Source organism: Mesocricetus auratus, unplaced genomic scaffold (assembly GCF_017639785.1).
Source record: "Mesocricetus auratus isolate SY011 unplaced genomic scaffold, BCM_Maur_2.0 Super-Scaffold_4256, whole genome shotgun sequence".
NCBI lineage: Eukaryota > Metazoa > Chordata > Mammalia > Rodentia > Cricetidae > Mesocricetus > Mesocricetus auratus.
The window spans coordinates 43,244,325-43,821,040 of record NW_024429182.1 but is presented as its reverse complement, the minus strand read 5'-3'; the positions used below and the strand labels follow the sequence as shown (position 1 = coordinate 43,821,040).

General features: G+C 39.9%; 4 protein-coding genes and 2 pseudogenes across 8 annotated transcripts in view; 3 read left to right on the top strand and 3 right to left on the bottom strand.

The window, feature by feature from the left end:
* The window catches only part of Gnaq (G protein subunit alpha q), a 248,661-nt gene extending 75,729 nt beyond the window's left edge, over positions 1–172,932 (top strand). The window contains exons 2-7 of the mRNA XM_005063781.4: positions 11,990–12,174; positions 109,396–109,550; positions 126,556–126,684; positions 129,575–129,704; positions 161,686–161,839; positions 167,609–172,932. Of these exons, the coding sequence (XP_005063838.1) occupies positions 11,990–12,174; positions 109,396–109,550; positions 126,556–126,684; positions 129,575–129,704; positions 161,686–161,839; positions 167,609–167,799 (944 nt within the window). The 3' untranslated portion in view covers positions 167,800–172,932. The remainder of the gene's footprint in view (positions 1–11,989; positions 12,175–109,395; positions 109,551–126,555; positions 126,685–129,574; positions 129,705–161,685; positions 161,840–167,608) is intronic.
* A 16,553-nt stretch (positions 172,933–189,485) lies between these two features.
* LOC101836070 (60S ribosomal protein L23a-like) lies at positions 189,486–189,830 on the top strand. Its single transcript, XM_040741978.1, has one exon. It carries the CDS (start codon positions 189,486–189,488, stop codon positions 189,828–189,830), a length of 345 nt encoding a protein of 114 aa, XP_040597912.1.
* Positions 189,831–200,451: 10,621 nt separating this feature from the next.
* Positions 200,452–201,531, bottom strand: LOC101835809 (annotated as a pseudogene).
* A 19,067-nt stretch (positions 201,532–220,598) lies between these two features.
* On the top strand, positions 220,599–384,611 carry LOC101825095 (guanine nucleotide-binding protein subunit alpha-14). Of its 2 annotated transcripts, none has more exons than XM_021225494.2 (7): positions 220,599–221,784; positions 319,463–319,647; positions 365,334–365,488; positions 368,078–368,206; positions 370,248–370,377; positions 373,076–373,229; positions 380,219–384,611. In XM_021225494.2, the coding sequence occupies exons 1-7, from the start codon at positions 221,661–221,663 to the stop codon at positions 380,221–380,223; spliced, it is 882 nt and encodes a 293-aa protein (XP_021081153.1). In that variant the 5' UTR covers positions 220,599–221,660; the 3' UTR covers positions 380,224–384,611. The 2 variants fall into 2 exon arrangements, with proteins under 2 accessions (XP_021081153.1, XP_021081147.1); XM_021225488.2 differs by lacking the exon at positions 380,219–384,611 and adding an exon at positions 374,472–375,895 and having other exon boundaries at positions 220,609–221,784.
* On the bottom strand, positions 380,536–551,110 carry Vps13a (vacuolar protein sorting 13 homolog A). 4 transcript variants are annotated; one of them, XM_040746689.1, is made up of 72 exons: positions 550,841–551,110; positions 543,147–543,190; positions 541,966–542,008; positions 539,926–540,021; positions 539,577–539,678; positions 535,942–536,051; positions 533,624–533,683; positions 531,717–531,776; positions 530,929–531,009; positions 530,211–530,268; positions 525,116–525,243; positions 524,825–524,931; positions 523,618–523,789; positions 521,698–521,760; positions 521,116–521,245; positions 519,911–520,005; positions 519,454–519,596; positions 515,332–515,518; positions 515,133–515,247; positions 510,468–510,604; positions 509,664–509,796; positions 508,375–508,492; positions 505,143–505,281; positions 498,383–498,467; positions 497,173–497,327; positions 496,671–496,827; positions 485,529–485,608; positions 483,942–484,001; positions 483,570–483,723; positions 482,697–482,813; positions 482,511–482,614; positions 475,945–476,112; positions 472,015–472,319; positions 470,560–470,707; positions 467,681–467,837; positions 463,875–464,002; positions 463,086–463,255; positions 462,446–462,660; positions 461,193–461,425; positions 457,569–457,661; positions 456,632–456,988; positions 454,533–454,634; positions 452,607–452,765; positions 452,213–452,468; positions 447,535–447,695; positions 446,113–446,216; positions 439,756–440,038; positions 436,752–437,147; positions 436,230–436,334; positions 435,812–435,958; positions 432,092–432,220; positions 431,040–431,173; positions 424,355–424,484; positions 421,628–421,860; positions 420,860–421,013; positions 419,979–420,125; positions 419,453–419,534; positions 418,284–418,353; positions 416,948–417,053; positions 409,839–409,952; positions 408,360–408,505; positions 406,767–406,848; positions 405,521–405,634; positions 404,708–404,783; positions 404,463–404,626; positions 404,131–404,176; positions 403,915–404,038; positions 401,978–402,089; positions 386,962–387,047; positions 384,895–385,018; positions 384,613–384,687; positions 380,536–381,748 (listed from the first exon to the last, which is right to left on the bottom strand). In XM_040746689.1, the coding sequence occupies exons 1-72, from the start codon at positions 550,938–550,940 to the stop codon at positions 381,698–381,700; spliced, it is 9,519 nt and encodes a 3,172-aa protein (XP_040602623.1). In that variant the 5' UTR covers positions 550,941–551,110; the 3' UTR covers positions 380,536–381,697. The 4 variants fall into 4 exon arrangements, with proteins under 4 accessions (XP_040602623.1, XP_040602648.1, XP_040602637.1 ...); XM_040746703.1 differs by lacking the exons at positions 380,536–381,748; positions 384,613–384,687; positions 384,895–385,018; positions 386,962–387,047 and adding an exon at positions 398,827–401,795; XM_040746695.1 differs by lacking the exons at positions 380,536–381,748; positions 384,613–384,687; positions 384,895–385,018; positions 386,962–387,047 and adding an exon at positions 398,827–399,412.
* LOC121140760 lies at positions 525,252–530,197 on the bottom strand (annotated as a pseudogene).
* Positions 551,111–576,716: the final 25,606 nt, after the last annotated feature.

The following is a 576,716-nucleotide window of genomic DNA, read 5'->3' as shown; positions in this document are numbered from 1 at the left end:
TGTTTTATCAGGTCCTGCTTAAAAATTTTCACTTTTACTAATCTCAAAAGGCATGTGGACAATGTTTATCAATAACTGTTGCACAGGAGTGGATTTAACAATTCTGTTTTTCCATAACAAATTCTATTTTCCAAATCCCTCTGTAACATTATCCCTACTAGGCAGTCTTGGAACACTTGGAGTATTTTAATACCATTTGAAATCATTGGTGTCCAAACAAATGAACAAAACATGCCATACTCTTCAATCTGAGCTCCTGTCTATCTATTGAAATATCCCAGATCATTGACTTTTCCCTCTTGCACCTTAATAATTCTCCTGTCTTAAAAGATAATTATTTTTATAGACTCAAAGTGACTCATATTTCTGTTGGACATGGTAACCTTGAAAGACTACTATAGCTTTCAGTTCCTTTGAGTTGATAATTTGAGTGTATATTAATTAATTGGATGACATTTTCCTATGAGAAAATCATAACTAGTGGTTTCTAAGGTTGTGAAACAATTTACAGACAAGGGAAATAATAAAATCTGAAGCCAGTGAGAACCTTTAGTGTTCTTCAGGCCCATTTGCTCTCTGTCATCTTCCAGAAACCATGTGGGTGATTGTTAGGGGCTCAGGGCTAGGAGAGTACTGCTCAGGTTGAGGCTGTCTATGCTACGTGATTGCTGTGGCTGAGCTGATGAATGTGAACATGGGAATTGGCATGTCAGGTCCATCTTGGGCTTGTCCCTTGCTGCAGATATGTTGCTTGCTTTAGGAAGGCCACGTGATCTGCCCTTAGCAAGTGTTCACTGAGGGCTACACATAGCTTCCTGGAGCACATCTCACCATTTCCCTCCCACTTCCTTTTTAAAGGGATACATTTATGTGTGACCTAAAAATCTGGATCGAATGCATTCATGCTTTTTATTTTATGAAAAGAAATCAATGCTAAATTCTGTGGGTGAATATTTAGTCTGAAGAATTTTCTTAAAATGTAGTTATTATTTTGACTTGTTATTTTCATGGTCCCTTCCTGCATTCCAAATAACATTAGTGAAGTGCTTGTTTTTTCTAAAGAAGTGGGTTCATAGCAGTGTTATCACATTATAAATAAATGTGTGTATGAAACTTAGAGATTAGAATAATTTTTTTAGCTAAGGATATTTATCTCTTAGGAAATAAAATAGTAACCCTGGCTTTCCAATCACTCTGACTCATCCATTAACAGAAGGAGCTCAGTCACGGCCATGTTCTTGCCTTTGAGCATATGGGACATAAACCACATCCTCTAGGTTGTGGGTATTTTCCACATCAATGCTGCAGACATTATAGTATAGGTAAGGGTTTTCCTTGGAATGAGTATATACTTCCGGATGAATGCACTCTCTCCACTGACCATGAGCTTCTCTACACTTTATCCATCTAGCAGTCCAGGTTTCTCCCACTTTGAATCCTTGTAATCCACATCCTATCCATCTTTAATCTAGAATGTTACACATCCATCCTCCTGCTATCTGGGTCTAAATTCCCATTGTTCTTTGCTTGGACCACTGGAATACCCTACTAACTTGGTCTTACCACCCAAGAGCAGAATGTGTCCTTTACCTTTTAAGACTCTCAAGCTGTGTAGTCTGCTTACATTTTGTGTGTGTGTGTGTGTGTGTGTGTGCGCGCGTGCGTGCGTGCACATTTTAAAGTTTTTTTGAACTTGCTTCCTGATCTGTAACAGTCTATGTTCCTTGAGCCCTGCCTCTGCCACCCAGATCTCTCGCCTTGCAAGCCTCCTGCCTCCTCACCCTATCTGTCTTGGCCACATTGGCCCTCTTGCTTTCCTTTTAACCTTACAGCTAAGTTCCTCCCCACACTGATTTCACCTTAACCACTCCACAGGCTGGAATGGTATTTCCTAATAACGTTGTGGTGGGATCTTGGGTATTCAGACGTTAGTGTTAGTGTATCTTTTTAGAAAGTGGTTCCCTGGAGCAACACTTTTTTTTTTTTGTTTGTTTTTTTTTTGTTTTAAAGACAGAGTTTTAGAATTCACTGTATAAACCAGACTGGCCTTGAACTCACAGAGATCTGTCTGCCTGCCTCTGTTCCTGAGTGCTGGGATTAAAGACATGTGCTATCATGTCCAGACTGCTATCATGCAGTTTCATCACTTTTAATTGTTAAATTCATAGTACCCATCACTATCTATATTTTATTCTTCATATGCCACCATATATCATGTGCACATTTGCTGTCCTCTGGGCCCAGTGTGGCCCTTTAAGCAGCAGCTGTGATTGCCTTTGTGGGACCTGCTCAGGAGTGGGGTGATGAGCTTTCTGTCATAGAGGTGGGAAGGGCTTTTTTTTTTTAAAGATTTATTTATTAAATATGTACACAGCGTTCTGTTTGCATGTATCCCTGCAGGCCAGAAGAGGGCACCAGATCTCATTACAGATGGTTGTGAGCCATCATGTGATTGCTGGGAATTGAACTCAGGACCTATGGAAGAACAGCCAGCTCTTAACATCTGAGCCATCTCTCCAGCCTGGGAAGGGCATCTTTAGTGATGTAGTGGCTCAGAAGTTGCCCATGCTCTTTTTTCTTATCCATGCTTTCATAAATAACCGCAATTAAACTCATTGGCTCACCAAGGTATATTTGAGTAGGATAGTTTCCTTGGTCTGTTGCAGGTGTCCTGTCTGGGGAGAATAGATATCTGTTTGTCTCTCAAGAAGAACATTCATACAAGATCTCTTTGTATAGTCGTGCTGGCGTTGAACTCACAGTCCCTTTCCTTCAACTTCTGGAGTATTGGGATTATAGGAGTGTATTGCTACATCTGACTCCTAATGTTCTCTTTGTTAAGGCAACAAGTGCCTTGTATCCCAGAAGTCTGAAGGAATATCATGTACAAACACAATAAAATGTTGAAGGCATGGTTTGAGCTGCACATGTCTAAGCATGGTGTTAATATTAAGATTCTGCAGGTCATTACCTCAGTATTTGGAGACTAGAGAATTGTGTCAGGGCTAAGACTAGGGTGAGGTGAGGAAAGTGCTTGCAGGATAAAAATTGTAAACGTCCTCTCTTGCATTTATAGCACTATGTAGTCTTGTGTTGACTTGTTCAATTTGCATCCTTTTGGACAGTTTTGACTTTTAAAATAACATTTATCAGAGTTGGTGTTTCATTTTTGTTTTCTTGTTTTTTTGTACTTTACTCAGGCTTGTATTAGCCTTTTCTAATTTTTCTACTTGATTTTACATTGTAATTTTATGTAGTATATATTGATTTTTACATATCAAATACTTTTAGCATGGATTGACTAATTGAAAGCTGACAGTAGTTTCTTTCCTTATCTGGGATTTCTCTTTCTGCAGTTTGGTTATCTGAGGCCTAAAAATACTAAGTGGGAAACTCCAGAAATGAATACTTTTTATTTTGTTATATATTGCTCAAAGTTGCAGGATGTAGTCTCACACCTCTACCTGTGTGATGTTAATCATACCTTTGTCCCATATATCCACACAGTATATGCTGTCATGTTATTAATTACTTAGTAGTAGCTCAGTTATCTGATTGACTGGTAAAATCAATGTTGGTGTTCAGGTAACCTTATTTAATTTAGTAATGCTTCTTAGTAGTGATAATTGCAGTTCACATATGCCAAATGGAAGCTTCAAAGTGCTTCTTTTAAGTGAAAATTCTCATAAGAAAAGTATTGTATGTTGAAGTTACTGGGATTTATAGTAAGAATGCATCTCTCATGCTGGTTTTGCTGTCACCCTTCAGAGTGTGAGTTTATGGCCACAGTCTGTGATAAATGCCAACACAGGAAGCAAAAGTCATCTACTGGTGAACATAGCAAAAAGACAAAATACATATTGGAACTTAATAACTGCAGTTGCAGACATTGTGGAGGGTTGGGCTGTACTCTAGAGAGGACTATATTGTATGCATGAGAACACAGGCTTCCACAAAGTATGAACTTACCCATAGCCAGAGATCTGTTAATAGGAGGAACTAGAGTAGTTAAGGGATGCATAGTATATACCATGTCCTAGATTGGTTAACAATACATAATATATACCATGTCCTAGAGTGATAAACGATACATAGAATATACCATGTCCTAGGGTAGTTAAAGGATGCATAGTATATACCATTTCATAGTGGTTAGCAATACATAGTATATACCATGTTGGTACATATAGATTTATAAAGCTGCGAAGAGATTAGAAATGTTAACAATCTGGATATTTTTTTTTTCCTGCAGTCCTTTCTTTGGAATCCATCATTATATAAATGTGCAGTCTGTAGAAGTCAGTGATGGAAGTGTCATTAGCTAAGTTTACCAGGAAGGAAATAAAGGATGAATTGGCCTTGATGCTATCAGAAGACTCAGTATGGTTCATATATTCAGTTTATTTTCTTTTGAGACATAATCTCATATATCCCAGGCTAACTTCAAAATTGTTGTGTAGTTGAGGATAACCTTGATTTTCTGATCCTTCTAACTCTGCTTCCCAAATTCTGGGATTACAGGTGTGGGTTACCACCCTTGTTTTATGTGGATCAAATCCAGGCCTTCCTGCATGTTAGCCGAACTCCTTAGCAACTGAACACATCTACAGCCTCCAGCCCACGTGTTTAACTGCTCAACATTTTTGAACAGATAAGGAGATGTGCAGCAATCCTGTATTCAGGTTGGACACCTCACTCTGGTTAGAAGTAATTTTGTGCCAATGTGGCTTTATGATGTAGACTGGATTTTGTGAAAAATCATTGAGGTATGAAATGAAATACACTACACATCACACATTAATATAAAGAGAGAAAGTATAAAGTGTAAGTCTTTTATAAAGTATAGAATAACATATATGTTTGAGTCTTTTAATAACACAAATGAAAGAAGTCAGAAGAAAATAGATGAGTAAACTCAATAAATGAGAAATTTATACACCAATTTTTAAATCAATAAATAAAAAGATGGCAAATTAGGGAAATGCTTGTACCCAAACACTAATTTCACCTTAAAAACAAAACTGTCCAATGAAACAACAGAGAAAGCAATTCTTTGAATAATATTTTAAGTAGAGAGAAGTTCAGAGAAGCAATACAGACAAGAAATGTTTAGAACATATTTCTTATTAGTGAGTATATAAACTAAAATAAAATTTACTTTTTGTCTCTTAAATTTTCGGTATCTAAAAATTTAATGTGAAGGTGGATCAGGAGGTGGAGTAGAGCTGTTGGAACCCAGCACTGTCCCAGAGGTTGTACTTGGGCGAGTATCTGCGCTGTCCCTCTGTGGAAGTAGAGTTGGCCATAGCTCTTTTCGGCTATTCCTTATACAAGTCAAGGAGTTGGAAACACTCAGAATGCCTTATTCCAGGGGAATTGGTAGGTACTGTGCATCCTTATTGTAGCCTTTCAGACAGTCATTAATAATTTCCAAAAAATGTAATTAGGGTCATAGAATACTTATCACAGATGACAAATAGAAGCAATATGGCATTGTTCAAGAACAGAAAAAAAAAGTCATTTACCTAGAAAAAGAATCTGGAAAGAAATATTTAAAATGTTCTAATTTTAGAAGTATTTTCTAGGATGAATAGTAACTTTAGTAAGTAGGGAGATAGTTCAGTGGATATGGGTATAAGGTCAGGAGCCTTTCACAGAGAGGAGGCTGTGGTAGGTTCTAGTCTTATTCCTGATTAACTGTCAACTAGAAGATTCCTTGAATGAGTCATTTCCTCCTTTGTAAAACCAGTGAGTTCTGGGCTTGAAAGTTTCCCTCAAGTATACCTATGGGGGTTTCTAGGGAAGGAAGGTGGGAAGGTGAGCAAATGGGTGTAGAGGACTTCCCATAAAGCTTTACTACGAAGATGCTTTCTGTTTCCAAACTATAACTAATTTTTTATTTAAAAAAATTAGATAGTGCTCATCCACTATTTAAAAGTATACACATTCAGGGCTTTTAGTGTATTTAGACAGTCATGTAACACATCAATGTTAGTTTTATTGTTTGTTTTTGTTTCTTTGAGACAGAGTCTTGCTGTGTAGCCCTGGCTGGTGTAGAACTCATTCTGTAGAATATGTCATTCTTGAATATGGATGTTCTTCTATTCTTTGCTTCCCAAGTGTTGGGATTACAGACATCTGTAGCTATGCCTGGCTTTTGATGTTCATTATGTTAATGCACAGATGCTTACCATGGGCACACTCAGACTGATGGGGTGGGTGGATCTCTGAGTTCAAGGCTAGCCTGGTCTGCAAAGTGAGTTTCAAGACAGCTAGGACAACACAGAGAAACCCTGCCTCAATAAACAAAAACAACAAAAACATAAAACAACCTTCCCCCCCACAAAACCCCAAACCAAAAAAAAAAAAACAAAAAGAAAGCAAGAACAATGGGCCTTGGAGATAGCCCAGTTAATGAAGTGTTTACCTTCAGACATGAGGATCTCAGTCTGATCTCCAGCCCATGTGTGCTTGTGTCAGCGTTGGTTCTTTGAACGTAGATCCCTGGAGCTGGCTGGCCATCCATTCAACTACTTGGCAAGTTCCAGTCTAAGAGACTTACTCCCAAAAAATCATAAATGATTTCTGAGGAACACTGTCTGATGCTGCTCATGGGCCTACACATGTCTCTCTCTTTGTTTCTCTCTCTGTCTCTCTGTCACTCACTCTGAGGACATTCATATACTCTGACGAGCCTTACAGTAACTATCAGATAACTTTTCCATGAGTCTTTAACTATTTTGGGAGAGTAGGGAGAAATAATCTCCAAAATATTCCATTAAATAGCTGATTTTTCAATGCACTCTGCCTGCCTACTTTTTGAAAACAACTGAATTAGCTATTACTAAACTTAGTGGTCCATTTAGTTTCTACTCATAAATGGTGAGACTAAATTTAGTTATTTTTTTCTGCTGTCTTTTAAAAACTGTCTAGTATTTTCTACTGGACTCCACTGGTCGTAAGTGGTTACACACACCAGCCCTTGCCTTGAAGGACAGTTGTGTGAAGAGTGGCTTTGTCAGAGCTGCCCAGGTTCAAATGCAGGTTCCCTGTATGAATGGAGCAAACACTGAAGGCAGAATGTGCATTTCCAAGTAGTTTGCCTGGAGTGTGGACAACACACGGATTGCATTTGGCTCAGAGTTTGACCACATTTATCTCACTGGTTTTCATTAATTCTTCCCAGGTTGTGGGTGGGTAATGTGCTCCTTGTTAGAAATTAATCCTTGAAGTATGTGGCTCTACTTTATCCAAGTTTAAATGGAAGTAGCTCAAGTTCGACTTGTTGGGCCTGAGATTCCATGCTTTATATTCCTGGCTTAACCCAGTGAACCTGAAACAATTCACTTGGCTTGTAACTCAGCTTCAGGAGCCTTGCATTTTGTTTTTCTCTGTTTACCTGGGAGCTGGCCAATCAGGAGGGTGGGATCGGGACATTTGTCCTGAGCCTTTATATTCATTCTGGGGCTTCAGATGTAGACTTCACAATCTCTAAATACAGTCAAGGAATGGCCTGGCAGGATGGAATGAATGTATTCACTGTACAGTCTTCAGTACTACAGTTTTCCTGACTGTATTTTGGCATTTTTATCTATAGAATCTAAAGCCCCTTAGAAGTGGTGTGGATGGTCTTCAGCCTAGGTGTCTCCTCCAGCTTTTCTCTGAGGGAGGAGGATGAATAATAGGTGGAGTGTTAGGATTCCTGGTAATGTCAGAGTTTGTTTTGCTGGATCCCTTGTGTGTAGATGGGCACCAAGTTCTTAAGAACAGGCACAGTAGTAGCTGCATTTTCAAGCATTGAGAGATGCTTGTGGGTGTGTGATTGTCCATTGACTGCTCTTTTACAAGAGAGTAATATAAGAAGTTAGTCTGAGTGTGATTACCTCAACAAAAATGCTAATTAGAGAGAGCAAACCACTAAATCTATGATTGCATTTCAGTAATAAATGCTAATTCATGACCCTTAAGATAATACATGATTAGATTTGAAAGTCATTTTTGACAGAGCCATTTGCATATCACATCATGCAAATTGGCAGAATAATTAGCATAAGTGTATGAATGCTTCCTGTGAATTGGATAAAAAAAAGAATTGTGGCAGACTCTGTAGGTTTTGGTTATGTTGAAAAGATCTTGATAAAACCCCGAACTGTGAATATTGACTGTAGGAGATGTGTGGTGTATGTGTGTGTGTGTGTGTGTGTGTGTGTGTGTGTGTGTGTGTGTGTGTGTGTGTGATGGTATCAGCTTACTAGGTCATGTACTTGATTGTAGGGTGTTAAATATGTATTTAATGTTTGTTCTGATGGCGAGTGATGCTGAGTGAAATAGGGAATACTCTGTGTTCTTTATCCAGATTCAGGGAGTAGAGAAGAAAAAGCATAGTGTTCTTTGTAGCCACTTATAGATGAATTGGCCTTTTAATAGATAGCATGGTTCTTACTTCTGAGTATGTCAAGGAGATAGTATAAGAAATGCAGACTTATGTTCCTGAATATACAAGCAATGTTTATAGTGACATTTTCTAGCCATGTTCATAGTGTTAACTTGGGTCTCACATCCTCCTGTATGTTGACTCACTTGTTAAATATTATTAAATGCTTTGATTGATGGGAGATGTTCAGTGTAGCAAAAAATAGCAGGTCAGTAGGATGATGATTCAAACATCCATATCATCGGCTTTTGACAGGACAGAACATAGCATGTCTCAAGAGTGCTTGGTAAAGTATAAAGGATGTGTACAAATTTATTTGTTTTGTTTACAAAAGAGGTGCCAGAAAGTACAAATCACTGTGTCCTCTGTGTGTGTGTGTGTGTGTGTGTGTGTGTGTGTGTGTGAGAGAGAGAGAGAGAGACAGACAGACAGAGAGAGACAGAGACACAGAGAGAAGATGAATGTTAGGGGGGTTCTGTGTACAGATGCACACAATCTGTCTAATAGGTTTAATTAATTACTATGTTTCTTAGTGCTGAGGGGAGACTCAAGCCTGCAATTCTGGTTTGAGCTTTTTCACATTTTACCTGGGTGACCACTGTTTCTTCATCATAGTTGGCCTGCAGAAGAGTGTTTTGAGATTGAGGTACTGAAAATGTACTTGACAAACCAGAGAGCAACTCAAAGAAAACCTTCTAGAGCAATTTCTGTCCATCATTTAATTGTCTTCTGTTTTCCTTTAGGTATGTAGTCAGTTCTGGCCAGAGACATTTGACACTTCCACTCAGTAGCTGAGGAGCGATTTATAAAAGTGTGGGCCAGATGTAGGTAGGAAGGACTGGTAACAGACAAAAACTCAAGACAGGAAAGCCATATGGAGGGACTACTCAGCAGTAGCTTGTGGTCTCCTGAAGGGGACATTGCACATTTGAGTTGCTACTGTAGGAATATGACTCCTGCTTTCTCACTGCTGTCTCTGTCTTGTTTTGGCTAAGCTGTAAGTGTAAGTCAAAGACCAGGATGAAACCTGTGCCTGGCAGCTCTCGGGGTAGTACCCAGTAATATGGGAGGGAGAAAGGAACCCTGGTTCTCTTTCTGGCAATAGGAAATCATGATCATGATCATCAATATTAATTATATTAAACAAACATAAACTTATAATACAATTATATTAGTATTAGTTGTATTAAATTATCAATGTAATTAATAATTATTATTATAATCATTTTTAAGGGCTCCAGGAATATTCAAAGAGATGACAAGTGCTGACTGCTCTTACCTAAAATGATCTAAAGAAACACAACAAGCCAGTGTAGCTCATATTTCATGCATTATTTATCTTTTTATTTAAGGGATGATTATGTAAAGATTTTTCAGATGATCAAGAGGAAAGGGCCCTACTTCCTGACTTGCTTTGCTTTTTTTCTTTTCCATTAACCTGACAAATCAAGATCTCTTGGGGCTGGAGAGATGGTTCGGTGGTGGATTAAGAACACCTGCTGCCCTTGCAGAGAACCCAAGTTCAGTTTCCAGCACCCATGTAAGATGGTTCACAACTGTCTATAATTTCAGGTCCACATGACCTGGCTCCCTGATCTGGCCTCCTTGGGCATCTAGATTCATGGGTACATGTTCACCCACAGACACAAACCCATCCCCCCAAAATAACATTAAAAATTAAAATCTTTGGCCCTGAACAGATGACTCAGTAGTTAGGAGCTCTTCGCTCTTGATGCTTTTACAGAGAATCTGAGTTCAACTCCCAGAAAACATCTGGAGGCCTCTGGCCTCCTTAAGCACCCCCCCTCACATGTATATAAACACACTCACACACATGTACACGCTTTTTTTTTTTAAAGAAAAATCTCTGCCATTTTTGTAGTATAAAGGACAGAGGCGTATGATGGTCACGTCCACAGTCTGCCTTCAAGAACAAGTTCTTGGATGGGGATAGTAATAAAAAGCAAAAATCTTACTTTTTTCTTTCATCTTTTTAATTGCTTAAGAAAGTAATGGTACTAGTTTCTATAAATTGTTGATTAATAATGATTACTAATTTATGGCTGCATTCCCACTGGAGATAAACATTTTCAGATATTTGGTATTTGTAGTGGGCATTATAGAATATTCATTATAATTTTTGAATTAACACTACTAAAATGTGAACTAGCTTTCACATTTCAGTGTTAAATTTATATTTCAAGGTGTTCTATATCAGCCCATTGAAAGTCATAGGGCAGACTGAGGAGATGGCTCAGCGTATAAAGCCTGAGCTACACAAGTGTGAAGGTTGGAGTTTAGATCCCTACGCCTTGTAAATGTGAACTCATAATTCCAAGGCTCCAAAGATGAGAAGGATCCTTAGAATAGGCTGGGTAGCTATGTTAGTGGGTTCAATTGCAAGAATCTTGCCTCAATGAGGCAGAGTGATCAGACAATTCCTGACATTCACCTTTGGCCTGAACACGTACATGTTTGTGCATGGTCCCACACATATGAAATAAATAAGTAAACAAGCTACCTAAGAACACTGGGTCCAGAAGCACCTTCCCCTGGAATGTCTGAGGGTTCTGTATTGCCTGAGACTTCGGTAAAAAAATTTAGTATTTATTTGAATTTTCATGATCGTTTATGAAGATAGTATTAAAGTCTATAAACATTAGAAAAGCAGACTGGAATGAGGGTGGATTTGCAGTTCTTGTTCTTAGTCTCCTTCCCTCCCTCCCTCCCTCCCTCCCTCCCTCCCTCCCTCCCTCCCTCCCTCCCTCCCTCCCTCCCTCCCTCTTCTTTCTGGAAGAAAGGCTGTCACTTCTCATTCTGTTCTTTCATATTAAAATATCGAGAGAGAGAGAGAGAGAGAGAGAGAGAGAGAGAGAGAGAGAGAGAGAGAGAGAGAGAGAGAGAGAGAGAGAGAGAGAGAGTGTTTAATGTTCTTTACATTGCTGAGGAGTGAAAAAGGACATGACAAAAGGCATTTGTGTTCAGAAATGTGACATTTTTAGACTGAAGATGTTGAAGAGAAGAAAAACATTTACTAACAGTAATTTGTTGTTTCTCATGAGTGACAGGCCCTGGAAATAAACACTGTGGATACTGTTGTCCAGAGCATAACCTGTGTTTTGGTCTACCAGGAATCTGTTGTCTAGTTTGCCCCAGTTCCAGACTAGAGAAAAACATCTTAGGTTTTAGGTCTTCTCTTGTTTGTTTCTGAAAGGTATCAGTATTGCTGTTTCCAGAGTGCCAGATACATATTCAGATATACTCAGGGAGAGGACTTTGTCAAATTTCAGTTCTTTTCCTGTGATGCATTTGCACTTATTTCTCAGAGGTGTAGGGTTACAAATGGTGTTTGGTAGATTTATGCTCAGGTGTTTCCTAAAATGTGAATAGTTTTTGAGCTCATTTGCCTTTGAAATGCATCGTCATTGAAAGTGTCCTCTGCAGATAGCATTTTGACTTTGTATGGCTGCTTCTCTCAGCAGGTCTTTTGGGGTCTGTGAAATCTAGGCAGGTATCTAGTTGTGGTCTAATGTGCTGCTGCCATTTCCATTCCAGGGACAGGAGAGAGTGGCAAGAGTACCTTCATCAAGCAGATGAGGATAATCCATGGGTCCGGATACTCTGATGAAGACAAGAGGGGCTTTACCAAACTGGTGTATCAGAACATCTTCACAGCCATGCAGGCCATGATCAGAGCTATGGACACTCTCAAGATTCCGTACAAATATGAACATAATAAGGTAAGGGAACTCATTGGGACATTTGTCAAAGTGGTTCATGAATGGTGTCTTAGCACTTCTAGAATGGACAGTAGGTGTTAGAAAAGCACTCATTCCCCTATCCTTCCTTCCTGTGCCCTTCCATCTCTTCTCATCTCCTATTCTCTCCTCCTTTCCCTCTATGCCTCCCCTCTGTGTATGCATGGGTGCCCAAGTGCTTCCTTGTGGAAGCCAGAGGTCCATGTTTGAGTGTCTTCCTCTATAACTCTCCACATTATTGTATATGTTATAAAGCAAAAGATAACCTAACCAACTATCTGGTCTGTTTGATACTTTAGGAAATTGTTCACAGTTGCAAAATTGGTTCTAGCTTTTGGAATGTTACAGCACTATTGGAATTTCCTTTGATATTGCCTAAGTGTTACTTCATTGAATGGGAAGTTTTCCTGGCTATGGAAGAAGCTGTGGACCAGATGGCATAGCACTATGTGTCTTTTTATAAGCCATATTCTATTCTAAGGATTCCAAACTCAGGAAGCAGCTTGTAATAAATTACAGTAAGTTGTACACTTTTATCAAACCAAGATTAATTTTTTCTTGAGTATAGGTACCCATTATCTTGTCTTTGGGAGTTCTTTCCTAAACAAGCTTGTTTATATATTGGTGAGCTAATTCTAACGACCCTAAGTTGAACCAACACATGTTTTAGGATTTCTTTTGAATACACAGTGATCTAGATTTGTTCATTTATAAATACCATCTTGTCCTTTCTCTGAACACAAGCATTCATAGCTAATGATAAAGAAGATTGTCATTAGTAAAACCTGCTTATGCAAAGTGTTCAATCATGAGATTACTTCATTATTTAATTCTTTCTAAAAGAATGGATTTCCATCATCTTACACAGATATGCTCTTTTGATTACATTCTCTGGCTTGGCCCAGAATTTGGTTGTTAATAAAAAGGAAGCAGCCCTTTGAGTTGGCATGGTTAGGGACTTGTCTATAGTTACACTTGGAGAAGAAGGTCTGGATTTGGTGGTTGGTGTTGTTCATGTGTTCCTATTGTAGTTGTTTCATATGTGCATGAATTATCTCCTCAGTCAGATTGCAGGGTACCTTGCAGGAAGCAAACATGCTCTTTGGTTATATTTTCTCCTATAACATGTCAGAAACAAAGCTGAGGTTTTTGCTCATTAAGTAGAGCACTACAGGCAGGGGATCCTGGTGTCCCTTTGCAGCTGATTTGTGATGTCTGTGAACTGTCAAGTCAGGGTATCAGAAAGTGTAAAAGTATTTATAGTCTCTCTCTCTCTGCAAGAGAAAAGCACCCAATTTGGTGTGGTCACATGATATGAGGTTTGAGGACTCACCTTGTGCTACAGTTCCATCTGTCCCTTTGTTCTATATTTTGAGCATCCCTGATCTGAAAAATCTAAGATCCCAAATGTTATGATGCCATTGTGGAGGGCAAAGGATACATAGTTTGCAGGAATCATCTCTTTTGTCAATATATAAGGCAAGTGCCTTTACTTGCTGAGCCTTCTTGCTGGCCCCTCATGTAAATCAGTAAAATTACTTTAAAAAAATCTGTGTAAAATTTCCACCATTCTATGTACATACCATGAAAAAGAAATGACTTTGTTTAGATATAAGTCCCATCTGACAGATACTTGTGTATATTCATATGTTACCAAATCAAAAACGTCTGAATTCCAAAATGTTTCTGGTGTAAGCATTTCTCTTACATTGTTTCTAAGTTTAGTATTGGAAGTTCTGATGACCAGGCTCATTCCATAACTATCTACTTATAGTTCCCTTTGCTGGAGTACCTGAGGACTTTGTTATTATGGTATCTGTCTTACCTTTTCATTTTGAGTGGAGGGGTACTAAGATGACCAGAACTACAGTGTATAAGAATAAGGAAGGATGTGTCCCAGGAAGGTAACTTCCTAGGCGTGGGGTTGGAGGTGGGTGATTCAGTGAGTGAAACATTTGCCTTGTGCCTAAGAACAAGGAAGACATGTCCCAGGAAGGTAGCTCCATAGGGTTGGGGGGATGATTCAGTCAGTAAAACTCGTACCTTGCAATCATGAGGGTCTGAGTTCTCGCCTCAGACTCTAGGAGAAAATACTGAGGCATGGTTACACAGGCATGCAATTCCAGCATTGGAGAGGCAAAGACCAGGAGGGTCTCTAAGGCTCATAGCCAGCCAGCCAGCTTAATTGGCAAACTTCTGCTTTATGAGAGACCCTAAAAATGGTAGCAAGTTTGTTCTCTGGTCTTCACACTTTTGCATTTATCTAATTGATCAGTAAAAATTGAGGAGTCAGATATGGGTAACAACCTGACTGATCAGAGAAGTGACAATGGAGAAGCATCCAGTGACCTCTCATCTTTCTCCTTTCTGATCCAAAAGGGCCTTCGAATCTTTCTAAGCCGCTCTCTACCACTTTCTGTGTCTCTCTATGTGTTCTGGGTCTTCCAAAATCTCTATGGCTTATTCTGATCAGCCAGTTGCTAACTCTGCCCCTTGATCCAAGGTTAAACCTTATTGGCAGTCTCAGGAGTGTCAGAGTTCAATTAAAATATCCCACAACACATGCATACCCACACCCAGTCATACACATTTGTCAATAAAGGAGAATGCCACATTAAACTCATTTAAATTATTCTGAAATTTTTGTATTTACTTTAACTCTCAAGATCGTCAAAGCTATTTTCTGAGAAAAAGTAGCCAAAATTCTGAAGACTGTATCACCACTGTATTCCTGTCTTTGATCAACTGAATAAGAAATTGTTACTTTGAAAAATTATAAACAAATAAAACTAAAACCAACAACACAAGGGCATTTTCTTAGTTCACAGAATGATCATGGACTGATTGCACTGTAGGGATTTCCACCTATATAAACAGAACTATTAGTTCCACCTATAAACAGAACTAACAGACATATGTTTTGATCTGTCTCTGTGAAAAGTCAGTTGAGCCAAAGAATTGCAGGTTGCAGAAGCAGGATGTAGGAAGAAAACTTCTGAGGTTGTGAGCTCACAGCAGGCCTGAGAAGCTGAACGACTGGGCTTGGGAGAGGTGAAAGTCTGCCAATTTCAGTCTTTCATTACTCACTTCAGACTCAGATTCCTGGGAAAAGGATTGCATTGGCCTAGCTTGGATTCTTTGCTAGTTCTTTAGACAGAGGAAGGAAGTCTGGTCAATGTGACTGACAGTCCCTGGGGGACATCTTAGTACTGCCAGTGGAAGAAGGAGAATGATTCTGGCTCAGCTCACAAGTCTCTATTGCAAAAGTGCACTATCAATTTATAACATGAAATGACATGTGAATTCTTTGTAGATGCAAGTCCTCTGAGTTTACTTAGCATTTTCCCTAAAATACAATTTCTTATACTGAACTTACTCAGGGTTACAAGATCGGAAGGGGATCCAAGAGATTGGTGACTCAGTAACAGCTGTATACTGTGACAAGTATATACCCGCATTTGACTCTAAGCAATCTTGAGATTTTCATAGTTGAGAAGAAATCTTAGTTTCTTTATAGTTGGGCCTAAATATTCTTATATGTGAATATAAGTGGGATTGGAAAGATAAGTAAAAAGAAAGGCGATAATGGGTACCTTCGGCAGGCTTTGCCAGGGTATGCCACTAATAGACAAACACATGGACTGGTCAGTTTGAAATCCGTTCTAGCACTTGCCCTCATGCTGGTCTCACTGCTTTAAAGCTGACAGGAGGCAGCTGTGATTAGAACTCTCGTGGCAGTGTGAAGCACCCACTTTTCTTGAACTTTGACCATTCTTGGAAAAAATAGAAAAAAAAAGACAAACTAACAGATTTTGTTTAGAAGAGTCTCTATTTTCTTTCTATGCAAATCTCATAAATTACTCAAGTAAATAAATAAAAAAATATTGTTTACATTCGTGCAGGGGATTTTAGTATTCAAAGTTCAGAATAAGACAGAAATTTGGGGTAAGTATTGTTGGTATCTTGCTAATGAAAGTCTTTGAGAATTTTATGGTTTCTTTAAAACAGAAAAATAATAAAATAGAGGAACTTTTCATGACCAATTTTATCATTCAGTCAATTTTTTTCTGGGTTTATTGATCACTTTTTCCCAAATCTCCAGGACTCTCTGGGGAATGGAATCTCCAGGACTCTCTGGGGGAATGGAGTCGATACTGAATCTCTAGTGACTTTCAGTTACTCTATTTTAGTTTAGTTTATTTGCATGTGTAGGTTTGTATGTCTCTGAGTGTAGGTGTACATGTGCGTGTGCGCGAGCACCTGCCCTAGGATTTGCAGAGGCCCAAAAAGGCATTGTATCCTCAGATATAGTTAAAAGCATTTGCAGAGTAGAATGCCTGGCTTGTTATGTGGTTGCTGGGAACTGATCACTGGTCTTCATGAGTGGGTAACAAATGCTCTTAACAACCCTTGTTATCAGTTTTTAAAACCCCTTTCTATAATCTGTATTCTTTTTCTTCTTTTTAAGAATGTGTTTATTTATTGTATGGAAGCATAAGCTTACGGTGGTGTATGTGTGTAGTCAGAGAAGCAAAGACTGCTTCTCTCCTTCTACCATGTGAATTCCCGTCCTCAAACTCAGATCATAAAGCTTGGTGGCAGGTGTCGTTTGTTACCTGCTGATCTATCTAACTGGCTCCTTTGTTTTCTTTTAATATATTGAAAGTAGTTAAAGGGTTTTTGGCTTTGTTCTGTGCTCCTTCCTTCCACCCCCTAATTTTGTTTTTAAACTGGTTAGGCTTCCTAGGCAGAACACAAATGTTTTTGTAGCTTATTCTCTGTATAACAACAGCATCCTTTTTCCTGAGGCCTCTGCATGTTTGCTGTGCAGCTTGTGTTAATGTAAGACTGAGTACAAGGTCCTATATTTTCCCCAGATTAATAACGTGGCATTTAAAAAAATCAATTACATCAGTTCTGAAGGTTGATGGAACTTGCTTTGTGCCTTCGTTAGTATTCGTGGGGCCATGTTCCTTGTCCTTTTCAGCATTTCATTTAAAAAGAATAGAAGCTGGGCTCAGTGCAGTGGGGATCATTTTCCCTGTTCAGCAGTGTTTTTCGGTGTGAAATTTCCTCTGCAGCAACCAAATTAGCTGATGTGTTAGCAGAATCCTTTCCTGCTTCCTGTCTCGGGTGTCCGCAGCACTTGCATTGAACAGGTTCTTCTGGATTTTCTTTCTTCATTGTGTGATCTCTAGCTTTTGTAGAAGGCCTTTCTCAGTATGGGAGCTTTGGTTAAGTTGGAAGGTAGTAAAACTTCTTTATCACTTGTTAACTATTATGTTTGATCTGTTTTTTAGACGTTTTATTTATTGTGATACAGTTTGTTTCTGTGAATGGGCAAAAGGCCCCTAGATGTTTAGTTTGGTTTGATTTGGCTTTTGGTTTTTGAGATAAGGTATAGTACTTGCTTTCCTTTTGCTGTGATAAAACACTGTGACTAAAGCACTTTATAGAGGGAAGAGTTAATTTGGGCTTATGATTCTTGATCATTGGTTCTCAACCTTCCTAACATGTGACCCTGTAATAGAGTTCCTCGTGTTGTACTGACTCCCAATTATAAAACTATTTTCATTACTACTTCACAACTGTAATTTTGCTACTTTTATGAATCGTAATGTAAATACCTGATATGAAAGGATATCTGATATGCTACCCCCAAAGGGGTTGCAACCCACAGGTTGAGAACTGCTACTTTAAAAGGATGAGTAACCATCACTGTCATGGCAGGGAAATGTGGCTGCAAATAGGTAGGCACTGTGCCAGATCAGAAGTGGAGAGCTCACATCTCTAACTACAAAAAGGAAGCAGAGAGCAAACTCAAAATGACAAGTTATTAAGTTCTCAAAGCCCTTCCCAAACATGTCACTAACCTGGGGACCATGTATGAAAATGACAGAGCCTTGGCGTTGCTGTTATTCAAACTGTCATAGAAGCCTTAAACCTGTGGTAACCCTCACGCCACAGCCTCCTTAATGCTGGGTGTGAACTATTGCAGGCAGCAGAAAAACCTTAGATATTTGTGTGCACATACTCAAGCCCACCAGCTCATGTGTACACTCTTTATTCATGTGGGAATATATATGTGCATACATTCGGGCCTAATTGGTTTGTGTATACACTATTTATTCATGTAGGAAAGAAGCTGAGGACAGACCAGAATTCTCCCTGTATTGCATATAAGCAATGACTGTCTTTAGATAATGTTTCCTTATCATGTTATTTGGGACTTAGCTGCATTGTGGCTCTTCTCAGTGTCCACATTGTCTACATCCATATCTCAGGTCAACTTGAGCTAATCTATGTTGTTTAAAATAGTATGGCCAGGGACTCAGTGGTTAAGAGCATTTATTGCTCTTATAGAAGACATAGGTTCATTTTCCAGTACCCACATGGTGGCTAGCAACCATCCTTAATTCCATGACTAGAGGATATTCTCTTGTGACCTCCACGGGCACCAGACACATGCATACATACAGGCAAAACACTAACACACAAAATAAATACATCTGAAACAAAATTTTAAAAATTGGTATGACCATAAGAGCATTAACACATAGAGAATAAACTTTAAATAAAACCTAGCATAGCATTTGGCACAGAATTTAACTATGCTCGATGAATGGATGGATGAATGCATGAATGAACAAATGAATGAATGAACGAACATTTGTTTACCATGGTAAGTTTTGATGCACTACTGCCTGGCATGCTATTTAAGAATAGTTAGTGGAGTCAAGCACAACTTCACTGGACACTGACTACAAAGCATCTTTGAATTCCAGTTTTTTTTTAATTGATGTAATAGTGGCGATTATAATTCCTACTTAACAATATATTATAAGAATGTCATTGTATGGTCTATGAAATAGCTGAATATGCTGCCCGTTAAGAGGAATGATCTTTCATTTAGCCATTCGGCTCCTATATACTAAATGTCCCATCTGTTCATCAACAGAAACTTACCAGACTACTTTTAAAAAGAAAACAGGCATGTTATTGAAATATCTAGACACATGAGAAAATTCTACTTAGCAGTTTCTCTCCAAACTGCTGACTGACCTGAGCAGGGTAGCGTGACTCCTGACAAGAGCCTTTGCAATGAGAAATGTCCTTCAGAATGGTGTACACTGATGGACCTGTTGCCTCAGCTGTCCCCAGCCCAGGACCTGGGCCCCAGTGTCGTAGCATCTCTGCTCACTGAGGATATGAAGCTCTTGGTGGCTCTGGTGTTCACAGGTGGTGGCTCCACATAAGCCACAGTGTTACCTCTCTCCTTCTGACCATGGAGCCACAGCTAGTAAGTATGGGGAAGATGAGGAAGAGAATGATCAGAAAGTACTGAGACTCTGGAGATCCTCCATGGAGGGCCTCACCCTTCCTGGGGATCAGAGTAGAGATTGGGTGGGGGACTGGGGGGCCTCGTGGGGAGGTTGAGGGAGGAGGGGAGGGAGAAGGAGCTGGGATTGACATGTGAAACAAGCTTGTTTCTAACTTAAATAATAAAAAAAAAAGGAAGGGGGAAAAAAAAAGAAAGTACTGAGAAACTGAAATTATTGTAAAAGGTAGATTCTTCTGGTCAGGCTCCTAACTGCTCTTGGTTCTGGGGGCTCAGTCATTGCAGAAACTGTCTACACCCAGATAACACAGTCAGGGAAAATTTGCAGTGTTTGCAGGCAACCATTATTTCTGTTCTTCCTGTGGAACAAAGTCCCAGGCCATTCATGTCCAATTTACCTCCAAAACCATAGAAAGCTATATCAGGCTGCAGAACCATCCGTGCTCTGAGAACAGACTGGATCATGGCCTTTCAGCAATGTCCCTGCCTACAGTCAGGATACTTGTAATGCACACAGTGACAGCTGACCATCACCGACATGACTGTCAAGGTTTCACACTGCGGTCATATTGCTATGGAATAGAATATGGACTTGAAGCACATTGTGCTGAAAGCCCCTCCCTCACCCTATGATTACCAGAGACAGTTCCATACACAGCAGGCCAGTGGAATCTCCTCCATTTGCTTTTTAAAGGCCATTCTCCTGCTGCTTGCCCAGGATGTATATTGCTAGATGAGATTGACAGTGTTTCCCCAGCCACCTCCTTATTTGGAATGTGTCTTCCCTTTACTCTTTTTGGTAGATGGAAGACATGCTACATTGTTGGCGACAACCTTGGAAACTGTTAATGTATCTGTAATTTGGGTAACCACTATGCATTGAAGGTGAAGTTTGTGAACCATGTACTTGATAAATGAATGATCGATTCTCGGACTGTGATGATAATGTAGGAGTCAGGCAAGAACATCCAGGGGGACAGTTTCTGTTGACATCAGCTGTACCTACCTGGGCGTCTTTTGGGTGCCACACAGTTGTTGCCTATAAGGAAAGTCTGTTTTAGCAGCTCATTCAGGACACCATGGTCACAGTGCCATCAACAGGGTTGCAGGGCCCCTGCTGGTGGGGCTGCCTTCCACATCCTGTTGTATTGTTGCCATCTGTATCAGACTGGATTGTATCATAGAAGGTTCAGCCATGGAAGCCAGGATGAGAAAGCCTGGAAATGAAGTGCAAGGCTTTGACCAGTGAAATTGTGGGCCTGTGCTCTAGGCCGAAAGGGAATTGTCAAAGCTGGACTTATAGTGTAGGTGAAGGGGCTGGGGTCAGGTCACCTGCAGAGGTGGGACAGCAGTAGACAGCAGGCTGAAACACTAGGAACAAAAACCTCATATCAGAAAAACAGCAGGAGCTGGTTATCAAGATCCAGGCATCCAGGACCCTGTCCTCCGCAGGCTGAGCCCAGAGTGTCCACCCACACACACTCTGCAGTGATGAGGTGACTAGTGGACGATAGTAGCTATTATTAGCAAAAGGCCTCTTAGTAGGAGAAGCCAACACCCTACCATAGGCAACCTAAGAAGCATGTTCCTTATTTCTTAGTGTTTCCCTTTAAAAAAATTGCACAAAAGACTAAACATTTGTGTTTTGAACAAAGGCATTTTCAGCAGTTGAATGTTTTTTTTTCTTCTCTTTCTGACACTTGGAGTATTTTTTTTTCCAGTTAGTTAGCCCTCCTTTATGCCCTTCTAATGACTAACATTTGGTTATTTTATTATTGTATGCATGTTTACACTAATAACTAAATGAAAATAGAGGAGGGAGTATGTTAAAAAAAAAAAAAAGCCTGCTCTTTGGTAGTCCCAGCACTTGGCAGGCAGAGACAGGCAGACCTCTGAGTTCCAGCATAGCCTGGTCTGCTTAGCAAGTTCCAAGACAGCTACACACAAAAAAAAACCCTGTTTTGAAAAACAAAGCAAAATAAAAAAAATAATGTGTTGATGCTAACACATTATGGGTTTCGAAAGTATTCATTTATATGACTATGGATCTCAGCAAAGAAGCATGCTGTAGATATGACACTATGCTATGGGTTGATAGTTGTTTACCTGCTTTTTCTCTTTCTCATCTTTTGCTTTTCTCCCTTTTTAAACATATGTATCCCTTGGACTTGAAATCTTCTTGTTTTGTTGTTAGTCCTGGGATGCTATGATGCTATGGATGCTTTCTTTCTTCAGGGAAATAAAGAATACTCATTATTCTTGTAAAGGACCTGTGTTCTATTCCCAGTGCTGCTTACACAGTGGTTCAGCTGTCTATAACTTCAACCCCAGGGAATCCGATACCTTCCTCCAGTACCAGACATGCATGTAGTACGCATACATACATGTAGGCAAAATACTCATACACAAACAAAAATGTAATAAAATCTAAAATAAAAATCTAGTCATCATTAATATTGACTCATACATTGTAAACCTGTTCTTGAACAAATTTCTTACTTTTCTGTTTTTTAAAGTTGGCAAGAAGACATTGTGCTTTTTTTTTTTTTTAAGCAGTCTTCTCTTTCTTGTATGAATGAAGGGTGATTTAGAGATGTGGAATTACCTGAAGTGACCTGAAAACTAGATGTAGGCTCCATCATCAGCAACAACAATGATTTCTTGTAAGCAGCAGCCTGGCCTCTGGTTGGACCCAGTTTGTAGCTTGTAGATGAAAGACTCCTAAAGGGCCAGCGGATGTAGATGCTGCTGAAATCAAGTACGCGGACATTCCCTGGTAGTCAGGGTAGTTTGTCATCCTGACTTCAGGGTGTTTACAAGTAAGGAAGGTCAGCTAAAGCAATCAGAAAGAGGGAAGGAAGTGAGACAGCCTTCCAAGCATGTCTGGACCCAGTCCAGCCCTAGGCTTTTCCCCTAATGCACTCAAAAGTGCAAGGTAGATAGTACTCTAATTTTGCACATGAAAAATGTCTAAAATCTATACCCCAAGTCACTGAATGTATAAGTTATAAAGCATGATTTGACAACTGGAATCGAATTTTATAATGCTTAAAATGGCAGCTCAAATGCCTTTGGCATCCGGATGCTCACATGTGACTTCCTTGTGAGAGAAAGTGGATTACCTGCAATTCCCACAGTGGTCTTCCACCAGCTAGATCCTGCAACTATTGAACTGCCTTGCAGGTGGAGGCGAGATGCAGGGTTTACAGCGTCTGACTCATAGTTGGGTTCAGTGGATGTCATAAGATGAATGAAATACGATTCAGTCATGTGATGCTATGGTTGCTGTGTCACCACCCATCTGACTTCACCTATATTCCTTTTGTTCATCTGTGGAGGCAACCATGCAACGAAATTAGTTAATTCTCCACAGACCAGGCAGAGTTTTCTCTGCATGGGAGTGTGTGTGTATGTATATATGTGTGTGTGTGTATATATATATATATATATATATATATATATATATATATATATATATATTTTACACTAGGTAAGTTCTCTTTCTGTATCCTTCTTTCTGCCATTCTTCATTGGTAAATGGAATGTTAGACCTGGCAATGTTGGATGTCCTGTATTTATTCTGACAATTTCTCATGAGCAGATCTGGTGAGGATTCAGGGAAAACATTGGAGCTCTGGTTGCAGTTTTGGGTCACTTGCTGCTGGGCTTGTTGTAAACCAAAAATGACACTCTAAATAACTTAGTCACAAACCAGCAGTCAACTGAAAAGCTTATGTGGCAGAAAACCTTTTTTGGTATGACTTACAAGATACACACTTTACTATATGAAATTTAGAAACCCATTTATTTTTATCTGGTCTAGATGTTTTTCTTTTCTTCAAAAAGGAAATACGTTAGTTTTTATAACACCACAGCAAGTTGCTCATTACAAAAACAAAGTTCTGACAACACGGAAAAACAAGAAGAAAGTATGAGGGAGACACTGTCAGCTTTATGGCAGATACACACCTGACCATAAGAGAACAAACACTGCATCATTCTGCAGTTTACCTTGGAGCATCCATAAAGATTTGCTCATCATAACCCTAAGCACTTCTGATTGTGAGTTTTGTTAGAACATTAACAATTGTGAACTTTTGTCATTTCCGCTGCCCAGGTCTTTAGTTACTGAAAGCCAAGTTATTTCTGGCTTCCTAGTCAAGTATCTAGTCCCCCTAAAATATTCTAGTAATGTCTTCCTGTAGTTGAGAATTGGCTGCAGCTTGATCTGACCTGACTTATTAGAAGGCTTATTTATCCAAAGTGTTATGGAAGGTCGAAACGTAATCTCTCTTGTATCTTTGTTAAGGGCATCAATATTTGCTTTCCATTTGATTTTAGCAGGATTCTGTGTTTGATTTTAACTTTTCCCATTCATCTTGGTATAACATGGATCATAGGTGTGAGGAAGCAGGGGCAGGTTTCTCAGTGATCTCCTAGATACCACAGAACATGGAAACTGCATGAGGACAGTTTACTTTTAGACAGTATCTCCGTTCCACTTTTAAGTAAGTAACATAAAGCACATTCACTTAGGCTTTAATGATTAAGTTGGACAAGAAAAGCTATTGTAAGAAGTTACTTTGCTTTGCATCCTGCTAACCTCCAGCCTCTTTGGGCATGTGTCAGTTGCTTACCTGTAAACCAGGTATAGAGAACCTGCCACTTTAGGCCTAGAGGAAGGGAAGGTAACTGTTACCTCAGAGTCTTACTGTATGGGGTTGCTTGTCTCTGCTAGGAGCTTCCTGTAAGTATCCATTTCATTGTTCATTGCTTCCTGCTTCTGCCTTCTGCCTTTTGTAAGAGGACGCAGGCTGTGCATGATGAAATAATACTCGGATGTGCAGTGGATGTGGGGTCTGTTATGCAGGTTGCTTGTTCTATGGCACAGGATTTCACTGACTTTCCAGGCTGCTTGAACTGTTTGCAGCCTGAGTTCTGGGGCTGTGTTACATGGAGTTGCACTCCTGCGCTCTTCAATCTTTGTCTTTTTGTCTAGTCTGCTTCTCATCTGAATTTCCTGACCTGCCACTCAGAGTTGACGTGTGTCTCTGATATCTCTGAATTCATAATTCGTGCTTCCTTCCAGCTCTTGTTCTGATTAACTGAGATTCTTCAGACCACATTTCTATCTACAGATCACGATGTTTGCCTGGAGACTGGTAATGCTGAATTTTCTCCTTCTTTTGGGAGGTGTGGGCCACAGAGCAAAGTTAAAGCATGTGGCTGTGGTAGTGGAATGAAAGAAGTCTGTGAAGTAAGTTAGCCAAGCTAACCTGGACCGTGGTTAAGGAAGTGGGCTGGCTAATTGGGAAGCATTCGTATACCCTCTAAGGCCAACAGGGAGAAGCCTGAGTGAAGATTTTCAGTCTGCATTCAGGTTCAACCCCCCTCCCCCAATATTCATTGCTCAGTGCTCACATTTTACATTTTGTAAACCATTTTTTGACATCTGTGATTAGAATTTATCATTGGTAACATTTTTGTGAGTGGTTAATTTATTAAATCCATTTTAGCAATTTATTATTTTAGCATTTGTGCTTTCCTATTGAAAATATTTTACTTGATGTGTTATGTCAGCAAACGTATCTCATCTTCTTAATGTCAGGGCCTATTAAAGAATTGCTGTCAATTATGCACAGCAAAGTTGTCATCACTACATAAGCCATCAGTAAGGTTACAACTACTGTAAAGAGAACATTGGTATTTATATTTACAGCATTTACACTTGTTGAACCTTAGACATACATGCCAAGAATGAAGAAGCAACAATATTTTTTCACTTGTAGTATATTTGGAAACGAATTATGATAATGGCAAGTAGAAAATAACCAACACCCTAGAAGATAAACTTTTCAAGGCTAAAGAAGTAGGTTAGGTAGTTATGTCCTTGCTCTGCAGGAATGAGGACAAGAGTTCAGCCTCCAGGACCCACTTAAAAAACCTGAGGCCAGGGCCTGGAGAGATGGCTCAGAGGTTAAGAGCACCGGCTGCTCTTTGAGAGGTCCTTAGTTCAGTTCCCAGCAACTGCATGGTGGCTTATAACCATCTGTAATGAGATCTGGTGCCCTCCTCTGGCATGCAGGCATACATGCAGGCAGAACACTGTACATAATAAATACATCTTAAAAAAAAAAAAGAAAAAAGAAATAAACCTGAGACCAGGGTTACTGTTGTTTGTAATCCCAGTGACTGGAAGGTAAAGGCAGTGGATGGATCTCTGGAGCTCACTCATTATACACTTAGCCTGCTTGGCAAACTTCATGCCAAAGAAGAAGATACTCTCTCAAAAATAAGATGGATGGCTCCAGAGAAACAACATCTGTAATTGACCAGGCCTCTATATGTACCCACACAGACACACGCCCACATGTATACACAATAAATAAGTGACAAGTATCTTTTCAGGGATTTTTGGTGGCCTAGGCATAATGGCTTGAATGAACTAGAGAGACTATCTACTGCTGAGTAGCCTCCTTGCTCCAGAGGTCAGTGTTCTTTCGTTTGTTTAAATTTTGTTGAAATGTGTACAGAAGTTTTTAAACTTTTTCCCCATTCAGTGAACTTATAATGCACTTAATGCTAAATGCTACATGTTTTTATCCCCCATTTACTATTAAATAAAACATGAGAAAACCTACATTACTTAATGTAGCCTGATTGTGCCATCCTCCACTCCCTGATTCATATGTTGAAGTCCTGACTCCCAGGGTGGTTATATAGGGAAGTGATTACACCATGAAGGTGATAGAATCCTTATGAATGGTGTTAGTGCCCTGGTAAAATAGATCCAAAGGAGATTGTCCACCATGTGAGGCCAGATTCATGAGAAGTTACTTTTTACAACCAGAAAGCAGGTCCTCACCATACAATAGATCTGTAGCTTTTTGAATTTGTACTTCGCAGGCCCCAGCGCTCTAAGTGTTCCCAGTTTTTGCTGTTTTATTTTAGCAGTCTCAGTGGATGGATAGTAACTAGACTGAAACTGAAGAATTGAGTGTGTGGTTTTAAGCCAGGATTTCATAAGCAGCCACAGCAGGGATGAGTCTGCCAGTAGTCAGGTTCCAGTGGAAGAAAGGCAGTCTTCTCATACATTTGCAAGGTTTGGAGGACACTACAGCAGTCCTTCCTACTGGAGGTCAAGGCAAGACCAGCTGTGTGTGTTGCGCACACTGATCCTGTGATGGGGGAGTGTTTGAACAGCTGAATGGCACTGGAGGGAGGAGAGGAGCAAAGACAGGCCAGTTCTCTGGAAGTTGAAAAATTTGGGAGACAGAAGCCAATAAGGTGGGGCAGATTTATGGAGGGAGTTGTGAAAAACAGTCAAAAAGTCAGATCCAGCCTTCCATGGTGGGTCATAATTTCCATGGGGCCTTTGGTCAGGAGAGAGAGGTGGTGGGCGTCTGTGTTCCTGGAGGTGGTGCAGGGTAAGACAGATGGTGCTGTATGGAACTGGGAAGTGCACTGGGAGGCAGCAAGGAGGAGCCCAGTCTGGACAGGAGCCACATCAAGGAGAGAGGCAGGGTGGAGGAGAAGCAGTAGCTTGAGGGGGAAGCCAGGAACAGGATTACCATAAGCTTACTTTGATTTGCATATTTGAATTTTTTCATTTGGAGTCCAAAATGCATTTGTTAGTCAGTGGTAATTTTCTGCTAAAGAGGAAAACTTTAACACTGTCAAAGAAAATGTAAAAATAATAGTGTTCTGGAGAAGCAGGACACCAGGTACATGTTTTGCATAGTAGCACGTGCCTATCAACCCAGCACTCCCAATACTGTAGAATTAGAAACTGAGTTCAAAGCTGGTCTCGGCCTCAGCAAAAATGGTTCAAGGTAGAGAAGGCAGCTTTCAACAGATAGCTCCCATCAGTCTTATCTGAAGTGGTAGGCAGGATCTGCCAAGAAAGAGAGGGGTGAGTATAAGGGTCGGGAGAGTTGGAAAATGGAGGGTCAACTTCATGTGAGACAGTAATTAGGATTTAGAGACAGGGTAGGAAACTGAGACGAAGCAGAATCATTGAGCAGGGCATGCTACTAGGATCTGGCCACAGGTAGATCTTAATTAGCTAATTTCCAGGGTAGTCATACCCCATCCCTATCCCAGTTTCTCACAATAACAGAAAATATAGGTTTAACATGCATAATTAAAAATCCAGGTAGACCCTAGCTCTCATTTTAACAATATAGTTCTATTGCAGTAAGATACCATACTGGCCCGGTATGTGCCATCATATTGTTTTTTGACCTTGATGTTTGTACATACAATTTATTCACAGGGTAGAGTAAATTGTAAACCACCACAGTCCATTAACCATGAACACTTCACAGACTTAAGGATCACAGTCTGATTTAGTAAAGAATTAAGCTTGGCTTCAAGGAGTCTGCTGGCCTGGTGAAAGGGTAGACCCTGAAGTGGGCAGTGTGGCAGTACACAGCTGTAATCACTAGAAAGTCTACCCTAGAGATCTTATTCTGTGAAAATGAGATGTCACTCCTTATTTTTTTGCCCAAGTTAGCAGTACTGTGTGCTGCTCTGGGCACATACTCCATGCTTATTGTGTATTTATTTAGTAGATGTGTGGCAGAGCTCACTGAAGTGCGGAGGTGCCATCAGGCACAGTATTCTTTCGATGTTGTATTTCAAGACAGGGTTTCTTTGTATAACAGCTCTGGCTGTCTTGGAACTTGCTTTGTAGACCAGGTTGGTCTCAAACTCAGCTGAGATCTTCCTGCCTCTGCCTCCCAACTGCTGGGATTAAAAGCATGCACCACCCCACTGCCCAGCCAGCACGATGGGCTTTGGGCCTCTCTTTCTGCCAGAAGCCTTGCATGTTTCACTCACATCTCCATTCACTCATGAATGGATTCCGTAGGATCCTTTCTTTCTAATTATTCCATTTTATGATTATGCACGGTAGCGTGGTTCTTTAAATAATGCTCATGTTTCTCTCTTTCTCCAATACAGAGAGGTGGGGGGCGAGAGGGAAAGACTAGTAGTACATAGTTTGATTTAGCATTATTTGTAATAGTGAAAATTTGGAAGTTAACCAAATCAATAAGAAAGTAGTTCAAATATAATATAGGTACTCAGGATTTCTGTACAGTTGAAATAAACAGTGAAGTGGAATGATAAACTTGTCTGCTATACTTGCACAATGCGTGAACATTATGCATAATATAATCCATTTTTAAGAAATGAAAGAAATTCAGTATGCTCACCTGCAATATTAGTGAATGTAAAAATATAGCACACTCAGCAGTAAACTTTAGCTTGCATTTGAGACATGGAACCAACAACTTGTTTGTGTCCCTGGAGCTTTGAATGAGGATGGCCCCATAGACTCCTATATTTGAGTGTCCAGCCTCTGGTTGGTGGGATGTTTTAGCAGGATTAGGAGGTGTGGCCTTGTTGGAGGAGGTGTATCATTACAGGTTTCAAAAGCCCATACCAAGGGCCAGTGTCTCTCTGCCTGCCTGCAGATGAGAATGTAAAGTGCTCAGGTATTTTCTCCAGTGCCATGCATGTTGTCACCCTCCATGCTGTGTTGATGATGGACGAACCTCTGAAACTGTAAGCAAGCCTCCGAATAAATGCTTTCAGAGCTGCCTTGGTCATGGTATCTCTTCATAGCAGTAGAACTGTGACTAAGATGTGTTATTTATTTATTTTTGATGTGGCTTCTTTGTGCTGTAAACTTAATTCTTGGTCCTGTTTACTCACCTGTTTATCCATTCCATTACTGCATGTCTATGTGCCAAGCAGTGTATTTATGCAACCAAGAACTTAGCTACTCTTAAGTTGCTAAGCTGCCAGTTAGGGATCCAGGTAAATACATGGTAATTTATATTATAGTGTGGTGAATGATAGCAGGAAAAGTAGAACACACCCAGGTAGTTGATAGGATGGAAGGACAGGGACAAGGAGGCTCCCTAGGACTTGCTTTTGCTAAAGATGCTGTTTAGTAAGTGCTTCCTGTTTACAAAGTTCTTGACTGATTGAAGTACCGTCCCTGTCCCCAAGGAACCCATAAGCCACGTGAAAAGCAAGTGCTTTTTAGTAGCATTAAATAATAGCAATGCACAGTGTGTGAGGCAAGGAATACAGGTTGGCAAGATGGTAGGTGGCCTGGATTGTTCTGTGAGGGAGCTATAGGCTTTGAAGAGTGGTTGTGTTTTATTGCTTATTTGGTTGTTGCAGCTTGTAAATGAAGAGCATGTGATAATGCTGAACATTCTTGACTGTCCTTGTGGTGCATTTTCTTTGTCTAAATGAAGGATCTTTTGCATTGCTCTTCTTTTTCAGAGGAAGTCTTTTAAATTGTTCATTTTTATGTTATTAGTGATAGTAGTTTCTAAAATAAAATAATGGGTTTGAGTAAATAACCAGGCCCCAGAAATGTGGGGCAACGGAGGTCCTGGTTCCTCCAGTGTCAGAGAGTGAATCAGCATGCTAGGCTTTTGCAGTGGCTGCTCAGGTTCCCAGAGGCCTTACTGCACTCACTGTGCAGTATTTAAGCTCATCAATGCAAACTAGAGTGTAAACAGGAAATTGTCCAAATGAGAATCTCAGGGGCATACCCGCAAGGTATGCCTGGGTCATTTCAAGGTTCATCAACCCTTGGCCCAGCACCTACTAGCAAGTGTAATGAGGGTAGAGTAGGCATTTGTGTTCTACCAACAGTTGTTCAGCACAGGTTCTTGCTGCTGTGGTTCTAACACTGGAGATGGCCAACTCTTTAACATTCTTGTCTACAGACATGATAGCCCTTGCAAGTCACCTCCCTCCCTGACCTCCCTAGGCTATGCCCTGCTGCAGGAAGGGTTCATGTTGCTAAGACATTGTTACTACAAACATGAAGTGGAACTTCATTATAAATAATTAAAACTCTCTGACAAAGAAAATGAACTGAATACAGTCTGTGATCCAGTAAACTGATTTCTCCCTGCCTCACAGTGGTCTGTTAGCCTGGTAATTCCCCAGACTCCATAATTAACAATGGGCAGCTCTGTTCTGGAGAGAATTACCAAGGTTTGGCCTGGGTGCCTCTGCTGTGATGGGGTGCAAGGGGTTTGGCTGGGTTCCTAGCAATCTCTCAAAGAAGACTTCAGTTGCTTCCCCTTGTAATTAAGTATCATTGTAATAACAGATGTATTTAGTCCTTGGTAACACAGATGACTTCTGAAGACAGTACAGCCTCCCTGTCATGCATCCTATGTTTCATCTTTGAAGACAAAACAGAAAACTATAAAAGACTTACTTTGAGAGTAAAAGTTATCAGATGCTCACTGCCTTCTGGTGATATAGTAATGAATAACTGGGGGCATGATGTGAGTGAATATGGTGTGCATTGGCTGAGCTCATTTCCTCACTGGGTTAATGATGTGGTAGAAGGGATGAGTTAGAGAAGGCTGTTTTAGTCTAAAACCCAGAAAAGATGAGAGTATGTGCTTCCTTTTTTTGGATCTTTATTTGAACAAAAGCCAAGTTTTAAAAGAAATAGATAACCATTAGATAATCAGTGGAGTTGAAAAACAATCCAGGTGTAATGCCAAGAAATTATGCTTACTTTTGTTAAGCTTGATAATCACATTGTGGGTGTATAGGAAAGTACCCAGAAACTGTAGAGATGCATATTGAAGCATTTAGGGTAAAAGGCAGACAAGTAGCATTTTAGTCAAAAGAGATAGAAGAGCAGAAGACTGAAGGAGTCAGAACATTCTGGTGAAGTCTCTGAAAGACAAAATATCTCATGTATTCTTTTATAACTCGATTCATGTAAACAGTGCATCCTGATTGTTAGAACCTCCAGCCCCACCTCCCAGCTCCCCAGGAGCCCTCACCATTCCCCACCCTATTTATGGCCTTTCCTTAAAAGGCTGATAACTCACTGAGTCTGATTAGTGCTCCTTGTTAGAGTACTCAGTCTGAAGTTTGATGATTGCCAGAATTTATTGGGAGCTTGTTTCCTTATTCTCCAAACTTTATGTGTTTGAGATTTTTGCATAGTCAATGTTTTAAAACAATCAAATTCTTTAGAAGGAAACGGGTTTTAATTTAAGTAATTTACAAGTATTTTAACTGAGACCTTTGATTATAAATTTCTTCTTTTAAAAATGGTGATATTAGATTAACTCCATAAACTCCATCCCCCCCTCCCCCAGACGATTGATGCATAAAGTCTGAGCAGTGTTCCTCCTGCCAGTCATGAATGCTCTACTTCAGGAGCCTGCCCTTTGCTATCTGCCCAGTCCTCTTAGCTCTGTCATTGGTATCGGGGAAGAAGAGAGGAGGTTATCAAGCTCCTCCAGTACCTGTACCTCCTACAGGCCAAAGAACATTCCTATAGAGTGTGGTCACTTTAATGTTCAATTCTGTATAAAACAGTATGTTATTTGTGTGGTGGTTCTAGTCACCAGAACTGACTACCATGAGTTTCAGCAAATCCACTTTATATTCTGCATGATATGTCCTCATTTTGTTAGAGGGGAATGATGAGAATAAATTGCTAGCTGGCATTGAAGATTAAATGAAAGAATATTTACAAAACAGTTACGATTGCTTTTGTGCAGAGTGTAAGTGTTTGTTGCTCCCCCTCCAGTTGTATGTTACTTTACTTAAAAAACAAAACTCATTAGAGTTGGGGTTTCCACTCAGTTGTACAGTGTAATCCTATGATAAGTGCAGAGCCTTAGCTTTGATTCCAAACCAAACCAAAAATTCCCCATTACACTGAGGTGTGGATGGCATTCTTCTTAATTTTGTTATATAAATGAACAAATCTGGAAAAGAACAGCAGGTGCTATTATTAGTCTAATTCCCCCTGTCTTAATACAGATTTAGATTTATCCATAATTATCCTGTAAGATTCCTGTTAGAAGTACTGCCTCTTCCCACTTGGGTTGTGCTTTGTTGGGGCTTGCTTTTTTTCTTTTTTTTTTGAAACAGGATGGCCTCGAATTCATGGTAAGCCTCCTGCCTCAGTCTCTTGAGTGCTATGATTATAGGCGTGAACCATTATGGGTATCTTCTATTTGTTTTTAAATTATTTAAGCTTTAGTTTTATTTTGTATGTATAACAAACACTCTTCCCTGTGTTAACATGGAGAATGGCATCACATTATAGAAGGACTTAGGAGCTTAGAAACTAGACAAACTTGGACTGGAATTGATGTTCATTTGCCATGTTTAGGTCACTTCTTTAGGCTACCATTCCCCTAAGCTTAGATCTCATTGCTACCTCTGAAGGACTGTTGTGAAGATCAGAAAAATGAGGAAACTGTGACTCGGCCCTTGGTATGTTTCTGGGTGCTGATAGTTTACCACTGGACCCTAAGGAAGGAGAAGAAAGGGAAGGTTTTATACCTGGGCCCTTGCCAGGAGAGCAGATAACACTGCAGTGGTTCTGCTTGCCTTGAATTTGAATAACTAAGTACTTAAATATTCACTTGATGTTTGTGCTTCAGGTACTTGTAGTACTTACTTGTTTGTCTCTTACCCTCATAACCTACTTTTTCTGTGTCCTACTTGGAGTAGACTGAGATCTCTAAGCCCTTGTAGATTATTTACAAAGTGGGGATTTTACCTTCAAATAATTACTGGATAGAATAGTAAAACCCTTTGACATTTCAATGGTGTGTGCTTAGTATACAGCATTTGTAGTGAGAGATCCTACCAGACGTGAGCGTGTGGGATTTGGTCTGGGGTCCGGGACAGGCTTGCTCTCTCTCTTGATTCCTGTCGGGTCACGGAGAGCAACTGGGTGTGGATCCTCCGTGCTGAAACGTGTGGGTTATTGGTTTCTCATGTAAGTGACTTCTCCCCAAATAAAATTAACCTATATCTATCCTATTCCTGTGTATCTTAACCTGTACATCCACAAGCATTCAAATATGCACACATTCCATATATTACTCCTTAATTTTACTACTCTTAAGGAAGTGTAGTTCCTTAACAAAACAGAGTAAAAACTTCCCCCACGTCTCCTTTATAATTAGCTGGTTTCTAAAAGGGATCATTTAGTCTTATTTGTGCCCTGTGAATGAAGCATTAGACTAGCAAAAATGAGTAGCATATGTTTGATTTTTTTTTTCCTATATCAGTAAATGCCACTGAGTGTAACCCAGGTCACGTTGGCATTCAGTAATGCTCTTCAGTTGCTCATGACTCTTGTTTAAACAAAAACTAGTAAGTTTCCACTGACAAAGGACTTTACATCTCTGAAGTCTACTATAAGCTAGAATATCATACTGCTGTGAGCTTCACGTGCAGACATTGACACTGACTTAGACACACTGTCATAAATGTAATATAAGCCAGCACTGAATCTGTGAGATGGTACTTCCTTCTCCCTACTTGTACATAGACAGAGCTGGGACCTTTGGTAATGGTTTTCCATTGCACTTTGCAGGTGGAGATGCTTGATAAAGTGCTGAAGAAGGGCAGATGAGAAGGTTACTGACATAAGACTAGAAAGCCTGTCTGTGACCCTGACATATGGACAGGGGCCTTGAATGGGGCAGATCAAGACTCTATAGAGAGCCCAGTGAATAGGCTCAGTGGATAGAGGTTCTTGCTGTGTAAGCCTGACAATGAGTTCATTTTTCTAGAACCTACATAAAGGGAGAAGGAGAAAAATGACTCTACAAAATGTTTTCTGCCTCCAAACATAACTGTGACTTGCATGTGCAAAAAAAATTAAGATAATTTGCCACACAAGACACTTTAGACAGCAAAACAGAGCATTTCTGGGTATAGAATCTTAGCTTCTAAAAACTGGCAGGATTTGGTGAAATTTGTAGCTGGAGTCTTACTTCTGATGGAGTTTTATGCCCAGGGCAATGGACTCATTTCAGAGCGCTTGTTTAGAAGTATCTGTTCATTACACAGTTTAAAATGTGTTTCAAAGTGGGCAGGGTGTGTGCTGAGCGCTAAAAGGAAGGACATTTGGAAATGTTTTGGCTCTATGAATTAGACCTTACCGAACCTAGAGTACTGTCATAGCTTCCAGCCTCAGTCAGGTCCTGCAAGTACAGAGGAAGGAAATGTCTCTTTCTATACTTGGCCAGATCTGGCATCTAAAGACTGTTCTATGAAGTTGGGGGTGTTGATGGCGGCACACAGGTGGCTTTCATAAAATACATTCTATTCACACCTGGATGAGCAATGGCGCTGTACCACGAAAGCTTGCAAAATAAACAATACATTTTCTCTCAAGTGAATAAATTGTGACACTGTAAGATTATATCAGAATAACCATTTCCCAGACTTCTCTGCCTTCCTCTACAGTCTGTACTGGGTGGGAAAGAATCCAGTGAATATATAGGGAAACTAAGCCCACAGAGAAAAGTTAAGGACTGCTGCTACAAAATGTACCAGGGGATAGACAGAACTAGAGATCCGAGGAAATGTATGAGAAGTATAAACAGCAAAATGCTTGCTGCAAAGGGACCAAAATAGAGAAAACTAAAACTGCTGATTATTGTTGATATGTTGACTTAAATCTGCATTTTTTATCTTTGGCTATTATGTATTAGTGAATTAGAAAGCTAAACTCTGAAACAAGGACAATATAACAAAAGTTTTTGAATTAAAAGCATTCTATCTTGTTTTTTTTGGGGGGGTTCAAGACAGGGTTTTTCTGTATTGTTTTGGAGGCAGTCCTGGAACTCGCTCTATGGAGCAGGCTGGCCTCGAACTCACAGAGATCCTCCTGCCTCTGCCTCCGGAGTGCTGGGATTAAAGGTGTACGCCACCAACACCCGGCTTATCTATCTTGTTTTTTTGTAAGTTCATTTTCTTTATAATTCTTAACATATAAAATAATGGGCTTATTATTGCATTTTTGTTTTGTTTTTGTGTTTTGAGACAGGGTTTCTCTGTGTAGCTTTGGAGACTGTCCTGGAAGTAACTCTTGTAGACCATACTGATCTTGAACACAGAGAGATCCGCCTGCCTCTTCCTCCCTAGTGCTGGGATTAAAGGCGTGTGCCACCACTGCCCAGCCCTTATTCTTATATTTTTATGAATAATATTTTGTACTTTGCTCTTTTGCTCCTTCTGTTACCTTTTCCTTCTCCTACCTTCTTGCTGATACTTTTATACCATATACTCAGCCTTCTGCTCTTTGGGGTGTATGTGTGCACGTGTGTTACTACATTTTCCTTTTGTACATTCCATCATCTGTGTTTTTTTTTTTTAATTATGAAGCTGTTGGCCGTTTGCATGGTTTCTTAAAGGCTAGCTCTGATTTAATTATTAACCCATATATTTCTATAAGGACTTATCTTTCTGAGGACAGCATCCTGGCCCGTCCTTTCTTCCCAGGGATAACATGGTGACCACACTCTTTACTACCTTTCCCAGAATCCTCCTAGACTTCTAGTCCCACTTATCTTGCTTCCCTATTGGCCAACAGTGCTTTATTTACACATACACAGAAGGACTTCTCCCATCGGTTTGTTTTTATGTATCTTCTTTGAAGTCCAGGTTTATTATTTTTTTTACTTCTTTTTTTTTTTTAATTTTAAATAGCTTGTTTTACATGTCAATCCCAGTTCCCTCTCCCTCCCCTCCTCCCGCACCTCCTCATCCCCCCTATCCTCCCACCCTTCCGCATAGGGGATATCTAGAGTCTATCATTTCATTCATTCAAGAGTCCAGGCAGAGAGAGAGCAACCCTCTTTGTGTTATGGACACATAATGTCTGTTAGTATTTGAGGGATAAACACTGATCCACTGCTCAGGACCCCATAGGTAGCCCAGGCCTCCACATTGTCTCTCACATTCAGGGGGTCTGGATCGGTCCCATGCTGGCCTCCCAGCTGTCGGTCTGGGGTCCAAGAGCTCTCCCCTGTTCAGATCAGCTGTCTCTGCTGGTTTTGCCAGCCCATTCTTTGCCAATTTGCTCATCGCTCCTCTCTCTCTGTCGCTGGGTTCCTTGGGTTCTGTTTAGTATTTAACTGTGGGTGTTTGCCTCTGCTTCCATCAGTCAGTGGATGAAGGCTCCAGGATGGTTATAGACATCAAGTTCACTATCAGGAATAGGCATTCGAGGTGGTCTCTACACTATTGCTTAGCTTGCCAATTGGTGTCATCTGTTTAGATCACTAGAGGTCACAATGGTGCCTGATCTGTCTTCTAACCTATGATTCCCTCTTCCCCCTATCCTACCCCCCCAGTCGACCTTCCTGTTCCTCCACGTCCTACTCTCTCTTCCACTTCTCCCCCTCTCTATTTCCCAGGTCCCCCTCTCCCCCACCCCTCGCCGTGTTCCCCATCTGTTCAGAGGATCTTGCCTCATTTCTCTTCTCTTGGGTACCATGTATATCTTTTAGGTTCTTTCCTGTTTCCCAGACTCGCTGACTCTCTGTCAGTGGAAGTACAGACTGATCCATGTTTAAAATCCATATATGAGTGAGTACTTACCATGTTTGCCTTTTTGTGACTGGGTTACCTCAGGATGGTTTCCTCCAGTGCTATCCATTTACCTGTGAGTTTCAAGATTCCATTGTTTTTTTTTTTTTCTGCTGAGTAATACTCCATTGTGTAAATGTACCACATTTTCTCTATCTACTGTTCAGTTGAGGGGCATCTAGGTTGCTTCCAGGTTCTGGCTATTACAAATAATGCTGCTATGAACATAGTGGCGCAGATGCCCTTGTTGTATGAATTTGCCTCCTTTGGATATATGCCTAAGAGTGGAATTGCTGGGTCTTGTGGTAGATTGATTCCCATTTTCCTGAGGAATCTCCATACTGCTTTCCAAAGTGGCTGTACGAGTTGGCACTCCCACCAGCAGTAGAGGAGTGTTCCCCTCTCTCCACATACTCTCCAGCATAAATTGTCTTCGGTGTTTTTGATTTTAGCCATTCTGACAGGAGTAAGATGGTATCTCAGAGTTTTTTTGATTTGCATTTCCCTGATGGCTAAGGATGTTGAGCACTTAAGTGTCTCTTGGCCGTTTTAGCCTCCTCTATTGAGAATTCTCTGTTTAGTTCTGTCCCCACCTTTTGATTGGATCCTTTGGTGTTTTGGAGACTTGCTTCCTGAGTTCTTTGTAAATTTTGGAGATTAGCCCTCTGTCAGATGTGGGGTTAGTGAATATCTTTTCCCATTCTATGGATTGCCTTTTTGTCTTGTTGACTGTGTCCTTTGCCTTACAGAAGCTTTTTAGTTTCATGAGGTCCCATTTGTTAATTGTCGATCTCAGTGTTTGTGCCACTGGTGTTATGTTCAGGAAGTGGTCTCCTGTACCAACTCATTGAAGAGTATCTCCCACTTTCTCTTCTAAAAGTTTCAGTGTGGCTGGATTTATGTTGACATCTTTGATCCATTTGGACTTAAGTTTTGTACAAGGCGATAAACATGGATCTATCTTCAGTCTTCTGCATACCAGTACCCAGTTATGCCAGCACCATTTGTTGAGGATGCTTTCTTTTTTCCATTGTATAGTTTTAGCTACTTTGTCAAAAATCAAGTGTTCATTGGTGTGTGGGTTAAAATCAGGGTTTTCAATTCGGTTCCATTGGTCTACCTGCCTATTTTTGTGCCAATACCAAGCTGTTTTCAGGACTATAGCTCTATAATAGAGCTTGAAATCAGGTATGGTGATGCCTCCTGAAGTTCCTTTATTGTATAGGGTTGTTTTGGCTATCCTGGGCCTTTTGTTTTTCCACATAAAGTTGATTAATGTTCTTTCCAGGTCTGTGAAGAATTGTGCTGGAATTTTGATAGGGATCACATTGAATCTGTAGACTGCTTTTGGCAAGATTGACATTTTTATTATGTTGATCCTACCAATCCAAGAGCATGGGAGATCTTTCCATTTTCTGGTATCCTCTTTGATTTCTTTCTTTAAAGACTCAAAGTTCTTGATATACACAGGTCTTTCACTTCCTTGGTTAACATTATCCCCAGATATTTGATGCTGTTTATGTTCATCATCTGTTAATAGGCTTACAGTTGATTCCAAACATGGATGGTGTGCAGGTGTCTCTGGTGTTCTGATTTAAAGACCTTCATGAATATACCCAGAAGTGATGTAGCTGGGCCATATGGTAGTTCTAAACTCATTCTTTTGAGAGCTGTCCATACTGGTTCTGTAGTAGTGGGACCAGTTTACACTCCCATCAGCAATGAGTAAGGGCCCTGTTTCTCCACATCCTAACCAGCATTTACTGTATCTGTTCCCTTGATGAGAGATATTCTGACTGGTGTGACATGTACTCTCAATGTGACTTTAATTTGCATTTCTTTGGTGACTATGATGTTGAATATTTTTTTCAAGTATTAACTGACTGTTTTTCAGCTGAGAAGTCTGTTCAATTCATTTACCCATTTATTGATTAGATGATTTCATTTTCTGGTGTTTGATTTTGGAGTTCTTTATAGATTCTAGATATTAATCCCTGTTGATGTGTAAAGGGCAAAGCTTTTCTTTCATATCATAAGGTGTCTCTTCACTCTGCTGATAGTTTCTTTAGGTTTACAAAAGCCTTTTAATTTAATTCATTCCCATTTGTAGCTCTTGAAATGCTTTTCCTGTGATTTTAGAGCCTTTATTCAGCCTTTGCCTATGTCTGTATTTTGCAGCATTTCCTCCTCTTTTCCTCTACAACCTGGAGAGTTAAAGTCTTGTATCCATTTTGAACTGATTTTTTTTTTTTGTACAGAGTGAAGGATGTGCTCTATTTGTGGATATATAGTTTTCCAAGCACTATTGGTTTTAGCTGTGTAGGTCTATGATTTTGTCCTCTGATTTATTCCATTGATCTGTGGGTCTGTTGGGTTCCAAAAGCATGCTGTTTTTGCCCTGTAGTCTGTTGAGATCAGGTCTTTTGATGACCCCAGCTGTGCTCCTCTGTAAGGATTGCTTTGGTTTAAGGAGATCTATTGTGCTTCTATGTGAATTTTAAGATTTCTTTCTCCTTCTTTGAAGACTGTTATTGGAATTTTGGTAGAGATAATGTTGACTGCAGTTCACTTAAGTAAAATGGTCATTTTTCACAATAAAGATTCTTCTAATCCATGAACATCCTCCATCGTCTTCTGTCTCGTACAACTTTCTTTTCTTTTCATTGTAGTCATCTAATATTCTTGTTACAGTAAACAAAAATAGCAACAAATATCTGAGGATAAGGTTAACAAAAGAAGTGAAAGACCTGTATATCAAGAACTTTGAGTCTCTAAAGAAAGAAATCAAATAGGATACCAGAAAACTGAAAACTGAAAGACCCATGCTTTTTGATTGGTAGGATCAGCATAATATAAATGGCAATCTTACCAAAATCAATCTACAGATTCAATACAATCCCTAACTAAATTCCGGCACAATTCTCCACAGACCTTGAAAGAATAATAATCCACTTTATGTGGAAAAACAAAAGAACCAGGATAGCCAAAACTACCCTATACAATAAAGGAACTTCAGGAGGCATCAACATACCTGACTTCAAGGTCTGTTACAGAGCTATAGTCCTGAAAAGAGCTTGTTATTGGCATACAAATAGACAGGTGGACCAATGGAATCAAATTGAAAACCATGATTTTAACCCACACACCTACAACCACTCTATTTTTGACAAAGAAGCTAAAATTATACAATGGAAAAAAGAAAACATTGTCAACAAATGGAAATAATTCCATCTTTGTCCCTCAAAAGAAATATGTAATGGTTTCATAAAAGAGTGGTAGTTAGTCCCTTGGGATGCATGATGTGTAGTACACTGACTTTGTACACAGGTGCAAATGGTCCCTTTAAGAGACCAGCCACACCAACTCCCACTCTCTTTCTCTCACTGCTCCTCTAAAGAGGAAGACAGGACTTTGCTCTCTCTCTCTCTCTCTCTCTCTCTCTCTCTCTCTCTCTCTCTCTCTCTCTCTCTCTCTCTCTCTCTCTCTCTCTCTCTCTCTCTCTCTCCCCCCCTTCATTTTTTGAGACAGGGTTTTTCTGTATTGCTTTGGAGGCTTTCCTGGCACTTGTTCTGTAGACCAGAGTGGCCTTGAACTCACTCACAGAGATCCACATGTCTTTGCCTGCCAGGTCTAGAATTAAAGACATGAGGCACCAACGCGGGATTGGATTTTTATCCCTTTTTTTCTTCTCCTTGATAAGTTTCTTATTGGTATTTAGGAAGCTGTAGACTTTTCATCCTTTTAGCTTGCTGAAAGTGTTCATTATTTTAAGAATTTTCTAGTGGTGTTATTAAGACTTTAGAAAAAATATTTTTTCTTTTATGCATGTTTTTGCCTACATATACCTATGTGCACAACATGTATGTCTAGTGTCTATGAAAGCCAAAAGGAAGGTATCAGCTCCTCTAGAACTGGAACTATGGATAGTTGTGAGCCTCCATATTGGAGCTGGGAACTGAACCCTTGTCTTCTTTAAGAGCAGCAAGTGATCATAATGACTGATAGTTTAACTTCTTTCCCATTTATATCTTGTAAATCCTTTTCATGCCTTATCACTCTAGCTACTAGAACTTCAAACACTATATTTGACTAAGAACAGAGACAGTAGACATGCTTTTCCTGTTCTCTAGAGGTAATGCTTTCATTCTTGTTACATTTAGTATTTAGTGTAATGTTGACTATCGATTCGTTGAATATAGCCGTGTGTTCGTATACCCCTTCTATTCCTAGTTTGTTCAGTATAAAGGAATGTTGAACTTTGTTAACGGCCTTTTTGTTTGCTGGTAATGATCAGGTGATTTCTGTTGTCTGTTTAGATGCTGAATTACATTTATTGACTTGTGTATGTAGTTCTATTGTGTCCTTATCTGGTTTTGATATGTGGTATGTGGTAATTAATGTTGACTCCATAAGATGAGTTTGGTTGCATTTCTCTTCTGTAGAACAGTTTGAGAAAACATTTGTAGATTTCTTTTAAAGTTCTTGCAGATAGAACTCTCCAGGAATCTGGTTGGTCCTGGTCTTTTCTTTGTTTAAAGACTGTTTACTACTGGTACAGCCTCATTGGGCATTGCACATATCCTCTTGATTAAGCTGTGGTATGTCCTGTGTCTCTAGGATTTGATCCATTTCTTCTAAACTTTCTAGCTTTTTGGAATGTTGTTGACCCTATGAATAGTTACATCAGTATCTATTGAAATGTCTTCCTTTTATCTCTAGTTATATTCACCTGGGTCTTCTAGTTTGGTTTAGGATTTATTAATACTGACTATTTCATAAAGAAATCAATTATTCATTTTGTTGATTTTTAAAAAAACGATGTTCAAGTCTTTATCAGTTATTGCACTGATTTTTAATTATTATGTCTGTCTACTGATTTGGGTTTGTTTTTGTTTTTGTTAGACCTTGAACTACCTCATTATTTAAAATCTGAGGTTTTTTTTTGTTTTTTGTTTTTTTTTATGAGACAGGGTTTCTTTGTATTGTTTTGGAGGCTTTCAGTCCAGCCTGGCCTCGAACTCACAGAGATCCGCCTGCCTCTGCCTCCCGAGTGCTGGGATTAAAGGCGTGCGCCACCACCGCCCTGCCTAAAATCTGAGTTTTTTGTAGTAAGCATTCTTAGCTATGATCTTTCCTTTGAGAAATGCCTTTTCCTATGTCTCAAAGGTTCTAATAAACTGTGCTATCATTTTCATTTGATTCTAGGAATTTTGTAATGGATTTCTATAATTCCTACTATTGACTAATTTTGATCTGAAGTCTGCTGTATCATTTATCTGAAAGCCCAGGACCATGATTTCTGGAGAATCTACAAGACCAAATATACTGGCTTATTTTCAGCTTCTTCTGCTTGTTAGACATCTAGTCTTTAATTATTAGTATGAGTGTTTTTACCATAGAGATAGGTTTTTATTTTTAGACACCACCACAGATAGTTTAAGTTTTATGTTTTGCTAGAACCACCAAATCTGCATCTTTTAGTTAGACTATTAACAATTATGGGAAGGAGGAATTATGCTAATTCTTGTAGTTGTGTTGGTTGTTTTTATGACAATTAAACTATTGTTTTTCCTTTTTTCTTTTTAAAATTTTACATTCATTGTTGTTTTGCCTGCATGTATGTCTGTGTGAGGGTGTCAGAAGTCCTGGAACGGGAGTTAGCAGACAGATGTGAGCTGCCATGTGGGTGCTGGGAATTGAACCCTGGTCTTCTGGAAGAGCAGCCAGTGCTCTTAACCACTGAGCCATCTCTCTATCCCTTGGTCTTCCTTTTTGTTTTAGTTTTTCCTTCTGTAATCTTGTTAGCTGTTTACTGTTTTGCTTTGTTGGACACAGTACATTCTTCCTAGCTCTCCCTTGTTCATATATATTCTTTGTGATCTCCTAGTCTTTCTGTATCCTTTGTGTCTAGGATTTACATATCTTATGCAGTGCTGATAGTTGAATGCATAATTTGCTTTAGTCTGTGCTTGTCTTTGAATGTGTTCATCAGTTTTCAACAGCCACTTTTTTGGACAGAGCAGTATTTGGTGTAGTTTTCAGAGAGGGCAATAGATCCTTCTTTGCTTTGTTCTTTTGAGGGCTTTTATTATGTGGTCTCTTGTTATTTTGCTATCACTTTTGCAATATGAGCTGGTGCTTTCTCTCTTTTTTTTCTTTGTTTTATACTTTTGACATCTTCAGTATTAGGCATTGTGGAAAAGGTCTTTTCTTCTCTGGTCATAGCTTTTGACTCAAATGCCTCCTATGCTTAAATGTCAATTTCTTTCCTAGATTTTACAAGTTTTCTGCTGTAATATTATTGAACAAATTTAGTTTTAGGGTGTGTGTTTTAATCTCAGATGCTTCTTGGGTTTGATTTCTTAACCATTTCCCAGAGATCTTGAATATTTGTTTTGTTTGTTTATTAATCCACCCACCCATCCATCCATTTATTTATTTGTTTATTTTTATTGATGCTTGAATGTAGTGTCTCCTCATCTTCCACCACTGATGTTCTTTCTTCTGTTTGGTTAAGTGTATTGGTAATACTTTCCACTGAGGTTTTCATTATTGAGTTTATAATTCCCAACATTTGTTTAGTTTTTCCTGTTGTTGGGCTTCTATTGTTTCAAATGTCAGTTTCCTTGCTGAAGTAATTGCAGAATTAGAGATGCACAGGGTAAATTAGTGAAAGCCATAATGAATGTTAAAGAAATGAAGTAGATATGATTTTTATGTAGAGTAGATATTTTTTAAAAAAGATTTTATTAATTTATCATCATATAGTGTTCTGTCTGCATGTCTGCCTGCAGGCCAGTAGAGGGCACCAGATCTCATTACAGATGGTTGTGAGCCACCATGTGAGTGCTGGGAATTGAACTCAGGATCTCTGGGAGAGTAGTTAATGCTCTTAACCTCTGAGCCGTCTCTCCAGCCCATAGTAGATATTTTTAAAAAGAGAGAGAGAAAATATTTCCCTATAATGAAAAAAGAAAACGGTATAAGCAGGATCAGATAAATGAAAGAAGGGTATGAAAAATAAAAACTTAAAAGCTTTCTTTTCTTAAAAAGAACATAATAGTATAGCCAAAAGGAAAATATACAAAAATGATAAAACAAACCTTTATTTTAATATAACTTACATATTTATCTATCTATCTATCATCTATCTTCTATCTCTGTCTACCTATATACCATCTATTGATAGGGTCTTACTGTATAGTTTCAACTGTCTTGAAAATTGTTGGTAAACCATGCTGGACTGAATGCTGTGTGATTCCCAAATGTTGAGATCAAGGCATGTGCTACCACACCTGACAATAGCAGTGGTGATTCCTCCTCCAACTTAAAACATAAAATTAAGATACTTCTGGATGAAACTATGTGCGTGCATGCATGTGTGCGAGCATGCGTTCATTTTGTACTTTTCTTCTGGTCTTCACTACTCTTATGAGTTGTCAGTTTTCCTTCTGGTCTTCACTACTCTTATGAGTTGTCTGTTTTGGAATAGTCTTTATTGTCCTGACTCTTGTTCTTCAACACATCACATTGAAGCAACTTCTAATCCATCTGTGAAAGCATTCTTTTATCATCTCACCAGATCTCTCGACAGGATTCATGCAAGAAGATGCAACCCTCGAACACTGAATGAATATTCTTATTCTCTACTCTCTTCTTGGGCAGTTTTTATTAGGTTTCAATCACAAGGCAGTATATGTTAATGCCTTTATTTCCAACTCTTCTATTTCTTTTCCTTCCCTGGTTTCATAATTAAATATAATAATTTCGGAAAGGGTTGGTTTTAAAGGCTCTTATAGGCACAGCTTACTAATTCTGGGGGTTTAGGTAAATCCATAAATGTCTTCAATTAAGGACCCCTTTTCTTAGAAATTAGACAGGAACAGTATGGAGAATTGTGTGAGTAAAACATTGTGCTTAATCAAATAACCCATGCAAAGATGCGGATAAGTAGGCATATACTTCTTTCCCAGAGCTCACATTCTTTTCAGCATGTATCTGTGTGCAGAATAGACTAAACAATACTTATCCTAAATTTAGAATACTCTCATTTCTTTCAAGGTAGTCAGGGCCCCAAACATGGGATAATTTCAAATAATTATTTTTTGTTTGTTTTAATTGCAGAGATTCATTTTGTACTGGGGGGGGTGAAGGGGGTGACATGGAATACACTTTTGAATGTTTTTGCTTTTGCAGTTAACCACTTTCTTTCTTGACTTCACCCCCCCCCCCGTCACTCAGTAGTTGAGCAGAGCTATCCATGCCATACTGTCATATTTAAATACCTATTCAGTTAGCCATCAGAACCATGGCATCATCACACATGAAGTTCATGGAAGGCTTCTGTATCACCATGATGAGTCTTTAACCTTTTCTGTAGATATGTGTATGTTAGTTGTTAAGCTACAGACAACATTCAGGTTATAATTATCAGATGATAGGATTGTGAATATTTTAATAATCAGTTTTTCTTGTTTACCTGATCCCTTTGTTTTCAGCCAGTAAAATCAATTTTAAAAAAAGAGTATAGGAACTTCTGGGTAGCGATTCATGCTTGTGCTTTCTGAGGGAAGTGGCCAGAGTGTAGATCAGCCAATCAGATGCTTTTTGCCTTTTTTTTTTTTTTGAAAAGCATAGCCACCACTAAAAATTTCCAACTTTTAGTAAAGTTAAGTAAAAAGGTTTTTTTTTGATGCCTCTTCAGCTTTATTTTACAAATAAGAAAACGGTGTTGCCATTCTTTTTAAATGTTGAAAATATTATTTTGGGCACCTTGGTAGGCTACCAAATTCCATCAAAACTAAACTTTAAAGGGTAAGATTTTTATGTTCTTTGAATGCCAGCATTTGTTGAATTTATTTTCACCATCAGACTTACAGCTTCTTTCCTCCTTACCCTGAGGGATTTGTACTCTGGCAGCACCATATGACAAATACAAGATGTTAGGTATACCAGGACAGAAGTGTCAAAGCCTTCAGTTTGAGATTTAACTTTCTAGTTCCCAAGTTGTGATCCTATACCTAGCCATATTGTTGGAGGTAAGAGTTCCCCATCCCCTCTGCCGCCCACTTCAGTCAGTTCTGCCTTCAAGAGATAGGGAAGTCCCATGGCCAGCATCTTTATTAGAGTTGTGTCGTATGTTAAGTAGCAAGCCAGGTATTTTATGTACAAAAAGTCCTATTATGAAATACTACTCTAGCAGTTTTGTAGATAAAGAAGTCAAGGCTCATATGGTTAATAAATTTACTCAAGAAGCAGCACTGGTGAATGATGGAGAGAGATTTTAATCAATATCTTCCCATTTTAAAGCTTTCATTCTGTTTGCTGCTGAGATGGTGGCATCTGAAAGCTTAGTTGCAGAAATAGGAGTGGGGGTTGGTGGGAGTGGGACAGTCTTTCCTACAGCTGTTGTGATTCTAGTCTACAGCTGTGCTTCTGGATCAGAGGTTACATGCAAGATGTCAAGACAGGACAGTAATGAAAGTCGTTGCCAGATGTGTTTCTTGATCAGATGAGGAATATGCTGTGTAGTATGTGTCCTGCCAGTTCCACTTTGATGACATGGAGCTAAATTAGATGGGTCCAGTGTTTTGAAATTGCAATAAAGCAGTGGTTTTCAAATTATCTTTCCTGGACTAACTAGCTGAGAAACCCTTAGGAGTTTGTTACAGATTTTACGTATCCACCCAGACCTATCGAGTACACTGGGGAGTGGCTCTGGAGTCCACATACCTTTCAGGAAGTGATTGGATACAGACTCTAGTTAGAGAACTGCTGTCCTAAGGAATGGGAACTCTCTCCCCTAGACATGGTGCTAGGTGTAGGACAAGACCTTGGTAAGTAAAAGCCACATCTTTCACTAGTGAATGTAGCATCTTGCTCTTATAACAAACGCCCCAGTTGTCTACCTGCCCTTGCTTTTGAACCTGCTTTGCTTTAGTGTGGCGCCAGAGTACAAAGCCTTCAGAGGATCCAAGTGCAAGATATTTGGGTAGAAAAGTTCATTGAATTCCTCAAATTTAGAAAACTTTCCTCCTGGAAAGAGTTGATGTGGTTTTGTGGTTTGTTTTTGTTTTTTCTTTTCTTTCTTTTTCTCTAAGCAGCATGGAGTACAAATCAACTGTAATGTTTTGCCCTAAAAAAAAAAAAATCTAGAACCAGAGATAGGAGAATAAATTGCAACCAGTGTTATGAGGCAGTAGGTATTTTTGGCTTTAGTTTTGAGAGATCTTCATACTCATCATCCTATAAGAACTAAATTTCAGCACCAGTTCCAAACAACAGAACAGTCTTCCTCTTCAAAAGCAATCTTTCTGAACCAGGGCCTCTGCTAGGAATTTCTGACTTAATCTCTCTCTCTCCATCCCCCTCCCTCTCCCCTCTCCCTCTCCTTCTCCCCTACATGTTTTCTCTGTGTAGCCCTGGCTGTCCTGGAACTCACTCTGTAGACCAAGCTAGCCTCGAACTCAGAGGTCCACCTGCTCTGCATCAGGAGTGTTGGGAATAAACGTGTGCTCCACCACTACCCAGCTCTGACCTGTTTCTTAACTTCCAGTGCTGTTGAGGTAGTGGTATTTTCCTAGAAAATGAGGATGTTCAGGAGACACTGACAGAAATCATGACTGGGGTGAGTGGGAAGAGATCAGAATCTCAACAACAGCTCCTCCTCCTTTGAAAAGGATGTGATTCTGTAGAGCAATCTTCCTTGAAGGCTGCAGTTCTAGGCTAGTTACAGCCTCAGTTTGGGGAGGTGGCAGGGGCAACATATTCTGCAGGCAGCTCTGTTCTTTGCATCCAGGAAGAAAGAAATCATATTCTTAAATTCTTATTCCCACAAGGACAGCATTCATTATTTTCTCTCATTCTGTTCCCCATCGGAAGTAAACCCCCAGAGCTTCCTAGTCCTAGAGAATTTGGGCAAAATAGCCAGCAGACTTAGGAGAGGTAGCTGATACAGAACAGTCCACAGGCAGCTAGCTGTAAGGCAGATTGGATGTGAAAAAGGCTTCACACCCCGCAGGACTTGCCAGAAACCAGTGCTAAAGGAGTCATCTACACAACTTAGCAGAGCGAATGTTTTTATCCTTCCACTTTCACGTAGAGAGTATCTGTGAAGCTATAAGGATGCCATCTGATGATGCTCTTGAACTCCCTGGCTGCAGTGGCAGCTCATCTAGCGCAAGCCACTCATTCAGAGGTGTCTGTAGACTGCAGTCCACGTCTTCTCATGAGCACATTGCTAGGCCAAAGAGATCTTTTCACTTAGAGCCATTTTCTGATAACCAAAATTTTAAGGAGAATCTAAGAACCTTTGACACGGCAGGGAACTAGAAGATAAGAATCTCTGACACCCTGTGAACCAGAGGATAAGAACTTCTAACATCACAAGCAACTAGAGGATAAGAACCTCTGACATCACAGGGAACTAGACAATCTAAGAACCTCTGACATCACAGGGAACTAGAAGATAAGAACCTCTGACATCACAGGGAACTAGAGGATAAGAACTTCTGACATCACAGGGAACTAGAGGATAAGAACTTCTGACATCACAGGGAACTAGAGGATAAGAACCTCTGACATCACAGGGAACTAGACAATCTAAGAACCTCTGGCAGTTTCAGAGAACTTTGTAATTTTCAGATTATCACTCGGGTATTATTCAGATTCTACTTTGAACATCTTATCTCATTGCTCTTAACCACAGTATTTTCATTTATAATGCTAATCACTTTGGTAGCTACTTTGATGTAATAAAATTTTTTTTGAAACACGATTTCTCTGTATAGCCTTGTCTATCATAGAACTCATTCTGTAGACCAGGATGGCCTTGAACTGACAGACAGACCTGCTTGTGCCTCCCATGTACTGGGATTAAAGGTGTGTGCTGCCATCACCTGGCTTGATGTAATAATTTTGTAGGAGGATAGACAGAGGACAGAAACTGAACAAGTTCGAATAAGAGTTAATGGAGAAAGGAAATGTAGTAACCATTCTTTTCGTGGTCCACAAGTTGTCCAGGGACTGAGTGCAGAAGCAGGAATATTAAAACAGATCATAACCAGTAGTGTGGTAGTTCCAACTACTCAGAAGGCTGAGGGAGGAGAATCACTTGAGCTGAAGGAGTATGACAGTCAGGACAAGATACCCCTCCAAAAAAGTACATACACACTAAACCTTGACCATAAAGGCTTCTTTTTTTCAACCTGAGAAACAACTACTCTTCTGCTGCATACCTTGAAAAGCACTGTGCCCAGTCCTTTGTTTCTGTGTTCCAGGCAGTGAGAATGCCCAGCAAGTGAGGGGCCCACATCTTTGATTGTGGCTAAAATTATCCTGAGACATCTGATGATGTTCCTGGACCAATGACAGAGGCTTGGCTAGTTGGGGAATAATTGTGGGAACAATGGGGGTAAAGGCTACATGATTTATAGTAAGAGATGGGTGGGGATAGTAATTGTATTTGATATAACAGAATTCTGATGGCAAAGATATGTCCCTCCTTATATTTTGGCTACCTTAAAAAAAGATACTTAAAAAAAAGTAATTTATTTCACTAATTATTCCTGTTATCTTGTGAAATAGTTTCTTGGGTTTGTATGGCCTGAACTGAAATGTTTGCCTTCTTTATTTATGAACTCATTGGCTCATTTGTTTTTTCTCAGGTATGAAGAATACATCTGATACATGCACACACCAAGAGCAATAGTAGACTTATTGGTGTGGAAATTGTTAAGTGTTGGGTAATTTCACTCTGAGTCTCTATCATATTCCTGGCATCTCATATACAAAGACACTTTAAACGTTGTACTTTTTGTATTATCAAGGTTAATTTTGAAATACAGACAAACATAAAGGAAGGAAAATTTCCATCAAGTGTCACCTTCTGATAGGCTCATCACAGTGTGAAGTACCACACTGGTTCTGTCTCTGTCTCTGTCTCACCCCAAGTTTGATCTCACAACATCATTTTCATGAACATCAGTGTGAAACAATTTGTCATGCCATCTGGCTGCATCCCCTATCTCTGTGGGCCTCGTCATGGTCTGGCAGCTTGTCTAGGTGGCCCAGCCTGTTGACATTTTGATGACTTCTGGTGTCTTAACAGTATGATGAATGCTTCAGTGACATGCTTGAAAACCTGGTTTCCTCATGTGAGTACAGCTTTTACTTTAAATAAGTTCCTTAGAAGTATTATTTGTTGGGTCAAAACTTTGACCATGGAAGCCTCCTGAGGCCTGGGGACTGCATGTAGGGGGACCTATTCCGATGGACCAGGTCATCCAGAGTCTGCTGACATCACAGTGCTAGTCCCACTTCTACCATGGGAAGAGGAGAGCCATCGGAGTATTGGACCTGCTTGCATCCACCAGAAGAGAACCTTGAACCTGTACCCACCAGGAGAGGGAGAGACCCCAGTGGATACCACTGAAGAAGGGATGGGAAGATGACAGTAAAAGAACACATTCAAAACCAGAAAGATCAATATGATGTGCCACCAGATTCCAGAGACTCCACACCAACAAGACCTGAACATCTAAACAGAGATGAAGCAGAAGAGAACCACCCTAAATACAACTTTACGAAGATAATAGAGACCCTTAAAGAGGAAATGAGAAAATTCCTTAAAGAAATGGAAGAAAGAATAAACAAACTCAAGAAATGGAGGAAAAGAGGAACCAAAAATTGCAAGAAATAAACAAATCTCTTAAGGAAAACAAGGAAAGCTAAGAAAAAACAACCAAACAAGTGATAGAAACAATTCAAACAGTGCAAAGCTTGAAAGCAAATAGAGATAAAAAACAAAACATAGTCTGAGGGAATGCTGAGTAAATGATATCAGGAACTACAGATGCAAGCATAAAACCAACAGAATACAAGAGATAGAAGAGAGAATCTCAGGCCTTGAAGATAGACTAGGACAAGTAGATTCATCGGACGAAAGAAAATCTTAAGTTCAACAAATCCCTAACACAAAATATCCAGGAGATATGGAACACCGTGAAAAGAGCAAACCTAAGTATAATAGGTATGGAAGAAGGTGAAGAAACCTAACTGAAAGGTGCAGAAAACACATTCAATAAAATCATAGAAGAAAACTTTCCCAACCTAAAGAAAAACATGCCAATGAAAGTACAAGAAGCCCGCAGAACACCAAATAAAGTGAATCACAAAAAAGTCCCCTCACCACAAAAATAATCAAAAGAACAAACATACTAAATAAAGAAAGAATATTAAGAGCAGCAAAGGAAAAAGGCCAAGTAACTTATAAAGTCAAACCTATCAGAATTACATGTGACTTTTCCATGGAAACTATGAAAATCAGAAGGTCCTTGTGGGGACACCAGACCTTGAGCAGAAACCCACTGGGAACAGGCATCTGTGTAATGTTTACTGAAAACAATTCAGTGCTTTAAAGCTCTTGATAGGGCTCAGATAAGGGCTAGCTCACTGAGATACCATGACTTTCACACCCCCTAAGGCTAGATGCCTCTTCCTGTCCCCGTCCCCTGCGGTGTTCCCAGATTCTGTATCAAATTACACTTCAAACTAAAAACAATGAAATGAGATGAAGGGCATTTCATATTCACAGGAAAAATCCATCAGGAATAAGTCTCAATTCTGAACATCTATGCCTCAAATCCAAAGGCACCCATGTTCATAAAAGAAACATTACTAAAACTCAAAGCACACATAAGACCTCACAGAGTTATAGTAGGAGACATTAACACTCCACTCTCACCACTAGACAGGACCACTCATTAGACAGAAACTTGACAAAGAAACAAAGGAATTAAAAGAAGTTATGACCCAATTGTGGTTAACAGACATTTGTATAGAACTTTCTATCCAAACACAACAGAATATACATTCTTCTCAGCATCACATGGAAACTTATCTAAAATTGACCACATACTAGGCAACACAGCAAACCTCAAAAGACACAAAAAAATTAGCTTAACCCCCTGTATCCTATCGGGTCACCATGGTTTAAAGTTAGAATTGAACAACAACACAAATTGCAGAAACCCTGCAAACTAATTGAAATTGAACAATGTGCAATTCGTGGGTCAAGGAAGAAATAGAAAGAAATTAAAGACTTCCTCGAATTCAATGAAAATGAAAACACAACATACCCAAACTTATGGGACACTTTGAAAGTAGTACTTAGAGGAAAAGTTCATAGCACTAAGTGCCCACATGAAGAAACTGGAGAATAGTCACACTAGAGAATTAACAGCGCAACGGAAAGCTCTATAACAAAAAGAAGCAAACTCACCCAGGAGCTGTAGATACTAGGAAATAATCAAATTGAGGGCTGATATCAATAAAATTGAAACAAAGAAATCAACACAGAGAATCAATGCAACATAGAGCCTTATAACACATAATGAAATAGAAGCAGCCACCAAAAGTCTCCCAACCAAAAAATCCCAGGGCCAGTTGGTTTCAGTGCAGAATTCTAACAGAAACTCAAAGAACAGCTAATATCAACACTCCTCAGAGTGTTCCACACAATAGAAGCTGAAGGGTTATTGCCAAACTCTTTTTAAGAAGCTACAATTACCGTGGTATCCAAGCCACACAATGTCACAACTAAGAGAACTACAGACCAATATCGCTTATGAACATTGTTGCAAACATAGTTAGTAAAACACTGGCAAATCGAATTCAAGAACACATCAGAAAAATCATCCACCATGATCAAGCAGCCTTCATCCCAGGGATGCAGGGAACATATGAAAATCCATTAATATAATCCACCATATAAACAAAGTGCAAAAGAAAAACCACATGATCATCTTACTAGATGCTGAAAAAGCCTTTGACAAAATCCAACACCCCTTCAGATAAAGGTCTTGGAGAAATCAGGGATAACAGGAACGTACCTAAACATAATAAAAGCAATATACAACAAACCAACAGCCAAAATCAACCTAAATGGAAAGAAACACAATGTGATTCAGGAAAAAGACAAGGCTGTCCACTCTATCCATATCTCTTCAGTATTGTATTTGACGTTCTAGCTAGAGCAATAAGACAACAAAAGGAGATCAAGGGGGATACAAATTGGAAAGGAAGAAGTCAATTTGCAGATGATATGATAGTTAACATAAATGACCCAAAAAAACTCTACGAGAGAACTCCTACTGCTGATAAACACCTTCAGCAAAGTGGTAGAATACAAGATTAACTTAAAAAAAAAAAAACAGTAGCCCTACTATATACAGATGATAAATGGGCTAAGAAAAAAAATCAGAGTAACATCACCCTTTACAGTAGCCACAAACAACATAAAATATCTTGGAGTAACGCTAACCAAACAAGTGAAGACATGTCTACCAAGAACTTTGAGTCTTTAAAGAAAGCAATTAAATAGGATCTCAGAAAATGGAAAGATCTCCCATGCTCTTTGATAGGTAGGATCAACATAGTAAAAATGGCAGTCTTGCCAAAAGCTATCTATAGATTCAATGCAATCCCCATTAAATATTGGCACAATTCTTACAGATCTTGAAAGAACAGTAGTCAACTTCTTATGGAAAATCAAAATACCCAGGATAGCCCAAACAGCCCTGTACAATAAAGGAACTTCTGGAGGCATCACCATCTCTGACTTCAAATCTCTACTATAGAGCTATAGTAATAAAAACAGCTTGGTATTGGCACAAAACCTTATAGGTAGACCAGTGGAATCAAATTGAAAACCCTGATACTAACCCACACATCTACGAGCACCTGGTTTTTTTTCTTTTAAAAAGAAGCTAAAATTATACAATGGAAAAAAAGAAACCATCTTCAGCAAATGGTGCTGGCACAACTGGATGCTGGTGGTTAGAAGTCTACAGATAGATCCGTATCTATTGCCATGCATAAAACTTAAGTCAAAATGGATCAAAGACCTCAATAAAAATCCAGTCACACTGAACCTCTTAGTAGAGAAACTAGGAAGTACCTTTGAACGAATTGGTACAGGAGACAGCTTGTACACCAGTAGTACAGAAACCGTGATCGACAATTAATACATGGGACCTCCTGAAACTGAGAAGCTTTTGTAAGGTAAAGGGCACAGTCAACAAGACAAAATGGAAGCCTACAGAATGGGAAAAGATCTTCACCAACCCCACATCTGACAGAGGGCTGATTTCCCAAATATACAATGAACTCAAGAAGCTAGTCACCAAAACAATCCAATTAGAAAGTCAGGTACAGAGCTAGACAGAGAATTCTCAATAGAGGAATCCAAAATGGCTGAAAGACACTTACGAAAGTGCTCAACATCCTTAGCCATCAGGTAAGTGCAAATAAAAACAACTCTCAGATACCCTTCTGCATCTATCAGAATGGCTAAAATCAAAAACACCAATGATTGTTTATGCTGGAGAGGATGTGGAGTGGAGAAAGGGGAACACTCCTCCACTGCTGGTGGGAGTGCAATCTTTTACAGCCACTTGGGAAATCAGTATGGCAGTTCCTCAGGAAAATGGGAATCAGTTTACCTCAAGATTCAGCAATTCCACTGGATATTCATACAACAAGGACATCTGGTCAACTGTGTTCATAGCAGCATTATTTGTAATGTTTAGAACCTGGAAGCAACCTAGATGCCCCCCAACTGAAGAATGGATAAAGAAAATGTGAAACATTTACACAATGTAGTATTACTCAGCTTTAAAAAAAAATGGAATCTTGAAATTTGCGGGCAACAGGATGGACCTGGAAGAAACCATCCTGAGTGAGGTAACTCAGTGACAGAAATTCAAAGATAGTATGCACTCACTTATATATGAATATTAGACATAGAGCAAAGAATTGCCAGCCTACAATCCACACTGCTAGAGAAGCTAGGAAACAAGGAGGACCCTAAGAGGGACATACATGGTCCACTGGAGAAGGGGAACGGGACATGATCTCCTGAGAAATTGGGTGGGGGGAGACAGGAGAAAGAGAAGGGGAGAAGAGTAGGGGGAGGAGGACATGAGGGAACAGGAAGATTGAATCAGGGGAAGAATAGAGGAGAGCAAGAAAAGAGATAATTTAATAGAGGAAGCCATTATAGGTTTAAAGAGAAAACTGGCAGTAGGGAAATGTCCAGAGAGCTGCAAGGTTGACCCCAACTAAGAATCTAAGCAATAGAGGAGAGGCTCTTTTAAATGCCCTTCCAGTATAATGAGATTGATGACTACCTTATATGCCATCATGGAGCCTTTATCCAGTAGCCGATGGAAACAGAAGTAGAGACCCGCAGATAGGCACTGAGCTGAATTCCTGGAATCCAGTTAGAGAGGGAGCAGTGATGAGCAAAGGCGTCAAGACCATGCTGGTGAAACCCACAGAAACAGCTGACCTGAAGAGGGGGATCTCATGGACCTCATACTGACAATTAAGAAACCAGCATAGAATGGAACCAGCTCCCCTCCACATGTATGTCAATTAGGAGTCCTGGGCAGTCTATTTGGCCCCTGGTAATACCTAATATACCTAGTGTTATGAATGGATATTGGGAGCCCATTCCCCATAGAGGCATACTCTCCCAGCATAGACACACGTTGGAGGGCCTATGCCCTGCCCCAAATGATGTGACAGACTTTGATGGTTCTCCATGGAAGGCCTCATCCTTTCTATGGAGCAGAAAAGGGATGGGTTGGAGGTCAATCGGGGACATGGGTGAATGAGAGTGAGTGGTAACTGGGATTGATATATAAAATAAGATTGTAATTTAAATAAAAAAAAAGGAAAAACAGAAAATCTTTGACTATACTGCCTCTCAGTATGTGTTCGTCCTCTAGGTTTCTGGTTCCATTGTAAGAAAGAGAAAGGAACCTCAAATTGACTCACTTCTCAGTAAGATCTTTTAATGATGTGTGGTTTGAAGTGTAAAACTTGGGAATAAAACCACAATACTGCTTAAGAGAATTCTTGGTAACTGGTTCAGTCAGCAGTAGTTTTGACAGCAGTTGTTGTGACAGCATGAGTTCATTCTACACCTTTGATTACTGTCCCAAAACTCAGTGAATAGAATAATCAGGCAATACCCAGACCATGATTGAGAGTGTCAGCCATGAGTTTAAACAAAAATATTAGTATACAGAGGCTGTTCATGTAGTCACCCAGGAGTCCTTTATCCCCCACTCATGCCAGCGAACAGACCAGAGAGCAGTTCTATCCATTGTTTTATTTCTGTGTAGGTGTGTATGAACAAATGAAGGGAAGGCTCAGCTAATAATAATAACAATAATTTTCATAGTGTCTTAGAAAAAGATCTGTGCTGTGGGAACATAATAAAAGTATAAAAGGTATGAGATGTTCTAGATAGGAATCGAAAGAATATCTTAGTTTCAGTGATGTGCTAAGATTTGGGCCAACACCTCCAGGAGACAGTAGTAAAACAGGGTACCAACCCCTGACAAGCCTTGCCAGACGTTCTAGAGAAGGAACCTTGAAGCAGAGATGCACTGTCGTTCTGTGTTAAGAGAAGCTTTTTCTTTTGCTAGCCGCTTTGGTTTATTCCCCCGCCAGTCGCCTGGGCTCTGCCGCGCCAGCCTGGTTCTAGATCCGCATGAGTCCCAAATAAACACACAGGAGGCTATATTAATTATGAAGCTGTTGGCCTTGTTTGTCTCTTACTGGCTAGCTCTGCCTTAAGTAATTACCCCATAATTGTTAATCTAAGTATGTTTCTTACCGGAGAATAGTTCCCGGCGTCCTACCCCCATGGCGTCACATGTTGACTCTCTTGTGTTTTCCCTTCCCAGAATCCTCCTCGACTCCTAGTCCCTCCTATCTAGGTTTTCTATTGGCCAGACAGTACTTTATTGACGAATGCACAGGCAAATAACAGGACTTCCCCAACATCTCCTCTTTTCTGTTTAAACAAAAGAAAGGTCTTAATTTTAACATAGTCAAATTATATATGACAGAACAGTTATCAAGTAAGAACATAGTTACAATATCTTAGCAAGATTTAAAGAAAATATCATCCATCCCATCCTTGTGAGTCCAAAGTCCTATATGTAGCTTATCTTTTATCATAACTAAGGAAAACGATAATTATAACTATCTGTCTTCAACTCCATCAAAGACCACAGAAGGATAATATATAAACACTAGGATTGACAGAGACATCTTACTACCTGGACAGTCACCCGAAGTTCCTCTGTAACGTTGGGGCATCCATCTTCAGCCCATAGGCCACAATGTGTCTGGAACACTTCTCAGCAAAGCAGGAAATTTCAAACTGTCCATCTGCGTTGGCAGTCTGTCAGTCATTTTTCTTTGTCCTGCAGAAAGTCTCGTAGACTCTTCATCAAGCAGGAACCCTGTAAGACTGAGTTCAGTAGTCACTTTCCTGTGGGTCCTGCATGTCCAGATGATACAACAACAGTCAAACAATCTAGGCAAGAGCAGTTTCTTGCCCAAATGGCTAATCTTGCCATGTTGAAAGCAAACTTTATAACGAGTTTCTTCGATGCCCATCTTCCTCTCAGACATAATTGGTGCTGCCAGGAGCAGACATTTCTCATTGTCAAGACAAACCCTAAAACATTTTAAATGCCATTTTTCTGAAGGTCTTTGAGAGGGTTGAAGACTATCTATCTGTGTCAAATACATTTCTATATATCTAGAAAACCTAACTTACCTAACTATAAATTCTGACTATTATAAGTAACTATCTATTGTCTGTATTTAATTATGCATTACATTTTAAAAGAACAGTATAAGTACAATACTTAGTCAAGAGGAGAAATATACTTATCACAAAATTGACCTTGATTTTGTCTCAATAAATGAAAAACAATACCCATACCATAATTCCCCTTTTTACCATTAAAAAAGATTGGCTGTGATCACTAGCCAACTATAAATAATCCCATTTAAATGAAAACAAAGATTTATAAACAAGATGGGAATTGGGACGTCGCTCATTCCAAACTGCTTCCTGCTGGAAGGGGGCGCTGTTTATACCATGGGGATCATGACAAAACTCAGAAACCTGTGTAAGTCCGTATTTTTGGGGTCTGTAAAGCTGTATTATCTTAGCTGTCTCAGTCGTTGGAACACCTGGTCCACTGCTTCCGGGGGTCTTGGTTCGTGAAACCACAGAAGCCTGGAAGGAATTCTCGGCTTTTCATTTTCTGTAGAAACATAAGCAAATTCTCCTTTTCCAAGTAACATATCCTTATACTTAAATTTTTAGGTCAAGGCATTTTCAAAAGATATAAGTTGTATTAATTTAGCAGCATTTATAAGCAAGTGTACTTTAGTAGCAGTTCCTTCCTGAGCAAGCAAAAAACTGAAAAACACAATAGCGTACAGTATCCAGACTCTCTGTGTATTTTCCATCTTTATGTGGCTTATTTATTTATCTATTATTACTTTATTTATTTTACTTTTATTTATTTTTCTTTGAGACAGGATTTCTCTTTGGAAATCCGCCTGCCTCTGCCTCTGGAGTAAATCTTACCAGCGTGCGCCACCACAACGCCGGCTTTTGTATTTATTTACCACTTTGTCGTTTCAGTTTCTCTCTCAATCTCACATATATTTATAAACACACTGTAAACCTTTAGAAGTTTTTCTTTATCCAAGTCTGACTTTACTGTAAATCTTTATGTTTTTCTGGCCACGTGTCTTATCTGTAAAACCGCGGCTGTTTTAAACTGCCGTTTCAAGATGGCAGGCGTAAGCGTGATTTCAGCTTACCGCCTCAGTCCATGCTGACCTCCAGCAAAAGCTGCCACTTCCAGCTGTACGTACACACTTTTCAATCGGTAGCAGAGTCTCTTAAAACAACCTTGCTGTTTTTTTTTTTTTCTTATTATGCTGAGTCAGGAAGACTCCGGTAAACGAGCCACGTGAATCTCAGCTTGTCGATAGCAAAACAGAGCACACCTGAGAAAAATGCTGCTATGAAAAATCTGTGCTTCTCTCCATTCTTCTGTTTCTAAAATTCCTTTAAAGCTTTTGTTATTTTGCGTGGAAATTCATGATCCCACTCCTGATCACCATTTTGTTAAGAGAAGCTTTTTCTTTTGCTAGCCGCTTTGGTTTATCCCCCGCCAGTCGCCTGGGCTCTGCCGCGCCAGCCTGGTTCTAGATCCGCATGAGTCCTAAATAAACACACAGGAGGCTATATTAATTATGAAGCTGTTGGCCTTGTTTGTCTCTTACTGGCTAGCTCTGCCTTAAGTAATTACCCCATAATTGTTAATCTAAGTATGTTTCTTACCGGAGAATAGTTCCCGGCGTCCTACCCCCATGGCGTCACATGTTGACTCTCTTGTGTTTTCCCTTCCCAGAATCCTCCTCGACTCCTAGTCCCTCCTATCTAGGTTTCCTATTGGCCAGACAGTACTTTATTGACGAATGCACAGGCAAATAACAGGACTTCCCCAACAGTTCTGGACTTCAAGAGACTTTCCTAACCCCAGGCACAAGCCTCAACTGTGTTCAGCCCCATTTCTTACCTTATTTACCTTTTTGGAAGTGATCTCCAGTCTCTCATGCAGGGCTAGGACTTTGGAAGCACATCCTTTTCGTGTAATGAAAAATGCATAGCATTCCTTATACATGCTTAAGTTTGAGAATAAATGAACAGAAAGAGAATTGGTCCCAGCAGGAGCTGGGACAAAATGCTTGAACAAATGCCATGCTCCAACACCCCCCCTGAATAAAATGTGGGGTTCCTGTTGAGTTTAGTAAAGTAGGCTTTCCAAAATGAACAGTCCATTGAAACATTAACCTTATTAGTGGCGACTCAACTGTATTTGAGAAGACACAAATTCTGTAGGAGGTCAGTGAAACTCTAAAAATCACGTATCTTTAGCTGCAGAAGGGTTAGCCAGGACATCTCTCTGAACTCTAATCTGTTATCCTGTTCTAAGTCGAGGGCAGACCCAGGCAGTTCAGAGACTTGTTAACCCACCTGGTTTGAGCTGCTGTGGCATTACCTAGAGCAAAGTGACTGCAGTTCCTGAAGCTCTGCTGGGTTTTCTCTCTCAGGGACACTTTGTGTCATCCAAGGCTTAAGTGATGAATGCATTTCAAATTGTCCTTAATTCTATCACCTTTCTTTGAAGCAATCATTGATTTTCTACATTTTAATGTTACGCAGCCATAGTTAAACATTGGATGAGTTACTTTACTGGAAGGAAAAGGTAATGCATACTTCATAAGGCTCAGATGGGTGCTCAAAGTGCACCTGACTGGAAATTCCGACATAAGCCACAAAGCAGAACCCATACGAGTTAGATGAGAATTTTCAGTCTGTTCGGGTGTTGTGCAGACTCAACTCAACTTTATGCCAAGTTACATTCTGTTGTATCTTTCTATGAGTCCATTGTTTTAAATTTAAAAAGGCATTATGTATGATTTGTAAATTATTTTAGTCCTCTTTAAAAATATGTTGAAGACATTGAGCTGTTTGTCATAAAGAGCATTTATTGAAGCTGGACTTTGCCCATTTAGAAGATCTGAACAGATGTTGCTCCCATGTCCAGTAACAATAACCCAGCATTCGCCAAGAACAATTTCAGGATGACTTGATGCAGAAGAAGGGAACATGTTTTAGAATTAGGATTAAAGCTGTAAGTCTTCCCCAGGCGTGTCTGGGACTTTTCAGATGTTCTTAGTTTGCTGTCATTTTTCACACTCACTGTTTTCTTCATCATTACTGAAAGTCTTTCTCAAATTTCCTATAACCCTTTTAATTAAAGTGTCTGTGTCTCAAACTTTAAGACCTGAAAAGACCTGTAAAGTTTGTAATTAAGAAATTATTGTGTGTGTAGAGTGCGTTTGTGGGTATCAGTGCCACAGCATTGTGAGCGGGTCAGAGGACAACTTAGTCAGGGTCCATAGTAAGCACCTCTATTTGCTAAGTTTTGTTATCAGCCCAGTTACTTTTTAAACATAGCACTTCTAACAGAGTGCTGAAGTTATCCTCAGAATCAGACTTAACCTGCTTCTGTCCTCATGGGTATACAGGCTGCTAGAAAGAAAGATGAGGGGATTAAAAGTGGGATGTACAGGTAAATATGGAAGACGGAAGGCTAGAAATTAAGATTTGGTAGAGAATGAACTATAAATGCATTGGCCGTACACTGGAAGCAATAGACTTTAGGGTGTTAAATAACCATAATAACAAAGAAAAATGGGCATTGTAGATAAGGCTTTAATGTTTTGTTGTTGTTTGTTGGCACTATTTTCCCTATTTAGCTCAGGTTAGTCTAGAACTCACCATATAGACTAGGCTGGACTCAGACTTGTGGTGATCTCCCTGCCTCTGACTGGGATTATAGGTATGTACCACCACACCCTACTGAGGTTATGTTATTTGTAGTGAGATTTAATTAAACCCATTTTTTTTACCTTCCTCTCATTAATACGGAGTAGATTATTTCTGTTAAGTAAGTCCAATAAGAGATCAGAATAACCAATCATACTCTTACTATGTTGTTGGTTTAAATAAAGAACAGAGTCATAATAATTATGTGAAAATTACTAAAGTGTTAAATTTTTATCACCCCTCCTAAAATGCCAACTTTATTTGGGGACAAAAGCAAACATAGATTACCCATTTATCCTTTTCCTACTTGTCCAGTCCCCTAACTAAGAAGTACTCAGCAGTCCCAGTAAATGTGAATACATTAGCTGGCCAGCTAACAGTTGTACCACCATTTCAAGTATCCTTTCACAAGGACCTGATGGACTTTCCCTCCTTTCCCCCTATGTAGGATACCAACACAGCCGTTCTGAAACCACTGTGCATGGTATCTGTGCTACTAATTTTGTGAGAACCCGTAATAACAACCATAGCACTATCAGGCTCTGCACTATACAGCAAGGACTGTAAGATACTTGTACAAGAGCACGGGTATGCTGTGCTCTTTAGAGAGCCAGTCAGTGCATCAGGCACAAGAAGTCTGAGAGCTGTTTGTAGGAAGATTTGCTGAAGATTGCAGCTACCTACTCGCTTATGGGACTTGCCCCTTGTTTGGAATGTCAGGTCAGTGTTGATTATTGCCCATCTTATCTGCTTCCAAGTATGAGATATTAGCTTGAATGTAAAAAATTACTCTAGTTGAAAGGGTTTGATACATTTAATGTATTGTGAAAAAATTCTATTTTAGTTGATTTTTTTCTTTCCCTCAGTTACTCTGAGTGGAGAATTTTGACCTTTTAAGGTTCTGTTTTGTGGTTAAGAAGTAGTGAAAGTCAGGTAGAGAGTGCTGTAATAGTCACTGCTTTCCGTAGTTTTTAATTGCTTTCTTAGAGACAGGAGTTAAAGCCAGCTCACTGATTTATGACTGAATGACCTGGGGCAAGCCCCACTTCTTCAGTGAAGTTGAAATACTAATAATACTTACCTTATAGGGTTATTGGAGAACTCTGAAGAGATAAGGATCAAGCAAGAGTTAATAGCCAGTACTTAGCATTAAGGCTCACATTCAGCAAAGCCCATCAGAAACATTGGCTGTAAACCAGTGTTCAGGGGCGTGGGTTCAATGCAGTCCTAGAGAGGAGACATGGTATATTTGTTTAGCCATCATTTTAGAATTATAACAGCTATGATGGTTATGATAGACCTCTTTTATTGGCTCAGGTGAAATTCTGAGCACATGATTTTGTTAGTGTTTTACAACTGTGAAAAAGGAAGTGTGTTGTCATTCTGTGAGAGGGATTCAGCTCCTTGTCTAAATTTCCTAGTATGTGGGTATACCTAGTTCAAGGACATTGGCTGAGGCTTCTCAGGTCAATCTTGTCACTTCCTGTAGGGGAAGGAGCTCTGCACACTGCCTGCTGTCCTGCTCCTGAGAGGAGACCAGGCACTTCTTCCTAAGGAACTCAAAGGCCCCAACCGGCCTACCAGGTCTTCATGTCAATTTCCTTAATATTTCAAGGACAAAAGAAAAAAAAGCTGTAGTTACTGTTTTATGTTTATTGGTAGACTTAAAGGTCAAATATTTGGTTTATATTCCCAGCCACACCTTCTAAAGTCTTAAAATCATAAAACAGTGATCCCTGTAAGCAGTCAGTGAAGGTGGCAGAAGTTTGCACCACTGGTGTGTGGTTAACTGGGTGCTGCTTAGTGTGTAGGCCTCTGTGTTCTCTCTTCCCCTCTGAAGAATAGCAACAGTGATGGACTGGCTCTCCCTTTGCTTTGGCTCATCAACCCTGCACTCAGCAAGGCTTTACTCCTTGAGTAGTTTTACCACGGGCAAGATTGAGCGGTGCCCTTCACGGTGAGGCTTCTCTGACTTTCCTGATTTGGGGGGTGGGGGATGGGGCTGGTTTATGAGCACGGTTTCTAAAGCTCTTTCTTTGCATCACACTTGGTTTTGATCTGTAAGAGTGGACATTTTCCAAGATATTTCCCCATTCTCAAGCTCCATGGAGGTCATATTTGAGAGAAGCTAAAGTAACTAGCAGACAAGTCAATGAACTTGTTTGTGGTGCCCACCCAGGATCTCAGCCTAATCATTTGTCGACATGGTGGCTTCTGCCAAAGGTTGTGGAAACAGTGGACTCAGTGGCCTGTGACTGAGCCTAGTGAATAGTTAGATTTGTGTGTGTGTGTGTGTGTGTGTGTGTGTGTGTGTGTGTGTCCAGACTCAAAAGTTTGACTTAGCATAGCCAATTTCCCATTGATTAAAGAGGCTTTGCTGTGCAGAAGATATCATTTCTGGTGGCATCTAATGGTGTGCAGACCATTTGTATATTTAAGAATGCGAAGAAGTTACTCCTGGAGCAGCAGGAAAGTCATCCCATCGCTCCAGCTTGAGGAGACAATTCAGTTTTTAGTTACTTCACTGGGTCAGATAATCACATGGAACCAACTATGTTGCCCTCCTTGCTTCTGTGGGACTGTTCCATTTTCTAATGAAGTTATTTTAAAGTTTAGATGTATTGCTTAATGCCCCCCCCCCCAGTGTCTGAAGAAGTATAATTCATGTTCACGGAACTTCTAAGGATAAAGGGATGTTTCCCAGAGGATCTGTGTACACCAGCTGAAATAACCAGTTCTTTTTTCTTAACTCAAATAAATATTTATTTGTTTATTGCATGAACATGTTGGCTGCATATGTGTATGGGGGTCACATATGTGAAATATCCAAGGAGGCTAGAAGAGGATATCAGATCCCCCTGGAACTAGAGTTACAGAATATTCATGAGCCCCTGTGTGGGTGCTGGGAATTGAACCTGTGTCTTTTGGAAGAGAAGCCAGTGTTCTTAACCACTGAGATATCGCTCCTGCTCAGTCCCTTTAATACGTGTGGCACCTAATTTTAACCTCACACATCCAGACTAGTAGGATAAAGAGGCATATATAGAGAAAAGGTAGAAACTAGGAGAATATCATGGTGTCTGTGCCATGTCTCTAATCCAAAACAGCAGCAGGTAGTAGATTGCAGAGAAAAAAATGGACATAGAAGAAAGACTCATTTTCTTCTTATTATTTTTACCCTGTTTGTCTGCTTGCCTGAGGCCAGTCAGAGATTGATAACGGTGTGAAGTGCAGTGTGACTGTTTTCTGTCTTTGAGAAAAACACATGACAGATGCCATTAGGTATATTCATGATAACCACTGCAGTCTTGAACTGTGGGCATAGATGCAACAGATGTTAGTTTATGTCTGTAGTTTATTTGGTGCCTAGTCATAGCTCTGCTCTTACATCTCTGGCTTTCTCTTGGCATCAGGCCCAGAAGCAGCCTTGTGGCTGATAGCCACTGTCATTCTGTACAAGTCACTTGTTCCCCTGCTCCCTCCTCCCAGCCTCCACCCATCCTTATTCTCAGGAACCTGAAATGCTCCTAAACTTATTCCTAAACTCTTATTTGCACTAAAGAGCTTTGAGATTATATTACAACATTACTTTCATTTGGGTGAAGTTTTTAACTCCTAGGGCCACTATAAGTAAATATAAAATGAATATGCATTTCTGCTATTAGCTCTGTTAGGAAATACATGATATTTATTTCTCTTAGGGGTAAAGCCAGTCTTCAAAAAGGATAATAGGTACAATAAGGTTTCTTCCCTTCCAGGAACCCATTTGCCCTTGAGGTATCAGCTGCTATCCCTTGTCTATAAAAACAGGTAGATAGTTCGTACTGAAATTGTTCCTGTCCTTCAACTGGCTAGCCTAAGTGGGGCTTGTAACATTTTCTAGATTAAACTGGCGGGAAGAATACCCTGCTCTGTTGTACTTTCCAATACATGCTGTCTTCCCTGGGGGCAGATTCTGCTACCTGGTCCCTCCCTCCAGGATCTTTATGTCTTTTTGACCTGGAATTTTCCAGTTCTTCCATCTGCAGACTCTAACTTAGACTCTCTGTTCTTTTCATGTTAGTCCTTGTACCCTTTCTTTTATTCCTGAAGTCCCTCTCACATGAGTCCATGTATTGTATCTCTCCAGAGGCTGATTACTTTTTAATGTAATTCAAAACCATGACAGTCTTTTAAAAATGGTCCTCTACTTTTTTGACTTATTTTATATGCATGTGTTTTTGCAGCATGTATATGTGTTGTGTGCACCATATGAGTGTCTAATACCAGTAGAGAGCAGAAGGAGGTGTTAGATCCCCTAGACCTGGAGTAACCGATGGTTGTAAGTCACCATGTGGGTGTTGGGAATCAAACCTGGCTTCTACAACAGTAATGAGTGCTTTAAACCCTGAGCTACCCCTCCAGCTCCCATAACAGTCTTTTAAAGCATGATCTTGGCCTTTGCCTCTATTTCTGTGGGCTTTGGTGGAACAGTGGATAATTAGATAATCTCTGTCAATCAAACACATTTTGGTTAAGAACTAAATGTGTCAAAATATATTAAAATGTGCCCGTAAGCTATAACCTCATAATAAATTATGTGTTTGCATTATGAGTTTCTTAAAATGAAGAACAGTTTCTTCTATGGTAGAGCTGTATCATATGCACATTTAACATATGGTGGATTCCATTTATACACATGATGTTCCCTCTGAAGAGGCTAAGCCTTGGCTTGTGTTCCTTCAGGGAAGGGAAGCTGCAGCTGACATGCTGACGTGAGACAAACAGAACACTTAGTTTTGGCTCTTCAGCTTCTCAGAACTTAGATCCTAGTAGGCTAATAGTAATTTGAAGGTGATTTAGGGCTTTTTATAGATAATGTTGACCATGTGTACTTTTCGAGTGCCTAATTTAAAAACAGAACCCCAGTCTGTTTGCTTTCTATGTTATGAAGTTAGAGCTACTCAGCTTGTCCCTGAGTGGGTGCTTAAGAAGTGTTAATCTGTAATAGAGAAGGATGTTAAAGGCTAACAAATATAACACTATTTGGTACTCAGAAAAATTTGGACATTAGCGTTACCTATTATGTGATTTGAATAAATGACTAAAACACTTTCCTTATTAGTCCTGGAATAAAATAAAGCACTAAACTCAGTGTACATGAGATCATTTGGGGCATAGGCAATGTTTTGTGCAAGGTTCCAGTTGCTCTCTTGCATATGGCCATTTATGGAAATTCACATACACCCTGGGGGAAAGCTCAGAACTGGTTAGGTTGAAAGGAAAAAAAAGCAACCAAAACTCAAGTTATTCTATAGAAGAATCATTTTCTCTATAGCAATTGGTCTCTGAGTTTAAAGAATCATTAGTTTCATATTTGGCCATAGTAGTGAAGTTGTAAAGTTCTGCCTGAGTGCACAGCATCAAAACAAGTACATTTATAGCAAACTTAACTGACATGTCCTTCTGATACTGGACTTGAACTTCAGAGTGTAGTATCCCACAGTTACTGAGTGAATGAGAAGCATCATTTGAATACTTTGCCTAAGAAGATAATTAAAAGGGATAATTAATACCTGTAGCTATTGAAGACCCCTCTGGGATTCATCATAAAATATTCTAACCCCACCCCCAACAAAACATAAACCCCATTGGTAGTTTTCAGAAGTTGAGAAGAAGTAAGTTAGTCTAGCTGTTGGAAATAGCTTTTAAGAAAAAATCAAGTCTTTGGTGTGTGTGTGTGCATCACAGGGCACATGCAGAATACAATGTATGGTTCTTTCTAGCGTATGGGTTCTGGAGATGGAGGCTTGGTGGCAAATGCCTTTACATACTGAGCCACATAATTGCCCTGCCCCCAGTCTACATTTAACCATGTCATTATAGAGATGGTTATGTTCATCGCTGATACACAAGTATAATCCATGCTGAATATCCTATATCTGGAATGCTGCTTGGGAACCAAAAGTATTTTGGACTTGGGGGTTTTGTTTTTTGATTTGTTTTCCACCCCCAGATTCTGAAATGTTTGTGTATATATGCGTTGTATTAGAGATGAGGCCCAACTCTAAATAGAAATTCATTTATGTTTGTATCTTAAACATACACTCTGAAGATGCTTTAATTAAAAAAAAATGTTCATGTAAAAGTTTCATGTTGTGGTATTTCCCCTGTGATGATGTGTGTGCATGCTGGAAGCTTGCAGATTCTGAGCATTTCAGATTTCAAGTTTTAGGATTTTGACTGTACAACTTGTGCTGATAGTGAATAATGGTTATGAGTTCACAAGAGGTCTGAGTTGGGTAAATAACATAATGTCATTAAGGGATACCTTAAAACAATATTACAAAAAATGGAATTCTTGTTAACTAGTGTTTAGTTCTTCAGCTATTCTTTTTAAATTACAGCATATGTTACAAGTAGAGCTACAACCAAAATTGAACATGTTCTTAACATAATTTATTGGAGAAATAATATGCTGTCAATAAAATGTCCCCATATCTCCTGTACACAGTGACATGTTAGGAGAGATGTTTATGCTGTGTGGCTGCCCATACCGCCAACCCATGGCACATTTCTGCCACTGTTTCCATGTCTATGGTTATGCTGTGTGCCCACCCATACCATCAACCTGTGGCTCATTTCCCCACTCTTTCCCATGTGTATGGCATTAGTTTCCTGTTCCTTGATAACTAATTTTGGTTTCTGTAACTAGATTGATTTTTTTTCTATTCTTGGATTCCATAGGAATGGAATTTTACTGTATGTGTCATTTATGTTTAATATACTACATTAACATCATTTCTAGGGTTTTTACAAATGCTCACGCATCTAAGTAAACCCCCCAACACACACGCACACGCACACACACAGAGGCACATTTTGGTTGTCTCTTAGTTTTCTATTTATGGTATACCACACTTTACTCATTCAGCTTTTGGAGGACATTTGAATTCATTTAGGTTTATTTTTTTATTGGCATACGTTAATTGTATAAACCAATGGGTTTCATCATGACATTTTTATTGTAATATTTGACAGTGTTTCTCTCCAGGGGAACATTCACAGGGTGCAAGTATGCTAACACCTAGAAAAAACATAGAACACATCTCTGACCTTGCATATATGAAGCAAACGTATTTGTCAATATCACACAATTTGATTATCCATTTTTATTTTGCTCTTAAATACTCTCATACTAGCAAGATACGTTAAAAACTCATTGAAAATAACTATATTAAGGAAATATATTTATTTAGTTTGTCTACTTAAGTTTTGATTATAGGTGATTCAAAGACAAAGTACAAGACAAAGTAGAAAGTGGCCAAATTAAGGAGTGTTTTGTAGGTGACGTTCTAAAATTTGGATGTTTCCTAGAAGCACTTAAAAGCTCTTATAAATGTTTTTTTAACTAGGGCATTGGTGTTCTTCAGTAGTATTTAAAGGAGCTAGGGAGGTGGTTCAGTCACTACAGTGCCTGCTGAATAAGCATGATATCCTGAGTTTGGATCCCTAGCACTCATATAAGAGCTGAGTATGGTGACACACACTTGTAACCCTAGCACTGATAGTCATTTCAAACAGTAAGTGAGCTCCAGTTTAGGAAGAGACCCTGCCTCCAAGGGGAAAAAAAGGATGTAGAGCAGTAGAGAAAGATAACCTAATACTGACCTTTAGTTTCCAGACATGCACATGTACATGGATACACACACATAAAGACAGTATTAGTGCACACACATACAAAATAGAATGGAATCTAAGCCTTAATTCCTGCCTTAGTTTTTGCATTTATATATAGCAAGTATGATCACTTACCAGTTGACTAAATTACCCCATGAAACAGTGATCCAAAATTCTCTATGAACTGATGGCACCCATTTAATCTTGTTGACCAAATGACTGTGCTCCTACATGCCCCTTTGTGAGAATTTTCCTATCTCTGAAAGACTGAGATAAATCCAGGAAACTGTGGCATATTAATTGTTCCCTTTGTCCTCGTGTTAGCTTCTTAAGGGCTCAGGGATTGGGACTAGCTTTTCCTACTATGAGCAAAAATGGCTTCACATTGACGAGTAGGAAACATTAATTTCTGAATTCATTTAATCAGGTTTGTCCTACAAATTATGTAACTGAATTTCCTCCCCAGAATGTCAGTTGTTTGTGATTTTTTTCCATTTGAAACAATAGAGTGAATAATTGCTCATACATTATTTAGGAACCATATTTATTTACATTAAGAACTAAAACAGTGACAATAGGGGGACAGTAGAAATTGTTCAGTATATACCTTTTTAAGGTTATATTTTAGACAAAATGTTGAACAATTTAATATCAGTTTCTTCCTAAGCTCATATCCATTTTCACCTCAAGATAATGTTTAATTTCTATTATAAGAACTAATCAGTTTATGTGTTTATACTCTTCTTTAAATGCATTATTATATGCAACTCTCAAATTGTTGATGATTGTGTTGTTTTGTTTATCACTTATGACTGGTAAATACAACTAATAGTTTATTTACTTAGTCATGATTAGTATAGAATGCTGAGATATAACAAATGGCCATTTTGGCTATAATTACCTGACTTTTTTTGTGTCTTTATTTAATCAATGACTGACTTTATTACCTTCATGGTAAATAATTAGTATGAGGCAGAATTCTTCAAATATGATTGCTACCTGCTTCTCTGAAATACAAGAATCAAATACAAGTGTGTCTGTATCGAACCTTGTATACACTTGTGAGATTGCAGCTTGAGCAGGTTTGGTCAGTTCTTTATGCCCCCATGTTCTGCATTGTCTAATTTGACTGTAACAAATATGTACAGCAGTGTGTGTGTGTGTGTGTGTGCACCCGCGCGCGTGTGTGTTAGGGTTTCTGTTGCTGTTAAGAGACACCATGACCATAGCAGTTCTTATAAAGAAAAACATTTAATTGAGGTGGTGGCTTACAGTTCAGAGATTCAGTCCATTACTATCATGGTGAGGAGCATGGCCGTGTGCATGCAGATATGGTGTTGTCTCCATCTTGATCAGAAGCCAACAGGAAGTGAACTGACACACTGGGTAGTACCTTGACCATACATGAGATCTCAAAGCCTGCCTCCACAGTGACACACTTTCTCCACAAGAGCACACCTACCTCCAGCAAGGCCACACCTCCTAATAATGCCACTCCTGATCAGATTTTGTAATGAGATTATGGAGGCCAGTTACATTTAAACTATCACATTTGTGTGTGTTCTTAATCACTTAACAATTTACATAATATTTAAATAGTATTGAGCTATAATTCATAAGATGATTTAAAGCACACAAAAAGATATATACAGGTTTTATGCAAATACTATATCATTTAATACAGAAGACACCTAAGAGTTAGACATTTGTGAAGTTTAATATTTAAAGGGGAACAAGTTCTAGAATCAGTGTCTTCCACATATGGAGGGAGGACTGCATGTTAGTCTCAAATCAGTAGATTGAAATCCCCCCCCCACTCCTGTAACCGTGCCCTTTCTAAGAGCGTGAAATTCAAATGTAAACCGCGCCCTTCCTAAGAGCTCGAAATTCAAAAGCTGTGACATCACCAAGATGAGTACCCTATCGGCTGTGCTCTCGCCTTCTACCTTATTTGTGTATCAGGCCTGCTGGACCTGATTGAGAGCAGCTCTTGCAAGGTCCACAGGACTTCATATGCAAATAAAGCCCGCTTCTACCTCCCCAAACCCCATATAAGCTGTACTAAATCCAGCCCGGTATGCTCAGCCTCCCGAAGTGCTGCAACATCAGCAAGCGCCTGTGTGAGCAATAAAGAACCCTCTTGCTGTTGCATCCAGTGGCTCTGTCTTGATTTTTGGGCGAGGGTCTCCTGCCGGGAAGATTCCCTTCGGGGTCTTTCAAGATTCTACAGGTTTGAGCTGTGTGTATTAATCACTATTTTATTCTTAGCACCTGAAATGGTATCTGGCCCAGAGTAGATTTCATTAACTCAACCTTGCCCAACCCTGTGTGACCATTTTGAAGCACTTTCTGATTCTGTATTATTTTATACTTGTAGTACATAAGATTTGGAGGATTGTTGAAGTTCATCTGACTTCCCCTTCAATAGGTAGAAAGAGTTGAGATCTGAAAGGGTGTGGCTTGTTAAGGAACACAAAGCTGGTTGCTGGCAGGGCTAGGCATCTTGTTCCCACAGCTCCCCTGCAGTTGCCTATAGTCCACTCTAGTCTTAACAGTTCATGTGTTATGTGGTTTGTCATGTTACTTTTAACATATGTAGCTTTGGTTGCTGGGTAGTTAGAACATCTAATTGGGTTGTTCTAGAAGGAGAAGATTGACATATAATGAGGCTAGAAAGTTCTTGAAGTTTCACACTGCAGGTCATGTGATGAAAACCTTTCTAAGTTCAGTGATTTTACAAAAACATGTATGTGAGGATGAGAGAAATGGTCTTTTATTTAATGCTACCATGACTTATGCACAGCTTCTTGGAAGGGCATTTTGAGAAGTTATGTACTTGAGCATTGTTTCTTTGAACTGTCCACTGACCTGGCTGTGTAAAGGTCTTCTCAGAGTCCCTATTCTGACTCTTGATTAGCAGCCCCAGTGACTTTGAGGTAGGGAAAGGAGTTAAAAGAAGTGCATTACCAGGTTGCTGACAAATTTAGTTCCATTTGCAGCTTTGAGTAAAAAAGGAGTTTTCTCTTACTTAAAAAAAAAAAAGCTAAATAATAAGGGGTTGGAGTGGTGGCTCCAGATATGTGATTCTGAATTCCAGCTAGAGTACTCCACACTCAAAATGCCTCCCATAGTAGTGTTTATTTATGAAAGGGCTGCTTTTAAAAAGGTATTTTGCCCGGAGGACCCAGGAAGATGATTTGGCCAGGTGGTAGCAACAGGTTCTGTTTTCTCCCTTCTCCCTGCAAGGGGACCAGTAGCAGAGCTGAAAACAAGTGTAATCTTTGCCATTGCTATAAACAGAGTAATTACAAACCCAGGCCTTTAAAGGTACCCAGGACCTCTGTAGTTATAAGTCTGATCTGGGTTAGACTGGTCAGCCTACAGTGTCAGCAGGACTGCATTCCTCTGCAGGCTGTGCTGGAAAATCAGGTTTATTGATCCCAACATTTGATCCCTTCCTTCATGTTCACAGGTGGTAATAGGGGTCAGGAGTCACGTCTTCACATTGTGTCACTCCAGTCTCTTCTGCCTCTCTTTTCAACTGTAAGAACCTTCATGGTTACCTTAAGGCCACCCAGCTGATTCAGGATTATTTCCCAGTTTTAAGCCCACTTTCCTTTGCCATATAAAGTAACAGTTTCACAGGTTCTGTGAGCTTGGCTATCTTTGAGGGGCCATTGCTTTGCCAACCACAGTAAGAGATAAATATTCTGTTGCCTTAAGCAGAGTCACATTATCAACTTGGGTGATCTAGAGTGGAAGGAGCCAGAGAAATACAATCATCTTTCTGTATTCAAAGGGGGTATATTCTAAGAATTCTGTTGGATACCAGAAACTAGGATACCATTGCGCCCTGAGTAGACTCTTCTTTTCCATGTGCCTGGTGAACTAGAGTTAATGTGGGCAGTGGGGGTGCATATCTTTAATCCCAGCACTCTAGAGGCAGAAAGGTGGATCTCTGAGTTACAGGACAGCCAGGGCTACACAGGGAAGCCCAGTCTCAAACTACAACACTCCCTTCACCTCCCCCCTACACTCACACACACCCTGTGGATTATTTCAGAACAATGTGCAGTTAAAACTTGTGAGTTGTTTATTTCTGTAATGTTTTAATGTGTTGGACTACGGTTATTAACTGTAACTGACACCGCAGAAAGTGAAACTGCAGCAAAGGGGCACAAGGCTAAATGTTTGTCGCTGTCCTGTAGCCAAACAGACAAGAGTCAGAACACAAGGGGACACTGTTGATGCTTCTTCCTTACAGGTTAGGAGTGGGCTGAGGGAGGAGAGGGGACCAGCAAGAGCATGCTGCAGTTGTCACCCGGGAAGAGACTGTGTCAGTCTGTGTTGTTTGGAAATGGGGTCCTCTGGCCTTAGTCTTCAGAGTGCTGCTATAAACAGAGTAACTACAAACGCAGGGTTTTAAAGCTACACAGGACCCCACCACACCACCTCCATTCTGAATCTTTACTCTCTGAAAACCACAGAACTCAATAGTTCCTATGTGTCAGTATTGGTGGGGTGTTCATAACAGAGTCCAAAGGTGAGGCAGGAGAAGCCATATCTTGTTTTACATTTTAACCTGCATCATTCTCCTTTTTGTATTTAGTAAAGCATTTCCTAAATGATTCTCCCTTTGTTAGCTAAATGCTGCTTGATAGGAAAACATTTGTGTTTTTTCACATAGACACTTTTGTTACCTGAAGTTTTCCTACTGTCTACATGTTTCTCTCCTCAGCCTTCTTGACCACTTTACTTGATGAGGTTTCCAGAGGTATCTTCAGGCAGTGCCATGTCTTCTGTTGACATACATCCAGAAACATTGCAGCACAGGTTCCTTGATGGGGACCTTAGTGGGGTTGCCTTAGCTTCTTGCCTCACCACTTACCCTGGCTATATAACCCAACCCATATTGCCTGCAGATGGTCCTGGACTATGCTACTGTAAAATACTGGTCCTGTGCTAGGGGAGTATTGATAGAAAGTCTTGATTTTCTGTTGAATGGGCAAGGCTAGGAAGTGCACTTCCTTTGAAAAATAGTGTATACTTTACTATTCTGTAATTCCTGATATATGTTATGCATGTTTTTACATTTATTTAGTTTTTTGCTGCTCAAGAAGTTAATGTTTCTAATAATATACTTCTCTACTAAATTCAGAACAGAATATTACAATTTTACTTGCTCACAAATGGTGTGCTGAGGCCAGTGCAAGCTTTCTTCTTTTAAGGTCTCTAATAGCTGAAAAGCAGGTTTGTGGGATCATTCTTTATCTTGCTTAGACTTTTCATTTTCTCTGACTGGTACTAGCTGAAAGTCACATTTAAAACTTTACACTTCTATGGAATAGGTACTGCTGTACAGATTACCCACATACAAAGGGACACCAAATGGAGCTGTTTTTGTGGAGCTGGTAGTCTTCTATATTTTCGTCTGTGCATAGCAGGTCTAGGAGTTTGCATCCTTATGTTTGTTTAAAGGTCACCATTGCGTCTTTACTTCAAAGAAAAGATTCAGATTACAATTGGGGCTGAATTTTTTAAAACCTGTTTTCAGGCTTTCTAAGATTGATAGGTTCCTGTTACGGCCACACAGATAAATGTATCAAAGCAGGCTGCTGACTTAATGAAGGTAATCAATATATCATTATATCATTCTGCCTTCTGTGAGGAAATCAGAATGAAGACACATCGTGGAACTTCATGGAGAAGTAATTTTAAGCATTCTATAAGTATGCATGTTCATTAGCTTCCAACTTGCAGGTTTATTTTGTTATTTATCAGCAATGTGTATGATCATGCTGTAATGGCAAGAAAGGGACACTTGCAGTCAAAGGGAATTGTTTAGAGCCTTCAGGAAGGAATTGGTATCGCATAGTAGAGTGTGGAGACTGGTAGGACTTTGCCACTGTGGTAGTTGTTTACGATAAATGAAAAACAAACAAAAATCTTGGTGTGGACGCTTATAGCTGATTTCTGGAACCAACAGAAAATACAGAGAACGAAAGACAGTAGCAGAAGTGGAGAAATCAGAGGGAAGAGTTAGCTGCCTTGAGTTGCTGACTGGGCCATACAAAACAGATTGAGTAGCTCCGAGGAGGGAGTGGGCTAGAGGAGGCAATATTAGCTGCAGCTGAGAGAAAGGTCAAGGTGTGAAAGAAGAGATACACGGTCCTGAGGGATGACTGCCAATAGGGGCTCACAAAAGGAGAGAAAGCAGCCACGGGGAGCGAGGAGGCACAGCTGGAGTGGCTGGGAGAACAAGGCAGCGCTCCTAGAAGTGACTCATGTATCAGATATGACAGAGGAGGTGAATACTCACGAAGGTGCCCAGGAGGACCTGTGGCCACCCAAGAGTGGCATCAGCAGTGTGCTAAGCCAAGGTTGGTGGTAGAGAAAGCATGATGTGTCATCATGGTGTCCCCCACCTCCCTCTTCTAGGGAAAGGAGGCTAGTGACAGTCACCCAATGGCTGAAGGCCCCTTCATTAACTTTCTACTCTGGACATAAAGCAGTGTTCCTCAGCAAGGTCGTGCTGTGTATTGTATTGAAATCCATAGCATGTATCTCTGGGTTACATGGTCCTAAGTTCTGTTTCTGGGTCCAGAATCCCAGTGTTGAAAGGAAAAACAACCCATACCTCTGCTCAGTCTGGTGCTTGGGCCAAATCTGAAAACCATCCTCCCTGAGGTCCATTCCAGTCCCCATACCTGCCTGCCAGGGTTGATGTGAGCAGAGAGCTCAGCTGCCAAGTGCCTGAAGGGTGAACCGAAAGCAGGTTTGTACTGAATATGCAGTAACTTCCTCCTTCCTACTTTCTCCCATTCATGGGCTCTTTGTAAATCAGGGCCTAGGACAAACAGAGCTGACAGCTCTGTTTAAAAAAACTTTGGGGGAATTTGTACAGAAATAAGAAGCCTAATGCTATGTGAAACATGTAACCTCATTTCAAAACTTGGGTACAAAAACCTTCATTGCCTTCATAGTCTGCTCTACCTGTAAATTGTTTTTTCATTCACCTAAAAAGAAGAGAAGAAAGTGGCTTTTTAAGATTTTAAAGGACTTTCTTTTCATTATTAACATTCAGGGCAGGGATTTAGATGGCAGCCTATGCACTTGCTGTCCGTCGATCCTCTTTCCCTTCCCTGTCCTTTTAGACTGGACTTCAGTCTGGCCAATATGCATGACCTGGATCCTTGCAGGTAACAGAGATCTAGATGAGAATTATACTGTTTTATATTTTAACTGTCTACTGTCAGCTTCACAAAGCCAAGAGGTAGGGTCAAACTGCACATTATCTGTTAATATTGAGTTTCTCAACAAAACATCCCATATTTGGTAAATAAGGGAGCCTGAGGTAGCAGAATGCTGATGCCAATGTCATGAAAACTGTCCAGCGAATTCCATGTTTGTTTGTTTTATGGTGAGTTCTAATGACCCTGAATGGCCTCCCCCCTGTCTTACCCAGTGGGCACTGGACCAGCAGCTTTCCTGCCGGGTTAGCATTATTCCTTGAGGTGATATAAAAATACATCTTGTATTGCTGCTGGAAAGCCATGGATGCTTCTGTTCATTTTTAATGATTGTTGTTTGTTCATTGTAAAACTGAGTTTTCGAATTAAAAATCATTCATTGGTCTTTAGGGTCTATTTCTTTTGATTGATTTGTCTTATGTAGTTGCTTTCACTTTATGTGGTTCTAGCTTTTTTCCCTTTCCTCTTGTGATTCTTTTTATTCTTCCTAACATTCCAATGTGTTTTTAGGTAAACTTCTTGTTGGAATACCACCTGACCATTCTTGTGATAGCAAACGGTGGTTTCTTTACACCGGAAGCAGGGCACTGTTATTTTCACATATCACTGAAGTCACTTCTGAGACAGAAAAATAGTGCCCGTTTACCAGAAAGACTTGGAGGAGAAGTGTTCAATGAGATTGTGGGGAATTTCTATTACACTAGACATTTCTGTGCAGCACAAAGCGAATACTAGATATGTGATTACATTCTCTTAGTAGCAAAGCATTGTCTCATGTACCACATCTGTGACTTATACTGTCTGTGCCCAGGCCCTGTACATGGTACTAGCCACATTACTCCAGCAGAGTTTCAATAGTGTGATTGATTGTACTGAAAGGAGTGTCTTGCCTTAGCTTCATCTCCTAATAAGTAGGGCATTCCAGGGCTGAGGAAGTGGACATTTTCCCAGCTTGCTCGTTTGTTCTGTCTTCAGGGGCTACTTAAAAGAAAAAAGTAAGCATGAACAAATGGAACCTGAAGTGCTTAATAAGATACTGCACAAGCATGCACAGCACTGCTTCTTCATCTGTGTTCTATTTAGTGTGATCCTTTCATTTCTTTTTAACATCATGCATGGAAATACTTTTTTGAGACAGGGTTTTTCTGTGTAGCCCTGGCTGTCCTAGAACTCACTCTGTAGATTCTGCCTCATAAATGCTGGGATTAAAGGCATGTGACATCATACCTGGGTCATTTCTGAAAGTTTAATGTGTTTCAAAAAAGGATGTGGTTGACCTTTAGTTTTTATGAAGTAGGCTAGACTTTAGAGATAACTCAGTAAAGTGCTGGCCACATTTTATCCCCACATAAAAGCCCGCTGTTGTGGTATATACATGCAATCCCAGGGCTGGGGATGAAGAGATAGGTGGATCCCCTGGGTTTGCTGTCATAAATCTTTTTTTTTTCCTATAATAATAGCTGTAGGAATCTATACTCACCTTTTTGTATATCAGTGGTTTCTTATTATGCCAACAGGTGTAGCACACACTGTCCTCTTGCCTGAAGGCATTCCAAAGTTCATTTAGGTGGTTTATGTAATAATGGAAAGATTCTTGGAAATAGGACAGAGAGGATATAAGGTAATTGCTTTTTTCTTTTTCTTTTGGAGTAATTTTGAAAAGTTCTAAATTAAAACTTAATGAACTAATGAACACATAGGACTCACAATTGTTTCGTATTATATCTAGCTCGTCTGTGACTCTGACTAGGAGTTGTATATGTCATACTTTATTTTTCATCTTATTGTTGATGAAAAATTTCTCAGGGCGTGCACGGCATCAAGGATTACTATGATGCTGTTGGTCTGTTGGTATTCTCAGGAGGACTGTGTTGTTCTTAATGAAGAGAATGACTTCCTTGATTTGCTCTCATGGTAAGTGGTTTTGGAAATAAAATCATACAAACATCAAAGTCAGAATCTGAACATTCACTGAGATGTGTGGTCATAGCAGTGCCACATATCATTAGGCAGGCTGCCAGTGACAGCATATCATCAGGCATGGTAGCCATTTGCCTTTTGCTAGGTAGGTCCTATCAGTATTAACTAAAAGTCCCTTGAGATAACAGTTTAATAGCAGAATTAATATTCCCCATTTTCTAATATGTAAGAACCACATAGTGTAAGACCTTAATCAGGCAGCATGATCTGGAAAGGGAAATGGTAGGAACCACCTTTTAACTCTGGCTATAGTAATAGCCAGTGTTAGTCCATCAGGCTGGAATGCGAGGCACCCCTGTGCTGCAGGTCTGGCGTTCTGAGTCTGGGCAAGCAAAACAGATGGTATGTGTATCCTGGTTGACCTCCCACTGCAGCTCTGCTCAGTCCCCTTCTCTTGCTTTGGCTGCAGCCCTTGTACCTGACAACTCTGAGTTCAGGAGAATAAGGGACTATGGGAGCGCTGCTCAGGAGCAGATTAAAGCTGTCCATGTTACCTCACTTCTTGGATACAGGCAGGCCAGCCCTGTTCCCATGTTTGGTCACATTTCATATTCTCTTTCAAAATGCTATCTCCTGCTTCTTTGTCAGTAGTCAATCCTCATTTCAGACATCTACAATGAGATCTTGTTTTCTGTATTTCATTGACTGCAACACTTGCTCTGTTGCCTTAAGTACTCAGTTGGTAGGAACAGGAATCTTTTTCCCCCCGAAACTGATCTGGGAGAGAAGGAACTTCCCTTGGAACAGTCCACTGAAGCAGAGATTCTGGCTCCATTGGTGTTGAAGTGCATGTTACATCAGGCTGCACAGCGCAGCAAGGGAGCTGGGAGAAAGCTACACTGTAGAGCAACTAGAAGCAAACCAAACGAAGAAAGCACACTTCCCCACTATGCAGCTCTTAGCATCTGTCATCACTACTAGGATGGCACAGGTGGGCCCAAGCAGAGACTTAGTAGAGTACAGATATACAATAAAGTACAACAATAGAAATATGGTCTTATTTCTTTGATGTCATTCACCTGTAACACTTAATTTGAGTCCAGCTCCCCTCTCCTTCCCTTTTCCTTCCCTTCCTGCTCTCTTGAGTAGTCCAGGCTGGCCTTGAGTTGTCTTCCTGTTTTGATTCTACTTGTTTTCTAGAGATCTACAGCTGTGGCTTCTCTGACACACATAGCCAAAATACTGAGAAATGACACACATCAGACTTAGCTCTAACATTTTAAATTCCATGGTAGGGGAAGGAGGCATGTCTTACATGGTGAGCAACCTGAAAACCTGGCACTCGCAATTTTCTCTTTGGATTTGAGGCCAAGTCATATACATTAACTGATTCTCCTTCCATGTTGTAGAAATGTTTGATAAAATAGATATGTAAGTATGAATAGATAAACATTTGAGAAAGAGAATGTGAAGTTACATGCACCAGGGAAAGTCTAGGCCAAGATGACATGGTCTATTTCTCTCCTGTTTAAACATTTATTATGTATGAGGTGTTAAGCACTTGAGTAGGGTCTGGGGAAGGGAAAGACAAAAGTAGTGGTCCTTGTTCCAGTGAAGTTGTGAACACTACATGAGGTAGCTGTGGAACTAGAGATGCTCAGAGTGCTGAGGGAGGGAAGAGAAATGAATGTTGTCTCTGAGAAGGACTTGGGGAGACGTGGTACTTCCAAGGAAAAGAAGCCATTGAGTTGGGGCTTGAAGAACAAGTGGCTGGTTTTACAGGCTTGCAAGATGAAGAGATTCTTGGAGAAAGAAAGCATGGTTTGAGTAGTCTTACTCAGTATGGAGAACTAAAAGGGAGATTAAACCCAGAAAAGGGTGGAGTGAGTTTTGAGCAGGTCAAGAAGTTCCTGTCATAAATATTATCTTGTGAATTGCGTAGCTATGGGGGGCCTTTCATAGACAGTGATTGGATATCTGTTCAGTGGAAATCATCCTGTGGTAGTACAGAGAATGGATTTGAAAGATTTTCTTAATATAAGATGATGAATGTAGACTATTGCTGTCATCCACATAGAAAGAAGTCTGGGTGAAAGCAGTGGTTGAGAAGACAGGAGGGAAACAATAAGGCAAAGGCAAGAAGGTAATGGGAGAATGGTTCCTAGTTAGGGTACAGAGAGGAACTAAGACTGGCTAGCTGGCAGAGAGGATGCCATAAACAAGGCACAAAACAGCATTACAACATGGGGGAGTCATACATGACTGTGGAGACAGAAGGTGTCCATATTGATGAGAATGTGTAACAGACCTTGGGGATACCCGCTGGAGCTCATGTGAAAAAGCCACTAGGAAGGTTAGTATTTAAGTATTTGAGAACAAGGAAAAGGGGGTATTAGAAACCATGGAAGAGCAGTTTAAAGAAGGCAGTAAGAACAGCTCATCCAGTCTGTTGATTGGGTCACCTCTGCCAACCTTTGTCTTGTGGAGTTGTGATAGAGAGAGAGGGTAAATTCAAACAGGGTGGTAGTTTAAGGACCAGATGTAGGTTGACAAGACAGTGCATATGACGGTTGTTTAGGAAAGAATACAGACTCCAGCCCACCACAATATTAAGGCTTTATTTGTAGCTTGATAGAAATGAAACACTGCAGAGTGCATCTAGTCTTCGATAGACATATTCGTAAAGCAGTTTTAGAGTGTTTGTTTTGAGATTCATATTTTATTTCACTGTCCCTGCAGTGAGATATTAGTTTTCTTTCTGGAAAAAACTTGGGAGCCATCAGTCATCCCCTCCTGCAGTAAAGTGGTGTCCTTGGCTGTCAGCTAGAGTGAGGGAGGTGCTGTCCTGTGACTCATGTGTTCTCATTCACATTGCGTTGAGCAGTGCACTTGGTACTTGTGCCTAATAAAGCACACTGGAGATGTCACTGAGCTTGAATTTTCATCAATGGGGCTGGATTCCTGTCACCACACATTTCTCTTCATGCCACACTTGGAGACACTTCTCAATGAAACATTTGTGCTTTCTTCTTTTATTACTCATGGGGGAGCTCTCTTCTCTATCATCAGTGCGTTTTACTGTTGATCATCTCATTTCATGCTGGCTCATGCATATTCCTGCATTCTTTTTCCCAGTTGAAGGTCTTGGAAGGTCTTTCCACTCAGACTGTGTACAGACTGTGTTAAGGGAGGCCCAAAGCCATTCATAGTGCAGTCTGCGATGCAGTCACTGGCTCTGCAGAGAGGCTGCGGTCACAGCCTCAGAAGGGCAAAGGATTGGCACTACATAGGCTGTTCCTTGTCCCCCACTAATTAATTGTCACCCTAGAAGGCAATGAGACCAGTTGTTCCGGTACTGCCCTGGCCACAGTGACTCTGGAAGAGGTACAGAGCTGCCAGCTTTTCTGCAGTTGGCTAGGAATCTGTATCCCATCAGTCTGTCTGTCAGGAGAAGCAAGCCAATTTGGGGTTTGAAATACTGCCTCGGAGATGCCAGCACTCAGCTGCCTATTAAGCTAGTTGCACTCTAAGCCTGGGTCAAATGGTTCAGTGAACCATGAGAGTGGTTTAGATTCAGACACATGAAAGTGTGTACAACTTGCTTGGAAAGTTGACCTCTTAGCTTGTCCTTGACATTCATAATCTTTATCCTTCATCTTCGGCTTACACAAACAAGAAGGAAGTGTTACTATGTGAAGGCATTGCAGAAAACACTGAGAGCACATCAGAGAAAGAATTGTGATCAGGCTTTTTTGGCAGTGGCATTACAATGGCTGTAAGGAGACAGGCAGGCAAATGGGATGTTCTCATTGTTAAAGACTGAGAGCGTGAACTACAAAATCCATTGATTTGTCAGCGTCCTCCATGACTAGTTCTCAAATCCTGGGCATCAAACACAACCCACTTTTGCCCCCATACAATGATGTGGCTTGAAGAGAGAGACAACATAAACCTCTTAGTTCAGGACTGCTGTTAGTAGCACATGGACTACGTTTGTGCAGGTGAAGAGGCATCTTAAGCCCCCAGGCCGGCAAATTCTACCTCTTCCCTGCCTGAGCCTCTTACAGAGCCTGATGCCCAGAAAGCTGACACTCTCCCAGGTCCCAGGGTGAACTCCAGTATACATGTACTTTTGTACAGCCACAGATTACATAGCCATTCAAGCTTTTGTCTCAAGAGTGAACTAGTTAGTTTACAGGTGCTGACAACTAGTTGAACAATCCTTCCATGTCCCCTCCCCCCAACTACTTCTTAAAAATCTTGGCATTTCCCAAGATTTTTATAAGTTGATGATTAAAGAACTAATTGTAAGTGCCCTGCCTTAACAGTGTTATTAAGGAACTCCATTTTCCCCCTAATCATTTGTTTCTCATTGCAGATTTCATTGCCCACCCTTCCTTTTAGATATCTGTTGTAACAGATCCTAAAGCCACACTCTGCCCACAGGACACAGTCTGTAAAGGAGTCATTTCCTCCTGTCTCCTCCAGGCCATTCCCATCTTGTTTTTCATGGCACTGGCAACAGGAAGGCACATTGAATAGCTGCGCTGAAAAGGCACTTTGTTGTTTATTTTATTACTGTGGGTTTGTCTCTGCCTAATAATTAGTGTTTCCGGCTTTCTGCATTTATTTGCCAAAATATTTGCAGGGCTTTCATGAACAAATAAGGGAGTTTCTAGACAAAACTGACCACTGCCTTTCAGGCTGAGCAAATGCCTGACCGCCTAAGGCTTTTAGGATGGATGTACTCAGAGAAATATTATCCTAGTAAGGCAAAAAGCTCGTAAATCACCAGCCTGGTTCTGTTGGTATCAGGAAGGCTGAAGCATTGCAGCATCATTTCAAGGTAGCATAGGTCATTGTTGAGGGGTGGAGAGGCCACAGATTATACTGGCAAGAGTCAAGTCCAATCCTGTCTGAATTCCATCACCGAACTGTGGTTGAGGGTTAGATGAAAGACCATACTCGTAATTCTAAAACATCATGAAAATGTTATTATATTAACTAGACTGTAATTAATGTGAGGCTTAACCAAGGGAAAAATTCGTCCATTTAGGTTGAAAGGCACATGTACTTTATTTATTTTTGCTCCAGCTTTACCTCATGAAAGTAGAAAGCAAGGTGCTAAACCCTTTTACTCTCCTCCTGCTCTCTCCTTGCCCTACATTGCTTTACTGGCCACATCATTGCTTGGTACTTTCAAAGCTCTTCTCTGCCCAACCCTCTTTGGACCCTTTGCACACCCATAGCTTCTCATTCCTTCAGGGTGTAGATTTGCTCCTGCATGTGCACACTCACCTCTCAGCCTTTCTTAGAAAGTTTGTTCTTCTGCCTGGGTAAAACTAGTCCAAATCAGGCTTAAAGAAGTGATGAACTTGCAGCAGACTGGAGGTTGTGTGTGCCTGGGCAGATGGCAGCTGTCACTGGCCCTATCAGCTTTCTTACCTTGTGGGTAGTGATTTGCCCAGTGTTTCCTGATTTTTTTTTCAGGAAAAAAAAACCACAAGATAGAAATTTTAATAAGAAGAAATATTCCTCATTCAGTGTTAGAAGGATTTCATTATTTTTGAAATAATATTCAGGGAATAAAGTATTGCCAAAAGGCATTTGGTGGCAAGTAGCTGTTTCATGCTCTTCTCCAGATAGTGGTTCAGTTCTGATGTGTGGTTATTTCCCAAAGGAGGGCACACATGCATGCTGTGCTCCACTGAGCAGTGCTCCGCTGATGTTGAGTGCTCCTGTGCTCTATCCTGCTCCACTCTTTAATGTCACTAAACCATGCCTCCCTCTATCTGTTCTAACAGAGATCTTCCTCTAGTCACACAACACACTTTTTAGCTAACAATGACATTTTACTTATCTAAACCAGCCTAGAACTTTTCTGCCCATCAGAATACTTGTGCCAGGCTCACTCTTGATTTCAAGTCACTTATTCCTTGTAAAATCATGCAGTAAGTATCTTGGTTCTTTTATTGTTTCTGGATGAGTTGGTCCTTCTGGTCCATAGCAGATGACCATGAAGCTGTGCAAGAGAAATGGATCTAAGCCATACAATTATACAGTAGACTTGAAAATTTGTCCTTTCTCATCATGTTGAGGGTTCATATGAGGAAAGTAGGTTTTAAAGACACAGAGGAATTCATAGGCTTTTAAATATCTTCTCTGTGTTTTTTACCACCTTAGCTTGCATTTCTTCTTGATGTCAAATGGATGTAGGAAATTTCACTGTTCTATCTCAAGTTTACAGTGAAGAAACTCACCTGGGAGTTTTGTTTTAAAACAGGAAATCCTAGCACCAGCTTAAGTTCAGTAGTTGCTTCTGACACATGCCGCTGACTGTCTACAAGCTAACCAGCCATTTCCAGTGGAAGGGGAAATACAATGCCATTTCAGATATTTTGACAAGTAATAGAACCAAGAACTCTTAAAAAAAAAAAGATAATAGTTGTCTGAAGGTCTGAAGATCTGTAGTTCATTGAGACATAATTTCAACCAGTCTCAGCCTTGAAACACTAAAAATAATTTTGCTAGAAAAGCACTTTATAGCTCAGAAATACATACTTAAGCAGTTTGTTTAATACTTGTGTTTTTATTGGTAATATTAAAAAGTAAACTTAAAACTTCTAATTTTATACCCAAAAGTAAATATTTAACAGTATTTAAAAGTATGTCCAGTCTCACAGAAATAATATGGTATATTGATATTCTATTAGAATACCTTCTATTTCTAATTTCTTCCCACTGTTTGTGGGTTTCTAAATACTAGGAATCTGTCTCTCACATAGCATCTGTAATCTGCTTTTTTGATGTTAACACATATACTAGAAAGAATGATAAAAGATCTGTCATTTTTATCCCCACTTTTGGTTTTAATGCTCCAGTGTGGGTGGGGTGGGGAGTCTCTTTATTGTGTCTTTCAGTTTGCTTTAGCCTTGTTTTCTTGCTCAGCTGTGAGGCCATCGTTTTAGAGGAACAGCCTTGGCTACTTTGCATTATTCTTTGCCAGATATAGGCCTAAGGGAGCCATCAGTGTACATGACATTCTTAGGGACAGGCCACTACACTAACTTGCAGGCGGTGGCTTTTGGAGCATATTCCAAGAGTGACTTAGTACTAGTAGTATTTGACAGAATGGTAAGGTATGGCCAGTGCAGAATTTTTTTTTTAATTTATGGAGTTGTCCTGGTGTGATAATTTGATTCTGTTACCTAGGATCAATGTAACCTTATCCGTAAACATCAGTGTGGCACTGAAACAAGACATGAAATCACTTTCCCTCTAGGAGGGAGAGAGGGAGTATAAGTAGCAGTTGTCTGGGGAAATGGTGGGAGGGCGGCTAAGCTGTTCCAGAACTGACAGGAGACTATGGAAACTGGGCTTGGTGTGATAAAGAAACACCCAACGATCCCATTACCACAGTCATCTAGTCCCTCAGGTATCGGGTCTGAGGTGAAGCTGTGAATGAAAAGCTTTGGGTGTTAGGTGGCTTAAGTCTGGTGACTAAGCCATTGCACAACTCTATTCATAAAGCTTGTCCATAAATGGCTGTTCAGTTTGTGGCCCGGAAGTCCATCTGTACCACAGTGTGGTCATCGTACACCCAGTGTAATGTGAGGTCCTCATAGACTGCCTTCAACTTCCCCTTGAAAACCAGCGTCAAGGTAAATGGCTTTGACATCACAGAGCAGATGCACCAGATGGCTACAGGCCAAAGGTCCATCTCTGTCCCACTCTGCTCAGCTCAACAGCTGAATCTTCTCTAACAGGATTTAGAGTCGATGTTTTCCATTAACAGCTCGGTTACTTGGTAATCTCTTGCATGGACCTCCATGTTGGGAATAAGTACCATTTAAATGGCCTTGAAATCAAGGTGAAACTAAGCTGTGTTAGCGCCAGTAACTCTCAACTTAGCATTACAGTGATTTGGACTGAGTCTCCAAAGCTTCCTGTCTGCCCTCTCACCTGATGCTCTGTCGGTTCCTTAGAGCACCATTCCCCAAATACCTGCAGCTCTTACTCCCTTTCCTGCTTCAAGAGGGAAAAAGATCTCATGTCTTGTTTAAGGATAGAGTTATATTGATCTTGGGCAATGGATTGAACATTAGTAAAACCCAATTTTTTCTTTCTTTTTTATTATTTATTTTTAAATTTAAATTGGAAACAAGGTTGCTTCACAAGTCAGTTCCAGGTCCTCTCCCTTCCCCTCCCCTCCTCCTGTGCCCTCCCCCAACCCCCCCCCCATATCCCCTCATTTCCCCAGGGAGGGTGAGGCCCTCCTTGGGGGTGTCCATAGTCTGTCATTTCATCCAGGGCAGGACCTAGACCCTCCCCCAAGAGTTCAGGGTGAAAGTGCATCTCACATTGTTGGATGGGAGTCCAAAGTCCATTTGTATACCCGGGATAAATACTGATCTACTGCCCTAGGCTCAATAGATTACCTAGGCCTCCTCACTGAAACTCCAATTTTTAACATTCTATTATTAAAATTCCAATAACATATAAAAGAAAATATAATTATATCACACATACTTTAAGTGTGCTTTTTATTTGCACATTTCTTTCAGATATGTGTAGTAAAAGCGTATTCAGACATTTCAGGAACTGTTAGTTGATCCATTCAGTAGGAGTGGAGGGCTAGGATTGGAAAGAGTGGGGACAAAGGTCTTTATGAAGCACCTGCTAATGAATTGTACTTCCCCTGGAGTTCTGGAAATCTATGGAAGGTGCAGATACTCATGATAGCATCGCAAAGATGCATGTATTCATCCGAGCATCCTAGGATTCCAAAAGCCAGCTGATCTCGGGTCCATGTGTCCAGAGGTCTGCAGTGCTGGAGAAGAGCTGTCCTGCCCAAACTGAAAATTCTGAGACCCAGAGCCTCAGAAAGCACGCCGTTACATGTGGTGACTTCTGTTTCTTAACTCTGTGGTTTCTCCAGGAAGTCCTCAACAAAGCAGCCTTCAGATACAACCATCAGAAATCCAAATTAGTACATCTCTTCTCTATGAAAGAAGGTTGGTTTCTATCCTCAAATATCAGCAGGGTTTCTTTCTGCGCTCCACTCAGAATTACATCTAAACTGATTTCATGAAAACTGGATTCATTCTCTTATCCCAGGAATGTTTTTGTTTTTTATCCTGTTCTCTTGTGTGGGGATTGGTTCAGATAGGGAAAAGGAGCTTACTGGTGGGTCCATCCAGCTTTCCTCACTGTTGGAGTCACAAGTGTGGGCTGCAAGTCCTTTCCCTCACCAAGAAGTGTGCTGTCTTCCTAAAAACAGCTGTGGTTAGAACTGAGAAGAGCTGGGGTGCTGGGGGTGTTAAACCTCTCCAGCAGAGTTTCAGCTTATTATAATGCTGAGAGCACCCCTTAGGGGAGTGTGATAAATAAATCCTCCAGACCACAAACGATTGCTGCATTACACCTGCAGATAGCGGAGAAGGACATTAATAACTTAGCATTTTAGGCAGAGCTTTCTGGTAACTGGACAAGCCATGGCTTTGGCAATAGAGGGCACTACCAACTTGAAAACAGGCTGGGTAGCTTTGCCTCACAAAAAAACAAAACAAAACAAAAAAAAAAACACTAGCATTCCTGCCAGAAATTTAATAATGACTCAGTTTCCCTTTGTGTGTTAAGGATAGCACAGGCCAAAGTGTTTCATACAATAAAAGTTGTAACATGTGTCAGAAGACATGCCAAACTGCCTTTTTAAAAGAATGCACAATTTATATATTATTTATTCACTTATTTGTTGATATGCTTAATTTCTAAAAATACTAACTTACCAATGGTACAACCTTTATAGGTCCACAGCAAAGAAGTTTAATGATATTGTAGAACCCGAGTCTACGGTGCAACTGAGTTGGAGGCAAAGAGCGAGAAAAAGGAGCATTAGAATAAAACATAATGCCTCCTCCAAGAAATATACCTGAGAGGAATATTTATACCAAATTGCAGTTATTTTGCCACGTTTTGTGTGTGAAAATTGCAGAATGATGATTGCTCTGTTGCCAATCACTTTTGTGTGACCATGCTGTTTTAAATATGTACTGAGAGCTATGGCCTTGCTTCCATTTCCCCTAGCAGGGAATATTAGTGCAGAATCTGACTCCACTGTGAGATGCTGGGTAATTTTTTATTTGAATGCTTCCAGCGTCCGTTTTCAAGGCCATCCTATTATAACAGAGCAGTAAAGGTTCTCTAAGGTGTGCACTGTGTGTAGAGTTGTAGTTCCCCCCTCCCCCAATTTATTTGTCTTTTAAACCCTAGCATATCAACTCCCACAGGGGCAAAAAATATTACTTAACATGTGTGCATGAGTGCCTGTGTGTGTGTTTTATAACATGAATGCAGGAGGCATATTGGCTGGGCCTGTGTATAGTGGGCCTAGCCACTGACAGAAGGAAACCTGTGCTCCCTCCCCAGAGCAATTCATGCTACTGTGCTCACTGTCAAGTCTGCTCCATACCCTGCTTTCCTCTTGTTGTCTCTGATGCTCTTCATAAAGGGAGAGGAAGAATATAAGTTATGACCTAGAGCTGAAAGACAAAGAAGGTTTCCCTGCCAACTCTAAGGCCAGCCCAAATAACATCTGCCCTAAAGCCTAGGACATTTCCTGACTTAGACTGTCAAGTCACTAGTGGACAGCTGTTAGATAAACGTTGAAACAGCACCTTGCATTACATATAACTCAGGTAGCCTGGAATGCACTAACCCAGGCTACCCTAAGAGTCACAGCAGTTTCCCTAACACCCTCCTATGTACAGTGAGCTATCACCCCCCAGCTTCAGGTATTTGTTTTACAGTATGCCATTCATACATGCAACCATATTAATATAAATATATTATCTGTACCAAATACATATTCAAGAATGAAAATAGTCAATAGCTTGCACCTGACTGTCTACTTACATGCTTTTTTTTTTAAAGAAAGCAATTCTGTATCTAGAAATACTATTCCTTCACATCACTACAGCCTGTCTTTTAAAGTCATTTTTCAGCCAACAAATTTCTGAGTGCATTATACATCCAGAATGGCTCAGGGATAAATGTAACATTTTTAAAAATGCAACGTAGATCATTTGAGCATTTGCAAAGAAAAATGTCCACATTCCCAGACAGGAAAAATGAATTAAAGATGACTCTCTGAGTCATTTGGAAAGGTTATACTCTTCAGTTGCTGGAGAAGAAAATAAAAGGCAAAGTTTGAACCTAGTCTTCTCAGAAATCTGCAGTGTTGAAACATGGGACTGCCACTATAGCTTGACACAGGCGTACTGTGGACGTTGGGAGGCATTTGGGGTTAGGTACTGATAGTGCTTATGTCTTTTTCAGCTATCTTACCAGAAAGTTAGCAAAACAGTTAGGTTTTTAACCATTTTAGAGCAAGGAAGATTTGTTTTATTTTTTTTGTTGTTTTGAGTTAAAGCATAACTTGGTAGTCTAGGCTGGCCCTACATCTCACTCTGTAGCTAAGGCTGGCCCCAAACTATGCACATGCATCTGTCTGCCAGGTATTTGGATTATAGTCATTCACTTCTGTACCCAGCAGTAGTTATTTTTAAATAGTGCTACACCCAAGTCTATGCAGTCCTTTCCCACAAGTGAGTATGCCAGCACTGTGTCTCTCTACCCCTTGGGTCTCTGCAGTTCATGAAACTTGGCTCAAGTTATAGCAGAAGAAAAGAGGCTCTAGGCTGGGCAGACACGAGTCTCTTGTGTGGCTGCATCACAGAGCAGCAGGCAGTGGGAAGAGAAATGTGACCTCTTTTGGGAAAACCTTTTCAGGTTTAGTATCTGTAATCCAGAAACCTAAAATCTAAATGTTCTGAGATATGAAAGTTTCTGGGCATTAACATATGACACATGTAGAAATTTTCATGTCATAAAGCTTTTTTATAAGATATATTTATTTTGTTTTACTAATTTTTAGTTAACATAAAAATAATGGATTTAATAATGAATGACATTTTCCTTTGCTCACACCCCTTTCACTCCAGTCCCTCCCTTCTTGCCCCCCACTCCAACAGCTCCCTTCTGCTCTCGTGCTTTATATAATCACATTTAAATTTAGATTCTTCATGTGAGAAAAACATGGCAATATTTTGTATTTCTTCTTCAAATTGCCCTGTTTTTCCCCTTTAGGCCCATAATAGTTCCCTTCTGTTTTCATGTTCATAGGTACATACGTCTTTAAATGTAGATACCATGATGGCATGGGCAATTTGTCTTTCTCAGTCTGGCTCATGCTGTATAACATGATGATCTCTAGTTCCATCTATATTTCTCAGGCCATAAAATTAAAATTTGTTATAAAGTTGCCTTCTGCCTGTGAGTATGTAATACATATGAAGAATAGATTGAAGTAAAGAATTTATTTTTCTTTTTTTGAGACAGAATCTCACTCTGTAATTTTGGCTGTCCTGGAATTCCCCATGTGGACCTGGCTGACCTCAATCTCACAGAGATCCTCCTGCCTCTGCCTTTTCAGTGCTGGGATTAAAGACATGTGCTACCATACCAGGATGAAACAAAGAATCTTGAATCAAAGTTAGCTTGGGAATCAGCCCTGCAATTAAAACTATCAAAGTCTCTGTCCTCTCTCTTACATGCTTAGCCCAGGACTTTGTGTACTTGGTAGCTTATGCCCTCTGGGTAAAGTTGAGTAATGTCATGATTTACAAAGAACAGAAATTATTATGTTAACTAATGTAATTAGAATCTTCAGTGTGTCCCAAAGCCTGTGTGTGAAAGACTTAGCCCCTAAAGTAACAGTGGAAGGCTGTAGGACCTCTAGGAGATGGGACAAAGGGGACTGTGGGATTTCTGACCTTTCCTCTGCCTTCTTTTGCTGTCCAACAATGGTCCCTGGAATCTATTGCCCTACCATCTATCTGCCACTGCCAAGATGTCTTATTCTGTAGGCCCACAGCCAACAGAAGTTTGCTGTAGTAAACAGAATCTCACTGATACCACAGCCCTTGCGTGGTAATAAAGGATTATGTGAAATAAAGCACTATATTACTATAAAATAATCAGTCAAGCCTGGCTTCTTTGTATGATTAACACACAGCTCAAAAGGAGCTATTATTATTTGTGAGTTGCTGTGGAAGCTAGTGAAATACTGCTGATCATCACAGGTCTTTCAAGAAAAAAGTGGATGGCCCCAGAACTAGAAATGAAGACTCTGGAGTAGCAGAGGAGTACAAAGGAGCAATGTGCAGCCCATGTGCATCTTGGGAGAAGAAAGGAGCAGTATGCCTCTTTTAGCCCATATGCATCTTGGGAAAGGGAGCACTGCAATTTTTATTTTTAAGTTTTTAGATTAGCATTAGCATATAGAGTAGTGGTTTTTACTCTGCATTTTCATACATATGTTCACTCTCCCACTACCCTCCCAACTGCCTGTTTCTCTCTGCCTGGTTCCTGTTCTCCCCCTGGTGTATCCCTGATTTTGCTGTCTTATCACAGGCATTCCATTACCCTCTGTTTCCTTTTATCTTAAGATTATTTCCTCTTGTGATCCCTTTTCTGTTTTCATGACTATAAGTACATATGATAATGTTTATATATTAATATATTTTACATATGTATTGTTATATGATATAGTGATATGTGCTTTTAAAGCTACTTCTGCATAGGAGAGAAAGTGGGGCTTTGCCTTTCTGTATCTGGCTTGTTTTGCTGAAGGTAATTTCCAGTTGCATCCATTTTCCTGAAAATACCGTAATTTCCCTTTTTTGATGGACGTGTAAAACTTCATTATGTACATGTACCACATATTCTTTAGTCAACCATCTGTTGACTGATGTCTAAGTTGGTTCTATTTCTTAGCTGCTGTGACCAGAGCAGCAGTAGACATGGGCATGTGAGTGTCTCTGTAATGTGTGGATTTATAGTCCTTCAGGTATATATACCCAGGATACTGTAACTGGGTCATATATGAGTTCTCTTTTCAGTTCATAGAGGAACCTTTATACTGGCTTCCAGTATGCTCTCGATACTGTTTTTCACTGAAAATTTTCCATTAAGTTTCAGCTGTATCCTAGTAAAATGTTGGGGATCTACTTTTAATATGCACTCTTATTGATTTTAAATTATACAAGTAATGCAGCTCTGTAGATTATTCAGAAAATGCTAGTAAAGATCAAGTTAGAAGAGTTGGGGATGGTGGTTTACAGCTGTTACCCCATTATCCCAGAAGCTGAGGCAGGGGGATTCTCGAGTTCTTGGTCAGCAAGATCTTGCCCCAAATAGCATTTATATAATGATACAGGTGATGGATTTCCTCCTGTTCTGTTCTTTTCCTTTTTGATTAAAATGGCTTTCACTATTTGGAATCACACTTTTGCTGAGTTTGGGAGGAATTTTTTAGCTTATGCATATGGATTTTAAAATTAAAAAATGGTATTATTTTAAAACTTGCATTTTTGTTCCAATGTTTTGCTTTTAGCCTCTATTCATGCCATTAATTATGTGGAAATTCAAAATTTTCAGGATAGTGATTTTACTTATGGGGGTGCGGTTAATGATACCTTTAAAAAAATCAGTAATTATTAAACAATTTTTGGAAGCCTACTCAGAATCCTGACCCTGAGAAACAGCTGTCATCACCATTTAGTGACCATCACTCCATATAAACAGCAGGGAAAATGATACTTGCCTTTGCTCAATGTAAGTATCATATTATCTCCCCTTAGGAGTAATGAGAAATAGTTAAGGAGGTACTAAAGAAAAGGCCCTGTGTTCTTGATGTCTACTTTTTCCACAAGTGCTTAATTCTTAAAATGCTCTCCTACAACTAAGATTATTATAGAAAGTATTGCTTTGAGATCATAATCCTTTAAGTTTATACATTTTAATTTGCAACTCATCTACTTACTGACATGAAAAATAGGATATTAGAAAACTTTTGTGAGTTTACTGTCTTTTATCTGTGTGATGGTAGTATTTTTATAATCAGAAAGAATATTAATAATGTACTCTAGGAACATAATTTCTGCAATTTAAGATTTCATTCTATAGATAAGCAATTTACAACTAGTTCAAACAGATAAAGTAGTAGCTTATATAACCTAAATCTAAATGTGTGCTAATGTTTAATAGGTACCAGATTTTTCAGTAGCTCTTTTCTGAATCTGACTGAAGATGGGGTGCCTTACAGCTTTGTTTTTTATTGTTGGGGTATGGTGGCTGGGTATCTTCCCTCCAATTACTAACTTTGCACTTCTGAACTAAAAAGAAATGTAGGGAATTGAGAACCAACTAGGGGAGCCCTGTTGAGAGCTGAAGTGCCCCAGGGAGAGAGAGAGCTTCTTACTATCCCTTAACAGAAGTCTAGCTAAGATATAGTATTTTATAATGTCAAGCAAGAACAGCAAACATCAGACAGTAAATCATTAAGCATCCTGTAGGACAGAAAATTCTGCTCAGAGCAGCCATGTCTCTGAGCTGGTTCTGTTGGTGCCTTCTGCAGGCCTCGGTTTAGTCTGGACACAACCTGTGTGTGAGGACAAACTTGGCAGTGCACCCAACTGCCTTGTGTGCACTGTGTCTGGCCAGCAGCCAGGCTCTCAGTTCCTGCTTTCCTTGTGCAGGATGCAAACCAAAACTGCCAGGTAGTCTCACCCAATTTCCTTCTCTGGGGGCACCAGGGATTTGAAGGTTTAATTGACATGTAAATAGCTTCCAAGATTTGTATGTATTTGTGCTTTAGGGACACCTTCTTTGATCTGTTTTCCAGGTTACTTCCTTTTGTTATATTTATAATGGTATTCTGTTGTTGTTTAAAATGGCCTCTCTTTTATGTAATAGATACTGGCCTTATTTCTTTATTCTTTTTTAACTCAGAAATTATCCTTTCTGCCTCAGCCTGCTGAGTTCTGAGATTGCAGAAATGTACTGTCATGCAGCGTGCATGTGCGTGCTTGTGGTGTGTGTGTGTGTGTGTGTGTGTGTGTGTGTGTGTGTGTGCTGTCTGTCTGTCTGTCTGTCTGTCTGTCTGTCTCATTGCATTTTAAATAATTGCATCTGAGTTTCTCCTGATCTGCCACACATTGTGTGTCACAGTACTGTGCTTAGGTACATATGGAATAGGATCAATTGTGCTTTTTTTCCAAACAGTCTTAGTTTACATACCAATCGCAGTTCCCTCTCCCTCCTGTCTCCCATTCCCCCCACCTTCCCCCCATCCTACCTCCAGTCCACTCCTCCTCAGGGACGATCATCAAAGGCTTGTCACATCATTTGGGGCAGGGCCTAGGTCCTCCCCTGTGGATCTAGGCTGAGTGAGTATCCTTCTATATATAGGGAATGGGTAGGATCAAGTGTTTTACACATAGCATTGAATAGATGAGAGTAGAAACAACAGAAGAAAACTGGTCTCTATACAGTCAATACTTAGATAAAGAAGAACCACTAACAATCCAAGTATTGTCCTTTGAAGAGCCCTGGCTCCTTTCAGTGTTCTTTTGAATACACATTTTAAAGATATCTGAATCTGAATACGTGCTTTAATGTTAACTTTACCTACCTGTTTCTCACCCATTGTAGTTTATTCCAGATTAGCACATACTCAGACTTCAAGCATCTCTTGGATGTACCATGCCTACCAACTTCTCCCTAACCGTTACAGCAGCACCATAGGGTAGTATGCGTAGCCCTGCAAAGCTGGGTAGCTAGTTTGTGTTGTGACTTTGAAAGCGCTTCACTTTGTGAGTAATTTAAGCAAGAGCTTTGTGCCTAGACATATGGGTTTAAAGAATAATAATATATAATATGCTGGTCTGTGAGGCTTAGCCTCAGTTTATACTCTTTATTATAATCAGCAAGCAGGAAACAAAATCACCAGTAAAATGAGTGAGTCAAACAGGTGTATGAGAAGAATCTGGTAGAGAATGTTAGGAGCCATGGGAATTTGGCCTTTAAATTTTTGGATTTTAATTCACAATTTTGTGTTCCACTTTTAAAAAATGGCAAAGCGTTAGAGGAAATCATCCACCCAAGGGTAGGGGAGTGAAGAACTGTAAATGCTACTCATAGTATAGGATGAGTTTAAGTATCTCCAGAGGCTGGCTTTGACCTACATGTACTCTATCCTCAGTTACCCTGAGCAGAGGCGCTGAACACTGGAGAGCACATGATGCCAAGACAGTGGAGAATTCTTAGGCTGGATAATGCATTCTGAGAGATGAGCTGGTGAGGGCAATTACATACAACTAGTTTAAGTCACATGATGCCCTGACAGTGCTATAGCACTGGTATAGGAAGCTACAGCAAAGGTATAGGTAAAGATTTGAATGTGCATCACCTGCAACTCATCTGTTTCTTTGAAGGTTTGCCTTTGAGAGTTGGACTTCCCAAGACAGGAACTATCTCTGCCATCAAATGCCACTGTCTGTACCAATTTCCACTGTCACACAAGCATTTTCACAGTTCTTTGAAAATCAAAGTGTTAGGGAGATTCCAGCAAAAAAAATCATAGTAACCATAGACTGAGAACCGGTAATTCTCACATACTGTGAGTGGGTGCCTTATGGTGCCTAGAACGTTGTCTAGTAGTTTTCCACTGTGCTATTTTTAACTCGGGCTTTTTATAATACAGTGACACCAATTAATATTTTTTCCACTTCCTGGTGGCTGGCAATCATAGATATCATATTGGGAAACATTATCAAAGACACAAACACATGTGATGATTCTATGTTCCATTAATGCAAATGGATCATGCTAATGCATACCACTGCAAGAGTACAGAGATTGTACTGGACTGTGGACTTGAATTAATAGTGTCTGTTGAGTAGTTTCTGTGATCGAGAGAGAGAGAGAAATTTTATGTGAAATATCTTCCTTTGTTCTTTGAATCATTGAAATGTCTACTTGACTCCTAAAGTAGACATTTGTGTTTTATTTTGCATACAAATCTACATTAGAGTTCTAGAAACTCTTCATAACTCTGAAACAGAACTCCCAATTTTTCCTTACCTGCTCCTTACAGACCACTACCTCATCTTTTAACTACCATAAGCATTGAAATGTCTACTTGACTCCTAAAGTAGACATTTGTGTTTTATTTTGCATACAAATCTACATTAGAGTTCTAGAAACTCTTCATAACTCTGAAACAGAACTCCCAATTTTTCCTTACCTGCTCCTTACAGACCACTACCTCATCTTTTAACTACCATAAGCAGAACAGTTTCTTCTCCCAGTTGATTTTTGTCTTTAGAGTGGCATGCTGTCAAGTCTCCAGGCTGCCTGGGTAGACTGCTAACTAGTAATAGTCCAAACTTTTTAAAATCATGTAAACATTCATACTTATTAAAAGTATGTTTGCTAATTTTCAGTCTTTGTGATATGAAATATGTTAATTATGAATGTGTGACATGCATGTACTCAGATTTGTTTGCCAGAGGTTGATGTGCTGAGTGTCCTTCAGTTGCTCTCTATTTTTTTTTTCTGAGGTAGGGACTCTTGCTGAATAGAAGGACAAAGATTCATCTAGTCCAGCTATCCACCATACCCTGTTTCCACCACCCAGTCCCTGGATTTACAGGCAAGCCAATCCCTACTCCCACCCCTGCCCCATCTTAAAGTTTTGTCTGTGTGCATGTACATATATTTGGAGGGAGGATGAGATGAACCTAGACTCCCCAAGTAGGCCAAGCTAGCCAGTGCCTGAGTCCACCTTCCCTGCCCCGGAGTTGACACCAACACTCACAAAAAAAATTTTTTTAATGACTTCTGGGGATTGACTCAGGTCTTCTGTTAACAAGGTAAGCACTGTATTGACTGAACTATTCTCCTAGCCTGGATTCACTTTTATTAATTCTTATGACAGTAATTGTATAGCCTGGTTTGATATTCAACTTAAGGTAATACTTTAGCATAAATAAAAGATCATTACCAGAGCTGCTTATCTGAGAGGAGCAGGAAAGACAGAACCATACCAGTTGGCTCTGGCTACTAAATACTATTAGTCACTTTTTATTCTGTCACCAGTTGTGCACTGGACTTTACAAATAATAGATAATATGTTTGAAGATCATTATTTTTGTGTATGTGTCTCTTGTGTGTGTCTGTACACCATGTGCATGTCTGGTGCCTGAGAAGGACAGAAGAAGGCACCAGATCCCCTGGATGGAATAACAGATAACTGTGAGCTCCCTGGGCTCTCTGGAAGAGTGGACAGTGTTCTTAGCCAGCTGAGCTACCTCTCCAGCCCCAGCACAGGTTTAACTGAAGCGTGTGATAAGCTCTGTTTATGTTGAGCAGCCATTCCTTCAACTCATTGTTCATGGTGCACATGCAAGTTAGAACTTGGTCAAAGCATTTACTGTCCACAGTTTTTATAATTGACTTGGTTTTTCCCCCTAGTATACTTTCCTACAGTTTTAACAGAAAAATCACATCACAGTGGAAACATTCAGTTACCTTTCAAACAGCTCTTTGGACTTCATTTGGCTTGAAGGGGTTAAACATCTGCCTTTACAAAACTCAGCCATATAGGCTGCTTCTCATCACCTTGTCTCAGCACATAGCTACAGAGAGGCCTGTGGATTTAGAACACATGCCTGCATTTGAAAGATAGTGTCTACCATCTTTAAGTTATTTCATTCTAAAAGTGGTTTGCAGCACATAACAAAGAAGCTTGTTGGCTCACAATATTTTTGTGATAATTTTCCTTCCTGTTATTAGCTGATATCCAGAGTCATGGTGTTAGGCAGTAAAATCTGTACATCACCTAACTGGGGAAACTCAACTACTGTTTTTCCCACTGTGTCCTGGCTAGCACCATGACTGTCAAACATCTAAGGGTGCCATTGATGTTCCACACGCTAAGTAGGACAAATTTTAATATTTTCTCATTTGCAGATTAAACACACAGTTTTGTTTTTTGTATTTTTTTTCTTAAAGTGCTTTTCCTTGATCAGCATGGATCTAGTTATTGACCTCCTACCAAGGTCTAAGTATAGACCACAAGGAGAGTTTTATAATACCATGTCATAGAGCTGGGCATGTTGGTGGATACCTTCAATCCCAGCACTTGGGAAGCAGAGTTAGGCAGTGGCCAGTCTGATCTATGTTGTAAACTCTAGGGTAGCTAAAGCTATATAGTTAGACACTATATCAAACAAACAAACAAACAAAAAATTTCAGAGCATGTCAGAACATAATCGAGACTCTCCAAGAATGTGATGTCTCTGATGTTTGCTCTGATGCTTTGCTGGTTATCAGCATCCACACGATCACTGGCCATTGTGAACTGCAAAGTGGCATTCAGTGGCCATGGCCTGAAGCCCAGTTGATTGCCGTTCTTGTGGGCTTGAAGAGCCTACCAGCACTGGATTTCACCCCTTGGACTTCAGGGAGACACCTGCCCTTCCTACTGTTTCTGCCTCATTCTGTTGGACTCTTAAGTTGCTGTGCAGTTTCAGCTGTGTTGAGAGGGCTTCAAATTCTAGGTATTTATTTGCAAGATAGGGGGAGATTTCTCTGAAATGAAGATAGTAGTTAGATGTGTTCTTGGCCTTTATTCTTTTATCAGTTGACCTTATGTGTGTCTTCAATGCCTGTGCATGCAATTGGTTAGCATTTTACCCTGGCTTATGCTTTCATGCATAGTCATAGGAACAGAGCATCACAGCCACTACTGAACTCAATTAACAATTTATAAAAGTCAACTAATAGCACGGAAAGATTGCTAGACTACCTCCAGATGTCACCTGCAGATTAACAGGGTCCCCATTTCTGGGTCAGGACTATTTCCTTCTGTTGAGCACTGGCCACTGTATCATCTTATGTTCAGTATTGTTAGATCACATTTCTGGCAAATAGATGAGAAAGGAAGACACCCCAATTCTGTTTTAAAGTATTTTTTAAAATCTAACACTAACATTGTGCTTGAATACAGGAAGTGTTAAACAGTCCATGACCTAAGGTATTTTACAGCATGGTTAAAATCTGTACCGACAGACATGAATGATGAGATAGCAGGATGTTTCTTAATGTAACTGAATATATTGACATTTTCCCTTCATTAAAAAGTTATCTCTATACAATCATCTATCCTACATCTTATGTTCATGAATGGGAAATTAAAGGGAAGAATGTTTTCATAGAATGGAAATTAACCTAGGTAAATGGTTGGGAATTTCTATTTTTATATATGCAGTTTTAAATCTCATACTCACCTAATAATGTTCTCTCTTTACTCCATGTTCTTTTTTTTTTTCTTCTGAGTCTTCTGTCTTAGGTTAAAAGAAATTTATTCCATTCTCTGCTATTTTTCTAAAACAGACTCTCTCCCTCTCTCTCCCCCCTCTCTCCATATATGCATATATATATGTATAGAAAATATATATATATATGAAATATATACTTTATACTTTCTATACCATGCTGATGGTGTAGGAAGGTTCGTATTTCCTGCCACCAAGTCAAAGGAATTTGGAATATTTAAAATGTATGTAAATTGTGCCCATAGGAACTGAAGAGGGAGAGAACCAGTCCTATGTATTGTTCTTTACAGACTGTACTCATAGATACAGAGGTGGGGTTGGGGAAAGGTTATCAAGTCCTGCTGAGATAGTTTCATGTAGCTTCCTTGCAGTGAGGGTGAAAATGTCACCAGAAATCCATGGTAGTAAGACAACACAGTAGAAAGGAAATGGGAGCTACATTGCCCTGTAAATTTTTCAAAAGTTAAAAAATACAGCTGGGAAGACATGAAGTGTGCATGGCATTAGATCAGTTTGAATCTCGTGAAGATAGATCTCATTATTGTACTTCATGCCCAGGACTATATCGCCAGCACTTTAGTTCCCATGGAAGCTCCTAGAATTAAAGGAGAAAAGCACATGTGGAGATGTGTGTGTCACCTGCCAAAGACGACACAGGCATCTGTCTGGGGTCTTCAATAAAGTTTTGACTCGGTTGGAGGCTTTGTGTTCTTTTGAAAATATGAATGCTAGCTACCACTGAGCCTTGGACTTTTTTGTAGAGAAGAAAAACACCTTTTTTTTTTTTTTGTCACTATAAGTCAAGAAGCTTCAGTTAAAAACGTAAATCTAGCTAAAGTAATCACCAGGGGCACTGTAATTACCTTATGTAACTTCAAATGAAAATTGAACATAATGACAGACACACATGAACGCATACCAAAAGAAACAGAAATTACCCCCTGACGGGAGTCAGGCCCAAGATTCTGGAGAGTGCACCAGCTTCCTTATCACACAAAGAAGACAAAAATTATACCAGCCTTGCAGGGGAGTTGGGCACTTGGATGGTGGTTTAGCAAGTAACCTGAAACTGGTTAGCTTGTGAACAACATAGTTATGTTGTTATTTTAACTATTATTATTATGCATGAGATATATGTCACCTCTACAAGCAGTCATGTCTCCTTCCATTATTCTTGACTTAGCATAATATACAAACTGCCCCTGGTCCCCTTGTAATGTGAAGTGTTGCTGGGTCTTAGAATCTGGTTTTGTCATTGTTGTTTTGTGGTTTGGGGGATGTTCATATAAAACCTTTGAATTTTAGATGATGATTTAAAAATCGTAGCCCAAGTATTTGTGCAGGCTTGGTCTCCCTTCTAGGTTTCCTGCCCCCTTCCCCAGCCCAAGTCTTTCATGTGTAGGTTGATAAGTCCCAGTTTGCTGCTGTACAGATACTTACGGTTCCTACCTGTTGTCTGATGTTCAATGCATTTAGCATCTGTTCTAGTTCTTCATTTTTAGTGAAGTGTCCATAAAACTTGCTTGCAGGTTTTCCTAGTAGATGGATGTTCCATGGTTCTGTGATACCTAATATCCTAGGGTCTCCTCTGAGCCTTTATAGACATAGATTCATGTGGGAGCCTTTAGGAGTCTCCTTACTAGGAGTCCAGTTCTGCTTCACACTGCCTTGCTTCAGCAGTTTTTTGGAACCTTGGCACAGGCATCTATAACTCTCTCATTCCTGCAGCTTGCATGTCTGCAAAGCAAAAGCCAATTCAATAACTGCCAAATTCCAATGCTGGCTATAGTCAGGACCCTTGGGCCACATCTCCACTGTATTCTGTGTGCCTTTCTGACTGACACTGGGAAAACACTTGCCTAGTTTTTCCAGCATCTTCTGTCTTCTTAGGTATTCTCCTTTCCAGATGAATTTGCATTGCAAGACCCTGGATAAAGGGGTGTCTTGTCCTCAGAGAACCTTCCTATTGCCCCAGTGCCAAGTCCAAGCTTAACAAATTCAGTCACTTTTTGAAACATTAACCACAACATTAGCTAACTACATTCACACTCCTTCTTCCCCAAACTGCACATTTCCCCCTTGTTTCATTTCTTTCTCAGTGTAAATCTGCCTAAATGCAGTAACCAGTTACCTTATAGACCTTGTTACCCTCTGAAACCACCTTACTGGGCTTTTAATGTCTATATCTCTATCAGCATTCAGGTCTTCCACCCTCCCATCAGAATGATCCATTAAACTCTACTTGGAATATTCTAGGGCCTCTCTGGTATACTTAGTTCCAAATTCTTGCACATTTTCCTACAAACAAATGCAATAAGAACCATGTGATCAAGTAGTCAAAGAAATGGGAGGATTTGGCTTTGGCCTACTGTCTGATCCCCAATCCATGTGTTCTCCAAATAATTTTGATGAGATATAGGACAGAGTTTCTTTCAAAATGATGTGAGACACTCTTAAAGGTGGGACTGGGCAGTGACCATAGGTGCCACTGCAGAGAAAATCACTCTCACACCTTGAGAGTGGTCAGTGGCCAGAGAGACTTACTGTGCTAATCCCCATGTTCAAGCAGACTTTATAAATTTTTTCCTAGTCTCTGGAACAGACAGATTTCCTGGGAGGCACTTTCCTGTCCAACTAGTAGATAAGATTTATTTTTAACTCTTAAGGAACGGTACAATAGTGTGTCCTGTTCTTAGCCAGAAAACCTCTGGTGAGATAGTAATCGTTTGATGTTTTGAGCAGTTCAGGATGCTGTGTTGTTCATCAAGGTTAAATAAATGTTCTTTCCTTAGTAGATCTTAACACAGCCTTGTTGCCTCATCCTCTCCCCTTTCATTTGATGTCTCAAGAAGTGACATTTATTAATTCATTCAAACTGACTATGAAGATTAGCCATTATAGATTTTTTAAAAGCTTGTAATTTTTAAGAAATGACTTGATTTGAAATGTTTCTCCAGGTGTACATTTTTAAAAATCATACCAATGTAATAAAGCTATTCTCTGATCCATCAATGAATAAATCTTTCAAATAGTGTAACATTGAAATGTCACAGTATAAACCTTAAGTTATCATATTCTCTGTAGAAGTGCATAGTAACTTTCAACAGTTGACTCTTAACTAAACTTTTTGAAATTTGGATTCTTAGAGTGACAAGTTGTGTAACGCATTGACTTTAAAAAAAAAAACATGCTTAGTTTGTAAAGTGGGAATTTTCCTGTTTGCTGCTCAGATTCATTGCTCTTCTGTGTAGGGCACTTTGTTTCTCTTCATGTGTTTACTAATGAAAGTTTCTTGTTCTTTCTCACAATGAGTAGTAGGAGTAGTGTGTTTTAAGCTGACAAAAATTTTCTTTGCCCATATCTGAGAGGGTGAATTTTTCACTTACAATTCTTCCAGCAGTTTAACCGAAACGCTCAGTGGCCATATTTCACATGGAACGTTATAGAAATATTCTAGCCTCTCTCCAGGGCCCTGGAATGCTTGGCGTGAGGTGGGGGTTCAGTAGGGTTTTATTGTTTGTTTCTGTTTTTGTTTTGTTTTAATAGGGGAGGTTTTGTTCAGGAGAGTACTCTTTGTTTATCTGTTATTTCTTTCTATTGTCTAGCAAAATAATATCCCAATCCAATAACAATGAACTTAACTGGCTAATAAGATTTTAGGAGCACAGACATTACAACGACTAAAGTGATTAGTTTTTTTTTTCTTTCCCTGAACCTAATATCAGGAAGTGAACCACATGTCATATATGATCTTGAAATGACAAAGGTGCTGCTCCTGAAGCAACATTGACCTCTGTTCCAAAATAGAGGGTTGTTCATTTGTGTAAAAGTGTTTCACTTTGTTGTTAGGGGTTTGTCATTAGTCCCTGTTTGTTTTCAAAGTGTGATCCACTAAACAGTCCTAGAAACAAACTGAAGAGAAAGGATTTCTGTGGTCAAACAAAGTTGAGACGTCTCCAGTATCTCCAAGCCTTAGCTGAATTTGCAAAAGCATTACTTCAGTGGAATTTTGAAGTTTTACATGACACACTGTGTTCAGCTTCCTATAATCATAAGTAGCACTCTCCTCATTTCAGAACATACTTGTCAGATTGTTGTTAAGATTCAAGTCATTAGTGTTCCACAAATATTCTTTTTTTTTTTTTTCGAGACAGGGTTTCTCTGTATTGTTTTGGAGACTATCGGTCCAGCCCAGCCTCGAACTCACAGAGATCCGCCTGCCTCTGCCTCCCGAGTGCTGGGATTAAAGGCGTGCACCACCACCGCCCGGCCACAAATATTCTTTGAAAGCAACTATGTAGCCACAGTCTAATTATTTTGAACCTTAATGTACATATCTTTAAGAGTTTCCCTTTCTATTTTCTTTATTGCTGTGGCTTTGTAGAGTTCACAATGCATGTACCATAGCATGAATGTAGTGTTCACAATGCATGTACCGTAGCATGACATTCCTTCATGACCAGAAAGGTAATAAGAGCACAGGGTTGTCAGCTCGAAGTTGAGATTTTCTCTCCTGTAATCTTGTAGTTGCATCAGACAGTGTGCTCTTGGAAACCACCCATGTGTCCATTATTCAGTGCTGTAGCCAGCATCTGACCTTCTGTGTCTTCAGTACTGATATGATAATGATACAGCCAAACACAAAACAGGAAAGGATAAGCAAAGAACTGAACAGAAGAAGCTCATGGAAAAGGAGCCTGGTAGGGTGGGAAAAGTAAAAGAATATTTAAAGTGGTACAAGTAGTCTTTCTTCCACTTACAAAGCTGTCTACTGTATGGTAGATAAACAGGTACAGGCTACAGAGCAGCAAAGTCGATAGGAAGATGGTTGTCCCTGAAAGACAGCATACCCGATAGTCATTGATTGCTTTGACAAGTACCAAAATTAATATTAAAAATGAAAGTCTAATGTTAGAAAAGACATTTAACAATGTATCAATATGTTGCAAATAGAGCAGTATGTGGCTGCTATGGCTGCTTGTCTGATATTTTCTTGTCGGAACATTTTATATAACATATAACAGAAATTCTCCACTCTACACCAGTCCTTAGTGCATTTAATGACATGTGAGAGGCAAATATTTATTGAAAGAAGTAATTATTAATAATAGTTTTAAGTCCCTTAAGATCTCATAACCATGCTAACACTTGTAGCAGGCATCTTACTAACACCTCTTTTTTTTTTTTTTTTGATAGTTCAATAGCAAATTGTTCCCATTGTAGATGACAGCACTAGACTTGAGGAAGTTTGAGTGACCTACAAATACAGCACAGGCTGTATTTGATGATCTCAGGTGGTTGGTGACTCATGTTCTTTATTCTTCTACTGTTGATCCCTGAACTTTTTTCAGAGATACTCCATAGTCTCCATCTAATACCAAGGTTAAGAAGGACATGGTTGCTGCAGGAGGATTTGACACAGGGGTCTGTAATCTCCAGTGGGGACTTCAAGGGCCTTGTCATAGTATTCAACTGAGTCAATAGGAATCAGAAGCTTGGAGAGGTGGTTCTGTGTGGATGAGTCATTCATGGCATGACCCTAGCCAGCAGTGGCTCAGTGTGACTTTGCCTTTTTTGTCATTGTCTGGGCAATACTCATAAAAAGATGCAGTGGCATTTGTGTATGCTGCACACCCAAGAAGGTCAGCTGTACAACTGTGGTGTCAGAATGCAAAGCTAGATATTTATAAGTGAGCTTCCAGAATTGTTTTCAGCTGAGTCAAATGAGACTTGAGTGTCTTGTCTGACATCACAGGGGCTCATATATATACATGCATGTGCCTTGGTTCATAGTGTTGGTCTTACATTTCCTTTCCAAATGGAGATGGGTTTGTAGCATAAGCTGTCATGGTACTCTGCTTCCTTGTGCAGAAAAACCAAACCAACCAAAAAGTCACTTGGATATTTTTTGTCTTGCAGTTTTGTTCTGTGTTGTTTAGGATTCATGCCAGAGGACATAAGTAACAAGGGGATAAAATGAAGGACAGTGGGGGCCTCAGTTGAGAATTGAGGACTGATTGATTGAGGTTTCTGCTATTTGTGATTCAAAATACCTGCTCATAGTGGGTGCCCCTTCATACAAAGCTCAATATTTGTGTTTAAAGGCTCTTAGCAAATGCAAAAGTTACCTCTTGATTTTCTACTTCTGGGGTGTAGAAAATAGAATAGCCTGAAGTTCTCTTAAGCGATCAACAAATGGTTCCAGCATTGACTGTGAGACTTTTTTTTTTAATCTGAACCCTTGCCTTTATTGGGCAGAGTAAGACCTACTGTGGTCAGTCTTCAGCTCCACTTTCCTTCTGCAGACACAACCAGAGAAATGTCAACACAGAAGATTTACCTGAATTACATTGGTACATCTTGTGGTTTCTATGTGGTCTTCTCTAGAATTCTGCCGGGGGTACTGAAAGTAGCCAACTGCTTCTCATAGTGCCCTTCTCAAACTTGCACCAGCTGGCAAAGAATCTGAAAGCCCGAATCCATCCATAAACATTTCCACACAGTGTGCTAACTCTGTCTTCAAATGAGAGAGATTGGAGTTTACATTTTGTATACAGTATTAATGAACTTACTTTGATTTTGTGTTTGAAATAAAAAAGCCAATTCTAATATTATTATATCATTTATAAGAGACTTCTTTCCTTCTCATAATATCCTTTTAGAATTAGTAAAAAAATTTAGCATCATTACTTAGAATTTTTTTTACTACTTTTTCACATTTGACATTGGGCAAATAGAATAAAGGTTCTAATTTATCTTCCTACTCTAACATATTAAAATATTTCTTTTTAAAAATTTTATTCTTTTTATTTATTTAAATTAGAAACAAGCTTGTTTTACATATCAATCCCAGTTCCCTCTCCCACCCCTTCTCCCTTGTACCCCATCAACTCCCTATCCCATCCCCTTTCTGCCCCCCAGGAAGGGTAAGGCCTTCCATGGGGGGATCTTCATAGTCTTGCATATCATTTGGAGCAGGGCCTAGACTCCCCTTCCCCGTGTGTCTAGGCTGTGAGAGTATCCCTCTATGTGCAGTGGACTCCCCAAGTCTGTTCGTGTACTAAGGATGAATAATGATTCACTACCAGAGGCCCCATAGATTAACCAGACCTCCAAACTAGAAATCATTTTTTAAAAGAGTAATGATTGAATTTACAATGGGACATTTATATTAACAATTTTTAATTCTATGTGTATTTTGTAAAATGCCATTATACTTTTAAATAACTTAGAGAATTTAGTTGCAAACTTCTACATAAATGCGATTTATATTTGATTATATTTGAATCATTTTCCAAAGCAGCAAGGATAGAATTCTGAGCTTGGGAGGTAATAAATGTGTCTTAGAAATTCTATTCTACATGAAGGCAGCATGATGATTGGTGTGTGTTTGGAGGTGATGTTCTTTTGTAGATATTGCAGTGACTTCTGAGTTGTGGATTCACAATGGTGACAAATCTCAGGGCTTTACAGATAGAGGGTTGTTTGAGTGAATCTGTTTTTGCACTTGAAAGAAGGAAACATCTTTTTATCCATTGACCTTTTGCTCACATTCCTCCTCAGATACCACATGTTTCATCTTCTCCATCGAGTAATAGCCTCTCTTCTCTTTGATGCCTCTTTGGCCTCTCACTCAGTCCATGTTGCATTTCCTTGCTCAACTTCATTTGGTTGTTGATTAAAATAGTAAATACTTGGTTTTTTTTGAAAGCTGTGTTCAAAGGGGGACAGTGTTTGGGTTGCGCAGATTTCTCAACAGTTGAAAGCACTTGCAGAGGACCCACACAGTGGCTCCCAGCTGCCTGTAACTCCAGTGCCAGGGGATTCAACACCCTCTTTAGCCTCTGTGAGCAAAAGGCATGCATGTGATACAATTGACATACATGCGGCCAAAACACCCATGCACATAATATAAAATAAATATAATATATCTTTTAAAAAGGGACAGTATCGTAATCCCTTAATGTTTATGTATTATGGTATATTTACAGTCGTCCTGCTCTTGTAGAGAGGAGATCTCTGTTGACTTGATTCAATTGTCTCGCCTTACAGACAAGGAAAACTAATTTTAAAAAGGCAAAAGTAGTTTCTGCCACAGGTAGAAGTGGTTGTGTGGCTAAAGTCAGAACCAGAAGTTAGCTCTTTGGTTTGTAGCAGTTTATTTCCACTCTTCTTTCAGCCTTGTGCTCATCCTTTGGGCAAGTGTTCATTGAGATTCTACTAAGTGTCAGCACCCTAGCAAACTGTGATTCTACAAAGCTGAGCCTGTCTTTGAACTTTTCTATTATGGGGAAAAGATGCTAACACTCCTATACTAACTATACTACACTATAATTCTGAGAAAGTGGGTAAAGATGGAAGATTGCCTTGAAACTGTGGCTTGTAGGTACTCACGTTGTATTTATATACTTTTAAATGCATTTAAAAATTTACTGTATGTTCATTCTGTGTTGAACCCCACATAAATAAGAACTTTATGGTCATAGCTCCTTCCATCACTGCGTAATCTAGAAGTAAGGTAAGACATAATGACAAAAAATGAAAATGTTGGGCGGTGGGGGCACATGCCTTTAATCCCAGCACTCTGGAGGCAGAGGCAGTGGATCTCTGTGAGCTTGAGGCCAGCCTGGTCTACAGCGCGAGTGTCAGGATAAGCTCCAAAGGTACACAGAGAGATCCTGTCTCGAAAAAAACAAAGCAGCATGTAGCACAGTGTCGAAGGTCCAGGATCATAGTACACAGAAATCACTTTTTTTTTTTTTTGGCCATCTTATAAATGATGACATATGGCACAGCCCCTGAGCAGAAGCTCTTTTTAAAAGGTTTAGAAATGAATAAGAAAGGCTTTCTAGATAGAAAGATGGGCCTCAGAAAGAACTATGATGAGATAGGCTCCACCTGTGGTAGGATTCAGGCGTGGGAATCCACACAAACAAGGGTGCTGGCAGTTAACAAGACAGATTGCCTAAACTGGGCTGATACAAGCAGTGAAACTTCAGGGATCTCTTTCCACAGTTGAAAGACACACTGACTGAGCACGACTCTTCAGTGACTAGATCAATTTTCTTCATCAGAGCAAAACTAACAAAGGGGATTTTGGTCTCAAATATATTGAGCTTCCTAAAACCTTAAGTAAAAATTAGTAATTATTATTGAAAAGAGGCCCTTCCTGCTTGAAGACTGAGATCCAGATGGACCACAACGTGGATTGCATTTACTAACATTGTTTATTATTAATACTAGATGAAAGGAATAATTGACCATGATATAATCATGATTACCATTCACTAACTTTTTGATTTTAATACAAAATCAGAATTGTTTAACTATCAGCCATCTGCCTCCAATTACAAAATTAATTATTATATTAGTGTGTTTGTATAGTTGGTATGTATATCTAATTTGCATATAGTCATATTTGGTGAAGGCTAATTTGATTAGTGTTATTAAACAATAGTGTTTTCTGACTACTTTGAAAATATCTTTGGGTTTTTCTTGCTAAGTATGCTGTAATGAAAATAGCAAAGCTCATTTGATTGCTAAAACATGCAATGGGTTCCTCAACTTGATAATAAAGAGATGGCAGATACAAAAATTTTGGAACATGAGGTATGTCATACTGGAAGAAAAATTATTGGAATTAAATCATTAAACTGTTCTCTTGGTGGTGGTATGGCCCATCTGAGAGTGAGCTGCAAGGACCACTTGTAGTTGAGGACTCCGAGCTTCTGTTGATGGAGATCCTCAGGGGTTGAGGATGAGTGTGTGTTATAACAAGTTGCCAGCTGCTTAGGGGGTTGTGATAACCAGTTAGCACACTGGCCTCTACAGCAGGGCATCCCTGCTGTCATGGTGAAAGAGTTTTGCACCTATTCCTTCTAATAACTTTAGCTTCGGATTTCCTCTAGAGAGGATGATTTGGGACTAGGTTCTCACTAAGAAAAACAAAAAATGAAGACACGTTATTATGAGCCATTTTGAAAACCAGTTTATTAAGATATTGCTTGGATTGTATATAATATAAAGTGTGAATCAAAGATTTGCTAAAGCAATGTTCAGAGTATTCAGACAGTTGCCTTTTTTCCCTCTAAACAGGCTCATGCACAATTAGTCCGAGAGGTTGATGTGGAGAAGGTGTCTGCTTTTGAGAATCCATATGTAGATGCAATAAAGAGCTTGTGGAATGATCCTGGAATCCAGGAGTGCTATGACAGACGACGAGAGTATCAGTTATCCGACTCTACCAAATAGTGAGTATCTGCACTGCAGGCCCTGAGAAACTGTTTGCTGTTCTGTGATATTTGTAACAATGTAGTCTGTGCTGTGCATATGGTAATAAAACCTAGATGATATATAATATCTAAGTGTCAAACTCGTAAGTGTAGGTTCAGTCATAAGGTACTGAGGTCATATGGTTGAGAATATTTCTGGTTTTTGGAGACAAATCTCATGTAGCCCGGGTTGTCTTTGAACTCCTAGTTTATCTTCAACTGTGGAGTACTGTGATTACAGGAATATATCACTATGCCAATTATGTATCTTAAGGCTCAGACTTAGGACTTCACTCCTGGTCAGCAAGTATTCTACAATCTAAGCTACAGCCACAGTTCCAATAATATTTCTTTCACTGTGTTTTACTTAAAACAAAAGGAAGTATTTCTTTCACTGTGCTTTACTTAAAAACAAAAGTGATCTGATTTTCATCACCCTGTTTTCTTCCTCAAATTGCTAGCCAGTGATCCACAAATCTATGCACCATTATGTCTTGGTTAGCTTTTTTTTTTTCAACTTGATACAAGCACGGGAACTTCAACTGAGAAAATGCCTCCATTAATTTGGCCTGTAGGTAAGTCTGTGAGGCATTTTCTTAATTAATGACTGATGTGGGAGGGCCTGTCCCCTGGATGGTGGTCCTGGGTGCTATAAGAAAGCAGGGTAAGCAAGCCTCAGAGAGCAAGCCATTAAGCAGTATTCCTCCATGGCCTTGCTTCACTTCCTGCCCCCAATTCCTTGCCCTACTTATATTTCTTTCATTTAGTGAGGAACTGTTACCTGGATGTATAAGATGAATTAAATCCTTTCCTTCCCAAGTTGCATTTGACCATGGTCTTTATTACAGCAATAGACAAACGAAGACATATTGCAACTTGAAACCTTGCAACATTTTTTTTATAAAAATTCTGTTCTTAGCATTGGGCATGGATTAGAAATTGCAAATAAAAATGTGTTTGATCATGACTTCCCAAAACATAAGACTCCCTAATTTCTAATTCTCAGAACCTTATCTGCTTTCAAAGAACAATTATTGATAGAGCTTAAATTTTACATGCATTCCTGAATTACTGTGTGAGCTATCAGTCAGTCTCATGTGTCCTGGGAAAGATTTGCATCCAACACAGATCTGTTAATCTATGTCTTCAGATGTACATAACAGAATGAAGTTCAGCATGGGATTAATATATAATAATTGTAGCTATCGATCTAGATAGCTAAGATCTGAAAAATAAAGTTGATTGTTGGTTTTTAGTTCTCTAGTTAGATTTCTGTCTACATTAATTAGGTAAATCTACCATTCCCCTTCTTAGTTTGGTTCCGGTTAGACACAAGAAAGGATGGGAAACAATCCACAGCCTTGAGCCAGTCCCTGTTATAAGTGAACCAGTGGCTAAGAGTAAGCATCAGAGCAAAATGAGGGGACCCGACTGGCTGATTGATTCCCTCAGGACTGCTTAGAAGGCCCAGGGATTATGCATTCTTTTTACAGTGAAGTTACATTTTTGCCTAAGATAAATTATGGTTCAAATCATAGAAATGTGCCTGAATGAAGTACTTTCGTATCATCTGGTAGTTTAAATCATGTCATTCTGGACTGACAGCAGCATTCCATCTATCCTGTTTAACATGCACTCCAGTGTGTGCAGTCATCTGGCATGTGCTGTTACTGTCTGTCCTTCCCTCCTGACCCTCCTTGCATGTCACCATCCGGGTTCTGGACCCTTCCACCTACCCTACTCCCCCCACCCCCCCATTCCCTTTGCGTAAGTTTATGTGAGTACATAGATAGAAAACCTGCGTTTGTCTCTTGTCTATTCCAAATTCTGCCTCCTCTACCTTTGACCAGCTGTCTTTTACTTCCTGCCTCCTCTGTCCTTCTGTTTCCTTTGCCATTTCAAATTTCATCCGTCTCCCTGTGTCGCTGCTGTGTTTACCCACCCTCCCCTGTTCCTGTTCATTATGTTTCATCCTCCTGTCGTTTGCCCCTCCTCCCTCATTGTGATTCTCGGCTTCTCCCTTAACTCCCTTCTGCCTTTCATTTTGCTAACAAGATCCTGTTTCTAAGTAATGCTCCATGACTCTTCCCTTCCCTCTTCTCTCCCCTCCCTCCCTCCCTCCCTCCCTCCCTCTCTCCCTCCCTCCCTCCCTCCCTCCCTCCCTCCCTCCCTCCCTCCCTCCCTCCCTCCCTCCCTTTTCTAGTACTGAAGATTGAACCTAGAACCTTCTGGATATGCAGCAAGCACTCTACCACTAAGCCCAAGCCAACCTCTGTTTATGCTTATTTTATATATTATCTCTTCCCTTTTCTACTCTTCTATTCTTTACTCATTATCTATAATTATGATTCTGTCTATAGAGAGGCCTTGCTATCAGGGAGTCAAAACTCCAATATCTGATTCTTATGTATCCACCAAGGTCATGGCTATACATGAAGAACCTAGTTTGTCCCCTGCTCAGGGGTAGACCACTGAAATTTTTCTTTTGCATGGAACTGTTGACTGAACATAGATATTCTCTTGAGACAGCCTCTGTCATCTCTCATGACATTCTGCCAGTGAGATTTGTGGATTTTGAGATGTGTACTCATTACTTAATGGTGAATTTTGCATATTACTGTAATGTGTTGTAGGCCGAGTGTTGTAGGCTGAGTGTTGTACTGAGCATTTTCTCCACCTCAGAAAGCCACTACCTTAGAATTCTGCCAGCATAAACCAAGTCCAGCACAGGAATGTACCTGCTGGTTGGACAGAGCTGATAGTGATGTGGGGGCCCTGGCACAAGCTGATTTAAGTCCCCAACTGATTGATCTTTATGTGTTCCTACTTTTCTATACTGGGGTTGGGGATAAGTTGATTTCCTAAATTGCATTTATGTGAGTGCATATACCTACTTATATTAGATGATTCTTTTTGCTGAAATAATACAAAAATTATAACATCTTATATACTCTTAGACATTTCATTATGTGTATCTTTGTAAGAAAAAGGCATTTTGCTATATAATTAATAATGGTGCATAAATTATACCTAACGCCAATAATAAGTTTATGTTTAGATTCCTCGGGTTCTTCTAAAATATCATTTAGGTGGGTTAATTTTGGGAATAACATTGCATCTATCTCGTAGCTGTGTCTCCTAAGACTCTTCTACCCTACCTGTTTTACATTTCACAAGCATTCTGAGTGTCCTGGGTTTCCTGATTGATTCTTTGTACAATTTTGCTTGCTTCTTTCTCATTAGGGTTTGTTATACACCAGAAGTTAAGGCTTAGATTCAAGGTGAGCAGTGGGACTACAGTGCTGTTAGAGTGATGTTAGCTTTTCACTGAACCCTTTTATATTAATTTATACCCCTTGCTGATAACTAACCCCAGTAGGATCTGTAATATGATCATAGTGGTAGTAGTAATAGTTGTTATTGTTGTTGAGGCAGGCTCTGGTGGGCCTGGAACTTCCTGTGTAGATCAGGCTGGCCTCTAGCTCATAGAGATCTTCCTGCATCTGCCCCTTGGGATTAAAGTCATCTGCTACCATGCCCAGCCTACTTACTTCGTGTGTTACTTGCTCTGGGTTGACCTTCTTCTCTGAGGTATATTTTCTACTTAACTGGTGCTTTTGGTTACCATGAAATGTATTTCCTACTGTAAAGCTGCGTGTCCTAATCTTTTATGTAAAATCAGTAATTTGCTGCATGTACTCAATAAGATGGCAACAGTCATTTATCACCCAAACCAGGATATCTTGAGAAGGAATGAGTAGCTGCTATACTGAGAAAGCAAATTTAGACTGTTGTCTTAAGGGTAGGTAGGCATGTGGCTGCCAGCAGCTAAATGAAGCCTAAGGAGGTTAGTTGGTTTCCTACCTTTCTATTTCTGTGGAAGTCTCTTTTTAAGGAGAGCACAACCAAGTGACTTCCTTTTGGGTGTTGTAGGATTATTGCTAGACAGTGTCAGAGCAGCTGGGTGACCTGTGTGTTCTGGACGCTTTACCATTTTTTTAAGTCAATTAGTCCTCCCAACAGAGATAACCACATTTCCCTGTATCCTCTTCTTTGGTGTATGTTTTTGCTGAATCTCTCCTTCTCCTTCAAATAGGTCTTTGCTTTTGTCTTTGTATTGGCAGTTCTTCTATTAAAAGTTTGTCAATCTCAGATTTCTAGCTATCTGAGAATCAAGATCTGTCAGAAACATTTGCTTAGCTGCGACTTAATCCCCCCAACCCCCTACCCCAGAATCCTGCTGGTTGTGAAACTTCATGCAAGCCTCTTGCCAAGAATACTGGAAGCAGAGGCCAAGCATGACTCTTCTTTTTTCCTATCTGGTAAACTCATGTTCACCCTTGAAGACTTAATTAGGAGTCATCCTTTCTGAATGCCTGACCCAGCCACTGGTCTTAGCATTTTGTACATATTTCAGAATACTCACCTCTATTTTCAGTACCTTACAGTGACTGCTTCAGTTTGACCATCACAACTGATTGCTCCATGAAAGTACAGATGGGTAATTCTTATTTTCAATGACGTTAATGCAATACACTTTTTGTTTTGGCAGTTACTGATGGACTTGGAAATTTAAACACTGAAGACATATAAGCCTTTTTTCCTTATTGCTTTTAAAGGTCTGAGATCTCAAAGGTTCTGATCAGAACAACATTAACTACTGTTTACTAGACACTTAGTCCTTCATACTCTGTGCCTAGTCATTTCATGTATTATTCCATCCAATACCCAAAGCCTCAAACAGTGAAATTAGAGGTATTTCTTATCGGCTCCTTATAAAGGAAAAACTGAGGTCTCAGGAAGACCAAGAAACTGGCTCAGGGTCACACTGTAATAAATGGGAGGAACTGGAGTTGAAATCAGATTTGCTTGTTCCAGAGCCTAAGCATTTAGCCACTATGAAATGCAGCTTCACAGGGGGTAGATGGAAAAATGGATAGAAGATATATAGGTATTTGACAGTTGTTAGATAGACATATGTATGTTTCATACTCTACTAGATAAATATCTTTGATTGGGTATTTTATAAATCACTTGATGTGATACATATTATAGATTTTTATTGGTGATGCCTCCCAAGTTGTTTTACAAATAAGGTTAAGAGGGAATAAATGGACCAACCTTATGAGAGAAAAAACACAGGGAATTTTGGTCATTATCATTAAAACTTAATTGTGCTTTACCAACTAAGCATCTGTTGTTTCTGCTAACACAGACTAAGTCTAAGTCACAGATAATTCATAAATATTTGTATAAATGTTAGTGTACAGTTTGGGGGGGGTTGTTGTTGTTAATTTGTTTTGTTTTTTTGTGTGTTGAGACAGGGTTTCTCTGTGTAGCCCTGGTTGTCCCCGAACTCATTGTGTAGACCAAGCCAGCCTCAAGCTCAGAGATCTGCCTTTCTCTGCCTCTGAGTGCTGGAATTGAAGTTCTGCACCACCATGCTTTGCTTAGTTTACGCTCTTACCCCTCCCCCATACTTCATCTTCTATTCCACCATCACTTTTTACAGGCGCTGATTAAGGACACTATAAAACTGATTTATACCTACTTGTTGTGTAATCAGTTATGCCTCATCAGACAAATAGCCATGAGAGAAATAAGAGATCAAGAAATTTCAGGAAATGGATAAACACTTTGGATAAGCTTACAAGTGGTCTTAATTTGGTGCATTCTTCAATTCTATAGAATGAACCAGTTAAAAAGCACTCTAAGATTCTGAAGAATTTTATAGATTATTTTACTAGCTTTTTCATTATTAATTAAAAAAAAAAACCCTGAAGGCTCTGAGTATCTTTGGAAAAAGAACACAATAAGCAGATGGCTGTAGGTTTTCTTTTCTTTTTTTTTCTGGGGTTCACCACCTGCTTTAATAGACTGAGACATCAGGTCAAATGAGTTCACTGCCTACAGTATCAGAAATTTCCTGACACTAGCCATAGAACACAAATTTCAGTCACATTGAACTATAGTGAAAAAAGTTCTCATGCTGCAATCTTAGGCTGAAGACTACCATATCTGGGTTTGCCTTAATCTTACTTTACTTAGAGTCCCCTCCAGGGAAGTCAGACAACTTTCAAAGTTTCCATGTAGTCTACAGCAGTAAATACATTAAGCAGTTGAACCTTTGGCACACATCCGCACTAGAATTTACTTTGGTTATGACCCTAAATTGATATATCTTATATTATTACATTGATTTTAAAATGCAAACGGAATTCAGAATTAGGACATCCTGTCTATCTGACTTAGAACTAAATTCTTAAGAAGGAGTCCCTTGCTAAGAAGTTACTGCGTAATAATTTGAACCGTCATACCTCTGGGGAGTGGTGTGACTCTTCTGGCCATCCCCACCTCCCACTCCCCAGGAAAGGAAAAAGCAAAGTATGAGAAGGTTTTTGGCAGTTGTCCAACTGTAGTTGTAGTTTCCTCTGTCGCCCATTACTTCTGAAACTTGAAGTATTGAGTTAAGCCTCAGTCTCTCCAGGTATAGTCAGTGGTGTTTAATGCTTCAGTCAATTTCTAATTTTTGAGTATTTTTTATTCCATTACACTAGGCTGCCTTTACTGAGAAATGTTAGCCTATGCAGTCAAACAAAGTTTAGTGCCCTCAAATTAACGTGTGTGTGTGTGTGTGTGTGTGTGTGTGTTTTCAAGCTTTGTGAACCATATAGTCATTGTCTCACTGCTAGATACAGGTGCAACTGTAGATAATGGAAAAATTTGTGTGAGAGTAAATTCTTATAGCTGCTGAGTTCAGAAGGAAACACTGATTGTGAATACATTTGTTCTTTCTTAAAGAGTAATGATAACAAGGCCTGAGAGATAGCTCCACCAGTAAAGTACTTACATCACAAGTATGAGAACCTGTGTTTGAGCCTCAAACCATGTAAACAGCACCCATGCAGGGTAGGTTACCCTGGTAATCTCCATATTGGTTGACTAGAGACAGGTGGGTCTCCATGGCTCACTGATCAGGCAGCCTAGCCTAATCAGGAGCTCCAGGCCAAAGAGAGACCCAGTGTCAAAAACAAGATGGGGTTGACAAGATGATTCAACTGATGAAGGTACTTGGCACCAAGACCTTAGATCCATCTGGGCGTTCAACATGGTGAAAGGAAAGAACTGAATCCTGAAGTTGTCCTCTGATCTCCACGCGAACTCCATGTGCACAAACACACATATGCATAAATGAATGGATGAATAAGTAAAATGTAAAAATGTCAGTTGAAAATAAATTAGCAAGGTGAATGGTATCTTGTGAACATGCCTATCTTAGTTTCTTCTGTTGCTATGATCAAATAACCATACAAAAAGCAACTGGGGGGTGGAAATGATTCCGTTTGCAATTCTAGGTTAAAGTCCATCATAGCAGGGGAGTCACACTGTAAGGAGCTTGAAGCTGCTGGTCAAATCATGTACACAGTCAATAACAGAGAGAGAATAAATAAATGCAAGCCTGCTGCTCAGCTAGATTTCTCTACTTCTGTGTAGTCCACGGTCCAGACCCAGGGAATGGCACCTCTCCCTTTTGGACTGGGTCTTCCCACATAATTAAGGCAATCTAGACTCTTCCACAGACATTCCCACAAGCTATCCTGATCTAGACGATTCTTAAATCCAGATTCTCTCCCCCACGTGATTCAAGTGTGCGTCAAGGTGACCAAACCATCATAACACCCAGTTGACTTCTGGCCTCTGAATGAAAGAAAGCATATGTGTCACTACTGCTAACATAGGTATCATTTTTTCCACTTGAGTGACATGCTTGTACATCTTTTTACCTTTTCCAGGAGTGAAAGAAATACCACCAACAAATAAAACCTCTGTGTTGCCTGATGATTTTCAGTCTTTTTCATTTTCAGAGCACATGAAGCCTGTAGGGGTGAAATAAAACTCATATACTTAGTCTCTAGCCTTTGGAGAGCAATAGGGAAGAAACTAGTCTTGGGTCCTCCTTATGGTAAATTGGTCTCCTAAAGAATAGTAGGTGAGGAGATAGGTTGAACTGTGCAGAGTACCTACCTGCTTGCTTTAGTTAATTCTTAAATAGTTGCATCTCCTCATTGTCTCCTCCACAGACTTTACTCGGAACGATGCTGTTCTTAGCTAAAATCTTAGTGTTGTCACTGTACAATGGGGATGACTGCAGGAAAATTCAGCCTGCTTTCTATTTTTATAAAGTTTCATTGGAGCTCAGCTATACATATTCATATATTAATGTCTGTAGCCTCTTTGGCACCCAGTGGCAGGGTCAGTTCATTAAAATAGTGACCATATGGATCATAAAGCCTGAAATGTGCACTAGAGAGATGGCTCAGTGGTTAAGAACACTGCTTCTTCCAGAAGTTCTGAGTTCAATTCCCAACAACCACATGGTGGCTCACAACCATCTGTAATGAGATCTGGTGCCCTCTTCTGGCCTGCAGGGATATATGCAGACAGAACATAGTATACATTATAAATAAATAAATCTGTTTTTAAAAAGGCCCAAAATGCTCACGCATAGTGTGAAATTCCTCCTTTAGAACAGTGAATGTTGATAGACAGCTAGCACAATGCTACTATCATTTGGATGGAATCCTGCTGAAGGCTGGTATTCTGAATTAACTCCAAAGTAAGTTCTAGAGAGTTGGACTTTTGTTCTTCCGCTTCCTCCAGAAACATTGCATGGTACCATGAGGCCTGATGAGAAGTGAGTCACAGAGCTCTGGGTTGAATACCACACCCCCACCCCGGCAGTGCCTGTACTAGCCACACAGATCATCTAGTACTAAAGATGATATAAATTGGCCAGAAAAGTTCAGTAGTTTCTTTGGCCTTTGAGGGGAGAACTGTCTTCTGCCCCATCTTTGTGTCTGATGCTTGACTCAAGATGGCTAAGAATTATTAATATTCAGTAGGAAAGATAGGGTTTTGTAAGGGACCAGATAAAACATGCCCCTGACTAGTGACAGCTCTTCCTCCAGCCACAGATGAGCCCAGGAGCCCTGCTGTCTTTAAGGGACCCTCTGAGTCTTTGAGCCTCCTTCCTTTTTGGCCCACTGCAGTCTTTGGACCTGACTGGCTGACCCTGACACTCTTAGTAATCATCACTGTATCCTTTCCATGTAAAACAGTAAGTTGAAAGGCTGGTGATCTTGCTCAATGGCTAACAACTCTCTACAGAGGTTCAGTTCCTCATACAGTGACTCACAATCATATGTAACTCCAGTTCCATTACCTTCTTTGGCCTCTACAAATATGTGGTGCTCATGTGGTGCAAAGCAGTTCTACACATAAATGAATAATAGGTTGAATATTGTCTTATGGTATGTTAAGTCAAATTAGGATGACTCATCAATCTCCAGACATGAGCATGGTATTGGTATATCAGGGTCTGGTGCTATAGGACACTTCCCTAAGTTAAAATAATATGGCCTTAGGAAACTTGCTTCTGTTTATAGATAACTATGATCAGTGGAACTTCTCATAGGTCCATATGTCCACATTGTCAGGGGTTATTTGTAACACAACTGTGTTCATTCCTAGAGTACCATCTCCTTCAGGAGGGGTTTTGGCTCGTCTATCTTTTGGTTCATTCCCACTGTTGAAGGTACTGTCTAGTTTGCTGTGGTCTTTCATTAAAAGGTACTAGTTGAGAATCTAAGAAAATCTGTGCCATTTCTGATTTCTTCCCTTTTTTTTTCCCCTCTTCTGCCTATAGCATCCCCCACCTTTTTTTTTTTTTTGCACATTATTCTCTAGTGACTGAAGTTCATAATCATCTATCCTTCCTTATTGCGTTCTTAGTTGGCAGCTTACAATTTGGTACTTAATTGTTTCTTAATTGATTCATCTGTACTATTTTGCTTCCCAGATAGTCTGACATCCCTAAGGGAAAGAAATATATTTTAACATATTTTCATACCATTTCCTTGTGTCAACCCCCTTCCATCAAACACATACTGATTTAGAGTTTAGCATAATAGATTCTCATTAACCAGGTATTTGTTTGCTGAATTAAGCACTGTCATTGCACAGCAAGACAGATTAAGAAGCAGCTTCTAATATTTCTCAATATGTTTCAGAATTGTGTCAGAATTAATCAACACCTTTGAAAACTATCGTACAAGAAAGTAAATTGGAAAACCCCAATAGGCAAATTTGAGAAGGACCTCTTTATTGCCTCTATCTGTCTCTATTTCTTTAGATTTTTGTTGTTTCCTTTTGTTTCATATTTAAGAGACAGTCTCTTTGTGTTGCACAGATGCCTCAAGTTCCCTGGCACAAACAACCCTGCTTAGCATCCTGAGTAGTGAGGGCTGTGGGCATGCAGTATTGCACCTGCTTGTGTTTATGTCTAATTACAAGCTTGATCTGTTTGTTTGTGCAATATATAGTTGTGAACTATTGCTGGTGGCCTAGCCCTGTCTGTAACACTGGAGTCTGCTTGCACACACAGTTGTTTGGTCTGTTGACTGTTTGTTGGGAGTCTCCTTTTGATAACCATTTAGAACAGACATCTGATTATAAAATTAAGATGTCAAATCTCTTTTCTATGTGCAGTACTGAGTTCTTTTTAGGATACTCCGGGTATTTGTTAAGAAAAAGAACTCTTCATGAATTGTCTTAGTTCTTTGGTCAGAGAAAGAGCACCTTATCCGTTCAGTATCTCTTCGTTGCAGAGATACTCTTCCCTTGATAAGTTCTCAAGAACCTGGGTCATAATCCTGCAGCTACCATTCTCAGTGTTTGCTTTTTTGGGATTTCCTATGAAAAGTGAACAACTTCATGAACAAAACTACCTGTAATAAATGCTACCTGCCACTGAACACTAATCATGAGGAATGTTAATTTTCCTTCTGCCCAGTACTCTTCTGAGATGGACACAATTTTGTAATGAGTAATCCCATGTAGCTAACAAACTGAGCCAGATTCCTGTCCAAATTCAGATCAGAAGAGGAAGGGACTTTCTTGGGGCCTGTCCCCCAAACCTTACTTGTCTCAGTGTAGTAGTTTTACAGAACCGTCACTGATTTATTTTGTAAAGGTCCCTCTAGCATTGTTTTGGTGGGTTTTTTTGTTGTTGGTTTTGTTTTAAAATCTTTCCTTCTGGAATTTTGTGTTCATACACCTTCGCTGCTTTGACAGTGTCAACCAGGCAGGAAAGAGCTCTTGGCATGATCTAGCTTTCTACTCCCAAGACACTGATCCTCTCACAATGAGGTCTTGTTAATTTTTTTAATGAAGGCGACCTAGTTTTTGTAACCTTCTTTTTAATAATTAAAAATATGAAACTTTCCCAGAATCATTTTTCTGTGCCACAGTTCCAATTTCATATCAAACTTGAACTGCAGCCTTGCCATGAAGACATTTAATTGCAGTTAAAAATCCCACAGTTCCAAACATGTACCCAAAAGCATACTGTTAATACCCCCAAGAGGCTGTTTTATCTTGTTGTGTTTAGCTGGGTTTGCCCCACACCCTAGAAACTTCTTTTCATACTTAATACCCACAGATCATTTTTTCTTTATGCTGTAATTGCTAGAGTTTATATGACTCTAACTTTTAATTTAAAAAAATTAATGTCAACTATCCTAATATATTTTATTCATAATTGCCAAATCTTATTCTTAGTTGCTTTCATTTAAAGGGGGGAGGGGCACTAGAGTTTTCTTGTTTGAAGTTACCCTTCTGGTCTCTAATTTTGAAAAGATCTTTAGCTCAAATCTGTTATTGACAGACTAGTGTTAATATTAGTGATCAGTTAGAATCATGTCCCAAACAGGAAAAAAAAACATCAGATTTAATTTGATTTGGTCTTATTATTTTAGTGAAGTTTCAGCTTGACTCTTTACTTTTAATAATTCAAAGCAATGATGTATCTCCTTTTTTCCAAACTTCATTTGGAATGATCCTGAAGTTAATTGTGAAAAGGATACAGCGGTCAGTAAACAAACTGTGGGGTGTGGTTTACTTCATTCTTTTGTGTACTCAAACATAGGACAGGAAGATGTTTGTGGATTATCACTTGAAATCTTGTACTGCATTTCCAGATGCTGAATCCAGATAAATTCCGGGGTTCGTCCTGGGTGTTGGCAAGCTCCTTGCATAGCCCATGAATCATATGCAAGCATTTTCATGTCCTTAGCTTCTACCAGTGCTACAAGTCCAATGTGATGCTAATCTCTAGGAGACTTTGTGTTTTGCTGTGGCAAAGGAACTGCTGTCTCTTTCTTTGTTTCCTCACTTTTTAGTGAAAACCAACAAAATTGTGTTCTGTTAAAGAGCTTATATCAAAAATGTCTGTTGAGAGGTTCAACCTTGTCAATTTCCACTGGATTAGATGGAATTCCAAAGCCCAGAAGCTGCACACTGATGAGTGTGCTCATGCCAATTATGTCATTCTGTGGCCAGGACTTAAGAGCAGGAAGCTTGTCTCCTAAATGAAGTTAAACCAGTGGTGCCTTTCCTTGCTCTGTTGTATTTAAATTTGTCAGAGGCATTTTAATTCAGAATTTAGCTTTTACATAATGCAGGCCAGCTATCTCCCAGAAATATAATTGCATAAAGATGGGTAGCTAGCCACCCCCTGGCTCCTATGCTTGTTCCTCAGGAGTGTAACTTGCCTAGCCACTGCAGCATTTCCAATAAAACAGTTTTAATTTGGGTGGCACACTGAGCATCTGTTATGTGTGGCCCGGAGCTCCCAGCCAAGTGTTGGTAATACAACCACAGACAAAGATAGTTATGAACCCTGACCACTGAATTTGAAAGTATGTGAAAGAAGACTGAATATTTTTAATCTACAGTATCAAACTCTTCAGTGTCTCAATGTAGCAGAAAGTCACTGAAGGCCTATAAAGGATGGGAGTAAGGGGTGCTTAAAGAGCCAAACTTGCTTTTTTTTAAACATTCTTAGAAGTGACTTATCTCCTATAATTAAGTTCCATGTATACCATGACTTCTTCCTGTGCCTCACATCAGGAAGGAGCTTCTACCATCTACCTTTTACACTTGCATTGCCTTGGCAATGTACCTGTGCCATCACCATAGCAACACTCCGAGAATGACCTCAGCAGCCACTCAGAATTAGTCTTACAAAACATATTATAGCTATAATTAACTCTCAGAATTTACTCTGCAATATAAATTTGTTCAGGCCCTGGTGTTTCTTTTTTAAAGGTTAAATGAGTGGAATAAAACAGCATGAACTCACCCCACCTCCCATTTTCCATTAGTTTTTACTGAGAATATGAAATGTTTCAATGGAAAATACAGAAACTAGAGATTACTTTATTACATCCTCTCCATGTGACAGGCATAAATGAAGAGGACATACTACACTAGGGTACCACTTTTAGGGGTACAAAGTAATATGAAGCCAGTATGAAATGTAAAAAAAATTTTTTGTGAGTTTTTCCTCTGAGCCCTGCTTGTCAAGCCATAGTGGGGCAGATGAATTGGGGCTTTGGAGGCACAAGCTGTTCACGTTGGCCTTTCTGGGCAGTGAGAGATGCAGTTCTCACTGCTATTGTTTTCTGCTTGCAAATTTTGTCTTCAGTATTGTACCTTCAGAGTCACTTAGTAGAAAATTAATTATATAGACAGATTATGCGTCTTTGATTTGGTTGGTGAGTTTGGTTGGTGCTGACAGAGGCCAGAAGAGGGAATTGTTTCCCTGGAACTGAAGTAGAACTGGTTGTAAGTTACTGTGTTTTTTGTCACTGCTTTGCTTGGGGGTGTGTCTGGTATGATTTGCTTTGGGTATAGGTGGTGTGTGTATACTGCAACTAGCAGAGATGGATAGTGTTCGAGCCTTTTCCTTTTGCTAAAACTAAAGTGAGGTTAGCCCTTTCCTGCACTGTTCATCTGAGGCCAAGCAAGACTGCCCAGCAAGACCATCACTTTTAACTTAATCAGAAATGTATGAGTTTTTTTTAATCTACTTATTTTGTGTATGAGTGTTTTGTCTGCATGTATGTCTGTGCACTACATGTATGCCTAGTGCTGACAGAGGCCAGAAGAGGGAATTGGTTCCCTGGAACTGAAGTAGAACTGGTTGTAAGTTACTGTGTGGGTTCTGAGAATTGAACCCAGTCCTCTGGAAGAGCAACCAGTACTCTTAACCACCAAGTCAGGTCTTTAGTCTGAATGAAATGTTTTTGTTGTTGTTGCTGTTGTTTTGATTTTTTGAGACAGGGTTTCCCTGTGTAGCTGTGGAGCCTGTCCTGGCACTCACTGTGTAGCCCAGGCTGGCCTCAAACTTCAGAGATCTGCCTGCCTCTGCTTCCCGAGTAGTTCTGGGATTAAAGGCGTGCGCCACTACTGCCCAGCTTTGAATGAAATGTTTTAAAAGACTATTTCCTTGACATGGTGTTGGCAATACTAAGAACAGAACCTGCAAGCAGCAAATACTCAGTGTAAGTAGTAGTTACTCTACAAGAGCTGTAAGAAGGATAAAGAGGGAAGAGAACCCTCATAGTGTGAAAGTGTGGAGACAACTCAGTAGTACCCAGTGTCACAGAAAAGTGCCACTGATAGTTCTATAGGGTAACTGCTGAACCTACCCTGGCTCCATGTCATACACAGTTGTAGGGAGCTCAGTGCCCCCTTCGTGATTGGAGAGATGCTATCAATGTTCCTATGGTTCGGTCTGACAGAAAAATCCCCAGTCCATGCACTGATTCTTTGAATTATCCCTGGTAAACATAGCCTTGTGCTTGGAAACAGTGCGAGCTGGGAACAGTGTTAGGTGCTCTTGTAAGGTTCATCTTTAGGAAGCAAAACCACAATTTCCTTTTACCTCTAGACTACCTCAGCACCATGTACATGGGAATTAACAGCCCTCTGTCCTGACATGTGAGAGTGATATAACTGTAGTGGCAGCATATTTCTTAGTTTCTTTTTCATCTTGCCACTGTAAATGCAGAGTTCCTTGATTTCTCTAAAACTTCTGAGTTCTTGTATATAAATAATGGTCACATAGATTTTTGAATATATGCTTAATTTTTAAATCAAGGCTCTGATAAGTTACAAAGTTGAGTTTGTACAGAGTAGCCTGTTTTGTATCTGGTATGAGCTACTTTATCTGTAGAGGAGATACAGTCAATCCACAGAACATGGGCTTTGTCATCCCATCCAGTGACCAGGCTATGCCCAGATTCGCTCAAATACAGTTTTACACTTGTATTCTCCCAGCAGTCCCCTTTTGTCCTCTAGCCAGGTTTATAGTAATTGAAGGCATGAAGGAGTTCTCACTAGTCAGCAGAGAGCCCATTGCTGGCTGCAAATGTGTTCATTTTTCTGGAATAAGGCCTGAGTATGAATAACTGCTTTGCTGTAGGAATTCTAGCCTGCTGTTGCCTTAAAGGACTGTTCACTTCCAACAAGGCAGCCGTTTTACTTCTGTTTTAAAGTCAGAATCTTCTGTTATGAGTCTGTAGATCTTACAGGCTGAGAACACCATTTTCTTCTTACATTCAGTGTCAGTAGTAAGAATTAAATGCTAGCAGCTTTAATGCTCAAACTAAATCTCTTTATTGGAAACCCATCCATCCAACAAAGAGTGACTAAATAGTATTTTCTTGGTACTAAAGTAGAAATAAAGATGTGTGGAGATAGAACAGTTTTCTCTCAGGTGTTTCTGTCCGCCGAGTGAGTGTTGTGATGACTGAGTTGTATGTAACCCATGAATACCCAGCATTTAAACGCAGTGTGTCTTATCTGTGTGCATTGCGGAGCAGAGATATTCCAGTCTTACTAGCCCTGCCACCATTGTTCTACCTCCTGCTCACAAGTCAGCACCTTTGTGTAGACACTTTGTAACCAAGTGATTTGAAACCATTTTTGTGCTTCATCATTTCCAGGGCAGAGGAGAGTATGTATAGTTCCTCTTTGAAATCATAAGCAGTCATTTCCACCTGGCCTCTGTCAAATTGTGTCATTCGTGACATTACAACTTAAGTCCTACACTTCAAGAGAGTGGAAAGTGAATAGAATGGGTGTTGGGAATGGCAGAACCATGCTGATAGTGAATTTGTACTTGCCAGGGGTTAGAATTAGCAATGATAATACAATACGTCAGTTATTTTCTTTATGCCAAGTGGAAAGTTGTACACCCTGATTGTGGTGGTGGTTACACAGATATCTATATGTGGTGAACACACAAACTCATACGCATGGATATGTACGAATACCCATAACTAAGGCCTGTGGTTTTATAAATAATACCATGAGTTTTCTAATTTTGCTAAAACATCAGATTCTTGGGTTTTTAAAAATATAATATAGATACATAAGGTTTTGTCATTAAGGGAAAGTCCATTGAAGAAATTCTCTGTGATAATTTGATAAATTTCTTTGAGTACAAAGTTATTTTTTTTAATGTTTGATTTCCCCCGCAAGGAATTGTATAGGTATAATGGCCAGATACGTTTAAAGTTGGTGTAGGTGGCTCTAAAGAAGGTCTGGTCTCAGACATCATCATCATCATTATAACTTAAAATCTCACGGATTTGCATAAGTAACAAATGACTTGGGCTTTGGACATAATTAAAGACATGGTATGCCGCTGTCTGCCTGCTCTCAGGGGAATGAACAAGCTTCCTCCAAGGGGGTGGGGGAATGATGTTCTGCCAACAAAGGAGAAGATAAGTCCTGACCTTATACTCAGCTTTGTTATATTGTTGTTTGTGCAAATTCACTTTGTATAAATAGTTGAAAACTTTATGTAGCTCCTGATTTGCCAGCCAAGCCTGCTAAACAAATAGAGGGTAGGAGACTAACTTACTTTGGTGCGCGTTCCCTATGATGAGAAAATGGGAATATGGTGAGTAGGCAGCAGTGGGTGGAGAGCCTTCCTCTGAGCAATGGAAGGTTGACCATATCTGTTTCCTAGATTGTCACTTTCTGATTTCTTTTTCTATGACTCGTTTTGTTTTTTCCCTTCCATGAGTTTGGAGTGATGATAACTGACATTCTCATGTCTTCCCTCTTCTAGCTATCTGAATGACTTGGATCGTGTAGCCGACCCTTCCTATCTGCCTACACAACAAGATGTGCTTAGAGTTCGAGTCCCCACCACAGGGATCATCGAATACCCCTTTGACTTACAAAGTGTCATTTTCAGGTAATAACTGAGTTCTTTAACACCTACATACATAGAGTTTAATGCCTGCAGCTTTGTGGGGATTGTCATCATTTGGATATACAGCTGAAATAATGTATCAGTGAAAGAGGAAACAAAAGAAAGATATTCATTCTGGCCAAATAACAAGGCAGTTAATCTTAGTTGCTGGTGGTAGAACGCAGTTACTTGAACATTGGTCTTCACTATATGTACATATGTATACACACACACACTGAGGATACTGAATATATTTTTAGAAATTTTGCAAGATATATAATCTTATCAGTAATAACAACTATATTTTTTCAGAAACTTTTTGTTTTTGAGATAGGGTCTCGCTCTGTAGCCCAGACTAGCCTTGAAGTCACAGCAATTCCCCTGTCTCAGCCTCCCAGTTGCTGGGATTTTAGACAGGAACCAGCACCAGCATTCCTGCCATTGAAGACTTCCATATTGATATTTTCCCCATGTGTTTTGGTACCAAATTAGAATTTCTCTGTAGCATTAACAAAATCATGCTGTTTTATTTTATACAATAAAATGCTTGAGAGTTTCAAATTTCATGCTTTTAACTTAATATAATTAACTTAATATAAATTGAAATGGCAAAGAATGGAAGTTTATTATTTCCCTGTTCACTGTTGTTGTTTGTCTTAATGCTTCAACTGGGACTTTTTTTAAGATAAGAAAAACAATACTACTATCTTTTCACTTTACTGTTTCACGATCACTTGGTTGTACTTTTTGTTGGAGTACAAACCACTTAGAGCTTTAAGAAAAGGAGCCTGTATGTATGTCTTTGACTTGAGTGTTGAGCTGGACCTCAAGGGGTCCTACTCACTTAGGATGGGCCTGTGTTGAGGCCGTGAAGCCGCCTTCATGTAGCTCCCCCTGTAGCATGTCTCTGCTGTGGGACTGAGTTTGATGTGTGTTAGTCTGTTTGTTGCCAAAGCACCAATTTTTGCTTTATTTATTTATTCATTCATTTATCTATTTTGTTGTTGTTATTATTGTTGTTGTCATTATTATTATTTTACTCTATTCATTCTTTGCACCTGCAGTGTAATCTTGCCACAATATACTGCTCAGAAGTACGTGGCTGTGAATAGGTAGCATCTTGAAAATACTTGTGAACCTCTTTTTTTAATCTGTAATTGGTACATTAAGATGACCACCAAGTTCCTGGGGCTAGCATTCTGTATTACATATTTTGAGTTTATAACATCTGGATACTGAAATTTACTTAAGCCATATTAGAGAAAATTTTCAAAAAACATGCAGTACTTCTTGTAGATTTTCACATCTAGGTTGCTTTGCAATTTCAAAAATTGGTTAGGATTCCATCTCATTCTTGACACATTTTGTGCGCTAGTGTTGAAGGATACTTTTTGCTACTATGATGAAAGTAATGAATGACTTCAGGGTCTGATTTCCTGTCATCCTCAGATGCATAGAATTGGTTCTCTGCAGTAGGACTTCCTTGAATAGGAGTTCTGTGTAAATGAGTTGCATATTTTCACATAGTGGCGCTGGGGCAGAGCTAGCATTTTAATATTTTTAACACCTAAAAGTTCCACTTTTGACGTCCAAAGCTCACAGGTCTCATGGACCCATGCTTTCCCCCTTTTATCTCACCCCACTGCCTTTGTAGTCTTTTAGAAATGGTAGTGTGAATGATGCTTGATTTCTGGGCTGGGGAGATGGCTCATTCAATAAGGCACATTGCTTGTGGGTCTCCATGATCCACATAAAAATCCAGGTGTGGTAACACATGCCTGTTGACCCAAGGTCTGGAGAGTAGAAGGTTCAAAGACAGAAAGGCCCCTGGGGCTCTTTGGCCATCTAGTGTAGCCAGTTGATGAGCCAGGTTCAGTAAGAGACCCTATGTCTCTCAAGGAGGAAAGGAGCAGAGGAAGCCTCTTAATCGGCATCCTTGTCCTCCACACAAACATGCAGACATGAGCACGCATGCATACACCCCTAAAAGCACATTCAAAGAAACGGAAGTTCTTCCAGTCCTTCCTTTGGACTTAGTATGAGAATCAGGAACATGCCAAGAGCAGGCACTGTGTTCTGTAGATTCTTACAGAGCACTGTTCTTCTCATACCGAACCTTCGCATTTTCTGAGACTTCTTTCCTGAATGTTGTGTGTATCAGTCAAGATGAAGCCAGCAATTTGGAGGAGCTGATTTGGTGTCAGGCATTGCTAGAATGCACAAACACATACTTCCACTCCATTCTTGGTGGCCATGCTGGTGTCTGAGGATAACCAAGTGCAGAGTGAATGTGTTAAAAACAGACCCAGGAAATAGTTCAAATGATGGTCCAAATGATGATATGGTTGGACCTGTCCTAAATTATTGCCAATACTGAAAGAAAAGATCCCAAATTCTTATCCTACAGAAGGAAGTATAGGCAGGATCATGTTTACATTTAGTACCCTCCTTTTATGGGAACTATATGGCATTTTGTATTCTTTAATGTATCAATGGTCATTCCTGGCATCCTCAAGTAAAACCTGAGGGTCTTCACTCTGACATCTAGGAAATGAAAGTGAAATTTATTATTTGCTATTTGGGCTTAACATAAAAACATCCTGTGTTTGCCTTTGCAGTGTATAATTTAATAAAATACTATTTTGCTTGGCACAAATAGGAAGTTTTACATAGTTACAATTTTCATGCATATCTACTAATTTCCTAGTGATTTATTACCTACCATGCCATGTTTCTGTCAGGTAACAGACAATTAATAGATAGTCGATAAGCATTAACTGACCTGAATGCCATTGTCTTTCAAGTATTGAATTTTCCTTAGATTGTAAGTAGTATTATATTGATAATCTTAAATTTTTCTTTATTATTAATATGAATATTGTTAACTTTGCAGAATGGTTGACGTAGGGGGCCAAAGATCAGAGAGAAGAAAATGGATACACTGCTTTGAAAATGTCACCTCGATCATGTTTCTAGTAGCGCTTAGTGAATACGATCAAGTTCTTGTGGAGTCAGACAATGAGGTAAGTGCTCTTTGGACAGATAGCAATTTATCATTTTAGTACCTGATAGGAATAAGTGGCAAGAAGTGGGATGTAGAATAAATGCATTGAAGTCATTACTTTTACCACTATTTCAGGACCTTTTTTTTTTCAGTTTACATTTTTAGTTCTTATTACATTAGTGTATTTATTTTGTGTGTACACATATATAACAGTGCACATGTGAATCATAGGACAACCTGTGGGGGTGGGTTCTGGGGATGGAACTCAGGTTCTCAGGCTTGGCTCCAAGCACCTCTACCCGCTGAGCTATCTTACCTATCTATATGCTTCAACTACTCATAAATAACTCTGTAAAACCAACGTACAATACACTGTCCAGAATGCAAGCAGGTCCGTGTGCCTGATTGATGCTTTTAACACTGTGCAGAGGTTCTGAAAATGAAAATATCATGGAGAGCCCTAGGCTAATCACAAGCTCATTCCATAGCCTTCCTTGCAGGATAGAACTGGAAGTACTGACTGAGTCACCCTGTTTTGTTCTGCTTTCATTTTGTCTAAAAACGTTGTTGGTTTGATGGGTGGGCATACAAAACCTTCACTTGACAGATGTGACTAACTCTGTAACTGGGTTCAAAATCAGTTCCATTGTGAAGCCACGTAGTGTCCTGGTGACACGGACCCTCTGCTGCTAGTGTGTTATTTGGGCTGTTGTGTAACATAGTCTCTACTAAGCAGGGAGCTGTTGAGGAGCTGTTCATCACACGCCAGTCTGGAGAGCTGGTTCTGTTTCAGGCTCTCCTCTCTGCTGCAGGGAAAGTCAACAGGTGGAGACATGGATTTTGAGAGTAGGGAGGATTGATGAGTCAGAGTTGACTGTGGAAGATAATTAAGGGTGTAGGAAACAGCCTGTGAGCTAAAGTTCACAGTATGTGTGTCTGAATGGAGATGTGATTAATACTTCTGCCAGAGCTTGCAGGTGGAGAGACCAGTGACATTAAGTAAAGGTAGAAAACAAAGAAGGAACTGAGAAATCCCCAGCAGTTGGGTAAACTGAGGTCTAGTATGTCAAAATTTACTTTGAACACACACTTCTTTTTTAGGTATGTAAGAGTTTCTGGCTTCTTGACCTTTTTAAGATAGCTTAGTTTTTACAAGTCTTAATATTCTCATTACAGTTCATACCCAGCATGCAGAGGTTTGCATCAGCCAATGAGCAGGGCCTGTCAGTCAGCCACTAACCCGTGATCTGAAATGTGCCTACAAGCACAGTAAAATACATAATTTTCAGTTATCAAAATGTCAGCTGGCCATTGCCTTTGAAATGTTTACTATTGTATCTCTCCAGTTCTTTTTCTTAATCTGTACCCATTTGTTATTCCATAATTCTTGGAGACTATAGTTTTTACTTTAGACATATTGTAACCTGCCTATGGGTTCATTGCTATGTTGTGGGTACCAGGATATCCAAACAGTTAGAAAAAAAAATTTTTAATCAGAATAAGGCACATGAACCAAAGACAATGAGACTTTTGCTGTGTAGATCCTCATTTCTTATATTCAGTTTGCTACCCACTAAAATAAATTTTACATATGTCACCTACACAGAAAATGGAAGAAATACATATAATTTCATTCCTCTGTTTACATACTAGCAAGAGTAAAGTGTCTACCAATACACATTTTATGCCCATTAAATATGTTGTGTCTACAAAGAAGTACATGTTATGATTTAATGGCAATCAATTTAGCACTTTTAAATTAGCAAAATAACAAGGAAATCAGTTCTCTAAATAATTTGTCAGCTAAGTAGCACAACAGCCAGGTTCTTTGTTTATCTGATCATTACAGATTCCACCCCATGTTACAATAGAAATCTGATCTGTTGGTTGTTTGGTTACTATAAAAGTATATTAGTTCAGTAACATTTTTTATCAGACATCTTTTAATTTCTACCAGTAATTTGTAACACAAATTAATAAAAGACCCAGAGACTGATATTGGGGTTCAAGCTTCAAGCTGAAGATCAGAAAAGCAAAGCACTGGCCACTGGCTCTCACCTCTGGCTCAGGCTAAAAGGGCTGATCCATTCAGGAGCTCTTCACCAAACCTCTTCAATGTGGCTGGAGAATGAATGCCTCTCTGAGATCTTATATACTTCCCTAATGTTGGGATTAAAGGTGTGAACTCTAATTCTCCTTTTAACTAATTCACTCTTGTGTAGATCTAGGTAGCCTTGGACTCAGAAAGATCAGTTTAACCTGAGTCATAGGATTAAAGGTGTGTACCACCACCTCCTAGCTTCTGGCTGCTGGGATTAAAAGTGTGTGCCTGACTTCTATGGCCTGTGGCTGATTTTGCTTTCTGAATCCTTAGGCAAACTTTAATAAATTGTAAACAATACCTCAAATCCCCTTTTTTGTCTAATACATGAAGAAGGCTACAACTAACATATAGCTGGCTGCTTTGCTTTTCTGATACTCAGCTTAAAGCTTGAACCCTAATATCAGTCTCTGGGGCTTTTATTTTTCGTGTTACAGTAATTTGTCATTCAGTATGTAGATTTCATTATAAAAGCATGGCCCAGTTCCTTTGGTTCATAAGGTGATGTATTATACCACAGATTAAAATAATAAAGCTGTGTCCTAGTTTGCTTTGTATTGCTGTGACAAACACCATAACCAACAGCATCTTGGGAAAGAAAGAGTTTATTTCATGTTACAGTGTTTTGTCCATCATGAAGGAAGTTGAGGCAGGATGGTGGAGGTGGGAACTGAAACAGAGACCCTGGAGATGTGCTGCTTACTGGCTTGTTCTCTGCGGTTTGCTCAGCTTGCTCTCTTGCACCACTGAAAACCACCAGCCTAGGGGCAGCATCTCCCACGGTGGACTGTGTCCTCCTACAGCGGTCACTAATCAAGAAAATGATGAAAGCATTTTCTCAGTTGAAATGCCCTTTTCCCAGATGACCAGAGCTTGTGTCAAGTTGACAAAATGTAGCCTGCACAAGTTGTTTCCCCTTTAGAACTCAGTTGTGTGAGGTAAGTCACACCCACTCTGGAGCTTTTTCTCGGGCCTTCATCAAGCCTGATGGGGCATTGGAGCTGATCCTCAAGCAATAACAAGAAAATGCTAGCCATAACTAGTGTCCCTAATTAACACACAGTCCCAGAAACATGTGCTCGTATTGGAGTGATCTATTTTATTTTCAGTTGTAGTAACATGCAAAAGTCATTGTTTCCAGCTTCTTAAATCATTAAGGTAGTTCAGAGCTACAGAATTCTAGTTTCTGAAACTTCTTGGTTTTGGTGAGACAAAGCAAGAATAAACTCCCAACAGTTTGGTTTTGGTTTTAAAGTGTGATGTTCATAGCTTTAATTCAAAGCAGACTCGACTGTCCCTCCCTTGGTTTATATATGTGAGAGGAATCTAGGAGTGAATCCTAATGGCTTTTCTTTTTGTCCCATGGAACTGTGGAAAATGCACTGTAGACTACAAGCAATGTAGCTAAGACATATTGTAGAGGCTCAGAAGCTTAATTTGTTCAGTAAAGTAAACGAAGACTCAGTTCAAGCCCCCAGAACCCATGTAAAAAGGTGGGCATGGTAGCACATGCGTTTAATCCCAATTTTGGGAAGGTGGATACAGGCACATCCCTGGGGCTAGCCGAGACTGTTTGGAAAGGTCCAGGCCCGTGAGAGGACCTATTCTCTCTCCACCCCCCCCCCCAAAATGTAGTTAGCACCTAAGGAATGACACCTAGCCTCCAAATGCACAAGTACACAGAGATACAGGGACACAACAGAAAAATTTTCCAGATTATTCCCTTTTGCTTGTATTTTAGTTATTTGCAAACATTGTGTATTAGTCTCCACAATTTTACACAGATCTGCTTTTGTCTGTGCAGATTCTCAGCTTTCCTATTGTTTGAAGGATGGCTTTCTCCTTTGTCTCCAAATAAGGAAATAAGCATTAACTAGACAAACCAAGGATGTAGTGCTGCACTGATTTCTCACTTCTCTTTTTCTCGTATTTTCCCAGCGTGTAGCCAACTAGCCTGCTGTAATCCTTTCATGGACACATTATGTCAGAGCTCCTAAAAGCCCAGAACAGGAAGATAGCCAGTGTGTCTCACCGTGTGTTCTAATTCGGCTTTCGGTCTTTATTTTCCTAGTTTTTTGGTCCATGGCTGAGCATTCACACCAAGGTGCCTTCTCCTCCACATTTCTTCTTAATGTGTACATCTAACTGGTTGGTCATGATGAAATATTTTATGTGGTTTTGTTTTGTTTTTAGTATCAAGGTACTCCCCCTACACCCAACCCAGGTCTTCCTTTGATCAAATTGGATGTCCCACCATTGGTTCTCATAGACATCTGTCTTGCCAGCTGAGTCTGGAATTGAGAGCTGATAAGTAAATACACTAGAGACTTTTAATACAGTTGTATTCATATCTCTTTAAAGCCTGCTAAGCTGTTATCGCCCTGACCAATACAACTTCTCTGAGTTTGCAACACAGAGAAGGAGCAAACTCATTGCTAAGAGCATGGAAACAAAGTGAAAATTTCTCCTTTCAGAATATTGAAATACTTCTCCTGGACCTTGAGTCCTTATTATATTCAGAGACAATAGTGGACAAACACAAGACTTTCCCTGACAGTTCAAAATGTCTTTATGTCCATTGGATCTTAGACTCTTACACAGTCTAGGATGCATTTGGTTTGACTATACTTCTATATGTGTATGGTCTGCATGCGGTTAGCCCTCAAAGTTTGAAACCCAAGTCTGAATATACAATTTTTTTTTCTGCTCTGAAAATTCTGAGTAGGCGTTTGACACTTAGCTTTGTGAGAAATATTGACTAAATACTGACTACAGAAAAGAAAAACATCCTAATTTTAGAGGGAAGACCTATAGGAAACTTAGAAGTATTAAAAGTATGAGTTTAGGTGGATGTAGCTGGTCTCTGATCACAAATTGGATTGGTTTTAAACCCTTTTATTGTTTCTCAATCAGATCATATGCTTGACTCATTTAACGTGATTCATGGCCTGGTTAACCAGGACATTCCTGAAAGATGCTTCACTTCTCTATTGTGTATCTCATTCTCCACCCCTTCAATCTCTCAGCTTTTCTGTTTCCTCTTTTTCCATCTCAGTTCCTTGCTTCTCTCTTTTTTTCAGGCAGAACCCAGGGTTAGCATCCTTCCACTGAGCAGCACCACCACCCATTAGAAAGTCATTTCCGACCACCATTTATATGTCCTTGAACCAGAGGCCCAGACTTATGCTAATAAGACTATTAAACATAAGCCTGTCTGTCATTTCTCCACTCTTTATAAAGGAAGGGGAAAAATAACATCTTAATATTTCCATGGTGCTGGGGATGTACCTACTAGTTGAGCATTTCCCTGATTCAGGTATGGCTGTGGCTTGAAGCTCTACCAGCAAGAGAAAAAAATACTAAAAGATATGCAGCCTATTTTTGTGATCTTGTTTATTCAGGAAAGTTCTTTCATTTCCGCATTGCCAGGGTCATTTCATAAGTCACAGAATTTTAGTGTGAGGGCTTTTTCCTCTGTAAGTACCTATTTTTTTTCCTGTGCTCTTTTTTTGTTTGAATGTTTTTTGGGAGGATGTGAGGTGTAATTTTTATTTTTGGTTCCAATTAGGTACGGCTTTTTTTTTCTCTTTCATTATCTGAAATTTAAATATAATGTGATAGGTATAGTTACTAGGACCAAGCATGGTCTTTATCCCACTTGTATTTTGTGCTTTTATATATGACATTAATTTGAGGAAATTTTTCACTCATTAATATTTCTCTTACATTATTTCTTCAAATATTTCTTCTATCCCTTTTTTCTTACCTCTCTAGTATTCCTCTTACATGTATATTATAACTTGTTATTTACATAAGGTGATATGGTTACTTATATAAACTATTGTCATATCACATAAAGACATTTTATCAATGAAAACTCAACACACAACAACATTTCAATAGTATTGTTAATGGAGCTGAAAAATTCTTGGCACCTAGTATTTTTCAGTGTTTAGATATACAAATAGTTGCTGTCCATGGTCTATGCTGTCCATGCTGGGTTTATAGTCTCAGAGCTGTGCTGTAATAGCATGGGTATGTAGTAAACTGTACCATCTGGGTTCATGTAGGTACGTAGTGATGTTCACACAACACAGAAATTACCTACCAAGACAATTCTCAAACTGCATCTCTCCAGTAAGTAACATAACTGTATCACTCTTTGTCTGCATGGAAGACTAGAGCTGCTTGAAACTGATTTTTTTCATCCTCCATCCTAGACTGATTAGGCTCTGATAAAGCCCCAATAGTTTTGAGTTCTGATGATTTATTTCTCAAGGACACCTGAGGTATTTCATAATTTTTCCCTGTCATCTCCTAAGCAGAAAGATTCTTAGCCCTGTTTGCAGATGTTTATTAGATAGAATTGATATACATGATCTGTATTATGTACAAAACCAACTGAAGATTTAATTGAATTTGTTAGGTGGTGCATGTCTTTCAGGTGGCTCTCTGAATTCAAGGCCAGCCTAGTCTACAAAACACGTCTAAGAGAGCCAAGACTGTTACACAAAGAAACCCTGTCTTGAAAAAAGCCAAAAGATAGATAGATAGATAGATAGATAGATAGATAGATAGATAGATAGATAGATAGATATGGAGATTGGAGAGATGGTTCAGCAGTTAAGAGCACTGACTGCTTTCTAGAAGATGGGGTTCAATTCCAATCACCCATGGAGGCTCCTAACTATGGTTGTCTGTAACTCTAATCTCGGGATCCAGTGCCTTCTTTCCAAGGACACTGTACATATGTGGTCCACAGACAGATGCAGCTATACAATATATAAATAAATGAATAAACAAATAAAATGATGCAAACTTCAAAGCCCATCCCCAGAGACACACTTCCTCCAGCAAGGCTGTCATAATCCTTCCAAACAATTCCACTCCTTGGTGACAAAGTATTCTAATATATGAGCCTATGGGGGTCATTCTTATTCAAGCCACCACAGCCTGCAAGTGTTTTTCAAAATGTAGGTCTTAACACATTGAGAGAGTTGGAACCCCTTTGGGGATTGTGAGTTCTACGTGTTGAATCATGAACAGTATCTGTAAGATACTGCAACCAAGTCTTAAGTACCAGAGAATATTATACTCAGAAGAATTACTGTTTTATGAAACTTCTGTTTCTACTTTGGGATAGGAGGATAGATTGGTTGGTTGGTTAAGACAGGATCTCGTGCAGCTTAGGCTAACCTCAAATTCACATGTAGACAAGGATGTCCTTGAGTGAATTCCCAATCGCTCCTCTACCTCCCAAGGACCAAGAATGTAGGCATACACCACCCTGCAAGTTCCATTGTATAGTGTGTGTTTTGGGGGGATGGTGCACAAGGGTCAGAGGGAAGGGGTTTGCTTGTTGCTCAGACTGTTCTCTGTCCTCTGTTTCAGTTCAAGTAATGGGAGAAAGAGGGAACACGTGACCTTGTGCAGTTATATCATTCTCTGTTCAGCTTAGTTTTATGTGATGCTCCTTTATTTTGCTTTCTCTAAAATTGTATTAATCATGTTCCTCCTGATTAATATACAATACATTAATAATGCTGTAGTTTGCAACTGGCTTCTCCTATAGTACTGGGCTGGTATGCCCAATGAGAACATTTGGAAATTGCCATTGAGTTCTGACTGGTAGCTTAATATACACTCCATTTCCGCCATCTCCTCGCTGCCTCCACAACATCCCTTAAATAGCTTGCTGGCAAAAGGCAGCATAGAATCTAAGCACTTCCAACAGAATGCCCATCTGTGTCTCCTTTACCTCTCACCATAGTGCTGCCCATTGAGCTGGGATGATGGTTTCAATGCCCACCCCAAACACAGCTTAGAAGGTATGAAGAGCTCGATTTGAGATGGCCTGTTTTATCTGTTTTATCTGTTTTGTGATAATTGCCAGTACTCAGTAAGAGTCTTTTTGCAGAGACACAAATATGAGTAACCCTTTTCCTTTATTCAGTTTGAATTCATTGTTCAGGAAAGTGGCCAGAGGCCCCCATGCTGTTTCCCACAGGGGGTGGGTGGGGGTGGAGGGTGTTGCTCAAGGCCTTGCTTTAGACTTGTCAGACTAAAAGAAAAAACGGTCGGAGCCTCTGGCTAAGAGACACATGGGTTAGAGTTTCAGAAGCCAGTTTATACTGAAGTCAGGACGCTCCCAGAGGGAGCGAAGCAGATGAAACAGGGCCAAACGAAGAAGGAGCTTTTCTGCCCAGGGCTTGTTGTGAACCCAAGACAAGCTGCCGGTTTTGCAGAACTTGACTGATTCCTGTCTCAGCTTTGCTTGGGATTGTATTATTTGGACCATCTTGCACTGGGCAAGTGACACCGCTCCCTGGCCTTCCACAAACCCTTAAGGTGTTGGGCACATAGTGAGTGAGCTACTGTGTAACTGGATAAAAATCATTCTTTTCGCTGGTAGCCATTATATGAGTCCCTGTTATTAGATTCTGTGTCTTCATTCAACCAATGAACACCTTCTTAAAGAGTTAGAGCTAAGTTCTAAAGCTTGTTTATAAATTCACACAGAAACTTTAAGCCCTCAGGTTAATTTTAAGTTCTTAATACTCAGACTATATGTCAGTTTCTAAAGCTACCATGGAATGTCTTAACGTTTGCTGGGACTGCTCAGTTTCCTTCTGTAGTGTACGTGTTTATGAGCAAAAGCTGGTACTTTGTTGTCATGTTATTACCCAGACACACTGTCCCCACTAGACAGGACCTTGTCTGCCTATCTTTTATTCTGACAGGAATAGTTCTTCCTGGAGCTATTAGACCCTGTATTGTCTTTCAATGACTCTGTCAGTAGGGTAGGGTCAGGCACCTTTTCTGGGATTCCCTCCTGGAACATACATACCCCACAAGTGCTGAGTGGAGTTAGCTGTCCGAGTTCTCTCTCCCCAGTACCTGCCCTCCACTCCCACCCTTTCCAGCATCTTTGTCAGGTACATTGCTGAACTGTTCATTCCAGGTGCTGGTCCAGCAGAACTCAAGGAGCAGAAGGTTGGTTCCTCCCTGGAGCTTGGGTCCCGGACACACATGGCTGGTATTTTCATTGCAGTTGCTACAAGCAAAAAATTCACTGAAGGGTTACCATCCAGTCAGAAATTCCATTCAGAATTTCCCTAGACTAATTAAGAATGTTTTGCAAAAAGTGTTTATGATGCCAGTACCATAAGTTTTTCACGTGGACTAGTCTGAGACGAGCTGTTCACTAAAGATATAGGCCTCAAGGTGATCATTTGGCTTAAGGCTGTCAAAGCGGTTTAAAAGGGCACTGAAGCAGAAACCATGGAACAAGTTCCTTGGAATGGCTTCTTCTGAAAACATTAGTCAGAGTAAAGGTTTAAGGGCCATCAGCTTTAACTGGTGGCTGTGCTACAGAGAAACTACATTTCTGAAGCAGCTTCTGGCAGGAGAGGAAAGCCTCTGGCACTGTCTGCAGGTCCCAGTCCCAGTGTGGGTTCTGCAGCCTATTGCTGAGTAGCAGGCTAAGGGGAGACTCTCCTGGCATTGACTTGCATGTGGCATGAGGAGGTTCCAGGGCTTCCTGTCTGTTGAGCATTTGCCATGGTCTAGGCAAATGCTCTAGCATCTCTATGGATCTCCCACCATGGGACTGCTTCACAGTAGAGGATTTGAGCCTTGTAGATCCTTAGGACTTTTCCTTAATTATTCTGTGTTCTTTTTTTCATTTACAGAAAAAATGCCTCAAATTCTAAAAGGTCAGTTGTAAGTGAAAAGTTTCTGCACCCAGATAAGCCTCTCCACCAGTGCAGCAATCCAAATCAGACCAAATAAAACCAAATTAGAAAAAGCTCAGAGTTAATGGATACAATGCTCTCAAATGGCCTTACAGTCCCCCAGAGAGGAGACAGGAAGGAGAGACTTGTCTTCTGGGGGACAGTTTAAGTACTCTGTGGGAGTGGTCTCGAGCATCTCTGGAGGAGGGGTCATCATTTAATGGGCCTTCTGAGATGCAGCAGGGTTTGGAGAGAGATAGGGGAGGGGGCTTGGGTGAAACCTCCACCATAACATCCCAGACTCTTTGGGTGTATGGATGCCAGGGGCTGGGGTGGAGCTTCCACCGTAACAGTAAGTAGTAGTTACTTCATGAATGGAAGACTCCAGCTCAGCTGCCATTTACCGTTTGGGCCTGTGTATTCAGCTATTTTTAATTAAGTAGATATTTTTGTTGCTGTTGAGTTGTATAAATCTACCTTATGTTCTAGATATTAATCCTGAATAGATATTTAATTTACAAATACTTGTCACATTTCAAAGATAATAGCAGTTTTTTAAGTCACTATTTTTACAGGTCAGCAGTTAATAGACTTAATAGCCCTCAGTCACACCAAAAAGATTTTCATATGAAGTGAGAGAAAATGAACAAGTCATTTGACTTTGGATTTTGCTTCTTTTTTTTTTTATAAATAGTCACTTCTATAAAGGAAATTTTATTATGCGGCCATTATTTAGGTTACCCAAATGTCCACTAGGTGGTGCTATAACTATACATCAAATGTTTTCATAAAGCTGAAGGTAAATTCCCAAGTTGTTCCAATTTAAAAAACAAAAACCAAAAATTGATTCAAACAGATAAGCCATTATTTTAATTTGGACAAAGTTGCCACATCTGCGGAATACTTGACGTAGAAATTGTGCCTAAGGTTGTGAGCGGCTGTGTTTCCATCTTCCCACTGCTGATAGCGTCCGGTTCAGGGCTTGTTTTCCCATCTGGCACCCATTCTCACTCCCCACACTGCCTCTTCTGACTGTTAACTAGCCTCTGAGAGAGTCTGCAGTGCACGAGTCCCTGTTGATGTAGCTTTGTCTTCTGAGAAACTAAGCTGCTCGTGTATGCAGGGTACCTACTGTATGGCTGTTTTGAGAGATCCTCAGATACAGATTACTAAACAAATTTCTAGTAATTTTCACATTAATCTTTGTGAAAACACTAAATTTCTGACTTGTTACATTTATCTTTGGATGAAGGGAGACACATTAGATACAGACTTTTGCCTGAAAGATTGAAACCCGCTTACTCAGCCTTTCTTGTTTCAGAGCATCCTTTTCCCCTTTTTTGATCATAACATAGATGGAAACTGACATTATTGCTCATGGCATGAGATGAAATTGACATACCAAGTCACATTTTTAGAAACCTTGCAATGTTCACTGGTATGTCAACATTAAACATTTCCAATAATCTATAAGCCTTCAACAACAAAAATAAAAGTGGCTAACAAAAATGCAGTTGTTTTATGGTGACACGTTGCAGACATCTGTGAAATACTTGTGTAGGCCTCCTGAAGCAGCTTGCCCTTCTAGTCATGTACTGACTGCTACCCAGTTCTCACCCAGCTCCCTAAGTCAGCTGCTGCTGTGTTTCCAGAGTCCTTCAGTTTACTCGGTTCTCTTCCGCTTTTATTTGCTTTGTAATGCATTTAAATGGCATCTCTTCACATTTGGTCTGACCTAGTAATCTCTTGCCAAATTTAGAGCTACCTTCCTAGAAAGTGTGTCAGTTGGCACAGTCACAAATGGTAAGGCCACTGTCGTACAAAAGAGGAGCTGGGGAATAGGCAACAGTAGATTCATGAATGTGCTGTCATCATGGTACATGATAGTTAAAAAGACAAAGGCAGGCCAGAGCTCCCCTTGCCTTTCCTGAGCTCCCAAACTTACCATGCACATTGCAATCAGTTGTGCTGGTCGTGTTCAGCCAGTGCTTCTGACACTCACTCACTCACTCACTCACTCACCCACCCACTCACCACTCACCTTTCCGTCAGTTTTTCTCATAGCAAGAAAGTGCTTGTATTCTAGTTTGGCCGTTGCATGGGTTATCCCAGAACTAAGGGCGTGGTTTCCTGGGATGTGTGTTGACAAAGTCAGCTTCTTGTGGACTACTAGCTCTGCCACATGATGTGGTCTGTCGTAAGAAGAGTGGCCATGCCAGCCACAGATGTTAATAATGGCAAGGGGACAGAGCTAGGCTTGAGATTTTAAATGTTTGGCATAGAAGTAGAAATTCTAAAGTCGTCTAAAGGAGAAAACAAAAGTTAAAGCCTTGTTTCTTGTGAAGATAGATCCTCACCTATTAAAAGAGGAGGTTACATGCGTCCAGTGTGATTGCTGTAGTCCTTAGGAGTCATAACTCTTGGGTTCCATTTCACAGGACTGGTGTTATGGCAAGTCTTTGTTTTCCCAAAATCTAACCAACTCAGGCTGGTTCCTGAGTTCTCAGGTATGAGCTCAGCCTTTACACCCTACACTTTAACCTGGTCGGTGAAGAAGCAGAGCAGTTAGTTAGCAAGCAACCAGCAGAGAAAGGTCAGCGGTGGATAGCCGTGAGAAGCCCCTGGTGGGAATGGAGGGAGGCTTGGATACGCTCCTTGGGAAGAAGAATAAAAATGAATCAGAGAATCAGAAAGGAGTTCAGAACCGTGGAGAGACAGTGAGACCATCATTCCCTCCCCTTCCTGAGCAACATTTTCCTTAGAAAATGTATTACTCGGGGAAGAAAGCTCAGTTGCTGTAACCATAATTCCCAAAATAGAGTTCCTTCAAGAGCTGGGGACTAGCTTCTCTTTTAAGGAAGCACTGGGACTCACCATCACTTCCCTGAATCCTGCTCCCCATTGCCTAGGCCACGGCTGCATACAGCTCACCCTCCATTGTTAGAAAACCACCAGCTGATCAGAAGCATCTTCATTTTCCAAATGAAGTCTGGCTGCATCCATGATAGTGGCCCCTTTTAGTTGTCCTTTTCTTTCTCTGGTTTGAGCCATTTGCTATTGTCTATGGGTCTCCATCCATTGAAGATTCAGGAAAAGCTCCAGATTTTGCTTTCACGAGAAAAGTTTCCCTTCACTCTGACATAAAAATCTTAAGAAGACAGCAGTTTTAAAGGTAAAATCATGACAGGAGTTTTTAGTCATTTTTCTTTGTTTTGTTTTTTAATTTTATTGCTTCAAATTAGGAAATTGTAGTTCCATTCGGTAAGTCTGCAAAGTAGTCTAAAATTGTTAAGTATTCCATTGTCTGAGCTTTCTAATAACTCAGGTACACTGATAGTTCAGGAATGTCTTTAGAGCCTCCTGTCATTGACACTATACAACTTAAATGTGTCCGTGTATGTGTGTGTTGGAGAAGAGGGCAGCAACTCTGACTACACAGAAAAACAAGCATGTGCCTGAGCAGTGTGACTTCAAGAACAGGTACTTGCAACCACTCTTTTATTTATAAAAATCCTCAGTAAAAGCAACTAAATCTTCCCCTAGATGAATGCAAATAGAGAAATTTGCCAAGATTTAAAATCTCTTTTAATTTAAAGTCAAAATTCAAAATTCAGTGAGTTTATACAAGTACTTCAGAACTACAAGGTCTAACAAGAGACAACAGGTCTAACACGGTGAGAAATTGTATTATTGTCTTGGCTTCACGAAAACCTCTTGTGAGTTTGGGAGCAGATCTGCTTTGGCCTCTGTAGGCTGCACATGGGTTTGCTGTAAACAGCTTAGATCTAGAAATGCTGAACCTTCAGCCAACTCCACTCCTGAGTGCTTGAGTGGGAGCAGGAATCCCTGTTCAGATGAATAGGCAAACCCGCTTGGTCTGGCAGGTGCATTTATTTAGCAAATATCTCCTGAGTACCTCTATTTCCTGTGCATATAGGAATGAGCTCTTTAGTGGTTAGAGACCCTGAAACAGGGCCTCACCTGAATCTCCTCAAAGCTTTGTCTTTCCTTTTAATTGTAAATTTGAATGCTTTTGTCCTTTTTTAATCAGGAACTTTAGCTGTACTCTCACCCAGAGACCTCTCTACCATATTCTGGTTTGTTGGCTGCTTGACAGTCAGCTCCACAAGGAAATACCTATCAAACTGATTGACTTACAAATGATACAGAGAGTTTGGATTCAAATTTCTAGTGAGGTCTGCCTTCCTTCTTTGTGTATTCTGGGACTTCAGGGAAGGCATCTGCACACTCTCTTAGTAGGCAGGTGTGTCTCAGCCTGGACACATCTGCAGCCATCTTTTTCAGGACACCAGTTCCTCCTTTCACATTAGTTTGTGCATTTCCCTCGGTAGGGCACAGTTTCTGATAGAGTGAATATAATTTTACCTGGGTGGTTTGGTTTTCGGTTGGTTGCTTGCTTTGTTGGTGGGTGGGTTTCTTTTGAAGCTCCTGTTTCTTGCTGCACTGTTTAGTTGTCTTGGCAAAAGCCATCAACTTGAAATTACAGGAAGTAAAAGGTCTTGTTTATTGCAGAGAAAGAAAAGCTGTTGTCTGGTACTGCTTGTGTCCACAGGGGGGCAGCATAGCTTTGCAGGCTGCCTCAGCTCAACCATCCCCAAATGCCCTCCACCTCCATTATAAATTTTTGACTGTCCCAGCTAACCACTTATTCAGATCTTTTCTTCACAGTGTTTTTTGAATCAAACTCAGCTATCTCAATGCTGTTGCTTACAAGGGGTTCATAGCATCTACTTGTTCATTTTACTAGTTACATGCCAGATACATGTTGAGTTTTCATACAGGATTTCTTAAGTCCTCACATCTTCAAGTAGGAAAGCCACACAGCCCATTTTATCTTAGTTATTTTTTAAACAGATTTTTTTCATATGATATATTCTGAAATTGGTTTCCCTTCCTACAGTTTCTCCCAGATCCTCCCCCTCTACCTGACTCCACTTCTCTCTCTCTCTCTCTCTCTCTCTCTCTCTCTCTCTCTCTCTCTCTCTCTCTCTCTCTCTCTCTCTCATTAAAAAAACAACAACAGGTATCAGAGGTAATAATAAACAAGCCAGGGTAATACTAAACAAGCAAGTAGACAAAAAAGCCAAAGAAAAAGTACATGAAACACATAGATACAGAAACACACACAAAAAAATCCCATAAGAACCCAAACATCAAAGCCATAACTCATAAGCAAAAGGCCTCTAAGGTTAAAACAACAAACAAAAAAACAAAACAAAAAACCCAGGCAAAGCATTATGAGGCAGAAAACCTACAAAATACCATTGAGTGTACCATCTACTACTAGACTTGGGGCCTGCCCGTAAGTGTGGTTTGTACACCCAATAACATTCCATCAGAGAAAACGAATTTTTCCTTTGCCATTGGTTATGAATTGAAAATAACTTCTGGGTTAGTGTGGGCTTGTATCTCAAAGTTGGGACTTAGATCTTTGCTGGCCCTGTGCATGCTACCACAGTCCCTGTAAGTTCATATATGCATCAGTCCTGCTGTGGATTGAAGGCCTCGTTTCCTTGGTGTCCTCCATCCCCTCTTGCTCTTGCAATCTCTCTACCTCCTCTCCCACACACTTCCCTGATCTCTGTGGGAGAGATTTGATGACAGCATCCCATTTAGGACTGAGTGTTGAAGGTCTCTCCCTCTGCACATTGTCCAGTTGTGGTCTCTGTATTTGTTCCTATCCACTGCAGAGAGTGCTTCTCTGATGATGGCTAAGCACTGGTCTATTGATATAACAGATTGCCATTACTCTTCTACTGCTGAGATCCAACACCGTGACCAAGACAACTTATAGAAGAATGGATGTATTTGGTTTACAATTTCAGAAATTGAAGTGTTAATGGTGGAGAGGTGTGGCAGCAGACTGGAGACATGTTGGCTAGAGCACTCACAAGCATGTGATAGGGAGACACTGGGACACAACTCCTTCAACAAAGCTACCTCCTAACCCTTCCCAAGCAGTTCCATCAACTGGGGAACAAGTATTCTAATATATACACCTACTGAGCCATTCTCATCCAAATCACCACACCAATCTAGGACATTTCTACTCTTTTGATATTATTGGCAGAGAAAATATGACACTAGCGTACATCATGGACTGAACCACAAAGAGAACCAGGAAGTCTTCCCGAATTAAGTGTTAGCAGAAGTTTGGGGAAAGTGGGCTATCACTGACCCCCTGCTGGCTAATACTTAAGATACCACTGGCTCCTTCAGTCACCGTTGATCACTAAGCAAGACTCCATCATTTGTATATGGGAGTTGCTCTTAAAACCATTAAAGGAACATGCTAAATGAGAAGAACTTGCAAAGCCAAAGCACCTTGAGGGCTCCACTCAGGCCAGTGCTGAGTCACTCACTACTGCTGAGTCACACTGTGCAGATGAGAGCTAACCATGTCCACTTCCATGCTGCAGTAACTCCCTGCTTATTTAGATACATGTCCTTTTCATTCTTCTGGAATGTGCATTCTCTCAACAACAACAAAACAGTTTACCCCACCCCAAGGCTGATGTTTGGGTGTTAGGAGAGAACTAACTTAACACTCTGAAAAACTCTGCAGAGGTTAATAGGCGATTTCAGAGGAGGGATGGGTTATTTTCCAGTTTGATGACTGGGAAGGCATCTAGAGAGGTGAAGATAATGACAATAAAAGAAATTCAGTCATTCTCTGATAGAATAAGGGTGATGCTGTCTTGGAAATGACCTTGACTGACTTACAGTGTCTTTATCTAAAAATGGTAGCTTGAAAATAACTACTGACAACAGGGTTGTATTATAATCACAAAACCCTCCTTACACTTAATTTTTTATTATTAGAACTCTTCCATTTACCAGTTAGTAAAGCTGCATTTGGCAGGTTAGTTTGTTTTGTTGACTTTTTTAAGCCTACAGAACTACCCTATATTCCCAGGTTGTCTAAGTACTATCGAGGCCCAATCCTCATTAGATTAGATGAGATCTGGAATTCAGGGTGGTATAGCTGTAGACTGGTTTGTTGGTTTTTATATTTTATATTTTAAAGGCTTAGGTATCCAGTTCATAATTCAGATAATCTTAAAACAAGTACAAGAGTTGGTATAATTAAGGTTGTTAGGAATCTTTTAAAATGGATAGAAGAGAAAGATTGCCAGATTATTTTTATTTTTCTTGTTTTGCTAGGAATTGAATGTAAAGCACTGTAATAAATATTTGGTTTTCTGCTGTGGGCTTGCTACATAGCCTAGATTGACCTTGAACACAGTTTAAGCCTCTGCCTTTTAAGTATGAGGAATGAAGTTACACCCCACAATGTCTGACATAAAGTCAGTTCAGTGGGGCTTGCTAAATAAGTCTTTCAATACAGAAGGTTGCATTTAATATCTGTGGAGAACAAAATGAAATTTAGTAGAATTGAGTGCATGACATATTTCATAGACAATTATTGTTTTTGTGAAACTACTTTCATCTGTGTACCTGTATGTTTCTGTCAATCTGGGCTGATATAAAGACTATTTTTTATTGTTATAGTAGTTTAGAAAACACTTTTTAAAAAAAGAAAGAAAAAAAACACTGCTTTAGGGAAACGCCAATGTATATATGTTTTCTTTGTATACAGTACAGTTAGACCAATAGCTATTGACCTGGAAGCCCTGAGCTTGTAACAAGAGAAAAATACTAGCATTTGTCATGACTTTTATCTCAGTACATTCAGCCTTCATGAGCAAGGTCCTTATCCACATTCACCCAGCACAGTTGGAAAATATTTAATAATAAAAAGAGGTCTTCACATGCAGGCTTGTTCTTGCTACTGTTCCTTCAGTGGCTATTCACATAGCATTTATATTGTATTAACTGATACAGTTCCCCGGGGGTTATTTAAAATATATGATGTACAAGTTAGATGAAAACTACTGTACCATTTTCTATAGTTTCAAGCATCCACAGATCTTTATACCTTCCTGGAAGACCTACACAATGAAAAAAGCCTTTTTACTTCAGAAGTGCTCCATTACTGAGAAAGGGAGTTTGTAGCCAGGAATCCCCGGGGTGAAATGTCTCATCCTCACTGGCCCACTCTTGTCACCCTCTATAGATGTTTAATGGAAGCAGTTATGCCTCACATTTACTGTAGAGCATGCTTTAGGAATAAGACTCTCCAAAGGTCTCCCCCTTAAAAGCTAACTGGAGGAGTGAACATAATAATTACTGTCTTCATTTCCCAGAACAGTGGTGAATCTATTGACACATCCAAGGTCATTTTAGGAAAGCCTAAGCCATTGACTGTTTTCATTGCCTGGGATTTAGATTGTCAACTTTAGAAAAAGATGCTACTTCAGTTGCAATGAGATTTAAGTGAACAAGTAAATACTGGTGTATTACATTTTTTTAAAAAAGCTGAAGATATTGACTCTTACTAGTATGTCTGTCACCAGGTTGTCTTTCATCTTATAGGGAAGTGGGATGGGACAAGGAAACTGGAACAGAGACAGAAAAGACTTAGCTGGCTAACAGCCAGGCTCTCTTAAGCATCTCTCACTACACTGCATGATCCTGCTCCATCTAAGCTTGAGGCATCTTTACTAGCATTGCATATTTTATGCGTTGCTCTTGCCAGGCTTGGGGACTCGACAGGGGCAGCAAAGGAATGAAATAAAGACAGACAGACGCACAGGTGATCTGGGCTCTTGGCTGGAGAAGCCACAAACCCCAGAAGCTCATCATGTTTATCACATATAGTAGAACAAGAAGGCAGGGTTATTCTATACAGCTTAACAAGGAGGCAGGTTTAGCTAATCTAGGTAGGAGCATGCTGGGCAGGGCCTGGAAGGGGTAGTCTTCCAGCCTGGGGAAGAAAGCTATGGTGGTCGCTTTCTGCATGCACTATCAACATACCCAATTGGACCAGAAGTTACCATCACTCTGAGCTGCCTGAGGAAGACTTTGACATTTTTATTGAGCTGAAGCATGCCTCTGTCAACACACGTTCATACAGAACTTCACTTGCTCTCTACATTTTGAATAATGACATTTTCTTAATTCCTTAAGGACTGGTATTGTCACCATGGCTAAGTAGGGGAGAGAAAAGAACACTGACTTTGAAACCATGTAATTTCAAAGCTGAGGTTCCACTCTACAAGCTATCATCCTGAGTCCTCACTTCACTGTCAACCTTAAAATTCATTCGGCCCCTTTCCTGTCTTGAGTTCCTAACTTGGATCCTTTATTGTCTTCCTTTTTGATTTAATGTTTTTATTTTGGTCTGTCATGTCCTCCTGAAGTTTCCTGAGTAAAGGTTCAAAGGACCTTTGCAAGCATTGTAATCCGTCTATATAACTGTATGCATAGTCTGCCCTCGAGCATAATTGATATTTTGGTTAGATACAGCATTTTCAGGTATGAAACATTATGAAAGTATTTTTCTCCTGTTGGCCAGTGTTTGCTTTCAGGACTCACAGTTCTTCTGCTCATTATGTTGCTTGTTCTCTGTTGAAGGTTTTATAATGTTATTAACCTGATGATTCTGACTCTTAAAGGGTGACCTTTTGTGGCCCAGACCTCCTCCCACCACTGCCACTCCCCCAAGTGCCACTTACCTGGTAAATACCTGAGCCAAAACAACTAGAGCGGGCTGGGGGGGGGGGCTCTGCCTCAGTGACAACTTGTGCAAGGCCCTGGATGCAATTAGTATCACAGTGCAGGAGCATATGATCAATCTCCTGCCCTTCCTCCTACCCCTCCCCCCCCCACCCGTCCCTCCAGGTTTCAGTGCAATTCAGCATAAAGATTTAATTATAAGGCATTTTCATTTAATATTTCTTTGGACATTTCTCTGTATTTTTCTTTATCATTTTGCTCTATTATAGAAATGCTGTAGTTTCACATCTGTACTTGTAAGTTAAATATTCCTCCACCCATTTATATTGTCTGGATAACTTACCAGTTACTTCATCCCATTGCAGTTGGGAGTGCTGGTACCCAAAAAGAGGCCAGAAGAGGGTGTTGAATCCCCTGGAGCTAGAGTTACAGGAAGTTGTGAGTTGCCAGTTATGAATTATGGGAACCAAACTCCCAGACCTCTGCAAAAACATCAAGTGCTCTTAAATGCTGAGCCATTTCCCCAGCCCTAGCCCCAGGGATTTTAAATCTCAAAGGCTTTTTAGTGATATAAACCATGCAACTTACTGGTTCCCTGTAATGGTACTTCATATAATCAGAGATTGTTTTCTGGTTTTGTTTTTTTGGGTTTTTTTCTGTTGTTGTTGTTGGGTTTTTTGGTGGTGGTGGTGGTGGTGGTGGTGGTGGTGGTGGTGGTGGTGGTGGTGTGTGTGTGTGTGTGTGTGTGTGCGCGCGCGCTGTAATGTTGATTGTAGTCAAGGCCTTGCACAAGCTACCACTGGCCTAGCTGCCCCCACCCCAACCCCCTCTCTGATCTTTTGCTCAGATATTTCCTTGGTAAATCACTGGTGTTTACTTGTATACTCATGTTTTCTTTCAAAGCTTTTTTTGATGTTAATTGATCATTCTATTCTCTCCCTATGCCCTCCATTCCAGGACTAGAGGAACTTGTTTTGTGAAAATTTTCTGTTTCTGTTGGCTGAATCTCTAGGTCCTTATTTGCATTGCACTATCTCAGATCTCTTAGCTCTTGACTCTTAGCTTCAAAAAGATCTGTACTCCTTTGGATCACCCAGAGCACAGGTGTTTATGCCAAGTAAAGCATTAATAGTCTAGATTTGTTTGGGGTTTCTTGTTGTTATTTTGTTTTGATTTTTTTTCCTGACTGCCCAATTTAATAATAAGGTCCTTTTTCACATGTTTTAGAGAACATTTTATTTAAAACCTTGAAAAATTCAGTAAATTCTTCTCATGATAAAAAGTAAAAGAGCAACTCTGAAGAAAAACATTTCAATTTTAAAAGTCAACACTTTGGCCTGACAGTGGTGGCACATGCCTTTAGTCCTAGCACTCAGGAAGCAGAGGCAAGTGGATCTCAGTAAGTTCAAGGCCAGCCTGGTCTACAAAATAAGTTTCAGGACAGGTAGGACTATTACACAGAGAAGCCCTGTCCTGAAACCACCCCTCCCCCCAAAAGATTAACACTTTGTAATACATTTTTAGCATTTTGTGAGCATACTTAGTTTTTTTGTTTGTTTTAGTTTGGTTTGGTTTTGATCTAAGGGTACTTAGTTTCTCATAATGTTTGTGTTACCTTCCCCAGCTTTCATAGTAATTACTGTCATGAGGACATTATATATTGTCCTGGAGTTTAAAGAAAAATAATGTGCACTGCTTCTCAAAGGTTGTTAATACAGAACTTAGTGGAACACTGGAGAGGTTCAGATAATACTGTTTTAAACCAAGACTGCATGTGAATGAAATTAAAGACACTGACTTTTTAAACAGAAGTAATCATGGTGGTTAGTGATGCCGCCAGAACTTTGCACTGTCAAAATAACAGTACTGACAGAGTAAGGACAGAGGAAAGCACTGTTCAGTGGGTACCAAGGCTAAGTGGCTTGAGTTGTAATATTGTTCCCCTTGACCCCTTCATTCTGTTGACCAATGGTACAGCAAAATAGGGAAGTTGAATGGGGACAGGGTGAATCCATGAGTGGGTTATTATTAGTCTGTGTTATTAACTGACACAGTTGTAGAGTTACCTTGTGTGTGCATGTGCACGCAGGAATGGTAGGAACACTGGAATTACAGATAGATACAACCATGCCCAGCTTTATATAGGCTCTGGGAATCTGAACTCAGGTCTTCACATGCACATGACAGGCACTTTTCCCACAGTGTCATCTCCCAGTCTGTGTAAACTGTTTTTAAAGCAACTTCAGGAAGCGTGAAAAATATGTCTTCATCTTACACAAGGACTATTTCACAATAGTGTTACTAATTTTAATGCCACATGAGTGGGTTATAACATCTAGAAAGGTTTTTTACATGTGTGCAATCCCTAAATAAACAGAATGCTCTGAGATTAAAAATTGAAAAGGATTTATAACTCTTTTAAAGAAAGTAGATGCCTTTTTCCTTCAAAGAAAAAGAAAAGTAGGGCCAGGCAATGGTGGCACATGCCTTTTATCCCAGCACTCAGGAGGCAGAGGCAGGAGGATCTGAGTTCAAGGCCAGCCTGGACTACAGGGCATTTTCCATGATAGGCTCCAAAACTACACAGAGAAACCCTGTGTCCAAAACAAGAAAAAAAGAAAGAAAAAAGAAAAAAAATAGAAACTCTATGGTAGATTAAGAAGTAGAAGACAATAAAGTTAAACCTCAAAGATTTTATGGCATGTATAAGAGGGGTTTTATTTCATCCTTTTTTTCTATATGCATGTCCTTTGTTGTACATTATAAGTCTCCTAAGCATGAATTCTTAGTAAATAATCCCAACTCAATATTACTTGTGATTCAGAGGATTTTCTTGCTAAGTATGTTTCTCTCTTATCACATTTGTTTATTTACCGTGTGGGGGGTGGGGCAAGTGTATAGAGGTCAGAGAACAACTTGCAGGAAACTTGCAGGAGTCATTTTTCTCCTTCTATGTCATGGTAGAGTTAGTAGGATGCTCACTGCCCACTGAGCCATTTCTCTAGCTTTAGATATATTTCTTAACTTATTCTTTTATCAGCCTCCTCACTTGGAAAATTAGTGTGAAAGAGAGATGTTCACAGTTCAGAACACTGGTTGCTCTAGTGGAGGACACAGTTCAGTTCCCAGCACCTGCATAATAGTTTACAGCTGTCTATAACTCTACTTCCAAAGGCTCTAACACTGGCTTCCCCAGGCACTACATTCATGTGGCGCACAGACATAGACACGGGCAAAACAGCTATATACAAAAATGAAAATAAACAAACCTTTAAAACAAATTCCATGCTTTTGTGCATATAACAAGAGTTAGTGGTCTGTGGACCCCCAGGACAAATCTAGCCCCATCTCTAACTGTATAGGTCCTACTCTATCAAGTCATTATTGTACAGGAATACAGCCTTAGGAATATGACATGCTAAACTCAGTTAAGAGGACTTTTATTAAGTATATTTTATGTATTCTTTTGAAAAACTTTAAGCCAATGGGTTTTTACCTCCTTCCTTGTTGGTGTTCTTGTTTGATGTATTTATCTGCTGCCCCTACCTTTCAGTACCAAACTTACTCTCATTTTGTATTTTATTTATCACTTTTTACTTGCTGTCTATTCCTCTGTAGAAATTATAATCATGTTCCTGCAGTCTGCAGAGAGTAAAAGAAAGAACAAGAGAGCCAGAGTGAATGAAAAGAACTTCAGCAGGCAATAATGAATGAACCAGGCCCAGTGCTCCCCAAATGAACAGCTCAGAGGATGCTGCAAAAGCATGTGGGGTTCAAATGCCTGCTTATAAAGCCAGATGTACAACTCCTGTCAGCCAGATGTCCAGCATCTTTCTGCAATCCCAGCACTCCCCGGGAGATGGGAGATAAAGACGAGAGAGCCCTCTAGGCAAGGACTGACTACCCTAGAGTTGTCCTCTGACTTCCACATGTACGCCCACATTCACACACAGGACTGTACAAAGATGCTACCCATATAAATTCTTAAGATTTATCTCTGGACACACGGCAAGTCAAATTTCTACCCTACTGATATCACCTGCCCTGTTAGCCAAAGAACAAGCCAACCACGTTTCTGAACCATGATGACATATCTGTAAAAGCATTTTGTGACATTAAAACAAACACTGTACTAAATTACTTCCAGCTATTTCACCTTTATTTTCCCAAACTTGACTGTCCTAGGGCAGTAAACCATTAATGTAAAAATTGTGTACGGCTCAGCCTGAAGTTCTGATATTTCTGTGATTGGTCATTCATGACCCTTTCAAGGTATTCAGAGTTTCTGATTCAAGCCAGTTCTCTGTAATCCTTTGTCTACATATTCTTGAAGCCTGTTTCTAACTCCCCTATCCAAAGTCTCAAACAGCTTGGCCAAATTACCTCTCATCACCCACAGAGTCAAGAAGAAAAACAAAGCAAGGAAGCTGGTACTTAAGCCCACTTTGCTCCTTGTCAGCAAGGGTAACAGTGTGAAGTCTTTCAGTCTGCTGTGGCTATGTACCCAAGCTAGTTTACCAAAAGGAAACTGAGCTGGCTTTGAGGGTGGTCGATTGGAAAACAAAGTTTTTCAATAAAGTGGGACTGCTTCCTAGTTAGGCCTAGCAGTGCTGAGGTGAGGTGCTTTAATCTTATTTTAAGACTTCTCTAAATAACTTAACATGTAATGTGCAAAGTGACAAACTAATAGGAAAACTTAAGATGACTCCAGCATATGAGAATGGAAACAGAATACAAAAAGAGCAAACATCACAGAACTAAGAGCACTGCAGGTAGGCCAGTCTTCTAGAGCTGTAAGTCTGGCTGTTGCTCAGAGGAAATCAGGAATGCAGTAGCTGTTGTATTTTCACTGAGCATGTCATCTACTCTGACATTTCACACACGCTGTGTTTTGACTGGAAAGGACAGGGAAGGGATGGATGGAAGTCCTCCTAGAGGGAGCATTGAGACACTTGTTCCCACGTGCCTGGGTCATATAAGCTGGTTTTACCTCTTGCAGAAAGCAAGTCAATAGTCAATAGTCGCTGCTTTCAGTTGATTTCCTGATTGTTGTTCAGCACAGTTCCAGTGGGGTAGGCTATCTGCAGAGGATGCCACACTAACTTGGATACCCTGGTGGCAGAAGCATGGAGAACTCATTTTGTCTCCCTCCTGCTCAAGGAAAAGAAGAATCACTCAGCTTTCCAGGCACCTGTGTTTTTATCCTCGTTGTTTGTTTTGAGTTCATTTCAGTCTGGTTCTAGCTACATATAGCAAAGAGGTTTGGACTTAAGCAAGTGAGATATTTTTCAGGCAGATCATCTAGGATTGAATGGCAGCAAATACTTTCCAGCAAGATCAGTCTGGTTTCTTGGCACAGCCAGTACTAATGAGTCCACTGTGCTCCAAGATTAGAGTCCACCTCTTCAAGTAATCACACTGTATAGAGAGGTTCACGGTTGTTCCCTTGGTTCTTTGATGACTGGTTCAGGGCAGCATCCTTAGACACTTAGTGGTTGCTGAAGTATTTTATATGAATGGAGACCTAAAGAATTTCTGATAGGTTGGAACAATGAATAAGGTGTTGTTCTGACTAAACTCTGGAGGTCTGTCCTTATCTTTGTGGTGTGAAATGTATGACTTCTCATATTAGCACCCTAGAAACAGAATCTGTGGCTGTCAACTCAGAGGCTTAAAATATGGAACACTCTGGTCATCATTAGACGTAGACTCTAAGAAGCACCCAGTCCTGACTGGGGATACAGACTGCTGGATATGTAATAGAGCCAAAAAGTTACACTGGTGAGACAGTACACAGGATTTAGTTTTGAAGCATGACCAAAGAGTGTTGTAAAGGTCGTGCGGGACAGTTGTTTGGGTTATGAAACACAATTACACCTGAGAGAAAGGAAGGGCTTTTCCAGCAAAACTGTCCTAAGGTGGGGGCACAGAGCAGCTGATGATGGAAAATAGGATAGGAAGGAAGGTCAGTGAACTGACAAGTCAATGATATGTGGACATGGGATGTCAAAGATCGGAAGCCTCTCCAGTAGAGAGTGTTAGGAGAAACGAGGAATTTCGTGTAGACATTAATGCTGGGCTGTGGTGGAGCACACCTTTAATCCCAGCACTTGAAAAGCAGAGACAGGTGGATCTCTGTGAGTTCAAGACCAGCCTGGTCTACAAAGGGAGTTCTAGGACTGTTACCCAGAGAAGCCCTGTCTAGAAACACCCCCCAAAAAAATAGGCTTTAGCTCACTGATATGTCAGCTTTAAAAAGGTAGGATATGTGATTGCTAAATTGAAAGACCAATGTGTTGTAAATTACATTTTGAAAGGAGGCTGTGACTGAACTGGAATGCCAGAAAATTGTAAATGGGAGGTGGTCTGAGTTCCAGGTCTGCACATATACACCACAGAAAGTTGCAGAGTTTTTTCAGTTTCTTCTTTTGTATCCTGCTCTCCTTTGTCTCTCCTTGACCTGGCTGTCCCTCCCAAGCCCTTCCTCTCCCTTCCTCCCCCTGCTTTTCTCCTGCAATATACTGACATACCACATGTCGCAGGGCCCCATCTGTGACCTCATCTCTGCCTAAAGCCTTAGACCTTGAGGTAATAGGCAAATGTCTTTTGTCCCTTTGCCTCTCTACACATCCTGGGTGGCAGAATGTGCTGGCACGTATACAAAGCTATCATAATATGAAAACTTTTTGGAGCCATCTTTAAGCCTGGAGCACACACCTAATTTGATCTCAAATAGTTGCTTGCAGAGATTTGCAAAGACTAGGGAAATCATTGAGGAAACAGTATGTATCCACCGGGGTTTGGTGTCCTGGCCTTCCTACCCCTCTTGTCTGATTTGGGTAGCAGAAGGGAGGGGTGGCTAAGGAACCTAATTATTTCTTGTCCTAACTTCTTAACTGGTGTAATGTGTGTCTGTTGTCTTATTGGTTTTGTCTGGGTTTGGATTTGAGCATTTTTTGACATTTTTGAAGATACCCACTTTAACATGTGGAGGATTTCAGAAGCATCCTTTCTCTGCCTGTGGTAAGAGAAAGTAGTAAGAGGTCTGGGTGGCATTGCAGTTTTTAACAGTTGAGTGTGCTACCATATGTCAGGACCTCTTGGTGAGGCCAATTGTTTGCTTTAAAGATCTGGCTGAAAAGGAGCCAGTGAAATCTTTCCACTTGCTAGACTTGCACATAGTCATCTACACATGATCCCAAATGCAGGCACACTCTGCTTGTCTGTCTGACCTTGTTCATTTAGAAGGCCATGATGTTCTTTTCTAATGGAAAGTGTGGGAAACAGAATCACATCCATCTGTCTGCTTCTGGCATCAGGAGGTGGCACTGTGGACCACTTACCCTCCATGATTCCCAGATAGTGCAGGGCATCACTGTAGACCACTTACCCTCCATGATTCCCAGATAGTGCAGGGCATCACTGTAGACCACTTACCCTCCATGATTTCCAGATAGTGCAGGGCATCACTGTATCCTAGAAAGCTTCAATAGGTTTCTTGGGGATCTGTCCGTCCTCCAGCAGTAGACCTTAGCTGTAAACACCTCACAGATGACTGTCAGCCCTCGGGAATGAGGGGATCTGATTTTCTATGTGTTTGTTTCTTCAGCATCTAGTTTTGTATTTACAAGCATGATTCTGGTACTTATGTGAACTATATAGTTTGGTATGATTTATTGAGCTACTAAAATGGACAGAGTATGAGGGAGGCAGTCAGGTGACCTATGCCACAGCCTTGGCCTGACTGGCGCAGCTAGGGAATGAAGGAAAGACAAACACCAGACACAGAAAAGCTGGGTTCCCAGAGTCAGTAATGTGCACTCTCAGGTGGAGAAGCTGCAACACCCAGAAGATCTGTTTAAGATACACAGGTAACAGGGTGGTGGGTTATTGCGAGCAGCTGAACAAGGAGGCTGCTTCATCTAATCTTCATAGGAGCAGTCTTAGGGCCACAAACATCCAGGAGAAAGCTAAGATGGGCATTTTCTCCATACACTGTCAACATTCTCGTACAGACCCATCCCTCTGAGCATCACCTAGTGAAGGCTTTGCCATTGCCATAGGAATGAGGCACTGGAGTCCCTGACATAGTGATGCTCATGTCAACACACATTCACTCAGGAATGTACTCTCTTCCTACAGATATGTATCAGGTAAATAAAGAGTTAAGGATCTTTTTGTCAACTTGTTATTCGTTTTGTGTGTTTTGTTTAAAAACTCCGGGGCTGGAGAGATGATTCAGTCATTAAAGGCCAGGCTCACAACCAAAAATATAAAAACAATTCTCTGTGAAAGAACATGTGTGTATTAGTGACAAACAATGAGATGAAAAGGCTACTGAATGAGTTGTGCAAACCTTTATTTTAATGTTGCATGGACAGAGAGAAGCACCAATTTGTTGAAGAGGAATAGGAAGATATAGCTTTTGCCTGTGAGCAGCAGAACCATAAAGTGAACTGACATTAGATACCGTCCTGGTAGGCCCTCCAGATTCCAATCTGCAGAAAACCAGCTTCTAAGTGGAGTCTAGGGCCCTGTGAACATGCCCTGACCTTTTCCTGGGTGAGAAGGATGTTTGCACCCAAGCCGAAAGGAAGTCTATTTGGAGTGCTGCACCTAAGTGGTCCCACCCCAGTGTCGGAGACAGGCAGACTGCAGTCACAATGGTTACTTTTGGATCCTTGGAAAATTGTGTGTGCTTCATTGAACCTAGCATGCTTGCACCATTCCTTGCCCCTGGTACACAATGCAAATAAGGAGAAAATGTGTCCGGTACCCGGTACCCAAAACAGAGGATTTTCTTATTTAGTGCACTGCTTCCAGAATTCCGGAGCCCCGGGGAATGATTTCAGAGTTTGTGTTTCCCTTGCTTTTGCTCTTTGCAGTTTCTCATTCTGTCAAGCATCAACACAAAACTACTTTCCCTCTTGATCTCTGCCTCGCTCATACCCTTCCTTCTTGTGTGACCCGTCTCCCATGTGGACAGGAGTCCTGCATTGGTGTAGCCACCATCTTCAGTTCCAGGCAGGGGCTATGTCACAAGCACAGGTGCCTTGTGGGAGGGGAGAGGGAGTAAGACCCAGAGGCCCAGAGGAGGATGTGGGATGTAAGAAAGGCCACTTGACCTGGGCCTGAGGGATTAGGATTTGGGTCAAGAAAGGACAGTCGCAGCTGTGTGCTGGCAGTGACATAGAATCTCTTTATGGAGGAGAGCATTTGAAGAGGGGCTCACAGTGATAGTGTGTATGTGCATCAGGCTGTCAAGCTGTGATGCCAGGCTAGGACTAGTAGGTGTGTTAGCCTGTGGCTACCATTACAGTTGTGTGTTAGGTGTTAGATTGCATTACAAAGTAGTGCAATTATAGATATGATAAGGGGTGAGAACTCTCCTTGTGACTTTAACAACCATAGGAAGGAGATTTCTGGCCACACTATCCTGCTGCAGTGTGAATAAAGGCCTCCAGCTGAGTACTATAATGTAGGCTAGGAAAACCATGTCTATGTGGTGGCTTCATAGAATCTCTATACCTCTGGTTAAGCACGTGGTCTTTCTCTGCGACCCCAAAAGTAAGAAAGGCCAGGCAGACTCCCACCCTAGCAAGCACCTTCCATCTTTTCTGCCCCATTCCAGCTTTCAAAGCTACATGGCTCGGTTCAGAGGAACACACAAGGAAGACTCCTGGGCTAGGTGGAGGCCTGTTCATCCAGTTAATGCAGAATAATGAAACCTGAACTGGATCCTAAGAAAAGAGGACTGTGAGGGTATGCCACCCCACAGGCTGCTTTGTCTTCAGAGTGAACAAAAACTCAGTATTTTCATCATTGATCTTACACCCCTCATACATTGCTTTTTGTTTTTCTCCTTGAACTTTCCTGCCCTTACAAACTACAGAAAGCAAGAACTACATGCCTCCTGGGACATGCTGTTCCCTCCGAGGTTGGGTTCCTGAGCAGAATCAATTATTCCTCATGCTCTGCACTTGTTCTGCGTTGTGAGTGAGGCTGTGAAAATCAAAGGCAGTGCACTTAGGATTTAGCTCTGCTACAATACAGAGCATTTGCTCCTGGGAATGGGGCATATAGGGATTTTCCTTGAGGAGTGAAATCCTGAAATAAACCCCTTACCTCTTGGGAGAGGGAAAGGAGAGCTAGCACTGTTAGAATGTTACTGGGGAACACATGCAGTGATCGTGTATTACAGCTCTTTTTGTAAAGGTGAGCTGGCCTAGTGCTCCTTCCCCTGTTGCCAAGGGACAGCCTCCCAGTATTCAAGGCCCAATCAGTCGCAGATGGCACCCCTTGTGTGCTTCAGCAGGACGGGTTCCTGAGCAGGCTCTGCTGTCAGTGTGGCCTAAGAGCAGTAGACCTGAGTAGAGTTACTACTCTAAGCAGGTCATCTCAGGGGCCCAGTGCTGGCCAGGCCCAGGAGAACTTGTCCTAGCAGCCCTCCTGGTGGCTTGCTATGGGACTGTCTCCATAGACCCACTGGAACCTGGGGACTCAGCTCACACTTGAGGGAGACATCTGGTGCTCCCTTTGTCAGCCCAGGGTCTAGCTGCCTGCCTTCAAGGGATGCAGAGCAGGAAACACCCAGTACAGACTCTTCCATGGGAGCCCAGCAGTCCCCCCTGGACAAGTGAGTCTTTCTGATGAATGGGCTTACCCATACTCACGAAGGGCTATATTCACCCTTTAGATGGTGCTCCTTTAAAAGCCACAGGACAGCTTGTTGGAACTTCTCCACAGGCAATCTCTTCACCCAGGGCATTACTCCCTCCTCATCCCACTCTAGTTCTCGGGGCCACTTTTCTCTAGTCTTGAAAACTTCAGTCCATAAAATCTGAGGTTTCGGCCAAGTCCTAGTATCTCAGAGAATATAAACTCCAGGTATTAAAATTTAAGGCAGGCACATTGGCACATGCCTACCAATCCCGGCACTCAGGGAGCTGAAGCCAGAAGATCCTGAGTTTGAGTCCAACCTGTACTAAACAGCAAGACTGAAAAAAGAAGGGAAGGAAGGAGGGAGGGAGAAGGAAAGAAAGACAGAAAAGAAAAGAAAGGATTTACACTGCTGTGTTAACCAGTAAAAGACATGTAGATAATAAAATGTGTTAAACGGCATGTGGGTCATTTATGTGAAAGAGAAATGTATGCAATGAAATGAATGCTTGCTTGAGCCGTAAAGTATTGCTTCATCGATGCGTATATAGAATTGCTTAATTGCGTGGGTATGATGTATAGTCCTTCAATCCCAGCACCATTGAGGCAGAGGCAGGTGGATCTCTAAGTTTGAAGCCAGCCTGGTCTACTTAATTTCCAGACCAGCCAGGGCTGTATAATAGACCCTTTCTCAAAAAAAGAAAAAAAGAAGAAGCCTAAATAAATTAACCATTTAAATTACTTATTGGGGGGCTACTGAGGTGGCTCAGAGGATTAAGGGTGCTTGCCGCCAACCTTTCCACCACACAGTGTAAAGTGTTGTCCCTGACCTCTAACGTGAGCTGTGCGATGGCATGTGGACACGTGTGCACACACACACTAGTGTAAGAGCAGAAGCTGGTTGAGAAAGAAGCTGTAGGGCTCTGCACTGTTTTGCTGATGTGTATGAGGGGTGACTTGACTCCATTAGCATTTTTGTTTATGCAAATATGCTGGCTTAATTTCTTCAGAAACCATTAGGGTTTCTGGTGCCAAACTAAGCTTGAAAGTATTGCCCTGGGTAAACACACAAGTGCTGAGGAAGAAATACTATATTTTTTTGCCAGGCAGGGTGATAACACACCTTTAAATCCAACATTGTGGAAGCAGAAACAGGTAGATCTTTGTGAGTTCAAGGCAGTACAGTCTACATAGTTCCAGGCTAGCCAGGGCTGCAGGTGAGAGCATGTCTTTAAAAAAATAAAAAGGATAGGTTTTTATCTCTGAGCTGTTACTTTGTTTTATACATAATTGTGTACATGGAGAAAGAGTGCACCAAAAAACAGTGATGACCCCAGCTGTGTATGTGTGCATGTACATTGTTGTGGTGGGACTCTAGATATGTCTAGGGACAACTGAGTAAGTAACTTTGATTTGAGTGTATGTACATTGTTGTAGTGGGACTCTAGATATACTTAGGGACAACTAAGTTACTTTGATTTGGATGCTTAAAGCATAGTGAAACTCCAAGTAAATATAGTTTAGAAAATACAAAGTGAAGTCTGGCATTTGTGCTTAACTCATATCTTAGGTATTTGATTATGAATGGCCATTTTTGGTGGAAATTTTTTTGCAGTATGTCACATACAGCCTTGTCATCTAGGCTCTGATTAGTTTCTTTTCAAACCTAAGAAGTTATTTCAGCAGTTATTTTTATTACTAATCTTTTCTGCTTGTCGACCTGAGAGTTGGCTTAATGAAAACAGTCGATCTGTGCCATGAATCATTTGCATATAAATCCTGACAAGTCCAACTCAGGCTTTAAAAGTCGGAAGCACACAGAAGATGGGTTGGACTTAAATCAGCCAGTTGACCAGTTATATCATCAGTAATTCACTCTTTGTTTTTCTGATTTTCTTTTTCCCCAGAACCGAATGGAGGAGAGCAAAGCACTCTTTAGAACAATTATCACATATCCCTGGTTCCAGAACTCCTCTGTTATTCTGTTCTTAAACAAGAAAGATCTTCTAGAGGAGAAAATTATGTATTCCCACCTAGTCGACTACTTCCCAGAATATGATGGTAAGTGGGCACCTTCTGCCAGCCTCACAGCTGAGAAGAATTGTGCTGTTAATACTAGTGCAGTGCCCAGAGCCATGAGCCTATGGGGGTTAGAGACAGCATGGTGCAGTACTTGGAGCCCTGGGGACCATAGAGGCTAGAAGCAGCATGGTGCAGTGCCTGGAACCTTGAGCCTGTGGGACCTAGAGGCAGCATGGCTCAGTGCCCAGAGCCACAGGGTCCATGATGGCAGGCATGATAGAATACAAATTACTGTTCCCTGACTTTTAATGATATAAAACAATTTATCCTTAATGTTAAAAGTTATGGGGAAAGCAACAAGTTCTCAGTTGTTTCAAAATAACCATCTCAGAGACTAAAAAAATTTGCTAGCTTTTTCTGTTAGCTACTGCAATTTCCAGTTTCCCTCCCATTTATTTTGTAACCCACCCCTGCCTCTTTCTGGTAAGGACCTCACCTCTGAAGTTGGTATACTGTATTAATTGATTTCTGTTGTTGGTAATGAGCAAGGAACTTAGAGAAGGTACAGTCAGTCCGTCATGAGGGGAGGCATGATGGCCAGAGGGGAGGAAAGGAGAGTACATCTTTAAAACGCACACCAAAGCAGAAAGAATCAGATGTGAAGCAAGGCTTAACGCTCAAAGCCCTCCCCCAGTGTCTTTCTTCCTACAGCAAACCACATCTATTAAACGTGTCAATACAGCACTACCAACTGGGGACCACGGGCTGAAATATCCCAGTCTATGAAGGACATTCTCGTTCAAATCCTAGTCTAGGCCCTCCCTATTTCTAGGATTGTGTTTCGAGTCCCTTGATTTTTCTGATTCTTCAAGCCATAGCTATGAGATCTGTTTTATAGGCCAGTGGAAAACAAATGGGTGACATTAATGTTGTACTTGAATATCCAGGCAGCATTTAATTTGGGAGAATTTCACTAGCAAAAGTCGTAGGATTGATGGCCGAGTGAGGTATTGGAGAGGGATGTCCCCCCTCCTTAGTGACGGATATTAAGTTAAGCACCCTTGCTGGAGCACTTAGGGTCTGCAGGGCTCTCCTGCACTTGGCCTTGCAGTTTCTACCATTAACAAGTAGATCTACCAGGGATACTGTATAGTTCTCAATGACAGGACATCACCATCCTGAGGAAAATGTGTTGACTAATTGGGTCCACATCTAGCCTCCCAGCCCTCCCAAGCAGGGCCACAGTGTTCTATAAAGCTTAAACCTGCAGTAGACAGACCAAACCAAAGGCTGCCATCTGTTGTTATGCAGAAATCATTGCAGCTCACACATTTATCTAGGACTATGTTCTCCCCATCACATCAGAAGTGAGTGGTGTGGACAGACATTAAATGATCTGCAAAGCCTAAAAGTCTTAGTCTTAGACTGTGGCCCTTTACAGAGCCAACCAAGCCATAGTCCAGACAGTACAAACTGAGTATCTCCAAGTGCTGCCCATCACTGACTGTTACCTTAAACAAATTTAACTCTGCTTAGTTTCTTCCTCCATTGATAAGGACTGATGGACTCATGGGTAAGTGACTTGGCATAATACCTAACACAGAGGAGGGCCATATCCCAAAGTACTTAGAGGATGAAAGTAATGACTACTACAAAAAGAATTAACAAAGGAGATCTAAGGCTTCTGCACCATAGTGATTTTGTCCCTCCAAAAGCTCCCTAAGAGATGTGAATCCTTGGAGATTAAAGATCCCTTTGGCTTCATAGCTTTCTATGAAGGTTTAGGTACCTTTTTGCTCTGTGTGTATTAGGTGTAGTGCTGGCTTAAGGAAGGGAAATGTGGCATGCTCAACAGCTGAAGTTTGCATCTCAGATGCATATGTATGACTGGGTACACAGCCAGCTGCTTTGAGACAGGGACGTTTTTGTTAGCAGCATGTTCATATCTCTCAAAGTACATTTTCCTGTTTGCCTGACTATTTTAATAGAACAAAAACTACTTAACCCAAACAACTTTTTCTTTTTGCTCCTTCTATTTTCTTACTAACCCAGAAGCAAATAGTAAATGCCTGAAATTGCCTCAGTGTTCCTGAGGAAGCTGTGGAATGAAATGACTTTATATGGTATACCTGCTACCCCTCAATAGCAGGCCACTCCTGTAAGCACATGGTCTGAGAACAGGAGCAAGAAATACTTTCTGAGACATAAACGTAACTACTTGCTCATACACTCAGATGGCAGGCTTAATTCCTCTGCAGAGTTGGTGAGAGCCAGTGGACAGTGAGGAAAAAAATGACTACACCATACACAGCAGTGGCTCTATGGGCCCCCTGTTGTCCTGCTTGGCTGCAAACAGATGGCAATGTGCAGCCTCAGAGTAGAGGTTCCCTGAGCCCAACTGCTCAACTACAGCCATGTGGTGGCTGGCCACACTGCAGTTCCAGGTTTTCTCAGGTAGGTTCTTGCGGGACTGCCACTTTCTGCAGTATTGTCCTGAGTCCTCATCATTCCAAGCAATTTCCTCCCGAGAGGAATTTACTATAAATGCTTTGGAATTTGAAGGTGATTTTTAACTGTTGTCCTTCTGTAATGGACATATAATATCCAAAGGAAATACGGCCACAGCTAAGTTTAAAAGGCACTGGTTTGTTCTCAGGACAACAAAGTTGTTTCATGAGATCCAAAGCCCTTGGAAGATGAGCTAAGACTGGAAAAACTCTTGAGCACACAAACAGTGATGTTTTAGTAATACACTTATTTAGATACTATCAGTTTCACAGCTGTAGATGTCTTCCTTCAAGGTCTTAATCAGATGAATGCTATCTCTGTGTTTCTCTTCAGGAAGAGAAATGACTGTTTCCACATGGACTGCAGAATTGTTCCTAGAGACTGTTATTCTGTGCCTGCTGTGATGGCTATACCCATTTCTTTGTAATCCTCTATGCTCGAATAACAGAGTTTATGCTTAAACCATAGCACACTGTGAGTGTACTTCAGTGACCTTAAATCTATTTCTGGTATTCTATATAGAATAAGCAGAACAAAAGGAAGTTGGGATCTTTTCCTTCCCAAACAGAGTAAGAATAATAGCTAGGAAAATGGCAGCCTTTTCACACCCTGCCTGTCTCTTAGTCTCTGTTTTAAATATTTGATATTGCTGTGGAACCAGTAAGTTCACAGTACATTGCTAAGGACAGAACCATGTTTCACATATGTACCATCTAAATAATGGCACATTTTTATTTTTCATGTTGGCAGCCTTAGTCACAAAAACCTCAAAACCCCTTGTTACTATTTGTACAAATGAGAGGACTCTGCTTCATAGCTATTTCTTGCAGCTCCTGGCAGTGTGGGATGTAGGTATGAGCCAAATCTGTAATGGAAATTATTTGAAAGTTTTCAGGTATCTGCCTAAGACTCAGACTATGGTCCTTAGAATTGATGGTTAGGCCTCAGCAGTAGAACAAACCCACATTGTCAATCCTGGGAGGTCTTGCCCAGGAGAAAAGAAGTGACCCTTCCTTTTACTGGTGTAAACATGCAGCATGGAGAGAAGCAGACATGCAGTGGCATGGTGCACAGGGTACCTGCTCAGCACCTGAAAGGTGATGGTGTTTTGATGTCAGTACTTTAGAAGCTTTCCACTCACACTTGCCAGAATCTGTCTAAGTATTAAACTGATATATGATGTGATTGATCCTGCACACAATTAGAAATGGTCCAGTTTTTAAATGTGATAGAATGTACAGAAAATTTAAATTAGAATTTAAACATGTAATCATGACATAATTTACATTATGAAACTCTACAGCCATTGCCAATGGATCTGCCACTCCAGCTAAGCAATAACACCCCATTGCCTGACCCCCCACTTCTCATGCCATCCCTTTACTCTAATTTTCTGTCTCTGTCGCCTATAGATAAGTCAAGTCACACAGTATTTGTCTATGTCCAGCATGTTGATTTCAGAATGTATTTTAAAAGTTTATGCGTGTTATACCATCTTTCAGGACTTCATTAACCACCTTTGGCTTACCAAAATGAGTTCAGTCACTTCTGTTTGCTGTTTGCTAATGGTACTGTACATTCACCTATGAAATGCCCTCCTTTCAGTTCATTTAGAGTGTGTCCACCTGTTACATGAATTGAATTGCTAGGTTATATGGGAATCACTGAACTATTTTCTGTAGTGGCTGTACCATTTTGTCTGCCTACCAATGGTAGACAGGGGTGCAGACTTAACCTGTTGTCAAAGGTTATTTTACCCCTTTTAAAATAATATCCAGGCTAGTAGATGGAAGACTGCCTCATGATTTCACTTGGCATTCCCTGAGTATCAGAGTTAAGCATCCTATGTGCTCATTGGTTATTTGTTACCTTCTTTTGCAAAACTATCGGTTCAAGTCTTTTGACCAGTTTTAATCAGGCTGTATACTTTCTTGTTGATATATATGAGAGCTTTATATATTCTAGGTGCTAAATCCTTATCAGATATATGAATTGTACATGTTTTTCATTTGATAATGCACTTTGATAACAAAAGCTGTTTTTTAAAATTAGAGTGTAGTTTTTTTTCTTTTACTGCTTCAGTGTTAGGAAATAATCAACTACAAATCATTATACAAGTATGCTGGTAATTTTTTTTTGTCAGCCTAACATGTGCTAGGGGCATCTTGAAAAAAAGCCTTAATTGAGAAAATTCCATCAGATTGACCTGTAAGCAAGTTCAAAGGACTTTTGTTTGTTTGTTTGTTTGTTTTGATTAATGATTGATCTAGAGATGATGCTGTCTCAGGCAGGTAGTCCTGGGATGTGTAGGAAAGTAGACTGGGCTGGGTGGTGGTGGCGCACACCTATAGTCCCAGTACTCAGAAGCATAGGCAGGCGATCTCTGTGAGTTCAAGGCCAGCCTGGTCTACAGAGCGAGTTCCAGGACAATCTCCAAAGCTACAGAGAAATCCTGTCTGGAAGAAGAAGAAGAAAGACAGGGAGGGAGGGAGGGAGGGAGGGAGGGAGGGAGGGAGGGAGGGAGGGAGGGAGGGAGGGAGGGAGGGAGGGAGGGTAAAGAAAAGAAAGAAAGCAGTCTGAGCGAGCCATGAGGAATAGGCTGGTAAATAGCACTTCCTCCATGACCTCTGCTTCAGTCTGCCTCCATTCCTGCCCAGGCCTTTATTCATAAGCTGAAATAAACCCTTTCCTCCCCAGATTATTATGGTCTTGGTGTTTATCACCACAGTAGAAAGCAAGGACAGAGAGTGGTGTAGTTTCATTTTTGTTGTATAATAAAATACCCTAACAGAAAGCAACTTAGGGGAGAAAAGGGGTGTGTGACTTGTAAGTCCCAGGTTACAGTCCATCTTTGGGGACAATCAAAGCAGGAGCTCAAGCAAGTAGTCATACTGCACCCATAGGCAAGAACAAAGAGAATAAATGCATCCTTGCTTGTTCCATGTAGCTTTCTCTTGTTGTGTAGTTCGGGACCCCATGCTGACCTGATCTAGACAATCCCTCAACTCAGATCCCTTGTGAGGAGATTCTAGACTATGACAACTTGACATTTAACACTACCCACCACAAGTTTCTAATTTATCTAAATAAAACTCTCAGGGGGCAATGGATGAGGCATGAGAAACACTGTGTAAGCATAAGAGTGCAAACCAGTGCATATCATCTCACAGTGAACTTAGCATAGATCTGGAAAACAGATCAGTCTTCATTGGGCATGACACAATATGTGCTGATTGAACAGATGAACAGACGTGTAGTGGATCACATAACAAACTTTCCTTCTCCTCTCTTGGCAAACAGGACCCCAGAGAGATGCCCAGGCAGCTCGAGAATTCATCCTGAAGATGTTCGTGGACCTGAACCCTGACAGTGACAAAATTATCTACTCCCACTTCACATGCGCCACAGACACCGAGAACATCCGCTTTGTCTTTGCTGCCGTCAAGGACACCATCCTACAGCTGAACCTGAAGGAGTACAATCTGGTCTAACTGCCTCCCAGAAACCATTCTTCCCTTCCCTGTGGGCTGTTGAAGATAACCAAGAAGGACTGTATTTCTGTGGAAAACAATTTGCATAATACTAATTTATTGCCGTCCTGGACTCTGTGAGTGTGTCCACAGAGCTGTAGTAAATATTATGATTATGATTTTATTTAAACTATTCAGAGGAAACAGAATGCTGAAGTACAGTCCCAGCTCATTTCCTCTCAGTCTTTCTCTCTCTCTCTCTCTCTCTCTCTCTCTCTCTCTCTCTCTCTCTCTCTCTCTCTCCAAACCTTGTGACTCAATGTACTTTAAATTTTCAGTTATTCACTCACAATATAAAAGCACTCGTGCCATTTTGTTCTCTCCCTCCCTCCCTCCCTCCCTCCCTCCCTCCCTCCCTCTCTCTCCATTCCTTTCCTTCTCCCTCATCCCCTTTCCTATTGACCAAAACACAGCTGATTTTTCTTCTTCCTGCTCCATACCTCCCTGCTGATTTTTTTTTCTCTCATATTACAATGGCCTTTACCCTAGTTCCATTCTTGGTCAAGTTTCTTTCTCGAGTGATGCAGTCAGGACAGTGTCATTCGATTGAAGTCGTCTTACATTAGCTTCATTTAACAGTGGTTATGCTGAAGGCGTGTATTACTACTATGATTTTAAATGTATCTCTGGATGCACATCACATCTAGTATTTCTTTTTCAATACATACATATATGTGTAATATATATATATATATATATATATTGTCTTGTCTCACTTGGACTAGGACAGTGGGTGCCCATTGATGATTAAGAGTCATATATTTTGGATGCAGACCTCCAGCCATAGCTGGGTTGGTCAGAGGATGCCTGGAAGTCAGAGTGTGTGGGTACAGGCTGTAAAGGGGTCCTTACTTCTACAATCCGTGTGCCATGTCCTTCCTCTCTTCTTGCTCCCTTTTATTTCTCTTTAGGTTCTTTACCCTCTGTAAACCACAGATGCCAAATGATATGCCAACAGACACTACATTCCCCAGCAGCTGCTGCCAGAGCCCTCTTGTAGCTTCTTCATTTTCTGTTTGTTTCCAGTTTTCTTTCCCTCCTGCCCACTTTGTGTTTGGGCCATAATTTTAAGATAATTTTTGCTATGGGTATGTGTTGCCAAAGCCAGATTTTTATAAGACAAAATAAATTAATTTAAACAGTAAAAGCCAGTGTCTCAAAATGTAAGCATTAAGACAGCACAGTGAGATGAGAGCGGGGTGTGCACCGGAAGCATGCATTGCCAAACAGTTGCTAACTGAACTGCTGCTCATGGTCCGTTCTTTCCTTTGCCCTTTAAGGTCAGTGCCAGTGTCCAGATGAGCAGTATAGAAAATACCCTTTGTGGTCTGTAGTGAGATCTGCTCATATCTCTCTACTGGCACCAGTGTTATTAGCTCTTTATGTTCTTTCAGTTTGAGTGAGTCTGCCAAGAACACTGGTTGATAGCATTATCCTATAACCTTTGATTTGAAAAAAAAAAAAAAGTGAGCTTGTTTTACCACTTTCGGGTTCTTCTTGAACTGGTCACTTGAACTTAAGGAAGATTTGTGGATTTACCCAAAAGTCACCACTCAGTGTTCTGTCAAGCATATATTTATGCAATGATCATACTAGGAGAGATGTTTGGAATTCTCCATGTGCAATTTGTCAGCAGATGCAAACAGTGCTGCACATGTGTGAGTGAGCCTGTCAAGCAGCCCACATTGCTATGTGATTTAAGTAGATCACGATTGCTCTGAGGCTGCCGGGAAGTTAGGCCACAATGCTAGTCTCATTAGTGCGTGGCACTAAGTCTAAACTTCCATATCAATCACTTTTCTTGAATAACAAAGGGGGGTGAGAGTGAACAGCTTACTATATGAGCACTGAAATTGCTGACTCGTAATGAAGTGTTCTCATGCTTTCCTCTCCCGTCCCCAAACAACACAGCTTACTTTTTTATCCCTTGCTCTAGAAAGCACCTGTAATTTAATTAACAGACTGCCTGTAGGTATAGTGCAATTCTGAATGTTCTGATCGTTGTACATACATCTCTCTTGATATTGCAGCATCCATACTGGCTTTGTAATCATTAATTTTTTGGCAGGTTGAATGTGCTGTATTGATATGTATCTATGTAATTGTATTGTATGTCTTGTAGCTAATTCACATTTTGAATAATGTTATTTTATTTACTTTTTTAAGAGAGGAGAATGTAAATTTGTCAGTTTATTTCTGACTAGGGATATTTTTTTCCATTTAGAAAAGAAGAAAAAAAAACCCTTACTATCTATCGTACAGAGCGGTACTAGCATCGTGCTGTCTAAAATCATTTGCACATTCCTGAGTAGAGGTGTGCTGACCTAAGACCCAAAGGTAATTTCATAGCAAATACACAACATCCGTCAGAGCTTTTATACAAACACGGAGACCAACTTTGTAGACCTTTTGCCATTTGACCTGGGGTTGGAATATGAGCTTTTATACGATTCATATTCTTATTTGGCAAATGCACAGTTTAGCATTACCTCTCTGGTGGCCTTTATTAGAAAGGCAGTTTTAGAAGCTATTGTGATCCACTAAGGAGATGTTTTATCAGCTAGCAATCACTGCTTGCCTGAAAGGGCAACCTTAAATTTGGTGCAGCAAAAACAAACAAACAAAAAAAAACAAAACAAAAAAAGAAAAAAAAGAAAAAGGCAGAAAAAGAAAAAAGTAACATTTGATGGCCTACAGTGTATAGAGAAAACCTCATCAGGATCGTAAGTGTTACCAGTCCTAGGGGACCATGCTGTTCATTTAACAGAGCCGTAGTAGATGTAGTTGAGTCATCCTGATCTCAAGCTCAGAGCTGCTGAGCAAAGCAGGGGAAGGCCGCCACCGCCGCGTTGTCTTTGTGAATTGGAGATGGAGCTTGCTATGCAGAATTGAAGTTTGTGGCTTCACTGCTCATCCTGGGGTGCATGACAGGATCCCTTCTTTTGAGAAAGGAAAACATTGATCACCCTAGTCACAGTGATGCCTAGACACCTAATTGTGTCCATACTAGTCAATGAAGCTAAAAATAATTTCTGTTGTTGTTTCTTGTTTGGGGTTTTGTTGAAGGGTGAGGGGCGGGAAGGGCTTCTCAGTTTTGTACAAAAACAAAGTTTACTCATGCTCTCTCTTCTATTGTTATTGCAAGCGCTCTAAGCTGTGCCACTGACTCCTGTTGATGCTCTAGACAGTGGAGGCTTGTTATGAGTTTTATGGTGACTTGGGCATGTCTTATTCAGAAGCAAAACACAGAACACAGAAACCTTTCCTCACCAGACCAAGGCGAGCACCCATCTCATGAGTCACTCAGCACATCCCAGTGTGCCGTTTACAGATGATGTCACCCACAGGAAATTCCTAGTTGTAAATTGGAGAGTTATATTATGCCTTACAGAGCTTAATTCAGAAGTCTGTGCCTCATATCTGAAATAAAGGGAAAAAACAGGCCCACAAAAAAGTCAGTAAGTCCTGTAGAATCTGTTGGGTTTCCTTAGGAAGAGCTCTGTTGAACGTCCTGAGTAGCTGGCAAATTCTTCTTAGGAGCCTGCATATGTCGTTTACTGGCAGGTGGCATCTGCAGGCGACATGTAAAGAAAACCTGGAACATGGGGGCTTGGGGTTTTGTTTTTGTTTGTTTAATTTAGATTACATTAGCAGGCCTAATAGTTTTAAAAGGTAATTCAGCCAAAGGGCAATTTACTTTTTGTACTTCAGACTTATATTGATTGTCAAGTTGTACGAATTGTAATTTAAAAATTTATACTGCCACATGATTGTAAATTTTAGTTGTCTTAAGTGGGAGTTGGTGAAAAGCTGTTTATGCTGGATTTGGGTCAAAATGACTTGATTATTTGCAAAAAAAATAAAATAATAATGGGAAGAAAGGGCTGCATAATAAGATACTGCAAGACTCAGATCTTGGTTGGAAATTCCTCAGATCCCTTCAGATGAACCCCGATGCCCCTTTGTTTTCAGTTTCTCAAAAGAACGAATGAAGTAAAATATAGCAGAGTGTTAACCCATATAAAAATAAAGTGTACCCAAATATTGTAATGTATATTGCTGCTCTTCTTAAAATTAAATAAGGGTTTCAAGCCACTCGAGTGGTAATTAACAGCACCTCAATTGATACAAATAAGGTATGCTTGGGCGTACATTAATATTTTATTCCAAAGAGAAATCTTTGGTTAGAAACACAAAAATGGAAGCTAACGATGTGTGTTTATCTGTCTTTGCACACTTCCAGCATATGCAGCGTTACTAGATGCCCTGGCACTTGTATCTTTGGGACTCCACTTGGGTTCTAGACAACAAGGAGAAATAAACGGCTTAGTAGTGTGGGATGCGGCAGAGGTTTGGGAAGCCAGACACGTGCCATTTCACAGATAGCTTGCTGAGCCTCTCCATCTGTCTTTCTCACAATATGCTGTCTCCTGCTATGTCCCCGCCACCACCACCCTTCCATTGTGTTCTTGCTTCTAGAATCATCTGTTCAGAGTAAGCATACACACCTGATGCGCAGTAGGTGCTCAGGCATTATGTACCTCCTTTTCACATCTGCCATGGAGCTTCCATTGCCATAAAATTTGAACCCAATGATTAATAACATTTACATGTTACAAAAACAGCTCTTTTGTAAAATTGGATCTTGCATAGATAAAGGAATTCTGGCTTTCAGAGAAGCCTTGATAGGAAGAAAATACAGGAAGGGAGATCGTTCGTTGAGCTATTTCTAGGGTTAGGAAAGAAAATGGAAAAACACTGTGTAAGTTTGTCCAGGTCACTTTCATTGAAACACATTTCTGGCGGATATCCTCAAAGGACTGTAATTGCAGCCTCTGGCTGGACACTCCGCATCCACCCTCATGTTGGAAGCCCTGACTAGATCTGTGTACTTAGGGAGTTTTGTCAAAACCATTTTTAACTTGCAGTATTTAAAAAATCATATTTACTGTTCTTAAAATGTCATTCAAATGCATGTATTGTCTATTGTTTGGGGGTGGGAACTAGTTTTGCAAAAAAAAAACAAAACACCTAATGTTGTATAATAATGCCCCAATGATCTTACTGGTTAAAAATACAGTATTTTTGGCCATACTTTTGTATTACAGTATTCTTCATTCTGAGTTTTGCTTCCCCTGAAGTTGCCTAAGCCCCTCTAAGAATGCTGCTTATTATAAAGAGAATTGGAACACATCTTCACTTCCTTAACAGACTTCATAGGTCACATGTGTCTTTCCAAGTAGGTGGATTTCATGGTTCCTGAGGCACATACAATCTTTTCCCATTTGAGTATAATCAGAAATGTAGACCCTATAGTGCAGGTATGTCTTGGTAGAACTTACCAGATATGTTCTGCAAAACCTGGCTCTTGGTTAATTGTGATCTGCTGTTTGAGAACGTGAGTAGCTGTTCAGTACAGGCTTCTGCAAAGTGATTTAGCCTCATCCTGTCAGGCAAGCTTTGCATGAGTAAAAGCAACCCTCACCCTTGCCCTGGATTCTTAGGCATCACAAAGTCCTGGCATGAGAGTTCTGCTGTATCTGGATGCTGGCAGTAAGCATGTACTCCATACGGTGAAAAGGACCTAGCACAGATATCCTTTGGGTCTATGATGTCAGTAACCTCAAACATCTAAGTCTTTGAGGTCTACTGAGAACTAGCTTTTCTTCCTCTGGATTTTTTTTTTTAAGTACAGGTGGTGATGGCAAGTTCTAGAAAATAGGTGCTTAGGTGTGGACTGCCACACACAGTGAAAGCCAAACCCACTCCTGCTGTGACCATATCTCCTCAGTCCATGTTAAAGAACAACTATGGTATATTCAGTAGGTATGCTGAGCAATTTCTGATGTTAAATTGCCCAGCTCCTTGCTTTTCTGTATAATTCTAAGTCATCACCTTAGCAATCTGTTCACTTGTAGTGAAGGGTGAGTTTCAAGTTAATTTTAATTGTTAATTGTTAAGAAAAAGTGATCTAGATATTTCAACCTTGTTTTCCTTCCATGTTGAGGAAACTGGCACTCCTTTCCACTGTCTACCAACCCCATGATACTAACTAGTTACCTAGATATTGGCATCCCTTTGTTTCATTGTCATAGCTAATAAAAAAAAAAAAGCACTGACTTCAACTACTAGAAAGCATTAAGCACAGTCCATTTGAACAGATCCCTGCCCCCAAGAGGTCCCTGAAAAACTAGGCCCTCATTATAAACTGTATCTTTAAAATCCATGTTGCCTAGGAAAAAGTGAAAAGATGTTAGTTTTCATGCCTCAAGACTATTGAAACTTGATCTGTGTTCACATCCTTACTTCCTCAAGAATGCAGTTCAAAAGCCAGAATATTTTTCTGCCTCTTGAACCTGAGGATCAAAATCAGTCAAATCATCCTCTGTAACTGAGAAGGTAATTGTGGTGAACATGTTAACAGAAGTTAGTAGTCTGTTCTGTCCCTGCTTCAGTGTCCTCTGCAGCTCTGTAGGTGTTTTTGCTACTTAGTTGACAGGACCTGACCAGGAGATAGACTTGTGACTGCCTAATCCCAATTAGCCCAAATATGTGTATAGTACATCTTTCAAGCATCTTCAGAGGTGAAAGGACCAGGACAAGACACTTGTGGGCAAGTGAAACTTGTCAAACTCTTGCTATCTGCAAGTGGGGCCTCCACACTGTGCTCTGTGCCAGTGGCCAGGAAGCTAGTGCATCCAAGAAGATGCTGTCCGCAGGAGGTCCAGTTAGAGGCACACCAGAGGTGCAGGTCCATGTCAGGGCTGGAGTATCGATGGTTATTCTGGGACCAGAGCTACCCTAACAAGGGTGTCCTGCTTCCTTTTTTCAAGGTATGGGAGGCCCATTCCTGGGATGTTCTGCTAGACAGTTAACAATGGACGCAAGCCTACTGAGTCTTGCTGATTCAGCCACACCCAATTTTACCTACCAGTGTGACAGAGACACTAACTCTTGGCTCTCTTTGGCTGCACCTGTGTGCCACTGTCAAGCCCTTTAGCCAAAGCCAAAATTTTTGTGAACCTGGAGAAGGTCCATAGGCCAGGCTACCTGGCTTCCTCTTCATCACTCCCTGTGTCAGAGCACTAACTACCAAGAAGCAAATTTGTGCACTATTCTGGATGGGCAGCCGTACTAGAAACACTAAATATTTAGACTAAGGAACAGCAAGAATGGATAAGCAGGTACTTGAGGCTGGGCAGGAGGAATGAAAATTAGTGTGTGTGTGTACATACCTAAGCAGATAAGTCATTGCCTGTGAAGCAAAGAAGGCCATAGAGAGTTGATGTTAGTTGGTGTAGGACATTGATCCTAAGTCTTAAAAAAACATGATCTTTATGAAGTCGGTATACATGAAGGCTCTAACCATGATTTTCTCATAATGTGTGCACATACATGTACAGAGGGAGGTTTGTTTACCCCTGTGGGTGCGAGGAGTATTTTGACTCAGAGAGTAACCCTGCATTTTGACACAATTGCCACAGGAAAGAATGATAAAGCAAGCACAACTGACAACTCCTTAAACTTTGTCTTCCCAGTCTTTCCTGGTGTCATCTTTTCAAAACTGACCCCTGGTTTGGGAAAGAACACTAATTACAGCAAATTTTAAAATAGCTTTAACTTCTAAATTTTCTTTTGTTGCAGTGCAGGGGATCGAACTCAGGGTCTTGCCTTTGCTAGGCAGGTGCTCTAGCTCTCAGCTACATTCCTGGCTCCACAAAAAGCTTATTAAAAGGGGGTGAATATACATAAGTGGGACTTCTATGGCTGAGGGATGAGGAGGTGTAGATGTAACAGAGACAGTTTGGAAAAGTTCTGAAAAAAATACATAAAAAGAAGCTGTTTGCAAAGGCCAGGCCTGCAGATATTGGGTGCACACTAAGTGCTGTTTTCATTCCTAATAAAAAGCTGTAGACTGCTTAACTTTCCACTAGAAAAGGTGAATTTCTAGAATGCCATCTGTACTCCTTACAAGTGTTTGTACAGAACATGAACACTACACAATTTGGGGGTTGTGTTTTTGGATTATTTTTTCCTCTCAGCCCCAAAGACAGGGTTTTATGTGTAACCGCTCTATCTGTCCTGGAACTGGCTCTGTAGACTAGGCTGGCATGCCTCTGCCTCCCAGCTGGGATTAAAAGTGTGTACCCCACTGCCTGGCTATGTTTTTGGATTATTTTGAAAACTGCTGAGGGAGCCAGCCTTTACATATACAATGGTACATGCTGTAGGTTGTTACAAACAGTCCTTCTAGGACCTGTCTATATTCTTCTAGCATTTAAAAATCACAATCCAGAAACTAGAATTAACCTCAAGAACTATCAGGGTCAATTGAATGATGAACTGGTCAGAGTGAAGGCTAAAAAAATACTTTGCCTTGAATGAGCTCCCAACTATAGTGCAAGGTTATGATCTAAGTTACTGTCTGGGCCCCCAGTGTGAAATGAAGTGTCGAAATAAAGACTCATGTTCCAAATCACATGCTTCTAATAGCCACAGAGATAAGCAAGTCTCCCTATGTACATTGTGCACACGCATATATGTGTCATGTTAAGATCAAAGGCCCAATAAGTGTGAAGGACACTGACATTCTGGCCATTACTAGCAGAGCATTTTCTTTTCTTTTTTTTTTTTTTTTGGTTTTTCGAGACAGGGTTTCTCTGTGGCTTTGGAGGCTGTCCTGGAACTAGCTCTTGTAGACCAGGCTGGCCTCGAACTCACAGAGATCCACCTGCCTCTGCCTCCCAAGTGCTGGGATTAAAGGCGTGAGCCACCAACGCCCAGCTTCAAGCAGAGCATTTTCTACAGACAAGTTTTCCTTCCATATCAAGGAACTGGTACTCCTTCCTGCCATCTGTTTATCCCAGGCCACTCTCCTGAATGAGCTCCACACCACCCTTGAACAGCCCCCAGTGGTACCAAACAAGCTTCCTTCTGGGAGACACCAAGGCACTTTCTTACTCTTCTTGGGCAGAGGATGTTGCTGGCAGATAAAGGTAGAGAGAAGAAAAGATGTTTTGTTGGCGGTCTTTTATTTCCCACCCACCAATTCCCAAATAACCAAAATGAAAACTCAATATTCCTTATAAGTGGTAGGCCAATAGCTTGGGCTTGTTACTACCTAACTCTTACATTTAAATTAACCAATATTTCTTATTTATGCTTTGCCAAATGACTTGGTACCTTTTCTCAGTACAACATACCCATCTTGCTTCTCTCTGTGTCTGCTTAGGACTTATATATGAACTTCCCAGGTTGCTTCTTTCACATCTGGCTTAAGACTTCTCAGACTCTGTCCTTTTTCTTCCCAGAATTCTGTCTGCCCCGAAAATCCTGCCTAGTCATCAGCCAATCAGCTTTTTATTAACAATGAGAGCAACACATTTTCACAGTGTACAGAAGGATTATTTCACAGCAGTGTTTGACTAATATATTGTCACATACACTGACACCTGATTGCTGGGAGAAAGAGAAGTCATGTATTTTAAAAGATTACAAAAAGAAAGGAGCTTAATCTAGACCATATTTTGAGAATACTTAAAAATGTTTCCCAAGATTTTTGGTGGTTAATAAAGGTACGTATGTCTTTAGGAACAAACAGCAAATCTAAAAAAGAAAAAAACAAACTTCTAAGTCTTTGTAGCTTAAAACAGTGGGTGAAAAGTTATTCAGAGACATCTGCATAAAATAAGTCATGCCCATGTTGCTGAATTTGAAGTAAAATCGAGGGATGGAATGGAATAGGGTTAATCAACTTTTGAATTCAACACTAAGAAACTAGTTTAATGATGCTAAATACAAGCAATTAAAGAAAATCTCCATTGAAACCGTTCTTCAGGAAGGTAAAATAACAGAATGTGTGCAAAGTCATAAGGAATCATACTATTAACCAAGGAAAAAACTAATACACATAAGTCTATGTATAAATATGCATACATACATTCACAATTCAATTGAAATTTCCTCATCTAGGTTACTCCCTCCAACAGCCAAACACCACCTAACAAAAATCCAAACACAAGGCATGAGAAGTCCCAAAATATTACAGGCTAATGTGTTGTCCTTGATTGCCCCTCCCAAGAAATGGAAGGTGGATCCCTACTGCTAAAGAGACCCTGCGCTGTAGGCATAGGGTTCACTTTAGGCAAAGGGTCCCAATGCCCCTAAGCTGGAACTGACTTTAATGCCTCTTCCCTGAGGACTAGTTTTCATGGCAGCAGAAGGTGCCATGCAAGCTTCCAAAAGACAGAGACAGCAAACAGTCCTATCTAGGTATGATGCCTATGAAGCAAGACAACAATCAACATGACAAGATAGTCCTAAGAGTACAGTAGTAGCACACATACCTTTGCTGTAACCAACAGCTTCTAATTGGGCTTAGGACGTGCTCAACAAAAAGGAACTCTTTCCAGGTACTGGAAATCCAGCCAATTACTCATGGCTAGTAAAGTCATGGTCTTGAAAGATAACCTACAATCACCACGTTACTAAGCCAACATAATCCCTAACAACACTCTATTTGTCTTTATATCCACAGATGAGTGTAATATTAACCCCTCATCAAGGAAATTTCTCTTTGCAACAGATGGAGTCCATTATAGAAAATCACAACCAATCAAAATGCAGTTATGGAGCCGAGTCCCAATGGATACATCTACAAAACAATTCCTGAACTTCAGAATCAAGGGACATTTTGGAAGAGGGGGTAAAAAGATTCTAAGAGTTGGAGGATCAAAGAGTTTGCTATGATGCAGTGTCTCATAGTGATGCCAAAAAGCAAAAAAAGCATAAAGCATAAAGTCTCACCAATGTGATGACTGCCTAAGCATGAGGAGAACAAGGACGAAATCAGTAGACATGCCAAAGTGGATGGGAGAAAGCCCACAAGGTCTCAGCCATACACAAAGAACTACAGGCATCTAAGAAATGCTTAGAGTGGAAGAAATAGTCTTCCCCATCAATGGGTTATTCAGTACCAAATTGTCAACCCTGGAAGCATACTTGCAACTTGCAAGCAACATTATACAACTGAGCAGGTCTGTAAAGAAATATATATGCATATATATATATATACATATATATGTGTGTGTGAATGTATATTATATGTTTTACATAATTATATATATAAAATATATTTTACATAATTACATAATGTTATTTTTTAAACATATTCCTAAATATACACACACATATATGTGTGTATACATAGAAGACATATATGTATATAACACAATTAAAAGAGACCATGAATTTGAAAAAGAGCAAAGAAGGTTATATGAAAGGGTTTAGGAGGGAAGAGAAGAAGGGGGAAATGATATAATAGTATCATCTCAAAAATGAAAATTAAGTCTTGCATTCCAATTAACCACTAGGCTCTATGTTAACTTCTTGAAATTATCAGATTGAACAAAACACGGCAGCTAATGCATGCTGTTTGCAAGGAGCACACTGAACAGAAACAGATGGTTCACCAGTGCTATTTTCCCTAAAACAACTGACTGAAAACACATTTCTTACGTCTGTCAGACTGAAACCACTGCTGTGTTGACCCACCCTGCACAAAATGGAGAGACAAACAAGCAGCGAAGAGGAGTCACAACTTACAGAGCCAATGCCCCTGAAACCAAGGGTGGAAACACTAGGAGACTACTAGCCAACCAATGGAACATTTTGAATCAAAACTCCAAGCAGAGAACAAGCATTTTTGTTGTGGTTAACTCCTTAGTCTTGACCCATAGCCACACTGTGAAGACTGGAGACCCTCTTCAGGGCGAGGAAGAAGAAACTTTTTCTGTACAGGAGAACAATTTATATTCACAAGTTCTTAGATTTTCCTAGAGCATATTAGGGTTTTAGCAGAGCATAATTAAACCTTAGGAAGGAAAGCACCTAACTGCATATCTCAAGCTGCCCTGTCCCACCTGAAACAGAAACACAAACAGAGGCAGATAGGAAGCTCACAGCCTGGAGTCACAGACCCAGGGGAAGACCAACCTAACCAGAGTGCAGTAGAAAGCCCCCTCCCCATCCCTACCCATCACACGTACCCCTCCAATACACCAGTGAAGCCTACCTCAAATTCATCATGTCCAGACTGGAAACACAAACAGAAAAAAAACAATAACCCAGTATAATGTAAAAGGCAGGGCTGGGTCAGGTGCAGATCGTGGTGGCAGAGCAAGTATTAGATCCAACACAGCTGTGACAAGAGAGTCAGAATGATTGGATGGAGTGAGAGCTGAAAACGGTGACTGTCCTGTCAACTTGACACAAGCTAGCTCATTTGAGATAATGCCTCAATAAGTAAGCCTTTCTTTTTCCTTTTCTCTTTTTGTCTTTTTTTTTTTTTTGAGACATGGTTTCTCTGTATAGTCTTGGCTGTCCTAGAACTAGCTCTGTAGACTAAACTGCCCTTGAACTTACAGAGATCCATCTGCCTCTGTCTCCCGAGTGCTGGGATTAAAGATATGCATCACTTTTGATGAACAAAACAAAATTCAAGAGAAAAAAAAAACAGAAGAAAATGAGAAACAATTTTTAAAAGGGAAGGAATTTAAAATCTTATCATGGAGGCTGCAGTGCAACCCAACAAGTCATGACGTAAACCCCTTTGTCTATACATCTCTACTTGCAAGTGTTCATTGGAGAGTCATTGGTTTGGTTTGAGGCCCCTGGTCTCCACTACACATTAGATGCTGGGCCCCCACTAGGACTCTTCCTGGGTATCCCTCTGTCAACCTGTGTTGTGGAGATCCTGTTGCTTTGGGTCTGTGGTTCTGGTCCCTTCACATGCACCAACAGATCATAGATGAGGTGGATGTTGGAGCAGACCAAGTCATAACCCTAGTTCTGGGCCTGGACAGCTGTAGAGTTGGTCCGCCAGAAAGGAAATGGGAACAGTTCTCCCATAGTCGCAACTCTGCCATGGCTGGTTCATCCGTGTCTGCACTAATGGGGCTTGCTCTACTGGGCTGCCCTGGCGAGGTGCAGAGCCTGCTATCCCGAGTGTTGCAGCTGCTGGGGGTCAGGGATGGCTTTCCTATTCTTATGACACAGGGCCAGCTCTCCTACCAGGCTCAGGCATTGATGGGGGGCAGGAGCAACTCTCCTCTGCCTATGACTCCAGAAGGCAGATGGGTAATGGGGACAGATGTCCTGTGCTCACCGTTTTGGGGCTGGCTTACCCACACTTCTGTGATGGGGGTTGTTCTACTATATATGTTTCTCTTATTGGTTAATGAATAAAACACTGTTCGGCCAACAAGGCAGGAAGATAGGCAGAATGAGGAGACAAGGAGAATTCTGGGAGAGGTAGGCAGGGGTCTGCCAGAACTGTTGTCATGTAAGCCACCAAAGAAGTGACAAAACTTGGCTCTGGAAATACATAGACTAATAGAAATGGGTTAATATTTAAGACAGAACTAGCCAATAAGAAGCCCTAGCCAATGGCCAACAATTTCATAACTAATAAAGTGTCCTGTTCATTTGGGACTGAGACTAACAGCAGGACCCTGGGTTACACCTCTGTAAACAAGGCTGGCTCTGTTGTGCTGCCCTGGTGGGGTTCAGGGCTTGGTCTCCTGAGTGTTGCAGCTGGTGAGGTTCAGGGACAGCTCTCCCACTCTTATGACCAGGGGGACAGCTCTCCCAACTGCCATAAGGGTTGGTGGGTGGTGGGGAGGGCTTTTTTCCCCTGCCTATGCTCCACAAGACAGATGAGAAAGGGGGGCAGCTCTCCCATGCTCACATCTTCAGGGCTGGCTCACCCATACCTGTGCTAACACAGTTGGCTCTTTTGTGCTGGTCTGGCAGGTACAGGACCTGCTCTCTCGAGTGGTGCAGCTCCTACCTCCTCTCTTTCTAATGGCTAAAGAGCTCCGTTGTATCAGATATATTTAGGTCAGAGAACACACAGAACAATGAGAGATTTGGAAATTGGATGTAGATATGCTTTTCTACTAAAAAGCAAATCTATTCCCAGATACTGTGTTTTCCAATGTACAGGTCTTGCTTTGGAATGCAAAATTTAGCAAGATTAAATGAATGTGCAGTTAAAATTTCTTTAAAAACTAAGCATGCCACAATTTAAAAACTCAGGAGCAATGGCCTTGTCAGCCCACAGTAGCAGGGAATGCCCTCCAGGATAAATCAGCGGGGATTTTGAGTCTTTAGGAACATATCTATAATATGTACTTCTTATCTCTGGCATTCACAACAGTTCAAATTCTGCATATAAATCTACTTTGTAAGATACAGGACTATGGCTGGGCATTGGTGGCACACGCTTTAATCCCAGCACTCGGGAGGCAGAGGCAGGCAGATCTCTGTGAGTTCGAGGCCATCCTGGTCTAGAAATACAGAGAAACCCTGTCTCAAAAAACAAAAAACAAACAAACAAAAAAAGATACATGACTATGCTAGCAACCTCAGCCATGAGAGTATGAATCTTAAGTGTAAACAGAAAATCTCCAAAGCTGAAAGAAAAAGCATAAAGGAACTACACAGAGGCATGAGTTCTTTGTGTTCCTACCCAGGTGGACTGTTGCTGTACCTAAAGCTCTGCACATGGTGGGGAAGGAAGATGTCCAAGCAGTCTCGTGGCCATTCTTGGATTTATGACTTGGCTTAACTATCCAGTTACCTGGGGTGAGCTATATGGACCTTTTTTAAGCTCCTGATCAACTGTAAACTGGGAATCACAACAGTGCCGACATCTTAAGGCTGTCGTTCAAATTAAAGGGAATATGGCATTTCCCAGGGTGTTTGACTGGTGGTAAGTACTTCACAGATGTTTTCAGTTGTTGTTTTAGTTCCCAAAACATTTGAGAGAAAAGTTATAAAAGAACTAAAAGCAACAACAGCTGGGATTTTTACTGCAGCAGAAATATCTCCACCTATGGGGTAGTTCAGAGATTATTTAATAGACATATTGAGCCAAAAGGCAGTAATTAGTTTCCATAGTCATGCAGAAAACAAATGACCCTCAAGGTGTGTTAAGATGGTAGAAAACCAAAAAAATATTACCCAGTGAGCCTGGGAAAATGGCTTAGTCAACAAAGTGCCTGCTGGGCGACTTAGGGTTCCTATTGCTATGATGAAACACCATGACCAAAAGCAAGTTGGGGAGGAAAGGGTTTATTTGACTCACACTTACACATCACAGTCTATCACAGAAGGAAATCATGACAGGCACTCAAACAGGGCAGGAATCTGGAGGCAGGAGCTGATGCAGAGGCCATGGAGGTGTGTTACTTACTAGCTTGTTCCCATAGCTTGCTCAGCCTGCTTTCCTATAGAACCTAGAACTACCAGCCCAGGGATGGCACCACCAACCATGGCTAGGCCCTCCCCATCAATAACTCATTAAGAAAACAGCTTAAAGCCAGATCTCAGTTGAAGTTCCCTCCTTCAGATAACCCTAGTTTGTGGTGAGTTGACAGAAGACACACATAAGCCAGCATACTAGGCAAACTTGAGAATCAGAGTTCTGATCCTCATAACCAATGTGAAAAAGCCAGGAACAGTGGCATGTGCATATAATCCCGCCACTAGGGAGGTGGAGATAGGCAGACCCTTGTCTCCTACTTTACATAAGTCTGCAGGCTTAAGCTCAGTGTGGAGGGAGACTTTGTCTCAAAACACAAGGTAGGTAACTCCTGCGCAATGACACAGGCTGATCTCTGACCTCTACATGCACACAGACCAAATGTCCAGATTTCAGCTGAAGCAAAATTATCATGCTAAGAACCAGGAATATCTGAAATAAATGATAAGTAACAACTGAGAGATGCCAATACAAAGGTAGGGACTATCTATCCACAATGTAAAGGAATCAAACATGAAAATGTTCCAAAGACCAATGAAAAATAACTTATAGCAAGAAATAAAAATCTCAAGACAGTATCACTAAATGAATATGAAGTAGAGTGAAAATTTTACAGCCTAGCACCATAATAATTAAACTAAAAACACGGTTGAGAACTCTGAACAACAGAATGGGAGCCAGAGGTATCGCTTAGTGGCTGGGCACCTGCTTACCTTGTGCAAGCCCTAGGCTTGGTTGTGCAGAGAGAAGTGGGAAGAAGGAGAGAAGGAGACAAGTGATGGCTACTAGGTAGATTCAGTAACTTCTCAGTGTATGAGATAAATATATTTAAAGCGATTTCCACACATAATTGTGAAGGCTAAAATTAAAGCTACAACAGAATTTCACTTTTACAGTGTAAAAGAGAAATCCTTATGTATAAGTCTTACAAATGTGCAGGATTTTTATGCTGAAGACCAGAAGATGCTAGCAAAAGAAAGAAGACCTGGAGGTAAATAGACAAACCATGGTATTTGAACAGAGATCTCAGCATAATAGAGATGTTCGTTCCTCCAAACCAATATGCAGGGTTAATTCACCTATAAATGCCAGCAATGTTTTTCTTATAGATATAAATAAGATTTATCCTATATCAAATATTACAAGAGCAAAGAAAGGATGAAGGAAGAAGGGCTTAAATGACTTTGAGAAAGAAAACTGGAAGGAATCATCAGTCTACCTAAGTCCAAGATTTATGGAACTACTATAAGGTGCTGGTGAAGACAGACACGGCGCCCATGGGTCAGAGAATACAAAAACAGGTCTACACAAATATACCCACCTGACTCTCCACAATAGCACAAGTCGATGAAGAAAGATGAGATAGATTTGTCTGCAAATGTTACTAGAGAGTCACAGAGAGATACTTCTACTGACAGATTTGACTGTATAGAAAAGTTAATGAGTCATAGACAAAAACATAAAATTACAGAACCATAGAATGTTTAGGGGAAAAACACAGAAAAAAGTAAGGTATAAGGCATTGATTCTTAGGCTTGGGCCTAAAAGCATGTAAATTAAGACAAAGCTTTGATAAAGCTATCAAAATTAATTTTTTTCTTTTTTTAGGGTTTTTTCCCCTTTCTTTCTTTCCTTCTTTCCTTCCTTCTTTCTTTCTTATTTTTTTTTGAGACAAGGTTTCTCTGTGTAAATAGTCCTAACTGTCCTGGAACTAGCTCTGTAGACTAGGCTGGCCTCAAAACTCACAGTGATCCACCTGCCTCTGCCTCCCGAGTGCTGGGATTAAAGGAATGTGCCGCCGCTGCCAGGCTAAAAAAATTTTTTTTCAAAAAAATCCCACCAAAAGGTTAAGAATATGAGAACTGTGGTGATATCTTGCTTGTACAAATAAAGCCTATCTGAAGGTCAGAGAATGAAACTTGCCACTAGCTGACCATAGAGGTCTGGAGGTCTGTACAGACAGACAGGAAGTGAGCTAAGGGGTGGAAACAGGATATAAACAGGGAGAAACAGAAACTGGCTCTCTTGTCTGCTGAGACACTAAGGAGGTAAGGTATGGTAGTGGCTTGCTCCTTCTCTCTGGTCTCTCAGCATTTTCTTCTATGTCTGACTTTGGGTTTTTATTACTTAGACCAATTAAGAACTCCATTTACAGAGTACATATTTACAGTCCAAATGTCTGAACAAGTACTGCTACCCCTGACAGAGATAGAGTTCAAAATGTAGCAAGAAATGAATACATGGGTTTGAGGAGCTAGTCTACCATGTAGCCTTGGGAAACCTTCTGAATCTTAACCATAAGGATGTCACTATCCAGCTTGTGATTTTGAGCTGTAGGTTTCCCAGAAGTTACCTTTGTGCAAGGGAAACTATAGGACAGGGTACAGAGGATTTCTGTATTATTTCCTATAACTTATGAATCTATAACTATCTGGAAGTCTTTGTGTATGTGTGTGTGTGTGAAAGAGAGGACAGTGAGACAGAGAGAGAGAGACATTCACACACACACAGGGAGAGAGAGAGAGAGAATGTTTGTGTGTGTGTGTGTGTGTGCACGCGCGCACGTTAAGGTTTTGCTTGTAGTTCAGACTAGTCTCAAACTCACTATAAAGCCAAGGTTTGTTTCAAACTCTTGATCCTCCTGCCTCACCTCCCAAGAGCTGAGATTACAGGTTTGTGCCAGAGTACCCAGCTTAAAAGTAAAATTTTAAAAAATCTGATTTTAATTTAAAAACCTCTCAGTGTTTAAAATCAGACCTGTGTGATAGAAACAGAGAGCAAGTAACAAGTGTGTGCTTTGCACCTTCTACTGAGTGAAGGGAACTTAGAAAATACCATAGACTGGGTGGATCAAGCAGTGGACATTTATTTCTCACAGCTGAAGATCAAATTCAAGACCACGGTGTTGGCGGGATTCAGTCCACTGACAACCCTCTTGGCATCTACAGAGGCAGACTTTTTGCTAGTTCATGTATTGCAGAAAGTGCAATATCTATCTAGTCTTCTTTACTTCCTACAAGGACGAAGAAAGTCAATAGTATTCCAAAAGACCCCCTCCTGATTCCATCCCATGCTGTGAGTTTTGAGGGGGGCTGCTTCTCTTTTCCTTTCAAAACCTTTGTAGCATGTGTGCCTGCCAGCTACACATTGGACAGAACATTCCTGGGGATAAGTTTGTGTTCTAGAAACAAGTTTGCTAAGCACCTCTTCTCCTAGCTCTCCACAATAACTAGGTGCCACAGGTTGGAGAATGGGGTGTCCCTGGAAACTTCTGTCCTTGCTATTATGGACTGAAATGAGAAAGAGCAAAGAGATGAGGCATTGTGGCCCCAAATGGCTCTATGAGGAGTGTGGTTTTGTTGGAGGATGTGTGTCACTGTGGAGGCGGGCTTTGAGGTCTTATATATGCCTCAGATAACTTCCTGTCACTTGTGAGTCAAGATGTAAGAACTCTCAGCTCCTTCTCTAGGACCGCGTCTGCCTGCATGCTGCCATGCTTTCCACCATGACGATAGTGGACTGAACCTCTGAGCTGTTAGCAAGTCACCACAATTAAATGTTTTCCTTTGCAAGAGTTGCTGCAGTCATGGTGTCTCTTCACAGGAATAAAAACCCTAACTAAGACATGTTCTCAGTTCTCCCTAAGAAAGGTGAATTCTCTGATGTGCCTCAGATACCTTTGCCTTGGCTTCTAAGATAACTTTCCTGCACATACAGCTCAACAACTGTGACTCAAGGAAAACTCCTGCCTGAATCTTTCACTGTTATAACAGGAGTACAGCATCTATAGAAATTCTTGAATTCTTGAATATCCAACAGTGAAAAAGGAGGCCATGGGGGAAAGACACAATACTATGCAATTATTACCTGGGAAATGCAGGAAAAAAACCTCTTTAATCTACCCTGAAACAGCTAGGTAGACAGCAAATGGGTCCTTTTGGGCCAAATAGTCCAAAGCTATTTTTCATTCCCTTACAATGTACTGCTGTCTAGGGAAGGAAGCAGCTTACTCAGGATTTTCCACCTCTCTCACGGAGAGCAGCAGTGGCTTCCCCTGAATGGTGGTACCTTGGCAACCACAGCTGGGATTTGTTCCAATGTCTTTCCCTGGCAGGCGGGTAAGTGTTGTACTCCCATTATAGCAGTGGGGTATAGCAGACAGGAGTTTTCCTTGAGTCACAGTTGCTGCTATATCTGTGGGAAGTTATCTCAGAGCTGAAACAAAGATGTCTCACATACAAACCTACCTACTTTGAGCCCGTGCTGCATGAGGCTCTCTTTTTACCTCATAAGGGGCCTAGAGGAGCTGCTGTGCTATGACTCAGTTTCCTCAAGTGTCACTCTCACGTGGAATGCAGTGACCCTCCAGGTAAAGTGCTTCCTTGAGTATCTCTTTTCTGTTGTCTAAGCAAATCTGGGGACAGGCCAGTGCCCCAATGGGACGTTTTCAAACTCCTTTGGAAACTATTAGAAGGTTGGATAATGGTGTGTGAGGACAGAACAGGACTTCAGAGCACAGCTTCCTGATTTGATTCCAATCTGTGTGACCTGAAGCAAGTTATTGTCTGTCTGCCTCAAGTTATGTCATCCATCACATGGGGAGAACAGTATTTGCCTTGTAAGACTATCCGACATTTGTGGCCCTACAGCAGCCAAGGTTTATGTTGACATTCGTGGCTTCAGTTTCCACTGAAGACTGAGTGGATGGATATTCAGGTCTGCACCTGAGTCCATGTTGGTGTTTGTGAGCCATGCTGCCGACAAGGCCAGGTGTGGTGATATCTTGTTTGTACAAATAAAGTGTGTCTGAAGATCAGAGGGTGGAGCTCGCCACTAGCTAACCATAGAGGCCAGGCAATCATGGTACACGCCTTTAATCCCAGGACTAGGGAGGTGGAGACAGGAAGTGAGATGGCTGGGCTGAGAGAGGAATATAGGCAAGAGGAAACAGGAACTTGCTCTCTTTTCTGCTGGGAATTTGGTGAGGTGAGGTGTGACTGTGGCTTTCTCCTTCATTTCTCTGATCTTTCAGAATTTTCCCTTATTTCTGACTCCAGGCTTTTATTATTAAGGCCTATTACAACTCATGTTACAGCCAGGCTGATCAGGGTGGCCTGTGCTACTACCAGGGGCCATGGTGATGTACAGGCCTGGGTTGCTGCCGAGAACCATGTCTTGGTCTGTGGTCCTGTTGCAGCTGGGGTCTGTGTTGATCTCTGTGGCCCATGTTACCACAGGGACCATGTTACCTTAGGAACCATTTTTGTTGAAATCTGAGGACCATGTTGAGCTGGCACTGCCCTTTGCTGGTCCTGGGAGAGCTGATCCTGCCCATTGCTGGCCACTGCAATAGAAGAGCTGGCCTAGCAGCCCCTCACCAAAGGAATAGAAGAGCTGACTTGGCCCCTCATGTGAGGGTGGTGGTTCCAGATGCCCAGACTGACCAAATCAACTACCATCCAGGCCTACATCCAGGACTTTGAGTTGGCCCACCCCAACATCTACCCCATTTATGACCTGATGGAGTGTGTGAAAGGACTACTCCTGCGGAAATAGTGGCAGGACCTCCATGGTTGGGGCAACAACAGGATATCGGAGAGGAGTTTTGTTGTGGGTCTAATATTAATGGTATACCAGAAGCCAGAGGCCTTGAATCAGACCAATGACTCATTGTAATGAACATTTGCAAGCAAAGCTGAGTGAACAAAAGTGTGTACTGTGTGACACACCACAGCTCCCTATGCCACTAAGATGAATAGGAGATGTTGGGGAGGCAGAAAAGACGGAGGGGTGAAGTGGCTGTTTGTTTGCTTGTTTGTTTTTAATTAATATTATTAAAATTTTCTTTTGGGGGCAAGGGGTGGATATGAAAGGACTGGAAAATGAGTGATATTGTAGTTCATGATGTGAAGTTCCTAAAGAATCAATAAAAAGAAAACAAAGCAAGTAAGCAAACAACAACAACAAAAAAGGACTGTCCAGCATTACCGTGTTGGGATTGTGTGCTTTTCACCATGCCATCAAGCCCTTATTTCCACCTCAATAATCATCGTCTGGTTCCTCTTATTGCCATTCAAAATCAAATTAGGCCTGTGAACACCTGCCCTCTCTCTTACTGCTTGTGCATCAGATGGGGGTGTTTTAGGAGTTTGGGAGCAGGCAGAAGCAGACATCATCAAGCTAGTGCACTTCTGGGGCAGATTTAAAAGGACCTCTTCAGACAAAGCCAGTCTTTTCACCAAGATAGCACCAGACGTGAAGAAGCATCTGCCTTTCTCAAAGCTGAAGTCCAAGTGAAAGTCTTGAAAACTGAGAGAAGGCCATGCTGAATGGCATCCACAGTCACAGCCCACATTCCCCTGCAGCTCCCAGGCAACACAAATATCCTACAAGAGTACTCCCAGAAGAAGCAAGCTGGTCTACTACGCCATCATCGATTACTACTGAGTTAGCCATGAGGGAATTAGAAGGCAACACCTGTACATTCATGATGGATGCCAAGGCCAACAAGCACCAAATCAGACAGACTGGAAAGAAACTCTTTGACATGAATGCGGCCAAAGTCAGTGCCCTACTTAAACCTAATGGACAGAAGTTACATCTTCAGCTTGCTCCTGATCATGCTGATTCAAATGTTGCCAATAAAACTGGGATTGTCTTAACTTAGTCAAGATGACTAGCTCCAAATTCACAGAGTTTTCAACATTTGCACAAAAAATAAAGTTTAAAAGTACCAGATTCAGTTGTGCTATTCTATTTAAGTGATTGCTCAGTTTGAAGGGCTTGCTAGAGAAGATGAGTAAGACAGACTGTGGTGTAATGCACCGGAAGAGAAGGGACAGAGCATCCCTCCATCAATGAGTGACCCCTGTTGCACCTTCCTTAGTGTGTCTTGGGTCTTGGATAGTCAGATACACACTAATATAGACTGGAATAAAATTCCTTGTCTTGCCGGGTGTTGGTGGCGCACGCCTTTAATCCCAGCACTCAGGAGGCAGAGGCAGGTGGATCTCTGTAAGTTCGAGACCAGCCTGGACTACCAAGCGAGTTCCAGGACAGCCTCCAAAGCCACAGAGAAACCCTGTCTCGAAAAACAAAACAAAAAAACAAAAAATTCTTTGTCTTGCATACTGGTGAACCTTGCAACTTGCCTCTAGCTAATAGAATATGGCAAAGGTTGCAGGATACTAGCCCTACCATTATGTAACTTCCTTCCTGTAGACTGCAATTCACATATTATGGGATATATGGTAATAACTGTGGGTGACTAGATATTGGGAGTGGATTATAGTCAATGGACAGCAGAAAGCCAGAACCTTCAGGCAAATAACTTGAAGAAAATGAATTTGCCAACCACCTGCATGAACCCAGAAGCAATTATTCCCCCATGTGAATATCCAAATGGGCACTCAGGCCTCCTGACACTTTTGAATTTTAAATTCATGAAACTCTGAAAAAAATCACTAAATTTAGGGGTGATTAGGTAGAAAAATAAAAACACTCAATGGCAGGATGGTCCAAACTCAGCAGTATCCAATGTGTCATCATTTAGCTAATAAAAAGACAAGAGACAGTGTGTTTCTAACAGTCGCTCCAAGGAATGTTGGAAAGGAAAGTAGAGTGTCAACCCCAAGAATCTAGCATAACCTGCATCTACCTTTCCTTTCCTTGTCCTATACTAGGGTTGTCCAGAGCAATGACTCTCAGTTTAGTATACAAATTGGACCACATTGAAACCATGTAGATAAAATGGGTCTGTGCTGTGATCTGGGTATATAGATTTTTCATAAGCTTCATTGTGACTCTAAAATGCTACAAAAGCTGAAAGCCATCATTTATTGCTCCTCTCAGTATTTTCTACCATCCTAGCTTTTGAGATCAAGTCATGACTGATGTGAAAGAGGATGCGGGACATTTTGTAGGCATCTACCCAATCTGCTCTTTACATCGTTTTTGCTGCTCGGTTGTGGGGAGCAGGATTAGCTACTTTTCCTGTTGCTAAAATAAAAGTAGATAAAAACAATCCTGACAGAAATGACTTAATGGAGAAAGGGCTTACCTTGGCTCACAATTCAAGGGTCCAGTCTATCATAGCTGGGAGGTTATAGCAGCAGGAGCTTGAGGCAGCTGGTCACATTGCATCCACTGTAGTCTGGTTCCCAGCCCAGAGAATGGTGCTGCCCACAGTGGGTGGCTCTTTCCATTCCACCTCAATTATCCTAATTAAGGTAATCCCCATCAAGTATGGCAAGAAAACCTATCTCCTGGGTGATTCTTGAGTTCATCAAGTGGACAACTGAGATTAACCATCAATCCATCGCAAAGGTGCTACCAGGCCTTCCTCTTTGGGTGCTGCTCTATTTTCTGTGCTAGCTGGTATATTTTCCCCCTTTAATTATCCAACATTGCTATATTTGTTGGTCAGATGACATGAATAACAAAGCCTGCTCTATCTAATGATTGGTCATGTATTCAAATGCATCCAGAAACCCCCTTTGAGGCCACTCTGATCTCTTTGACCTTCCAGAACTCATTTCACGTCTCTTGGCTTCAGTTTCCTTATCTCTGAAACAGAATCATATCCTTCTGAAACTCCATCAGTTTCTGTATTTATGGTCTTGTCTCTGTTATTTGATTTTTGCTTTGGTTTTTATAACACAAAAAGAAACAGCAGTATCTGAATACTGTTTGTTTGGCTTCATAGGAACAACAGAGAACCAAAAGTCACTCATCAAAATTCTGTGTGGATATTAAATATGTTCTTGCTTGGATTTATTGTCAACCTCAGAGAACAACTGGCAATTTAAAATGTGTGCATGGTACCAGGAGACAATCAATTGAAAAGAAATCATGTGGGAAGTCTGAAACCCTGTGCTTTCAGAATCCCTCCACTGTCAATCCGAAAATGATGGCACTCCCTCCCCAGAAGAGCAATGACTCTGTATTCTTATTCTTGTTCATCTACATTACAAACAGCCATTGTTTAATTCATACCAACATGGAATCCCAGCACAAAACCAACATGGCTTCTATTAAGTATTGCTAGTATTTTCAAGAAGCCATGCTGACATGGAAATGCTCTGAGGAATAAAGGATCAGATTTTAGTATGAGTGGTTTCTCTGGGATGATTCTATATGTGAAATATATATATATATATATATATATAGACCATCAGTTAATCACCAGAAAGACTGAGATATATCAAATATATCAAGCTGGAGCTGAAAAGATGGCAACAATATGTAGGCTTCCCCCCACACCAGTTTTTTTTTTCATGAACAGCATCTCACTATGTAGCCTTGGCTGGCTAAAACTTGCTATATAGACCAGGCTGGCCTCAAACTTACAGAAACTCCCCTACCTCTACCTCTCCATTGCTGGGAATAAAGTAGTGTGTCATCTTGCCCAGTCTAATATGTGACTTTCTATGACTGCTGTTACAATTTGTTCTCAATTTAGTTTTTACTAGAACAGTAGCAAATACCAAAAGAGTCTGTTTGATTATCTTCCTGTTTCAATTGAGAAGGATCCCCACCAGGCTGGAGAGATGGCTCAGTGAGAAAAACACTTGACATAGTTTGAATTTCCATGTCAAAAGTAGATGTGGTAGCATGTATCTGCAATCACAAGGCTTCTAGAGTGAGGTGGGCAGTAAAAAAATGAAACAGGAGAATCCCTGGAAACTGGCTAACCAGTCATCCTGGTGAACAAACGGGATAACCTGTCTTAAAAATCATGGATGGCAAGGCCCAACACCAGAGCTTGTCCTCTAACTCTAACACATGCCATGATATGCATGGTGCACACTTGCGAGCACACGCGCGTGCACACACACACACACACACACACACACATACATGACAGGAGAAGGAAGTGACCATATGCTTTTCTCTAGGCATTAATTAAATAAAGCATAGAGCAGCCTTCCTTTGTTTATTCATTTTCTCTAGATTGTGTCCTCAGCATTTGCTTCCTCATGAAGAATCTTTTTCCATCCCTGAGGATGTCCTTGACTCTGGCCAGAGCCTGGTAATGTTAGCTCCAACAGCACCGCCTGTGTTTATCATGAGTGTGGCCTCTTGTGAGGTTCTGACAGGATAAAAGGGCACTGTGAGGGCGGCTGGAGATCTGACTCCCGGTCCCTTTCTGTCCTCAGGCATGGGTGTGGGAGAATAAGAGGAAGTCAGGGACCCAAAAGTGTTTTAGAAAGAAACTGCTTGCTGCCTGGAGCTCCTGAGTCAAATGTGATAAAAGCACAGTTGTCTCACCCAGGGTTCCACTATGCAACACAGGCTACTCAAATGGGTCAACCCAGGAGAGTTTAGTGAAAGTTAGAGGAAATCAGACACCTTCAAACTAGATGGAAAAGTAGCCGTAGAGTCATGCGGGAAAAGGCCATGTCTCAACACCCACACCTTGTGTTTCCTGCCCACCTCCTGTGTTTATCCCCCAATTCCTGAGGGTGGAGAGCACTGTTATTCTTTGTCTCATAGGGTTGAAATGTGATGGTTCTGGAGACTGTGCTGACTGTGGGTCCTCCTTAGAGTGTGAGAGCGTTGGACTGTGATGAATAAGTTTGGGTCAAAGGCCTGTGGGTCTCCATTTGGACTCATGTCATGGGTCCTTCTGATATTAGGGTTGTGCCTACATAAAGGAAAACTTTAAAAAGTGGTGCAGATCACCACGGTAGCAACATAGAGTCATCATCTTGGCCCTTCAGGACTAAAGAGTGAAGCTTCTAGAATTTAGTTGCAGACCACCAGCAGATACTCCAGTCTTTGTTTTAAAAACAGGAGCAAGTTCAGGGGCAGTGTTTCCTAGTGGTTTGATCAGAAGCATGAGGAACAGTAAGGGACACAGTATAGCAATCCAGAGGCATGGCCACAGAGCCAAGAGGAGTGTAGCTTGGCCCGGGCATGTGAATGGCAGGCGTCAGGTCCTCTGCTCACTATGTGTCCTCAGATGTCAAATGGAGACCAGCTCAAAACTGAGACGTCAGCACTGAGACGCCCATGGAACCTCTGCTCTCTGGACATCATGTTTCTCTCAGTCTTGGTCTCTTTCTTTTCCAGCCTCTCTTACAGACTGATTTTTCTCTCCTTGACTAAACAAAGGCTCCTTTTACCTCTTCTTAACTAGACCCTTGTTTTTGGCCTCAGAATTTATCTCAGTTCTCAAGCTTAGCAAGAATCTTGCTAAGTCCCATCAGCTAGTGTGCCATGCCACACTGGCAGCAGTTTCACATAGCTCAAGATTACTTCATAGCTTGATGGTTTTGTTTTCTGTGCTGCTTGATTTAATCTTGTGTTGCTTTGGTCCTCATGGACCTAGGTGTGATAGGCTACCCCCCCCATAATCTAGGTGTGCAGTGGACTACACCATCTAGATTTGTGTAAGTACATCCTATGATGCTTGTACATTAGCAAAGTTGCCTGATGACATTTCTTAGAACATACCACAATGTTAAGTAATATATGTCTGCATAAATAGATATATTAAAAGTGATTTAGTAGAACTGATTGTTGCATATAATTACAGAGCCTCACAATTTTCCATCAACAAGCTGAGGGAACAAGGAAGCACTAGTGTGGCTTAGCTATCCATTACTCCCCAGAATCATGAAGGCCTCTAATCAAGTCCCAGAGGAGAAGACTAGAAAGCTAGAGTTCCAGTATGCAAGGGCAGGGAAAGAGTACCCGAGCTTCAAAATATCTAGATCTGTTTCTCTGTCTGTCTCTGTATGTACCTATCCATCCATCCATCCATCCATCCATCCATCCATCCATCTATCTATCTATCTATCTATCTATCTATCTATCTATCTATCTATCTATCATCTCTTTATATCTATCTACATATCTATCTGTGGAGAGAGGAGGGATGAACTCTTTCTTTGCTCTTTTGTTCTATTTGGGCCCTTGGCTGATTTGGTACCCTCTCATATTGAAAGTTACTCAATATAATGGATTGAATATGAAACATTTACCATAGGTTCATGTGTTTAACCTATATCTTTAGCTTGTACTGTTGTTTTGGGAGGGTGTGGAACTACAGGGGCATAGGACCTAGGTGGTAGATATAAATTACCAGTGGACCTTTAGGGTATACCCGGACCTAGCTTCTGGTCTCAACTCTGTTTCCTGATCTACTGAGTTATAAACAAGCTATGCCATCATAGACCAAGATCATCCAGCAACCATGTCTTTCTTGTCCTGATAGACTGACTATACCCTCCGAAACTGTGAACTAAATCAACTTTTCATCCCTTAAGTTGCCCATACCATTTGTCTTGGTCACACTGAGAAAAGTAACTAATAGACTCACTCTACTGATTCCAATGCTCATCTCATCTAGAAATGCTCTCCTAGACACACACCTGGACATACAGACATAATGCTTTCCCATCTGTCTGCGGATCACTTACTCCATTCATGTTGACATCTAAAATTAGCCACCACATAACACATGTCAAAACTTCTTCCTTTCCTGTGGTTGAATGAGTCACTTAGACTATTTGTTTGTTGGCTATTATAACTAATTTTACAATGGACACTGGTGTACAAGCATCTATCAGAGTTCCCACTTGCAATTCTTATGGGCTTTTATTTACAATTGTAATTTCTGGGTGATATGTCAGTTTTATGCTTAGATTTTTGAGGAATTATCAAACTTTTCTTGTACCCTTTGACATTCTTACTAGCCATGTATGAGGGTTTCAGTTTTTTCCCCATCAGCAATACTTCTCATTTCCTTTATTGCGTCTATTTACTTATTGTATTAGATTTGAAATGGTAGCTCATTGTGGCTTTGATTTGTATTTTCTTGGTGAGTGATAATATTAATTACCTTTTCATGTGTTTACTGGCCATCTGCCTTTTTTTGAGAAGTATATATAAATCCCTTGTCCATCTTTAAAAATTTTTTTTGGTTTTACGAGACAGGGTTTTGGAGGCTGTCGGTCCAGCCTGGCCTCGAACTCACAGAGATCCGCCTGCCTCTGCCTGCCGAGTGCTGGGATTAAAGACGTGTGCCACCACCACCCGGCTCCCATTTTTAAAATTTTAATTATATTGTTTTTTTCTTTCCTGGACATTAAACTCCTATGAGATACCTTTTCCTATTCTGTCTACTCCCTTTCATTTTCTAACTTAGTACATGAAAGCTACTTTGATGGAGGCTGAGTTATCTGTTTGTGTTTGTGTCCAAATAGACATTGCCCAAATCTAAGTCTGTGGAGGTTTATGCCTGTGTTTTCTTTTAAGAATTTCATACTTTTAGCACTTTCATTCAGTTCTTTTGTTTATTTTGAGTTATTTTTGTGTATAGTTGTGAAGTAAGGGTGGTTTTAAAATGTCTTAGTGTTTACATTTTAAATGGTTACATAAGCATATATATTATACATTCAGATCTCCATCTTGACACATGGAACCTTAAATATTTACTATATGGCTCTTTACTGAAAAAGTTTGGCAAACTGTGTGGTTAAAACAGTCTTTGCAAACAGAGTACTTAATAAATGTTTAATGGATTCACCAACTGCTGAGGAGCCTTCTACTGCATACAAAGCAGTTAGTAATGTATTGTGAGTGAGGGAGAGGAGTGCTTAGTAAGTTTTTTATTCAACTTGTTGGACCAAAGCAGGAATTAATTACAGTTAGCAAAGGATAGAGGAACTTGGAGCTAGAAAAATTTTTCTGATAGGTGACAGACAGGGGGAAGGGCCACAACAATAAAGATGGCCAGCTCCTTCCTGACCTGAGACTTAAAGCCTTGCAGCTTAAAACATAGACCTGGTACATCTTTCCTCCCCCAAGGAGGGCCCTTCTGCATGTGGGCCAGGCCCAGCAAGTTCACAGCCACACTGGGTCCTGTGTACCCTATCTGCCTTTAAACTGACAAACCCTAAGTTAGGGCATGAAGACCCCTCAGGAACCCTTAAAGCCCCAGCACTCACAGAGAGAGGTGGCTTCCGCCTCTGCTGTATTGGGCAGAGGGTCTTCTGTGTCTGGGAGACTTTTCTCACTGCTAGTGATTTTTCTCAAGATTTCCCCTCCTTTTTAATTCTTTAATTGACAGAGAAAATGAATCAAATCAACCCCTAGATGAACAGAAGAAGCCAGATACTGGGAACTCAAAACTCCTCAGTGTAAAGCTCTCTCTTTCTCTCTCTCTCTTATTTATATTTGAGACAGGGTCTCAGGTAGTTCAGGCTGGCCTCAAACTTGGTAAGTAGCAGAGGGTGACCTTGAACTCTCAATCCCCCTCTGCCTCCTGAGTGAGCGCCTGCATTGTGATGTGATGTTAGAGAATGAACCCAGGGCTTTGTACATACTAGGCAAGTACTCTGCCATCCGGTCTACATTGTGAGCTCCTAGGGTCAGGCTTAAATGGTGGAAAAACTGAGAGACAGTAACAATCTCAAATTATTTTCAGAAAAAGACATGTACAGTAACTTGCATTTGTATACATATTTCTTTTTTCGTTAAGTTTTGAAGAAGTTCACGGAGGTGATACACGCTAAAGATGACTGGAACTGCTGTTATAGGAGAGGGAAAGCACTGATAACCCAAGTGAGTCTTCGCTCACCCCTTTCTCCTACTGTGCACCGGCAACAGATAGGGAAGGACAGAATACGTGAGCTGCAGGATCTTTGTTCTGTTTTCGCTGTATTGGCCAGACCTGTCACATGTCAACTTCTGCTTTCAAAGAAGCGGAAGATGTCTTAAGTGTGTCTAGTACGATAATCCTTTCCTCTGGAAAACCACGTGCCAGGACCCGTTGTCTGATTATCGTCTAGTGTGCAAAGACTGACTTGGTAGATCTAGGAGGAAGTCTGCTCTCAGCTACTTTTTAAAAATTGAAAATAGATCCTTCTCTCATACAATACATCCTGACCACCATTTCCCACTCTTCCCAGCTATCTCCCCATTTCTCTCCCCCAAACCCCCTTCCCTTTCATTTCTTCTTCAGAAAGGAACACGCCTCTGAGAGACAAAAATCAAACAGGACAAAAATAGATACAATAAGGCAAGGCAAAAGCCTTCATATGGAGGCTAGACAAGGCAACCCAGTAGGAGGACAAGAGTCTCAAGAGCAAGCAAAAGAGTCAGAGACACCAGACGTCGGTGGTGCACACCTTTAATCCCAGCACTCGGGAGGCAGAGGCAGGCGGATCTCAGCCTGGTCTACAGAGAGAGTTCCAGGACAGCCTCCAAAACAAGACAGAGAAACCCTGTCTCGAAAAACCGAGAGAGAGAGAGAGAGAGAGAGAGAGAGAGAGAGAGAGAGAGAGAGAGAGAGAGAGAGACCCACTCCTGCTGTTAGGAGTCCCACAAAAATGCCAAGCAAACTGTGGTTTCAGTTTGTGAGCCCAGCTTACTTAATTTGGTGGGCTGTGTTATGGTGTCCTCCATCCCCTTGGTCTCCTATAGACTTTTGTCCTCCTCTTCCACAGGGTTCCATGACCTCTGAGGAGAGGGACCTGATAGAAACCTCCTAGATCTTCTTTTTTGCATAATGTCTGGCTATGAGTCTCTGCTCCTGCTCCCATCTGCTGCTAGAGGGAGCCTCTCTGATGACAACTGGACAAGGCACCAGTCTATAAGTATAGCAGAATATCCTTAGGAATCTTTTCGTTTCTTTTCTTTTTTTGCCAGTCATATTTGGTTCTACTCTTAGGTCTCTGGGCTATTCAATCTCAAGTTCCTGGCCATTGAGGCAGTGTAGGACATGGGCTTCCTTTCTTGACATGGGCCTCAAGTTAAATCAGACATCGGTTGGCCACTCCCCTAAGCTCTTCAGCATCATTGCCCAAGCACATCTTACAGACAGGACAGATTGTAGGTGGAGGGTTTTGTGACAGGGTTGATGTCCTGGTTTCTCTTTCTACAGCCTACAGTGTATCTTCCCTTGCCAAAGAGACTAGAATGTGTGGGTGAAGACTCTAACAGGCACTAGCTCAGCTCAACCTCTCTATGGTCAATGAGCTCCGTGGATGTTGTCCTTAGCAATGGGGCCCCGTGGTCAGTTTTCAGAGAGAGACCTTCTGTCCTAGCATCAGCCTGGGTTATTTAGAGATCCGCACACAATTCAACTGAATGCTACCCAGGCCCACCACTGAAAGTCTTGCCTGGTTACAAAACATGGACAGTTCAGACTGTATTCCCTGTTACCTGGGTCCTCACGAGGGTCACCCTAATAGATTCCAGGAAATTTCCACTACACAAGGTTTCTACACCACCATACCCCGATGCGCCCCAACTCTAGCTCTCTCCCTCCATCCCCCAACCCGATTCCTTTCTTTCCAGTCCCCATCCACCCCCGTTCCACCTGCAAAATTTATTCTATTTCCACTTACCAGGGAGGTCCATGTGTTCCTGATAGGGCCCTCCTCTTTCCTAACCTCACTGAGTCTATGGATTATCCTTTGATGATCATTTGTTTGTCCTCTTAAAAGTGAATACATACCATATTTCTCTTTCTGGGTCTTGGTTACCTCACTCAAAATTATTTTTTCCTACTACCATCCATTTGCCTACAAATTTAATGATGTCAATGTTTTTAACAGCTGGGTAATACTCCATTGTGTAAATATACCACATTTTCTTTATCCATTTTTCGTTTGAGGGTCAACTAGGTTGTTTCCAGGTTCTGGCTATTATGAATGAGACTGCAATGAACATAGTTGAGCAAGTGACCTTGTGGTATGGTGGAACATCCTTTGGGTGTATGCCCAGGAGTAGTATAGTTAGTTGGGTCTTGAGGTAAATTGATTCCCAATTTTCTGAGGAACCAACACATTGATTTCCACAGTAGCTGTACAAGTTTGCACTCTCACAAGCAATGGAGGAGTGTTCCCTTGCTCTACACCCTCTCCAGCATGAGCTGTCAGGTGTGTTTTTTGATATTAGCTGTTCTGACAGGTATAAGAGTATTTTTTATTTACCTTTCCCTGATGGCTAGTGATGATGAACATTTCTTTAGGTGCTTCTCCGTCATATGAGATTACTCTGTTGAAAATTCTGCTTAGGTCTGTACCCCATTCTAATTGGATTATTTGGTTTTTGATATCTTTTTTTTTCTAGGCAGAACAATTTTAATACAATGCTCTCTGAAAACCGATTTCAAAATAGAGAAGCTCTCCCAAACTGTAGAAGTCATAAAAATGCAAAATACCCCTTTAGGAAAACTGAATCAAAATTATGCCTCAATTTTCAAAATATCACACAAGTTATTTCCACTGGTCAGGCACCAAGGTGACAGACACTAACCACTGCTCAGCCAAAAGTCAGCTGTTCTCGATCTGGTCCAGGTCCAGATCATCGTGGTCCAGTGGGAAGACGCCCTCCTCTCCTGCAAAGTCCCAGTCCCTAGGTCCTCCGCTGCTCCCAGCCTCTCCTGTGCTGGCCTCTGGCTCTCCTGAAGCCCAGGCACTGGACTGGTAGGGCCAGGCCTGGGAATCCTTGGGCTAGAGCCAGGTGTGATCATGCTCTCGAGGCCCTGCGAGTTACATGGGGAGGACACAACAGTCTTCGCCTGGGTGTCGTCCTCATCATCTTCATAGTCCAGGGAGCAAAGGCTCTTTGAGTTTTTTAAAGTCCTTGTCATTTTCAGAAAGTCTAAGGATGGGCGTGTCCACCTGGCATCCTCGTCCCGCCTCTGCTTGTGCCGGACCCTTCTCCTATCCAATACACAAGACCGTGAGCGGCACCGGAGCAGCCCGTGGTGCTGGCGGCCTAGCTCAGGTGTGGATGTGGGGGTGCTGCTGGCTGAACGCAGGCAAGGACTTGCAGCTCTTGTGAGAGGGACAGTCGGTGCCTGGAGGAAAATGAGCAGCGTCCTAGAGAAAGCCAATGTGGACCTGAGCTTGTACTGCCTTCACTGCCGTCCACACAGCCACTGCTGGCTGAAGCTGGCCGGGGTGTCAGTGGGGAGGCAGGGCCAGCAGGTGACACAGGACTCCTGGGTAGGCCTGGGCCTAGCCTTCCCTGCAGGGCAGGGTTCCCAAGACCACTGCAGCGTGGCACTGCCACCACTGTCGCATCTCCTCTTAGAGATGGCAGTCCACACCAGGGAGATACTAGGGCGCCATGGGGAGCGGCATGGAGCCAGTTCCTCTGGTTCTGACAGAGACTGGCAGTATCGCTTGGTCGGTGGTGCTGCAGGTGGCCCTGTGCTCTCACGGAGGTCCAAGAAGCCGCCCACATCCGTAGGCCCTGGAGATGCCAGCTGCCATTTGAGACCTTCGGTGTGAGACACACCAGCGAGCCCAAAGGGAAGGGGCCTGAGGCCGCCTGGCTTCCAATGGGCCATCCTCCACGTAAGGCTTCCAGGGACTCTTGTCTACAAAAACCAGCAGGTGTTTCATGAGTATTAAAAGTGCCTTTGTTTGAGATCTCAAAAAGCCCAGGAACTACAGATGGAGCTGAGGGTGGATTTGAACTTCTTCAGCCCTTGCTTCCACCTTCCAAGAATGTTGGGATTACAAGCGGTAATACCAACATGGCCAAGTGATTCTAAAGTTTACGCCGAGATGGCAAACACTCAGACAATACATACCTTCAGTCTACACAGAAAAGTGGCTTCAGAATAACTTCCAAGTCACCTTCCACAGGTCCTTGGGGAGTATCTGCTCTTAGGATTCCCTTAAGGGACCATCATAGCTCGTCAAACTTTCTGCTTCCTGATTACATAGCAACAATCACTGAGTCCCAGAGACAGCAGCCCACGGGCTCAGCATGGTGACCAACAGGTCTCAAAGTCGACCGGAGAAGTGATTCAACGAGGGGCAGCGTGCCCAGGCGCTGCAGGCAGGCCTTACAGCCCAGAGTGCAGGAGCGAGCACAACAGGAATGCTAGGGGCCTGGCCTGCTTGGAGGGATCCCAGGACGCGAAGACTTCGGAGAGCAGAGGCCAGGAGACTCTGGGGAGCTGAGGCCCAGGGGTCTTTGAGGTGCTGGGTCCCTGGGGACCTTGGGATGTCCGGGTTGCTGGACATGAGGACCGTCTGTTTTTTGATATCTTATTTCTTGAGTTCTTTATATATTTTGGATACTAGACTTCTGTTGGATATGAAGTTGGTTAAAAATCTTTTCCCATTCTGTAGGTTGCCTTTTTTGTCCTATTGACAGTGTCCTTTGCCTTACAGAATCTTTTAAATTTCTTGAGGTTCCATTTATTAACTGTTGTTCTTAGTGCCTGCACTATCTGTGTTCTGTTCAGAAAGCTGTCTTCTGTACCAATGCCTTCAAGTCTATCCCTCACTTTCTTTTCTGTCAGGTTCATGTGTCTGGTTGTATGGATGTGAGTTTAGTATAGGGTGATAGATGTGGGTCTATTTGCATTTTTCTACATGTAGACATCCAATTGGACCAGCACCATTGTTGAAGATGCTTTCTTTTTTCCAGTATGTGTTTCTGACTTTTGCAAAAGAAATTAATTAGGGTCCATAGGTGTGTGAATTTATGTCTGGGTCTTCAATTCAGTTTCATTGATAAACATGTCGGTTTTTATGTTAATGCCATGAAGTTTTTATTACTATAGCTCCTGAGTACATCTCAAAATCAGGGATTGTGATACCTCCAGCAGTTCTTTTATTATTCAGGATTGTTTTAGCAATCCTGGATTTTTTTATTTTTCCATACGAAGTTGAGAATTGTCTTTTCAAGGTCTGTAAAGAATTGTGTTGGATGCCGGGCGGTGGTGGCGCACGCCTTTAATCCCCTTAATCCCAGCACTCAGGAGGCAGAAGCAGGTGGATCTCTGTGAGTTCCAGGACAGCCTGCAAAGCTACAGAACAACCCTGTCTCCAAAAACAAAAACAAAAAATGAAAATAACTGGGAAATGTCCCTTCTGTTTCTGTTTTGTGGAATAATTTGAGGAGAACTGATGTTAACTTTTCTGGTAGAATTCTGTACTAAACCCATCTGGACTTGGGCTTTGTTTTATTTATTTGTTTGTTTTTGGTTGGGAGACTCTTAACAACTGTTTCTATTTCACTAGGGGTTATAGGTCTATTTAAATTGTCTGATGTTGATTTAACCTTGATTATTGAGAAAATTATCTTTTAGGTTTTCCAATTTGGAAATCAGGTTTGTAAAGGATGTCTTATGATTCTCTGAATTTCCTCAGTGTCTGTTGTTTTGTCTACCTTTTTGTTTCTGATGTTATTAATTTGTATATTCTCTGTTCATCTTTTAGTTAGTTTAGGGAAGGGTTTGTCTATTTTGTAGATTTTCTCAAAGAACCAACCCTTTGTTTCATTGATTTCTGTTTTCCTCTCACCTATAATCCTTTTTCTGCCCTGTCTTCTCACTTCCTGTCTCTGTCCAACCATTTCACTCCCTGCCTGTCTGTTAGCTAGTGGTGAGCTCCACCCTCTGATCTTCAGACACACTTTATTTGTACAAACAAGAATCACCACAGGTCTGCCTTTATTGTTACTTAGTCTTTTTTCACTGCAGTTTTTAAAAAATAATTTATTTTTATTTTATGTGTATATATGTCTGCTTATATGTCTGTGTGAAGGTGTCAGATCATCTGGAACTGGAGTTACAGACAGTTGTGAGCTGCCATGTGGGTGCTGGGGACTGAACCTGAATCCTCTAGAAGAACAGCCAGTGTTCTTAACCACTGAGCCATCTCTCCAGCCCCTCACTGTGGTGATGGAACTTTCTCTTCTGGTCCAGTCTATTTAGTGTCTTGTATAGGTACAAGAAGGTACTCTCCTCCTTTAGATTAGGAAATTATCTTCTATGATTTTGATGAAAATATTTTGTGGGCCTTTGATCTGGTCGTCTCCTTTCTCCATTCCTATTATTGACAGGGATGGTCTTTTCATAGTGTTCCATATTTCCTGAATGTTTTGTGCCAGGAATTTTTTAGATTCGACACTTTCTTGAATCAATGTTTCCATTTCTGCTATCATATTGTCAATGCCTGAGGTTCTTTCTTCCATCTTATATTCTGTTGGTGAAGCTTGCCTCTGTAGTTTCTGTTTGCATTGCTAAATTTTTCACTTCCAGAATTCCTTCAATTTGTGTTTTCTCTATTGCTTCTATTTCCATTTCCAGATCTTGAATAGTTTTATTTGTTTCCTTCTACTATTGGTTTGGTTTTTCTCTAAGGTATTTATTTATTTCTTCTTTAAGGACCTATCATCTTCATATAGTTGGTTTTAAGGTCTTTTCCTTGTGCATCATCTGTATTGGAATAGTCAGGACCTGCTGTGGTAGGATTAGCTGGGTTCTAATGTAGACATATGGCCCTGGCTGTTATTGTGTTCTTATGCTGATGTCTAGGCATCTGGGTTTGGGGTGATTATAGGTCTAGGTGCTGATTTCTGGGTTTGTCTTTGCTGGGTTGGTGTTTGTTTTGTTCTTTGGTTTCTGTTTTTTCTCTGGATTTTCAGAGAGGGTGTTGGCTGTGTGCTGCCAGCTTTACTTGCGTACTCCATTGGTATGTTCACAATTCTTGCTGGTGTTGGGGGGAAGAGGAGGCCAGGGGGAGAGAAGGTCTGGTCTTTTGGCAAGAGTGGCCTATTGCTCTTTGCTATTTCTAAGGTCTACTGACCAAGGTGAACAGCTGCTTCAGAAATCAAGGCCTTCTTAGCATTTGAAAACAAAGTCATCAGATTTTTCTCATTTTTATTTGCTTTTATCTATTTCTGCATTTTTCTTTAGTGAGGATTTAAAATGTCAGCCATGTCCACCCCATGCCTACTAGTGTGGTGAAATAAGAGCATTCCACATGAATTTCAGTATCCACACACACATAGTTTTAAAACCAGAAGCAATTCAAAGGACTCCTTTGCAGAGGCTTGAGGAGATCATTGTGATGCAGATCCTCAGATATGAAGGTAAGCAAACTCTTGCTTATTTAAAATATATATAAGGAAAGAAGTATTGTACAAGTGGTGTGCATTTAAAAAATTTAAAGTCTTGCTATAACATGGGATTAAAATAGAAACAGCTACAAAAGTTACTGGATAAATTTGAGCATGGAATGTCCGATAAACTGAGTTGGGAAATTTAAAGTTCTCAGGTGTAATCATTCTGGCTATTTGTTCTTATGAGAGAATGGCCTTAATTAGGCAGTGCTAGTTGAACTGTTTAAGGGAAGATGAGGCATGCTGCTGACAGTGTGCCTCCAAATGGTTTAGGAAATACATAGTTTTGGGAAAGAGACGATAAAACAAATATATGTTGACATGCAGTAAATTTAGGTAAAGAATTTACAAGTGCTCATTGTTATGTCTGGAAAGGTCCCAGATTAAAAAAAAAAAGAGGGAAAATGTTAGTCATGAGGGGAGCCGAGAACACAACTTTTTCTTTTTCTTACAACTATTCTGAGAAATGACCATCCAAGGAAGAGAATTACACAATAACAAACTAGTCAAGAGAATGTTTCCAATAGAAAAAAAATATTATCTGTCGCAAATAGTTGAGCCTCTGTGATGCCAGAGCTCAAGGGACACAGTGGAGAACTCGTAGGATGTGCCTGGCATAACCATGCCGAGTTATCACAGACCCAGAAGACTGGTCCTTTTGTTTTTGATTGCCACAGAATCTGATAAACATTTACAAAAGAAGAAAGTTGAAACTGACTGATAGTTCATGTCGGGACAGGATGGAAGACAGCCTTGATGGAAGCCAAGCTAAGAATTTAACGTCAGAAAACAATCCTGGAAAATAATGCCTCCGAACAGGAGTCCCAGTGTAGCTCCTTTAGTGCCTGTATAGTGTGAATGAAAATGGCCTCCGGAGGCTCATCTATTTGCATGCATAGTCCTCAGCTGATGAACTGTTTGGAAAGGATTAGGAGGTGTGGCCTTGTTGGGGGAAGTGTGTCACTTGGATGGGCTTGGAGGTTTCACATGGCCATGCCAGGCCCAGTCTCTCTGCCTGCTTTAATAGGGATGTAAAGCTCTCAGATACTGCTCCAGCATCACGCCTAGCTTCCTGCTGTGATGATCATGGACTAAACCTCTGAAATTGTAAGCAAGCCCCCAGCTAAACACTTTCTTTTATAAGAGTTGCCTTGGCCATGATGCCTCCTCACAGTAATAGAATAGTGACTAAGACAATCCCTTCGGGAGAAAGGCTGGGGGTAGGATTGCACAAAGCTGTCAGGGCCGTTGGCACGTCCTTTGGAGCACTTAGCAGCTTCAGGGGCTCTGGCAGCACCCCTTATACACCAAAGAGTCAATGGTCAGAGGGGAACCATTTGACTAACCATCCAATCAGAAAGAAAGAAACCCTGACTGAGATGTCTTTTAGTTTGATTATCAGATTCTCTTAGCTCTCCGAATTCCACTGAACCAATGTTAGAATGTTCAACCTTATCAATAGTGTCCTTGTATCTTTTACTTTTTCTCAGATTCAACAAAATAGTTTTGATCCTGGCACAGCTCTTTCTGACAAGTTGGCTTTTAATCAGCGGCTGTCTCATTAGAGAGACAGCTGCAAGGGAGAACTGACTTGGGTAATTAACACGCAGCTTTTCTATGTGTTCAAAACATTTGCAAGTGTGCTGCATCTAAACAGTTGACTAAAGCTTTGAGAAAATCCTATCTGACCACAAGTCCTTAAAGAGTGACTAGTGACAATCAGTAACATCCAGGAAGGAAAGTCAAGCCAAAACAGTCCCAGGCCAAGGCTAAAAAGACCTACTTCCTAGTTTTTAATGAGTAAAACAACATCCTGATCTGTGGTGCCCTCAGAGGCCAGAGACATTAGCTCTCCCTGGAGTTGGACTTACAGGAGGTTGTATGCTGCCGGACATGGGTTCTAGGAACTGAACGTGGGTCCTCTGCAAACACAGTGCTCTCTCTCTCTCTCTCTTAGCCGCTGCATCATCTCTCCTGCCTCAGAAAGGAGGAACTGACCGCCCTTTACCATTAGCATTCTTACCAAAGTTCTGACAATGCTGAAAATGTTAGGGTACTCTAGTTTGGGTCCTCAGTGTCCCATGTTGCAGTGGGTTGCATTGGTCTCCAGGGTGACACTGGCCTTAAGAAGTAGTGAGAAACCTTTAGATCACTGATAGTGTGTCCTGAAGGGGAAATTGGGACTCTAACCTCTTTCCTTTTCTCTCTTTATTTATTTAGTTAGTTAGTTAGGCATCTTATACTCCTGTGTCGGGTTCTCTGGCAGGTAGTGCTGGGGAAGGGCTGGTCCAGCCGGTCTCTTCCTGTGACTGAGTGGGATGATGAGACTCAGCGACTGAGACCACCCTCCTAGTTACTGGAGAAAACCACACTAAGTCGGGAGACTTGGCAAAGTAGTCTCACTTTACTGCATCAGGCAGGTACTTATATAGGGTTGAGAAAGTAGATGAGGACCTCAGGATGGGATGAGGTGTAAGAACCAATAATATTTCACCATGTTAGCAGTAGCTGGGCAGAGGCAGTTTTGCTGAGTAATAGGCCAAAGAGAAGTTGCCAAACTCTAGCCAGGCTCAGGAAGATCCACTAGGCCACGCTCATGGATATGTCCAACCTTTTGACATTGTGATAGGACATTGTCATCCTCAAAGTTCACACCTGAGAACCACACAATTGAGTTTCAAAAATAAACAAGTCACAAAACCCTCATAACATTTTAAGTGTGTTTACTATTTTGTGTTTGGCGTCATTCAGTTTTCCTTGGCCACATAGGGACTGTGGGCTGCCAGGACCCACAGGTTTACATATCAAAGGACTCTGGGAAGTTTTCTTTGTGTGTGTGGGAGGGGGGGGAGGGTGTGATTCTATTTAGCTGGCCAGTCAGCCAGCCTCTGAATTAAAGAGGTGCAGTGTTTAGACTGACCAAACCTGGAGTAAGCACATGTCCCTGGACCACTTGTCATGGTTGAGAATATGCAGTGTTTGTCTAGGCCACAGCTGGGTCATGTGCTTATCCTTGGAGCCAGAAAGAATCAACAGTTTCCTGTAAATCACAAAGATGAAGTGTGTTTTTGTGAAATGAGAGATGAATATCTCTCAAGGGAGACAGGGCAGACAAACCCGTCTTTTACCCAGAGCAGCAGCTTCTGCTTCTCCTGAGAATGAAAGCTGCTGCATTGACTAACCAGGGCTCAGTAGATTCAAAGTTAAAATGGAAATCCCAACATTACTTCCAGGAAGACTATATGCATCTGTTTTAAGCACACAAACATAGTTAAGCACATGGACCTCTGTGAAGAGAAGAAATACACTGGGTAGTAAGGGCTCCCTCCCCTAGTCATTTATGTATTTGCTTAGTCATTGCTTATGACACTTAGTGGGCAAGATACGGACTCTGATGTTAGGTGGGAGTAAGAAATCACATCCATCAGCCTTGAAGTTTGCGATAACATTGCATAACTGTTTCTGCTTCAATTTGTAATCTTCATTTTCATTTGTAAACTGGGAGATTAGTAACATTTACGACAAAATTCTGTTGTGAGGACTAGTAAAGGTTCTCATGTCTCAGCAAATGTTAGCTCTGTTCACATAACCAGTCTAATCATCCACACTTTTGGTGCCAGAGATTCCCATGGCAACGGGAAAGAGTGGTTTTTGTCAGGAGAAAGACCCAAACACATTGCTACAACTTACAGAAGGGAGGCAAGAATCACCAGGAACCTGGTCTAGAGATGATATCCTTTGTGTTAGGCCTAGAGGCTTGGTGATAATCCCAGACCTTGTGAGTGGACAAGCATCCCAGGGAAGAGTGGCCTTCTCGGGGCATCTGCATCACTGGGAGGCTTTTGCAGTGCCAAATTTGAGGCTTTCCTCAGGGTATCCAATCAGCTGTGCTAGCTGGGATGCAGGGCTTCTGGTCCCATCAGTGGGCAAACCCCAAAATGACCTGGATGTGTTGGTCACTGGAGACTCCACACCTGACTGACTCAAGAGATCAGTCTGGGGTGCTGTTCCTCAACCAGCTCCCCAAGTGGTGCTTAGGGGAGTTTTAAGAGGTAGAGAAAGAACATAGTGTGAATATTTCTCCAGTGGGAAAAAGATTCATTACCCTGTCCAGCATGGCCCTCATTCTGCCAGCCTCTCAGCTGCTTTTGTTGTGTGAAAACAACTCTAGCATACTCAGGGCCTTGCAAGGGAGCTTGGCTGCTGGTGGGCAGAGGGCAGAGGATGAGAAAGCTCTGTTGTTACCTCAGGGACATTCCTCTGAGGGATGACAGGGAGAGACAGGGAGAGGATGAGAGAGAAAAGCAGGAATCTCCAAGAGGTTGCAGTTTTTGGTCAACCTCATCCTATAATTTTCCCCCAGAGCCTTGAGATAGTATTTGATTCCCCAGTATCATAGGAACTGCGTCGCACGCAGTCTGAGGCTATATTACCAGTAGTCTATGTCTAAGCCAGTGTTTTCATTTCCTCAGTGTCTTGCTTAAAGGATCGAAATAGGGACCACACAGAATTGCAAATGAAGCAAGGATGCTTTATTCCTAACCAAAGCAACAGAGCAGGTCAGGAAGAAATGCACCCTAGACTGACAGTGTCCACAAGTGTGGCAGTACTCAAGAGTCCTGAGCATTACTCAGGCCTTCCTTTATGGGGTTCAGGAAGAGGTGTAATGACGATGGTGGTCCTCTCCTGATTTATAGGCTAGAAGATAGAATCGTTTTTTACTGAGCACGTCTCTCCCCCAAATGCATCTGACTTTAATTATATGCATACCTAATTATGATGGCTTAAGACAGTACATAGGACATTCAGTTCAGTTAAGAACATAGTTTTGCCTTATCATAAATGCACCTGAACCCAATTCAGGCCAGATGGGCCTCTTCATTCTTCTACCCAGATATGACGAGAGTAAGAATGGACAGGGTCTGTCCAAGTTTGATCATTTTAATGTGAGGAGGATCTTATTCCATTGGTTAGAGAGGGGTGTACTTGAAGCCCAGTACAGGTGGGGTCTGAGTTGATAGGTGCATTGTTTGGAAAGTGGTGTGTGTGCATAGTACATGCAGGTAAAAAAGCCAGGCTCCCAAGTGCATTATTAAAAGAAGAAGTATGTACAGCCCAAGACAAGTAGAGTCCCAGGTTACCAAAGTACTCCCTAGGCTTGCTTGTCTCAGCTGTGCCTGCCCTTTGTGGTAGCTAGTCTTTTTTTTAAAGATTTATTTATTTATTATGCATCCAGTATTCTGCCTGCATGTATGCCTGAGAAGAGGGCATCAGATCTCATTATAGACGGTTGTGAGCCACCATATGGTTGTTGGGAATTGAACTCAGGACCTTTGGAAGAGCAGTCAGTGCTCTTAACCTCTAAGCCATCCCTCCAGCCCTGTGGTAGCTAGTTTTAACACAGACAAATCTTCCATTTTCTCCCCCTACATTTGTCTTAAGAAATCTAATGTTTTTTCCCCCTGGGTTACTCAGCATTGAGATTAGGCTGGGGACCCCTGTGTATGTGTTTGTCTTGGGGGAAGCTGTCCAGTGAAATGGATGCTTATGTATCTCTGGCCTCTACTCACAATATGCTGTAGCATCTCTTCCTGGGTTGTGACAATGTAAAATGTTTCCACATATTGCCAAATATTGCTGGGAAGGGGCCACTGCTAAACCCCACTTCCTAGCAGAATGTGATTCTGTTTGCCAGTCACACATTGTTTTTGAGATATCATTGTGGGTTTGATGTCTTCAGGCCAATAACCTCAGGCATGTAATGTATGTAATGGAGTCAATTCATGGCCTTTTATGTCTTTGCTTTTGTCTAAATTTCAACACCAGGAGGAGATGAAGGGCAGGGCGAAGTCAGGTCCAAGACAACCATCTGTCCACAGTGGTCTCTACGTGGTTCTTTCAGCTGCTGTTGGGTCATGATGTCCTTTCTCTATGGAATCTGCTGAATTGACCGTGCCTTCTTTCTGTTATTCTGTGCTACTCTGCTCCTTTTACAGCCACTAGCCACCAGGTAACTGTCAAACAAGAATGTGACCCAAGAGAAGCAGGCTGGCAATGTAAATTATACACTGTAACCTAAAGGTACAAAATTATTAATAATTTTAATATTGAACAAATGATACTACTTAGGGTATCCTGAGTTAAATAAACTGTATGACTAGAGTTAACCAGGGATGGTCCCTTAAACATTCTGTTGGTTTGACCATAATATGTCAATTCAGGCATGGCAATAGACACATTGTCAAACAGAGTCAGTCTTAGCATTTGCTCAACTGGGGAAAAGGAAGTGCTCTTTCTACTGGAGCTGTCAGCAGACATGAATACTCATGGGGTTTCCCCAGTGGCATCTTGTCATGATGGTGGAAGAGAACTGCTTCAGATAAGAGCTCAGAGCCCAGGCAAAAAGGTGAAGAGGCCTCTTGTGACATCCAGGAGACAGGAACTGGAAGTTTATCAGCCCAAATAGCCATGAACCTGCCTACCTTTAAGAGAGGATGCATGGCTCATCTCCCAAAAGAAGGAATGCCTGTGGTGGTTTGAATAGGTACAGCCACTATAGACTCCTGTGTTCGAATGCTTGGCCTAGAGGGGGCAGTATTAAGATGTGTGGCCTTGTTGAAGTAGGTGTAGCCTTGTTGGAGTAATTATAGCTTTGTTGGAGGAAGTTTGTTGGAGGGGCAGGCTTTGAGGTCTCATATGCTCAAGCTATGGCAGTGTGTAGGATAGTTTACTTCCTGTTGCCTCTGGATCAAGATGTAGAACTCTCAGCTCCTTCTTTAGCTACCTACCTACTTACTGCCTTGCTTCCCACCATGTGATGACAATGAATTGAACTTCTGAAACTGTAAGCCAGTCCCAATTAAATGTTTTCCTTTATAAGAGTTGCTGTGGTCACAGCAATAGAAACCCTAACTAAGACAATGCCCAACAACTGGCCATTTCTAGTCTCCATAGTGAAAAAGGCAGAGAAGCCCATGAATCTTCAACATGTGCTTCAAACACCCACAAAAACAGAAGACAGCTTCATGTTAATGTTTCAGCAACACATCTCCAACTATTGCTTATGAGCTCCACTGACTTATAAATTATGAAGGAAATTACTTAATGCATATTAAGTTTAGGAAAGCAGAGCCTGGCATGTCATAGGATGCATGCTTCATTCATAGTATCTGCATATCTGACTCAGACATTTAAAATGGGTGTTTACTTTCAGAGGAACTCAATGGTTACATTTTGATATTGGCCAGACAAGTCAGGCTAGGTCTGTGTCCCCTGCTCTGTCCTTGCTAGGAAGTGAAAGCACGATTCCTGTCTGCAGTTGCTGCCAGATGCTGGAATAACTCCAAAGAAGCATGCAGGATGAATTATCCCTTCCTCTTATAGCAGGCCTAGCAAAATGATGTCATTATAAAGAAACACTGTGTTTCTCTGACAAAGAATTCCAAAGAAATTTCCTCAGGAATCTCATGTTGGGAGAAGGAAAGGTACCAGCCAGAAGGGCAATTGTCTCCTGGAAAGGGGTTTCATGCAGTTCAAACAACTTGTCAGGCCACCTTAGGGATGAGCCAGCCCAGACAATGGTGGGTCATCAGTGGGCAAGACCTTGACCGGGACTGCTGAGATATGCATATCCTTGCTCCTTTATTGAAACTTTAATCTTACTTCAGCAGCTTGAAGCACTGGGGGAGGAGGCTGTTTAGGTCTTGTTCCTCTTTCCAATGTGACCACATTGAGTAAATCTCCTTTTTCTGCTTTCCACTTTTTGTTGTTTGTCTATTTTTGAGACTGGGTCATTCTTTGTAGCCCCAGGCATCCTGGAACTTATTATGTAGACTGGGCTGGCCTCAAACTCACAGAGATCCACCCACTCCTGTCTCCAAGCACTGGGATGAAAGGCCTGCAACATCATACCCATCCTTGCTTCCCAATTTTAATTAGTTCATAGAGGATGAGTGGTCAATCCTAGTTTCTCGGGGTATAGACTGTGACTCTAAGTTAAGTAAGGATATGTCAATGATGGTAGCAGGGATAGCAGCAGCCCCAGCAGCCCCAGCAGCGTGAATGAATTCACTAGCAGAGTAGATGAATGTGCCAGCAAGTCATGAAAGCAAGGGAAAAAAAGCCAGAAAAGCTTTTCCTCCTCAAATCTCTTTTCATTTGGACTCCTGTCAGAAGATAATGGCCATATTTAACGTAGCTCTGCCACTCTGATTAACCTGATCATGAAAATTTCTTGTAGCAGCGTATCTCCTAGTTGATCCCAGATCCAATCAAATCAACAGCCAAATTTAACCAACACAGAACATTCTCATCTCTTGTTGAGTGCTTACTACCTCCAGGTTTAGGGTTAACAACTTAGACATGCTACCTTCCCAAATTTTCAGAAGAATCAAATGTGATGTGAATTATCATTGTTTCATTAAACAAATGCTTACTAACCAGTAGATGTCCTCTTTATAACATTACTCTAGAGCCTGGATCCAACAGAGCTTCAAATCAAGACTTTCCCAAGGGCCAATAAATAGTAATTTTAGCTGAAGTCAATTTGTATCCAGTTTCTATTGCTTGCCATCAATAAGGACCTGAATTCACAGATTAGAGTCATTGGAGGTGTGATTTTCTAAATATATAAGAAATTAAGTATGCAATAGACAAACACAAAAAAATAAAATATTGTATGTGTTATTACTTCCATGTCTCTATACCAAAACACCCCACATAGACCACATAAGGGAGGAAAGACTTATTTGTGTTTATAGTTAGAGTGTCTCAGGTGTGACTGAGACGTTGTGATGGACTTTATGGTGGTGGGAATGTGGTCAACTTGTACCTTTAATGGCCCACTCTGTTGACCTCCTTCTGCCATCTAGGCCCCACTGCCTACAGGTCCATAAGCCTCCCACAATGTTGCCACTACCTGAGGGCAAGTGCTAAAACCTGGGCATATGGAGGGCACGCTTTCCGATTCCAACCAGAACATGATGCTACACTGGTTTTCCCAAGCTTATCCCTGAGAAGGGGGTCTGGAAAGTTTGAAGATACAATTTTAAGATGATGTGACTGCCCTAACCCCAAATAAGCAGACCATCGCCTTGCCTCTTGTGGAGATTACGTTCTTTTTCTGATGGAAGAAGGAGAAAGCAAGAAGAAGGTAGTGCAAATTACCCTAGTGTAAGTACAGGGCTATGACAATAGTATCGAATGACTATGGGAGGTAGGGTAGGCCATGTCAAGCCAAGTTATCAGGGAAGCCCATGCTTAGTGAATCCCATTGGTGTTGAGATGCACTGATAAGCATAGACACACTGTTTCATGGTCTGGAGGAGGCATGATACCAACAGCAGAGCAGCTGCTGTAGGGGTCAGACATCGTGAGGGTCAAGTTCACTCAGTGTGGTGACTGTTAGCATCAGTGGCAGAGTCAGGCAATGACTGTTACATGGGCTTCATGGTCTAGAGAAAGATTTTATTTTCTGAGGGAAATTCATAGAAGAATTTGAGCATAGGAATTAAATGGTATCCATTATGACTATCCTGTCTGTCTCACGATGGGTGGATTTTATAGAGTCAAGAGTGGAACAGGAGCCGGGCGTTGGTGGCGCACGCCTTTAATCCCAGCACTCGGGAGGCAGAGGCAGGCGGATCTCTGTGAGTTCGAGGCCAGCCTGGTCTACAAAGTGAGTTCCAGGACAGCCTCCAAAGCTACAGAGAAACCCTGTCTCGAAAAAAACAAAAAAAGAAAAAGAAAAAGAGTGGAACAGGAAGTGTAAGTGTAGGTTGGAGATGGTGGTAGTTTGTTTAGATCTGGTGGCAACAAAAATAGGAAAGAATATACCTCGGCAGCCACATGTGACATTCTAAGGTCAATTCAGAAACCCCTTTTCACAAAAATGCAAAGTGCAAGACATCTTGGAGATGGTGTCTGAAGGTTCTAACATGTTAGGGTACAAGTAAAGAAAGAGACCAGAACTGCTAAGGGTAGGTCAGCGGGGAGGTGTGTCTAGTGGTGCTGAGATGGGAAAGGTGCAGAAAGGGGAGATTTGGTTAAGACACTCAGAATTTTGTCTCAGATTTCTCAATCTGAGATGTCTATTGGGAATCCAAATTGATGTGTCCAGAAGGCAAGGAAGTTGAGGTCAACGTTAGGGTGAAGTTGGAAGGGACATTGATACATGACTGTCTATATGGAAAAGTAAGTCAATACACAGCAGGAAGAGTGTGATGACACTGTCTCTCAGATGGAAGAACATTTCAAATCCTTCGACAAGCAGACCACAATGGGATTGATGGAGAACTGAGCCTGTAGCTCAGTGAAATGGTTAGTTAGTGCAGCCTGGTACCCAGCTAGAAATAAACAAAACTGGTCTTCTATTTCTCACATTCCACAAAAATAAACACCAGATACTTTAAAGTGGGCAATAATATGTGTTGATGGTTGGTGATGTAGGAGATGGGTGCAAATCTCTGTGAGTCCAAGGCCAGCTTGGTCTACATAACAAGTTACAGAGTCTCAAAAATGAACAAACAATTAAAAAAGTAAGGAAAGGAGGAAAATACCATATTTGCCATATTTGTCACTCAGGTGACAAAGAACCAACATGCATTATTGAAGAGTTTGCATGTTGTCAAGGAGAAGACAAATGACCCAATTTTTAAAAATGAATGGGCAAGTCACAAGGAGGCAGGTAAGGCACCAGCAAGCACAGGCAGCAAAGGAAGCAGCTCTTTAATATCACTTTATTCCCTTCCAGCTGCCAAAAGTTAATGAGTAACAGTACTTATTGCTGCAGAGAAGTCAGAGGTGGGAGCTGATATTATTGCCAACAGATGAGAATATTAAAGTTTTTTTGGAAGGAATCTGGCCACATCTATTAAAATAAAAATGCATGTCTATACATATATACACACATGTATATATAGTTACATATAGTTATACACTTATAAAATACAAACACACATATACATACATATATATTTATATATATAACATAGCAATGTTTTTCTGGGAATTTAACCTATAAAAACAGTAGTGTGTGAAGATCCCTATATAAAGATATGATTACAGATTGTTTATTGGCCAAAACTGAACAAAAGTAAAGATGTTTAAGGAGGGCAGGTTGAACGGTGAACACTATCTTCACAGCATGGAATACTATGGAGTTACAAACAAGGTTTTCCTGAATGAGGAGGAAGAAAAGAGACAATGTATCGCCATTAATGGTGACAATGTTCCTCTGTGCATGCTCATATTTATGCTTTGTCTATGACTTTAAGGGCACAAAAGTACAGAGAAGGGCACAAATATACTAGGTTGTCAATGTTTGCTCCCTCAGGAGAAGAGTGGTAATGAGTGTGAAACTTAAGCAAAGTTAAAAAGAACATAAGCAAAAAAAAAATCTCCGGATTGTCTTCTTAAAGATTTCTAATTCTTATGTTCCTAAGATCCCCAACTCATCAAAATTCAGATTAAAAAACTAAATGCTAGCCATGCCTGTCTACTCACATATGTGTTGGATGACAGATTTTCGTGTCCATTGTTTTAGCTATCCCAGTGAAAGTTATTTAATAAACAGGCTTCCAACAGAGGGTATTTTGGAGCAATACGTTGACATGCTGATTGCCACAGAAAAATAGATGCTGTGTGTAGCAATGTGTTATTATTTCCTCATCCACAAGGCCAACAAAACCCCATCTGTTTTCATCTGCTGGTCTGCAGCTGATCATACAGTGGGCCACAGAGGAAGGGGGAGACTCAAGCCACTTTGGAGAACACAATGGACTAGAAAACTGAATGAAAAACTGGAAACACATCAGACCCAGACAAATGGATTGGGAAATTAGGAGTTATTCTCAGCCATGTGGGTTGTGGATGAGCAAGCCCCATTGACATTGACTGCTTAGGGGCTACTGCTCACACATACACACACTCAAGCCACCTCTATGGTAGTCACACACAGGTCCACTCTTCTGGGGTGCCAGGGCAGGGTGGCATTGGCAGGTGCTTCACTACTGTCTGCTTACTCTTTAACTCTTTTTTCCTTTAAAGAGATAATGGCCATTCCCAGCTTGAAAAGTGCCGAACACCATTAGGTCTGCACACTTCTACTGGGCTGCTTTCTTATGCTCTTTCTTCTAAATTCTCTTTTTTCTTTAATTCAAAACATATTTGTTAACATACATCCGTCATACATGATGTTGTGTTTCAAATGCATCATGGTGTGTGTCCACACGCACCTCTCTCATGTTCTGTCCCTCTGTTCCAATCCTCTCTTCTCCCTCCTTCCTCTCATTCCACCCTCCTCTCTGTCTCTCTGTCTCTGTATTTAGGTATTCACGGCAAGTTCTAGGACTCACAAATAAGAGCAAATGTGCTATTTCTGTGCCACTGTCTGGATTCCGAGACCTGGCTACTGTGACTGGTGCAGCGGTGAACACGAGTGTGTAGTCTCTGTGTCACAGTAACGGAGTGCTCCCGGCATATCCCTAGACACAGTACACCCAGATCATATAGGACTTCTTCAATCCTAAAGTCATACACATTCAAAGAGAAGAGCATCTTTCCAGTCCTCTGACGTCCCTTCCCTTGCAGCTCTGCGTAAGAATCAGGGCAGTCATTCTCTCTTAAGGGTGAAACTGAAGAGTGGTCAGCAAACACATTCCGGCTCTTCCTAAATCGAGTGCTCGTTTCTGGCTGACCTTCTCCATCTTCATGTCATCATCATCTTCTACCACGAGAGCCCTCTTTTCTCTCTTCTTAGATGGTATTTTTTTCTTGGCTTCAGTTTTATGCAGTAAACTAAGATTTGCTAGTCTAAGACTAGAAGGTTAAACAAGAAAAACTACCTGTGAGTAACAGGAATTAGTGGAGATAGGTGTGCTAGGGTAGGATGGGATGAACATGGGCAGCTGTAGGCCTTGGTTCTAATGGCGGAGTGGAAATGGCTTCTCAGAAGGGATGTGCTTGGAAAATAAGTGACCTAACTTTGTCTGAGGTAAGAGATGGCATTCCTGGAAAAGGAGACAAGGTGCACCAAGGCCCATAGATGACAACAGTACATTTGTCTGAGATTCCATTAGCATGGCAGACAAGGGAGACACTGTCACAGAGTGATGCTTTTCCTGGGACACAGGATGGCAGGGGCTTGACTTAATTTTTTTGGTAGACCACAGCTCAGTACGTCTTGTCACGGGAAGGAATCCTCAGTGCCTGTATCAGACTGGCCTGGACTCAGCGAATATCCCAAAGACTTGCAGTTATCACCACCTGAAGATCCCAGCACTTGGCAGGCAAAAGCAGCCCAACTGGAGTCCATGAGGATTCTTGTGGAACTATAGCAGATTGGAAATGACTAGGAAAAGTATTCTCCGTTAGTGAGCCCTTTCTTCAGAGCTAGCCTTCCCTGGAACGGTGCGTCAAATATCATTATTTTATGCCCTAGATCTTACAGGTAATGAGGAAAAGAGAGACAAATACAGCAATGGGAAATTAACTGTCTCGTGTTACCCTGTTGTACAGTTCTTGGGAACTTATGATGCCCAATAACAAGTTTGCATTTAGTTTACCATCTTTTTAAATTAGTTTTTCCTTTTATGTGTATGAATGTTTTGCCTCCATATATGTCTGTGTACCACATCTGTGTAGCACATGCAGAAGCAAGAAGAGGGTGCTGGATTCCCTGGATCTGGAGCTACAGATGGTTTTAAGCCACCACGTGGGTGCTGGGACTCGAACCAGGGTCGTCTAGAAGAGCAGTCAATACTCTTAACTGCTGAGCCACCTCTCCAGTCCATTAATGTGTTTTTCTAAGTGTGAAAATCACCAAAGAAACAATTGAATGTTAGAGTTGGGTGAGTCCTTTGAATGAATTGTAGTTCATTGCTGTGTTTACAGTTAAGGAAAGTACGATCTAAATATGATGAGAAGGGCCACAGGTAACTATCAGATAATTAGAGATACTTGTGTTAGATAATCAGCCAGCTGGCTTTGAGTCGGAGCAACTAACCTTTCTGCTATACGTACTTTAGGCTCTTAAAAATGCAGGTGTATATTCTCACCATACCATTTATATTTTACTGCTTATGCGCGTGTGCCTCGTCTTTTCTTCTGAATGTATTTTGAGGGTTTCCCCCAGATTCTTATGTAGTATTGCATGAATGATAGGAATACAGTCTAAGGGATATGTGACTAATCAGCTTCATTGATGCAAGGATACTGTGGAGTGTTCTTATACGAACTAGGACAGTTATACTATCATTTTTTTTTCATTGCTGGATGTTAAATGCAAAGGAGGCAAGTGCATTACCGCTGAGCTACATCCGCAGCCCTGAGGGAGATGGTGGGACCATCATGACACTTGCAGTCTGTCATTCACCAAAACATCACAGGGTGTTTGCTATTCATTGTGACATAATGTTCCTCATAGATTACCTTAATGGCTACGTAATCTCGCCCTATATGGACAAGACATGGTTAATTTGGCCTATTCCCTGTTGTTGACATTTTCATCATTGAATTTTTGTTGTTATCTGAAGATTAAAAAAAAAACCTTTGCCTACAAAACTTTGGGGCTCTGGTGTCACATCCTGTGGGGAGATTACAGGTTTGATCAAAGTAGGTGGGAATACTGAGACTTTTGGTAGGTTCCTCCAAGTTCACTAGGGACAGTCTGCCATGATCTGGTTTTGAAGGCTAGTAACTTGAGACTGACTCTGTCAGTTATTCCAGTTAACTCGGGATTCAGATTTGCTCTGGACTCAGCATCTATGAAGGACTAAAAATTGTGATCGAGACTTTAGTTTGAGGAGTCAAGCGATGTCGTTCTTGGTGGTGTAAAACAGTGTATAGGAGCCAAAGGAAAAATAGGTGACAGCGCAGGAAAAATCCAGAAGTGCTCCTGCAGAGGTCACTGTTGCTGTCAATCTATGCCTGGAAGGAAACTGAAATACTAGAGTATTTTAAAGCCTGATTAACCTGCACTTCTTAAACTGTAAAGTAAACAAGACTTTGCAGCCAGATAGTATTAGCTGCCAAGTTCTTATATAATGACCGCGGTGCCCCACTCCTGATTCAATTGCTCTTTACAGAGGAAACGTTAGTGTTGGATTCCATAAGTGTGCACACATCCTATGCAGACTTGAATAGAAGGAAAAGAAGATTCTTTGCTGTGGTCTGCAGGATCCCTTCTTTTGCTCTCGATTTATACCTTAAAATCTGCACAAACAAAACCAGTGAGGGTAATTTGTTTTGTGTCTTTCCTTTTGAGTTGTCGAGGGTGCGTTCAGATTTTACTGGCGGTGTTCCAGGAGTTGTCCTAAGGCGGCAGTGTGGCCTCAGGGCTGAGCAGGGAACTGCCAGGTGTGTCCGGAAGGTGCCAACTCTTTCTACAAAGCAGGAGTCTTTTCTATCACCAAATGCAAAGCAGCTAGACGTTTTTTCCACCCTCACCCTTCCAGTCCCCAGCCCCCCCATCCGGTGCTGAGAGGTGGGAAGGGCTGGGAGGCATTAACCCGCTCACTGCTCTTTTACCGGACCCCAGAGGCGGCTGCAGTTCCTAGCAGAGCCACCCGGCCGGTCTGCACTAGACAGCAGGCTTCAAGCTGGACCAGGGTTTGCACCAAGTCCAGGTTGGGCTGGGGCATCCGGGAAGCGGAGGGAGCCGGTCTAGGAACCCCCAAGTGTGAGCGGTGGAGAGGCTGGTGGGCAAGGCTCAGCCTCAGATGGGAGGGGAGGCCAGAGCCTAGCTGCTAGTATGCAGTGTGTGTCCTGCCTGCAGTCTGGCTCAGGTCTGCTAATGCTCTGCCTCCACCCTGGCACTGAGGCTGGGAGTTAGCGAACTCCCTCACCTGTCGGAACCCGGATCTGGCCGCGGGAAGGGCCTGGCAGCCAGTGCCTGCTGGTTACAGCAAGCTTGGCAAGTGGCCCTGCCTGCACTAGGGCGCCACCGCCAAAGGGGCAGGTGTGAGGCTGCTCCGCGCCCTACCTAGCCTCTTAGTCGTTCTCCTTTTTCCCCAGGCGCCATAGGCTTGGGGAAGGCCTAGGGGCAACTCCCGCAGAATCTAGGGCTGTAGGTTCGATACGCCCCGCCTCCTCCTACCACTTGGAGCCATCAGTGCTGGTCGAATCTTCTATTCGGCCAGAGTCTACCGTAACTGCAGAGATTTTCGGAACTTTGCAGAGAGAGGCTAGCTGGTCCGTTGTCTGCAAGCCACGCCACGCCTGCTACTAGCCTGCGACACTCCCAGACCCGGAGAGACTACTATCCCAACAGCACCGACGCCCCAACTTCTGATTCGCCGTCTGAGCTGCCTAACTGTCTGCCCAGCTACAGATCCCGGGGGCGCGCATCTTCTGAAGACAGCGCGGCTCACACAGCCCAGCTCACTCTTCTCTCCTGCACGAGCCCGGGGCTGGGTGCCAGATCCCGGACCGCACGAGCGCTCGGGTGGAACTGCCTTCGAGAAAGGTTAAGCCCGGGAGGCGCTCCGGGTCTGTTACTTCAAACCGTAGTAGGTTCAGCTGTTTCCTCTCCAAACCCCGCGCCTGGCGCGGATAATCCGCGCGGCCCGGCGGTAAACGCGGGGTTCCTGTCGCCCCGTCGGAGCGGCAAACCATGGCCGGCTGCTGCTGTCTGTCTGCAGAGGAGAAAGAGTCGCAGCGCATCAGCGCGGAGATCGAACGACAGCTTCGCCGCGACAAGAAGGACGCACGCCGTGAGCTCAAGCTGCTGCTGCTGGGTGAGTGGCGGCGTTTATCCGCCGGGCAGCTCCGATGTTCGCATCCGGGCTCCTTCCCGTCCCGCCGAGCAAGCCCTGTGGCGTGCTGTCCTTTCCTCCCTTCCCTCCGCGGCTCACAGATGCCACCATCTCCGGGCTTAGTAAAGCGCGGGTCTTTTTCACCTGGGGCTGGGTGACTTTCGACCCCCGACTCCCAACATCTCAGAACAGGGCCCGGCCTGGCCGAGCCTCAGCCCTTAGACTCTTGTCTGTTTTCCCGCTCGCACTGTCCCCTTCACCCTCGGGCTCCCAGCACTGGCGGTTGCTGCAGAACCCCAACCTGGGTAGTGGGGAACTGCCCGGCATGCAGTTTAGGTCCTGCTCTCCTTGGGTTCTGACTGCAGGTGCTACCTGCAGCCCAGTTTTTTACCTGCCAAGTAAGGCCATGTGGGAAGTCTCTGTCCCCACAGAAAGAACTGACAAAGGAAACTCTAGCAACGGACAAATTTGAAGAAAGGGAAAACAGCCATGGAAGTGAAGCCCCTACTGTTATTCGCTCTTGAGACACAATGCTTTCTGCTGGTTGTCTCCCAGAGCCCACAGAGAGAGAGCAGGCTTAACCCTCCCTTGGCCTACCTTTTCAACTTTGCTACCTCTATCAGTGCCTCGGCGATTCTTGGAAGGTCTCTGTAGAAATGTTTCAAAAACAAAAAGAAAAGACTTTAAGACGCGATTCATTTCCCAAGGCAAGGATCTCTCTCTCCTGGTCTATAATGTCCTTCAGTCCATCCACTGGTGAATACTGGCTTTTTTCCCCCATTCCTCCCTAAACAGTTGCAAGTATTTCAAGTTGTTTCCTCATCTCTTACTGTGCTTAATTATCTTCAAGTAGTCACATTTCAAGAACGGCAAAGAAAAGACAGATTGACCTGGAGAGGCCTTTTAGTCCGTTCTGCCTTCACACCTAGGCAAGGACACCCTCCACTATGTAACCCCTACTCCTGGGTTTAAAAAACCTCCCTGGTCTGTACTCCTGGATTTAAAGCCAGGGCCTCCTCTGGCTTTCCTCAGACCCTTAAGTCCAAAGGGTTGACCACCAGATTCCCCATACCTGCCTCTCCTCTAAGGCCAGAGGAAATTCCCTGCCCTAAGGATTCTTAGCTTACTGTTAGGGTCTTCGCCAGGGAGGAGAAGAGACCTGACCCCAGAGGGATGTCCAAAGGGAGGCTGTTTGCTGAGGCTGGCAAGCAAGGAGCTTGGGCCTGTGGACTGGGGTCCACAGGTGTACCTAAGAGTTCCTAAGGGGGGCAGATTATGGGGTGTGGGTGGGAAGAGACTCTGTACAACCCCTAGGGCCAGAACTGCCCATCCAGAATTGTGCTGAGCCTGGGAACTCCAGCTGAATCCTGCAGGTTGTCATCAAGCATGATTTGTCAAATGGAGTACTGTGTCACAGTTTGTAGTTGGTTAATACTAAGGTAATTAATTATGCCTTCCTTCAACTTTAGATGCATACTTTTTCTTGTCAAGGGTAGACTAAACTCTAGTTCACTTTGAAATATTTAGATTTGTGTCAGTGTATGAAGTACTGTTAGGGCTATACCAAGAGCTGGACATATGCTGGCTCCTTGTAAGGCAAATTATGCTGTAAGATGAGCCATACTGTATTGCTAATAGGCCTATTTGATATACTTGAACACACAAAGTAGGGAAGGAATGCTCAAAGGTACCTCATTTGCCCTCAGAGTCCCATCGAATCCACTTAACAAACCTCTCACGCTGATCTAGCCTTGTTTTACTTCTCCTGACCCCTTCTCTCCATCATTATGGTGACACAGTCCTCATTCAAGATACAGCTCCAAATCCCATGATGCTACCAGAGCCTTAAGGATGGGCTAGCCGGGCGTTGGTGGCGCATGCCTTTAATTCCAGCACTTGGGAGGCAGGAGCAGGTGGATCTCTGTGAGTCTGAAGCCAGCCTGGTCTACAGAGTTCCAGGAAAGCCTCCTAAACAATACAGAGAAACCCTTTCTCAAAAAAACAAACAAAAAAACAAGCAAATAAACAAAAAAACCCCAACAACAACAAAAACCCAAGTTCTTTCTATCTTTGGAGGGTTATGGCATAGACAAAGTTTCAAGCTAAAGGAACTGGCTGTGAGTCAAAAGATTCGACTGTCAGGGAAGGTTATGTGCTATCCTGTCTCAAATCGCACAGAGTGGAAACCTCACCAGAGTTTCTACAGTGGCTGGATTAGATCATTCACTGGTCATGTGTCTCAGACAAAAAAGCCCCACTTCATACATGGGTCTTTGGGATCCTGTGTGGAGTATGTTCCGAGAAGCCACAGACTCTCACAATGACACATGTGTCGAGAGCTGGGGTGAGGGTGTTTCTGAAGTGTACTGTAGAGGAGCAGAGTCCTAACTGAGCTCAGTAAAAGTCTAAGTCACTATACAGTACTGAGGGACACAAGTTGTCGGGTTACAGCTGGTGGTTGCAAGATGTTGGTGAAATGCTTTCTCAACAGGAAGAAATGAAGACAATAAAGGATACAGTTGAATTTAGTAGAAAGTCCTTCTAATTGGACAAGACTGGATAAAAACAAATAGTTCTAATGACACTGGAAAAGTGATGGCATTATGTGTTCTGTGCACCAATGGGGAGGTATAGACTTGTGCCTCTGAGCCATGTGCCTGGGAGCTCACCATTCTACAGGCCTCTATGGCTGGAATGGGAAAGGAATGGACATTCCTCCATACTGACACCCTTGCCAGACCTTGATTACCGAGGCTGAGGCTGGACCAAAGGAGTGTGGTGTTCTTAAAGACAGATGCACAGCCACAGGCCATTTTGCCTAAGGAGAAACCGAGACATCCATGAGAGCTGAGGCTGCAGACAGGGTGGCCCATCAGCCCAGGTCAGTAGAGCTCAATGAACTCGGTCCAGAGATAGCAGTAGCAGCTCCTCGAGAAAGGAAGGACCCACTACACAGCTAGCTCCATGCTGCTCCATCAGCTGCCTCTGGGAAGCAGCCACCAGCTCTGACCAGGCAGTGTGTGCTGGGAGCTCCAGGGATGCCCTTGTGAGTAGGGATGCAGTTAGCCTTAAATCCTGTCCTAAGGCTGGTGAGCATCTTTTCTAGTCTTGAGGTTTTAAACCTAGGGGAAGAGGAGAGCCACTGGTGGAAACAAATATGTTCTTTGTGGACTGTGGCCTCTGTGGCCTGACATCTTTCTGTGACTTCACTTCCCAACCAGAGTCACTACTGACTTTCCTGCTTTGCCCCTAGCCTGGACCCTGAGATGGGCAGAGTTGGGGTGGTTTGCTGATGAAGGGATCCTCAGAGTGAAACTTGGGTGCTGGTAAGGGGCTCCACCCTTGGGACCTCAACACCTCTTCCTACCTACCTCTTTTTGGGATCCTGGTTCCAGCAGAATACCCAGGCCCCACTGACCCATATTCCACTCTACATCCGGGATGTGTATATGTGACTATTGGGCACCCAGGATGGTTCCCCAGCCTCCTGTAGGGTGAGCCACTCTAGGAGAGGGTGCTGGTGGCAGTGGCAGAAGCAATAGCCTGGGAAGAGAAGATGAGGTCATCAGACAGAGTGTGGCTCTTATGGCACTTGGTGAATGGAGGGTAATTGTGAATACAGAGGCCTGGACACAGATCCCAAGTCTCATTTATCATAGGCCATGATGGCTATCAAGTGAGAAACCAGGACTGCCCTACTAAGTAGAAATGCTCTCACCTAGAGAAGATGTTTGCCTTGTGGTGAGGGTTGGTGCAAAAGCTTGTCAGGTGAGCCACAGCCTAGCACAGCCTGAGGGTAGCTCACAGGGCTTCCCAAAGCCATGTTCTTCTGTGTGCCAAGGTTTCTGTGACTTATCTTCAGGTGACTACAGTCTGATAATGCACCTTCTAACATACTCCTCCTGGGGGAACGGAGGGCCTCCTTTCAGGTTCTTACTTTGGAGAACAGCCTCCTGCTTGCTGAGAGCTGGGACTGAAGCCTAGGGCTACGGAACAGTTGCAGCATTCCAGGAATGGCAAAGGACACGTAGGCAGACTGAGTAAGCGTTTCTGGGACTTCTCAAAATCACTGCAAGAAAGTGTCCTGAGACATACATGCAAGGGTGGAGCAGTGCTCGGCTGGCTGGTTCCCGCAGAGTACCCGTCTCTGACTGGTCCCTGCAGCCTTAGTCCCAGAGTGACCATCGCTGACCAGGCACATGCTGAGAATCTGGCTGGACACCACTGATCCAGGGGAAATTGGGGCTACCCTCTTTAAGGATGGACTAAAAGCTTGCTGGTGGTGACACATGTCTTTAATCCCAGCACTCAGGAGGCAGTGTCAGGTGGATCTCTGAGTTCGAGGCCAGCCTGGTCTATAGAGTTACAGGACAGCCAGGGCTAGACAGAGAAACCCTGTCTCATGGGGGAAAAAAGAACTCAAAAAAGCTCAAGGATGAGTTTATTTAGTTTAAAGGAGAGGAGGAGGGAAGGGAATGGAGGAGGGGGGAATGGGAAGGGAGGGAAGGGGAAGGGAGAGGCAGGAGAGGGAAGAGGAGGGAAAACTAGCAGCTGCCTGGAGGAGGGAATGGAGGGAATAGGGGAAGCAGCCCGTTCTGTTTCAGCTGACATGGAGGTCAGATACAGGCAGACAAGCCACCACAGTGTGGGAGGGGGAGGCTCTAGAGCTCCTCAACCTTCCTAATGCGGTGACCTTCAACACAGTTCCTCATGTCGTGGTGGCCTTCCAAACATAAAATTATTGTTGTTGCTACTTTGTAACTGTAACTTTGCTATTGTTGTGAATCCTAATGTAAATCTCTGTGCCTTCCAATGGTCTTAGGCGGCCCCTGTGAAAGGGCTGTTTGACCCCAAAGTGTTGGCGACCCACGGGTTAAGAACTGCTGCTCTGGAGACAGAGTAAAGCCCACAATATTGAGAAAAGAAGCTCAACCAGTTGAGAAGAGCATGCTTCAAAAAGAGAAGGAAAAGACAAGTTATGTTTTTTCTGAATAATCAAAGGAATTGAACTGACTTACAAGCTACAGAGGGATTCTGGGAAGAAGTGAGGCATCTCATCAAAGAACTAATTATCCCACTTAACTCTGGAGTATGGCTGAAGGTGAACCTGCTTTCTTAGGGGTGATCCCTTGGCCAAATGAACTACCCTGTCCAATTGAAATGTTAGGTCTCCCTTCAGACTGGTAATTCTCTTCTCTTGACCAGGAGGTTTTTCCTACTTTAACACCACATGGAGGTGAGGGGTCTATAGGCATGACATGAGCACTCCATTTCACCCAAACAAAACATGTACACTTCATGTGGACACATACATGGGAGGCAGATCCCAAGACAATGGCTCTCTGCATAAATGATCATCTTATAGGGTTACTTTGGTGAAACACCATGACCAAAGGAACTTGGGAAAGAAAGGATTTATTTGGCTTACATTCCCACATCACTGCTCAGCATTGAAGCAAGTCAGGATAGGAACAGGGCAGGAACCTGGAGGCAGAGTCTAATGCAGAGGCCATGGAGGGTGTTGCTTACTGGCTTGCTCATCATGGTTTGCTCAACCGGCTTTCTTATAGAACCCAGGACCACCAGCTCAGGGATGGAACCACCTTTAAAGGGCCTGGCTCTTCCCTGTCAATCACTAATTAAGAAAATGCCTCACAGGCTTGTTTACAGCCTGTTCGTATACAAGCATTTTCTCAATCGAAGCACCCTCCTCTCAGATGACTTTAGCTTGTGTCAAGTTGACAGAAACTAACTATATAAAACTAGCTAAAACGATGATGGAATTTTCTGTTCTGTTTTCTAATCCTTGTAGAATGAACACGAATTACATGGCAACAAATTTCTGTGAAAAAGTAAAACAATCAAACACCACCACTGATAGGCAGTATTGTCAGTGCAGAAAACTTTGTATCTAGACAATAGCAATTAAATGAAAGAATTGTCTTCATTTGATTTTAGCATTCTGAGAGGTTTGGTGAAATGTTGCTTAGTAATTGACTTGAGTGTTCTTCATCACCCTGACTGCTAAACTTGGACATAGAATTCATCTTGGAACTTTCTGGAAGGAAGGGGATGTGGTTCTTATATTTATTGCATCTTCTGGCAGGACCACCATGATAAAGTGCTACATCTTTTGAGGCTTAGGCAATGGGAATTGATTTCCTTCCAGGCTGGAAGCCGGAGTCCACAGGTCCAGGTGCAGGCAGGTTTGTTTAATCTTGAGGCTTTTCACTTTGGCTTGTAGATAGGAGCCTTGCCATGTCCTCCCGTGGCCTTTCAGCCATGCATGTTCATTCTTGTTATTTTTTCTTCCTCCCACAGGGAGTCTAGTCCTCTTGCATTGGACTTTAAAGGCCTTGCTTTATATTAATCATCTCTTTAAAGACATTATTTCCAAGTACAGTTATTCTCTAAAGTATTGGCGGGTGAGACTTGGACAAATACATGTTGACAGGAGGGTATAATTCAGCCCACAGTGTCAACATGTGGTGGGAAGACACACCCTATGGCAGCGGCCATTGCCCGTGAATTCTTCTTAGCCCTCTTCACTTAGGTAAAGCTATCCTTGGCTATGGCACAGAACAGCATTTCAGGAGAAGCCAGAGTGACGCGAAGTTAATGAGTTTATTAAGTAGAGACATGGGATAATGCATGCTTCAGTCTGGCGTTCAGAAGGAAGAGGAGGTCACAGTCATTCATTATTACTGTGATAAAACACCCTGACAACAGCAACATCAGCAAGGAAGGATTCATTTGGCTCACAGTTCCATTGTGGTAGGCAAATTCCAGAGACAGGAGCATGAGGCAGCAGGTCACATTGCATTCACAGTCAAGCAGCAGAATGCTCACTCAGCTTCGTGCAGAGTGATGACCACCTGTGCTCACTCAGCTTCGGAATGCTCAGTCAGCTTCGTGCAGAGTGATGGCCACCTGTGTTCACTCAGCTTCGTGCAGAGTGATGACCACCTGTGTTCACTCAGCTTCGTGCAGAGTGATGACCACCTGTGTTCACTCAGCTTCGTGCAGAGTGATGGCCACCTGTGCTCACTCAGCTTCGTGCAGAGAGTGACCTATAATTCCTCAAAGATGACCCAGATCCTGTCAAATTGTCAATAACAGTAACCACCACAACAGGTCTTTAAAAAAAAAAAGGAGTGCAAGTCAAACATGGGTAATTGACAAGGTTTCAGCCACATTTAAAAACCAAGTAGAAAAACGTGAGTTGGTTTATTTCTCTTATCTTAAAGGATTTCCTAGCTGGTGGAACAGTGTGGGAGGTGGAGGCAGAAGAGTCAATATTGGAAACTGTAGTAAATTGGATGGGCCCTGTCTTAAAATTATATTAAATTATATTTACAAATACAGAAACATTCTTTTTGTTAATGAGGGTGGTTTTTACAAGGCTCACAGTTTGTGTTTAGGGGAGAGGAATTGTAATACAGCTAAGATGCATGGCCTGGGCCTGAACATTCTGGCCCCAGCCCTAAGTAATCATGGCCTGTTGTTTTAACATCCTTGCTGGAGATGTCATTAGGAAGGCCAGCGCTATCTCTGTAGGAAATTCTGATGTTATCAGTTGTGCTGATGGCCTTGAATCTTGGCCAGTAGAAACAAAAACTAGATCACAGGGTGAGAGGCTTCTTTCTGTCCTGTGTCCCCGAAGTCTCTGTGTCTTTCTGTCCTGCCCCAGTAACATTGTAGGAGCTGAAAATGCAGTCTAGACTGTTGCTTCCAGACCGTGGCTCTGCCATTCCTTGCCTGTGAATGAGGCCTTTTAATCTCTGCCTGGCACACTGTGTACAGTGAGCGCTTGTTGATCATCATTTGGTGTTTTTTTCAGGCATCAGGGAGTTGCCATCTCCCATTTCAGCTGACCAGTTACTGGCTGCATAGTGGTTTGTTTGAAATTTCCAATTAGTATTTTAACAGGGACATTTTGCTTTTCATTTCTTTCAGTGTTTCCTAGACTGTAAATTGATTTTGGTCATTTTTCCCAATTATACTACATAATAGAAAGTCTGGGTCCAAACAGATTTTATTGGGTCAGATAAAACAAAATCTCCCCTTAAAACTAACTGTGGTGTTTCTGGGTAGAAGAACACTCGCGACAATGCTGCATGGTGCTTTCTCTGTAGAAGGTGATAGTTTTCTGAAAAAGAAAAGAAGCATGACGGCAAGCATCCCCTCATTTCCTAATTTTAACTTAGTCTGACAGATTTCTTCAGAGTGCCAGTCCTGGCGCTCAGCACTAGGAACATTTTTCTCAAGGGACTGGATGGGAAGATTGTAATAAAAGCCTAATGTCACAAGAGCAGGGGTCACTTTGGAGGGGCTTCATGATGCATGGACACAGGATGGTTGCGAGAGGCTGTTCACAAGCTAGGGCTTGGATGGTCCACAAGCCAGCGAGAGAGCAGCACAAACTCTCCGACTCTCAGGGGAGATGGGTGCGGACAGTGGATGGTATTCTCAGGATCTGAGATAATATGCAGGACCCTTTGGGCAGGATTTCATTGAACTTTTATGCTGTAAGTCTTCATCAGAGTGTTGTGCTCACTATAAAATAGATGTTAATAGGAAGATGATTAATAGTTTCAGGCCAAAATATGCTTCAAAAGATAGTGTGGCTCTCTCTGTACCTGCAGTAAATGAGCCCTACCCACCAGACAGATGACCTACTTCCGTCCATAGCACAGCAGTCCCTAGAGACTTCTTTTTTTTTCCTTTTTTTTTTTTTTTTGGTTTTACGAGACAGGGTTTCTCTGTATTGTTTTGGAGGTTGTTGGTCCAGCCTGGCCTCGAACCCCTAGAGACTTCTTAAGGGGCAAAGGCAGGCACCCATCTTCCTTCTGTCTGTCCAGGACAGCCTTTTGATTTTTTCCACTGTACTTTGCAAGCAAACTCATTTGAGGTATTTTACATGCAGTAAAAGCTACCAATTCTAGGTGTACAGATGGCAAACATGAGAATTGTATAAACACAGGCATAAGCATGATCTAAAACATTGTCGCCATCCCTAAAAGTTTCCCATGCCCCTTTGTAGTTATTCCTCGCTCCCAAATCATTTATTTATTTATTTTTACTTTTTCTGTGGAAACATTTTTCAATGTATGAAAGACACAAGTTAAGAATTTAAGGGGATGGAGGAGATGTCTTACTGGGTAAGAACACTTATTGTATAAGCAAGAAGACCTGAGTTCAAATCCTGAGTACCTACATAAAAGCTAGGCATGGCTACATGTGCCCATAACCTCAGTGCTGTGGGGCAAAGACAGGTGGCTCCTGAGAGCTCATTATCCTGACAGACTAGCCAAAACAGTGGGCCAGGATCACTGGGAGACCCTGTGCCAAAGATAAAACAAAGACTTCTAGAAGATATCTGATATTCCTCTGGGGTCTGCATGTGTGTGCACCTGCACCAACATATGTGCACACACACACACACTGAATTTACAAACTATTCAGGGTATATTACTTTCCTAATTCACTTGCTATGTGACTTGTATCTCTTTTTGTTCTTATTTGTGTATCTTCTCCACTTTTAGGAGAGAGTGTGTTGCATGCACTGTAACCTTACCTCTAACTGCATCCATGCATGCTTCCTAAATCAGGACAAAAGCTCTTACATGAGCACAGTCCATTTGCGAAACTTTGGTAAGTTTAACCATGGTAGGATATTTGTGTCTAGTGTGTTTCTTGTGTCCTTGATTTGTAAGTCAGCCCAGGAATGTCCCAAGTAGCATTGCCTCATCCCAAGCCGAAGGCCCAGTGTCAGCTTAGATACCACATTTGATTCTCACGCCTTTTTGTTTCTTTTACTAGAACATTTATAGGTGCGCGTGACATTGGGTTTTGAAGAACACATCCCTCTTGCCCCTCTTCAAACCAAGCATCCCTCATTCAGGCTTTGTCTGATTCTCTTATGACTGTAGTCCAGCTAGCCATTCTTGGCTGGAACACCAAGAGGGTGCTGCATCTTTCAGAGGGTCTTACATCTGAGGCACAAGGAGGCCGTTTGCTTCTCACTGATGACTTTAACTTTGATTACCTGGTCAAGTTCTCTATCCCTGAACAACATGCCTAAACACAAAAACATTCTCAATTTACTAATCATTTTTTTATTCTTAGCTGGTCAATTGTATGATATAATGCCTGTAAAATTATCTTCCATCTCCAGGAGTGTCTCAGTGTTCACTGGGGACACTTGACATGCTGCTAGAGAGCCTCTTTTTACTTACGTCTGTCTTCCTTCATTTATTTCTTATAGAGTTGGATCATTTGGCACTCAAGGTGTGCAAGATTTGTGCAATGAGATTCCTTCCAAGCTGGCCTTCTGTGCCATTGTAACATGCCACCATTATTTTCTTGGTTCTGTTCTTCCTGGCACAACAAGATGTTCCAGGATCAACTTGTGCCCATTCTGTTAGCCACTTGCCACTTCCAAAAGGACCTTGATCACTGCTAGTAGAGAACCTCACCTTATTTTCAGATGCTTAAGGACTTGAGACAAAAACAATCATTTCCATTAGTCTAATCAGTTCTAATACCAAAGTCCCGAAGAGTAACGTTCTTAAACCATGCCACTAGGAGATGACATTTTTGAAGCTTCCATGAGTCTTAAACTGTGAGCAGATACAAAATAGGAAGGGCCACCAGTGGATTTGCAAAAAGCAACAAAAATTATCTTATTTTTCAACCCCCCACCTTAAAATATACTTTCCTGGGTGGGGAGCAGGCTTGGTGGGAGAAAACCTTGGTGTGCAAGCATGAGGACTTGAGTTGGAATCTGCAGACCTGTGCAGAGGTGGCCATGGCAGTGCATGTGTCTGCAATCCCAGCACTCCTGCAGGATGGCAGTGGTGGCAGGCGAGTCTGTAAAAGCCTGGAGGCTGAATAGCCTGGCATACGCAGCAGTGGACAAGAGGCTGCCTCAAGCAAGGTGCAAGGTGACGACCAATAGCTGCTGTTACCTTCCAATGTCCTTGTGTGCACCTGCACTCACACCACACACACGTCATTCGAGCGCGCACACACACACACACGTCATTCGAGCGTGCACACACACACACGCGCACACACACACACACACACATGCACACATGGGGGGGGAAGAGACCTCCCAGTGTTTTGCTTTGTTTTCTTTCTTAAAATATTTTTTATTTTTAAATTTAAATTTAAATTAGAAACAAGGTTGCTTCCCATGTCAAATCCAGGTCCCTCTCCGTTTCCCTCCCTTCCTCCCGTGCCCTCCCATGAGACCTCCCAGTTTTAAAAGATGCTTCCTAATCTATATAATAGTTTGCTTTATCTGTGCCCCTGATACCTCCTGAATCACAAAGGAAAACTATGATAACAATTCCCCTCTGTGACATGCAGAGGAGTGGGAAAACAGGGAAAATGTAGCAAAAACACAATGCTCTGAAGATGAGACTGGAATCCAACCTCTCAGGATTAAACCCAGATCTGAAGCATGAAGATTGGCAAAGGCACTGGCCAGAATGCTTGGTGTGGATGGTATTTCTCTGCCACCACCATCCTTCCTGAATGGCAGAGTCCTCTGGGTTGCCTTCCCCACTCTGTGAGAGCTGAAGGCACAAGTGCACCTCTGACAGGGTGCCCTCTGGAAGCCTTAGTTTTGGCAAGGGCATTCACTCCAGACATAGCTGTTGCCAGCGCGCGTGCTCTAAAGCCTTGACCGTGCCCACTGTCAGAGGAAGGGAGCCTGCTGTGGGTATCTACGGACTCTGAGAGCAGAAGAAGATACAAAGGCTGGAGCCCTTACCTTCAGCATAGTGGCTGGCTGCCCACTGGTGTGTAAATGAACTGCGCTGGCCAGGGCTCTTAGTTGCAGATCGTTTCAGCAGAAGAATAATGTATTAGGAGAGTAGAAAACTGGGAGTTGGTGAATATTGGACAGCAGACTCAGCAAAAAGGCTCTAAGAAAGGCTTGACATAGTGGGCCCTGCCATCAGGCCAGCCTGCCACTAACAGCCAGGTGACTCTACACAAGACCTGTAGCTTTTGCTGGTGATGCAATGGAGATTTACCCTCCTCAGCATCTCTGCACATCACCTGTGACCATTCCTGCATCCATGTATCACTTTTAAAAGCTATAGGCCATGACTGGACCCAACCACTAGATTGCTAGTGGTAGGCGTGATGATTACGACATGTTTTTGGAGTCAGCCTTTCTGGGTTCAACATCTAGGTTCTTTTACTGATGAGCTATTTGCATCCTTGAGTTCTATAATTTCTTCATCCATTAAATGGGAACAGCAAACATACTAGGTGAATGAATAATTCAACAGAATGAGTCATTATTTTTATGATGTTTAGCACCTGTCACATAGTGCTGTTTATTTCTAGTGCTAGTTGCCCAGATCTGGTGGCACATGCCATTAATCCAAGCACTTGGGAAACAGATGCAGGTGGATCTCTGTGAGGCCAAGCCCATCCTTGTCAACATAATGAATTCTAGGCTAGCCATGGCTATACAATGAGACCCTGTCTTCAGCTAAACAAAATAAAACTTCCAATGGTTGAATAACTGTGTGCCAGTCTTGGGCTTCTACCATAGGAAGAGACCTCGGACAGCTGTTTTTTGGAAGTCTTCTCCTGTTGCCAAAAGTAGGTGCCACCAAAAGTGGGTGCTTAGGCACTGTACAGCCCAAAATGATAAAGGTCCAAAACCAAGTTGTGAGACTTTCATAAAGGAAGAAGGAAGTCCTCTCAAAGTGGGCTGGTAAATGCAAACTGAAAGAAAAATCTGATAGAAACCGTCGGACAACGGAAGCATAGAAAGGAAAGGAAGCAGATGTCTTCAAATCTGAAGGCGTAGTTAACAGTGCTGAAATCATTTCTGGTGTTTCTTTTTATTGTGTTTATTTTATGGGGATATAAACATGTCACACATGCATCCTGTTATCCCAGGAAACTCTTACAAGCCATTGCCAGCTCGGTCTCTGGCACTGAAGTTCTTCCCCAAATTTTTGAAGCTGAAAGCCCAGGCCAGGCTGTCACAACCTTACTGGATCTCTGCACTGTCTCCCTGAGTCCTGCCATCCATATTTGCCTTCCATGGTCCATCTTAAACTTAGATCATATTATATCAATGCAATCCATGGTCTTAAAGTTGGAGTAAGTTTCCAATGCCTCTCAGAATGCAAATAGCATTGTCCTTTCTTTCTCTGACTCACCATCCTCAGGCCAACATTCACCAGCTTTCTGGTTTTGACCACCCTAGTTTTTGTTGTCATTTGCCTCTGAGTCTCTGAGGTTGCTTCTTTTTCTGCCTGGAACATTCTTTTCTGTTTTCCACCCCCACTCTAATGCTTTGGCTGTTTCCTTTTTATCTTCACATCTCTGCTTAAAGTTCATCCCACAGCAGGGCCGGTCCTGGTCAGCAGCCTTTGCAGGCTTGGCTCCTAGTTGCTTGGTACTGTTACCCAGTTCAGTTGCTTTGTAGCTTTCATCTTGAAGCAGAGCTGCACTTCCGCACCACCCGCTAGCTAGACTACATATTCCAGAGACCAGGGCTGTCCTGTCTAGTTTCTAAATCCTTGCTATAAGGCAGCAACCAAGCACAGACAAACTGCAATAATTCTCTACACATTGGAACCTGTACAGGTCATTGGGCAATAACATATCAAATATTTTTCAAGGAATACTTGTTGGTATGTCCATTGCACTGGTTTGTTTTTTGTCAGCTTGACTCAAACCTAGATATATCTGGGAAGAGGGTATCTTAATTGAAAACAAAATGCCTCCATAATATTGGTCTCTAGGCATGTCTGTTGGGTGTTGCTCTCATTAATGATCTACTGTACAGTGCCACTCCTGGGCAGGTGGCTCTCGATTGTATGAGAAAGCAGGCTGGACAAATCATGTGCACCCCTCGGTGGCTTCTGTATCAGTTCCTGTCTACAGTTCCTGTCCCGCTTGAGTTCCTGCTCTAACTTCACTCAGTGTTGGATTATTACCTGGAAGTATAAGATAAAATAAACACTTTTCTCCCCAAGTTGCTATTGGTGACAAAGTTTATCTCAATAGAAACCCAAACTGGGAAAAAATAAGTCTTCATAACTGTAAAGGATCTTGTTGCTTGGTAATAAAACTAGACCACATAATCTAATAAATTCATCCTGTTTTCAGTGATTTTTTCTGAATAATTTTTAAAGAAAAAAGAAAGGTATCAAAGATGCTTGATGCTTTTGGATTGTGAACATGAGAGGCACTGTCTATGGGTGTGGTTCCTGCTAGCACTTACTGTTAATAGTAGTGAAGCAGAATCAACTTTAAGGATAGGATGGCTAAGCAGGTTCCAATATACATAAAAAGTGTGTTTAACTCCAGCACTTGGGAGGCAGAGGCAAGTGGATCCCTGTGAATTCAAAGCCAGCCTGGTCTACAGGGTGAGTTCCAGGACAGCCAGGGCTATTCAGAGAGATTCTGTCAAAAAAAAGGGGGGAGGGAGTATATTTAAGAAATCTACTGAGGTTGATTATTGTCACGGAAATTAACTTATGTAGTTTTTCTCCACAAATATGTTTTTGGCAAGGTTAAGTTGATATCCATTCAGTTATGGACAGCCATAGTTTCAGGGCCAGGGGAGCCAAACCTCTCTGTTACTATATTCCTTCCAGCATATTCCTAAGAGTTAAGGAGTTCATTGCAAAAAGAATCATTATGAAGGGGACTAAACAATATTCTTGGAATTTGGTGGGGAGAGGCAATTAACAGCAAAGAGGAATGGGAAATGATAAGACTAGAGATTGCGAATTACAGCCAAGAAAAGAATTTGGCTTGCTCATGACCCTCTGCTTCTTGATGGAAACTGTCTTGTTTTCCTGAAGAAGGTGGAGCTCTGGGAGTATGGAAATGCATCCTGAACCTATAGCCCCTCTGGTTCCCATCCTGCTGCCTGCTGGAGCAGGAGGGCCAACAGCTTGCTCCTCTGCTGCTTCTTTATCAGGAAGATAAAGTTGCTTCAACTTCAAGACAGTATCTCCATGGGCTTCAGAATCTACATGGTGTATTTTGTTTCCTGAGACAGATTTTACTATGTTGTCTACACTGTCATCAAATTCATCTTCTTGACTCTGCCTCCCAAATTGGGATTATGGATCTGTGTCACTGAATTCCATGAGATAGGCAATACATGGGGCTGTTGTGCATTTGTCCAGCTGCCAGACAATGACCAAAAAGAAAGAGCAATCACCTGTGTGTTTTTTTTTAATCTTTGTTTCATTGAGGCACTCACATTTATGTGGCTACTTGACTTTTGATATATGGCCCAAAAGATGTATTCTTATAAGCTGCAATGGCTTCTGTAGCTCATAGACATTATTTTCTTTTCCAAAACAAACTTAGTGTTGCTAAGGAAGCATATTCTAGAATGAACTCTATCTATCTTATTATCTATCTATCTATCTATCTATCTATCTATCTATCTATCTATCTATCTCCTATCTACTGCTGTGTCCTCCAGCAGTCAAGGCTGTGGGAAGAGCCGGTCTAGCTGGTCACTTCCCAAGGCTGAGTGGGATAGTAAGTGTCAACAACTCAGAACTCCTTCCTAGTCACTGGAGAGAACCACGCTGAGTCGTGGAGACCTGTCAAAGCAGAGTCTTGCTTTATTGTAACAGGCATGTGCTTATATAGAGTTGAGAAAGTGGGTGGGGACCTCAGGATACATTAGCAGTAGCTTGGCAGAGGCAGTTTTGCTCAGATAGGTCACTAAACTCTAGCCAGGCTCAGAAAATTCCACTAGGCCTTGTGTCTGGGCCTTTTTAGGCCCAACAATCTACCATCTACTCTTTGAAAATCCACTTCCATGGACTTCTGGTTGGTTATTTCTAGGCGAGGGGTAAGATTCTTGGCATATACATTCTGCTTTCCCAAAATCCAGTGACTGGCAAATTATAATATTTTGTATGATTTTTAATAAACGCAAGGAAATGGTAAGATTCATTTACTTGAAAGGCCTCTTCTGTATTGCAATGTTAGTCAACATCACATGGTTCAGACGTGTCCATGGCAGTGTCCTCAGCCTGTCATGGGTAAGGCCTTTAGGAACTCACCAAAGGACTTTGTATTTGTTTCCCGGTGACTGTGGAATGTAAGATAATTGTACTACTAACCAAAATCATATAAACAAGGGTGATAAAGCATTTGTAGACACATCGTCTAATCTTAACAACAGTGAGATATTACCACTCAAACTACCCAAGCAGGGCTGCATACACAGAACAGCCTAGAAAGCAACCATCTGGAGACTCATGTTTCTGTAGCATCATGTATCTATTGTTCATAAATGTGTCAGTCTTCCACTGATGGATAAACCCAAAAAGATACTTCCTTAGTACAGTCTGCAAAACTTCCTCATGTGTTTTGGTAGGAAGGATTTGGAAGAGTGTGGAGGGTCAAAGGACTCGGCAACCTCTGTGAATTGGAAGAAGAACCCAGGTGGGTAGTCCCGGGGCCAGCCTACTCTTTCACTGAGGTCTCCATCTTCATGCTGAATTTCTTGGTTTATGTGACAGCACTGATTCTAAGCTGTGTCCCTGCTTTGAGGATAACTTTTCAGGAAAACAAACAGCATCATAAGTAAGGACATAGAAATGCATAGGTGCCTCAAACTCAAAACACTGTTTTGTATAAAGATCTTAGAATTCAGAGCACAAGATTCTTTCTTTCTTTTTTCTCTTTCTTTCTTTCTTTCTTTCTTTCTTTCCTTTCTTTCTTTCTTTCTTTCTTTCTTTCTTTCTTTCTGCCTCCCTCCCTCCCTACTCCCCTCTCTCCCTTCTCCCCTCTAACTAGATAGTGCAAATATAAAAACAGTGAAAATGCTCTGGTTTATTGACACAGTATTTGATTCAATTAGATTCTTCTTGTTGCTGAAATTAGATTAGAAAAGAGTCCTGTGTGTTGTGCCATCAGCCCACTGAGATCTATCTCAAGTGGTCTTATCACACAGGACCTTAAAGAGTTGCTTTGTGGCTTAGTACAGTATATAAAAGACTCTAGAAAAGGAAAAACCACATGTTCACGTTACAACACATACAATCCAGTCTCTGGTGTCCAGACAACCATGGAGGAGTCACAGCTAGGCAATGGATGGGTCTAGGAGCAGTCTCACATGAGACCCTGAACTCTACAGGGAGGACAGTGCTGATCCCAGAGACACCAGTCACCTACCAGAGCTGCTTCTGAACACTACTTCAGTGTTGTATATATAGCTTTCCTCTTCTAAACTGGTTTATATGAAATCGCACCTGAGTGATATAAAGAATTCCTTACAGAAGCCAAAGATTTCTGTGGTCCTAGATGATCTATACAGTTTATAAAAGGATACAGACCTGGCCTAGGCCTTGAAGAAAGGGCAATTAGAAAACTCCAGCTATTTTACATGTCCAATATCTTGATGCTTGCTCATTTTGGATATACATTTATGTTTAATTGAGTCCAAACCCCCCAGGAATAAGATGAGATTTGGGAAATATATTTCCTGTGTTTCCCTGGTGACTGTATGTAGTAAGACTTTAGTGTGTAATTAGAATTGTAGTTAAGAAATTTTCCAATTATTTTATTGCTTTATCCTGAAATAACTTATTCAAACCAGAATCCATTTTTCTGTAATAATTAACAGTGGCAATAGGACCACCTGATAAAGCTGTAAAGTTTATGCAGCCATTATTCCATGCACCTTAAGTGAATGGTACCTCATATTCCTTCCCATGCAAATTTGAGATGCTACTAATGTATTCCTATCCATTCCATCTATGAGGAAACTGAGGCTCTGGGATCAGGCTCAATGCTCATGACTTGACTTCAGAGCCCTGGTCTTGTTTACAGTCTTGTTTTTGTCTCCCACAGCCAATATCTCACCAAAGTCTATGCAATAAGCTAATCTCTATTGTGCCCTCGATGCTGTCCTAGGCTGTTTCCCTCTACTGCTTGTCTCTGTGCTATCTCCACCCCAGCCTGGAGTTCACTCTCGACCCCATCAGAGTAGCCTTTTAGAGACATAAGTGAGACTGCTGTTTTCCTGCTACAGACCTTTCTGTTTCTCCTTATTGCCCATGGGCACAGATCTGAAACCTGCACACAGTTCTTGAGACCTTCTCTCTCTCTTCTGATGACCCCCCCACCATTATCTCCAGGGGCTTAGATTTGGCCTCAGAACCTCTGTTGGAACTTTTAAACCCTTCCTCCTCTCTCAGCATACCAGAATCTGCAATTCCAATCCTTCCTCCCACAATTCTCTTTATCCATAGTCCAAGCTAATGGACACCTATCAGAATGCATCTTAAATATCTTTTCCTCCTAGAGGCCTTCATTGATTCTCTCATTCAAGTTAAGTCTCTGAGAATATCCTTTATGGGATCTTCTGCATTAACAGAGAAGAACCATTCTGGGATAGACTCTACCACCCATCTCCCCTGCTACATTCAAACTTCTTGGGGTGAAGAGATCTTTTATTACCAGTAGATCTTCAATGCTTTGTATACTGGCTGAACACCATAAATACTTGCAAACCGAGACAATACGTTGCCATTTGATATTTCTAGTGTTGCAGAAGAGAAAGAGTATTTTGACTTTAAAAACTAGAGTGAGCATGGTGAGTTAAGGGAGCATGTTAATAGAAGAAACATAAATCCATGACTAACTCTCCATTTGTATGGATGCACTGGATGACAAACCGACATTCCAGAGGGACCATTTATTGTTTGCATCATACTGCCCAGGTTATCATATTTTCTTGGTGCAGGAATATGAACAGATGCCATGAATGTGATGTTTATCTTTTAGCATTAAAAGTGACATAGGGAGAGTAGATGTCACACAGATATCTATTACTTCCTTCTCCTTCAATACTGAAAATTTCGTCCAGGCACACCTAGTTAAAGACTAACTTTCAAAGCTTTCCTTGCTGTGAGATGTAGCCAGGTAGCTAAGTTACAGACATCAAGATATCAACTGAATCAATATAGACCATTTCTGAGTTGCTTCCTTAATAGGAAGTGATCCTTCCCTTCTAGGAAAGGGTATAGTCTTAATAGCAGGAGCCGCAGCAGCTGTCTTCACCACGAGGAAGTAGGATGTTGAAATGAGAAGGCAATGTTTGGAAAGGCCCATGTTTCTGATAACCATGAACTGGCCTGTTCATATCAGCTCAGCACCTATAACGTTGGAAGGCCTTTCTGGTCCAAGGTTGATGTCTATCAGCCTGGCTGCTTTCCCCAAAGCTCAGTGACATGGGGACTGCCTTCCCAGCAAAAATTCCTACTCTCTCCCTGCCCTTATCTGAAGAATGTCCCTAGGCCTGGAGGACTGACCTTACCTGAAAGCTGTCTCTAACTCAGGATGCCTGATTTATCTCTAGCATGACCCTTGGCACAGGGAGGCTAGATGCCTCTCCTGCTGCAGATATGGTAACTAAGAATTGTACTAGGAACTTTGCTATAGGACCCTGCTGCCACTAACCCAGACTTAAGATAGGAGCATGCCTCTTAATGCAAATTAAGGTTTGTTCCCAGGCTTCCCAATCCTGTATATTCCTCATACTCTGGAATAAAGCTTAGCTGATTCACTGAAGTCATCTCCTGGAGGGGTGTCTCCTTTTACTCACAGTCATCGGAAGCCTGTTCCCCACTTCTGCTCCCTCTTCCCTCATGAACCAATGTACCAACGACCCCAAGGAAGAAACAGAGCCACATGATAAAGGTTTGAGCTCTTTTTCAATAGCAATTTGCCTGATATCTACATAAAGGTACTGTCCGTTCAGCTGTGCTCTTAGATTATCAGCACTCAATATATCCAGGAGTTCTCTCCAAATCACCAGATAGTCCAAGATAAAAAAACCAACATCTAATGTGGACCAGGGAATTGGGGTGATGTTATTGGCTGTAGGCTATGTGTAGCAGGGCCTCTGAGTCTCCCATCATCCATTTCATCATGTACTTGCTGTTTTTCTGCAGTGTAATTTTCAAGGATTTGAAACAGTTTCCTAGGAGCAAAGAAGCACTTATAGCTACTTGTTTTAATTGATGTTGAATTTGAAATGGAAAAATATGAAAACTGAGTTTTTCTAAGTCCTTAAATGCCTATTTTTAAACATTTAGTATTCTTTTTAAATCTATGGATTTCACTTAATTATTTGATCAGTTTTCAATCTGCTAATATAATTAATGTCATTTAATAATTCACTGAATTAGTCAATAACTATTAAGTAATTCATGGAATTATTAAATTCAATTAATAACTTTTAACATTTAAGACATTTGCACATTTTAAGAACTTCTGTATCCTTAAATATTTAAAAATTTTAATTTATTAAGAAATGGAGATATTATTTGAAAAAAGAATCTAAGTGTTGAGGTGATACCTAGTAGATCTTGCTCTTCTTTAACCTCTTTGGGACTTGCAAAGTTCAGTCAACCAGAAAGAGATTTAAACCTTGACCCTGGAGTTAGGGTTTAAGCCCACACATTTTCTTAAATCCCAAAACATCACTTATTTCTTCATTTCACTTTTCCCCACTATTTTTCTCACTGCTAATTATTATGTCTATTTGTCCTTGTGGTGTGTCTCTTTATTTTCTGATTTGTGATGGAGTCTCTTCACTCTACATTTCTTAAGCGCTCTTGGGACTATCATTTCTAACTCTTTTGCTAACACTTTAATTAATTTAATTTTGCTTTTAAGGCAGTGTAATACTATATATAAACAGCCCAGGACATTCTCAGATGAGAATTATAAGCATGTGCTGTCATGTCAAGTTGTTAACTTTAAAAAGAAAAAAATTAATTTCAGATTCAAGATGTGAAAGATATAAGGTAATTTTTGAAATGCTTGCCTATAAAGGCTGAGTGTCCCCTTTTTCTTCAAAATATGTAGGGGCAGAAATGGTTTAGATTTGATCTTTTTCCAGATTTGGAGATATATGCATATATGTGATACTATAACTTGGTAGAACCTGTCTTAGTATGAAGGTACATTTATGTCTCATAGTTACCTCATGCACAAAGTCTGAAGGCGTTTTGTTGGCGTTGCCTTTAGACTGTGAAGTCAGGTGTGGGATTGTCCACATGTGACACCATGTCATCTCTAAAAAAGTTTCCAAGTTTGGAGCAGTTTAAAATACATTTAGACTTATTTATTTTTATGTGTACGAGCATTGTGCCTGCAAAAAAGGAGATCGGATCCCCTGGGACCAGACTTATAGATGGTTATGAGCCACCACACACTCCAGGATTCAAACCCTGGCAAGAGCAACACCTGTTCTTAATGACTGAGCCATCTCTCTAAATCCCATCTTGGAACAGTTTTGATTTTGGGTTTTTGTATTAGGAATCCTTTATTCTGCTTTGGCTGTTCTGTATTTAAACCCATCTTCAGTCTGATATTCTATATACTCTATGCTTCTTCGCTTTCCTTTGGGCCTTTAGGCTATTTAAGAATAAATTAAAGAGCAGGAGTAAACAGAACGATTGAAACCTTGTCTGGCTTAGTGAAGCACGCATCTCCCAAGATTCACCTCCTGCCCCAAAGCCTTTATCACAGAGCACAAGCCTTCTGGAAACTCTCCCAGCAGCCACTTTCCATTAAAATGCTCTTCATTCTGCAAGCCACTGACTCATGCCTTTCAGCATCTGCCATCTGCCTCCCATTTGCAGATGTAGAGTTGAAGATAATTCATGTGTGAGAATACTGCTTAAACTTTTCCTGACCACACTCAAATCGCCATTCGATGTGCAAGTCTTTCTCCTTGCTTATCGTTAATGTGTCTGCATTAGGAGATGGGCAGGTGGAAGGAATGTGGAAGAGGCTTTGGTTGGTGTGTGACACAGCACACCAGAATGAGATTAGACACTAAAGATAATTAGTCACTTCCGTACAGCCCAGTAAAGCTGATTCTGTGTGTTCACCCAAGTGTACACATGTATGCATGCATATCTCCACAGATCCCGTGAGACTACCACTCACGAAGTGATTTGAATTTGCTACTGGGATAGATAATTCTGCGACAATGTGATTATATCTTGGTGCTAACCATAAAATGTCCAAAAACGTACCATCTAGACAAAGTGTATTTATTGGTTCAAAGTGTTCAATTTGAGCATGTGAAACTTGTCTGAAGTAAATTTTTCTTGAAGGAGAATCATGTTTTCCAAAGCTGAAGTCTTTCTGCCTAAATTATAGTAAGAAACTCAGATTGTATTGATTATACTATGAATTCAGTGGTGCTGTATTAAAAATATTATTTATAATTCATATTTCTTCCAGAATTCTGAAAATTTCCTTTGATACTGCTGCATCATCTGCTGAGTGGATTAATTTTTCTGTTAGTGCCTTTAACTTCCAGTCCCTGAAAGAGTTCAGTATCATGTAAGCTCTCTGGGTGAGTTGCCAGACTCTTTGGTACAAGTCCCAGCATGGCTTCTAATTTGCAGTGGTATCTTTGGCAGATCAAGAGATCCACTTCTCATCAGTAAACTGAGGAGATAAGATTCAGCTGTCTTTATTAAGGCTGTCCTGAGTTTCCATGGTAACTTCCCAGCGATAGCAGAAGCTCATTTGAGAGGATGCTGATTCTTGCCTCCCTCCCATACAACAGAGGAAATAGATCAGGTTGCTGTTTTCGGTGACCAGTGGCAAAAGCCCAAGTCCTTCATATCCCCTTGCTCACTAACAGTGTTTGAATTTCTCACAGGACACAGTCTTTGTAAGCTCACTGCTCTCAGTTCATCGAGCCAGATTTCCTGGGGGCAAAAGTGAATTGGGAGTCAGACTAGTACTTGTGATTTTAGAAATACCTGTCAATGTAAGTGACTTACCATTACTAACAAGTCTTCTGGTCTTCAATTTTAAACAGCTGAATAAGAACAACAGCACCGAACTTGTATAGTATTGATGAAAGACTATAATGGCCTCCTAACATTTTGTGTCTAATATTTTGTTTCACCCTTACAATTTCCTGAGGTATGGGATACATGTTTCCATTTTGCTGATGAGAAAAACCAAAGTAAAGAAAGATTAAAGAGCTGGCCACAGTCACACTCAGTGTGGAGCCGGATGTCAGAGATTTCTCGATGTCCTTTCTCACTACTGCTCATGCTGAAGTGTTCCCACCTAGGGGTGCTGAAGTGTTCCCACCTAGGGGTGCTGAAGTGTTCCCACCAAGGGGTGCTGAAGTGTTCCCACCAAGGGGTGCTGAAGTGTTCCCACCAAGGGGTGCTGAAGTGTTCCCACCAAGGGGTCCAGGGCTTGGGATGGACAGGGCACACAAAGAGAGTGAAGACCAGGGTCTGGAATGTGTTTCTGGATCTTATGTGGTAGTTCACCAGTAAAAGCAGAATGTAAGCTGCAAATAGGAGCTATGCACATTATTAACATATTTGAAGTAGCTGTATGCTGAAAAGTTTAAAAGTAATAGATGAAATTTATTTCAACATTTTTCTAAATATCTTTAAATATATCAAAATGGGTATTCTATAATAAAATTTGCCAGTGAGATCATCTTTTGTTTTTTAAACAGTATTGGAAAGTGAGCCCAGGGCTTCCCAAATGTTTCTCAAGTGCGCTACCACTGGCCTATATTTCCAGCCCTTTTTTTGCATTTTTTATTTGCATTTTATTATTTTTATGTATGTATATGGGTATCTTCTGTGCATGTATGTCTGTGTACCACATGTGTGCATTACTTTTAGAGACCAAAAGAGCACGTCAGACCCTCTAGAACTAGAGTTTAAAAAGGTTGTGAGCTGCCATTTGGGTGATTGGAATTGAACCCAGGTCCTCTGGAAGAGCAACTAATGCTCTTAGCCACTGAGCCATCTCTATCACTAGAGATGTCACTAACTTGTCCTACCTATCCCTGAGTACACTCGGTAGCCTGGACAGGATGTGAACTTGTGATCCTCCTGCCTTAGTCCCCTGAGTAGGTGGAGTCAGAAACCTGAAACACCAGGCCCAGCTGAGACTATCTTACATATTCTTGCTTCCATATTAGGTCTTTGAAATCTGCTGTGTTTTATACTTACAGCATGTCTGAGTGCAGACCCCCAGTAGCTCACATATCTATAGATTACCATATTGGGTGGCTCAGTTCTGAAACCTGAAGACATGGTGACATGTAAAATCCCTGCTTAGCTCTACCACTCAGTGCTGTGAACAGCTGTACTCAGTAGGTGCTTTGCTGCATGACTAGTCCATTTCTGCTTCAGCAGCATGGAGAGTTCCTTCTGAGGTAACAATTTAATGATGAAACGGTTCTCTAAGACACTGGAGTGCTGAGTAATGTATTCAAGACAGAGGAAGGTCTTTCAGATGAGCACACTGAATTAGAACCAGTTATCCTTTAAGCATCTGGGAGCTCACCCCAGGCTGAGTCCTGCTCTGGCCCCAGAACATGTCTGCTGTCTTGATGCTGGTGCTTCAGTGTGCCAGTGAAGAGAGATGCAGAGTGGACTTTCAGGTAGGCAAATCCAAGAGCAAATACATGTATTTCCTGTACTGCTGAAAGATCCTAGGTCTAGGCTTGGAAAGTGCTGTTCCTGAGGTGAGTCATCAGCTGCTGATTGGCATGCCTGCGCTAGTTATTAAGTATTGAAGTGGCCTCTTGGTGAGCAGCATTGATCTGAGTGCCACTTCCTCCTCTTGCTTCTCACTGAGCCATGGGGCCTAGCCTGGGCACACTCCAGGCCTTTCTCAGCCCCTGTTCCAGCACTCACCTTCCCTAGTGGTGGTCCAGCCGCTTCATGTTCTGATTGCTCAGTGCTCAGACCACACTGTATTCATTGTTAAATCTTTTGGATATCACCCATGTTCTATCCATGAGTAGACTCTAGACATACTATGTGAAGTTAGGAAGATTGCTCTTCACAGACTTTTAAATAGTTTCATCTCAACTAACGCAAGTCATCTGAGAGGAGGGAACCTCTATTAAGAAAATGCTTCCTTAAGGTCAGGCTGCAGGTAAGCCTGTAAGGCATTTTCTGTGAGGCATGATAGGGAGGGCCCAACCCATTGTGGATGGTACCATCCCTGGGCTGGTGGTCCTGAGTTCTATAAGAAAGCAAGCTGAGGAAACTACAAGGAGCAAGCCAGTAAGCAGTTTGTCTCCCTGGCCTCTGCATCAGCTCCTGCCTCCAGGTGAATAGTGATATGGAAGTGTAAGCCAAATAAACCCTTTCCTCCCCAGCCTGCTTTTTAGTCATGGTGTTTTGTCACAGCAATAAAAATCCTAATTCAGACACAGACTAGTTAGGAAGTTGGGAAGACTAATCATGTCTTCCAAATTTTCCAGAGTATGGATGTCCTTGATCTCCCATGAATATGTTTTTCTTCCCTTGACATTCTGTAAACACACACACACACACACACACACACACACACACACACACATGTCTTCCAGTGGCCAGGGTCTGGGCTTCCAAGGGCACTATGGTATTCTGCCTAGAAAACAAATGTCCTCAAGATTCAGTTTCCTCTACTGGCTTACAAAGCATTATTTCCTGACCTTTTGGTTGATTTGGGATAGTTTCTGAAAGGTACTTGGAATTTGTTTTTCTCTCAAAGGTTGATGTTGACTTTGGAGACAAGGTATCCAGTGGCTGGCCATCTTGCTTATGGTACAATATCTGTAACAACATTGCTGTTTTGTTTGCCTCAGCAGCTAAACATTTGTCCTTATTCATCAGGAAATTGGGAACTTTCCGTGTGACTATGGCTCCTCTTAAAACTGCCTCCTGCTTCTGTAATTATCACTGGGGGTTAAAGACCCTTTCTCTGTATTTACCTTCTTGACAATTTTTTCTTCCTTTTTTAAAAATTTAAGTTAGAAACAAGCTTGTTTCACATGTCAATCCCAGCTCTCTCTCTCCCTCCCCTGCTCCCCATCCCTTTCCACCAGACCCCCCAATCTCCTACCCACTCTCCACTCCCATCCCCAGGGAGGGTGAGGCCCTCCATGGTGGATCTCCAGAGTCTGTCATTTCATCCAGGGCATGGTCTACGTCCTCCCTCAAGAGTCCAGGCTGAGAGAGCATCCCTTATTGTAGGATGGGCACTCAAAATCTATTTGACTACCCATGGCCCCATAGATTACCTAGGCCTCCTCACTCACCCACATTCAGATGGTCTGGGTCAGTCCTTCTTGACAAATTTTAAGTATACAATGTGGTAACCACTATCTCCTCCTCTCCCTTCTATTTTCTCTTACTCCTTCTGCTCTCCTCTTCCCTCTTCATCTCCTTCCCCTTCTTTTCAGAAAGGGCCTCAAGGAATCTAGGCTAGCCTCAAACTCACAATTTAGTGGAGGTGATCTTGAACACCTGATCCTTCCTCCTCCATCTCCCAAGTACTATTACAGGCATGAGCCACCATGACTGCCTTGCAATATAATGCAATCTTGTTAGCTATGACTACTGTGCTATTTGGTAGATCTCCAGGACTTGTATAAAATGAAAAGTCATTATCTTTGCCCACTCCACCCCCATGTCTCCATTTTCCAAGCCTGTGGCAACCATCGTTTGGCTTAGTTTTTGTGAGTTTGAACTATTTTAGCTTCCACATGTAAAGTCATGTAGTGTATGTCTTTCTGTGCCTGGCCTAATTCACTTTAGCATAGTGCCTACTAGACAGAGGTCTTTTTCATGGTGTTAGTATATTATAGCATTCAGCAATAATTCTTCTGGTTCTATTAGTAGCTGTGTTATTTATTTCCCCTCTAGTTCTTTCCTATGTAGATATTGTTTGTTTTGTAGTTCTGGGAATTGAACTACAGTCACAGATAGAACCCTTTAAAAATATTTTTTATATATACAGAATCTCACCGTGTAGCTCTGGTTGGTCTCTAACTAGCTCTGTAGACCAGATTGGCCTCCACCTCACAGAGATCCCCTTGTTTCTACCTCCTGAGTCCTGGGATTAGAGGAGTGTGCCAGCCTGCCCAGCAAAAAAAAAAGCAAACAATAACAACAAAAGCAAAACACAACACATGCAAGTGTGCACCGCGCGCGCACGCACACACACACACACACACACATACACACACACACACACACACACACCAAAAATCCCACAACAGTTTGAGAGTGTTGAGAGTGTTTCTTGTTAGGTTCTTCAAGCTGACCTTGAACTGCATAGCTTAGGTGACTGTTCACCTGCCTCAGTCTCCTCAGTAAAAGGTTTGTATCACCAAGTCTAGTTGATACAGTTTACATTGTGCCTTGCATGTTGGTCTTAGTGCTTGCATGATTGTGAGCAACCAACAGTTAGAAACTACCAGTTTACGAGATGGTTTACAAGGGGTTTTTTGTAGTGTAGAAACCCAGATGCTAAATGCAATTGGGGTCCTTCATAATAGTTAGGTGTGGCAGGCTCTGGAACATTATTCAAATCTACCACACACATAAGAACGGGTTACCATTTTCACAGCCATGCTTGGCTGTTTTTGTTTCCCTCTGGAGATGATGTGGAGTAAAAATACTACAAAAGGAGCAATACAAATGCAGATTTACAGTCACCTCTGAGGTCTCATGCTTCTGCAGGTCCTGTAAGTAAAATGCATATTGATGTTCCCTTTAGGAAATTTCTCTTCAAGGATGTTGGTATAGCAACAATAGTATGTGTTTCCTGAGAGTGAAAGCTGGGAGCTGATGAGATGGCTCAGTAGTTAAGAACATTTGCTGCTCTTGTAAGGATCTGAGTTCAGTTCCCAGCACCCATGTTGTTGGATGGCTTACAATTGCTTGTAACTCCAGCACCAGGGAATTTGATGCCCTCTGGCCTCTGTGGACACCCACATTCACTTGCACACACACACAGGCACATATATACTTAATATATACATGTATAATATGAAACAGTGAAAAGATAAGCAGCTTTCTGCCCACTGTTAAAGATTCCATTTTCCTAAGCTCAGAGTTCCTTTCATACTGTAGCCCCTGAACACTCACGTGTTTGCCAGAGCCAGGAAACCACCAGGGGAATTTGGGCAGGAAAGTAGTACAAATCTACTGATGCCCAGTGCCACTTTCTGGGCAAATGTGATGTGGGAAGGCCTTGTTTTTGAACCCAGGGATCTCATGGCCTCTTCTAGCATTCTTGCAAAGTGTGTTGAGCTAACTCATCACTTTAAGGTAAGGTAAGTAAGGTAAACTTGCAGACCTGTCTTCATTCTTGACAACCTCTAGTGTGGCTACCAATCTTAGTTGCTTTAAGGCCACTTGAAAGCAACATACAGCATAAAGTTAGCCAAGGTTGTCTAATTAGTGTCATCATTATTGTATGTGTACGTGTGTTTTGTCTGAATGTATATCTATACATCCATATGTGTACTTGGTGCCTGTGGAGGCCAGAAGAGGGCAGTGGATTCCTGGGACTGGACTGCAATTGCAGAGCACTGTGAGTTGCCATGTGGGTAGGTGCTTGCTGGGAATTGAACCCTGGTCTTCTGGAATAAAGCCAATGAGTGGTTAAGATGGCCCTTAGTCACTGAACCATCTCTCCAGGAACTCCGAGTGTGTTTTAAAGCACATGCTTCCTATCCACCCCTTCTATCTTACTCCATATTATAATGCCCCAGCTTGAGAAGAGAGCAAAACATCCTTGAAGTACAAGTGAAAAGAAAAGAACTTAAGGGAAACGACAGTGTGGCTAGGTAGAAGGGGAAGACTGGAAGGTAGATTTCTACCACCTGTGGCTGATAGGAATGCAAAACAGAATTTGTGCTGGTTTTCTCTGTCTCTTCACAGGCAAGAGTCCAGGCTTTGTACATCTCAGATGTTTTAGTGGACAGCATTACGATTCTTCTGATATAATGAAAATGTGTAACAATAGTGCTTTGTTTAGTTTTATGCACTTTCTTGGACAAGTAGACACTGGCCCTTAATGATAAATGGTTTATTTAGTCTTAAATTTTTGAGTATAAAGAAGTATATTATGGGCTGATTATTTAAAATCCTCCCCAAATTCGTATGGTAAAGCCCTAAACATCAGTGTGATGGTACCTGGACACAGATGTGGAGCCTTCTGGAGGTTAACAGCCTTAGATAAATAAGGCCACGAGGACAGAGACCAGTGTCTCATAGGAAGTGATGGCAGAAATTTTTCTTGCTCACTGTTCACCCTGTGAGGATAAGACCGGGCGGCAGGGTGGCTGCCTGAAAGCCAGGAAGCAGGCCCTTATGACGACTGGAAATGAACAGTGCCTGTATCTTAGACTCAAATGGGTGCCAGAATTATGAGAAAGACATTTCTGTAGGGATATTTTGTTTGTAATCTAACAAATCAAGCTTGCCTGAAGATCGAAGTGCAGAACTAAGCCACTAGTTAGCCATAGATCACAGGCAGTGGTGGCCACACCTTTAATCCCAGCACTCGGGAGACAGAGGCAGATGGATCTCTGTGAGTTCAAGGTTACCCTGGGCTACATGAGAGTGAATCAGTCTAAAAGAGAAACAGCTCACACCTTTGATCCCAGCACTTGGGATGGCATGCCTTTAATACCAACTCTGAGAGGCATATAAGGCAGGAGATCAGGGAGTCTGAGCCTTGATAGACGTAAGAACTCTCTAGTGGCTGGCTGCTTTGTTTCTCTGATCTTTCAGCTCACCCCCTTGCCCCATATCTGACTCTGGGTTTTTATTATTTATGTTGGCACTCAACTTAAATAGGAATTCATGAAAAAGCAGTTTGCCTGTGGCCGGAGTTGCAAGTGGAGTTACTACCCAGCCAGCTAGGTTTTCTTTTCTTTTTTCCCCAAGCCTCTGAGCAAGTTTGGGATTTTCCTGTTGTAGCCTTTCTAAAACAGTTTCCATCTGCCACTCCAGAAGCACCTGGGCTCCAAATGCCACAGGAATTTCCCGCCCTAGACCAGTTGGCTCTGCCTTAAGGCAACTCCACCACACACACACACACACGTTTCTTCCTAACAATACAGTGTGTGGGTTTTTTTTTTCTCAGACCACAGGCTTGCTCTCTCTCCCTCCCCCTCCACTACCTGCCCCCTGCCGTGGGTTTCAGGCTTTCCCTACATCCCCTCTCCTTGGGCTGCCATTTTTAGCTCACAGTTAAATGCTAATTCTCCGATCAGACTTGCTATGCTTCATAGTTCACTGACATCGTCAGCAGATTTGGTAAGACAATGGGGAATTCTTAAAGGAAGGAATTAGTTAAAGAGAGTTTTTTCTCACATTATAAAATGGGAAACACTATTACAATGGAGGAATTTAGGTCTCTATATGATAATATGCTGGACAGTTTGAAAAGGAAACAATTAAATGAGGGGATAACTAATTTAGATGGGGATTATATAAGGTCAAGTATAAGCATCAGATGGAAATAGGGAGTAGTGACCCTTATAGAGGGCAAGAACCTTCGCTGGGTTGTGGTCATCTTCTAGTGTTTTGTGGAAGGCAGAATTTACAATCGATGAAGTTAATATTCAGCTGAGGAGGTTTCTAATTAGCTTATTGAAAGAATGGCTGGGTTCCTCCTGGCTTCTCACAGGAAACTGGAGAGCAGAGAAATTGACTGAAGAATGGATTTCTAAGGAAAACCAAATTGTGAGCAGTGATAGATTTTTCTAAAAATACCATCAAGGGTATGGTTGGATACTACTTGCTAAGGAGATCTATGGGGATATGAACCACATACTTCATTAGATATTTCAGCAGAAGCCAGGAGTAGAAATGTGGTTGTCCTATAATAAATACTGCCATCTAATGCCAAAGGAAGCAGGAAAAAAGACGGGTTAAAGGAAGGATGCTAAACTTCTATAGGACTCTACAGGGCAGGATGAGGGGGGCAGGATGAGGGAGGCTGTTTGGCTGTGAACACATTTTATCCTTCAAGGAAAAGAGAAAGGTGACTTTAGAGGCAACTTGGAGATCATTAGGACTGCTGCTCTGGTCACAGGCCAGTTTCCTGAAGTGGCCATCTCTTCAGTTTCTGCGGACTGTGTTGCCCCTCACCAGTTCCTGCCTCTGGAATGGGGCTTCTTTCACAGAAAGCTACAACATCAAACTCATCTGTCAGCCTGGTGGGGTCAGAGAAGAAGTCAGGCCTGGGCACCTCTGGAGTGCTCAGTCTCATCTAAAAGTCATCTAATTCAGGTGTGGGCGAGTCTCAATCCAAGCGTTGTTCTCAGGCAAGAATTCCCAACTGTAAACCTGGGAGACCAGGCAAGTTCTATGCTTCCAAAGTGCGGTGATGGGACAGGCACTGGATGGGCCCTTAGTCCACCCCCAAAGAGGAAATCAGGGAAAACAAAATGGTGACGTGTAGCAAGTTCAAAGCCTCACACGGCAAGTGCATTAGACCCATGGCTTGAGAATTTTCGTTCTTGGTTTAGTACTGTTCCTTCTGAGCCCAGTGAGGTGTCAGCCTCACCAACATGGCTTTGTGGGAGATCCTGCCCGGGAGGCTTTGAGATTTCTGCCCTCTTTCCAGCTGAGAAGGAGAGTTTGGAAGGCCTATGCCACACTCAGCTACTATAGTTTCTATCCACACTGATGACTCATCTACAGTCAGCGGCGGTTTTGCTGTGCTATTATCTGCTTCTGGCTCAGGATGTTTCCAAGACTCACACCCTCACACCCATCACTCATTCAGGCTTCCTAAGGATGTCTTGCATTTGAGATCTCTCTCTCTCTCTGTCTCTCTCTCTCTCTCTCTCTGTCTCTGTCTCTGTCTCTGTCTCTGTCTCTCTCTCTCTCTCTCTCTGTATGTGTATGTGTGGTTGCCCATGTGTGTACCTTTGGAGGCTAGAGGTCGACAGAGGGTGTTTTCTCTATCACTCAACCTTATTTTCAGAGTCAGAGTCTGTTACTGAACCTGCAGCTCCCCATTTCACCTGTAGAAACTGGCTAGTGAACCCCCTGGATGTTCTTATCTCCACACTCCTAGCCCTTGGGTATGGAACAAGCATGACTCCCATCATACACATACCCTTTTTAAAAGAAAAGATTTATGTAATGTATATGGTTGTTTAGTCTATATGTATGTCTGTATACCACCTCCATACCTGGTGCCTTTGGAGGTCAAAGAGAGTGATGGAGACCCTGGAATCAGCATTAGTGTTTATGAGCCACCATGTGGGTTCTGAAAATTGAACCTGGATCCTCTGGAAGAGCAGTCAGTGCTCTTAGCTGCTGAGGCGTCTCCCCCACCTCCCCACACCTTGTTTTAATCTGGAGCCTGGATTCTGAACTCAGGTCTTTGTGCTTGTGCAGAAAGCATGTTACCCACAGAGCCATCTCTTTAGTCCTGCTATCGCTTCCTACTCCAATTCATCTTCTTGTATTGAAATTCCAACGAATCTCAGATCACCCCGTGTATAGCAATTCTTTTCCAGAAATGAAAGTGCCTCTCATCAGCCTGGGCTTCTATGACAAAATACCATGTGCTAAGTGGTTTAAACAGCAGGGTGATTTCTCTGTCTCCAAGGCCAAGGTGCCAGTGTGGTTGAATTCTGTGAGTATGACTGTTCTCTCATACTCTGTTCCCCGGGTACGGGACAGAAAGGAACTTCTGCTGTCTCAGCCTACTCTGAGGGCACTAGTCCCGCTGTTGGGACTCCAACCTCATGACCTCAAATAACCTGAAGGTCCTACCTCTTCACACAATTACCCGGTGGATTCAAGCTTCAGCTTAGGAATTAATTTAGAGAGGAAAAAACATTCCATGCAAACCAGAAGACTTGGGGTGGTGAAGATTTTGGTCCTCAGTATTTTTACACCTATCTGGAAAATGCCCCCCCCCGTGGCTTCCCACTCATCAGACCCTCTGCAACTCACTTGGTGGAGGCATCCATGAGGCAGTTCTCTTTGGATCCTTTGGTAGGACTCAGTGGATATGTTGATACATGTGGGACAGCACCCAACTTAGATCTCAGCTGCGGTAAGGAAGTCAAAGAGGTTGAGAATCTGGTTTAGCATAACTGGGGCATAATATTCATTAACTAGTTCCTCCAAAACTAACAAGCAAGTTAATGGGTTTATGGGGAGAAATGTGCTTTCCTAGATATACTCACTTGAAAGACCAGAGAGAGGTAATGAGGTTGATTAGTCTATTAATGAGAAAATTACCTTCCCAGAAACTTTTTCTATAGAAAACTATTAAAAAGAAAACAATCATTTTGAATTGGCAGTAGATTTCCTTCCAAATCAATTAGGCAGGGGTTCCTAGGTGAAGGCCTTGCCAGGGCAGAACAGTTGCCTTCCTTTCAGAGACTAGTGAAACATGTACAGTGTTTCGTTGCAGGAATGCAGCTCTTCTTGCCCTGGTAAACATTTCCTGAATTATTCCATTGTTTGAATTGTTCCTCCCCATTAACAGGAAAGGGAGACATCTCTCAGCACAGTGTATTAAACTTATCAAGAAACGCTCTGTGCCAGCCGACAATCTTTTATGTAGTCTGACTTTATAGTGGAAAAACAACTTTCTTGTAGTAGTAGGGGTAGTTAAAAAGAATATGGGCATCTCAAGGTTTATTACAGAAAACAGAGGTAACTGAGGCAAAGGGAGAAACTTGCTAATTAAAGAATAAGAACTGGAATCAGGGCACTCTGGCTCCCAATTTATTTCCAGCCTATAATAGTGTCCTTCTTTTTAACTTGACTGGTTCTTTCAAGTCATATTGCAGCTATGATAAATAACAAAGAAACAAAGACCAAGACCACTGCAGCATTTAGGCAACAGCTCTCTGTTGAGCCTTTTCTAGGATGCAAGAATACCAGAACTACATCACTATGAAGCAGAGGTCTCAGACTCTTGAAAAGTTCCACAAACACCCAGCATGCATCTCTTTTTGCCAAATGCTGTGTGGATTACAGGATCAGAAACTGGCATGCCTGTGGGGTTGATTTAGTCAGTAAAGTGCAAACACAAGGACCTGAGTTCAGATCCCTGGCACCCATGTCAATGCTCTGGTTTCAGTCTGAAATCTCAGTGCTGGAAAGGCTGGGACAAAGGAGAACCCCTAAAGCTTGTTGGCAAGCTGCCTTCGCCAGTTGGTGAGTTGTATGTAGCCTTGATGAGAGACCCTGTCAAAAGTAAAGTGGAGAAGTAATTGGTGAAGACACTGACATTGACTCTTTTCTACACACACGCGCACACGCACACACACACACACACACTCTCTCTCTCTCTCTCTCTCACATACACACACTCACACACTCACTCACGAGTCACCTTTCCTCCCCCAAATTGGCATTCTTAGGGTAGCCAGTGAACAATATGGGAAGAGAAAACACTTGTTTAGATTCTAAGAAAGAAAAGAATGGAGGGAGGACAGGAGAAAGAGAAAAAGAAGGGAGCATTCTGACAGTGGCTCTAGTTGTCATGGTCTCAGTACAGTGGGGAAATAATACAGCCTTCCTGTGCCTTAAAGGGCAGAAACATGAAGGAGGGGCCTATCAGTGGGTCTGCACAGATGAGTTGCTGAGTTGACCATTTCCCCACTTAGCCCAAGGAATTTTATTGGGTTTTCCACTTCTAATTTCTTCAGTTAACACAGCTGAGACCCAAAATGAGTTCTTTCTAATTGGTATCTGGAAGAATTTGTATACAACAAAGTCACTCTGATTCTTGTATTTGCTGTAGCCAGGCTGTGTTTTCATTTCAATCTTCTAGGATTTGTGGATATAATTCATGCTAAATCACTTACCTTACAAGCTCTAAGGCCCTGAGTTAAGGGCCCAGCACCCAAAACAAAACAAAACCATAAAATTCTAACTGAAAAGTTAATATTGCCTGGCAGTGGTAGTACACACCTTTTATCCCAACACTCAGGAAGCAGAGGTAGGCAGATTTCTGAGTTTGAGGCCAGTCTGGTCTAACAGAGCTGAGTTCCAGGATAGCCAGGGCTAACAGAGAAACCCTATCTTGAAAAAAATATTGAGGTTATTTATATAGTTACCATAGTTAAGAACCAAGTTTAATCTGGGTGTTGGTGGGGCTCGCCTTTAATCCCAGGACTTGGGAGACAGAGGCAGGCGGTTCTCTGTGAGTTTGAGGCCAGCCTGTTTTACAGAGCAAGTTCCAGGACAGCCTCCAAAACAATACAGAGAAACCCTGTCTCGAAAACAACAAGAACAGCAACAAACAAACAAACAAACAAAAAGAACCAAGTTTAAGTTTCTAGGTACACAAATGCAAAGCTCAAAATCTGGCTGTGCTTTTCATTAATGTTTGAAGGTGAAGCATTAGTCCATGAGATATACAATGAGGTCCTGTGAGATTGCACTAGAGCAGTGGTTCTCAACCTTCCTAATGCTGTCACCCTTCATGCAGTGGTGATCCCAATCATAAAATTATTTCATTGCTACTTCATAACTGAAACTTTGCTACTGTTATGAATCATAATGTAAATACTGGATATGCAGGATATCTAATACTTGATTTCCAAAGGGTCAAAACCCACAGTTTGAAAACAGCTGCACTAGAGCAATAAGACAAAGTGGAGACTGAAGGGTGTATCTTGCCCTTGACTGTTAATCATCTAGACTGGCAATGCCGAAGTCAATGAGGATAAATGATCTAATAATTGCTGATGCCTCACAGTTGACACGGAGTGCTCTCTCTATTTAATTTGCTTCTCATCATGACCCTGTAGAGTCAGTTATTGCTTCCTGTTTTCATTTGTAAATGCTCAAATGCATTTATCTAATGATGGAAACATGACTTGAACTTGGAGTTTTGGTCTCTGGATTATGTATTTTTCCCCATGCCATCAGCTTCCAAGGTAAAGATTCATAACTGAATCAGCAGGACTACTGGGAGCTTGAGAATGAGGAAGATGCTGCTTGTCTCACATTTGTTTCAGTAACATTGTAGACATGTGACTAGAGCAAGTCCAACTTATCCTGTTATCCACATGCCCACGTCATATTCATGCAGAGGATGAGTGATGGTATGTGAGATCAAGGGACTGTCATCTTAGAAGACTTTGCCATGTTAGCCTTTGGTTTTGGACATAGAAGAGCATTACAAATGTTTTTTTATTTATTTATTTAAAAATTTTATTTTTCATTTTGAATACCAACCCCAGTTTCCCCTCCCTCCTCTTCCCTCGCCCCTACCACCCTCCTTCCCATCCTTCACCTACTCCTCAGAGAGTGTGAGGCCTTCGTTGTGGAGTCAACGAAGTCTGACATGCCAAGTTGAGGCAGGGCCAAGCCCCTCCCCTGTATCATGACTGAGCAAGGTATTTCTCCATAGGGAATGAGTTCCAAAAAGCCAGTTCATATACTTGGGATAAGTCCTGGTGCTACTGGCAGCCCTACCCCCCACCCTAACAAATCAAGCCACATTGCAAATGTTTTCATCGAAGCATTTCTCACAGAGGAAGAGAGAATGAAGGAAGATCCCTGGCCACTTGGGTATGGACTTGGGGTGGTGAATAAGAATAGCCCATATTGGCTCATATGTTTGAATATTCACTTTCTGGTTGGTGGAACTGTTTGGGAAGGTTTAGGAGGTATGACCTTGTTGGAGGAGGTGTGTCACTGGGGGTGGGCTCTGAGGTTTCAAAAGCCCAAGCCATTTCTATTTAGTTCTTTCTGACTTTTGCTTGTATCTCGAGATGTAAACGCTCAGCTACTGGTCTAGTGCCGTGTTTGTCTGTTGCCATGCTCCCCAACATAATGTTCATGGACTTTTGACCTCTGAAACTCTAAGCCCCAAATAGACTTTCTCTCCTATTAGTTGCCTTAGTCATGGTTTCTTGTCACAGCAGTAGAAACATAACTAAGACAGGGTTTTAGGAATACTGTCTCAGTAGTAAATAGTTCTGAAGGTTTACATTTACAAAAATTAATGACTAATTAGTCTCTAAAATATCTAACCCATATTGAAAACGTTTCATATGGTGTACAATGAGTACTAGTGAATCTAGATATTTGCATGTTTTTTTGTATTTGATGACATGCTCTTGGCCACCCTTGGTTGCTCTTCTCAGAGTAAGAACCAAAGACTCAGGCTAATCCCTGCACTCTTCTTGCTTCCCCCATCTGGTTGGAACCTGGGGCTCTTTGGTGTAGCATAAGTAGGTATGGCTAGAGATCTGCTTTAATGGATATTAGCTGTCTGTAGTCATCAGACCAAAGCATCTCATGCCCCACCCACACCTCATTCCAGTTCACAAGAACGGATGTAATAGTCAAGAATCAGGCTGACGCTTCGAAGTAGCAGGTGCTGTCTTGTTTTAATAGGAGCAGAGTTTTCTTGAACAAAACCTTAGACATCGAGGCAGTGGTTTTCCATGCGGAGCTCTGCAGGACACACATTGGCAACCTTGTGTGTGTTGGGAACTCGACATAGCAGGATTTTTTCCTACTTTATAAAAGGGGATAGAGTTGACGATCTGTCATCTAAGACATTAGGTGGTATGTTAAGTGTGTTCAGAATAAGAAATATAAGTACCCCAAACAGTGCAAATGCAAGGTGTAGATTTTTGTGTAAAAATTATGAAGAATTTGGAGACAGCAGAGCATTTTAAAGAAAAAAGGAAATAGGGCTCACATGAGAAATAATGTCTTCCTGTGGGGTGCAATCAGAAAAATATTGGCTCTGTGTGGAGAGTGAAGGAAACAGATCTCTGCTATAAACCAGCTCTCTCCTGGGGGTGCTTGAGTAACACTAAGAGGCTAGAGAGGCACCCACACCGGCACAGAATGATTTGGTTAAATAATTATGGGCTCTCTTTCACACAATTCACCAAAAACTCGTTCCAGTTACATTTGCTATGTGGTCAGAGAACGGTGAATTGGTTTTGCCTGCCTTGAAAAATATTTAGTCTAGTGCAGAGAGAGGATGTAAGCATGGATGGAGATTTCAGTGTTTGGAAAAGAGACAATTGAACCTCAGAGAAACAAAGGCTGTGAACAGGAGTCAGCCTTACAGCAGGCAGGATTCAAATGCAGTGTTTGTGAGTTAAATCAGGCATTGTCACTAATGCAAGCATGAGACCAAAGTCTCATTTAAACGGGGCAGCCAGGGAAGTTACACCTGTGAGAGCAATGATGAATGAAGGTGGTGAAGCAAGTGAGAGAACACAGGGTCTGTTGAGAGATGCTCAGAGCCTCACAATTCTACAATAGTGTAGGGTTGAGCCAGGTGAACCTGGAGGTAAGACTTAATTGTCTGAATTTCCGTGTGCAACCATGAGTCACAGGAATCAGCTGGCACAGAGATTCATTTGTGGTCCTGGGAGTCTTCGAAGAACTGTTACTGAATGGGAGGCTTAAGGGACAGTTGATACCCAATGAATGAACCCTTCCAACAGTAGGCAGACATTGGTACCTGTGGTTCTGGAGCTGTGGGAGGCAGGTGGGAATGCCTCTAGGCCATACAAAGCCAGTGCTGGTGGGATTCAAGCTCCCAGCATTGACAGCCACCATCCTGGAGCTATGGGTACTGTCTTCCATCATTAAGAGGCAATTTTTGGCAATGCCAGGACTTTTTTGAGTACCTGTAATTCCAAGGCTTGGAGGTGGGGAGGGAACTTGCACTAGTTTTTAAATGACAAGGCAATAGTGCCAAGTGTGTGGGGAATTGGTTGCCATAATCTAGGAGCTTCAGTCTATGGCAAAAGTATCCTAAGACTCAGAAGGTAAGTATAGAGGAAGCTGGAACCTTGCACCAAAAGCTGTAGACCCAAGGCTGTGGGCTGCAGAAACATTTACTAGCTCTGGTGGGAAAATAGGTAGGGTCTGGGCTTCTACAAACAATGGGCATTTGTTGTAAAGCTTCAGGATGCTGAGAGGGTGTGTCCTCTAAAGCATGCACAAGCCCAAGACTTCAGGTGGTGTCAGGAGGCCAGCAACTGGTCCCTTAAGCAGGATGCTGGTCTAGCAGTTTGGATTTGAGGGCTGGGGGAGATCATTATGAGTTTCTTCTTTGGAGAAAAGCAATTGTTCTTAAAACAACCAGCTGTCCAGACTAGATTAAAAAAACCTGTGAGGAATGCAGAATTCCCCTGCAATTAATTCTCCCCCTCTTTATTATGAATAATAGCTCAATGTCAATTTAAATAATTAAAATTCAACTGCCAATATTACTGTCCTTGGGTATCATGTCCTGGGTAGCTATAATCTTAGCATTCTGTAATTTGACATGATAGAGAATGGAAGGAATGTCTCACTGGGAGATGGCCTTAGACTGAAGGAGGTTCAGATTCACCCATCAGCTCCTGGTTCAGCATTTACTTGGCCAATACATGTGGACTTGACCAAGCTATTACTGGAAACAACCAACATTTATTGACTAGTATAGCTTTGATAGTGCCTTTGTGGGAATTAGAAAAAGGTTACCCCTCAAATCTGTTACAAGTATGAATGGCTGACAGTCCCTTAGGATGCTCAGCATCCCAGTGAAGAAGTTTTGCTTTTATCATCCTTCCTTCAAAACTCCTTTCTGTTGTCCTTTTTTTTCCAGGACCACTTTTTTCCCCCAGTGACCTAACAACTTGATAAATATATTCAAATCAAGATGTTAACAGCAGAGTTTATGCCAGGCCTGATGTGACATCGCCAATGTTGTTTTCACTGTTTGGAATGCTGTTTCCTTAACTCTCCCAAGTCCTTGTGGAAAACTCTTGTCACTAATAGTGATTACTCTGTAAAACACTTCCAGATAATCTTATCTGTGTTATTTCTCTAAACTCTTGATGGATTTGGTGTGTCTGTTGTCGTGTCTCTTACACTGTTAATACAAACTCACCTGTCGGTAGCTCCTTGACGTCAGATGGAGTGATGCCCCTGTTTCTATCCCAGCTCACGATTTATTATTCAGAAGTAAATAGGAGAGGGGGAAAGGAAAATAACTGGGAGACAGGCTTAAATGGGGAGGGCAGTGACAGGGTAGAGCAGAGGAGCACTAAGGCTGTCTGAAAAAGCTGTATGTAATCCTACTATGTTATAAGGTTTATAACTGTGTGTGTGTGTGTGTGTGTGTGTGTGGGTGTATGAATTTAGGAATATATAGTCACATAAATGAGTTTAATTGGCATTACCCTATACAGAAGATAATGAACCTCCTAAAAGCCTCCGACCAACAAAGAAAAAGTCCAATATCAAGTGTGACATAACTCCATGTGTGTTGTTGGTCAAAAGTGTCCTGGAGAATCAAAAAACAGTACACACTATTGCCATCACTCCTGGTTGCCCATGAACACTTGATAGTAAGATCCTGCTTTATTATCAAAACACCACATACATTATTTACAGGACATAGAGAAATCAAGTTGATACTGATCAGGAAGATGGAGAGCTTTCATAAGATCAGAAGGTGTGATGTAGGTTACTAGGGAAACAAAATAACCAACAGTCTTGCCTAGCTGAGAGCCTGGTGAACTATAATAATGACTGGTAAGGCAAGATATGTCCACTGATACAATAGTGGCACAAATGTTACGGGGGCAACCAACTGCTCTCTGACTAGATTTAAAGCCCATTCCATAGGAGGAAACACACACCTGGTACTAAAATCTGGCCAATAACCCATGGTTGGGAAATGTAGGCCCCAGGGATAAATATACTACTGTTATTCTGCTAGGTAGATGTAATATTAAGTTGCTTTCTAAATGTATATCTCTATAGCTATAGATTAATGTAGTTCTCAAACCTCATCAGATAAGTTTATTAATGCAATGGTTGGCAGTTCACTCAGAAATTCACATATAGTCCAAGGGCAGAGAATGAGTGCTATGGCACACTCAAGCACAAATTAGACACCTATATTCACATATACTCCCAGTGTTCAGGGATCATCCCAGAAAAGGATGTAGAAGGACTGTGAAAGACAGAAGTCAGAGAGGCCTGGAGTGGAACATCTTCTAAACATGGCAGGACCATTGCTCTCATGAACTCACAGAACCCATGGTGGCCTTCGAAAGAGCTGTACAAGATCAAACTAGTCAACATCCTAGCATGGACAGGGGATTCAGGAGCTCCCACCTCCAACCAAGGAGGTATGGACAATTGATGACTTTTAGGGGAAGGACAGTCAGTTTTCCATATGGTATGTGTCTTGGTTAGGGCTACTGTTGCTGTGAGAAAACACCATGACCATAGAAACTTGGGAGGAAAGGGTTTATTCATCTTATGCTTCCATATCACAATTCATCATCAGAGGCCAGAGCAAGGACCAGGCAGAGGAACTCAAGCAGGGTAAGGGACCTGCAGAAGCCATGGAGGAGTGCTGCTTATTGACTTAACTCCCCATAGTTTGCCCAGATGCTTTCTTATAGAACCCAGGACCACCAGCCCAGGGGTGGTTACACCCACACTGGGCTGTGCCCTCCCCCATCAAACATTCATTAAGAAAATGTGCTACAGACTTGCTTACAGTCCCATCTTACAGAAGTATTTTCTTAGTTGAGGCTTCCTCCTCTCTGATGACTCTAGTTTGGGTCAGGTTGACATAAAACTAGCCAGTACAATATGGCCCGTAGTAGGCTGACTATGTTCAAATGGATGTCTCCACACCCAGGAGTTTATGGGCAGCATAGATAGGATTATTTAAAGACAAAACATCAGGACACAAAGTTGTGGGGGTAGGGAGTTGAGGATGGATCTGGAAGTAGTTAGGGGAAGGACTAGGGAGTAAATATGATCAAAACACATTGTCTGAAATTCTCCAAGAATTACATAAAATTATATCAAAAATAAGTAAATAGGAGCTAATTCATTGTTTTGAATGAATTCATTGTTTTGAATGAATTGCTTGGTGAAACTTAGTACCAACCACAGACCTTCTTACTGAAGGAGCATGCGTAGGCAGAAGGATGGGAGCCTCTTGGCCTTTGCTTAGAACCAGTTGTGCTGTGCATTTCATTTATGCTTAAATCAGGAATGGCTGAGAACTCTGAAGAGTGGCTATTCTAGCTCTTGGCTTCTTCCTTGAGTTTCAGGAGCAATGGGACTCTCCATATACATAGCAGAAAACCCTGTGCTTTCCTGGAGTTGAGGAACACCTGTTTCTTAGATTTCTCAGATTCTTGTTGATGGGAGGCAGATGTAGTTCAGTCGTAGCACTTGCTGTGGATGAGTGAGGCCTTGGGTTCAAAGACCTAACTATGAAGAAAGAGAAGGAAAGAAGAAAGGAGGTAGATAGATAGATAGATAGATAGATAGATAGATAGATGTTTCTAAGTGCCAAAAAGTACCCAATAGTATCTCTGAAGAGTGTGACTGATTAGGAAGACTGATGTCTAACATGACTAAAAAAAAAAAAAAAAGAAGAAGAGAGGGGGTGAAGAGGAAGGGAGTTGGTCATGGGGGAACAGGAAGTTGAGGGGGTGGGGGTAGAATAGGGGGAAGAGGGAATCATAGGTTCGAAGACAGATCAGGCACCAGAGTGACCTCGAGTGATCTAAAGGGATAACACCAATTGGCAAGCTAAGCAATAGTGGAGGGACCACCTCGAATGCCCATCCCTGATAATGAACTTGATGTCTATAACCATCCGGGAGCCTTCATCCTGTGACTGATGGAAGCAGAGGCAAACACATAATTAATCACTGAACTGAACCCAAGGAACCCAGTGACAGAGAGAGAGGAGTGATGAGCAAATTGGCAAAGAATGGGCTGGCAAAACCAGCAGAGACAGCTGATCTGAACAGGGGAGAGCTCTTGGACCCCAGACGGACAGTGGGGAGGCCAGCATGGGACTGATATGGACCCCCCAAATGTGAGTGTCAGTGAGAAGGCCTGGGCAACCTATGGGGCCCTGAGCTGTGGATCAGTGTCTATCCCTGGTATACAAACTGTCTTCGTGTGCCTATAGCACAAAGAGAGCTGCTCTCTTAGCCTGGACTCTTAGGGGAGTGTCTGGACCCTACCCAGAGTAAAATGACAGACTCTAGATATCCCCTATGGGGAAGGATTTGGCAATAGGGTGGGAGGGAGGGGGGGAAGGGGAGTGCGGGAGGAGGGGAGGGAGAGGGAACTGGGATTGACATGTAAAACAAGGTATTTAAAATTAAAATAAAAAATGATTTAAAAATATTAAATAATAAACAAATTGACTTGGATGCAAAAAAAAAAAAAGGCCAACCACAAAAACAAAAACCAAAAAAAAAAAAAAATCAAAAAACTGCCTGAGAGTTCAGAAATCACCACAGACTCATGGTTCTAGGTCTTCACAGTTGTAGATGTGAGTGGAATCCAAAATAAGGAGTAGGTTTTATCTTAAATTCCCCATTTTCCCTAGGTGTGTGTGTGTGGGGGCAAAGACTGCTTAATCAGGAGCATGCTCAGATTAGTTCCAACCTTTGGTCACCCTCCTAAAAAGCAGTAGGGTCCTCTGCGTGGTCCTAAAATAAAGTGCCAAACTTTATTGAATGACTAAATGGGCTAACTAATATGAAAGACATCTCAGGCTTCAACATACACAAAGGTTTTCATGTGTTGAGATGAAACCTTTCTAATAGAAAATTTTATTAGAGACAGAATTGTCTCAGATGATCTTATTTTCCTTTCCACTTGGAAAAAAAAATCTACCAAGAAGAGCACCAAAGATGGAAGAGTAGGGAAGACCGACATTTTACCATTTGGTAAAGAGGATGAGGGGCCGGAGAGCTGGCTCCGGGGTTAAGAGCACTTGCTCTTCTTGCAGGGGACCTGGGCTTGATTTTCAGTACCCACACGGCAGCTCACAACCATTTGTCACTCTGGTACCTTGGGTCTCATGTTCTCTTCTGGTCTTGCTGGCACCAGGCATGTATGTAATACACATACATACATTCAAGCAAAACACTCAAACACATAAAATTGAAAGATGCAAATTATTTGTTTGTCTAAAGCAGGGATAGAAGAAGAGGCTTCCTGTTCATAGTTTTCTCAGCATGAACGTCTTGATATTGTTGGTTTTGTGCACGGCACAAGGTTGCATCTTTAGAGTTAATACTGCTCTCAAGGCTGCTGAGTTACAGCCATTTCTGCTAGACTTGCCTGTCAGTTCCCCAGAGCCGTTCAGGCTGTGAGAGTAAGGCAGTATCCATGGAGAGAACTGAAATGAGGGCTGGACACAAGACTGGTCCTTAGAGCAGCTGCAGTGGGTGGGATGTTAGCCTGTGGAATGCTGCTTCTCAGGAGGAACACACTAAGCGGCAGCTTGCCCTTCAGCATACCCACCAGGACTGAAGTTCAAGCTGTGAAATAAGACAGGGAAAGTTGAGGGCAGATTTATCTCATTTCTATTCCTTTCCCCCATGTTAGCTCAGGAAGACCTGGAGAGGCCTTTGATCTATCTACAATGTATCTTAGTGCCCCAATAGACAATTAATCAGAAGCACGTAGTCTTCCATGCTCTGGGAGGAGAGCCTACAAGAGAGCAGCCCGTATGATGAAAGGAAGCCTTTATGATTTCGTACTTAGGTCTCTATTCTAATCCTTGGTAAAGTAGCCCCAAAACAGCTAGAAGTCTTTGCTTGAACAAAAGCTACTGCTAACCATTGTCCTCCGTCGGAAGACCTTTATAAACAGCTTTAAAAAATAAGGCTTGATTCCAGTCTCTAGAAAAATCGCATCCGTCTATTATCCCTGGCACTTAGGCTTATATTTGGTGCAATGAATGACATTTGTTTAGTGACACTGTAGGCGATGAGCTGACACCTTTCAGAGAGGAGCATGTCAGATGCAGAAGGACACACAGTCATGTTACATTTTATGTTTAAAAACTCTTGTGATGCCAGGCATTCTTATATTCAGTACACTTGGCAAGGCATTCATGGACTGCAGGCTCACTGAGCAGAGAGCAGCTTCCTCCCTGGGGTGCACACTTCCCATGTTCCCTGTTCTGGGAGGTAAACATAGCTCCATGCTTGAACAATATTCCAAATGACTCATATCTTTTTTTTTTAAAGAAAAAAAGATGAAGCGGTTTGTAGAGATGTAGAGGCTCTTGTCTTGTGGACACACCCTAGCAGCCCCCAGCATGTCTTTTCCAGAGCCATCTTGTCAAAATGGTAGCAATTTGCGTTTTGCCACAGTAAAATTCATTTCCTGTGTCTACAGCTGCCCGGACTTACTTTATTATCACATTCACATGCCTGTGAGTGATAGCGTGGGTTTCTCAAGCTCAGCAGGCAGCAGGAGGGAAATGAGAAGCGCTGTGTTTTATAATTGTATCATTGGTATTTAACTTTGGGAACAAAGGTCTGGAAGGGAGTGGCCTGAGGGGTCGGATAGGGACAGAGGAGCTGAACCAGAATCCCACTACTCCTGCTTCCCTGTGAGACCTTAAGGTCAGGGAAATGGAATAGCCACTGGTTACATCCTCTGCAAGGTGTGTGTCCTGTGTTTGTGCAGCACAGATCACTTGGAATGCCTGGATGAGAAGCTGTTACCATTAAACAGAAACAGAGCTGGGAAGGAGCATTGAGGATGTTCATGATGAAGATTCATCCTCTGTGTAACATGTTTGGAGTCCAGAAGTGTAATTCACTCACATAACCCCTTCAAATCCTTGATGAAATATTCCCAAGAATAAATCTAGGCTTTCATTTATCAAATATTCACCAAGCATCAGCTGTCACATGGTACCAGCAATGCAAATATAAAGATGCCACTACAACAGGAAACAGTAGGATGGGGCTATGTACCCAGAAACATCACACAGTATCCTTAAACATCCTTAGTCATTATCCCTTTAGAATCACATAAAACCCACCAGTAATGTAAAGACTATGACCTCACATCACAGAGGCGGCAGCAGCATTCCAGATGAACCAGCAGTGTCTCATGTATAGCACTCTAGTGTACAATCTTCTTGCCTTTGCCTCCTGAGAGCTGGTTCACAGGCCATCCCCCATGCCTGGCCAGTCCTCCTGACCCTCAAAGGCTGAAATGGATACAAAGCCTCCTGGGGGCTGAGCAGCCGGTGCCTGTCCGTCTCTGACACCTGGGTGGGGACAGTCTCAGTGCACCTGCAAAGAACAACAGTCACTCTCCTTTCTACAACACCTCCTTTTCAAGTATGCTGTATAGCTATGCATGAGCAATTTAGAGAAATGTACTGACCATCTTAAAGCCAGTGACCTTCATTCCTGCCACCCATAAGAAAGCTAGATAATGTCAAAGCGGTCTGATGTTATACATCCAGTCATGATTTAGAAAATACAGGAACAAAACACATGGATATGTAAAAGGGACTTGTAGAGAGGGAAGTGGTTGGTAGGGGTCGGTGGGAGGAAACAAGGAGTGGGGTATGGTGAGGATACACTAAGTATATGTATGAAAATGTCAATGAACAAATTTAATCTGAAAAAGTATTAATTGAATAGTTGTTTGTATCTAGTGATGAACTAGTCATGGGCCCACTATGGGTTCTGGGTCGTGGGACTGGTACTTCAAGAGGGACAACACAGCTAGAATATAAAGTCTTATATAACAATGGATGTAGCTGTAGGGGTCTAAAGGGGGAAAGAAAAATATAAAGTTGATGAATCAAGTATTAATGAAGGATTGAGGACCAGTAAGATCCAGAGCAGAAATCACTACCCTTAAGGGGGCCAAGGAGAAATGCTAAGAAGAAAGCAAGGCTAGTGTAGTCTCTGTGGGGCTAAAATGACCCGATTAAACCTGGACAAAGCTTGTCCTCCCTTTAAATGGATGGAGATCATTGCTCACAGAAAACCATGGATTGCCATCCAGGACAGGGCATCCAAGACATCAGGTCTCATGGTTCATGAGGATCTAAAACACCAAGGTTCGAAAAAAGTCATGATATTCATATATAATGAAAGCAAACTAATATTCCACAAATGTAAACACACACACACAGACTCATACACCTTCACAAAGTTTACTTTTTTTTTTTTTTTTTGGTTTTACGAGACAGGGTTTCTCTGTATTGTTTTGGCGGGTGTCAGTCCAGCCTGGCCTCGAACTCACAGCGATCCGCCTGCCTCTGCCTCCCGAGTGCTGGGATTAAAGGCGTGCGCCACCACCGCCTGGTTCACAAAGTTTACTTTAAGAGTCTCATGCTCTACCGACTGAGCTAGCTGGGTGCTCTCACAGAGTTCACTTTAAAAAAATTTGTATGTGGGTATTTTCGTTGCATGTATGTCTGTGTACCACTTGCATGCCTGGTACCCTTGGAAGTCAGAAGAGGGCATTGGATCCCATGGAACTGGAATTACAGTTGGTTATGAACTACCATGTGGGTACTGGAAACCGAACCCAGGTCTTCTACAAGAGAAGCAAGTGTTCTTAATCACTGAGCCATTTTTCCAACCCGTTGACCCTTTCATTAGTTTATTAGTTTACAATGCCCAACTTAAATTTGGATTCAAAACTCTTCTGGCTGAGAAAGGAAGGTGTCAGACATGAAGCAACTCACCTGAGTGGATCAGATTAAGCTTGCAAATTGAGAGGGTGTGTTGGGGGGGGCATTTGACAGACTATCTGAAGATAAAGCATATCAGAAGACCCACAGTGCCAGGTAGGAGGCAGCCAGAATGGGGGTGTGTGATCAAGAGAGTGGGTTCTCTGGGATTATTATCTGTATTCTCCATCACATTTGTTAGATTAGGGAGAGATGGGTATTTGCTACTAATGCATTGTCTGAAACAGACATACTTTGACCCCTGCCGAACAAAGGCAGTTATATTTCTTTTTTTTTAAATTTAAGTTAGAAACAAACTTGCTTCACATGTCAGTCCCAGATCCCTCTTCCTCCCCTCCTCCACCACTGCCCCCATCAGGTCCCTCCAGCCCCCCACCCAATCCCCACTCTGTTCCCCAGGGAGGGTGGGGCCCTCTATGGAGGATCTCCAGAGTCTTTCATTTCATTCAGGGCAGGGCCTAGGGCCTTCCCCAAGAGTTCAGGCTGAGCGAGCATCCCTAGTTATATGTCTTTTAATTATCCCCACTAACACATGAGGAAAGGAAGGCTGGTCAGTTTGCAATCCATTTGAATTCTGGGACATTTCATCCTAAACCTGAACTTTAGCTCTTCTGATATAGTAGGGTAAGGAGTGGGGATGAAGAAGGAGAAAGAGAGAGGAGACTGATAGATTGATTTTATTTCTTGTCATTAACTATTGCCCTATAATTTCACAATGGATAACCAAGGATTTGAGAGCAACAGTAAAACATTCTATTCAAACAGGAGTCCTGTGTTAGTGTGATGTTATAGGTGACTTGAGAATGCTGTGGGAATACTGATTAATGGAAACAGTTACAAAATGTTTTCCAAATGTGGCATTTCCCTGTAGCATCTGCCTCTGTGGAAGATTCTTTCAAGGTGGTCTCCTTTCTCTGTTCCTAGAGAAGAGTAGAATCTCGTGTTACAAACCCATGTTTAGATCCTAATTGCTGCTTCTTCCTTCTTCCTTCTTCCTCTTCCTCTTCTTCTTCTCCTCCTCCTCTTCTTCCTCTTCCTCTTCCTTTTCCTCTTCTTATTATTATGAATGTTGTTATTATTATGTCTTTTTTTTTTGGTTTTTACGAGACAGGGTTTCTCTGTATTGTTTCAGAGGCTATCGGTCCAGCCCGGCCTCGAACTCACAGAGATCCGCCTGCCTCTGCCTCCCGAGTGCTGGGATTAAAGGCGTGCGCCACCACCGCCCGGCTATTATGTCTTTTTATTTTAATTTTAAATAGCTTGTTTCACATGTCAATCCCAGTTCCCTCTCCCTCCCCTCCTCTCGCACCCCCCACCATCCCCCCCACCCTCCCACCCTATTGCCAATTCCTTCCACATAGGGGATATCTAGAGTCTATCATTTCATTCAGGGTAGGGTCCAGGCACTCCCCTAAGAGTCCAGGCAGAGAGAGCATCCCTCTTTGTGTTATAGACACACAAAGTCTGTTAGTATTCGAGGGATAAACACTGATCCACTGCTCAGGACCCCATAGGTAGCCCAGGCCTCCTCATTGACTCTCACATTCAGGGGGTCTGGATCGGTCCCATGCTGGCCTCCCAGCTGTTGGTCTGGGGTCCAAGAGCTCTCCCCTGTTCAGATCAGCTGTCTCCGCTGGTTTTGCCAGCCCATTCTTTGCCAATTTGCTCATCGCTCCTCTCTCTCTGTCGCTGGGTTCCTTGGGTTCTGTTCAGTATTTAACTGTGGGTGTTTGCCTCTGCTTCCATCAGTCAGTGGATGAAGGCTCCAGAATGGTTATAGACATCAAGTTCACTATCAGGAATGGGCATTCGAGGTGGTCTCTACACTATTGCTTAGCTTGCCAATTGGTGTCATCCCTTTAGATCACTAGAGGTCACAATGGTGCCTGATCTGTCTTCTAACCTATGATTCTCTCTTCCCCCTATCCTACCCCTTCCCAGTCAACCTTCCTGTTCCTCCATGACCTACTCTCTCTTCCACTTCTCCCCCTCTCTATTTCCCAGGTCCCCCCCCTCGCCGTGTTCCCCATCTGTTCAGAGGATCTTGCCTCATTTCTCTTCTCTTGGGTACCATGCATATCTTTTAGATTCTTTCCTGTTTCCCAGACTTTCTGTCAGTGGAAGTGCAGACTGGCACTCTCCTGATCCATGTTTAAAATCCATATATGAGTGAGTACATACCATGTTTGCCTTTTTGTGACTGGGTTACCTCACTCAGGATGGTTTCTTCCAGTGCTATCCATTTACCTGGGAATTTCAAGATTCCATTGTTTTATTTTCTGCTGAGTAATACTCCATTGTGTAATGTACCACATTTTCTCTATCCACTGTTCAGTTGAGGGGCATCTAGGTTGCTTCCAGGTTATTATGTCTTTTTGAGACAGGTTTTTCTGTAGTTCTGGCTGTCCCGGAACTTACCTTGTAGACCAGGCTAGCCTCAAACTCAAGAGATCTGCCTGCCTCTGCCTCCTGAGTCCTGGGATAAAAGTCATGTGCCGCCATGCCTGGCTAGTATGCCATTCTTGCTAGGATATTTGCTTATGGTTTTCTAATCAGAACAGTGAAACGGATAACTGAATGCACATGGCAGTTCTCTGAAAATGAGCCCGTGTAGAGGTTTATATTGATAAGCAATAAAATAATATAAATGTGCATATGTACAAAGTTCTCTGAAAATGAGCCCGTGTGGAGGTTTGTATTGATAAGCAATAAAATAATATAAATGTGCATATGTACAAACTGGAGGCTGTTTGCTTGCCTCATGAGCTGATCAATGGGGCAGGAAAACTGGCTCAGCATGCAAGAGTGCTTGTTGTTCTTGAAGGGGATCAGAATTTGGTTCCCCGTACCCACATAACAGCTCACAACTACCTGGAGGCTCCATGTGCAGAGGGTCTGACAACTTCCTCCAAAGGCACCGCATGCATATGCATAGTCACACACATATATAAATACAATTTTTAAGGGACTGGAGCATTACTGCTTTTCCAGAGGACCTGGGCCCATAATTCCGGTCTCAGCAGACCCAATACCTTCTGGTTGCCACAGGTACCACATGCAGGTGGTACATGGATATATTTGCAGACAAAACACCCATACCCATAACAATAATTAATTTTTGAAAATCAAAGACATTTATGAATACTTCCTTCATCCTGTGCTAGGCTTTATCTACCCCTCATGCTGAGCAGAGACTGCTTCTCGTGGCTGGGGCACTGTGAGTCACCTTGTGGGGTAGTAGGAAAGAATGTGTGACCTCAGGGCTCTCGTAAGAAATGCAGAGTATCTGAGGGTGGGTCCATGGCACACAGAATATGGGGGACATTGCTCAGCCTTAGTTCTGTTGCATTTGTGAATCACACCCATGGTCCCTAGACAATGCAGACATATCAGATCTCTCTGATGCAAAGGCTATGGATGGAAACTATTTTACAGAGAAAGATTGCTAGGTCGGTTGGCCAGTGAAGACTGGGAAACAGAGGAGCATTTTGCTGTGTTTGTAATTGGTTTTGTACCACTTTCAATGACCTTTGAGAGGAGTGGAGACATTGCTTTCCCTCCAATTTAGTGTTTCCTGGTTACACAAGACAGTCTGCAGAACAGCATTTTAGAAAAGGAACTTCTTGGTACCGAAGGCAATAACTCTGGGTGCCCATAATTAAAATCCAGTATGAGCCGACCAAGGAACAGTGTGCTTGTGTAGCTAACTCCAGCCCTCCACATTGCTTCAGGTCACGTACAGTTTACTCTATGTATACTGATGAAAGATTATAACCTGAGAGGAGAGGAAAAGAGCAATATCTAGCTACCCTCAATGCTTCTCCACCCTGGACGAACAAACAGCCCCCTCCCATTTCAACAAACATGTACCAATAAAGGCAGCTGACTCAGGCGACAGTTTTTGAGGATGAAATATAACTGATGCCTGAACTCTAGATCATGCATCAAACACAGAATGTTCTTTGCTCTTCCAGGAACCCGTGAATACTCATAAAATACTTTACTGTGTTTTGCATAAATAAGAGTTCTGGGTCAAAGTCACATTAATTGGTAGCACTTACAGTTTCTTTAAGGCAGACAGTTGAATGATCTTTCCCTTAAAGAGGCCGATGAAGGAGGTGATCTGGCCTACACAGCTGCTTCTTGAGACTGAGATCCATTTGCTCACAAGACCAGCTGAACACTTGCAAGAAATGCACAGTGGAAACCAATGCCCAGATTTTGCAAACTGGCCCTAAAAGTTGGTAAATCAAATAGATCCACAAGAAACTGAAAGTTCTTTCATTTCAAGCTTGATTTTAAAGACAGACAGAGAGTCTTAAGGTGCTAGTGTCTAAAACCAAACCCATTTAACTTGTTCTGGCCGCCCCCTTCTCCTTGTTTTTGTTTTTTGAGACATGGTTTCACTGTGTATCTCAGGTTAGCTCAGACTCAAAATCCCCTTGCCTCAGCTTCTGGATTGCTGCAGTTCCGGCTGTTTGCCAGAGTCTTAGCTTTTCTTTCTCTCTTCCTTTTTTTGTTTTTTTTGGTTTTTTTGGTTTTTACGAGGCAGGGTTTCTCTGTACTGTTTTGGAGGCTATCGGACCAGCCCGGCCTCCAACTCACAGAGTACTGGGATTGAAGGCGTGCGCCACCACCGCCCAGCGAGTCTTAGCTTTTCTTAATGAGACTATCCTATAAACTCCCATTCCCATGGTGTGCCAGGCACTTTTTCCTTCATTATTATGCCTTGTCTGTGTCTGTCTAGGGCAATGCTGACATGCTCTTTCTATCTCTCTCTCTCTCTCTCTCTCTCTCTCTCTCTCTCTCTCTCTCTCTGTGTGTGTGTGTGTGTGTGTGTGTGTGTGTGTGTGTGTACAGAGAGCTAGAGTTTTGCCTAAACACATCAAAAGGGCATCTTGGGGTTGAGATAAGCTCTGTATGGTCTTGGGATTGACAGAAGGAGGGTATCACTGGGCTCACTGGGACTCAAGAGATGGATCAATAAGATGGTTTAGCTGGTAAAGAAATCTGATGTCAAGATTGATAACCTGAGTTCAATCACAACGACCCACATGGTAGAAACAGAGAACTAAAAGTCAACTTCTGCTGTACTCTGACAATGTACACACACACACACATGCACACACACACACACACATGCACATACGAGAGAGAGAGAGAGAGAGAGAGAGAGAGAGAGAGAGAGAGAGAGAGAGATCCTTTAAAAGGCAGAGGCTTTTGCCAGGCGTTGGTGAATCTCTGTGAGTTCGAGACCAGCTCTGGTCTACAGAGTGAGTTCCAGGACAGGCTCCAAAACTACACAGAGAAACCCTGTCTCAGAAAAAAACAAGGCAGAGTCTTAGCCATTGTCGTGTCACCTAATGCCCTTTCAGTATGGGTTTTTGTAAGTTCTGCTTTCCCTTCTCTGTGTGGTCTCACACTAGCTCCTTTGCCCTCTGGCCAAAGGCTGTAGCTGACTTTCCATCTCTTTAGCTTTTTAATCTGCTTTTTATTCACTTAATCTCTAGAGACTTTATGCCCCACCTCTGCTGACCGCCCTGTTTCTGGAGAAATCATTTTGCTATATGTAAAACTCTGGTGACTTCCCTTAGTCACTCTCCTCTAGAGTAAGAAACCACCATATCTTGCTTGAAGCTTGCATGGTCACTGTTTCACTCAGGATGCTTCTGAAAGCTGTGGTCACCTGTACAAGATCAAGCCAGTCAGCTTTCCAGCAAACATGGGAAAGTATGTGAGGCCCTACACCTAGGCCTAGCTGAAGTGCTATTGGCAGTTAATGACTGTTGGGTGGTAGGCTGTAGTCATTGGTGAGTTGTCATGGTCCAATAAATAATTTCATACCCATGAGCATGTAAGAAACCCTAATTAAACCCTGTGGGTTATTACTTTTTAAATACATGAAAATCGGAGGGAAGTATTTGAAAGAAAGACTCCAAAGAGAGAGGGGGGCAAAGGGTCAGGGGTGAATATAATCAAAATATATCACGTACATTTATGAATTATCAAAGAATAAATTTGAAAAAATGTAAAAACTGGAAAAAACTACTACCCAGAAAAGTATAAAGAGTAGTGTTGTCAACTATGAAATTGAATGTCATGCTGATAAACCACATTGCTGCCTAGTTTAAGCATGGAAAGAAGATAATTGAAGGAGTGTTGTGTGGGACAGACAATAATGACCTTCTAAAGATGTCAACATTTGAGTCCTGGAACTTGCTGTCTTGGTTCATTTTCTGTTCCTTTAACTAAATACCCAAGAGTTGGTAATTTATAGAGACTAGAGTTCGTTGGCTTGTGTTGGTGTTTGGGTAGTGGGGAATGACTAAGAGAGCCAAACTAACCTTAGTTTTCCCCCCTAAACTGTACACCTCAAAATTCCATTAACACATGTATTAGGGTGTTAAGTTTCCATCACATGAGCTGCTGGGGACACACTGAAATCATAGGACTGGGCCTTAGTTACTCTACATGGCGAATGGACATCGAGGCTGTGGGATGTGAGAATGTGTCTGACATAAGCAGTGCTGGAGTTCTCACAAGGGGCCCATATATGGCGGGTAGGAAAGGACTGTGTTGGAGAAGGAGCTGCAGTGGCAGAAACTGACCTTAAAGGTAGAGATTTGAGCATGAGGCTGGCTTTGGAGATACTACAGGAAGAAGCCACAGCCAAAGAATGCTAGTGGTTGGAGAGATGAAAAACGCAAGGAATGGATGCCTTTCCTAGGGCTCAAGAAATAACACATCCCTGTCAGTCTTTGATTCCAGAACTTCTGAGCTCTAAAGTTGCAGTTCTGTGGCATTTATCATCTTCATCATGTTGTGCAGTCATCACTCTAGCTGGTTCAAGCCATGTTCATTGCTTCAGAAATAAGCTCCATGGTTTGTGCATGGATTACCCTGCTTTCCAGGGTAATCATCCGTCAGTACTCTGTCTCCATGTACTTAGACATTTGAACTCTCAGTGTAAGTAGATTCATGTGATATATGGCCTTTTGTGCCTGACATTGTGTCTAAAGATTAATTCATATTGTAGCATAGGCTGGTACCTCACTCTTTTTGAGCTGAAAAATATTCCAAACATAATTTATTTATCTATTGATATATATATTTCTTATTTCTGTTAATTATTATATCTGGAACTGACATAAACATATAGATACTGGTTTGAGTACTTGCTTCCAATTATTTGGGTAATGAACTTGGGAGTAGAATTGCTGGGCTATATGATGAGCTTTAGAGAAAACCTTAAACTCATTCCACCATAGCTAATCTACTTTACATTCCCACCAGCAATAAACAAAGAGTCAAATTTCTCTATACAAAATGCTTGGTTTTTTCGGGGGGGGGCTGTTGTTCATTTTTCCACAGCAAGATTTATTTCATACTTCAAGGGACAGCGGGTTGGGCAGTAGCAAGAATACTGCTGATAATGGATGTTCTGGTCTTGACAATTGCTGTATCTATCCTAGTTTGTAAAAATGGTACCTCCTGGTTTTTGTTTGCATTTCTCTCATGATTAAGGATAAATACTTTTTGGGCACGTATATGTCTTATTTGAAGAAATGTCTCAGATTATTTTTCTTGGTTTTTTTTCCTGTTGTTGAGTTAATAAAGTTCTTTATATATTTCCAATGCAATGCCTTTGGTTTGTGTTGTTTCAGATCACTGAGTTTGTGGTAACTTAAGCTTCAATTGAAAGCAAATCCTGGAGAATTATGAAATTTATTGAAATCCAAAGATGCCGGGATGCTGGAGAGCAGACATTAATTGTATGTCTACTTCAGCTGGGCTTGACTCTGTGTCTATGATTTGAGTGTGGTGGGGTGGCTAGTATTCCATGAATCTTGTCTAATTACTAGGTCTAAAAAAGGGCAGTTACTTTGAACAATAGTATCGCTATGACTATATGCAAAAGGCACAGAGATTCACCTAGAGCAAGAAGGAAGACTGGGCTGGTTTAATCCCCAGAAAAAGCTGACCTGACAAGGGTTACCTCTCGAATCCCAGACTGATGGCTGGGAATCTAGCATGGAACTGATCAAGACCCCCGGAATGTGGGCATCAGTGAGAAGGCCTAGGCAATCTATTGGCAATCAGTATTTATCCCTCGCATACAAATGGACTTTGGGCACCCATCCAACAATGAAAGATGCACTCTCAGCCTGGACTCCTGGAGAAGGATCTAGGCCTTGCCCTGGATGAAATGACAGACTATGGACACCCCATGGAGGGCCTCATCCTCCCTGGGAAATGAGGAGGTACTGGGGGGGGGTTTGTGGGAGGAGGGGAGGGAAAGGGAGAGGGACATGGGATTGACATGTGAAGCAACCTTGTTTCTAACATAAATTTAAATTAAAAAAGAAGATGCTTTATGGCAAATAGACAACAGGGATGCACTACAGGCACACAAAGAAGGTAATGCATGCATCTAATAATACCATGTCTAACAATCTTCAGTCTAAGAGTTATGATGAAGCAGAGGACAGGCATCAATAAAAAGACATGTGGTTTTAATGGGGAAAGCCACGGGCCGTATCAATGGACATACCATTTGAGAGAAAAATGATGACAACCCTGTTCTCTTCTGCACTGATCATACCACATGTTGGACAATCAATTCTGTTTTGTGCTCTCTATCTTGAGAAGTACATAGTTAAAGTAAGCCAGGTCCAGAGGTGAGAAATCAGGAGGCTGGAGTCATGTTATTGTAGCAAATGACAATTGTCAGGTAGTCAGAAGGGGGCTGTGAAGTCAAGTTATAGGAACATCATGGCCACCAAGGGAAAGTTAGTCACACAGCTTTAAGTCAGCACCTGCTCTATCAGTCAGTGTTATGGATTAAATCCAGATCCAAATATGTCTTCCAGAGGCTCATGGTTAAGGGCTTGCTTGCCAGCTGATGTTAATTTTTCACTTCCATATGTCTGTCTGTCTGTCTTTCTCTTTCTGTCTCTCTCTGTCTCTGTCTCTCTCTGTGTATGTGTATGTATGTGAGAGACAATATACAGTTATGAAGTCAGAGGACAATTTATAGGAGTCAGTTTTTTCCTTCTATGATATGAGTCCTAGGGATCAAGCTTGGGAATCAAGCAGGGTGGCAGGTCTGTCTGTTTACTCCCTGAGTCATTTCTCAGACCCTGTTGGTGGACTTTGAGAGGTGATGGGAGCATGAGGGCTCTGACTTCATCAATAGTACCATCCATTAAGGAATCCTAGGAGCTGAGGCCTGTCTGGAGGTTGTAGGTCACTGTGGTTCATCTTTGAAGGGTACATCCTGTCCCCAAACCCTCCCTCTCTCTCCTTTCTGTCATGGTGTGCAATTGAGCTCCAGGGCACCCTCTGCCCTGACATTCCTGGATACTCTGTCCCAAAGAAAGGAAGCCAGCTGAGCCTAGACTGACGCCAAATGGGAAATGAACTCTCATCCTTCATTTGATCTACACAGGTGTTTAGTCACAGTGACCAGCATCTGACATTGTGAGTGATCCTTTTGTTCCTGGGTGTAGAGCTAGAAACTCTCTGACCAGTAGATTTCCTTCATGAGAAGATGGGGAGTTCTGCTTTGTTTTCAGAACTTCTGTGCTCATGGTTTCTCAAAACACTCAATTTAAAATAACCATTATGCAAAAGGGGTGTATTTGGGGCTACCATCTTCTGGTTGAATGTAGTCCTAACTTGAGTTCTTAGGTTTTGGTGCTTCTTCGTCTCTCTGAGAGATCATGAGTCCTTCTGGCCCTCTTGGGCATTTGATTTTCAGGTTGTTGGATCTTCTACCATGTCAGCAACAACATGGCATGAACGGTGAGGAAAGGGGGGTCACAGGATTGGAGAAGGGTAGCTTGTGGGAGATTGATCAGTTTTCCAGAATGTTCTCTATTGCAAATGAAGCCCCACTAGTAGGACAAAGCAGTTGTCCCTGAACTTTATGCTTTCATTAATAAAATGATGTTTGTATAATCACCCCCAAAGTAGGAATTATTTCTCTAAAGATATATGTGTATATTGTGATTTTAAGGTAAGATATACTATTAAAGTCATTATTAAAGATGACTCTAAGTTCACTGGGCGTTGGTGGCACACACCTTTAATCCCAGCACTCGGGAGGCAGAGGCAGGCGGATCTCTGTGAGTTTGAGGCCAGCCTGGTCTACAGAGCGAGTTCTAGGACAGCCTCCAAAACAATACAGAGAAATCCTGTCTCTGGAAAAAAAAAAGATGACTCTAAGTTCATTTTACAACATTATAATTTTGGGTTTGTAGACCACATTTGGCTGACAGACTTAAGTTTTTTGTTTTTTGTGTTTAGATTTATTTACTTTTATGTGTATGTTTTTCCTGCATATATGTATGTGTACCACGTGTGTGTTCCTTGTGCTCATTGAGGTCAGAAGAGGGGATTTCCTCTACCCCTCGAACTAGAGTAACAGACAGCTGTGAGCTACCATGTGGGTACTGAAAACTGAACCCAAGTTCTCTGCAAGAACAGTGTTTTTTTAGGGTTAGTTGCTGTTATTATTATTGTTGTTTCTGTTCAGGTGTGTGGGTACCCACTGAGGCCAAAAGAGGACATCAGATCCCCTGCAACTGAAGTCACAGGTGGTTGTGAGCTGCCTGAAGTGGGTGCTGGGAGCTGAACTCTTGTTTTCCACAAGAACAGTGAATGCCCTTAACTATGAGCCTCTTTCTCCAGCCCTTAATGCTGTCTTTAGTCAGCAGTGTCTTGTTGCTGTCTTGGCCTCTTGTACTGTGATTGTACTCTATAACAATATTTGTATTCGTGTACAAATCCCCTCAACTTGGCAGGATCTAGAATCACCTAAAGACAAACATACTTGTGAGGGATTATCTAGGTTATGTTAAAGTAGGAAAAGCCAACTTAACTAAGGGCAGCACCAATCCCTAGGCTGGGCGTGGACTGAATGAAAAGGAGGGAGTGAGGGGGGTGCCAGCTGTGACCTGCTTCCTGAGTGTGGCTGCCTTATGACTAGCAGCCTCGCATTCAGAACTTCCCCGATGTGGACTTGTACCATCAAACTGTAAGCTAAAATAAAACCACCTTTCTTAGGTAGCTTGGGTCAGGGATCTTCCACAGGAAAAGTGACTGATACAGATCCATTGTGTGAGGCTTACATTAGAAAATGGATAATGCACTCCATAAACCCTGCAGCATCAGCATTCCAGCATGCTGCAGTAGCTAGCTGAAACAAATGGTCTGTTCCTCTGGGTGGTAGAATTTTATTTCCTGAATGCCTCAGGAAATAAATACATGGACTGAAAGGAGGTGATCTGACTGATAGGTCAGGTGTGGTACCTGTGTTTCTTATTTCACATTCTTACAGAAAACGGACATAAGTGGAACTGTAATACTTCCTTCTTTTTTAAGTTTTAGTTTTTTGTGCAGTAGTGTTTTGCCATCAGTTTCGGGTCCCCTGGAACTGGAGTTACAGACAATTGGGAGCTACCATGTGGGTTCTGGGAATTGAATCCAGGTTCTCTGGAAGAACAGTCTTAACTGCTGAGCCATCTCTTCAGCCCTATAATATTTCCTTCTTAAGGCTCAGTGGAGCCTCTGCCCCTGCGTGACACATAGCTATAATATGGATCTAAAATGCCCCCAAAGGCATGAGCTTCTGGCTTGGGTGCTCTTGAGAGGTGGTGGGGCCCAATGGGAGGTTTTAGTGGGAAGAGTTCATTTTGTATGTATCCTCAGAGATCTGGGCGAAGGATCTTTTCTGAACCCCCACCCCAACCCAGCTACCTTGAGGTATGAGCAATTTACTACCTGCAGTTTGCTACATATTTTCTGCAATCACATTCCCAAGACAGCAAGGCTTATTCTTTATAGAGATGTAGACAGTTGTAAGCAAAATAAATCCTTCCTGTTTTTATGTTAGCTGTCTCAGTGTTTATCACAACATAAACATGGCCACTGGTGGAGGGGCAGAACCTTCACATGCAAGTTTAGGACCGGCCCAGAGGCTCTACCTTGAACATGGTAGGAGACGCAGACCTACTAAGGCAGAATCTGCATTTCAGCAAGAGCCTCCAGGTACTGGAAGGCAGGCTGACTTTTTAGAACCACTAGGAATTTTGGAGAAGAGATCATGAGCATCTCCTCCGAACCCCATAGACATAGCGTTCAACATCTGTCCATAGCCACACCCACACAGAAGGCAACTGTGATCACACCCAAAATGCCTTTTCTTTTTCAGTCTCTACCCCTTCCACTAGCTATAAAATAAAGATGATGAAAATCACGAATGGTAGTTTACAGGAACTTTATTAAGTTAGAGTCACTTTCTTTGGCATCTGGAAGAGAGGAGTCTAGAGTCCTGTTGGCCTTGACTATAACCTGAGCTTCCTTTCCTGACTGCTTCCTTTCTGTGCTAACCACCTAGTTGGTTAGGACTTGTTTTCTGAGCAAATTCACAAAACAAAGGCAGTGCTGTCTCTTCATATGTTTGGGGAATTAAGCCAATTAGAGATGGGGTGAGGCTTTTAAAGCATTTCTCAGATTCCTGAGTGCTGCCTGGCAGTCGCTGAGCATCCATTCATGTGTAATTGGAGGAAACAAGTACAGGGAGTGGGGGACCCATGAGTAGTCTAATTCAATGTGGTTGACAGAGGTGTGAAAACCCAGGTCTGGTGGTTAGTAGAATTTCCATTCACACAGCAAATGGCTTTTTAATAAGTTAATTAATTTTTTATAAGTGTGAGTGCTTGCCTGCATGTATGTATGTGCATCACATGATTGCCTGGTGCCCAAAGAAGTCAAAAGAGGGTGTCAGCTTCTCAGAACTGGAGTTAACACACAGTTGTAAACTACCGTGTGTAGTTGTTAGGAAATAAACCCAGGTCATCTGCAAGAGCAGCAAGTGTTCTTAATCACTGAGCCATCCTTTCCATTTCCATGCCCGTGGCTTTTGAGCATATCCCGGGGGTTGCCCAGAACCTGAGACTACAAAGATTAGCAAGACAAGGCCTCTGATTTTACCTACCTTGATGCCTTGTGATGGCTCCAGAGATACAGAAATATTAGGCGATCCGGAGACACTGCAGCAATAGAAGTACGTGGGAGGTATCAAGTGATAAAAGCAGAGAAATGCATTCAAATCTTGTGGTAATTGGGACAAAGAAATAAAGAGCTGTAATGAAAAAGTTCCATGTCTAATGTGCCAGAGAGAATGCTACAAAAGATGGACAAGTAAAACCATCGTTAGATGATGGCAAACTTCAAGTTCAAGGTGATAGACAAGATCTCTAGAATGTGAGAGGGACAGTCCCGGATTAGATTTTATTCTGATGGGTGAAGTGGGATAATCATGGCTGTGAGAGAAACTAGTTGAAGATGATGATGAAGATGGGAGGCAAGTGGATCTGAAACAGAAGCTGACGTTGCAGCTGCTGCAATTCCACACCGTAGCTGAGGGATGGAACCAATCAAACATTTCCTGCGGTCATTTGATGGCTTATTTCGTGCCAGGTAGGCTCAGTCCTGAATTGGAAGCTTTGGGTACCATGAGCAAACATTAGGAAGGGAAAGCATGGTAGTCCAAATGAGATGTTTCCCTTTAAGTCTCAGACATTTGAAAACTTGGTTTGTGGTTGTTTGGGAAGGATCAGGAGCATGACCTTGTTGGAGGGAGGTATGTCATTGGGGGTGGGCTTAAACTTTCAAAAGCCTTATGCCACTCCCAGGGCTCTCTCTTTGCTTCCTGTCTGTGGACTGGGATGTGAGCTCTGTGTTGCTGTCCAGTGCCACGCCTGCCTTCTTTCTGCCATACTCCCTGTCATGATGGTGATGGACTCCTACTCCTTTTGAACTGTAAGCACCGAATAAACTCTTCCTTCTGTAAGGTTCCTTGGTGTTTTATCACAGCAACTGAGCAGTAAATACAAAAAGTGAGTGTTTCTGAGAGGATGTAAGATGAAAGGACACAATATCCGGAAAAATATGCCAGGAGGGAATATTGTATTGAAGAACAATGGGGGCCTTGAGAAACCCAAGGTATTCACGAGTGCCAGGAAGTTGGGTTGATCTGAAGTTACTGTTAGAGAGAAGATTATCACAGAATAAGATTTCAGAAAGTGGAAGTTTCCAGTGTCTGTCAAGGTCCGAGGTCCCATATCTGTTATGCACATCTTTGTGAATATACTTGGCCATTGTATTTATTAAATATGGAATAGAAGAGCCACCATTGGTTGAAATTGGCTGATTGGCTTAAGACAAGAGTCCACAGGAATGTGGGTCACAAGGCTGTTTCTCTGGGTGTTCAGACACTCTGGAACCGAAGGATTGTGCCACTAGGTCAAACCATGAGACCTGAGCCAGTCACTTGAGATTCAACTTTAGTGACCTACTTTGTTCATTAATCATTTATTTCTTTAGAGACCAGATAGCTTCTGCCAACCCCAGAACCAAAGGATTTCACCTCGTATTTCCCTTGAAAGTGGCCCTTCCTTGGTCTAGCCCATATGTAGCTGTCTGGTAACGAGTTAGATCCAGTCGTTTGTAGTGGAATATACCTCATAGCATTTTGAATGTGCCTGGCAGAGACTCATGTTGTACTGTCCACAACCTCATAAAGTAGGAACTGTTATTATATCCTTTGTTCATATAAGGAAAGTGAAGCACACAATGGCTGACTAACTTGTCTATATGTACATAGTCAAGAGAGCAGTATAAAGTCTGGCTGTGTACCTGGGCCCTTCACCCCTCTGAGGCTGTCCCTGCTATGGTTCTTGAAAGGACAGAGCAAGCTTTACTGTTTCCTTCTGCAGGCTGTCACAACTGAACTATGCCAAGGGTTTCATGTGTCCCCTGGAAATGATGGACCTTTCCTTCCTGTAAGTTTTCCCCTCACACAATGCTAAAGACTCTGTGAAATATGCAGGGGGAGCTAATGACCCTTAGGGAGCACTAGCACTATAGTGGGTGAGCATGTTAATAGCTGCACCAGCACCACACGCATCAACTAGGAGTGTCACAGCAAACCAGGACAGAGGGACATGTGAGCTACACGGTCACTTTGTATTAAGTAATAAATAAAGGGAGCAGGAAGTTAAGTCATAATATTTCTGAACTTTTAAAAAAGATTTATGTATTTATTATGTATACAGTATATGCCTGCAGGTCAGGAGAGGTCACCAGATGTCCTTACAGATGGTTGCGAGCCACCATGTGGTTGCTGGGAATTGAACTTGGGACCTCTGGAAGAGCAGCCAGTGCTCTTAACTGCTGAGCCATCTCCCTAGCCCCCAAGTCATAATATTTTTAACTTACCTAACATTGTCAAATGAAGGCAAACTTCCCAAAAGGCCTGCCTCATTAAATAGACATTTAATCAGTTTTGAATGCATGAATAATTGGATTAAAGTGTGTCACAGCAGTGTATGGAATATCCATGCAAAGGGAACAGAATCCAGAAATGGCAAAGCTGGACGGGGCAAGCAGGCCACTTCACAATGGGAGAAGTTACTTCTTATTGTCAGCATATAGAAATGAGTCAGCAAACCCAAAGGAATCAGCAAATCCAGCTTGTTTCTGTGTGGCAGACTGTTACCGAAATGTTTGCGACTGGGAGAGAACTTAGAGTCCATTCATAAGCCAGGGACAGAAATCCTAAAGGGTAGAGAAATTAGCCTTTGAAAGCCCCAGGAGCAGAGGACTTGCAGGCACCCAAGATTACCTTTACAGTTTATGAAAGTAGAGATTATTTTTGATAAATTGAAAGAATGTGCCTCTTGGGATCCAAGTTCAGACAAGCCATTGCTATTTGCTTCTACATTTTTGTTGTGGAGAGAAGACAGGACTTGGAGTGCCTCTAATCAATTTCTAGAGCTTCTAGACCCAGGAGTGCATTCTTTAGGAGAGTAAGTGGGGGTGCATGGCAGTGTTTGAGTTGTTAGTATTAGCTAAAGTATTCTTGGCTCAGGGTGACCATCATCTCCTTGCTTTGTGCTTGTTTCAGCCATATCCAGCCTTAGAGCGAAGACTCCTGTGGTAGTCTACACAAAGGTCAGCCCTTAAGTGCCATTGTATGGTATCCCAACTTTGAAGGAGTGGTGTGGGTTGGTACTGATGTTTTCTCAGAGATCCTGAGTAGACGATGTCTTCCTCCCTTCTCATGGACCTCAGTTCCAACTTGCTGGGACTGAATGGCCCAGAGGATGGAGCAAGAGATTTGTCCCTGAGATTACTCCAGGCATGACAGCCACTGTCACGGTATAGAGTGAGATAAGGGACACAGCATTCTTTAGGCCCGCCAGTCTGTTTAGGGTACAATTCAGTTTCAAAGGATTTATCAGCAATCAAGACTATGGAGCTCTAGCTTCACTGGAGTTTTTTAGGTGGACATACAGTATCTGCCCCTCACACACTGTCCCAGTATGGTGGTTGGTTTTTGTCAAAAGCTAGGGTTTTCTGAAAAGAGGGAACTGACTGAGAAAATGCCTTCATCGGGTCGGCCTGCAGGCAAGTCTGGGGGACATTTTCTTGATTAATGGTTGTTGTTGGGGGGTCCAGCTCACAGTGTATGGTACCCCCCTGGGCACATGCTCCTGGGTTGTATAAGGAAGCAGGCTGAGTGAATCATAAGGAACAATCTGACAAGCAGCATTGCTCCATAGCCTCTGCTTCAGTGCTTACCTCCAGTTTCCTGCCTGGAGCTCCTTGGCTAACTTCTCTTGGGATGGATTGTGACCCTAGGACTCATAGGCCAAATAAATCCCGTCTTCCTTAAGTTACTCTTGGTCATGGTGCAAACTAGGACACCTAGCAATGAATCTTCTTTGCATTTCAGCCCATTCTTTCTATAAGGATGAAATCTGTGCAGTTGAAAGTGTTGAGCTATGCAATGTAGCCCTCACCCCCATGCCTAAACATGAGCTGGACAAGGTTATCAACAACAGACATGCAAAAAGTGGGTGGGGAAAGATTGCAAGGCCTCCATCCCACACAAGAACTACAGGCAGCTATGGAGTGCTGGGAGTGGGAGAAAGTCTTTCCCAAGGAAGAGCATGCTAATTGCTTGTTCAGTACCAAATGGTTAACCCAGCAAACATACATACAAATAACATTATACAGACTGAGCAGGTTATTTTTAGGAATATATATATATATATACATGCATACACACACATATATACACATATGTAATAACAATGAAAAAAGAGGGCATGAATTTGAAAGAGGGCAAGGAGTGGTATATGAGAAGATTTGGAGGGAGGAAAGGAACGGGGAAATGATGCTATTGTATTAGAATCTTAAAAATAAAAGGAGTGTTTGGGTCTTACTTCTAAACTACATAACAGGAAGCTTTAGACTGGCATGAGAGGTATTAGGATAGTAGTTACTGTTTAAACTGAGGATATGGATAGAGCCGCACGGGAATATTTTCTTTACTCTTACCCGAGTCTTTAGAACGTTATGCATTTTAAGGCAGCTGTGCTGGTCTGCATCTTCAGATATTAGCATGGCAACTACATGCTTTGCTTTTCCATTACTCATATTGATTTTGTTCATCATTGTGTCTGTTCCAGCAGTTGAGTTGCACTGGAAGCACGATGTAGGTGTAGATCAAGATCTAACCCTAGAGCAGTGGTTCTCAACCCGTGGATCTCCACTTGCTTGGAGGTCAAATGGTGCTTTCACAGGAGTCACCCGAGACCATCGGAAACCGCAGATATTTGCATTATGATCCATAACGGTAGCAAAAGAGCAGTTATGAAGTAGCAACAAAACTAATTTTGTGGATGGGGGTACCACAACATAAGCATTAGGGAGTTTGAGAACCACTGTCCTAGCCAAAGCATAGGTTTCTAGATAAACAGGAGCCAGTGAAGCAAAGCCTGCCCAGTGGGTCTCAGATAAAAGCTGGGAAGTCTCAACCCGATGGCCATGGCTGTGCTTTGTTCTTCCCATCACCCTTTGCCTATTGTTTGTGGCTTCTGACAAACTCCCACTACAGAATATACACTTGTGGTGAGGAAGGAACACTTCTGGATCCTTTTTAATATGTATCTTTATTAACTCCTTGAGAATTTAATACAATGTGTTTTGATCATATTTATCCCTGCTCCTTCCCCTAACTCCTTCCAGATCCACACCTCTTTCCCAATCCATTTCCCAAATCTATGTCCTTTAAAAATAAAAAAAACATTGATTCCAGTTGGTGCTGGCCATATATACTTTGTGTTTTGTTTTGTTTTCACTGCAGGGCCTCTCTGTAGCTTTGGAGGCTGTCCTGGAACTTTCTGGGTAGACCAGGCTGGCCTCGAACTCACAGAGATGCACCTGCCTCTGCCTCCTGAGTGCTGGGATTAAAGATGTGCCCCACCACCTGGCTTTATATATACTCTCGGGTGTGGAGCCATCCACGGAATCATGGTCAGCCTACCATGGGCCACACCCTTAAGGAAAACTGACTCCCCCTTCAGTCTCTGGTGGGGAATGATCATTAGTCCTCTATGCTTGAATGATGACTGGCTTGATTTGAGATAGGCGATCCGAGCTGCTGTGGTTTTATGAGTGCCGTGGTATTGTGGTGTTCAGAAGACACTGCTTTGCTTCAGTCTCCCCTAACTTCCCACTCTTAAAATTTTCTCCCCTTTTCCCAGTGGTCCCTGAACCTTGGGCGTGTGGGTAGGAAGTAGGGACATGGGGGGTGATTTGGATGTATGACTGAGCATACTGAAGTTTATGCTTTCTGTGCTGACTTCCATTCAAAACTGATGCACAGATGTTGGAAGGATGTCATTTTGAGATCATGTGGCAGAGAAAACAAGTTAGTGCAGACAGAGTATTCGGGGTGCTGGGGTCTGCCACAGCCTGAGCAAAAAGGCAGCCCTGATCACAGGTCTACAGAGGAGGTGCGATTTCAGAGCACCCCTCTAGATTTATAGACTATGCTCTGAACATGAATGGTAAGTAGGAAGGTCCTGGGATGTTCATCTGTACATAGGGAGCATCAGGTACTTAAGGACTTCATGTTAAAAAATATTATAACTGGGTTGGTGGCAAACTGCTCATTGGTATTTTGGGAGCTGAAGCTTTGTCTGCTGATGGTGGTCCTAGGGGAAGGGTGGCTAATACCTTTGAGAGGATGGCTAGGTTGGTGTGCTTTTGGAACACCTTGACTTGAGTACATGAGACTCTCATTGCTATGATAAAGTGTTATGATAAAGGTGACGGGGCAGGCCAGCATAATGCCTGAATCCTTACACTCATTCAATGCCTATAAGTGCCCCTGTTTCTTCATACTAATCAAAAGCCAACTCTTTCAGTAGGGGTAAAAGTGACATCGAATTTCTTTCCCTGAAGTATGGGTGTTAAAGAAATTATGGAGCAGATACTTAATCCCCTGTGCCCAAATCAGCCAACTCAGGTGTCCAAACTCACATAGCTTGGTTAAGTGTATGTGTTCTCCAGTAATTTCAGTGTAGCATGACGCCCCCCCACACACACACTTAACTCTTTAGGCAGTCTATGACTGTGCATATCCATGGTGCCTTGGTGTCTACTCTAAAGCGCTTTTCTCCCCTCCTACTACTGAAGGTTGAGATTAGGGCCTCACCTGTACATGCTAGGCAAGCATTCTGCAGTGGGTTATGTCACCAGTCCTAGTATGAAATCCTTCTTTATGATTGCTTGCCAAGGATCAGGGTCACAACTGCCAATGCTGTGCTGTTCCCACGGGATTTGTTAGCTTTCTGTGCATGAGCATAGCATTGCCCCATCACAAGTGCTGGGACTGAACAAGAAAGAAACTTGTTTCTGAGCAGTTTGCCACTAAGGTGGGCTTCGGATGTTTGATGTTTTGGGGTTGGCAGATTGAACTCATATTTTCATCATAGCGTTTACACTGGCAAACATTGACTTTGTGTCTGAGGACAGCCGCAAGTCGAGGAAAGGTTATAGCATTCATCCAAGTGTTGTTACAAAGCTGTTGCTGGATGTGCCTCCATAAAGACCTGAAAGGGTGAGTATAGGTTCCAGATCAGGGAGAAGATAAATTGCCGACTGTACAGTGACTGCCTTGGTTGTGCTAATGCTGTGGGGAGCTGAAAAGGATCGCTTTCTGGGGTTGAAATGCCACATTAACCTACATTAGAAAAGCTAGGCAGGTCCATCAAATTGAGATTCTCACGGAGAACCCATTAGTAGCATAAGATGAAGATGTTACTCTGTGGGTGAGATCTGTCTTGATGCTAGTCTACCTTAGCAGAAAGGAGGAACAATAAGAAAACACTTTATTAGGTCATGCGACTGAGACCTCAGAGCTTATCCTGTGCAATGGCTTTTGTTACGTGCAAAAAGAGAGACTCTCAAATATGAGAATTATTTTATTCCCACTCATTTTAAACTGAAAGAAGAAAATGAGCTCTTGTGTATACACTTATGTATCTAAATTCAACTCATAGAAATGTTTTCTTTTCTAATAATTATTAATGGACCCAAAGCAAGTTGAAAAATTCATTTCACTTGAAAATACCATAATGATCTCTTTAAATGGGACATGGCCTTTCTATTCCTGCCTTAAATACCTTTTAGCTGGATTGCTGCGACAAGCCTGGGCTAGCATTATAAACTCACCTGTTTGCCTTCAGCGACATCCACTGTATTGTTACTAGTCCCCTGGTCTGCTAAGCTCTTTGCATGTTCTTTTATCTGTGATTTAGTTAGTTGTGTGCTAAACCCAAAGTTCTGTCCAACTTTGTTTTAGTAACCACAGTGAAGGAGACAGAAGTTTAAAAATCTCAAGTGTAGTGTGATACAAAAGTCAAAGTGTTTTGGTTGTTGATGGCTTAGTCTGATGTCTGCCATCCTAGTTCCTGCTTAGAAGTTTTCACACAAGCTTGGTTGTTGATGGCTTAGTCTGATGTCTGCCATCCTAGTTCCTGCTTAGAGGTTTTCACACAAGCTGGTCCTCGTATTGTTCATCCCTTGTTTTCCATCTTGCCATTATTACTCCATCACGGAGCTCCAGGAATCCTGCTACCCTGTTTATATTGGATTCCTTGAGCATAGATTACATTCCAGGGGGAGCCAAAGCCTCGAACTTTGATCCCATTGCACCTCTCTCCTTCAATCCCACCTCCTTTACTCATAAGCAGCAACTTAGATTTGCTAAAAGCATCGACAGCATGATCAAGGAGGTCCTCACAATCTTCCCCACCCCCTTTCCTTCCCCTCTCCCCAGTTTCATGTAGCCCAGGATGACCCCAAAAGTCTGTAGCTGAGGATGACCTTGAACTTCTGATACCTGTAACCTATGATCTAATAGTAACTGATGTGATTTGATGCTATGACATAATTATCGAGTAGCAATAGTGAGTTGGTTTATCATTGCTGGTTTCTTCTTGTGGTTCTGAATTATCTGGTTCCATAGAGTATGCTTGTCTACCTGCAGGGTTACCTCGGTGTAGTCACAGTACAATATTTAGAAATTTACTTCTAAAGCAATCATAACCCCCAAATGCTCACATTCTAGTTGGATCTGACCTGACCTTGGTTTAAAATATGCAGAGTCCCCCAAGTAACAGACAGCATGTTTATGCAGATTTTTCAGACATGAAACACCCTTTAGGTTAATTGTTGGTCTTTAAAAATATTTATTTTTTGATAGGCTCAATCTCTTTCTGAAAACTCTTGATGCATACATTTTACTACCTGGAGGAGGGGAGTCAAGAGAAATATCGGAAGGCAGGGCTAACTGATCAGGACTGGAAAAGATTCGGGTGGGCTAGGAGATTTTTCAGGAATTACTTCTCAACCTGTTCTTTGGTCAGTGGATTTTATGATTCTTCTCTGCAGGCTGAGTGCATTGTTTCTGTCCCTTGATCTTTTATTTTCTGAGAACATGAATGTTGTCACTCTGCCCTTCATCAGTTCCTTCTAGCATGCCAGCCAGGAATTTCCCTCTTTGCTAATGAAGACCAGGCTGGAGCTGAGGCAATATCTCCATCAGATTGCCTGCAGGCAAGTCTGTGAGAGTCATTTTCTTGATTAGTTATTGATGTGGGAGGGTCCAGCCCACTGTGGGCAGTCTCAGTCCCAGCAGGACTTGAGACCCAGGTGGTCTCGAGTGTGTGTGTATGTGTGAGTGTGTATGTGTATGTGTGTGTGTGTGTGTGTGTGTGTGTGTGTGTGTGTGTGTAAAGCTAAGAAAGCCACAAGCAAGCCAGTAGAAATCATTTCCCCATGGCCGCTACTTCAGTTCCTATCCCTAGCCTCCTGCTTTGAGTTCCTGCCCAGACTGGATGATGGACTTTAACCTGCAAGACAAATAATCCCTTTTCTCCTACCCATTGGTTTTGGTAAGAATGTTTTTACGACAGCAACGGAGAGCAAGCTGAGACAGCAGCTCACAGGGCCAGCTACACTGCCTCACCCCTAGTTAAAGCTCCTATGCATGGCTCCTGAGCTAGCAGCTTCTTGCCTGATGCTCTGACACTTAACTCCTGTCTGGAAGCTGTGAATCCTTTTTCCTGCTTTGAGTTGGGCTAATTTGTTTTTATGTTATCACATTTGGTCTAGAACTTTTAGGTGTTTGGAAGATCTTCCTGTGCAGAACAGCAAAGGAGGCTGTTCTGTACCAAATAAACCAAAGGTCTTCCACTGCTATCTCAGATGCAGTTATTGATTGGTGAAACTAGCACAAGCCCAATGTATGCCCTATTAGATGACCCAGAACAGTGGTCCTCAACCTTCCTAATGCTAAGACCTTTTAATACAGTTCCTCATGTTGTAGTGACCCTCAACCCTAAAATTATTTCATTGATATATATATTTATATTTATATTTGTAATTTGCTACCATTATGAATTGTAATGTAATCAACTGTTACTGTATGCACAATATGTATTTGTTGAAACATATATATTCCTAAACATAATCCGATGCGTCTATACAGTGTTACTTGTGTGTCTGTTTTCATGGCTGACTGTTTGGCACTGGAGAACCAATGGTGTGTTCTTCCCTGGGGGGTCCTCTAGTCCTGCTCCAGGCTTTACTCGGTTGTCTGTCATTCTTTGTATAGGGTTGAGGGCTTCTCCCCATCCAGTTGGGCAGGGTCATGGTTGTCCTCCTTATTCAGCTCACCTTTGGGTGGTCGTGTTAGTCCCTCTTTACGAGGAGAGTTTGTCCATTACCAGGAGATCTGTCTCACAGCAAACTCCCTGGTCCTCTGGCCCTGCCAATCTCCCTCTTCTGTAGTGCCCCCTGAGCCTCCGATGTGGGAGTGTTTTGTAGATTAAACACAGGACCGTTAAGACTGGTCCTCTGTTTCTTTTTCCTCCTCCTGGCCCCCTCTGATTATCTAAAATTTTTAGGTTCAAAATATGAAGGCAGAAATGACAGTTTAGGTCAAGACATGGAAAAGTTACCACTAGTTTTGCTAGCCATGCTGGAATACTTTAACTTTTAAAACTACCTCACAAAATATGGGGGAGGGGAGTGGGACAGCATTTTGGTTTCTGTCTGTCTAGATTGAGCTAATTGTTTGTATTCCTAGTACCCATCTTATTTTACATGCTCTAATTCGTATTGAGTGAATTCAGGATTCAAATCTACCCCATTAAGAAAGTTAAAACTTGTTTTTCATTACAAATTCATAGCAGCAGAAGCTGAGGAGAGTCACAATTTACCTACAGAACTTTTGCCTGAAAGGGTCCTTAATAACATGCTATGCAAGAAAATTCAGAATGTGAACCATGATAGTGAAATCTTAATTATTATAAATATGGAAACTGAATCAAAAATAGGTAAATAATCTTGTTTCCAAAAAGTACTACTGAAGGTGGAGTTTAAAAGAATCCACAAGACCCGAGATAAATGATAAACAGGTATTTGGTAGGGAGGCACTTACACAGATAAGAGTAAATAACCGCCATGGTCTTCCTGCTCCTGAAGATGCTTCTCTACCCCTCTGATGCTCTCACTATACCTAAGAGGGAGAGCCAGGCCCTCCTCTTCTTTATAAGGGGTCACATCTGCACACCTGAAGCCACATAGGATAAGGCCACCACCACAACTTCACTGGCAAAGCAAGATGCCACTACTGACTACATAAAATGCAAATACCTGGGCATGATGCTGAATTTCATATAGACCCTACCTCTGGATTTGCATAACATATTTATATTTGATAAATATGTATGTTCATGTTTGTTTATCTTTGGGACAGGGTCTTGCTATGTAGTCTAGCCTGGCCTGAAACTGGGAATTTTGTTACTTCAGCCTCCCAAGAGCTGGGATTATGGGTGTACACTACCTTGTCTACTTGGAGATTTCTTTGGCAAGTGCACCAGTAACTAAGAAATAGTGTTTGAGAGTGAACACCTGGGCCTGTCACATGGTTAGGACTATCAGTTTCTGTACATAAAAGTTATTCTGGTAATAGTGCTGGCAAGCAACTTCAGGCCCTTAGATTTTAGTAGAAAACAAATCTTTTGAAAAAAACTTTTGAGTCTCAAAAAACAATTTGAGTTGATTGAAGAACAACTCCCAAGATTCATGGTTCGGCCAGATGTGGAAAGCAGAGTTTTACTAGTGGTTATGAATTAATGTACACTGTATTCTGGAATCATAGGCATTTTTTCTTAAGTGTAGGGGGCACTTTCAACCTCTAAGTACTACTTAGAGCTCTAGGATTTTGAGCTGTTTTGTTCCTTCTGGGAGTAGTGAATTTAAAATGTGTATTGGATGCTATCTGAGACCTTTCAGACTTTTCGGGCTGAATTTTATTATTTATTCATTTAGTTTTTTAAAGACAGGGTTTCTCTGTGTAGCCATGGCTATCCTGAATACTGGGACTAGAGGTGTACACCACCCACCCAGCTTTATTTTTTATTAATTTGAATGTTTTCATGTGCTGATGTGGGGAGAAGTTCATGTAACTAGTTGAAGAGTATTTTAGTATGTGTATGAAAGTTTCAAAAGCTCAGATGATCCCATGACTTAAACTCTGCCTTTGGAGAACATTGCCGTGAGTACTTCTTGCTGAACTGGGTTTCGAACCCTGTGCTGTTGATATGCTGAGCCAATTAGTTTGTTGTCTTCAGAGGCTGTCCTGTGAAACGCAGCATCCTGGCCACTCTGTGCAGTAGATGACAGTTAAGTCCCCACCTTAAAATGCTTCTTACTCTGTACTGGAGGCAAATAGCCCCCATCAATGCTTACACAGTCTAGGATAATGTCCTCTGTGGTATCATGTGTTTTTTTTTAAATATCAGATAAACTACAGTGGTCATCATATAAAAATATAACCAGAACCACACAAGAAACCTTATGTTTTGTAATTATTGCAGTTATGGAAAAAACAAGCAGATGAAATTGTCTATTTTTAATATTGTGCTTTATTTGATCTAACTGTCTAACATAATCACTTTGGTAGGTAATCAATAAAAGTTACCAATGAGGTATTTTCCAGAATTAAGTATTTAAAATCTGGGCTGCAGTCCGGGGAGATTGCTCAGTTGGTAAAGTGTGTGCTCGATCCCTAGTGCCCATGTGAAAATCTGAGGGTGGTGACCCATGTGTGTAATCCCAACACTGGGAAGGCAGACACAAGCAGATCTGTGTGGTGCACAGCAAGCCTCAGGTCCAATGAGAGACTGTTCAAGAAAAAAAAAAACCAAGGTGAATGGCTTCTGTGCAACACCACCCAAGACTGACCTTTGACCTCTACATACCATACAAATACACGTATACACACAGTCACCCACACATGCACACCCTCCAGTCTATTACATTTTCAACCTGAATCTGAGGTCTGGTTTGTGACTAAAGTACATTCTGTATCAATCCCAATCAATAGTTAGATGTGGCTTTCTGCTACCATAGAGAACAGTAGAGTAGGCTTGTCCTAAGCAACAACTGGAAATGAGGCAGAGAAGGACCAAGTGGATATTGTTAAGTGAAAACAGCAGAACAATATGATGTGTTGAAGACTGTTTTGGAAAGTGTAATCAATATAGGATTTTCATATTGTCTATACTCACTGATGTGTTTGTGAGTATGCATATGTATAAACGGTTAGAAAGAGTTTGGAGGACTTTTGTGGGTGGTGGCCAGCAGAGAAATAAAGAGATTTGTTGCTGTGTAACTTGTTTAATGAAGGTCTAATGGTCTCCAGGGATCAGTGGAGCTGTGCACCAAAGTCATTAGGGGAACATTTTCAAATGTTCTCACTGGGCTCCACGATGACCTATTAAATGGAAATATCCGAGAGAGAGTTCAATGTCAAACTCTTCAGGTGATTGTGAGCTGAGGCTAGGGGCGGAGAGGTGGGACTGTGAAGGAAGTACAGAGTTAGGATATGTCTCCTTCTATTAACTATGGATGTGTCTGACAGAGGTAACTGGATGAGAGCCTAGTGGAAGGAAGCGGCACATTGGTTAGAGGTTTTGTTGTGGAACATGGGCAGGCCAATAGTTTACATCGAAGCTAGATCATTAGAGCATTGGGGACTGAGAGCTTTGTGTGAAGGTGCTGACTAATCCAGAGCCATCCTCATGACATGGCTGGCCATGGTCTGTAAGTAGTGCTGCTCTTTACAGCATGTCTGACAAACTCTTGACAGACCAAGTGCAAGCATGCAAGAGCCTGGGGTTGATTCCACAGTCGGTGTCTAAAGACAGGGTCATAGACCTCAGAAATTGTTCACTTAGATTCCTGTCTGGAATTTTTTTTCTGAGACAGGGTTTCTCTGTACTGTTTTTGGAGGCTGTCTTGGAACTAGCTCTGTAGACCAAGCTGGCCTTGAACTCACAGAGATCCACCTGCTTCTGCCTCCCAAGTGCTGGGATCAAAGGTGTGTGCCACCAGCCCACTGACTGGAATTTGATTAGAACCCTAGGGGAAATATGAAAAAAATCTCATATTGAAAGCTCCACCACTTTCTCCTATTGCCTTGTCCTGCTTATGTGTGTGGAAGCTACCGTGTTCGTGCCAGCACAGTGAGCCAACCTCATTTCATTTGACAAGACAAGCCAGTCCAGAATGGAGAATGTTTTGTACTGTATCCAGGGTCAGTGTTAGTCAAGTTGCAGGTCTCTTACATTTCTGTCATCAGTCTCTTTTGTATGTAAGAAAAATAAAAATAAGAAAAGAAGCAAATGGGTGTTTGTCAGGATTTAGAGCTGCTATTGGCCCTAAAAACACCAGAAAATACATGACTTAGTGGGTGTTCTGTTCATTTATCCTGGAGTGAAAGGCACACTTTCTGGTTACCATGGAAACAGATTTACCATCCTAAGGAAATGGATCCAGCATGTCCCTCCTAATGATAACATATAGCATGAGGACAATGGGTTTACATTGAATTCCATTGTGAGTTGATAGTGTTCCCTAGCAAATGATTGCTTTTAGCTTTCAGGTTTACATTTACTGTGCATTTGTGTATACTGGTGTGATACCTTTATCCTCTGCTACTGTGGGAAGAATCCAAATATTGGATTGGTTTCATTTGGACACTGGATATTCGATAATGGTACCCATATTTTTTTGTTCTTAGAAGTTGGAAGATCGAATACTGAAATCTGACTCTGCCTGGGGCAGAGCTACTCTAGTTAAGATCAGCAGGCGGTCCAGAGATCTGAACCTAATTAATTCAGACAAAAGCCACTTAAAACAAGTCTGCTGAGAAAAGGGTCCATTTCATTGAAACGTTTCACTGAAAATACTGCAGTGGGGAAACAATTGAAAATTTCCATTTGGAAGAATAAAGTTGCTTGATCTTACATTTCCAAAATCTTAAGTTGCATTGTTTTAAAAGGTTGGACATGTACGTTTAATCAAGCATGAGACAAGTACTGGGTTTTGTTGTTGTAATTTGGAGGCTGAATGTAATAGCACTCGAGTGTGTCCCAACATCCAAGCACATGAGACTTTGGTAAGGATGAATAGAATTTTCAAGCCTTCCTCACCAGCCAAACTAACTGTAGCCTACCTTTCCACACTGCTTTCTACTTCCAAGAATAAATTATACTCTAATTGGTGGCTCTCCTCTGTGCCTTCATCCTACCCCGTATGTGATTTTTTTATTCCTATCTCTATGCACTTGTCACATACCACCCTTAAGGTTAGTCCCCATCTGTCATTTAATTTAACTGTTTGATCCTTAATACAATTTATCATCTATCTATCTGTCTATTATCTATCTATCTATCTATCTATCTATCTTCTATTAAAGCTCAGTAAGGCAATGTTTTTTTGGAAGGGGAAAAATTGTACCAGACCCCAAACTGAAAAGAGCACAAACACCAAAGCAGGAAATTCACTTGGTTTTTATTCTAACACAGGTGGTGACTGTGTCTTTTACCCACTTGCTGGGGTCTGACCTTACAGTCTTTCAAGACTGGCTAATCTTACAAGACTCAGAGCGAAGGAAAAGGAGAGGGGCCTGGCTGCTCAAGGCAGCGTGTTCTTAGAGTCCATGCACTGGAGCCTTTCCTTTGCATAAACAAAAGTTTTACCAGTTCTGGAAGATTAAAATATTTGCATAAAGGTTTTGCAAGTTGGAGGAAATTAAATGTGGGGAAGATTTATGGTGTTGAAACATCAATTTGATGATTCACCATATATCGCTATTTTTCTCTGTTTGCTACTTGCATCCATTCAAAGCCAAAAGCATGGTTATGGTAGACATATTTTTGAACTGTGCAAAGCATCCAAAATGTTTTTGACTGTCTTATATTTTCCATAAGATTTGCCTGGGGGTTTGCCAAGCTCTGTAGTTTAACAGTCTGTTCTCATTATCCATGTACATAGTTTGGATTCAGCTTTCTTAAAGTTGTGTGTCACAGCACTATCTCAAAGCTAAATGACTGCCATCTCCATAAAACCAGCAGTGTCTGATAATAAAAGATCAACAAACTGGGCTTGGTGAATGGACCTGAACCTGAGTGTTTCATCTTTGCTAAGACTAGGCAGGCTTTTCTCCTCCTTCCCTAAGCTTCCTATAGCACTTGCCTGCTCTGCTCACACATGAGCAAGACTACTTCTCACCTTATTTAAATGAGCTTCCTTTACATTGCTGTGACGAGATATTTGACAGAAGCAATTTAAGGGAAGGAAGCATTCATTTTGGCTCCTGTTGTTCGAGAGCTTAGTCCATGGTCTCTTGGTCCCTTGAACTTGGGCAGACATCATGGTGACAGACATCATGGTGATAGAAGTGTGTATTGGAGGAAGCGGTGTCTTTGGACAGAAAGCTGAAAGGAAGGGACTGGGAACAAAGTAGAGATGCAACCCCAGTGACTTCGCTTTCTCCATCTAGGCCCTGCCTCCTAAAGTTTCTTTGGCCTCCCCAAACAGTACTATCAGCTGGGGACCATATGAACCTGTGGAGGGCGTCTCACAAACTGTAACAGATTGCTTCATACCTTACCTGCTCATAAAATTTTCATGGAAGAGGAGCTTAGGGTGCATCCAAATCCCTACACAAAGACATTCATGTTACCTATGTCAATAGCCATTGTTAAGTTGTATTGAAGTGCTGCCTGAGTTTTCTGAATCCATATTGTTAAAATGTGGGTTGTTCTTTTTCTTCTTTTTTTTGTCTTTTGCAATTGTTAGATTTTTAAATGAAATCCCTTAAGCATAAGCATCTCAATCACAAACTTCTATAGATTCACAGACTATTAGAGGAAATCAATCATTCTAAATATCTGTAGCTAATTTTGCGGCGCTTGAAAGTTGACCATGGATTGGAGAAATGTGAACTCCAGTCGGAACACAGCAGGTGGTTTGCACTTTCCCTACGATGAGAGGGTGAATGAAGAGATGTTGCCTGAGAGAGAGGCTCTCAACAGCTTGTTGGTATAAACTGTGTAATGGGGTAAATAAAAAGTGGAGTTGATGTTTATTAATCCAGTAATAAGCACCTTAAAATGATAGTTACATTCAAACTTCTTGTGTTTTGTGCTGAGTCCGTTTTTTAGTTAAATTCTTTGGTTATTAAATCCAAGTTTGTCTTGTGACAGAATAGACATGTAGTGAAATTTCCAAGTGTATTAAGCACATGTGTAATGTTGTATCCCCGTGGCACTATCCATTTCTTCATCCTGGGGACAAAGCTCATTACATTTATAGAAGTCACCTTCCATTCCCTCTACACCCCTTCTCGCCTCCCCCCACTGCCTTGCAACCTTTATTCTACCTGTTTCTATGATCCTGCTTGTTTTAGCTATGTGTCTTAGATAAGTGGGATTAAATAATATTTGCCCTTGGTGTCTGGATTGTTTCGCTTGGCCCAGTACTTTCAAAGTCCGTTGACCAGAAACCGCTTCCCTTTTAAGGCAGAGTGATGCTCCACTGTGTATGTACACATATTTCATCTATCATCATTGCTTAATAAACACAGCTTTTTAACTATGAGGCATGTATAACCACATGCATACCATCTTATAGTTTCTTGCTCTTCACGCTCTTTTCAAATATTTCTCATTCTTTTTTTTTTTTGGTCTCTAAAAAAGAATTTGTTTATTCCAGATAACAATTAGTTTTGCCCTTCCTGGAAGGGCAGCTGAAATAAATTTAACCATGTCTCATCCTCTCCTTGTTCTACATTACACAGAATAAATTTCAGGCCATTAGAGCTCTTTAGCAAGCTCCTGTCTCCAGGAAATAAAAACAAACTTGCTGAAACTCTTCAAGGAAAAAAATTAAATTATTAACTGATTTTATCAAAATATCTTACTTCTGTTTTGACACACATGATTTCTTTATAATTATACTGTAGTTTGTTGTAGCTCATTCAGAGGATTTTAAAACTAAACTGTAAAAACAGAATAGCTCTACTTCACTTATATCAACCAGGAAAACAGAATCATCATGGAAATTTCTAGAATTGAGCTCTGCCATCATATAACACTTTAGTGCTCTCTAGGGAATTGTTGTGGCAGCCAGGGGTGTGGCTCACTGAGTTGAGATAACAGTCTTCTAATTTAGCTCCAGAGTGCACACACAAACAAGGATGGCTTTGGAGCATTTTCCATTTGAAAGTTTGGGTGAATGGTTTGAGAATGTGAACTCTTAAGCCACGACCAATCCTCCAGAGGAAGGGAATGGAAGGCTGTTTTGTGCAGCATCATAGCACTAAGTGATTATGGGAGTAATGCATGCATACTATTGTGTCTTGATGGATGTTTTTTGTTTTTGTATGAATCTGATGGGAAGAAATTGCCAAGGGAATTGATTGTGTTACATCAACCACTTCCTTCACTTTAACATGCTTTCCCCAGGACAGCCTTGCATTTAGCCTGCACACACATACCTACCATCATCCAGTATGAACACTGCCCTTCCCACATGCCTGTTGTCAAGCTATGCTCCTCTTTTGGAGCACGCACATCTGCATTCATGAAAGCATGAGGACATAGACACCCATGGGCCTCTGTCACTGTGACATCTGTCTAGAAGGCTTGTCTCCTGTAACTTACCCAGTCTCTGTCTCATTTCATTGAACCCCATGTTGTGGTCAACGAGTGTCAAGCCTCCTATGTACAATAAGCTGCCTGGGAGCAGGGCCCACATCTTGCTCATATTATGTCTGTTCTTCCCCCTGATCTGTTGAGCACAGCCAGCCATGCCCTAGCCACAGCCCTCCCAGGGGTTGTGCTTGTTGGTAGGTAGCAAGCAGGCCTTAGAATCTGAGGCTTGCCTCCAGAAAGACCAACCGCATTCTGAGAATGGAGCTTTTAAAATATCTAAGAGGAAATAAAGGGACAAGTGGCATTTATCATGTGTAATCAGAGTGTTTATGATCTAGAGCTAAGAATCTGGAGATATGTACCAGGTACATTCCTGGTTCATGTCAAAGCCAAAGGAATACAGGCTTTAAATCTCCCAAGATGGGAGAAAGAACAGGGCCAGTTAACAGTGGAGAAGACCCTCTTCTTCCCAGGTCACCTCTTCTTCCCAGGTGAGGGATTCCCATTTCCATTGATGGTGCTTCCTAAGGGAGATGACACTAGACCTGCTTTTAAAGTGCAGGGAAAACAAAGGCAGTGGCCAGTTGGCTTTTTTTCTTCTTCTCCAAGGCAATTGTCTGTAGTCTGTTTTTGTAGTTTTGTCTGATTTTATATAAAAGGTTTTCCCTTTTTCCTGTTCTGTTAATGGAAAGAGTGACATAAAATGACAACAGGGCTCAAGATTCCTTAGTCTATACCCAGAACTTCTAGTTTCTGTCACCCACTGACATATTTGTAAGAAATGGCTTGTTGCCTTTAGGTTTAGAATTGTCTGACAACCCATAGGGCCCTCACCTTGGGACATTTGACTTAAATGATTCATATGTGCTATCTAAGGTGCTTGGTGTAGACCTATTCCACAAAGGATTTTAAAATACATCTCATAGTCTCTCATTTTCACCATCGGCATTCAAAACATAAAAACGTGAAACAATAGTCTATGAATATTTCACCTCACATTCAATAGTTGTAAACATCTTCCCATATGCCTACCTTCCCATCTGTCATCCATTTGTCTTGTTTTGCGGTGTGGTGTAGAAGTTAGCTACAGGCTTCAAGCATGATACCTCCAAATGTTCCTCAGTGAAGAGCCTTCCTCTACATAAACAAAATGCCACATCACACTGAAGAATATTAATAGCATTTCTGCAATGACATGTACTATCCAATCGATGCTCAAATATTCTACACTGTTTGAAGAATTTTAAAAATTGCCTCCCTAAAGAAGCCCAGAATACACAGAAGCTGAGGCAGAGGGTGGAGGAGTGGAGAGGGAAGAATGAAATAGAGTGTGAAAAATATGGGGCTGCAGTCCTGGGTTGTAACTCGTGGAGGTACTAAAGCCTTGGGAAAGTCATTTGATTTTCTGAGTTCATAGGCAAAATGAGGGGATGGGGCAAAGCAGTGTCTAAGGGCTGTTTTGATGCTGGCTTTAAAATGTGAGCATGAGTACTTGCAGTAGATAACCCTTATTTTGAGAAAGTATTTTTTTCTGTCTATTCTCGACTATGGATTGTCTAGTTTGGTGATGAAAGTTATGAAGGTACTTGCTGTTTTATGGTGCCTCCTCCTATGGGACAGCATCTGTTAACTGCTGGACTATCTGATGTGGGTCATTCATACTCCTCATTAACCAGTATTTTGTTCTTAGAATATTGCTTGAGTAATTCTGAATTGAGAGAGTTCAGGAGAATATCTGTACTTGTCCTAGAATATGAAAACATTGGAGAGAGCATGGTGCTGGTTTCTGATCTCACTGGGATACCATGATGCTCACTGTGTTATCTCCCAATAAGCCAGCATTGTTCCAGGGAGAAGATGTTTGGGAAATGTGTCTGGTTGTACACTGATTTATAGTCCCACTGAGCCAATGATTGAGAGATCTCTAGCCCCCTTAACCACTTTTTCCTTCCCTTCCTCTGCCTAGTACTTGTACATCTCTTTTTCTCCCTTTCCCTTTCTTATTTGTGCATTCATCTGGTCTACCTAGGTACTACATGCTTGGTGGGATGGCTGCAGTTGGGCCTCACAAGGTCCCATGGCTAATGTCTATCTCAACAATAGCTCCCCTCAAGATGAAGAGCTACAAGGAGGTTACTGCCTTTAAAATCATGTTTGCCAGTCATGATTAAAACCAAAAATGTTCCATGGAGGTTTGTGTGATTCATTAGTGAGATACAAATGATGCTTAAGCAATCTGTGATTGGGAAAATGTGGGACTGTTTGGGAGGGAGAGAATGTTTTTATGTGGGAGTTTATATCTTTAACAAATTCTTTTTAAGTTTAGACTTAACTTCTAAATATTTTTCATTGACCTCCAACCATTCATTTATATAATCTTAAAGTTATTTTCATGTCTAAAAATTGGGTAATTTTATGACATGACATAGTAACTCTCCTGGAATATGCCTTTTTTCTTCTCCTTTTTCATTAAGTCTATGAGAATCCATGCAATGTATTTTGATCATATTCATAGTCACACACCTCCCAACTCCTCTTAGATCCACCCTCACTTCCCTCAGCACTTAACTGCAAGTTCTTTTCTTTAAAACCCATTGAGGACAGTTTGTGTTGCTCAAGTACTCTTGGGTATGGGCATGCCCTGGAGTGTGATCAACCTACCAGGATCATTCCGTTGAAAAAGACTGACTCTCCTTTTCCTGGTAACTATCACATGCCATTAGTACCTCAGTTAGGAATGAGACTTCACCCCCACCTCCCTCTTTGCCTGCTTTGAACTTGTGCGTTTCTCTTACATGCTATCACCATCACTGAGCTCATATGTGCAACACCATTTGGAATCTAGAAAAATATAATTTCCTTGAAATTATCCACCACCTCTGGATCCTTGAAGATATTTGAACCTTGGGGACAAGCAGTATGTTGGAAACATCTCATTTAGTTCTGAGCACTCCCCAATTTCCTTGTTTTCTGTGGGTTGACCAGTTAGGGTTTCTGTATTAATTGCTATTTACTGCAAGGACAAGCTTCTCTGAAGGGGGTTGGGAGATGCATTGATGTATGAATATAGGAATAAGTCATTAGGACCTATTTTAATTATACATCTATTTAGCAGTATTAGGGCACAGGCCCTAGCAGAGAACCTATCCACTACGGATTCCTAGCCCTGTTAACGATGCCAAGTATGGATTCCATCTCATGGAGTAAGCCTTAGATCAGAAAGCATTTGGTTCCTTCCCTAATTATTGCACTCGTGGTCATATCTTGTCAGGCCAGTTGTTGTTATAGCCCACAGGGTTCACAGCTGGCTGAGACTGATGATTGCTCTTTCTTTGTGTAGCATGCACAGCGTCTTCCAGCAGTGTGAAGCCAGTAGGGTTGAAGTTTCTAGGTGAACACCATATTGATTCTTAATGTTTTATGACTCAAGGATGTTGTGTCTTAAGCAATGGTATCTTACATCAAGTTCTAGAGGATGATCAAGAGCAGTGTCAATAGCTCATAATGTTTGGAGGTCTATGCAAGCCCATTGGCTAACAACTCAAAAAAAGGTAAGCTGTTCCTGGTATTTCTGTTTTTTTAATTTGATAGCATCTCTAATTAGAGTAGCCTTCCCCTGTTGTAGGATAAGTACATTAAAATCTTTTAGGAAGCTTCTATAGTAGTCGGTTTCTGTATGACTTTTCCAAAAGGCCTTCAGTGTTAATTATTGTTCTCCACACTCCTCCCTCTCCCTAGCCCCATGGCTCCCAACCCACGTAATCCTTCTTGGTGTATTATTCCCCTTTCCTCCTTTATAGCACTGTATTCTATGTGAAAAGGTTTCTTCCTCCCCATAGTGCCTTACTAGTTCCTAACCTCTATGGGTATTCTGAAATGTGCTACTTATTGTTTTAAAAATTACCAAATTCTTTCCAAAGCACTTGACTCATTTTTTTCTCCAAGAGCAATGTATGAAAGTGCCATTTTCCCCAGATATCCACCAACATTTTGCTAGTTAAGTGGATACAAATATATCTTTTACATGTGTGTGGTAATATGTTGTTTATTATATAATAAAGCTTGCCTGGAGATCAGAATGCAAAGCTAGTCACAGCCATAGAGGCCAGGCAGTGGTAGGACACACCTTTAATCCCAGCAGCCACACTAGTTAGCCATAGAAGCAGGGTAGTAATGGTGCACACCTTGAATCCCAGCAATAGAGAGGAATATAAGAGAGGAGGCAGAGTCTCAGAACAGGCAATTAGTCTCCAGCTACATTGAGGACAGGATCGCCCCAGCCTTGGTAGAATGGGAGCTCTCTGGTGACTTGGCTGCTTTGCTTTTCTGGTCTTCAGCTTGAACCCCAATATTTGTCTCTAGGTTTATATTATTCATGATATACATTTGTATTTCCTTTTTATTGAAAATAGATTTTTTTTAATTACAGGGTTTCTCTGTATTGTTTTGGAGGCTGTCGGTCCAGCCCGGCATCGAACTCACAGAGATCCGCCTGCCTCTACCTCCCGAGTGCTGGGATTAAATGGGATTAAAGGCGGGCACCACCACCGCCTGGCAGATTTTTTAATTTTTAAAATTATTTATTTTTATTTGCATTGGGTGCTTTGTTTTCCTGTGAGTATATCTGTATGAGGGTGTCCCCTGGAACTGGAGTTACAAACAGTTGTGAACTGCCCTGTTGGTCCTGGGAATTGAAACTGGGTCCTTTGGAAGACAGCCAGTGCTCTTAACTGCTGAGCCATTTCTCCAGCCCATGAAAATTGATACAGCATATCCTGATTACAGTTTCCCCTCTGTCTACTCCTCCAAGTTCCTCCCTACCACCCCTCTGCATGATCTCCCTTTCTGTCTCTCCTTAGAAAACATACAGACACCTAAGGGATGAAAATAAAGCTTAACATAATAAAATAAAACACAAATAGAAGTAGGACAAAACAAACAGAAGAAAAAGAGCCCAAGAAAAAGCACAAAAAAGGATCTAAATGCAGAGACACACTTGTTTGCACATTCAGGAATCCCATAAAAACACAAAGCTGTGCCGGGCGTTGGTGGCGCAACGCCTTTAATCCAGCACTCGGGAGGCAGAGGCAGGCGGATCTCTGTGAGTTCGAGGCCAGCCTGGTCTACCAAGCGAGTTCCAGGACAGCCTCCAAAACAATACAGAGAAACCCTGTCTATTAGCACTGTCAAACTGATGTCACACTTGGTAGCAATGCATTTGCAAGCTAGAGCTATAGTATGGTAATGGTTATTGTGTGGTGGATATTGTTTTATATGTAAGCACAGGACATCATTCCTGATTTTCCTGGGTGTTTTGGCTAGTCTGAAATACTAGCTAACTTAGAATAATCGATCGTAGTGCATTTAACCAGCAATAGGTACCATGTTTACATGCTTGCAAAGTTTCTTTCAGTTTTTAAAATTCTGTGCTGAAAGGTGAAGATTTGATCTGTTTTAATGTGCCATTTTTTAATTAGCTGAGTGCATCTACACTAGAACATACTCAGACTATGAAACATGGCCTGGATAGACGTTGGAAAGGAGTGGATTTGGCTAGTACTGCTGTCTCTTACCTTGAGTGCCTGTTGAGCATTCGCAGGGGCTGGAGAGTGATGCGAGCCCTGGATGGTGGCCCTACTGGCTCCTTTAAACAGTGAATCCTACCTCTGCTACCCATCTGGGAACACAGGCATGAAGCACCATGCCTTGCTTTTTTAAAAATTGAGATAAAATTCACATAGTATAAAATTAGCCAATTTAAGATATACACTTCTTTATTGGCCTTTACTATGTTCACAAACTTGAGCAACATTACCTCATGATTTCAAACATTTTCTTACCCCTAAAGGAAATCTATACCTGTTAAACACTTATTCCCCTTTCTCTTCTCTCAACTTCTGGTAAATATTAGTCTATTCTTTATGGATTTGTGTGTTCTAGGCATTTCATATAAATGGACTCATAACCTTCGGTGTCTTGTTTTTTAAAGATTTATTTAATGTTCACTGGTGTTTTGCCTGTATCTACTTTGTGTGAGGGTTTTGGATTCCCTGGAACTGGAGTTACAGATAGTTATGTGTTGGTGGGAGTTTCTGAGGACAGCTTCCAAAACACTGAGGCTTATATTAATTATAAATCCTTGGCCAATAGCTCAGGCTTATTACTAACTAGCTCTTACATTTTAAGTTAGCTCATATTCCTTATGCTCTGCTGCATGATGGTACCTTTATTAGCATGGTACATTCATGTGCTCCCTCTGTCTGACTGGCGACTCCTAACTCCTCCCAGCATTCTCCTAGTCTGGGTCTCCTACCTTATTCTGTTCAGTTATTGGCCAGTGACACATATTCACACAGTGTAAACTGGCTCTTCTATCCACACCACTTTATGCACGCTTGGCCTAGCATGTCCAAGCCCAGTCTACACCGTGTCACAAACATTCATCTTGTCTTCAGGCCTATGGAAAGGTACCCCAGTGGCATCTTTTCCTCGGTTTGGGAACGGGCCTGTGTAAGCCCCATAGATGGGCTCATGGCTTCTAGATTGCAGGGCCCTGAGTGCCTGAGAGCAAGGCTGGAAGCTGAGCAGATAGTATAGACTACACAGCCACACGTCTACTCGGCTCTGTAGCTTCTTTGTTCCCTTGAGATGAAAGAGGACCACAGCCAGGCAGTCTGAATTTGAGCTCCCTTACCTCCCCTACACCGTGACAAACCCTGGCAAACAGGAGCATCGCAGGCTGCTGCTGCTTCTCTGAAACTTGCACTTCGCAGCCAGCAAGCTTTTGAATGTCTGTCCTGTGCAGGTGGTCGGGCTAGGTGTTAGGGAGGGCACCAAGCACAAAGCTATGTTTAATATAGTTGTGGCAAAAAAGGAAGCTGAGGTGAGAAGATTTTCAAAACCACTGATAACTAAGAGAATGGTTGGCGCATAGTTGCCAAGGAAGGGAGTTGGTAGTAAAATGGAGTAAACTGGTACGGAAGGGAAGGCAGCTGATTTCAGGCCTGTGGGGGGGGTGGGAGGGGCAATCTAAAATGCTGCAGGTCCACAGATGTGTGAATGAGCTCATAAGACAGCAGAGACCAAGGGCAGGTGTGGGGGACGTGGACTGGGCAGAAGAAGATTGTATGTCTTAATAGAAGGCTTTCAAATTAAGAGAGTTGAATGATGCTTCCACCAAATTAAATGGAAATTGGATGCCTGAGTCCAAACTTGGATGGCTGGTAAAGAAATTAAACTGGCACCGCTACATCGGTGCAGAAACTTAAAGCCTGATGCTGGCTGTCCTTTATCCCTCAAATAATTTAGCTAAGAAAACATCACCTAGAAAAGGAATGTAGCTGGGCACAGTGTGCACACCTTTAACCCCAACTTTAAGAGGCAGAGGCAGATGAATCTCTGAGTTTGAGGCCATCCTGCTCTACATGGTGAGTTCCATGCCAATCAGGAGTGTGATTCTGTCTACAAAACAAAGCACGAGAGGAAAAGTTAAAGGGACAGTTGAACATGCTAGAAAAAGCCCAAATAGTGCTTGCAAGGAGGACATGTGAAGCTCCCTCTTCCTTCCATTTGGAGGATAAAAATGTTGGATACAATGGGAAGGGATTCACAGCCCCTAAGTGAGAAACTACAGACAACAGATGGCATCTAAAGTTACGTTTCCTTAAATGCTGTGGCTCCTGGGAGGTCTCTATGTACCAGTGGATGGTCCCGCACCCAAAAGTACATAGCTAGCACAAATTTGAGTCAATTGGTTGTTTTTACAAAAAGAAACATGAGTTAGGGGACCAGGGAGGTGTGAGGATGAATCTTGGAGGAGCTGGTTGAAGGAGTGATCAAAATATATTGTATGAAATTTTCAAAGGATTAATATTTTTTTAGTTCATTACACTTATAAAATGTGTAAGAATCCTACCATGCCTAACAGTTATTCTAACAAGCACATTAGTGTGAAACAGGCACTCTAGTGTGTTGTGTAGACTGTATTCCCTAAATTCATGATGGTTTAGAATGCACAAGTGTGGTGTTCTTTAGAAGGAAGGTCTTTGTGGGTGTGATAAATGACGTGGTACTCAGAGTAAACTTGGTTGGTGATTTGTGCTCCCACAGAGGGAGACTACTGTCTGCTTCTCCCTTGTTTATAGTGTATCTCACTGTGCTTGGTGACCGGGCTTCTGGCACCTGTCAGGTCACCCTTCCTGTGTGCCTGTGTTCACATTTCACTTCACCCTGTAGTCTCCCTCTGTGGAGAGCAGTCATCATTAGTTTAAGCCACTGGCTGTAGTTTTTTGTTACAGCTTATGACCCTTTTTTAAATTTCTCCATTGTTATTGAAAATGCCACAGTCACTAATCTCAAAGATTGTGATTCCTACTTGTAACTTTGTCCTCTAAATGCAGTCTCTCCCATACTAATACACTGGCTTCTTTATTTCTATTTCCACAATCACCTCCCTTACAAATTAGTGTAACTAGTGTGTGAATTCTTATTTCTACTTTAAAATGTGATTTTCATTCTCAAAGTAAATCTGACTGGATGGTATCATTATATGCTCTTTTGTTTGTTTGTTTGAGACAGGATTTCTCTATGTAGCCCTGGCTGTCCTGGAACTTACTTTGTGGACAGACTGTCCTCGAACTCAGGAGTCCACCTGCTTCTCAAGTGCTGGGATTAAAGACTTGTCAAAATCAGGCTTCAAAGTGTTTAAGGAACTCACCTAAGGCTACACTAGAATGCTAAAGAAGAGATGGAGGCTGTGGTACACACATGTCCTTAGCTTCACTGAGACATTGCCACCCTCAAATCGGTTGCCTTGCGGTCATTATTATGCTGTATCATGTTTCTTTGACTTCCTGAGGAGTGGGCCATGAGGGAGCATCTGTATCATAGAGATAAAATGAAAGTAAGCCTCCTCAGGCCATTCTTCGTTGCTTCCTTAAACATCTTGTTGTTACAGTGAGGGAATCCCACCAAATGATGGGGAGGGTGAGAACAAAGAGCTTAATCCTTATGACAATAGAATTTCTTTTATGTTTAGGAGCCTTTAGGGCTACATCAATTTTAGTTTCAGTGGAAAGCACCCCCACACATGCTTTTTGGGGACCACTAGGTGGATAATTAATATAGCTAGTAGCTGTCTTGGTTTCTTTTCCTGTTGTTGTGATAAAATAACCTTCATGAAATCTAGCAGGCAACATGGTCCAGGCTCTTGCCATTCCTCTTGGTTACCTCACAGAGCCAGAAGATAGGACTCTGCTGTTGAAGATGTTATACACCCTGGTTGCAAGATGTGGAGAAATCAAACTGGAGGTCACCTGGAAACTTTGTCACCGCTGGTTAGTTTTTGTAATACTAGGACATCGTATCCCTTGACTCCATGCCCGTACACTGTAATATGATGTGACCAGGCAGCCCTTCCCCTACAAGCTTGCTGACTGTAGCCTAACCTACTCTCTGAGGCTGGCTCTGCTTGCTGTCTGTATCCTTCTCTGACAAGCACAGTGCATTTGCTCTTTCTAAGGTCCCGTTTCATTTCCAGCTTTGTCACAGCTCCACACACTGTTCTGTCAAGGCCTGCTTGCAAGGACTTTAGTAACCACCACACATAATCAGGCTTCCCCAGCCTTCCTTTGAGATCTAGGTGGAGGTCTCTATGATACCATAACTCCACTGTGCATGTCTGCAAAACTAGTCATGTAAATAATGCCAAAGATTGCCACCAGCACAAACTGTACCTGGGCCAACATTAACCATGGGTTTAGTGCTATCCAAGTGTCCTGATAGCTAAAAAGCAGGAAGCAAATCCCTGGGTATTTGGGGGTATGCAGGACCACCTCTGTATGTAGGGTCTCTGCAAATACCAGAGTTGGCAGAGTAACAATCCACATGAGACAAGAAAGAATTCCAGGTCAACACAACTTAGTTAGCAGTGTTGGTTTAAACTTCTAGAATCTAACCCCAGGTAGTTTATTTTAGCCATATTTAAGCATTAGATAATTTTGGAAAGAAGTTTCATGTTGATAGAAACTCAATCCTGTGTATACATCAAATTTTAAGACTTGTTTACATTGAAACTCTTTAATGAAATATGTCTGTCCTCTTACATAAAGATGAGTTCTGTTGACTCAAACAATGTTCAAGATAAGGGTCTAGGGAAAATGGCAGAGACAAACATAAGTCGCCCGTGGGAGTCAGGAGTGGCCTGGCCCTAAAGATAACACAGAAGTTACTTAGGCCTTTGTAAAGTACATGTAATATCTCCTATAAAGATGGGTTTTGTTGACTGAGAAGCAATGCTCAAGATAAAGGAACAGGGAGGAGAAGAGTCTAGGATAAACAAACATAATAGTCTGGGGGATTCAGGTGTGGCCTGGCTCTATAGATAACACAGGTCACCAGCCTGGTAACAACATCCATCCCCAGCTTTCCAGGCAGATAATAGGTACACATCTCCTTCCTTTGAAGAGAAACCCTATGTACTTAACATTACTGAATTCCCTACAGCTTATCTGTGAGCACAAGGACTTTGTGCCCTGTATACCTCCAGGCTGTCTTCTCAAATGGAGGTCTTTAAAACAAATTTTCAGTTTGATACCCTTGAGCTTGTAACAGCTTTCCCTGATTTCTGAGATCCACTCATCTGTTGTCTTTTTATATTGTACCAATGCAAAACATGTGGTTTCTTTTCAATGGTGCACACTTCTTTAGTATCCACAGTGTTCTGGATGCACCTCTATATACCTTGCTTTTCTGGTCATGTGAATTAATTTTTAAAAAATCTTTGACAGTTTCAGACATGCATATTTAGTCATTTTCACCTCATTCCCCCTCTCATCCTCCTGCAAACCTTCTACTTCCCAAAACACTTCTGTGTGTTCTCTTTGTATGCAACCCAGTAAATTTAGAGCTATTTGCATAAGCATGGGTGAGAAGTTATTTACCAGTGCAAGGACAGCCTAGTGGTGGCTACACCACTGAAGAAAATGACACTCCTAACCTTGCAACCATTGAGTACCAATAATCAATCCCTCGGGGTGGGGGAGGGCTTCATGGACCCTCTACCACCCACAGCAAAATGTTGATAAGCCCCAATCTTCAGAAATTCTTATGTAAAGACTTGAAGTGAGTTCGTGAGTGCAATAGCCATGATACGTCTAGAAGACATTTTTGCTGCACAATTTCCCATTCTTTGGCTCTTGGGTTTCTTTTGCCCTCCCTTTTTAGCTTAAGCTGTACATTTTCCAAGGCTTTGTTCTCTGTTCATCTTTGCTCCAAATTCTTTTTGCAAATTAAGCTAAAAGCATCTAGTGAGGGAGGAATGGTAAGTGGGAAATGATCTGATTCCACCATGCTATCAAAAATGAAAGAAGGAAAGCATCTAGTATAATCTGTGCCTCCTGTGCTATCAGTCTAGCTTTGTTTGCTCCAAGAGTGAGGGAGTTAGATAGTTAACAGTTAAGAGCACTTACTGTTCTTGCTGAGGACCCAAGTTCAATTCCCAACACCCACATGGTGACTCACAGCCACCCATAACTCTAGTTTCATGGGATATTATACCCTCTTCTGACCTTCATAGACACATATGTGGTATACAGACGTACACTCAGCCAAACACACACATAACAGTTTATTTAAATCTTTTTTTTTTTATAAAAGAACTTCTCACAGATACTTTGAACTTGAAATGGTATCCATGGTGACACGAAATAAAAGGTCATATGCTTGCTCTTGATATCAGTTGAGGGACTGCTTCCTAGACCCCTCTAGGTTGTCAAAATACACGGCACTTGTCTCCTGCAGTTATATGGTGCTGTGTTTGTGTAAGCCTGTCCACGTGCTCTCATGCTCATCTCTGTATTACCAATGACAACCTGATAAGGTAGGAATGTGAGCTAGTCATTACACAGCAGTGTTTGGGAACTAACGATAGGAAATGAGTCTACATGTCAGTGTGGCTGGGGGTCTTTTACAGTTTTTGTTGCATATTTGTTTACTTTGTAGAGGTATGCATGTGAAACTGGGTGTTTTGGGGGTCAGATGACAACTTGACCCAGAAGTTCTTTCCTTCTGCCGTGTGGCTCCTAGAGAATGAACTAAAGGCTTTTTGTCGGGTACCTTGCTGGCCCTAAAGGAAGTTTTTAAAAATATCTCTCCTCCAAGTTGATTGAGTTCACGGATGTGACATCTATCTGTGGGAGGGGCTGCTGTGCTTAAAATCATGGCTTTTCTTGTCTAGTCCATAAAGATAATTGGGCATTTTAATAAATCCAAAAGATCGTCAAGTGTGATACAGTGTATTTTGAATTCTCCATTAAAAAAAAAACAACCTTAAACTGTCTTTTAGGTTTCATCACTTAACTTCTTTCAACTTACCCTTTTTTGTTTTTAAAGCCTTGTGTTAACTTCTTTTGCTCAAAGAGTGGCCATGAACCCGTCTCCAGTTGCTTCCAGTTCGGTTATTGTAAACTCCTTTTAGGGTTAAAAGCAGCAAGTCCTCTAAGTGTAGGAACAGAAGCTAGGGAAGGTGTCACGGTTTTGTTGGTGACATGAGGCTTGGGCAGAATTGAGTACATGAATCTTATTGATTCTTTAAAAACATTTTCTCCCTGGAAATGGATGAGTAGAGCTTGGGGCCCAGGGTGTTTCTTCATGAAGTAATGAATTTGGAACTCAGTAGAAAAATGCATGAACTCAACTGAACATGATGTAGCGGCAGCTGGAGCATTTCTGTTCCAGGTGGATCCTATCAGGGATCCCTTCAGGAGGGCCCTGGAGCAGTCTTTCTGTCCAGCCCACAGAAATCTCTAGAATCTTACTGGCCCCAAATGCATATTCCCAGGCTCTTCCTGAGGCCAGTGAAACTTGACCTAGGAGGGGCAAAGAATCTACATTTTGGTGAGTCTTCCTCCAGTGGGTTCTGCTTTGCACTTGGGGAGATCTTTAGCTTTCCCCAGGATTTCCCAGCCTTTGTCATAAACCCCTATCTGCCGAATGACAGGCTCTAGGGCAGCAGACCATTCAACTGCAGAATCTTCCACTGCCTGAGGTCAGCCCAAGCTGGAGAGGACCAAACCAAGTTACAACACTGTCCTCTGGGCAGGTCTCTGCAGGTGAGAACGCTGTGGCTTAAAGATGACAAAAGGCTTTTCCTGAGTGGATTTATCTGGACTCCACAAAAGGCTTGACCCAGAACCTGAGCTCCACAGTGTGCTTGGCACCGGGTCTTCATCAGAAAGCCAAACAGCAGACACCTGGCATGGGACAGCTGACTGTATCTCTCCAACGTGTCCTCTCATGCTAGGCCACCCCCACATTACTTCTTTCCAAAAGGGACTCACCATGGAGGTCTATAATCCACAAATATCCATTCAAGCATAGATTTTAGGTTATTAGTGTGCCCTCTGTCAAGAAAAATAAGGTCCTGTTCTTAGAGATCCCACTTGGTGGTCACATTGGACATGTTCATACCCTTGCAGTCCTGTTGGTCATGTCAGTTAGATAACATCCTCACCTGTCTTCATTTCTGTGAGCTCTGTTCACTGTCTCCACAGTGTCTGCTATAACCCTAAACTGAGAACACTGGCTTCTGGGGGAGGGACTTGCAGGAAACACCTTAGGCCCTTGTCTCAGTAGTTTATTAGCTCTTGCTTAGCTCTCAAGGAGCCAGTCTTTCTGGATTCTGGGTAAATTCCGGAACAATTGGTTTTCTGTTTGGTATCTTTTGCATCTCACTCAAAGGTTCTATTTTGCCTTGGTCTCTATTTCTTCCTGGATCCTGAAAGGAACTCTTTTGCCACCCACCCCACCCCCATGAGTCTTCCTGCATTATTTGAAATTAAATTAAAACTGTAACCTTGTATTGCTTTCTCAATCCTGGAAGTGTAGAATCTTAGTGTGTGGACATTTTTTTGCTGGCCCCTTTTCAGTTATGGGAGCTTGTAGCTTTGCTAATTTATTTCTAGGTAAGATTCCTGGGTAGAGCCCCCTGGAGAGGGCAGGGTTAGGGATTAGGAGAGAATCTTGTATAAAAAGTAGAAGGGATAATTTCATCTACAAAGGACAATTTTTTGTGAGTAGTTCACAAATGTAGTACTTATGTAACTGGAAAAAGGAGGGCTCTCTATGTTGGAATATTACAAAGTCATACATTTTATTATATTTAATTTGATTGTCACACACAACACAGGTTTTCAAAATCATAAGAACTTATTTGAACAACAGATAAAGCAAATTATTAAGTAATCGAAGAGGTGTCATATGGATATGCCAGAATCACAATATTGATACACACATGACTGAGGCTTAGGGGACACTACTGGACAGTAAGGTCAAGAACACTACTGTAAGAAGCTTCCAGCCTTGCAAGGCCAGAGACCCACAGTGAGAGCAACAAATCTTCACAGTGTACAGAGGGCTGGTTATTCCACAGCAGAAGGCAGGTACAGAGATGATGGCAAGCAGGCAGCTCACACAAGCAGGATCTTGGCACTGGTAAGAACCGAGATCTGCAGACATGCCTCACTTAATGATGGTCATGTGTTCTGAAAAGCATATTAGGCAATTTCACCACTGTGCAAACACAACAGAGTATACTTACAGAAGCCTAGATGATACAGCTCTGCATGTCTAGGCTGTGTGTACAGATTACAAATCTATGCAGCATATCACTGTCCTGAATGCTGCAGGCAATTGTAACATAGTGGTATTTGTGTATATAAGCATTTCTCAACTGTAATAGTGATAATACAGCATGGTGGGAATTTTTCATTTTCATAATCTTAGAGCCAACTGTATTTGATATAGTTCACCATATATGACACCCAATTGTGTACACTGGTATTCCTTTATTGGCTGGGATGTCATTCAGTGGTTTATGCCTCTACTCAATAGCCATCATTGAATTTTATTTTCAAATAGGAAAATGGAGACATGGCAACTAAATGGAGAAGCACCATTTCCCTTATTTGTATTGAAAACTGAATCTATAAATGGAATTTCTAGTTGATTCTTTCCCTCTCCTCTTCTGTGTTGCTGCATGCTGAGTCTGGGTGGAAAGCCTCCTCTTGGGATGAGACCCTCATCAGACCTGAAGGAATCCTTGGTAATTTGACACCATAATTCACTTCCCAATGAAAATGCTTGGCCCATGTTTAGACCAAAAATCTGCTGTGAACTTCTGGTTCCTTCTCTTCTCCATTCTCAGTAGGAGCTCCAGCAGGCTTATTCTGGAGGGACACTCTTAACCCAGCAACGCTGGCCTAAACCCATGTTTTGGAAGGTAATTGGCTAAGGGGGAGAGGAGGAACTAAGCCACCCACTCCTCAATTAAAAATCACCCAGGAAAAGCCACTAGTAGTTTTCATGCCCAGGATCATGCCTCTGGGTGTTCTTTTTATTTTCCCTGAATAAATGAATGAATGAATGAATGAATGAATGAATGCTGGTAGCCCCCATGTGGAGTTCCTGTTTGTCACAGATAAATGGATCTGCTCAGATCCTTGACTTGAGCTGCAGTCCCTGTAACCCTCACCACAACTGCCTTTTTAGAAAGCAGGGTGTCATTACCTATCCTCATTCCCTCTTGCCTGTTGTCCCCAGCTGCTGGAGTCAGCTCAGCTTTAGGACAATTCTGTGGGCTGAAAGGGCAAGCTTCTCCTCTTGTAATCTCAATCTGTGTAGGAATGGAGGTCCTGTGTTAAGGAAAGTGCCAAACTGTCATGGGAAGAGCATGGACCAGCACCGACCTGGATTCAGACCCCAGCCAACACTAACATGCTGGGCATACTTGAACAACCTGCTTAATCTTAATGATTCTTAGTCTCTCTTCTGGAGAAAGATGGCACCAGTTGGGTTGTTTGGTCCTTCAACAAGAGTGAGAGCATGCTCACCAAGTGGTTCCTGTGTCTTCTTGGTCTTGGCTTTCAGTAGTTGATGTCATTTAGTCTCTTCTTTCCCTCCAACCTACCTTATTTTGTTATATGTGCGCATGCACGCAAGTGTGTGTGTGTGTGTGTATGTTTAACTGAACAACTGTCATTTGAAACCAAATATTTAAAGAGTATTTTCAAATAATAATATTGTTATGTGTTTTTCTCATTTAATCTTAAAACTATTCTAAACAATTTTTTAATGGAAGACATCAGTGGCTTTTGAAACATTTGTGACTGGCCTTGTGTGAGAGAATGGCCCCTGCTACTGGGAGCTCCCTTATCTTCCTGCAGAGTTTCAGGCTGTCTTGAGTCAGTTTTCAGGCTCCAAGGTCACAGTTAGAGCTTGCTTGAAGCAGTTACATAATCTCCATGTTCTCATCGACTTCTTCATCTGGAAAACGTAGGACTACTAATGTTTGTTAGGGATGAAAGAACACAGGACAGAGGCTCAACTCTGGTGGGTAGAAGAGAATATTCTAATGTCAAGGAGAGGCAACCCAGACTTTTGTGGGAACTAAGATCTGATCTAACCTAGAACTTTGGACCAAGCTTTGATAGTAGACATTAGGAGAGGGATCTATACTCTGCTAGGTTTTTATTCAATTCTTTTGGTGGAGATAGAAGAACCTAGTCAGTATGAGAGCTGAATAGCAGAAAGGAAAACGCTGAAACTGACTCTATCTGTGCATGGGGAGCTTCCCAAGAAGGGTCTGAGCACATCCCAGCAGGATCTGAGCAGGTTGTATCTGTAAGTTGGTGAGTTGGCTGGGTTTACATAGTATGCAAATGGACTTACAATTTGCCCTTATTAGGCCAGTATCACCAGGTCCTTTGGTTTATGAGCCAGATCTTCTACTGTCAGTGGAGTCCACGTGAATCAAGTTGAGGTCTTGTTAACTATGTGTGCTTGCAGACTTTACATAGCCAGTCTATCTCCTAGGTTTCTCGCCTGCAGACTGAAGACAACAGTACTTATTTCAGAGTGGTCTGAAGATTAGAGACGATGATTTGGATAGAGTAACTAGCCACAGTGACAGCTTTAATATTTGTCAGTATCAGCATCCAATTAGCACTCAGAAAAGGGCATGGGATATCAGAGTATGGTTCTTCCGAGGGTTTATCTTTGCTTATCTATGTGGTTGGAGTCCTTTAACACACATGGAACACAGGGCTGGGCACAGAGAACTGGCATATCCTATTTCCCCATATGTTGTATTTGAAAAAATTTAGAGATATGATATTCAGAAAAGGACTACTGAGTACATTAACATGGACACACCTTGAGGATGCTAACTGAAATAAGCCATCCACAAAAGAACAAAGGCTGTGTAACTTCATGTAGAGTAGGTGTCAGGAATAGTCAGATTGACAAAGCAGAAAGGAAGGGCGTTTACCAAGACTGGGGGTGGAGTTCAGTTTTGTAAGATTTGTAATGGTTCTGATAATTGATTGCACAGCACTGAATGATTTAACATGACTGGACTGAACTGAACAGTTAAAGATAATTAAGAAGGGACCTGGAGAGAATATTCAATCAACATAATACTTGCTGTATAAGTATAAAAACCCAAATTCATATCTCTAGCACCCATGTAAAAAGCCAAGCATGGTGGCACTTGGCTAAGATCCCAGAGCTGGGAAGGTGGAAGCAGTTGGATCTCTGAAACTTACTGGCCCACCAGCTGGCCTAGCCAATTCCAGAAACTGCTGATTCTGTGAGAGACTCTGACTCAGAGAATTGGGTGGAGATTGAGAGAGGAAGACAACTGACATCAAACACTGCTCAATATTTATCTTAATAAATATGGTACCAAGGTGTGTGGGAAAGCCCATGTAAGCTTAAAAGTCACTAAATTTAATCGTTAGTAACTATCGTGAATTCTAGCCCCCTACTCTGGAAAATACATCTCTATAAGTAAAATGTAAAGAACGATATGTACACTATGGTATTTATGTGACTAAGAGTCAATAAAGTATCAGAGATGATAGAATTCCATGGCAATTGTACAACCTGGGTGTTCTGTGGAGACACTGGAAAGTGAGTGACTATAGACAGTCACATTAATCATTTCATGAAAAATAATCTTTAGCCTTTGTTATAGCAAAATTTCTATGTTTTTCATATAACATTTTCTTTAGACAGAAATACTGTTAGATAATTATTCTCTTTTGTAACAGATTATGAAATGTAATTTTCTCTTTGTAAAGTACATTTATTTAAAGGGTATAGTGTGAGTAATTTCAATTTGGACATAGCTTCTCCTTTATTTCAACTGGAAACCCTATTAACTAAACTGTTAATTAAAATTTTCAAGCAACATATGGATTTAGAAATGAGTCCTGAGTATCTCATATCATCAATTCATCACAGACAATAATTAGAAAATATTTGAGCTTCATTGTATAGATATTTTTACTACCTTTTTAGCAGAATCTCAATCTAAGATTAAAGATTAAAGATCTATGGGATAGTTCAATGATGTTGGTGCCCCAGACCAATGTCAGGAGTTGAGGAGACCTCCTGAAATGCAGGTTGGAACATGAACAGCACCAATCATATAGACACTTGGCATCACTGAGAATGATGCTTCATTGTGCCAAAACCAAGGACATGTTGCCAAGTTAGCTATCCTTCTCTTCTCCAAGTGTTTCTGCTGCTCAGATCCTCTGCACACTGAAGAGGCTCCATCACTGCCAATGTCATGATGAGCTGCAAGGCCTTCATGTTAGACACAGGGTTCTTGTTTCAAAGACTCGAGGAGAGGAAGATGGGAAGGCATTTCCTGGGGCTCAGGATATACTGCCTCATAAGCTTCTGGTAGACTCTTTGGAAATCCATCCCACCACCCTGTTACCCATGGTGTGGACTGGTACTACCAGGGTTCCTGATTGGGAGTCTGTCTGCTAACTGCTCTTCACTCATTGTGTTTCTCTTAGGAACTGGTGAAAGTGGGAAAAGCACCTTTATCAAGCAGATGAGGATAATCCATGGGTCTGGCTACAGTGATGAAGATAGAAAGGGCTTCACGAAGCTGGTTTACCAAAACATATTCACCGCAATGCAAGCCATGATCAGAGCAATGGACACCCTGAGGATACAATATGTGTGTGAGCAGAATAAGGTACCATACTTGGGAGGGTTGGCTCTACGTGTGAATGTGTGCCTTCCTATTGGATGCTTGGGAGGGTTGGCTCTATGTGTGAATGCATGCCTTCCTATTGGATGCTTGGGAGGGTTGGCTTTACGTGTGAGTGCACATCTTCCTATTGGATGCTTGGGAGGGTTGGCTCTATGTGTGAATGCATGCCTTCCTATTGGATGCTTGGGAGGGTTGGCTCTACGTGTGAATGTGTGCCTTCCTATTGGATGCTTGGGAGGGTTGGCTTTACGTGTGAGTGCACATCTTCCTATTGGATGCTTGGGAGGGTTGGCTCTATGTGTGAGTGCATGTCTTCATATTGGATGCTTGGGAGGGTTGGCTCTATGTGTGAGCGCACGCCTTCCTATTGAGATAAGTGAAAGTCTTTGAACAAAAGGGTTTGCTAAGTGCTTTGGTCGAATGCCAGAGTACTTGAGGCATCTGTAGTGGAAGAGCTACTTGGGGCATCCGATGGATTTAGTTAGTCCTGTTGATCTTATGTCTGCCAGAAATTTTCTGTAGGAAATGAGGCTGTGGTGTTGTGTGGCATATAGGGAATCTGAAACTTGGGCATTTGTTGAGGTTGCTCATTTCAGTGACTAGAAGAAGATGCCATTTTCCATTTAAGTCAAGAGACCCATTGTTTGCCTCAGTGGGGGAAATGATGATGCCGATTTTACAGCGTCTAACTTTTCAAGAACTCTCAGTCTCAGGAAATATTTTCACTAAGGCACTGTAGACTACTGAGAGAAATTGGTTGAGTTTGTTTGTGTTGGGAGCTGGCCCTTCTTGGGAACTAAGTGACATTTTACGAAAGCAGTTCTGGTGTCCCAGCTAGTCAAGTGCTCTCATGATGTGAGCATGCCAAGCTGAAACTTGCTTTCTGTCACTGGTCATTAGTGATGCAAATCTCCTAACAATGAAGGAAAAAGAAAAGGCAAGGAAGGTGGGGGTGGCAAATAGAATTGCCTGCACTACACTGGAACACATTGGAGTTTATTTTGAATCCAGATTAGACATAAGAGTTTAGCCAGGTGCCTGTAATTCTAGCAGCTGGGAGACAGAGACCGTGGGATCATGAGTTTAAGGCCAGCCTGTGCTACATAGTAACACCCTGACTTTTAAAAATGAAAAACAAATGTTTTTATTTCAAATAACCAATACTGTATGAGGATAAAAATAATTCTGTGTCAAATGAACCTCACAAGAATCTATTTAAAAATGATGTTGATGCTAATAGTGCAAAACGGTATGCCCTTCAGGATGGATAATTTTATCAGCACTGTGGCACCTGTACTTATGTGCATCTTCTATATACGACAAAGAAAATTCCAAAGCAACTAAAGAATTTAAAATTCTATTTTTTGGCAATTCTTTATTTAGTACTCAATATGCATCAGATTGTTGACACTGTCACATTGTTGGTACAACTCACTCATTTACCATCATTTCCTTATAGTCTCAAAGGTCCCATGAAGGACTATGTCCTGACTATATAGTTCAACTTCTAGCAGTCACACTGGAAGCATGTGGAGTGAACTAATATGCAGAAATACATATGCAAGGTGCATGCTAAGCCACTTGGGATGTTGTAAATGCACATGATTGTGAAAATCCACTCATCCATGGCTTTTCAGTACAACAGTCTATTGACACCCTACATAGCATCCTAAAGCCGGGCTTTCTGTGGAGATCTCTGACTCTCTTAGAGAGGAAGCAAGGTGGGAATGGCCTCCCGGTGATTCCTGTCATATTGTTTTCCCTGGCTGCAGGCTGCAGTTTCTTTGTTGGTCATAGTAAGGTAGCTGGTGAAGCTTGGGATTCAGGAGTGGGTTTATAAATAGAACAACTGATGAGAAGGCTCAAGTGCAAACCAGTTTTGCTTCCCTTGCTAATGTGTTCTTAGAAACCTAATCAAATTTGGTAGTCAAGACCTCTGGGTTTCAGTTTTTGTTTGGTTTTCCTTTGTAGTCTCTTAACAGTGCTCTGAGTTTATATTTTAAACAAAAAGTTTGTATGGGGCTTTGACATTCCATTACTTTCTCCTGCTTGCTTGGTCTACACTCTTTTCCATATACCATCCCTGCATGTCTCCATTCATTTCCCCAGGCTGCAGCAACTACATATCTCAATCAGGGTGCCTACAAACAAGATTGTTCTCTTGCAGCTCTAGATGCTGAAAGTCAAGGTTAATTGGTACCAACTGGAGGCACTAGAAAGAAATCTATTTCCCCCTGGTCTGGTTATTAGAAGTCCAAGGCCGGTGTTGGCTTGTCCATGTGTTACTCCAGTCTCTGCATCTATCTGCACGTGGTACCCCTGTGTATCCGTGTGCTTATGTAGTAGTGTCTTCTCTGTCTGTGTTCAAATCTCCCCCTTACAAGGCCACCTCTAATCAAGGATGACCTTAATTACCTCCTAGTGACACCATTTCCAAATAAGATTATACACTGAGGGGCTGGAGAGATGGCTCAGCAGTTAAGAGCACTGCCTGCTCTTTCAGAGGACCTGGGTCAATTCCCAGCACCCACATAGCAGCTCACAACTGTCTGTAACTCCAGTTCTATGAAATCCAACACCCTCACACAGACATGCAAACAGACAAAACACCAATGTATGTAAAAATAAATAAATGTAAGAAATTAAAAAGACAGATTGCACTTTGAAGTTCTAGGTAGACATGATATTTAGTGGCAACACTATTCAGCAGTGCAGTCTTCCCTGTGTGCAGGGTACATGAACAAAATAAAGACTTTCCAGGTTAAACTTTACCTAAGTGATATAAGTTTATCACTTCTCGTTTATTCTATTATTTGTTTAGGTAATTTTCTTCCATCCCTTCCTTATTGTTTTTCTCTTGTCTGTTATTATGAGCTAGTCCTGAATCTGAAAATGAAACCATAAAAAATACCCATGTTTAAGACATAAAATGAAAAACTGATTGGTCTGCTGGAGTGGTACAAGCTTGTAACCCCAGCACTTGGGAAGCAGAAGGAGGAAGATTATGAGTTTGAGGCCATCCTGGGCTGCATACCCAGTTCCAGGCCAATCTCAACTACATAATTCCCTGTCTCAAGAAAAAAAATAGATATGTGCTATCTTCTTTACAAAATACTGGATAACGAAATAATTGCTCAGTTAAACCAAGGACAAAGGAAAAAGAACTTAGCTTTCATTTCACAGTATGAAACCTTTCCTTCATTTCTTATTGATGAATATTCTATGAATATTTTCCATTTCTTGTTGCCTCTGGTGTGTGTGTGTGTGTGTGTGTGTGTGTGTGTGTGTGTGTGTGTGTGTGTGTGTGTTTTCACAGCTGGGAAGTCTGTGGATGTGAACTAAAGGCTGTTGCAGAAGGTTTTGAGTGCTAGTGAGATCACTGTGACTCTGGTTTGTTGAAATCTTTGCTTAGTGCTTGAAAGACTGCTTATTTAAGAAATTTAGATTACTATTTTTTAACAAACTTGTTTTTGAAATTCAGAGATAGCCTTTATTACTTTCTTAAAGCTTACATACTTTAGAGACATGATTCCCATGTGTTTGTTCACTCTGTTGATAGGCTTTGTGTTTTATAAACATGTTAGAACAGGTGACTCCTGGACTAAATAGTCCACAGGCATTTGCTCATTTTCCTCTTGACTTTTCAGTGAAATCAGAAGGGTTCCGTGCTTTTTGTTGTCCATGGCATTGAGCTTGGAGCCCTCATCACAGGCCATCTTTACTCACAAGCAAATGTTTTCATCCTTAAGGTTTACAGACCTGCATGCATAATTAGAAACAGCCTCCTACAGGACAACCCACCTAGATTCTCACAAACCCTTTACTTCTAGATTTGAAGCTTCCTAGGAACAGGGAAGGTTGCCACCTGCCTCAGAAGCCAGCCCCAGCCGCTTCCCTGCCCTCTGGCTTACAGAAACTGTGCAGTGGACCAGGTTCCTGTAACTTACCTCCAGTGACAGCTCATCAGAGCCATAAATAAATAACAAGTTTTTATAAGGAGAGTTAATGACTAAGCAGTAAGGGGAAAGTCATAGAAACTCATGGAAATTCCCAGCTATGGAAACACATACATACACCCCAAGAAATAGAAAATAGAAATTCATTAATAAATTAAGGAAAGGCTTCATTACTATGAAATAAAAGCCAATTAAGGATTTTTTTTGTCCTTGGTTTAACTGAACCATTATTGCAGTAACTAGAAACTCTAGATGTACATCTCTACATCTCTACAGAGAGGCATCAGCCTCTCACTAGAAACAATTGCTGACCTCAAAATCTTCCTAACTGTTGATGAGCAACACATATACACATGCATGTACACACATGCACATACACACACAATGTACATACATATTTACATACATACAAATACATGTCTGTGTGTCCTCCACCTACAGTTCCAGGTCTCAGACCCTAAAAGCTTGTGTGAGGAAGCCAGGCACAGTTCAGGAAACATGGTGAATTTATGTCACATTTTAGCGGGACAGTTTCTCAGGGCTTAGAGTATTTTAAGATCTTATTTTCTAATTTCTAAAACATCTGTTTAAATATATTTTTCTGTCCCACTTCCTCATCCAGTTCGAAAAGTCGGGTTCTGCAAACCTTTGGGAACAGCAAGGCCGATGTTCTGACTTGGGCTGCGGCCCAGAGTTGCTGGTTTTCAGTTAAATGTTAACCTCAGGGCCCTACTTCCCATGTCCCCTTGGATATTAAAAACCACACGGTATAGTTTTACTGAGAACTTGGAGTTCTACCTGGTGTATAGTAAGAACAAGAAATTCTCCACTGGAATCCCAGGCGGAGGATTAGATTAATCCATGTTTTCCCTGGGGTGGGCATGGTTGTCACTTGAAGTGTGTGAGTTTGGGAAATAAAGAATAAGATGATAGTAAGTGGCTCTCTCTGAATTTTTCATTACAACTAAACCATGCAGCCTTTTAAGCCTGATTGGTGAGCAAAGAAGTATAAGGACAAATGATGAGCAGCAAGTGTTGTTTGATCATTGATGCATTGATTTACATAATGTAGGATATATTAATTTCTTCTATAAAGTTGCCTTAAAATACCTTGATATCCTGGTCACAAATGATCAAACTAGTGTGGGGGATTATAATTATATGATTTTAATCTAATTTAATTTCATCCAAGATATGAAAGAGAACATGTGAACTCCCCTCACTATTGAATAATATTTAATGAAAATAGCAATATTCAAGATGACCATAAAACCCATGCTAGCCCCAAACTCTTTGCAGCTGCTTTTCCCATGACAGAGCTATTCTGCTTGTTGCTGGTATGTGGTAGTGGTTGGTGGTGGTTTGTACTGGTGGATGGTGGTTGGTAGTGGTGGGTGCTGGTGATGAGTGGTGGTGGCGAATGGTGGTGGCGGGTGGTGAGTGGTGTGAGTGGTGCTTGGAGGGTGGTGGTCATGGTGGGTGGTGGTGAATGGTAGTGGGTGGTGTTTGGTAGTGGTGGGTACAGGTGGCTGCTGGTGGTCATTGGGTCAGCGCTTTCCACAGGACTGTCTTCTCTGAACCCTAGTGGTTTTCTGATGAGTACAAGCCAAGGGCATAATTCCCTGCTTAGGGTTGGTTTGGAGTCATGCCCAGGTTGAATTTAGATGAGTGCATCTTGGGCAAGACTAGAAAGCTTTGTTTCTGCATTAAAATCTTTTCTCAAGGCAGTGGCATGGAGAAGGGTTGTTTCAAATGGGACATAATAATGAATCCAAGGAAATCAAATTATTGATTGGGATTTCTGAACCCTAAACTGTGTCAAGCACAATTTAGAACACTCTAATATAAAAATAATTTTCACATTTATCTATTGCTTTTTATTTTTCAATTTTTAAAATATTTTGGCATGTTCTTCCTATAGTTAGTAAAAACGTATGGATGCCTTTGTCTAACTTGGCTATTAATAGTCTCTGGTTAGAAACCATTTGCCCATGTATGAGCATACCATTTATCAAGGACAGAAAGATAACTGGTTTTTCTAATTTTTTAAAGCACCTCTGGTTTCCTAATCATTTGTATGAGTGGCTCTTAGTTGCCCTGATTTTATTTCTTTTGCTATGGAACAAAAACACCCTGATCAAAAGCAGCTGAGGGGAGGAAGGGTATATTCCAGCTCACAGTTCCAGGTTATAGTCCACTGTGTCAAGAAGTCAAGGGAGTTGGGACCTGAAGCAACTAGTCACATCTCAGACACAGCCTAGAGCAGAGAGAGATGCATGTGTGCACCCTTACTAGGAAACCTTGTTTGTTAACTCATCCGCAGTCCAGGGCCCAGCTCAAGAAGTGGGGTGACCCGTATTCAAAGTGGGACTTCCCATCTCAGTTAACTCAAGTAAGAGGAATCCTTCACAGGTGTGCCCACGGGCCTAGGAAACCCCAGTCTTTCATCCCAGGAGGTTCTAGGTCCTGTTGCAGACAATTAAAACTAGACATCATATTTAACTTAAGTAATTGTGTAGTTGGCAAAGGTGCCTTGCTTGCCTTTTAGGTGGCTCTTTGTTAGCTCACTTGCCTTTTTGTTGAAGTCGGTAGAAGTGATTGACTGAAAATATGGATGTGAGACCATCATCCTCGCCTGGTGCCCAAAAGTTCTCCGCCCGGTTCCTGAACGCCGGCCCCAGCCTTTGTATTGCTGCTTTGTGCTGGCATGGACATCTGTCTCCTGCTGGTCTCTGTTGAGGCATTCCTTCACTTTGCTGTTGCTTCTCCCCTCTCCCCTCTCTTCCCCTCTCCCTTCCCCCCTTCTCTTCCCCTCTCCCCTCCCCCTTCTCTTCCCCTCTCCCCTCTCCCCCTTCTCCCTTCTCCTTCCCTTCCCCTCTCCCCTCTCTCCCTACTCCCTTCCCCTTCCCTTCCCCTCCCCTCTCTCCATCCTCCCTTTCTTCCTTCATGATCTGGGTTAGTTGATGTGTAGGGCCCTCTGCAGTGTTAATAATTAGCCCTAAATAAGAAAGTCTTTCTTTCCTAGGTCAGGTTAACTCTTGATGTACTAGAATGGACATCATTGGCATGAAATTAAGTCCCTGCCATCATCTATATGTACATGAGTCCTCAGAGTCCTCGGTATGTCTGTCTTCTCCCTCCATTGAAGAAAGGGTATGCATACTCTTTAGGTGGGCTCTGCTGCCCTCCAGCATGTTATAACTTCATGCTTTGACCCTGAAACTGTGATACCGGGCAAGAAGTACCTGGAAGTTCACATGGCAACAGCTTCTTTTTCCACAGAATTGTTTGGTAATTGGGAATATGGCTTTTGAGTTGCAAGCTAACCCAGAAACCTTGTGCATCCAGGGGCTCTGACTCCAGTGTGGGAAGCTGGAGATTTATTGTGGCCAGTATCTTAGGCTATGTGCGGTGAGGGGCAAATGTGTCTTTCTGTGAAAGTTAAGTCAATGGCGATGATTCGCAAGCTGAGTGGCCAGTGACCATGGCAACTCTATTAAAGGAAAACATTTAATTGAAGCTGGCTTATGGTTTCGGAGATCCAGTCCGTTATCATGACAGGGAGCACGGCAGCATGCAGATAGATGTGGTCCTGGAGCTCGAGAGTCCTACATCTTGCAGGCAACTGAGACACTGAGCTGTATCCTGAGCATAGAAATCTCAAAGCCTACCCCTACAGTGACACACTTCTTTCAACAAGGTCATACCCATGTCAACAAAGCCGCACCTCCTAATAGTACCACTTCCTGTGAGATTATGGGGGACAATTGCATTCAAAATACCACATTCCTCCCCTTGACCCCCATAAGCTTGTAACAATATCATATGCAAATGCATTTAGACTGACTTCTCAAGTCCCCATAGTCAATAACAGTCCCAAACTTGTCTCAAAGTCAAAAGTCCCTTCTGAGACTCATCCAGTCTCTTAACTGCAATCCCCTTTAAAATCAAAATCAAAAAGCAGATCACATACTTCCAACATATGATGGCACATGACATACATTACCATTCCAAAACATAGGGAAGGAAGTGTAGTGAGGAAATACTGGACCAAAGCAAGACCGAAAACCAGCTGGGCAAACTCCAAATTTTGCATCTCCATATCTGATGCTCTTCAGTTCTCCAACTCCCTTCAGCTTTGTTGACTGCAACACACTGCTTCCTCTTGGGCTGGCTCCACTCCTTGTTAGCAGCTCTCCTCACAGATATTCCACTATTCTAGTATCTCTAACAGCTTGGGTTCTCCCAGACAATCTAGGCTTCAACTTCACAGCTTCAAGCAATGAGCTCTCTACTAGGCCCCATTCATGGATACCCCTGATACATGCCTGGCCTCAGCTGCTTTATTCCATACCTCCTTTCTTCTATTCTTACTAAGCCCAGAATCATGTAGCTGAAGTTGCCAACCTCTGCTCCTTGCCGGGACTGGAACATGGTCCCCTCGTACAATTACATCTTCAACAGCTTCCTGTCTTTCATTGTCCAAGCTTGGCTGTTCTGAAACTCGCTCTGTAGACCAGGCTGGCCTCAGACTCAGAGATCTGCCAGCATCTGCCTTCCCCGTGTTGGGATTAAAGGTGTGCCCCCACCACACCCAGCTCTAGCTTTTCATTACTTTCTTTCCACAAGTTAGGAACTTGACTGGGCTGGACCTTGCCCTGAGGTCACCACCTTTTTCATTCCATTTCTTAATCTGTTTATCTCCTTGAACACAGGATTTAGCTCCCTTCTACTTCCTGGTGCTCTTTTTCCTCCTCGAATTTTACTTTTTGTAATTTACCCTGCTCACCTTGCTCCTTTTCATTATAAACCTTCATTAGAGTAAACACTAATATCCACACAACAGAGTCTACACTAGGCTGTTTTGAGATTTCGTCTGTCAATGGAATTAAGCCAAAACTATTCACTTTAATCTCAGGCAGACTCTTCAGACAAGGGCAAAAAGCAGCCACTTTCTTCACCAAAGTATCACAAGAATCATCTCTAGGCAACATACTAAAATTCTTCTCCTCTGAAACATTTTGAATGATCCTCTACAATTCATCAAATCACACTTAGCAACACTGTCTTCCATGCTCCTACTAGTGTGGCCCATTAAGCAGCACTTAGAGTATTCCACTGCTCTCATAACCCAAAGTACCAAAATCCAAATTCCTCCAAACACAAACATGGTCAGGCCTATCACAGCAATGCCCCAATCCCTTTTACCAAATTGCATAGTCTGGGTTTCTATTGCTGTGATGAGACACCATGACCACAGCAACTCTTATAAAGAAAACATTTAATTGGGTGGCTCATTGTAGTTTGAGAGGTTCAGTCCATTATCATTATGATGGGGAGCATGGTGGCATGCAGGAAGTCATGGTGCTGGAGTAGCTGAGAGTCCTACATTTTGGAGGCAAAAGGAAGTCACTGAGCTGTATCCTGAGCATAGGAATCCTCAAAGCCACACCTCCAATAGTGCCACTCACTATGAGATTATGGGACTATGGGATATGGGGTGCAATTAAACTCAAAGTACCACAAGGACCCTATTTGATTTGCCACTAGGATAAAAGTGAGTCCATGCCAGGCATAGAATGCCAGGTTCTGGATTTCCTAAAGTGGATGCTCTCAGGTGCCCTATTTCATAGACCTTAAGGTTTATAGAAGTTAATTAAGTATCTTTTCCAAAGTTATTCATCAGGGATGAATAGAGTCCAGGTGACTTGATAGACAGGCAAGCTTCTCACAACTATTACTTCCTTCATGCCTCTCACATGTGGATCAAAGCATTAACTCCCATAAAGTTTGACTGTGAAGATAGCCAGTGATGAGAACGTAGGTTATCTCAAGACCTACATTCCCAGCTTACTTGGTGAATTCCTATATCTCAATCACAGATCAATTCATTCCCCCATGGGCATGACCACGGGCCATCTGACCTTGGTAATGCATCCATTGATGTTCCCTCTTTCCAGGTGACTCTAGGTTGTGCCCAGTTGACAATAACAGTTGCACAGCATAGCAGGTGTGAGAAAAGTAAGCTGCAGGAAGTGCATGTGTATAAAGTGACAAGAGCTAGGCTGGTGGCTGAGGCAGGAGAATCACAAGTTCAAGGCCAATCTGAATAACTTCATGAGAACTTGCTTTAAAGCAAACAGCTTGGAGATGATGGCTGGGAATGTACTCAGTGTGGAGCACTTGACTAGCATGCTCAAGGCCCTAGGTTCTGTCCCCAGTAATAAAATAGCTACTCTGGATTACTTTTTCATGAAGGAGCAAGCAATTGCGGAAATGATTAACTTTGGGGAGTGTGCCTAACAAGTGGAGTAGAAGGGAAAATCTTACTGCTAATTTTATATCATGTTCAAGTTTCTTGTAAAATGTAAACTAAGTTTATCTCAGCAGAATTACATAAATCCCCTGTCTTCTGTATTAAAATCTCTCTTTTGTATTAAAAAGGCAAAGTAAATTTGACATAAGTTTAACATAATAAGCACCAGTAGCTTAAAATTTAATCACAGTGGCTAAAATTCTTTTAATGCTTCAACAGTGACCTCAAATTTGGACTAATGTGGGTGTTCCATCTCCCAGAGGGTCTAACTCACAAGAGACCAGCAAATGGACCCACATACAGAAGGTTTGTCCTGTGCTGGCCTTCACTGATCCTCCCAAAGCCTGTTCAGAGAGCACAGTGGGAATTGGAATTGGGCCTTTTTGTGGCTTTGAAGTTGGGTAACTTGACTGAATTACTGCCGCTCTCAAATCTTGCTTCCTTGTTTATAAACAAAGGAGCGTGACCAGTTGGTCTGAACTTTGCCTATTTAGGAAATAAAGATTCTATCTTAGAATTAGAGAATAATCTGGGAATTTGTAAGATTAGGGTCATTTTGTGAAGATATCCTCTATTCTTTCTTGCTTGAAAAAGAACTCCTTGAAATTAAACATCTAGTACTCTGTTTTGGAGCTTGATTTCAACTTTGCTGAGAAATATTTTAAAAGTATTTGCTTCCTATATAGTTATTTTATGTGATTGGGTATTTTGCCTGCAAGTATGTCTGTGCACCTTGTGAGCATAGTGTCCAAGGAGGCCAGAAGAGGGCATTAGATATCCTGGAACTGACAGTTGTTAACTGCCACATGAGGGCTAGGAATCAAATCTGGGTCCTCAGGAAGAACAGTTAGTGCTCTTAACTTATTGCTCCAACCCTTAGAAATCTTGTCAATACGGCAAGAACCTAGCAATCCCTTGTCTTGACGGTTCTGAGAGCACCTCTCCCCACAACACAAGCACACACATGCAAGTGATGAGCGCGCGCGCGCACACATACACACACACACACACACACACACACACACAAGGGCTGGCCTTTATCACTTACAGATCTTGTAGGAACCCTGTAGCATCCCCAGGCATTATGGCCTCTCTCTACCCACTGCTCTCCTTACATGCTCTCCGCCTCACTCCCCACATAACCACTAATTATAGTCTCTGAGCCTGATATAGAAAAGACCAAAGAGAACATTCCATCTCTGTCCCTTAGGCTGTCCCAGGAGTATCTTAGATTAGGGAAGGAGGTTTACTCTTTGGTGAGATGCCCAGGGGCCACAGAGTGGGAACTAAGCCTGATTTTTTTTCAGAAGGACAGGTCTGAGGACAGTGTGGGCAGAATATGGGATATTAGTACTGTGCTCTGGCTCAATTTAAATTTGTCTAAAGTTTTTGGCTAATGCAGAAATCAAAATATATATATATATTCTGATTTCTCTACACAAACTAAAATTCACAGATGCCCACATGTTTTATGTAAATGGAGTAGTCTGCATGTAATAGGCATGCATCTTTCCATACTCTAAATCTTACCCAGTATCTCTTACTCAATATGGCATACATGATTTAGATGCAATTTAGACTGTACTGCTTACAGAATTGGCAAGAAAAAGTTCTGTATAATGCTCACTACACATTCTTTGCTGAATATTTTCAAGTGCAAGACTGAAGGATATGGAAGGTGTTTGTCAGGTCTGCTGCCTCCTGAGCAATCCCGGAGAAGCATTAAGGACAGGAGTGTCTGCCAGGTCAAGCCAGCTCTTGTCATGCATGGTTGTGACAGATGAAGGCTGAAGAGCTTGGGGATGTGTTCTAGACAGGTGAAGAGGAACACTGGACAGCATCTCACGAGGTGCTGTGTTTACACTGTCAGGAGTCAAGTGACAAGGCCTTATGTATACACTGAGCTTCCTAGAATGAAGAGCATTCCAAAGTGATGGAAGATACATTAAAAAAGTTCTTAATTCATCTTTTCTCTAAGGGAATTAATTTTCTTCTTCTTTTTTGGTTACTTTCCCCTTCAGCTCTTTTATAGAAATACTTATAAATACAATGAACACACTGTTAACATCTTGTGGTCCCCTCTCTCTTGGTCTCCCTTCCCCTCCTCCCCTCTCTTCCCCTTCTCCCTCTGTCCATATCTTCTTCTGTCCTTCTTTCCCTCTCTTTCCCTCCCACAAACACACACATATATGCAATACACCCATTCTTTTTCAACCTAAGTACTAGTCAGCTATGACCATCAGATGTCACCCTAAGTATCCCATCACGTCCTCCTTAGAAGCAGGGCATTGCCCTGCATCACCACACATGCTCTGTAAACCTGAAAAAAAATGTAGGTATTAGCTATGACATTTTCCAATACAAATTGAACAGCCAGAAATCCCCATGTGTTTTTCTTTTCAACCCAGTAACCAAGCAAGCATCCTGCAAGCATGCAGTTGAGATTTCTACTTATTTTTCTGTAAATGTAAGATATGTGCTTACTATTTTTCTTTCTGTCTCTACTAGTGTAGACATTTTTGAGGCATTCAGATCATTTATATTACAGAAACTCATGATCAAAAATCGTATTATTATAGAAGTGTTTGTTTGGCCTGAGACTTCCTGTGTAACTAGGAACAACCTTGAACGTTGGATTTTTCTGTTCCACACCTCCTTAATGTTGGGGTTACAAGTGTGTGCCACCCACCCCTGGTTAATTTTATGCAGCACCTTGACTGAGTAGCAGCGAAAGCATGATTTCTCAGTATGCCAGTGAGCACATTTCTGGAAGGGAATGACATTTGCTTTGATCTTTACCGCTAGTGCTGCCATCTGACAGCAGGAAGGTGAAGAGGAGGTGAATTCACATCAAGCTGGACATCCATCTGTGCCCGCAAGCATCAGTTTATGGATTGAGCCCCTGTGCCCTCTGGCTTGACAGTCAGACTAAAGCACACTATTGATTCGGTTCCAGATTCCAGTTTGCAGACAACAAACCATAGGGTTTCTTGATTTTCCTAACACAAGCCAATTCCTGTAGCATGTCAGTTAGTCTGTCTGTCTGTCTGTCTGTCTTTGTTGCTCTCATTTCTTCTTTCTTTTTCCCCTACCTCTGTATCTTTCTCTGTACTCTTTTCTCTTTCTTCAGTAATCTTCCCGAGGGAAGAGCACACCATTTGGTTATCCAATACCAAATGATCAGCCCTGAAAACATACATACAAATAACACTGTACAGACTGAACAGGTTGAATATATGTCTATATATATGAAAATGTAAGAACAATTAATAAAAGTGGCCATGAATTTTAAAAAGACAAAGGAAGGATATATGGAAGAGCTTGGAGGGAGGAAAGAAAAGGGGGAAATCATATATTATAATCTCCAAAAATAAAATAATCTTTAAAAAAACAAAAAAATCATTGTGGCGAATCAGTTTTTTAATACTTATTTATTTATTTTATGTATAGGAGTGCTCTATCTGCATGTACACCTTTATACCAGAAGAGGGCATAAGTTCCCACTATGGATGGTTGTGAGCCACCATGTGGCTGCTGGGAATTGAACTCAGGACCTCTGGAAGAATACCCAGTACTCTTAACCACTGAGCCATCTCTTCAGTGCTAATCAGTTTTGTGAATGTTCTGAAATCAATAATTTGTGTGCTATACATTGTAGGGAGCATATATAAAGGTGGTAAATTACAGCTTTAAACAGTCGTCTTCATTAGAGAATAAAGACAACTACATGGCAATAGGTGCTTCTCACTGGGGTATTTAAGGAGCACTTAGTAAGTTTGCCTTTCATTGAAAAGTTTCTGCACCCTGATAAGCCTCTCCACCAATGCACAAATCCAAATCAGACCAAATCAACCCGAATTAGAAATAGCCTACATTTAATGGTTACAATGCTCCCGGATGATTTTCCAGCCCCCCAGAGAGGAGATGAAAAAGAGACAGGAAAACCACACGTTCATTTTTGTGAGGACAGTTTAAGTACCCTGTGTGTGGGGGGGTCTTGAGAATCTCCCGGGGAGGGGTCAACTTTTGGTGGGCCCAGACTAACCTAGGATACATGCTTCTTGTTGTGCTTGTAAAGAGTATCTAGACTAAGTTGCACATGTCTGTAAGTCACATCATTTAGATGGTTAAGTGAGAATGCTGGATGAAGAAACAGGAGAAAGTGAGCTGTCTGTAAGTCACACCATTTAGATGGTTAAGTGAGGCTGGATGAAGAAACAGGAGAAAGTGAGCTGTCTGTAAGTCACATCATTTAGGTGGTTAAGTGAGGCAGGATGAAGAAACAGGAGAAAGTGAGCTTTCCTGATTGCTGATTCCTCATGACCAGCTGACTCAGGCTCCTGATGTCATGACTTCACCACCACGGTGGACTGTATTGTGGACCAAATCCTTAAGGTGATTCTTGCAAAGTATTTTGTCATAGCAACAAGAAGAGTAACTGAGCTAGGGGAAAATTTGTACAGGATTGGGGTTGGTCCAATGATGGACCCTACTATATGGTTTCTTTTGGTATAATACAGTGCAAGGTGGGACCATGGCGAGTCCTGCTGTGGGTGAGAGTCAGGCAAGAGACCTATCGACAGAACTTATGTGGAAGGGTTATTGGGAGGAGGTCAGGGAATAAGGAAAGGGAAAGATAGGAAAGATAGGCAGGGACAGAGACAGAGAGAGACAGCTGCCTCCTCAGACAAAAGAGTGGGCAGAGTTTTTCCCCTAATGAGACCCTCACATCTGCATACAGAGCTTGCATGCACAGAGGCTCTATGCTAGGCTCCCAAGCAGTGGGGCCAGGTCTGCCTGGATTATTACACCTTTGCTTTTGAAACTGTTTTATGGGAGGCATGTACAAGAACTTAGAACTTAGGGCTATCGAAGCCCTGTAGTCCAATAAGAAGAGTAGAATGGACCATTCAGGTGGGAGTTTAGAAGCCCAGCATGTCAAAAGAATCACAGACCATAGAGACATGGCCCATGAAGGAAGCAAAGACTGTTGAGGACTAGACTATAGGCTGTTTGTTTGATGTTGTGGTGAAAGAATCTAACTATATTTAATTTGCCCAACTCTGGAGAGCTTAAGTGAGGCTGAATTCAAGAGTGGTGCAATAATATAGTTGAGAAAAAGAACTTTCAAAACAGTACACAACTCGGGCTGTGTCATGGCTACTTCCCAGTATTCTTATTCAGATCTACAATGAGAGAGTAAAACAGGGGTGTGGCGAGGGTAGGGGTGAAGGTGGAGGAAGTTCTAGTGAGGAAAACTGTGTGAGCAGATTTAAAACTTATGGAAGGAGAGTGGAGATTAGAGAGCATCAGGTTGAAGAGAAACCCCAGCACTTTTCACTGGGACAATAAGAAATATCCCAAAGGCAAGACCCATAAAAGGCTCCCACTTATAAAAATGCAAATTTAGGTAAAAGGAGAAAGCCCAAAGTGATAATACCACAGCAGAAGTTTACTGCTCTCAAAAGAATGCTCAGGAAACTGATTTTGTCTTTGAGCCACCAGGGCATTCAGAGGTTGCTATTGCTGTGGTCCAAAGCAGCAAAACACGGCAGTGTCATCTGTGTGTCGCTGATTTTGCAAGTGTGAAAGATGTCTGTGATTTCAGAGAGCACCTGAGGCCAGGCCATGTGTGGCAGGATTAGACTTTCTGCAAGGACACCTTGCTTTAATAGATGGCCATGAGCCTAGAAGACAATGTGTAGAAGTTTATGGCTTAAACATGTTTCGGTGTCAAGTTTAAAGGGTGGTGACTGATTAAAATTGATAGTTAAGTTGACCAGCTCTAGAATCACTTAGGAATAAACCGCTGTCCAAGCTTGTGAGGGATTATCTAGGTTAGATTAGCTACTGAGCATGTCCATGAAGGACCACCTAGATTTTGTTAATTGTTGTGGAAAGACCCATCCTAACTGCAGGACAAATAAAGAGAAAGGGCGTTAATACCAAAATTCATCACTCTCTGCTTCCTGACTGCTGATGCCACGGGACTAGCTACCTCAAGCTTCTGATGTCACACCTTCCCCATCTTGATGGACTGGACTCAGGACCAATCATAAGTTGGTTCTGGTCAGGTATTTTGTCTCAGCAGTGGAAAAAGTCATCAAGAAAAGCCATCTACTTTATCTTTTGAGATAGGGTCTCTCTCTGGAACCTGGGGATCACAAATCAGAGTATTGACTGAACCCCAGCAATCTGTCATCCTCACCTCTCCAACACTGGGACTACAAAGCAAGTGCTACCAGGCCTGGTTCTTTTTTGTTTTTTATTTTAAACATGATCTGGGGTTAGAATTCAGGTCCTGCTGCTTGAAAGGTAACCATTTTCTCTCCCTCTCCTCCTCTTTTTTTTTTTGTAGTAGGCATTAGCCATGTCAAACTGTCCATATGTTTCTGACTATTTTTTAAATGCTACTTCAGGCCACTTTGCTTCTGCTTTGCCCTGTCTTAAACACAGCTGTTTCTCCAAGGAGACTTGGTTCCTCCTGCAGTGGACATGTAAGAATCAAACTCTCAATGAACTCATAGCTGCATGGCTCTTACATATCTCTTTCCCCTTCTATAGACAGAGATAAGAAGATATAAACATGAGGGCATATACACAAGCACACGTACATAATACATTCATACATGCAGAAATACATGTGTACATCTTAGACATTTCTCATTTAAATACAGCATCACTATTTCCCCACCTAGCTTTGTCCCAGACCATATTTCTCCCTGCTATAGTGAAACCTAGATCACAATACGTTCACTAAGCAAGACGACAATTCAAACTGATCACCCCCTTCATCACAAACTACTTTAAAACTAAGAGAAATAACATCACATTTTCTGACTCTTAGCCGTCTAAATGTACATTCTGGTTATATTTCCCTTATCTAATTAGTGGATACGGAGGGTGAGGCTCAGGTAGTGGTAGTGATGGGTTGTAGGGATACAATGAGAGCAGAACAAGACGGACGGGCGAGAGAGGATCCAAGGTACTTCTCCAGCATGTGGGACTTTCGCATGACTAAATCCGCTGAAAAAGAATGAGGGTACTGAGGAAGAGACAAACACTAAAAAAGATTTTACAAAAGGCAGAATATAATGTTGTAATTGTTGGGATAATGCTTTGTGTGCTTCCTGAAGCAAGGAACAGTGCATGCAATTAGAGTCAGTGAGAACCGGGGGAAAGACAGCTGCTTCTTATGAATCTCAGTAAGCTTCTATGGGGTATGGGGGCGGGGCTCAGTTGTTCTTGGCTTTGATGGTGACATTTTCTCAGTTGTGGCATTTGATCCAGCATACATGCTCTACATGGCTGTTCTTTGGAAATGAGGAATTGATTTATTTTTAAAAGGTTCTCCTGCCTTTGGCTGAGAACCAAAAATCTCTTTCAAGTTGTGGAAATAGCTTCCCTTTGAGACCTAACCTCTCTGTCACCCCCAGGGAGCCATTGGGACACAGAGTAGTAGAAGCAGCAGGCTTCCTCCTTGGGACATCAGAGAACTGGTTCTCCAGCCATGAGGCACCAGACTGTGATTTCTAAGAGGAAAGTGAACGGGAAACCATGGTCACAGAAGATTCAGGGAGGTGTCCTTAAACACGGGGTGGTATGGTAGCTATGGCCTGAAAACTTGGCAGTTACGTGGCCGCATTCAACTGAGAAGTGGGAATGAGCTCACTTTTTTGTCACTTCACTTAAAACATGTGTAAGCTACAGACCGGGTTTCAGGTGACTTATAAACATGATGCTTCTATAAGGGTTGTGATGTCAGGACAAGTGATTAAGAGTCTTAGGGATAGGCGGAAGACATCTGAAACCCAAGGGACAGGCATCAGATGAGGCTAGATTTGTTTTTGTTCTTTGTTGCACAGCCCAGGGCTGGATACACACAGCTATTGAGTCCCAGAAAGGCTCCTAATTTAATCTGGGTTTGTTGTAAGTATAAAATATATAAACTGGATTTCAAAGACAATCTAAACAAAAGTAAAAAATACACATGAATATTTTTTACATTGGTTTTCTTTGGGAATTATCTTTTGGATATATTGAGATTAAATGTTTTATTAAAAATAAATTCCCTTATTTCTTTTTATATCTTTAAGTGCCTGGCTTAAAATTTTTAGGCTTAACAAATGGCTCTCATTACATTTTTATCAGGTAGAGTTGACCTAACCTGTTTTCACATGAAAGGGAAAAGTAAGGCTGAAGAGATAGCTCATTGGTTAAGAGCACAAGTTATTCTTCCAGAAGACACTTTAGATCCCAGCACCCACATGCAGTGTACAACTGCCTATAACTCTCATTCTAAGGGATCTGATGCCCTCTTCTGAGCTTTGCAGGCACAGAACTCAAAAGCGTAACCACACACACGCACACACACACACACACACACACACACACTATTTTTAAAATAATAAAAGAAAATGTGTTTGTTACTATGTGTTAAGAGAAGCTTTTTCTTGTGAGAAACCGTTCCGCCCACCAGTCGCCTGGGCTCTGCCGCGCCAGCCTGGTTCTAGATCCGCATGAGTCCCAAATAAACACACAGGAGGCTATATTCATTATGAAGCTGTTGGCCTTGTTTGTCTCTTACTGGCTAGCTCTGCTTTAAATAATTACCCCATAATTGTTAATCTAAGTATGTCTCTTACCGGAGAATAGTTCCAGGCTTCCTACTCCCAATGGCGTTACATGTTGACTCTCTTGTGTTTCCCCTTCCCAGAATCCTCCTCGACTCCTAGTCCCTCCTATCTAGGTTTTCTATTGGCCAGACAGTACTTTATTGACAAATGCACAGGCAAATAACTGGACTTCCCCAACATCTCCTCTTTTCTGTTTAAACAAAAGAAAGGTCTTAATTTTAACATAGTCAAATTGTATATGACAGAACAGTTATCAAGTAAGAACATAGTTACAATATTTTAGCAAGATTTAAAGAAAATATCATCCATCCCATCCTTGTGAGTCCAAAGTCCTATATGTAGCTTATCTTTTATCATAACTAAGGAAAACTATAATTATAACTATCTGTCTTCAACTCCATCAAAGACCACAGAAGGATAATATATAAACACTAGGATTGACAGAGACATCTTACTGCCTGGACAGTCACCCGAAGTTCCTCTGTAACGTTGGGGCATCCATCTTCAGCCCATAGGCCACAATGTGTCTGGAACACTTCTCAGCAAAGCAGGAAATTTCAAACTGTCCATCTGCGTTGGCAGTCTGTCAGTCATTTTTCTTTGTCCTGCAGAAAGTCTCGTAGACTCTTCATCAAGCAGGAACCCTGTAAGACTGAGTTCACTAGTCACTTTCCTGTGGGTCCTGCATGTCCAGATGATACAACAACAGTCAAACAATCTAGGCAAGAGCAGTTTCTTGCCCAAATGGCTAATCTTGCCATGTTGAAAGCAAACTTTATAACGAGTTTCTTCGATGCCCATCTTCCTCTCAGACGTAATTGGTGCTGCCAGGAGCAGACATTTCTCATTGTCAAGACAAACCCTAAACCATTTTAAATGCCATGTTCTGAAGGTCTTTGTGAGGTTTGAAGACTATCTGTCTCAAATACATCTCTATATATCTAGAAAACCTAACTTACCTAACTATAAGTTCTGACTATTATAAGTAACTATTTATAATCTGTATTTAATTATGCATTACATTTTAAAAGATCAGTATAAGCACAATACTTAATCAAGAGGAGAAATATACATATCACAAAATTGACCTTGAATTTGTATCAATAAATGAAAAACAATACCCATACCATAATTCCCCTTTTTACCATTAAAAGAAGATTGGCTGTGATCATTAATCAATTATAAACAATCCCATTTAAATGAAAACAAAGATTTATAAACAAGATGGGAATTGGGACGTCGCTCATTCCAAACTGCTTCCTGCTGGAAGGGGGCGCTGTTTATACCATGGGGATCATGACAAAACCCAGAAGCCTGTATAAGTCCTTATTTTTATGGTCTGTAGAGCTGTATCATCTTAGCTGTCTCAGTCGTTGAAACACCTGGTCCACTGCTTCCGGGGGTCTTGGTTCGTGAAACCACAGAAGCCTGGAAGGAATCCTCAGCTTTTCATTTTCTGTAGAAACATAAATAAAAACTCCTTTTCCAAGTAACATATCCTTACACTTAAATTTTGAAGTCAAGGCATTTTTAAAAGATAGAAGTTGGATTAATTCAGCAGCATTTATAATCAAGTGTACTTTAATAGCAGTTCCTTCCTGAGCAAGCAAAGAACTGAAAAACACAATAGCATACAGTATCCAGACTCTCTGTGTATTTACCATCTTTACGTGGCTTATTTATTTATCTATTATTACTTTATTTCTTTCACTTTTATTTATTTTTCTCTGAGACAGGGTTTCTCTTTGGAAACCTGCCTGCCTCTGCCTCTGGAGCAATCCTACCGACGCCGGCTTTTGTATTTATTTACCACTTTGTCGTTTCATTTTCTCTCTCAATCTCATGTATATTTTTAAACACACTGTAAATCTTTAGAGGTTTTCTTCATCCAAGTCTGACTTTACTGTAAATCTTTATGTTTTTCTGGCCATGTGTCTTATCTGTAAAACCGCGGCTGTTTTAAACTGCCGGTTTTTCCTCAAGATGGCGGGCGTAAGCGTGACTCCAGCTTACCGCCTCAGTACCACTTCCAGCTGTACGTACACACCTTTAAATCGTTAGCAGAGTCTCTTAAAACAACCTTGTTGGTTTTTTTTTCTTTTTATGCCGAGTCAGGAAGACTCCGGTAAGCAAGCCACGTGAATCTCAGCTTGTTGATAGCAAAACAGAGCACAACTGAGAAAATGCTGCTACAAAATTCTGTGCTTCTCTCCATTCTTCTGTTTCTAAAATTCTTTTAAATCTTTTGCTATTTTGCGTGGAAATTCATGATCCCACTCCTGATCACCATTTTGTTAAGAGAAGCTTTTTCTTGTGAGAAACCGTTCCGCCCACCAGTCGCCTGGGCTCTGCCGCGCCAGCCTGGTTCTAGATCCGCATGAGTCCCAAATAAACACACAGGAGGCTATATTCATTATGAAGCTGTTGGCCTTGTTTGTCTCTTACTGGCTAGCTCTGCTTTAAATAATTACCCCATAATTGTTAATCTAAGTATGTCTCTTACCGGAGAATAGTTCCAGGCTTCCTACTCCCAATGGCGTTACATGTTGACTCTCTTGTGTTTCCCCTTCCCAGAATCCTCCTCGACTCCTAGTCCCTCCTATCTAGGTTTTCTATTGGCCAGACAGTACTTTATTGACAAATGCACAGGCAAATAACAGGACTTCCCCAACACTATGGACCTCTTGCCTAAAGGAAGGAAGGGGATTACTTTGGTAGTATGTGTTCATATAGAATGACATATTTCAAAGCTACATAAAAATATTAGGCAGAAGTAATGGCCCCTTCCTCCCACTGAAGTCATGGCTCTGTTGGAAACCACATATGGGCTTATGTTCCTCTTTTCAGATCTGAAGATTTCTGATTAATGACATGTGACTCAAAATTTGCAACTTATTCCTTATTGGTTCATTCATTCACCCATTCATTTATTCATTTTAACATTTCATTTTTAATTCATACATATTTCTGTGCTCTCACAGTGTAAGGAAGAATTATGATTTATCCTGGCTTTAAAATTCCTACTCTGTAGGGAGATAAAAGATAAGAGAAGAGCTGGCCTCAGAGACCTGGTGATTTATTGTATGCTCCTATGAGCCTCAGTCTGAGGGCTGGGCAAAATGTAATTAGGCCAGGAGAAAGGCCACTAATACTTGGCTTAGTTTGGGGGTAATTTATAACCCCCAAATTCATAATCATCATAATTGATGATTCATGATGTTGTTCAAAGAGGCTTTTCCAAGTTTACTTAAGGAGATTAAAAATAACCAATACAAACATTGAAATAGCCTATTTCAAAAGAACCTTATTATAAGTAAAATAACAAAATCTTCCCTCACCTGAATATGTCTACTTATGCCTTCACATATAGTCTGTTCACTAAACTACATCCTTGGCCAGACTTTCCAACAAAACATGTTTGCAGTGTGTAGTGATGCTGTGCCTGGAGCTTGGCTTACATCAGGGAGAGGGTCCCCTGAGACCTTCTACTTTGAGCCTACATCTCTAATGCTGCATCCTCTCAGGCACCAGTGAGCACAAATGATCAGGGCCTTTTGGCTTTTGACAACCCGAGGAATGGAATTTTTTTCCAGGACTCCATAGCTCAGAGTAGATGGGCTCCTCCATCAGAGGCATGGAAGTGGGTGTGAGCTTGTTGTATATTGTTTGTTGTTGTGATGGTGGTGGTGGAGGGGCATAGTTTGCTCTTTGTCTTGGTTAGAAACGGGCTGAAAATTCCATGAGAAGGCTTTGGGAAGCTCCTGTCTCTACGGGAGGTTTGTCTTTTGGAAGAACACTCTGTGTGGTCTTGTGAGGTAGCCAAGCAGGCTGGAATTTTGCAAAAAGCAGGTTCCCTATGAAAGCAGGTCCCGTACAACAGAGATGCCGTTTGTATAGTCTGGAGTAAATGGTCAAATATTTAAGGGTTTAAAAAATGACAATGTTTATTAGGACCCAGGAAAAGAATTCCTCGTGGAAGGTGGTGAAAAAGATTTGTTTCCATTACTCATAATACAAGCTGACTGTGATGGAAATAGTTTAAATTCTCTGTTCTCTGCAGTAAACTTAAGAAAAGTGGGTGATGAAGCCTGCTTGGTGGTACTCTGAGGCCAGACTGGGTAGGGAGGTGACAGACCTTGCCAGAGGTCAGCCTGCATACTTGTTTCTAGGCACAGCCCATCTGCCGCTTTCTCATTGGAACCCCGGCCTTGTAGCCTGTGTGGGATGTGTGACCCTATGCACTGACTCAGCCAGTCAGGTATTATTGGATTTCTACAAAGCATTTTTAGAAATTAGTGCCGGCAAAAAGCCCACAGGAAGAGGAGTGGGGAGGTAGGGAGGAAACCGACATCACATGTTTCCTAAGGTCACTTTTAGCAATTAGCTATTTCTATTGGTTGCTAAATTATCTTTTGAAGTAATAATTTTCCATCTCCCTGCTTTGTTCCCTATGGAGGAATTTTGTTGTCTCCAGCCTATGTTCCTGAATGTTCACATTCTATGTCTCCTAAATAACCCCTAGGATCACCCATGAGGCTGGTGTTTATCACAACCTAATGGGCACAGTGATCAACCAGGACTGCCCTTTAGAATAGTCTGTGCTATATTTAATCACTGAAGAGCAAATGGGGCTTCCACTGCCAGAACGATGAACTGTATACAGTTCCCCCATTTCTCCAGTGAAGTACAACTCCAAAATCTAGGCATTGTATATAATACAAAGTTAGAAAGGTTGTGAATGGTGGAAGGGATAAGGAAGGCTGGGAGAGGCCTCAGGAACCAAGAACTCATTTTATGAACTCACAGGGCTTTCTTACTGCCTTGTGTGTTCTACATTTGCAGCTGGACATGGCAGTGACTTGGAAGTTCAGCAGGAATAAGGAGCACCTATTGGTTGCAAGTTGGCTCCACATCATATCCCTCTCCATACAGGGCAAAGTCAATCCACTAGAGCAGAATATTGTTGCATTGCTTAACATCCCAATGCCCAAGTTACTGAAAATTACTCTTTACACCAAGCATTTTTATTCACCATATTGTCATGTGTTCTTTTAAATTATCTAGTATTAAAAACATTTTCATGAATTTCATACATGTACAGAATATATTTTGATAATATTGTCCCTACCATCGCCTTCTAACTCCTCTTGGACCATCTCCAACACATTTCTCTCCCAACTTCATATCATTAAAAAAAATCCATCAAGCCCAACTGGTGCTCATAAGAGCAGGATGTGTGGCCATTGAATGGAGCATAGGCAGCCTACTAGGAGCCACACCCTTGAAGAAAAAATGATTCTCCCTCTCTCAGTACCCATCAACTGCCAACAGGTGTGGGAGCTTCATGCATTCCTCTCCCATGCATGCTGGGATTTTGACTGGCTTGATCTTTTGCAGGGCTTATACAGGCTCCTGCAGTTGTCCTGAGTCCATGAGTCAATAGCACTGCCAAATCCAAAAGACAATGAGAGCAGCCCTCCCCGCCCCCCCAGCACTTACCAACATCCTACCACCTCTCCCATTGTGTTCTCTGAGTTTTAAGAAGTTGGAGCAGGTGTGGGAGTGCTAAAGATTACCATTTATGGCTCAAGGACTCTACAGTCTCTTATTCTCTGCTCTTTGGCCAACTGTAAGTCTCTGTATTATCTATCAACCACTCTGTTATTTTTTTTAATGTACGTGAATGCTCTATCTGATGTACACCTGCACATCAGAAGAAGGTATCAGATCTTACCACCATGTGGTTGCTGGGAATTGAACTCAGGACCTCTGAAAGAACAGCCAGTGCTCTTGACCTCTGAGCCATCTCTCCAACCCCTGTCACCCATTCTAAAGAACAAGACAAGAATTAGATTCTCTAATGAGGTCTGAGAGTTGTACTGATCTTCAGATATAAAGATAAGTATTTAGAAGGTTCTCCTCTAGAATTTATGATTTCTCAAGTCATGGATTACTGTCCAGTTTTATAGTACCAGGCAGACATGCATTTCTCTTGTGGAGGAGGCCTTAAATCCAATCAGAAAGTCATTGGTGGCCTCCATACCATTTATGCCACTATAAAAACAATGTACCTATGTTAGCAGGCCAGTTGTTACTGTAGTTCACAAGATTCATAGCTGGATAAGACTGTTGATGGCCTTTCTTTGTCAGTAGCCATCATAGTGCCTTCTGGCAGTATGGAAGGAAGTCAGCAGGAAGGAAATTTCTTAGTTAGTAGCAGCTTGATTTCCTCACGTCTAAGACCAAAGGATTTACTATCTTCAGCAATCTTACCACCAAAGAGCAATGGCCATAGCCTATATTGTTTTAGGGATTTTCTTGGACTTTCTACCCCCAGGCCAACAAACAGAAGTGAGATATCCCTCACCTGACATTGAGATTTCTATTTAATAATCCAGGACTTCTGAGAAGAGCATTAGACCTCCATGTAGAGTACCTCCATTCAAACAAGTTTTTAAAATGTAAGAAATACCTATTATAGGTGGTGAAGATAATGAAACTCAGTTGCTTGTAATATGGTTACAAGTTGCTGTTAGTAATTTCTAAGTTGTAAAGTACCTTAAAAAGGAATTAAGATGTGAGGAATGCTCATCCCTGGCAGGGGTGAAGTTTTTACATTTCACCATTCCTCTGGTATTTTCCAGAGCTTTATAATGAGTCTTTGTAATCATGAAAAAATGAAATGTTTTGAAATCAGGGAAATGACAAACACTAGAAAAGCAGTGGTTGGCATAGGGTTTTACAGGCATTTATCCAAAGGCTAACTTAATCTGTCCCACATTTTAGCCTCTCAGTATGTTTTTGGGATCCCTCACCAGGTACCCGTTCCCTATCATTTTCCCTGATCTACAGCATGCTTGTCATTTGCTCCTCCCACATCACGCCAGATACTGATCTTCGGCAGCTGCTAGCACTCTCCAGCAGCCTGCGGATTTGTAGAAGGCTGTGCACTGGAACCTTTCAGAGCAGAAAAGGTGCAGAGGCAGTGACCTGCTCCCTGGGGCCCCAGTGTTTCATCATGTTCTCTGCAAAGCCTGGGAGGGCAGAGAAACCCACATATTGTTTCCTTTTCTCATTATTGTGACAAATGCCTGTCAGTGTCTTGTAGGAAGAGGGGTTCCCAGTGCCTCCCAGTTCAGAATCTGTGGTTCAGCACTGCAGGGAGTGCTTGTCAGGCAGAGTTCCGGCTCTGGTACTGTGGCAGTGAGTCAGGACACAGAAACTCAGCCAGCTAAGCTTCACATCCAAGGCCTACAATCTCCCCCAAACAACACTGTCAGTGACAGATGTTTAATACATGATGAGCCTATAGGGAACATTTCACATTAAAATCATAATAGCCCATCAATGGTTCCAAGCTTGATCATCACAGTGTGAGAAAGTTTATTCCAGTGGCACGCTCAGCTGAGACCTGGACATTGAGACCCAAATACAGGATGACTAATACATAGGCCTTTCTCCAGTCATGAAATGTTAATCAAGCTTGCTATTTTAAAGGGGCTCAACACCATGCGCAGCACTGTTAAGTCACAGAGTCTCTGCCATAAACCTAGAGGGTAGTTCCTAAATCTATTCCCTGTTAAATAACTGTATTACACATTGAGTATCTGTCATGGGTCTAGGCCTGTTACAGGTTGTTACAGTAGAGAATAAATTGTTGCCTAGCTGTAGTTTGTTTTCATTTCCTTTGAGATGAGGACCTAGAAACAGATAAATCAAATGATTTGCAGTGAAAAGTGAACTATATGCTTAACTTTGACTCCAGATGGCTGACTTCAGTGTTTTGAGGGACTTTGTCACTATCAGAGGCACGTTTACAGGTATAACAATGGAAGAAGTATTGCTATAAGCTGTGGTAACATTGACTGCCAGCACCATTTGTGCTGACTTGTCTCTGGGTTTTATATGTCATAAAATACCTGAGCATAATATATCATTAATTTGTTTGTGTTCAACAAGTTTGACCCAGCCAGTGTTCCTAGGACATTATTATGTAACAGGTGCATGACCCTTATCCTCAAAAAGTTGACAGTTCATGAAGGCATTGTGTTAAATTAAATAAGCTAGGTACAGAATGACATATATGAAAAGTTAATGTCATAGAGGTGGAGTGTAGAACTACAGTCATTAGAGGCAACATGGGTTGGAATATCTGTGGAGGTTAGATAATGGATGCTAGGTTGCAGTTACATGGTAGGAATGAGTTTTAGTGTTCTATAGGACAGTAGAGAAGTAGTTTCTTGTGCGACAAGCTGGTTATGAGAGTGGAAACATTCTGTCCCATTGATTTCCATTTGAAATCCTGTGTTCTTCAAAGGGGTTTCCATTGGAAGAGCGTGATGCAGGCTGCTTGGATCTCTAGTATAACTCAGTCAATTCAACATCATAAAACAAAACAAAAACAAAAACTCTAGGTTAGGGCTCTGAATGAGCAGGAAATTCTAGGTTAAAGGTTTTCTGTGACTCAGTAACAGGGCTATAGCATTTTCATATGCCCAGTGAAAGCTTGGCAACTGGACCCATGGTGCCCGGTGAATCAGTCAAAGTGAAAGTCTTGAAGTCACCGGCCACACCTTCTGTGGACAGATCACAGGCAAGTTCCTTGGGAGACAACTGTTTTTCAAAAATGGTAGTTTTCGTGCCGGGCGTTGGTGGCGCACGCCTTTAATCCCAGCACTCGGGAGACAGAGGCAGGCGGATCTCTGTGAGTTTGAGGCCAGGCTAGACTGACAGCCTCCAAAACAGAGAAACTCTGTCTCGTAAAACCAAAAAAAAAAAAAAAAAAAAAAAAAAGATGGTAGTTTTCCATCATCACAGTTTGAAATGTCTTTTTTGCTAAATGAATGGAGAAACCAGGAAATTCCTTCCTATGTATTCATCTTCAGGGGACAAACTAACAGATTCCAAGAGCAGTGTAGACATGCACTATCCCCATAACAGCATCCCAATGTGGAGCAGCACATCATGTTGTCACTTCTCTAGTCTTGACAGTTTCTTGCACAGCAAGCCCAGGACTTCCCTGTCTTCAGACACTTCCCTACTCCTTTCACGAAACCACTTATCCAGGAAGAAAGCCAGTCTGTTAAAGAATATTATTTCTACTTACTGACCAGGGCAGTTGCTTTACTTTTGAGTTCAGCTACATTATCGCAGCTTTATCCCATATTGGGTTCTGAAGTGCCTAGATTCATGGAGATTTCTAGCCTCTTGTTTATTATATACACATCAAATTGTAGAGAATATATTGTCTTCCTGCTCAATACTCCATTTTGTAAATCATTGATTCTCATGTGGTCCACAGTCAGGGTGAGTCATATAACTAATAGATTCTACAATAAAATCCAAAATTTTGGTGTCTTAACACAGAAGTAGTTTACCTCTGTCATAAGAGAGAAAAAGATGAGGGGGCACATTTGGAAAGCGGGGACACACAGTGTGTGTAGGTCACATGATACCATGTGGACTTGCTGTGGAGTGTGGGTTTTATGTGGCTGCTGAGAGATGAAATTGCCTGAATCAGGCGCACGCACATGTGTGCATGAGTGCGTGCGTACCTGTGTGTGTGTGTGTGTGTGTGTGTGTGTGTGTATGACATCAGAGTTTTAAAAAATAGTGTTCTTATGATTTATGATCAGTCAAGATGAGCAGTAACTTAAAAACAAAGAGTTCCCAGCTCTGGTGGCTTAGGACACAGAAGCTTTGCTCATGCTAACTCATGACTACCAGAAGGACGAGGACTCCACTTCCCACAGTTATCAGTTGGGTTCCAGGCTAACAGGCACTTGCCAATTTTATGATCATCACACTGTGACTCATTGCAACAGATGAGAAAGAAGAGAAACAGAAAGTAAGGGCCTCTGCTGGCCTCGTAAACTACTCCCATCCCAAAGGAAAGATGGTCTTTCTGTGTTCCCAGACAAAGAAGTCCCTGGAATACTGGTAAATACTAGAAATATCCACCCTGCACAAGCCCTGTGTCCAGGCAGTACAGCCGCATGAGGTGTTGGAAGATGCACTCTTGAGGTAGGAAAGAGAACCGTGTTAACCACTTACTTATTTGTGATTATAAGTGGTTTTCAGAGCTGAAAATGAGGACACATGTAAGTACCCGTCAGACTAGATTTGGGTCCACTGTAATGATCTCATCTTATGCAGATTACTCTTTCCAAACAGGGTCCCATTTAAGATGCAGGGGATTTGAAGTTGAGTGCATCCTTGTGGAGGACGCGGTTTAACCTGGGGATTATTGTTGGTTTTCTAGGGGGCGACAGAAACGTTCTAAAGGTAGATGCCATAGTTGTATAAGTCTAAATATTGATTGCACATTTCAAATGAGTAAATTGTATGTAAAGTATGTATCAGTAAGGTTTTTTAAAGGGAAATGAGAATGTTACAAGATTAAAAAGGATAAAACAAAGGCCTTGTAGTCAGAAACCCTTAATTAAAAGGAAGATTATGGACTTGGTAGAGCACTTGCCTTGTATACTATGTGCCCTGAGTTTGATCCCAGTACCAAACCCTTAGCTACATACATGCCCACATATGTGTAATCACACAAATTTGAACATGCATAGTGACAGCAAACAGTAATTTAAGCTCATGTAAAGGGAGAGTCTGGGGAATGTGATGTGGAGGACACTGGTGGTTCCTTTCCTGTTGTTCTCTGGTGATGTGAGGAGCAATTGTGAACATGTTAGAATCTGCACATGCACTTTGCCCAGTGACACTTTCAGCCCAGCTCCCTCTTGAGGTTTAGCATGCTGGCTGGGGGTGTCACGCTGACCAGCTGCTCTGGATCTTGGATTTCCTGGCCTTGGTGGCCCTGTGGGCTCTTTGCTTTTGAAGTTGGCATCATTCTGCCACCACTCACCACTGAAATAGGAACCAAATGATCATTTTGAGACATTTCTAATTGCTTTTGATGTCCCCGGAGAAGCTTCATATGTTCTTTGTGGAAGGGAAAGGAACCTTTATCTAAGAGCAAATCGCACTTTCTAAATGACAGAAATGTTTGGCTAACTAAAGGTTAAGGATAAAGGTCCATTTTATTTTACATTTAATCCCTTGGCCTTGGTTCCGTTGGAGCTGCAGGGGGGAGGAGGTTGAAAAGCAAAGGTCAGCATCTCCTCAGAACTGACCAGTTCATGTGTGAGACAGGATTTTAAAAGGACATCTGGGAGGGGGTAGTGGGAGGAGGCGGGGAGAGCTGTGGTTGGTATGTAAAGACATCTAGCAACACCAACTTGTTTCCATTAGCAGTCTCAGGTCTGGATACCCACATGCCAGCTGTTTGGGGGTACACTGTTGATGTGCTGGTTACAAAGAGAACTCACAGCTGCTTTCTTCATCCACGCCACAATTAAAGACTGCTCATTAAGACTGTATTACAGTCCCCTTCTCTTGTCAGTTCCCTGTGGACTCTGGTGACCATCACAAGTGTGGATTTTGAGGTAGTGTGCTTTATGACAGCTGCAGAAAAAAATCATGACTGAAAACTTGGAGACCCAGACTCATCTCACTGTGTGCTTCAACCTCAGTGTCAGAAGACCCTTGTTGTTACCAAAGGGATCCAGATATAGATGGAGATAAAGTCATTTAGGTCAAAAGCAACTTGGGGAAGGGTTTATTTCGTTCACAGTTTGAGAACACAGTACATCATGGCAGGAATGACAAGGCTGAATGAGGAAGCAGGTTGGCTCATCTCAGGAGGCTGTGTCTGGAGGGGAGCAGTCTCAGACTGCAGTCACCGTGTAGGAGGGAGTTGTGGTTGATGTTTTCTGTACACACTGTCAACGTCAGTACTCACATCAGAGGAAGGTCTCACTGTCCCCATGAAGCCAAGGCACAGGTGTCCTTGACATGCCATCCTCATGTTCCCCACATCCCCAGGGCCTCCTTGCAGAGAATTCAACCATGCTACACATTGCCTGGTCTCAGTAGCCTTCTCTAGCCTCCATGGCTCTGTTGCTCTTGCATATTTCATGCCTGTGAAACAAATACTCCCTGGGTAATGTCTATCGGTTGCTTTTCTCTTGCTGTGTTGAAATGCCATGAGCATAAGCAATTTGGAAACGAAAGATGCTGGGCTCCATCTTGAGTACTTCCTCCAGCAAGGCTCTCCCTCCCTGTAATTCTATAACCTCTCCAAACTGCGCCATCAATACAGATCAATTGTTCAAATACAATAACTTATGGAGGGGTTAAAATCAACACCTGATGTTGCCATATTCTGCTGCCAGCTCAAAATGGTGTCCAGCCCCTCTGATCATGGTTGCAATAGCCTGTGTGCCTTCCAAACTTACCTAGGGAAATACTTTGCTACAGTGGCTTCCCGTGGAGCAGAGGACTAGGGCTCCTTGGGAAACAATCCCCCACCCCCATTCTGCTCCTAGGCCGAAATGCCTGTGGGTTTTCAGTGCGAACGGAAAACAAATGCCAAACATGCATCCAGTACTGAAACCATTTCCAAAGCACATTATTAAAGCAAGCTGTGACCCACTTATTTGTTGTCTGTTTAAGCATTTTTTCAACCTATTGAAAAGACTGGAAAAAGTGAAACACCAGAAAATAAGGGGGGTTGAGGGTGGAGCTGCCGGTGGATGCTTCTCTGGAGATGTGTTGCAATGTCTTAGCTTTGCTGTGGAGGATGAGCCCGCCCAGCTGAAGCCGGCACTGGGCTGGGATGGGAGTGAAGGGCGGAGGGTGGGGCAGTGTCTACTGCCTGGACGTGAGTGTGTTGTCACAATGAAAGACACGCAGCGGGAAACCCAGTTGTTAGGAGCACAATGCTAAGTCCCCGCGAAAAGAGCAGTATAGCCACACACAGGCCCTAGTGTACAAAGGAAATGGCTGCCTTCTTGGGCGGCTTTGCATGCAGCCCCCAAAAGCTAGCAGTATCGCCCTGAAGCCTTCATTCCAGGGACAGCTTTTCTTGTCCTGTACCTCAGTGTTTCACAGCTAGCAGACTTCATCGCTTTCACAGACCTCAGAGGTGTTTGAGCTGGTCCTCCAAGGGACTCTTAAATCTGGGGGATTGTTTTATTAGCTTCAAAAGTGCCCCCAGTGGAATGCGTTCCACTAAAATCTAGCTCATTCTTTCCTTAAAGGATGAGACTGTCTGGGTCATCAGGTTACTATTGTCTCTCAGAGAGACTGTAATGTAGAAATCAGTCTTGCAGCTCTGGCTGAGACTTTCTTTTTAGGCAGGGTACAAAGCTACCAGCTTGGAGTACTGTTTCTGTCAGCAAATTTGCAGTTACAGAAGAGGCCACTAGATGGAGACATGAGTCATAGACCATGACCTGGAGCCCAGGGTTCTTGCCTGCCAGCACTATTTTTGGCCACAGGTAGTCACTGATGCTTATTTTTCTGCAAACATACTGATGCTGATGTTTACATTAACTAGTAATTAACATTAGTGACTGATTTGAAGGACTGTTTCTTGAACCAAGTGTGTTAGCACAGCATGCCTTCTGCTTAGAGCTCGGGAGGCAGAAGCAATAAGAGCACACGTTTGAGGACAGCATGGGCTACACAGTAAGACTAAAACAAACAAAACAAGAAAACCACATGTTCATACTCTTTAGAGTAAGTTAAAGACTGTGTGGGCTGGTGTCAAGGATGTGCTTTCAGGCGGTTTGTTGCTAAACTTGTCGTTCACCCTCTTTTTTTCTCAATATGTTTTTATTTAAATTAGAAATATGAATGTTTCACATGTCAGTCCCAGCTCCCTCTCCCACCCCCCTCCCTTGTCCCTCCACCAATCCCCACATCCATTCTCCAGGGAGGGTGAGGCCCTCCTTGGGGGGGATCTCCAAAGTCTGTCATTTCATCCAGGGCAGGACCTAGTCCATTCCCCACGTGTCCAGGCTGAAAGAGCATCCCTCTATTTGGAATGGGCTCCCAAAGCTCATTCATAAACCATGGTAAACATTGATCTACTACCCAAGGCCCCAGTGATTTCTGTGGCCTCCTCACTGGCACTACATTCATGGAGTCTGGACCAGTTCTCTGTTGGCCTCTCAGTCATCAGTCTGGGATTCAAGAGCTCTCCTTTATCTGGCCATCTGCGTTTGTGGGTTTCAGCATCATGGTCTTGACCCCTTTGCTCATCACTCCTCCATCTCTGTCACTAGGTTCCAGGAGTTCATTTCAGTGTTTAGCTGTATTCACCCACTTTTTTTGTTTGTTTGTTTTGTTTTGTTTTGTCTTGTTTTTCGAGACAGGGTTTCTTTGTATTGTTTTGGAGCCTGTCCTGGAACTCACTCTGTAGACCAGGCTGGCCTCGAACTTACAGAGATCTGCCTGCCTCTGCCTCCCAAGTGCTGGGATTAAAGGCGTGTGCCACCAACACCCGGCCGGCGTTCACCCTCTTTTAAAGAAAGTATTTCACTTCTGGGTTGTATGGTAGATATTTGAAAGTCTCCTTTATAAGAACAGTTGGTGTCAAATGATCCCTTGCTGTTTTTTTCTCACTCCCGTAGAGACCCTCTTTTATCTCCAAATGCCCCTTCCCTTCTTAGGAGGAGGAGGAGAAATTCTATGTTTGTGTTTACCTGTGAGTATATGCATGTGAGTGCAGGTACCCAAAGAGGCCAGCAGAGGGCAGTAGATCCCCTGGAACTGGAGTCCCAGGCTATTGTGAGTAGACAGATGTGGGTGCTGGGAAACAAAATTGGATCCTCTGTAAGAGCAGCATTGCTCTAAACTACTGAGCCATCTCTCTGGACCCCATCCCTCCTTTTGAGAGGGAAATTGAGCTTTGTCCTCAGAGAACTAGAATGCAGTAGTCACCAGACACGGCGTGCAGAAAACAACTCTCTGGTCCACACATCCATAGTCCTATCAAACATGACTCTTCCTAGCCCGGAGGGTTTAGTAGGCAACCACCTCCATACAACATCCTCCCTTTAAAATATTAATATATTTAAATGAGTGTGGTATGGCTACATATGGTCAGACACAGTACTATCTCTTGTCTTTGTTAGGCTTCACTTGTGTAGGGATATTAAGTTATTAACTTACTTAGGGGTGTAATGATCAAATGAGACACTGCTCATGATAGACTCTAGAGTGTCACACAATAACTAATTCAGTTTGTGATAGCTATGATTTTCTTTTTAATTTCCTTACACAATACAGTGGAACCATAAAAATTTCTACTTTTAAAAGGCAGCCAGTGAACGAGACCAGGAAACTAGTGGATCCTGGGAGACCAGGGGACCAGCTGTTCCGGCAGGACCAGGTAAAACAGGCCCTGCATCTGGGCCTGTGTTCCAGTGCCTGGGAACTGCATGGAGCTTCCAATCCCGGCAGGAGCCAAGCACCCCAGATTCCAGGTCTTCTCTCCCACCAACAAGACCAGGAAATCAGCGGATCCAGGGAGACCAGGGGACCAGCTGTTCCGGTGGGACCAGGTACAACAGGCCCTGCATCCTGGCCTGTGTTCCAGTGCCTGGGGATCACCTGGGAACTGCACAGAGTTTGCAATCCTGGAAGGAGCCAGGCACCCCAGATTCCAGGTCTTCTCTCTCACCAGCTAAACCATGAAACCAGCAGATCAAGCAAAGGGACCAGGGGACCAGGTGGGAAGCTAAGCACCCCAGGTTCCTGGTCTTCTTCTCCACCCACGGGACCAGAATGAGGACGATGAATAGAAGAACTACCAGATTATTGGACTTGCTAGCACCTGCCAAAATGGTACTCTGGTCCCCTAACCACCAGACCAGTAAGGGGCTCTTTCTGCACCCACTAGAAGAAGAGATGGAAAAGAGACAATACAAAAACACACTAAGCAACAGAAAAACAAATATGACATCGCCAGATTCTAGAGACTCCACACCAGCAAGACTCCAACATTCCAATGCAAATGAAGCAGAAGAGAATGACCTTAAAACCACCTTCATGAAAATGATAGAGGAGGCCCTAAAAGAGGATATAGGAAAATCCCTCAAAGAAATGGATGAAAAAAACAAATCAAAAATGCAAGAAATGGAAGAAAAAACAAACCAAAAAAGGCAGGAAATGAAAGAAGAAACAAACCAAAAAATACAAGAAATGGAAGAAGAAACAAACCAAAAAAGGCAGGAAATGGAAGAAAAAACAAACCAAAAAATACAAGAAATGGAAGAAAAAACAAACCAAAAAATGCAAGAAATGGAAGAAAGAACAAGCCAAAAAATTCATAAAATGCAACAAATGGATGAAAAGATAAGCCAAAAATTGCAAGAAACAATGCAAACAGTGCAAGGGTTGAAAACTGAAATAGAGACAATAAAAAAAAGCCCAATCTGAAGAAAGGCTGGAAATAGAAAAGCTGGGCAAACGGTCAGGTACTACCGATACAAGCATTACCAACAGAATACAAGAGATGGAAGAGAGAATCTCAGGTGTTGAAGATACACTAGGAGAAATGGATTCATCAACCAAAGAAAATCTTAAGTCCAACAAATCCTTAACACAAAACATCTAGGAAATATGGGACACCATGAAAAGACCAAACCTAAGAATAATAGGTATAGAAGAAGGAGAAGAAAACCCCCTCAAAGGGGCAGAAAACATATTCAACAAAATCATAGAAGAAAATTTCCCAACCTTAAGAAAGACATGCCAATGAAGGTACAAGAAGCTTACAGAATACCAAATAGAGTGGATAACAAAAAAGTCCCCTCGCCACATAATAATCAAGACCCCAAATATCCAGAATAAAGAAAGAATATTAAGAGCAGCTAAGGAAAAAGGCCAAGTAACATATAAAGGCAAACCTATCAGAATTACACCTGACTTCTCCATGGAAACTCTGAAAGCCAGAAGGTCCTGGATAGATATTCTATCAACACTAAGAGACCATGGATGCCAGCCCAGACTACTATACCCGGCAAAGCTCTCAATCATTATAGATGGAGAAAACAAGATATCCCATGACAAAACTAGATTCAAGCAATACATATCCACTAACCCAGCCCTACAGAAAGTTTTGGAAGGAAAACTCCAACCCAAGGAAGTTAACTACAACCAGAAAAACATAGGCATTAGAGAATCCCTCTCTACCAACAGCCAAAAGGACAAAGGGGTGAAATTCCACACATAATTCCACCACCACCAACTATTCCAAATCAAAGAAGAATCCCTCAACATTAATGGCCTTAACGCACCCATAAAAAGACACAGGCTAGCAGAATGGATTTGAGGACAGAACCCATCCTTCTGCTGCATACAAGAAACACACCTCACCCTCAAAGACAGACATTACCTGAGAGTTAAAGGTTGGGAAAATTTTTTCCAATCAAATGGACCCAAGAAACAAGCAGGGATAGCAATCCTAATATCTAAGAAATTAGACTTTAAAATAAAATCAATCAAAAGAGATGAAGGAGGTGATTACATACTCATCACAGGTGAAATCCACTTTGATGAAGTGTCTATCCTGAACATCTATGCCCCAAATACAAAGGCATCCACATTCATAAAAGAAACATTACTAAAACTTAAATCACATATAAAGCCCCACATACTTATAGTGGGAGATTTCAACACACAACTCTCACCACTTGACAGGAATACCAGACAGAAACTCAACAAAGAAGCAAAGGGTCTAATAGAAGTAATGACCCAACTGGGATTAACAGACATCTATAGAACATTTCATCCACATAAAAAAGAATATACCTTCTTCTCACCACCACATGGAACCTTCTCAAAAATCGACCACATACTTGGCAACATATCAAACCTCAGCAGCTTCAAAAAAAATTGGAATAACTCCATGCATCTTATCAGACCACCATGCTTTAAAATTAGAATTCAACAACAACACAAATTGCAGAAAACCTACAAACTCATGGAAATTGAATAATGCACAACTGCACCATTCCTGGGTCAAAGAAGAAATAAAAAAAGAAATTAAATACTTCTTAGAATTCAATGAGAATGAAGACATAACATACCCAAATCTATGGGACACTTTGAAAGCAGTGCTATGGGGGAAGTTCATAGCACTAAGTGCCCACATGAATAAACTGGAGAATAGTTATACTAGAGAATTAAAGCACAGCTGAAAGCTCTAGAACACAAAGAAGCAAACTCCCCCAGGAGGAGAAGACGCCAGGAAATAATCAAATTGAGGACTGAAATCAATAAAGTAGAAACTAGGAAAACAATACAAAGAATCAATGCAACAAAGAGTTGGCTCTTTGAGAAAATCAACAAGATAGACAAACCTTTGTCCAAACTTACCAAACAGCAGAGTGTGAACATGCAAATTAACAAAATCAGAAATGAAAAGGGAGACATAACAATGGACTCTGAGGAAATTCAGAGAATCATCAGGTCATACTTTGAAAACCTGTACTCCACAAAATTCGAAAATTTAAAGGAAATGGACGACTTCCTGGGTAGCTATCACTTGCCAAAATTAAATTAAGAACAGATAAGCAATTTAAATAGACCTATAACCCCTATGGAAATAGAAGCAGTCATCAAAAGTCTCCCAACCAAAAAAAAGCCCAGGTCCAGATGGCCTCAGTGCAGAATTCTACCAGAAATTCAAAGAACAGCTTATACCAATTCTTCTCAAAGTATTTCATGCAATAGAAGCAGAAGGGTCTTTGCCAAACTCTTTCTATGAGGCTTCAATAACCTTGATCCCCAAGCAACACAAAGACACAACTAAGAAAGAGAACTTCAGACCAATATCCCTCATGAACATTGATGCAAAAATACTGAATAAAATACTGGCAAATTGGAGCCAAGAACACATGAAAACAATCATTCACCACGATCAAGTAGGTTTCATCCCAGGGATGCAGGGATGGTTCCACATACGAAAATCCATCAATGTAATCCACCATATAAACAAGCTGAAAAACAAAAATCATATGATCATCTCACTAGATGCTGAAAAAGCCTTTGACAAAATCCAACACCCCTTCACGATAAAGGTCTTGGAGAGATCTGGGATAACAGGAACATACTTAAACATAATAAAAGCTATATACAATAAACCAACAGCCAATATCAAACTAAATGGACAGAAACTCAACGCAATTCCTTTAAAATCAGGAACAAGACAAGGCTGTCCACTCTCTCCATACCTTTTCAACATTGTACTTGAAGTTCTAGCCAGAGCCATATGACAACAAAAGGGGATCAAGGGAATACAAATTGGGAAGGAAGAGGTCAAACTTTCACTATTTGCAGATGATATGATAGTTTACATAAATGACCCAAAGAATTGTACCAGGGAACTCTTACAGGTGATTAACACCTTCAGCAAAGTGGCAGGCTACAAGATCAACTCAAGAAAATCAGTAGTCCTACTATATACAGATGAAAAAAGGGCTGAGAAATAAATCAGAGAAACATCACCCTTTACAATTGCCACAAACAACATAAAATACCTTGGGGTAATGCTAACCAAACAAGTGAAAGACCTGTATCGCAAGAACTTTGAATCTTTAAAGAAAGAAATTAAAGAAGCCCTCAGAAAATGGAAAGATCTCCCATGCTCTTGGATAGGTAGGATCAATGTAGTAAAAATGGCAATCCTGCCAAAAGCAATCTACCGATTCAATGCAATCCCCATTAAAATCCCAGCACAATTCTTCACAGACCTTGAAAGAACAATAATCAATTTTGTATGGAAAAACAAAAGACCCAGGATAGCCAAAACAACCCAGTTCAACAAGGCAACGTCCAGAGGCATCACCATCCCTGACTTCAAGCTCTATTATAGAGCTATAGTCCTGAAAACAGCTTGGTATTGGCACAAAAATAGACAGGTAGACCAATGGAGTCGAATTGAAAACCCTGATATTAACCCACACACGGATGCACATCTGATCTTTGACAAAGAAGCTAAAAATATACAATGGGAAAAAGAAAGCATCTTCAACAAATGGTGCTGGCATAACTGGAGGCTGGCATGTAGAAGAATGCGGATCGATCCATGTTTATCACCATGCACAAAACTTAAGTCCAAATGGATCGAAGACCTCAACATAAATCCAGCCACACTGAACCTCTTAGAAGAGAAAGCGGGTGGTACCCTTGAACCAATTGGTACAGGAGACAGCTTCCTGAACATAACACCAGTAGCACAGACATTGAGACCAACAATTAATAAATGGGACCTCCTGAAACTGAGAAGCTTCTGTAAGGCAAAGGACACAGTCAGCAAGACAAAAAGGCAGCCCACAGAATGGGAACCCCACATCTGACAGAGGGTTGATCTCCAAAATTTACAAAGAACTCAAGAAGCAAGTCTCCAAAACATCAAAGGATCCAGTTGAAAAGTGGGCTGCAGAACCAAATAGAGAATTTTCAATAGAGGAGTCTAAAATGGCTGAGAGGCACTTAAGAAAGTGCTCAACATCCTTAGGAAATGCAAATCAAAACAACTCTGAGATACCACCTCACTCCTGTCAGAATGGCTAAAATCAAAAACACCAACGACAATTTATGCTGGAGAGGATGTGGTAAAAGGGGAACGCTCCTCCACTGCTGGTGGGAGTGCCAACTTGTACAGCCACTTTGGAAATCAGTATGGAGATTCCTCAGAAAAATGGGGATAAACCTACCACAAGACCCAGCAACTCCACTCTTAGGCATATATCCAAAAGATGCCCATTCATACAACAAGGATGTCTGTTCCACTATGTTCATAGCAGCATTATTTGTAATAGCCAGAACTTGGAAGCAACCTAGATGCCCCTCAACCAAAGAGTAGATAGAGAAAATGTGGTACATTTACACAATGGAGTACTATTCAGCAGAAAAAAACAATGGAATCCTGAGATTTTCAGGCAAATGGATGACACTAGAAGAAACCATCCTGAGTGAGGTAACACAGTCACAAAAAGAGAAACATGGTATGTACTCTCTCATATATGGAATTTAGACATAGATCTGGGGAGTGCCAGCCTACAATCCCATGGCCAGAGAGTCTGGGGAACAGAACCTTCATTCAGTGGCTGATGGAAGAAGAGGCAGACTCCCATGGCTAAGCACTGAGCTGAACTCAAGAAAGCCAGTAACAGAGAGGGAGGACTGATGACCAAAGGGATTAATACTGGGCTGGTTTAACCCCCAGAAACAGCTGACCTGACAAGGGTTGGCTCTTGAATCCCAGGCTGATGCCTGGGAATCCAGCATCGGACTGATCAAGACCCCCTGAATGTGGGTGTCAGTGAGGAGGCCTAGGTAATCTATTGAGCCTTGGGCAGTAGATCAGTATTTATCCCGGGTATACAAATGAACTTTGGACTCCCATCCAACAATGAGAGATGCACTCTCACCCTGAACTCTTGGGGGGAGGGTCTAGGCCCTGTCCTGGGTGAAATGACAGACTATGGACACCCCCATGGAGGGCCTCACCCTCCCTGGGGAAATGAGGGGTATTGGGGAGGGTTGGGGGAGGGTACGGGAGGGGGGGAGGGAAATGGAGAGGGACCTGGAACTGACTTGTGAAGCAACCTTGTTTCTAATTTAAATTTAAATTTAAAAATAATAAAAAAGAAAATAAAACATAAAAGGCAGCCAGTACAGACATAGTGACCCTAATATAGAAGAATGAATCTTAGATGAATGGAATACACAGAGGCCTTGTGAGATGTGAGTTCTCATGAAGTTCTAATGACTTACTAAGACTCAGCCACATCTTCATTTTCACGCTCCACACTAGCTAAAATGAAGAGAGAATCCAGTGTGGCCTTGGGGGGGATCTGCCTAGTTGTAGTTGCACAACAGAAGTCTTTACCTCTGTTTGCTTTTGTTTGTGTGTGAAACCTCTGTAGGGAGTTGGGAAGGATTTAGAATTGCATACAAGTCCTCCTTGGAGACAGGTCACTGGCTTCTAGGGAATGGACAGTGCTCTAGGTAGAATTGGCATGATACCTGGGATTTCATATTTTGTGTGAACAGTGAGTCATTGGTCCTGAGCTGATTGACACAACATACAGACTTTATAAAAAGCAAGCAATGTGATATTAAACCTCTGGGCAACTAGTACATACCATCATGGCTTACTTAAGGAAGTAATTAAGGGGGGGAAATTAGAAAATTCTCTACATTTTGTAAAAAAGCATCAAAATCAGAAAACTCCCAACTTTTCCCATTGGGTTGTACTTTTGTTTCATTTCACTTCAGGATTCTAGTCTCAGGACAAGGCCCCAGTCTAACTTGGCCCTGGCTGGCCATTTCTCTTTGGAAGTCTTAGGGTGGATAAATTTGTATTTATCCCTCCTCTCCTCCCCTCCCTATGCTCTCCTCCTCACTGAATCCATTTTTCTAAGTTTCTTCTACATGTGGATATCTGTTAGCACTGTCTCTGTAGGACTGTAAGGTTGAATATGAGAACAGCTAAGGATGTTTTTCAGTCACATTCTTGTACTTGTTAGTACCCAGGGCAGAATGATTCCTTTGCAAAACGGACAGACCCTAGATGAAAGACTGAGGAATGGAGGGACAGTGGTGTGCTATGTGGATGTATTTAGTTATTCAGCTGTTTCTGGGGTTAGCAAGCATCATTTTGTGAGTGGCTAAAGGAATATTTAAAGCCCTACTCCATCTGGACTCTGACCCAGCCACTTGGCACTGTTGTGTTCAGTGTGAAAGGAGACAGTGTGACAGGCATGGCTAAACTCCAGAAGAGTGTCGTTCACATACCAAGTCGAGGGCTGGATTTGGTCCACCAGTTGTAGTTTGACCGGCTACATGGGAATCATATGGGAAGCCACCTTGGCAGAGAGGTTTTGTGAGTCTGTAAGTGGCACAAGCATCGCTCAGCTGTCATACAATTCCACTTTTCTATCCAAGTGTAGGAAGCCAGGTTTCCCTGCCTCCTCTACATTCAGTGGACACTTTGACCGATACTGGCAATGAACTGTGACTAAAGTGATGTCTTCTCCACCCAGACCTGCTCATAGAACTTCCCGCCCATTGTCCCATGCTCTTCTCCCTCTTCTGCAGGTGTGGAGGGATCCAGGGCCCTGGACATTGGTAGAGCCACACACTGGTGTGAGTCTGGTGTGACCCCTGGATAACAGTGCATAGTGAAGCTGTGGAGATGTACAGATTAAGATACATGAGACTAGGTTAAATATAGGTTAATTTTATTCAGAAGTTACTTACATTAGAAACCGATGATCCGCAAGTTCCAGCTCCAAGGATCTACACCTAGCTGCTCTCCATGACCTGACCAGAACCAAGAGAGTGAACCTGACCCGGACCCCAGACCATACACTCATGTACACACCTGTGACCAATCAGGTTTGGGATTTTGTGTCAGGCTATAATCATAGCTGTTCTGGGTTGCATGTGGCCTTCAGGCCTCAGTTTGATTAAGTGCCTAAGAAACTGTATAACAATTTACAAAGCATCTACTGATGGTTTAGAGGGTATGAGTAGGTCCTACACAGATGCTGTGACATCTTAGAGAAGGTCTTGGTCATCCTTGGATTTGAGTATCCACGGGGAATGGGGTCCTGGAAACGATTCCTGTAGAACACTGAGAGTCAACTGTAAACCTAAGGACTGGGATGAAGCTTTCAGATGGTCTGTGGTAAGTTATGCCTTGAACATGTCTCTCTGTCCTATGACTGGAAGGTTCAGATGCCTTCCAAACATCTTAGGAGAAGGAATGTCATGTGAAATGTGTAGCCAAGATACTCTCTGGCCCCAGCCGTGGCAAGTGCTGTCATAAAAGGCTGGCATGGTCAGGTCATGGTGCCAAAGGTGTGAGGAGTTGTCGCAACAGCACCCTGCTCCTTGCATCCCTCAGGTATCCTCTGGTGGAAATACTAGCCTATTCCTCACTCATCACTAACTCTAATTTCTCCTTTTTCTTGATCTCCTAACATTTGTGTAAGGGTCTGGTGTGGCTCCCACCCAAGGACACCTCAGTACACTAGAATAGTCAAGAGGAGGGCTGCATAGTCCCAGAACCCATGCCAGCTTCAGCATGGAGGACCAGTCACAGAAGGGGCAGCGAGACTGGCTGTCATTGTGCAGATGATTTTGAGACATTTAGGCCATCCTGGCTGATGCCTAAGGTGTTAGTTTCACCTGGACCCATGGCTATTGGAGAACTTTAATGGAAGCACTTGTGTACCAGTTTGGGTTTGACTGGGGAACTGAGAGTGCTGTAGAACGGTAAATTAATTACAGAATTGTGTTGTTACTGTGCAATGGAGAGGAAGGCCTAGGAAGCTGCTGCTTCTGCGTATCTGGTAGCCGGTGTGAAGTTCCTAGGGGTCAGCAAGGCTGGCAGTTGGGGAGAAAAGCTGGATGTGAAGCTAGGGAGTCGCAGAGACAACAGAGGCGATGGAAGCAGGTGGACCCGATTCCACAAGGAGGGCCTAGACCCACACCTGCCCCGTCCCTCTCCACCTTGGCAGTGCACGTGACTTGTTAGAGCAAACACACTCTCCCACAGACCTGTTCATGTGTCTTGTAGGGTGTAAAACTGAACCAGGGTTTGTAGAAATGGTGCACAATTTAAGCAGGAGCTTGCGAATGTTGCCTCGTACCAGTAAGGTTGACTAGAAAGCCAGCTGTAGTGTGTGCAAGCTGGAACAGATCACTGGCTTCAAGCACAATGTGTGTGTGTGTGTGTGTGTGTGTGTGTGTGTGTGTGTATACACGTATGCATATATACACACATATACATATATACACACATATACATATATATGCACATAAAGATGTTAAATAGCTTGGCTTAGCTATGCACATTATTTACAATTGTCAAGACAACATTGTTATATGTGCCATAACTACGTAGAATCAATTTGCCAACTAAAATACATGAATTTTAAATATAATCGCATGGTTACCTCATGAAAGGTCCTACAGAGATGGCTGCTGCACTGAGTCATTGACAGTGTAGTGTCCCCTGTGATGAAGGCCAGACAGAAATTGGACAGCGTGGTGGGTCCCAGCTGGAAGCCCTGCTGTGCTTGGCAGAATTCAGCAGCAGCCCCAGGGCCCTGTGTGAAGGTATCACTTCATCTGTGGCCCTTTCATAGGTGACTTGGGAACTTCTGCATGGCACCCATCTGTCTTCTGAGTTCTCTTTCCAAGCTATGAAAATGGTGATTTTGAGAAAGAGGAAAAGAAAAGTCAGTGTTGAACACTGTTTCCCCTCCATATTAGCATATTTAAATTGTTCAGAATAATGGGTTTCATTAGGTCACATTCATGCATGTCTGAGATCTCTGACAGCCTGGTCATCAGTGATGTTTCTGCATCTGTTGGCTTGCTCCCAAAACACTTGTCTTCAAGTCTGAACACACACCCACTTTATTCATCTACTTCCTGGACACCCGTAGATGGTGGCCACCTCCAACACAGAAGGTAGCTCCCACCCCAGATTCTCTGCCAGCTCTTTGGCTTTCATTCTCAGCGGCAAAACTGGATTTCACCGTTATGCTGGAAAACAGCCTATGATGCATGCTATACAAGAAGTTAGCAAGATAACTAGTTGAGAGCCATCACAGTGAGGCCCCAAGTTATTTGTGGATGTATCACCGTCTGCATGGGCTTCTGTCCTATGGCAGTTACACTCATGGCTATGGATTTCTCCTTGTTACATGGATACATTGCATATGTACCACGTGTGCTTACTGACTTCTGTCCTATGGCAGTTACACTCATGGCTATGGATTTCTACTTGTTACATGGATACATTGCATATGTACCACGTGTGCTTACTGACTTCACATATCAATGGAAGACACCTTCACTTGCAGGCACTGCACTGGGCGCTAGGATAAAAGGACAAGTAAGGCAGACTCTGCTTTTGGGGAGTTTTCAGACTTGTTTGAAGGTAGAGGTCCATGGTAATTTTAAAAGTAGAGGGTAGAGGCAGCTTTAGGGCAGGAAGGAAGACATTTGGCCCTGTCTGGGAGGACAGAGTGTCAGTGGGAAGCAAGGACGCTGGGACAGTGCCTATGCTCCACACAGGCTGTCCAGCACCTTCCATCACTGTCTCTGGCTAAGGACGGTGGAAGGAATTAGATGCAGAGGCTCAAGTGTGGTGGATGTGTGCTAGTTTTGCAAATGAGACATATTTGTGTATATGCTCTCATAGAGTTCCTGACTGTTACCTTTAGTGTGATAATAGAGCAGTGGGTAATAAGCAGTTTAGTGATTATTGTACAAAGTAGGTGCTCTGGGATCAGGTCCTGGGTGTGCAGTGATTCATGGGACTAGATAGTTGGCGGATGAGAACTTGCTGCTGAATGGAAGTTTTTTTGTTGAGGCTAGTACTGCTCTGCAAAGTAAAATCTACCTCAAACAACTAAATACAATTGAAAAAAAGCAAAAGGCTTAGGGGAGAGAAAACTATCAGGCTGACAGTCGGCATTGATTTTACATTCTCCGAGATAGTCTTTTCCTGTTCTTATCCAGGGTAGGCCCATTTCTACCACACAACCCGGTGTGCCAATACAGCAGTTTCTGTATCTAGCTGGCCACACAGATGATGGAATGAGCATGGCATGAGTGTCTCTGTTCACTCCTGAGTGCCGGGTCTGAGCAGCTGCCTCTGGTATTGCTGGACTAGAGGTACAGGTCTGGTATCATCTGTGGCTCACTTCCTCACACTGAGCAATCAAGCTGGCCCACTCACTGTACCAGTTTCTGAGGACTTGGCTGTGCACAGTCCTGTTCCTATCAGAGCTCCCAACTCAGGGTCCAGGGCAAGCTTATCCCCACATCTTAGCCTTTCCTTCACTAATGCAATGTTTTCTTTCCTTTGACTAGGAAAATGCCCAGATCATCAGGGAAGTGGAAGTAGACAAAGTCTCTGCACTCTCCAGGGACCAGGTGGCAGCCATCAAGCAGCTGTGGCTGGATCCAGGCATCCAGGAATGTTACGACAGGAGGAGGGAGTACCAGCTGTCGGACTCTGCTAAGTAGTGAGTACTCTGCCCACCGCGGCTGCTGCCACACTGCTCTTAGACCCGCATTGCAAGACTTCACTCCCTACGTGGAGGAGAGGAGGGGTCTTTCTGGACCCCTGGCTCTGACTCTTAGCATCTTCTCTCCTAATTTTCTGTGGGTTCCCAGATAGGCCTTGGGGTCAGTGCCCACCTTTTCCCACCTAACTAAATTTGAAATTCCCTTAGCTTTGATCTAAACTTTGGTGCTGGAATTATAACTTAAGCAAGGAATACACCTGCCGGTGGTGGTTAGCTTTCTTCTCACCGTATTCCTTTGCAAATCACGGGCGGGTGTAGGCCTTGTTTAAATCAGCCACTGATCTTTGCTACCCTCTAGTGGTGGACATAGGTATCTGCAAGAGCAACACACGGGGAGCTCAGCTGGCTTATTGGACCTTCTCAGAAAGACTACCTCTTTCATATTTTGTATTCATAAAGCTTTAAATCATGAACCCGCCCAATTTGTATTGCATACTACCTTGGAGAGATTGCAACATTTCCCTTTCTTCAGAGTCCCCTAGGACTGTGTGTGCCATCCAGGTGACTAGGCACACAGATTATTTCTTCTTGGGTTGCTGCTTGTGTTTCTGTAGCTTAGTCTTTTCTCCTTCCCCCATATCGCTGTCCCTCCTCCTAGGTCCATGACACCCCCATCCCCAAACCACCCAATTCCTCTTAAGTGTTGGCTGCTTTCTGAGCTAGCTCCAACAGGATAAAGCAGCTGTCAGGAAAGGCATCATTATTTCATGTAGCCTTTAATGACTTTCCCTAGACATTTGTCCCAGGAAGTGTTCAATTCATTCCAGGTTGGCACAACTGACTGGTCCAACTACATCAGCAGAAAAGCATGATGTCAGGAGAAGAAAAGAAACCAGTAAGAAGATGTTACATTGGAAATGGACAGGAGAGGAAGAAAGTCTAGAGAATCCAGGGCTCTATGACATAAGTTACTTGTGTATTTTCTTTGGTTCAGCCTTTGGTTTTCAGTCATCTGCTAGTAATGTCTGCATTTTTAGATATGCATTTATACTGCCCAAATAGCGTGCTAAGGGCTATGTGGCAACAAAACAATTAGTGTGTCTCCCTTATTTCCCATATATAACTTTTTGGTCACTTTCCCAAGTCCCCAGTCAACACTCTAAATTACAGATGGTATTGTATTCCATTTTTCTATATGTACCAGAGCATGATATGATGAACTTAAACATTAATTATAGAAACAGCTTTATAGAAACTGACAATTAGGTGATTACCTGGAGCACATGAAGTAAAATTTGAGCTATTTTGTTATCAGCTACATGATCCCATGACAGTGAGTGTGACAGCTGGGACAGCTACTGAGTGAGTAGCAGGTGGGGAGGATACACTAGGAAGTATGTTACACATCTAGGACCAGAGACAGATTTTATCCTGCTTCTCAGAATGGAACTGGATTGACAAGTTAGGGACTGTTGTCTGTAGCTTTGCAAAAGCAATGCAAAGAGAAAAGGAATTACTTATTCCTGTCATGATTTTCCCATTTCTTACTTATGGTCCAAAAGTGACCACAGGTATTTGAAACCCTGGGGTAGAACACTGCATGAAGGGAGAAAATGGGTATAAAGTAGCGCATGCGAGCGGGGCCAGCGGTTTGGAGTCAGTGAGGTCCTTCTCTAGGCTGACCTGCTCAGCCCTGGATATTTAGGTTGTGCTACAGAAAGTTGCAAAGCCATCAACTCCATTGCTGGCTAGGGTCTTTTGTAAGGACTTAATCAAGCAAGTTTTGATGGCACAGTGTCTAGCCTAGGCTGGCCTTGAACTCTCCATGTATTTCAGCAGCACCCTTAACTTCTGATCCTCCTACCTCTACCTCCTGAGTGTTGGGGTTGCAGGCACATGCCACCATGTTTGTTGTAGGTGGTGCTGGGGTTTAAACCCAGTGCTATGTGCATGCTAGTCAAGCACTCTGAAGAACTGAGCTACATTGCCTGGTAGTGTTCTTTAAAGGCATTCTTTCATTTTTTTTTAGAAAAAAATACATGTATTTTAAAGTCAGGACTTTAATACACAGCCCCAAATAACATTAGACAAATTTTGTATTATTTTAGATGTCTCATTTCCCAGTGTACTTAATAGGAAAATGTTATCTTATTTTGAGGGAGTTTTTCAATGGCCTATTTGACAATTGAGTATTTTTATAGAAGTGGCTCTTATTCACTCACCAGAGTCTTCAGAGAACAGTGTCTACTTTATATAACATTCTTATATGAAGGCAAGTAGGCAGGTCTGTTGGGTGATGGGTCAGTTTCATTACCTACCTCCTCGGCCTTTAGGCTGCTGTTTCCCTCATGGCCACAGTGATGATGCAGCTGGGAACTGGACCGAGTGATCTGCATCTGAGTCCTGATCCCTTTAGGATGGTCAGTCTTAGGAGGATAGAGGCCTGGCATAGTCACCTCTGAATGTTACGCTGGCCTCCAAGTCTTGTGGAGGATCCTGTGGTCAGGGAGGACTTCCCTTGAGTAAGGAAGGCTATTTCCCTTTCTCACAATGGAGCCTCAGTTTCTCAACTCTTTAATGTCACAGTTACCTGACTGACATTGACCGAATTGCCATGCCCTCTTTCGTGCCAACGCAACAAGATGTGCTTCGTGTTCGAGTGCCCACCACTGGCATCATAGAGTATCCATTTGACTTGGAAAACATAATCTTCCGGTAAGTCTGTCTCCCAGATGGAGGACTTTAAGGATCAGTCTGTTCAGGGGGTATGTCCTGAGGTGGAGTCCTACGTGCTGCTCCTAAGTAGCTCTTTGGTCAATATAACCTTCTGGGATCTCAAGCTCTTCAACAGAGGGACTTCTGTGCTCTTCCTATCAGGAAAAGGCCTTCTTACATGTAGTCACACAGATGTGGACTCCTGTGATAATATAGTCTACTGATGTCATTTCCCTAATGTTGAGTAAGATTTCTCTTTCCCTTACTTTGAGATTTATCCTTAAAGAAAAACCATGTATATGTGTATTGCCTATAATATGTATAGAGTACTTATAGTGGTGTAAAATGTATACATGTCTATTTATATAACAACACTCTAAGGATGAACAGATCTTTACCAAACTTTGTATTGGAAAAATAAATATAGGTCATTTACAAAACAATGGAAATTTCAAGGCACCTTTAAAAATTTTGTGTGTGTATCTCAGTGTATATGTATGTGTACCAGGTATATGAAGGAGCTTTTGGAGATGATGAGAGCATCAGATCCCCAGGAACTGGAGATACTAGTAGTAAACTACCATGTGAGTGCTGGGACTGAACTCAGGCCTTTTGCATAAGTAGTAAGTGTTCTTAACCACTGAGCTACCTCTCCAACTCCTCAAAGCTCTTGTATATCTATTATTCCCCTTATCCTTTCTAATGATGATCATTTTACACATCAAATCCAATATTACAATTCTGTTTTAGTATTCCTTCATGGCTGTCACATGGAAGGGGATGGTACAAAAGTACTCTGCATTTTTGTTACTTATGTCTAATTTAATGGTCACTCTCTCCTGAGCTGACCTGTGGATTTAAACCTTTTCAACTTCAAAGGCTGCTTGCAACCTCCCAAACACCTCAGAATGAGTTTGCCAAAGCTTTGATGAAGAGGTTTTACCTATTCAGAGCCTTAGGACTGGGTTTAGCATAAGCTGCTGATGATACCTTACAGCCCGTGGCATCTTCCCTGTGCAGTCTTTCTGGATGAAGAATTCTGATGCTTGAAGTTGAGGTCTTTGTAGAATGTCTTCACATCAAGTCTCTTGATATTTGTGCTTTCTATCCTAGCTCTATTTCCCTCTGCAATATGAGGCAGGCAGCATGCACACAGCATTGCAGGCATGTCTGCATCCCTAGAACCTGACTCCAAGGCACCGTTCTAGATGGTAGCCATGGGAGCCAGTGAGTCTGTGGAACCTCTAGACACACTGGTTTGGGGTCTTAAATTGGTGTGTGGATGGGGTGAGGGTGTAGGGGTGGTGGGGGTGACCTGGCAGGTTATGTGCTCTGTCTGACCCACATAGTCTGCCATAATGTTAGGAAAAATATCTGCAGTGACACTTAAAAACGGAGATGTTTTATTTAAAATCTATTCAATTTCCCTAAAATATCCACAGACCTGGTAATAGTGAGCCTGCATTTTGTCTAGTAACAGTGGCATCAGTGACATGGCAGAGAGGTGGCTCAGTGGCTAAGAGAGTTCAGTTCCCAGCACCTATATTGAGTGTCTCATAGATACCTATAACTCTAGCTCCAGGGGATCCAATGACCTCTTCTGGCCTTGGGGCACCTGCACTTTTGTCTGCCACCACACACACACACACACACACACACACACACACACAGTCCTAAAAACAAAATACAAATTATACATTTAAATATAGAACCCGAAGGAAGCAGAGGTACTAGGATGATGGCTTGCTGTTGTCCCTTTTGTGTCCTAGGACTCCATGTGGGTGGCTGGAGTAAAGGACTTCTGCAGCAGGGTTCTTACCCAGTAGATCCAGGCAGGCTGCATCTGAGTCCTTGGCTTGGAAACCACCAATGGTTCTCCACTGCACATGGCAGCATGTTCTAACACACTACCCTTAAGAACCCCTTCCCTCTAAAAGTCATCGAGGACCTCAAAGGCTTCTAACTCCACGGTGCAATAGCTTGCAACCCTTTCCCTGGAGTTGTGCATTCCAACCTCTGACCATCTATCTCTTTTGAGTAGGATGGTAGATGTTGGTGGTCAGCGATCTGAACGACGGAAATGGATTCACTGCTTCGAGAGCGTCACCTCCATCATTTTTTTGGTTGCTCTGAGTGAATATGACCAGGTTCTGGCTGAGTGTGACAATGAGGTATGCTGAGGGTTTGGAACTTGGATGTATGCTGCTGGGGTGGGGGTTGGGGTGGTAACTGTAGAAGACAGTCTTATTTCTTCAATTTTCAAGAAGCTAGCAAGGTGAGGAAATTAGACTTGCCAGCTAACATTCAGGTGTGTGTTACCAATGCAACTACTGGCACACTGCAGGCCCATTTACAAAGTCCCCTGTAGCTTAAATACTGTCACATGTCACTTAACAACAAAATGCATTCTGAGATGGCATATACCCTTAGTCACAGCACTCAGAAGGCAAAGACAGGCAGATCTCTGAGAGTTCCAGGCTAGCTAAGTCTACAGTCTTAAAAAACCCAAACCAGACAAGAAACAACAAAACACCAGACAAACCAATGAAACAGAAGAGACTTCATCTTTGTGTGACTTCGATGGTGCAGTTTACTGCATACCAAGAGTCAGAACAGAACCCTGGATCTAATTAATGTAGTTGCCCAGTAGAATTTCCTAAGGAACCGTAAAAAAACGTTGAGTGCCCAGGTCAAATACCAGAGACTTTCACTTAGTTGAGCCATGGCCTGAGAACTCTTCCAGGTAATGCAATGGGTCATGAAGGGTGGAAACAAGGAAAAAGCAGAGTCCTGGGATCAGGGGAGCTCAGTTTACTAAGTTGGTCCTTAGAAGCCGTGTAAAATTCAACCTGTACACACACAAAGCTGAGATTCTTACTACTGTGGCATGTTGGAAAAAATACTGCCCTGCACTACAGTTATATTTACTGGGTTCCAATGGGGATAGTTTCATTTCCAAGTCCCTTCAGAGATCCTAATACATAAAATATTGTCTAACAATTCTCCCCCAATCCCACCCTTATCAAGCCTGGGTCTTGTGTAGCCTAAGCTGGCCTCAAATTGGCTATGAAGCAAAGGGTAACCTTCAACTTCTGATCCTCCAGCCTCACACTACCTCCTATGTGTTGAGATTATGCCTGTGTGCCACCCACGGCTTCATCATGCTAGGCATCCACAGCCCACGTGATAGCTTGTAACCGATGCCATCTGAGGGGACTCCTCAGCCTCCAGAGAATGGCACTCCCAAACAAGGTTCCTAGCTGAATTGTTAGAAGCTACTCTTCCTGCAAGGGTCTCATTCAGGGCATTTGGGCAAATGCAGCCCAGGCAGGTACTGTGCCTTCTGCAAAGCTGCAAGGTGCTGGCTGGGCCTAGTTCCATAAGATGCTCTGACAGAAAGTGTCAGGACTGTTGGTCACTTGTGAGGTTATTTTTCAGAGGAATACCAATATCCTCCTACTGGCCCTTTTCTCTGAATGTATGCAAGACTTCTTGGCTTTTGTTTCAAGAACATAACTGTCAATTATCAGTGCCCTTCCCAAGATCAGGCAGTGGCCCATGAACAAACCATATCTTTAACTCTTGAGTGAAAGCTTTTCTCTGAAGAGTTCCAATATACTAGTTAATTAGTGGAGGGTGAACTTATTTACTTCTCCCATCAGAGTAACTAGCTCTACCAAATGGAATTTCAAGAGATACTGTCCTCAACATAAAAACAACAACAACAACAACAACAAAACCCAGGAATTCTTAGGAGAAGAGTCAAAGGGTTGGGTGCTCAAGAACCAGGAGCCCAGCCCAGTATTCTTATAAATTAAATATATTCATCTTTCCTTAAAAAAAAACACAGGAATCACAGGTTTGGAGAGCACATAAATGGTTGCTATTCCCACACATTCCTTCCAGTTGTAGATGTGCATTGGATCTGCTTACTCTGCCATACAGAATTTTTTTCCTTTGGAGATGAAGATAATTCTAGGCTTTAGAGAATCTCTACAATTGGCTGAGTTACTTTCCTGGTAATACTTTCTGGACCCCAGCCTGCAGAGTGGGAGAATGCCCAGGTGTGGACTTGGAGAGAAGTAGATTCATGATGCATCCCTTTGGAGCATGTGTGAAACTTGGACATTTTTATGGCTGTTTCCTCCTCTAAAGGGAAGTTCTTGCCTTTTCCCTTAGAAATACTTAAGAGAAAATACTGTAAAGAACAGTAGTTATCATGAGATACAACTTGTTTCTCAGGTATCTGCCCCCTCAAATTTGAGAGCTTTTAGTATTTTTTTTTGAAATGTGTTGTTTAAAATTACTGTTTGTGAGTATAATTGTCACAGGACTCGTGTCTCTATGGGCTTGGGAAAGTTAAATCTTTAGGATGCTCTGCTCATCCAGCAAATTGGGACAACATCCCAATTGTAAAGCAAGGCTTTGGTGCTCTGCAGTGTTAGTTCCATTCTGACCAGTCTGGCATGCCTGAGGGCTCATGGTCCTCTGGGAGAGCTTTCCTTCCTCCTGTGTTCCAATACCCCTGAGGCACTGTTCAGAAGCACACACCCACTTGCAGCTGGTGTCTCACCTGACCTGTTAATCAAGCAGTTACAGGACACACCTTGTCTAATGACATAAACTTTTTGCACCAAGCTGCACAACAGCTTTGTTTAGGGCAAGAGAATTGTTAAGTGCTCCAAAAATGATACTAGACAATGTGTGTGTATGTGTGTGTGTGTGGAGGGGGGGCAAATGGAAGCAGGTCTGGTGGGTCCATTTCTTTGCCATCATAAGAGCAGTGATCCTACAGGGACCCAGCCTCCTAGCATGGTATTTCCAAGTATTGATTACTTTCTGACTTATCCTAACTTCGTTTCTCACTAGAACCGGATGGAAGAGAGTAAAGCCTTGTTTAAAACCATCATCACCTACCCCTGGTTTCTGAACTCATCTGTGATTTTATTCTTAAACAAGAAAGATCTTTTGGAAGAGAAAATCATGTACTCTCATCTAATTAGCTATTTCCCAGAATACACAGGTAAGTATTTGGGGCACAGTGCTCTCACACCAACCTTGTTGGTATCTTCACCTGCAGCAGTCTCCAGTGTCCAGTATGGTTTTCTGGGGAATCCCTGATGGGCTTTCACATTTTCACTTCAAATCATACTTCTCACTGTCCCTGATGTTTTCACCTCGATACCGCCACTGCAAGGCCTGAGTGCATTTGCTAAGTCATTTGACTTTCTCCACTTGGCTGGTGAGGCCTCAGCTCAGGCGCCTCACCTAGGAAACCCTTCTTACCCTCCTGGACCTGTCTACAGCTTGTGCGAGTGTGCCACCTCCTTTCTGTTGCCCCGGCAGCCCGGTCACTTTGCTGCATATGCATTCACTCAGCTTTCCCTGGCAGAGCTGGCTCTCACAGCTTCAGAGCACCTGCTGCTTTGTGGGGTTACAGGTTATCTGCTTCTCAGTCATAGGGCTGGTACTGAAGTATTCCATATATGCAACCATGCTCACTAATCACTCCTGGCACAAGAGGTCTCAAACAGTATGCTCTTGACATTGATATTTACATGTTAGCGTTTCAACATACCCCCTCCCCCCATTTGATTAAACACTCTGGCAGTGTGGTTTAGAACTGTCAGGCTTTAAAACCAACCTACTAACTCTAGTTTCTGTACCATACCTCCCTCCCCCAGTCCACAGCTGCCTGTCTGTACAAGTCAGTGGTTAGAAAACAAAAACTAGGCCACTATTTTTAGACAAAGTGCTTTACAGTACAATTTTTAGATACCAGTAGACACTTTAAAAAGACTAAACATTGGGCTAGAGAATGGCTCAGTTGGTAAAAACATTTGCCTTGCAAACAATCCCCAGAACTCACCTAAAGCAGTCAGGTATGACAGTGAGACCTTGTAATCACAGAGCCAGGGCAGAGGAGACAGGCAGATCACTGGGACTTGCTGGCCAGCCAGTCTAGCCTAGTTGGCAAGCTGTAGGCCAATGAAAGATCTTGTCAGAGGAGGTATATGGCATTCCTGAGGATAACATGAAATTGTCCTCTGGTCACAGGCATGTGCACATGCACACACACTGCATAAAATGGAAAAATATTTAAAAATACTGTATTCATATGAAATGTAATAACTACTCTAGGTAAACTTAGATATGAAGTAAGACTGATCAAAGAAGGATCCCAAATTAGAAGAAAAATACATTAAAAATGGATTGTGGGAGGACACGGTGGTGAGGTTGAATCTTTATTCCTCTCATGACCCAGGACCAAAGCAGGATGTGAAAGCTGCCAAGGACTTTATCTTGAAGCTGTATCAAGACCAGAATCCTGACAAAGAGAAAGTCATCTATTCTCACTTCACCTGTGCTACTGACACTGAGAATATTCGCTTTGTGTTTGCTGCTGTCAAAGACACAATCCTACAGCTAAACCTTCGGGAATTCAACTTGGTGTAAATGCTTGGCCCACTCCTCCAACAGGGTGATCTGAGCTCTTCCTGCCTATCCTACCAGTGCTTCTGACCACCTGGGCCAGGATCCAAGGACATTATGTAGACCACAAGAACAGAGATGGGTAGTGTAACTTGAAAGTTACTTGCTTACCAATCTTCTTAAGTGTCTTTAATTTTTGATTGTCTTTTCTTACCTTTCGGCTGTAAGATTAGGTATAATTTTTGAGTTTGGTATTTTATTGAGCTTTAAAAGGCCACTGTGATCCCCCACCATGCTCTTTAAAGTGTTCAATAGATCATGCTTTCAGACCTCTAGGATTAATTTGGGTGACTAAAACATCTGAATAGGCTTGATTTAAAAGAAAAAAAAAAACCTTAAAGACATTGCTAACATCTCTTCCCATCTAACATTCTATCAACAACCAAAGACTTCTTTCTATGCCCCACCACCATCTTTGGTTGGTTTAATTCTTTAATTTTAAAGTCAGGACCTGAAGTAGCCAAAGGCTAACTGCCAATCTACATTTGCTACATAACTGAGGATGACCTTGATCCTCTTGCCTAAACTTCCCAAGTATTTGTTGGAATTGTGATGTACGCCACCATGCTCAGCTAAGATTTTTTTCTTTTCTGAGACAGGGTCTCCATTATTGCTGGTCTCAAACATACTATGCAGCTGAGGATGACCTTAAACTTCTGATTCTCTTGTCTTCATATACATAACTTATTTAAAAGAGGAGAGTTCTCACCCTGTTGCTAGTTATTCCTGACATTAGGAGGTCTCAAATTGTATGATTTTGACACTGGTATTTACAGGTTAGTGTTGGGATGCATGTTGCACTACGATCAGGTTACGTGGTGCTTGGGATGGAACGATGGGTTTTGTGCATGCTAGGCAAGCATTCTACCAACTGAGCTATGCCCCCAGACAAAAATTTCTTTAAAATTCAGGTCAACTTTCTAAGCCAAATTAATATCCCAATATCTAATTTAATTTTGCCATAATTTTGTGGTGAAGCCAAAGCTGAGACAGATGGTAACTGGGCTCTAGATGGTGCATGTGTGTATCTTAATGCATATGATCAGGTCTTATAAACTTATGGAATTGCTAAAGTATAACTTGTTTACCTAATGTCATGTAAGCTTTGCCAAAACTCTGATGGTGATCACGAACATGCTGTTTGAACTGTGTACGCTGTGCCTTTCTGGATATTGAGAATATACTGTTCTACTAGGAGCATTGATGATGTGTTTCTTGGCGTTCATGGATTATAGTTCTGTTCAAAAGAAAAATCCTACAGCCTTAACAACTCAGCAGCTTTTCTGTTTTTCCCTTTTGAAATAAGTCTTGATTTATCTCTGTAATGTTGGAGATCCATAATAGCTGGCTCAGTAAAGTGCAGATCCCAACCCCTGAGAAATGGAGTGCTTCAGACCAAAGGCCTAGGATGGTTTTGTTTCTACTGCTCATTGGTATGTGTGCACTTAGGGTGTATTCTACCTCTCACTAATCTTCAAAGGGTCTCCACCTTAAAATGGTTTAGCTTTCACCACAGTGAGAAAGTGACATGTATCAAGTAGAAACTGTACTTTGAATTTTGGTCTGGTACTCTTTTGAGATGATGGGCAGTTGCAAGCTGCAGCTCCCAGTCAGCCTTACCATCATGAGGGGAAGTAGTAACCTCTCTGTGGCGCACTGCTGGATTGGATGTTCTAGAGTCAGCATAGTATGTGGATTTTCAGCCTTAATGCTTTCAGTCACTGTGTGTTTACTTAGTTGAGTCTTTATAAACATTCTTAGATTTGCTACATTTGTTGCAGAACCACAAGGTCGAATTCCTAGAGCTAAACTAAGCCTTTCTTACACCCAGTTGTGGACCTCCAGATTGTCAACTTGTTGGAACATTTCCAAGTGTAAACCCATTCTACCAAAGTAGCATTAGGTTTTGAAAGTCAGTCTTTACTTAAGGCATGAACTGGACAAATGGATGCTAAATTTTATTTTAAATAATTGGCCATCAAGACAAAGACAAAAGGGTAGCTCTTCAAGATATTTAAAATCAAATTGTAGTCCCTCCCCATCACAACCATGGTTAAAGGTTAACTGACTGGGTCTCACTAGCCAATTAATCTAAAAAGTAGCATATCAACAGAATCACAATCAAGGATGTTAAACAATGTGGGACTCTCTTTTCAAGTACCCTATTAACAATTTAACCTCTGGTTGATATATAAGAAAGTAATTGTTTCAGGGCAAGAAAGGTATGGAATAAATCAAAGGGTGGTAACAAAACCTTTCAGTTTCAGTAAGGTTAACTCTCGACATCAGAGGTGAATTAGTTGATTTCTGTCAATATTAATTCTTTCTGCAGAAATTCTCCCCTAGCCTTTCTTTTTAAAATATACTCACCCCATCTGAAGTTGGTGGCTGAGAGTTCACCAAGTATTCTCTTAAGCTTTTAGACAATGGTGAGCATGCGTGGCTAGAAGGCTGTCCACTTCAACTAAAAAGTCAGAGTACTGATCTCTTCGAGTGACTTAGTTAGGTCACAGAGGGTAGATTTTAGACAGGCAAGAGAAAGTGAATGTTCCTGGTTTCTATCCAATAACAACTAAAACAAACCAAAGACCAGAAAGCTTTATTGGACTCACATACCATTAAAATAGGCAGCCATTTTAGCATGCAATCGAAATCTACCACCTCCAAGAAATAAGCAGTTTGAAGTGTTAGTATTTCCAGCAGGTTTTTTGAAAGAAAAAGACTAAGACCAGTTTTAAGAATAAGAACCACATTTGAAACACTTGTGTTAATAGACTATATCAAAATACATAAAAATAAGGCAGCCACTGTGTAATAGGTAATTAGGTCATAGGTCATGTTTACATAGAGAAGATAGACAGTAGGAACAGAAAAGTGAAGGAAATACTGATGCAATGAAGAATATTTTAAAATCCTGTAACCAATTGGCCACGTTTTACCAAATAACAAACATTCCAAAGAAGTACAGGCTATTAAAGTAATATAAAAATAGTTAAGGACACTAGTTTGGTAATTTCATAAGAATGTAACTGTACAATTAAAAACTAGGAAAAGAATGTATTTTTAAAGCACACCTTCCCCAACAATTTCATTAATTGTAATACACTTATATACAGAGATGATCATTTAAAAATTTATACACATGCTGTAACAAGTCATAAATATGATTTATAGTTATTGGTGGTCTTGAGGGAATTTTCATTGATACTGAGGATATTCTATTCTAAGCTATTTTATGTTGCTTTCTGAAATGTTTTCTGCCCAAATACTGGCAACATCTAGATAGTCAATTAAATAATGGTGGTAGAAGACATCATAAACACTGAGGCTTTCATCACTCTGCTGGAGGTAACACTTCTAAGCATTAGGCATTTTAAAGGCCTCATGAAGGTCCTTGTTACAAAGATTTTACTACAAGGAAGCACTGATATCACAGAAATATGTTCAGTGACAGAGATTTTAAATCAAGGTAATTTGATATGGATCACAGCAGGTATTAAACTACAACTCAAATTTATATTTGTATAAAAAACTCAATTTTTAAAAAATACTGATATTGACCTATAAAATATGAAGTTACATTTCTTGTGTCAAGCTTTGGGTAACTCCAATTTTCCTCTTTTAAAAAAAGCTATACTGTTTAAAAAAAAATCAAGAACCCATAATGCTAAAGTAAACATACTTTTAAATGACATGAGATTATTTTACAAAAGAGGCAATAAAGTAGAAAAGGTTTTAATTGAAGAAACATTAGCAGGGGCTTCCGAGTAAGACACAGCCTCTTCTTATTTAGCCAAGCACCTCCTTCTAGGTTAGTGAGGAAAATCATGCAATTGGGTATAATGCTCACCCCTCCATGCTACAAACCACAGATATAAAAACCACCATTTAGCCAACTAATGTAAACTTAGGTGGGTTAGCATTAACAATGAAGTATAGATTTCAAAAAACATACCCAAAGGAACAGGCAAAGGGTTCTTTTCTAGAGTGAGGACCGATATGTCATTCTATGCAGCACCAGAGGAAATCAGATGGATGAAGTTTTGGATTTCTTCTATCAGATTCAATCCAGTTTTCCTTTTATACTAAGGTCTTATGGAAATGAGGAAATGCAGTATTTTTAGTTAAAATGTACTGATATTTATTTGTATGGCACCCTCAACAGGTGAGTGCTCAGGTTCTACAATAATGGCCCTGACATGGTTAGTTACCAGGTTTTCAGGATCTTTGCTACCTGTATGAGTCAGACAGAAAGCAGATGGAAGTAAGATGCCCTGTAGCGAGGGGGCTCTATCACAGCCTGTGGTCTTTTGTGTATCATATGAAGAGTTAATTTTTATGCATTTCCTGGTTCCATTGATCAGCAGTTATGGATAGCCCTAGTCTTTCAGACCTTTTTCATTCATTTTTAAAACCTAATACTACAAAGTGTTAATGTTTTAAATTATAAATAGAAAGAGCATTTGTTCTTATGTGTTCTCTTATTCCTGTATTTCTTTACTATTCCATTTCTGAAATATGGTTGTCTTTAGCTATTAAACTGATTTCATGACCCAATGGTTAAGACCTATAATTTGAAAAACACTGCCACTGAGGATTTTAGTTGCATCAGAGATAAACAAAAAGCAAAGACCTGGCATACAGGCAGGTCTGATAGTTTTAGACACCTATAAGTACACACAGCACATGCCTTTTGTCTCGATCTTTGTAATGCAGAGGCCTATACAAGGGAGCAATTGGCATAGGCTAAAGAATGAGCCAATATGGTAATACCAAAGTACAGGAAATTCAGCATTGATTATTTCTGTTTTGTTTTGTTTTTTAAAACTTGGTAGGAATGGGGCACCAACTTGTGGGTGCTTCTAAGAGATTAGATACTGGCACAGTAATACTCACTGGGATACTACTGCTGCTACATATCTGAAAAATGGGATTATGATAGAGATCATTGAAGCCCCCCCCCACATACATATAAACACTATGAAAGCAAAGGTACTGGAAAAATATGAACATTATGATTCATGGATGATTTTTCTCAAAGGAGTCTGGATTCTGAAAAAGACTATCGAATCAAACATGTAACCGTACATTATAAAATGTTATGTAATATCTCATCTATGTTAAAGGTGGTTAATGTTCTTCATTTTCACTGTTTAGGTGTCTTTCTACTGTACAGTCAGAAAGTAAAGGGAGGAGGTGATGTGTCCACAAGTCATAAAGAACAGGAGCTGTTTCTCAGTTTTGACTGATGCAGGAACAAGGGGGACAGGCACATTAGCTATGCATGTGCACTAGTAATAAAGCCCATCCTGCTGGCTGCCAGAGGCTACAGAATTGCTACGCTAATTACTACTTTTGCACTTCATCATGGCAAACCTGGGGAATTAGGAATCTAATTTTTCTGAACTCATGAAAGAAGTAACTAATGAGGTATTTAACTGTTGGCAGTGACTGGCATGCCAGGAAAGCAACATTCCAGATAAGGCGACAATACCAACCTTCTAACACCTCTCTTCACAGGTTGACTCTGCAAACTTGGAGGGGCTCAGCAAGAGAAAGCTTGTACCTTACCTTGAAGAAGGTCATCTTGGGGATGCACAACTACAACACTTTGTGATGTGTCATCTTTTGATTCAGTTTACATTTAGCAGAAAAAGCATTCTGGAGGTTGCCACCAATAACAATCAGTGTGTTCTCTGAAATCAGATGGTAACACTAGCAGGATTTGGGCAGCACAAATGCAGCTACAATCTGGCAAGCTGTTCATTCCAGCTTTCACAGCAAAGCAAAAGGCTTAACAAGTCTGCAGATTAAACACCCAGTGACCAAACAGACTCTTAGATTTCAACACCAGTTTATAACAAGTTGGTAACATTACAATACAGATTGAACACTGTGTTATTCAATAACTGATTGAGACATTCTGTTTCACTTTAAATAGTCCATTAATAGTAAAGAGCAAAGATGTTGAACAAAAACCAAAGGGGGGAAAACCTGTAACCTTATTTTTTTACTATGATGGAGTTCAGAATTTTTGTAGTGATGAGCCTATATTTTTAAGTGTTTATCACCTGAATAACTACAGAGTAGGCAAACCTGAAATTCTTAATCCAAAGCAATAGGATAGATTACTGGTTAGATCTTAGGGTTTGCACTTTAACTCATGAGAGGAGCTCTTTACTCTAGGGTATAGTTTATTATAGCTAATATTAGAAAGGTTTTCTTTTTTTATATTTTTAAATTCCTGTTACCAGTAAACAGAAGGTAAGGACTATTAAGGCTTTAAATTTTTACTTTGAAAACAAGCGTCCATTAACACCACAAACTGGATAAATCCATGACGTTTCCCTGAGGAAGTATTTCCAAGGCTCTAAAGACCTGGAGGGACTTTACCTTTTTGGATATATACTTAGTTTTTAAAGTCCCTAAGTCTGTGATACAAGGGGTATTATGTCCAATCTCAAAAAAGATTGTTTTTCACAGTTATACTATACATTTTAGTATTTTTGAAATCAAATCATTTTTTGAAAAATAAGAAAAATACCAATTTTTTTTGTAAAAAGAAATTCATGATTCTGAAGAAATTACCAAGGTTTTTTGTGTCGCTACTGAGGCAGTGCTTAATCTGATCATTTCCCACCAATCAGGGAGACGAAGTAAGCATGAGAGAAGTTTACAATATTAACTGAGAAACTATACTTTGTTTGACAGGGATACTGTGAGCAAGCTCTCTATCACTACTGAGAATACCCCGAGTAAACCCTTCTTTTAAAAAATTATTAAGAATCATAACCAGATGCATGATTCAGATTAGAAAACTGAATGAACCGTCTAGTAGTTTAATCACATAGGTGTTTACCCAATTGACTGTTTTTGTTTTTTTTTAAGCATTTAAAAGCATGCCCTCCCTGAAATGACTCCTATTCTCCACAGGGGTTAGAAGGTACATTATGGGAACTGTAATAACGGCTTGCTGTGCCTCCAGGCAGCGTTCCCTCCTCATAGGCTTGGAGATGGTTCTCTTGCTTCTTCCAGCTTTGTAAGGATCCACTGTTGGGGAGAAATAGAGCAATGCTTAATAGTTTCAATGAACTAGTGGTTAAACAAAACAGAATGAATGGAAATCTAAAAGCCAACATTAGACATAAACTGATAGCCAATAGTTAGCCTATATATGGTACAAGAGAACACTGACATAGCCCAGATGTCAGAGGAATAGTATTTCTCTAAGGTCTTTGGAATTAGAATTACATTTTGGGAATTAAAGGTTCCTCTTGAGAATAAGAAAATTACAATGAACTATTCTGCCAGAAAACTCAGTTTTGCAAAACTCTTTCCATCTTGTACCAGTTCTACATATAGGAATTCAGTTTGAGTAGGAACAATTACAATTTTGTAGTTGGTAGTAACATAGTATATGTTTGAGCAGTTTTGTTCCTCTCATGATCATTTTTTATGCTGAAAGAACTAGAAATTATTAAAATGAAACGAATATAAACCTTTCTATCAACAAAGTCCATGATTGTGGGATCGGTCTGATGAATGAAAGCTGTGGTATAGTTGTGTACCATTTCCAAAAGATTTAGACCGTAGCTAAATGAGATGCTTTGGTGACTGTCTCCTCACAGACACACCAATCTGAACAGCTACTCATGTATCAAACTGAGCTAAGGAAATCAAGTGAGACCACATCCTGCTTACTGAGTTCTCAGAACAAAAAGACATCTAAGAAGGAAGGTAAGAGTTGTCCATAAAACACTGTAACTCAACCTCAAGCAAATAAGCATGGAAAGATGCTCCCACCCCCAGAGGCAAGACAGTCGATTAACCACAGGTCTTAGACTTGAAACCCAGCCATGCCATGCCTGAGTGAAACCACAACCAACTTCAATGGAACTAAGCTAATTACCACCCTCCTAACTCTAGGCAGCAGAGCACAAAGCAAGATATCATCTTCTGGGGAACAGGGCAAGGCCATGACAGAGTTAAACTCAGGTTCTACATGGGCTGCATTAAGACCTCACCTATGAATAATGATTGACTAGATTAAGAACCCACACAACCCCAAACCCAAACCTATTATGCAATTTATAAGAAATGCATTTATCTCTAAGGACAAATATAAGCTAAAAGTGAAAGGACTTAATAAGCTATTCCATGCAAATGGAATGCAGAAGAAATCAGGAGTAATCATACTTATAGAAAACCAACTTTAGAACAAAAGTTGTAGAAAGAGTAAAATTTGATCCGAAGTAACATAGTCACAGAGAATAAACCATTTCACAGTGCTTTAAGAAACTAGAAAAACAACAAAACAAACTCAAAATTAAATGTCAGGGAGACAAATAAACCAATGAAATTGTAACTCTTTGAAAACATAAACAAATGAGACAAAGCTCTTGGTTGGAATAAAAAGACTCAGAACCAGAAATGACATTACAAAATGATACCAGAGAAATAAAGATCATCATATTATTATGAATAGCTATGTGCCAAAATATTGGTAATGAACAAATTCTAGATGCATGCACCTTACCAAAACTGAAACACACACATACACAGTAAAAAAAAAAACTTAATGAAACTGAAGCAGTAATAAAGTCTATCCTCAAAGAAAAGCCCAGTTAGCATATTCTGTCTCTTAGTTCCTGGAAGAAACATTTCAGTGCTTTATTCCCGTTTTGTGGTAATTCATTCCCCCTTCCTATGATTATGCCAATGTCACCTTTAATCACACTACCTTGATAGAAATTTCATAGCATACGCTAACTGGTTCAAGGTATACATAGGAGGGAAGCAATTAGTGTCTAGATGTGACAAGTGAACTGGTATGATGGGAGAGATTCCTTATGTATGCTGTGAATATGTTTCTCTTATTGGTTGATGAATAAATGCTGGTTGGCTAGTAGCCAGGCAGGAAGTACAGGTGGGGCTATCAGACTAGGAGAATTCTGGGAAGAAGAAAGACAGTGAAGCAGTCACCAGAGGGAGCCCCAAGTAGCCGCCAAAGGAGCATTGCAGGAGGCCACAGCCTCAAGATAATACATAGGTTAATAATTAAGAGAGAGCTAGCCAATAAGAAGCTTGAGCCACCATCCAAACAACTTATAATCAATATAAGTCTCTCTGTGTTTATTCCGTGGCTGTGGGACCAAGCAGGACAGAAACCTCTGTCCACAATGGTATCAAGTAATATTTGATGGGCAATGTAGTAAGAAGGCAGAGGTACAGGGATGAAGTTGAAAGGTCCAGTGCTCTTAAAATGAGTTACCCCAAACAGTAGTACAATGCTCCATCAAGAACAGCATCTTGGCTATGATTAATGTGATGTAAGTTCATATGATTCATTTTCTTGTAATTGCCATGATCCCAAAAGCATGTTCACTGCTCTCCATTCCCATTTCAAAGAAACTGGGTTAACTGACTTCCCACAAAGTTCTACTAGTGAGCAAGAGAGGAAATATTGAAACCTGCCTTTTCTGACTACAGCCTTGGTTTCATACTTGTTTTGTTACACCATTGTAACTGTGTAGTAAAGAAGTTAGCAATGCGGAGTTAATCTGTCCACTCCAGCAGAGAAAGTATAATACTAGAACACAATGATTATTGGTGTTTGCTGAAAACATGCCAAAACCTGTAATTTCAGCTCTTAAAGAGACGGAGGCAGGAAAACAGTAGGTTCTAGGATATCCTGGACTATATAGTGAGACCCTGTCTCAAAAAAAAAAAAAAGAGCAATTTTATTTGAAAAGCCAGAGTGTTGAATATATTGAAAAATATTTGAAGAAAAGATCATTAATTATATGTACTAAAGCTGTTAAAAACAAACACCCTAAAAAAATTTACCTGCCGCAAAACATGGCTTCAAAGTGAGATGTTTCTATGTGGTTTAAATAAAGATCAATTATATTTACCCTAGCGTCCTCTGGAGTCTTGAAGTTAATTATTTTTCCAAATTCTTTGGCATGGAATACAGATTTCACCCGTTCCTATAAACAGAGTTCATAACTTCATTAAAAAGAAAACCCAGTTGTTGAAATACAATAAAGAAATGACTTCTCCCCCTTACAGATGCTACAATTACACTGTCTCAGGGAAACTATCCTGAGAGCAGCATTCATAAAAAACAGATCAAAGGGTCAACTTTAATGCACTATTTGAGAAATATAAGTATTGAAACAGTCTGTTCTACATACCTTTGCTTCAATGCGCAATCTTCTTCCATGGACAATAAATGGCTCTTTGGTAAATTCATCAAAACTATACTGCCATTCACATGTCAGCTGTCCAAATGTTCCTTTTGTTACAAACAACACACCACTAGGTTAGGGGGACAAAAGGATTCACTTTGAGAATTGAGAAACGTAGGCCAATAACACAAGATTTATTTTTATTTTTTTGCACACACACAGGGAATATTCATATAGATAAACAAAGCAATATTAAAATCATATTTTTTTAAAACTTGATGTGTATGTGTGATGACCTGAATGTATGTGTGTGCACATGTGTGCAGGTACCTAGAGAGGCCTGAAGAAGTCATGGGATCCCCTGGAACCAGAGTTACAGGTGACTGTGTGTAGACAGAAGTTTCTGTCACACTGGGGCCTGTAGCTGTTTAGTGTGTTTGGCTGATGGCTTCTTATTGCCTAGCTCTCTCTTAATTATTAACCCATAACTATTAATCTGTGTATTTCTACATGACCTTATCTTATCAGAGAATGCCCAGGGGTCCTATCTTCATGGTAGCTACATGGTGTCTCCTTGAGACTCACTCCCTGTGTCCCTATTCTCTGCATCCTCCTAGTCAGGTATCCCTGCCTATACTTCCTGCTTGGCTATATTCTGCTTGTCCATTGGTCAAACCAGCTTTATTCATCAACCAATAAGAGAACATATATTTGCAGCATACAAAAGGACATTCCCCTATCAACTGTGCACCATCCTATATAGATGCTGGTAACTAAACCTGGATCTTCTGCAAGAACAGCAAGTATTCTTAACAGCTGAGCCATTCTATAGTGCCACAAAAACCTTTGTGAATTTAGGGTTTGAGGTATGGCTCAAAGGTAAACTACCTCCCTAAAAAGTATGTGGCCCTGGGCTTGATTTCCAGTACCACAAACAACAACAACAACAACAACAAAACCAAAAAAGACAATAAATTTAAGACAATAGAAACCATAAAAGTATCTGTTTTCAGACCACAATGGGCTAAAATTAAAAACTGGATAACAGAAAGATGAAAAAATGACAATACTCCCCAATGTTTACAAATAAAGGCATTTCTAAAACAAGCTATGAGTTAAAGAATCTCAAATGGTAAAAACAATTGTAAGAGTGTGACAATGAAAATACAACATCTATATAGGATGTAGCTGAAGCAATGCTCAGTGGAAAATGTACAGCATGAGCTATAATGGAAAACTGAGCTGAAGTCTTAATAAATAAGGCACTTTTAAAGGAATGTTAAGCATTTACACAACCAATTACCAGAAAATATTCAAGAACATGTAACACATTAGAATAATGTACTTTGCACCCTCCGTCAGAAAGAGGCTTTTCTGACCACACTGAACAGAATCAACATACTGAAAATCCTTGGGGTTTTCCAGGAAAAATCAAGTCCTGTTATTGTCAAAATCAGAGAGAAGTCACATCTGAGACTTCATGGGGGAGAAATAAGAAAAATGCATTTCACCTATGATTCCACTTAATCCTTCCTTCAAAGACCACTTTCCCACAGATGTTCTTTGTAGTTGAGATACCAATTTTAAACTGATAGCACACACTTTCAGAAAGTGATTTATAAATGGCATGTGGCTGAGACACAAGCCAGTCAGGCTCTTGCTCTCAATCATGTCTGAGATTGCTGGAGATACTGAAAAAGTCTACATGCCTTTCTGAAGATGTCATAGCTGGGAGTATCTTGTCCTATTCACATTGATGTACCCAGTTATGACAGTCAACTTATGCATTCTTATGAAGAAATGCCATTACGAGGACTGCTGACTTCTAGAATAACCTGAGTGATATTTAGAGGGTAAAGTCTATCTGAAAGGTCAGTTCTACACAAAAGTAGCTGGGATACTAAACTAACTTATAATTCTGTGTATTTATGATTGTGTTTATCTATAAGCATACACAAAAATGAACTTAAATGTACGACCAGAGTTTATAGCAATCAGTGTGGCTATATAGACACGAGGAATGTAAGAACCTGTCATCCTTATCAATTATATTAGAGAAGGAAAAGAAGTTACCGTCTTGTTATCATGAACATATCTGTTTTATTGATCATGACATGGGTAAAATACTTGTATTTTGCAAATCTTCCATTTTCCATGACCTATAAAAAAAGAATAAAGTTGAAATATTCCATTTTATTTTATTATTCTCAAAAAATTTCTTAGTGGAGGCAAATAACTAACATTCTTAATATAGTAAATACACACACCAAAATTGAATTAAATATGCAAATTATTTCCATTGTAAAAGTGTTTATCACATTGCTTTGAGGTTATACAAATGCAGAAATGACAGTTTTTAAGTATTAGGCTTTTAGAAGATGTTAGCTTACATGTTCAAACTCAATCTACTAGGGATTAAAATATCCTAGACATTTTAATCTTTGAATCCTATCACACTTGTATAGAAACGTGTAAGTATACACATTAAAATGTAGGAACTACTAGGGAAGAACAGGTTCCTTTCTGTTTAAAAGTCATTTTCTTTGCCAGCCTCAGAACTAGTTAAAAAAAATAAGAAGCAGAGTTTTTGAATAAACCCAAAGCCAACGGACAATGTGTAAATTCACTTTCAGGACTGTTAAAACACTAACATTTGTTAACAATTCTTTGCTCTAGAAAATACAAATGTAACCATACATACAGTTATTATTTGTTTCAATATCACTTTTTTAGGAAGCAAGTACCTTGGATATTTAAAATAAAAGCAGACTGTATTTTAAAGGCAAGTAATTTAGTAAAACTTGTGACTAAGAATAGTAAAAAATGATGCATATTAAGAATTTAGGTGCCAGAAGTGGTGGCTCACGCCTTTAATCCCAGCACAATGGTGGCAGAGGCAGGTAGATCTCTGTGAGTTCGAGACTAGACTGGTCTAGAGTGAGACTCAGGGCAGTCAGAGCTGTCACATATAAGAACCCTGGCTCGAAAAACCAAATGGGTGGGGAGAGAATTTAGGCATATTAGGAGCCATGGAGAAATTCCAAAGATGTTAAATAGTTTTAAAAAACTGCACCCCATGAAACTACATTAAAGAAAATCATCTAGTTTAGAAAAAATGTTGACTTCCTAAGCATCTTGGTGAAGACTCTCCTTTTTAGTCTTTTGTACCAAGATGATAAGGAGAGTCTTTACCTTTATACCTTTATTGGAAAAGGAAAGAAATAAAACACCAGATTACTTTCATGGAAGTAAATGACATGCATGTTTTTTTTTAACTTTGAGATTATAAAATATTATGGAAAACATCTTTATTCTCTATTGTAATATGTAGAGCAATTAAACACAAAGTGAAGGGAAAAAGTCACAGATTGAGAAGAACTTAGTGAGGATTATTAATTTACAAACTATAAGTAAATTTGAAAACTTAGGTGAAAGAGATAAATGTAAGCTAAGAGAAAGCAGCATCAAATTTTACAGAGGAGGGGTAGAAGGTATTTTCAGATAATATTATATCTGAAAAACTTGGTAACTCATTTCAAAATGGAAGGAAAAAAGTTCCTTTTCACAATGGTAAAGAAAAGATTATCTATTCTCATTTTATAAGTACTATGTACAACCTATAAGATAAAGCTACCAAAACCCCTCTAAGATGAAGAGATTCTACTTTGTAATGCTGGCTGACCTCAAACTCCCAATTCTCCTGCCTCAGTGTGCACCACCAAGCCCAGCAGTCATTTTGATGAAAAAACTTGAAAAGTGAAAATCCACACATTATTCCTGGATGTTATCACTCATTGTGAGGTCCCCATGCACCTCTTTTCCTTCTTTTATTTATTCTTTCTTTTTCCTCTTTGTCCAGGCTTGGGCAGAGCACTGATGACAGCAGAAGTGGTTCATCTTTTAACTGTATACCCTTTAATTCCATTTGTTTTTCATTTGAAATAAATAAGCTTATGAAAGTGTTCTTTGTTTTTATGGCCAAATTCTGAAAGCAAGAATACAAAAATCTATTTTCTTTAGACCACAGTATAAAAATTAAAAGTCTATACAGCTCATTAGTAAATTATAACCTTCAAACCACATAAAAGCCAGTGTTCATCTCCCAGTATCTTCTATGTCAATATCAAGACATGGTAGTGAAGTTGAATCTTTCATTGTTTTTCACTTAAGACCAAACAATTCTAAGCTGTGCCTGATTAAATTAAACCAATTTCAATAGTCACGACAACATCTAATATAAGCAAGCCACAAATCTTTTACAAATGTAAATGATGCAATGTTCTCTGTACTTCATCTTTATATGCAACACTGGACAAAACAAATGGACATTCTGATCACAGCATGTTTCAAAACATAAACTATGTCCCTGTTATTACAGTTGATATATTTGAATAAACGAAGTCACCATGCATTATAGGTCTTCAGGTATTTCCATTATCAACATGTGAATCTAAAGTTGCAGAAGCATAGGAGAGAATTTGATAGGTTACCAACCACATTACAGTCTAGAAATGTACTTTTAGTCACAATTTTCTGGTTCATTATTTGACTTTGTAAACACATCCTTTATGAAGATTTATGGTTTTCCAAACACCATCAAAACTCCAACTATGACACAAATGTAACTGTTCATCCAACACAATCTGCATACTGAAGATCAGGTGTTTCACCCTTCACAGTTGTGTAGTAACAATACAGCTAAGTGATTAGCTTGGGATTAACTGCAAACATGGCTTAGAACACTGGCTTTCTGGATTATTAATGCACATTTGTCACTGTGTCAGTCACACTTTCTCTGTGTTACCTTAAAAATGTCTTTGATAAACCCGGCAGATGCCAGTTACTGAGGCAAGCTGTTAAGCAGCTGAATTTAGGTGACTATTTTAGATCAACAGGTCAAAATCCCACATCGTTTTTATTCTAAATAGATGCTAGTTTTGAAATTTTCCACTACACTAACTTCAGATAGCATGTAAAATAAAAGAATGAGTACAATAAAGGTTGACATCGATACATGGAAGCTTTATATACTAAGTATTTAGCTGAAGTACCAAGGACTTAACAATAACCAGTACCTTTAGGACATGTTACCCTTATTTTTATGTAGTGCAGTGATAAATGAAAAACAATTTTGCCTTATTCATTAATTTTATATATGAATTACTTATCATTAAGAGAGTTTACAAAAGAAACAGAAACAACTAAAAGTGCATTCACTGTGTATGTAACAATCTGTAGACAACATTTCACATGGTTATTGGTGACAGTTCCTGTCTGAATTTGGAAAAAGACAAGTTCCCAAGGCACTTTACTAAATATAAATAAATCTACACCAAATTCAAATATGATCAAAATACTCTCCTAGAACAGTATTTCATAGTCGTAGGAAGTTTGTGTTTTGTTTGTTAAATACAGCAACATGTGAGACAGGAATGGTGGCACATGCCTTTACTACCAACACTTGGAAACATGGCAGGCAGAGGCAAGCAGATCTCTTTGAGTTTGAGACCAGCCTGGTTTACATAGTGAGTTCTGGACAACAAAGAAACCCTGTCTCAAAAAAACCTAAATAGTAAGTAAATAAAGATTAAAAACATGTGTAATTAAAATGGGCAAGGTGGTGTACATCTAAAATACTATCACTTAACAGGATGCAGGCTAGCCTGAGTTTCCTCACAAGTTCTAGGTCAGCCTCTACTACATAGCAAGACTGTCCCATGAAAGAATGGAGTGGGAAAGAGGAAGGAACAGGGAGAAAGATACAGGCAACTGGATGTTGTGCTTAAAGGAACCTTATCTTTTCAGAAAATTGGAGTAAATACTACAATTATTAAGAATTATTAAGCATTTAGCAATTTAAAGTTTTACTAAGTCACTTTAGTTTGCAACTTAAATCCATGATTGAAGAAATGGTATGAATCAAGCTTTGTAATGAACTATGGTAGAAGCAAAGACCTCAAAGCTCAGTGCTTTCTTACACAATGAACAGAAAGGCAAGGCAGTTAAAATGTCCAATCTTAATGCTTTGTCATTGGGTTTGAAGGGGAAGTATTTAAGCTCCATACCTTTGTCTCTTCATGCGCCATGAGCTATCCTAACTGTCAGCTGAAGCATAAACATAGGTGTGGTGACAGTTTATGTATGAAAGCTGAGTATAACCCATTTCTATAAAATCAAGTGAAGATGTTAAATCTCAGGAGATGTGAACTCTTTTCAACTAGTATAGCCAAAAAACAGCCTGGAAAAAGCGAAGAATTAAGCTGCCAGATGACTACTAACACATTCTAGAATCAGTGTGTGTGCATGTGTATCATGAAGTGCAGTTACTAAAGCATTTCAAGCAGAATATTTACTCATCGCTATTTATCTATCCCTCCTATATATACTTGAAATAACAATAGCATTTCTTTTCCAATACTGTATAATGAGAAACAGTCCAAATGAGTTTATTGTTTCTATGTTAAACAATTAGTATGTAGAAATTATCATGGTATTATAACTATTCTACTAACCTTGAAAGGAAAGAAAAAGGATGAGATTTAATGATGCTTTTATCCTCGCAAAGAGGAGGCAAATGAGGAATACATAGTTTATTAATGGTGGCCAAGAGCTAGCATAAATTGGTATTCATCTGGAATAATAAAAATACAATAGAGTTCTTATTAGGCATACTAATAATAATCACATCCACTGTCTTACTTGTTTTAATCCTAACAACAATATCAAGACAAGTGAAACTACAAATTATATCCGTTTTTGGAACAGAGGCCAGACAGGCATCAAATGATTAAAGTTAGTAAAAGGAAAGGTTAAAACTAAATTAAGGTTTATATGGTTCAAGAATCCAAGCCTTGACCCACAAGGTCTTGCTAAATCTCATGTAACAATTTTTAATATCAAAATGAGTGACCACAGCATTATAGTTAACCTTCGGTTTTGTAGTTTCAGAACCCAGTCATCCTTGGGATCCTAAGTAGTTTTTAAAAACTGCAATTATATCTATGACATACCAACTTTTACATCAGTATTCCTGAGGAATATGATATTTGCAATGCACTTATGTGGAATTTGGGATTATATGTAATCTGCAGATGATTTAAAATATACAGGAAAATATAAATGTTGTATGTAAATACTTTGATGCATCTAGAGGTTTAGGCATCCCTGAGGGTCCTAGAACCAATCCCCTGCAGATAGTAAGAGATGACTATCTGTATTTTTACAGAATATTACAGCAGATGCTGAGGAATCTCATTTGGGCAATTCACTAAGATATAGTTTAGGTATCCTACAAATTCAGAGAGGACTCTTTAGTTTTGAAGTTCATAAGTATCTGCGATTATTCTCTTGAGATAGGTACTTTGTGCCCAATTCCTATAGTTCTGTGGAGAGCCTTGCACTTTAGTGAGGAAGAGGGATTTGGTTGTTCTTAATCCCCATCACTTGAATTATTAAGCTTATGAGGGATGAGTGAAACTTAACTATCATCCTAAGCACTGTAACCCTAATTTCTTTCAGGAAAAAAAAAACAATAAAAAACCCAAAACCTAAGATACTAATAATAGGGATTCAACAAAGACAAACGAACTCACAGTACTAAAACCATGGTTTGTAGTTTAACATAAACCATGGCCCAAGTCAGGCTGAGAAAAATCAAATTATATGTTAAGTAGCATCTTTTTGTTTGTTTGTTTGTGAAATTTTAAAATTCAGAGTAGCTTAATAATTTACTCTAGAAAAGTTAATTTCACATGAAATATCCAGCTTCTCATCCTTGTACTCTACACTACATCTCTAATGACAGTAACTGCCTCAGACAAATTTAAGTGTATATTTCTCTACAGTACTTCCCAAAGGGTCCTGTATGTGGTAGGTTGTTATGTAATCCACTAGAATTATCAGAAGTTACTAAGATATCAGTATCACTTCATGAAGTATCATTTGATTCTTAAAGACTTAACTGAAAAATAAAAAATGGTATTTTTTAGCATATGACAAATTTTTAAATGAATACAGAGGCCCATATAAAAATTATTTAGTAAATGAAAATACCTTTCATAATATTAATGATCTGACAACCAGTGTGGTAGCTTCCCCCATGGGAGAATTTGTCTGTTCACAGAAACTAGGGAATAAAAAAAGGCAAGAGTTCTAGCAAGTAAATAGTGGCATCATGGGCTGTAAACCTGACCTCAAAATTTAGCACATTAAGCCTAATTAGGACTGAAGATTTTCTAAACTAGTACTTACTATAGTGTTTAACCGTGTGTGTGTGTGTGTGTGTGTGTGTGTGTGTGTGTGTGTGTGTGTATTCATATTCTCCTTGGTAAAAAAGAGAGTAAAGTTCAAATGGAGCCTATCTGAGCTTAACATTCAAGGGTTTAAAAATTATGAATATGTACTGAATTTCTATTATAATGCTATTTACCTATTATATTTGCAAATGTAACAACTGTAGTGGTAACACATTTTAAAATATACTTAGAAGTCAAATAGTCTTATTTTCTGGATTTACATTAATAAATTTTCAATTAAGATGAACAAAAAGTGGAACAATTTCTAAGGAGAACCATCACTTCAGAAGAAGACACAAATAACTTCAAAGTCTTGTTCAGAAAGTACTTTTTACCATCACTTGGTGTGACACAGTCTGCTAGAGTAGTACTCAGAATCCATCCAAGCTAGACAGTGCCCTTCCCACAAGCTCTGTTTTTTCTGAGGCACTACAAATTCTTATTTGCATATAAATGCATATATATAAATAAAAATGTGGCTCTCTTCAGTTTTCTCCTTCCATTTAGAAATATTTTTCTCGAGAGGGAAAGTTACAAAATAAAGAGTGAGAATTAAATAAGCCATGTCTCCTACTTCTTGTCCACTTACTTAAAACTTTAGATGAAGTCAGAAGAAGAGTGTCCAGCACTATTCTGTGGTCTGACTGCTATTTTTAAGCCCTTTCTTCCAGAAAAACTGTCCTTCTCTTCCTGAAGTAAAATGAAAGACCACGACGCTGAAGGTAGTTATCCTCCATGGCTAGCAAGGCAGGGTTTGAAGCTAATTAAACATCTGTAATTTCTGAAAGAAAAGACATATAACAAACAAAGCAGCCTCCCTCCTACAACTAGCACAACAGCAACTATCATAACTCTGTAAAGAATCCAAAGACAATATGGATCAAACTAAAAATACTTGAAATGGTAAAGAACATGCTATTGTCCTGGGACGACTCAGCTCTCAATGGAACTCTCACAGGCACTCTCACAGATACAGTTCAGGAGGTTTAATTTTAAAGGAAGAAATATTTTTAGAACAAGAAATATTAAAAGGTGAAAATACATTCAATGAAAAAGGAAAACAGAAATGTCAACTAGTCACTTGTGTCCCTAAGTCTTATGTCTCACATGTGGGAATTACACTATGAGTAGAAAGTTTTTTTAATCACTAAAAGTTAATAATCCTGCTTATACAATTTGTAATACAAACATTAAATAGAATTCATGCATCTAAATCATAACTATATGAATAAAAATGTTAAAAAGAAAATAACCCATATGTGGTTAAGAATACAGCCGGGCGGTATAGCGCATGCCTTTAATCCCAGCACTCGGGAGGCAGAGGCAGGCGGATCTCTGTGAGTTCGAGGCCGGGCTGGACCGATAGCCTCCGAAACAATACAGAGAAACCCTGTCTCGTAAAAACCAAAAAAAAAAAAATATATATATATATATATATATATATATATAAATGATAACCTTTTTCTGTCAATTCTTACTTTAGAAGTGTGTGAGGTGTGTTCACACACTGTCTGGGGGAGGGACAAGTGTCACGGTGTGTGTGGAGACCAGAAGACACCTTCTGAGAATTGCTCTTGTCATTCTTCCCTGCTTAATATGGGTCTTTATGCCACCTTGTGAGCCAGACCAGACTTGCACTGCTGTGTCTAGCTTTTCTGTGGGTCCTAGGGGGTCTGTACTCAGGTTGCCAGGCTGTGCAACCAGCACCTTTACCTACTGAGCTATTTACCCATTCCCCCACTTGTCTTTAACGAACAAATATTTTAATAAATGTGAAAATATAATTTTTGAAAGTTTCTATATCAGTTATTAAATACAGTTTTACATCACAATCAATGTTGGTGAAAACATTCATGAGCATGACTTTGGGCTTTATAGGCTCAGTTACACATAAAAACCTATTAATGTAATTGAATCTTCTACCTACCAGCCTGGTATTTTTGAGGCAAGAGCTCATTCTTTAGCCAGGCTGGCCTGAGTGCTGTGATTACATAGGCTCTGATGCCTCTCACCTGGTCACATTCATAGAATTGGCAAGTTTTATTCAATATGGTAAGAAAATTTTTGTAGATATAATACAGACAACAGATTATTGATGAATGACAATTTCTAATATAAAATATTCTCAGTGAATACAAATTATACATAGTTATCTTAATCTCTAGTCTGATTTTTAAATTTTTTTCTAGTCTAATTTTTAAAAAACATACTATCTACTATTCTCTGGCTTAAATTTGAACACTATATAAGATCCTCAAGAATGACATAGCTCAATCAAGAGAGATTCTTTGTTGTTATTTCACTGTTTAGAATATACGTATGTATTGAGGACTACATTAAAATTGAGTATCACATAATTATTACACATTTGCTGATATTAGAAAGCACATTGTAGATAATAATTATGGATATGAAAATGCTTTACCACATTAAAATAAAACCATAAATTCATGAAAACCATAAATTACTGTTTTCTAATTCAGACCTATTCTGACTCATGTACTTTATTATCTTTTGACTCAAAATTTCCTATGATGCTTTTTTGTTTGTTTGCTTGTTTTTCAAGACAGAGTTTCTCTGTATTGTTTTGGAGGCTGTCCTGGAACTCTGTCTGTAGACCAGGCTGGCCTCGAACTCACAGAGATCCGCCTGCCTGTACCTCCCGAGTGCTGGGATTAAAGGTGTGAGCCACCAAACGCCCAGCCCTATGATGCTTTTTACTCATTCATTCACTGAACTTAGATTAAATTAAGTGTACATGTTTTTAATTGATCATCATTTATTGCAAAGGCGCTGATAATCATGAATAAGCCAGGCATTCTTTTTACATGATCATCATTACTTATCTAAATGTCTGTACTTGATAACATTTTATTCAAAACTCTTGGGTCTTTAATATTTGGAGGCTATGATACATTCATTTCCAATGAAATCTATAACAAAAACTTAGATGCAGTTGAAGATGCAGCAGAAAAGACTCAGTAACAGAGTAGCTGGTTTTGACCCTCTTTGTATTAGTACTTAATATAGAATTTTTACCATACAATTTAAACTAGACAAAATAGTAGCAATGACAGTAATATTCTTCAGTGTATATGGCTGAGACATAAATACAATATTTTCATACCAAGTATGAAATGCCACAGTCAGAAGACATCTATAAGTCTCCGGTTTGTACATTTTATAACATGACCTTAAAGCCAATAGTCATCAATGAAAACTATTTTAATGACTACAAAATAGCTAAAGTTTATTTGTAGGCCCAGGTACATGTGTGGAGACCACAGGACACCACCATGTGGGTTCCAGTTATCTAACTCAGGACATCAGGGTTGGCAGCAAGGGCCTTTAGTCACTAAGCCATCTTGGCAGGCCCCAAGGCTGAAATTTATATCAGTTTGACTAAATTAAGATTTATTTTGACTTATTGGTTCAAATGAATATTAAAGCTAATGTTATTCTGGATTTCTATTTATCTAACTATAACGTTGAGCTCTAACTGATTTTATTCAACAGCTCTTAGAAATTTAATCAATCACACATGATTATGATGGATACAATTTTAGGATTTTTTTTCATTTTGTCAGGTTTCAGTATGTTATTCAAGTACAAGGGAGAAACAACTGGAAATAAAGAATTCCCAATATTAATTATTCAGGGAAGAGAAACTATTCCTACTTTATTCACACAAGCAAAGACCATGTAGAAATTTAGAATATAAAGTTAAACTACATAAAAAGGGACACTACTACAAAATAAGTTCCAAATATTGCTTTTCCATAGACTTCCCTATTAGACAGACACCATTTAAAAACTTGCTAATTATAGTCATAAAGAAAGGAACTATTTACATCATAAGACTCTCAAATGTGAAGTCTTTTTGTTTCCTTTGAGTAGGTTGCAGAACAATAAAGTACATGTCTCCATTTCTACACTTCCAACCAAGATGACAACAGTACAAAACAAAGCAATTTTCAGTGTTAAGCTCTTCTCTGACAAATGCAGTGTTTTTTAAAAAGCAAAACTGGAAAGCCAATTAGTACTTGTGGTTAAAGATGTTTTAAAATGTTTCCCAGTGGCAGAAAACCAGAAAGGGGCAATTATATTGCTAAGAACATGTGATACTCCTAAGGGCTAAACCAAGTAACGAGGAACCCATAAGAACACCTAATAAAACTTACACATGACTGTGATGATCTTACTGTTGAAAAGACTTAAATAAATGATTTTACCACTAATTTTCTTTAACTTAAAATGGCAAGCCACTGACAAACTAATCAGAACGTTTTTTCTTAATAAATTATTTTTTTAAAAAAACTTATTTATTATGTATACAATGTTCTGTCTGTATGCCAGAAGAGGGCACCAGATATCATTACAGATGGTCGTGAGTTGCCATGTGGCTGCTAAAATTGAACTCGGGACTGCTAGAAGGGCAGTCAGTGCTCTTAACCTCTGAGCCATCTCTCCAGTTCAATACATTCTTAATACTTTAGAACATCTCCATGAAATTGGGACCACAGAATAGACACCACGTATTCACCACAGGAAAACTCAGTAAATGTCTTACAAACCAAGAGCTTGGCACTTTCTGTTTGAGAAAAGTTTTATGCTTTGCAATACCAGAAATCAAGACATTTCTCTACCTCTGCTTCCTCATGTACACACAGTATGGCAATTGTGTTTTTCTAGCTTTGTGATGTTGGCCATGGGTTAGAAAATAGTAGGTGTTAAGACAAATTCATTGTGATGTAGTGGTCATTATTTTATAGTCACTATTTTCATCTACATGGTTTTGTGAGTATTACTGTAATAAAAATAAAACAGTCTCTGATATTTGCTTATTTTTGGGTCTAGCTATACATGTCCTTGATCTTGTTTTAATGTGACCAAATTCTGGAAAGACTAATCTCCAAAGAGGTGATTACTGCATAATCTTTTTCTGCTATTGTAGGATGGCCATTTTCAAAGAGCATAGGAGGTAATAGTTTATAGGAATAAAAATTTGGCAAGTGCAAAAATTAAATGCAGAAATCAAAACATGAGTTGAAAAGAAAACTCAAAAATTAGTAAATTATCTCATACAATCTAATGTAAGTTCAATATAAGTAAAGTCTTTGCTGTAAGTTAAAGTAAACACTCCTTATTCCTTTACTAATCAAAAGACATAACAGTCATAAGTGATTATGTATTACAAGGACTACTAACAATTCACCTTTTTTAGGGTATTTATTTCTTGTTTTTACCTGATCTAATAGTCTTGCAAAGTAGGACAAGAGAATCATATATGCTTAAAATAAAAATTTAGTACCCAAACATGAAATAGATTTGATGTAAAACTCATAGACAGATACTCTTTGTTCATAACATTCAGAAAAATGTCTAAATTTATAATTTATTATACAAATTATATTGCTCTGAATTAATCTATAACATTTTAATAGAGATATAACATATGAATATGCAAGCTAGATAACAAATGACTGTTCAATAGACTTTGTTCACTGTTTCAGAGTATACAAGGAAATAAGCAATCATAAAATAACTATTAAAGATTTTAGATTACACTTATAACTAATCTTCTATGACAAATCATGGATTTTTATATAATAGATGATTCTGGAATAGAACAAACCCACACAGCTTCAATTTATGTACGTTTATTACGAAAAGAAATTCGACAAAAATACTTGTAAGTGTTAAATACACACAAAACATTAAACGGTACTCCTGTTCTTCCTCCCACCCGCTTGTGTTTCTCTTAACAATGGTATTCTATTACATCCCAGAAAAGTCACATGACATTTTTATTTTAAAAAGGTGTTTTGCCAACAGACAGTTAATTTACAGTAGAACTCATGAACATTAAAAACCTCATTTAAGTCTAATTTCAGATCTTAATGACAAAGTGGGCAATACAAAGCTAGGATATATCAAAGTAAATTTATAATATATGATATACTCTACACTTTGAAAAATACATTTTTCTGTGTGTAAATAAATTACTTTGCTCCATCATGATGTTCAGAACACATTTTATAAGGAAACAGTGTTTAACGTTTCTAAAAATGGACACATGGGTGTGATGACAGCAGTCACACAAACATTCCAATGAAATGATAAGGAGCATATGAACTTTAACAATCGGGCCCTGGCTAAGATTCCTTCTCCTCCTCCTCATCACTACTGTTACTGTGAGTCATAATCCATTCCCTGTAGACCTGAATTTTCTGTCAGCATGGTAAAGGAAAAAGAAGCATAAAGGTTAGTTAAGTATGGAAAACTGAAGGGAAAGCATGTTAAAATTATGAAATGTTTAGGTGTTATAGTAATCTTAAAGCAGAGTTTTCATCTGTGACTCATGCTGTAACTGTGGATATAATTCTTTCTAACTTAACAGGCCTAAAAATAACTTCCACATACACACTCATGTCAGACATGGTTTCATTTATCAATAAGGTATTCTAGGAATACATTAAGAGTATTCTACTTCTTTACAATTGACCTCTAGGAAGCAACGAAATAACATTCTGCTTTTTAGATAGAATGGCATAGAATGACTATATTTTATATTTAACTACTATGAATAAGCATATGTCATTTAATAATCACAGATAACCCCTTTTTTGTAGAAACACAGAAAAAAGTATAAACATTAGAAACTAGAAAGTAACTAACATTTTATAAAGCTCTGTCATTAAATCATTTAGGTGAAATCTAGGCAGATTACATTCACATTTTTTGAGACAGGGTCTCATTATCCCAGGTTGACCTCAAACTTGCTATGTAGTTTAAGATGACCTTGAAATTCTGATCCTCCTGCCTCCACCTCCCAACCAATGGATTACAGGCATGCACCACTATGCTGGATTATGCAGTACTCAGGACCAAATTTAGGGGTTCTTGTTTGCTACAGAAGAACTCTACCACTTTTATTCTGTATTTTTATTACATTATATTTTAACAAATGTACTAAAAATATAGCAGTTTTATTTCAGAAAAGCAGTATTACTACCAGAACTAACTTTTTACATCTGTAAACAAACAATGCTAACTGTAAATATACCAAGACATCTTATAAATATTTTTAAGTATTCAAGTTAACACTCTTGCTGAAAAATACACAAAGCTGACAAAGATCATGAGATTTTTTTTTTACAGACACAGACCTTTAGCAAAGATTGGTCTCCTAAAAATATATGCATGTTTAAATATGAGTAGAAATTCATGGTTTTAAATTCCAAAGAAAACAATTGGTGGAGGTGTGGAATAAAATTCCTTGCCAATAACATCCAATTATCAATTATGAGAAACTTTTGATATAATCTGTTCCTGGATAATGACGATAGTTTATTTCTAAATTCTCCTCACTATGAATCCCTATTTTGTAAGCAATTGTATTAAACTATTTCTTGAGAAATATTCTTATTTTCTAATTATGTTTTGAAAACAATTCAATTATATAGTAAAAAGTTAACATGTTAATTCTTCTTTAAAAGGGGAAGGCAGATATAGGGTGAAAAGGCTTCAACTGGATTAGACAGAGGTGACACCTACAACATTTCTGTCTCTGAAGAACAAGAGCATCTCTGTTGTAGAGATTGCAGAACATGTCCTTTAGGTACACTTCCCAAGTGACTGCCAATTCTATTATAATCTGAAGTATTTTGGCATGTTAATAAGATTAAAATTCAAGGTAAGAGCTACTTTACTGTACTTCAATGCTATTGTTACATTATAATACACTGAACAGAAGATCCAGAGAAGACATAAAGTACACTTAATGAAATACATACTATACATGTAGTGGTAAAATAGTAAAAGTTTTAAATTTTTACCCTGGCTATTTTAAACTTGAGGAGCTCCAGTTTATTACTATCATGGATATTTTTAAAACTATAAAAACTCTGAGTCCTTATTTTCATATAAATGGCTTACTTTATTTGAAACACCAAAAAACTTTACAATAGGATGGCCTGGGGTATGAGCTGTTACTTCTACCATAATCTAAGTTTTAAAACTTGAGTTATCAAGGAATGAAGTTGTCTAAACTGACAAATCATTCCAGCTTCAGACTATTGTCCTAGACTATTGTTCCCCAAGTTGTATTTCCTTTCTAAAAGACACTGCTTACTATAACTGTGCATCAAATCCCACGAGACTCTACGCATACTAACATGACATTCTCAAAAATGCTTAAGAACCACGATGATCTATAGTGGTAGTGTACCTGAGTTTTGCTTTTCCTTCCTTCATCAATAAATTAGAAATGAAGATTATATTTAATATAAAACTAGTAGTGATATTAAAGATGGAAGAAGTACCCCAAACAGAAAAACCTAATTAGCTAAGTATGTACTATCAACTGTAAAGGCAAACAAGGTATATTGGTTTTTACCAGATCTAGAATACCCAAAGCAGAACTAAGAATAGTCTATGGAAAGATTAGATTGACTCACATCCTAACATAAGTTACCCATACAAAATCTTTTCTTTATAACCAAATACTGAAACAGCTGCACAGAGTTTGTAAAAGTTTAAGACTAAAATCTAGTGTTGGCTTTCACTTGCAAAGTCATGCATTAACAGTTTTCATATCAAACTTTTTGAGGCCTGTAAAAAAGAAAAAAAAATCTTATAGTAAATAAATGTACTTTAAAGTCTAAATAGAAAGTATAAGTAAAGCTAAATAAGACAAATAAAAGCCTAATCTATTTTTAAGGTATTGTGTAATTATTTTGAAACACCCTAAGTTGTGAGATTTGATTTAGTTTGTAGGACATTTCTTTACTTACCTGTAACATTTGATTTCCTGTACCATCCCTCAGCCTGTAAGGTCGGATAACTCCATCTTCATTAAAGAACCGAGGAGGTCTTAGACTTTCTACTTCAAAAGTCTCTGTAGCTCTAAAAAAATGAAATAAAATATAATTTGCACACACACAAACTTTAAAAATTATCAAAGCCTGCACATATGATTCAGTAAACATCGTGGAAGAAGATATGGGAAGAATGGTCAGAACATCCAAAGTCTCTCCTAGAAACTGCTGTAAAAAGACTGAAACAATGGCACTACCAATGGACGTGTTAACATGGAACAGGAAAGATTTCCCAGGGGGTCCCACTCCTAGACAAAGAATCACAGACAGCTACTGACAGCAGGGGACTGCTGGGAGGAAAATTAACCTTTTCCAGTGATGAGCCCCCTTATTGGTTATCCACACACAGTGCTCAGCCTTAAAACCAGATACACACAAACAACTGAGTAAGTTCTATTTATATTTAGTTGTTCATACATATAAGTATATGTATGTAACAAATGTATGTAACAAATACAATCAAAGAAAAAGAAGCTATCAACTTGACAGTAGGGGACATGGAAGGAGCTTGAGGGAGGGTAGCTGAGGAGGGCTGGAGGAAAGGAAGTATTGCAGTTCTATTTCAATTAAAACATTATCAAAAACCTCTTAAAACAGTATAAAACAACTAGTAAAATAACCTTAGTAAAAATAAGAAAAGTAAAATGTTAGATAAGAATACCATATAATTTCTCTATTTTAAATGTTTTTATTATATAATTAATATAAATTTTCCAGAAAAATATAAAACTATAAAAAATTAATCCCCTTGAAATTTATTTGTGGTAATAATAAGAAAAGAGATTATTTTTTATAGTGGGAGATATACATGTGGTCAAAACCACATGGATGTTCAACATCATATGCCATTAAACAAATGAGATACTAACTTTATACCCAACAGCTACTTAAAAAGCATGCATTGAGCACAGGTGAGGAAGGCCGGAACCAGACAAAATAAAAAAATTCTATAAGGAAGCACATCAAGGTCAAATTGTGCTCCATATGGTGACAAATGTCTGCTTTGTGAATGTGCAATGACAGAGCCTGCTTTTGTCAGGACCATTTTATAGAAGAACAGGAAAAGAAGGAAGTGACTGAGTGAGTAGATGGACTAGCAGATGGACTTGTCTTTCCACAAGTTTGGGGATGCAATTTCCCTCAGTTAATTACTTGAAGGGAAACTTATCACCCTCATGTTAAAGTATAATCCAGTTAATATGTGGCTAGTTTCCTGCTCATATTATAACCTTAAGTATTTCTGTCATGGTTTTATAATCTACAATTTTGCTAACTCTCCAATGGAGTTTATATATTATTATATAATCACTTACAGGGATTTGATGTCTGGAGAGGGGAAACCTAATCCAATGAGTGAGTATCCTGTACTTCCCTTGTGTGCCCCTTCTTGTTTTCCCACACTAATCCAGCCCCAATCTTTTACCTCTGTTCATTCGGCCACTACCTCAACCACTAAGCTCACAATGTTATGGCCATCTTCACCTACCCGTCTGAGGGTAGCCTATGAGGAATCAAAAGCTTTTCTGAGAAGGTAATGAGCATCTACTTTATATAAAGAACTAGAATCCATGTAGTACAGTGTTTTGGGGGCGGGGTGAATCCTGGGCAAAATGGAAAATAATGAGTATTAACAAAGAGGTCATTCCTTACAACAACTGCTAGGAATAGATGACAAAGGAGAACTCTACAACGCTGAAGTCACATAACATCAGCAACTTAGAAGGCATCAAAATTAGGACGTTATCAGCCATACCACAAAATTCCTAACTAGGAGCCTGAAAATCAACAGTAAATACACTTCATTGTTCAAGGCTTCAGAAAGTTACTCATCTGTCATTCACAAAGGATTTTACCTTTTGATTCCCTGAAAGGTACTGCTGGCCATGTCTATGATGCCTCCTGTTGGTCTTGCCACTGCTCCAACTAAACCTTTCCCAACACCTTTGAAGAAACCTGCTGCTCCTTCTTTTTGAGCACCTATAAAACATAGCCAGCTTAAGCAATTGGATAAAATGAAAATGGAAGCAACTTGTGAGCTATGTGATAGCCAAAGCAACTACAACACTTGCCTTTAATTGGTTTTGTAACAATCCCTGTAATGCCACTTACAAAGCCCTGGAGGGAAAGCACAAATGAAAAGTTATATTTCTATATGATGCTTACAAGACCATTTTGCTTCAAAAAAATTTCAGAGTTTTTTTTCTTTTAGATCATAATAATTAACATATTTATTTCCTAAGTATTTTATTTAAATAAAATATTTTGAGATTAAATATTTTATATGCCACATTACAATGTTCAAAAGCAATTTAAGTAGATTTATATGTCTACTTCTTTATTCATAAAATGTTGATTTAAAAGCCATTCCCTCACATGTTCATAATCCTATGAAATTTCTTACAGAAACCAGGCCTTTTCCTCCACGAGTGATGCCTTCTCTAAGGCCAGCTGGTTGTTTATTCATTGCTTCTCTTCTCTTCTGCTGGTAGTCTTCATCCATTGTCATGGCTGCTACCCCTTTAGCCATAGCGCTGGTGATTTTGGAGGCAGCACCAGCTAGCCCACCTAACAGAGAGAGTAATATGTTAAGTGAAGGATCAACTGTCATTGGTTTCTAGCAGTGCTGTTGTGCTTTCTGCTGCTTACCAACGGCTCCGCCAACCAGTGCTTTGAGTCCTAGTGCCATTCCCTCCACAAATTCCTCAGGACCCTGGATGGCCCCCTAAGGTAACAGGAAGAGTCATAATAAAAGGATGAGCTCACTGATACATGGAATGTGATGGTGATTGAAAGAACAATGGGAATGATACCAGCAAAAACTTCACATTCAGTTCCCAGAGTAATTTCATGACACTCAAAGTGTAAAGGGTACAATAGAACTGGTTCCAGATGAAGAAAGGAAAACAGAAAATATGTTTGCTCTGCACTGTAAACTGTATGCACAGTTTATGTAATATTCCTGATAATTTTTTAGAAAACAGAAAATTCTTACCATTTCTGATTTTATATCATAACGTATAGAACAAAAATTAGTTCTACTTTGGTTTTGTTATGCATTTCATTAGTAAAGTGGTTAAACTCTAAATGTGTTTATGGAAATTATGAAAAGATGTAGAACAAATTCTTTTCTATTCCCTAAGACTGCTGTGCACAATGCCAGCTTATATGGCTATTTTTACAGTCATACTTTTGGGCAAAACAAAATTATCATACATGGTGAGCTTCCTTTTCCTATAGTCTAAACTGTATCCACAGTTTTTATTTCAAAGCAACTCTTAAAGTTAGGGATCTTAACAAAATCTTAAGTTGAAATATTGAAGGAAGAGGTAGAAGGGTGTAATTTTGTGGGTCTCTCAAAATTTGTTATACGCACAGCTTGTTAACAATTGAAATGTTTTATAAATTAAGAAATCATTAAATTATATTATTCATTACATAATACAAAGATAAATATTTTACCTGGTAAGGTTCATAAAAAAATGCTTCCACACCTTCTGAAAACTCTCTAATTAAGCCAAAGGGATTTCCCAAAACATCAAGTCCAAGAATAAGTACATACATTTGCTTAATAGCCTAAAAATGAAATGAGTATCAATTAACAACATGAGACTACTATGCTTACAGATTACATAGTACATACATCCAGTTTGCTCAGGCTAACATCTTTACTACAAGTTTCAAGACCCAAAGGTTATCATTATTCCTTTTGTTTTAATTTTATTTTATGTGTATGGGTGTTTTGCCTGCATACATGTTGGCGTACCATATGCAAGCAGTGCCCTAAGAGACAAGAAGAAGGTGTTAGATCCTCTGGGCCTGGGGTTACAGAAGGCTGTGGGCTGTCATGTGGGTCCTGAGAATAAAACCAGTCCTCTGGAAGAGCAGCAAGTGTTCTCCAGCCTCCTTATCTCTAGTCTTCATTTAAAAATATAATTAATAACAATACATACTTGTGTAATGTGTGTGGAGGTGCATACTATATGTGGGTAACTGTGGAAGGCAGATTTCAACCTCAGGTATCATATTTCGAAGAACACTATTATTCTTATATGAGACAGGGTCTTACAAGCATAGAATGATGGCATGCAAACCCCAGTGATCTCGTCTCTGACTAGTCAGTGCCAGGATTATAAGTACATATTAGCATTCCTGGCATTTTCACATGGGTTCTGGGGCTCAAACTCAGCTTATCAAACTTGCAAGGCAAGCACTTCAGTGACTGAGCCATTTCCCACAGCCTACTATACTTAGGTTTTGAAAAGCAACTTGGCCTTACTGTAAAAGATATAAAATGAAACTCTAGATTTCAGAGTCTAGAATACAGAAAAAGTCTTCTGTGTTGCATTACTTGTGAGTTACTACTATCAGCATCTTATAGATTTCCCAGAGTCTCAAAGTACACGGCAAAAGTGGGATGCATGCCCGGAACTCAGGTATAAATCCTGACAGAGAGGACTCTCTCTAGAGCTGAAAAGATTCACAGAAACAAGGTGTGTAGCTGACTCAATAACTCCACACTAAAAATATTCGTGCTCATCAGTGATTGACAGTTTCAAGAAACTAAGTATAATGAATTAATATGTTATTAATAATCTATGTTGTTTCTAATCCACACTGACAAATATACAGTACACATGCATGAACACACATAAGGTTTGACTAGCTTACATATTTCTATCACTTTGTAAGATACTCTTACACTAACCTGTTTTGAATAGTGTCTTATTACTTCAGATTGCAGTTCAGATGTTGTACGGAACTGGTAGTTGAGTTCAAAAAAGGCAAGTCTGAAAACACATATTAGTAAATATATTTATTTATTTATTTATTTTAAATAAATCCTATAATTTATTTTCATGTCTGAAAATAAAAACAAAACAAAACAAAACAAAAAACAGGTAGAGGACAGATTATGCTTGGAGTATGCTAATCCAGGATTTGAGCAACAGCAGCAGGCTCCCCAGCTCTAATCTTCCAGGGTTATCAGGAAAATTGTTTCTATCTTAGTATGAGTGCCAATCAAGGGGAGCAAACACAGCTTTCAGTGTGAATAGAGATTCTATTGTCCATTTAGGGAAAACGTTTTATGCTATCTTGTATATTATGGTCTTATAAAAGATGTTATTAGTTTTAGTAAATATATTTATATATACATATACATATGTATGCATGGAGGGAAAGAATTTAATATTGATGACTGGTTACATTTTTTTTTAGAAATTTCCTCTCCATATCTCTCCCAATACTAATTCTTGGCACACTGTAGTGAAAGAAATTCTCTTGATAAAATCTTAACTCTTATCGAAGACTGAAACAAAGATCTCAGTCATGGATCTGAAGAACTATTTTCCAACTTTGCTCTATAAAGGCCCCAAAAGAAAATGTTTTGATAAGCTGAGATGATTGAAGGGGCTGCCTGGGAATAGCCAGACTTCTGTCTCTGCAGGTCTTTCTTTCAGAACTGTAGCAGAGGCAGCAACTGATTCAGTAACTGGAGGGCTCTTTTTGCTGACCACGAGAACAGGAAGGTACATTTCACTTTATTCTGATGCCATCAGACCCGTGTTCTTGTGTTTGGCTGTTTCCTAGTTAGATTCAGAACTGCCTCTGAATTAAGCAGGCAAGCTAAGACATGTTACCTGGGAAGATCATTCTTCTCTAAAATAGTCTCTACTCAGACATGTTGAGTTACTGGCCAGATACTCAATTAGTTTCCATTATAACTCCATTCAAATATAAATACGGGTTTTGCTTTTGTCTGTTTTTGAGATGAGCTCTCACTATGTTGTATGTGCTCCTTTTGAAGTCCTGAATTCTAGTCATCTTTCCACCTTAGCCTCTCAAGTCCAGGACTATATATGTGTTCCACAATGTCCAGTCTAAAAATAAATGCTTGACTACAATACATTTAAATTAATCCCTTCATTGTCCATTTTGTTGTATTCTGTCCAGTCACATATTCATTGAAAAGCCTTCATCTTATGGGCTTGAAAGCCCTATCTTTTAAACAGTCTAATATTTAAGTATTCACTTCTTTTGGGGAATCTTGATTCAGCCTAGAGTTTCTAAAGTACATAAAACTGAATATCCTACATCTTCTTTTCTTAAGGAAATTAGTTAAAAATTATTCTTAACTAAGTCATTAATGGCAGACAAAACACTTGGTATTATTTTGATTATAACACACTTAAAGACAGAAACCACAATTTGGCCATAATTTTCAAATTTACAAAAATTTTAGGTAAACATAAATGGTCCATTCATCAGTCTATAGATGTATTTTAAGTATTAAACATACTTAAAAACTACATCTTGTACATCTGTAAGGGTGGCACCAATACTCTTCAGCAGAAGATTTAGAGAATGAACAGGAATTAGTCCTCCACGTTGTCCTGAATCTTTAGCTTCTTCTCTACCAGAGCTCAGTGAAACACTCAAATGCAACTGAAGAGACAAAGAAATACATTGAAACACTTGCCCCATAGTGGAAACTTTTTAACTTTTACAAAACAGTTTAATTCTCTGAGTTCATAAAACCATAAATAAGATCTCAAAGTTACCTGAATTATGACAAAACTTAGTAACTAAAGAACCTTAAGTCAAAATCAACATAGCACTGTTTAAAAGTCAACAGTTTTGAGATTTATAATTGAATTCTACTCCTTTTTTATTTTTATGAGACAGTATCTGACTACATAGCCCAAGCTATTTGGACTTGGAATTACTCTTGCCTCAGCATCATGAATGCTGAGCTCACAAACACTATCACACCCATCTGCAATTCTATTCTCATGGTGTTGTGCTGAACATAGGAAAATACTATAATATATTTGTTAGTAACATTAACAACCTAGATTTTGAAGTTGTTAATAATAACCACATATTTCCCAAAATTTACAATCCAGTTATTAGAATTAAGTTAGCACAATAAAGTCAGTTTAAAAGCACTTTTGTGTTGTAGTGTATGCATACACATACACATATGTATATAACTGTGAGACAATTTTAATGTGCTATAAGTAACTTGAAGAAATTATTTTCACAACTTAGATTAGAACCAGCAAGATGGCTTAGTAATAGATAAAGGAGCTTGGTGGCAAGTGACAACCTGAATTCAATCCTTGGAAACCACTTGGACAAAGGAGAAAAATGACTCCATGCTTCCAGTGACAAGTACATGCACGCACATTAAAACCAAAATCAAAACTTAGATTTGGGCTGCTGAGATGGCTCAGCAGGTAAAATTACTATACAAGCTTGACAAACTAAGTTCAGACTTAGAATCCATGGTGAAAGGAGAGAAGGTTATCCTCTAATCTCCTATCCACTGTGAAAAAGGCAGGCCTATATTCACACACACACACAATAATTTTGTGTTCAACTCTTTTTGTGTTGCAGTATGCACATGTGCATGCACACATGTGTATACATGTGGGAGTCAGAAAATAATAGCCCTGTGACTCTTAAGTCCACTTTATAAATTAACCTATAATTACAACCTCCACCATATAGGAAACTTTGAAAACTATCACAATTTATGAAAAAATAAAGTTATATAACAAAAGGTCAAGATGTAGGTGGTTTTACTACTTCTAAATAGTAAAATACACTTTTTTACTAAAGAGGGATCAACTTCTCTGTTATTTCTATCTGTAACTGTAAAACTATACAATTACTATGTTATTACAGGAGATAATTTAGATACTAATTTCCTCAAAGAGATTAAATTAATTTATAATTACTTAGTTTATAAAACAAAAATTATGTATTTCCTTACCTTGATAGGCGATATATGAAAATATTCAAAGAGATTGATCTGGGATTGATCTACTGACGAAACTGCTTCATACTCCTGTTCAAACGTTTCTACATCCTTATTAAAATATTCAACCTATACAGGGAATATAAACACTGAAAGGACTTGTTTATGTAAGATATTTAAAGGCAATGTCTCATAGACTGAAGAAAATTCCTAACACTCAGAGTCAGCATTATCCTTAACTGGAAGTTACTGCCTCAGAAGTAACTTGTATTGTTACTGTTAGAAAGTCTGTCACAAACCACATGATAAACATATCTTTTAAGTTTCAATGAAATGGTACCCAACTTTTCTTCATGTGACTATAGATCCTATTTTCAAAGAGTACCAATACATTCCAGCAACAAATTTTTGTGGATATTAGCTTCTTTAAACACAGTTCTATAACAGTCTGCTGAAATACAGAGGCCAGCAATACAAATGTTAAAGGAAAAGGCATTAAATAATTTTGCATAAGGTAGTATTGTCTTTATTTTTGGTAATTACCAACACTTCTTTCCCAAATATGTACAGACCTAAGTTATTTCGGTGTGCTGAAAACAACTGTCCTAAGAACTTGAAGTTACAGAAATTATGTAGCTAAAAAAAGAACAGATTCTAAGATAAGCTGGATACCATTAAACATATTCACATAGGTTATTATAGCTGTATCAAGACGCAAAGACAGAAAAATGGGGAAAAAAGTCAATTCTCTAAATACTGCCTGAAATTCTTCCTAAATTACTGAAAAATAAAATACATATCCAGGGAATTTGTGAACTCAGTCTAAGTACAGGAGATCCAAACAGAATTACAATAATAATACTAAAAATGCTCAAAGATACAGGAGAAGAAACTTAAAAGCAGAAAGCTCATTATATAGAAACCAGTAAGATAAATGCTGATTTTGTAAAAAGACAGTAAGGTAACAAACACTCATAGTGCTGTAATGCAACACAGACCAAGAAGCCCACATACAGCATAACTACTTTTGGAAGTGAAGAAGCTATAAAGAATATTCCAATATAAACAAAATCTGAGAATCTGTGGCTAGCCAACCTACTAGTTACAAAGTAGTAATGGAAGTTTCTGAAACTGAAAGCAAGTGACCTGACTTAATTTTGTTTCCTATTGCTATGACATACTTCAACACAAGCAATTTTAAGGGAAAGAGGGATTACTCAGCTTATAGTTCCAGGTTATAGCACATCACTGTGAGGAAGCCAAGGCAAGACCTTAAGCAGGGAGTCACCTACACAAACAGGCAGCAAGTGACTGCACAGAGAGAGAAAGCATGCTCTCCTCCCTTATACAACCCAGGACCCAAAGATGGGAATGGTCCTTCCACTATTTGGCTGGTCTCTTGCCATCAGTTCATGTTATCTAAACACCTTTTAAATCACAGACAGCATAGGCCAACCTAATTTAGGCAGTCCCTTTTTACAAGTGATTTTAGAGTGTGTCAAGCTGACAAATTAAACTAGTCATCAGGTGACTTCAGACTTTAATTTGAGTCCATACAAAAAAGCAAAAAACCCAGGAAATGATGAATAAAATAAGCCAGACTCAGAAGGGTAAGCATTATTATATTTTTCCCACATACAGATTCAATATTTAATGTAACTATAACTTTAATTACATATTATAAGTATACATGTATAGCAAATATGTGAAAAGAGGAATTATGAGGAGGAAGAAGTTTAAATTAAAGGAAGAACAAGATGGGGTAATGAGAGGAGAAAGGCAAAACATCTCAAGTTCTCGTATGTGTAAGCAATGATTTATGTATCTGTCATAGATGTATATTTTTCTTTTCTTTTCATACATGATTCAACCAGGTAATGTATTATACTTATATCAAAAAGAGACTGCTATACAAACAGAGTTTGATTCTCACAGAACCCAGGTAAAAAGTCAAGTACGATGGTGTGTGCTTGGAATATCACATCGGGGAAGAGAGATCCCTGGGGCTTGTTGGTGAGTCAATCTAAGACAATGAGTGAACACCACGCTCACTTGAGATTTGTCAAACTCTGGCATCCACAGATATGTTACATACACACCCTGCCACATCTGTGAAAGCATATACATGTGCACAGACCAATAATTAAAAAGGGAAATGAACAGATCTCAAGACAATAACCTAATCTAGCTTAGAAAATTAAAAGAACAAACATAAAAGCAAGAAGGAAGGGGGCTATGACCTTAAGAATAATTAAAGCAACATGTTGAGAGGCATTAAAAGATAATTTGATAGGATAGGGGAGTATTTTCTCTGAATTTGTCTGATCCAAATGAACTAAACATTGCTGATGTACTTATCGCCTGTATATACTGTATAGTTATTGTACTTATTGTACATGGTTTTTCTTATGTTAGTTATAGCCTTCCTTTTGTATTAGACAAAAAAGGGGAATTGTGGTGATATATTGCTTATGATCTAATATAGCCACTGGAGATCAGAATGCAAAGTCAGCCACACTAGTTAGCTATAGAAGCTGGGCAGTGGTGGCACACACCTTTAATACCAGGACTCAGGAGACAGAGATACATGGATTTCTGTGAGTCCAAGACCACCCTGGGCTACAGGAGCGTGAACCAGTCTAAATGAGTAACAGAGCTCACGCCTTTAATCCCAGCACTAGAGAGGTATATAACGAAGACGCAAAGGGTCTCATGTAAGAGTTCCCAGTCAGGGAGGGCAGGAACTCCATTTCATCAGTGTAACAGTAAAACAATGAAAATGAAAAATTGATTCTTTCAAAGGACCATAGAGGGAATTTTATTTCTGGCTTTACCAAAATAGATGGCTTATGAAGAAATACCATCCATAATTTATGCCAATACACTAGAAACTTCAGATGAAATCGACAGATTCCTAAAAATCACAGAAAAGTGATAAAACTGACTGAAGAAGAAACTGATCATTTAAAATGATCTCTAAGAAGTGAGGTGTGATTCCAAAACTGTCTGGAAGGGAAATGCTCAAACAGCTCTACTATCACTGAATTCTAGTAAACATTTCAGAGTATCAAATTTCACGAATGCTTCCAAAAAAAAAAAAATAGAGGAAAAAGGGACATTTCTCAACCTGTACTATAAAGCCATTACTATTTCAACAGCAAAACCAAAACAAAAGGCACAAGAAAACCACAGATTAATATCTTTTGTGAATACGTACATAAAAGTCTTTAGCAAAATAATAGGAAACCAAATCTCTCTGTCTATAGGTATAAGAACTATACCATATAAATGTAGGTATTAAATATACTGTCAAAAACAGAGAAGAACTCAGGGTAATCTAATACTGAAAATCTTACCCTATAAATCAGAAACAACCAAGCAATGCTTGCTCTCAGGGCTGTACAACATCTCACTAGCTTCAAAGAAAGCAAATAGGGATGAAAAAACAAAAGCACACACATCAAAACCAAAGAAAACTACTTTTCTCACCTGATCTGATCTTGCATACAAAAAGCCAAAAGAAGATACATAATTAGAGGCAACAAGTGAACTCAGTAAGTTGCAAATGACAAGAGCAAATATCAAGAACAGTTGTGTTTCTGTTTATAGTAAGTAGCATTATAATCCCACACTGAAACTATATAATATGAACAATTTCGTGCATAACAATCTAACAAAAATAAATACCAAAGAATAAATTTAAACCACAAAACTTATACTCTGAAAATTAGAATGTATTGTTTGAAGAACTTGACAAGCTAATTTTAAAATTCTTTTTGAATTTCAAGAGTTCAAGTTAATCTAAATAATCTTGAAAAAGAGCAAAGTACTGGATCATACACCAATTATAAAACTCACTGGTGATGATAACAATTAAGGTTGGCAAAAGGATAGATATACAGGTTTCAGGAATAAAATTATGTATTTTTTTTCCACAAAAGAAGCTAACTATGCAACAGATGAGCAAGCAGTGTTTCAGGACGTGCTTCTCACACAGCTGACACTTCCAAAAGAACAGTGGTCTTTATGTCACACATACAGAGAAATGAGACAAATGGATCAAAGACCTAGCTGTAAAAGTTTAAACTTTAAAGATTTAGATACATGTTAAAATATTCCTAACACAGGCTTTGACAAATGATTTTAGAAGCATACCAAAAGCATGAATAGTAATAAATAAAAGAAAAAATAAATTGTACATTATTAACATTCAAAATTTCTATGCTTCAAAAAAAAAACCTACCAAAACAATAGAAAACATTTGAAAATCATATAGTTTGTCAAAGACCAATCAGAATGCACAAAGAACTTTGGAAATTCAACAGTAAGAAGATAGTCTGGAGATCCTGAGCAGACATTCTTCACTAAAGATACACACATCTCTAGCACATTACAAGATTCTCAGCAATGGACTAGGTTGCCTCAGTGGGTAAAGTTACTGCCAAGCCTGACAATCCAAATTTGATCTTAGCACTCACATGGAGGAAGGAGAGAACCAGCTGCCGTGGGCTGTCCACTGATCTCCACAAGCATGCTATGGCATACTCCTACTTCCCCACATGTAAATAAATGTTTAAAAAAATAGCGTTCTTATCAGTTGTACAAACCCCAGTGAGAAGTCGGTTCACACCCACAAGGATAGTCAGAAAAAAAATCCACAAATAGTAATTTTGTAGGGAAGGTTGAGAAATCACAATTCTTACACATGCTGGAATGAAAAATGATAAGTATGAAAACTGGTGGAAATGATTGAACATATGAAATTATTAGAGAGTGAATTTTTAAAAGATTAAATTTGATTAAATATAATTACCACGTTACTTAGCATTTCTACCCCTAGACATGTATATATAAGAGAAATGACAGAGAATAAGATAACAGAAAAATTTGTACACAATGAGCATTATCATCCTAATCCAAATACAAAAGCAATTCTGATTTCAATTAAGTGACAAATAAATAGATACAGTATAGTAAACCCATGTAATAAATTATTATTTTGTCATAAAAAAGAATGAAATGCTGATATATGTTACAACACGGACAAGCCTTAAAAACATGCCAAGTGTTATGAATTCAAGGGGAGTTGAAGGGGAAATGGGGTGAATGTATTTCATTATATATGTGTATGAAATTCTTATAAATGAATAATTATGAAGTATGTCCTTAGCCAACATCACACAGTATGATTTTGTGGCTATAAATGTTAAAGATAGAAAGCACATTAACATTTATACAAAATTAAAACATTTAATATGTGAGGTGAGCGTGATAACCACTACACTACAGAAACACACATCTGATCTTTGAAAAAGAAGCTAAAAATATACAATGGAAAAAAGAAAGCATCTTCAACAAATGGTGCTGGCATAACTGGATCCTGGCATGTAGAAGAATGCAGATCGATCCATGTCTATCGCCATGTACAAAACTTAAGACCAAATGGATCAAAGACCTCAACATAAATCCAGCCATACTGAACCTCTTAGAAGAGAAGGGTGGTACCCTGGAACGAATTAGTACAGGAGACTGCTTCCTGAACATAACACCAGTAGCACAGACAGTGAGATCAACAATTAATAAATGGGACCTCCTGAAACTGAGAAGCTTCTGTAAGGCAAAGGACACAGTCAGCAAGACAAAAAGGCAGCCCAAAAAATGGGGAAAAATATTCACTAACCCCACATCTGACAGAGGGCTGATCTCCAAAATTTACAATGAACTCAAGAAGCAAGTCTCCAAAACACCAAAGGATCCAATTAAAAAGTGGGCTACAGAACTAAATAGAGACTTTTCAATAGAGGAGTCTAAAATGGCTGAGAGGCACTTGAGAAAGTGCTCAACATCTTAGCCATCTGGGAAATGCAAATCAAAACAACTCTGAGATACCATCTCACTCCTGTCAGAATGGCTAGAATCAAAAACACCAAGGACAATTTATGCTGGAGAAGATGTGGTGAAAGGGGAACACTCCTCCACTGCTGGTGGGAGTGCCAACTTGTACAGCCACTTTGGAAATCAGTATGGAGATTCCTCAGAAAAATGGGAATAAACCTACCACAAGACCCAGCAACTCCACTCTTAGGCATATATCCAAAAGATGTCCATTGATACAACAAGGATGTCTGTTCCACTATGTTTATAGCAGCATTATTTATAATAGCCAGAACTTGGAAGCAATCTAGATGCCCCTCAACTGAAGAGTGGATAGAGAAAATGTGGTACATTAACACAATGGAGTACTATTCAGCAGAAAAAAACAATGGAATCCTGAGATTTTCAGGCAAATGGATGGCAATAGAAGAAACCATCCTGAGCGAAGTAACCCAGTCACAAAAAGAGAAACATGGCATGTACTCTCTCATATATGGATTTTAGACATAGATCTGGGGAGTGCCAGCCTACAATCCCATGGCCAGAGAGTCTGGGAAACAGAACCTTCATTCAGTGGCTGATGGAAGAAGAGGCAGACTCCCATGGATAAGCACTGAGCTGAACTCAAGAAATCCAGTGACAGAGAGGGAGGACTGATGACCAAAGGCATTAAGATTGGGCTGGTTTAATCACCAGAAACAGCTGACCTGACAAGGGTTAGCTCTTGAATCCCAGACTGATGCCTGGGAATCCAGCATGGGACTGATCAAGACCCCCTGAATGTGGGTATCAGTGAGGATGCCTTGGTAATCTGTTGAGCCTTGGGTAGTAGATCAGTATTTATCCCGGGTATACAAATGGACTTTGGACTCCCATCCAACAATGTGAGATGCACTCTCACCCTGAACTCTTGGGGGAGAGTCTAGGCCTTGCCCTGGATGAAATGACAGACTATGGACACCCCCATGGAGGGCCTCACCCTCCCTGGGGAAATGAGGGGATATTGGGGGGTTGGTGGGAGGGAATGGGAGGAGGGGAGGCCAACGGAGAGGGACCTGGAATTGACATGTGAAGCAACCTTGTTTCTAATTTAAATTTAAATATAAAAAAATGTATAAAACATTTAATATGTAATGAGAGATTCTTGAATTTGACCAGGTAATGACTACAACTGTATCTACAAAGTTTGGTAACATTTTCATATAGTTTCTCTTTTAACATCCTTTCCTGTCAAATGCTGCAAGTCTTACCTCTGTTTTCTCAGACACTTCAGCTTTTGGAATAAGGTCTGCTATGGCATACACAAACCCAAGATCCAATCTGAGATCCATTTCTTGAATCAACACTTTGAAATACCTATATTAAAATGAAGGAAACATTAAAAACCTTTTTATGTAAATACATTAAGGGAATTAGATGAAATAAATAAGAACTTTGAAACTTGGGACTAAAGGAATGAAAGTAATGAACCATGCTATAACAGCAAGAAACTCAAAAATAGGAAAGTGGCCACAGAAAAGAAATTGACTTGTGACAAAAAGTTATGAAAGACCATTTCATAGCAACAATGATGAGCAAACTAAAACTATATGTGACAAATCATTATATTTAAATAAAAATTTTAATTAAACAAGCAAATCCTAAAAGTCTTTTAGTTTTAAAATTTTTGAGAAAATTGAACATCAATCTAAGTAGCTAGAGAGATGGCTAAGTGGTTAAGAGAACTCACTGGCTGTTCTTCTAGAAGATTTGGGTTTGATTTCTACCACCCACCTGAGGACTCATTAACTGTCTGTAACTCTAGTCCTATGGAATTCCATGCCCTCTATTGCCTCAGCAGGCATCTGGCATGTATAATGGTATACAGACACACATACAGGCAAGACATTCATTAAGTAGAAATAAATGTAAAAAATTTAAAGAAAATCAGAAAATAAAGATAACAGCAGTTTAGCCATACATACACAGTAACAATATATTATTTATTTTTAATTTTATCTGTTGTGTGTGTGTGTGATGTATGACACAATACATGTGTAGGCTGTTCTTTTCTTCCACTATTATGAACATGCTAGTGATCAAACTCAGGCTTTAGTAGGTTTGCGCTACAGTTTTTATCCACTAAAACTTCTCATCAGCTCTAAAATACTCCATTTGGTTTTTATAGCAGGTGAATGAATATTATTTATCTCAGTAATAAGGAGTAAGAAATAAAAAGGGAGTATCACTTAGATGGATACTGTGGTCCATAGTCTGCTTCTTGGAATGAATAAGTTGTGTGTAAAGATGGAAATGCTACTTTTGTTGCTGTTTCTAAAACATGTATAAATAACTTAAAACAGAAAAAGATGCATATAAAAATAATAAAATACCCAAGATCCAGAAATAGCTATTGTGTTAGCCTTTAGGTATTCTTCTCACTAAGATTATCAAATACTCAACAGACTTCATTTTTCCTTTAAAATTTATTACATTATACTTAAATATTTGACTCACCTGAGATTAAGTTTTAACAAGAACAAAAATATTCAAATGTTTAGACATAAAAAATTAAATAAACACACAAGAAATACATGAAACACTTACTTAATGCGTGATATCTGGGAATGTCCAGCAGATCTCATGACAATACTGACATCTGTAAAGGGCTTTGGTGCTGTGCAGATTAAAAATATAATTATGCTCATCACATTTTAAACCAAAGAATAGGCGTTTCCCTTCAATTTAATATACATGTCAGTGGAAAATCAATGTAGTAAATCAGCAGCAGCAATTAAACTGATGACATATACAAGGTCATTTAGTCTTAATTTCAGATCCCAGATTACTTTTTATTAATCTGCAGCCACTTTAAGGATAACTAGTTACAAAAATTAATGACTTTAAGTTAGAGGTATGGACTAGAATCATCAGCAAATTGTGAAAACATATTCTAGAGACTAGCATGGTTCATGCTTCTAAGGAGATTAGCATAAATGCATGTAAGGTGGTTAAAGATGTGCAGGAAATTATGAAGAAAAGCCACTCAAAAGTGTGAAATTCATGATATGGGGTGGTCTGTGTTGAGAACAACAGAAAAGGGAGCAGAGAGAGGTAGAGGGTAACAGTGGTAGGGAGCAAAGAGAAAGGATGGTAAAGAGGGATCAATAAGCAAGACAGAAGAAGCATAGAGGGGAGAAAAGGGCTGAAGAAAGTGTGTCAGTTATTCTCATTTGGAGAACACAGAACCAGTCAGAAAAATGCTCAATCTGGGGGTTGGAGAGATGGCTAAGGGATTAAGAGCATTTGCTGCTCTTTCCTACACCCACACTAGGCAGCACACAATCTGTAACTCTAGTTGCAGGGGATCTGGCGCCCTCTTCTGGCCTCTTTAGGAACCAGGCATTCACAGAGTGCATATATACACTCTCAGGCATACACATAAACTACACAATAAAATCTTCTTAAAAAATGAAATCAAAATTTTCTCATTGTTTAATTCAGTTCCTAATATTTTAAATATTATAGATTATTAGTTTACATATCAGCAATATGGTTAAACTTCCTATTTCTAAAAATGCCAATACATACTTTTCTAAGTAACCTTTCAGCATTCACAGGATGCTCTGTTGAATAATTCCTATTTCTTCAGTAAGCAGTTTTATTATCTAATGATCTTGAAAAACTAAACTTGAGAATGCTACCTTATAGCCAAAACAACAACAACAAAACAATTAGCCATACAACTATACTACAACCTAAAAATTAACACACACCTGAGTCCATTGTGATAGACTTTGGAGGTTTAATAGGATAAAACACGAAAGGAAAAATAGCACCATGAATCTGGTTTTGGATCTAAGAAAATGAAACATGAATCAGTACACAGCAGATCACGTATTCAACCCCACCACAATAACAGAATTTCAGAACTAGATTCAGACTAGTCAACAAGCAGCTGATACAACATGAGGATTCAGTACAACCTTCACATCTCCAACTTCAGTCCCTCCCTTCTTTCACTCCCTCTTTATCTTTTCTGTATTTAGTTTCTTTCTCTCTTTCTCCCAAGCTATCCCTCCCTACTCCATGTTTTGTACCCCAGGCTGGCCTTGAACTAATGGTGATCCTCCTGCCTCAGCTTGTCAAGTGCTGGGGTTACAGGCATGTGTAACCCTGGCTTCTTTTCCAGTTTCTCAATGTGCTTTCTACTCATTGGCTACCATTTTGCTTTTTTCTTTGGTTTTGTGCTAGATAAAACAGACCAGGGGAATGTGCCTGGGTCTTCATTTCCAGACTCACCTGTATTCTATAAATCTGAATTCTTAATGATGACTGGTGTGCAGATGTATTATATTCTACTTTTAGTGCAGGGAGGTAATTTCTCCGTACAGCTATCACATGTGGTTGAAGAATTTTCATGTCATTGCCACTAGGTGTTAAGCGAACCTGAAAAAAAAAATATTAACCCACACCCAACAATGAGACTTTTTCAACCACTGATTAAAACTATAAATTTATATGAAAATACCTTTAGGATACAGTAATTTAAAAAGTAAAGACTACAGAAGAGGATGGTAGAGTCAGGGGAATGAGTAGGCGCAAAGTATAATGATATATTCACGAAATTCATTACTTTATATGCTAAATTAAAAAAATAAATTAAGCTGAGCACACTAGTGTATGTCTGTAATCTCAGTACTCTGGAAGCATACACAGAGGATTGCCATCCTCAAGGATAGCATGGTCTGTATGGTGAGTTTTAGGCCATCCAGGGCAAAACTAACCAAACCATACCAAACCCAAAACAAAAAGGAAGCTTTTAAAATACAAATTTAATATTCAAATCTTTATGTTCATATTAAAATTAATATAAATATACATATAAAGATTATAGCTTGGATGTATCACTTTTCATATTTAATTACTAAAACTGACTTTAATAAAATAATGCAAATCTTAAAATAAAAATAACCTTGCTTCTTGTTACTTTAAAAATAATTAGCATCTGGTATCTTGAGAGAATATTTATTCTTAATATAAAAATAGGTCAGATGAAGTCAGTACATTAGTGTTAACTACATTCATTATGTTTGTAAGAAGTCAGTTTCTCCTTAAAATTCAGAAATAATTCAAATTAGAATGTAAAATTAAAAGTTCACACAAGTACTTTTTAAATTTACCGGAATATTATTGTCCAACTCAATAACCTTGTCTTCCAAAGGTGAAGACTCTGTGTATTCCTTGAATTCCTTCTCCAGCTTCTCAGTGTGTTTTACACTCATTGGCTTCCACCTTGCCTTTTTCTTTGGTTTTGTCTCCCAAACCACATCAGAACTTACATATGAAAGCAGAAATCACAGTATTAATTTATAACAATAAAATTTGTGTATCATATAAACTACAGAACCTCTTCCCAAGTTTTGCCAACAGTAAAGCATAAAATTACTCAAATAGTACTTTTTAGCTTTTATAGTTTTGCAAGAAGAAGGAAAATACCAGTGAGCTCCCGTCACTGTTCATTTTCACTAGGTGGTTACAGATAATAGTAGACATGAATAAATCAATTTGACTATGTAGGAGGGGAAAATGCTTTTTGGCATAAGAAAATGTAGATTGTCTAAGACAGATCTGCAGTGTTGGGTACCATGAATGGTAGGAAACACCATATTAAGGTCAGTAGGGCTGAATTGAGAAGGTGAAATTTCTGCAGCCTTTAGGGAGGCAAAGAGGGTAACAACATTTCAGACACGTGACCAGTTTTAACAAGACCTAGAGCAGTAGACAACTGTGGTGCATGAAGAACAAAGGGACTACCAGCATGGTAGGAACACACTAGGAGTAGAGATAAAGTGGGAAGCCAAATAAGGTAAAGTCTTTTAGGAACAGACTCTGAGATTTATTTTTCAAATATTATTCCAAACATTATTTCTAATATTAATGCATCTAACCTTGTAATGCCTATATAGGCTACTTCTTGCTTTGTGTAATTATTGACAAGTGAAATTCCAACATCTTGTAATGCCAATACAATTTCTTGCTCTGCTAATTCTGCTTTTTCACTTTCATATGTTACTTTAAACACTTTTGGATCTTCAGTGAATAAAATAATACGCTGTAAGCCTTCAAAGAATGAAACTAAATAAATAGTTTTTCTTCCCACACTTATAGGTGTCATCATATCCTAAAAGAAAACATCCAAAAAAAATAAACAAAAAAGGGAATCAGTTTGTATCCAACAAACATTAAATCTGTATTTGACATTTATATCATAAAATATGAATAGCTTTTCTTCCTAAAGCTGAGGAAGCAAACTAAATGAACACTTGCATAACACTTGGAGAGAGTTATCACTCATATGAGCTAGTTCAGACAATTCGTGACAATCCACAGAATGAATATTTTTACAATACCTGGAAAATTTTCTCATTAAAATAACCTGATGTCAGCTGTTACATGATAATGATACTGTTAATCATGAAGTAAAATCAGTTGTTTAAGTACTTTTAGATCATAATACAAACAAGTCCTATAAGCTAAACCAACAACACAAAATAGTATACTTTTTTTACTGCATTTTAACTATATGGAAAATATAGTACATAATAAAGGTTGTTTAAGCCTCAACTTCACATTTCCTTACATAGCAGAGTAAGACAAAGGTATTTGTTATCACAATTACAAACCTTATAAAGCACTGAAGCAACTGGGTGCAATAACTTACATTTACAATCACAGGACTTGAGAGGCCGAGGCAAAAGGATTGCCTTGAGCTAAGCTAACCTGGGTTACAGTGGGATCCCTTGATTCAAAATGTAAGACAAACAAAAGTCGTATATAGCAATCACAAACATAAAGCACTGATTTTTCAACAGGGTTACTTGGGAATCTCCTTTATAAAAACTGTGTTAGGAGCCAATGAGATGACTCAGTGCGTAAAAATACATGTAGCCAAGCCTAATAATTTACATGACAGGAGAGAACTGATTCACACAAGCTATCCTCTGACCTCTTCAAGTTGGCCTATGGTACACTTTTACTCATGTTTGTATGCATGTACATATACACAAATCTACACATACAATAATAATATATAGATAAAAAGTAAATTAAATTAATGAACATTGTACTTATATCAGATCTTTAGATTCAACGATAAAACAAATGTAACAAATTAATATTCAACTATGAAATCTAGTTACGTATTTTGATTAATAGAGAAGTTTAATATTTAATTCATGTTTAGTTATAATACACAGAAATTAAAAATTGAAGTTACCACAAAATTATTACCTAGGTATCATAGTACTACCTACAAAAACTTCTAAAATAACCCATTCTAGAAGTACAGAGAATTAAGAAAACAGGTATTTCAAAATGATCTGAATCTCTAATATAATAAGTTTCAGACTTACCTTTATAAACTTCAAACTATTGGTATTATTTAACTATGCAATATAATAATCAAGAGCTCATATAGGCCATTAATCCTAGAACTTGGCAGAGGCAGAGAGACAGAGGCAGGCAGATCTCCTTAGTTTGGGGTCAGCCTACATAGCATGTTCTAGAACATCCAGGGTTATTTAGGGAGCTCCTTTCTCAAAAACCAAACCAAATCAAACAAAGAAAACAAAACCTGCTAATCAAAAAATTTTAAAAATTAAAGTTAATTATATGAAATCTTCTTACAAAATCAAATCCATTAAAGTTCATACTGATAGACAAGGAAAAAGAAAACCCAGCTAGGACAGGCAGTCTGGAGAAGTGGCTAGTGGTTAAAAGCATTTCCCAGCACCCCCATCAAGCAGTTCACAAGTATCATACGCATGCAGTTCAGACAATCTGACAGTGGCTCCTGACATTCATGGGAACCTGTACGCCTACTTTACATGCACGTAGTACTCAGGCACACATACACTAACACAGAAAATAAACTAAAATATAAAAAAGGTACAAGTAGCATGAAAAGACAAAAACTCCGAACACAGAATTTCTTATTTGGTAAAAATACTTTTTATTGAAGAAAAATGCAAAATAAAATTATTTGTAGAAGGCTGGAAAATGGATTGTGGTTAAGAGCTGTAAACCAGGAATTTCAGTCCTGAAATGATCACCATTTTTTTTTTTTACAGCTTGCCACTGAGAAATGAATTCTTTTTAGTTTAGGTACCTTGCAGAGTTGAAATCTAGTTAAGGTGACTGTCAGTACGGTGCAAAGATACTTGAGAAGCAAATGCTGAAAAACTTCAAGCACATCCACTCTATTACAGTAATAACAAATGAAGATATAGACAAAATCAGACTTGCAATTCTTGGTATTTTTGGAGAAGACCAAGTGTGATAGTACTAAATTCTGCACAATGGCCACAAGAAAAGACTACACTTTGCTGTTCTTCTAAATGCCAACTCTTGCTATGGCCTTGCATACTCCTTTAGAGAAATAACAGACTGGTTACTAGTTTCCATTTCTACTTAGCTTCTGGTTAGAATTTGAAAAAGACAAACCTAAATAAAATTGGCAAAAGTTAAAAATAACTTTAATACTGCTTTTAAAAGTCTTTGCTAGCTTTTACAGAATAGCAAAAAGCAGGCCTTAAAATCAACTAGGAGTAAAAGAAGACCTGCATAAAAAACAGAAAGGCAGGTGAGAACTCCATAATAATCAACTTAGCACTTACATCCTTATGTGTTACTTCACCATGGCTTTGCCCACAACTCCACTTCAGCTTTCGCGAGCCCACTGGATCAGCCCATGTGTAATATACTGCTTTTCCAGGAGGAAGGGAATCTTCGATTTCATTGAGAGAACTGACAATAAGTAATAAAGATATGAATAAATTAAATACACAATTGATAAAAACATAAAATTCTAAATAATATTTCATTGTTATTCCATTAGTTGAGATTTGTAAAAAATTCTAATTAGGACTAGAAGAGGTTTTTTTTTTTCCCTTACACGATAAAAAGAGAACATCTATATTTCCTTTCAGAATATTATGCCTCTTCCAATTAAAAATGTATTCTCTGGAGTATTACTCAGCAGAAAAAAACAATGGAATCTTGAAATTCGCAGGAAAATGGATGGCACTAGAAGAAACCATCCTGAGTGAGGTAACCCAGTCACAAAAAGACAAACATGGTATGTACTCACTCATATATGGATTTTAGACATGGATCAGGATAGTGACAGTCTGCACTTCCACTGACAGAGAGTCTGGGAAACAGGAAAGAACCTAAGAGATATGCATGGTACCCCAGAGAAGAGGAATGAGACAAGATCTTCTGAACAGATGGGGAACACGGCAAGGGGTGGGGGGGGGGAGTGGGAGCTGGAAAGAAGAGAGGGGGAGAAGAGGAAGAGAGAGTAGGTCATAGGGAAACAGGAAGGTTGAGTTTGGGGTAGAATAGGAAGAAGAGGGAATCATAGGTTAGAAGACAGATCAGGCACCAGTGTGACCTCTAGTGATCTAAAGGGATGACACCAACTGGCAAGCTAAGCAATAGTGGAGAGACCACCTCGAATGCCCATTCCTGATAATGAACTTGATGTCCATAACCATCCTGGAGCCTTCATCCAGTGACTGATGGAAGCAGAGGCAAACATCCACAGTTAAACACTGAACTGAACCCATGGAACCCAGTGACATGGAGAGAGGAGCGATGAGCAAATTGGCAAAGAATGGGCTGGCAAAACCAGCAGAGACAGCTGGATCTGAACAGGGAAGAGCTCTTGGACCCCAGACTGACAGCTGGGAGGCCAGCATGGGACTGATCCAGATCCCCTGAATGTGAGAGTCAGTGAGGAGGCCTGGGCAACCTATGGGGCCCTGGGCAGTGGATCAGTGTTTATCCCTGGCATACAAACAGACATCGTGTATCTATAACACAAAGAGGAATGCTCTCTCAGCTTGGACTCTTAGGGTAGTGCCTGGACCCTGCCCTGAGTGAAATGACAGACTCTAGATATCCCCTATGTGGAAGGAAATGGATATAGGGTGGTAGGCTGGGGGAGATTGTGGGGAGGTGCGGGAGGAGGGGAGGGAGAGGGAACTGGGATTGACATGTAAAACAAGCTATTTAAAATGAAAATAATAAAAAAATGTATTCCCTAGGAAAACAAGAAAATTCAAGGTAAACTTTTTTTTTTCTGAGAAAATGAAGATCTTCAAGAATCTAAAATTACTTTTTGCTTTACTTTAAATTAGAACTACACAGGGGCTGGAGAGGTGGCTCAGATGTTAAAAGTACGTGTAGCTCTTCTACAGGACCCAGGATCAGTTTCCAGCAGTCACCTCAGGAGACTTATAACAACTACTAACTAGTTCTAGAGAGCCTGAAACCCTTTCTGGCCTCTGAGGGCAACTGTACAAATACGGCATGCACACCCACATACACATAAAGACAAAAGTTATTTAGCTCAAAAGTAGTGCAGACCCTGAGTTTAATACCCAGATTCAAAACTAATCACCAATAACAACAAAAAGTGAAAATTTATTAGATATGATGTTAATTTCATATATCCACAAGTAGGACAAGTTTTTTCCAAATTATTAGATAATATATGAAATAATATTGTGGTAAAGGACAGGGGATATGACTCCACGGATTAAGCGCTTGTAGCATTAGTGTGAAGAACAGAGTTTGTATCCCTAGATAAGAGTATCCTAAAACCTAGACTCAGAATGCGGAGACAAGCGATCCCTTGGGCAAGACCAGCCAGAATCTATGCGTTCCTGGTACAGCCACAGGCCCACCTCAACAAATAAAATGAAGAGAAATTGAAGACACCAAACAAGTATTTTGGGCTCATATACACACACTGTATACATGCATTCACACTCATGGGAACACCACACATAGCACACATGCAGTCATGCACACATACACACCCACGAACAAGGCAAGAGATAAAATTCAGTTATAAAAATGGGTTAAATATTTCTATTAAAAGACAAATAACCAAACCTAATGGCACTGAGTAATTCCAGTAGTTATGAAGAAGAGGCAAGATAGTTTTGAATTTAAGGCTAGCCTGGGTCACTAAATGAACTATGTTTAGACACCAGAAGAAAAACATTAAATAAAAATATTAACATTATAGACTTGGAAAATGAGCAAAATTCTAAATATATATTCACCAAAAATTATGTTTTGAAAGAATTTATGTTTGCCATAGTGCTAAAAATTCAATCGGTAAATGGGTAGGTAAAAGAGAAAAGGAGCATGGAAAGGAATATATCAAACCATGGAAGTGCTGGGATTAGAGAGATTATCTCTCTTTAATGCTTATTTACTAGAGAATTAAAATGAACAATTGTTATATATAGGACATGACAGACTTATTCAACAAATTCTTAAATATTCACAAAACTATCTTATCACTTTTTTTTTTTTTTTTTTGGTTTTACGAGACAGGGTTTCTCTGTATTGTTTTGGAGGCTGTTGGTCCAGGGTCCAGCCCGGCCTTGAACTCACAGAGATCTGCCTGCCTCTGCCTGCGGAGTGCTGGGATTAAAGGCGTGCGCCACCAAAGCCCAGCCACTTATCACTTTTTAAAAAGGAACTGAAGACACCGAGAGGGAACCTCCACTAGTATTCCTCATATATCAGAGGAAAAAAAAAAAAAAAAACAAGGGCAAATGTGCTGATTAGCAGATAACTTTGTCTTCAAAGGAAAAATTTAATGTTTGATTAATTGAAAAATACTCCTTATAAAAAATTAATCTAGTTCATCTTTGGTAGCAATGAGGATTCAAATAAAAAGAAAACTATGAATGTTAGTTATATATCTGTATGTATCTTAAACATGGAGAAATGCACCTTGCAAAGGTGCAATAAAAACCTATGTATAGCAATTACAGGTCACAAGGAACTTCTTCAGCAGTCAGGCTCATCTTACAGGGAAACACCTAGGGACAGATTCCAAATGTTCAGGAAATAAAGACCTTAGCTTTGTAGTGTAATAGGCACACCACGGAAAGAAGTGTTTAGAAAGGCAGTCTAGAAACACTTTTTTTTATTTAATCAACAATTATAACTAAACATCAGGGGAAGGATGTGTGCATAAGTGCACTGAAACTAATTGAACAAATAAAAATAAAAATAAAAAAACAAGAAAAAGCAAATTTGAGGTAGCCTGGAGTCACTAAGTAGAGGAATATACAGCTTTAGAAACTTTAGCAGCACTTAGAGACAAAGCTTCACAGAAAATCTAAATAAATGATGTTAATAGCCATCCTAATCCACTGATATTTAATTATGGTATTAGGGAGCAAGGAAAAAAAGTATCTATTGTTTGACAAAAATTTGAAAATTAGGCATATCATATTTTTAAAAACTATAAAAAACAGTTCAGGGCTGGGGAGATGGCTCAGTTAGTAAAGTGCTTGCTACAATCATGAGGATCTGAGATTGGTTTGCTTGAACCCATGTAAAAGCCTAGCATGGTGACATGAGCCTGTAATCTTAACAACCAAGGAACAGACACTGGAGTATTCCTGGTACTTACTGTCCAGGCAGTCTTGATGAATCAATGAACTCTTCATTCGTTAACAGACCCTGTCCATAAGGAGAGTCAGAGAGGAAGGTAACCAACATCTGCCTCTAGCCCCCAGGCAAATACAACAACCATGTGTGTGTATACACACACACACACACACACACACACACACACACACACACACACACACACACACACACAGATGCCAGTGGGCTTATAGGAGGAGCAGCAGGTGGCTATTGACTTGTGGCTATTGACTTCAGGAGATTGGCCCATCAGCACACAAGACACTGATGGATGAATCTTGGGACAGGAAAAGCCCCTGAGAGCTTCAGCCCCAGAAATGTCTCTTGCTGCTGTTGTGTTGAAGCTTTACTGGTTGTAAGTCTAATTTATTTATGTTTTTACCTTTCCTTCTCTTAAAGCACACTTGATATTTGCTATCATTGTATATAGTTTCGTATCAAGCCCAAACCTTCTTTAGACCTAAAGGGAAATTGTAGCCACATCTTGCCTGTGAACCTCTAACAGTGGCCATGTCCTTTGGGTGTGATTATAGGTCCAGATGTGACCTGTTTAAGGTAGAGGAGCAGGGGACAGAAGCCCATTGGGTGGCAGAGAGCATCGGGGAGGGGTCTGCAATCTTGGAGCAGGAACACCATGACAGTTACTTATGTTATCTGTATAAGTTCATACCGATAAACATCTATTTATGATTCATCTTGGTTTGGCGAACTCATAACTCTGTCTTCAGCTGTGTCTTTGCATGCTTGTCTCTGGTAACCAGCATAGTGTGAATGGATGTGAAGAGATCCCTACCGCCTTTAATGTGGTGTGACTATATCATGGAAATACCCTGTTCCACTGGGCATTTTTACCTGTGGATTATTATGAAGATGATTTTCTCCTAAGATGTACTCTTTAATTGAAGTAATGATTTTATAAAATAATAGTGTTAGCTTAAATATAATTAGATGATTGAGGATCTTCAATAAACATAGTAAGGAATTATGATGGAGGTTAGCTTAGTGGGAAAACAAATATAAGTAAAAGCAAGATATGCTGCTGCCCCCTGCCCCTGATAAAGTAGGGGCTCAACAGGATAGAAAACAGGAAAGTAATGTCATACTAGTTTCTCTTGAGGGGCCATATAGACTGTAGGTTAGGATAATGATTAAGAAAAACAATTGAGTCCCAGAAGCTGTTAGCTCAAGTTATTTTAATTTTAATGCTGAGAGATGTGTTCACAGGTTTTGGCATATATCATAGCCAAAACAAAGCTTCATGATGTTTTTGTTAATAGCATTGAGGTGAAAAATTCAAGGAAACAATATAAAGTTTAGAAAGGTACACAGTTGAGGGACTCCTTAATGTTAGGGACAAGAACAAAGCAGTCCATTTATTATCAGCTGGTGTGCCTTTCTTGTGAGGTTGACCATCAGAGATGACACATAATTCCTTGTACCCATTTCTGCCCCCAGCTTCCTGATATAAAAACTGCTGATGAATAGGTATGCACCCTGAGGATTTAAAGCAGAGGTGACTGATTCTTTTTCATATATAAAAGTTTAGATTTGTGATGCTTCTAAGATTTCTTATGATTACCTTTTGAGATAATAAGATCATTGGTCTTTGAAACTGCAAAATGCAGCCTGCCAGCAAAAGAACTGGCTGAGAAAAATACTTGCTTGCTTACATTCTGTTAATCTCTAACAACTCGCTTGGATATAAATGCATGTCAGTTCTTGGAACATGTTTTTCACCTGTAATATGTAAAATATCTAACCATATAAGGTATATGGAAAACATACCCCATTTACTTGTATTCGATGTAATCATTCACTTGAAAAATAGTATATAACAACATAATTTTTATATTGCTTGAAATATTCTACTAGGGTATATAAGCTGTAAGGGAAAAAAATAAAGACACGAGAGAAGGAAAACACCAGGAAAGATGTAGAAGGAAAGTTAAAAGGAAAACATCAAAGGAGACAGAAGGGAAACACCAGAGTAGAAGAACAGAACAGAAAAAGAATAAGTACAACAAGCAACAAGAATAATAAAATGAAGAACTAAGCTTTGGCCCTCAGAAAAGTCCTTGTGTATCTGTTTATCTGTCCAGTAGCTTACTGACTCTACATCTCTTCAGTTTCTCTGACCTGCTGAAGGCTTGCCATTCATCAGCTCCTTAGATGAAGATCATGACATGCTTGAATGCTTGAGATGTGTGTTTTTCCCTTTTTTGTCAGCCCCATATAGTTAAGTTTTGTACCTCCTCGCTGGCCCCATGTAACTAAGTTTTATACCTCAAATAGAAAAGTCAAGTTGAATGATAGTATACTAACTCTGTTGGCTCCCCCTTAAACCCTGAACTGCTAGAGGCTGGTTCTCACAGCAGAGGTACTCACAGACCACTACATAATATGTTTAGTTTGTGTGTGTGTGTGTGTGTGTGTGTGTGTGTGTGAGAGAGAGAGAGAGAGAGAGAGAGAGAGAGAGAGAGAGAGAGAGAGAGAGAGAGAGAGAGAGAGAGACAGAGAGAGACAGAGAGACAGAGAGAGAGACAAAATTCAAAATCTGGGGACTCATGACTGACTTTAATGTATTCCTCAGCAGATTTCAAAATCTGCTGTGGCACTGGCTTTAGTTCTTCCATGTGTCTTTGACTCATTTAAAAATAATTATAAATACCAAGTCAGTTCTACTCCTATATAACTGAATACAATGTTTTAAAAAGAGATCGCTTTAACATAAATTCAATAAAACTAATGGCAATATCTTAAGGAATCATTACAAGCAATTTACATTTACTCAACTAAATCTCCTAATCATAAATTACTATATTGTGGCAATCGTTTTACCTTTGATTGTACTGAACAAGGTCATTCTTGGTATGATTTATTAGTAGGAATGTAGCTGCTCCATCATGGTAATCTGAAAACGTGATAACTGTAGAGTGCTCAGCCAAATTAACTTCTGCAATAATTCCTCCAAGCTTAAAGGAAAGAAAAAAAATTAATGTGATCATCTTGCTAAGAATATTAACTGGTAGCATTTAATAATAAAACTACTCATTGGATGTATGTAGCAGGCTTTTTCTTTTTTGCTCGTTTCTTGCTAGCTTTCCTTCTTTAACTTAATCTTTTTCTCTCACCTACATATTGTTTTGGGGCTTTTTACCTTTCTGCATGTCCTACACTGTGTCTGTTGGTTGGCAGCTGCCTGGCTGGCCCCAAGTATCTCACCTTCTCTGTCCCTCATCCTCCCCTCTCTTATTCTTCTTTCTCCAGCCTAGATTTCTCCTCCTGTTTATTCTCTCTGCCTGCAACCCTGCCTACCCCTTTCCTGCTTATCCTTAGGCAGTCATGGTAAAACGGCAACACATCTTTACATAATTAAATAAAAATGCAGCATAAACAAAAGTAACACACCTTTACACAATTAAAAAATACAGAATAAACAAACGTAACAATCTTTACACAATTAAGGCAATATTCCACAGCATAAACAAATGTAACACATCTGTGCCTAGTTAATATTCCACAATATCTCTATGTATGTTCACTATGGTATAGCATCATAGAATAGTTTTTGACTCACTTTCTATGAAGAATTAGAAGACAACCCAGACTTTTGTCATTTCTGGCAAACAATGAAACTATTGTATGCAAACAAATTTGAGTATATTCCAGTGTTTATTCTAAATGTGTCCACTAGCTTTCTATATAATGAATTATTTTATATTTGTTTTACCTTTTTAAAATGGTGGTTAATTTTCAGTAAAGGAGGAAATTCACTGGGAAATGATTTTCCTCCTTTACTGAAAGCAAAGTGTAGTGCGCGCACACACACACAAATTGTTCTGATGATACACACAAGATAACAGTCATGAACATCAAGAAAAATCACTCACCTCATTATTCAATCGCAATAAAATACAACTGTCTTGCTTGTTAAGATGTATCCTTTTGGGAGGACCTTCACTGCTTTCAACGCGAATAAGAAGAATATTGGAGGCATTCTCAGGCCAAAAGGGGATACACTAAAAACGTACATATTTAAATCTTAGAGAGTAGCAAGTAAACTATTCTGTTCACACTTGCTATCATCACCCTATGCAGCTCATTTAACAATGTAATGTTAATTTCTAGTCCTTGAAACTTATTATTACAAGCAATTTAGGATAATTAAGAAATACAGGTTAGTAGATAGTCTTCTAAAAATTTGTGGCCATGTTATATATGCTTTCAAGGTAAAACAGAGATATAGTTTAGATAGACAGGTGCTCTTCAAACACTATAGAGATTGCACCAGTTTACTTCAGTGACGATGATGGGCAACAAAGGAACTACATGTGAAGTTTCCTTTCATTGTGGCAAGGCTAGCCAATGGACAAAGAATTGTCCTTGCCTCTATTGCTGACAGTATGGTATACAAACTGGACAAACAGAACACACAGCAAAGTGACTCTTGAACTTTGCCAAAACAAGATGGAAGTCCTTCAAAATACCCTTCATAGAAAAGTCTGCCAGACATTCTGCAGGACATACAGGAAGATGAATGCTGAACTTTGCCAAAATAAGGTGGGACAGTCCTTTAAAATTCCTGTCAGATATTCTATGCCCATAAGGCCCAAGATTGGATGCCCCAACATTACAGAAGAACCTCGGGTGACTGTCCAGGTAGACAGTTGTTTCAGTCATTTCTATAGTTTTGGAAGTGGCTTGTACTATACTTCCTGTTTACTAGGGTAATATATCCTTAGGGGTCTTTGATGGAGTTGAAGACTAGATAATTATATTTTCCTTAGTTATGATAGAAAGCAAATTCGGTACAAAAGTTTATACTCATCAAGAGAGTATAGATAATGAAATATTTTCTCTAAATTTTCCAAATACCAATGGGCTGGATATAATGAATATAATTTTTACTTGATAATTGTTCTTATTATATATAGTTTTACTGTATACTAGAGTTAAAACTTTTCCTTTTTATTTATTATGTGGAATAATCTTTTATACTGTGTGAAGACCTATCACTGGAATTGGCTTAATAAAAACTTACATGGTCAAGAACTAGGCAGAATTTTGGGGCAGAGAAATGCTTGGAGGAAGGTGGAGATATTGAGGGGACGCTAGGGATGCAGAGCAAGCACCATGGGCTTTACAAAGTAAAGGTAACTGAGCCACATAAAAGAAGGTATATTTAAAAATACGGGTTGATTTAAATTGTAAGAACTACTTAGAAATAAGCCTAAGCTATTGGCTAAGTTTTCATAGTAAGAAGTCTCTGTGTCATGATTTGGGAGCTGGCAGGAAGGACTGAGAAAAACTACGAACAAACTTACTGAGAATCTGTTGAAAACTTACAAAAAAGTTAAGTTGGAAAACACTGATTGAGAATCTACTATGTTTAATCACTGATCAAAATCTTTTTTGTTTTGTTTTTGTGTCTTAAGACAGGCCCTCCTGTCTTACTCCCTGCTGTCCTAGAAAGCACTATGTAAACCAGGCTTGCTTCAACTCACATGAACCAGTCTCTGCCTCTCAAATTCTGGGATTAAAGGAGTCAATCACAACTCCTGGCTCTAATTTATTAATTTTTTAAGAAATATTTTGCTAGCCATTACACAGTATACTGCCAGAAAATTCTAATATTTTTAATGACTGATCAAAACTTTTGAACAGATCCCTATTTCAATTTAAAGTAAAATATTTGTGATTGCTACAAAAATCTGCATAATTACCCCTTATTCCCATTATGGCTTTGTCTTTTTTCCCTTCTCCAGTAATACTTGTCTTTTTTACTATCTCTCAAAAGTGTCAAAAACTCACCTCTCATTAGAGTTTGTCTATATTCTGTGTTATCACTCCCTAGATAACCACATTATTGAGAGATCAATCTCATGGGTCAATACTTAAACTAAGTTTTCAGGGAAGATTTAGGTAATATAAAAGTTTAACTTGTTATACCTTAGAATGAAGTAAAATTAATTTTTAAAGAGTCATTAGTTTTTTTAAAGAGTCGTTAGTTTTAAGTTTTATAGAAAGAAGTAATAATCCATAGATATAATAAGTACCTCAGAAAATAACTAGTAATTCATATACAGACACAGTGATGTGATATCAATTAACAAGAGAAAAAAAGACCTATAATGCAATTAGAGAAGAAAGCCCAGTTACTTCCAAAGAAATGACGGAATCATAGCGTAATTTTCAAGAAAATGGAAACCAAAGATATTGGTGGGAAAGATAAGACATTACAAGCGAAAACAAACAAAAAACCAACACCCCCCACAACTTGACATAAAAACAAAACAAAACAAAAAACACTGTTATAAAAGATAAGCTCCCAGAGTCCAGTCAAAGAGAGGGAAGAGTGATAATATGAGCAAAGGGGTCAAACCATTTTGGGGATATATACTGAGACAGCTGACCTGAGCTAGTGGAAGCTCACTGACTCTAGGCTGAGGTAGAAGAAACTGCATAGAACCAAACTAGGCGCTCTGCATAGGTATGACAGTTATGTGGCTTGGGCAGCCAGTGGGGCCACTGGCAGTGGGACCAGGATTTATCCCTAGTGCTTGACTGGTTTTTTTGGAGCCCATTCTTCTCTTTGGAGGAATACATGGCTTAGCCTAGATATAGGGGGGGGAAGAGCCTTGGTCCTGTCTCAAAGATGTGCCAGACTTCCTTGACTCCCCATGGGAAATCTAACCCTCTCTGAGGAGTGGATGGGAGTGGGGGTTGTGGGGTGAAATTGGGGAAAGCAGGAGGAGGGGAGTGAGTGGGAAATGGGATTTGTATGTAAAATGAGAAAAGATTGTTTTAAAATTAAAAAAAGATAAAAAAGAAAAAATATTTGAAGATGACTGAATAAATTAAATTAACTTTCATCAAAAACAACCAAAAAATAAGATAAAATAAAACTTCAGTGGACAAAAAAACTGATGTTATTTACTTCAAAATCAACCCTAATAGAAACCCTAAAACTTCAAGAATATATCCAAGGATTGATTTTATGTATAGGAAAAAAAAATCATGAATAGCAAATACTTTTCTAAACTCTTACCATTTTAGTATAATAATTCTTCCAAACTAGGTAATATATCAACCTCAGTCCATCATTTACAAAACCTGTCTGACATAAAACACACATTTCACTCTTAAGTGACTCTTACTTTCTTCCAAGAAGCAAGTTGATTTAGCATATAAAGGCATTCCCAACAGCTTCGTGAGGAAATGAATAATTTCCAACTCTTTAATAATATTTACACTACTAGTGCTGTTATTTCCAAATTTTTAATGCAGTTATTTAACCAAACTTATTAGAATTGGCAGTATCTACTATCCTGATTAAGCTAGAGAGCAAATGACTAGTTTTTAATAATTAAAAAAAACCTAGAAGAAAGTCAATAAAGTTTGATGGAACTGAAACAAAATTAGGGTATGAGGGAATTAAAACAGTGTATGATAATTTAAGGAATGTAACATCAAAAGTAAATCACAACTAAAAGTACATTTTAATAAGCATATATTGACTTTACAAATTGGGTTTCACTGTGGTATTTTCACATGTTCTATCATGCACTCAACAAAGCAATATAAATACATTATGATATTTATTTACATACCTGCTCTAAGTCAAGAGAGAGCCATTTATCACTTCCTTCTTCAGCCACTGATATATGGTATTTGCTTTTGTTTTTAATCATATAAAAAGGAGTAAATATCACAATTCTGGTAATGTTAAAACTGCTGAGGTTTATAGTGACACCAACCTAAGGAAACAAATAAGACTGTTTGAAAACTATTACTATTGTACACTTATATAATTTAAGTATCCAACAAACATATATTTTGGTTTTTACGAGACAGGGTTTCTCTGTATTGTTTTGGAGGCTGTCGGTCCAGGGTCCAGCCCGGCCTCGAACTCACAGAGATCCGCCTGCCTCTGCCTCCCGAGTGCTGGGATTAAAGGCGCGCGCCACTACCGCCTGGCCAACAAATATATTTTTTTACGAAGATTTCTTTAGTACAGAAGAAACTTACTTGGTACTCCATTTTTAGGCCTTTGCATTTAATGGCTCCATGACTACCAACAGTGTCAATTGAAAACTGATCAGAGAGCTCACTATCGGTTACCATAAGCTGAACCTAGGGAAAGAAATAGAGATAAATTACAATTTAGATACCATCTCTATGTGTATGGTATGGAAGCTTTGCATGTAAGACAAAAAAAAACCCTTATATTGACAATGTAATAAATCTTTCTTAACATTTAATGGTTACTGTACTGTTTTGGCTAGATGTTTCCAAGACAGGGTCTCCTATGTAGCTCAGGTTAGACGTAACTTACTATATACATATACAGCCCTCAAAAATCAACATTCTCCTGCCTCCCAGCTGCTGGGATTACAGGCACATGCTACTGTACCCAATTATACTAACCTTTTTAACCTCAAATATTTAACAAATGTTAGTTCTATCTAAATTATACATTTTATTGTTCAGAGCTCTAAAACCTGAAACAATTTTATTTAAAGAGCAAAAGTTAGAAAAAATGACACATACCTTATTGTTGTTAAAAAAGTGATTTGGCTGAAAGGAAAAGAGAACTGGCTTTTTATAATTAGGAGGATGCTTTCGGTGGATCCCATCTGCTTTGTACTGTAACATCCGATCAGTTTTATTGACCATCCAATATGGACTATGAAATGCCACAATTGTCTGACCAGTACTGTAGGTCATATGGATAGCAATATCCAAATCAGTTTTTTCCATTTCTGTGAGACAGGTAAAGTTGATGAAATTGATGTCTTGTTGATTAGGTTTTATATGAAATTCACTTTTCCAATCATGATTAAGATAGTCAAGCAACTTTAAGTGCAGCTTGGCTTTGTCCATTTGAACATTATAAATCTGTGATGAATGTCCTTCACTTAGAGTAAAAACTGTGCTTTCAACGCCCTGGAATAAGAAGCAAAAATGAAAACAAACTTAAATATGCTTCTAAAAAATACACTCCCAAATACACCTATTTTTTCCACATACTATACAAAATTCTTCTGAAGTAACTGTCAGCTAGTCACCAGTGTTCTTCAAGCTGAAACTCTGCCCTAGTGCTTGATCTACATTTGAGTAACTATCCTTATTAAAAGGCTCTAGATAAACTCCTATAAAAGGCTAACATTAAATGACAAGAGAAACGTCACAGTACATTGTAACTGTAATTCCGTAATCAATAAAACTAAAATAAGCTCTAACTTACCTACTAGTTATTGTAGTTTTATAACTAAAAAAACAAAAAAAATATACGAAAGCTGTTATAATGCAAAAAAACCCCACATATTGTCTGCCAGTTTTAAAAACAATGCCTTTATCTATTCATTAATTATCAGTTCATGTTATTAGATATCAAAAAAATCATTAATTTTTTCCACTCACACCTTCATTACTTGTTCTTATCTCTAAGACTTTTCTAGTGTCTTTTTCCCAGCTCTTTCCTACCATTACAACAGAATTTCTTAAGCTTTAAATAACATCAATTGGTGAACTTGTACATGGAACATACAATATTCCACAAAACAATGTTGGTAGTGCTTAAGAGGCTAATAAATGGCAACCATGTACCTGTGAGGTATTGTAGTAAATTCCTTATATACTTCACTAATTTGATTTTTCCCATGACTTAATCATATAAGTTTTATCACTATTTTCATTTAATAAAATATAAAAATGTTTAATCTACCCAAAAACATAAGTTAGTAAGTGGTAGAGGTAGGATACAATTTCAAGTCATGATGGCCAAGTACCAACTACTTATCATTATGGTAATTTGTCACATGTTAAAACAAAACAAAAAATAAGTTAATTTTTCCTACTTCACAAAAAGACAAACATGGTATGTACTTACTCATATATGGATCTTAGACATAGAGCAAAAGTATTACCAGCCTATAATCCACATCGCCTGAGAAGCTAGGAAACAAGGAGGACACTAAGAGAGTCTTACATGGTCCCCCGGAGAAGGGGAAAGGGACAGGATCTCCTGAGTTAATTGGGAGCATGGGGGGAGGGGAGAGGGAGTTGGAAGAAAGAGAATCTGGAAGAGGAGGGGAGAGGAGGACATGAGAGAGCAGGAAGATTGAGTCAGGGGAAGAATACAGAAGAGCAAGTAAGGAGGTACCATATATGATAGAGGGAGCCTTTATAGGTTTAAAGAGAAATCAGGCACTAGGGAAATGTCCAGAGATCTACAAGGTTGACCCCAACTAACAATCTAAGCAATAAATGCCCTTTTCTGATAATGAGGTTGATGACTACCTTGAGCCTTCACCCAGCAGCTGATATAATCAGAGGCAGACACCCACAGCTAAACTTGAGCTGAACTCCTGGAATCCAGTTGCAGAGAGGCAGGAGTGATGAGCAAAGGGGTCAAGACCATGCTGGAGAAACCCACAGAAAGAGCTGGGGGAGCGCATGGACCCCAGACTGATAGCTGGGAAACCAGCATAGGACTGACTGTCCCACACCCCCTGAACGTGGATGTCAGTTTGGAGGTATGGTTAATCTATGGGGCCTCTGGCAGTGAATCACAAATGGACTTTGGGAGCCCACTCCACATAGAGGGATATTCTCTCAGCCTAGATACACGGGGGAGGGTCTAGGCCCTGTTCCAAATGATATGACAGACTTTGAAGATCCCCCACGGAAGGCCTCACCCTCCCTGGGGAGCAGAAAAGGGATGGAATAGGGAGGGGATCAGTGGGGACAGGGAAGGAAGAGGGAACTGGGATTGACAAAATTATCTAAATTTGAGTACTTAATAGAAAAAAAATACAAACTTTAATTGTATAGGTATTGCACTTGAATGGTATTTCACATACTAATTTTCCTTGTTTGTTTCATGAGTCATTATCCATCATTCAAACACACTGTATATGAACTGCATATGAAGAGAAAGGGCTATAAAATAAATGGTATTATCAGATGGTGACTATGTTTTTTTTTTGGTTTTTTTTTTATGAGACAGGGTTTCTCTGTATTGTTTCGGAGGCTATTGGTCCAGCCCGGCCTCGAACTCACAGAGATCCACCTGCCTCTGCCTCCCGAGTGCTGGGATTAAAGGCGTGCGCCACCACCGCCCGGCCCGACTATGTTATTTATTGTATAAGCTTATTTATAGTTGTACAAATCACATATTATTTGTATATAATTATATACAGCTTAGTAGACTTCTAAGATAAATTAATGAAAATATTTTCTTTTAAATTATCTGTTTTGAAAATTACTTCTTTTGTTTATTTATTATATGTGGGAAAGAATGCTAAGGCCTGCTGTAGAGTCAGAGAACAACTTACGGGAGTTGTGAGTTGTAGAGGTTCAACTCTGGCTCTGAGGGCTGGAGGCCCTAAATTGTCTTTTTAGGCATGATATTAAAATTTTCATTTTGATAAGTACTTACATTAATTTGAAGTAATGCTATCATCTTGGTTACAGCTTTAACAAAATTTGTTTATAACTTTAAATAAATCAAGCTACAAAGACAAGGAGACATGCAGAAGGTATCAAGTACCTCTAAATAATAAGCAATTTTGTAGGGAAGAAGATTCCGAATGAGGATAGGTGGCCACAAGTGCATTACATATGGTAAGTCCCAGCCATCTTCTGAATACACTGACAGAGAAGTCAAATTATCTTTTTCGGGGACAATATTAATAACAAATGATTTCTTAGAAGGGTGTATAGATCTACATTTCTTCTTTAGAAGTTGTCCATCATATTTAATGATTTCTTCAAAGTCAATTCCTTCACACATCTGATAGTCCTCATCTTCTGGCTTCAAAGAAAGGGACGATCTGCACAAAAAAATTAAATATAATTTAAAAGTCTTTTTAAAAACCTTAAATTAGAAGACAACTGCTTATTACTATAAAGAGTGCTGGTTTTCATATGTTATGTTTCAGAGCTATGTAGTCTCAATCCCAATTTTTCAGAAGCTCACCTAGTTTCATTTTGATCATGATTATTCTTACAATCTTTAATACATATATACTCAACATGTTTAAATTTCAGTATTTTTGAAACATATTGTTCTATGTGGTACGTGAGGGTATATGAATTTGCACAGGAAGACTAGGTTCTCTCAATAAATTTGAAGCTTTGATTTGGCTAAATTAGCTGGCCTACAAGCCCCAGAATCACTTCTCTGCCTCCCCAATGTGATTACAGGCATACTGCCACACACAGCTTTTACATGACTGTGGAGAATTCAAATCTTAATACTTTATCTACTGATCAATATCCCTAGCCCTAAAAGTAATTGCTTTTAAACTAAGCTACATCCAAGAATTATTCTTATGAAGTATCTTTATATTTCACCTGCCTGGGTGACAAGGAGCCAGCCAGGCATGTGGATGCTTCAGGCAGGCCAGACTGTAAGGATCCAGGCTGTTCTGTGGATTTCTTTCATCTGCCTGAGCCACATGGCATCAGGGGGCATGTGAAGACCTAGGCTACCTAGGCTGCATCCTATGGCCATGTTGGTGCCTGAAGGCTGCACTGCTGCTGTGGCCATAGTGTCATCCAGACCAGGGCTACTGCTGAGGGCCATGATGGGTTTATAGCCCTAACATGACTGTGTCATTGATTTCAGTGGCCTGTGGTACCATGAAAGGCCACACAGATGACTGGGGTCTATAGGCTGCAACCCATGATCCTGTTGGCACCTGAGGACCATACCATTCTGAGTGGTCCCTGCTACCACCTGGAGCCACGGTGCCATCCAGGCCAGGGCTACTGATAAGGGCCATGTCAGATTCCATGGCCCTACTATAGCCAGGGTCTGAGTTGATGTCTGTGGCTCCTGATATAATTGAAGCTATGCTGATGCCAGGGGTCTGGGCAGCTACCTGGGGCCAGGCTGGTGTTTGAGAGCCACTCTGCTACAGGAGCCATGGCAATCTGAGAGACCTATGCTGCCACCTGGGGCCATGGTGATATCCAAGCCTGGGCTCCTACTGAGGTCTATGTATGAGTGTGTGGTCCTATCATAGCCCAGGACTGAGTTGATGTCTGTGGCCCATTGTACCAAACACCACACACATACCTGGGGTCTGGTCTACAACCTGTGGCCATACTGGTGTTTGAGGACAGTGCTGCCACCAGGGTCATGCCGCTCTGGGTGGCCTGTCCAGCCAAACAGGGCCATGGTGTTCTTGGGGCCTGGGCTACTGCTGTGGGCCATGTCTAGGTCCATGGCAAAACAGAAGCCAGCGTGTGGGCTGATGTCCATGGCTCCTATTACCACAGGGGGTCACAGGAACCATGCATGTTGAGATTTGAGGGTTGTGTTGATCCATACCTGCCCCTCACTGACCCTGGGATAGCTGGTCTTGCCTCTTGCTGGACACTGCAGGAGAGCTGGCCCTGCTCCCCCATAGGAGAGCTGAACCCCACTCCCTGTACTCAGGAGAGCATGGGCACAGGAGAGCTGGCTCTGCCTCTTGCCTGAGGGAACAGTCACAATGGCCAAGACGGATCAACTCAGCTATCACCAAGACCCACATCCCGGGCCCACTCTAACTTTATCCCACCTATGACCTGCTGGAGTGCATGGCGGTGGAACAACAGCTGCAGGATCTCCATGACTCAGGGTGAACTATCTAAGAAGGGTTACAGTAAGAGTTCAGTTATGGTGGTACACTGAACCAGACCAATGACTCAGTATAATGAACATTTGACAAATGGGGCTGATTTGACAAAAGTAACACTCTACAGTAACCTATGCTACTAGGTGTTGGAAAGATGGAGGAGCAAGGTGGGTTTATTGTTTGTTTTGTTTTGAATCAACTTTGGAGGGCATGCTGCAGGAGTGTGGTGTGGATATGGAGGGGGAAGTGAGTGGGATTTGGGTGTATGATGTGAAATTTCTAAAAAGTCAATGAAGAATTATATATGTAAAAAATTAAAAAAAGAAATAGTCATTGTATGGACATATTGTTTTTAATTAAGTAACCATTTTTCCAGTGTTGGGGATAGATCCTCACACTTTTTAGGCAAGCACTTTGCTTTTGAAGGAATCATCTGAATGTATCTTTTATTTGCAAAACTAGTTATGATTCTAACTATCTCTTATAGATGAGGTGTCAAAACAATCTCTATCCCTTACTCTCCTAACATTTAGTCTAAGTTTAAATATCTTCTATCTATTTCTATATTACATGTGATGTTACTGTAACTTGGCTCACACCTATTGTCCTTTCTTGTGAATTTCATCTGCTAGTGCTCTGGAGTTAGAGGTCACGTTAAACGATGGCCTTCTGACCCATACACAAAACTGTCAAAACAGTTTATTTCTGCCTATGCTACTTCTATAGTGTCCATATAACTTTTAGTCTACTTTACATTCTGATTTCTACTATTACATAAAAATTAATTCTCCTCAAATTAAGGCCAACAAACTCATGCAGTTTGTCAAAGCGTTTGTTTGTTCTATTAGCTTATTTAAATTAAATTCTGTTAATATAGAAACTGGTTTTTGTCTGTAGTTCAGGCTGGCTTGAAACTCCCTGTGTGCCCTAAGATGCCCTCATACTTATGACAGTATTCTTGCCTCGAGTTCTAAGGGTTGGAATTACAGGGATGAAACGATATGTATGCATGGATACCAAAATATTTATAGGCCCTATTATATACCAATCAAAAGATACAACTGGAAATACAAAAATGATTGTGATATTTTTAGTCTTAGAGAGAAAACCATGATAAAACAACAACAAAAACAACTGTAAAAATGTTCTCCTTCACCTATTGTTATGGCTATTCTTGGTTGGCAACTTGACTCCAACTGGAATAACTAAATCCCAAATAGGTGGGCATACTTGTGAAGGCTATTATTATTATTATTATTATTATTATTATTATTATTATTATTATTATTATTATGTCATTTGAAGTGGGAAGACCCACTTCTAATCTGGATCTTTGTGGTGGGAAGATACACCTTTAATCTAGCTGCTTGAGGTAAGAAGATCCACCTTCAATCTGGGCCACACTTTCTGCCCTCTTTGTCTGCTTTCTCTCCCTCTCATGAGCAAGTCCTTTCTTTCTCTGGCATTGGAGCCTTCTTCTTTGGGATTCCAATATATGCTATAGATCAGCTGAGATATCCAGTCTTGTGGACTGAAGAACTACTGGATTTTTGGATCTTTTGTTGGTAGACAGACATTGTTGGAGTAGCTGGACCACAGCCTGTAAGTCATTCTAATCCTTTTCATATTATAAACTATATATTAAAACATATATGTACATATAGAAAGAGTATGTATACATTCGTTTATATGTTTGTAGAGGTAGAGAACCCTGACTAATACACCTATTTAACTTAATTTCATGTACCTTCATCCAGTCAGTCATTCTTTTTGTGTTTTCATGCTTTCCTATAACTTTAACACTTTTTGTAATTCTTTACAGCTGTCTCTTACCTTACATATTTATCAGTGCTTCAACAGTAACAGCAAAATCCAATTCATTTTGGTATATATACAGTGTCTTATATATTAAGAAAATACTTGCTACTTGGTAAAGAAATAAAAAAATCAAAATATTCAAATTTATATAGAGAAATAACAATGTGTTACTTTAAGACCTTAAAGCTTAAATAATTAAGTGTACATCTCCCTGAACACTAGGTCAATGTCAAACCCATACAGAACAGTCACATAATAACTAATTTATAAAGGCTCTTTGGCTGGTAATGAATTAATACTTAACTTTGAACAAAAAAGTGTGATTATACTGCTTTCTTTACTGTAAACTATTACAAAATATACAAGAATTTAGCAGAATGCTATTAATTTCCATCATTAAAGACTAGAATTAAAGTTTTAAACATTTTAACTCTACCTTTTATTGCAAGTTTGTAATGAAATCGTCTTTAAAACAAAGTCAGTTTCTCACTCTCATCTAGTCCTCTCCCCACTCAATCTTCCTGATCTCTCATGCTCTCCTCCCCGCTCCTCTTCTTCCCTCCTCTTTCTCCTATCAATAGAGGTAGCCACTACAGGTCTAAAGAGAAATCTGGCACTAGGGAATTGCACAGAGATCCACAAAGATGACGCCAACTAACAATCTAAATCATAATGGAAAGGCTGCCTTTGATGCCCTTCTCCTATAATGAGATTGATGACTACCTTATATACCATCCTAGAGCCTTCATCCACTTCATCCAAGAGCTGATGGAAGCAGAAGCAGACAACCACAGCTAAACACTAAGCCAAACTCCTGGAATCCAGTTTCAGAGAGGGAGGAGTGACCAACAAAGGGTAAAGACTATACTGGGAGACCCACAGAAACAGCTGACCTGAGCAAGTGGGAACTCATGGACCCCAGTCTAACAGCTGGTGGGTGAACCAACATGGGACCAAACCAGGCCCCCTGAGTGAGTGTCAGCTAGGACCACTGGGCAGTCTATAGGGCCTCTGGCAGTGAAACCAGGAAGTATCCCTAGTGCATGAATTGACTTCGGGAGCCCATTTCCCTTGGAGGGACACTGTCTCAGCCTAGATACACAGGGGCGGGCCTAAGTCCTGCCCCAAATGACTTGACAGTTTTTGATGATTCTTCATGGAAGGTCTCACCCGGGGAGTGGATGGGGGATGGGATGGGGGTCGATGGGGAGTGTGGGAGGATGGAAGGGAGAGGGAACTAGGATTGATATGTAAAATAAGACTGTTTCTAATTTAAATAAAAAGTTTATTTGCTTAATTAAAATAAATAAATAAGTAAGTGAATAAATAAATAAAACAAAGAGAGATACCATGGTAATTCTGTTGTGGCTGTAACAATATAATTCTTTCCCGCAGCACGTCTGAAGGATTATAGGAGTTGGCTGGTCTGTTTATGTGAAAATATGTGCCACAAATTGCTAACCTGTTTTCTCAGTTTTACAAATCTCATATCCACCTTTTTTTATTTTTTATTTTTAAGTTTAAATTTAGATTAGAAACAAGGTTGCTTCACAAGTCAGTTCCAGGTCCCTCTCTGTTTCCCTCCCCCCAACATCCCCTCATTTCCCCAGGGAGGGTGAGGCCCTCCATGGGGTTGTCCATAGTCTGTCATTTCATCCAGGGCAGGGCCTAGACCCTCCCCCCCAGGAGTTAAGGGTGAGAGTGCATCCCACATATTCACCTTCTAACCACAGGTCAGAGGGACTAGAAAAGGAACATGTGAATCTGCTTACATTATTGCCTCTCTCCTCTTGTAGCACTGCTCAGTCAACTTCTAGTGTGCTTTCTGAAATGGTAAACTATAGTACTGAACTCTCCATAAAGGAGTACTTTAAATTAAATACTCTGATCATTGTTTATTATGATACAAAAATATTATGTCTTAATTTAACACGTTTCACTTAATCTTTTCTTAAAGTATAATATTTGCATCAAGTTTAATTATTTCAAGTATTTTACATATTTAAGATTACAATTCTACCCATAAACAAATAAAATACATATACACAAAAGACACTGTTTTCTAAAAAGCAAAAATAAAAAAAAGATACTGTTTTCTAAAACAATTTTCAAAACTTGGATTATAAAACAATTCTATAAATATAGAAAGCAAATCATATTCCATTAGATATTTTAAAACACATGAACATGTGAGTATGGTCCTGATGGGAATACTACAAGCATGTAGTAACTACATTAATTAGTATAAGTATAAATAATGCACAGTTTAAAATACAATAGTTAATTTTTAGTTTTGAAAAGATACCTAGTACCTTGAAATCTACACTAGCTGAGATATTTAACAGTGTAGACTGAATCAAAGTTTGATAATTTAAAAACATTACCTATATAGAATCTGAAACTGAAAATCTCTTAACAGTTTAGGGCAAGTAAGAAGATAACAACAACAACAACAAACTCACCTGTAAGATTCTAAAGGTATGTTGAATTCATTTTCAGGTGAAGCACTTCCCAATAAAGTATCCCCTTGAAAAACGGAAATTGGGATTGAAAAATGATTCCTAATCTGAGAAAAAAAAACATATTTAATATTAATGTAAGAAAAGATATTTTTAAAATATGCCCATGTACATATCTTAACAAAGAATCTATCAGGCAACATTCAGCTTGGTCATATAAAATAGAAGAAAATCTTTAAAAACAAAAGGAAACTCTCCAGGTTTATATTTTATTGAAAAATACAACTTTAAGGAAGCCAACATTCCAGCATAGATGAGGGAGGGATGTATAAGGCACCATCCCAGCTGGGGAGCAATTTGCCATTGATGGCTGCTGGGGGAGGGAGAGTCAGTTTTCTTCAGAAGGGTTTTTCTGTGAATGGTTTCAAAAATAAAAAGGAAATCAAGTATGTCAACATATAGAATGTCAGACTGGGAAATGTTAGTACCATACTTAACAAAAGGACTAGAAGAGTGCATACACAAAAAATTTGAAAATTATAAAAGTTACAAGCACAATGAAAATGGAAACAATAAACAGGGAATCTACAGAAGGAAAAGCTAACTAATAACAAATAGAGACAAAAAGATATTCAATATTCCTAGAAAGCAAGAAAATACAAAGTATAACCACAGGCAAACTTTTCCCAACAAAACTGGCAAAATAAAACAACTATTGTTATGAATTCATATCCATATCTAGACACTGACATTTCACAATACTCTTCCCTCCTCTGTTTCTTATATTCTTTCAGCCTGCCCTTTCAACCAGTTATTTTTGTTATACTGTATATGTGTTTCTATTCTAAACATATTGTACCTATGCAACTCATTTAACAATGTAATATTAATATCAAAACTAAACTCTATATGCTATTCATTGTATATATCTCAAAAAGTCTGTAATTTTCTTGATAGTTTTACTATTAAAAACATGCTATAAGACTAAGAAAAATATGGTGCATATATTTATAAAATACTAAAAGCATTGTACAAAGCAGTTCTACAAGAAATGATGGTCTTCTAGTGCTCCTGTCACAGGAGTACTATTACTATTGATGAGAATCTTTGTTTCTGCAACAGTTCGTATTCTTTTGGCAATGATTTACTTGAATATTTCTCTTTTCTTTCTGAGATAGGGTTTCATGTAGCCCAGGCTGGCATCTAACAGACTGAGTAGTCAAGTATGATCCTTCCTGACTTCACCTCGTGAGTGCTGAGATTAAAAAAGGTATGCCACTATATACAGTATGTGTGGTGCATATGTGGTGCCAGGGAACAACTCAGAGCTTCCTACATCCAGGCAGATGTTCCACTAACTGAGCTACATCTCTGGGCCACTTCCAACACATGCATGGAGCGTCTACAGGTTTCCTTACTTCATACCTGCACTGGTGAGCGGATTGTTACTTTCTTACTTCCTTCAAATGTGTCAATTTGACAAACGATAGATCTTTCAACTCCAGACTCTCTGTGTCTTACTGTGTACAGACGCCTTCCCACTTTTGTTAAAGGAATCTTGTCAGCAGCAGAGTGGTTAACAGGTGCTAAATCAAATACAGACAACCTCAGTTAATGAGAATTCACTATGTGATAATTTCAAATGTATTGTAAGCACTAGATGACTGTCTCCTAAATGAAAAAACTCTTTGAATATAACCAATATTATAGGATATTATTCACATAAATCCTTCAAAGCATTTTATCAAAAACATAGCTGAAAGGTTTATTTTTCACTTAGGAATCTAAATAACCTAAAATCATCACAATTAAGAAAGCAAACAGTAAATGGAGGAATATAATATTCAAGAGCAATTATTGGTACTGTCATAATAACCACTGAAGATACCAAGGTGAATATAGACCTCTACTTTTCTAACTCTCTATGTCATTTTAAAGATATAACTTACATTTGATTAAAGAAAATTTCACATAAACTCAGCAAAAATGAACATATTATAGTGGGAGTGAAATTAATTTACATAAATTTGAGTCCCCAGTTTTAAATTAATTCTCACAGTGAGTAAAGGTAATAAGTACACACCACAGACAATTTCCTGATAACACCCATCTATGAAGCACTAATTCAGATGAGAATATCTACTAATATATTAGTAGCCTTCTGTGTCTAGTGAGCTTTTCAGACAGCACAAACACTGCCCTCAGTATTTGACTAAAGTACCAGTGAATATGGGTAAGAAAGCAAGATTGTATGGCAATTTAAAAATTATATAGATTTTTAACCTCCAATAAATATAAAAAAACTCGTGGAAACCAGAAATGATTTCCAAAAAATAGGCATAATATTTAGAACAATTTACAAGGGGCTAAAGAAATGGCTCAGTAGTTACAGGTACTTGTTGCTCTTTCAGAAGACCTGGGTTCAATTCCCAAAACTGAAATGGTAGCTCACAATCATTCATAACCTAAATTCCACGGACTCAAACAAGCATATGGTGCACATACATTCAAAAAAGCAAACATTTGTACACATAAAATAAATCAAATACAGCTCAAAGGTACAGAAAACATATTCAACAAAATCATAGAAGAAAACTTCCCTAAGCAAAAGAAGGATATGTCTATGAAAATACAAGAATCTTACAGAACACCAAATAGGCTAGACCAGAAAAAGAAGTCACCTTGCCACATAATAATCAAAACATCAAACCTACAGAATAAAGAGAAAATATTAAGAACAGCTAAAGAAAAAGGCCAAGTAACACATAAAGACAGACCTAGCCGAATTACACCTTACTTCTCAATGGAAACTATGAAAGCCAGAAGATCCTGGACAGATGTCCTACAAACGCTAAGGGAACAAGGATGCCAGCCCAGACTATTATATCCAGAAAAGCTTCCAATTACCATAGATGGAGAAAACAAAATATTCCATGACAAAGCCAGATTTAATACTTATCCAGCTCTACAGAAAGTGCTGGAAGGAAAACCTAGACCCAACGAAGATAACTACACTAACAAAGACACAGGCAATAGATAATCCCACTTTACCAAACACCAAAAGAAAAAGGGAGGAGAACCTACACACAATAACTCCACTATCAATAAATCAAGCACAAACAAGAATCATCAATCAATGGTCATTAAATATCCCTCAACGTCAGTGGTCTCAACTTGCCTATAAAAAGACACAGACTAGCAGAATGGATCCAGAGAGAGAACCCATCCTTCTGCTGCATACAAGAAACACATCTCAACGTCAAAGGCAGATGTTACCTCAGAGTAAAGGATTGGGAAAAGATGTTCCAATCAAATGGACCCAAGAAACAAGCGTGTATAGCAATCCTAGTATCTAACAAACTAGACTTCAAATTAAAATCAATCAAAAGAGATGAAGGACATTTCATATTCATCAAAGGAAAAGTCCATCAAGTTGAAGTGTCAATTTTAAACATCTATGCCCCCAATACAAAGGTGCTCACATTCGTGAAAGAAACATTACGAAAGCTCAAATCGCATATAAAATCTCACACACTAGTAGTAGGAGAAATGAACACTCCGCTCTCACTGCTAAACAGGACCTCCAGACAGAAACATAACAAAGAAACAAAAGAACTAATAGAAGTGATGACCCAACTGGGTTTAACAGACATCTATAGAACATTCCAACCAAACACAAGAGATATAACGTTCTTCTCGGCACCACATGGAACCTTCTCTAAAATTGACCACATAATAGGAAACATAGCAAACCTCCACAGATACAAAAAAATTGGAATAACCCCCTATATCTTATCAGACCACCATGCATTAAAATTAGAATTCAACAATAACACAAATTGCAGAAACTCTACAAACTTGTGGAAATTGAACAATGCACAATTACACCATCCCTGGGTAAAGGAAGAAATGAAAAAAGAAATGAAAGACTTCCTGGAATTCAATGAGAATGAAGACACAACATACCCAAACTTATAGGGCACTCTGAAAGCACTTCTGAGAGGAAAGTTCAAGACACTCAGTGCCCACATGAAGAAACTGGAGAACACTCATGCTAGAGAATTAATAGCACAGCTGAATGCTCTAGAACAAAAACAAGCAAACTAACCCAGGAGGAGCAGACGCCAGGAAATAATCAAATTGAGGGCTGAAATCAATCAAGTAGAAAACAGGAAAACATTGAGAAGAATCAATGAAACAAAGAGTTGGTTCTTTGAGAAAAAAATCAACAAAATAGACAAACCTCTGTCCAAACTAACCAAGAGAGAGAGAGAGAGAGAGAGAGAGAGAGAGAGAGAGAGAGAGAGAGAGAGAGAGAGAGAGAGAGAGAGAGCATGCTAATTAACAAATTCAGAAATAAAAAGTGGGACATGACAATGGACACTGCGGAAATCCAGAGAATCATCAGGGCATACTTTGAAAATCTGTACTCCACAAAATTCAAAAATTTAAAGGAAATGGACAATTTCCTGGATAGATATCACTTGTCAGCAGAAAAAAACAATGGAATCTTGAAATTCGCAGGAAAATGGATGGCACTAGAAGAAACCATTCTGAGTGAGGTAACCCAGTCACAAAAAGACAAACATGATATGTACTCACTCATATATGGATTTGAGACATGGATCAGGATAGTGCTAGTCTGCACTTCCACTGACAGAGAGTCTAGGAAACAGGAAAGAACCTAAGAGAGATATGCATGGTAACCCAGAGAAGAGGAATAAGGCAACATCTTCTGAACAGACTGGAAACACGGCAAGGGGTGGGAGGGGGAGTGGAAGCTGGGAAGATGACATGGGGAGAAGAGGAAGAGAGAGTAGGTCATGGGGGAGCAGGAAGGTTGAGTGGGGGGTAGGATAGGGGGAGAACAGGATGAGAAATACCATAAAAGAGTGAGTCATATGTTAGAAGACAGATCTGGCACCTGTGAGACCTCTAGTGATCTAAAGGGATGACACCAACTGGCAAGCTAAGTAATAGTGGAGAGACCACCTTAAATGCCCATTCCTGATAATGAACTTGATGTCTACACTATACGCCATCCTAGAACCTTCATCCAGTGACTGATGGAAGCAGAGGCAAACATCCAAAACTAAACACTGACCTGAACCATGGAACCCAGTGACAGAGAGAGAGAGAGGAGTGATGAGCAAATTGGTGAAGAATGAGCTGGCAAAACCAGCAGAGACAGATGATCTGAGCAAGGGGGAGCTCTTGGACCCCAGACTGACAGCTGGGAGGCCAGCATGGGACTGATCCAGATCCCCTGAGTGTGAGAGTCAGTGAGGAGGCCTGGGCAACCTATGGGGCCCTGGGCAGTGGATCAGTGTTTATCCCTGACATACAAACAGACATCGTGTGTCCACAGCACAAAGAGGGATGCTCTCTCAGCCTGGACTCTTAGGGTAGTGCCTGGACCCTGCCCTGAGTGAAATGACAGGCTCTGGATATCCCCTATGTGGAAGGAAGTGGGGATAGGGTGGGAGGCTGGGGGATGTTAGGGAGGTGCAGGAAGAGGGAAGGGAGAGGGAACTGGGATTGAAATGTGAAGCAAGCTATTTAAAATTAAAGTAATAAAAAAAAGCTAAAAAAAAAAAAAGAAGTCTACATACTGGAGAGGAAAATATTGTTCCCATGTTGGCTTGAATGAGATTGCCCCTCCATAGGTTCTAGCATTGAATACTTGGTCCCCAGATGGCAGAGCCGTTTGCGAACGATTAGGAGGAATGGGTCTTTTGGAAGAAGTGCACCACTGGGCATGAGCTTTGAGGTTTCACAGCTTCCCACCATTTTCATTTTGTTCTCTGCTTCTTGCTTGCAGTTCAAGGTGTGAGTTCTCTCCTTACTATTCAAACCACCATGCCTGCTGCCTCTACTCTGTCATTCAAAGACTATAACTTTCTGGAACCATAAGCCAAACAAATTCTTCTATAAGTTGCCTTGGTCATAATATTTTATCTCAGAATAGCAATTAATGTAGTCCCCATTATACTAGAAAACCTATTATTATTATTTTTAAAAAGCTGTTAAGGCACTACAAATGAATAAGATTGCTTTCACAAAACAACTTCACAAAGCCCCAGAAAGTGAATGTATTACTTACTAAGGAGAATGAAGAAGAGTTTGCTGCTTAGGCTGGTCATTGCATTGAAATGATCATTGTCCTTAGTTCGTACATAATCCATACTTAAACTCTCTCCATTTTTCAATTCATATGATTTTGCCAAAGGAACATTGAGTACATTAAAAGAATCACTTGGTGAAACAGATACAGTAAGTCCAAGAGAATTTAAAATCATAAACGGTGCTAGATCCCTTAGGAAGACAGCTGAAGATCCAGTAGCAGCTTCAGTAAATGCCTAACAGGGAACATTTGTAGTAAATGAGAAAAACACTATAGTACATGAGAAAAGTAACTGGATCAGTGACTGTACTCATTTAAGGGTTAATGCAAAATATTTCAATATTTAAAGTGTCAAGTATTTATTTTTTCTTACCTCAACTAAATTATTTAACATAACAAGGCCACATTTGGATAATGTAATGTTTAATTGGTCTTTAGAATAAAAACTTATGACAGTTTTATATTCTGGTACTTTGTAGTTTTCTTCTTCACTTTCTGACTCAACAATGGACTGTTTTGCTTTCTTTTTCATCTAAAATGAGAAATTAAAATTAGATATGAGAAAAAAGAATTTGTATTTAATAGTATAACATAACTTATCTGCAAGTAAAAACAAACACCACTGGGAGAGGGAGGGGAGCGAGCTATGAATTCCAGGGATTACACTGCTGTAGAGAGCTATGAATTCCATGGGTTATATATATGCCCAATAACATTTCTTGGAAGTGCCAAGTACCGTCACAAAGCTAAAAAGCGGAAATACTAAAGGAAAATAAATTCTATCCTCTTCCATAAAAGAAAGAAAAACTTTGAAAATTACTAAGTATATAATGGAATCAAAAGCATACACTCCACAATAAATTAGTCAAGAATAGTTTAGTGTATTGGTCATGTTAACAGAAAGAGAACCAGGTACTAAAAAAAGTCCAATAAAAGTGGCAGAACAATGTTATGAAGCAGGAATTCATAAGAAGTACTATTTGCTTCTTTCCAGAATTCAGTGACTTACTGTCAAAAAACTACCAATTAAATTAGTTTATTCAAATCCTTCTTTTGTATAACCTAAAGAATGTAATTAAACGATTTAAATATAATATGGTAGACATGCCAAGTTAGTCATTTAGTTATTTTATCTTACTTTTTTTTCTAGGTTTTTCAAGACAAGGATTTTTGTGTATCTCTGGATTTCCCTGGATTTTGTTCTGTAGACCAGGCTGGCCTCAAACTCAGAGATATTTTATTTCCCTGAAAATTTGTCTCAAAGTCTATAAGTTGAGCCCATCATTAGGTAAGAAGCATGGTGTACATTAAGATAATTCCTTAGCCGGGTGGTGGTGGCGCACGCCTTTAATCCCAGCACTGTGGAGGCAGAGGCAGGCGGATCTCTGTGAGTTCGAGGTCAGACTGGACCGACAGCCTCCAAAACAATACAGAGAGGCCCTGTCTCGTAAAACCAAAAAAAAAAAAAAAGATAATTCCTTGCTTCACAAACACAATTTTGACTTTTTAAAGGCACTGATTCTCAGGATTACATAAATTCACAACATATTTCAAGCAAATAACATGCAACCTTCAATAGATTATAGAGAGGATGAAATAGTAGAGAGGGAAGAAGATAAGGGAGGGAGAAGTAGGAAGGTATGAAAGAGGGAAGGAATAGAGGGATCAAGGGAGCGAGGGAAGAAGGAAAGGAAAGGAAAGGGAAGGGAAGGAAAGGGAAGGAAAGGAAAGGAAAGGAAAGGAAAAAGGAAAGGAAAGGAAGTCCATTCACAGAACAAAAGAACATAAAAGAACGTCCCTATTGTGTGAGGTAACAGTTAAGAATGGGATCTCCGATGTTCAGTCTCAGGTCATGATTTTTACTTTCACTTTTACACTTCTGGTACTACATGGGGTTGGAGCCATGGCTCAGTGGTTAAGACCATTTCCTATCTTGCAGTGGGCATCAATTTGACTCCCAGGCCCCACATGGTAGCTCACAATGGCTTGTGACTCCAGTATCATGGGCTCTGATATCCTCTTCTGGCCTCTGTGGACACCGCGGGCATATGGTGCACAGACATTCATACAGAAAAAGAGCCACGCATACACAAATAAATAAATAAGTTAAAAGTGTATACTGTAGTATGGATATCCTTAAGACTTTGGAAGGCTTTTCTTCTAAACTCTTTTTCAGACTTCAGATATACTTTGAGTATATACACACACACACACGTAGAGGATATATGGATAAAGTACACATCACCTATTTTACTGTAAACCCAAAACTACTTTAAGAAAATAACACACACATACATACCTTGATTCCAAGATTCCATGGTCTAAAATCGTCAGTCTGATCAATTTCTAATGGTTCCAGTAAAGGTTCCCAAACACCAAACATTTCATTGTAATAGTGAACCTAAAAGGAGAATTTTTAGTTCTTTTAAATAAAGCATCTACTATCTAAAATGACATTTTAAATGATACTCTTACCACCATGCCTTTTAGCTGTGTTATTTTTTTCTGTATAAGAACTATTCTATATGTCAATTAATAGTTTTCTATTTGTACACCTTACATACTTTCTTCTTCTGGCTTAGAGATAAAATTCTGTCTTTGTAATTTAGTATAATCCCATTTATATTTTTATTTATTTACAGACGTGTACACATATTTAAATCAGGGGACACTTGTATAAGTCAGTTCTTTCTTTTTCTACCACATGGGTCCTGGGAATTAAACTCTACCTGCAGGCATGGTGGTGAGCATCTTTATCTACAGTGCCTTCCTGTAAACCTTAACAACCCTTACTAAAGCACCTTTCCTTGGTCTCTCTCCTAAACCAAGCAGCAAACCCTGCATTCATCTATCACATACTACTGACACTTGAAAACTTGCCAACCTACTACCAGTGACTAAAATCCCTTCATGGCAGACACGACAAGATTCAAAGTTGGTGGAATCATTGTGGTCTTTCCTACATTCTACACAATTTTAGGGTTTGAATGCCCTGCACTTCTTGGATACCTCAGATAAAGTCCTGTACAAAATACACATAATTCTAAACACAATTTGAAAGTCTGCAGTGTAGTCATAATCAATTACATTGTGTTAGTACATAATTCTGTATCATTTCATGTAAAAATAGAGGCTTTTAAATATCCACCCTCACTCTTATAAGGTAGATTACCAGATAGCTTTTCAAAAAAATATGAGGAACAATAATTTTAAGCATCATTGAATATTATTGTATAGACTTTTTTCTGTTTCTGCAGTACTGGTATCAAAATTAGTGATATACACAGATTAAGTATACATCCTATTACTAACCTATACTCCCAGCCTCTTTCTTAAATTTATTTTATCTGAAATATCCATGTAAATAATTTTATGAGGAAAACATGTTTACTCTGATTCATTTTTTCTCTTAAAAAAATTTGGGAGGATTTGGGATTAGAGTTCAATGTCTCACACATGCTAAGCAACCACTCTATACTTCAAGTATACCTTCAGTAGAGACTCTTTAAAATTGGAAGAACTTACCCAGGTATTCATAAATTTAATCTACCCTTCCAAAGAAAAAATTCAGACTTTTTAATCTTAACAACTATCTATTGATAGATCACTTTTAAAAAGTTTATATAAACATATACATGGTTGTATGTCTGTCTGCCGTGTATGTGCCTGTGCTCAGAGGCCCAAAGAGGGTGGGGCAGACTTGCAGGCAGTTGTGAGCTGCCTAATATAGACTCTGGAAACAGACTCTGGTTTCTGGAAGAGCAAGAAACCCCTAAGTGACAGGGAAAGTCCTTATGTATATATGTTTCTCTTATTGGTTGATGAATAAAACACTGTTGGCCAATAGGCAGGAAGATAGGCAGATTAGAAGAGGAGAATTCTGGGAAACGTAGGCAGGCAGAGTTGCCATGTAGACACCAAATGAGGAAAAACAGGTCTGGACATTCTCTGGTAAGCCAAGACCACGTGGAAATACTTAGAATAATAGAAATGGGTTAATAATTAAGATAGAGCTAGCCAAGAAGAAGCCCTAGTCATTGGCCAAGAGTTTCATAATTAATGTATGTCTCTGTGTGTTTATTTTGGGGTTCAAGGGCAACAGGACTTGCCAGACAAAGAACCTCTCATTACAGTTGCATACTGGGCTGTCTCTTTAGACCCTAATGCACCACCTTGTCAGCTTGTAAAAGTCAGCTGAAACATAAAGTATGAGTATGTAATTTGAAATTTAAAGTAGTATATAAGCAACTACTCAAGGGCATAAATGTGTAAGCTTTCTTCTAAAAGGTATGAAGCCAGCATAAGTATTTACAATAAACTCAATTTAAATAGTGTTATAACATCCCAGAATAGTCTATGTGAAGCATCATAAACCTGAAAAATTATATACACACTTACTTCCAGCTCAAGTTGAAAGTGGAGATTTATTAAAGTACTCCAGTTCTCACATTCCCCCCAAAGGCGTGACTTTGCCAATAGCATCGGCACTGTTCTATGACCAATTCCAGCTTCGAGAACTATAAAAATAGAATCAATATTCAAGTTCAGTGACTCTCCTGCCAGCATCAATTCACTTGTGGGAACTACTTTTTCTGTTTCATTTGATTCCTCAAGAAACCACATTTTCAGATTCTTAGTATCCTTCTTGTCCCATAAATGTGCTATAGAAGAAGTGCTTTCTTCTGGGATGGTTTCCTTAGTTGTATAAAGCGCAGAAGTAATAGTTATTATGGTATTTATGATAACTGGTGAAACCTAAATGGAGAAAACAATTTAAAAATGGATTACATACATTTGCTGAATAAACATGAAAAATTAAGGCTAAACTAGAAAGGCACTACAGGATAATAGATATAATTTTCTTTGTTTTTTTGCCTACTATAATTTCCGACTACAAAAATTTTTAGATAAATTTGTCAAAGTATTTGTAAATCTTGTTACTATTAAACCAACTAAATATGACTACAATTACATGTATCCTAGGCATCAACTACAAAAGTCATATGTCAATAAAATATAGGATTCATCATAAAATACAATAATATCTTATAAACTTAATATATATACTTCCAAAAAATTATTCATTTTGTGAGTCAGGAGTCTAACCTGGGCTCTGTGAACGTCTACAGAAATGCTTTACCATGGAGCTCAGGCGTTTTTCTGGTGGTAATCGTGATGGTTAGACAGGATCTTACTAAAATGCCCAGGCTGGCTTAAACCTCAGTGTTCTGTACTTCAGGCAGTCCTGGAACTTATGATTCTTATATTTAGCCTCTTGAGCAGCTAAGACAGATCTACCATCAACTCAATTTTAAATGCTTATGTTTTAACTTACCTTTAGTGTAAGTGATTTTACTGATATGTCAATCGTTTGTGGATCTGTTCTGCTCTGACTTGCCTGATAAAATAAGTCACAAGGCTGCAAAACCTGTAAAATACAAAACATTATTAAACTAATATTTAAGTTAAAATGTTTCTGCTTAAAGTCTTTCCTAGTAATAGATAATTAGATTTAAAAGTAAATAATCATACCTATATAAGAGTGAATCAATACACTATGATTTGATATAAAAACAAAGTATAGCTCAGGATAAACTATCTCCTATTCCCTTTGAGAGTTTGTGGTGTTATTTTTTAATGTATTGACAATTCCCATGAAACATTACTTGACCATAAGAATCTTAGAACTTTAAGGGAATAATGCTGGCATGTTTTTACTGGCAGGGTCCCTAGGCAGCACATGTTATCACACGTCAATAGATAAGGAGTGTACACACACACACACACACACACACCTACCTTAACATTTAAAAAATATTCTTAAATATTTGAGCCTCCAAAACAATACAGAGAAACCCTGTCTCATAAAAACCAAAAAAAAAAAAATTGAAAAACATGGGAAGCTCTTGCTATGTCATTTACTTTACTAAAAGTCTATCATGCTATCTATTCCACAGGAAAACAGGTGTGAAAAAGTCAGTATTATAGGAAAAGCTAAAACTGCAAAGCATTAAGAAAAATAATGAGTATAAATAATCACTAAGAAATTCTGAGATTATAAATGAACTTTTCCCTAATAATGGAAAGCAGAACTGTAACCACTAGACTCTTGATAGTCATTTCTCTCACAAGTGATATTTCACCATGTCCAAAGTTTCTTAAGGGTCTCATTCTAACACAATCCAAGACTCAAATCTCTTCATAGATGTAATGATATCTCATTATATATCTTCATCTATACCTTCCCTTTATTCTAAATGCAAATTTTCAATTATCTTTTACCAATTCCTGGACATACGGTTAGGTATGACTTGGGGGAAGACCTTTTCTCTATGGAACTGTAACACTAAGGGTGGGTAGTCTGCCCCAACTACTGGTAACAAACAAAGGCAAAAGCTACATGGTACAATAGTTATAGGCAGTTCAACTCAAAGTGACTCTTATATCAAACAAATTTCTTGAATAATTCTTTGTATCTCTCTGTTCTACTCTTAAATCATCCTCTATCCTGAAGTAATGCAAACCTACAGCCTACTTCCCATGAAATTCTGAAGATTCAAGAGTCTCTCTTCATTTTGTATCCTCATCTCCTATCTGTCCAAGGTGGCAGTGCTTCTGATAAAATAATTTAAACAGGAATCTTAAAGGCTTTATGTGTATTTCATGAAGATTCACTCTGTCAGTTAAAAAGTCACATCTACTTATCTTTTTGAGATTATGTTCAACTAAGTAAGGGAACAGTTTATGTTTCTAGAATATTTGAATGAGTTAACATGTGTGAAAAACATCCTGAAGGGTTAATAACTAATCAGGACATGAAAGTTGACTGATAACACCTGTAGGTTGTTAGGTTCTGGAACATTTCTGATAATAGGATCAAGATAACTCGAGTGATATCTACCACTTTGAGATGCAGAAGAACTGACCTGCATATGGAATCTTACAGCCCCAAATCACCAATTTCACCCTACAAAATATCCAAGTTTCCCTCCTACCAATACACATCCTGATACACGTGCACCGTTTCTAATCCCAGAGAGACTGCAGCTCTTCAGTTCTTCTGAGTTAAGAATAACTCATTTTGAAGATACCAGGTCACTTTCTTTTATTTCCACATTGCCTTCAACAACACACACTAATATTCTAAAAGCAACTTTTGTGTGACTGATGATAATGGTCATTTCATATTTTGGAATTTTTAGCAAAAGACTACACAGATATATACTCATTTTCTATACTATATATTTACACTTTCAGCATCCATTTATGATTTTCAGGTATTTTTGCAACTTAAAAAGGCTGAGAATTATATAAGGCTATAAGGCATTAAGTCCTTTTTTTCCAGTTTAAATCTCTCCTACTCCTCAGCATATTGTTGTTCACAGCAAGAAACCAGGCAACGTGGCAATCTACCTAACTATAGACATGAGAAGTGTGGCACTTTCAAAGCATATATCTATTTTCTCAAGTTTTCTGCCATGGAGCTCATTTTTGCTGAACTTTCCTATGCAATGTTCTTTGTATACTTTTTTGGGGGGAGAGGGGAAGTGCTCTTATTCAAAGTTCTACCAAGAGTGACTTTTGCTTCAGCAGTAAGCATCATTATTATGTTCCTAGCAAGAAAGGTGTATCTCTAGCATGTTTAATACCAGGGGAGGACAGGCTTCTTGTTCAATAACTATTTTACATCCTAATGTTTAAAAATCAAGATCAAGACTTCTGTGATTCATTTATTGACTAGATGAGCAAAGAGTAGGAATGCCATGTTAGAATCCAGTTGCCGTTTGGATCACCGTATTTGCACCTGCCCTTCCCCTTTTACAGATACTGGATTGGTTCACAGGTACTGTGGAAACATGCACCAATCTGGCCTTAAAACTCACTGAATCAGTCGATAAGCAGAGGTTTTTTTTCTTTTGGTTTTTACGAGACAGGGTTTCTCTGTATTGTTTCGGGGGCTATCGGTCCAGCCCGGCCTCGAACTCACAGAGATCCGCCTGCCTCTGCCTCCCGAGTGCTGGGATTAAAGGTGTGCGCCACCACCGCCCGGCCGATAAGCAGAGGTTTTATGTTTTATGCTGCCAGGCTTTTGCTCAGGTCAAGAGGGTGAGGACTACTCAGTCATGAACTATCTTTCTATCTGCCTTCTTACGATGGAGTCTAACTCGTAGTAATTCAAGATTATACAGTTACATCCATGCAAAAATTGCATGGTGAATAGAAGACTATGCCATAATCTAAAGAGAATTGAATATGGACTCCACTTTCTATTTTCCCGTTTTTCCTGGTGATGATTGAGAATTATAACAACAGTCAATTTTCAATAATAACCATAAGTAGACATTGACTTCAAATTAATTGGGTATGGCAGTACATTTAGTAATTCTAGCACTCAGAAAGCTAAAGCAGGAGACCTGTGAGACCAGGACTACTCTGGGCTATATGGTAAGATGCTCCTACAATAAGTTTTTTTTTTATTTTTGGTTGATAATATTAGGAGTATTTATGCTTTCATTCTTCCTTTAGCAGTCTAAACATTGCATGGGTATATTTAAGATTATTGAGTCTTTGAAGAGTTTTGAAGACAAAGAGAATAAAATTCACAGGCTGGAGAAACAGATCAGTGGAAGTGTATTTGCCGAGTACTTGAATTTCACTTCCAACACTGGAAAACCAAAGAATACATTAGAGAGTAAAATTCAACTATCAAATATGTAAAAGCAAATGGTGGAAAGATGAAACAAGTTATAAGTAAAAAAACACATTATTTGAGGAAAAAAACTCATCCCCAAATTAAAATAATAAAACTGAAACAATAAAAACTAAAACTAATAGGTTTAACTTAAAGGCCAAACAGCATCTTCATACTAACATAGTTAGAACCTCAAAATAAAATACTTCCTGAAGAGGTTACAGTAATCCCCAAATAACTAGCAATTGAATTAGGCAATGAACTCACAGTGGTGATTTTTCCCTTTCTCTTGGCTGGAAGAAATGGGCATGCTCTGACTTGGAGATCTTTAATGGCAGCAGTCATCGTATTGTTGTCAGTGTCACCTTTACAGCAAATTTCACACTGTGTTGTAATGACTAAGGCAGGAGCATCATTTCTTGTCATGTCAGCCACAAACACAACCTCGGGGTTTTTTATAAGAATATTTATTTCCCATGTCCCTAAATCCTGTACAGGTGCTAAAACAGAAATAAACACATACATAATACATACATTACTTATGAAGAGTGAAGAGGAACAGTTAGTTACTTCATTCAAAGTCAAGTATAAAATTTAAAAAAATCAGCTATCCCAAAAGAATTTTATTATGTATTCCTTTTGAGATAGGCAATATTGCCCTCCCTCGGACAGGTATAGAAACAGAACTAACTACCTTGTATATGCTATGCAGATGCTCCACCATCAAACCTCCATTTACTTACAGAAATATGAATCAGAGTCTGGGGAAAAGACTCTACTTCTTAATGGTAGAATTGGATCTAAATCAATTTCCAACTCTCAACACTCTTTCAACTATATCATAATTAATATGTAAAAGATAACAGAAAAACTATATACTAAAATCTAGAAGTGAATATAAAAGTTAATGAGTATTTTAAATAAAAACATCATGTTTAACGTGAAGAAGAACATCTGGTTCATTATCTTTCCTGCTTGTTACTAACTGCAGAGAACAATTACTCAAGTCTCATAATTTCAAATCCCATAGGCACACTTTCAAACAATGAAGGCCAGCAGAGTGGCACATGTTGCTTATCCCAGCAGTGAGGAGGAAAGAGGCAGGAGGATTAGGAGTTCCTCAGCTTCACAAGTCAGGTTTAAAACAACAAGAACTACATGAGACCCTGTTTCAAAAATACAAAATAAAACCACTATGAACAGCAGCCGAGTGGTAGTGATAAATGTCTCTAATCCTAGCACTCCAATAGCAGAGGCAGGTGAATCTCCGAGTTTGAGGGCAGCCTGGTCTTTAGAGGGATTTCCAGGATCGCCAAGGCCACACTGAGCAGCAACCCTGTCTTGGAATAAAACCAAAAAAGAATTGTGTGCATATAGTTTCAATTTATTTATTGCTAATTTTTATTATTTACATATGTACATATGGACTTCTAATTTATTAATGTATTTACTGTGAAAATGGAAAAGACTAATCAGGACAAATATAGTTGCAGCAATACTATTTTTATTTGGTAACTAACCTTCTTTAGTAGGCCATGTTTGAACACTGGTTTCCAATTCCGTACTAATCACGTAGGCATCAAAAAAGACACGTGCAACAGTCATCAGAAACTCCACACTTGCACAGACATACATCTCTTGGACAACTGCATCAGTCACACAAGAATCTCTGATTTTTCTATACTTTACATCCACCATGTCCTTCTTGTCAAACCCAAGTGTCAGTCCTATCATTCTGAAAAACATAATGACAATTCGTATGTACGGGTGGTTTGATAATAACCAAACATACCAATAAAGCTTAAACACCTGTCTATCCTTTTACAGACAGCAAATAGATATCCTGAGAGCATGTCTCTTGGGAACAAAGAACTTACAAAACTTATGGCATACAGAAAAAAAAATCGATGTCTAAGAAATTATAAGAGTTCATCAGCTTATATTTTCGTCTTGATTTCATACATTTCCCATCTAACTGCACTATTTATTTCTATGTATTCAATAAATCCATCAACATTTCAAATATGAACAGATACCATGATGTACTGAACTGAAGTTCTCAAGACCACTCATGAATACACATAAAGGCAATTTTGAGTATAAGTTCTATAAGTATTAAGCAATCTTTCCTCAATAGCTCAAAATAATGATAATACACACCTAGGAGTGGCTTTCATGACATGAGGCCTTTTATCATCTAAAATACAGTTTTTTAATGAGAAAGAAGAGAATGTAGAGCCATCTGTATACACTTTTAAACTACTTATAATATTCTCCAATTTAAATTCAGCAAGTTTCAAAGAAGGATCACGAACATCTGTAAAGAAGGCCTGGAGAAAAAAAATCCACATAAAAATTATACATAAGCATAGGATTAAAGTATACTTTGTGATATGACTATGAGTTATGATATTGGCTTATGGAACATCAAATTCTCTATTCTGTTTCTCTTTTAATTTTTATGTATTTATTTTTTGGTTGCAGAAGAGGATCACCTGTATAGCCCTGGCTGTCCTGGATCTTTCTTTATAGTCCATGCTATCCTTGACCTCTCACAGACCTATATGCTTCTCCTTGCCAAGTGCTGAGATTAAGAGTGTGTGCCACAATACCTGGCCCTTCTCTTTTTATTCTTTTCTGGATAAACGCTGTGCATGGCCTTTACTGTTCAATACTGTAAACCCAAAATTTTGTTTTTAAAGGGTTTTCTGAAGGAAAGGACAAAAATAGAACTACTTTCAAATTTTGTTTTTCTGATTTTTTTGCTATATGAAAAGCAATGCATTTAAAAATGAAAATGTATGAAATAATTACTAAAAATATCATTATTTTTTCAGAACACACACTACAAACTATACACAAAATATTAAAACTATTATTTAATAGTCATATATACTTTCTTTACTTAATGTTTTTACAAATATAGACAGTTTTTCTTCTTTATCTTACCTGTTCAGGCCCTGGACTGTAAAGTGCCATGGTGAGATAATCAGTCTTGAAACTCACATTTAGTGTCATGTTAACTTGAGAAGCCTGTGGGTGTACCTCCACCACAGCAGCTGTCACCACAGTAGCTGCTATAGAATTAAAGGTGAGGAGTAAGAGAAAACAATTATAAGAGCAGGTAATTAAAGCATCCATGAGATATATCAAATTATTAATTACATGAGTACAGTAAAATGATAATCAAGAAAATTCAAAAGGTTAGAAAATTTAGAAATGGAAGTCTGGATTAAAATTCTCCCATAACTGGAGAGAAAGAATTAAAGAATCAGAGTTTCTGTTTCCTCTTGGAGATTGCAACCCAACTTTCACAATACTGGAATCAGGAATATGGGGCTTATTTTAGAGAGTAAATAATGTATAAAATGAGTACACACACAGCATCTACAAGTTTATATTAAAATTTTTTCTTTAAAGAAACTAAGGCAAAAAATGTATTTTACATGTCATTTTAAAACTTGTTCTAATTGGGATTTAAAATTTTTCTACACACTTCAAGTTTAAGTAAAAATATATATACATGTATATATTAATTGGGTTCATAATACAAACACAACAATTCATATTTCTCACTTAACTCCAGACAAAAAGGACCACCATGTCAGGTAATTTATATTAACTGAGATAAATTTACATGAAGTGAAGTATTTGAGAAGATCTTTTTAATTTTATGTGTATGAATGCTATGCCTGTCTGTATGTCTGTGTATAATGTACATGTGCACATGGAAGCAAGAAGAAGACTTTAGTTTCCCTGGATCTGAGTTACAGAATTGTGAGCTGTCATGTGGGTTCAGGAAACTGAACTTGGATCCTCTGGAAAAGTAGCCATTGCTCTTAACCAGCTGAGCATCTCTCCAACCCTTTTCATTTCTACAATTCATCTATGTTTCAGGAATTTCATATCATCTTTTCATATTTACTCATTCTACTGCTTGTGGTCTGTACTTCTCTACTGAAAACTGATATTCAGAATTTGTGCTCTCTGGTTTTAGAGTTCATTCTTTATGGTGGGATGCCTTGCTCAGTCTTAATGCAGCGGGGAGGAGCATGTTCCTGCATCAACTTGATGGGTTAAGCTTTGTTGGCTCCCCATGGGAGGTCTTACCCTTTCTGAGGAGTGGTAAGGGTATGTGGAGGGGGAATTGGAGGAGGGAAGAGAGGGGGAACTGTGGTTGGCATGTAACTAAAAAATCATATATATATACATGTACATATATATGTATATATAAATATGAATTTGTGTTCTACCTCATTTGACTAGTCCTGCTTGAGAGACTTAACTTTATTAGACTTTCAAAAAAAATAAACAAAAAACCAAACTACGGTTTTGGCATTCTTGTGCGTATGGGTACATGTTGGTTTCTGTGCACTGAACTTGGGTCAGCTCGGGATTCCAGGCTTGCTTGGCAAGCATCTATCCACTAGACCACCTTGTAGACCCTTAAAAGAATTCTCTCATTTTCTTCACCTGTTTGATCTATAGTTAGTGATTGTTATACTCTTATTTATTCAAATTTACTCAGTCTTTCTCTGTCATTGCCCACACTCTTGTGTGACATACAGTAGACAGGGACAAGAAAACAGCGTTAGGAAACAGGAGCTCCTTGGTCCAGGAGGTCATCTACAAAGAGTGTATCAGGCATAGTTCTTCATGTGCTAACTACAGTTTTCATCAAGTGATTTAGTTCTTCATGTTACAATTCATTATACTACTGCCTCTGCTAACTTCACTAAGGTATCTCTCTAATACAAACATGTTCTCTTACCTTGCATTTGAATAATTCAATACTAAATCATGTACACTTTTGTGTATTTCACTTCTATACCACATTACAGAAGATATTTAAAATCAGAAGCTGTTTTACTCTATCATGTACATATGTAGTTGCTTTTTATACATATTTTATGAAATCTATGCTTTTTTCCTGCATTCCCTTTTTGTATTTTAGGGATCAAAGTCAGGGTCTTGTGTATGTTACATATGCACTCTATCATTGAGCAACACTGAGTCTTTTTCTGGAGACATTATTTCACTTAGCCCCAACTTATGCATTCTCAGTGAGGCAGATGTGTAACCCAACATTGTACTACTGAAGCCATAGAGCATTGCGAATTCCTTTTCAAAGAAACTGACTTTCTAGCCTAATCATATGGACAATTTTGGGATCCCTATAAAGTGTACTTCTAGGTTACTACTATTGTTTGATATCATAGTTTCTTTTTTCCTGATTCTTAAATTACCTTGCTGGAATATATTTTTAGATTAATTTCTTCAGGAAAGGGTTGGGGTAAACTATGAGTTACTAGAACAAATTATTTTGTTTTCACATTTGGGAGTAGCATTTGACTGTGTATACAACCCAAGCTTCAAAATCACATTTAGAATTTGAAATACTGCTCCATTGTCTTTTATAAAAATAACAAATCAGTTATCCTTATAGTTTTATAAGTCTGTAATAGGAAGCCTGCTTTTTTTCTGAAATTAAAAAAAATATTTACCTGATTTAGGTCTAATGTTTCAGGAAATTGTGTTTACTTATGTGTCTTATTAGTTTATTCAATTTGCTTGAAACTGTATGTGTGCTCTATGGCTGAGAACAGGCTTCATAAATCTGAAGGATTTCTTTCAAGTTCTTCTTCCATTCTCTCAGTTATTTCTATTGTTAAAACCTAGCATGCTGGGACTGGAACTTCTGAACTGAAATAGCACTCTTAATTTAATCTTATTTTCCATCCCTATTGCTTTCTTTCTTTACACTATAGGGTATTATCTCAGGCCGTATTCTAGAATACTTATATTCTAACACTATAGTGTTATTATTTTTTAAAAAATTAGTAATCATGTTCTTTACACTTTAAGTTTCTAAGAACTCTTTTTCTATCTTTGAAAGGGGAAGGTTGACAGTACTAGCAGGATCCATTTAGTTATTATTCTCATTTCTTAGCAAATTCTTGTAAAATATCTGTTTTATTTGTTTGCCTCCTTTTGTTTGCATTCAGTGTATCACCTCCTTTTCACTGATAATACGTGTTTTGTTTCTTTGTTTCTTTTGTGCCTGTGTTCTATTGGGTTACTTCATTTTGAACCACTCACATTTAACAATAAAAGACGGGGTTGATTATCCTACCTAGTAAGGATGAGGTTTCATATTATATTGACTTTTGGGATCACCTATAACAATTAAAATGAGGATATAATTTTATTTATGAGCCTCAAAATCACACTAGCACCCTTACTAAGTCCACTTCCCATGTGCTGGTGCTGCGTTAGAATCAGCCACATTCACATAGCACCTTGCCACCAACATGGAAACAAGTTTCTTTCCTATTATGATTCACATTACTATTTTTCATCCATCCAACTCTCCAACTTTTGTTAAAATTCATCATCTACAATGATTATTCTATTGTCATGCTCCCAGTATTTTGATATTCCTAAAACATTAATATATAGTATATTAATATATATGCTGCAAAACTGAAAATAAGAACATACAGGGAAGATAAACAAGAATCCTAAGAATTTTTATCATAATGGGACTAAGAACTTTGATTCAATACACACATACATGCGAAATTAGTAGAATAACAAAAAACAGATCATTTAAAATTGCCTAAGTCAGACTAGTTAATTAGAGGATTATTAAGTCTTCTTTTACCAAGATATAGAAAAAACAAAGTTGGGGGACAGACAGGCAAGAGAAACAAGAACACAATGAAGCCAGAGAGAAATACAGGTTAAACACAAACCTCCCGAATGGTAGGAAACACTGGAGGTTCCACTAGTCACAATCTCCTGGTCATCTTTACTTACAGAAGACGGGACATAAGCATCTTCTCGTCCATACCATATATTACCATGCAGTGTTTGAAAGATTGTCGTTAAATCTTCTTGACTAAGAATGAACTGGTAAAATAAGATTTCACAAAAAGAAATTACACACCTAAAAGAAGGAAGATTGCTTTAAAAAAACTTACTTCATGTGTGTGACTGTTTAGTCTGTGCGTCACACACATGCCTGGTTCCAGCCTAGGCAGAAGACAGCATTGGATTCCTGAGAACTAGAGTTACAATCAGTTATAATCTGCCATGTGGGTGCCAGGAATTTCCAGGTCCTCTGAAAGTATGAAATGCTCTTAACACACTGAGACATCTCTCTAGCCCCCAAGATTTGTTTTTTAAAAATCCTACTTCCTGGATTTGGTTTTCTGTAAACCAACTTTTAAGGTTGTAAATATTTTTACTGACTGAATAGTCAGTCTTCTGCAGACCAAGTAATAACTAGTAGTTTACAAAATACAGATATTGTCAATTCCTATAATGAACTATTTGTTATGGATATTCTATGTAATTCAGTCGTTTTAAAGTGAGCTTTCATTTTTATGTAGTCATCTAACCATTTCAACTTTGACTTTAAACAGGAGGCATATTTTAAATACAGAATAAAATATATTTGTATAATGAAAAATACAGCTTATAATATGTTTTATATGAATTTTTGTTCTTCACAAAAGTCCCGTATATAAAGAATGCAATTCTGATTTTATAAGAAGCTATAGCTAAATGGGTAAGACACTTATCTTTATCAATGACTAAAAACTAATTCAACAAGTTAACTTCACATTATTTGTTTTGAACAGAGCATCAAACCAAAAACAAAGACCTGTCTTAAGTAGTACTGAGGGATAACTGTGTGTCATGCTGGCTATGTTTCATCAAACATTACTTAAAATGCTTCTATTAAAGTTATTTTTTTAAGGTTAGGTTAATGTTTAATGCAAAAAAGAGGGAGCAAACTCAATTACCCTTCATAGTGTGAGTGGGTCTCATCTAATCAAGTGAAGTGCCTCAGTTCTATTGCTGTGAAGACACCACGGCTAAGGTAACTGTTACAAAAGAAATAATTTCATTGGCAGCCTACTTATAGTCTCAGAGGTTTATCCCATTATCATCATGGTGGGAAACAAGGAGGCAAGCATGCTGCTGGAGTACTAGCTAAGAACTACACCCTGATTCATAGGCCAAGAGAGATACTATCTGGCATGGGCTTTTGAAAATTCAAGGCCCATCCCTAGGGACATATGTCCTCCAACAGGACCACACCTTCTAATTCTTCTAATCCTATCAAGGAGTTCTATACTCCTGGTGACTAAGCATTCACATTTACCAGTCTTTGGGGGCCATTCTTACTCAAAACACCATATGAAGGCATTTACTTGGAAAAAAATCATGACCTCTCCCAAGCAAGAATTCTGCTAATAGACTGCAATATATACTTCCCTTAAATAACATAGAGACTTATCTTGCCAATTTTGAACTTCCTAGCCTATGCATTAATACCTTATATCAAACACTATCTCTTTACTCATATACTTTTGTTTGTTTCTGCTTCTTTTGAGACCTGAGATTAATATGAAAGCGCATTGTAAAAAGGATTTGAGCATTTCATTGCTCTGTGTGTGTGTGATGAGGTTAAATGTGTAAATATATGTGTATGTGTGTGTGTGATGGGATAAATGTGTAAGTACAAGTGAACATGTATATATGGAGGTCCAAAGTTGATGTTAGGTGTCTTCTCAATTGCTCTTTTTTGTGGAATATTAGTTCCAGATGTGTTATATTTGTTTTATTTGGAACATTAGTTTAATGATGCAAAGATATGCTGCATCCTTTTTTGTTGAATTTGTTTAACTCTGTGAAGCTATGTTATTCTGACTGTCTAAAAACACCTAATTAGTCTAATAAAAGTTGAATGGCCAATAGTTAGGAAAGAGGAAGGATTAAGTGGGGCTGGCAGGAAGAGAGAATAAATAGCAGGAGAAATCTGGGAGGAGGAGATCAAGGAGCAAGAGGAGGAGGAGGAGGAGAGAGGACACCAAAAGCCAATAAGAAGAAAGGTATATGGAACAGAGAAAGAGAAAACCCCAGAGGCAAAAGTTAGATGGGATAATTTAAGAAAAACTGGCTAAAAACAAGCCAAGCAAAGGCCAGGCATTCAAAAGTAAGAATAAGTCTCCATGCCTATGATTAATTTGGAGGTGGATAGTGGGCCCCTTCAAAGAGCAATGTGCCAAAAGAGTAAAATTTACCAACTACAGCTCTCCCCTTTATTTTCTGAGGTTAGGTCATCTCAATTGAACACAGAACTTGCCAATCACATAGTCAGTTTGCCCCAGGAGTCTGGTCTCTACCTACTCAGTGCTGAGATTACAGGTGGCCACAGTACGTACTTAGCTTCTTTTTACACTGGATCTAGTGAACAAAACTTTTCTTACAATTACACCACAAGTGGTTCACTCACTGCATTGTTTCCCTAGACCTTCTTAACTTCTTTGCTATATATTACACATTCCAGACTACCTTCACCATGAAACCGGTTCATGGTGGTAAAGACTAAGGGCAGAAATCATTTCTGTCACTGTATCTTTAATATCTAGCATAAAGGTTAGCACATATCAGTCACACTTAAATATCTGATAGAGAATGAATGGAAAACATTAAATGAATTCTGGCGTACAAGCTACTATTAAAATTCTGACCAACATGATTATTCCTAAATTCTAGCCAAGAAATTTATTTTGCTAATACTGTCAACTGTAACAGAAATCAAAAACCATGAAAACATTACCTCCATGGGTTTTAGCTGGGCTTTTACATTAAAACAAGGAACTTCCTTGTACCATTCCCATGATAAGTTTCGTTCAACAATCACTTCCAAGTTCAAAGGTAGTAACAGGTCCAGCACTTCCTGGTATGTGTCATTCATAAACTGAGACCTATTGGGAAATATAAATTGCTTTGTATATATTCAGGCAGGAAAACAGATGTATGATTAACTTTAATGTATCATTCTTCATTAAATAGGAGACACTGGCAACTTGTTTATGTGAAGAGAAAAATAAAATTACATATCACAATGAAATGTTCCATCTCACTAGACACCTAGGTGTCTGACTTCCAGTTTTGTCTCCTTTTAACCAATTTTCCATGATTTTCCCAACACTTTAAATAGTAAACAATCCAATTAAGTAGGCACTACTTATTGATCCCTTATAAAGACATTTTTTTCACGATTACATTTGGTCCTATCCTTTCATACACATTGAGATTTGAAAAAATGCTTAAGTATTCAACTGAAGCTGTCCTCTTATCCAAGATGAGCGAGATGAACTCACATTCCTGCCATAAATGCCTTCCTCCAAAAAGAGTGGAAAAATCACTGAGGATTGGGTGTAGGGAAGTGTGGGTGGTGGTAACCCTATGAATTGTTTCATTTTACTACTGTTTTCATATGACTTACTAACAGTAAAAAGAGGGTTAAATCAAAGCAACGCCAGGGAATTCCATGAGAATCCAAAGGGACCAACGATGCTGGGGAGGAACTAAATTTATGGAAGTTTGACTTAGATTGAAAACAAAATCAATAATCTCAGTTACCATATGAAGAAACTTTGACAAAGAGAAAAACTGAACCTAAAGTTTACAAATAGAAAAATAGTAAATATAACATAATTAAAAGAAAAAGCAATGAAATAAAAAACAGGAACCTTAAAATCATAAAATTACTCCACTTATAGTGATTCTGATGAGCAAGAGGATATAACAAAAAAAAAAAAAGAAATAAGAGAGAACATCATGAACATTAATGACTAAAAAGGGAATGAATGCTCTGAACAACTTTTGTCGTTAGGTACAAATGTTTTATAAGTCAACTATTTCTAATAAAATTGCTTAAAATATTCAAAGTTGACAGAATGGATTAGGCAAAACTATGTGTTGCAAAGTGAATATGAATTTCATGTCAAATTTCTCCATTTCTACTTCATACTTATAGAGAATTACAAAAAAATGAAAATATACTCCCCCTTCAGATAAATTTACAGTTTTCATCATTACCTAAGATCAGTTTTCAGTATTTCTAGGTTGATTTTTGGAAGACTGTAAGTGATCTAGCTAGAAGACACTTTGGAAAAAAAAATAGAGTAATAGTAAAATAAAATCACACTATAAAGAGAATTCTAAAGATATCAAGTCCTTTAGAATAAAAAGATTATTTTACACAAATACATTGTGAAAAGCTTACCTGTATAGTCTCATTTCACTCAACTTTATTGTTATCAAATCAATTACAGGTGGAAGATTACTCTGGGTTTCTGTTACAATAACAAATATATTTTTCATTGTAATTAATCCAAAATCAGCAACAAAAACATTGTGAGACAATGGAGACTGTGGGATGAACACAACAGGAGCTTTGATGTTAACATCCAGTGCAAACCTAGAACTCCTTCTAGCCAGTTCCATTACACCATCAGCAGCCATTTCTGCTGCTTGAGCAGTTGCTTCAGCCAAGGCATTTTTAACTGCTTGAAAATTATCTATAAAAGCCTATAAAGATGATAAAATGACATAATGTTACCTTTAATAAAACATTAAATGTATTACTTATAAGTTATATTAACTAATTTTACCTCCATAAAATAAAACGTTTACTTCTTAAAACAAAGCCCATTATTTACTTATTATTTTTCTGCTGGAAAATAACACATGATACAATGATAAAATAAAAAATCTAGTCATTATAACAAAGCAAAAAAAGGATACTTAAATGTTTCGATGGTACCATTGATTTATGGTGCACTTTCTCTAAGACCTAAGAACTTCTTACAGTTTACATTATAGATTTAAAAATCATAAAGTTTTTAAGAACTCTCAGGACTGGTGAAATGGCTCACTGTGTAGAAGTGCCTGCTACCAATATGAAAATTCAAGTTCAGCCTCCAGGAGCTTCATGGATAAGAAATGGTGAGGAAAGAAGACCAAAAGCTGACAACTGGGACCTAAAAGTAAAAATTGTACAGCAAAGGAAGCAAAGCTGAAATCCACAAAATGCGAATCTTCGGCAGCTATACATCCAATAAAGGAGTATACCAAGAACTCAAACAAAACAAAACAAAACAAAACAAAATGCTAACAACAACTCAAAAGACCCAATTAAAACAAAAAACTTGGGTAGTTGAGCTCTAAAAAGAGTTCTCAAAGGAAATGCAAACAGCCAAAAAAAAAAAAATCTTAGAAGGGTTCAATATCCTCAGCAACTAGGGAAATGGAGATTACATCTACTTAACCAGTCAGAAAGGTTTAAGATTAAGGAAACAACTGAAAACAAATGCTGGTGAGGATGAGGGGGCAAGGGAGCCCTTATTCGTTGTTGGTGGGATTGCAAACTGGTACAACCACTTTGGAAATTAGTGTGGAAAACTCTCAAAAAAGATTAAAAAAAAAAAAGTAGATCTACCAGATAACTCAGCTACACCACTCCTTGGCATATGTATGATATCCTACTCTACAAATACTGTCATGTTCATTGCACTCTACTGACAATAGCTAGCAAATGGAAGCAACCTAAATGTCCTTCAACTTGCTGAATGGATAATGAAAATATGGTACATATACACTATTGAATACTATTCAGCTGTAAAGTATAATGAAATCATAAAATTCACAGGTAAACTGAGAGGACCAGAAAAGATCACATGGAGTGAGATAACCCAGACTCAGAAAGACAAATATCGCATGTTCTCTCTCACTGGAGGCTCCTAGCTCTAAATCTTCAGATGTGAGTACATACATATCCTGGAGAAACCAGGAAAGAAAAGAATATACTGCAGAAACTAGGAAAGTAAAATAGCTGCACTGAATGGTTAGGGGAAGAAAGAGAGACAGGAACAGTCGGGCACATGTGATCTGAGGAGGGAAAGGAAAAAAGAGGGGTCTCCATATCCTACTATAATTATACTTGCTCAGCCATGTTAACTATCACCCTATGGACAAGGGCAAGAATATGGAAACAACCTTAAGGTCCTTTATTGATGAATGGGTAATGAACATGTAGTAAATACATACAATAGAATTATACTCAATTATAAAAAAAATGAAATTTACAACTAAATGTGTGTCACCTGAAAATATTGTATTGAGTGAAGTAACCCAGACCCAGAAAGACACTCCATGTTCTCTCTTTTTTGTGAATCCTATCTCTGAATCTTTAGATTAATTACAAAAGCAAGTAACTTCAGAAGCCAAGAAAGTATAAAGAGGCTGGACCAGGAAGAAGGAAGACAGTGGAATACAAATATTATGAAAGGCAAAAGAGGGGAAATTATTGGTGGTGGGGTGTTTAAGTGGATAGGAGAGGGAAGACAATACAGAAGAAAAGAGGAAGGAAAAAGAGCTAAATAATACTAACGATGATTTTAAAGTCATAGAGAAACATTATTTGAAAAGCTTTTAAAGTGTACGTGTATCTTAAATGGATTCATACCACATGATGTGATAATGCCTTCCCCAAGAGCTATGGCTTATTTAACAAAAAATTCAGTGCCAGAACAATATATGGTTGCCTCTCAGAACTTGAAGACAGGAGGATCCTACTGTTGAAGAAATCAAACATTTCAGACATAAGACTTGAAGAAATCAAGCTGGAACTGATCTGGAAGCCTATGCTTTCAGCATTTGCTCTCAGAGAATTAGAAGGTGCTATACAAAATGCCTAAAGAGAAAAGTAATCAATCATCCTAACCAATGGCAAAGTCTATGATTCAAAAACAAAATATGAGGCACAGATTGCCTCCTATTGATAGACCTTAAGTCCAACTACACAGCTGTAGGGAATCCATACCTAATATTGTATTTCTAGCCATAACTTTGAGAAGTCATGGACCCACCAAGAAAACCTACTATTGTAATTTTCTTTTAAAAAATTAACATTTTTATATGTATGGATGTTTTTCTTACATGTATGTGTGTGTACTAAAAGCAAGCAGTGTCTGTAAGGCCAGAATAGAATGTCTGATCCCCATATATTTGATTTAGAGATATTAACCACTATGTGGGTGCTGGGAACCAAATCTTGGTCCCCTAAAAGAGTACTCAGTGCTGTTAATTGCTGATCCATCACCCCAGCCCCTCCAATTTCTCAAATTAATGTAATTTCTAACTATATTCTAAATACCTGCCTTATACCCACAAAAAGTATATCTCTCACCTCTCATCAAGAAGCTTCTTTTTGCAAGACATGGGGACTATTATAGAGATCCACAACCAGCCAAAGTGCAGAGTTGAAGGACTGGTGTGGGGTCCAACCTCAGTTGGTACATCTACAATGCAAACTTCTACACCCAAGGCTCAGGGAACATTGTACAAGAGGGGGTGGAAAGATTCTAAGAAATAGAGGACCAGGATATTTGTTATTACATGTTGTCTTCTATAGATGACAAAGAAGCTGCATCCATGATATCTCTACAATATGATTACCTACATAAGACTTGCATAATGAAGAGCCCCAGCTGGCCTGCCAATGTGGATATGGATTGTCACAAAGCCCTACCTTTAGACAAAGAGCTACAATCAATGGCTGCTGAGAGAGAAGAATCTGATTTCTTCAGGTACAAAAAGATACAGAAAAACATGCACACACACTTCAGTAACAATAATAAAGAAGAGGTCATGAAATTGAAAGGGAACATACAAGGAGTTAGAGAGGGGAGAAGAAGGAATGAAAATGATGTAAATATAACAATCATGAAAATTTCAAAACATTTCTAAAAAGTGTTCATCTTTGCTTTTGCTGTACAATAAAGTTTTTGGGGAAAATAGATGGAAACTTCAGTTTTAAAGGTCACATCAAGTAAGACAAAGTTAATTTGTAAAATGTATTTTTATTAGGCAGGCATGGCTACACATACATTTAATCCCTCCACTTGAGAGGCAGAGGCAGGTGGGTCTCTGTAAGTTTCGGGCCAACCCGATCTACTTACAAGTTCCAGGCCAGCCATTTTCATGTTAAGAGACCATGTTTTGTTTTGTTTTTTCTACAGAGATATACATATGTGTATTTGTTTATGTATACAGTCTGAAATTTTCATACATGAATAATTTTTTGAGATAGGGTCTCTATGCTTAACACAGCAATTTCTACCTAGAATTAAAAATAATTTATTAAAATACTTACCATTATAGAATATAGGAATTTTGTGACAAACACTACTTCAATGCAACCAACAGTTAAATTAACTCGAGCATCAACGACATTCATATCTGTATATGCAGATCCAGCAGTGGCATCCATGTAAGAAATCATTTTGAAGCTGAAAACTTCTTTTCCAGTGATATAAACAGCCTTAACGAGAGAAGAATTCCAAATATTATAATTAATTTTTGAAGTAGTGTACCCAAGATCAAAATAAAATAAAGCAAAATAATAATAAAATATGTTAGCATTTGGAAAATCTTCCTGGTACTTGAGTCAGTGAGACAACAATTCCAATTATTTTGTTAGAACTTGTAACCTAACATGTTTTTTTGTTGTCAAGGGTCATGAAAGTAAGTAGGTCTATCTTGACTAGGTGTTATGTTTTTATTGGAGGAGAATAGATATGCATCTCACTTAAATTTTCTGCCTTGCAATTATAGTCATAATATAAATGTCTTTAGTAATTTTCAGCTAAAACACACCACATGCACAATTTATCTGAACTCATTGTCTTATTTCTTTAGGTCTGAGGACATTAGTTTTTTTTCATATTCTTTAATGGAATATCATAATTTTAAACTTTCCGTTCTTCATTAGTTGGTTAAGAATCATCTTAACTACTAGTGAAGAACAGCAGGGTAGGAGAGAGGAAAGACTTACACTTTACACCTCTGTAGCTTATAACAATCAGTTAAAAGTATAAGAAACAAACTATTTTTTTCTTAAATTTGTAACAGAGTATTAACTTAAAGTTTATAGTTAACTTAACTCTTAAATTCTAGAAGGGATTGAAAAACCACCAAGGAAATCAACCACAGTTCCCAAGAAGCAAAAGTATATTAGAGACTTTTGAAGGCTGAAAAATAGAAGAAAGAGTGTAGGCTTTTGAACGTGAAGCAATGAGTTAGAGAGTAGACCATTTCAAAGCCTAAAATTGACAAACAGCTAATGAACTATCATAATTTTTTTCTTGACACTACTAGAAATATGAAATAACAAGATAACAAAAAGTACTCTATCATCCAAGAGAAATCAGGTACCTTCAAGGAGAGAAAATTACAAGATTTCAAGAGACAGGGATACCAAATACCACATAAGTTACGGAAGAACAATTCAGTTAAAAAATAAAGGCTGACTGGACACCAGTGTTGGAGACAAAGTCCCTGGAAACTACAAACACAGTACCTCCTCAGTTGCAGGTACTTTGTTATCCTCTCTTGAGAATGTATAAAGAAAAAAGTCTGAATGAAATTAGGGTTTTACTTGGTATTGGTTCTGGAAGAATGAAAACACTTCAATCCTATACAAGGAAAAGCACTGGCGAGAAGGCTCCGTGTTACCAGCTCTTACTACTCTTCTAAAGTACTGGAGTTCAATTCCCAGCACCGGAATGGTAGCTCAAAAATGATTGTTATCTCCCATTTCACAGGATCCAACAACCTCTTCTGATCTCCCTCAGCAGCAGGCATGGGCATGGTACACAGACAGAAAGACATGAGAAAATATCCATAACATAAAAATAAATCAGTTAATTTTTTTTACAAAGGCCCAAAGTATCACCAGAATTATTCTCTGACCAAAAAGAGAGGTAATAAACCTTGCTGACCTCAGGTCCAGGTAAAGATACAAAATCTTAGAGATAAGGACAAAGAAAATTCTACATAAGGGAGGACAAGAAGCGGTCATTAGAGCAGACCACAAGAAGTCCTCTTTAGCTTGGGTTCAATGAGGTATTCATTCAGGGTTACTAGGAGTCAAGAAGCACAGCAATCAAGATGCTCCAAGGAAGAACAGGTCCTCAAGAGCATCCCATTTCTGAGACTAAAGAATGCTTGGCCAGAAATGAAACGGTTCATATCACCTGGCTGTCAAAGTCTTCTGGGATGGTTATTTTTAGGTGTCAATTTCACCAGTTAAAAATGCCTGGGCCATGACCGGGCGGGTGAAACACTCAGAACCAGCTGACCTGAACAAGGGGGAGCTCATGGACCCCAGACTGACAGCTGAGTGGCCAGCATGAGACTGTTCCAGAATTGATGAATATGGATGCCACTGAGGAGACCTCGGCAATCTTTGGGGCCTAGAGTACTAGATCAGTATTTATCCCTGGCATCTAAATGGACTCTGGGAGCCCATTCCACATGGAGGGATGCTCTCTCAGCATGGACACATGGGGCAGGGCCTGATGATATGACAGACTTTGGAGATCCCCCATGAAGGGCTTCACCCTCTCTGGAGAGTCAAGTGGGGGATTGTCTGGGGGAGTTGGGGAGATTGGCGGGGGTGGGGGAGGAGGGGAGGGAGAGTGACATGTGAAGCAAGTTTGTTTCTAATTTAAATTAAAAAAATGAAAACTTAAAAAAAGAAAGAAATAGACAAGGTACGTACTAGAACCCTAGGAGCTTACAGCATGCTACAGTAGTGTTTGGATCACTGTATTATGAATATATAAGGATGTTCTTGCATGCCCATGGAACAGATACAGATATGCATGAGAAAAAATATGTCATTTTAGGATTTTTAAAAATGAAATGGGTTACGTAAAAAGAGTAAGAAAAAAATAAAGTAAAACCAGCAATCATGTTCCCAACTGATCTCTTTCCTTGTGAGAACTGTGAAAGAAGTTGTGTAGAAGACTAACAATATCCTTCCTAATTTTGGTTTATCAGGGCAGAAGAGACCCACAAAGCATAGGTACTCTGGCTAGTGACATCAGGTATCTTTTACAGACAAAATAAAACAGTCAATATCTAACTAAAAAAATGCCTAGGACAAGGTCAGGAAGATGATCTGAATTTGATCCTCAGAACAAACATCGTGAAGTGAAAGCAATCCTGCAAGTTTTCTCCAGGACTTCAACATGGTTGTCATGATGTGCCACCACCACAATTGGGAGGGGGATAAGAGGGAGGGAGTAAGAGAGAGGTGAAGAGGGAGGGGGAAGAGAGAGATAGACAGACAGAAGGGGGTGTGTTGGACATTAGTGAGGAACAACTCTGAAACTCTGAGTTTGTAGGGATCAAAAATTAACTAAATGGCTTAGTAAGACCATCCCTATGGACAAGGGTCCTTGACTGAATAGAAAGGAAAAAATAAGAAAGCCAACTGAGTATCAGCATTCCCTTTCTTCTATGTAGCCCTGGCTGGTCTGATATGTGCTATATAAGACCATGCTGGCTCTAAACTCAGAGATCTGCCTGCTCTGCTTCCAGATTGCTGGAATTAAATGTGTACCAACATGCTCAAATCTAAGCATTACACCACTGATTTACATTTCTTCAGTTGTAGGAATAAGTCTGCAATTGAGGCTATATTGCTGGGATTTTGGTCCCTGCTAACATTTTGGCTTTCCCAGTACTCTTATCCCACAGAAATTTGTCTTTTTACACATTTGGTTCTTTCCTTCATATTGAAGACTCTTGTCCCATGTTCCTGATGCACGCAAACTTGATGGATATATTGAGGGAAAGGAAGCATATTAATTATTTTTTTTGTTACTGTGACTTGGATCCCTAAAATAGAAACCATGGAGGACCTAGAAACACTACTTACTGACTTGTTCATCATGTGTTATCCTACCTACAGGTTTCCTGCTTGAGTTCCTGCCTTGCCTTCCTTTGGTGATGGTTTATAATTTTTGAGGCATAAGATGAAATAAACCCTACCTTCCCAAAATATTTTTGTACAGAGAACTTTATCATAGTAACAGAATAAACTAAATAAAACAAGGCACGAATAAAATTGAAAAAAAGACCCAGAATTCCTGGAACTTACATTTAGGCTGCCAGATAAAACTCTACCAGCTAAGTGACCTTAGCCAGTAAACCTTTAGGTGCTTCAATTTTTGTAGCCCTAAAGCTACAAACAATATTCAGATCTATATGGGATTTATAACTATTTGAATTAAAATAATAGTTATCAGTAAGCAGTAGCAGAAACTATCATGTAGGAAAAAAGTAAAATTAAGCCCCAGGCTTAAACATACACAATCATTGTTGATGCATACCAAACATTTAAAACAAAATAGCAAACATTTCACACAAATTTCTGGAAGAAAGTAGCTGGCATGAATTATTCTCTAGAAGATCTTTACCCAGAAATAGATGGAACATGATAGTCACAGCAACCATGATCAAGCCCAGAAGAGAGAGGGCCTAGCCTTCATGCCCAAAGAGGAGTTTGATTACAAAGATAGTCGTTGTGAATGGCATGGCAGGATCCTGAAGGAAAGGAGGCATCAATTCCCAAGGACAAAGGGAAACAATGACTTTCAGTGAAGTTTGACAGGGTACAAAAGGGAAGGCATTCCACATGATCTAGCCAATGGACCAGAAGTCAGTAAATATTAGATATGGGTAGGGTTGTAATTCAAAGTTGCCTTCAGTGTGGGAATCAAGAAGTTGAGGCTGAAATTTTCTTACAGTCACAGCAAATAAGTGCTTTTTAATAGTTTGAATTAAAGAGAGACTACCAGGGGAGTGTCGAGGGTGGGTAAGGGAAAACTATAACCTAATGTTTTTCAATTAATTTTATGAAGTCATAATTAACCTGATAACAAATCTAGAAACAGAGAAAACTAATTAAAATTACATTTATATTTGTCACCCAGAATTAACAAGCACTCAAAACCAGATTTAAAAAAATAATCAAAATGTCTTTATATAAAAGACATTTTTATTTTAGTTAAATATCAGATAAGCCAGAAGCTTTTAGTCTTCAGCAATTATAGTACTTAACAGCAATAAACTTGCAAATGAAGAATTCTGTTCTAGTACATAATGACTTGGTCTAACAGTTACAATCTGTAACAGTAATGATTTGAGTTTATCAATAACACCCCAACCCAATCAATAGTGTATATATCACATAATAATGATGACAACATTTTAATACACAGCAAAAATAAACAACTTATAATGCTCTAGTTAGTCAATGAATAGTTCGTATAAAAAATTACCTATACTGGAATCCAAAGAAAATTAAAGGAAAATGATAATGGAGCAAGACAACAGGAGAAAGAGACTTTTCAATCTGTACCTCTTTTAAGCTATATTAATTTGGCCATATTTTAAAAATAAAATACAGAAGGAAAAATCAATGTCCAGGGATATAATTCATTTCTGTTGCTATCTGTATAGCGTTTAGTAGACAGTTTTATTTCTGTGAGCATTACATTTTAGAAAAAGAAAAACTTAAGCTCTATCCTTCATTTTCCTATATATACTATAAATCATAAAGTAAAAGTAACAGAGGAACAAATAACAACTTTGGAAATTGTTGTCACTATTATTAATAATCTTGTTCCTTGTTTCTATAAAGTCATGCATATTTGGAGACTTTTGTGCTATATCACCCTTTATTGATCCATATGTATGTATAAATATAATTTTTATTTCTCACATAAAAATCAGTTGACGACTATATCAATAATGATGACAGAACTAGAGATATGGCTCAGCAATTAAGAGCACTCACTGCTGTTCCAGAGGACCTGGGTTCAATTCCCAGGACTCACATGGCAGCTCATAACTATCAGTAACTTCATTTCCAAGGGATTCATCACCTTCTTCTGGCCTCTGAGGGCACAAGGCATGCATGCAGCACAAACTCCATGATGCATAAGACACACTGTTAATATGTGCATGCAGTATATATACAAACATACAAGCAAAACACTCTTACACATAAAATAAAAACAAATACATAAAAGTTTAAATAATCCTGATGATAATACACTAGGACCAGTCAGTCATGTACAGAATTTTCTTTCTTCTTGTCAAACTCTAAATGCTCACTTCCTGATTAAAAGAGCACTTCAGGTTTTCCTGATCTTATACTTCAGTATTTTGTCATCATTGTCTTCAATACATCACTCAAACTCCTTATTATTCGAAAATTACTAACAAAATATCTAGCCATTTCTATCACTTCAAAAGATTCTCTTATTTTTAACAGATATGCAGACTGGTAAGCATCCAAGATAATACACTTGAAATGTATCACACCTTCTAATAACATTATCTGAAATAGGCAATTCAGGATATTTAATAGAATAGAACACTTTCATTTTTACAAGTTTTTAAAAGAAGCATTATTAGCAACACCCCTCCTCCAACCACATACAACGCCTATTTGTTCCTGGAGCATTATTTACTTAAAAAAATTATTATAATCTTAATTTTATAAATAAAAGACTAGATTAGGAATTGAAAGGGTCACATAAATATTAAATACCAAAACTAAAAAAAATCAATTGCGTTTAACTCTAAACCCTGATATTGCCTATATAACTAATATGAAAATTACACATTTAATGATATATTAAGACTTAATAAAAATAAAATCTCAGGGCTGGAGAGATGGCTTAATGGTTAAAAGCACTTGTTACTCTTCTAGAGGACCAGAGTTCACTTCCCAGCATCCACATGACGGCTCACTACTGTCTGTAACTCCAGGTCCAGAGGATCTGACACCTTCACATAGACATTAATGCACAAAACACCAATGCACATGAAATAACAGTAAAAATAATTTTAAAAACTCACCTTTTTGTATACAGCCATTTTATCAGAATCTAACACAATTATATTTCTTAGTTTTGCATTTATTTCAGTGACTAATGGCTTCATAATCATCTCAGAATCAAGCCCTAAGGGAATAAAACAAGAATAATTGCTTTTCTTCATCTTCAATGTGATGATTTTAAATGTATTTTTATGAGCTGGTATTACCTTCAATCTTAATTTCAGAAATGTTTTCTTTCTGATCCTGAATAAAAATCCGTAAACAAGATAATTCTGCCAACAGCTGTAAGGTAATAATATCTTCATTCGTGGGTAGCTTTAAAGCTACAAAACAAAAATCATATTGTAACACAAAGAAAGGTTTAGTAATTACCACATTACACCTAGACAGCTAAAATATCACCACAAATAATTATAACATCAGATATACAATTCAAATATAAGCAAAGAGAAAACATTCTCTACTGAATTGAGAACTCTAAAAATGAATTATCTAATGAGAACAAAAACAAATCAGACTGCTCTTAAAGGTGACTAAGCGTTTAAGAAATTAAGCCAATAACTATGAATCTTTAAGATAATTATCATTATACAGAGCACAAATACCCACAGTTCTAAATAGTAACTGAGAGTATTTGTAATTCAAAATTACAAAATGCTCCAAAATCACAGGTTTTTGAGCAATACCATTACACTCGAGAAGATTTGGATTTGAAGGATCTCAAATCTTAATGTGTACTCTGATTAAAAAAAAAAAAACATGCTAATACTCAAATGTTGTCAGTTAGTTTTCTAACCTAAAATAATATATCAACTTTAATCTAAATCATATATTTGTCTAACTTTCAACTCAAATCTATTACATAATAAACATATTTTCTTTAGCAGTAATCTTTTTCCTTCATCACTATTCTCTAAAATTAACAATGGTATATGATGAATCATTTTAGATATTTGTCTAATTAAAAGCATCACCAGAGTCTAAAATTACTGTTCTAATTAGTGACCAAAACAAACCAAAACAACCTAAAAACACCAAACAATAACAACAAAAAACCCTTAAGTTTTAAAGAAATATACCAAGTTTTTTAATGATATCTCCTTTGTCTTCAGTCTCTGCAACAGACACTGGGACAGACTGTTCCCCTAATTGTGGAAGGGTATTATTAAGATAATTCATGGTATTGAGAAGTGCTTCAGTATGTAAATGAATATCCAAAGAGGAAAAATTCACCTATGGAACAAAACTGATTTTAGTACTAGGTCAAAAAAACATCTGATTGGATAGTCTTTTAAAATGCCGTATATTTTGTGGTATAAAACATATGATTTAAAATATTCAGTTTTATCCCCAGGAATCTTACAATTTTAATTACAAAAAAATTACTGATAAGACATCTAGACATAGAAATACAGTTTCTATTTTGAAAATAAATAATCATATACGCATACCTTAATAAGTTGTAAAACATTGTTATAGGCACTTTTTAAATTGGGTGCATTTTTTTCAGCCTATCCAAGAGAAAATGTATCTATTAGAATATGTTAGGAAGACATGCTATGTTTACAATTGCATGACAGTTGTAAATTTTCAAGAGTTATACACTATACATAAATTAACTATGAATGAGGTGATTAGCATGTTACATACATACACACACCTATATATGTACATATATTTACTCAAACAAGCAACTATTTGACCAGAACAAGGCTTAACAAAATGTGCTAAATATGGACTTCTCTAGTATATAGCAAGTATTCAATTAACATTATATACTGTCTTATTATCTGGCAAAAAAAAATGTTTCATAGTATCAAGTATAGAGAACAATCATTTGGTCCTCAAAAAGCTCTGAATGGTTCTTCATTATTTTTCCAGTATTTGAAAAAAAAATTATGACAGAATTATCCAGAAGCACACAAACACTTTTCTTTCCAAATATTCATACACGGTCTTTGACAATGACATAACTGTATGTTTACAGGTACACTACCAGATCTTTTGATGAATGCATGTAAAAATGTAAAAAGTTTAAGTTACTGTAACTTATGTATCCATCAGTTAGCTTACATACCATCTATTGTTGCAAGACATTTGAAATTTACCATTGGAAATATACATTATTATTTACTACAGTTACTCTGTTATCCAAGAGATCCCAGATCTATTTCCCTTTCTTATCTAAAACTATTTCCTTTTGTCAACAGTTCCTCATTCTATCCTTTCATGGTAGTCCCATCTTCCAGCAGCCACCATTTCCTTTACAAATGTATGAGTTCAATTTTATTCAAGTCCACATATAAGTAAGATCCTCTTGTATTTTTCTTTCCATGAATACATTATTTCACTTAACATTATGGTCTGTAAACTGATAATGTTGCAAATAGCATGATTTATCCTTTTTGAATAGTAATCCATTTAATATGCATATAATACAACTATTTTATTCATTTTCTTTAGAGTTTATATATTCTAAAACCTGATGCCAATAAAACAAAAAAAACCTTTAAAAATCTCCAACAATCATGGAAGCAAAAATGGCCTTAAGTAATGGTAATATTCTCTTGGCATAACCATTACAAAATAATTATTAAAACATACACAATGCCAAATTCAGAAGTCAGTCAGTACATAGAGAAGATTAGTAAAATTTTAAAAGACATTATAAGTCAATATAAATGGAATGGAGCTGTTAACACTTAAAAAGCAGGTAACCATACAATGATAGAAATGAAGTGAGTTCATCCTCTTGCACCCATACAACAAGAAATTTCATCAACACTAAACATTTGTTTCTTTTTCAATAGTCTGGTTGAAAATGTCAGGCTAGAGGTCCTTCTTCTCAGAACACAGGATACTTTGTGTGCCGTATAATGTATTTGTGAATCAAGACTACAGAACAATAATGACAAAACAAAAAGACCTTTAAAACAGAGGAACTGACATAGTTACATTAGAGTAAGGATTAAGGACACTAAATTATAAATTTCAATAGCATATTTACATGCCCATTAGGTGAAATCAAAACTGCTTACCCTTACAAATTCCAATGTTAACAAATCTTCCATTGTGTTATCCAGGGTGGTAACCAAATAAATTGGTTTCTTGTTTTCATCTAAAAATAGTTTAAGGATTATTGCTTGGTAGGAAATTTATACTACGATAAATGAAGGCATTTAATTATGATTGAAAAACATTTCCTTAGACTCTACTCATTAAGGTCCTTTCTTTGTTTTTAAACTCAAAAGTGTCATTTCTCCATACAATGTATCCTTCCTTTGTACTTAAACACTAAAATCTCAAACCTTCCTACATCTAGACAAGCCAGTAACAAAAACTAGCAAGCTGTTCAAGAACCAGAATCACTTTTAGTGGTAATAAAAAAGCATTAAGAATTCTAGAACTAAGTCATAGCAATGCCTTGAAAGACAGCAGTGAGTATCTCTAAAAATGTCAGTTGTTTAGATGCATCAAGAAAGTGTTAAATTTCTCTACATTCTAGATAAAAATCAGTCTTAGCAATACAGAGCAGTTTACTAGTTACATTACTGATTATGTTAAAAAGATATTCTATGAGAACTGCATGAGAAGAGATATCTGTATAGCCTCTAAAACTATCATCATGTAGTGATATTTAACGATCTAAGAAATAAAGGTTGCCTGAGAATCAGAGTAAAGAGCTGGCTACACTAGCTAGCCATAGAGGACAGGCAGTGGTGGCAACCACCTTTAATCCCTGCATTGGGGAGACAGATCTGCTTTAGTTCAAGGCCACATGAAATTGACTCAGTCTAAGAGAGAAATGGAGCTCACACAAAGGTGTTCCCAGCATTTGTGATTACATGCCTTTAATCCCAGCACTAGGAAAGTGGAAATTGGTGATATGGCTAGGCGGAGACAGAAATATAAGGCAGGAGGAGACAGGAGCTCAATGAAGTCAGTCTGAAGTAGTATGAGAAGACAATCTAAATAAAGGATGGCCCCTTTGGTCCTAGCATTTATAGAGGTAAGAACTCTCTTGTGGCTGGCTACTCTGCTTCTCTGATCCTTCAGCTTTCAGCCCAATAGCTGATTCTGGGGTTTTATTAAGACTAATTAGAATTCATGCTACATTACCAATTTATGACTGCTAAAAATGGACTAAAAACTAATTACACTGTTCTTGCAGAGGAAAATATAGCACAATGTTCATGCAAGCCTTCAAACGTAAAAACTAAGAGCACATGAACCAGCTTCCTATTTTAGGTATTAACTATATTTTTCAACCTTAAGATCTACACTTCATTTACACATTTACTAGCTTCTTGAACAGCTGTTTACCAGATCATTTGCTTTTCACAAAACTCTGCTACTCATTCCTTAAAAATAAGAACGAACTGTTTTAGGAAAAGGTATTGTAATGATGGTACATAATGCTTCTTGCTTGCAAGTATTTACTTATGCTTTGCCTTTGAGAAAGAAAAAAAGCATAAACAAAAAATTAACAACGACTTGTGATAATTTATTATTTATGATTTAATAAAGATTACTGAAGGATCAGAATGCAAAGCCAGCCATACTAGTTAGCTTTGGAAAGAAGTTGGGGCAGTGGTAGCACACACCTTTAATCCCAAGATTCAGGAGACAAAGACAGATGGATCTCTGTAAGTCCAAGGCCACCCAAGGCTATGCAATATTGAATCAGTGTAAAAGAGAAACAGCTCATACAAAGGATATCTCAGAACGTAGGATTCCATGCCTTTAATTCCAGCTCTATAGAGGTATATAAGACAGGAGCTAGTCACGTTAGAAGAATTATTCTTCAGCCACACCGAGGACAGGACCATCCTTTCAGGCTGAGGGAGAACTAAGAGCTACAGGCACGCTGCTTTGCTTTTCTGATCTTCAGCTTGAAACATGGAAGCCCAGTATCAGTTTCTGTGTCATTATTATTTGTGTTACAACTTCTGGATTTCTAGAGAACACTATCCAGTTGGTTTATTTCTCTTTCCAATAATCAAAGAAAATTATTTTGGGGGCAAAAGAACAAAATATAATTTTAACATAACAGAACAAAAATTTAACACCTATATATAATGATCTTTGTGTGACTAAGCAATAACTGTGGTACAATCCACCACACTCAGTTTTGTGTGACTAAAGAGATAACTGTGACACACTCCACCACACTCATAAGAACAAGAGATAACTGTGACATAATTCACCACACTAGCTTTGGGTGACCCAAGAGATAACTGTGACACAATCCTCCACATTCAAATTTGAAGACTTAGAGATAAATGTCACATAGTGCACCACAATCAAGTTCCTATGAGCTGGAGAACACCACATAAATGTATGTCCTCTGAACTACTTTTAGGTTAAACTACTTAATTTGATCCATAATTTTAAAAAAGTCAATGAACTTAGCAGATAGCACTCACCAAAAAGCCATGACAAACTGGCACATGAAAAGATTCCCTAAATCATATATCCTCGGGGATATTCAAATTGCCATTATATACCTATTAGAACAACACAAGCACAGACACTAACAAAATGCTGGCAAGGATGCAGAATAAGCAATCTTATTTATTTCCAGAAAAAAGAAGAAAAATTATACAACCGCTGGAAGAGTTTGTTGGTTCATTACAAAAGCTATACATTTAATATATAATCTACCACTTATGTTCCTTAGTATTTACCCAAAGAAACAGACAGATTAGGTCTATACTGATAGCTGCATATAGCTATTTATCTTATCAGACCACCATGCACTAAAATTAGAATTCAACAATGACCCAAATCGCAGAAACCCTACAAACTCATGGAGATTGAACAATGCACAATAGCACCATCCCTGGGTAAAGGAACAAATAAAAAAAGAAATTAAAGACTTCCTCGACTTCAATGAGAATGAAGACACAACATACCCAAACTTATGGGACACTCTAAAAGCAGTGCTGAGAGGAAAGTTCATAATAGCACTAAGTGCCCACATGAAGAAACTGGAGAACATTCACGCTAGAGAATTAATAGCACAGCTGAATGCTCTAGAAAAAAAGAAGCAAACTCACCCAGGAGGAGTAGACACCAGGAAATAATCAAATTGAGGGCTGAAATCAATCAAGTAGAAACCAGGAAAACTTTGAGAAGAATCAATGAAACAAAGAGTTGGTTCTTCGAGAAAATCAACAAAATAGACAAACCTTTGTCCAAACTAACCAAAAGACAGAGAGTGAGCATGCTAATTAACAAAAGTAGAAATGAAAAGGGGGACATAACAACGGACACTGAGGAAATGCAGAGAATCATCAGGGCATACTTTGAAAATCTGTACTCCACAAAATTTGAAAATTTAAAGGAAATGGACAATTTCCTGGATAGATATCACTTGCCAAAACTAAACAGATAAACAATCTAAACAGACCTATAACCCTTAATGAAATAGAAGCCGTCATCAAAAGTCTCCCAACCAAAAATAGCCCAGGTCCAGATGGCTTCAGTGCAGAATTCTACCAGAAATTCAAAGAAGAGCTAATTCCAATACTCCTCAAAGTATTCCACACAATAGAAGTGGGAGGCTCACTGCCAAACTCTTTTTTTTTTATATTTAATTTTTTTAAATTTTAAATAGCTTGTTTTACATGTCAATCCCAGTTCCCTCTCCCTCCCCTCCTCCCGCACTCCCCTTCCACCCTCCCTCCCACCCTATTGCCAAATCCTTCCACGTAGGGGATGTCTAGAGTCTATCATTTTACTCTTGGTAGGGTCAAGGCACTCCCCTAAGAGTCCAGGCTGAGAGAGCATCTCTCTTTGTGCTATAGGCACATGAAGACAGATTGTATACCAGGGATAGACACTGATCCACAGCTCAGAGCCCCATAGGTTGTCCAGGCCTTCTCACTGACACTCACATTTGGGGGGTCCAGATCAGTCCCATTCTGGCCTCCCCACTGTCGGTCTGGGGTCCAAGAGCACTCCCCTGTTCAGATCAGCTGTCTCTGCTGGTTTTGCCAGCCCATTCTTTGCCAATTTGCTCATCATTCCTCTCTCTCTGTCACTGGGTTCCTTGGGTTCAGTTCAGTGCTTAGTTGTGTGTTTGCCTCTGCTTCCATCAGTCCCAGGATGAAGGCTCCCGGATAGTTATAGACATCAAGTTCATTATCAGGAATGGGCATTCGAGGTGGTCCTTCCACTATTGCTTAGCTTGCCAATTGATGTTATACCTTTAGATCACTCGAGGTCACTTTGGTGCCTGATCTGTCTTCGATCCTATGATTCCCTCTTCCCCCTATTCTACCCCCACCCCCTCAACTTCCTGTTCCCCCATGACCAACTCCCTTCCTCTTTACCCCCTCTATTCTTCCCAGGTCCCACTACCCCCCCCCCTCGCCCTGTTCCCCATCCATTCAGAGGATCTTGTCTCCATCCTCTTCTCTTGAGTATTATGCATATATGCATATCTTTTAGGTTCTTTCCTGTTTCCCAGACTCTCTATCTGTGGAAGTGCAGACTGGCACTATCCTGATCCATATCTAAAATCCATATATGAGTGAGTACATACCATGTTTGTCTTTTTGCGACTGGGTTACCTCACTCAGGATGGTTTCTTCCAGTGCTATCCATTTCCCTGCGAATTTCAAGATTCCATTGTTTTTTTCTGCTGAGTAATACTCCATTGTGTAAATGTACCACATTTTCTCTATCCACTCTTCAGTTGAGGGGCATCTAGGTTGCTTCCAGGTTCTGGCTATTACAAACAATGCTGCTATGAACATAGTGGAGCAGATGCCCTTGTTGTATGAACCTGCCTCATTTGGATAAATGCCTAAGAGTGGCATTGCTGGGTCTAGTGGTAGATTAATTCCCATTTTCCTGAGGAATCTCCATACTGATTTCCAAAGAGGCTGTATGAGTTGGCATTCCCACCAGCAGTGGAGGAATGTTCCTCTCTCTCCACATCCCCTCCAGCATAAATTGTCTTCGGTGTTTTTGATTCTAGCCATTCTGACAGGAGTAAGATGGTATCTCAGAGTTGTTTTGATTTGCATTTCCCTGATGGCTAAGGATGTTGAGCACTTTCTTAAGTGTCTCTTGGCCATTTTAGCCTCCTCTACTGAGAATTCTCTATTTAGCTCTGTACCCCACCTTTCAAGTGGATCCTTTGGTGTTTTGGAGACTTGTTTCTTGAGTTCTTTGTAAATTTTGGAGATTAGCCCTCTGTCAGATGTAGGGTTAGTGAATATCTTTTCCCATTCTGTGGCCTGCCTTTTTGTCTTTTTGATTGTGTCCTTTGCCTTACAGAAGCTTTTTAGTTTCAGAAGGTCCCATTTGTTAATTGTTGATCTCAGTGCCTGTGCCACTGGTGTTATGTTTAGGAAGTGGTCTCCTGTACCAACTCGTTGAAGAGTATCTCCCACTTTCTCTTCTAAAAGTTTCAGTGTGGCTGGATGTATGTTGAGATCTTTGATCCACTTGGACTTAAGTTTTGTACAAGGCGATAAACATGGATCTATCTGCAGTCTTCTGCATACCACTACCCAGTTATGCCAGCACCATTTGTTGAAGATGCTTTCTTTTTCCACTGTACAGTTTTAGCTTCTTTGTCAAAAATCAGGTGTTCATAGGTGTGTGGGTTAAAATTAGGGCTTTCGATTCGGTTCCATTGGTCTACCTGCCTATTTTTGTGCCAATACCAAGCTGTTTTCAGGACTATAGCTCTATAATAGAGCTTGAAGTCAGGTATGGTGATGCCTCCTGAAGTTCCTTTATTGTATAGGGATGTTTTGGCTATCCTGGGCCTTTTGTTTTTCCATATAAAGTTGCTTAATGTTCTTTCCAGGTCCTTGAAAAATTGTGATGGAATTTTGATAGGGATTGCATTGAATCTATAGACTGCTTTTGGCAAGATTGCCATTTTTATTATGTTGATACTACCAATCCAAGAGCATGGGAGATCTTTCCATTTTCTGGTATCTTCTTTGATTTCTTTCTTCAAAGACACAAAGTTCTTGATATACAGGTCTTTCCCTTCCTTGGTTAACATTATCCCCAGATATTTGATGCTGTTTTTGGCTATTGTAAAAGGTGATGTTTCTCTGATTTCTTTCTCAGTCACTTCATCATCTGTATATAATAGGGCCACTGATTTTTTTGAGTTTACCTTGTATCCTGCCACATTGCTGAAGGTGTTTATCAGCTCTAGGAGTAACCTTGCGGAGTTTTTTGGGTCACTTATGTAAACTATCATATCATCTGCAAGTAATGAAAGTTTGACTTCTTCTTTTCCTATTTGTATCCCCTTTATCTCCTTTTGTTGTCTTATTGCTGTAGCTAGAACTTCAAGTACAATATTGAAGAGATATGGAGAGAGTGGACAGCCTTGTCTTGTTCCTGATTTTAGAGGAATTGCTTTGAGTTTCTCTCCATTTAGTTTGATGTTGGCTGTTGGTTTACTGTATATTGCTTTTATTATATTCAGGTACGTTCCTGTTATCCCTGATCTCTCTAGGACCTTTATCATGAAGGGGTGCTGGATTTTGTCAAAGGCTTTTTCAGCATCTAGTGAGATGATCATGTGGTTTTTCTTTCGCAGATTGTTAATATGGTGGATTACATTGATAGATTTTCTAATGTTGAACCATCCCTGCATTCCTGGGATGAAATGAAAAGGGGGACATAACAACAGACTCTGAGGAAATCAAGAGAATCATCAGGGCATACTTTGAAAATCTGTACTCCACAAAATTTGAAAATTTAAAGGAAATGGACAATTTCCTGGATAGATATCACTTGCCAAAACTAAATCAAGAACAGATAAATAATCTAAACAGACCTATAACCCCTAATGAAATAGAAGCAGTCATCAAAAGTCTCCCAAACAAAAAAAGCCCAGGCCCAGATGGCTTCAGTGCAGAATTCTACCAGAAATTCAAAGAAGAGCTCATTCCAATACTCGTCAAAGTATTCCACACTATAGAAGCAGGAGGCTCACTGCCAAACTCTTTCTATGAGGCTACAATTACCTTGATACCCAAGCCACACAAAGACACAACTAAGAAAGAGAACTATAGACCAATTTCCCTCATGAACATTGATGCAAAAATACTCAATAAAATACTTGCAAACCGGATTCAAGAACACATCAGAAAAATCATCCACCATGATCAAGTAGGCTTCATGCCAAACTCTTTTTACGAGGCTACAAGTACTGTGATACCCAAGCCACACAAAAACACAACTAAGAAAGAGAACTATAGCCCAATTTCCCTCATGAGCATCGATGCAAAAATACTCAATAAAATACTAGCTAATCGGGTTTAAGACCACATCAGAAAAATCATCCACCATGATCATGTAGGCTTCATCCCAGGAATGCAGGGATGGTTCATCATTAGAAAATCTATCAATGTAATCCACCATATAAACAAACTATGAAAGAAAAACCACATGATCATCTCACTAGATCCTGAAAAATCCAGCATCCATTCGTGATAAAGGTCCTAGAAATATCAAGGATAACAGGATCATACCTGAACACAATAAAAACAGTATACAGTAAACCAACAGCTAACATCAAACTAAATGGAGAGAAACTCAAAGCAATTCCTCTAAAATCAGGAACAAGACAAGGCTGTCCACTCTCTCCATATCTCTTCAATATTGTACTTGAAGTTCTAGCTAGAGCAATAAGACAACAATAGGAGATCAAGGGGATAAAAATAGGAAGAGGAGTCAAGCTTTCACTATTTGTAGATGATATGATAGTTTACATAAGTGACCCAAAAAACTCTGCAAGGGAACTCCTAGAGCTGATAAACACCTTCAGCAAAGTGGCAGGTTACAAGCTTAACTCAAAAAAAAAATTAATGTCCCTATTATATACAGATGATAAAGTGACTGAGAAAGAAATCAGAGAAAAATCACCCTTTACAATAGCCAAAAACAGCATCAAATATCTTGGGATAACGTTAACCAAATAAGTGAAAGACCTGTATATCAAGAACTTTGAGTCTCTAAAGAAAGAAATCAAAGAGGATACCAGAAAATGGAAAGATCTCCCATTTTCTTGGATTGGTAGGATCAACATAATAAAAATGGCAATCTTGCCAAAAGCAGTCTACAGATTCAATGCAATCCCTATCAAAATTCCAGCACAATTCTTCACAGACCTTAAAAGAACAATAATCAACTTTGTATGGAAAAACAAAAGACTCAGGATAGCCAAAACAACCCTATACAATAAAGGAACTTCAGGAGGCATCACCATACTTGACTTCAAGCTCTATTACAGAGCTATAGCCCTGTAAACAGCTTGGTATTGGCACAAAGAGACAGGTACACCAATGGAATTGAACTGAAAACCCTGATTTTAACCCACACACCTATGAACACTTGATTTTTGACAAAGAAGCTAAAATTATACAATGGAAAAAAGAAAGCATGTTCAACAAATGGTACTGGCATAACTGGATATTTGCATGCATAAGACTGTAGATAGATCCATGTCTATCACCTTTCACAAAACTTAAGTCCAAATGAATCAAAGACCTCAACATAAATCCAACCACACTGAAACTCTTAGAAGAGAACTTGGGAGATACTCTTCAACGAATTGGTACAGGAGACTGCTTCCTGAACATAACACCAGTAGCACAATTTATGCTGGAGAAGATGTGGAGAGAGGGGAAAACTCCTCCACTGCTAGTGGGAGTGCCAACTCGTACAGCCACTTTGGAAATCAGTATGAGATTCCTCAGGAAAATGGAAATCAATCTACCACAAGACCCGGAAATTCCACTGTTAGTCATATATCCAAAAGATGCAAATTCATACAACAAGGACATCTGCTCCACTATGTACATAGCAGCATTATTTATAATAGCCAGAACCTGGAAGCAACCTAGATGCCCCTCAACTGAAGAGTGGATAGAGAAAATGTAGTACATTTACACAATAGAGTACTACTCAGTAGAAAAAAAATAATGGAATCTTGAAATTTGCAGGCAAATGGATGGCACTAGAAGAAACCATCCTGAGTGTGGTAACCCAGTCCCAAAAAGACAAACATGGTATGTACTCACTCATATATGGATTTTAGACATGGATCAGGATAGTGCTAGTCTGCACTTCTACTGACAGAGAGTCTAGGAAACAGGAAAGAACCTAAGAGAGATATGCATGGTAACCCAGAGAAGAGGAATAAGGCAACATCTTCTGAACAGATTGGAACATGGCGAGGGGTGGGAGGGGGATTGGAAGCTGGGAAGAAGACAGGGGGAGAAGAGGAAGAGAGAGTAGGTCATGGGGGAGCAGGAAGGTTGAGTAGGGGGTAGGATAGGGGGAGAACAGGATGAGAAATACCATAAAAGAGTGAGTCATATGTTAGAAGACAGATCTAGTACCAGTGAAACCTCTAGTGATCTAAAGGGATGACACCAACTGGCAAGCTAAGTAATAGTGGAGAGACCACCTTAAATGCCCATTCCTGATAATGAACTTGACGTCTACACTATACGCCATCCTAGAACCTTCATCCAGTGACTGATGGTAGTAGAGGCAAACACCACAATTAAACACTGAACTGAACCCGTGGAACCCAGTGACAGAGAGAGAAGAGCAATGAACAAATGGGCAAAGAATGGGCTGGCAAAACCAGCAGAGACGGCTGATCTGAACAAAGGGGGAGCTCTTGGACCCCAGACTGACAGCTGGGAGGCCAGCACGGGACTGATCCAGACCTCCTGAGTGTGAGAGTCAGTGAGGAGGCCCGGGCAACCTATGGGGTCCTGGGCAGTAGATCAGTCTTTATCCCTGGCATACAAATGGACTTTGTGTGTCCATATACAAAGAAGGATGCTCTCTCAGCCTGGACTCTTAGGAGAGTGCCTGGACCCTGCCCTGAGTGAGATGACAGACTCTGGATATCCTCTATGTGGAAGGAAGTGGGGATAGGGTGGGAGGCTGGGGGGCAGGGTGGGGGTGTGGGAGGAGGGGAGAGAAAGGGAACTGGGATTGGCGTGTGAAGCAAGCTATTTAAAATTAAATTAATAAAAAATTAAATAAATACATAAAAAGTTTAACACAAATGTTTAAATCTAATTCAAATAATGGATTTTGGGTGATAATAATGTGAATACATTCAAATATAAAAAGCATATCACACTGATAGGGAAGTTGATAAGTGAATCATGGAATTTGCAGTTAAATGGATAAAGCTAGAAAAGATTATATTCAATGAGGTAATCCAGACACAGAAAGACAAAGAATGCATGGTCACTCTCATCTGTGGCTCCTAGTCCCAAATGCCAAGACTTCATCTGTGGTTCCTAGTGCCAAATGTATAGATTTAAGTAATGATACAATACTTCTTTTTCTTTTTTCTTCCTCCTTTTTTTTGGGGGGGGTGTTCAACACAGGGTTTCTTTGTGTAGCCCTGGCTGTCCTGAAACTGGCTCTGTAGACCAGGCTGACCTTGAACTCACAGAGATCTGAATGCCTCCCAAGTACTGGGATTAAAGGTTGCGCCACCATTGCCTGGCAAGAAGCTTCGATTTATAGCAAATGAAGACCATCACAGAAAATCACAACACAGAGATCAATGGATACATTGATAAGATAGCTCCTAAGTCTATGGCTCAGAGAACATCATGGAAGAGAGAGTGGAAACATTATATTAGCCAGGAAGTCTGCTGTGAAAGTCTCTTCTAGAAATGGCTGCATAAAGAAGAACAGAACAATAGTACTATCAGTATACATGCTAATGTAGAATAGGGGAAAATTTCACAGGGTCCCAAACCTAGACAAAAAAACTATAGGCAACTAATGTATGCTGAAAGAAATAGAATTAGACTCTCCCAGGGATGATCCCCTCAGTCGGTTACTCAATACAAAGTGGTCAGCATTGAAGCCATACATACATAACAAAAAGTCATGTATCTGTGTATATATACATATATGTAATATTCAAAGAAAGAAAGGTACTATTGATTTGAGAGTGAGGGGTATATGGGAAGTGTTGGAGAGGGAAGGGAAAGGGTAAATGATATAATTATATTTTAGTTTAAAATGTATTAAGAAAATAGGCTAACCTAAATTTATGTAAGTCTTTTCTTTTTGTGACTATTTCAAAATATAAAAATTCTACAACAGGTAGTGAAATTATAAAAATAATGTATATATTTTAATAGTCTTACCTAAGTATTCTGGACATTTTAACCAGAACTCTTTCAAAAAGGCATTTGCTTTCAAATCAAATGTTCTAATCTCAACTTCTGTACCCAATCCTAAAACACCCATTTCTAGCACAGGTAGTTCACAGTCTCCCACAAGGTGATAAAACTGAATCAAAGCCTGCAGAAGAAAGGCAAAGCACAGAGGTCACCTATGTGATAACAATATATGAATACAGAAGATATACATGTAGTATGTTAAGGATTTAAACTTCATATCGATTTTGTATTAACCCACACATACAATACATACTTACATTGAATAATCATCACAAAAATTGGAAAACTGCCTACAATATACCACTTAAACACTAATTAAGAAAAATGATCTTGAAAAAAATGAGGAAAATCATATCCCTAGTCTCCATATACTTTGAACAGTATCTATTAATAGAACTATATTAAACCACACAAAGTATAAATGACAATTCACACAACCCACATTTACATAAGCCATAGTACATACCTCCTCTACTTCACATCGCATCCTAAGTTGAATTAAATTCATTGAACAATCTTTCTTTTGCAATTTTTTGTGTCGAAAACTTTTAACGCTACATAGAATTTGAGGAATATCTTCCAAGGGACTACATGGTGCATCAAAAAATTCCTCCTCTGAGTCTAAATTTCATAAAATATTTTAAGTCAACAACAGAAGTAATCTATGTTTAACATTTTTGTAACTTTTCTGAAATAAACATAAGCATTAAAATGCTATGGATTTACAAGAAAATTGAACACAAAAGCTAGAGACAAGAATAGAGAAATTACTTTTGAATAAATAACATTGCAAATGATAAGAATTGTGGAAATGATAAAATATTTAATATTTGGTATAAAATCAATTTTTAAGATTCATTTTTACTTCCAATTATGTGTATATGTGTGTATCTGTGTACAGATATGTGAATACAAGTGCTCACAGAGTACAAAGGAGAGCAACTCATTTCTTAAGCTGGACTAAGAGGCAGTAGTGAGATTCCCAGTGTGGATGCTAGGAACTGAGCTATGATCCTATGCAAGCACATCATAATCTCTTAACCACTGAGCTATCTCTCCCAACTTAAAAAATAAATTAACTTTAAAAATACCATTAGTCAATTTCAAAGTTGGATAAGTATTTATAGCAGAAAACAATACCTTGTATTGAAAACAACGAACTATGCCATTATGAATATTGAAAGCAACATGCTACCATGCTCTCTGTAGGTGGATAGTATAACAGAACTCAGTTTACAACTCCGCAATATTAGCAACAGAGGCCAGGCCCAGAAATGCTAATAAACCACTCCTTTAACTATGGGTTCATTTAATGTAATTTTTGTTATCAGTATTCAACCATAGTATGAAAATAATACATAAAGATTCCACTTATCAACTGCTCAAAACAGTTTTAAATTGAGTAGTGTGGAACTCTTTTGTTCAATGAAAATTGTTATATAAATCCAACTTTTAATCACTCTTTTAGTGACTCATTTCTGAATGTCTCCAAGGAATAAACTTTAACAATTTGTTGATTATTCTCTTACTAATCACTCTTTATAGAAAAATGAACTTTAAAAGAAAGATGATTATACCCCTAAACATACTCATTTAAATAAAACATCCCTCAAATTTAAACTCCTTCAACTATGCATGTGTAAATAAGGAAATTCTCTTAAGCAGTTTCACTTTACCATCTTCAGTAAGAGAAGGCTGTTCCAATAAAGGGATTAACTTCTGAGAAATATGTGATACTGGCAAAGAAGTAGATGCTTGAATCTGAAACAAAAGTAACTCATTATCAATCAGAATAAAGACCTTTTATTCAAATTTATATGGTAATTTTAGCAAACAGCTACTCAATACATTCTGAGAAGAAACCAGGTCTACAGCAAGAAAATTATAAGATGTATAAAAGCTAAAGTCCTTTGGATGGTATCTCAATGAGTATAGAGTGTTTACTTAAAAGTCCTAGGTTTGTACTCGCAAACATCATATAAAGCTAGGCATTGTAGACCATGCCATTAATCCTAACACTTGTGACAGGAAGCAGAAAGATAACAAATATATGTCATCTTTAGCTACACTGAGAGTTCTAGGCCTGCTTGAGCTACCTGAGAGCCAGTCTAAAAAAAAAAGGATGAAGGGCTTTTACAGAGGCAATATGTTCAATGTATATTATATACTTATATAAAAATGGCTGCATATAACCCAGCATAATAATTACGTTTAAAGTAAGTACTTTTTAAAGTTTGTTGGTAAGTATAATTGTGGGAATTCCTTGGGAATCTGTAAGGATTCTGAGATCCGTTCTAACTTGAAAACATACTTAGCCAGAAAACAGCTCAAGGACTTCTTGAGAATCAAGTTCAAAGCCTGATATTAAGAACTGAGAAGCACACACTGTTAATTTTTAATGATATTTTGGTAAACATATTCACAGTCTTGCCTACAGGCCAAGTTGATGAAAGCATTTTCATTGCCTTCCTAAGATAACTCTAGCTTGAATCAAGCTGACAAAAAGCTAACCAGCACAAATTCCATTGTATTTTTTTATCCAGTTCCTTCCTTACAATTACATTTTCACAGCTTTTTAATATTACAAATAACTCTGCATTGATCATTTTAGCCCACATCTCTGTGTGGCATACATTTTCATTTCTCTTAGGTAAAAATATAGAATTCTGAAGTCACCTGGTAAATATATATTTAACTTTATTTAAACAAAATTATCAAAGGGGTTACAGACAGTACCAATTAATGGTTGGTTGTAAATTCTCATCATGTCATACCTCACCATGGGGGTCTTTTTAAAATTTCAGCCATTCTAATAATTGTTTAGTGGTATTTCAATATGTATCACTTTCCAAATAACTAATGAAGTCAGCATCTTTTTATATTATTTCCCTCTTTATTTGTTAAGCTGATGATCTCCTTACATATTTTGGATATAAGCAATTTGTAAGATAAACACATTATAAGGATGTTTTCTTTTATACATGGAAAGGTAGGATGGCCTGACCTTGCTTTTTGTTTTTAATTTTAAAAAGTATTATGTGTGTGTGTATACAAGTGTGTTCACACCACAGAGTACTTACGTAGGTCAGAGGACAGCTTAATGTTAGATCTCTCCAACATGACTGTGGTGGTAGGAATGAGAATAGCCTCATATGTTCTTAGGTTTAAATGCTTGGTCTCCAATTGGAATAAATATTTCAGAAGGGTTAGAAGGTATGGTTTTTGTTGGAGGGGGGAAACTCACGCCATTCTGTGTGTCTCTCTCTGCTTAATAATGGTAGTGGTGGTTGTCTCAAGACAAAAGCTCTTAGCTACTACTTTAGCACCATGCCTGCCTGCTGCCACCGTGATTCTTGCTTTGATAGTCATAAACTAACCCCTCTGAAACTGTAAGCAAGCTCCCAATAAACTCTTTCTTCTATAGGTTGTAGTGCTCTGTCACAGCAGTAGAAAAGTAACTAAGACAATAACAATATCTGAATTCAGGTCCCACGGGCTCTGCAAACACCTTTACCTGTTGGGCCACCTCACTGGCCCTCTCCTCTCCTTTCCTCTCCTCTTCTCTTCTCCCCTCCCAGCTTTTCCCCTCCCCACTCCTCCCCTTCCCTCCCCTCCTCTCTTCTACTCTCTCCCCCCCTCTCTTTCTCTCTGGTCTTTGAAAATTTCAGTTTCCATAATATCCAATTGTTTTTTTCTTATGTTGTACTTTTAAGGTACTTATTGCAAGTACACATGTCTTCCTTGAAATGAAAAAACTCCACATGACCTTTACATGTGTACATCTCTGATCCATTTCAGGTTTGATTGTCTAAATGGTTTGACTTAGAGGCTCCAAGTTCATTTATTTCCATAAGGTTGACCACAGACATAGTAAATGAACAGTAATACTGTGTGTAGGGGGTGCATTTTTTCTGAGCAGTTTGTCTCAAGTATGTTCAAAAGAGTAAATGTTGCCTGGAGACAATGAAGTAAAGGAAAAGTGACAACAGTCACTATACGACCAAGGAAAGAATTGAACAGTAGAATTTGTTGGAAGTTGTAGAAATATAGTCAAGGTTGGCAGGAAGCCTGGTTCATCCCTGTAACTTGCATCATAAGAAAAATGTTTATAATGATCAGGTAAGAATAGCTTCAAACCACACTGCAGTGTGCATGGTCTTATCTCAAGCTAATATCAAAATTGGCAGTGACTTAGGGGCAGTCAGGTCCAGCCGAAGACCTATATCCATTGTGTAAACACACATGCTATTATTCAGTATTTGCTGTTTAATTTACAGAAAAAAAAATGCTAAGTCTACTTCTTAAGGGCCTACAAATTGTGGAAAGATAAATGTGCACTGGCTTCAACTTAAAGTCCCTGCGTCCACATCTAATGAAGTAACTATGCCCTTTGAACCTTTGAAGCTGGAAACTAACTTCTCTCTAGCTATCAAAGATCTAGATGACAGTCTCTTCCAATATAAGGCTGGGTATTAACAGAAATCCATTGTTCCATGTGATCACTGCTATCAATTACCTTAAGTAAATGTTCTATATAACTTGACACAGCTCCTACATTATTATTTGTGACTTTACCTTGCACTTTGATGTTATAAAGACAGTTCGACCCTCATCACCTTCATCTCCTCTTTTAGCCTTCAGAGAATTTTAAAAGTTCATGCTATTGCTCCAAATTGGATTTTGATTCTATGAATGTTGCAGTCAGTTTGACTTGATACTTTTTGTTTTGTTTTGTTTTTGTTTTTCGAGACAGGGTTTCTCTGTGGCTTTGGAGCCTGTCCTGGAACTAGCTCTTGTAGACCAGGCTGGTCCCGAACTCACTGCTTCTAGAGTGCTGGAATTAAAGGCGTGTGCCACCACCACCTGGCTTGACTTTCTACTCTTAACAACCAAAACTTACTCCATATCAGCAATGAGACTTATGCTAGCTAGTTTTATGTCAACGTGGCACAAGCTATAGTCATCTGAGAAGAGGGCACCTGAGTTGAGAGAATGTCATAAGTTCTTGTTGTAGGAATTTATTGTGTAACAGTTTCCTCAAGAGATTAAAACATTTCATCCTGCAGAAATATCCTTGAGCAGGAAGGTAAACAACTCACAATAGCTTCAGGAAGTCCCTGAATCTCATCAGAATCACTAGGCAACTCCCTGCCACAGTAAGCAATAGAAGCTGAGAGTCCCCTTTAGACTGAATGGAGCTGAACAGCAAAGACTCTCAGACAAGCCCAGCTGCAAAGACTCTGAGAACAGATCAGCTGCCCCCCAAAAAAGCAGGAAACAGCTGAGCTGCCTCCAAGTTAAGATCAACTGATGCACCTGGAAAGGACACCCTCCAAACTGTTGAGCTGCCTGTAGGCTATGCAGTCCGCTGTGAGTTTCCCAAGTTTGTAAGGTGTCACCCCTGCTGGGTTGGTTTTGGTAGTAGAGCCATCTTTAGTCATTTCTGCTCCTATATGTAACTCCTCATACAACTGAAATTAAACCCCAAATAAACCCAAAGTTCAGGTACCACATGAGTGAACTTTGACTTGGTAAACTGGTCTTTGGTGGTACCTGTATTTTGGTCTGCTCAGTATCTGAGGTAAGTAGTTATGTTCGTTGCAGCACCTCAGGAAAAATTTTGGCACACAACAGAAGGTCTGTAGGGCATTTTCTTAATTAGCGATTAATGTGGGATAGCCAACCTTTTTGTGGTGGTGCTAACCCGAGTTTGGGGTCCTGAGTTAATATAGGAAAACAGGCTGAGCAAGTCACGAGAAGCAAGCCAGGAAGCAGCACTCCTCCTTGACCTCTACATAAGCTCATGCTTCAGGTTTCTGCCCTGTTTGAGTACCTGCCCTGATTTTCTTCAATGATGGACTATGACTTCCTTCAGTGATGGACTCCATGATGTGGAAATGTAAGCCAAATAAACCCTTTCCTCCACAAATTGCTTTTGTTCATGGTGACTAGTCATAATAATTATAGCCCTAAGACAAGACTGTTTTGTTTTCTTACTATTTATGTATTTCTCAGGAGTGTCCTTTGAATTCACAACATGGCTGACTGGCAAAAGTAGGCTAGCTTTTAGCTTATCAGCTTCAGACATGTCCTCTTCACAAACTTTAATAACTTCCAAACTTTTACTTAGAAAGAAGTATGAGCAACATTTACTTTAATATTTTTGAGGTCATTATATCATTATTGTTTGGTCTAGTTTCAATATTACTGAACCTCAGGGATTAGGAAACATTTCCCAACTCATTTCATGACACTAATATTACTACACTACACACAGAAAGTTGAATCCAATATTTGTCATGAACAAACACCAAAGCCTCAATGCCTACAAAATATGCAATATATTGAGCAATTTTAATTTGAAATTGAAAATGCTTCAAAATCCAAACATTTATGAAGACAATAAGAGTCCCACTTATATGTATAATATGGATATAAAGCATATATAAATTCCTACACAAGGAAAAACAAAAACACAAGAAGTTCAAAACACTTCTAATCACAAGTACTTCAGATAAAGTATGCATACGCTAATCTAAAAATGTAGTATCTGAATTGACCTAAAATTAGAAATTTCAATTATTTTTCTTAGTAACTGACAAATGCATAAACCAGTAAAGATTTTTACACTTTATAGGGTATATTCACTATATAAAGTATGAATATCATTATATTTTTATAGACACATATGTCACATACATTTTGATGTTTTTCATTCCCTTATTCTCTCCTACATACCTCACACTCCTGGCTAGTCACTTTCCTCTTCTGAAATCTGAAACTTTCTGAGTAGTGGGATGATGCTAAAGGTTTCAGATTTTGAAGCATTTTAGACTTTTAAGAGTAGGAATGCTCAACTGAATAAGTCTAAAGAAATATTTCAACATTCAAAAAAGAGAACCATGTCTGAAATTTAAAATATTTCTAATCCTAACCAACTTAGAATAAGAGATGTTCAACCTTATTATTATCAAATAGATCTTGTAATATATAGGAAGATAATATATCATCAAAGATGAGATAGTAATTGAGAATGCAAAACTAATCAATTCATCATATTAAGAGACAAAAGGAACAAATGGTAAGATATTAGTAGATGCAAAAATACCATCCCAATATCTATTGAAGAGAAATGCTCAGAGAACTAGAAATAGATGGTAGTTTAATTTGGTAAGAATGTCTAAGAAAAATCTACTAAATGCAGCCCTGTCTGTAGGTTCTGATCAGCAGCAGTCCAGTCCACTGATAATGAGACTGCTTCATCCCTTGAATCTACCACCATCCTGACCAAAGGGCTGTGATACACGATCTCAGAATCACCTAGAGGACATAACTCTCCTCTTCTGCTCAAGGATAATATGTGCTTACAGCTATTTAGCAGTACTCTCATTTTCTATGTAATTTTTAAAGTCCAACACCTTTCTTCATGTTGCTTCCCTTTAGTCCACGCTAGGAGATGAATGGTTGAATCTGTGACATAATTTCTTTAATCAAATCATCATCTCAGAACACTCCTGATGCCCCATCAAATAACATGCTCTTATTTTTTGCATTATGGGTAAACTAACCCATTTCCCAAATCCCTAAGTTTGTATTCTTTTTACATTCACACAAGTGGTCACAGTGGTTTTGTTTTAGTTTCCTTCATTACACTTCTCAAATGTTCTAATAATGTAGAGAAAAAATATATTGCACCCTTCATAATTTAGTAATCACATCAGCTAACTATTCAAGGTCATCACTTACAAGTTCTACACTCCACCACAAAAAAAGGAGATAGCTCAGAATGAGGATTTTTTTAAAGATATATATATATATAAAAAAAACATGTTTGTAGTTTTATTACAGTTCTCACCAGAAGGAGCTTTAAAATGCGTGTCTATTAATAATTTCTTTGAGATGAGAATGTAGGATTTTTCTAACATATACCTTGAAATTCTTCCAATTTTACCTGTTACACAGTTCTAATGTCAGTTTTAAGTGTTACTACAACAACAATCCCACTTTCTTGGTACCAAAATCTGCACGAGACTGCCAAAGCTACCATAACAGAAGACCACAAAAAAAAAAAAAGGGTTAAAACCATAGACAGCATTTTCTCATAATTCTGGAGGGCAGAAGGTCAAGATTAAAGTATTTTAAACTAGTTTCTCGAAGCATCTATGTTTAGCCTTCAAAGACCTGCCTTCTTGCTGCATCCTCACGTGGCTTTCTGTGTGCACATATTCTAGTGTCTTTTTTCCCCAGGTTTCCTTTTAATGAAGTCAAAGTAGTGATTTTCCCCATAATTTTAAATATCCACAATGTAAATGGACATCATGGGGATTTTAAGTAAAATTAAAATGATTATAAGCAATTTCACCTATGGTAATTTTATTTACTACTTTGAAATCTATTTTTCAATTTAATTTTCAGTAATTCTGAAAAATATTTTACCTGGAATGATCTGGCAGGGGCAGATACATCAGTTATGGGTTCAGGTTTTGGAATGCTTTCAAACAACTCCATAATTCCTTGCAGTTTTTTATCCGAGATTCGTAACGAAACAAGAGGCAATTTTCCAGAAATCTTGAATCTATTGTGTAGACACAGGAATCATTATAGAGTATATGGAGTATAAAGAATGTACAGAGTAATTTTCATTCTGAACAAAGAATGGGAGCTGGGGAGGTGACTCAGTGGCAGACGGCTTGCTGAGCAAGCAGAATGTCCTGAATTTAATGATTAGCCTTGAACTAATCCCTAAAACAAAACAAAAACTATTCCTCTTTAGGAATAGATGGAAAACCTTAAATTCAACTAATATTTAAAACAAAAATTTAAAACTACAAATCACTACAATTTACAGCTTACTTTATAAACCCGATGGACCAGCCTTAACATTTATCAAAGGCTTATTTTCCAGTATTATTTCATATATTGTTTCTCTAGTGTTTGCCAAATACAGATGACAATATTAATTACCAACTATTTATTATGTTACTATCATTACAGTATCTACATGCCATTGTTGTGTACTCATATCTGTGAAGATCATAGCCTATATCTAACCCCCACTAAGTGTAAGTTCTTATATGTCCATGGTTCCTACAAGAAAACTTGAAGCTTAACAACTTCAAATAACTAGAGATTTTATTTCCAAAACCACAATTCAAAACAAAATTTCAGTTGTTTTTCTTCTGCCTTGCCAATCTCCTTTGCTTACAGACAACAAATTAAACAGGGGCTGGGTCCAGAGATGGCACAGAGGGTAAAGGTGCAATTGCCCAGTGATCTGAGTTTGATTCCCCAGAGCCCACATGGTGGAAGTAAGAACTGACTCCATCAAGTTATCCTCTGGACTTTCACATGCACACATAATATAACCAGCCGGGGTAAGAATAACAATTTTAAAATAAAAAAGAAGAGAGGCTGGAAAAACGTTTCCATTGGAATAGTGCCTACCACCAGACACAAGTACCTAACGTAGACATCCAGTACCAACTAAAAGATGTACATAGGGACACACATCTGTAATCACAATACGTGAAGGAGATGGGAGGGGAGACAAGTGCATCTGTGGGGCTCCCAAACTGTCTAGCCAATTGATGTGCTTTGGGTTCATGATGTCAATCTCTGGCTTCCACACACATGTGCATGCCCACATGTACAAACATGCATGCGCATGTACTCTCACACAAGAATTTTCTTTAAAGGAATGTCCCTTACACAGAATATTTTAACTCATTGGTTTTACCTCCCCTTTTCCCTAAAATTGATTTTTTTTTTTCAAATGATACATTATTGCTGTGGGAACAAGAGACCTTGGCCAGAGACCCACTTCCCCATCAGCTTGAGAGCAGACAGCTATAACTGACCACAGAGAAAACATGTTTACTAAAACATGCCTGTAAGAAATGTTTACCTGAGCAGTAAGTTCCTGATAAGGGCTCACCCACGGGAACACCTTTACCTTGATCTTTCCAATGACTAACCGCCTCTTCCTGACCCCCCCACCCCCACCCCCGCCTCTGGTGTCAGAGTGTGAAACCAGCAGGGTTAAGAATAAAGGGAAGCTTTCTTTTACCACCGACTGGTCTCTGTGTCATATCCCAACACCTTCCTCAGATTCTTGGTCACAGGCTGCACAGGCGCAGCAATTGCTGTCAAACATCTGTCTCTAAAAATGTTACCTGAATTCCTTCAGATAATCCTAAACTTTATTTTTAATAACCTAAATATTTGTAATTATTTCCACACACTGTAGTTTAACTTAATTGCACAGCCATAGATCAGTTCAATTAATGCATCAAAACCTTTTCCTTTCTTAAAATATTCAAGATGCACAATGTGAAGAGGGTAGGCTTCAAAATGCCACTAAATAGCAGGCTTCCTTTTATTATCTTAAATCTCTCTAGTGAACCATCACAGTACAGTTAACTGCATGGACAAATACAAAAAAAGGGTTATAATTTGGTTTTTGACTACTTTTCATTTTCTGCAGAAATTAAGACATAAAAATAAGTCTATGGTGCAGAAAAAGTAGAATTTGCATGTAAATGAGACTAACATGGCACCATTTTAAACAAATGGTAAAAGGTTTAAGATATTACATATAATCTCTATGATAGTCAAATAGAACATTCACAAAACATACAAAAATGGAAATGAGAAAGTAATAAAAACATGTTAGAACACCTATCAACCAAATACAAAGAAAGCCATCTGAGGAAATGAAGGAAAACAAGATATAAAACATACAGAAAACGAATTAACTAGCCCTTCCATATCAGTGGATAGACCTAAGTGTTTTAAACGTCTCAATCAAAAGGCATAAAAGTTGACAGAATGAATAAAAATCAAGATCCAACTATATGCTGTCATCACAGAAGATTCACTATAAAGAAAATATGTATGTCAAAAGGTAAAGAATTAAAATAGATATCCTAAACAATCAACAAAAGAGAGGGATACTTGCAGTAAAAACAGATTACAAGTCAAAAACTATTACTGAAGATTTTAAAAAGAATGCTATCTAATGAAATAAATGGACAAATTAAACAATAATGTTAACAATTAAAAACATAAATTCTAAACAACAGAGTTAAATGAATTAAATACTAAAGGAACTAAGGAGAAGAAAAGGACTTTTAGCAATAGTAGTAAACTTCCATCCTACTTTCAAAAATGGATAGAAAGAAGCAGGCAGGCCTCAGTAAAAATTTTGTTTTTAAAAGAGGACTAGAAAACACTATTCACCATATATTTCATAGATGAATCCTAAGTACACTGTGAGTAAAATAATACCATTAAAGACAAATATTATATGATTTTACTTCTCTCCAGTACCTAAAACCATCAAATTCATAAAGATAACATGTAAAGGGGGTTGCGTAGCCAGGGGCAAAAGGCAGAGTAGAATGGAATGCTATTATTTAGTGAGTATAACATTCAACTTGGAAGACTGTCAAATAAAGTTCTAGAGATAGATGGTGGTGATGCTGCATAATAATGTCAATTTACTGAGATGCCACTGAACTACCATATTAAAAATGTCATCAGTAGCAAATTGTAGTAATATGCACAATATGTAATACAGTCAATGAAATAGTGTTTCTTTCATTAGAGATTCACTGAGAAAATACACAATTACGTGAATTACATGAAACAGATAATATATAATACATACTTGGGCATCTTGATATCCATGAAAACCATGGCTTTAGAGAGTTCTACATTGACATGCATAGGTGTCAAAATATGCTGTGAAGATACATTGAGCTTTCGTGCTTCTTTCCAATTATCACCTATACACAGAAACAGTTCATATTTATTATTATCATTAATTTTTATAACATACAAAACCTAAAATTATCTAAAGAACATACAATCAGGAAGTCCTTACGTTTCATTTTTTCCCCTATACTGCTTTACAAGACTATGTTCTATTACAAAAGAAAAAGGCCTGTTTTTTTAAAAGCCAGCATAGTTTTAATCAAACATAGTGTACCTACTAAAAATCACTATGCCAACCAGACATTTTACCACCAAAATAATGCCACTATGAGGCAATGAAAAGGGGAGAAAAATGTAAGTGCATTTGATAGCCACTAACAAATAGCACCATTTAGTCAAGATTTTCAATTCTCCCAGGAATTGTAATTATTTCATTTTAGAAAACAGGATCAAAACTTTCCTATAGTGAAAATGCACAAAAGCTGAAATTCATACAGAAACCTAGAAAACATGACCTGAAACATTTACTGTAATGTCAACAGCCACAGGTGAGTGAAAGAATAGTTAATTTACAGCCTCTAAGTAAATGTAGCAAGTCTGGAAAAAGAACTCATTTTGTAAAGTGCTTGCCCATCAAGGATGAGGACCTAAGTTTGGTTCCCAGTACCCTCTTTAAAAAAAAAAAAAAAAAAAAAAAAGGATGTCAGTCCATGACTAAAATCCCAGCACTAGGAAGGTGACAATGGACAGATCTTTAGAGCTCTCAACATCAGCCAGCTTAGCCAAAAGAGCAAGCCCCAGTTCCCAGTAAGAGACAAAATTTTAGCTAGATGGACTGGGGAACAAAATTTCCTGGTTTTAAACCAGGAACACATTAGTAGTCAGTTTTTGTTCATTAATAGTCAATGTCTGTTTTTTTATTTAAAATAAATCACTGTAGTTATCTTACAAATAAAAACATCAATCACTCAGCTAAATTAACAGAGCCAATCAAACACATGAATCCAGTCATGTATCTTAGTGAATAGCCTTTCTGAAGCAGTGGAGTTGTGCTTAAGGTTTCACACTTTCACTATCAACTATCTTGCATTCACTATGCAATATTAACTGTTAATTTTAACACAAATACAGGAAAGTTCCCAGCATGTAGAGGGAAAGTTTTCAGACATATTTTCAGAGTGTCTAAAAACCTAATTAATCACTTGTTAAAAGAAAATCAATCATTATATCTCTTGTACTTACCCACTCTGCTGTAAAGCAACTGTATGCTTGTAAGCTGAATATCAAAAGAATCATAAGCTCTATGCATTATCTCTTCAAGGCTAGCCCCACTTGGTTTCATTTCTGGTAATCTGGATCGACTTTTACTTGCCACCTTAAAGTTAATTTTAATAGTTTAGACCATGTAAAGTACTTCAAAATAAAAGTACTGTTTAGTTCTATAATGTAAAAATTTACCAGGATAGGATACACTGACAGACATACCCAGCTATTAAAAAGAGATGTGCCTCCTAAACAATACAGAGAAACCCTGTCTTGTAAAAACCAAAAAAAAAAAAAAAAAAAAAAAGAGATGTGCAACAAAGACAGGCATAAGATGGCATTCATATAATGAGTTATATTTTTTAAATGTACTTGTGTCAAAAGAGAGGGCCCAAGATAGTCTTATAAAATAATACATTTTTACAAAAAGGATTGTTTCTCAGATCCTAGTACTGCTATACATTTATACATCAATGAACCTAATCAAACTATCTAAAACCAGCATATACTCAGGGGCTAGAAGAAGGCACTTGCTATTCTAGTAAAGGACATGGGTTCAGTTCCCAGTACCTACATGGTGGCTCACAACAGCCTGTAACCCTAGTTCCAAGAGATCTAGGACCCATTTCCGCCCTCCTTGAGCAGTGTACAAATCTGGTATGGTATACACACAGAAAAACACTCACATATAAAAAATAAATCAATCTTAATAAAATCAAGATACATTTTAAATTAAAAATATCACAAATGGCTTGTCACCAATCAAACATTATTAGTGTATACCTTTAAATGACCAAGATCCAAGAGAAGCAGATTTGATGTAGGGCTAAAAATCCCATATTGTGGGACAATAACATATGAAGCCTTCACATTAATTCTGAGATCGAGAACTTTCTGTGTTTCAATAATATACAATAAACCTGCAAAAAGATCAAATCCTTGCAATGAGTACTTTTCACAACTTACATTATGAAAATAAAACTGAAAATCAATAAACATGAATAATGCAATTTAAAAATCCATAAAGTCAGTACTGATTTTTAACAAACCTTAGAAAAAAGCCAGGTGTGGTAGCTTTAATTGGGGAGACTGAGGCTGATCTCTTGAGTTCAGAGTTAGCCTGCTCTACAAGTTAGGTTCCCAACCATCCAGGGCTCCACAATGAGACCCAATGTCAAAAACAATACAAACAACTAACACCCCAGAGCAAAGAACTTACAATATAAGTTTACATCTTTTACTGGTCAATAGATTCACAAAACTAATTAAATCAAAGAATAGAACTGAAGCAACCCTCCACTCAAATAAATGGGGGCTTTGGGAAGGGATTTTTAAAATATTTTATTTTTACTTGTGTTTATATGTCAGTGTGAATGTGTGCCTCCAGGTCCCCATGGAGGCAAGGAAAGGGTGTTGGATCTTCTGTAGCTAGAGTTTCAAGCGGTGCTGGGAACTAAATTCGAGTACTCTAGAAGACCATCAAGTGTTCTTAACCTCTGAGCCACGGGGATTGGTTCACAGCATGTGTATTCATTGAAGAGGTTTAAAGGACAATTTCTGCTACTGGTCCACCAACAACTTCTACTTTTGAGAGGGGGGGGTCACTTACTGGCCCATATCATGACCAAGCAGGCTAGGCTAGATTCTAAGGGGCCATCTTTTTTTCCCCCACCCCATCTCACTACGGATGTGATTACAAGGGTGCAGAGTCACATCTGGCTTTTTAAATGAGTTCTGGGTATTCAAACACATGTCCTTATGCATGTGAAGCAAGTGTTTAATCAACTAATTCACATCTACAGACACCCAAAAAAACAGAGGGGGGGGTGTTGGTTTTTCGAGACAGGGTTTTTCTGTATTGTTTTGGAGCCTGTCCTGGAACTCACTTGTAGACCAGGCTGGCCTCGAGCGCACAGAAATCTGCCTGCCTCTGCCCCCCGAGTTCTGGGATTAAAGGCATGCGCCACCCATGCCCAGCAAAAAAAAAAAAAGGGGGGGGTTTAAACCAGATAGAAATGAAGGGAAAAACACAAACCTTTTTAAAATATATTAATATTAAATGGTAGAAAACATTTACTGGTATCTGCTATTAGAATTTGTATAGCTTCTTCCAAACTCACAAATCTAATAACATCTACTGAACAGTAATACAAAGCTTAATGATTTTTATGACAATGAAAACCCCTCAGTCATTAATTCATCTTCAACAAAATCACATGTAAACCAGAAAAGGCAACAAATCTAGCTATTACTTAGATATTTCATTCACTTAGGTCATCATATGCTAATAAGTTTAATTCACTACTATGCGTGTAATTAGCATACTAATTTTATCTAATTTATTTTTATAAGTCCAATATCATATTATAAGCCTAATTATTTATATTCTGTGTACAATATACTTACTTATAGCTTAAGTAAATAAACACATTCTGATCTATAACAATTTAGGATATGGCAGTCAGGTAGAAAGAAACCTAGCTCACAAAGACAAAACTACAACAGAAATATTTCACTGATGTCTTAGTTATTAACATTTCTGTTGTTGTAATAAAACACCATGACCAAGGCATCTTGGTGAGGAAAGGGTTTATTTTTCTTATCAAAGTCCATCATGAAGGAAAGTTGGGGCAGGAACCAAAGCAGAGGCCATGGAGAGAACTGTTTACTGGTTTGCTCCTCATGGCTAGCTCAGCTTTCTTTCTTACAGCACTTAGGACTACCTGCCCAAGGGTGGCATCATCCACAGTAAGCTAGGTCCTCTCACACAAATCACCAAGTGAGAAAATATCCCACAGACTTACCTCTAGGCCATTCTTATGGAGGCACTTTCTCAATTGAGATTCCCTCTTCCTAGATATCTCTAGCATGTGTCAAGCTAATATAAAACTAGTCAGCACAACCAGATTTTTCACCTTAATTAATAATGAAAAATAATATATAGAAAAGAATAATGTGATCCAGATTATTTAGTGTGTAAGCCCTGCTACTCAGGTCAAAAGTAGATGTAATTTCTTTTTGTCAGAGTATGCTTAGGTTCGGGAATATTACCAGAATATGAGATGAAAAGAAAAATCATTAAATCACACAGCATTTTTCAGAGATGTCTTACAATTTTCATAAAAGAACTGATTCAGAAAGTTCAACACTCGAGCAGCTCACATTTGTATTTGGAACTCCTTTATCTCCTATTATCATAATCTACTTCCTTTCTCAAAAGCAAATTCTCCAAAGAAATCACTTAGATGTTTTGTGAAACCATATTTATCATTATGAAGGTTTAAAGTAAGAAGCGTAGTAACATCAGCCTACTTAGTAATTTTTTAAGACCATGGATTTGCTAAGAATGTATGAATTAAAGTCAGTACCTTTACTAAATAAATATATATTTTAAATACAATGACAAAGAAAAATAAAGCTTAAAAAACAGATACCCAGTATCATATAGCAATCATTAGCCTCAGACTGCAATCCTGAGTTCCTGTCTCCTCCTGTCTTACATTCCTCTCTCCACCTAGCCTTATCACTCCTGTCTCCACCTCCCTAGTGCTGGGACTAAAGGTGTGTGATCCAAAGTTCTGAGATCACCTTTGTGTGAGTTGTTTCTCTTTTAGACTGGATCAATTTTGTGTAGCTCAGTGTGGCCTTGAACTCACAGAGATACATTGTCTGCCTCTGTCTCCCAAGTCTTGGGATTACAGGGTGTACCACCACTGCCTGGCTCTATGGCTGTGGCTAGCTTTGTATTTTGATCTCCAGTGGCTTTATTAAATCATAAATAATATATCACCACATACAGTCATCATACATTCCTAAGATCCAGCGAGGGCAATAGAAATCAAGAAACACAATAACCACCCAATAAAGACAAAACAAGATTCAACACCTAAAATCACCTCAGTTGTTATAACCACAGATGCTTAGACACTAGCACAAAAACACAATAATGGCCAAGACGCCATATCTCCAACAGAACCTGAGAAATGTTGTATAGCTGAAAAATAAGACAAAGAATTGAAAATAACAATTATGAATACGTTCAAGGATTTTAAAGAAAATATGAATGAGTCCCTTAACAGAGTCTGTGAAGACACAAAGAATGGAATGAAATAATGAAAACAGTTCAACACAGGACAGTATAAATAGAATCCTAGACTGATATGAAAATTTAGGAAGTTAAACAAAAATCTCAGAGGCAAGGTTTGTACGCACCAATGGAGTACAAGACGAGGAAGACAGAATCTCAGGTAGAAGACAAGGTAGAAGAAATGGACACCTCAGTTAAGAAAAAAGTTTTATTTAAAAAACTACAAGAATAAAAATTTCAGGAAATCTGCAACACTATGCTATACCAAATCTATGAATAATAGAAAAACAGGAAAGAGATGAAACCGACCTCAAGGCACAGAAAATATTTTAAACAAAGTCCCATTGAAGAAATTTTCTCAACATAAAAAAGGAGGAACCAATCAAAGAAGCATCAAGAATACCTAATAGGATCAAAAAAAATTCCTCACAACATAATATTCAAAATATTTATCATACAGAACAAAAGGAGAATATTAAGAGTTTCAAGATCAAAAGACCAAGTAACATATAAAGACAGACCCATGAGAATAATATAACTCTAAAGATATTACACATGCTAGCCCAAGCTATATCTGCAAAACTTTTAATCACAATAGATGGAAAAGGAAAAACATTCCATGATTAAATTTTTAAAAAAAGGAGACTTGTACTTTCTAAGATATATTTTTATAACATTTGAACTTAATACAGCAAACATTTACTGTTTTAGTACTTTTTGTTGAGTAGTAAGAACTTAGGAAAATGTCTTGAAGATAAAAAAATCTCAATCTGACTAGCTACTGTATTTAATTGCAATGAATTCACATTTACTTGTAAGTATATGTCTATATAACAGGAACTGTTGGAAAGAGAGGCTTTGCTTAATACACTATTTTGGGATTCTACTGTATACACCAACCAGTACATGAGCTGGAATGGAATTCGGGAATTTGAACTAGAAATGGAATCTGAGATTGTAGGAAAGACTATAAGAATAAGTACAAATAAATAATAAGCAAACATGAAAATGTATTAATGAATTCAAACTAAAAGCTATCTTATAAAATCCACAGTTCAACCTTTCATTATCTTGAGGACAGAAGATGGGACTTTTTATTTCTCAGCCTAATCTACCAAACTCTGGAATTCATAGTAAAAGAACGAAAACAGGAAGCCCACTATCATAAAAAAGAGATCTAAATAATTAAATGAAATTTTTCAATTCACTTAAATGTGATTATTAAATATAAGATGTATATAAAAAATAATTACTATTATAACTACCTGACAAAAGCATTATTTTAGTTTCTACAGAACTATGCCCAGTCTAGAAATGCATTTAAAGTAAAATTTTAGTATTTTATGTAATTCACAAATTACCTGTTGCTGTTTTATCTCGAAATTCTTCAAGTTTTGTCAAAGTTGCTGAAGTTAGTTGTGCTAGGTGAACATCTTTTGGAGGTCTGAAGAACTCCACTATACTATTGACTGTCCTCTGTTAAAATAAGCACCACTAACATAAAACACAAACTTAAAGCAAATAAAAATACATGAAATGAATAACACAGAAAAAGCTTACTGCATCATATATTATCTCTAAAGGTTCAGCCTCTATGATACACCTCTGAGCAACAGTTTCATCTAAAGGGTTGGTCTCGAATGTAATCTGGAAGAGGGACATATCATCCAATGAAGACAACAGATAGGGTTTTTTTGAATTATCTGGTAAGCCAGTAATATGAAATGAATCAATTTTGGTTTCAAATCTGTATAAGAGAAAAGGACAGGAATTGGGAGTCAATTAATCTTAAATAATTTCTCAAACTGGAAAATTATAAAACACAGTAAACACATTTTTCTTGCATTTCCTATTAACTCAGATCACTTAAGAGAAAATATATAATTCCTATGAATTTAAATAGATTACTTCACTAAGAACCATATTCACATTAAATTTTATATTTAAAAGCTATGATAGCTAATATTTGGTATCTTCACTTGAAGCAGGGCACATAACCTAAATTTGAAGAGGTAACATTATAAAATACTTATAGAAATATATAAGATAATCCATTATACCCCTTGGTTGAGCAAACTTCTTGGATATACTAAAATGCATATACAACAAAAAGTCTAAGTAAATCAAAGATCAAAATTTAAAATATTTTTGCTGCAAGGGTCATAGTAGAGAAAATATACTAAAGAGAAAAAAAAAGATCATTTTAACTGTAAGGGTGAGGATATAGCTGAGTGGTTACAGCATTTGTCTAGCATATGAAATACCCTGGGTTCAATCCTTAGCACTCCCAAACCCATACACACACACCAAAACATACATATACATGTGTCTGTGTGTGTATATATACATACAACATACATACATAAAGTAACGGGGAGAAGCTATAGTTTAGCTGTAAAACACTTGCCTAGCATAAATATAGCCCTGAATTAGATCCCTACCACAGAGAGATTATGAAAAAGACACATATCAATAATGTATAAAGAATTGTAAAGAACTCAAATCAAGACATATTAATCAAAAGGGAGAGGAAGCTTAAAGGTCATTTCTCTAAACTAGGTATGAACATGAACATAAAATGGACAAATACAGAAAACAGTCTAAAATCATTAACCATGTATTGAAATTAGCCCCATGTGTGAGATACCACTTTTTACTAAGATAGCATAATCAGAAGAACAAATAATAGTTAAGCATCATGGGAATATGGAGAAACTGGAAATTTCATTCACTGGTAGTAGGAATGTAAATGATACCTGCTTTGGGTAGTTCCTACTGAAGTTAAACATTAACAGTTGTCATATAAGATAATAAGTCTACTCCTAGGTATTTAACCCCAAAATTTAAAACCCATATATAAATAAAACTTTGTCCATGTTCATATTAAGTATTCATTGCAGCCAAATGATAGAAGCAACTTAAGTATTTGTCAGTTAAATAAGGGACACATAAAATAAGGTGTAGGGTGTCTCCAATAACAGAAAAAAAGGCAATAAAAATTACAAATTTATTCTACATGAATGAACCTTGAAAACATCATGCTAAGCAAAAAACAGGAAAAGGAAAAAAAACAGTAAATCCCACATGCTGGATGATTTCATATAAAATGTTAAAAAAAATACTAATTCTGTGTGTGTGCGCGCGTCTGTCTGTCTGTCTGTCTGTGTTGCATGTATGGGTGTGCAGGCACATGTAACTGCATGTAAAGACCAGAGGAAAAGACCAGACATCTTCCTCCACTCTCTTCCATATTCCTTTAAGACAGGGGCATTCACTGAACAGCTAGCTGCTCACTATTCAGGCTAAGCTGGCTTGCCAGTGAGCTCCTAGGGTCCTCCTGCTGCCTCCACTGGAGTTACAGGGACATGCATTCACAACCTGCCTTTTGGTGGGTTCCTGGGGATTCGAACATAGGTCCTTGTGCATACATATCAAAAGCTCTTACCCACTGAATTATCTCCCTAACCCCAAAATAAAGGAAGGAAGGAAGGAAGGAAGAAGGGAGGGGGGAGGGAGGGAGTTAAGAGGACTCAGGGAGAAGAGGTAGGGAGAGGAGGAAGGGAGGGAGGGAGAGAAGGGAGGAAAGGATAGATGGAGAAAGAAAGAGAAAGGAAGGAAGGAATGGAAGGAGGGAGGAAGGAAGGGAGGGAGGGAGGAAGAGGAGGAAGGGGAGGGTGGAAAGGAGGGAGGGAGGGAGGGAGGGAGGGAGAAAAAGAAAGGAAAAGAAAAAGAAAAAGGAAAGAAAACAAGAAGTTAGTTGTCAGAAACATGGAAAAGGCACTGGGAAGAGACTGCCAGTATAGAATATAATTTCTTCATGGTTATGTTGTAATATCTGGAATTATATTCAGGTGGTGGCTACATAACCTTGAATATTATCAATGTAAAATATACATATGTAATATAGTTGCAAAAACCCAATAAATTATCTATTAAAATATATGTTATAGGCATGTGAACTTTACTTCTTCTTAAAAGATAAACTCTACCAAGCATGGTGATGCACACCTGAAATCTAGAAAAACTGAGAAGTTTGAGGTAGGAGACACTGAATTCAAAGACACTCTATCTCAAAACCAAGACAGAGTTAAACAAGAAGAATACAGGAAAAGAAAGAGTATTAAAGAAAAAAAAAAAAGGTATACCCAGATTAAAAGCCATATTTTACAGAGAGTGAAGGAATCTGTATACAACATATGCACTGTGCTTCTGGGGTGCTGCAGTTTCTCCACCAAAAAGCCCAGTCTCCCAACCCCAGTTTGTCTGTCTGTCTGTGTCTGCCTTTTCTTTATTCCTTTATCACCTCAGTCAGGTCTGTCCCTGAAACTATGCTAGAAATGGCAACATTTGTTGGTTCTTTCTGTAGGGTCAAATACTAATTTTAATTTTTTCTTTAGTGCTCTGTTTTAATAACATGTTACTTCTTACTAAATATAATACATTAACAATTCCAAAAAATTACATAATACAGGGGAAAGTCTAAGTCCCTAGACACACAAAGAGTGCATTAAATCACAGGACAAAGGACTGTAAAGTCTATAACCTAAATTCCAACCTTAAAGTGAAGCTTTTAAGACAAAAGGTGAACCACTGTCCCCCTTGTTTTTTTAAGAAAAGGTCTCTCATTGGCACTGCAGGCTCACTGGATTGACAGTGAGTTTTGGGGATGCTCCTGTCTCCACTTCCCCAGTACTAGGATTTCAGGCTGCTGCTACCACCCCCGGCTTTCTCCAAAGGGTTGGGAATCAAATCAGGTCCTCCCGCTTGTGCAGCACACTTTGGCAATTAATCTGTTTGCCCAACATTATGCTTGTTGCTGTTGTTGTTTTGTGTGTTTTTTAAATTGCTGGTCAGTTTGAGAACTCTGTTAGTGGCATAGTGAATTCTTACCCTACTTAAACTGTTTCAAAGTTAACCTATAATTGAAATATTCATTTTGTTTAAATGGCCCTTCAAAAATCTAAGTGCCCCCACAAAATAAGGCATTTTTTTTCTATGTTTAAACACCAGAACTATATTGAATGGGCCAGGATGCTCATAGTACAACATACATGTGCAATCCTTGATAAGCTGAACAAAGACATGGATGAGGCCTCACCTTCAGCCTATTGGCTACATTCTTGTCAGTTTACATTCTAGCCACCAGAAGAACACATGACATTATTAAATCATTTAAAGTCACTTATGCCACCTATCAACTGATCCAAGCTAGAAAACTTGTACTCCTGAGGTTCACGAAATGGGCCTACTCCCCTGCCTTCAAGATGAGACAGAGAGAGAGAGAGAGAGAGACAGACAGACAGACAGACAGACACACACACACACACACACACACACACACACACACACAGAGACATAGGCTGAATATCCACCTTATGTGAAATTCTTGAAACCTGATTCCAGATTTGGGGGATTTTTGAATATTTGTATGCAGATGATGTGGTCTCTTGGGGACTGGACCCAGATCTAAACATGAATTTATTTATACTTTATATATTCCTCACATATATAGTCTAAAAGTAACCATATACAATGTTTTTAGTGTGCCTGTGTTTGTACCTCAATCTATCACACCAAAGCAGGTGTGGAATTTTCCTGTCAATAGTCAAACATTTGAAATTCTCTATTTCAGATTGAAATTAGTGCTATTTAACCTGTGAAAGAAAATAAATTTATACTTACTTTATGGCTTGTGCTCCTGGTCTTTGCACAATCAAAGTACTAAGTCCTTCTACTACAATGTCTACCAGCTCCGGCTTTTGGTGATTTTCTCTTAGAACAATAGACATACTTTTCAAGTGAACAAAAAACTTCAAGGCTTCAAACTAGAGAACATGCAGAATAAGATAGAGGTGAGGATGGGAATGGAGATATATAAATATAAAATTATTAATGCAATTCCTTTATTACCAAATCCAAAGACACTTCTAAAACAATCTTTGATTTACCAAAGAATCACAATAGCCCTAAAAATTAAAAAAATACTTTTAATCATATTTTTGGAATTAAGATAAATGCTCTATTTATAGTCCCTCCCCCCAAAATAAAAATTACAGAAAAAAATCAGCAACATATAATTTCTAGATAATTACAGCAGGCACATCTAACATGAAAAGATATAAAGCAAAAAAAATCTTACTGTTTTTGGCAAGGTTGGATCAACTGCTGTTTCACTGTAACCAATTGCTTCATAAAGTAAAACTTTTTCTTCAGGTGTCAACATTTCTTCAAGAACTATAAATCATAAATAAATGTTTTATAGTCTTGCTACTAACAAATATAATTTACCTGGCTATATAAAAAACAAGAAAATATAATTTTGTTTTATTTAGTGTGTGTATGTACATGCACATTACAAACTGTATTATGTGGAGTTATATGTGTTACATGTTAAGTGGCTGGCAGAAGACAATTTTAAGAAGCTGATTTTCTGCTACTACATGGAACCCAAGAGTCAAATTCAGATGGCCAAATTTGGAAACAAAAACCATTCAGACATATTGCCAGCCCACAAATTTTATTGTTATTGTAGTATCTTTTACAAGTAATAACTACTAGATTCGTGTTGGCAATTTTAGGAATGATTTTTGAATAAGTTACTAAAAAAAATTTGGCAATATAATTTTTTCCAGTCTCCATATAAAGCAAGAACTTACTGGCACTATGTTAATCAATACAAAGTAGAAGATATACTAACCTAATTTTCTCTCAATTTACAGATGGATAAAACAGATTTAGCACACCTAACCTAGCCACACTACCAAAAAGGGACAAATCCAAGATGTATCTTATGTCCAGTCATAACCCTCCAAGGCTATATAAAGTCTTGACTGGGCACCACAGCATGTTATCTGTAATCCCAGCTATCCATGGTCTGAGTCAGAAAGACACAGAAATTAAACTCAGCTGTGGTTAAGGTTGAGGCAGCAGCTTAGTGGTACAGTATATGCCTAAGTATAAGCAAGACCCTGACTGGGCTTACTCCATGGCACATACACACATACAGTTCCCAAAAAGAGAAGAAGAAAAAAGGTCTTCCCAAGAAGCAACTTCAAGAAAAATTTCCAGTGGCTTAAAGCACTCTGCGATTACTAGCTACCTATTACTATGCCACATGTGCAGTACTCAGAGTTCCCAGTGTAAAGTACTTCTGCAGCATCAGGGTTGTTTCAACTACTTAAGAACATAGATTTGAAAATAACAGTAACTTCTTAAGTTTGATAATAAATTAAACAATTTATAAATATGAACATATACTTACCTGTTTTAATTAGAATTTTTGAAAAGCTTTATGATTATGCACTTGATGATAAACTATACTAATGTAAAATGAAAAGAACATACTTCCAGGTTTAACTTCTAGTTGTTGTTTAGCATTTGATTCTGACCAAGTCCACAGCCAGCTAAACCATCCTGCATTATCCTCTGGATCTTTTATTCCTTTTTTGTAAATCTTGAATCCAGCTTTCTTTACCTAAAATAAGTTTTCCAATAGATGACAAATTATCCTTGTTTTAGAAATCAAAAGAAATGGAAGCAGGAAATTTCCAAAATGAATCTATTTTGCATTGAATAAATATAAACAAATTTTGTACTAACAACATAACATGTTAACTGTAACATTTACCAAACAGGACTCTGAAATAACAGATAATTCTTCCTGTGACCTAACAAGATACAGAAACTGCAGGCAGTCGGTATTAGCTTTGAACTACATGAACTCTGAAATTTTCATAGGTTCAATTACTTACAAATAATTTCATCCTATTTAAACAAGTAATACAAAAACAAATATCAAATTTTCTTAACTCACAAAAAGCACATTTGAACTCTTCATAAAACAGTATTTTACACAATGTTGATAGTTACCTGTCATATCAATACATTTGATTTATTTTTATTAATTTAATGATGATCTGAAATTACCTCAACTTCTGCTTGTTGTCTAGCTATGGTTATATTAAAAACATCCAAGGTTTTCTCCAACTCCTAAAAATGTAAGCAAAAAAGGTGTTAACTGTATGGTAATTTTATATATTCAACTTTAGAATATAAGCTACTACATTAAGGAAATACAGTGAGAAAAAACAGACCACTTGAATCAATATGTTATCTCTTACATTCTAAGATGCAATGATTTCTTACTTAAACACATATGCACATGTAGGAACTCGGGAATTAGAACAGAGTAACTTGTAAACAGAGAAATAATCCCTGTCATGAGTATTATTATAGGGCTGGAGGGAGAGCTCAGCAGTTAAGGGCTAGGCTCACAACCAAAAAAAAATGAATATAATTGTAATCTCTATAAATATAGTTAGAGATACACTCAAAAAGATACACACGTGCATTGTTTAAAATCTCTTTCATCAGGGTTTCAATTACAAAGGCAAACATATCAGAACCATTTTTAACTAATAATGAAATAAATCCATCTTATAGTTTATATGATTATTAAGATATTTCAAGTAGGCTTACATGTACTTGAAATCTTCTAAAAACTACTCTAATTTTTCTGTTATTTCAAATTGTTACAGGTATGGACACAAACTGAGAGTTACACATCTATCACTTTCCCATGATTACTTTCAAGTTTTAGGTTCAAACTTTCTCCTCCAGAAGAAGCAACAAGGACTTATTATTACTCTAGAAAACAGCATAGCTCAGAACTGTGCTACCCAGTATACTCAGAAGATTCTGGTTAACACCATAACTAAGTAATGAAATACAAAACCACCCAAAAGGGCTCTAGACTCCAAAATTCCTCATCATTCCTAGTTTCGGACGTCATCTACCTTTAATCCCAGCACCTGGGAGGCAGAGGCCGGCAGGTCTCTGTGAGTTCGAGGCCAGACTGGACTACCAAGAGAGTTCCAGGACAGCCTCCAAAGCCACAAAGAAACCTTGTCTCGAAAAACCAAAAAAAAACCAAAAAACTGAAAATGTAATCTTTTCAGAATTTTCCATTAAAAATCCAGCTGGACTCCAAATGGCTATACTACATTGAAAAAACTAGTTATCCCTGGTCTGTCCAAACTATACTTTATCTGTTTTTCAAAAGGTTCCTTTTAGATTACACCATAAGGTTAAAAGACAAGAGTAATATAAAAGTATTATAGCTCAAGGCAGGTAATTAAATATGTTGCTGATAAAAACTACAAATATAAGACACAAATTATCTGTACAGGCAGAAAATCAGGAAAGTTCATTTAAGGATGATAGACTAAGGGAAAAGTACAGAGAGACAACAGGAAGGTGGCTAAGCAGGGCTACACAGACACAGAGATAAGGAGGAGCTTACGCATACAGAACAAATGCCACTGAGGCACAGTAAGATGATAGCAACAGAAAAATCATATACCAGATCATCAACAGTGATATAGCAATCACTTCTGTGACTTACAAAAGATATAACATGAAGCTTCACATTACGATGTATATGAACCCAACTCCTTTTGAACTGAAAATAATCTAAATTCAAAAGCTCACTGGAGAATGTCATCAGGCCTTTTATTACACAGCTAAAGAGTAAAAGCACAAAAATATCCAAATAAGAGACAGAATATGGTCAGTAAAAAGAAGATTAAGTAATTAAAAAGTAGCAGTCACTAAAAACTTGGAAAAGGGGCCATAGGGATGGCTCAGCAGGTAAGGGTGCTTGCCTGACTATCTAAACTTACATAGTGGGAAGGAAAAACAGACTGCAAGTTGTCCGCTGACCTCCCTTCACATATCACAGTGAGCATGCACACATAAACACAAATAAATGTTAAAAAAAAAAGAAACAAAACACTAAGGAGAAATTATGCACATCAAAGTACTCAATGATTGTTTTAAAATGCTAACCTCCAAAGACATGAGAATTTCAGGAGATGGCTTCTTACTTGTTAACTTTTTCTTATAAAATTCTCTGTATTGTTTCATTTTTTGTCTATGGTCTCTAATATGCTCCCATGACCACATCCGTAAACGGGGACTAACATTTACTTCAAGAATACCGTGTATAGCATAAGCCCACCTATTTTAAAAAAAGATACATAATTATACAGATATCAACAACCTAAAACAACTGATTCTGTTTCTCTAACAAGAGTAACTACAATAAGGAGACTATTAAAACAGTATTCCATCAGAACAGTCTTTTTATAGCATTATTCCATTAATTATCATTATATCTTACAACATAAAAATAAACATTAAATTCTGTAAAAAAAAAATAGCTCTGCACAACTTAAGGCATAATTGGAAAACAAGTCCTTCAAGTTCTAGAAACTGAACAACAACTGAAAAAAAATTTAATTTAAAAATGGGGTTACATGGATAAGCCTCCCAAATCTGTCTCATGTACTAGAATTCAATCTGAGTCAATAGAGGTCTAATGAGTCAAATAAGAAAGCTTGGGGAAAAAAGGGGAGTCAGGGGCGAGGAGATGGGATACTACTAGAAGACAAGTCAAGGTAAGTTTTTTTCCCCATATATTTTTTATTTAACTTCTTATGCATGTCACTTTCAGTTCCCTCTCCCTCCCCTCCTCCCCCACCCCCCCAATCCTCCCAACCCATCACCCCCACTCCACTCCCCCTCCACTCCCCAGGGAGGGCAAGGGCCTCCATGAGGGATTTTCAGGGTCTGTCACACCATCCCAGGAAGGGCCCAGGTTCTTCCTCATGTGTCCAGACTGAGAAATCATCCCTCCACGTGGTATGGGTTCCCAGAGTCCATCTGTATGCCAGGAATAAATACTGCTCTACTCTCCAAGGTTCCACAGATTGCTAAGGTCTCCTCTCTGTCACCCAGGTTTGGTGGGAGGGTGTCAAAATACTGATCCTTCTACTATGTGAAACTACAGTATTTTAAGATTTTTAGGGGTAAATTGCATTTTTAAAATTTTCTGGAGTCAACATATATTCTTAGCCCCAAATCAGTTTGCACCACATCTTAGAATAGCTTTAAAAAGCATAGCAAATTTAGTTTTGTGATACAATCTTAAATATTAGAAATAATAAAATTAATTCACATTTTTTAGATGTTTCAAAACAACGGAAGCATTTACCATTCTTTGGCATGGTAGTGAACAGGCACATCAGGCTTGAATTTTCTGTATGGCAAGTTTTGTGACATCATGTCAACTGACTCAAGGAGCTCCATGAGACTGAAATACTAGAGAAACAAAGTTAAACAAAGCTTTTCAATGTTCCAGGGTTCCTGTTCACTACTGAAGGCAAAAGTTAAATTGTCGAGTTTTTAAGGGAATGTTTATATAACTAAGAATTTCAGAAAATACTTAATTCTTTGCTTTCATCAAACAATAACTCACAGTCTAAATGGCATCAAAGAAAATCACCTGTGGTTTATTAAGCTCAATCATTATGGTATGTAACTCAACATCCAGGTTTATTTTGGGGTCAGAAAAGTCAAAATCTGATCGCCGGTTCATCTGAAGTTTGGCATTAGCGGATATAGGTCGAAAGACTGGGAAATAAGACAAATTGAAAAAAGTGTTTTAGTTCAAACATGTTCAAGCACTAAGAGACCAACCAGAAATACTCCTTTGTACTCCTCTTTCAGAGCTTCTCCACAGTACCAAATGCCCACACTGCTGAGAGTTTAATCAGATAAATTCTTCACGAATTAGTAGAGAAGAATCAACTTTAATTCTATTTTAACTTAGTTTTTAAAAATATTAGAAATGTTAAGATTATATTTATCACTGACTCCATTTTATGCTAATTTCTCTTAAACTAGTTCTACTTTCAATTTGCACAAGTAGATGGGAGAATATTAATTTGTCCAGGATTATTTGCTTGGTTCAAATGATAGCAGAAGAAGAAATAAATGTCAAGGATCAACTACTGAATTATAATCTAAGTTGTATATAAAGATAACATAATATGCATGTATTAACCACCTCTAGAATATCTTTTACATACTAAACATAAATTTTGTTTGAAAACAAATCAATACTTAAACATTATGAACTTGAAAAATAAGTCACTGATCTGCCATCTCCCCTCAACCCTTCACCTTTGACATATTTCCCTAGTTCCAATAGTACACTACTAAAAATAAGGCTTATTTTATTACCTCCTTGTTTTTAATAGATATAAATATAAGTCAAACATATTAATGGGATCCATGTACTGTTCTCACACATGCATGCATTGAAATTATACATTGGTATATAATTTAAAATTTGAATATATTTTTTCCTTGCTTCTAAAAAACTATTTGAGGGGGTTTGGGAATGCCCAGCAAGGCTGAAAGTATCAGATCCTGTAGAGATGGAGTTAGAGGCATTTGTAAGCTGCCCCATATGTGTGCTAGGTTCCAAACTCTAGTCCTCATGGCTAAACAGCAAGCATTCTCAACCAGGCTAAGCCATTTCTCTAGCCTCACTTTTTAGCTTCTGAAAAACACATGTTGCTACCTATAATCAGTTTATTGTGGAAACTTTTCTTTCAACTAAATGTAACTTCATACCCAATGATGATCCTTTACTTGTTTCTTCTCCAATTCTACTCTCTTATCAGTTATTTTTAACCATTCCCTCAACAAGCTTGGCCTTCTTACTACATCAGTACTTGCTCAGCAAAACCCAGCTCCACACCTGAACCTAATAGCACAGTGTGGCTATTAAAGATCACAATCATATTCACTATTCTCACTTTAATACTGTAAATATGAAGTAAAATCTTAATGCTGGGGGGAGGGGATCACACAGCACTTCCTGTGCCCATGTTTACCCTGCTAAAGATCCATCACCAATTAATTTTTAAATTTTGTTTTTAAGGTTGACTTGTTTCTATTGGCACTGACCAAATCCATGCCACAGGTTGTTCTTGATAGCCAGTTAATCAAGAATGAATTTTCCATTTTTAAAGGGTTATTTAAAAAAAAACACAAAGGGAGATATGTGCCAGATTATCTTTGGCCTGCAAATTTTGTAAAATATCTGACTACATGGCCTTTTGTGTGTCTAACCTACTCTAGGCCCAAAGGTTTTCAAACCAGAGAACTCATAAGAATCACCTGTAGAGTGTTTTACCCTCTCTAGTGGCCAGCCTCACCCCAGAGTCAGATGCAAAAGGCCCTGGAAAGACCTAGAAATGTGTACTTCAAACAACTTTCCAAGTGATGATAGTGCTGGCTAGTTCGAACCATACTTCAAAAACAATGCTGAATTCAGTCTATTTTCTCTTCTACACACAATTTCATCGTTTTCCTCTTCAAATGCCTTTAGTACCTCAGACGTTTTAAAAATACATGCATGAATGCAAACATACTCTGAAGAGAAACTATTAACTCCTATTACCATCCCTACTGATCCAGTCAATCCTAAGGTTCTTCTCTTACAACAAAATTGTCTTGAAGATAAACTATATCCTGTCCCCCCCAAAAAAAAACCAAAACACCCTCTACATTTATGCAACAAACACCAATCCCTTCTCCCACATCAATACAGACATCCTCCCAAATCTCTTATATCATTAATTTTTCATGTTCTACTGGGAATATTCCTACCTCAGCATATAAAAAGTATTATTTCTCCCATTGACTAGAAGGAAAGGAAAGGAGAGGAGGTAGAATGTAAGAAGGAATGACCCAGGCCAGTCCTCCTTGCCTCCCTAGTATGCAGCTATCAACTTATGAACACCAAATTCACTTTTCAATGCTTACTTTAAAAAAAAAAAAAGGAAAACAAACATAGTTTTAGGCCATTAGTATTTTATAATTTCTCCCCCCTTTACCAGCTGGCCTAATGCTATGTTAAGAGAACCAACAGGAGGGAATTACACTGTCAGGTCCCCCAGTGTGTCCGTTTAACAGGTTTCTAAAGAGGCAAAGTTCACTAACACCTGGCCCTGGCCCTGATATAAGATGGTTTCTTCAGTGTCTGGATTCTACTGCATAAAGGACTTCTTCAGCATCAGCCTTTTGTACTGCATAGCAGCTAATGGTAGCAGGCAAACAACTTTCCCCAGGACCTACCAAGTTGAGCACAGACAGGCAGATAGAGTTCCATGAGTCTCATCAGAGTTGGATTTGCAACAAGTTTTGCTAACACAATAATACAGAATATTCTGAACCTCAATAATGTTCATGTCATTTTTATCAAGGTCTGCGTTTTAGTCTCATGAGGCAGAGGATCTTTTTTAGAAACTTATCCTTAGCTCAAACATAGGGTTTATTCCTTTCATCTTAACATTCCTACATCTTCATTCTTTCTACTTTTCTTTCTTTTTTTTTTTCAGTTTGTAGAAACTTTTTATTTTCCTTCCACCTTTTTTCCCTTTGCTCGGATGTCTGCAGAGCAACTCAGGACCGCTCAGTGGTGGCTCCAACCCACTCAGTGGCCTGCGCTGTGAGAGCTGCTGACCAGTCCTCAGTGGCTGGCTGGGAACTCCAGTCTTCAGTAGGAAACTGCTGGATGGGTACGGAAGGCACCTGCACACCCTCAGACCAGTCGGCCACCTCTGGCTGAGCAGCAGTGAACTCAGGCGCTTGCGCTATCCATTCGCTCTGAATTCCTCCTTGGTCAAAGCCTTCTGGGCAGCAGCCTGCTCCTCCTCCTCAGTCTCCTCTGGGTCTCTGTAGAAGTGCCACACATGCGGAGTACTTCCCGGGCCAGCATCCACCACATCAGACCCACTGAGTGAGCTCCCTGGCTGTTGCATGGGATGGCAATGTCCATGTAACACACAGGAGAGTCTGTGTTACACAGAGCAATGGTGGGCAGGTTGATGTAAGACGCCTCTGTGAGGGGCTGGTAGTCAGCACTGGGGTCAGTGCCACCAGAAGCCGTGGTTCCCAGAAGGCTGCTTGGATCTGGTTGGTGAAAGTGCCAGGAGTGAAACTGCCAGCAACTGGAACGGCTCTGGTGGCAGTAGCAAACTTCAGCACAGATTGCTGCCCAGTGTTCCTGGAGGAGATAACACTGACATCAGCGGAGTTCTCAATGGCAACGATGGCCCGGGCTGCCAGCAACAGCTTCTCCCACGTCCTCTTCCGATGATTTATGATGTAGATACCATCACTTTTCCTTTTGTAGATGTACTGCTCCATCTGAAAGTCAAGGTTGGTGCCACCCAAGTGGGTTCCTGCAGCAAGGAACTTGAGGACATCTTCCTCCTACATCTGCAGGATATCAAGGGCTCCGGACATTGTATAAGTTTCCCTTTTAAGCTACGACGGGAATCAAGAACAACACTGTATGGACCCGTCCCAGGGCACAACAGAAAAGCTCTACTTTTCACCAGCTGAACCTTTATTCCAATCCCCTTCTAACAAATTATTTTCTTTCTTCAATGTACTCTAACTAATACATAGAAAATATAAGTCAAATCTAAATATATTTGAGAATCATAAACATGATAATTATCTGACCTCCTACTTCCTCTAAGAAGGAATTAATAATAAAACCAACTTCAAAACCACCAGAATGGGCAGAAGTGCCCTTTAGATAGTACACATAACACATAGCAATACAAAAAGGAAAACTTTCACTGATGCCAAGAAAACTTATAAGAAAAATATTCTATGACTTACAATGTCAGAAAGCCAAATTCAAGAACTAAATTAAACATCAACAGTACACATTCATTGATGTCAACTGTTAAAAATTGATCTCAAGGCTAGAAATTGTTTTTAAAATCATTCCATTCTACTGTATTTTAGTAGTTATCCTGTTATTATAAAATTAATATATCGGCCAAACAAAAAGGTGCATGCCTTTAATCCCAGCACTTTGGAGGCAGAGGCAGGAGGAGCTATCTACTGTTCATTTGATACACAGTGAGGGTAATATATGCTCATTTAAAATAACTGAACTGAGATAAAGTCATTCCTCCCTTTAATCTCAGCATTTGGGTAAGGCAGGAGGATTGTCATAAGTTTGAGGCAAGCCTTGGTTACTGAATGAGACCTTCATTTGAAGAAAAAATTATTAGGACCAACTTTATAAAGATCATACCACTATGGCTATACCAGGTAGCTATATTAAACTGTAACTGTGATTCGGAAGACAGGATTTCTCTGTGAAGCAGTCCTGGCTGTCCTGGAACTCACTCTGTAGACCAGGCTGGCCTCAAACACACAGAAATCCACCTGCCTCTGCCTCGAAAGTACTGGGATTAAAGGTGTATGCCACCACCACCCAGCCCTGAAATGTCTTAATGAACATCACTATAATTGATAATGATAATCCTAAAGTTTTAATATATTCATTAACATTTTTGGTTAGACATTTTTCCTATAGTTTTGTAATGTAATCAAAGATTCCAACAATAAAAATATGTTGAAAGTATAGTTTGATTGTCATACACACACACGCACACACAAAAACACACACACATTTTCTAGGAGGAAATTTAATATATAATAAAATAATACAGTATATTAACCATGTTAACATAATAGTTTGTGCTAATCTAATAACTTACCAAAATCATAACCTTCTGGAACAATATTTTCATTGACAATACCATTTTTCAAGGCTTCCTATTAAAAGATAAATTGTTTTTATTTATATTAATCAAATATACCATCATCCTACAAGTTTAAGTTTTCTAATATGAAAAGTAAATAAATCACACTTCACCAGGATAAAATTTTAAGATGGCTAAGCAGTGTATTATTAACTACTATGAAAGAATGTTCCAGTTAATTCTGTTTCTAAGAATCCTATTGGATTCAGTTCAGTGCTCCAAGAGTAAAATGACAGACTCTAGATATCCCCTATGTGGAAGGATTTGGCAATAGGGTGGGAGGGAGGGGGGGAAGGGGAGTGTGGGAGGAGGGGAGGGAGAGGGAACTGGGATTGACATGTAAAACAAGCTATTTAAAATTAAAATAAAAAATGATTAAAAAAAAAAAGAATCCTATTGGATTTTGTTTAGAAGCAATACTGATTAAAAGAATGGATTAGTGGCCGGGCGGTGGTGGCACACGCCTTTAATCCCAGCACCCGGGAGGCAGAGGTAGGCGGATCTCTGTGAGTTCGAGGCCGGGCTGGACCGACAGCCTCCAAAACAATACAGAGAAACCCTGTCTCGTAAAAACCAAAAAAAAAAAAAAAAAAAAAAAAAAAAAATGGATTAGTGACTGGGAGTTAATCATTATACAAAATATGATACAACAAATATACATACAGATACTTACCAGTGATTTATCATAATCATTCAGATAATACATCTCAGAGTTCACATTCCAGTAAGCAAAGAGATTATCTAATCGGATTAGCTGAAAACAAATCAAGTTTATTAATGTCTTAATTTTTTTGGCTTTATATACTTTATTTTTGTATAATTTTGTACAATTCAAAGTAACAATACAAGAACATAATGAGGGACAAGCACAAGCACAGAGGCACAGAGAACTGAGCACATTCATCCGACCTGCGTGTAAATGCTAGGCTGGGGGACTGACTCTGTGTCTAGAAGGCAGGGTAGGACCAGTACCTCTTCACGGCTATGGGAATGACCTGAGACACTCTGGGCTCACTCCAAGAGCATGCACACAGGGCAGCTGCTGCTCTGAACCACAAACCACGACGAGAGTGCACCTTTTCTCACCCTCAGAAACCGCCTGAACATTAGTCATGGCTGATGATCTCTGGGTTAGCCTTAGTAGAGTCACAGTTAGGTCTGCCTATTCCCGAAAGCTATGAGGATAGCTCTGGGATGCCGGACTTCAGTGGACGGTGTAATATCTTAATTTTTTAAAGAAATTTTAACATTTACCATGTTCACAAGTCTAAAGTATTTGAGTCTTACCCTAAATAAAGCAAATAAACATAATTCACATGTTTGTGCATGCTCACATACACACAAAACACACACACACACAAAAACACACACCCACACAAAATAATCATCAACATCATCATCATCATCATGACATCTTTCCAAAATCCTCTTTCACTCTTTTATTGGTTAGAATTATTTTACCTTACGAACTAGTTTCTCAGTTTCATCATGTAAACATGGAATCCAATTTTGATCAGTTGTCTGCAGAGGGAAAAGGGGAAAAAAATTAGATCATTAAATACATAATAAGCAAGTCATTATCTATCACACACACCCTAAGACCAATTTCTCATTAAAATGTCTTTGAAAATATATCATTTAGTAAAAATGCTACTATCAGACGACTAGCCCTAAGCCTTTACTTTCAAGGAATTCATTGGTGGAAAAACAAGCAGAAATAATTTCAAACAGGTAATTTTAGAGGAGCAAAATACAGCAAATCCAACTCAGAGGTATGCCAGATAAAATAGTATACTTGTTAAGAAACCTCCAGAAAGAACAGCCTTATGATCACGGTAGTTCATCTACCATGAATAAAAGATACTCATTGTTAGGTTACAATTTCAGGCAAGAATAAATACTTTGGTTCATTTGCATGTTTGTTTTGATTTATTTTTTTATAAAATATGGTCAAAGAATTAAACACAGGAAGAAAAAAGGAAAAACCATCTATGTTACTTAGGGTCAGATTTCAAAGATTTTATACACAATATAAAGACAAAATACAGATTTTAAACTCAAAGTCACTGAGGACAAGGACAAGTGAACAATAAAGAATACTTATCAAGGAATGTTGCAGAAGGCCCCAGGTTCAAATCAAAACACTTAAAAATTAAAGAAAAAATGGGAACTATAGTAATCAAATTTTTATTTGCATATGAATTTTTTTAATGGGGTTGGATATGTATCCCAGAGGGACTTGGAATCATGATACTACCTCAGAGCTCCCAGAATGCTGGATTCACCAGATTCTTCATTTTAGAAAGATGGTTCACACTGCTGTGTAAAGAATTGATGGCAAGTGTGGCTCCCAAACTTCACCATGTATTACGATATGTATTATGATCACCAAGAGTGACTTTTCTTTTTCAAGAGTGACTTTTAAAGCACAGATTTCACACTGGAGATGTGGCTCAGTGGCAAACTGCTTACTTAACACACCAGAGACCCAGCATTGCAAAAACTAATAAAAATAAAAATGTAAAAATGTATATATCAGGATGCCAACCCAAGAGTAACTTGGTGTGTCTGGTATGGCTGACAAGTTTCCAGGAACCGCTAAAGGTAATCCTTAAAGCCACTGTTTATGGGGTTTTAGAGACGAATCAGTGGTTAGAAACAAGCATGACTCTTACAAAGGAGCAGGGTTCAATTCCCAGCACCCACACAGTGACTCACAATCACCTGTTACTCCAGTTCCAGGGGATCCAACACTCCCTTCTGACTTCTGTGGGCTCCTGTAAGGTACATGTGGTGCACAGAAATACACAGAGGCACACACAAATACACAGAACGTATTTTAAATAAGTAAATCCACGGGTGTTATTGTGCCAATGATTTTTACATTACCAAAAATAAATAGTGATTCTCTACAATTTTCAATCTGCCAGCAGCCCTGACAACAGACACCATCCACCTTTAATGATAAATTTCTGGCTTCTCCCATTCTCTCCCACCCTCTTTTTTTTTTTTTTTTTCACTTGTGGAACTGTTTTTAAAAGAAACTATACATAAAATCAAATAGAAGATATAATACTGAACTGGAGTTAAGTTGGATTGTACCTATGTAGCTACAAAGATAAAAGTGAAAAACACAGTAAAATGAAAAGGGTATTTTACATAAGAACCATACAAAATATCTGAATTCACTTAAAAAAAAAATCAACAGTTTCAGAGATGAGCCCCTACTTACTCAATTCCAATCCAGTCTGATAGCCTCCCAGACCAGTTCTACACAGTCAACCAAACACATTCCTGATATATTTCTTGTACTAACATAATCATTACTATACAGTTTAAAAGTTACATTTCTTTTTTCAACAAAGTACCTGCATGCTGAGATTTTGAAGGGATATACCAAACGAGAGTGGTTTATCTTGATTTGTGATCTAAAGAAAAACAAAGTAAACTACTTAGATGGTTTATCAGTTGAACAAAATTCACTTCATAGAAAAAGTCAAATATCTGAGAAGTATCTTATTTGAAATATTCAAAAACATTTTCAGAATAATTTTTGCTCTATTTTTTCTAAAAACAAATTGCTAAATATTAATATATTAATGGTGGGGGGCTGGAGAGATGGCTCAGAGGTTAAGATCACTGGCTGCTCTTCCAGAGGTCCTGAGTTCAAATCCCAGCAACCATATGTTGGCTCACAGCCATCTATAATGACATCTGGTGTCCTCTTCTGGTGTGCAGGCATAGATGAAGGCAGAGTGCTATATACATAATTAATAAATAAATTTAAAAATGTATTAATGTTGCATAGAATATGCTATTTGTAGAATGTTTTTAAATGTATAAAAACATTAAAACTGATACAGTAATTTGTTTAAAATGTGAGTGAAACTGAGTTGTGTGTCACTGAGAAAGTCAGGTGACAAAGACAAAGTACAGCCCTGCTTTGCTTTAATCTGAAGCTTTAGACAACCCTTTAATCCAGGGAGACATTTGACTCTTACATGTAAGTAGCTCCGTCTTGATAACTACTTTTCTCCTTAAGGACAAATAAGGTAAAATGTAAGGCCCCAGTCTCAGCACCAGATTACACCCAAGCAAACCCAGGAATTCAGCACTATCACCTACACCAGCACAGTCCAGAAGGACCTGCCTCTTCCTCAGATAGACTGAAACTTAACTGAAATAGCCAATGCATTAAGCACCAACTTTTACCAGAAAAAAAATTCTATTTTTACATAAGTTCTCCAGCAATGTGTTTAAAAATACCAACCCTTATGCACTTTAGATTACAAAATAACTGTAAATACTTTAGCCTCAAAGACCTACCTACTTTGAGCATTGTTTTTACAGACTTGATCTTACCATGTATATATTGGGTTTGTTTCAATCTCAGTCTCTGTCATCTTTTCAGCAGCATCTGGAAGCTCTCTCACATCCACAGATGTTGAGTACCTCTCAAAGCTGTGGCAGCATTGTTTCAAGAAACTTGTACTATGGACATAACTTTATTTTAAAGGGGAAAGGAATGTATACACTCAACAATTTATGTATATTTTCATTGTAAAAATCCAACTTTTTGTTACGTTTTAATTGTTAAAAAATAATTTTGAAGTTAAGGAGGCTCTTTAAAGGAGTTGTTTCTTCCAAGAACCAAGACCAAGCCAGGTTAATGACATAATTTTCTATGACACATGTACTGGAGTTGTGCCTTTTCTATCACACAGGAACAGATGAATTTGTCAGAAGTATGCTTTTTAAAAATGAAACGATAGCCGGGTGGTGGTGGCGCACGCCTTTAATCCCAGCACTCGGGAGGCAGAGGCAGGCGGATCTCTGTGAGTTCGAGGCCAGGCAGGACCGATAGCCTCCAAAACAATACAGAGAAACCATGTCTCGTAAAAAAAAAAAAAAAAAAAAAAAAAACAACAAAAAAAAAAAACGATAACATTAAAGCAAACGGGATGGTTACCTTTAATTATAAACTTGACACAATCTAGAATCACCAGAGCAGGGTGTCTCAATGAGGGATTGTTAAGATCAGGCTGACTTATGGGCATGTCTGGGAGGTCAAGGTGTGTGAGGGGGAATGACAGTCTGATGATGCCCTCAGTGGGTGGCATCATTCCCTAGTTTTGGTTCCTGTGCTGTGTAAGAGTGGCAGAAGCAAGCAGAGAACAGACATGCACATCCATTCTTTCTCTACTTTGACTATGGATGAGACTCTCTGTTTCACATTCCTACTCTGACTTTCTGCAATGATGGACTATGACCTGAATTATAGCCAGTAAACCATTTCTCCCGTAAAAATGTTTTTGTTGGGGTATTTTATCACAGCAATAGAAAAACCAAAACCTAGAAGAGCAACTAATTACACATTTCAGAAAACAATAAACTATTGAAGAGCAAAAGTTAAGTTAGCTCTACTTATCCCAAAACCAGTATTCTTTCTTGGAGGTTAAAAAAAATAATAATCTGTGAAATTCATTAACTCCCAAGACGTTGTCTTCATAACCCAAAGTTTGAATACTTAAGCAAAGTATAATCAAGCACTCACTAAAAATATAACAATAAAAGATCATATGGTTTTCAGTTATCTGTCCTTCCATCTCCCAGTATTTACTAGCCTGGCCACTTAAGCGCAAAAGCCAGTCACAGTAAAATACAAATATGAGGAAAAAATACTTACATCATCTTCATAACGAACATGGATGTTGGAAATTTTTACTTGAAGGTTTTTTATGATTTGAGTAACTAATTTTTCTGTGAAAGTGTCCTGTTTCTCCTTTGGAGGATTTTCTAAAATTGCAAACATTCATTTTTAAATTGAATGAAACACATACCCTATACATATCTATATTTATAATATAAATATATTAATGTAACAAATTTCCTTGATAAAGAAAATGTGTAACATTTTAAATAAATCACTTAAGATTTCCAAAATCTCTCATTATCAGATGATTTTCAAAGCAACTAAATGTTTAAACAATGTTTAAAAGCTAGTTTCTTGTCTCAGAAGACTACAGTCAACTATGCTAAGTTCATTGGTATTAAATTTTAGAACCTGATAAGAGCCAGAGGACAAGGACATCTGCCATGAGGCAGTGTCTTCTATAAATGTCAAAATACTGCAGCCATAAAATCATTAACAATATGGTTACCTAAACAAAGCCTGCTCAATGACACCAGTAAACATGTCAACAACATGAACAGGGGAAAAGTCAGAAGGTCTTACCCATAGATAATTAATGACTGCTAAGAAAGGGAGAATCGGTCTTTTCCAGGGATAAGCCTCATGAAAGGTTGTCCAATCTAAAGGGGTCAGCCCTGAACACATCTACCTCAGAGTAACACTCACTGCATTCAGCAGGTTGAATTTATGTATGTATGTATGTATGTATGTATGTACGTACGTATGTACATACATACATATACAGATATATATATATACACACACTATTAATAATAACAATTAAGTGGTCATGAATTTGAGAGGGAGTACAAAGAACATAAGAAGAGCTGAAGGAGGTATGGAAATAATGTTTAAAGTCATTTTATTTGAAAATTTCATACATGAACTGTATATCATTTCCATCCATTCTCTCAAAGCTTAAAAACGCCCCCCACAGCTCTCTCTTTCTGGCAGACTTTGCCTTCAAAATTTAAGTAAAACTATAAGAAACTATTCTGTCATCATCCCTTGATTCTAACTACTGTTAAGTTAACCAACGATCCAGATATCAAAATTAAGGTCATAATCCTCATCTCAACTGATATCCCATCAGGGTTTGGTATACTATTTGCTTCTTAATATAGCCTCTCTCCCATGAAACCATAAACTTCAATTTCCCTCCTACTATCTGACCAGCCTTTTGAAGAGTCTTTTGTGTGTCTTCTTCCTCTATTCAATCACCAGATGACAGGTTTCCTTAAAACTCAATCCTAGAATTGTTTCTTTTCTCATTCTATACTGTTGCTGCAGAGAACCTCATTCACATCCTAAAATATTTAACTACTACGCTAATGTTGAGAACTTTCACAACAATAATAAACAAAGGAAGAAGTAAAATGCAGAGTGGAGAGACAAGACTCTGACACATTTCGTAAACAACCAAGTAGTCAATATGCCTAGGAAAAAGAATGCAACAGGATTCACAGCCAGTTACAAAGGAGGGGAAATAGACAGCACTTCAATACAGGCTTTTAATCTATTTTATAGAAGCACTTAAACTTCATCCGGTAAAAGATGGCAGGTGTCACCAGTGAATTTTAGACATGACTAAACATTCATATTTTGGACCTAAGTACAAATAAAAAATTATCATTAAACATGGTTTATATTGCATGTATTACCTTTTCTCAGTAAGACCTCATTAAAGAAAAAAAAAAGAAATATAAAAGAAAAAACAAACAAGCAAATCCCAAGGCTAGAAGAAGGTAAAAGACTTGGGGAAAAGCAACAAAAAGGCAGGTAGCTCAGCCAAGCTGAATTAACTTAAATCCTAAACAACCCACGATAGGGCTGTCAATGATCATAAGAGTTTAAAATCAGGATTATGAAAGATTCAGGGACCTGAAGTCACACAGAACAGAGACAATAATCAAAGAACATCCTTAACAGAAGAGGAGGATTGGCAACAGGTGGTTAAGACCACTGTCCTTTTCCAGAGGCCCCAGGTTCAATGCTCAAACCCACACAGTGGCTCACAACTGTCTGTAACTGCAGTAACAGAAGATCCAACACTCTCTTCTGACATATGCAGGCACCACACTGGCAAATGGTGCACAGACATACATGCAGACGAAATATTCCTACACATAAAATATAAATTTAACATTTTTTAAGGAATTGGTTTAAAATCTGTATAGTAAGCAGTAGAATGTGTAGGACTCCACCCTTTCCCAGCCCAGTGGCTAAGATACTATCCCTTGCTTAGCCTACTGAACATGTAAGAGTTTATCACAGGTAAAACAGACCCAGCAGGCTCCAAAATCTGATAAACAGTACATGGGGAACAGGATGAGACTACACAAAAACAGAGATAAGTAAAAGGCTTCATAATGAAGTCACATCTGTATTCACTCACTAAGTAAACAACAAAGTTAAGGTTTTTAAAATTTATTTGCAAGGCAGGGTGGCACACACACCTTTAATCCCAGCACTCAAGAGGCAAAGACAGGCAAATCTACATGAGTTGCAGACCAGTCAAAGATATATAGTAAGACCCTATCTGTCTCCCCTCCCTCCCTCCCTCCCTCCCTCCTCCCTCCCTCCCTCCTTCTCTTTCTCTCTCTCTCTCTCTCTCTCTCTCTCTCTCTCTCTCTCTCTCTCTCTCTCTCTCTCTCTGTTTCCCTCCCTCCTTCACACACACACACTTCCACTGATGATCAATGGGTTGTAATAATGAGCCACGTGACCTAGGTTGAACTGAGGCCAAAGAGGGGTGCAGATTAAAGCAAATATTAACACATTAAAGGACTAAGCATATTCAAGAGTAAATAATCAATATTAAGGGGCATACAAGGCAAAGGCTAGAAAGGTAAGAAGATGGACTTGACAAACTTGCTAATAATAAAAACTAACTTTACAGCCGGGCGGTGGTGGTGCACGCCTTTAATCCCAGCACTCGGGAGGCAGAGGCAGGCGGATCTCTGTGAGTTTGAGGCCAGGCTGGACCAACAGCCTCCAAAACAATACAGAGAAACCCTGTCTCGTAAAAAACAAAAACAAAAAAAAAAAACAAAAAACAAAAAACTAACTTTACAGCCAGGCGTTGGTGACACACGCCTTTAATTCCAGCACTCGGGAGGCAGAGGCAGGCAGATCTCTGTGAGTTCGAGACCAGCCTGGTCTATAACAGCTAGTTCCAGGACAGCCTCCAAAGCCACAGAGAAACCTGTCTTGAAAAACCAAAAACAAACAAACAAATAAAACTGACTTTACCTCACAAGAAACTACTATTTGCCTTAAATTTCTGCAAGGTAAATTTCTGTACATGTAACAAAACACACAAACCATGTAACTTTCCAGGTAATAAGATGGTTTCCTACTTGTAACATAATCTCAGAGCCAGGCGATGGTGGCGCAGGCCTTTAATTCCAGCACGCGGGAGGCAGAGGCAGGAAGAGCTAGTTCGAGACTAGCCTGGTGGACAGAGTTACTCCAAGAACAGCCAAGACTACACAAAGAAACCCTGTCTTGAAAAAACACACAAAAGTAAAAATAAAAAACCATAATCTTAGTATATCAAGTGGAAATGAAAAGAAATATTCTTCTATAGTATTTAATTCCTTTATTACCACTGTTTATTGATATTTTACCTTGATCAACTACTTTTTGTTTCGCTTCTTCTATTCTTTTCAGTTCCTGTTGCTTTGCTTCCATGAGTTGCTTTTCTTCTTTGATAGGATCATATTTTATTCCTACAGAAAACATATGGAAAAATTTCTATTACCTTAAATTTAAATCGACTCATTCCAAAAATTAACCTTGAAAATAATCAATAATCCAAACAAAATTTACTGAAATTTAAAACAAAAAACAAATTAAATTTGAACCTTAAAGTCCTAAATTATCTTCACTAAAAGTACTTGAAGTAAAAATACATAATGAAGATGTTTCGATCTAAAATTAAGAATAATTTAAATTATAAAATTTAAAATGACTTACTAGAAGAAGGCACTATGAGTAAATAGATTTCTTCCAAAACAGCTTCAACTGGTTGTGTATAAAGGTTTTTCCATGGAATTTTAAGTTTAAGACTACCTGCATTAAAATAATAAAGACAAGAATATTGTTCACCAATCGACTTTCTATAACAATTTAAAAGAAATCGTTGAAAGATCAGTAAAACAAGCAACAGTGTGAAGGAACTATACAGTCCTATAAAACTGACTGTACTTCTATTTAACTCATTTTAAAATGGTTATTTTTTTCATTCAACAAATACATCAGGAAATATACTAAGTAGTAAGAACACAATAAAAGGAAAATACAAATATAATATTAGAGAATGACAGGAACTATATGAAAAGTATACAAATAACACCTTAGTTGATTCTCTTTGTCTAGTGACCTTTCTAGTATCTGAAAATTAACTTATTGCCATTTAAAAAGGAAAAACAAAAGAAGTCAAACATAAAATACTTGTTTTTATATAGTTTTGTACGATGGTGCTGGGATCAAACCTGTGATGATTAATTCTCACTGCCAATGTGACAGGATTTAGAATCACCTATGAAACAGAGAGATTTAACAGAAGAGGGAAGACCTATTAATAGGTAAAGGTGAGCAGTACAACCACAGGGGCTGGAGTTCCACACTGAATAACAGAGAAAGAGCTGGCTCCAGCAGTACTCTCTCCTTCCTGACTACAGGTGACATGCCACCTCATTTTCCTGCTGCCATCCCTTCCCCATCATGACCAACTGCACACTGAAATGTAACCAAATAAACCCTTCCTCCTTCCTTCCTTTCTTCCCTCCCTCCCTCCCTTGGCTTGTATCAGGCACTTTATCAAAGCAATGAGAAAAAGAACGAGTGAAACTCTCAACCCTCTTAGTATATTTTTAACTTCTTAAACTGAGGTTACACTGACATACACTAAATTCAATCATAATCAGTGTAAAACTTAAGTGACTTCTGGACAATGTCTAAAAGCAACTCACATGAAATTTATTATAAAATTGTTTTACAATATAATAAGATTATTCCACCCAACTATGTATTTCTCAGATTGTGTTATAGTAAAGAAGTAAATGAAGTCAGTATGAAAAATTCTTACACCATGGTTACAAGTCTTTAAAAAATTACCAATCCAAACTATCAGAAACATACAATAATTAAGATGTCAGAAGGAAAATACCTGGTGGTATTTTCTACTTCTTACTTATGCTAAACTGTCTTTAGAGAGACAAGACAGAATTTAGATTCTAGAAATGTCAAATAAAAATTTTCTATGCTAAATGGTCTAATACCAACTGTAAGTACAATACACAAAATTATAAAGACCATCATCACAATATTTTTATGTAAGCTTTGAAAATGTCTGTTTCTCACAGCTTCAGTAACACTTTATAAATTCTACTATAGGAAGAGACAGACAGAAAGGAAGAAAGAAATATTCAATTTAAGACACTATTATGCTCTCAATTAACCTTTATGACATTTAAATAAATGCACAACAGCATAAACTAAGAATCCAAAGAAACTTTGTCAAATATGTTAAATTCTTATTTAGTTTGTTCTGTTCTACCAATATATGAACTACTTTATGTTCACACTTTATTTAAATTCATACTTTAACAAATTATAAGCATGGGTAAAATAATACAAAACAAACAAAAAGCACTTTATTTTCTAGAATAAAAAACCTGGAACAATTTCTACATATAATTAAGGTTTCATTTTGGTCCCTAGCTACAGTGTCTGGGTAACACAAACCCTTTGTTATTCATTTCGTACTTATTACATGAGCAAATATAACTAGTCAGAAACTTCAGGTCTGTTAAATGCTGCTTTGATTCTGATCTCAACTTCAAGACCTACTGTTCAAGTAGTACATTAACCCACAATATTTTCAAGTTACACAACTAAGTTCTACATTAACAAAAAACACAAATATATTTCAAATTAATGCTGATATACATTAGGAAGATCACAGTACAGCATGCCCAACTAGAAGAACACTGCAGTGAAAATATGGCTTACCTATATGACCAACCTTAACTTTGAATGGTACATCCAATTCACTCTATAAAGAAAAGTAAATTTGTAAAAAAAAAAAAAAAAAAACCAAACATATGTATTAATCCACATAAAGTTCAACAATAATGTTTACTTCTTAAAACCACTTATGGGTATTTTAATTACCTTGCATATTGTTTTTATCTTCTGTGTTCACTTAAATTTAATAGTTTAATTATAGAAAGTCTCTCTTTTTAAAGTAAATGGTTAAGCATATACTTAATTAATACTATAAAAATTAAAACTTTATTGCACAAAGTTGGCACTTTATCAAAAAATTTCAAAACTGTTTTTCCTGATCTTTGGGAGAAAGAACAGTTTTTACAATAACTGGTGTTGGAGAACATAGATAGCCAAATAGTAAAAATAGGAAATTGGGTCTTTGTATTATATCATATGTAAAACTCAACACAAATCAAAACTAAACAGATACCCTAAAACTTCATGGTTCAGAGCAGTGGTTCTCAGCCTGTGGGTCGCAACCCCTTTGTGAGTTAACACTCTTTCATAGGGGTCACCTAAAACCACTGGATGTATCACAGGTTTACATTACAGTTCATAATATAAAATTACAGTTATGAAGTAGTAACAAAATAATTTTAGGAAGGTCACTACGACAGGAGGTGTTGTATTAAAAGAATTGCAGCATTAGGAAAGTTGAGAACCACTGATTTAAAGGAAAACACAAGAAAAAAGTCTTTATGACAGATGCCATGGAAATGAAAACAAAACATAGGCAATGGAAAACTGGGTGAATTGACCTTTATCAAATTAAGAACATTGATACATCAAAGGACACAATCACAGATTAGCCAATTTATATTAGTGCGTTTAATTAATACACTCATCTCTAATATGCCATCTTAAATTACTTACCTATGAGAAAAAACTTGAAAGTTATTTTCATAAAATATGAATTTGGCAAAGTAGATCTAAATTCTTAAAGATAGAAACTGACAGTGTAGTTTTTTCTTATTTAAAATATTTGTATTTTATTTATTTTCCTTCTACTTTGTAGCCACATAAAAATATTTGGAGCAAACGTATCTTTGCCTATAGAATTAAGAATACTGAGAGGCTAGGCTCACAATAAAAAATATAAGAATACTGAGATATATTTGTAGTTTCTAATAGGCAATACCTACCAATGCATTTTCTTTAATCTCAAGATTCTTGAGGACCACAGCTCCTTTAGAAAGAAAGAAAACAATATATTTAACTTCATTTCATTTTTAAATTAAATATGCTTTGTTTTAAATATGACAACAGAAAAATAAATGTCATAACAAACTAGAATTTACTTTTACTAGCCCATGTTCATTCTTCTGTACAGTCTAAGAAGGTCTGACAGGAGAATCTTTTGCCCAAATGCAAAACACTCCAGACTCCATGAAATTAAAGAGAAAATGGCAGAAAGCAATAGGAAAGGATGCCTAAGGCCCTCCTCTGTCCTCTGAGCACACGTGTACGCACGCAAGCATACACAAATACACACACACACACACATACACTGTACACACATATATACAATATGCACTCATATAAAGAAAGCTATGGCATATAGAATGTAATAGCAAAATAAAAACGCAAACTTACTCTCTATCACTTTAATTAAACAGATTAGCAAGGAGCAAACATCCGTAAATCTAGCACTTTAGAGGTCTGAGGCTGAAGTACCAATATACAAGCTGAAGTACGAATACACAAGACCACTATGAGATACATGGTGAGACCCAGACTCAAAACAGTAAAAAGGCTGGGATACAGCTTAGTGGTAGAGCACTTGCTCAACATGCACAACTCCCTGGGTTCAAGCACTCTGCAACAGACTTAGATAACTAGTATCAGTTATACACATATTTAAGAGGTAAAATACAGACACAATTGAATTGAGCAGCATTCCAACAGTGGATCTAACTGACATTTATGGAACATTTCGTCCAATAACAGACTACAGATTCTTCTGGAGCATATATGCAACAATGACAAGATTTACTCCAATTTATAAAACAGATCTGTATCTGTACAAGTTTGAAAAAATAGAAATTATACTAAAATCACAATCTGAACTAAAATCAGCCTAAAGGAAGAAAGCTGGATGGGGAAGGGGGATTACAAAACATTTCAGAGTTCTAGTTTTGAATACTGCTAGGTTGAAGAAGTCATGAAAGGAACTGTTGAATATTTTCTCTTCTTTTTCTTTTTCTTTTTCTTTTGGTTTTTCCAGACAGGGTTTCTCAGTATTGTTTTGGAGCCTGTCCTGGAACTCACTTGGTCGACCAGGCTGGTTTCAAACTCACATAGAACCGCCTGCCTCTGCTAGGATTAAAGGCGTGTGTCACAAAACACCCGGGTGAATATTTTCAACCATAGGGAACTTCAACTTAACAAAAAATGTAAGTAACAGTAAAGGTAAACTTTAGAGAGAAAACTTTAGCACTGAAAGAAGACATTAGAAAAGAAAAGCCTAAAATCAATAATCTAACTCTCACTTCAGCCCAGGCATGGTGGTGTACCCCTTTAATCCCACCACTTGGGAAGGAGAGGTGGGCACATTTCTGTGAGTTGGTCTACATAGCAAGCTCCAATAAATAGAAAGAGAGGGGAATGCATTCAAATTTTCTCTATGAGGCCAGCATTACCCTAAAACCAAAAGCACCTAACCGTTCATGAACAGATGCAAAGATTCTCATCAACATATAAGTAAGATGAATATAAAAAACCATAATGAAATGTAACTTATACCACAAATGCAAGTCTAATTCAACATGTGGAAAATGTAGTGTGATGTTTTACTCTTCTGACTTTTTGAGGAGGCCTACAACCCAGTTCCCAAATAACGTAAACAAGGAGGCTTATTCTTAGTTATAAATGCCTGGCCTTAGCTTGGCTTGTTTCTTGCCAGTTTTTCTTAAATTAAAAAGCCTTTTTTACTTCTTTTCCTACTTCTGTAATCTTATTTTCTCTTACTCTGTTGGCTGGCTGGGTGGCTGACCCCTGACATCCTCCTTCCCTTGGTTCTCTCCTTGCTTCTCTGCTTCTATGTTTCTCCTTCTATTTATACTCTCTGCTTGCCAGCCCTACCTATCCTTGTTCCTGCCTTGCCATTGGCCATTCAGCTCTTTTTTCAGACAAGCACAGTAACCCAGCTTCACAGAGTTAAACAAATGCAGCATAAACAAAAATAACACACCTAAAAATAACATTCTACCTATGGGAAATAATCTATATTATAATATCAACAAGCTAAAGAAGAAATCCTGTAATCATATCAACAATCTGTCAAAATCCAACAAATATTCTTGAAAGAGAAAAAATATTTAAGTACAAAAGAAGTTAGATATGATGATGCATCCTGTTAGGAGATTGAGGCAGGAGGACGGTTGTGAATTCAAGGTCGGTCAAGCTATAAAGCTAGTTTGAAACTGGGCTAGGCAACATAGTAAAACCCTGTCTCAATAAAATAGATGTGTGTATGACTTGTTTTTAAGAAGCTAAATAGTAAACGCCTCAGGGGATGAGTAGGAATTTGGAGGGAAAGTCAGGAGAGATTTTTTTCCTGTTGACAATCCATGTTCTATTTCTTGTGGTGAGAATGTCTATTAGGATAGCCTCTAAGGAAAGCAGTATGTTACTTCCTCAAAAACACTAAACATAACATTACCATATGATTCAGCTATATAATAAATATATTCAAAACAAAGGAGTCAGAATATGAGAAGGGCCTAAATAATCATGTTCATTGCTACACTACTCACAAAGTCTAAGTACAGAATCAGCCTACATATCCATCAACCGATCGATGAGTTATAGGAAAATTGTTATAGATATAAATATAGATGAAGAACAAAACTGTGCCATCATGTTACTTGCAAGAAAATGAATGGAACTGGAAGACTTCATAAGGCAGAGTAAGACCCAGAGAGGCAAGTATGGCATATGCTCTTCTCTCATAGGTAGAAACTGAAAAACACAAAAACAAGGCCTGAGAATAGTAGAGGAGCTATTAGCAAAGGAGAAGAGAGGATATACAAGAAAAGTGGTTATGAGAGAAAAAGAGAGGTGAGAGTGTATAGGAATGTCACCGTAAATCCCATTCTTTTATACAATTAATTAACATGTATCAAGTTATAATTTAAAATTCTATAAAACATCTTAGAACATATATGAAATAATAAATTTTAAGGAATTAGAATTGGAAGTTTCCCGTAAGGTCTCAAGAATTATTTGTTGGTTCATTGTGTATTATAAATGATAATTCCAAAACAGAAGCCACCCTTACTGCACAGTGTCCTTTTAAAAATGTAGGTGTTGGGGGGCTGGAGACCTAGCTCAGAAGTTAGGACCAGTTGTTGAGCTTTCAGAAAAACCAGGACTTCCCAGAACCACATGGGGGCTCACAACTGTCTGTAACTCCAGTTCCAGGAGATCTGTTATCCTCTTCTGCCTTCACTGGGCATCAGGCATGCACATGGTACATACATACATGAGGCAAAACACTCAAACACAAAATTAATACTCTAAAGAAAATAAAAATGAATTAAATCAACTGTTTAAATGCAGGTAGTTCTTATCATAAACTCTATAGTTATTTGTTCAAAAATAAAGAAAAAAGAAAAAAAAAGTCTGACTCCAAATTGATTATAATTGCTGAGGGGGATTTAAAACTGTGTACTCTATGGAGCATCTAGGCTGATTCTAACACAGCTTAGATCTTGACAGAAACAAGTGGATTTCCAAAGACTCTAACACAAGTCTAAGAAATAAAACAATTCCTAGCTAAATGACAGATGGGAAAGGTGAAGAAATGTAAATGAGTATATAAAAACTACAGCAAAATCAAAATTTGCCAAGAATCAGTCTAACAATGAAGTCCAATTCCTTTTTCCCCCTTATACAAAATAGATGGTTCTAACAGAGTCTACTTATTGTAGTTGATCCAGTATTAAGGCACCCCTTTCCTACTTTGTAATAAATGTTTGGACACTTCTCATTTCTTGTATTACATTGTTTCTGTGAGAAGATAGGTTCTGGCCTACAAGGAACTGTTTCAGAAACAATGCTTAGTGCTGCCTCAAAACTAATTAGTAGCATCACGATAATAGTGAAATTAGCTGGATTATACAGAAACCATATTTATAGCCATTAATGGGCCCTCCTGACATTAAAACATAAAATATTAAGCCCATCTGTCATAGTTAGGATTTCTATTGCTGTGATAAAACACTATATCCAAAAGCAATCTGAGGAGAAAAGGTTTTTTGTTTGGTTTTGGTTCATTTTGGTTTACACTTACACATCACTGGTCATCATCAAAGAAAGTCAGGCCATGAACTCAGAAGGCAGGAATCTGGAGGCAGGAGCTGATACAGAGGCCATGGAGGATGCTGCTTACTGCCTTGCTCCTCATGGCTTGCTCAGCCTGCTTTAATATAGTACCCAGGATCACCAGTCCAGCAGAGGCACCACCCACAATGGGCTGGGTTCTCCCTCATCAATCACTAATTTCAAAAATGCCATACAGCTGGATTTTTTTTTCCCCGAAACAGGGTTTATCTGTGTAGCCCTGGCTGTCCTGGAACCCAATCTGTAGACCAGGCTGGCCTTGGAACTCAAAAAGAGCTGCCTGCCTCTGCTTCCTGAGTACTGGGATTAAAGATGTGTGCCACCACCCCCAGGTTTATGATAGCTGAATCTTATGGAGACATTTTCTCAATTGAGGTTCCCTCCTTTCAGATAACGTCAAGCTAAATAAAACTAACCAGCTCACCATCATCTTAACTCCATTTATACATATTTACCAATGGGAGTTTTATTTATTTGTTTATTATAAAACTCCCATTGGTAAATATGTATAAATGGAGTTTCTAGGTCATGTGGTAATGTAAGAAATCAAGTTATATTTTGATAAATGAAATTAAAGCTTTAAAAAAATGTCTCCTGAGAATTTCAAAAGTAGCAACTCTAGTTAGACCTAAGCTTTAAAAAATTTATTGAAAATTTTGATAATGGAAATTAGATTGTGAATAAAAAAATTTAAGATGATGGTGAGCTGGTTAGTTTCATGTGTTAAGAGTCCATGATGGAAGAGCAAGGGAACATCTAAGAGTTCACATCTTTATCCACAACCATCAAGCAGAGGCACTGGGGATCTTTTCAAACCTCAACGTCTGGCCCTAGTGACAAAACCATACCTCCTAATTCTTCCCAATCAGTTCCATCAACTAGGGACCAAATGTTCACACATGCAAAGACCCATATAAACAAGCATACCACATGCACATAACCCCCTTCAAAAAAAAAAAACCTTTATCAAAATGAGAATACTAAATGTTCATGAGATTAATGTACAAAACCTGATACAGTGTCAGGATGTATTAGTTGAGTTAGAGGGAGTGGACTCTTAGGGGGAGGTTACCAAAATGAAATACTTGAGACTGGTTCTTACAGAAAAAGCAATATATTTGACTCTGTTTTGGAAGCTGAAAATTCGAAAGGCATTATAGCAAGCTATGGTGAAGATCACACACACACAACACTGTGGTAGATTAAGCTCACAAAAGGAAGCTAAAAGCCAGTAAGGGGTCACTATATAACAACTTCCCCCATTAGACCAATTTCTAAAAGACCCTAGCACTTCTTATCATCACTTGACTATGGGCTAAGCTTTCAACACAGAGCTTTCAGGAGATACAATCAAGGCTATAACCAAATCATATGTCACTTCTCATAAAGTTGCATATTTATTTACCACTCACAACCTCACTGTTAGGCATTTACACCAAAGAAATAATTTATGTTCACACTAAAACTTAACACAGCTTTCCTTTTAACTGCCAAAACAGAAAAACTTCAAAAATGTCAAACCTATGTTTGTAACACGCCACAGAGTGAAACATTACTCAGAAGTAAAGAATGACAGCACAAGGTTGATGTATGCAGTACATGGATGACTTCTCTGCATTCCGTTAAGAAGCCTAGCTCAAAAGGCTACACAAGCAGGGTGGTGGTGGCACACACCTGTAATTCCAGCACTCAAAGGCAGAGGCAGGAGAATCTCTGAGTTCGAGACCAGCCTGGTCTACAAGAGCTAGTTCCTGGACAATAAACAAAGTTACACATAAAAACCCTGTCTAGAAAAAAACAAAACAAAACAAACAAAAAGGCTACACAGAAGCCAAAGGTGGGGGTCACAGGTCTCAGAAAGGAAGAAAAGGATCTCTGTGAGTTCCACACCAGGCAGGGATACACAGTAAAATCTTATCTCAAAAAGAAAGAGCTACATAGCCAAAGGATTTCATTTATGGCACTCTAGAACAAACAAAATAGAGATGGGACAACAGCAGTTGCCACTTGAGGGGGAATCAATTGCAAAGAAATAAAAGAGGAAATTTTGTAGGCTTGTAGAATCTTTTTCTATCATTATTGGGATGGTGGATATATTATTAACATTTATTTAAAAAAACTATACAAGGGTGAATTTTACTCTAACTTTAAATACATAAATGTGATAAACTGTATCCTACACAAACCTGCACATTAAATATAAAAGCAACATTTCACTACAAATCAAACTACAGTTCAAGTAGGTTTTTCTTTTTTTTTTTTAATCTTTTCCTTTATTTTTATGTGTATGGGTATTTTACCTGTGTGTGTGTCTGTGCACCACATGCTTGTATGCAGTGCCCCCACCCCACCCTCGCCAGAAGAGGAAGGCAAATGCCCTGGAACTGGGACTACAGATAGTTGTGAGATGTCTCTAGGAATTGAACCCAAGTCATCTGGAAAAGCAGCCAGTACTCTTGAAAACTGAACCAAGCCTCCAGTCCCCCGATAAGATATTCTAAAGGCTTTTTTTCCCCCCCTGAGGTACAGAGGCCAGTTTTGTTATTCTCACTTCGCACCTGAGAAGTAGCAGAGATTATAAGCAATCTGCAAGCAGCTGGTCTCAAAACTGCTGTGCTAGCACTTATGGATCAATGTTTGCCCACTTTATCAGGGTTGACGGTAACTTACTACAAGAGGGTGTGTTTGTTTAATAAAGCTAAAATTCTTGCTTACATTATTTCAAAAATGAGAACGCTCAAGATAAACGAGTATTTCTAGAAAGCTGGAAGTACGGGCATATCCGAGAATGCGCACACTATTTACATAAATAATTAGCCCTAGTTTTATCCTGGAAATGGAAGCACTAAAAATAAGAAACTGGATAAGGTAAAGCCTTGCAGTAAGGTGGCTGACACAGCCCTTCCCATCTAAGTAACATGTCTTCTTCAAGTTGGCCGAGACACTGAACTCCCATTTACATTCTGACTGTTTTCCTGCATTTTCTTTTCGGGCCCACAAACACCGACCTGGTTAGGCTGCCACCTGAACACAGAAGCAACTCCTTCTCTTACTCTGAAAGAAGATTTCCTTCTCTCTCCCGACCCCCTCCTTATCAGTCTACCCCGGCCAAGCAACGCCCAAGTCCAGGTTCAGTGGCCGGAACTCGCCTAGCAAGCACGGCCAAGAGCAGTCGGGAAGGGACAGCGCCTGGCCTTCACGTGTGGGGCGGCGTGCGACACGCCGCGGGCTCGCCGGAGCCTTCGTTACAGCCCCGGGGGAAACTGACAGCGACGGCTCCCTCGCCGGGCAGAGGCCAGAGGTCACCAGCGCCTGGCCACGCCGGAACGCGAGGCTGATGTCGCGCTGCCCGCCCGGGAACCGCCGCCCCGCTTTACATAACTTGAAGGGCGAGGCGGGCAGCTGCAGGTGGTGGCGCCGGGCTGGTCAAGGACCGAAGGCACGAGAAGCCACGCCGCCATCTCCCGCGACCCTGGGACTGCGACCCCGTTACCTTTCCAAATGCCCAGGGAGAGCTGTGACTCGTCCAGGTTCACCACATAGTCCCCCAGGAACCTGTTCAACACGTCCACGACCACCGACTCGAAGACCATTTTCCTCAGGCGCGGACGGCGCCGCGGCAGTACCCACGCTGCTCCTCCCTCGAGACAGCTCGGCTAACCGGCTCCCGGCCGGCTCCAGCTGCGGCGCCAGTGCTGCCGGGTCACCCAGCCTCACCGCGAGCCCCGCAGAAGGAAGGTAGCCGCTCGCACCGCGCGTGCGCAGCGCAAACTGCGCGTGGGGGCGTGGCCGACGCGGAACGGGAGGCGCGGCCGCGGGGAGAGGGAGGGAGGGAGGGCGGGACGACCGCTGCGTTGCCGCCGGCCCCGCGGGCCGAGCGCCGCGCCTCTCCCGCCGGCCCCGCCTACTACCCGTCGCTTAGCAACGGGACACCAGTCAAGAGCTGCGAGATTTTGGAGATCCCGCCCCGGAATGACCTCCGGGAGGACCTCCCGCGTGCTCGCGCCAGAGGCGGGGCGTGGTGCTAACCGACGGGAACGCCCTTTCCGCAAGAGAAAACCACGGCGGTGTGCGGCTGCACGTGCGGATGAAGGGCGTTTCCTGAGGCAGTTTCCCCCAGTATTATCCGTCGTGAGGTTCGGCCCGCTTTGGTGCCGGGGCGCCTCAGGCTGCTCCTGCACTTCTCCCAGCTTCTGACGAGGATGCTAACTGGTCCTCCAAGTGCTTTCACACGCTTCCCCAGCTGCGAATCCAGGTGAAGGAGAGTCAAGGTGGAAGAGAAATTCCAAGACTCTAACCTGCAACTGCTCGTGGTACAGCCCTTTATGTGGAAGCAGCCGACCATTTCAAAGAGTAGCACGTTTGAGAGCCAGTCTGGAGACATCAGAGAACCTGCCTGGAAGTACGGGAGAGACAAGACACCTCTGAGCCTTCTCGGAGTGGCCAACCTAAAATAAGTAGAGCATTCTCCGCCCCACTCTTGGGCTTATAGACGATGTGTGGCTTAGAGAGCAGATGTTAATCCTCTAAGGAGTTCGGAGGCAGAAGTGCTCTTCAAACTTTTTCTTCTGCATGGCAAAACCTGACTTACCTTTTACTACATTTTGTGCATAGTCACCAGGTTTTTCAAATTTTAGGTTTAAGATTGTTAAGAAAAATGCCTAGCGAAATTAGTGTAAATTTTTTAGCTTTTAAAGAATGTATTAGCATACATTGTGCAAAAATGGGCTTCATTATAACATCTTAGTACATGCATATAATTATTTTTGTCATATTCATCGCCCACCACCCTTTTCCCTTGTACTGATCCCCTTCCTCATCCCAACTAGGCCCCTTTTGTTTTCATGAGCTTTTTTTTTATCGAGATTCTAAGTATAGATATAGCACACAATTTTGAATTTTATTTATGTGTATACGCGCGTGTCTCTCTGTGTGCCACATCAAGTCTGGTGCCCTCAGAAATAACATTGGAGTTACAGGTGGTTGTGTGCCTCCACATTGGTACTGTTGATATCCTGGCTTCTCCCTCTCCTGGGTCCTGGGCAACCTAGCCCTGTTCCTGCTCCCAACTCCTCTCGCCCCAGTGGTTTCTCCTCAGCCTGTCACTCCACGCCTGCCCTCTCCTGGGCCTGTGCTTTCTACTTAGAGAACCTTTCCTGGTCGGAGGGTCTCTCTAATCCTCCTGCTCTCCCTGCCACAGGACCGCCCTTCTCCGGGCTACCTTCCCTCGCCCAGGGATCTGTCTTTGACAGGTGAACCCTCCGCACTGAAAGCTCAGAGGCTGTCAAAGGTGGCTGCCTAAGATCTCTGCAAGCAGAAACCACGTGGAACTGGGCCGCCCAGAACAGCAGCTTTCAATGGCCCCAACTGCTGAGACTCTTCTAACCGGCTCCCATTCCCTTTATAAACAAACACCTTCTGCCTGTTCTCTCTTTCCTTTTCTGCCCTCAATCGGTTAACGCCTACCCCTTCCTTCGCTCCCTTTCTCAGTAAACTCCACGTGGGTTTGTGGAGTTTGGTGGATCATGTTTTATCGCTGCAGCAAAGAAGAGCAGGTGCTGGTAATGGAGCTCGGGTCCTCTGAAGAATATCAAGCGAAAGTTACCGCTGAATCATCCCTGGAGCCTATTGCTTAAATTTCAGCCCAGGGGAGATAGAAGGCTCTGTACCACTTCTCCTAGGATCCCCAAGGACAAATGGAGGCATGTTTCCACCATAGTTCACTTTGGAGAGCCAGCAAGTTTGTTGGGCCTCCTTACAGAGCATAAATGAGGGCTTACTTACCGGGGAATGGGTGCTCCTCTGCCCAAAAGGGAAAGCATTTACCCACCAGGGATGAAGGCTTCTCCCCTGCAGCTTCATGGATGGAGACCCACTCCTCTCAACTTCTCTATCGGTATTTATGCTAGACCCTCCCGGAGGCCTGTGCAGTTCAGGCAGGGTCACAAACAATAGGTGGCAGCAGCTGGAAACACCCCTCTGCCCGCTGAGATAATCCTTTTACAAGAGAATATAGCTGAACTCCACTTGATGGAGTATGCTTGGCTAGGAGAACAGAAACAACAAGCGCCAAGGCCATTTGGGGCATGTTGTTTGCTTGCTATGAGACAGGGTCTCACTGTGTATTGGTGGCTGGCCTGGAACTCTACATGGAGTTGACCTCAAACTCAAGGAGATGTGCCTGCTGGGATTAAAGCAGTGGTCACCACACCTGGCTGGTTTATTTGATACACCATTTGTTATTTTCACATAATTTTATACTTGAAGAACCTTCATGAAGAACCTTCATGAAGTTTCTAAGTCATCTTCCTGGTCTTAAGGATACCAAGAGATTAGGAATTTTTCCAAAGTTACAACCGAACTAGAACTTCCTGATTCATCTATTTCTGTAGCAAACTTTAGAAATTTCCCTCAGAGTACATACTGGTACAGAGAAACTCAGTGAAGCTAAAATGACTAGAAGAGGGTAAAGCCACAGATTAGGAAGCATTTTGTTATTATACTTTTAAGACACAAATGTACAGTGGTTAAAAATTTCCACTGAGTCCTAACACCCACCAAAGTTGAAAGTGATAAAATTTTCAGAACTCAAAAAAACAAAACAAAACCAACTTTAACATCTTGAAAAACTTCAAATTTTCTACAATCAAGGAAAATTTTGGAAGATACTAATTTAAAATGGGAGGGGAGCAGTTAAATAGCATTGAAAAAATCCACTGAAAATGGTAGAAACAAAATTCATATTGTAACCAAAACTTTTGTCTAAATTTAGGTGGTGCATGATAAACATTTCCTAATCACTAGACTTTACAATCTGCATTTAATCATTGTGTTGTTTAATACATCTTAGGAAGCTTATGAGCAAAAATATATTCATGTCATTTGGAAGAAAAGACATGTGCATTAAATCAAATTTATGTTGGGCCTTGATAAATAAGCTCAGACTACTGATAATTTTTTTTGAAGTTTCGAATTTGGAAATATGTCAATGTAAACCATTCTTTCTCCGTATCACAATCTCCATTGCTTGGTCAAATGAAAAAAGAGGGGAGTATTCAAACGATCCTAAACTTCAATAGCCTCTAATTTACAATCGACTTCTAACTTTTGCCAGTGGGACTTACTTTATGTACAACTTACATGTCATAACCTTCCATCTATGTAGTTTGGACACATGACAGTAAAATGGTCTTCATTTGCTGGGCAGTAGTGGCGCACCCCTTTAATTCCAGCACTCGGGAGGCAGAGGCAGGCAGATCTCTGTGAGTTCGAGACCAGCCTGGTCTACTGAGCGAGTTCCAGGACAGGCTCCAAAACAATACAGAGAAACCCTGCCTCGAAACCCCCCCCCAAAAAAAAGGTGTGCATCACCACCACCTGGCTGTGTTCCCATCTTTAAAAGTTAAGAAAATAAAGCTTGTTGGAAAGGCAAGCAAAGGAAGAAGTTTTAGAATTTTACAGTCAATGTTGGTGGGAATATAAGCACATACAATCTTTATAAATGGTAACTTGAAAATACCAACAAACTGATACAACTATGTTTATGCATGTTAGTGTATATATATATATATATGTATATATATATATACTTATATACATGCATGTGTATGAATTTTGGCTCAGCAATTCTTCCAGATATTTAAGCTAAGAATTTTTAAAACTCCCTAAAATTCTCCTTATAAGATTTACTAAATCTTTGCTAATAGGAGCAAACTTAATATCCATTAATAGAGAAGCTAGGTAAATAAAGATATACACCAGTACACTAGGTTAGCAATGCTGGCATTAAAATGGTAACGGAGGTATATAAAATGAAATATTATTGATCATAACTTGAAAGTACAGAGTAGCATGAGTTGTCAGCTTATTTGATTGTTTAGAAAATGCAAAGGTCTGGAAATATACTCCCCAAACATCAATAATGCTGACTTCTAGATGGCAGAGCTTTTGGCAATGTGATTTTCTCTGAGTTTTTTTTTTAAGTTGAAATTTTTATGGTACATAGGAATTTGTGCTTCTAAACTGGTAGAGTAATTTGTCAGAGTTGTTATTGAGTCTTGTGCTGTTAAACTCTTTGGAAAACTACCTGGAAATGGTCTCTCCAGAGCTAGAACTAAGAAATATTTCTAAGCATAGTCCAAACCTCATTGGAAAATTGATACAAAAATTGATTTGAACTCTCAAAAGTCAGCCTAAAGACTTGATTTGAGCAGATATTTTACCAAAAGACAACAGATAAATAAAAACTTGTTTGACATAACTAACCATGACAGAAATGAAAAAGCTGCCATCATATATCTGAATATATTTCCATTATTAACTTAGCGTTGATTTTTTTTTAAATAGCGATAATCTCCAAATGCTGGTGAGACTATGGAGAATTGGGGTCATTCATGTACTAACAATGAAAATGTGAAATGGTAATCACTCTGGAAAGGTTAGCTCATTTCTGCAAAATCTCAGCAAGGATGTCCACACAAACTAGCAATCATAAGCCTAGACATTTATATAAAAAGGTGAAAACAACTGGCAGTACAGTCAAAGGGACTTGGGAATGAAAAACCAGTGAGATGGTGAAGTGAGGTATGTCAAGGTGAAGGATAGAGACAGTTAGTCATACATCGGAAGTACTAAAACTCATTCTGATTGCCACGTGGCAAAGAGCATGGTGTTCAGTAGCCCTCTGCAAACTGAATTCATGATCGTACTGACTACCTTGGCCATTGGTCTAACCAACCTCCACATTTGCATCAATTTTAATTTATCCAGATGAGAGATTTCCCAGAAATGAACTCTCTGCTGATTCACCCTTTTGAATATTGACAACAAACTCAATTTCCTTTCCCTTCTCTTGTCCCTCGCTTTGTGATAACTTAAGAATAAAGCAATCTATATCTAGTAGAGGTAGCTTTTGTCCTTTATGTAATAAAGGGTGCATTCAGAATTATTTAAAAAAAAAAACGGCTATTGATACAGTTGAAACTCATGAATACATTTAGTGTGTTTTGTTGGAATGACTTAGTCCAATCAATTTTAAGTAGAATCTACTAACGTCTAGAACTCCCCATTGTTGATATGTTATAAAAGTATTTCTTAAGGAACACACACATTGACCCAGAATATCTGCCTTGAGGGTAATACCCTGTTACTGCTCAGAAGAACCATCTCAATTAATTACCACATTTACACTACTCTCAGATTGTCTATTCTCCTTTTTATATTTAAGGAGATTCTGAGTCAGATCCACTAACATGGTTTCATTTAATGTTAAATTAGACATCAGCAGCTGATTCAAACTGCTACAGATCTTCCCTCCGCGAAGTTAAAAGAGCACCACCTAGTGGAATGTTTTATAAAACTCCTTCCACCTCTTCACACTGAAGCAATCACCTTTAAAATTAATAATTATAAATAAAATTATAATTTTGATAGGGTCCAACTACTTATCCATGGCTGGCCTGGAACTTCCAGTGATCCACCTGTCTCTGTCCAAGAGTACTGGGATTAAAGACTTGTACCACCATACCTGGCTATAATCACCAATTTAAAATTTCTTTTTAAATTCTTATTCTTCATAAAATAAAATCAAAATATCTTTTAAACTAAACTTCAGATTAGAAGGCCAAAGTTAATATTAATTTATGATATGTTAACTAATTTTTTTAGCTGCTTAGTGTTTTTTTTTCTTCCTTGAAACATTACGCCTCTCGTGTAAATTATATCTCATGTAGAATTAAATCTCTTCATTGATTGCAACTTTGTTTTGGCTTTATTTTTTACTTCAATATTATATGGCTAGTGGACTTAAAAAAGAAGTTTCATTCTTCACAGGTTATGTTAGTCATTTGTACTCTTCATTGAGGTTCAGTAGAAATTATATGGTCATTTCATAGCAAAGCTTATACTAATGGAAAAGGAAATCCTAAAATTATTTTCAATAAGATCAGGAGTAAGAGAAGCATGTCCATGAATATTCAACATGTTTGAATGAGAATGGCTCCAAATATGATATATAAATATATATGTATATATATTTAGTCCCCAGTTGATCAACTGTTTGGAAGGATTAGGAAATGTGGCCTTTTTAGATGACCTTAAGCATATCAGTGTTTACTGCAGCATTACTCACAGTAGTTAAGTATTGGAACAACCTAAGTGTTCAGCAACAGAGGGATAGATAAAATGTGCTTTATAGCTGGAATCTTTTTAAAGAAAAATAAAATTATGTTGTTTGTAGGAAAATGAACACAATTGGAGATGGTCAAATTCCGCAAATTAAACCAGTCTCAGACAAATATCTTATGTGTTCCCTCATTGTCATTCCTAGGTGTTATGTAGATGAATACAGTCATGGTCACATGATCACAAATGACTTGAAATAGAAGTGAAACTGTCCAGAGAAGGAAGGGAACTAACAGAAGTGGGGGAGAATAAGGGAGTAAGAGTGGGAGATACCTGTACAGTACACTCAAGATACAATACATGCTTTTATTAAAACTTTAACATCTATGGCCACAATTTGGCATGATTGCAGGGATTATACTTAGCTGATATTGTTAAGGGGATGTCAGGAAGGAGCTTGATCCATGTCAACATGCACAATAGACAAGGCTGAGATCTCAGACTTGAAATCACAGTAGGGAGGTATCCTGTAGACTAGGCAGACACTTGCCCTCAGTGTAAAATTGTCATAAGCTCTAAGTATTAGGGCCTTAAAAAATAAAGGAAAGTTCTAGATTAAAGATAAATTCAACTGCCAGACAGTGGTGGCTAACTCCTTTAATCCCAGCACTTGGGAGACAGAGGCAGGAGGATCTCTGTAAGTTTGAGACAGAGCAAGTTCTAGGACATTGGTGTTATATAGAGAAACCCTGTATTGAAAAAAGAAAAAGAAAAAAGAATGATTAGCTATTCAAGCATTTTAGATTTCACCTTAGAAGAAAGTTGTGGTAATGAAGAGTTCACTCAGTTGCTGCTCTTTCAAAGGATCGAAGTTCAGTTCCCAGTATCCCATACTGGATAGCTCACAGTGACTTGTAACTCCAACTATAGAGGTATCCAACACACACACACTCTCTCTCTCTCTCTCTCTCTCTCTCAAACACACACACACACACACACACACACACACACATACATATATATATATATATAATAAGTAAATCTTAGTTTCCTTTTTTTTATTTAATTTAGTTTTGTTTTCCAAGTCAGGGTTTCTCTGTGTAGCCTTGACTGTCCTGGAACTCCTTGTGCAGGCCAGGCTGGCCTCAAACTCAGAGATCAATCTGCCTCTGCCTCCCAAGTGCTGGGTTTTCACCACCACCCATCAAGATAAATAAATCTTGATGAAGAAGAACAAGAAGAGGAGGAGGAGGAGGAAGGCAATGATGACAACCTTCAGCAGGGTTTGAGAGCACAGTCCTATAATCCTAGTGCTTGGGACATTCGTGCAGGTGCAGTATGGGTTCCAGGTCAGCTTGGCCTACATAGCAAGACTCCACCACAAACGAACACCTGCTGAACACTCATATCAGTCCTTATACTGTTGATTTTAATCAGTCGTTCTGTTAGCCCTCTCAGCTTCAAGCTTTCACAGCTATTCCCATGATCCAAGCATGTTCAACTGTTTGACATATTATTATGACGTTGTCATCCATGAAATTTATACTTGAGAATCACACAATTGAGTTACACAAACAAATGCCTTCAAAAAAAACCATTAAGTTCATGATTTTATGTTGGGCCACATTCATACCTGGGTTTGGTCTCATGTGGTCCACAGGCTGCAGGCTGGTCACATTCCAGAGAGCTATCTCAAACGCTTTTGGCATTTATGTGGTTGATTTTACCATCCTTCCACTTAACCATTCAATCCATATTTTAGGAACTGTCACTGAATGCCAGAAGTTGTTTGGGGTTGAGGATACCAACAAAAGTCCTGTTCTCAATGAATGCTTTTTGCCTTCCTGATGTCAGTCATAGGCAATAACAATTAGTTATAAAGTCAGCAATCCTTTAACACTTAATGATCAAGTATTTCTTTCTTAATTTTAATTATTATTGGGCGGTCTATGACTTGTGTGTGGCTGACATGTGCCACTGTGTGTGTGTTGAAATCAGAGGAGATCGGGTAGCTCTGTCTTTCTACCTTTACATGGGTTCCAAGGATCAAACCCAGGTTGTCAGGATTGCACTGCAAGTGTCCTTCCTCACTGGGCCATCACCTCCATCTTTTTAGTGTACATACATTTCTAGGAGTGCTCAGTGATTCTTTTTAAGTGTCTGTCTGTCTGTCTGTCTGTCTGTCTGTCTATCTTACATCCTAACTGCAGTTTCCCCTCCCTCTTGTCCTCCCAGTCTTTCCTCGTGCTTAATAATTCTTTTCGTTGTTGCTGTTTTTCTATTTCAAAAAGCTTTCTGTTAACTTGGCCCAAGACTTGGGAGGGTGCCAGGGTGTTCACAAAGTTGCCTAGCAGCTTGAGAGGTTCAGGTGGAGGTCCTGAGGCTGGCTATTGCAGAGCAGAGGAGGGAACTCCTTGGAAGGCGAGGCCTTCTAGGGGTGCTTGAGAGTGAGCCACCCTATACCAGAGATGGCTGGAGCACACCAGTCTGCATTGGCTGTAGCCCTGCCAGCCTGTGGAGGTTAGTCAGATGGTTGTCCATCTTCTTGATGAGCTTTCCCTCATCCAAGAAGTGGTTTTCCAAGACATCACAGTGGGGTTTTACCCCACTCATCTTCAGACAGCTTCTGCACATCCTGGAAGAGTGCATGCCTGTGACTGGTCTGCAACTTGAGCTCTCACGGTTTTCCTTGGCTAATTACCAGAAAAAGTGTTCAACAACCTCCCGAGTCACATCATCCCGATCAAAATAGCAGTCCAGAGAAAGACATGTATAGGAGGCCAGAGAGAGACAGGTGTAGGAGGCCCACAGGCCAAGTTGACCAGGCAGTTCACTGCAGCTTCCATTTTGGTGGAATAATTCTGATGCAACTTGGAAGGCAAGGCTGATCTTCAGTATGGAGCTAACAGCAAAGGGACTGTGTGGCTGGTCCTAGAAGCCGAAGGTGGCCAGGAGAAGGTCCCAGAGGTTGAGACTGGAAAGATGGAGAGGCAGCTAGAAGCTAACAAAGAGGGAGTCCTTAGGTCCGTTCTGTCCTAACACTGTTGAAGCAAGACACAGATCCATGGGATCACTGAGGCACTGTTTTGCTTAATGATTCATAAAGGAAACAATACTGATAAGATATACAGTTATAGTTATTTTAAGCTGGGCGTTGGTGGCGCATGCCTTTAATCCCAGCACTCAGGAGACAGAGGCAGGTGGATCTCTGTGAATTTGAGGCTAGCCTGGTCTATAGAGTGAGTTCCAGGACAGCCTCCAAAACAATACAGAAAAACCCTGTCTCGAAAAACCAAAAAAAATTGCAGTTATAGTTATTTTAATATAACTTCACCTAGCTCAGTGTTTTCTCCCTCAGGAATTTCATTAAAAGATTTCATCCTGTGACTCTGGAAAAATGTTTGGATGTGGTTGTAAATAAACAGTATTTAGTTGAATTTATTTATCTGTTTCACCGGACCCCTAACTAAATGATAGACACAATGGATATATAATTTAATATACAGATTGTTTTAAGTGTTCTGTTTTAATACTATTCAAGAAACTAGGTTCTTAATCACTGTTGAACTCAACCATAATTTGCACCTCAATCTTTAACTCTCTAATTTCCCAAATGATCTACTTTAAAGCTTCATTTTCTGCATTAAAGAGGCCATTAAACACATTTATGCAGGCAATTAAAAGGCCTTGCATAGGACGGGCAGAAAACCATGGATATATTCAATTGCTCTCACTTTAAATCAATCAGCTAACATGAGTCTGTAATTAACATCCATATGGTGGGGAAGCTTACCTTGGCTAGAAATACAAGCTACTCTGTGAGCTCTGGCCTCAAAATGAATGGAAGTCAATCATGTTTCTTCTTGATAAGAGAATCATTAGGAAGACAAGGAGGTAGCACAGCTGAGAGCATTATAAGGCCAGCCAGAGGCTGCATGTCAGTCATCATGATGGGAGGTGAGGGATGTGTCAGGGATTAGGAAACCCTTGTGGGAATCACAGAAGGCATTAAAAAAAAACATTCCTTTGTCCCTGGTTGCTTCATATTACTGGTGTCTGTCTGCCTTGAACACCTGGCCCTCAAAATACAATATTTAAGCTAATCCTTGTTTATTTGCTCATAACCATTATTCTTTCTACACAAAAGGGTTGAACATATTGAACTTACTACTTAATTTAGCTTGTTCACAGTAACTAATCCTAGTAATTAAATTCAGCTCTGTATTTGATCCAAGAACTTGCAACAAAGGGCCAAGAATAGTTACTTATGACTCATGAAGGAAATGGAAATAACTATCATACAGCAAACAAAAAAAGGTAGAAAATAGAAACCAAAGAATGAAGGACAGAGGAAAGAAGGAAGGAGGAAGGTAGGAGGAAAGGAGAAAAAGATGATAGCAAGAGGATGCTGCAGGGAGCTACCCATCTTCCCATCTGGATGAAGATTATCCCTAGATTCTGAGAACTGCCAGTGGTTTATAAATGAGTTGCCCATTGCCCATTCCCCTGGGCAGAAGAGACCTGTCTCTTCTAGGCCTATGACTTCCCTCCCCAGGAAGAGCCTATATCTGCTGACCACTTAATATAAGGGCACAAAGGTTCAACTTGAACATTTTGATGGAGAATGTCTTCTGAAAAGTGTCCCAGCTTCCAACACTTTGGTTGGTTCACCAAATGTCTTGACTGCAGTTGCTCAGCAATTTACCTTCCCTCTCTGCCCTGTAAACTTCCATAGTTCCTTTATAAGAGATGTTAAGCAAGTTGATAAGCAAGATAATGCCCCATAAACTTCCTGCATGCAAAGCTTTATCTCACACTTTTCCCCAGTGGAACTGGAGACAGCACATGGACCAAAAGAGAAAAAGGCATTCCTTGAGAATTTGAGGTACTTTCATATCTTTGTGTTAACTATGTACTAAATACTGCTGCTGATCAAGAAAAAAATAAAAGAAAGAAAAAGAAAAAAGCAGAGACGGGAAGTATTAAAATATTTGGTACTACAGAATCATGGTTTCTAAGTACTTATAATACTTAGGTGTACTCTCTCAAGAATGTGATTTCATCATTGGGCTGGTGAGATGGCTCAGAAGCAAAGAACACATTCGGTTCCCGACCCACATCCGGCAGTTCATGACTGTAACTCCAGGTGCAAGGGATCCAGTGCCTCTGGCCTCTGGGGATGCCAGCACTTGTATCCATACCTGCACACAGACATATGCAAAAACTGTAAAATAAAATGTCTTGGAAAAAGAATCTGACATCACCCAGAGAAAACTACATCTGTAATTCATAATGAGCTCAGTGGAGAAATTACTCTCCTGAATAATTTCATAAAATGTCCAGCTATCTTGGGTTTCCATCGTATGAATAATTTAGTGGAGATCAAGAATGATCAGGGTGGTGTAGCCTTAGACCATATGAATGGTGTACATTGTGTTCATTTTGAAGGTTTACATGTATCAACACTAGAAATTCCAGAAGTTCTCTGCCCTAAACATGTAATCGTTTAGTAGATTAGTTTAAAATACTAAACTGTGGTGATTTGAATAGGAATGGCCTCCATAGGCTCATATATTTAAATGCTTGGTCCCCAGCTGGTGGAACTGTTTGAGAAGGATTAGGAGGCGTGGTTTGTTGGAGGAAGTGTGTCACTGGGGGTGAACTTTGAGGCTTTAAAAGCCCATGCCATCTCAATTAGCTCCCCCTGACTCCTGCTTGTGGATCAGATGTGAATTCTCAGCTACTACTCCAGTGCCATGCCTACCTTCCTGCTGCCATGCTCCCTGCCATGATAGTCATTGACTCATGTAAGTCCCAATAAACTCTTCTACAAGCTTCCTTGGTCATGTTATTTTAACATAGCAATATAAAAATAACTAACACATGAACTAACAGGCTCTATAGTGGATGTTAGGAAAATTTTAAATATTGCCCCCCATTGTGTAACTATTTCTATTAAATCAAAACATTCCCTCCTACAGAGAAAGGGTGTCTCATGTTGAAGTGATTGGTAGAGACCATCTGTTGTCTCCAATCAACTTTATCCCATCCCATTCCAGGAAATGGAGTAGGAAGATAGAGAAGAGTTTGTGGTGGGTTAGGTTTGTTTATTGTCAGTTCAGGACTAGCAAGCTTACTAAAACAACAGATTGTCAGTAAGGATTGAGATGAAATGGGTTTGAACTCTTGGTAGCAGAGGGATATAGAAGATAGTTGTTACAGCTCTGAGAAGTGTTACAGGTCTGGGAAGTGTTTGAGATCTTGTAGGTCTTTAGGGCATCAAGTCTCAAACCTAAGATGCAATTCTGAAAGCCTGGCTTAGCTGAATGTTGTAGGAATCTAGAAGAACTACTATACCTAAGGTCAAAAGTAGAATGAATAGTTATTTTCCAGAAGTACTTTGACCTTGAAGAAATCATTGTGGAAACAGTGATTGCTGTCCATGATTTGTAGAATTTTTTTTCTGAGAGGATGTTAAGAGCCTTTGCATGACTTTAGTAACAAGATGCTTCTGGCATATTTGGACATCTTGGATTACTGGGTACTGTGAATGGTACACAATAAGGATTACAGGGTGGTGCTGGGCTCCGCAGACTTTTGTCGATGGCTATGGAAGTATATAGCAGGTGATAACTAGTGTTCAGATGTCAAACCACCAGAGGAATGATTCTCTGATGGAAGAGAATACAATCTATGCAGTATCTACAGGACCACCAACTCTGGAAACTGTTGCTCCTGTCTGTAATTTCACATTTGCTAAAGCAGCTATGGTGTCTCCCCAATACCTACACTGCAGTGAATAATTTCATATGACATGTATATGTAATCTCATAATTGTATCTTAATCTTATGGGCATGTATATTCCTGGATAGTCAGGAAGATGATTTATCATTAACTATATAATTTGACATACAGAAAATATACTAGGATATGCTTCATAACTAGCTCTATTGTCCCACAAGGACTGTAAGACACCTCGAAGACTGATTTGTTCCTTTTACTCAGACTAAAGCAAGAAAACAACAATTTCTCCCCAGTCTAAGACAAGCCACATACAATTAGCTCATTTTCATCTCAGAGCAAGTTCAAACTAGACTAAATGTTTCTGTATATGAATCATAAGTTAAAAACTTTACAGATATGCACAAGGTCAGAATTGCAGATGTCTAACCAAGGTTACTAACTCAAAGCAACCTAAAAAAAAAATCAGGCCAGTTCTTCACTTGCCAAGTCTGGCTGATAAGATCAGACTCTCCGTGAAGATTTCTCTGCAGCTTGTCTTACCTGGGCACTATGCCTCCAGCCTCTGGTCACAGTCTTACACCTGGAACCTTGAAACCTTGCATTGCTATGGTAAATGACTGAGCTCCTTATTGTTTACCCAAGGAATGGACTATTACCAATGAGATGCAACTCTTGTAACATTTTTTCTTTTTGCCTTAAACTTTCTGTAAAAAATGTAAGCTAGGTGAACAGAGAAGCAGGGGACATTTGGAACAGAGAATTGAAACAGAAAATTAGAAGTAAATATTTAGAACTACATAATTGGAACTAAAGAATTAGAGCTAAAAAATTATAAACAAATAGGACAAGAGAATTAGAATTAAAAAAGAATAAAAGAAAATGACCCTCAGATCACATATGTGAGTTTTTACCCTTCAGACAGAAAAAGATAAACGCAGTTTCATTTTGTTGTGGACTTCTTTGATAGGAGATGTTCTATTGTATGTATATTTCTCTTATTGGTTAATGAATAACTATTCGGCCAATGAGGCATGGAGGTAGGTGGGTTTAGGGGAGGAGAATTCTGGGAAAGGTAGGCAGAGTGAGCCAGCCACACAGAGTTGCCATGCTGCCAAAGGAGTAACAACATGCTGAGGCATTATTGGGTAAGTCACAGCCTCATGGCAATACATAGATTAATAGAAATGGCTTAATAATTAAGACAGAGCTATCCAATAAGAAGCTCCAGAAACTGGCCAACAGTTTTGTAATTAATATAAGTCTCTGTATGCTTATTTGGGGCTGAAGTGGTGGTGAGACCTAGGCAGGACAGGAAAACCTTCATTAACACTTCTTCCTCAAACACTGAAGGTGGCCTTGTAAAGTAGGCTTCCTTGTCTTCTCTTCCTTCAAGTTCTTGGTGCTTCTGTCTCTAAAACCACAAAGTGTCCAAATTATAAGGTGTCAGCCAGATGGGTACTAATAGACTGAATGTAGTTAAGAAAAAAATAGGACCAATTAGAGGAAAGCTGTCAAATCTTGTGGGGAAGAGGAAGGGCTGTCAAAAGTTCACAGTCAGATCTACAGGTCTCTGTCTATGCAGAGATGGGGAAATCAGTAAGGAAGGTTTTGTTTGTTCCCAGTTACCACAGTGATCTTTGTCTGCCACACGTGCTGCTTCCATGCTTTAGAGGTCAGGCTGTCAGTTTCATTCAGCCAGGAATTTTGTTTATCAGCAGTCTGCTATTTAAGGCTCTTTTGCCTTGAGCCTGTGGACTGTCAAAAATGTTACATGGTAAGTTGTCACTAGTGCTGGTGTGGATATTTTGGTGGTATGTGGTAGTTTGAATGAGAATGACTGCCATAGTCTATATAGTACAATTCTTAGTTCCCAGTTAGTAGAACTGTTTGGGAAGGATTAAAAGGTGTGGCCTTGCTGGAGGAGGTGTGTTACTGGAGGTGGAGTTTGTGCCTTAAGCTTATTACCTCAACATTTAAACTGTCAGCCACTGCTCCAGTGCCACGCCTGCCTGCATGCTGCCATGCTTCCTGCCATAATGGCCATTGACTCCCATTGGACCTTATAAACCCAATTAACTATATCTTTTATGAGTTGCCTTGATCATGGTGTCTTAGCACAGCAAGAGAAAAGTAACTAAAACAACTGTGCCATTGCCTTTAAATCATGCGTGCTCATGTAACTAATCTCTCACTGGTTCACTAAGTGATACTTGGTTAGAATCATTTCTTTGCTCTGTTGTTGGTGTCCTATATGGGGTGAATAGACATTGGTTAACCCTTCATTCCATCCCCCAGAAAAGTCAAGCAGTTGGCACCTCAATGGGAACTGAGGAAACCAAGGGTGAATTGGAGAGTAATGGTTGCATGGTCCCTGCAGTGCATGCTGATTTATGCAACTGAGGTTGATTCAAGTGAGGGAGGAGGGTCCAGGGGCAGTCCCATTATGACTATATTTCACCATATGGGTATGTGATGGTGTGCCTGCTTGCTGTAGTGTTGATTGTATGCTCCTTGTAAGGGGTAATAAGTTATGTACCCAAGGCCAGACCATCTGAGAGTGGAGTAACCTTGTAGTGAATCACAAGCTAGTCATCTTTCTCATAGCATGCCTCCTTAATGAGTGAGGTCTACCACCCAGTATGCATTAGAGCCAAGTCTTTGATGGACTGGAGAATATATGGAAGTCCCTGAAAGTGGCAAGTAAGAGACTGGATGACTAGCATGTCACTTGTGTGTGGCCTTTGTTGTGGGTGATAAGATGTGAAGCTGAGGCTCAGTTATCTTCCCAGAAAGAACTTACCCACGTAAGAGAGAAATTACAGTGGGAAAAGAACATGAAGGTGCTATCTACTGCTTTGGCATCTGATTTCAAAGTGTAAGGGGGAAGAAGGGAGGAGAAGATGGAGGTATTGGCTAACCATTTCTCATCCTGGCAGGATTTGAAGAAAAAGAGTACAAATTATATCTGTGCTAAAAGAGCCACTCCTGGGTTCCAAAAACTGAGAACCCATGGGAAGAAGTAAGGAGGAAGAACAGAACATTGTAGAAATGATAGAAGATACTTCTCATTCCCAAACTTCAGTAGGGAAAAATAGGAAAATCCATGATTCACCATGCAAATGAGGCCTCAATAACAGTAGTGCAAGAAAGATGGCAATCAGGGAATACTCTGCCCTTGAACAGCTTGAATTGGGAAACATTTTTAAACAAACAATGAAAGAGATATCCTGGCTTGTGAGGCTATAAGTAATAGGGGTAGATGGGAAGGAAGTGGAAAAACTGAGCAAAACTATCCATCCCTTGTGAGACAAAGGCTGCATAACCTGAGACATTATTAAAAAATTGGTCTCTGATGAACTGGTGCATATGAGCCATTAGGGACACGTGGTAACCACTAACTGATGCCTCTATGAATGTCAAGGACTAGAAGACAGTAGAGGAAGGCCAGGAGTTACTGGCCACACTGTACATGATAGAGGTTGTGTTTGATGCCCAGTTCATTGGGCCAGATAGGAGAACTAAGAAAGAGGTTAAACCAGTAGAAATCTAAGAACTAGAATGTGGGATTTGGTAGCTTTTACTGAGCTCCATGGAGGGACATGATTTCTACAAGGTAGGAGAGACTTTGGTGAGTCTGAACAATTTAGATTGGAATGTAAGGTTTGTGAAATATTAAAGCAAGCAAGAGGCAGTTGAGATAAAGGTAATGTATATGAGTGGGTATGTCTGGGTCACTCAAAGACAAGTGTGGCAAGCTTTGTGTTGAGCTGAACCCCAACTGCTGTGTTAGCTTCTGGAAAGCTATAAAGCCTGAGCAACAATTTACAGAAGCCATAAAAGATTAAACAGTTGATACATGTGATGGAATTTGTTTCCATATTGTGTTCATCCTTTCAACATTTGGTCTTCCTTCCTTCTTCCTTATTTATTGATTGATTTATGTATTATTATCTCCTTAGCCATTTAGGAGAAACTGACTTGCTTGGAGTGACCAATGGTGGGTCTTCAGAGGTGCTGGCCAGGCTTTGTTAAAAAAATGTTTTGTTATATAGTACAATACTAAGCATTGAATGTCTTACAGACTTGGAAAAACATTTGAAATAGCAGTAAGAGAGAAGCAAAATAGTTTGAATGAATGTACCTATAAGCATAAAAAATACACTTCAAGAGACATAAGATTATTGAATGAAAACCTCAGTGAGTGATGTGGGCTACCTCCCTAGGATGTCAGTGAGGCCCCTGAAGACATTTGCCAGAACTGGATAGTGAGTCTCTTTTGCCAAAAACTCACTATGCTTTGTCTATAGGACATGAAGAAATAATGCTGGGGCTGAGCTGGAAACTCCATTCCTTCTGACAGGCTTTCATAATGCCAACAGGTGTCCTGCAGGCTTCTTGGGGAGAATTATCATTACAAGTTCCACTTGGGCCTTGCATGCCATGGTGCCAACCTACCAGGGAAGATGAGTTCACTGGGGCATTAGTGGCATAACTCTTGTGGATGTAACTAACTGTATCCTGTCTGGCCCCAGGTCTGTGCCACAGAAGGGAACTCATAACTCCTTGCCCTTTATCTCTGCCTTCTCCCATGTACCTATGACCATGTCCAAACGGGCGTGGTCAGTGATGTGGGTATGTAAGATCTCTCCCTACAATTCCCCTTTTAGTTTATAGAAGAGATTTAGACTTGAAACAAAACTAAATTGTCTCAAACATATATAAAGCATATATACATAGAAGGTGATAAACAAATTATAGTCTACCTATATCCTATCCTAAGCATATATAACTTATGCTATGTGACAGGAGCCATTTTTTCTCTGGATTAGGGAGTGAGGCTCAGTTAACATGTGACCCATATTACATGACAGTGATCATTTGTTCTGCCTGTAATCATCTGGTAATTTAAGCCTTGTTTACCTGGAATGCCTGTTTCTCAGAAGTCAGGCTTCCCTACCTGTGAATAATGACATTTATATATGATTTCCTTCTTCTTTTTGACTGAATAGTATTCAATGTTCATTGAAACCACATCTTTCTTTCCTCCTTTCTTTCTTTCTTTCTTTCTTTCTTTCTTTCTTTCTTTCTTTCTGTTTTCAATTGGCTACTGTGGATAATGTCATGCCTGTTGAGTTCTTTTGTTCATGTACTGATTGAGCTCAGAAGCCATCTTTGGCCTCTGTGGGTATTGTGTGTACATGGCGCACAGACATACGTACAGGCAAAACACTCATACATGTAACATAAATAATTTTAAAAGTTCCCATTGACTTTGACTAAAAAACACAATTCCTCTACCCTGCTTAAAACTTGTTTCTAGTGTGTGGTTTGAAAAAGCACCCCCCCCCATAGGCTCGTGTATTTGAACATTTAGTTCCCAGTTGGTAGTGCTCTTTGCAAAAGTTACAGGACCTTTAGGAGGAAGAGCTTTGTTGGAGGAAGTATGTCACTAGGGTCTGGAGGGCTTATAACCTTACCTCGATTTCTGTTTTCTTGTCTCTGCTTCCGTATATGCATGAAAATGTGATCAGCCAGCTTCCTGCTCTTCCTCCCGTGCTTCCCTTCACTGCTGCTATGCCTTCCTCTCCCTGGTGGATTCTAGGTCTCTGGAACCATAAGCCAAAATAAATCCTTTCTTCCTTAATTTCACCTTCCAGGGTATTTTTTCATAGCAACACAAAAGCAACTAACACAAAAATTGGTATCAGGAGTGGGGTCCTGATGTGTTATACCTGACCATACAGCTTTTATGCATTGTGTGGGAGAGTTTGGATCTGTGGATGGAAAAGTTATTGAATGTTGGAAGCAGAGATTAATGAGATATCCTACTGGGATCCTGAAAGCTAAGATTCCTGAGAGAAATGCAGTCAGTAGAGGCTTAGCTTGTGAGATTTTATAGGGGAACAAAGACTCCACTAGTAACTGGGCTGGGGGTCCTTGCTGTGATATTTTGGCAAAGAATCTGGCTTCAACAGGCTGGAGAAGTGGCTCAATGGTTAAGAGTTCCTAGCCGGGCGATGGTGGCGCACACCTTTAATCCCAGCACTCGGGAGGCAGAGGCAGGAGGATCTCTGTGAGTTTGAGGCCGGGCTGGACCGATAGCCTCCAAAACAATACAGAGAAACCCTGTCTCGAACACACACACACACACACACACACACACACACACACACACACACACACACACACGAGTTCCTGAGGTTCCAGAGGTCCTGAGTTCAATTCCCTGCAACCACAAGGGGGCTCACAATCATCTTTAATGAGATCTGATGCCCTCTTCTGGAATAAAGGCATACATGCAGATAGAGCACTCATACATAAAGTAAATAAATAAATCTTAAAAAGAAAAAAAAAAGAATCTGACTTCACTTTGCCCATGTCCTGGAAGTGTCACCAGGCAGAATTAAAAAGCAATGAACTAATTTATTTCATGGAGTCAATAAGTTATGTATTTATTTATTTTACTTTGTGGGTCTTAGGAATTGAACTTAGATTACCAGTCTAGGGAGCAAGAGAATTTACCTACTGAGGCATCTTGCTGGCTCTAGTCTCCATTCTTCTTGTTACGTACAACCTTTTCAGACTTTCATTGTTCCAGAGTTGCTAAAGATATGATGTGTCAGTTAAGACTGAATTTAGTATTTTAAAGAGAAAACACGAACAACTAACTCAAATGAGATCTTTGCATATTTCTGTTAAGTAGAACAAATATATTAGTTTGTTAGCTCCATGGTGGTTGGGGATTTGGGTTTTGTTTGTTTTGATCTTTCTTCATCAAATTGAACCCAGGGCCTTCATCCTCACATGCTCAGGATCCAAGAGAGCTGCCCAAACTCCTGCCATCATACATGTCTGTTCTTTGAGCAGCAAGACAAAGGATGAAGAAAGCATGTGTTGGGGATTTGTGGGAGTGATTTCCTTAGCACTGAGTTAGTCATCTTTAGAGACTATTTCAGAAGTCTTGCCAACAAATTTTCATGTGTATTTCCTTGGTTACCAATGTGTGAAAAGGGTGAGAAATAGAATGTTTAGTCAGAACTGTATCATCCCCGTTGACAATGGATGCCAGTTACTGACAAAAAGTAGAACCCCAAATTGGGCAGCTCTTCTACCCGGGCTAAAAGAAAAGTTTCCAATTTTCAATATCCAGTGAAAAGGAACCACCTTTCCTTGAGTCAACATCTTAGGAAACACTATCATCATACTTAAGAAATGGTCTCTATGACTGCAACTTTGGAGGTGAGGGGGAATCTTGAAAAAAAAAAAAGGAGTAGGTGAACAGGAAAAGTACTTATTCCCTGGGCAGACACCAATCAGCTACGTACTTTTATTCTTCTCTATAATAGTCAAGAAATGCTATTTCTAAATGTGGGATATACAATATTTTTAAAGGCTCTATTCTGTTTAATTAACCCCTTTCAGCTACATGTAAACACTACCACAAAGTTCACCATTCCTACACATTTTCAGCAATTTAGTCATTCTTTGCAGTTTTCTGCTTTGGCCAGCAGGTGGCAGCAAGTATTGGCCAGAAGAGGTAGCCAGTTTATACCTTCAGAGTTTTGATTTTTCTTTGACCTGCATAAATAAAAACAATGAAGGAGGGGAAGAGAGAAGAGAGGTCTTGAGGAAGCCTTGGCAACGGGTACTAAAAAAGAAGCTGCACGGGAAGTATTGCTTTTCTAATATTCTGCAGAATAATAAGAGTGTCTATTCTTTACAACTTATTTATTTTATTATTTTTTTTGAGTCAAGATCTCATTATTTAGCCCAGATAGACTTTGTACTTGTGGCTCTTCTGTATCAACTTTTCAAGTGCTATTATCATATGCTTTCTAAAAAACTAGGAGAGAGGAGACATGGCAACCAGAGAAATGATTCGAATTCAAGGAGATCAAATGGTAATTACCATATCTGACCTTTGTATCAAATTATCACAATGACCCTACAAATGCATGTTATGTATTATAGGTCAATAAAATGCATCTTTTTTGCTTCTTTCTGAACAATTTTTAATTATTTATTTTAATTAATTAATGTCTGTGTGAGGGTGTCAGATCCTCTGCAACTAGAGTAGCAGATACTTGTGAGCTGCCATGTGGGTGCTGGGAATTGAACATGGGTCCATAGAAAGAGCAGACAGTACTCTTAACCATTGAGCCATCTCTCCAACCTGATAAAATGTTTCTAAAGAAAAAAAAAAGACGTTAAGAATTGGAAGAAATTTACACTAAATTCCTTCATCACTTCTCGCACGGGCTTGTCCTCCAGGAAGGATGGTCATGAAGGGCTGACTATGTGAAACAAAAAAGGTTCTAATGTATTCCATGATAATACAGTGTGCCAAACAAGGATCGTTTATTTTATTCTTTACTCTGAAGGCTGCTCCCTAATAAAGCTACCTCTTTAGTTGCCTCTTTAGGGAAAGATGTAGCAGTATTAGGACATGAAGAAATGGACATGAAATATTTACTTTATTTTCTGGGTAACTTCCATACTCACTTAAATCCACCCCCTTAAAATGTATTGCTGCTGGTTCTCCTCCGGTCCCTCCTCCCTTCTCCCTCCTCCTCCTACTTGCCCCTCCATTTTCTCTCCTCTCTTCCCTCCTTCTCCCTCTTCTTCTCCCTTCTCCCCATCTGTCTTCCTCTCCCTCCCCTATCCCTCTTCCTCTCCCTTATCCCCTCTCCTTCCCCTTCCCTCCTCCCTCCTCCTCCCTCTTCTTCCTCCTCCCCTCTCCCTCCTCCCCTTTCTCTCTTCCCTGCTTGCCCTCCTTTGTAACTAAGGTTGACCCAAAGCTGCCTTGCACTTGCTAGACAAATGTTTTAACTCCCCCCCAACATCATCCTTTCCCCTTTTAATCTTGAGACAGACTCTTGCTGAGCCCATGCAGGCCTTGAACTTATTATTTTCCTTCTCAGTCTCAAAGAGCAGGATCGTAGGTAGGCCAGTGCTGCCAGGCTGTGCTGACTGCTGCAGGAACAACTAAAATGGAGTAGATATGAGCAGAAGTTACTGGGGAAATGCCTATGTACTATGAAGCAGCATCTGGAGATTATAAACATAAAAGGTTTTGGAAATTTTTGTTATACCACCAATGATTATTAGCTAAATATCTGTCTTTAAGGGAAAAAGAAGCTCCACCTAGTAACCTGGGCTGGATTTGGTCTATAGAACAATTAGTTCTATACTTTGCATTTTGAAGTCAAAACTTCAATATAAATATAACATAAACTAAGTCTTGCTAACTTGTAAAGGAAGAAACATGACATGGGGCTAGTCAGGGTATGGAAAGAGTGTGAGTTAGTGCCAACAAGAGAAATTACAATGAAATGCAGTCATTTGTGGCAAATGGTGGGGAGGGGGCACATTGTGTTAAGATAGGCGAGTACAGCATGTGTTCTCCTATCTGTGGAAAAAGGCTTGAATGTAGAAGGGGGACTATTAGAGACTAGAAACAGGACTGGCAAGGAGGAGAGGAAAGAAGAGAGAGAAGATAGACATGGTAGCGCATACATGCACTTGTACAGAAATACTGCAGTAAATCTCATTTGTGCAATTAATCTGTGTTTATAATTGTAGGAAAAAAGAAATAGAAATTACCAAATCACTAGTCCCTTTAGATGTCAGCAAAATTTACATTTAATTGTTTGGGTTTAGTTGGGAGATGTAATTCTGTAAATATGTGTCTGATTTGTTTGAATAAAACACTGTTGGCCGATAGGGAAACAAGATAGGTGGGACTAGGAGTCTAGGAGGATTCTGGGAATTGTAGTGAGGAGAGCTCTCTCCATGTGATCTCCTGGGAGCAATGGACACTCAGGAGTGTGTCCTCAAAAAGGTAAGTTTTATAAGATATATATTAGTAATTATGGGTTAATAATCAAATCAGAGCTAGCCGATAAGAAACCAAGCAAACGGCAACAGTTTTATAGTTAATATAGTGTCTTGTGTATTATTTGGGGGCTGAAAGCAGCAACAGGAACAGGCAGTGGGCAGGAAGACTAAATGTTACAGGGTTTACTAAGAAATGCAAAGGAACCTGATAGTGATTATTAGGACTAACTGAAAGGATGTCATGATAGCTTTTGTTGGGTGACAAAAGACAAATTTATTATGGGTTGTGTGGTGGTTTGAATACGCATGGCCCCCAGAGATTCATGTGATGTGGAATATCTAACTATGTAAAGATGTGTTGTATTTGTTTATGCTACAGAACACTATTTTAACTGTGTAAAGGTGTGTTACATTTGTTTCTTCTGCATTTGTTTAATAATGTAAGGATGTGCTACATTTATTTCTGCTGTATTTGTTTAATTATGAAAAGATGTGTTGCTGTTTCATCTTGCCTGCCTAAGGCACCTGATTGGTCTAATAAAGAACTGAATGGCCAATAGCTAGGCAGAGAAAGGATAGGTGGGGCTCGTGGGCAGAGAGAATAAATAGAAGAAGAAACCTAGGTTCAGAAGAAAAGAAGAAGAAGAGAATGGGGGAGAAAGATAAGGACATGCCTGGGGTCAGTCAGCCTGGCAGCTGCTATCCAGTGAGACATGAAGAAGTAGGAAAAGTAGGACATGCAAGAAATGGTAAAAAGCCAGAGGCAAAAGGTAGGGAAACCGGTTAATTTAAGTTAAAATAGCTAACCAGAAATGAGCCTAAGCTAGACTGAGCATTTATAACTAATAAGAAAACTGTGCCAAGTTTTGGGAGCTGGTTGGTGGCCCAAAAAAAGAAAACCTGGCACAGGAGGAAGTGTCACTACTAGGAGTTGTGGCCTTGCTGGAGGAAGTGTGTCACTGTGCGGGCAGGCTTTGAGGTTCCATATATGCTCAAGCCACGCTCCTTGTGGCAGTTTTTCCTTCTGCTGCCTTCGGATCAAGTTAAAGGACTCTCAGTTCATTCTCCAGCACTGTGTCTGCTTGCACACCACTGTGTCCTACCATGATGATAATGGACTAAACCTCTGAAACTGTTAAACCAGCCCCAGTTAAATGTTTTCCATTAGAAGAGTTGCCATGGTCATGGTGTCTTCACAGCTGTAGAAACCCTAACTAAGTCAGGTTGCATCACAGAATTAGTGGGATGTTAGAGGCTGAAGGAGTTCATCGGCCTTCATTGTTGCTGTTGTTATTCTTTTGTTTTGTTTTGTTTTGTTTTAGGTAGCCTTTATCCACCATGCTTTTTGTTTGTTTGAGAGAGGCTCTTTATTGGTTCTCAGCCTTCCTAATGCTGAGACACTTTAATGCACCTAGTTCTTCCTGTTGTGGTGACTCCCAATCATAAAATTATTTCATTGCTACTTCATAACTGTAATTTCATTTCATTTATGAATCATAATGTAAATATCTGATATACAGCCTCCAAAGGGGTTGTGACCCACAGGCTGAGAACCGCCGCAGAGCTCCATCTGCCTCTGCTTCCTTCGTGCTGGGATTAAAGGCCTGTGCTACCACACCTGGCTCCCACCTTGCTTTTCTATGGAAATCCCTTTCTTTTTTATTTTCCCATATGTTTATCTGGTCTCTGCTTGACTGCTTCCATGGTCCAGAACTTTTGACATTTGTTTAAAGGTTTTTGTCTTTTAACTGATCTTACGAGTTTCTTTCCTTCAGAGATCTGAAATTGGTCTCTTGGTAACAGCTGCTCACTGGCTTCTCTGGAGAGATGATTCTGACATGTTTAGGGTGGACCACAGACTCTTCATGAGACTCATGAAAGTGACACTTTCTTCCCAGAGAAATGCACTGTGTCCCCTTGCTTTACCAAGAAGGGGGCTTTCATGTGACAATTCCTACAACATTTAAACAGCAACACGGTCTTCTCCAAGCACCGTCACTGCTTTCCCAATTACTTCTTTCTATCCTTTCACTGCTCCTTCATCCACTTCTGAAAATGAGCACACAGTAAGCTCTGTGCCAGCCACAGGACACAAGCAGGACCGTGACACTGTTCCTGACTTTCAGGATAGATTTTTAAATGTGTGAGTTATGTCAGGGAAGTGGCCTTCAAACTGAGTGTGGGTCATAGGGTTGGAATCAAATCCCAGCTTTTCTACTGTTAATCACCTTAGTAGCCTGCTGTGACCATATTCTCTATCTCTGAGGCTCTAGGATCTTGGAGTCTAAGGCTAGCCTAGGCTGTACAGCAAAGATTGTGTCTCGAAAAACAAAAACCACAACACAAAGAGCCCCAAATAAGAAAAATTTGCAGTCTTCTGTTGTTATTATACTTTCTCACATAAGGTACTTGGACATAATTATGAAAGTTTTGATGAGTCAGTTTTTAAGAGGGATATTGGTATATATGACTTGATTTTTTTCAACCAATTTTATTTAAAGGCAAATCATTCCATATTAAAAAGTGATGAATAAAGGGGATCCTGGGCCAAAGAAAGCAGAGAGATGAGATAGGAGGCTTGTAGATAAAGAGTGAAAATGTTAAGGACCTGAGGGAAGGCAACAATAATATGGGTGAGAGTTGTCAGATATATTTTGGGTCTAAA

Bases quoted from the DNA above. Each gene is read 5' to 3' on its own strand.
- LOC101825095 (XM_021225488.2), top strand. From the start codon at position 221,661: ATGGCCGGCTGCTGCTGTCTGTCTGCAGAGGAGAAAGAGTCGCAGCGC. The intron at 221,785-319,462 runs GTGAGTGGCGGC...TGTTTCTCTTAG, and splicing joins GCTCAAGCTGCTGCTGCTGG to GAACTGGTGAAAGTGGGAAA. The intron at 365,489-368,077 runs GTGAGTACTCTG...TTAATGTCACAG, and splicing joins CTGTCGGACTCTGCTAAGTA to TTACCTGACTGACATTGACC.
- LOC101836070 (XM_040741978.1), top strand. From the start codon at position 189,486: ATGCTGAATGGCATCCACAGTCACAGCCCACATTCCCCTGCAGCTCCC.
- Vps13a (XM_040746689.1), bottom strand. From the start codon at position 550,940: ATGGTCTTCGAGTCGGTGGTCGTGGACGTGTTGAACAGGTTCCTGGGG. The intron at 446,217-447,534 runs GTATGAAGTAAG...TTTTTTTCTCAG, and splicing joins CAATCCGCTCACCAGTGCAG to ATTAGGAATCATTTTTCAAT. The intron at 431,174-432,091 runs GTGAGTGATTTT...CTTTCCTTTAAG, and splicing joins TATTGCGATTGAATAATGAG to CTTGGAGGAATTATTGCAGA.